The 576,716-nt window shown below is 47.4% G+C and overlaps 1 protein-coding gene across 1 annotated transcript; it reads right to left on the minus strand.

The window, feature by feature from the left end:
• Positions 1 to 17,182: 17,182 nt before the first annotated feature.
• Positions 17,183 to 339,289, minus strand: GIPR (gastric inhibitory polypeptide receptor). Its single transcript, XM_088464575.1, has 13 exons — positions 339,200 to 339,289; positions 338,853 to 338,949; positions 181,225 to 181,332; positions 181,019 to 181,143; positions 38,556 to 38,659; positions 32,539 to 32,692; positions 29,768 to 29,927; positions 29,536 to 29,596; positions 25,149 to 25,218; positions 20,142 to 20,230; positions 17,590 to 17,728; positions 17,424 to 17,465; positions 17,183 to 17,350 (listed from the first exon to the last, which is right to left on the minus strand). The coding sequence occupies exons 1-13, from the start codon at positions 339,287 to 339,289 to the stop codon at positions 17,183 to 17,185; spliced, it is 1,407 nt and encodes a 468-aa protein (XP_088320701.1).
• Between the last annotated feature and the right edge of the window lie 237,427 nt (positions 339,290 to 576,716).

The following is a 576,716-nucleotide window of genomic DNA, read 5'->3' on the forward strand; positions in this document are numbered from 1 at the left end:
CCATTACATCACGGCTACAGCCCCACTACAGCTATAATAAATCACTGCTACAGCTCCATTACGTCACTACTACAACGGCACTACAGCTCCATTACATCGCTGCCACAGCCCCACTACAGCTCCATTACATTCCTGCTACAGCCCCACTACAGCTCCATTACATCACTGCCACAGACCCACTACTGGTCCATTACATCACTGCTACAGCCCCACTACAGCTCCATTACATCCCTGCTACAGCTCCACTATGACTGCATTACATCACTGCTACAGCCTCACTACAGCTCCATTACATCACTGCTACAGGCCCGCTACAGCTCCATCACATCCCTGCTACAGCTCCACTACATCCCTGCTACAGCCCAACTACAGCTCCATTACATCCCTGCTACAGCATCATTAGATCCCTGCTTAAGCCCAACTACAGCTCCATTACATCACTGCTCCAACCCCACTACAGCTCCATTACATCCCTGCTACAGCCCCACTAAAGCTCCGTTACATCCCTGCTACAGCCCCACTACAGCTCCATTACATCCCTGCTAAAGCCTCACTAAAGCTCCATTACATCACTGCTACAGCCCCTCTACAGCTCCGTTACATCACTGCTACAGCCCCACTAGAGCTCCATTACATCACTGCTACAGCCCCACTAGAGCTCCATTACATTGCTGCTACAGCCCCATTACAGCTCCATTACATCCCTGCTACAGCCCCACTACAGCTCCATTACATCACTACTACAGCCCAACTACAGCTCCATTACATCCCTGTTACATCCCCACTACAGCTCCATTACGTCACTGCTACATCCCCACTACATCACTGCTACATCCCCACTACAGCTACATTACATCCCTGCTACAGATCCATTACATACCTAGTAAATCTCCTCTACAGCTCCATTACATCACAGCTACATCCCCACTACAGCTCCATTACATCCCTGCTACATCCCGACTACAGCTGCATTATGTCACTGTTACATCCCTACTTCAGCTCCATTACATCACGGCTACAGCCCTACTACAGCTCCATTACATCACGGCTACTGCCGCACTACAGCTTCATTACATCTTGCTACAACCCCACTACAGCTCCATTACATCAATACATCACTCATTGCAGCTCCATTACATGCCTGCCACAGCTTCATTACATCCCTAGTTCATCTCCACTACAGCTCCATTACATCGCTGCTACATCCCCACTACAGCTCCAATACATCACAGCTACAGCTCTTTTACATCTCAGTTATATCCCTGCTACAGCTCCATTACAGCTCTGTTACAGCCCCACTACAGCCCCATTACATCAGTTACAGCCCCACTACAGCTCCATTACATCACTGCTACAGCTCTATTACATCACTGCTACAGCCCCACTACAGCTCCATTACATCACTGCTACAGCCCCACTACATCCCTTCTACAGCCCAACTACAGCTCCATTACATCACTGCTACAGCCCCACTACAGCTCCATTACATCCCTGCTACAGCCCCACTACAGCTCCATTACATACCTGCTACAGCTACATTAGATCCCTGCTACAGCTCCATTAGATCCCTGCTACAGCCCAACAACAGCTCCATTACATCCCTGCTACATCCCCACTACAGCTCCATTACATCACTGCTGCAGCCCCACTACAGCTCCATTACATCCCTGCTACAGCTCCATTACATCCCTGCTACAGCCCAACTACAGCTCCATTACATCCCTGCTACAGCTGCACTACATCCCTGCTACAGCCCAACTACAGCTCCATTACATCAATGCTACAGCCCCACTACAGCTCCATTACATCCCTGCTACAGCCCCACTACATCCCTTCTACAGCCCATCTACAGCTCCATTACATCACTGCTACAGCCCCACTACTGCTCCATTACATCCCTGCTACAGCCCCACTACAGCTCCATTACATCCCTGCTACAGCCCAACTACAGCTCCATTACATCCCTGCTACTGACCAACTACAGCTCCATTACATCCCTGCTACAGCCCCACTAAAGCTCCATTACATCCCTGCTACAGCTCCACTACATCCCTGCTACAGCCCAACTACAGCTCCATTACATCACTGCTACAGCCCCACTACAGCTCCATTAAATCACTATTACATCCCTACTACAGCTCAATTACATCACTGCTACAGCCCTACTACAGCTCCATTACAACACTGCTACAGCCCCACTACAGCTCCATTACATCACTGTTACATCCCTACTACAGCTCCATTACATGACTGCTACAGCACTACTACAGCTCCATTACATCACTGCTACAGCCGCACTACAGCTTCATTACATCCCTGCTACAGCCCCACTACAGTTCCATTACAGCTCCATTACATGCCTGCCACAGCTTCATTACATCCCTAGTACACCTCCACTAAAGCTCCATTACATCGCTGCTACATCCCCACTACAGCTCCATTACATCACAGCTACAGCTCTTTTACATCTCAGTTACATCCCTGCTACAGCTCCATTACAGCTCTGTTACAGCACCACTACAGCCCCATTACATCACAGTTACAGCCCTACTACAGCTGAATTGCATTATTGCTACAGCCCCACTACAGCTCCATTACATCACTGCTACAGCTCTATTACATCTGCTACAGCCCCACTACAGCTCCATTACATCACTGCTACACCCACACTACAGCTCCTTTACATCACTGCTACAGCCCAACTACAGCTCCATTACATCCCTACTACAACTCCACTACAGCTCCATTACATCCCTGCTACAGCCCCACTACAGCTCCATTACATCACTGCTACAGCCCCACTACAGCCCTGTTACATCACTGCTACAGCCCCACTAGAGCTCTATTACATCACTGCTACAGCCCCACTACAGCTCAGTAACATCCCTGCTACAGCTTCATTACATCACTGCTACAGCCCCACTACAGCACCATTACAACACTGCTACAGCCCCACTACAGCCCTGTTACATCACTGCTACAGCCCCACTAGAGCTCTATTACATCACTGCTACAGCCCCACTACAGCTCAGTAACATCCCTGCTACAGCTTCATTACATCACTGCTACAGCCCCACTACAGCACCATTACATCACTGCTACAGCCACACTACAGGTCCTTTACATATCTGCTACAGCCCAACTACAGCTCCATTACATCACTGCTACAGGCCCACAACAGCTCCATTAGATCCCTGCTACAGCCCAACCGCAGCTCCATTACATCCCTACTACAACTCCACTACAGCTCCATTACATCCCTGCTACAGCCCCACTACAGCTCCATTACATCCCTGCTACAGCCCCACAAAATCTCCATTACATCCCTGCTAGAGCCCCACTACAGCCCTGTTACATCACTGCTACAGCCCAACTAGAGCTCTATTACATCACTGCTACAGCCCCACTACAGCTCTGTAACATCTCTGCTACAGCCTCACTACAGCTCCATTACATCACTGCTACAGGCCCGCTACAGCTCCATCACATCCCTGCTACATCCCCACTACATCCCTGCTACAGCCCAACTACAGCTCCATTACATCCCTGCTACAGCTGCATTAGATCCCTGCTTAAGCCCAACTACAGCTCCATTACATCCCTGCTCCAACCCCACTACAGCTCCATTACATCCCTGCTACAACCCCACTAAAGCTCCGTTACATCCCTGCTACAGGCCCACTAAAGCTCTGTTACATCCCTGCTACAACCCCACTAAAGCTCCGTTACATCCCTGCTACAGCCCCACTAAAGCTCTGTTACATCCCTGCTACAGCCCCACTGCAGCTCCGTTACATCCCTGCTAAAGCCTCACTAAAGCTCCATTACATCACTGCTACAGCCCCTCTACAGCTCCGTTACATCACTGCTACAGCCCCACTAGAGCTCCATTACATCACTGCTACAGCCCCACTAGAGCTCCATTACATTGCTGCTACAGCCCCACTACAGCTCCATTACATTACTACTACAGATCCATTACATCACTACTACAGCCCCACTACAGCTCCATTACATCCCTGTTACATCCCCACTACAGCTCCATTACGTCACTGCTACATCCCCACTACATCACTGCTACATCACCACTACAGCTACATTACATCCCTGCTACAGATACATTACATACCTAGTAAATCTCCTCTACAGCTCCATTACATCACAGCTACATCCCCACTACAGCTCCATTACATCCCTGCTACATCCCCACTACAGCTCCATTACATCCCTACTACAGCTGCATTACAGCTCCGTTACATCCCTGCTACAGCCACACTATAGCTCCATTACATCCCTACTACAGCTCCATTACATCCCTAGTACAGCTCCATTACAGCTCCGTTACATCCCTGCTACAGCCACACTATAGCTCCCTTACATCACTGTTACATCCTTACTATGGCTCCATTACATCCCTGCTACAGCCACACTATAGCTCCCTTACATCACTGTTACATCCCTACTATGGCTCCATTACATCCCTACTACAGCTCTATTACGTAGCTACTACATCTCCACTACAGCTCCATTACATAACAGCTACAGCTCCTTTACATCTCAGTTACATTCCTGCTACAGCTCCATTTCAGCTCTGTTACATCCCTGCTACAGCCGTACTACAGCTCCATTATATCACTGCTACAGCTAAATTACATAACTGCTACAGCCCCACTACAGCACTGGTAAAGGCCCACTGAAGCTCCATTACATCCTTGCTTCAGCCCCACTACAGCTCCATTACATCCTGCTACAGCCCCATTACAGCTCCATTACATCCCTACTACACCTGCATTACAGCTCCGTTACATCCCTGCTACAGCCACACTATAGCTCCTTTACGTCACTGTTACATCCCTACTACGGCTCCATTACATCCCTGCTACAGCTCCATTACGTAGCTACTACATCTCCACTACAGCTCCATTACATAACAGCTACAGCTCCTTTACATCTGTTACATTCCTGCTACAGCTCCATTTCAGCTCTGTTACATCCCTGCTACAGCCACACTATAGCTCCATTACATCACTGTTACAGCCGTACTACAGCTCCATTATATCACTGCTACAGCTAAATTAACTGCTACAGCCCCACTACAGCACTGCTAAAGGCCCACTACAGCTCCATTACATCCTTGCTTCAGCCCCACTACAGCTCCATTACATCCTGCTACAGCCCCATTACAGCTCCATTACATCACGGCTACAGCCCCACTACAGCTATAATAAATCACTGCTACAGCTCCATTACGTCACTACTACAACGGCACTACAGCTCCATTACATCACTGCCACAGCCCCACTACCGCTCCATTACATTCCTGCTACAGCCCCCACTACAGCTCCATTACATCACTGCCACAGACCCACTACTGGTCCATTACATCACTGCTACAGCCCCACTACAGCTCCATTACATCTCTGCTACAGCTCCACTACGACTGCATTACATCACTGCTACAGCCTCACTACAGCTCCATTACATCACTGCTACAGGCCCGCTACAGCTCCATCACATCCCTGCTACAGCTCCACTACATCCCTGCTACAGCCCAACTACAGCTCCATTACATCCCTGCTACAGCATCATTAGATCCCTGCTTAAGCCCAACTACAGCTCCATTACATCACTGCTCCAACCCCACTACAGCTCCATTACATCCCTGCTACAGCCCCACTAAAGCTCCGTTACATCCCTGCTACAGCCCCACTACAGCTCCATTACATCCCTGCTAAAGCCTCACTAAAGCTCCATTACATCACTGCTACAGCCCCTCTACAGCTCCGTTACATCACTGCTACAGCCCCACTAGAGCTCCATTACATCACTGCTACAGCCCCACTAGAGCTCCATTACATTGCTGCTACAGCCCCACTACAGCTCCATTACATCCCTGCTACAGCCCCACTACAGCTCCATTACATCACTACTACAGCCCAACTACAGCTCCATTACATCCCTGTTACATCCCCACTACAGCTCCATTACGTCACTGCTACATCCCCACTACATCACTGCTACATCCCCACTACAGCTACATTACATCCCTGCTACAGATCCATTACATACCTAGTAAATCTCCTCTACAGCTCCATTACATCACAGCTACATCCCCACTACAGCTCCATTACATCCCTGCTACATCCCGACTACAGCTGCATTATGTCACTGTTACATCCCTACTATGGCTCCATTACATCCCTGCTACAGCTCCATTACGTAGCTACTACATCTCCACTACAGCTCCATTACATAACAGCTACAGCTCCTTTACATCTCAGTTACATTCCTGCTACAGCTCCATTTCAGCTCTGTTACATCCCTGCTACAGCCACACTATAGCTCCATTACATCACTGTTACAGCCGTACTACAGCTCCATTACATCACTGCTACAGCTAAATTACATAACTGCTACAGCCCCACTACAGCACTGCTAAAGGCCCACTACAGCTCCATTACATCCTTGCTTCAGCCCCACTACAGCTCCATTACATCCTGCTACAGCCCCATTACAGCTCCATTACATCACTGCTACAGCCCCACTACAGCTGCAATAAATCACTGTTACAGCTCCATTACATCACTACTACAACGGCACTACAGCTCCATTACATCACTGCCACAGCCCCACTACAGCTCCATTACATTCCTGCTACAGCCCCACTACAGCTCCATTACATCACTGCCACAGACCCACTACTGGTCCATTACATCACTGCTACAGCCCCACTACAGCTCCATTACATCCCTGCTACAGCTCCACTACGACTGCATTACATCACTGCTACAGCCCCACTACAGCTCCATTACTTTTACAGCCCCACTACAGCTCCATTACATCCTTGCTACAGGCCCAATACAGCTCCATTACATAACTGCCACAGCTCCATTACATCACTGCTACAGGCCCACTAATGCTCCATTACATCCTTGCTACAGGCTCACTACAGCTCCATTACATCCTTGCTACAGCCCCACTACAGCTCCATTACATCACTGCTACAGCTCCATTACATCACTACTACAGCCCCATTACAGCTCCGTTACATCACTTCCACAGCCCCACTACAGCTCCATTACATCTCTGCTACAGCCTCACTACAGCTCCGTTACATGCCTACTAGAGCTCCATTACATCACTACTACAGCCCCACTACAGCTCCATTACATCACTGCTACATCCCCACTACAGCTCCATTACATCCCTGCTACAGCCTAACTACAGCTCCATTAAATCCCTGCTACAGCTCCATTACATCACTGCCACAGCTCCATTACATCACTGCTACAGGCCCACTACAGCTCCATTATATCACTGCCACAGCTCCATTACATCACTGCTACAGGCCAACTACAGCTCCATTACATCCCTACTACAGCTCCACTACAGCTCCATTACATTCCTGCTACAGCCACACTACAGCTCCATTACATCACAGCTACAGCTCCTTTACATATCAGTTACATCCCTGCAACAGTTCCATTACATCACAGTTACAGTCCTACTACAGCTCCATTACATCATTGCTACAGCTCCATTACATCACTGCTACAGCACCCCTAACCGCTCCATTACATCACTGCTACAGCCCCACTACAGCTCCATTACATGCCTGCTACAGCCCCTCTAAAGCTCCATTACATCATGGCTACAGCCCCACTATAGCTCCATTAAATCCCTGCTACAGCTCCACTACATCCCTGCTACAGCTCCATTAGATCCCTGCTACAGCTCCATTACATTACTGCTACAGCCCCACTACAGCTCCATTACATCCCTGCTACAACCACACTACAGCTCCATTACATCCCTGCTACAGCTCCACTACAGACAGCTCCATTACATCCCTACAACAGCCCCACTACAGCTCCATTACATTCCTGTTACAACCTCATTATAGCTCCATTACTTAACTCCTACAGCACCACTACAGCTCTAATACATCCCTGCTACAGCTCCATTAGATCCCTGCAACAGCTCCATTAGATCCCTGCTACAGCCCAACAACAGCTCCATTACATCCCTGCTACAGCCCCACTACAGCTCTATTACATCCCTGCTACAGCCCCACAACAGCTCCATTACATCCCTGCTATAGCCCCACTACAGCTCCATTACATTACTTCTACAGCCCCACTACAGCTCCTTTACATCCCTGCTACAGCCCCACTACAGACAGCTCCATTACATCCCTACTACAGCTCCACTTCAGCTCCATTACATTCCTGTTACAACCTCATTACTGCTCCGTTACATCACTGCTACAGGCCCACTACAGCTCCATTACCTTCCTACTACAGCCCCACAACAGCTACATTACATCCCTGCTACAGCCCCACTACAGCTCCGTCACATCACTGCTACAGCCCCTCTACAGCTTCATTACATCCCTGCTACAGCCCCACTACAGCTCCGTCACATCACTGCTACAGCCCCACTTCAGCATTATTACATCCCTGCTACAGCTCATTTACATCTCAGTTACTTCACTGCTACAGCTCCATTATAGCTCTGTTTGGTCCCTGCTACAGCCACACTGCAGCTTCATTACATCATCATTACAGCCCTACTACAGCTCCATCACTTCTACAGCCCCACTAAAGCTCCATTACATCCTTGCTACAACCTTACTACACCTCCATTACATCCCTGCTATAGCCCCACTACAGCTCCATTACATACCTGCTACAGCCCCACTAAAGCTCCATTACATCACTGCTACAGCCCCACTACAGCTCCGTTACATCACTGCTACAGCCCCACTACAGCTCCACAACATCACTGCTACAGTTCCATTACATCACTACTACAGATCCACTACAGCTCCATTACATTCCTGCTACAGCCTCACTACAGCTCCATTACATCACTGCTACAGCCCCACTACAGCTCCATTACATCCCTGCTACAGCCACTCTACAGCTCCATTACATGCCTACAGCAGCTCCATTATGTCACTACTACAGCCCCACTACAGCTCCATTACAACACTGCCACAGCCCCACTACAGCTTCAATACATCACTACTACAGCCCCACTACAGCTCCATTACATATCTGTTACATCCCCACTACAGTTTCATTACGTCACTGCTACAGCTCCAGTACATCCCCACTACAGCTCCATTACATCCCTGCTACATCCCCACTACAGCTCCGTTACAACACTGCTACAGCTCCATTACATAACTGCTACAGCCCCACTATAGCTCCGTTACATTACTGCTACATCCCCACTACAGCTCCACAACATTACTACTACTGCACCACTACAGCTCCATTACGTCCCTGCTACAGCCTCACTACAGCTCCTCTACATCACTGCTACAGCCCCACTACAGCTCTGTTACATCCCTGCTACAGCTCCACTACAGCTGCATTACATCCCTGCTACAGGTCCATTACATCACTGCTACAGCCCCACTACAGCTCCATTACATCACTGCTACAGCTCCTTTACATGTCAGTTACATCCCTGCTACAGCTCCATTACATCCCTGCTACAGCCCCACAACAGCTCCATTACATCCCTGCTACAGCCCCACTACAGCTCCATTACATCACTGCTACAGCCCCACTACAGATCCGTTACATCCCTGCTACAGCCCAACTACAGCTCCGTTACATCCCTGCTACAGCCACACTACAGCTCCATTACATCACTGCTACAGCCCCACTACAGCTCCATTACATCACTGCTACAGCCCAACTACAGCTCCATTACATCACTGCTACAGCTCCATTACATCCTTGCTACAGCCCAACTACAGCTCCATTACATCACTGCTACAGCCCCACTACAGCTCCATTGCATCCCTGCTACAGCCCAACTACAGCTCCATTACATCCCTGCTACAGCCCAACTACAGCTCCATTACAGCTCTGTTAGATCCCTGCTACAGCCACACTACAGCTTCATTACATCTTCATTACAGCCCTACTACAGCTCCATCACTTCTACAGCCCCACAACAGCTCCATTACATCCCTGCTACAGCCCCACTACATCTCCATTACATCACTGCTACAGCCCCACTACAGATCCGTTACATCCCTGCTACAGCCCAACTACAGCTCCGTTACATCCCTGCTACAGCCACACTACAGCTCCATTACATCACTGCTATAGCCCCACTACAGCTCCATTACATCACTGCTACAGCCCAACTACAGCTCCATTACATCACTGCTACAGCTCCATTACATCCTTGCTACAGCCCAACTACAGCTCCATTACATCACTGCTACAGCCCCACTACAGCTCCATTGCATCCCTGCTACAGCCCAACTACAGCTCCATTACATCCCTGCTACAGCCCAACTACAGCTCCATTACAGCTCTGTTAGATCCCTGCTACAGCCACACTACAGCTTCATTACATCTTCATTACAGCCCTACTACAGCTCCATCACTTCTACAGCCCCACAACAGCTCCATTACATCCCTGCTACAGCCCCACTACATCTCCATTACATCACTGCTACAGCCCCACTACAGATCCGTTACATCCCTGCTACAGCCCAACTACAGCTCCGTTACATCCCTGCTACAGCCACACTACAGCTCCATTACATCACTGCTATAGCCCCACTACAGCTCCATTACATCACTGCTACAGCCCAACTACAGCTCCATTACATCACTGCTACAGCTCCATTACATCCTTGCTACAGCCCAACTACAGCTCCATTACATCACTGCTACAGCCCCACTACAGCTCCATTGCATCCCTGCTACAGCCCAACTACAGATCCATTACATCCCTGCTACAGCCCAACTACAGCTCCATTACAGCTCTGTTAGATCCCTGCTACAGCCACACTACAGCTTCATTACATCTTCATTACAGCCCTACTACAGCTCCATCACTTCTACAGCCCCACTACAGCTCCATTACATCCCTGCTACAGCCCCACTAAAGCTCCATTACATCCCTTCTACAGACCCACTATAGCTCCGTTACATCCCTTCTACAGCCGCACTACAGCTCCATTACATGCCAACTCCAGCTCCATTACGTCACTACTACAGCCCCACTACAGCTCAATTACTTCACTGCCACAGCCCCACTACTGCTCCAATACATCACTACTACAGCCCCACTACAGCTCCATTACATCACTGCTACAGCTCGTTTACATCTCAGTTACATCCCTGCTACAGCTCCATTACATCCCTGCTACATCCCCACTGCAGCTCCATTACATCCCTGCTACATCCCCACTGCAGCTCCATTACATCACTGCTACAGCCCCACTATAGCTCCGTTATATCACTGCTGTATCCCCACTACAGCTCCATTACATCCCTGCTACAGCCCCACTACAGCTCCATTACATCCCTGCTACAGCTCCATTACATCCCTGCTACATCCCCACTGCAGCCCCATTACATCCCTACTACAGCCTCACTACAGCTCCATTACATCACTGCTACAGCCCAACTACAGCTGAATTACATCCCTGCTGCAGCCCAACAACAGCTCCATTACATCCCTGCTACATCCCCACTGCAGCTCCATTACATCCCTACTACAGCTCCATTACATCACTAGTACATCTCCACTACAGCTCCATTACATCACAGCTACAGCTCCTTTACATCTCAGTTACATCCCTGCCACAGCTCCATTACATCACTGCTACAGCTCCATTACATCCCTGCTACAGCCCCACTACAGCTCCGTTACATCCCTGCTACAGCCTCAGTACAGCTCCATTACATCACTGTTACAGCCCCACTACAGCTCCATTACATCCCTGATACAGCCACACTACAGCTTCATTACATCCCTGCTACAGCCTCACTACAGCTCCATTAAATCCCTGCTACAGCCCCACTACAGCTCCATTACATCCCTGCTACAGCCACACTACAGCTTCATTACATCCCTGCTACAGCCTCACTACAGCTCCATTAAATCCCTGCTACAGCCCTACTACAGCTCCATTACATCACAGCTACAGCTCCTTTACATCTCAGTTTCATCCCTGCTACAGCTCCATTACAGCTCCATTACATCCCTGCTACAGCCCCACTACAGCTCTGTTACATCCCTGCTACAGACACACTATAGCTCCATTACATCACTGCTACAGCCCCACTACAGCTCCATTACATCCCTGCTACAGCCTCAGTACAGCTCCATTACATCACTGATACAGCCCCACTACAGCTCCATTACATCCCTGCTACAGCCCCACTACAGCTCCATTAAATCCCTGCTACAGCCTCACTACAGGTCCATTACATCCCTGCCACAGCTCCATTACATCCCTAGTACATCTCCACTACAGCTCCATTACATCCCTGCTATAGCCCCACTACAGCTCCATTTCATCACTCTTACAGCCCAACTACAGCTCCACTACATCACTGCTACAGCCACACTACATCCCTGCTACAGCCCAACTACAGCTCCATTACATCCCTGCTACAGCCCAACTACAGCTCCATTACATCCCTGCTACAGCCCCATTACATCCCTGCTACAGCCACACTATAGCTTCATTACATCACTGCTACAGCTCCACTACAGCTCCATTACATCCCTGCTACATCTCCATTACCGCTCCATTACATCCCTGCTACAATCACACTATAGCTCCATTACATCACTGTTACATCCCTATTACAGCTCCATTACATCCGTGCTACAGCTCCATTACATACCTAGTACATCTCCACTACAGCTCCATTACATCATAGCTGCAGCTCCTTTCCATCTCAGTTACATCCCTGCTACAGCTCCACTACAGCTCCATTACATCCCTGCTACAGCCCCACTACAGCTCCATTACATCACAGCTACAGCTCCTTTACATCTCAGCTACTTCACAGTTACAGCCCTGCTACAGCTCAATTACATTACTGCTACAGCCCCACTACAGCTCCTTTACATCACTGCTACAGCCCCACTACAGCTCCATTACATCACTGCTACAGCCCCACTACAGCTCCATTACATCCTTGCTATAGCCCCAATGCAGCTCTGTTAAATCACTGCTACAGTCCCACTAGAGCTCTATTACATTACTGCTACAGCCCCACTAGAGCTCCCTTACATCCCTGCTACAGCCCCACTACAGCTCCATTAAATCCCTACTACAGCTCCATTATCTCACTGCTACAGCTCCATTACATCACTACTACAGCCCCATTACATCACTGCCACAGTCCCTCTACATCTCCATTACATCTCTTCTACCGCCCCACTACAGCTCCTTTACATCACTGCTACAGCTCCACTACAGCTCCATTACATCACTTCTACAGCCCCACTACAGCTCCATTGCATCACTGCTGCAGCCCCACTACAGCTCCATTACATCACTGCTACAGCCCCACTACAGCTCCATTACATCCCTACTACAGCTCCACTACAGCTCCATTACATCCCTGCTACAGCTCCAGTACATCCCTGCTACAGCCCAACTACAGCTCCATTACATCCCTGCTACAGCTCCAGTACATCTCTGCTACAGCCCAACTACAGCTCCATTACATCCCTGCTACAGCCCCACTACAGCTCCATTGCATCCCTACTACAGCCCCATTACAGCTCCATTACATCCCTGCTACAGCTCCACTACATCCCTGCTACAGCCCAACTACATCTCCATTACATCCCTGCTACAGCCCCACTACAGCTCCATTACATCCCTACTGCAGCCCCATTACAGCTCCATTACATCCCTGCTACAGCTCCACTACATCCCTGCTACAGCCCAACTACAGCTCCATTACATCCCTGCTACAGCCCCACTACAGCTCCATTTTCTGAAAAGCGACAGGGGCGTGCAGGAGACGCTTTGGGTGGCCCGAAAAATTTCTGGCCACTTTAGCCATTCAGCGACTGCGTGCCGAAGACTGGAGCACCAGCAAACACTCTTGAACCTGCCCCACCATCACCTGAAGCAAGAGATTGTGACGCGGTGGAACTCAACCCTCTATATGCTTCAGAGGATGGAGGAGCACCAAAAGGCCATTCAAGCCTATACATCCACCTATGACATAGGCAAAGGAGGGGGTATGCACCTGACTCAAGCGCAGTGGAGAATGATTTCCGTGTTGTGCAAGGTTCTCCAGCCCTTCGAACTTGCCACACGTGAAGTCAGTTCAGACACTGCCAGCTTGAGTCAGGTCATTCCCCTCATCAGGCTTTTGCAGAAGCAGCTGGAGAAAGTGAAGGAGGAGCTAAGATGGAGCGATTCCGCTCGGCATGTGGGACTTGTGGATGAAGCCCTTCATTCGCTTTGCCAGGATTCCAGGGTGGTCAATCTGTTGAAATCAGACCACTAAATTTTGGCCACCGTGCTCGATCCTAGGTTTAAAGCCTATGTGGTGTCTCTCTTTTTTTCTGGCCGACACAAGCCTGCAGAGGTGCAAAGACCTGCTGGTGAACACACTGTCAGCTGAAGCGGAATGTGACACGTCAACAGCTCTTTCTTCATTTTCTCCCACAACTGGGTCTGCCAGGAAAAAACGTAGGTATCCTAAGCAACCCGCTGGCGGTTATGCAGGGCAGGCAGGACCAAGTTTGGACATCTGGTCCGGACTGAAGGACCTGGCAACAATTTCTGACATGTCTACTGTCACTGCATATGATATTGCCACCATTGACAGAATGGTGGAGGATTACATCGGTGACAGCATCCAAGTAGGCATGTCAGACAGTCCGTACCTGTACTGTCAGGAAAAAGAGGCAATTTGGAGGCCCCTGTACAAACTGGCTCTATTTTACCTGAGTTGCCCCCCCTCCAGTGTGTACTTCGAAAGAGTGTTTAGTGCAGCAGGGAACCTTGTCAGCGAAAGGCATTGGAGGTTGCTTCCACAAAATGTGGAGAAGATGATGTTCATAAAAATGAATTATCAACTCTTCCAGGGAGACCAGCCTCCAGAACGTACAGAGGGACCTGTGGTGGTGGATTCCAGCGGGGACGAATTAATACTCTGTGAGGATGAGGATGTACACAACACTGAAGAGGGTGAGGAATCGGAGGATGAGGACGACATCTTGCCTCCGTAGAGCCAGTTTGTGCAGGGACAGATTAATTGCCAGCTTGTTTTGTGGGGGCCCAAACGAACCAATCATTTCAGCCACAGTCATGTGGCAGACCCTGGCGCTGAAATGATTGGTTTGTTAAAGTGTGCATGTCCTGTTAATACAACATAAGGGTGGGTGGGAGGGCCCAAGGACAATTCCATCTTGCACCTCTTTTTTTTCTTTGCATTATGTACTGTTTGGGGCCTAGTTTTTCAAACTGCCATCCTGTCTGCCACTGCAGTATCACGCCTAGATGGACCACGTGTTTGTGCCGCCAACTCGTATCTCTTAGCATAGTCATCCAGCTACCTCGGTGCAACTTATGGACATAAAAACACTATTGTGAGGTGTGAGGTGTTCAGAATAGACTGGAAATGAGTGGAAATTAAGGTTATTGAGGTTAGTAATAGCATAGGAGCAGAAAAACCCACAAATTCTGTAATTTTAGCTGTTTTTATGCTTTTTTTCAAAAAAATACAGATCCAAAACACAAAACCCAGAACCCAAAACACGGAAGGGTGGTTTTGGCAAAACCAATCCAGATCCAAAATACGAAGAAAGATCCAGATCCAAAACCAAAACACAAAATACGAAAAGTGGCCGGTGCACACCCCTCGTATGAATATTACACTGCCCTACCACTTACAGTGTCACAACATTTGGATGAAATTGGGGAACCACTTACAGTGTCACAATATGTATATGAATATGCCGGTCTGACCTGCAGCATCACAGTAAAAAATATATAATATACTGTAGTACACGGGTACAGCACAAAAAAATATCTAATTTTTTTAAATTATATTAAATTAAAAATTTTTTACACTGGGCACCCTTGGACAGACAGAGCACCCAGAGCATCCCTAAACTGACAGAGCACCCATGGAAGACACAGCAGCCTCTTGATGGACAGAGCACCCACAGCATCCCTTGACTGACAAAGCACCCATGGAAGACTCAGCATCCCCTTGATGGATGGACAGAGCACCCATGGAAGACACAGCAGCCCCTTTATGGATGGACAGAGCCCCCTAGATGGACAGAGCATCCATGGAAGACACATTTGCCCCTTTATGGATGGACAGAGCCCCCTAGATGGACAGAGCACCCATGGAAGACACAGCGGCCCCTTGATGGACGGACAGAGCACCCATGGAAGACACAGCAGCTCCTTTATGGATGGACAGAGCCCCCCTAGACAGACAGAGCACCCATGGAAGACACAGCAGCCCCTTGATGGATGGACAGAGCACAGTACGTTCTGTTCAGTATACTCTCCACAGCCAGAGTGAAATGGCGCCGATGACCTGGGATCTTTAGATTCTAAAACCTGTCAGAATGACGGGATGATGATGTTTTAAGATCAGAGTTCGGCGGGAAAATCCGAGCCGTATTTGGATCCCGGCTCGGATCGGGAAGTTCGAGTGGGTCGGAATCTCTGAGAACCAGACCAGCTTCTCTGTAGTTATAGCCATGTTACGGCCCAGTTATAGCCCCATTGTGGCCCTGTTACAGACCCATAACAACCATGTTACAGCCCCATTGCTACTCTTCAGTCATACGTGTAGATGAGATTGAACATGTAGGACTCTGCTTTGCAGCACATGTATGCTCGCCATTACAGAGAATACGCAGTGACTGCGCCCGTTCAGCTCTGCACCAGCCCCTGGTGTCATCTCACACTGGGAATATAAGAGACTTAGGAGGCCTCCGTGTGGTAGGGAATAAGGCTTCGTGAGCGCCAGTGTGTACAGCGCTGTGTAATATGTTAGTGCTATATAAACATAGAATAGTAGTAATAACTAAGAGGGGTACAGTGAGAGTAGACGGGACATAAATGACTTCATTCCTTTTCACCATGTATGGTTCCAGCCGGCCAGGCATCCTGTACAGTAGCTGCACCCCATTTTATGAAGGCAGTCCCCACAGCGTACTGTGGCGGATCACATACGCATTCACAAGGCGAACCTAAATGCCGCAGGTCTGGGGGTGAAATTCCTCTTTCCTGAACACAGGAGGCGGATGATTATTAATTACTCGCTTTATCTTCACAAGAATTTAATGAACAATGGCGGCTCTATGACAGGCTATAAATAAATAAATAGATGATAGAAATAAGTGAGGTGGGGACAGATTAGCACTGGCTGGTCCGGAGCACGGGGTGAGCGGCCTCCGAACTGTCAGACATCAGGTCATCCATGCCACAGGCTCTCCTGGGAGGAGGACGAAGCGACCGGGGGCCACAGGTGGGATGTCTGCCACTGAAGCTGTCCTGTAACTTCCTGCGCAGCTCAGCTTGAACCTTTGGGACAGAGGAGATGGAAGATGAGATGTTGTACTGGAAGCAGAGAGGACACAGAGGAACAAGCTCTTACCTCCTTGTTACAAATACAGTACAGGACAGCAACCAGCAGACCCTGTGGAATCAGGAGACAAGACATGGTCTCTATGTCACACGATAAAGGAGGACAGTCCCTGGTATTTGGGGACATTTAAGCGCTTGCATACGTCAATTTCTGCTGTAACCTGACTGCAACCTACATGGAAGGAGCTGAGCAATAACTCCATTCCCAGTTTACTGTATCTGATTCGGCCCCTTGCACTCTCTTCTGGTATCAGGTTGAAGACGGCTTCATGGATCCCAAGAAGAGGAATCAGGGTCAACGTCGACTTGGCCAACCTTAGAGAGAAGAATGATAGTTGAGGGGATGAAGACCCTGCACGGAGAAATGCTCTGCAGAGTGTGCCTTGAGTAATTTACTGAAAATGGAGAGTGTTAGGGTGAGTATGGAGAGATACTCTGTGTGAAGAGTATGGAGAGATGCTCTGCAGGGTTTTAGAGAGAAGTGGAGAAACACTGCAGATGCTCATAGGCAGAGATACAGTGCACTGCGCTGCCACAAAGTGGAACCAACATTTCAATGGATTATTATTAGACAGACTGGAGGCACATCAGTGTATTTAGATGGTTAAAGGCTGCCTGGAGATTAGCTTAAACGGTGGCTCCATCACACTGGAGGCCTGGGACTGGCAGGGATAGGAGAATGGGATAGATGGAAGCTGCCTGGCATAGGAGCGCTGCCTGGGACTGGTTGGAATGGGTACGATGCCTGGGACTGGTACTGTACACTGACTGGCACTGGCTTAGATGGGAGCTGGCCTGGGACTGACTGGGGTGTGTCTGGGACTAAATGATAGGAGCTGGTTTGGGACCGGCAGCAGTATAAGAATGATGGAAGCTTTGGGACTGGCTTCAATGAGGGAGCATGGGATGGTTGAGTATTGCCTGGGATTGGTTAAGATGGGCGCTGGCCTGGGTCTGGTTTGGATGGGAGCTGTCTGGGACTGGTTAAGATAGGACCTGGTCTGGGACTGGCTGTGCTGGGAGCAGGTGTGGGACTGGCTGGGATAGGTGCTGCCTGGGGCGGAAGCTAGTCTGGGTCTGGCTGGGATGAGAGCCAGTCTGGCACTGGCTGGCATGAGAGTGGTCTGGGCCTGGCTGTTATGGCAGCCGGTCTGTCTGGCTGGGATGAGAGCTGTGTGGGATTGGATGGAATGGGTGTTGCCTAGGTCTGGGCCCGGCTGGGATGGCATTAAGTCTGTGTCTGGCTGGAATGGGAGCCAATCTAGGACTGGCTGGGATGGGAGCCGGTCTGGGATTGGCTGGGATGGGAACCGGTCTGGGTCTGGATGGAATGGGATGGGAGATGGCCAGGGTCTGGCTAGGATGGGAGATGGCCAGGGTCTGGCTGGGATGGGAGATGGCCAGGGTCTGGCTGGGATGGGAGATGGCCAGGGTCTGGCTGGGATGGGAGATGGCCAGGGTCTGGCTGGGATTGGTATTGCCTGTGTCTGGCTGGAATGAGAGCTGGTCAGGGACTGGCTGGGACAGGAGCTGTCTGGGATTAGTTAGGACGAGAGCTGCCTGGTGGCTGGAATGGGAGCTGCTTGTTATTAGTTGGGGATGATAACTGTCTGGGACTGGATGGGGTGGGAGTTGCCTGGGATGAGATGGTTTCTGGCCTGGGACTGGATAGGAGCTGCATGGGGCTGGCTGCAATGAAAGCATGCCTCGGACTGTCTGAGATAGGAGCATGGATTGATTGGGATGTGCCTGGAACTGGTTAATGGGAGCTGGTTAGGGACTGGCTTGGATGGGAGAGCATGGGATGGCTGGGAGCTGCCCAAGACTGATTAAGACAAGAGCTGGTCTGTGACTGGTTGGGATGGGAGTTGCCTGGAACCAGATGACATAGAAATTGCCTTGGACTGGATGGGATTGGAGTTGCATGGGACTGGATGGAATGGGAGCTGCTTGGGACTGGATGACATAGGAACTGCCTGGGACTGGTTGGGATGGAAGCTCCGTAGGACTGTTTGGAATGGGAGCTGGTCTGGGACTGGACGACATAGAAACCTGCCTGGGACTGGTTGGGATGGGAGCTGGTCTGGGACTGTATGGAATGGGAGCTGCCTAGGACTGTATGGAATGGGAGCTGCCTAGGACTGAAAGAGATGGGAGCTGCCTGGGACTAGTAGAGAGTATGGGATGGATGTTCATTGCATCATGGAACATCAGTGTTTATGTTGGTAGCAGATAGCAGGGTGGCAGCAGTATTGTGAGCAGTATGCATTAGACGTATACAATGGGATATTGTCTGGTTACCAGAGAAAGTATGTGACAGTGACATGCGCTGGGCTGTGAAATGTTTCTCTTACTTGATTGTAATGTCTGAAATGTGACTCTATAGTTCAGGACCGCTCAGTGTATTAATATAATATTACCGGTGATACACTGGGCACAGAGAGGGAGACACTACCATGTCATCTGTGCAAGATCCACAGTCATCTGCAAGGGTGTAACTGCTCTGCAGAATGTCCTAGGGGTGATGCTCTGCCCACCTGTGCGTCACATTATAAATGCTCTGCTAAATTTGTGTAACCGTGTGATGCTCTGCAGAGTATGTCTCCTGATCACTGCTCTACGGAATGTCAAGGGTGTGATGCTCTGCAGACCTGTGTGTCACATACGTGTTCTGCTAAATTTGTGTAAAGTTGTGATGCTCTGCAGACTGCGTCTTGTGTCTGCGCACCTATACTTGCGGTCGCTCCTCCTCATCTGGTTTGCTCTAAGTTTCAGGACCAGGATGCGCAAAATACGAAGGAAGATGATAAAGTTCACCTGCAACACATACACATCATCATATACCTGTGACATCATACAGCAGTAACCAATCACAGATTGCTCAGTGCTGCAACGTTGCAGATGAATGAATCAGTAGCTGTGTGACCTCATTGCTACCCTATATAGCACAGTCATACTAATTGATAATATTCAGGTGACTTGTGGCTTCCCTCTCACTGAGGTACCAGTAACAGTAATTTACCAACAAGAATGAAATAGCCCGACTTGCCCTCAGATGCCCACAGGCCTTCAGGTTCCATCCCTCCTCCATATTATTATTATTATTATTATCCTTTATTTATATGGCGCCACAAAGGTTCCGCAGCGCCTTACACAGTACATAAATGAGCACACAAGAAAAACAGTTAATAGTAATACAAAACAATGCAGGACAAGGACAAGGTTATAAACTCAGCTGCAAAACACAAGCAGCAGGACATGAGCAACCAGGTGGTAGGTGCCATTGTAGGGAGTTAGGAGTAAATTATACTATAAGTAGGGGGAGGAGAAGCACGTGAGGATGAGGGCCCTGCTCGTGAGAGCTTACATTCTAAAGGGGAAGGGCAGACAGACAGGGGCGACACAGAGGGGTAGATAGTGAAGAAGGAGCATGGAGCAGTGGGTTAGGATATGTGCTGCGGAATGTGTGTGTATAAGACGACCTGATGTTATGTAAAAATTAAGTCCTTCATACATCTATCTCTATGATAGAAAATAGATTGTTTGTGTTATTTACATGAGAGATGTACAAAGTAAAGTAGAAGCACTTTAATTTGTGTGTTACATTTTAGCATCTATATACAGCCTGACAAGAAATGCAGCTATTATGGGACTGTCCCGCCATCCTAATACAGTAGTGACTACTTTAGTTCCAGCTGCTGGGTGCTATGCCATGCTCCTGTGAGTGGGTGCATCTCACATGCTAGACCCACTCACAAATGGGTGCAGCCATACATGATGTGGTCCCACAGGATGTTGCAGTACCCGGGCCCAGAATTTCTCTTGGCAGCCCTGGAGGTGACAGACAGAACGAGGAGGGAATGGGGCTTAGTAGTGGGGTAACAAGACCATGGAGGGAGGTGGTTGAGAGTGGAGGTATAGGAGAGGTGGGGGAAAGAAGCAGAGGGTTGGGAGCAGACTGATGAGAGAAAAAAAAGGAAGAACAGCAAGTGGAGGAAACAGGAGGGGGAAGAGAGGGACGGATAAAGTAGAGCATTATGTGGACATAGAATATGGGGGTTGTGTGAAGTAAGGGTGTTCATGCTGTGGACAAGGTAATAATTGAGATGTAAACTGGAGTGGAGGCTGTGAGATATAGAGTCAGTGTGGATTAAAGTTGTTAAATGTTCAAATATATGCCACTACATCCTCTCCACCTGTTCCTCACATGCCATAGACCTCCTCATATGCCCCCTACATGCTACCCAGACCTCTCCACATGCCATATACCTCCTCATATGCCCCCTACCTGCTACCCAGACCTCTCCACATGGCAGAGACCTCCCCATATGCCCCCTACATGCTACCCAGCCCTCTCCACATGGCATAGACCTCCCCATATGCCCCCTACATGCTACCTAGCCCTCTCCACATGGCAGACACCTCCCCATATGCCCCCTACATGCTACCCAGACCTCTCCACATGCCATAGACCTCCTCATATACCCCCTACATGCTACCCAGACCTCTCCACATGGCAGAGACCTCCCCATATGCCCCCTACATGCTACCCAGACCTCTCCACATGGCAGAGACCTCCCCATATGCCCCCTACATGCTACCCAGACCTCTCCACATGCCATATACCTCCTCATATGCCCCCTACATGCTACCCAGCCCTCTCCACATGCCATGTACCTCCTCATATGCCCCCTACATGCTACCCAGACCTCTCCACATGCCATGTACCTCCTCATATGCCACCTACATGCTACCCAGACCTTTCCACATGGCAGAGACCTCCCCATATGCCCCCTACCTGCTACCCAGACCTCTCCACATGGCAGAGACCTCCCCATATGCCCCCTACATGCTACCCAGCCCTCTCCACATGGCAGAGACCTCCCCATATGCCCCCTACATGCTACCCAGACCTATCCACATGCCACAGACCTCCTCATATGCCCCCTACATGCTACCCAGACCTCTCCACATGGCAGAGACCTCCCATATGCCCCCTACATGCTACCCAGACCTCTCCACATGGCAGAGACCTCCCCATATGCCCCCTATATGCTACCCAGCCCACTCCAAATGGCAGAGACCTCCTCATATGCCCCCTACATGCTACCCAGACCTCTCCACATGGCAGAGACCTCCTCATATGCCCCCTACATGCTACCCAGACCTCTCCACATGGCAGAGACCTCCCCATATGCCCCCTACATGCTACCCAGACCTCTCCACATGGCAGAGAGCTCCCCATATGCCCCCTACATGCTACCCAGCCCTCTCCACATGGCAGAGACCTCCCCTTATGCTACATATACCACTTCATGTGGCACATACCTTGCCATATGCCCCCCACATACTACTTATACCTCCTCACATGCCACAGACCTTCCCATATGCCCCTACTTAGCCGGAACTAAGAGTGCTATTGTGCATACTCCATTTTGTCTCCTCTAGGGTGACTTCAGTCCCCAACCAAGATGGCCACCATCTGCACAGCGCCATCTTGTGTTTCCTTACTGCGTTGAGTGCCTCAGTGGGACACAGCCGTGTGTTACTTAGCTACAGAGACCCTGCTAGTTCCATCCTGTTACAACCGCTGGTACCGGTTTCATCCTGCACCGCTGCCCATATAAGTCACTGGCTGGTGCCCTGTACTCCACTCACACTCCGCTCAATGCTGAAAGTGTGTGTACACATTACTGTGTGTGCTAGTGTGAACACATTACTGTGTGAGAGTGTGTGTACACAATACTGTGTGTGCTAGTGTGAGAGTGTGTATACATTACTGTGTGTGCTAGTGTGAGAGTGTGTACACATTACTGTGTGAGAGTGTGTGTATACATTACTGTGTGTGCTAGTGTGAGAGTGTGTGTACACATTACTGTGTGTGCAAGTGTGAGAGTGTGTGTACACATTACTGTGTGTGCTAGTGTGAGTGTGTGTACACATTACTGTGTGTGTTAGTGTGAGAGTGTGTGTACACATTACTGTGTGTGTTAGTGTGAGAGTGTGTGTACACATTACTGTGTGTGAGAGTGTGAGTACACATTACTGTGTGTGCTAGTGTGAGAGTGTGTGTACACATTACTGTGTGAGTGTGTGTGTTAGTGTGAGAGTGTGTGTACACATTACTGTGTGAGTGTTTGTGTTAGTGTGAGAGTGTGTGTACACATTACTGTGTGTGCTAGTGTGAGAGTGTGTACACATTACTGTGTGTGCTAGTGTGAGAGTGTGTGTACACATTACTGTGTGTGTTAGTGTGAGAGTGTGTGTACACATTACTGTGTGTGCTAGTGTGAGTGTGTACATATTACTGTGTGTGCTAGTGTGAGAGTGTGTGTACACATTACTGTGTGTGCTAGTGTGAGAGTGTGTGTACACATTACTGTGTGTGTTAGTGTGTGTACACATTACTGTGTGTGCTAGTGTGAGTGTGTACATATTACTGTGTGTGCTAGTGTGAGAGTGTGTGTACATATTACTGTGTGTGCTAGTGTGAGAGTGTGTGCTAGTGTGAGAGTGTGTGTACACATTACTGTGTGTGTTAGTGGGAGAGTGTGTGTACACATTACTGTGTGTGTTAGTGAGAGAGTGTGTGTACACATTACTGTGTTTGTTAGTGTGAGAGTACATATTACTGTGTGTGTTAGTGTGAGAGTGTGTGTACACATTACTGTGTGTGTTAGTGAGAGAGTGTGTGTACACATTACTGTGTGTGTTAGTGTGACAGTGTGTGTACACATTACTGTGTGTGTTAGTGTGAGAGTGTGTGTACATTACTGTGTGTGTTAGTGTGAGAGTGTGTACACATTACTGTGTGTGTTAGTGAGAGAGTGTGTGTACACATATTACTGTGTGTGTTAGTGTGAGTGTGTACACATTACTGTGTGTGCTAGTGTGAGAGTGTGTGTACACATTACTGTGTGTGTTAGTGTGACAGTGTGTGTACACATTACTGTGTGTGTTAGTGTGACAGTGTGTGTACACATTACTGTGTGTGTTAGTGAGAGAGTGTGTGTACATATTACTGTGTGTGTTAGTGTGAGTGTGTACACATTACTGTGTGTGCTAGTGTGAGAGTGTGTGTACACATTACTGTGTGTGTTAGTGTGACAGTGTGTGTACACATTACTGTGTGTGTTAGTGTGATAGTGTGTGTACACATTACTGTGTGTGTTAGTGTGAGTGTGTGTGTACACATTACTGTGTGTGCTAGTGTGAGAGTGTGTGTACATATTACTGTGTGTGCTAGTGTGAGAGTGTGTGTACATATTACTGTGTGTGCTGCTGTAGTAATCACATTGAAATACATCACCATAGCCTTAACCCGGTGCAAAATGCCGCAGATCATGGTTTTGAACATGTTACTAGGGCAATGATGCCGCGATTGTGGCACTACTCTCCCCATCGGTCAGGGCTGCCCTAGCTGGGACTCTCCTGGAGGGGGATGTAATGAAGTCGGCATGCGTTGTGCGTTACATAACATACGCCTGTAGCGCCTTCATGCCACTCGCAGTCCTGGGTGGCGGCACCCCTGTCCCCTATACGTGACGTCATGCACATAGGGGGCAGCACATGGCACTCGGAACCCTTGTTACGGCTATGGGCACATGTATCAATTATTTGTCATTTCTTATTGCTGCCATTTGCTGGGATATATGCCCTCTCCGGGCTGTACCCTCTCACACCAAATCCCTGTTTACCATTCCTCATACTGCACCGTAGAGATGGACACACTTACCAGCACCGCCAGGAGGATGGGAGTGCGAATTATCCACCAATAAGAGCGGTTGTCATTTCTCTGCCAGCATCTACAATAAATCAGAGAAGCGTCACCCGCAGCTACCCATCACCCACAGCCCCCCATCACCCGCAGCTCCCCATCACCCGCAGCTCCCCATCACCCACAGCTCCCATCACCCGCAGCCACCCATCACCCGCAGCTCCCCATCACCTGCAGCCCCCCATCACCCACAGCCCCCCATCACCCGCAGCTCCCCATCACCCGCAGCTCCCCATCACCCGCAGCCCCCCATCACCCGCAGCTCCCCATCACCCACAGCCCCCCATCACCCGCAGCTCCCCATCACCCGCAGCTCCCCATCACCCACAGATCCCATCACCCGCAGCCCCCCATCACCCGCAGCTCCCCATCACCTGCAGCCCCATCACCCACAGCTCCCATCACCCGCAGCCCCCCATCACCCGCAGCTCCCCATCACTCGCAGCTCCCCATCACCCACAGCCCGCAGCTCCCCATCACCTGCAGCCCCCATCACCCACAGCTCCCATCACCTGCAGCTCCCCATCACCCGCAGCTCCCCATCACCAGCAGCTCCCCATCACCCACAGCCCCCCATAACCCGCAGCTCCCTATCACCCGCAGCTCCCCATCACCCACAGCCCGCAGCTCCCCATCACCCGCAGCCCCCATCACCCACAGCTCCCATCACCCGCAACACCCCATCACCCACAGCCCGCAGCTCCCCATCACCTGCAGCCCCCATCACCCACAGCTCCCCATCACCCACAGCCCCCCATCACCCGCAGCTCCCCATCACCCGCAGCTCCCCATCACCCACAGCTCCCATCACCCACAGCTCCCCATCACCCACAGCCCCCCATCACCCGCAGCTCCCCATCACCCGCAGCCCCCCATCACCCACAGCTCCCCATCACCCACAGCCCCCCATCACCCGCAGCTCCCCATCACCTGCAGCTCCCCATCACCCGCAGCTCCCCATCACCCGCAACCAGCAGCTCCCCATCACCTGCAGCTCCCCATCACCCACAGCCCGCAGCTCCCATCACCCGCAGCTCCCCATCACCCGCTATCGGACATGCAGCGCTTCATCAATTGCTCCAGGCAGCTTGGCTAATCTGGCTCCTCATCCTATTGGTTTATGATGATAAGACATGTATGTTATATGTCTGCTGCATGAGATTTCGGGGCAGATCCAATTAGGAGTTTTTCCCACTGGTGGAAGATTTTCGGTATTCACTTGGGTGTGGGGGTTTTGATAATTTTTTAGGAGAGTTCTAGAGCAGGTGTAATGTTGCTGGGATTTGCTTCTGGACCCCTGGGGCAGCCACCTAATGACTAATTAAGCAACTGGAAGTTTACAATTAGCTTAATTAGTCCAATAATTCCTCACCTTCTGCAGCTCTATGGTGCAGTCACTTACCTCGCAGCAACAGTCGCAGCCAGTCCGGGGGAGAGGCAGCAGCCAGTCCGGGAGAGTGGGGAGAGGCGTCAGCCAGTCCGGGAGAGAGGGGAGAGGCAGCAGCCAGTCCGGGGGAGAGGGGAGAGGCGGCAGCAGCCAGTCCGGGGGAGTGGGGTGAGGCGTCAGCCAGTCCGGGGGAGAGAGGAGAGGCAGCAGCCAGTCCGGGAGAGTGGAGAGAGGCAGCAGCCAGTCCGGGGGAGAGGGGAGAGGCGGCAGCAGCCAGTCCGGGGGAGAGGGGAGAGGCGGCAGCAGCCAGTCCGGGGGAGACAGGAGAGGCAGCAGCCAGTCCGGGAGAGTGGGGAGAGGCAGCAGCCAGTCCGGGGGAGAGGGGAGAGGGATCAGCCAGTCCGGGGGAGAGGGGAGAGGCAGCAGCCAGTCCGGGGGAGAGGAGAGAGGCGGCAGCAGCCAGTCCGGGGGAGAGGGGAGAGGCAGCAGCCAGTCCGGGGGAGTGGGGAGAGGCAGCAGCCAGTCCGGGGGAGAGGCGGCAGCAGCCAGTCCGGGGGAGAGGGGAGAGGCAGCAGCCAGTCCGGGGGAGTGGGGAGAGGCAGCAGCCAGTCCGGGGGAGAGGGGAGAGGCGGCAGCAGCCAGTCCGGGGTAGAGGGGAGAGGCGTCAGCCAGTCCGGGGGAGAGGGGAGAGGCAGCAGCCAGTCCGGGAGAGTGGGGAAAGGCAGCAGCCAGTCCGGGGGGGTGGGGAGAGGCAGCAGCCAGTCCGGGGGAGAGGCGGCAGCAGCCAGTCCGGGGGAGTGGGGAGCGGCAGCAGCCAGTCCGGGGGAGTGGGGAGAGTCGGCAGCCAGTCCGGGGGAGTGGGGAGAGGCGGCAGCCAGTCCGGGGAAGTGTGGAGAGGTGGCAGCAGCCAGTCCGGGGGAGTGGGGAGAGGTGGCAGCCAGTCCGGGGGAGTGGGGAGAGGCAGCAGCCAGTCCGGGGAGTGGGGAGAGGCAGCAGCCAGTTCGGTGGAGTGGGGAGAGGCAGCAGCAGCCAGTCCGGGGGAGAGGCAGCAGCAGCCAGTCCGGGGGAGTGGGGAGAGGCGGCAGCAGCCAGTCCGGGGGAGAGGCGGCAGCAGCCAGTCCGGGGGAGTGTGGAGAGGTGGCAGCAGCCTGTCCAGGGGGGGTGGGGAGAGGCGGCAGCAGCCAGTCCGGGGGAGTGGGGAGAGGCAGCAGCCAGTCCGGGGGAGTGGGGAGAGGCGGCAGCCAGTCCGGGGAGTGGGGAGAGGCAGCAGCCAGTCCAGGGGAGTGGGGAGAGGCAGCAGCTGCCAGTCCAGGGGAGTGGGGAGAGGCGGCAGCAGCCAGTCCGGGGGAGAGGCGGCAGCAGCCAGTCCGGGGGAGTGTGGAGAGGTGGCAGCAGCCTGTCCAGGGGGGTGGGGAGAGGCGGCAGCAAGTCCAGGGGAGTGTGGAGAGGTGGCCGCAGCCAGTCCGGGGGAGTGGGGAGAGGCGGCAGCAAGTCCGGGGGAGAGGGGAGAGGCGGCAGCAGCAAGTCTGGGGGAGTGGGGAGAGGCGGCAGCAGCCAGTCCGGGGGAGTGGGGAGAGGCGGCAGCAGCCAGTCCGGGGGAGTGGGGAGAGGCGGCAGCCAGTCCGGGGGAGTGGGGAGAGGCGGCAGCCAGTCCGGGGGAGTGGGGAGAGGCGGCAGCAGCCAGTCTGGGGGAGTGGGGAGAGGCGGCAGCCAGTCCGGGGGAGTGTGGAAAGGTGGCAGCAGCCAGTCCGGGGGAGTGGGGAGAGGCGGCAGCAGCCAGTCCGGGGGAGTGGGGAGAGGCAGCAGCCAGTCCGGGGGAGTGGGGAGAGGCAGCAGCCAGTCCGGGGGAGAGGGGAGAGGTGGCAGCAGCCAGTCCGGGGGAGTGGGGAGAGGCGGCAGCCAGTCCGGGGAGTGGGGAGAGGCGGCAGCAGCCAGTCCGGGGGAGTGGGGAGAGGCAGCAGCCAGTCCGGGGGAGTGGGGAGAGGCGGCAGCCAGTCCGGGGAGTGGGGAGAGGCAACAGCCAGTCCGGGGGAGTGGGGAGAGGCAGCAGCTGCCAGTCCAGGGGAGTGGGGAGAGGCAGCAGCAGCCAGTCCGGGGGAGTGGGGAGAGGCAGCAGCAGCCAGTCCGGGGGAGTGGGGAGAGGCAGCAGCAGCCAGTCCGGGGGAGTGGGGAGAGGCGGCAGCAGCCAGTCCGGGGGAGTGGGGACAGACGGCAGCCAGTCCGGGGGAGTGTGGAGAGGTGGCAGCAGCCAGTCCGGGGGAGTGGGGAGAGGCGGCAGCAGCCAGTCCGGGGGAGTGGGGAGAGGCGGCAGCCAGTCCAGGGGAGTGTGGAGAGGTGGCATCAGCCAGTCCGGGGGAGTGGGGAGAGGCGGCAGCAAGTCCGGGGGAGAGGGGAGAGGCGGCAGCAGCCAGTCCGGGGGAGTGGGGAGAGGCGGCAGCCAGTCCGGGGAGTGGGGAGAGGCGGCAGCAGCCAGTCCGGGGGAGTGGGGAGAGGCAGCAGCCAGTCCGCAGGAGTGGGGAGAGGCAGCAGCCAGTCCGGGGAGTGGGGAGAGGCAGCAGCCAGTCCGGGGGAGTGGGGAGAGGCAGCAGCAGCCAGTCCAGGGGAGTGGGGAGAGGCAGCAGCAGCCAGTCCGGGGGAGTGGGGAGAGGCAGCAGCAGCCAGTCCGGGGGAGTGGGGAGAGGCAGCAGCAGCCAGTCCGGGGGAGTGGGGAGAGGCAGCAGCTTATCACTTCTCCTAACACTGCTTAGTAAATAAACCCCTAAGTGCCGGATATCACACTATTGGGTCTTATATGACCTATGGCCGTTCTGTCTGCTTCCTATAAGGGGTTTACTGAAGGGGGCCACTAAATAACTGATCTGACATGTAAGGTCACTGGAGAGAGCTGAAGGACAGGGTCCCTAAATCAGGGGAGGGGGTGACCTTGCTTTCCTCGGACTGAACGTGCGTTACACTCACTGTGTGTTTTCATACAGCTGTCTCACAACCACCCACGGGATCACAAACAGAACCGGAGCTCCTGGAACAGGCGAAATGATGAAAGTGGGTGATAAAGTCACAAAGAGATTGTTGCATTAGAGTGTACAGCAGATTGTACAAATAACAGGAGATTTGGAAGTGTTGCCCCAGTGTTACCCTTAATGCAACATTCAACAAAGAAGAGACAGAGGGGGACACGAGAGACACTTACCCCAGCCCAGAACCATGTATCGGGGCAGGGCAGCTTCTTCTGAGAAAGACATCATGACAAGGAGGTTGTGTAAGTACAGTCCTTCCACCAGCAGCCAGTAGTAATTAGCACCTACACAGTATTGGGTGATGGTCTGAGCCACACGACAACCTACTAGAGTCTGAGAGATGCAGAGAAATACACAATGTAACACAGTGACACACACAATTGTTGAAGTATAGCAACAGCTACAGGCAAAGTGTTGCTGGGAAGCTATGCTGGAGTGACAGTAGGTGGCGCTGTATCATATTCTCTTTGTTGTGAGAGTGTCGTGTATTATAGCATCTTCCTGGTAATCCTCAATGTTACAGGGATGGACATGACAATCTCAGCACTGAATGGTTCCCAGACATCAAACCAAGTTCTGCGATGGCTCAAAAACATTCAGTGGTATAACCATTGGTGATTACTATGTGCATTAGCATTGAGCTTCCTTTATAGAATATCACCCATGGGCGAGATGTATCCACGTCAGAAATGCAGTTTTCGGGGTTTGACCGCATCCCCCATATGCCCCAAGCTCTGAAATGCAATAAATTCTGGAGCTTGGACCCGGTGGGTGACGCCGTCTTTAGATATCATAACTCTATAGAGGTCTATGGGCTTCTGCTCGCAAAGAGATGTCAGAGGACTCCAACCAGATCCCTCCCAGCACTCCCTGCGGCACGTGCATCATTCTGTACATGCGCAGAAATGGGGCCAGAGGGACTTCTGGGTCACACACCCTCTCGTCTTTTTCTACATACATACCACCGTAATTACTGCCTGCATACATACCGCCGTAATTACCGCCCAATATATTTAAGGATTCTAGGGTGAGCATTTGTAAAAGTTAAAAGGAAGAAATTTCACACAGTCACTCTCCCTCTCCTTGTACTAAGACCGGTCTCACCCTCTCTCTCAGCAGGGCAGTCACTCTCTCTCTCCTTGTACTAAGGCCGGTCTCACCCTCTCTCTCAGTAGGGCAGTCACTCTCCCTCTCCTTGTACTAAGGCCGGTCTCACCCTCTCTCTCAGCAGGGCAGTCACTCTCCCTCTCCTTGTACTAAGGCCGGTCTCACCCTCTCTCTCATTAGGGCAGTCACTCTCCCTCTCCTTGTACTAAGACTGGTCTCACCCTCTCTCTCAGCAGGGCAGTCACTCTCCCTCTCCTTGTACTAAGACCGGACTCACCCTCTCTCTCAGCAGGGCAGTCACTCTCCCTCTCCTTGTACTAAGGCCAGTCTCACCCTCTCTTTCAGCAGGGCAGTCACTCTCCCTCTCCTTGTACTAAGGCCGGTCTCACCCTCTCTCTCAGCAGGGCAGTCACTCTCCCTCTCCTTGTACTAAGACCGGTCTCACCCTCTCTCTCAGCAGGGCAGTCACTCTCCCTCTCCTTGTACTAAGGCCGGTCTCACCCTCTCTCTCAGCAGGGCAGTCACTCTTCCTCTCCTTGTACTAAGACCGGTCTCACCCTCTCTCTCAGCAGGGCAGTCGCTCTCCCTCTCCTTGTACTAAGGCCGGTCTCACCCTCTCTCTCAGCAGGGCAGTCACACTCCCTCTCCTTGTACTAAGGCCGGTCTCACCCTCTCTCTCAGCAGGGCAGTCACACTCCCTCTCCTTGTACTAAGGCCGGTCTCACCCTCTCTCTCAGCAGGGCAGTCACTCTCCCTCTCCTTGAACTAAGGCAGGTCTCACCCTCTCTCTCAGCAGGGCAGTCACTCTCCCTCTCCTTGTACTAAGGCAGGTCTCACCCTCTCTCTCAGCAGGGCAGTCACTCTCCCTCTCCTTGTACTAAGGCCGGTCTCACCCTCTCTCTCAGCAGGGCAGTCACTCTCCCTCTCCTTGTACTAAGGCCGGTCTCACCCTCTCTCTCAGCAGGGCAGTCACTCTCCCTCTCCTTGTACTAAGACCGGTCTCACCCTCTCTCTCAGCAGGGCGGTCACTCTCCCTCTCCTTGTACTAAGGCCATTCTCACCCTCTCTCTCAGCAGGGCGGTCACTCTCCCTCTCCTTGTACTAAGGCCGGTCTCACCCTCTCTCTCAGTAGGGCAGTCACTCTCCCTCTCCTTGTACTAAGGCCGGTCTCACCCTCTCTCTCAGTAGGGCAGTCACTCTCCCTCTCCTTGTACTAAGGCCGGTCTCACCCTCTCTCTCAGTAGGGCAGTCACTCTCCCTCTCCTTGTACTAAGGCCGGTCTCACCCTCTCTCTCAGCAGGGCAGTCACTCTCCCTCTCCTTGTACTAAGGCCGGTCTCACCCTCTCTCTCAGCAGGGCGGTCACTCTCCCTCTCCTTGTACTAAGGCAGGTCTCACCCTCTCTCTCAGCAGGGCAGTCACTCTCCCTCTCCTTGTACTAAGGCCGGTCTCACCCTCTCTCTCAGCAGGGCAGTCACACTCCCTCTCCTTGTACTAAGGCCAGTCTCACCCTCTCTCTCAGCAGGGCAGTCACACTCCCTCTCCTTGTACTAAGGCCATTCTCACCCTCTCTCTCAGCAGGGCGGTCACTCTCCCTCTCCTTGTACTAAGGCCGGTCTCACCCTCTCTCTCTGTAGGGCGGTCACACTCCCTCGCCCTGTACTAAGGCCGCTCTCACCCTCTCTCTCTAAGGCCGGTCTCACCCTCTCTCTCAGCAGGGCAGTCACTCTCCCTCTCCTTGTACTAAGGCCGGTCTCACCCTCTCTCTCAGCAGGGCAGTCACTCTCCCTCTCCTTGTACTAAGGCCGGTCTCACCCTCTCTCTAAGGCCGGTCTCACCCTCTCTCTCAGCAGGGCAGTCACATCCTCCTCTCCCTGGATCATACTGTGTTGGCCCCACTGCAGAGCATCGCGTGACAGGAGAGATACAGCGCGCAGAATGAATGACACAAACAGGTTGCAGTGGATCAGATTCCGGGTGCAGCGCAAACGCCTGAAACACAGAACAGTAGAAAATTAATAGCCTCATTTGAAATGCATAATGGACGCACGAATACCCCTTTTCCACCAAATGGGGACAGACCACTTTCATACCGCAGCGTCCGCCTAGGTTATTCCCAGGTCAGCGCCATTCACACTGCGCACGTGTGCTGTGGAACTCTTCTGCCAGAAGCGCCGGGAAATCCGGATCTCCCCATGCTGTACATGGGACCCGGGTTACTCTGTTACGCTGCCCCTTCAAACTTCCATGCCTTGGGCACTACCCATGTTGGATTATCCGGTAACTAGACCCGGTTATTTTTTGTGACCCTTTCCCATTGAGCCGCGATCCGGGTGTGGTTATTGCGGCAGTGGAAAAGGGGTATTACACACCCTGCGCACACTGAGGCGCGCTTCTGCTTTACTGTCTGAGAGCAGATTCTGAAAACACTTATTAATTAATCCTAAATTATTGCTCAGTTTAGTCTTTCTGATGGCGTAAAAGCTTCGATCATACATACGGCACTTTTCTATGTGTAAAGTTTTTATTACACTGATCGGAGAACCCATAGGAACGCGCTTTTCTAAATACAACTTGTAAGCACAAAACGTGTCTTTAGTAGGAACATCCTTCTCCGTCCAACTACACATAAACTTAGCAGAGCGGAGGACGCTAACGATGAGAAGGACATCGCTGGACCTCGCCGGTGAGGTAAGTAATGATGAATACCAGTAGCATAATCAGTGGTATTACTGCGACACTAAATAAAATGTGCTGCTGGTGTTTAGCATCGGCCTTATCCCCAGATCAGCTCCTAAGTGACAGTCAGGAGCTGATTGGTTGGAGATTAGTAACGAGTGATAAGAAGAATAACACTGATAAATCTGGGCCTCAGTCTGTGAGAAGGGAAATGTGCGATGTGTGATAGGATCACTGGTAGTGGTCTGTGGCAGGTACATTTGTCCCAGATTCCTGTCTTATGTGTTTTAAACCCCCAGGAGAAAGTCTGCAGTGTAGCAGGCTTGAGTCTCGGCTTTTTGAAAAGCCGGTTTGGGACCTGGGGGTTGTGGGTGAGAGGAGAGGGAGGGCTCCACCCACGGCCACTCCTGGTTTTGGGCCTTGCAGCCTGGTAACAGGCTTGTTAGGGTTTCCACCTGAGAGTGGCCAATATAAGCCTAGTATGTTGAGGTCTGATTGTCTCACCTGGGAGAGCAGACAGGGAGTTTGCTCAGAGACCCTTGGACACCTATCTGTGAGTGTTGTGCTGTGCTTTGTTGCTGGTGAGGGCATTAGGCCCTGCCAGGTTCTGGTAGTGAGGGAACTACCTGTGAAGTTAGTGCCCCGACAGGGCTAGGATTTACGTTTATGTTTTCTTTATGTTATTTCTTACATTGTACAATAAAGACTGGCGCCGACCAGCTTGTACTCGCATCCAGACTGGTGTGCTGCTTCCCTGCTGCTGTGTGTGTGTGTAAGGAAGGAGACCTCTACCCAGGAGAGGGACCCCTAATCTGACTGTGTCACATTATGGTGGAGAATGCGGGCAACCACACACACTGAAGTTGCAGCGAGAGGAAAACTTTCCGTTTAAAAATTAAAGGGACAGACACCCAATTTGTGAGTGTGGAAATAACGCTGTGTCCTTGGAGTCCCATAGAGGAGGCGTCAGCCAATGCTCAGAGAGGCAAGGTTCAGCTTCCAACCTACACCCCAGGACAAAATGGAGGACATTATTAAGGCCTTGCTCCAAGCTACAGCAGCTCAGCAGGAATCCACCAGGGTGCAACTGTTGGCCTTGGAGACAGCCCAGAGGCAACAACAGGTTGCCATCGAGGAAACCCGCCAGGCCTTAGCGGAAAACAGCCAGGCCATAAAAGAGGTGGTACAGCACCTGGTCGCCCGGCCCAGAGATGTTAATACGGGTCCTCCCACCACCACTCACTCCGTACGAGCCAGTCACTTCCTCCAAAAGATGACTTCGGGCGATGATGTGGAGGCCTATCTCACCGCAATTGAAAGAACGGCCCGAAAGGGAGAGTTGGCCCAAGGAGCAGTGGGCAAGTCTGGTGGCACCTTTTTTGTCTGGGGAGCCACAAAAGGCCTATTTCGACTTATGCCTGGCTGATGCCAAGGACTATAAAAAACTAAAACAGGAGATCCTAACTCGCTTGGGAGTCACCGCCTTTGTTCGTGCCCAACGGGTCCACCGCTGGGAGTTCCATATGGACAAGCCTCCACGTTCGCAGATGCATGACCTCGTCCATCTGTCCTCAAAATGGCTACAGCCCGAGACGCTGACGGGACCACAGATTGTGGAAAGGGTCGTGATGGACCAGTACCTGCGATCGTTACCTGCGACTCTGCGCAAGTGGGTGAGCCATACAGACCCTAAGACCGCGGACCAGTTGGTTGAGCTGCTGGAGAGGTATATGGCGGCTGAGGAGCTGAGGAGTATGCCCCATCAAGCCCTGATGGCGCACCGGCGAACTCCCACAGACACTGGTAAGACTGTTCCAGGGGAGAAGGGTGCTGGGCGGTGGAATGTACCTAAGACTGAGGGTGTAGAACCTGGAGACAGGCCTGCCAGGCCAGGAAGGTTCTTGCCCCGTAAACGACTAGACATTAATATGACTCAGTGTTTCCGATGTGGTGGCTTTGGCCATATTGCCGCTAATTGTTCACTTACAACTGAACCTATGCAATGTGATACTGCTCATGTCTACCGCAGGGGGTCTTTCTTTGCACAGACAGCCTGTACGGCTGACCGGCAGGCTGAGACTGATAAGCACATGTGTGTACTCACTGTAGATGGCAACCGAGTAGAGGCACTGTTAGACTCTGGTAGCTTGGTGACACTTATAAAAGCTGAGCTGGTGAACCCATTGAGGCGTAAGGGGAAAACTGTTGGTGTGACCTGCATACATGGGGATACTCAATATTATGTTACTGCCGAGGTGAACATCGAGACACCATGTGGTTCTGCTATAGTTTCTGTGGGTTTGGTGCATGGTCTGATGTACAATGCAATATTGGGGAGAGACTTTGCTCACTTCTGGAAGTTGTGGGAATGCCGTTTTGTTCCAGAGGTGAACAACCCCGATCCATTTGAGAAGGTTGTTGATGTAGTGGAGGAGGGAGTTTCTTCTGAGTCAGAGTTATTCCCTTTTTCTACTATGATTGGCGAACTAGAGAATGCGGAGCGTGATGGTGGCCCGCCAACTGATGTGCCTCCCATTGAGGTGGGAAGTGTTGTTGGGCCAGTTGATCGTCTGCCTGATTTAGAGGTCAGAAGAGAGGTCTTTGCCGTGGAGCAGTTGAATGACCCTACTTTGGTAAAAGCCAGGGAGAATGTAAAAGTAGTTGATGGTAAACCCATAGACCCCGATAGTCCTTTGTCCTATCCCCACATGGCAATGTGTCAGGATTTGTTATATCAGGTGACTAAGAAGGGGGAAGATGTTGTGGAACAACTAATAGTTCCCAAAGCCTACAGAAGAACAGTGTTGGATTTGGCCCATGGTCATATAATGGCAGGCCATCTAGGGGTAGAGAAAACCACTGAGCGAATAATGCAGAGGTTTTTCTGGCCCGGGCTTCATAAAGAGGTATCTGACTTTTGCGCATCCTGCCCTGAGTGTCAGTATCATGCTCCCAGGCCACATTTTAAGGGTCCACTAGTTCCATTGCCTATTATAGAGGTGCCATTTGAAAGAATAGCGATGGATTTGGTTGGACCCTTAATGAAGTCTGCCAGGGGACACCAGTATATTCTGGTCATAATGGATTACGCTACCAGGTACCCGGAAGCGATCCCGTTGCGCAATACATCAACCAAGACCATTGCCAGAGAGCTAGTTCATGTCTTTAGCAGGCTGGGTATACCTAAGGAGATACTAACTGACCCAGGGGTTATAGTTAATCTAAAGCCCTATAGGTTACCAGAAGCACAAAGAGAGTCGGTGTCGAAAGAAATTAAAAATATGCTAGAGTTAGGGGTTATTGAAGAATCACATAGTGAATGGTCAAGTCCCATTGTGTTGATTCCAAAGCCCGACGGGAGTGTGCGTTTCTGCAATGACTTCCGAAAGTTGAACAGTGTTTCAAAATTCGATGCCTACCCGATGCCAAGAGTGGATGAACTGATTGAGAGACTAGGGACGGCAAGGTATTTAACCACTCTTGACCTAACCAAAGGGTATTGGCAAGTACCGTTAACCGAGAGCGCTAAACAAAAGACAGCTTTTTCAGCGCCAGAGGGCTTGTTTCAGTACAAGATGTTGCCCTTCGGGCTACATGGGGCACCTGCTACCTTCCAAAGAATGATGGACAGGATTCTAAGGCCCCATAGACGGTATGCGGCTGCTTATCTGGATAACGTGGTCATTCATAGTCCTGATTGGCAGTCTCACTTACCCTGGGTACAAGCAGTGTTGGACTCCATCTATAAGGCAGGTTTGACAGCCAACCCAAAAAAGTGTTGTCTAGGCATGGAGGAAGTAAAATATCTGGGATACACCATTGGCAGAGGCCTGATAAAGCCTCAGCTCAATAAGGTTGATGCCATACAAAACTGGCCACGGCCTCTGAATAAGAAGCAGGTGAGAGCCTTCTTGGGAATTACGGGGTACTACAGGAGGTTTATACCCAACTTTGCCACCATGGCAGTCCCGCTGACTGACCTGACCAAAGGCAAACAAAAAGTCATGGTGGAATGGAGTCCTGAGACAGAAAAAGCTTTTCAGGAGTTGAAAGTAACGTTGTGTTCCCAACCAGTCCTGATGACTCCTAATTTTGACAGGGAATTCATAGTACAAACCGATGCATCAGAAGTAGGTATAGGAGCGGTCCTGTCCCAGAACAAGGAGGGTGAGGAACACCCTATTTTCTATCTAAGCAGAAAGTTGAATGTACATGAGAGAAACTATGCCACAGTGGAGAAGGAGGCGTTGGCCATAAAGTGAGCGTTAGAGGCTCTCAGGTACTACTTGGTCGGAAGAAAGTTTAAATTGATCACTGACCATGCCCCTCTGAAGTGGATGTCTGAAAATAAGGACAGTAATGCGAGAATTACAAGATGGTTCTTGGCGTTCCAAACTTTTAAATTTTCAGTGGAACACAGGCCAGGAAGCCAGCTGGCCAATGCTGACGCGTTGTCACACGTTCATTGTTTGGGGGCTTCAGTTGTTCCGCCCCACAGTTCGAAACAAAGTGGGGGGATATGTGATAGGATCACTGGTAAAGTGGTCTGTGGCAGGTACATTTGTCCCAGATTCCTGTCTTATGTGTTTTAAACCTCCAGGAGAAAGTCTGCAGTGTAGCAGGCTTGAGTCTCGGCTTTTTGAAAAGCCGGTTTGGGACCTGGGGGTTGTGGGTGAGAGGAGAGGGAGGGCTCCACCCATGGCCACTCCAGGTTTTGGTTCTCGCAGCCTGGTAACAGGCTTGTTAGGGTTCCCACCTGAGAGTGGCCAATATAAGCCTAGTGTGTTGAGGGCTGAGTGTCTCACCTGGGAGAGCAGGCAGGGAGTTTGCTCAGAGACACTTGAAAACCTAACTGTGAGTGTTTTGTTGCTGGTGAGGGCATTAGGCCCTGCCAGGTTCTGGTAGTGAGGGAACCACCTGTGAAGTTAGTGCCCCGACAGGGCTAGGATTTACGTTTATGTTTTCTTAATGTTATTTCTTACATTGTACAATAAAGACTGGCGCCGACCAGCTTGTACTCGCATCCAGACTGGTGTGCTGCTTCCCAGCTGCTGTGTGTGGGTAAGGAAGGAGACCTCTACCCAGGAGAGGGACCCCTAATCTGACTGTGTCACAAATGCTATAAATCATTCAATATGGTAATTTAAACCTTAGTACATGAGGTGAAGGAACAGACCTTAGCTGCGTGAGGATACACAGCGCCACAACGAGCGCAGCCAGTGAAACGCCATATCCCACGCTGTACATCACCCGTAGCTGTGACAGGATCCAGGCCTGACTCTGCCGGAACAAAGCGTAACTCGTTACCGCACCGCCTAATGTACTTACAATAAAATGCTGCACGTTTCCTATACAAATGGTAAAACAGTGAAAACATGGAAAAATGAACTTCTATATTCACTTTGTCAGAAAATGGAGCTGTGCATCCCGAAGTAATATTTTCAAATATAATTATATTAAAATTAGTTGGTCTCCCATAAAAAAAGGGGTTCCAGAAACAAGCAAAGTTATCCCAATCTTATGACTGTTCCCTTCTCTTTAGGCTCTTCCATTATCTATGTATCCTACAGAGATATTACCTGGACTATCTCCTTACCAGCCAGGCGAATAGTTACCTACGCTCCCTCACTAGCCAGGGTTATATATAGTTATCTACGCTCCCTCTCCAGCCAGGCGTATAGTTATCAACGCTCCCTCTCCAGCCAGGCGTATAGTTATTAACGCTCCCTCTCCAGCCAGGCGTATAGTTATCTACACTCCCTCTCCAGCCAGGCGTATAGTTACCTCCGCTCCCTCTCCAGCCAGGGGTATAGTTATCTACGCTCCCTCTCCAGCCAGGAGTATAGTTATCTACGCTCCCTCTCCAGCCAGGCGTATAGTTACCTACGCTCCCTCTCCAGCCAGGAGTATAGTTATCTACGCTCCCTCTCCAGCCAGGCGTATAGTTATCTACGCTCCCTCTCCAGCCAGGAGTATAGTTATCTACGCTCCCTCTCCAGCCAGGCGTATAGTTATCTACGCTCCCTCTCCAGCCAGGGGTATAGTTATCTACACTCCCTCTCCAGCCAGGAGTATAGTTATCTACGCTCCCTCTCCAGCCAGGAGTATAGTTATCGACGCTCCCTCTCCAGCCAGGCGTATAGTTACCTACGCTCCCTCTCCTGCCAGGAGTATATTTATCTACGCTCCCTCTCCAGCCAGGCGTATAGTTATCTACGCTCCCTCTCCAGCCAGGTGTATAGTTATCTACGCTCCCTCTCCAGCCAGGCATATAGTTATCTACGCTCCCTCTCCAGCCAGGCGTAGAGTTACCTATGTTCCCTCTCCAGCCAGGCATATAGTTACCTACACTCCCTCTCCAGCCAGGCGTATAGTTACCTACGCTCCCTCTCCAGCCATGCGTATAGTTATCTACGCTCCCTCTTCAGCCAGGCGTATAGTTACCTACGCTCCCTCTCCAGCCAGGCATATAGTTACCTACGCTCCCTCTCCAGCCAGGCGTATAGTTACCTACGCTCCCTCTCCAGCCAGGAGTATAGTTACCTACGTTCCCTCTCCAGCCAGACGTATAGTTACCTACGCTCCCTCTCCAGCCAGGCGTATAGTTACCTACGTTCCCTCTCCAGCCAGGAGTATAGTTATCTACGCTCCCTCTCCAGCCAGGCGTATAGTTATCTACGCTCCCTCTCCAGCCAGGCATACAGTTATCTACGCTCCCTCTCCAGCCAGGCGTATAGTTATCTACGCTCCATCTCCAGCCAGGCGTATAGTTATCTACGCTCCCTCTCCAGCCAGGTGTATAGTTATCTACGCTCCCTCTCCAGCCAGGAGTATAGTTATCTACGCTCCCTCTCCAGCCAGGCGTATAGTTAACTACGCTCCCTCTCCAGCCAGGCGTATAGTTATCTACGCTCGCTCTCCAGCCAGGGGTATAGTTATCTACGCTCCCTATCCAGCCAGGATTATAGTTATCTACGCTCCCTCTCCAGCCAGGCGTATAGTTATCTACGCTCCCTCTCCAGCCAGGCGTATAGTTATCTACGCTCCCTCTCCAGCCAGGCATATAGTTACCTACGCTCCCTCTCCAGCCAGGTGTATAGTTATCTACGCTCCCTCTCCAGCCAGGGGTATAGTTACCTAAGCTGCCTCTACAGCCAGGAGTATAGTTATCTACGCTCCCTCTCCAGCCAGCCGTATAGTTACCTACGCTCCCTCTCCAGCCAGGAGTCTAGTTATCTACGCTCTCTCTACGCTCCCTCTCCAGCCAGGGGTATACTTATCTACGCTCCCTCTCCAGCCAGGGGTATAGTTATCTACGTTCCCTCTCCAGCCAGGCGTATAGTTATCTACGCTCACTCTCCAGCCAGGGGTATAGTTATCTACGCTCCCTCTCCAGCCAGGCGTATAGTTATCTACGCTCCCTCTCCAGCCAGGGGTATAGTTATCTACGCTCCCTCTCCAGCCAGGAGTATATTTATCTACGCTCCCTCTCCAGCCAGGCGTATAGTTATCTACGCTCCCTCTCCAGCCAGGCGTATAGTTATCTACGCTCCCTCTCCAGCCAGGTGTATAGTTATCTACGCTCCCTCTCCAGCCAGGTGTATAGTTATCTATGCTCCCTCTCCAGAAAGGCGTATAGTTATCTACGCTCCCTCTCCAGCCAGGGGTACAGTTATCTACGCTCCCTCTCCAGCCAGGTGTATAGTTACCTACGCTCCCTCTACAGCCTGGTGTATAGTTACCTACGCTCCCTCTCCAGCCAGGGGTATAGTTACCTAAGCTCCCTCTCCAGCCAGGCATATAGTTATCTACGCTCCCTCTCCAGCCAGGCGTATAGGTATCTACGCTCCCTCTCCAGCCAGGGGTATAGTTATCTACGCTCCCTCTCCAGCCAGGCGTATAGTTATCTACGTTCCCTCTCAAGCCAGGCTTATAGTTATCTACGCTCCCTCTCCAGCCAATCGTAGAGTTAGCTACGCTCCCTCTCCAGCCAGGTGTATAGTTATCTACGCTCCCTCTCCATCCAGGCGTATAGTTATCTACGCTCCCTCTCCAGCCAGGCGTATAGTTATCTACGCTCCCTCTCCAGCCAGGGGAAGTTATCTACGCTCCCTCTCCAGCCAGGCGTATAGTTATCTACGCTCCCTCTCCAGCCAGGCGTATAGTTATCTAAGCTCCCTCTCCAGCCAGGGGTTTAGTTACCTACGCTCCCTCTCCAGCCAGGGGTTTAGTTACCTACGCTCCCTCTCCAGCTAGGCTTATAGTTACCTACGCTCCCTCTCCAGCCTGGAGTATAGTTACCTACGCTCCCTCTCCAGCCAGGCGTATAGTTACCTACGCTCCTTCTGCAGCCAGGCGTATAGTTACCTATGCTCCCTCTCCAGCGAGGAGTATAGTTACCTACGCTCCCTCTCCAGCCAGGCGTATAGTTATCTACGCTCCCTCTCCAGCCAGGCGTATAGTTACCTATGCTCCTTCTCCAGCCAGGAGTATAGTTACCTTCGCTCCCTCTCCAGACAGGCGTATAGTTATCTACGCTCCCTCTCCAGCCAGGCGTATAATTATCTACGCTCCCTCTCCAGCCAGGGGTATAGTTATCTACGCTCCCTCTCCAGCCAGGCATATAGTTATCTACGCTCCCTCTCCAGCCAGGCGTATAGTTACCTATGTTCCCTCTCCAGCCAGGCGTATAGTTACCTACACTCCCTCTCCAGCCAGGCGTATAGTTACCTACGCTCCCTCTCCAGCCATGCGTATAGTTATCTACGCTCCCTCTTCAGCCAGGCGTATAGTTACCTACGCTCCCTCTCCAGCCAGGCGTATAGTTACCTACGCTCCCTCTCCAGCCAGGCGTATAGTTACCTACGCTCCCTCTCCAGCCAGGAGTATAGTTACCTACGTTCCCTCTCCAGCCAGACGTATAGTTACCTACGCTCCCTCTCCAGCCAGGCGTATAGTTACCTACATTCCCTCTCCAGCCAGGAGTATAGTTATCTACGCTCCCTCTCCAGCCAGGCGTATAGTTATCTACACTCCCTCTCCAGCCAGGCGTACAGTTATCTACGCTCCCTCTCCAGCCAGGCGTATAGTTATCTACGCTCCATCTCCAGCCAGGTGTATAGTTATCTACGCTCCCTCTCCAGCCAGGTGTATAGTTATCTACGCTCCCTCTCCAGCCAGGAGTATAGTTATCTACGCTCCCTCTCCAGCCAGGTGTATAGTTAACTACGCTCCCTCTCCAGCCAGGCGTATAGTTATCTACGCTCCCTCTCCAGCCAGGGGTATAGTTATCTACGCTAGCTCTCCAGCCAGGATTATAGTTATCTACGCTCCCTCTCCAGCCAGGCGTATAGTTATCTACGCTCCCTCTCCAGCCAGGCGTATAGTTATCTACGCTCCCTCTCCAGCCAGGCGTATAGTTACCTTCGCTCCCTCTCCAGCCAGGTGTATAGTTATCTACGCTCCCTCTCCAGACAGGGGTATAGTTACCTAAGCTGCCTCTACAGCCAGGAGTATAGTTATCTACGCTCCCTCTCCAGCCAGACGTATAGTTACCTACGCTCCCTCTCCAGCCAGGAGTCTAGTTATCTACGCTCCCTCTACGCTCCCTCTCCAGCCAGGGGTATACTTATCTACGCTCCCTCTCCAGCCAGGGGTATAGTTATCTACGTTCCCTCTCCAGCCAGGCGTATAGTTATCTACGCTCACTCTCCAGCCAGGGGTATAGTTATCTACGCTCCCTCTCCAGCCAGGCGTATAGTTATCTACGCTCCCTCTCCAGCCAGGGGTATAGTTATCTATGCTCCCTCTCCAGCCAGGAGTATAGTTATCTACACTCCTTCTCCAGCCAGGCGTATAGTTATCTACGCTCCCTCTCCAGCCAGGCGTATAGTTATCTACGCTCCCTCTCCAGCCAGGTGTATAGTTATCTACGCTCCCTCTCCAGCCAGGCGTATAGTTATCTATGCTCCCTCTCCAGAAAGGCGTATAGTTATCTACGCTCCCTCTCCAGCCAGGGGTACAGTTATCTTCGCTCCCTCTCCAGCCAGGTGTATAGTTACCTACGCTCCCTCTCCAGCTTGGTGTATAGTTACCTACGCTCCCTCTCCAGCCAGCGGTATAGTTACCTAAGCTCCCTCTCCAGCCAGGCGTATAGTTATCTACGCTCCCTCTCCAGCCAGGCGTATAGTTATCTACGTTCCCTCTCAAGCCAGGCTTATAGTTATCTACGCTCCCTCTCCAGCCAATCGTAGAGTTAGCTACGCTCCCTCTCCAGCCAGGCGTATAGTTATCTACGCTCCCTCTCCATCCAGGCGTATAGTTATCTACGCTCCCTCTCCAGCCAGGCGTATAGTTATCTACGCTCCCTCTCCAGCCAGGGGAACAGTTATCTATGCTCCCTCTCCAGCCAGGTGTATAGTTATCTACACTCCCTCTCCAGCCAGGCGTATAGTTATCTACACTCCCTCTCCAGCCAGGCGTATAGTTATCTAAGCTCCCTCTCCAGCCAGTGGTTTAGATACCTACGCTCCCTCTCCAGCCAGGGGTTTAGATACCTACGCTCCCTCTCCAGCCAGGAGTATAGTTACCTACGTTCCCTCTCCAGCCAGACGTATTGTTACCTACGCTCCCTCTCCAGCCAGGCGTATAGTTACCTACGCTCCCTCTCCAGCCAGGCGTATAGTTATCTACGCTCCCTCTCCAGCCAGGTGTATAGTTATCTACGCTCCCTCTCCAGCCAGGCGTATAGTTATCTACGCTCCCTCTCCAGAAAGGCGTATAGTTATCTACGCTCCCTCTCCAGCCAGGGGTACAGTTATCTACGCTCCCTCTCCAGCCAGGTGTATAGTTACCTACGCTCCCTCTCCAGCCTGGTGTATAGTTACCTACGCTCCCTCTCCAGCCAGGGGTATAGTTACCTAAGCTCCCTCTCCAGCCAGGCATATAGTTATCTACGCTCCCTCTCCAGCCAGGCGTATAGTTATCTACGCTCCCTCTCCAGCCAGGGGTATAGTTATCTACGCTCCCTCTCCAGCCAGGCGTATAGTTATCTACGCTCCCTCTCAAGCCAGGCTTATAGTTATCTACGCTCCCTCTCCAGCCAATCGTAGAGTTAGCTACGCTCCCTCTCCAGCCAGGCATATAGTTATCTACGCTCCCTCTCCATCCAGGCGTATAGTTATCTACGCTCCCTCTCCAGCCAGGCGTATAGTTATCTACACTCCCTCTCCAGCCAGGGGAAGTTATCTACGCTCCCTCTCCAGCCAGGCGTATAGTTATCTACGCTCCCTCTCCAGCCAGGCGTATAGTTATCTAAGCTCCCTCTCCAGCCAGGGGTTTAGTTACCTACGCTCCCTCTCCAGCCAGGCTTATAGTTACCTACGCTCCCTCTCCAGCCTGGAGTATAGTTACCTACGCTCCCTCTCCAGCCAGGCGTATAGTTACCTACGCTCCTTCTGCAGCCAGGCGTATAGTTACCTACGCTCCCTCTCCAGCGAGGAGTATAGTTACCTACGCTCCCTCTCCAGCCAGGCGTATAGTTATCTACGTTCCCTCTCCAGCCAGGCGTATAGTTACCTACGCTCCTTCTCCAGCCAGGAGTATAGTTACCTTCGCTCCCTCTCCAGCCAGGCGTATAGTTATCTACGCTCCCTCTCCAGCCAGGCGTATAGTTATCTACGCTCCCTCTCCAGCCAGGGGTATAGTTATCTACGCTCCCTCTCCAGCCAGGCGTATAGTTATCTACGCTCCCTCTCCAGCCAGGCGTATAGTTACCTATGTTCACTCTCCAGCCAGGCGTATAGTTACCTACACTCCCTCTCCAGCCAGGCGTATAGTTACCTACGCTCCCTCTCCAGCCATGCGTATAGTTATCTACGCTCCCTCTTCAGCCAGGCGTATAGTTACCTACGCTCCCTCTCCAGCCAGGCATATAGTTACCTACGCTCCCTCTCCAGCCAGGCGTATAGTTACCTACACTCCCTCTCCAGCCAGGAGTATAGTTACCTACGTTCCCTCTCCAGCCAGACGTATAGTTACCTACGCTCCCTCTCCAGCCAGGCGTATAGTTACCTACGTTCCCTCTCCAGCCAGGAGTATAGTTATCTACGCTCCCTCTCCAGCCAGGCGTATAGTTATCTACACTCCCTCTCCAGCCAGGCGTACAGTTATCTACGCTCCCTCTCCAGCCAGGCGTATAGTTATCTACGCTCCATCTCCAGCCAGGCGTATAGTTATCTACGCTCCCTCTCCAGCCAGGTGTATAGTTATCTACGCTCCCTCTCCAGCCAGGAGTATAGTTATCTACGCTCCCTCTCCAGCCAGGCGTATAGTTAACTACGCTCCCTCTCCAGCCAGGCGTATAGTTATCTACGCTCCTTCTCCAGCCAGGGGTATAGTTATCTACGCTCCCTCTCCAGCCAGGATTATAGTTATCTACGCTCCCTCTCCAGCCAGGCGTATAGTTATCTACGCTCCCTCTCCAGCCAGGCGTATAGTTATCTACGCTCCCTCTCCAGCCAGGCGTATAGTTACCTTCGCTCCCTCTCCAGCCAGGTGTATAGTTATCTACGCTCCCTCTCCAGCCAGGGGTATAGTTACCTAAGCTGCCTCTACAGCCAGGAGTATAGTTATCTACGCTCCCTCTCCAGCCAGCCGTATAGTTACCTACGCTCCCTCTCCAGCCAGGAGTCTAGTTATCTACGCTCCCTCTACGCTCCCTCTCCAGCCAGGGGTATACTTATCTACGCTCCCTCTCCAGCCAGGGGTATAGTTATCTACGTTCCCTCTCCAGCCAGGCGTATAGTTATCTACGCTCACTCTTCAGCCAGGGGTATAGTTATCTACGCTCCCTCTCCAGCCAGGCGTATAGTTATCTACGCTCCCTCTCCAGCCAGGGGTATAGTTATCTACACTCCTTCTCCAGCCAGGCGTATAGTTATCTACGCTCCCTCTCCAGCCAGGCGTATAGTTATCTACGCTCCCTCTCCAGCCAGGTGTATAGCTATCTACGCTCCCTCTCCAGCCAGGCGTATAGTTATCTATGCTCCCTCTCCAGAAAGGCGTATAGTTATCTACGCTCCCTCTCCAGCCAGGGGTACAGTTATCTACGCTCCCTCTCCAGCCAGGTGTATAGTTACCTACGCTCCCTCTCCAGCCTGGTGTATAATTACCTACGCTCCCTCTCCAGCCAGGGGTATAGTTACCTAAGCTCCCTCTCCAGCCAGGCGTATAGTTATCTACGCTCCCTCTCCAGCCAGGCGTATAGTTATCTACGTTCCCTCTCAAGCCAGGCTTATAGTTATCTACGCTCCCTCTCCAGCCAATCGTAGAGTTAGCTACGCTCCCTCTCCAGCCAGGTGTATAGTTATCTACGCTCCCTCTCCATCCAGGCGTATAGTTATCTACGCTCCCTCTCCAGCCAGGCGTATAGTTATCTACGCTCCCTCTCCAGCCAGGGGAACAGTTATCTATGCTCCCTCTCCAGCCAGGCGTATAGTTATCTACACTCCCTCTCCAGCCAGGCGTATAGTTATCTAAGCTCCCTCTCCAGCCAGGGGTTTAGATACCTACGCTCCCTCTCCAGCCAGGGGTTTAGTTACCTACGCTCCCTCTCCAGCCAGGCTTATAGTTACCTACGCTCTCTCTCCAGCCTGGAGTATAGTTACCTACGCTCCCTCTCCAGCCAGGCGTATAGTTACCTACGCTCCTTCTGCAGCCAGGCGTATAGTTACCTACGCTCCCTCTCCAGCGAGGAGTATAGTTACCTACGCTCCCTCTCCAGCCAGGCGTATAGTTATCTACGCTCCCTCTCCAGCCAGGCGTATAGTTACCTACGCTCCTTCTCCAGCCAGGAGTATAGTTACCTACGCTCCCTCTCCAGCCAGGCATATAGTTACCGACGCTCCCTCTCCATCCAGGAGTATAGTTACCTACGCTCCCTCTCCAGCCAGGAGTATAGTTATCTACGCTCCCTCTCCAGCCAGGCGTATAGTTACCTACGCTCCCTCTCCAGCCAGGAATATAGTTACCTACGTTCCCTCTCCAGCCAGGAGTATAGTTATCTACGCTCCCTCTCCAGCCAGGGGTATAGTTATCTACGCTCCCTCTCCAGCCAGGGGTATAGTTACCTACGCTCCCTCTCCAGCCAGGAGTATAGTTATCTACGCTCCCTCTCCAGCCAGGAGTATAGTTATCGATGCTCCCTCTCCAGCCAGGCTTATAGTTACCTACGCTCCCTCTCCTGCCAGGAGTATATTTATCTACGCTCCCTCTCCAGCCAGGCGTACAGTTATCTACGCTCCCTCTCCAGCCAGGCGTATAGTTATCTACGCTCCCTCTCCAGCCAGGCGTATAGTTACCTATGTTCCCTCTCCAGCCAGGCGTATAGTTACCTACGCTCCCTCTCCAGCCAGGAGTCTAGTTATCTACGCTCCCTCTCCAGCCAGGCGTATAGTTACCTATGTAACCTCTCCAGCCAGGCGTATAGTTACCTACGCTCCCTCTCCAGCCAGGCGTATAGTTATCTACGCTCCCTCTCCAGCCAGGCGTATAGTTACCTATGTTCCCTCTCCAGCCAGGCGTATAGTTACCTACGCTCCCTCTCCAGCCAGGAGTCTAGTTATCTACGCTCCCTCTACGCTCCCTCTCCAGCCAGGGGTATACTTATCTACGCTCCCTCTCCAGCCAGGGGTATAGTTATCTACGTTCCCTCTCCAGCCAGGCGTATAGTTATCTACGCTCACTCTCCAGCCAGGGGTATAGTTATCTACGCTCCCTCTCCAGCCAGGGGTATAGTTATCTACGCTCCCTCTCCAGCCAGGAGTATAGTTATCTTCGCTCCCTCTCCAGCCAGGCGTATAGTTATCTACGCTCCCTCTCCAGCCAGGCGTATAGTTATCTACGCTCCCTCTCCAGCCAGGTGTATAGTTATCTACGCTCCCTCTCCAGCCAGGCGTATAGTTATCTATGCTCCCTCTCCAAAAAGGCGTATAGTTATCTACGCTCCCTCTCCAGCCAGGGGTACAGTTATCTACGCTCCCTCTCCAGCCAGGTGTATAGTTACCTATGCTCCCTCTCCAGCCTGGTGTATAGTTACCTACGCTCCCTCTCCAGCCAGGGGTATAGTTACCTAAGCTCCCTCTCCAGCCAGGCATATAGTTATCTACGCTCCCTCTCCAGCCAGGCGTATAGTTATCTACGCTCCCTCTACAGCCAGGGGTATAGTTATCTACGCTCCCTCTCCAGCCAGGCTTATAGTTATCTACGTTCCCTCTCAAGCCAGGCTTATAGTTATCTATGCTCCCTCTCCAGCCAATCGTAGAGTTAGCTACGCTCCCTCTCCAGCCAGGCGTATAGTTATCTACGCTCCCTCTCCATCCAGGCGTATAGTTATCTACGCTCCCTCTCCAGCCAGGCGTATAGTTATCTACGCTCCCTCTCCAGCCAGGGGTATAGTTATCTACGCCCCCTCTCCAGCCAGGCGTATAGTTACCTACGCTCCCTCTCCAGCCAGGCGTATAGTTACCTACGTTCCCTATCCAGCCAGGCGTATAGTTACCTACACTCCCTCTCCAGCCAGGCATATAGTTACCTACGCTCCCTCTCCAGCCATGCGCATAGTTATCTACGCTCCCTCTTCAGCCAGGCGTATAGTTACCTACGCTCCCTCTCCAGCCAGGCATATAGTTACCTACGCTCCCTCTCCAGCCAGGCGTATAGTTACCTACGCTCCCTCTCCAGCCAGGAGTATAGTTACCTACGTTCCCTCTCCACCCAGACGTATAGTTACCTACGCTCCCTCTCCAGCCAGGCGTATAGTTACCTACGTTCCCTCTCCAGCCAGGAGTATAGTTATCTACGCTCCCTCTCCAGCCAGGCGTATAGTTATCTACGCTCCCTCTCCAGCCAGGCGTACAGTTATCTACGCTCCCTCTCCAGCCAGGCGTATAGTTACCTACGCTCCTTCTGCAGCCAGGCGTATAGTTACCTACGCTCCCTCTCCAGCGAGGAGTATAGTTACCTACGCTCCCTCTCCAGCCAGGCGTATAGTTATCTACGCTCCCTCTCCAGCCAGGCGTATAGTTACCTACGCTCCTTCTCCAGCCAGGAGTATAGTTACCTACGCTCCCTCTCCAGCCAGGCATATAGTTACCGACGCTCCCTCTCCATCCAGGAGTATAGTTTTCTACGCTCCCTCTCCAGCCAGGAGTATAGTTATCTACGCTCCCTCTCCAGCCAGGCGTATAGTTACCTACGCTCCCTCTCCAGCCAGGAATATAGTTACCTACGTTCCCTCTCCAGCCAGGAGTATAGTTATCTACGCTCCCTCTCCAGCCAGGGGTATAGTTATCTACGCTACCTCTCCAGCCAGGGGTATAGTTACCTACGCTCCCTCTCCAGCCAGGAGTATAGTTATCTACGCTCCCTCTCCAGCCAAGAGTATAGTTATCGATGCTCCCTCTCCAGCCAGGCATATAGTTACCTACGCTCCCTCTCCTGCCAGGAGTATATTTATCTACGCTCCCTCTCCAGCCAGGCGTACAGTTATCTACGCTCCCTCTCCAGCCAGGCGTATAGTTATCTACGCTCCCTCTCCAGCCAGGCGTATAGTTACCTATGTTTCCTCTCCAGCCAGGCGTATAGTTACCTACGCTCCCTCTCCAGCCAGGAGTCTAGTTATCTACGCTCCCTCTCCAGCCAGGCATATAGTTACCTATGTTCCCTCTCCAGCCAGGCGTATAGTTACCTACGCTCCCTCTCCAGCCAGGCGTATAGTTATCTACGCTCCCTCTCCAGCCAGGCGTATAGTTACCTATGTTCCCTCTCCAGCCAGGCGTATAGTTACCTACGCTCCCTCTCCAGCCAGGAGTCTAGTTATCTACGCTCCCTCTACGCTCCCTCTCCAGCCAGGGGTATACTTATCTACGCTCCCTCTCCAGCCAGGGGTATAGTTATCTACGTTCCCTCTCCAGCCAGGCGTATAGTTATCTACGCTCACTCTCCAGCCAGGGGTATAGTTATCTACGCTCCCTCTCCAGCCAGGGGTATAGTTATCTACGCTCCCTCTCCAGCCAGGAGTATAGTTATCTTCGCTCCCTCTCCAGCCAGGCGTATAGTTATCTACGCTCCCTCTCCAGCCAGGCGTATAGTTATCTACGCTCCCTCTCCAGCCAGGTGTATAGTTATCTACGCTCCCTCTCCAGCCAGGCGTATAGTTATCTATGCTCCCTCTCCAGAAAGGCGTATAGTTATCTACGCTCCCTCTCCAGCCAGGGGTACAGTTATCTACGCTCCCTCTCCAGCCAGGTGTATAGTTACCTACGCTCCCTCTCCAGCCTGGTGTATAGTTACCTACGCTCCCTCTCCAGCCAGGGGTATAGTTACCTAAGCTCCCTCTCCAGCCAGGCATATAGTTATCTACGCTCCCTCTCCAGCCAGGCGTATAGTTATCTACGCTCCCTCTACAGCCAGGGGTATAGTTATCTACGCTCCCTCTCCAGCCAGGCTTATAGTTATCTACGTTCCCTCTCAAGCCAGGCTTATAGTTATCTACGCTCCCTCTCCAGCCAATCGTAGAGTTAGCTACGCTCCCTCTCCAGCCAGGCGTATAGTTATCTACGCTCCCTCTCCATCCAGGCGTATAGTTATCTACGCTCCCTCTCCAGCCAGGCGTATAGTTATCTACGCTCCCTCTCCAGCCAGGGGAACAGTTATCTTCGCTCCCTCTCCAGCCAGGCATATAGTTATCTACGCTCCCTCTCCAGCCAGGCGTATAGTTATCTAAGCTCCCTCTCCAGCCAGGGGTTTAGTTACCTACGCTCCCTCTCCAGCCAGGGGTTTAGTTACCTACGCTCCCTCTCCAGCCAGGCTTATAGTTACCTACGCTCCCTCTCCAGCCTGGAGTATAGTTACCTACGCTCCCTCTCCAGCCAGGCGTATAGTTACCTACGCTCCTTCTGCAGCCAGGCGTATAGTTACCTACGCTCCCTCTCCAGCGAGGAGTATAGTTACCTACGCTCCCTCTCCAGCCAGGCGTATAGTTATCTACGCTCCCTCTCCAGCCAGGCGTATAGTTACCTACGCTCCTTCTCCAGCCAGGAGTATAGTTACCTTCGCTCCCTCTCCAGCCAGGCGTATAGTTATCTACGCTCCCTCTCCAGCCAGGCGTATAGTTATCTACGCTCCCTCTCCAGCCAGGGGTATAGTTATCTACGCTCCCTCTCCAGCCAGGCGTATAGTTACCTACGCTCCCTCTCCAGCCAGGCGTATAGTTACCTACGTTCCCTCTCCAGCCAGGCGTATAGTTACCTACACTCCCTCTCCAGCCAGGCATATAGTTACCTACGCTCCCTCTCCAGCCATGCGCATAGTTATCTACGCTCCCTATTCAGCCAGGCGTATAGTTACCTACGCTCCCTCTCCAGCCAGGCATATAGTTACCTACGCTCCCTCTCCAGCCAGGCGTATAGTTACCTACGCTCCCTCTCCAGCCAGGAGTATAGTTACCTACGTTCCCTCTCCACCCAGACGGATAGTTACCTACGCTCCCTCTCCAGCCAGGCGTATAGTTACCTACGTTCCCTCTCCAGCCAGGAGTATAGTTATCTACGCTCCCTCTCCAGCCAGGCGTATAGTTATCTACGCTCCCTCTCCAGCCAGGCGTACAGTTATCTACGCTCCCTCTCCAGCCAGGCGTATAGTTATCTACGCTCCATCTCCAGCCAGGCGTATAGTTATCTACGCTCCCTCTCCAGCCAGGTGTATAGTTATCTACGCTCCCTCTCCAGCCAGGAGAATAGTTATCTACGCTCCCTCTCCAGCCAGGCGTATAGTTATCTACGCTCCCTCTCCAGCCAGGCGTATAGTTATCTACGCTCCCTCTCCAGCCAGGGGTATAGTTATCTACGCTCCCTCTCCAGCCAGGATTATAGTTATCTACGCTCCCTCTCCAGCCAGGCGTATAGTTATCTACGCTCCCTCTCCAGCCAGGCGTATAGTTATCTACGCTCCCTCTCCAGCCAGGCGTATAGTTACCTATGCTCCCTCTCCAGCCAGGTGTATAGTTATCTACGCTCCCTCTCCAGCCAGGGGTATAGTTACCTAAGCTGCCTCTACAGCCAGGAGTATAGTTATCTACGCTCCCTCTCCAGCCAGCCGTATTGTTACCTACGCTCCCTCTCCAGCCAGGAGTCTAGTTATCTACGCTCCCTCTACGCTCCCTCTCCAGCCAGGGGTATACTTATCTACGCTCCCTCTCCAGCCAGGGGTATAGTTATCTACGTTCCCTCTCCAGCCAGGCGTATAGTTATCTACGCTCACTCTCCAGCCAGGAGAATAGTTATCTACGCTCCCTCTCCAGCCAGGCGTATAGTTAACTACGCTCCCTCTCCAGCCAGGTGTATAGTTACCTACGCTCCCTCTCCAGCCTGGTGTATAGTTACCTACGCTCCCTCTCCAGCCAGGGGTATAGTTACCTAAGCTCCCTCTCCAGCCAGGCATATAGTTATCTATGCTCCCTCTCCAGCCAGGCGTATAATTGTTATCTACGCTCCCTCTCCAGCCAGGGGTGTAGTTATCTACGCTCCCTCTCCAGCCAGGCTTATAGTTATCTACGTTCCCTCTCAAGCCAGGCTTATAGTTATCTACGCTCCCTCTCCAGCCAATCGTAGAGTTAGCTACGCTCCCTCTCCAGCCAGGCGTATAGTTATCTACGCTCCCTCTCCATCCAGGCGTATAGTTATCTACGCTCCTTCTCCAGCCAGGCGTATAGTTATCTACGCTCCCTCTCCAGCCAGGGGAACAGTTATCTATGCTCCCTCTCCAGCCAGGCGTATAGTTATCTACGCTCCCTCTCCAGCCAGGCGTATAGTTATCTAAGCTCCCTCTCCAGCCAGGGGTTTAGTTACCTACGCTCCCTCTCCAGCCAGGGATTTAGTTACCTACGCTCCCTCTCCAGCCAGGCTTATAGTTACCTACGCTCCCTCTCCAGCCTGGAGTATAGTTACCTACGCTCCCTCTCCAGCCAGGCGTATAGTTACCTACGCTCCTTCTGCAGCCAGGCGTATAGTTACCTACGCTCCCTCTCCAGCGAGGAGTATAGTTACCTACGCTCCCTCTCCAGCCAGGCGTATAGTTATCTACGCTCCCTCTCCAGCCAGGCGTATAATTACCTACGCTCCTTCTCCAGCCAGGAGTATAGTTACCTTCGCTCCCTCTCCAGCCAGGCGTATAGTTATCTACGCTCCCTCTCCAGCCAGGCGTATAGTTATCTACGCTCCCTCTCCAGCCAGGGGTATAGTTATCTACGCTCCCTCTCCAGCCAGGCGTATAGTTATCTACGCTCCCTCTCCAGCCAGGCGTATAGTTACCTACGTTCCCTCTCCAGCCAGGCGTATAGTTACCTACACTCCGTCTCCAGCCAGGCATATAGTTACCTACGCTCCCTCTCCAGCCATGCGTATAGTTATCTACGCTCCCTCTTCAGCCAGGCGTATAGTTACCTACGCTCCCTCTCCAGCCAGGCATATAGTTACCTACGCTCCCTCTCCAGCCAGGCGTATAGTTACCTACGCTCCCTCTCCAGCCAGGAGTATAGTTATCTACGCTCCCTCTCCAGCCAGGGGTACAGTTATCTACGCTCCCTCTCCAGCCAGGAGTATAGTTACCTACGCTCCCTCTCCAGCCTGGTGTATAGTTACCTACGCTCCCTCTCCAGCCAGGGGTATAGTTACCTAAGCTCCCTCTCCAGCCAGGCATATAGTTATCTACGCTCCCTCTCCAGCCAGGCGTATAGTTATCTACGCTCCCTCTCCAGCCAGGCATATAGTTACCTACGCTCCCTCTCCAGCCAGGCGTATAGTTACCTACGCTCCCTCTCCAGCCAGGAGTATAGTTATCTACGCTCCCTCTCCAGCCAGGGGTACAGTTATCTACGCTCCCTCTCCAGCCAGGAGTATAGTTACCTACGCTCCCTCTCCAGCCTGGTGTATAGTTACCTACGCTCCCTCTCCAGCCAGGGGTATAGTTACCTAAGCTCCCTCTCCAGCCAGGCGTATAGTTATCTACGCTCCCTCTCCAGCCAGGCGTATAGTTATCTACGCTCCCTCTCCAGCCAGGGGTATAGTTATCTACGCTCCCTCTCCAGCCAGGCGTATAGTTATCTACGTTCCCTCTCAAGCCAGGCTTATAGTTATCTACGCTCCCTCTCCAGCCAATCGTAGAGTTAGCAACGCTCCCTCTCCAGCCAGGCGTATAGTTATCTACGCTCCCTCTCCATCCAGGCGTATAGTTATCTATGCTCCCTCTCCAGCCAGGCGTATAGTTATCTACGCTCCCTCTCCAGCCAGGGGAACAGTTATCTATGCTCCCTCTCCAGCCAGGCGTATAGTTATCTACGCTCCCTCTCCAGCCAGGCGTATAGTTATCTAAGCTCCCTCTCCAGCCAGGGGTTTAGTTACCTATGCTCCCTCTCCAGCCAGGAGTTTAGTTACCTACGCTCCCTCTCCAGCCAGGCTTATAGTTACCTACGCTCCCTCTCCAGCCAGGAGTATAGTTACCTACGCTCCCTCTCCAGCCAGGCGTATAGTTACCTACGCTCCTTCTGCAGCCAGGCGTACAGTTACCTACGCTCCCTCTCCAGCGAGGAGTATAGTTAACTACGCTCCCTCTCCAGCCAGGCGTATAGTTATCTACGCTCCCTCTCCAGCCAGGCGTATAGTTACCTACCCTCCTTCTCCAGCCAGGAGTATAGTTACCTTCGCTCCCTCTCCAGCCAGGCGTATAGTTATCTACGCTCCCTCTCCAGCCAGGCGTATAGTTATCTACGCTCCCTCTCCTGCCAGGCGTATAGTTATCTACTCTCCCTCTCCAGCCAGGTGTATAGTTATCTACGCTCCCTCTCCAGCCAGGCGTATAGTTATCTATGCTCCCTCTCCAGAAAGGTGTATAGTTATCTACGCTCCCTCTCCAGCCAGGGGTACCGTTATCTACGCTCCCTCTCCAGCCAGGTGTATAGTTACCTACGCTCCCTCTCCAGCCTGGTGTATAGTTACCTACGCTCCCTCTCCAGCCAGGGGTATAGTTACCTAAGCTCCCTCTCCAGCCAGGCGTATAGTTATCTACGCTCCCTCTCCAGCCAGGCGTATAGTTATCTACGCTCCCTCTCCAGCCAGGGGTATAGTTATCTACGCTCCCTCTCCAGCCAGGGGTATAGTTATCTACGTTCCCTCTCAAGCCAGGCTTATAGTTATCTACGCTCCCTCTCCAGCCAATCGGAGAATTAGCTACGCTCCCTCTCCAGCCAGGCGTATAGTTATCTATGCTCCCTCTCCATCCAGGCGTATAGTTATCTACGCTCCCTCTCCAGCCAGGCGTATAGTTATCTACGCTCCCTCTCCAGCCAGGGGAACAGTTATCTACGCTCCCTCTCCAGCCAGTTGTATAGTTATCTACGCTACCTCTCCAGCCAGGCGTATAGTTATCTAAGCTCCCTCTCCAGCCAGGGGTTTAGTTACCTACGCTTCCTCTCCAGCCAGGGGTTTAGTTACCTACGCTCCCTCTCCAGCCAGGCTTATAGTTACCTACGCTCCCTCTCCGGCCTGGAGTATAGTTACCTACGCTCCCTCTCCAGCCAGGCGTATAGTTACCTACGCTTCTTCTCCAGCCAGGCGTATAGTTACCTACGCTCCCTCTCCAGCGAGGAGTATAGTTACCTACGCTCCCTCTCCAGCCAGGCGTATAGTTATCTACGCTCCCTCTCCAGCCAGGCGTATAGTTACCTACGCTCCTTCTCCAGCCAGGAGTGTAGTTACCTTCGCTCCCTCTCCAGCCAGGCGTATAGTTCTCTACGCTCCCTCTCCAGCCAGGCGTATAGTTATCTACGCTCCCTCTCCAGCCAGGGGTACAGTTATCTACGCTCCCTCTCCAGCCAGGTGTATAGTTACCTACGCTCCCTCTCCAGCCTGGTGTATAGTTACCTACGCTCCCTCTCCAGCCAGGGGTATAGTTACCTAAGCTCCCTCTCCAGCCAGGCATATAGTTATCTACGCTCCCTCTCCAGCCAGGCGTATAGTTATCTACGCTCCCTCTACAGCCAGGGGTATAGTTATCTACGCTCCCTCTCCAGCCAGGCTTATAGTTATCTACGTTCCCTCTCAAGCCAGGCTTATAGTTATCTACGCTCCCTCTCCAGCCAATCGTAGAGTTAGCTACGCTCCCTCTCCAGCCAGGCGTATAGTTATCTACGCTCCCTCTCCATCCAGGCGTATAGTTATCTACGCTCCCTCTCCAGCCAGGCGTATAGTTATCTACGCTCCCTCTCCAGCCAGGGGAACAGTTATCTACGCTCCCTCTCCAGCCAGGCGTATAGTTATCTACGCTCCCTCTCCAGCCAGGCGTATAGTTATCTAAGCTCCCTCTCCAGCCAGGGGTTTAGTTACCTACGCTCCCTCTCCAGCCAGGGGTTTAGTTACCTACGCTCCCTCTCCAGCCAGGCTTATAGTTACCTACGCTCCCTCTCCAGCCTGGAGTATAGTTACCTACGCTCCCTCTCCAGCCAGGCGTATAGTTACCTACGCTCCTTCTGCAGCCAGGCGTATAGTTACCTACGCTCCCTCTCCAGCGAGGCGTATAGTTACCTACGCTCCCTCTCCAGCCAGGCGTATAGTTATCTACGCTCCCTCTCCAGCCAGGCGTATAGTTACCTACGCTCCTTCTCCAGCCAGGAGTATAGTTACCTTCGCTCCCTCTCCAGCCAGGCGTATAGTTATCTACGCTCCCTCTCCAGCCAGGCGTATAGTTATCTACGCTCCCTCTCCAGCCAGGGGTATAGTTATCTACGCTCCCTCTCCAGCCAGGCGTATAGTTACCTACGCTCCCTCTCCAGCCAGGCGTATAGTTACCTACGTTCCCTCTCCAGCCAGGCGTATAGTTACCTACACTCCCTCTCCAGCCAGGCATATAGTTACCTACGCTCCCTCTCCAGCCATGCACATAGTTATCTACGCTCCCTCTTCAGCCAGGCGTATAGTTACCTACGCTCCCTCTCCAGCCAGGCATATAGTTACCTACGCTCCCTCTCCAGCCAGGCGTATAGTTACCTACGCTCCCTCTCCAGCCAGGAGTATAGTTACCTACGTTCCCTCTCCACCCAGACGGATAGTTACCTACGCTTCCTCTCCAGCCAGGCGTATAGTTACCTACGTTCCCTCTCCAGCCAGGAGTATAGTTATCTACGCTCCCTCTCCAGCCAGGCGTATAGTTATCTACGCTCCCTCTCCAGCCAGGCGTACAGTTATCTACGCTCCCTCTCCAGCCAGGCGTATAGTTATCTACGCTCCATCTCCAGCCAGGCGTATAGTTATCTACGCTCCCTCTCCAGCCAGGTGTATAGTTATCTACGCTCCCTCTCCAGCCAGGAGAATAGTTATCTACGCTCCCTCTCCAGCCAGGCGTATAGTTATCTACGCTCCCTCTCCAGCCAGGCGTATAGTTATCTACGCTCCCTCTCCAGCCAGGGGTATAGTTATCTACGCTCCCTCTCCAGCCAGGATTATAGTTATCTACGCTCCCTCTCCAGCCAGGCGTATAGTTATCTACGCTCCCTCTCCAGCCAGGCGTATAGTTATCTACGCTCCCTCTCCAGCCAGGCGTATAGTTACCTATGCTCCCTCTCCAGCCAGGTGTATAGTTATCTACGCTCCCTCTCCAGCCAGGGGTATAGTTACCTAAGCTGCCTCTACAGCCAGGAGTATAGTTATCTACGCTCCCTCTCCAGCCAGCCGTATTGTTACCTACGCTCCCTCTCCAGCCAGGAGTCTAGTTATCTACGCTCCCTCTACGCTCCCTCTCCAGCCAGGGGTATACTTATCTACGCTCCCTCTCCAGCCAGGGGTATAGTTATCTACGTTCCCTCTCCAGCCAGGCGTATAGTTATCTACGCTCACTCTCCAGCCAGGAGAATAGTTATCTACGCTCCCTCTCCAGCCAGGCGTATAGTTAACTACGCTCCCTCTCCAGCCAGGTGTATAGTTACCTACGCTCCCTCTCCAGCCTGGTGTATAGTTACCTACGCTCCCTCTCCAGCCAGGGGTATAGTTACCTAAGCTCCCTCTCCAGCCAGGCATATAGTTATCTACGCTCCCTCTCCAGCCAGGCGTATAGTTATCTACGCTCCCTCTCCAGCCAGGCGTATAGTTACCTATGCTCCCTCTCCAGCCAGGTGTATAGTTATCTACGCTCCCTCTCCAGCCAGGGGTATAGTTACCTAAGCTGCCTCTACAGCCAGGAGTATAGTTATCTACGCTCCCTCTCCAGCCAGCCGTATTGTTACCTACGCTCCCTCTCCAGCCAGGAGTCTAGTTATCTACGCTCCCTCTACGCTCCCTCTCCAGCCAGGGGTATACTTATCTACGCTCCCTCTCCAGCCAGGGGTATAGTTATCTACGTTCCCTCTCCAGCCAGGCGTATAGTTATCTACGCTCACTCTCCAGCCAGGAGAATAGTTATCTACGCTCCCTCTCCAGCCAGGCGTATAGTTAACTACGCTCCCTCTCCAGCCAGGTGTATAGTTACCTACGCTCCCTCTCCAGCCTGGTGTATAGTTACCTACGCTCCCTCTCCAGCCAGGGGTATTGTTACCTACGCTCCCTCTCCAGCCAGGGGTATAGTTATCTACGCTCCCTCTCCAGCCAGGCTTATAGTTATCTACGTTCCCTCTCAAGCCAGGCTTATAGTTATCTACGCTCCCTCTCCAGCCAATCGTAGAGTTAGCTACGCTCCCTCTCCAGCCAGGCGTATAGTTATCTACGCTCCCTCTCCATCCAGGCGTATAGTTATCTACGCTCCTTCTCCAGCCAGGCGTATAGTTATCTACGCTCCCTCTCCAGCCAGGGGAACAGTTATCTATGCTCCCTCTCCAGCCAGGCGTATAGTTATCTACGCTCCCTCTCCAGCCAGGCGTATAGTTATCTAAGCTCCCTCTCCAGCCAGGGGTTTAGTTACCTACGCTCCCTCTCCAGCCAGGGATTTAGTTACCTACGCTCCCTCTCCAGCCAGGCTTATAGTTACCTACGCTCCCTCTCCAGCCTGGAGTATAGTTACCTACGCTCCCTCTCCAGCCAGGCGTATAGTTACCTACGCTCCTTCTGCAGCCAGGCGTATAGTTACCTACGCTCCCTCTCCAGCGAGGAGTATAGTTACCTACGCTCCCTCTCCAGCCAGGCGTATAGTTATCTACGCTCCCTCTCCAGCCAGGCGTATAATTACCTACGCTCCTTCTCCAGCCAGGAGTATAGTTACCTTCGCTCCCTCTCCAGCCAGGCGTATAGTTATCTACGCTCCCTCTCCAGCCAGGCGTATAGTTATCTACGCTCCCTCTCCAGCCAGGGGTATAGTTATCTACGCTCCCTCTCCAGCCAGGCGTATAGTTATCTACGCTCCCTCTCCAGCCAGGCGTATAGTTACCTACGTTCCCTCTCCAGCCAGGCGTATAGTTACCTACACTCCGTCTCCAGCCAGGCATATAGTTACCTACGCTCCCTCTCCAGCCATGCGTATAGTTATCTACGCTCCCTCTTCAGCCAGGCGTATAGTTACCTACGCTCCCTCTCCAGCCAGGCATATAGTTACCTACGCTCCCTCTCCAGCCAGGCGTATAGTTACCTACGCTCCCTCTCCAGCCAGGAGTATAGTTACCTACGTTCCCTCTCCAGCCAGACGTATAGTTACCTACGCTCCCTCTCCAGCCAGGCGTATAGTTACCTACGTTCCCTCTACAGCCATGAGTACAGTTATCTACGCTCCCTCTCCAGCCAGGCGTACAGTTATCTACGCTCCCTCTCCAGCCAGGCGTACAGTTATCTACGCTCCCACTCCAGCCAGGCGTATAGTTATCTACGCTCCATCTCCAGCCAGGCGTATAGTTATCTACGCTCCCTCTCCAGCCAGGTGTATAGTTATCTACGCTCCCTCTCCAGCCAGGAGAATAGTTATCTACGCTCCCTCTCCAGCCAGGCGTATAGTTAACTACGCTCCCTCTCCAGCCAGGCGTATAGTTATCTACGCTCCCTCTCCAGCCAGGCGTATAGTTACCTACGCTCCCTCTCCAGCCAGGTGTATAGTTATCTACGCTCCCTCTCCAGCCAGGGGTATAGTTACCTAAGCTGCCTCTACAGCCAGGAGTATAGTTATCTACGCTCCCTCTCCAGCCAGCCGTATAGTTACCTACGCTCCCTCTCCAGCCTGGTGTATAGTTACCTACGCTCCCTCTCCAGCCAGGGGTATAGTTACCTAAGCTCCCTCTCCAGCCAGGCGTATAGTTATCTTACGCTCCCTCTCCAGCCAGGCGTATAGTTATCTACGCTCCCTCTCCAGCCAGGGGTATAGTTATCTACGCTCCCTCTCCAGCCAGGCGTATAGTTATCTACGTTCCCTCTCCAGCCAGGCGTATAGTTATCTACGCTCACTCTCCAGCCAGGGGTATAGTTATCTACGCTCCCTCTCCAGCCAGGCGTATAGTTATCTACGCTCCCTCTCCAGCCAGGGGTATAGTTATCTACGCTCCCTCTCCAGCCAGGAGTATAGTTATCTACGCTCCTTCTCCAGCCAGGCGTATAGTTATCTATGCTCCCTCTCCAGCCAGGCGTATAGTTATCTACGCTCCCTCTCCAGCCAGGCGTATAGTTATCTACGCTCCCTCTCCAGCCAGGCGTATAGTTATCTATGCTCCCTCTCCAGAAAGGCGTATAGTTATCTACGCTCCCTCTCCAGCCAGGGGTACAGTTATCTACGCTCCCTCTCCAGCCAGGAGTATAGTTACCTACGCTCCCTCTCCAGCCTGGTGTATAGTTACCTACGCTCCCTCTCCAGCCAGGGGTATAGTTACCTAAGCTCCCTCTCCAGCCAGGCATATAGTTATCTACGCTCCCTCTCCAGCCAGGCGTATAGTTATCTACGCTCCCTCTCCAGCCAGGGGTATAGTTATCTACGCTCCCTCTCCAGCCAGGCGTATAGTTATCTACGTTCCCTCTCAAGCCAGGCTTATAGTTATCTACGCTCCCTCTCCAGCCAATCGTAGAGTTAGCAACGCTCCCTCTCCAGCCAGGCGTATAGTTATCTACGCTCCCTCTCCATCCAGGCTTATAGTTATCTATGCTCCCTCTCCAGCCAGGCGTATAGTTATCTACGCTCCCTCTCCAGCCAGGGGAACAGTTATCTACGCTCCCTCTCCAGCCAGGCGTATAGTTATCTACGCTCCCTCTCCAGCCAGGCGTATAGTTATCTAAGCTACCTCTCCAGCCAGGGGTTTAGTTACCTATGCTCCCTCTCCAGCCAGGGGTTTAGTTACCTACGCTCCCTCTCCAGCCAGGCTTATAGTTACCTACGCTCCCTCTCCAGCCAGGAGTATAGTTACCTACGCTCCCTCTCCAGCCAGGCGTATAGTTATCTACGCTCCCTCTCCAGCCAGGGGTATAGTTATCTATGCTCCCTCTCCAGCCAGGAGTATAGTTATCTACGCTCCTTCTCCAGCCAGGCGTATAGTTATCTATGCTCCCTCTCCAGCCAGGCGTATAGTTATCTACGCTCCCTCTCCAGCCAGGCGTATAGTTATCTACGCTCCCTCTCCAGCCAGGCATATAGTTATCTATGCTCCCTCTCCAGAAAGGCGTATAGTTATCTACGCTCCCTCTCCAGCCAGGGGTACAGTTATCTACGCTCCCTCTCCAGCCAGGAGTATAGTTACCTACGCTCCCTCTCCAGCCTGGTGTATAGTTACCTACGCTCCCTCTCCAGCCAGGGGTATAGTTACCTAAGCTCCCTCTCCAGCCAGGCGTATAGTTATCTACGCTCCCTCTCCAGCCAGGCGTATAGTTATCTACGCTCCCTCTCCAGCCAGGGGTATAGTTATCTACGCTCCCTCTCCAGCCAGGCGTATAGTTATCTACGTTCCCTCTCAAGCCAGGCTTATAGTTATCTACGCTCCCTCTCCAGCCAATCGTAGAGTTAGCAACGCTCCCTCTCCAGCCAGGCGTATAGTTATCTACGCTCCCTCTCCATCCAGGCGTATAGTTATCTATGCTCCCTCTCCAGCCAGGCGTATAGTTATCTACGCTCCCTCTCCAGCCAGGCGTATAGTTATCTACGTTTCCTCTCCAGCCATGGGTATAATTATCTACGCTCCCTCTCCTGCCAGGCGTATAGTTATCTACGCTCCCTCTCCAGCCAGGTGTATAGCTATCTACGCTCCCTCTCCAGCCAGAAGTATAGTTATCTACGCTCCCTCTCCAGCCAGGCGTATAGTTACCTATGTTCCCTCTCCAGCCAAATGTATAGCTATCTACGCTCCCTCTCCAGTCAGGCATATAGTTATCTACACTCCCTCTCCAGCCAGGCGTATAGTTATCTACGCTCCCTCTCAAGCCAGGCGTATAGTTATCCACGCTCCCTCTCCAGCCAGGAGTATAGTTATCTACGCTCCCTCTCCAGCCAGGCGTATAGTTATCTACGCTCCCTCTCCAGCCAAATGTATAGCTATCTACGCTCCCTCTCCAGTCAGGCGTATAATTATCTACGCTCCCTCTCCATCCAGGCGTATAGTTATCTACGCTCCCTCTCCAGCCAGGCGTATAGTTATCTACGCTCCCTCTCTAGCCAGGGGTATAGTTATCTACGCTCCCTCTCTAGCCAGGGGTATATTTATCTACGCTCCCTCTCCAGCCAGGTGTATAGTTATCTACGCTCCCTCTCCAGCCATGAGTATAGTTACCTATGCTCCCTCTCCAGCCAGACGTATAGTTATCTACGCTCCCTCTCTAGCCAGGAGTATAGTTATCTACGCTCCCTCTCCAGCCAGGTGTATAGTTATCTACGATCCCTATCTACGCTCCCTCTCCAGCCAAGCATATAGTTATCTACGCTCCCTCTCCAGCCAGGAGTATAGTTGTCTATGCTCCCTCTCCAGCCAGGAGTACAGTTATCTACGCTCCCTATCCAGCCAGGCGTACAGTTATCTACGCTCCCTCTCCAGCCAGTCGTACAGTTACCTACGCTCCCTCTCCAGCCAGGCATACAGTTACTTACGCTCCCTCTCCAGCCAGGCGTACAGTTATCTACGCTCCCTCTCCAGCCAGGCGTGTAGTTATCTACTCTCCCTCTCCAGCCAGGCGTATAGTTATCTATGCTCCCTCTCCAGCCAGGCATATAGTTATCTAAGCTCCCTCTCCAGCCAGGAGTATAGCTATCTACGCTCCCTCTCCAGCCAGGTGTATAGCTATCTACGCTCCCTCTCCAGCCAGGTGTATAGTTATCTACGCTCCCTCTCCAGCCAGGAGTAAAGTTATCTACGCTCCCTCTCCAGACAGGAGTATAGTTATCTATGCTCCCTCTCCAGCCAGGTGTATAGCTATCTACGCTCCCTCTCCAGCCAGGAGTATAGTTACCTACGCTCCCTCTCCAGCCAGGAGTATAGTTATCTACGCTCCCTCTCCAGCCAGGAGTATAGTTATCTACGCTCCCTCTCCTGCCAGGCGTATAGTTATCTACGCTCCCTCTCCAGCCAGGCGTATAGTTATCTACGCTCCCTCTCCAGCCAGGCGTATAGTTATCTACGCTCCCTCTCCAGCCAGGCGTATAGATACCTATGCTCCCTCTCCAGCCAGGAGTATAGTTATCTACGCTCCCTCTCCAGCCAGGCGTATAGTTATCTACGCTCCCTCTCCAGCCAAATGTATAGCTATCTACGCTCCCTCTCCAGTCAGGCGTATAATTATCTACGCTCCCTCTCCATCCAGGCATATAGTTATCTACGCTCCCTCTCCAGCCTGGCGTATAGTTACCTACGCACCCTCTCCAGCCAGGCGTATAGTTACCTACGTTCCCTCTCCAGCCAGGCGTATAGTTACCTACGCTCCCTCTCCAGCCAGGCGTATAGTTACCTACGCTCCCTCTCCTGCCAGGAGTATAGTTACCAAGATCCCTCTCCAGCCAGGAGTGAAGTTACCTACGCTCCCTCTCCAGCCAGGCGTATAGTTATCTACCCTCCCTCTCCAGCCAGGCGTACAGTTATCTACGCTCCCTCTCCAGCCAGGCGTACAGTTATCTACGCTCCCTCTCCAGCCAGGCATTCGATATACAGGTATAGTTATCTACGCTCCCTCCCCAGCCAGGCGTATAGTTATCTACGTTCCCTCTCCAGCCAGGGGTATAATTATCTACGCTCCCTCTCCTGCCAGGCGTATAGTTATCTACGCTCCCTCTCCAGCCAGGTGTATAGCTATCTACGCTCCCTCTCCAGCCAGGAGTATAGTTACCTACGCTCCCTCTCCAGCCAGGAGTATAGTTATCTACGCTCCCTCTCCAGCCAGGAGTATAGTTATCTACGCTCCCTCTCCTGCCAGGCGTATAGTTATCTACGCTCCCTCTCCAGCCAGGCGTATAGTTATCTACGCTCCCTCTCCAGCCAGGCGTATAGTTATCTACGCTCCCTCTCCAGCCAGGCGTATAGATACCTATGCTCCCTCTCCAGCCAGGAGTATAGTTATCTACGCTCCCTCTCCAGCCAGGCGTATAGTTATCTACGCTCCCTCTCCAGCCAAATGTATAGCTATCTACGCTCCCTCTCCAGTCAGGCGTATAATTATCTACGCTCCCTCTCCATCCAGGCGTATAGTTATCTACGCTCCCTCTCCAGCCAGGCGTATAGTTATCTACGCTCCCTCTCCAGCCAGGGGTATAGCTATCTACGCTCCCTCTCCAGCCAGGAGTATAGTTACCTACGATCCCTCTCCAGCCAGGAGTATAGTTATCTACGCTCCCTCTCCAGCCAGGAGTATAGTTATCTACGCTCATTCTCCTGCCAGGGGTATAGTTATCTACGCTCCCTCTCCAGCCAGGCGTATAGTTATCTACGCTCCCTCTCCAGCCAGGCGTATGGTTATCTATGCTCCCTCTCCAGCCAGGCGTATAGATACCCACGCTCCCTCTCCAGCCAGGAGTATAGTTATCTACGCTCCCTCTCCAGCCAGGCGTATAGTTACCTATGTTCCCTCTCCAGCCAGGCGTATAGTTATCTACGTTCCCTCTCCAGCCAGGCGTATAGTTATCTACGCTCCCTCTCCAGCCAGGCGTATAGTTATCCACGCTCCCTCTCCAGCCAGGAGTATAGTTATCTACGCTCCCTCTCCAGCCAGGCGTATAGTTATCTATGCTCCCTCTCCAGCCAAATGTATAGCTATCTACACTCCCTCTCCAGTCAGGCGTATAATTATCTACGCTCCCTCTCCATCCAGGCATATAGTTATCTACGCTCCCTCTCCAGCCAGGCGTATAGTTATCTACGCTCCCTCTCTAGCCAGGGGTATAGTTATCTACGCTCCCTCTCTAGCCAGGGGTATAGTTATCTATGCTCCCTCTCCAGCCAGGTGTATAGTTATCTACGCTCCCTCTCCAGCCATGAGTATAGTTACCTATGCTCCCTCTCCAGCCAGGCGTATAGTTATCTACGCTCCCTCTCCAGCCAGGAGTATAGTTATCTACGCTCCCTCTCCAGCCAGGTGTATAGTTATCTACGATCCCTATCTACGCTCCCTCTCCAGTCTGGCATATAGTTATCTATGCTCCCTCTCCAGCCAAGCGTATAGTTATCTACGCTCCCTCTCCAGCCAGTAGTATAGTTGTCTACGCTCCCTCTCCAGCCAGGAGTATAGTTATCTACGCTCCCTATCCAGCCAGGCGTACAGTTATCTACGCTCCCTCTCCAGCCAGTCGTACAGTTATCTAAGCTCCCTCTCCAGCCAGGCAAACATTTACCTACGCTGCCTCTCCAGCCAGGCATACAGTTACCTACGCTCCCTCTCCAGCCAGGCATACAGTTATCTACGCTCCCTCTCCAGCCAGGCGTATAGTTATCTACGCTCCCTCTCCAGCCAGGCGTATAGTTATCTAAGCTCCCTCTCCAGCCAGGAGTATAGCTATCTACGCTCCCTCTCCAGCCAGGTGTATAGCTATCTACGCTCCCTCTCCAGCCAGGTGTATAGTTATCTACGCTCCCTCTCCAGCCAGGAGTAAAGTTATCTACGCTCCCTCTCCAGACAGGAGTATAGTTATCTACGCTCCCTCTCCAGACAGGCGTATAGTTATCTACGCTCCCTCTCCAGCCAGGGGTACAGTTATCTACGCTCCAACTCCAGCCAGGGGTACAGTTATCTACGCTCCCACTCCAACCAGGCGTACAGTTACCTACGCTCCCTCTCCAGCCAGGCGTACAGTTATCTACGCTCCCTCTCCAGCCAGGTGTATAGTTATCTACGCTCCCTCTCCAGCCAGGCGTATAGTTATCTACGCTCCCTCTTCAGCCAGGCGTACAGTTATCTACGCTCCCTCTCCAGCCAGGCGTACAGTTATCTAAGCTCCCTCTCCAGCCAGGCGTACAGTTATCTACGCTCCCTCTCCAGCCAGGCATATAGTTATCTACGCTCCCTCTCCAGCCAGGCGTATAGTTATCTACGCTCCCTCTCCAGCCTGGCGTATAGCTATCTACGCTCCCTCTCCAGCCAGGCGTATAGATACCTATGCTTCCTCTCCAGCCAGGAGTATAGTTATCTACGCTCCCTCTCCAGCTAGGCGTATAGTTATCTACGCTCCCTCTCCAGCCAAATGTAAAGCTATCTACGTTCCCTCTCCAGTCAGGCGTATAATTACCTACGCTCCCTCTCCATCCAGGCGTATAGTTATCTACGCTCCCTCTCCAGCCAGGCGTATAGCTATCTACACACCCTCTCCAGCCAGGAGTATAGTTACCTACGCTCCATATACAGCCAGGAGTATAGTTATCTACGCTCCCTCTCCAGCCAGGAGTATAGTTATCTACGCTCCCTCTCCTGCCAGGGGTATTGTTATCTATGCTCCCTCTCCAGCCAGGCGTATAGTTATCTACGCTCCCTCTCCAGCCAGGCGTATAGTTATCTATGCTCCCTTTTCAGCCAGGCGTATAGATACCTACGCTCCCTCTCCAGCCAGGAGTATAGTTATCTACGCTCCCTCTCCAGCCAGGCATATAGTTACCTATGTTCCCTCTCCAGCCAGGCGTATAGTTATCTACATTCCCTCTCCAGCCAGGCGTATAGTTATCTACGCTCCCTCTCCAGCCAGGCGTATAGTTATCTATGCTCCCTCTCCAGCCAGGCGTATAGTTATCCATGCTCCCTCTCCAGCCAGGCGTATAGATACCTATGCTCCCTCTTTAGCCAGGAGTATAGTTATCTATGCTCCCTCTCCAGCCAGGCATATAGTTATCTACGCTCCCTCTCCAGCCAAATGTATAGCTATCTACGCTCCCTCTCCAGTCAGGCGTATAATTATCTACGCTCCCTCTCCATCCAGGCGTATAGTTATCTACGCTCCCTCTCCAGCCAGGCGTATAGTTATCTACGCTCCTTCTCTAGCCAGTGGTATAGTTATCTACGCTCCCTCTCTAGCCAGGGGTATAGTTATCTACGCTCCCTCTCCAGCCAGGTGTATAGTTATCTACGCTCCCTCTCCAGCCATGAGTATAGTTACCTATGCTCCCTCTCCAGCCAGGAGTATAGTTATCTACGCTCCCTCTCCAGCCATGAGTATAGTTATCTACGCTCCCTCTCCAGCCATGAGTATAGTTACCTACGCTCCCTCTCCAGCCAGGCGTATAGTTACCTATGTTCCCTCTCCAGCCAGGCGTATAGTTATCTACATTCCCTCTCCAGCCAGGCGTATAGTTATCTATGCTCCCTCTCCAGCCAGGTGTATAGTTATCTATGCTCCCTCTCCAGCCAGGCGTATATTTATCCACGCTCCCTCTCCAGCCAGGCGTATAGATACCTATGCTCCCTCTCTAGCCAGGAGTATAGTTATCTATGCTCCCTCTCCAGCCAGGCGTATAGTTATCTACGCTCCCTCTCCAGCCAAATGTATAGCTATCTACGCTCCCTCTCCAGTCAGGCGTATAATTATCTACGCTCCCTCTCCATCCAGGCATATAGTTATCTACGCTCCCTCTCCAGCCAGGCGTATAGTTATCTACGCTCCTTCTCTAGCCAGGGGTATAGTTATCTACGCTCCCTCTCTAGCCAGGGGTATAGTTATCTACGCTCCCTCTCCAGCCAGGTGTATAGTTATCTACGCTCCCTCTCCAGCCATGAGTATAGTTACCTATGCTCCCTCTCCAGCCAGGAGTATAGTTATCTACACTCCCTCTCCAGCCATGAGTATAGTTATGTACGCTCCCTCTCCAGCCAGGTGTATAGTTATCTACATTCCCTATCTACGCTCCCTCTCCAGTCTGGCGTATAGTTATCTATGCTCCCTCTCCAGCCAGGCGTATAGTTATCTACGCTTCCTCTCCAGCCAGGAGTATAGTTGTCTACGCTCCCTATCCAGCCAGGCGTACAGTTATCTACGCTCCCTCTCCAGCCAGGTGTATAGTTATCTAAGATCCCTCTCCAGCCAGGCGTACAGTTATCTACGCTCCCTGTCCAGCGAGGCGTACAGTTACCTACGCTCCCTCTCCAGCCAGGCGTACAGTTATCTACGCTACCTCTCCAGCCAGGCGTATAGTTATCTACGCTCCCTCTCCAGCCAGGCGTATAGTTATCTACGCTCCCTCTCCAGCCAGGGGTTTAGTTACCTACGCTCCCTCTCCAGCCAGGGGTTTAGTTACCTACGCTCCCTCTCCAGCCAGGCATATAGTTACCTACGCTCCCACTCCAGCCTGGAGTGTAGTTACCTACGCTTCCTCTCCAGCCAGGCGTATAGTTACCTACGCTCCTTCTCCAACCAGGCGTATAGTTACCTAACGCTCCCTCTCCAGCGAGGAGTATAGTTACCTACGCTCCCTCTCCAGCCAGGCGTATAGTTACCTACGCTCCCTCTCGAGCCAGGCGTATAGTTACCTACGCTCCTTCTCCAGCCAGGAGTATAGTTACCTACGCTCCCACTGCAGCCAGGCGTATAGTTATCTATGCTCCCTCTCCAGCCAGGCGTATAGTTATCTACGCTCCCTCTCCAGCCAGGGGTATAGTTATCTACATTCCCTCTCCAGCCAGGCGTATAGTTATCTACGCTCCCTCTCCAGCCAGGGGTATAGTTATCTACGCTCCCGCTCCAGCCAGGCGTATAGTTATCTACGCTCCCTCTCCAGCCAGGCGTATAGTTATCTACGCTCCCTCTCCAGCCAGGCGTATAGTTATCTACGCTCCCTCTCCAGCCAGGAGTACAGTTACCTAATCTCCCTCTCCAGCCAGGAGTATAGTTACCTACGCTCCCTCTCCAGCAAGGAGTATAGTAATCTACGCTCCCTCTCCAGCCAGGCGTACAGTTATCTACGCTCCCTCTCCAGACAGGAGTATAGTTATCTACACTCCCTCTCCAGACAGGCGTATAGTTATCTACGCTCCCTCTCCAGTCAGGCGTTTAGTTATCTACGCTCCCTCTCCAGCCAGGGGTATAGTTATCTACGATCCCTCTCCAGCCAGGGGTACAGTTATCTACGCTCCCACTCCAGCCAGGCGTACAGTTACCTACGCTCCCTCTCCAGCCAGGCGTACAGTTATCTACGCTCCCTCTCCAGCCAGGCGAACAGTTATCTATGCTCCCTCTCCAACCAGGCGTACAGTTATCTAAGCTCCCTCTCCAGCCAGGCGTACAGTTATCTACGCTCCCTCTCCAGCCAGGCGTACAGTTACCTACGCTCCCTCTCCAGCCAGGCATACAGTTATCTACGCTCCCTCTCCAGCCAGGCGCATAGCTATCTACGCTCCCTCTCCAGCCAGGCATATAGTTATGTACGCTCCCTCTCCAGCCAGTAGTATAGTTATCTACGCTCCCTCTCCAGCCAGGAGTATAGTTATCTACGCTCCCTCTCCAGCCAGGTGTATAGTTATCTACGCTCCCTCTCCAGCCAGGCATATAGTTATCTACGCTCCCTCTCCAGCCAGGCGTATAGTTATCTACGCTCCCTCTCCAGCCTGGCGTATAGCTATCTACGCTCCCTCTCCAGCCAGGCGTATAGATACCTATGCTCCCTCTCCAGCCAGGAGAATAGTTATCTACGCTCCCTCTCCAGCTAGGCGTATAGTTATCTACGCTCCCTCTCCAGCCAAATGTAAAGCTATCTACGTTCCCTCTCCAGTCAGGCGTATAATTACCTACGCTCCCTCTCCATCCAGGCGTATAGTTATCTACGCTCCCTCTCCAACCAGGCGTATAGTTATCTACGCTCCCTCTCCAGCCAGGCGTATAGCTATCTACACACCCTCTCCAGCCAGGAGTATAGTTACCTACGCTCCATCTCCAGCCAGGAGTATAGTTATCTACGCTCCCTCTCCAGCCAGGAGTATAGTTATCTACGCTCCCTCTCCTGCCAGGGGTATTGTTATCTACGCTCCCTCTCCAGCCAGGCGTATAGTTATCTACGCTCCCTCTCCAGCCAGGCGTATAGTTATCTACGCTCCCTTTTCAGCCAGGCGTATAGATACCTACGCTCCCTCTCCAGCCAGGAGTATAGTTATCTACGCTCCCTCTCCAGCCAGGCATATAGTTACCTATGTTCCCTCTCCAGCCAGGCGTATAGTTATCTACATTCCCTCTCCAGCAAGGCGTATAGTTATCTACGCTCCCTCTCCAGCCAGGCGTATAGTTATCTATGCTCCCTCTCCAGCCAGGCGTATAGTTATCCACGCTCCCTCTCCAGCCAGGCGTATAGATACCTATGCTCCCTCTCTAGCCAGGAGTATAGTTATCTATGCTCCCTCTCCAGCCAGGCATATAGTTATCTACGCTCCCTCTCTAGCCAAATGTATAGCTATCTACGCTCCCTCTCCAGTCAGGCGTATAATTATCTACGCTCCCTCTCCATCCAGGCGTATAGTTATCTACGCTCCCTCTCCAGCCAGGCGTATAGTTATCTACGCTCCTTCTCTAGCCAGTGGTATAGTTATCTACGCTCCCTCTCTAGCCAGGGGTATAGTTATCTACGCTCCCTCTCCAGCCAGGTGTATAGTTATCTACGCTCCCTCTCCAGCCATGAGTATAGTTACCTATGCTCCCTCTCCAGCCAGGAGTATAGTTATCTACGCTCCCTCTCCAGCCATGAGTATAGTTATCTACGCTCCCTCTCCAGCCATGAGTATAGTTACCTACGCTCCCTCTCCAGCCAGGCGTATAGTTACCTATGTTCCCTCTCCAGCCAGGCGTATAGTTATCTACATTCCCTCTCCAGCCAGGCGTATAGTTATCTACGCTCCCTCTCCAGCCAGGCGTATAGTTATCTATGCTCCCTCTCCAGCCAGGCGTATATTTATCCACGCTCCCTCTCCAGCCAGGCGTATAGATACCTATGCTCCCTCTCTAGCCAGGAGTATAGTTATCTATGCTCCCTCTCCAGCCAGGCGTATAGTTATCTACGCTCCCTCTCCAGCCAAATGTATAGCTATCTACGCTCCCTCTCCAGTCAGGCGTATAATTATCTACGCTCCCTCTCCATCCAGGCGTATAGTTATCTACGCTCCCTCTCCAGCCAGGCGTATAGTTATCTACGCTCCTTCTCTAGCCAGGGGTATAGTTATCTACGCTCCCTCTCTAGCCAGGGGTATAGTTATCTACGCTCCCTCTCCAGCCAGGTGTATAGTTATCTACGCTCCCTCTCCAGCCATGAGTATAGTTACCTATGCTCCCTCTCCAGCCAGGAGTATAGTTATCTACGCTCCCTCTCCAGCCATGAGTATAGTTATGTACGCTCCCTCTCCAGCCAGGTGTATAGTTATATACGTTCCCTATCTACGCTCCCTCTCCAGTCTGGCGTATAGTTATCTATGCTCCCTCTCCAGCCAGGCGTATAGTTATCTACGCTTCCTCTCCAGCCAGGAGTATAGTTGTCTACGCTCCCTATCCAGCCAGGCGTACAGTTATCTACGCTCCCTCTCCAGCCAGGTGTATAGTTATCTAAGATCCCTCTCCAGCCAGGCGTACAGTTATCTACGCTCCCTGTCCAGCCAGGCGTACAGTTACCTACGCTCCCTCTCCAGCCAGGCGTACAGTTATCTACGCTACCTCTCCAGCCAGGCGTATAGTTATCTACGCTCCCTCTCCAGCCAGGCGTATAGTTATCTACGCTCCCTCTCCAGCCAGGGGTTTAGTTACCTACGCTCCCTCTCCAGGCAGGGGTTTAGTTACCTACGCTCCCTCTCCAGCCAGGCATATAGTTACCTACGCTCCCACTCCAGCCTGGAGTGTAGTTACCTACGCTTCCTCTCCAGCCAGGCGTATAGTTACCTACGCTCCTTCTCCAACCAGGCGTATAGTTACCTAACGCTCCCTCTCCAGCGAGGAGTATAGTTACCTACGCTCCCTCTCCAGCCAGGCGTATAGTTACCTACGCTCCCTCTCGAGCCAGGCGTATAGTTACCTACGCTCCTTCTCCAGCCAGGAGTATAGTTACCTACGCTCCCTCTCCAGCCAGGCGTATAGTTATCTATGCTCCCTCTCCAGCCAGGCGTATAGTTATCTACGCTCCCTCTCCAGCCAGGGGTATAGTTATCTACATTCCCTCTCCAGCCAGGCGTATAGTTATCTACGCTCCCTCTCCAGCCAGGGGTATAGTTATCTACGCTCCCGCTCCAGCCAGGCGTATAGTTATGTACGCTCCCTCTCCAGCCAGTAGTATAGTTATCTACGCTCCCTCTCCAGCCAGGAGTATAGTTATCTACGCTCCCTCTCCAGCCAGGTGTATAGTTATCTACGCTCCCTCTCCAGCCTGGCGTATAGCTATCTACGCTCCCTCTCCAGCCAGGAGTATAGTTATCTACGCTCCCTCTCCAGCCAGGAGTATAGTTATCTACGCTCCCTCTCCAGCCAGGAGTATAGTTATCTACGCTCCCTCTCCAGCCAGGCGTATAGTTATCTACGCTCCCTCTCCCGCCAGGCGTATAGTTATCTACGCTCCCTCTCCAGCCAGGAGTATAGTTATCTACGCTCCCTCTCCAGCCAGGCGTATAGTTATCTACGCTCCCTCTCCCGCCAGGCGTATAGTTATCTACGCTCCCTCTCCATCCAGGGGTACAGTTATCTACGCTCCCTCTCCAGCCAGGGGTACAGTTACCTACGCTCCCTCTCCAGCCAGGGGTACAGTTACCTACGCTCCCTCTCCAGCCAGGCGTACAGTTACCTACGCTCCCTCTCCAGCCAGGCGTATAGTTATCTACGCTCCCTCTCCAGCCAGGGGTACAGTTATCTACGCTCCCTCTCCAGCCAGGTGTACAGTTATCTACGCTCCCTCTCCAGCCAGGAGTACAGTTATCTACGCTCCCTCTCCAGCCAGGCGTATAGTTATGTACGCTCCCTCTCCAACCAGGTGTATAGTTATCTACGCTCCCTCCCCAGCCAGGCGTATAGTTATCTACGCTCCCACCCCAGCCAGGCGTATAGTTATCTACGCTCCCTCTCCAGCCAGGCGTATAGTTATCTACGCTCCCTCTCCAGCCTGGAGTGTAGTTATCTACGCTCCCTCACTAGCCAGGGGTATACATAGTTACCTAGGCTCCCTCTCCAGCCAGGAGTATAGTTATCTACGCTCCCTCTCCAGCCAGGGGTATAGTTATCTACGCTCCCTCCCCAGCCAGGCGTATAGTTATCTACGCTCCCTCTCCAGCCAGGCGTATAGTTATCTACGCTCCCTCTCCAGCCAGGCGTATAGTTATCTACGCTCCCTCTCCAGCCAGGAGTATAGTTATCTACGCTCCATCTCCAGCCAGGTGTATAGTTATCTACTCTCCTTCTCCGCCAGGGGTATAGTTATCTACGCTCCCTCTCCAGCCACGCGTATAGTTATCTACGCTCCCTCTCCAGCCAGGCGTATAGTTCCCTCTCAATCCAGGCTTATAGTTATCTACGCTCCCTCTCCAGCCATGAGTATAGTTACCTACGCTCCCTCTCCAGCCAGGCGTATAGTAACCTACGCTCCTTCTCCAGCCAGGCGTATAGTTATCTATGCACCCTCTCCAGCCAGGAGTATAGTTACCTACGCTCCCTCTCCAGCCAGGCGTATAGTTATCTACGCTCCCTCTCCGCCAGGAGTATAGTTATCTACGTTCCCTCTCAAGCCAGGCGTATAGTTACCTACGCTCCTTCTCCAGCCAGGAGTATAGTTACCTTCGCTCCCTCTCCAGCCAGCCTTATAGTTATCTACGCTCCCTCTCCAGCCAGGCGTATAGTTATCTAAGCTCCCTCTCCAGCCAGGAGTATAGTTATCTACGCTCCCTCTCCAGCCAGGCGTATAGTTACCTATGTTCCCTCTCCAGCCAGGCGTATAGTTATCTACGTTCCCTCTCCAGCCAGGCGTATAGTTATCTACGCTCCCTCTCCAGCCAGGCGTATAGTTATCTACGCTCCCTCTCCAGCCAGGCGTATAGTTATCCACGCTCCCTCTCCAGCCAGGAGTATAGTTATCTACGCTCCCTCTCCAGCCAGGTGTATAGTTATCTACGCTCCCTCTCCAGCCAAATGTATAGCTATCTACTCTCCCTCTCCAGTCAGGCGTATAATTATCTACGCTCCCTCTCCATCCAGGCGTATAGTTATCAACGCTCCCTCTCCAGCCAGGCGTATAGTTATCTACGCTCCCTCTCTTGCCAGGGGTATAGTTATCTACGCTCCCTCTCTAGCAAGGGGTATAGTTATCTACGCTCCCTCTCCAGCCAGGTGTATAGTTATCTACGCTCCCTCTCCAGCCATGAGTATAGTTACCTATGCTCCCTCTCCAGCCAGGCGTATAGTTATCTACGCTCCCTCTCCAGCCAGGAGTATAGTTATCTACGCTCCCTCTCCAGCCAGGTGTATAGTTATCTACGATCCCTATCCAGCCAGGCGTACAGTTATCTACGCTCCCTCTCCAGCCAGTCGTACAGTTATCTAAGCTCCCTCTCCAGCCAGGCGTACAGTTACCTACGCTCCCTCTCCAGCCAGGCGTACAGTTACCTATGCTCCCTCTCCAGCCAGGCATACAGTTATCTACGCTCCCTCTCCTGCCAGGCGTATAGTTATCTACGCTCCCTCTCCAGCCAGGCGTATAGTTATCTACGCTCCCTCTCCAGCCAGGCGTATAGTTATATAAGCTCCCTCTCCAGCCAGGAGTATAGTTATCTACGATCCCTCTCCAGCCAGGTGTATAGCTATCTACGCTCCCTCTCCAGCCTGGTGTATAGTTATCTACGCTCCCTCTCCAGCCAGGAGTAAAGTTATCTACGCTCCCTCTCCAGACAGGAGTATAGTTATCTACGCTCCCTCTCCAGACAGGCGTATAGTTATCTACGCTCCCTCTCCAGCCAGGGGTATAGTTATCTACGCTCCCTCTCCAGCCAGGGGTACAGTTATCTACGCTCCCACTCCAGTCAGGCGTACAGTTACCTACGCTCCCTCTCCAGCCAGGCGTACAGTTATCTACGCTCCCTCTCCAGCCAGGTGTATAGTTATCTACGCTCCCTCTCCAGCCAGGCGTATAGTTATCTACGCTCCATCTCCAGCCAGGCGTACAGTTATCTGAGCTCCCTCTCCAGCCAGGCGTACAGTTATCTACGCTCCCTCTCCAGCCAGGCGTATAGTTATCTACGCTCTCTCTCCAGCAAGGCATATAGTTATCTACGCTCCCACTCCAGCCTGGCGTATAGCTATCTACTCTCCCTCTCCAGCCAGGCGTATAGATACCTATGCTCCCTCTCCAGCCAGGAGTATAGTTATCTACGCTCCCTCTCCAGCCAGGCATATAGTTATCTACGCTCCCTCTCCAGCCAGGCGTATAGTTATCTACGCTCCCTTTTCAGCCAGGCGTATAGATACCTACGCTCCCTCTCCAGCCAGGAGTATAGTTATCTACGCTCCCTCTCCAGCCAGGCTTATAGTTACCTATGTTCCCTCTCCAGCCAGGCGTATAGTTATCTACATTCCCTCTCCAGCCAGTCGTATAGTTATCTACGCTCCCTCTCCAGCCAGGCGTATAGTTATCTATGCTCCCTCTCCAGCCAGGCGTATAGTTATCCACGCTCCCTCTCCAGCCAGGCGTATTGATACCTATGCTCCCTCTCCAGCCAGGAGTATAGTTATCTATGCTCCCTCTCCAGCCAGGCGTATAGTTATCTACGCTCCCTCTCCAGCCAAATGTATAGCTATCTACGCTCCCTCTCCAGTCAGGCGTATCATTATCTACGCTCCCTCTCCATCCAGGCGTATAGTTATCTACGCTCCCTCTCCAGCCAGGCGTATAGTTATCTACGCTCCCTCTCTAGCCAGGGGTATAGTTATCTATGCTCCCTCTCTAGCCAGGGGTATAGTTATCTACGCTCCCTCTCCAGCCAGGTGTATAGTTATCTACGCTCCCTCTCCAGCCATGAGTATAGTTACCTATGCTCCCTCTCCAGCCAGGAGTATAGTTATCTACGCTCCCTCTCCAGCCAGGAGTATAGTAATCTACGCTCCCTCTCCAGCCAGGTGTATAGTTATCTACGTTCCCTATCTACGCTCCCTCTCCAGTCTGGCGTATAGTTATCTATGCTCCCTCTCCAGCCAGGCGTATAGTTATCTACGCTCCCTCTCCAGCCAGGAGTATAGTTGTCTACGCTCCCTATCCAGCCAGGCGTACAGTTATCTATGCTCCCTCTCCAGCCAGGTGTATAGTTATCTAAGATCCCTCTCCAGCCAGGCGTACAGTTATCTACGCTCCCTGTCCAGCCAGGCGTACAGTTACCTACGCTCCCTCTCCAGCCAGGCGTACAGTTATCTATGCTCCCTCTCCAGCCAGGCGTATAGTTATCTACGCTCCCTCTCCAGCCAGGCGTATAGTTATCTACGCTCCCTCTCCAGCCAGGCGTATAGTTATCTAAGCTCCCTCTCCAGCCAGGAGTATAGTTATCTACGCTCCCTCTCCAGCCAGGCGTATAGTTACCTACGCTCCTTCTCCAGCCAGGAGTATAGTTACCTACGCTCCCTCTCCAGCCAGGCGTATAGTTATCTACGCTCCCTCTCCAGCCAGGCGTATAGTTATCTACGCTCCCTCTCCAGCCAGGCGTATAGTTATCTACGCTCCCTCTCCAGCCATGCGTATAGTTACCTACGTTCCCTCTCCAGCCAGGCGTACAGTTATCTACGCTCCCTCTCCAGCCAGGGGTATAGTTATCTACGCTCCCTCTCCAGCCAGGCGTATAGTTACCAACGCTCCCTCTCCAGCCAGGCGTATAGTTACCTACGTTCCCTCTCCAGCCAGGCGTACAGTTATCTACGCTCCCTCTCCAGCCAGGGGTATAGTTATCTACGCTCCCTCTCCAGCCAGGGGTACAGTTACCTACGCTCCCTCTCCAGCCAGGCGTACAGTTACCTACGCTCCCTCTCCAGCCAGGCGTACAGTTACCTACGTTCCCTCTCCAGCCTGGCGTACAGTTACCTACGCTCCCTCTCCAGCCAGGCGTACAGTTATCTACGCTCCCTCTCCAGCCAGGCGTATAGTTACCTACGTTCCCTCTCCAGCCAGGCGTACAGTTACCTACGCTCCCTCTCCAGCCAGGCGTATAGTTACCTACGCTCCCTCTCCTGCCAGGAGTATAGTTACCTACGCTCCCTCTCCAGCCAGGAGTATAGTTACCTACGCTACCTCTCCAGCCAGGCGTATAGTTATCTACGCTCCCTCTCCAGCCAGGCATATAGTTATCTACGCTCCCTCTCCAGCCAGGCGTATAGTTATCTACGCTCCCCCTCCAGCCAGGCGTATAGTTATCTACGCTCCCTCTCCAGCCAGGCGTATAGTTATCTACGCTCCCTCTCCAGCCAGGCGTATAGTTATCTACGCTTCCTCTCCAGCCAGGAGTACAGTTATCTACGCTCCCTCTCCAGCCAGGAGTACAGTTATCTACGCTCCTTCTCCTGCCAGGAGTACAGTTATCTACGCTCCCTCTCCAGCCAGGGGTACAGTTATCTATGCTCCCTCTCCAGCCAGGGGTATAGTTATCTACGCTCCCTCTCCAGCCAGGCGTATAGTTAATATCTACGCTCCCTCTCCAGCCAGGAGTATAGTTATCTACGCTCCCTCCCCAGCCAGGGGTATAGTTATCTACGCTCCCTCCCCAGCCAGGGGTATAGTTACCTACGCTCCCTCTGCAGCCAGGGGTAAAGTTATCTACGCTCCCTCCCCAGCCAGGAGTATAGTTACCTACGCTCCCTCTCCAGCCAGGCGTATAGTTATCTACGCTCCCTCTCCAGTCAGGCGTATAGTTATCTACGCTCCCTCTCCAGCCAGGGGTATAGTTATCTACGCTCCCTCTCCAGCCAGGCGTATAGTTATCTACGCTCCCTCTCCAGCCAGGCGTATAGTTAATATCTACGCTCCCTCTCCAGCCAGGAGTATAGTTACCTACGCTCCCTCTCCAGCCAGGAGTATAGTTACCTACGCTACCTCTCCAGCCAGGCGTATAGTTATCTACGCTCCCTCTCCAGCCAGGCATATAGTTATCTACGCTCCCTCTCCAGCCAGGCGTATAGTTATCTACGCTCCCCCTCCAGCCAGGCGTATAGTTATCTACGCTCCCTCTCCAGCCAGGCGTATAGTTATCTACGCTCCCTCTCCAGCCAGGCGTATAGTTATCTACGCTTCCTCTCCAGCCAGGAGTACAGTTATCTACGCTCCCTCTCCAGCCAGGAGTACAGTTATCTACGCTCCTTCTCCTGCCAGGAGTACAGTTATCTACGCTCCCTCTCCAGCCAGGGGTACAGTTATCTATGCTCCCTCTCCAGCCAGGGGTATAGTTATCTACGCTCCCTCTCCAGCCAGGCGTATAGTTAATATCTACGCTCCCTCTCCAGCCAGGAGTATAGTTATCTACGCTCCCTCCCCAGCCAGGGGTATAGTTATCTACGCTCCCTCCCCAGCCAGGGGTATAGTTACCTACGCTCCCTCTGCAGCCAGGGGTAAAGTTATCTACGCTCCCTCCCCAGCCAGGAGTATAGTTACCTACGCTCCCTCTCCAGCCAGGCGTATAGTTATCTACGCTCCCTCTCCAGTCAGGCGTATAGTTATCTACGCTCCCTCTCCAGCCAGGGGTATAGTTATCTACGCTCCCTCTCCAGCCAGGCGTATAGTTATCTACGCTCCCTCTCCAGCCAGGCGTATAGTTAATATCTACGCTCCCTCTCCAGCCAGGAGTATAGTTACCTACGCTCCCTCCCCAGCCAGGGGTATAGTTATCTACGCTCCCTCCCCAGCCAGGGGTATAGTTACCTACGCTCCCTCTGCAGCCAGGGGTAAAGTTATCTACGCTCCCTCCCCAGCCAGGAGTATAGTTACCTACGCTCCCTCTCCAGCCAGGCGTATAGTTACCTACGCTCCCTCTCCAGCCAGGCGTATAGTTATCTACGCTCCCTCTCCAGTCAGTCGTATAGTTATCTACGCTCCCTCTCCAGCCAGGGGTATAGTTATCTACGCTCCCTCTGCAGCCAGGCGTATAGTTATCTACGCTCCCTCTCCAGCCAGGCGTATAGTTATCTACGCTCCCTCTCCAGCCAGGCGTATAGTTATCTACGCTCCCTCTCCAGCCAGGCGTATAGTTATCTACGCTCCCTCAACAGCCAGGAGTATTGTTACCTACGCTCCTTCTCCAGCCAGGCGTATAGTTATCTACGCTCCCTCTCCAGTCAGGCGTATAGTTATCTACGCTCCCTCTCCAGCCAGGGGTATAGTTATCTACGCTCCCTCTCCAGCCAGGCGTATAGTTATCTACGCTCCCTCTCCAGCCAGGCGTATAGTTAGTATCTATGCTCCCTCTCCAGCCAGGCGTATAGTTATCTACGCTCCCTCTCCAGCCAGGCATACAGTTATCTACGCTCCCTCTCCAGCCAGGCGTATAGTTATCTACGCTCCCTCTCCAGCCAGGCGTATAGTTATCTAAGCTCCCTCTCCAGCCAGGAGTATAGCTATCTACGCTCCCTCTCCAGCCAGGTGTATAGCTATCTACGCTCCCTCTCCAGCCAGGTGTATAGTTATCTACGCTCCCTCTCCAGCCAGGAGTAAAGTTATCTACGCTCCCTCTCCAGACAGGAGTATAGTTATCTACGCTCCCTCTCCAGACAGGCGTATAGTTATCTACGCTCCCTCTCCAGCCAGGGGTACAGTTATCTACGCTCCAACTCCAGCCAGGGGTACAGTTATCTACGCTCCCACTCCAACCAGGCGTACAGTTACCTACGGTCCCTCTCCAGCCAGGCGTACAGTTATCTACGCTCCCTCTCCAGCCAGGTGTATAGTTATCTACGCTCCCTCTCCAGCCAGGTGTATAGTTATCTACGCTCCCTCTTCAGCCAGGCGTACAGTTATCTACGCTCCCTCTCCAGCCAGGCGTACAGTTATCTAAGCTCCCTCTCCAGCCAGGCGTACAGTTATCTACGCTCCCTCTCCAGCCAGGCATATAGTTATCTACGCTCCCTCTCCAGCCAGGCGTATAGTTATCTACGCTCCCTCTCCAGCCTGGCATATAGCTATCTACGCTCCCTCTCCAGCCAGGCGTATAGATACCTATGCTTCCTCTCCAGCCAGGAGTATAGTTATCTACGCTCCCTCTCCAGCTAGGCGTATAGTTATCTACGCTCCCTCTCCAGCCAAATGTAAAGCTATCTACGTTCCCTCTCCAGTCAGGCGTATAATTACCTACGCTCCCTCTCCATCCAGGCGTATAGTTATCTACGCTCCCTCTCCAGCCAGGCGTATAGCTATCTACACACCCTCTCCAGCCAGGAGTATAGTTACCTATGCTCCATATACAGCCAGGAGTATAGTTATCTACGCTCCCTCTCCAGCCAGGAGTATAGTTATCTACGCTCCCTCTCCTGCCAGGGGTATTGTTATCTATGCTCCCTCTCCAGCCAGGCGTATAGTTATCTACGCTCCCTCTCCAGCCAGGCGTATAGTTATCTATGCTCCCTTTTCAGCCAGGCGTATAGATACCTACGCTCCCTCTCCAGCCAGGAGTATAGTTATCTACGCTCCCTCTCCAGCCAGGCATATAGTTACCTATGTTCCCTCTCCAGCCAGGCGTATAGTTATCTACATTCCCTCTCCAGCCAGGCGTATAGTTATCTACGCTCCCTCTCCAGCCAGGCGTATAGTTATCTATGCTCCCTCTCCAGCCAGGCGTATAGTTATCCATGCTCCCTCTCCAGCCAGGTGTATAGATACCTATGCTCCCTCTTTAGCCAGGAGTATAGTTATCTATGCTCCCTCTCCAGCCAGGCATATAGTTATCTACGCTCCCTCTCCAGCCAAATGTATAGCTATCTACGCTCCCTCTCCAGTCAGGCGTATAATTATCTACGCTCCCTCTCCATCCAGGCGTATAGTTATCTACGCTCCCTCTCCAGCCAGGCGTATAGTTATCTACGCTCCTTCTCTAGCCAGTGGTATAGTTATCTACGCTCCCTCTCTAGCCAGGGGTATAGTTATCTACGCTCCCTCTCCAGCCAGGTGTATAGTTATCTACGCTCCCTCTCCAGCCATGAGTATAGTTACCTATGCTCCCTCTCCAGCCAGGAGTATAGTTATCTACGCTCCCTCTCCAGCCATGAGTATAGTTATCTACGCTCCCTCTCCAGCCATGAGTATAGTTACCTACGCTCCCTCTCCAGCCAGGCGTATAGTTACCTATGTTCCCTCTCCAGCCAGGCGTATAGTTATCTACATTCCCTCTCCAGCCAGGCGTATAGTTATCTATGCTCCCTCTCCAGCCAGGTGTATAGTTATCTATGCTCCCTCTCCAGCCAGGCGTATATTTATCCACGCTCCCTCTCCAGCCAGGCGTATAGATACCTATGCTCCCTCTCTAGCCAGGAGTATAGTTATCTATGCTCCCTCTCCAGCCAGGCGTATAGTTATCTACGCTCCCTCTCCAGCCAAATGTATAGCTATCTACGCTCCCTCTCCAGTCAGGCGTATAATTATCTACGCTCCCTCTCCATCCAGTCATATAGTTATCTACGCTCCCTCTCCAGCCAGGTGTATAGTTATCTACGCTCCTTCTCTAGCCAGGGGTATAGTTATCTACGCTCCCTCTCTAGCCAGGGGTATAGTTATCTACGCTCCCTCTCCAGCCAGGTGTATAGTTATCTACGCTCCCTCTCCAGCCATGAGTATAGTTACCTATGCTCCCTCTCCAGCCAGGAGTATAGTTATCTACGCTCCCTCTCCAGCCATGAGTATAGTTATGTACGCTCCCTCTCCAGCCAGGTGTATAGTTATCTACGTTCCCTATCTACGCTCCCTCTCCAGTCTGGCGTATAGTTATCTATGCTCCCTCTCCAGCCAGGCGTATAGTTATCTACGCTTCCTCTCCAGCCAGGAGTATAGTTGTCTACGCTCCCTATCCAGCCAGGCGTACAGTTATCTACGCTCCCTCTCCAGCCAGGTGTATAGTTATCTAAGATCACTCTCCAGCCAGGCGTACAGTTATCTACGCTCCCTGTCCAGCCAGGCGTACAGTTACCTACGCTCCCTCTCCAGCCAGGCGTACAGTTATCTACGCTACCTCTCCAGCCAGGCGTATAGTTATCTACGCCCCCTCTCCAGCCAGGCGTATAGTTATCTACGCTCCCTCTCCAGCCAGGGGTTTAGTTACCTACGCTCCCTCTCCAGCCAGGGGTTTAGTTACCTACGCTCCCTCTCCAGCCAGGCATATAGTTACCTACGCTCCCACTCCAGCCTGGAGTGTAGTTACCTACGCTTCCTCTCCAGCCAGGCGTATAGTTACCTACGCTCCTTCTCCAACCAGGCGTATAGTTACCTAACGCTCCCTCTCCAGCGAGGAGTATAGTTACCTACGCTCCCTCTCCAGCCAGGCGTATAGTTACCTACGCTCCCTCTCGAGCCAGGCGTATAGTTACCTACGCTCCTTCTCCAGCCAGGAGTATAGTTACCTACGCTCCCTCTGCAGCCAGGCGTATAGTTATCTATGCTCCCTCTCCAGCCAGGCGTATAGTTATCTACGCTCCCTCTCCAGCCAGGGGTATAGTTATCTACATTCCCTCTCCAGCCAGGCGTATAGTTATCTACGCTCCCTCTCCAGCCAGGGGTATAGTTATCTACGCTCCCGCTCCAGCCAGGCGTATAGTTATCTACGCTCCCTCTCCAGCCAGGCGTATAGTTATCTACGCTCCCTCTCCAGCCAGGCGTATAGTTATCTACGCTCCCTCTCCAGCCAGGAGTACAGTTACCTAATCTCCCTCTCCAGCCAGGAGTATAGTTACCTACGCTCCCTCTCCAGCAAGGAGTATAGTAATCTACGCTCCCTCTCCAGCCAGGCGTACAGTTATCTACGCTCCCTCTCCAGACAGGAGTATAGTTATCTACACTCCCTCTCCAGACAGGCGTATAGTTATCTACGCTCCCTCTCCAGTCAGGCGTTTAGTTATCTACGCTCCCTCTCCAGCCAGGGGTATAGTTATCTACGCTCCCTCTCCAGCCAGGGGTACAGTTATCTACGCTCCCACTCCAGCCAGGCGTACAGTTACCTACGCTCCCTCTCCAGCCAGGCGTACAGTTATCTATGCTCCCTCTCCAGCCAGGCGAACAGTTATCTATGCTCCCTCTCCAACCAGGCGTACAGTTATCTAAGCTCCCTCTCCAGCCAGGCGTACAGTTATCTACGCTCCCTCTCCAGCCAGGCGTACAGTTACCTACGCTCCCTCTCCAGCCAGGCGTATAGTTACCTACGCTCCCTCTCCAGCCAGGCGTATAGTTATCTACGCTCCCTCTCCAGTCAGTCGTATAGTTATCTACGCTCCCTCTCCAGCCAGGGGTATAGTTATCTACGCTCCCTCTGCAGCCAGGCGTATAGTTATCTACGCTCCCTCTCCAGCCAGGCGTATAGTTATCTACGCTCCCTCTCCAGCCAGGCGTATAGTTATCTACGCTCCCTCTCCAGCCAGGCGTATAGTTATCTACGCTCCCTCAACAGCCAGGAGTATTGTTACCTACGCTCCTTCTCCAGCCAGGCGTATAGTTATCTACGCTCCCTCTCCAGTCAGGCGTATAGTTATCTACGCTCCCTCTCCAGCCAGGGGTATAGTTATCTACGCTCCCTCTCCAGCCAGGCGTATAGTTATCTACGCTCCCTCTCCAGCCAGGCGTATAGTTAGTATCTATGCTCCCTCTCCAGCCAGGCGTATAGTTATCTACGCTCCCTCTCCAGCCAGGCATACAGTTATCTACGCTCCCTCTCCAGCCAGGCGTATAGTTATCTACGCTCCCTCTCCAGCCAGGCGTATAGTTATCTAAGCTCCCTCTCCAGCCAGGAGTATAGCTATCTACGCTCCCTCTCCAGCCAGGTGTATAGCTATCTACGCTCCCTCTCCAGCCAGGTGTATAGTTATCTACGCTCCCTCTCCAGCCAGGAGTAAAGTTATCTACGCTCCCTCTCCAGACAGGAGTATAGTTATCTACGCTCCCTCTCCAGACAGGCGTATAGTTATCTACGCTCCCTCTCCAGCCAGGGGTACAGTTATCTACGCTCCAACTCCAGCCAGGGGTACAGTTATCTACGCTCCCACTCCAACCAGGCGTACAGTTACCTACGGTCCCTCTCCAGCCAGGCGTACAGTTATCTACGCTCCCTCTCCAGCCAGGTGTATAGTTATCTACGCTCCCTCTCCAGCCAGGTGTATAGTTATCTACGCTCCCTCTTCAGCCAGGCGTACAGTTATCTACGCTCCCTCTCCAGCCAGGCGTACAGTTATCTAAGCTCCCTCTCCAGCCAGGCGTACAGTTATCTACGCTCCCTCTCCAGCCAGGCATATAGTTATCTACGCTCCCTCTCCAGCCAGGCGTATAGTTATCTACGCTCCCTCTCCAGCCTGGCATATAGCTATCTACGCTCCCTCTCCAGCCAGGCGTATAGATACCTATGCTTCCTCTCCAGCCAGGAGTATAGTTATCTACGCTCCCTCTCCAGCTAGGCGTATAGTTATCTACGCTCCCTCTCCAGCCAAATGTAAAGCTATCTACGTTCCCTCTCCAGTCAGGCGTATAATTACCTACGCTCCCTCTCCATCCAGGCGTATAGTTATCTACGCTCCCTCTCCAGCCAGGCGTATAGCTATCTACACACCCTCTCCAGCCAGGAGTATAGTTACCTATGCTCCATATACAGCCAGGAGTATAGTTATCTACGCTCCCTCTCCAGCCAGGAGTATAGTTATCTACGCTCCCTCTCCTGCCAGGGGTATTGTTATCTATGCTCCCTCTCCAGCCAGGCGTATAGTTATCTACGCTCCCTCTCCAGCCAGGCGTATAGTTATCTATGCTCCCTTTTCAGCCAGGCGTATAGATACCTACGCTCCCTCTCCAGCCAGGAGTATAGTTATCTACGCTCCCTCTCCAGCCAGGCATATAGTTACCTATGTTCCCTCTCCAGCCAGGCGTATAGTTATCTACATTCCCTCTCCAGCCAGGCGTATAGTTATCTACGCTCCCTCTCCAGCCAGGCGTATAGTTATCTATGCTCCCTCTCCAGCCAGGCGTATAGTTATCCATGCTCCCTCTCCAGCCAGGTGTATAGATACCTATGCTCCCTCTTTAGCCAGGAGTATAGTTATCTATGCTCCCTCTCCAGCCAGGCATATAGTTATCTACGCTCCCTCTCCAGCCAAATGTATAGCTATCTACGCTCCCTCTCCAGTCAGGCGTATAATTATCTACGCTCCCTCTCCATCCAGGCGTATAGTTATCTACGCTCCCTCTCCAGCCAGGCGTATAGTTATCTACGCTCCTTCTCTAGCCAGTGGTATAGTTATCTACGCTCCCTCTCTAGCCAGGGGTATAGTTATCTACGCTCCCTCTCCAGCCAGGTGTATAGTTATCTACGCTCCCTCTCCAGCCATGAGTATAGTTACCTATGCTCCCTCTCCAGCCAGGAGTATAGTTATCTACGCTCCCTCTCCAGCCATGAGTATAGTTATCTACGCTCCCTCTCCAGCCATGAGTATAGTTACCTACGCTCCCTCTCCAGCCAGGCGTATAGTTACCTATGTTCCCTCTCCAGCCAGGCGTATAGTTATCTACATTCCCTCTCCAGCCAGGCGTATAGTTATCTATGCTCCCTCTCCAGCCAGGTGTATAGTTATCTATGCTCCCTCTCCAGCCAGGCGTATATTTATCCACGCTCCCTCTCCAGCCAGGCGTATAGATACCTATGCTCCCTCTCTAGCCAGGAGTATAGTTATCTATGCTCCCTCTCCAGCCAGGCGTATAGTTATCTACGCTCCCTCTCCAGCCAAATGTATAGCTATCTACGCTCCCTCTCCAGTCAGGCGTATAATTATCTACGCTCCCTCTCCATCCAGTCATATAGTTATCTACGCTCCCTCTCCAGCCAGGTGTATAGTTATCTACGCTCCTTCTCTAGCCAGGGGTATAGTTATCTACGCTCCCTCTCTAGCCAGGGGTATAGTTATCTACGCTCCCTCTCCAGCCAGGTGTATAGTTATCTACGCTCCCTCTCCAGCCATGAGTATAGTTACCTATGCTCCCTCTCCAGCCAGGAGTATAGTTATCTACGCTCCCTCTCCAGCCATGAGTATAGTTATGTACGCTCCCTCTCCAGCCAGGTGTATAGTTATCTACGTTCCCTATCTACGCTCCCTCTCCAGTCTGGCGTATAGTTATCTATGCTCCCTCTCCAGCCAGGCGTATAGTTATCTACGCTTCCTCTCCAGCCAGGAGTATAGTTGTCTACGCTCCCTATCCAGCCAGGCGTACAGTTATCTACGCTCCCTCTCCAGCCAGGTGTATAGTTATCTAAGATCACTCTCCAGCCAGGCGTACAGTTATCTACGCTCCCTGTCCAGCCAGGCGTACAGTTACCTACGCTCCCTCTCCAGCCAGGCGTACAGTTATCTACGCTACCTCTCCAGCCAGGCGTATAGTTATCTACGCCCCCTCTCCAGCCAGGCGTATAGTTATCTACGCTCCCTCTCCAGCCAGGGGTTTAGTTACCTACGCTCCCTCTCCAGCCAGGGGTTTAGTTACCTACGCTCCCTCTCCAGCCAGGCATATAGTTACCTACGCTCCCACTCCAGCCTGGAGTGTAGTTACCTACGCTTCCTCTCCAGCCAGGCGTATAGTTACCTACGCTCCTTCTCCAACCAGGCGTATAGTTACCTAACGCTCCCTCTCCAGCGAGGAGTATAGTTACCTACGCTCCCTCTCCAGCCAGGCGTATAGTTACCTACGCTCCCTCTCGAGCCAGGCGTATAGTTACCTACGCTCCTTCTCCAGCCAGGAGTATAGTTACCTACGCTCCCTCTGCAGCCAGGCGTATAGTTATCTATGCTCCCTCTCCAGCCAGGCGTATAGTTATCTACGCTCCCTCTCCAGCCAGGGGTATAGTTATCTACATTCCCTCTCCAGCCAGGCGTATAGTTATCTACGCTCCCTCTCCAGCCAGGGGTATAGTTATCTACGCTCCCGCTCCAGCCAGGCGTATAGTTATCTACGCTCCCTCTCCAGCCAGGCGTATAGTTATCTACGCTCCCTCTCCAGCCAGGCGTATAGTTATCTACGCTCCCTCTCCAGCCAGGAGTACAGTTACCTAATCTCCCTCTCCAGCCAGGAGTATAGTTACCTACGCTCCCTCTCCAGCAAGGAGTATAGTAATCTACGCTCCCTCTCCAGCCAGGCGTACAGTTATCTACGCTCCCTCTCCAGACAGGAGTATAGTTATCTACACTCCCTCTCCAGACAGGCGTATAGTTATCTACGCTCCCTCTCCAGTCAGGCGTTTAGTTATCTACGCTCCCTCTCCAGCCAGGGGTATAGTTATCTACGCTCCCTCTCCAGCCAGGGGTACAGTTATCTACGCTCCCACTCCAGCCAGGCGTACAGTTACCTACGCTCCCTCTCCAGCCAGGCGTACAGTTATCTATGCTCCCTCTCCAGCCAGGCGAACAGTTATCTATGCTCCCTCTCCAACCAGGCGTACAGTTATCTAAGCTCCCTCTCCAGCCAGGCGTACAGTTATCTACGCTCCCTCTCCAGCCAGGCGTACAGTTACCTACGCTCCCTCTCCAGCCAGGCATACAGTTATCTACGCTCCCTCTCCAGCCAGGCGCATAGCTATCTACGCTCCCTCTCCAGCCAGGCATATAGTTATGTACGCTCCCTCTCCAGCCAGTAGTATAGTTATCTATGCTCCCTCTCCTGCCAGGAGTATAGTTATCTACGCTCCCTCTCCAGCCAGGTGTATAGTTATCTACGCTCCCTCTCCAGCCAGGCATATAGTTATCTACGCTCCCTCTCCATCCAGGCATATAGTTATCTACGCTCCCTCTCCAGCCTGGCGTATAGCTATCTACGCTCCCTCTCCAGCCAGGCGTATAGATACCTATGCTCCCTCTCCAGCCAGGAGAATAGTTATCTACGCTCCCTCTCCAGCTAGGCGTATAGTTATCTACGCTCCCTCTCCAGCCAAATGTAAAGCTATCTACGTTCCCTCTCCAGTCAGGCGTATAATTACCTACGCTCCCTCTCCATCCAGGCGTATAGTTATCTACGCTCCCTCTCCAACCAGGCGTATAGTTATCTACGCTCCCTCTCCAGCCAGGCGTATAGCTATCTACACACCCTCTCCAGCCAGGAGTATAGTTACCTACGCTCCATCTCCAGCCAGGAGTATAGTTATCTACGCTCCCTCTCCAGCCAGGAGTATAGTTATCTACGCTCCCTCTCCTGCCAGGGGTATTGTTATCTACGCTCCCTCTCCAGCCAGGCGTATAGTTATCTACGCTCCCTCTCCAGCCAGGCGTATAGTTATCTACGCTCCCTTTTCAGCCAGGCGTATAGATACCTACGCTCCCTCTCCAGCCAGGAGTATAGTTATCTACGCTCCCTCTCCAGCCAGGCATATAGTTACCTATGTTCCCTCTCCAGCCAGGCGTATAGTTATCTACATTCCCTCTCCAGCAAGGCGTATAGTTATCTACGCTCCCTCTCCAGCCAGGCGTATAGTTATCTATGCTCCCTCCCCAGCCAGGCGTATAGTTATCCACGCTCCCTCTCCAGCCAGGCGTATAGATACCTATGCTCCCTCTCTAGCCAGGAGTATAGTTATCTATGCTCCCTCTCCAGCCAGGCATATAGTTATCTACGCTCCCTCTCTAGCCAAATGTATAGCTATCTACGCTCCCTCTCCAGTCAGGCGTATAATTATCTACGCTCCCTCTCCATCCAGGCGTATAGTTATCTACGCTCCTTCTCTAGCCAGTGGTATAGTTATCTACGCTCCCTCTCTAGCCAGGGGTGTAGTTATCTACGCTCCCTCTCCAGCCAGGTGTATAGTTATCTACGCTCCCTCTCCAGCCATGAGTATAGTTACCTATGCTCCCTCTCCAGCCAGGAGTATAGTTATCTACGCTCCCTCTCCAGCCATGAGTATAGTTATCTACGCTCCCTCTCCAGCCATGAGTATAGTTACCTACGCTCCCTCTCCAGCCAGGCGTATAGTTACCTATGTTCCCTCTCCAGCCAGGCGTATAGTTATCTACATTCCCTCTCCAGCCAGGCGTATAGTTATCTACGCTCCCTCTCCAGCCAGGCGTATAGTTATCTATGCTCCCTCTCCAGCCAGGCGTATATTATCCACGCTCCCTCTCCAGCCAGGCGTATAGATACCTATGCTCCCTCTCTAGCCAGGAGTATAGTTATCTATGCTCCCTCTCCAGCCAGGCGTATAGTTATCTACGCTCCCTCTCCAGCCAAATGTATAGCTATCTACGCTCCCTCTCCAGTCAGGCGTATAATTATCTACGCTCCCTCTCCATCCAGGCGTATAGTTATCTACGCTCCCTCTCCAGTCAGGCGTATAGTTATCTACGCTCCTTCTCTAGCCAGGGGTATAGTTATCTACGCTCCCTCTCTAGCCAGGGGTATAGTTATCTACGCTCCCTCTCCAGCCAGGTGTATAGTTATCTACGCTCCCTCTCCAGCCATGAGTATAGTTACCTATGCTCCCTCTCCAGCCAGGAGTATAGTTATCTACGCTCCCTCTCCAGCCATGAGTATAGTTATGTACGCTCCCTCTCCAGCCAGGTGTATAGTTATATACGTTCCCTATCTACGCTCCCTCTCCAGTCTGGCGTATAGTTATCTATGCTCCCTCTCCAGCCAGGCGTATAGTTATCTACGCTTCCTCTCCAGCCAGGAGTATAGTTGTCTACGCTCCCTATCCAGCCAGGCATACAGTTATCTACGCTCCCTCTCCAGCCAGGTGTATAGTTATCTAAGATCCCTCTCCAGCCAGGCGTACAGTTATCTACGCTCCCTGTCCAGCCAGGCGTACAGTTACCTACGCTCCCTCTCCAGCCAGGCGTACAGTTATCTACGCTACCTCTCCAGCCAGGCGTATAGTTATCTACGCTCCCTCTCCAGCCAGGCGTATAGTTATCTACGCTCCCTCTCCAGCCAGGGTTTTAGTTACCTACGCTCCCTCTCCAGCCAGGGGTTTAGTTACCTACGCTCCCTCTCCAGCCAGGCATATAGTTACCTACGCTCCCACTCCAGCCTGGAGTGTAGTTACCTACGCTTCCTCTCCAGCCAGGCGTATAGTTACCTACGCTCCTTCTCCAACCAGGCGTATAGTTACCTAACGCTCCCTCTCCAGCGAGGAGTATAGTTACCTACGCTCCCTCTCCAGCCAGGCGTATAGTTACCTACGCTCCCTCTCCAGCCAGGCGTATAGTTACCTACGCTCCTTCTCCAGCCAGGAGTATAGTTACCTACGCTCCCTCTCCAGCCAGGCGTATAGTTATCTATGCTCCCTCTCCAGCCAGGCGTATAGTTATATACGCTCCCTCTCCAGCCAGGGGTATAGTTATCTACATTCCCTCTCCAGCCAGGCGTATAGTTATCTACGCTCCCTCTCCAGCCAGGCGTATAGTTATCTACGCTCCCTCTCCAGCCAGGCGTATAGTTATCTACGCTCCCTCTCCATCCAGGGGTACAGTTATCTACGCTCCCTCTCCAGCCAGGAGTATAGTTATCTACGCTCCCTCTCCAGCCAGGGGTACAGTTACCTACGCTCCCTCTCCAGCCAGGCGTACAGTTACCTACGCTCCCTCTCCAGCCAGGCGTATAGTTATCTACGCTCCCTCTCCAGCCAGGGGTACAGTTATCTACGCTCCCTCTCCAGCCAGGTGTACAGTTATCTACGCTCCCTCTCCAGCCAGGAGTACAGTTATCTACGCTCCCTCTCCAGCCAGGCGTATAGTTATGTACGCTCCCTCTCCAACCAGGTGTATAGTTATCTACGCTCCCTCCCCAGCCAGGCGTATAGTTATCTACGCTCCCTCTCCAGCCAGGCGTATAGTTATCTACGCTCCCTCTCCAGCCAGGCGTATAGTTATCTACGCTCCCTCTCCAGCCTGGAGTGTAGTTATCTACGCTCCCTCACTAGCCAGGGGTATACATAGTTACCTAGGCTCCCTCTCCAGCCAGGAGTATAGTTATCTACGCTCCCTCTCCAGCCAGGGGTATAGTTATCTACGCTCCCTCCCCAGCCAGGCGTATAGTTATCTACGCTCCCTCTCCAGCCAGGCGTATAGTTATCTACGCTCCCTCTCCAGCCAGGCGTATAGTTATCTACGCTCCCTCTCCAGCCAGGAGTATAGTTATCTACGCTCCATCTCCAGCCAGGTGTATAGTTATCTACTCTCCTTCTCCGCCAGGGGTATAGTTATCTACGCTCCCTCTCCAGCCACGCGTATAGTTATCTACGCTCCCTCTCCAGCCAGGCGTATAGTTCCCTCTCAATCCAGGCTTATAGTTATCTACGCTCCCTCTCCAGCCATGAGTATAGTTACCTACGCTCCCTCTCCAGCCAGGCGTATAGTAACCTACGCTCCTTCTCCAGCCAGGCGTATAGTTATCTATGCACCCTCTCCAGCCAGGAGTATAGTTACCTACGCTCCCTCTCCAGCCAGGCGTATAGTTATCTACGCTCCCTCTCCGCCAGGAGTATAGTTATCTACGTTCCCTCTCAAGCCAGGCGTATAGTTACCTACGCTCCTTCTCCAGCCAGGAGTATAGTTACCTTCGCTCCCTCTCCAGCCAGCCTTATAGTTATCTACGCTCCCTCTCCAGCCAGGCGTATAGTTATCTAAGCTCCCTCTCCAGCCAGGAGTATAGTTATCTACGCTCCCTCTCCAGCCAGGCGTATAGTTACCTATGTTCCCTCTCCAGCCAGGCGTATAGTTATCTACGTTCCCTCTCCAGCCAGGCGTATAGTTATCTACGCTCCCTCTCCAGCCAGGCGTATAGTTATCTACGCTCCCTCTCCAGCCAGGCGTATAGTTATCCACGCTCCCTCTCCAGCCAGGAGTATAGTTATCTACGCTCCCTCTCCAGCCAGGCGTATAGTTATCTACGCTCCCTCTCCAGCCAAATGTATAGCTATCTACTCTCCCTCTCCAGTCAGGCGTATAATTATCTACGCTCCCTCTCCATCCAGGCGTATAGTTATCAACGCTCCCTCTCCAGCCAGGCGTATAGTTATCTACGCTCCCTCTCTTGCCAGGGGTATAGTTATCTACGCTCCCTCTCTAGCAAGGGGTATAGTTATCTACGCTCCCTCTCCAGCCAGGTGTATAGTTATCTACGCTCCCTCTCCAGCCATGAGTATAGTTACCTATGCTCCCTCTCCAGCCAGGCGTATAGTTATCTACGCTCCCTCTCCAGCCAGGAGTATAGTTATCTACGCTCCCTCTCCAGCCAGGTGTATAGTTATCTACGATCCCTATCCAGCCAGGCGTACAGTTATCTACGCTCCCTCTCCAGCCAGTCGTACAGTTATCTAAGCTACCTCTCCAGCCAGGCGTACAGTTACCTACGCTCCCTCTCCAGCCAGGCGTACAGTTACCTATGCTCCCTCTCCAGCCAGGCATACAGTTATCTACGCTCCCTCTCCTGCCAGGCGTATAGTTATCTACGCTCCCTCTCCAGCCAGGCGTATAGTTATCTACGCTCCCTCTCCAGCCAGGCGTATAGTTATATAAGCTCCCTCTCCAGCCAGGAGTATAGTTATCTACGATCCCTCTCCAGCCAGGTGTATAGCTATCTACGCTCCCTCTCCAGCCAGGTGTATAGTTATCTACGCTCCCTCTCCAGCCAGGAGTAAAGTTATCTACGCTCCCTCTCCAGACAGGAGTATAGTTATCTACGCTCCCTCTCCAGACAGGCGTATAGTTATCTACGCTCCCTCTCCAGCCAGGGGTATAGTTATCTACGCTCCCTCTCCAGCCAGGGGTACAGTTATCTACGCTCCCACTCCAGTCAGGCGTACAGTTACCTACGCTCCCTCTCCAGCCAGGCGTACAGTTATCTACGCTCCCTCTCCAGCCAGGTGTATAGTTATCTACGCTCCCTCTCCAGCCAGGCGTATAGTTATCTACGCTCCCTCTCCAGCCAGGCGTACAGTTATCTGAGCTCCCTCTCCAGCCAGGCGTACAGTTATCTACGCTCCCTCTCCAGCCAGGCGTATAGTTATCTACGCTCTCTCTCCAGCCAGGCATATAGTTATCTACGCTCCCACTCCAGCCTGGCGTATAGCTATCTACTCTCCCTCTCCAGCCAGGCGTATAGATACCTATGCTCCCTCTCCAGCCAGGAGTATAGTTATCTACGCTCCCTCTCCAGCCAGGCGTATAGTTATCTACGCTCCCTCTCCAGCCAAATGTAGAGCTATCTACGTTCCCTCTCCAGTCAGGCGTATAAATACCTACGCTCCCTCTCCATCCAGGCGTATAGTTATCTACGCTCCCTCTCCAGCCAGGCGTATAGTTATCTACGCTCCCTCTCCAGCCAGGCGTATAGCTATCTACGCTCCCTCTCCAGCAAGGAGTATAGTTACCTATGCTCCATCTCCAGCCAGGAGTATAGTTATCTACGCTCCCTCTCCAGCCAGGAGTATAGTTATCTACGCTCCCTCTCCTGCCAGGGGTATAGTTATCTACGCTCCCTCTCCAGCCAGGCGTATAGTTATCTACGCTCCCTCTCCAGCCAGGCGTATAGTTATCTACGCTCCCTTTTCAGCCAGGCGTATAGATACCTACGCTCCCTCTCCAGCCAGGAGTATAGTTATCTACGCTCCCTCTCCAGCCAGGCTTATAGTTACCTATGTTCCCTCTCCAGCCAGGCGTATAGTTATCTACATTCCCTCTCCAGCCAGTCGTATAGTTATCTACGCTCCCTCTCCAGCCAGGCGTATAGTTATCTATGCTCCCTCTCCAGCCAGGCGTATAGTTATCCACGCTCCCTCTCCAGCCAGGCGTATTGATACCTATGCTCCCTCTCCAGCCAGGAGTATAGTTATCTATGCTCCCTCTCCAGCCAGGCGTATAGTTATCTACGCTCCCTCTCCAGCCAAATGTATAGCTATCTACGCTCCCTCTCCAGTCAGGCGTATCATTATCTACGCTCCCTCTCCATCCAGGCGTATAGTTATCTACGCTCCCTCTCCAGCCAGGCGTATAGTTATCTACGCTCCCTCTCTAGCCAGGGGTATAGTTATCTATGCTCCCTCTCTAGCCAGGGGTATAGTTATCTACGCTCCCTCTCCAGCCAGGTGTATAGTTATCTACGCTCCCTCTCCAGCCATGAGTATAGTTACCTATGCTCCCTCTCCAGCCAGGAGTATAGTTATCTACGCTCCCTCTCCAGCCAGGAGTATAGTAATCTACGCTCCCTCTCCAGCCAGGTGTATAGTTATCTACGTTCCCTATCTACGCTCCCTCTCCAGTCTGGCGTATAGTTATCTATGCTCCCTCTCCAGCCAGGCGTATAGTTATCTACGCTCCCTCTCCAGCCAGGAGTATAGTTGTCTACGCTCCCTATCCAGCCAGGCGTACAGTTATCTATGCTCCCTCTCCAGCCAGGTGTATAGTTATCTAAGATCCCTCTCCAGCCAGGCGTACAGTTATCTACGCTCCCTGTCCAGCCAGGCGTACAGTTACCTACGCTCCCTCTCCAGCCAGGCGTACAGTTATCTATGCTCCCTCTCCAGCCAGGCGTATAGTTATCTACGCTCCCTCTCCAGCCAGGCGTATAGTTATCTACGCTCCCTCTCCAGCCAGGCGTATAGTTATCTAAGCTCCCTCTCCAGCCAGGAGTATAGTTATCTACGCTCCCTCTCCAGCCAGGCGTATAGTTACCTACGCTCCTTCTCCAGCCAGGAGTATAGTTACCTACGCTCCCTCTCCAGCCAGGCGTATAGTTATCTACGCTCCCTCTCCAGCCAGGCGTATAGTTATCTACGCTCCCTCTCCAGCCAGGCGTATAGTTATCTACGCTCCCTCTCCAGCCATGCGTATAGTTACCTACGTTCCCTCTCCAGCCAGGCGTACAGTTATCTACGCTCCCTCTCCAGCCAGGGGTATAGTTATCTACGCTCCCTCTCCAGCCAGGCGTATAGTTACCAACGCTCCCTCTCCAGCCAGGCGTATATTTACCTACGTTCCCTCTCCAGCCAGGCGTACAGTTATCTACGCTCCCTCTCCAGCCAGGGGTATAGTTATCTACGCTCCCTCTCCAGCCAGGGGTACAGTTACCTACGCTCCCTCTCCAGCCAGGCGTACAGTTACCTACGCTCCCTCTCCAGCCAGGCGTACAGTTACCTACGTTCCCTCTCCAGCCTGGCGTACAGTTACCTACGCTCCCTCTCCAGCCAGGCGTACAGTTATCTACGCTCCCTCTCCAGCCAGGCGTATAGTTACCTACGTTCCCTCTCCAGCCAGGCGTACAGTTACCTACGCTCCCTCTCCAGCCAGGCGTATAGTTACCTACGCTCCCTCTCCTGCCAGGAGTATAGTTACCTACGCTCCCTCTCCAGCCAGGAGTATAGTTACCTACGCTACCTCTCCAGCCAGGCGTATAGTTATCTACGCTCCCTCTCCAGCCAGGCATATAGTTATCTACGCTCCCTCTCCAGCCAGGCGTATAGTTATCTACGCTCCCCCTCCAGCCAGGCGTATAGTTATCTACGCTCCCTCTCCAGCCAGGCATATAGTTATCTACGCTTCCTCTCCAGCCAGGAGTACAGTTATCTACGCTCCCTCTCCAGCCAGGAGTACAGTTATCTACGCTCCTTCTCCTGCCAGGAGTACAGTTATCTACGCTCCCTCTCCAGCCAGGGGTACAGTTATCTATGCTCCCTCTCCAGCCAGGGGTATAGTTATCTACGCTCCCTCTCCAGCCAGGCGTATAGTTAATATCTACGCTCCCTCTCCAGCCAGGAGTATAGTTATCTACGCTCCCTCCCCAGCCAGGGGTATAGTTATCTACGCTCCCTCCCCAGCCAGGGGTATAGTTACCTACGCTCCCTCTGCAGCCAGGGGTAAAGTTATCTACGCTCCCTCCCCAGCCAGGAGTATAGTTACCTACGCTCCCTCTCCAGCCAGGCGTATAGTTATCTACGCTCCCTCTCCAGTCAGGCGTATAGTTATCTACGCTCCCTCTCCAGCCAGGGGTATAGTTATCTACGCTCCCTCTCCAGCCAGGCGTATAGTTATCTACGCTCCCTCTCCAGCCAGGCGTATAGTTAATATCTACGCTCCCTCTCCAGCCAGGAGTATAGTTACCTACGCTCCCTCCCCAGCCAGGGGTATAGTTATCTACGCTCCCTCCCCAGCCAGGGGTATAGTTACCTACGCTCCCTCTGCAGCCAGGGGTAAAGTTATCTACGCTCCCTCCCCAGCCAGGAGTATAGTTACCTACGCTCCCTCTCCAGCCAGGCGTATAGTTATCTACGCTCCCTCTCCAGTCAGTCGTATAGTTATCTACGCTCCCTCTCCAGCCAGGGGTATAGTTATCTACGCTCCCTCTGCAGCCAGGCGTATAGTTATCTACGCTCCCTCTCCAGCCAGGCGTATAGTTATCTACGCTCCCTCTCCAGCCAGGCGTATAGTTATCTACGCTCCCTCTCCAGCCAGGCGTATAGTTATCTACGCTCCCTCCCCAGCCAGGAGTATTGTTACCTACGCTCCTTCTCCAGCCAGGCGTATAGTTATCTACGCTCCCTCTCCAGTCAGGCGTATAGTTATCTACGCTCCCTCTCCAGCCAGGGGTATAGTTATCTACATTCCCTATCTACGCTCCCTCTCCAGTCTGGCGTATAGTTATCTATGCTCCCTCTCCAGCCAGGCGTATAGTTATCTACGCTCCCTCTCCAGCCAGGAGTATAGTTGTCTACGCTCCCTATCCAGCCAGGCGTACAGTTATCTATGCTCCCTCTCCAGCCAGGTGTATAGTTATCTAAGATCCCTCTCCAGCCAGGCGTACAGTTATCTACGCTCCCTGTCCAGCCAGGCGTACAGTTACCTACGCTCCCTCTCCAGCCAGGCGTACAGTTATCTATGCTCCCTCTCCAGCCAGGCGTATAGTTATCTACGCTCCCTCTCCAGCCAGGCGTATAGTTATCTACGCTCCCTCTCCAGCCAGGCGTATAGTTATCTAAGCTCCCTCTCCAGCCAGGAGTATAGTTATCTACGCTCCCTCTCCAGCCAGGCGTATAGTTACCTACGCTCCTTCTCCAGCCAGGAGTATAGTTACCTACGCTCCCTCTCCAGCCAGGCGTATAGTTATCTACGCTCCCTCTCCAGCCAGGCGTATAGTTATCTACGCTCCCTCTCCAGCCAGGCGTATAGTTATCTACGCTCCCTCTCCAGCCAGGCGTATAGTTACCTACGTTCCCTCTCCAGCCAGGCGTACAGTTATCTACGCTCCCTCTCCAGCCAGGGGTATAGTTATCTACGCTCCCTCTCCAGCCAGGCGTATAGTTACCAACGCTCCCTCTCCAGCCAGGCGTATAGTTACCTACGTTCCCTCTCCAGCCAGGCGTACAGTTATCTACGCTCCCTCTCCAGCCAGGGGTATAGTTATCTACGCTCCCTCTCCAGCCAGGGGTACAGTTACCTACGCTCCCTCTCCAGCCAGGCGTACAGTTACCTACGCTCCCTCTCCAGCCAGGCGTACAGTTACCTACGTTCCCTCTCCAGCCTGGCGTACAGTTACCTACGCTCCCTCTCCAGCCAGGCGTACAGTTATCTACGCTCCCTCTCCAGCCAGGCGTATAGTTACCTACGTTCCCTCTCCAGCCAGGCGTACAGTTACCTACGCTCCCTCTCCAGCCAGGCGTATAGTTACCTACGCTCCCTCTCCTGCCAGGAGTATAGTTACCTACGCTCCCTCTCCAGCCAGGAGTATAGTTACCTACGCTACCTCTCCAGCCAGGCGTATAGTTATCTACGCTCCCTCTCCAGCCAGGCATATAGTTATCTACGCTCCCTCTCCAGCCAGGCGTATAGTTATCTACGCTCCCCCTCCAGCCAGGCGTATAGTTATCTACGCTCCCTCTCCAGCCAGGCGTATAGTTATCTACGCTCCCTCTCCAGCCAGGCGTATAGTTATCTACGCTTCCTCTCCAGCCAGGAGTACAGTTATCTACGCTCCCTCTCCAGCCAGGAGTACAGTTATCTACGCTCCTTCTCCTGCCAGGAGTACAGTTATCTACGCTCCCTCTCCAGCCAGGGGTACAGTTATCTATGCTCCCTCTCCAGCCAGGGGTATAGTTATCTACGCTCCCTCTCCAGCCAGGCGTATAGTTAATATCTACGCTCCCTCTCCAGCCAGGAGTATAGTTATCTACGCTCCCTCCCCAGCCAGGGGTATAGTTATCTACGCTCCCTCCCCAGCCAGGGGTATAGTTACCTACGCTCCCTCTGCAGCCAGGGGTAAAGTTATCTACGCTCCCTCCCCAGCCAGGAGTATAGTTACCTACGCTCCCTCTCCAGCCAGGCGTATAGTTATCTACGCTCCCTCTCCAGTCAGTCGTATAGTTATCTACGCTCCCTCTCCAGCCAGGGGTATAGTTATCTACGCTCCCTCTGCAGCCAGGCGTATAGTTATCTACGCTCCCTCTCCAGCCAGGCGTATAGTTATCTACGCTCCCTCTCCAGCCAGGCGTATAGTTATCTACGCTCCCTCTCCAGCCAGGCGTATAGTTATCTACGCTCCCTCCCCAGCCAGGAGTATTGTTACCTACGCTCCTTCTCCAGCCAGGTGTATAGTTATCTACGCTCCCTCTCCAGTCAGGCGTATAGTTACCTACGCTCCCTCTCCAGCCAGGCGTATAGTTATCTACGCTCCCTCTCCAGCCAGGCGTATAGTTAGTATCTATGCTCCCTCTCCAGCCAGGAGTATAGTTACCTACGCTCCCTCCCCAGCCAGGGGTATAGTTATCTACGCTCCCTCCCCAGCCAGGGGTATTGTTACCTACGCTCCCTGTGCAGCCAGGGGTAAAGTTATCTACGCTCCCTCCCCAGCCAGGAGTATAGTTACCTACGCTCCCTCTCCAGCCAGGCGTATAGTTATCTACGCTCCCTCTCCAGTCAGTCGTATAGTTATCTACGCTCCCTCTCCAGCCAGGGGTATAGTTATCTACGCTCCCTCTGCAGCCAGGCGTATAGTTATCTACGCTCCCTCTCCAGCCAGGCGTATAGTTATCTACGCTCCCTCTCCAGCCAGGCGTATAGTTATCTACGCTCCCTCTCCAGCCAGGCGTATAGTTATCTACGCTCCCCCTCCAGCCAGGCGTATAGTTATCTACGCTCCCTCTCCAGCCAGGCGTATAGTTATCTACGCTCCCTCTCCAGCCAGGGGTATAGTTATCTACGCTCTCTCTCCAGCCAGGGATATAGTTATCTATGCTCCCTCTCCAGCCAGGTGTATAGTTATCTACGCTCCCTCTCCAGCCAGGCGTATAGTTAATATCTACGCTTCCTCTCCAGCCAGGAGTATAGTCACCTACGCTCCCTCCCCAGCCAGGGGTATAGTTATATATGCTCCCTCCCCAGCCAGGGGTATAGTTACCTACGCTCCCTCTGCAGCCAGGGGTAAAGTTATCTACGCTCCCTCCCCAGCAAGGAGTATAGTTACCTACGCTCCCTCTCCAGCCAGGGGTATAGTTATCTACGCTCCCTCCCCAGCCAGGAGTATAGTTACCTACGCTCCCTCTCCAGCCTGGCGTATAGTTATCTACGCTCCCTCTCCAGCCAGGTGTATAGTTATCTACGCTCCCCCTCCAGCCAGGGGTATAGTTATCTACGCTCCCTCTCCAGCCAGGCGTATAGTTATCTACGCTCCCTCTCCAGCCAGGCGTACAGTTATCTACGCTCCCTCTCCAGCCAGGCGTATAGTTATCTATGTTCCCTCTCCAGCCAGGCGTATAGTTATCTACGCTCACTCTCCAGCCAGGGGTATAGTTATCTACGCTCCCTCTCCAGCCAGCCGTATAGTTACCTACGCTCCCTCTCCAGCCAGGAGTATAGTTATCTATGCTCCCTCTACGCTCCCTCTCCAGCCAGGGGTATACTTATCTACGCTCCCTCTCCAGCCAGGGGTATAGTTATCTACGTTCCCTCTCCAGCCAGGCGTATAGTTATCTATGCTCCCTCTCCAGCAAGGCGTATAGTTATCTACGCTCCCTCTCCAGTCAGGCGTATAGTTACCTACGTTCCCTCTCCAGCCAGGCGTATAGTTACCTACGCTCCCTCTCCAGCCAGGCGTATAGTTACCTACGCTCCCTCTCCAGCCATGCGTATAGTTACCTACGCTCCCTCTTCAGCCAGGCATATAGTTATCTACGCTCCCTCTCCAGCCAGGCGTATAGTTATCTACGCTCCCTCTCCAGCCAGGCGTATAGTTATCTACGCTCCCTCTCCAGAAAGACGTATAGTTATCTACGCTCCCTCTCCAGCCAGGGGTACAGTTATCTACGCTCCCTCTCCAGCCAGGTGTATAGTTACCTACGCTCCCTCTCCAGCCTGGTGTATAGTTACCTACGCTCCCTCTCCAGCCTGGTGTATAGTTACCTACGCTCCCTCTCCAGCCAGGGGTATAGTTACCTAAGCTCCCTCTCCAGCCAGGCGTATAGTTATCTACGCTCCCTCTCCAGCCAGGCGTATAGTTATCTACGCTCCCTCTCCAGCCAGGGGTATAGTTATCTACGCTCCCTCTCCAGCCAGGCGTATAGTTATCTACGTTCCCTCTCAAGCCAGGCTTATAGTTATCTATGCTCCCTCTCCAGCCAATCGTAGAGTTATCTACGCTCCCTCTCCAGCCAGGCGTATAGTTATCTATGCTCCCTCTCCATCCAGGCATATAGTTATCTACGCTCCCTCTACAGCCAGGCGTATAGTTATCTACGCTCCCTCTCCAGCCAGGGGAACAGTTATCTACGCTCCCTCTCCAGCCAGGCGTATAGTTATCTATGCTCCCTCTCCAGCCAGGCGTATAGTTATCTAAGCTCCCTCTCCAGCCAGGGGTTTAGTTACCTACGCTCCCTCTCCAGCCAGGGGTTTAGTTACCTACGCTCCCTCTCCAGCCAGGCTTATAGTTACCTACGCTCCCTCTCCAGCCTGGAGTATAGTTACCTACGCTCCCTCTCCAGCCAGGCGTATAGTTATCTACGCTCCTTCTCCAGCCAGGCGTATAGTTACCTACGCTCCCTCTCCAGCGAGGAGTATAGTTACCTACGCTCCCTCTCCAGCCAGGCGTATAGTTATCTACGCTCCCTCTCCAGCCAGGCGTATAGTTACCTACGCTCCTTCTCCAGCCAGGAGTATAGTTACCTTCGCTCCCTCTCCAGCCAGGCGTATAGTTATCTACGCTCCCTCTCCAGCCAGGCGTATAGTTATCTACGCTCCCTCTCCAGCCAGGGGTATAGTTATCTACGTTCCCTCTCCAGCCAGGCGTATAGTTATCTACGCTCCCTCTCCAGCCAGGGGTATAGTTATCTACGGTCCCTCTCCAGCCAGGCGTATAGTTATCTACGCTCCCTCTCCAGCCAGGCGTATAGTTATCTACTCTCCCTCTCCAGCCAGGCGTATAGTTATCTATGCTCCCTCTCCAGCCAGGAGTATAGTTACCTAAACTCCCTCTCCAGCCAGGAGTATAGTTACCTACGCTCCCTCTCCAGCCAGGAGTATAATTATCTACTCTCCCTCTCCTGCCAGGCTTATAGTAATCTACGCTCCCTCTCCAGCCAGGCGTATAGTTATCTACGCTCCCTCTCCAGCCAGGCATACAGTTATCTACGCTCCCTCTCCAGCCAGTCTTACAGTTATCTACGTTCCCTCTCCAGCCAGGAGTATAGTTATCTACGCTCCCTATCCAGCCAGGAGTATAGTTATCTACGCTCCCTCTCCAGCCTGGCGTATAGTTACCTACGCACCCTCTCCAGCCAGGCGTATAGTTACCTACGTTCCCTCTCCTGCCAGGCGTATAGTTACCTACGCTCCCTCTCCTGCCAGGAGTATAGTTACCAAGCTCCCTCTCCAGCCAGGAGTGAAGTTACCTACGCTCCCTCTCCAGCCAGGCGTATAGTTATCTACGCTCCCTCTCCAGCCAGGCGTACAGTTATCTATGCTCCCTCTCCAGCCAGGCGTACAGTTATCTACGCTCCCTCTCCAGCCAGGCATTCGATATACAGGTATAGTTATCTACGCTCCCTCCCCAGCCAGGCGTATAGTTATCTACGTTCCCTCTCCAGCCAGGGGTATAATTATCTAAGCTCCCTCTCCTGCCAGGAGTATAGTTATCTACTCTCCCTCTCCAGCCAGGAGTATAGTTATCTACGCTCCCTCTCCAGCCCGGCGTATAGTTATCTACGCTCCCTCTCCAGCCAGGAGTATAGTTATCTACTCTCCCTCTCCAGCCAGGAGTATAGTTACCTACGCTCCCTCTCCAGCCAGGCGTATAGTTATCTACGCTCCCTCTCCAGCCAGGTGTAAAGTTATCTACGCTCCCTCTCCAGCATGGAGTATAGTTACCTACGCTCCCTCTCCAGCCAGGCGTATAGTTATCTACGCTCCCTCTCCAGCCAGGAGTATAGTTACCTACGCTCCCTCTCCAGCCAGAATTATAGTTACCTACGCTCCCTCTCCAGCCAGGCGTATAGTTATCTACACTCCCTCTCCAGCCAGGGGTATAGTTATCTACGCTCCATCTCCAGCCAGGCATATAGTTATCTACGCTCCCTCTCCAGCCAGGCGTATAGTTATCTACGCTCCCTCTCCAGGCAGTCGTATAGTTATCTACGCTCCCTCTCCAGCCAGGCGTATAGTTATCTACGCTCCCTCTCCAGCCAGGGGTATAGTTATCTACGCTCCCTCCCCAGCCAGGCGTATAGTTATCTACGCTCCCTCCCCAGCCAGGCGTATAGTTATCTACGCTCCCTCCCCAGCCAGGCGTATAGTTATCTACGCTCCCTCTCCAGCCAGGCGTATAGTTATCTACGCTCCCTCTCCAGCCTGGAGTATAGTTATCTACGCTCCCTCACTAGCCAGGGGTATACATAGTTACCTACGCTCCCTCTCCAGCCAGGGGTATAGTTATCTACGCTCCCTCCCCAGCCAGGCGTATAGTTATCTACGCTCCCTCTCCAGCCAGGCGTATAGTTATCTACGCTCCCTCTCCAGCCAGGCGTATAGTTATCTATGCTCCCTCTCCAGCCAGGAGTATAGTTATCTACGCTCCCTCTCCAGCCAGGTGTATAGTTATCTACGCTCCTTCTCCAGCCAGGGGTATAGTTATCTACGCTCCCTCTCCAGCCACGCATATAGTTATCTACGCTCCCTCTCCAGCCAGGCGTATAGTTATCTACGCTCCCTCTCCAGCCAGGCATATAGTTATCTACGCTCCCTCTCCAGCCAGGCGTATAGTTATCTACGCTCCCTCTCCAGCCAGGGGTATAGTTATCTACGCTCTCTCTCCTGCCAGGGACATAGTTATCTACGCTCCCTCTCCAGCCAGGCGTATAGTTATCTACGCTCCCTCTCCAGCCAGGCATATAGTGTAGTTATCTACGCTCCCTCTCCAGCCAGGCGTATAGTTATCTACGCTCCCTCTCCAGCCAGGCGTATAGTTATCTACGCTCCCTCTCCAGCCAGGCGTATAGTTATCTACGCTCCCTCTCCAGCCAGGGGTATAGTTATCTACGCTCTCTCTCCAGCCAGGAGTATAGTTATCTACTCTCCCTCTCCAGCCAGGCGTATAGTTAGCTACGCTCCCTCTCCAGCCCGGCGTATAGTTATCTACGCTCCCTCTCCAGCCAGGAGTATAGTTATCTACTCTCCCTCTCCAGCCAGGAGTATAGTTACCTACGCTCCCTCTCCAGCCAGGCGTATAGTTGTCTACGCTCCCTCTCCAGCCAGGTGTAAAGTTATCTACGCTCCCTCTCCAGCCTGGTGTATAGTTATCTACGCTCCCTCTCCAGCCAGGCGTATAGTTACCTACGCTCCCTCTCCTGCCAGGAGTATAGTTATCTACGCTCCCTCTCCAGCCAGGGGTATAGTTATCTACGCTCTCTCTCCTGCCAGGGATATAGTTATCTACGCTCCCTCTCCAGCCAGGCGTATAGTTATCTACGCTCCCTCTCCAGCCAGGCATATAGTGTAGTTATCTACTCTCCCTCTCCAGCCAGGCGTATAGTTATCTACGCTCCCTCTCCAGCCAGGGGTATAGTTATCTACGCTCTCTCTCCTGCCAGGGATATAGTTATCTACGCTCCCTCTCCAGCCAGGCGTATAGTTATCTACGCTCCCTCTCCAGCCAGGCATATAGTGTAGTTATCTACGCTCCCTCTCCTGCCAGGCGTATAGTTATATACGCTCCCTCTCCAGCCAGGAGTATAGTTATCTACGCTCTCTCTCCAGCCAGGCGTATAGTTATCTACGCTCCCTCTCCAGCCAGGTGTACAGTTATCTACGCTCCCTCTCCAGCCAGGCGTATAGTTATCTACGCTCTCTCTCCAGCCAGGCGTATAGTTATCTACGCTCCCACTCCAGCCTGGCGTATAGCTATCTACTCTCCCTCTCCAGCAAGGCGTATAGATACCTATGCTCCCTCTCCAGCCAGGGGTATAGTTATCTACGCTCCCTCCCCAGCCAGGCGTATAGTTATCTACGCTCCCTCTCCAGCCAGGCGTATAGTTATCTACGCTCCCTCTCCAGCCTGGAGTATAGTTATCTACGCTCCCTCACTAGCCAGGGGTATACATAGTTACCTACGCTCCCTCTCCAGCCAGGGGTATAGTTATCTACGCTCCCTCCCCAGCCAGGCGTATAGTTATCTACGCTCCCTCTCCAGCCAGGCGTATAGTTATCTATGCTCCCTCTCCAGCCAGGCGTATAGTTATCTATGCTCCCTCTCCAGCCAGGAGTATAGTTATCTACGCTCCCTCTCCAGCCAGGCGTATAGTTATCTACGCTCCCTCTCCAGCCAGGCGTATAGTTATCTACGCTCCCTCTCCAGCCAGGCGTATAGTTATCCACGCTCCCTCTCCAGCCAGGAGTATAGTTATCTACGCTCCCTCTCCAGCCAGGCGTATAGTTATCTACGCTCCCTCTCCAGCCAAATGTATAGCTATCTACTCTCCCTCTCCAGTCAGGCGTATAATTATCTACGCTCCCTCTCCATCCAGGCGTATAGTTATCAACGCTCCCTCTCCAGCCAGGCGTATAGTTATCTACGCTCCCTCTCTTGCCAGGGGTATAGTTATCTACGCTCCCTCTCTAGCAAGGGGTATAGTTATCTACGCTCCCTCTCCAGCCAGGTGTATAGTTATCTACGCTCCCTCTCCAGCCATGAGTATAGTTACCTATGCTCCCTCTCCAGCCAGGCGTATAGTTATCTACGCTCCCTCTCCAGCCAGGAGTATAGTTATCTACGCTCCCTCTCCAGCCAGGTGTATAGTTATCTACGATCCCTATCCAGCCAGGCGTACAGTTATCTACGCTCCCTCTCCAGCCAGTCGTACAGTTATCTAAGCTCCCTCTCCAGCCAGGCGTACAGTTACCTACGCTCCCTCTCCAGCCAGGCGTACAGTTACCTATGCTCCCTCTCCAGCCAGGCATACAGTTATCTACGCTCCCTCTCCTGCCAGGCGTATAGTTATCTACGCTCCCTCTCCAGCCAGGCGTATAGTTATCTACGCTCCCTCTCCAGCCAGGCGTATAGTTATATAAGCTCCCTCTCCAGCCAGGAGTATAGTTATCTACGATCCCTCTCCAGCCAGGTGTATAGCTATCTACGCTCCCTCTCCAGCCAGGTGTATAGTTATCTACGCTCCCTCTCCAGCCAGGAGTAAAGTTATCTACGCTCCCTCTCCAGACAGGAGTATAGTTATCTACGCTCCCTCTCCAGACAGGCGTATAGTTATCTATGCTCCCTCTCCAGCCAGGGGTATAGTTATCTACGCTCCCTCTCCAGCCAGGGGTACAGTTATCTACGCTCCCACTCCAGCCAGGCGTACAGTTACCTACGCTCCCTCTCCAGCCAGGCGTACAGTTATCTACGCTCCCTCTCCAGCCAGGTGTATAGTTATCTACGCTCCCTCTCCAGCCAGGCGTATAGTTATCTACGCTCCCTCTCCAGCCAGGCGTACAGTTATCTGAGCTCCCTCTCCAGCCAGGCGTACAGTTATCTACGCTCCCTCTCCAGCCAGGCGTATAGTTATCTACGCTCTCTCTCCAGCCAGGCGTATAGTTATCTACGCTCCCACTCCAGCCTGGCGTATAGCTATCTACTCTCCCTCTCCAGCCAGGCGTATAGATACCTATGCTCCCTCTCCAGCCAGGAGTATAGTTATCTACGCTCCCTCTCCAGCCAGGCGTATAGTTATCTACGCTCCCTCTCCAGCCAAATGTAGAGCTATCTACGTTCCCTCTCCAGTCAGGCGTATAATTACCTACGCTCCCTCTCCATCCAGGCGTATAGTTATCTACGCTCCCTCTCCAGCCAGGCGTATAGTTATCTACGCTCCCTCTCCAGCCAGGCGTATAGCTATCTACGCTCCCTCTCCAGCCAGGAGTATAGTTACCTATGCTCCATCTCCAGCCAGGAGTATAGTTATCTACGCTCCCTCTCCAGCCAGGAGTATAGTTATCTACGCTCCCTCTCCTGCCAGGGGTATAGTTATCTACGCTCCCACTCCAGCCAGGCGTATAGTTATCTACGCTCCCTCTCCAGCCAGGCGTATAGTTATCTACGCTCCCTTTTCAGCCAGGCGTATAGATACCTACGCTCCCTCTCCAGCCAGGAGTATAGTTATCTACGCTCCCTCTCCAGCCAGGCTTATAGTTACCTATGTTCCCTCTCCAGCCAGGCGTATAGTTATCTACATTCCCTCTCCAGCCAGTCGTATAGTTATCTACGCTCCCTCTCCAGCCAGGCGTATAGTTATCTATGCTCCCTCTCCAGCCAGGCGTATAGTTATCCACGCTCCCTCTCCAGCCAGGCGTATTGATACCTATGCTCCCTCTCCAGCCAGGAGTATAGTTATCTACGCTCCCTCTCCAGCCAAATGTATAGCTATCTACGCTCCCTCTCCAGTCAGGCGTATCATTATCTACGCTCCCTCTCCATCCAGGCGTATAGTTATCTACGCTCCCTCTCCAGCCAGGCGTATAGTTATCTACGCTCCCTCTCTAGCCAGGGGTATAGTTATCTATGCTCCCTCTCTAGCCAGGGGTATAGTTATCTACGCTCCCTCTCCAGCCAGGTGTATAGTTATCTACGCTCCCTCTCCAGCCATGAGTATAGTTACCTATGCTCCCTCTCCAGCCAGGAGTATAGTTATCTACGCTCCCTCTCCAGCCAGGAGTATAGTTATCTACGCTCCCTCTCCAGCCAGGTGTATAGTTATCTACGTTCCCTATCTACGCTCCCTCTCCAGTCTGGCGTATAGTTATCTATGCTCCCTCTCCAGCCAGGCGTATAGTTATCTACGCTCCCTCTCCAGCCAGGAGTATAGTTGTCTACGCTCCCTATCCAGCCAGGCGTACAGTTATCTATGCTCCCTCTCCAGCCAGGTGTATAGTTATCTAAGATCCCTCTCCAGCCAGGCGTACAGTTATCTACGCTCCCTGTCCAGCCAGGCGTACAGTTACCTACGCTCCCTCTCCAGCCAGGCGTACAGTTATCTATGCTCCCTCTCCAGCCAGGCGTATAGTTATCTACGCTCCCTCTCCAGCCAGGCGTATAGTTATCTACGCTCCCTCTCCAGCCAGGCGTATAGTTATCTAAGCTCCCTCTCCAGCCAGGAGTATAGTTATCTACGCTCCCTCTCCAGCCAGGCGTATAGTTACCTACGCTCCTTCTCCAGCCAGGAGTATAGTTACCTACGCTCCCTCTCCAGCCAGGCGTATAGTTATCTACGCTCCCTCTCCAGCCAGGCGTATAGTTATCTACGCTCCCTCTCCAGCCAGGCGAATAGTTATCTACGCTCCCTCTCCAGCCATGCGTATAGTTACCTACGTTCCCTCTCCAGCCAGGCGTACAGTTATCTACGCTCCCTCTCCAGCCAGGGGTATAGTTATCTATGCTCCCTCTCCAGCCAGGCGTATAGTTATCTACGCTCCCTCTCCAGCCAAATGTATAGCTATCTACGCTCCCTCTCCAGTCAGGCATATCATTATCTACGCTCCCTCTCCATCCAGGCGTATAGTTATCTACGCTCCCTCTCCAGCCAGGCGTATAGTTATCTACGCTCCCTCTCTAGCCAGGGGTATAGTTATCTATGCTCCCTCTCTAGCCAGGGGTATAGTTATCTACGCTCCCTCTCCAGCCAGGTGTATAGTTATCTACGCTCCCTCTCCAGCCATGAGTATAGTTACCTATGCTCCCTCTCCAGCCAGGAGTATAGTTATCTACGCTCCCTCTCCAGCCAGGAGTATAGTTATCTACGCTCCCTCTCCAGCCAGGTGTATAGTTATCTACGTTCCCTATCTACGCTCCCTCTCCAGTCTGGCGTATAGTTATCTATGCTCCCTCTCCAGCCAGGCATATAGTTATCTACGCTCCCTCTCCAGCCAGGAGTATAGTTGTCTACGCTCCCTATCCAGCCAGGCGTACAGTTATCTATGCTCCCTCTCCAGCCAGGTGTATAGTTATCTAAGATCCCTCTCCAGCCAGGCGTACAGTTATCTACGCTCCCTGTCCAGCCAGGCGTACAGTTACCTACGCTCCCTCTCCAGCCAGGCGTACAGTTATCTATGCTCCCTCTCCAGCCAGGCGTATAGTTATCTACGCTCCCTCTCCAGCCAGGCGTATAGTTATCTACGCTCCCTCTCCAGCCAGGCGTATAGTTATCTAAGCTCCCTCTCCAGCCAGGAGTATAGTTATCTACGCTCCCTCTCCAGCCAGGCGTATAGTTACCTACGCTCCTTCTCCAGCCAGGAGTATAGTTACCTACGCTCCCTCTCCAGCCAGCGGTATAGTTATCTACGCTCCCTCTCCAGCCAGGCGTATAGTTATCTACGCTCCTCTCCAGCCAGGCGTATAGTTATCTACGCTCCCTCTCCAGCCAGGCGTATAGTTATCTACGCTCCCTCTCCAGCCATGCGTATAGTTACCTACGTTCCCCTCTCCAGCCAGGCGTACAGTTATCTACGCTCCCTTTCCAGCCAGGGTATAGTTATCTACGCTCCCTCTCCAGCCAGGCGTATAGTTACCAACGGCTCCCTCTCCAGCCAGGCGTATAGTTACCTACGTTCCCTCTCCAGCCAGGCGTACAGTTATCTACGCTCCCTCTCTCAGCCAGGGGTATAGTTATCTACGCTCCCTCTCCAGCCAGGGGTACAGTTACCTACGCTCCCTCTCCAGCCAGGCGTACAGTTACCTACGCTCCCTCTCCAGCCAGGCGTACAGTTACCTACGTTCCCTCTCCAGCCTGGCGTACAGTTACCTACGCTCCCTCTCCAGCCAGGCGTACAGTTACCTACGTTCCCTCTCCAGCCAGGCGTACAGTTACCTACGCTCCCTCTCCAGCCAGGCGTATAGTTACCTACGCTCCCTCTCCTGCCAGGAGTATAGTTACCTACGCTCCCCTCTCCAGCCAGGAGTATAGTTACCTACGCTACCTCTCCAGCCAGGCGTATAGTTATCTACGCTCCCTCTCCAGCCAGGCATATAGTTATCTACGCTCCCTCTCCAGCCAGGCGTATAGTTATCTACGCTCCCCCTCCAGCCAGGCGTATAGTTATCTACGCTCCCTCTCCAGCCAGCGTATAGTTATCTACGCTCCCTCTCCAGCCAGGCGTATAGTTATCTACGCTTCCTCTCCAGCCAGGAGTACAGTTATCTACGCTCCCTCTCCAGCCAGAGTACAGTTATCTACGCTCCTTCTCCTGCCAGGAGTACAGTTATCTACGCTCCCTCTCCAGCCAGGGGTACAGTTATCTATGCTCCCTCTCAGCCAGGGGTATAGTTATCTACGCTCCCTCTCCAGCCAGGCGTATAGTTAATATCTACGCTCCCTCTCCAGCCAGGAGTATAGTTATCTACGCTCCCTCCCAGCCAGGGGTATAGTTATCTACGCTCCCTCCCCAGCCAGGGGTATAGTTACCTACGCTCCCTCTGCAGCCAGGGGTAAAGTTATCTACGCTCCCTCCCCAGCCAGGAGTATAGTTACCTACGCTCCCTCTCCAGCCAGGCGTATAGTTATCTACGCTCCCTCTCCAGTCAGGCGTATAGTTATCTACGCTCCCTCTCCAGCCAGGGGTATAGTTATCTACGCTCCCTCTCCACGCAGGCGTATAGTTATCTACGCTCCCTCTCCCAGCCAGGCGTATAGTTAATATCTACGCTCCCTCTCCAGCCAGGAGTATAGTTACCTACGCTCCCTCCCCAGCCAGGGGTATAGTTATCTACGCTCCCTCCCCAGCCAGGGGTATAGTTACCTACGCTCCCTCTGCAGCCAGGGGTAAAGTTATCTACGCTCCCCTCCCCAGCCAGGAGTATAGTTACCTACGCTCCCTCTCCAGCCAGGCGTATAGTTATCTACGCTCCCTCTCCAGACTGTCGTATAGTTATCTACGCTCCCTCTCCAGCCAGGGGTATAGTTATCTACGCTCCCTCTGCAGCCAGGCGTATAGTTATCTACGCTCCCTCTCCAGCCAGGCGTATAGTTATCTACGCTCCCTCTCCAGCCAGGCGTATAGTTATCTACGCTCCCTCTCCAGCCAGGCGTATAGTTATCTACGCTCCCTCCCCAGCCAGGAGTATTGTTACCTACGCTCCCTCTCCAGCCAGGCGTATAGTTATCTACGCTCCCTCTCCAGTCAGGCGTATAGTTATCTACGCTCCCTCTCCAGCCAGGGGTATAGTTATCTACGCTCCCTCTCCAGCCAGGCGTATAGTTATCTACGCTCCCTCTCCAGCCAGGCGTATAGTTAGTATCTATGCTCCCTCTCCAGCCAGGAGTATAGTTACCTACGCTCCCTCCCCAGCCAGGGGTATAGTTATCTACGCTCCCTCCCCAGCCAGGGGTATTGTTACCTACGCTCCCTTTGCAGCCAGGGGTAAAGTTATCTACGCTCCCTCCCCAGCCAGGAGTATAGTTACCTACGCTCCCTCTCCAGCCAGGCGTATAGTTATCTACGCTCCCTTTACAGTCAGTCGTATAGTTATCTACGCTCCCTCTCCAGCCAGGGGTATAGTTATCTACGCTCCCTCTGCAGCCAGGCGTATAGTTATCTACGCTCCCTCTCCAGCCAGGCGTATAGTTATCTACGCTCCCTCTCCAGCCAGGCGTATAGTTATCTACGCTCCCTCTCCAGCCAGGCGTATAGTTATCTACGCTCCCCCTCCAGCCAGGCGTATAGTTATCTACGCTCCCTCTCCAGCCAGGCGTATAGTTATCTACGCTCCCTCTCCAGCCAGGGGTATAGTTATCTACGCTCTCTCTCCAGCCAGGGATATAGTTATCTACGCTCCCTCTCCAGCCAGGTGTATAGTTATCTACGCTCCCTCTCCAGCCAGGCATATAGTTAATATCTACGCTCCCTCTCCAGCCAGGAGTATAGTCACCTACGCTCCCTCCCCAGCCAGGCGTATAGTTATATATGCTCCCTCCCCTGCCAGGGGTATAGTTACCTACGCTCCCTCTGCAGCCAGGGGTAAAGTTATCTACGCTCCCTCCCCAGCAAGGAGTATAGTTACCTACGCTCCCTCTCCAGCCAGGGGTATAGTTATCTACGCTCCCTCCCCAGCCAGGAGTATAGTTACCTACGCTCCCTCTCCAGCCTGGCGTATAGTTATCTACGCTCCCTCTCCAGCCAGGCGTATAGTTATCTACGCTCCCCCTCCAGCCAGGGGTATAGTTATCTACGCTCCCTCTCCAGCCAGGCGTATAGTTATCTACGCTCCCCCTCCAGCCAGGGGTATAGTTATCTACGCTCCCTCTCCAGCCAGGCGTACAGTTATCTACGCTCCCTCTCCAGCCAGGCATATAGTTATCTATGTTCCCTCTCCAGCCAGGCGTATAGTTATCTACGCTCACTCTCCAGCCAGGGGTATAGTTATCTACGCTCCCTCTCCAGCCAGCCGTATAGTTACCTACGCTCCCTCTCCAGCCAGGAGTATAGTTATCTATGCTCCCTCTACGCTCCCTCTCCAGCCAGGGGTATACTTATCTACGCTCCCTCTCCAGCCAGGGGTATAGTTATCTACGTTCCCTCTCCAGCCAGGCGTATAGTTATCTATGCTCCCTCTCCAGCAAGGCGTATAGTTATCTACGCTCCCTCTCCAGTCAGGCGTATAGTTACCTACGTTCCCTCTCCAGCCAGGCGTATAGTTACCTACGCTCCCTCTCCAGCCAGGCGTATAGTTACCTACGTTCCCTCTCCAGCCAGGCGTATAGTTACCTACGCTCCCTCTCCAGCCAGGCGTATAGTTACCTACGCTCCCTCTTCAGCCAGGCATATAGTTATCTACGCTCCCTCTCCAGCCAGGCGTATAGTTATCTACGCTCCCTCTCCAGCCAGGCGTATAGTTATCTACGCTCCCTCTCCAGAAAGACGTATAGTTATCTACGCTCCCTCTCCAGCCAGGGGTACAGTTATCTACGCTCCCTCTCCAGCCAGGTGTATAGTTACCTACGCTCCCTCTCCAGCCTGGTGTATAGTTACCTAAGCTCCCTCTCCAGCCTGGTGTATAGTTACCTACGCTCCCTCTCCAGCCAGGGGTATAGTTACCTAAGCTCCCTCTCCAGCCAGGCGTATAGTTATCTACGCTCCCTCTCTTGCCAGGGGTATAGTTATCAACGCTCCCTCTCTAGCAAGGGGTATAGTTATCTACGCTCCCTCTCCAGCCAGGTGTATAGTTATCTACGCTCCCTCTCCAGCCATGAGTATAGTTACCTATGCTCCCTCTCCAGCCAGGCGTATAGTTATCTACGCTCCCTCTCCAGCCAGGAGTATAGTTATCTACGCTCCCTCTCCAGCCAGGTGTATAGTTATCTACGATCCCTATCCAGCCAGGCGTACAGTTATCTACGCTCCCTCTCCAGCCAGTCGTACAGTTATCTAAGCTCCCTCTCCAGCCAGGCGTACAGTTACCTACGCTACCTCTCCAGCCAGGCGTACAGTTACCTATGCTCCCTCTCCAGCCAGGCATACAGTTATCTACGCTCCCTCTCCTGCCAGGCGTATAGTTATCTACGCTCCCTCTCCAGCCAGGCGTATAGTTATCTACGCTCCCTCTCCAGCCAGGCGTATAGTTATATAAGCTCCCTCTCCAGCCAGGAGTATAGTTATCTACGATCCCTCTCCAGGCAGGTGTATAGCTATCTACGCTCCCTCTCCAGCCAGGTGTATAGTTATCTACGCTCCCTCTCCAGCCAGGAGTAAAGTTATCTACGCTCCCTCTCCAGACAGGAGAATAGTTATCTACGCTCCCTCTCCAGACAGGCGTATAGTTATCTACGCTCCCTCTCCAGCCAGGGGTATAGTTATCTACGCTCCCTCTCCAGCCAGGGGTACAGTTATCTACGCTCCCACTCCAGCCAGGCGTACAGTTACCTACGCTCCCTCTCCAGCCAGGCGTACAGTTATTTACGCTCCCTCTCCAGCCAGGTGTATAGTTATCTACGCTCCCTCTCCAGCCAGGCGTATAGTTATCTACGCTCCCTCTCCAGCCAGGCGTACAGTTATCTGAGCTCCCTCTCCAGCCAGGCGTACAGTTATCTACGCTCCCTCTCCAGCCAGGCGTATAGTTATCTACGCTCTCTCTCCAGCCAGGCGTATAGTTATCTACGCTCCCACTCCAGCCTGGCGTATAGCTATCTACTCTCCCTCTCCAGCCAGGCGTATAGATACCTATGCTCCCTCTCCAGCCAGGAGTATAGTTATCTACGCTCCCTCTCCAGCCAGGCGTATAGTTATCTACGCTCCCTCTCCAGCCAAATGTAGAGCTATCTACGTTCCCTCTCCAGTCAGGCGTATAATTACCTACGCTCCCTCTCCATCCAGGCGTATAGTTATCTACGCTCCCTCTCCAGCCAGGCGTATAGTTATCTACGCTCCCTCTCCAGCCAGGCGTATAGCTATCTACGCTCCCTCTCCAGCCAGGAGTATAGTTACCTATGCTCCATCTCCAGCCAGGAGTATAGTTATCTACGCTCCCTCTCCAGCCAGGAGTATAGTTATCTACGCTCCCTCTCCTGCCAGGGGTATAGTTATCTACGCTCCCTCTCCAGCCAGGCGTATAGTTATCTACGCTCCCTCTCCAGCCAGGCGTATAGTTATCTACGCTCCCTTTTCAGCCAGGCGTATAGATACCTACGCTCCCTCTCCAGCGAGGAGTATAGTTATCTACGCTCCCTCTCCAGCCAGGCTTATAGTTACCTATGTTCCCTCTCCAGCCAGGCGTATAGTTATCTACATTCTCTCTCCAGCCAGTCGTATAGTTATCTACGCTCCCTCTCCAGCCAGGCGTATAGTTATCTATGCTCCCTCTCCAGCCAGGCGTATAGTTATCCACGCTCCCTCTCCAGCCAGGCGTATTGATACCTATGCTCCCTCTCCAGCCAGGAGTATAGTTATCTATGCTCCCTCTCCAGCCAGGCGTATAGTTATCTACGCTCCCTCTCCAGCCAAATGTATAGCTATCTACGCTCCCTCTCCAGTCAGGCGTATCATTATCTACGCTCCCTCTCCATCCAGGCGTATAGTTATCTACGCTCCCTCTCCAGCCAGGCGTATAGTTATCTACGCTCCCTCTCTAGCCAGGAGTATAGTTATCTATGCTCCCTCTCTAGCCAGGGGTATAGTTATCTACGCTCCCTCTCCAGCCAGGTGTATAGTTATCTACGCTCCCTCTCCAGCCATGAGTATAGTTACCTATGCTCCCTCTCCAGCCAGGAGTATAGTTATCTACGCTCCCTCTCCAGCCAGGAGTATAGTTATCTACGCTCCCTCTCCAGCCAGGTGTATAGTTATCTACGTTCCCTATCTACGCTCCCTCTCCAGTCTGGCGTATAGTTATCTATGCTCCCTCTCCAGCCAGGCGTATAGTTATCTACGCTCCCTCTCCAGCCAGGAGTATAGTTGTCTACGCTCCCTATCCAGCCAGTCGTACAGTTATCTATGCTCCCTCTCCAGCCAGGTGTATAGTTATCTAAGATCCCTCTCCAGCCAGGCGTACAGTTATCTACGCTCCCTGTCCAGCCAGGCGTACAGTTACCTACGCTCCCTCTCCAGCCAGGCGTACAGTTATCTATGCTCCCTCTCCAGCCAGGCGTATAGTTATCTACGCTCCCTCTCCAGCCAGGCGTATAGTTATCTACGCTCCCTCTCCAGCCAGGCGTATAGTTATCTAAGCTCCCTCTCCAGCCAGGAGTATAGTTATCTACGCTCCCTCTCCAGCCAGGCGTATAGTTACCTACGCTCCTTCTCCAGCCAGGAGTATAGTTACCTACGCTCCCTCACCAGCCAGGCGTATAGTTATCTACGCTCCCTCTCCAGCCAGGCGTATAGTTATCTACGCTCCCTCTCCAGCCAGGCGTATAGTTATCTACGCTCCCTCTCCAGCCATGCGTATAGTTACCTACGTTCCCTCTCCAGCCAGGCGTACAGTTATCTACGCTCCCTCTCTTGCCAGGGGTATAGTTATCTACGCTCCCTCTCCAGCCAGGCGTATAGTTACCAACGCTCCCTCTCCAGCCAGGCGTATAGTTACCTACGTTCCCTCTCCAGCCAGGCGTACAGTTATCTACGCTCCCTCTCCAGCCAGGGGTATAGTTATCTACGCTCCCTCTCCAGCCAGGGGTACAGTTACCTACGCTCCCTCTCCAGCCAGGCGTACAGTTACCTACGCTCCCTCTCCAGCCAGGCGTACAGTTACCTACGTTCCCTCTCCAGCCTGGCGTACAGTTACCTACGCTCCCTCTCCAGCCAGGCGTACAGTTATCTACGCTCCCTCTCCAGCCAGGCGTATAGTTACCTATGTTCCCTCTCCAGCCAGGCGTACAGTTACCTACGCTCCCTCTCCAGCCAGGCGTATAGTTACCTACGCTCCCTCTCCTGCCAGGAGTATAGTTACCTACGCTCCCTCTCCAGCCAGGAGTATAGTTACCTACGCTACCTCTCCAGCCAGGCGTATAGTTATCTACGCTCCCTCTCCAGCCAGGCGTATAGTTATCTACGCTCCCTCTCCAGCCAGGCGTATAGTTATCTACGCTCCCCCTCCAGCCAGGCGTATAGTTATCTACGCTCCCTCTCCAGCCAGGCGTATAGTTATCTACGCTCCCTCTCCAGCCAGGCGTATAGTTATCTACGCTTCCTCTCCAGCCAGGAGTACAGTTATCTACGCTCCCTCTCCAGCCAGGAGTACAGTTATCTACGCTCCTTCTCCTGCCAGGAGTACAGTTATCTACGCTCCCTCTCCAGCCAGGGGTACAGTTATCTATGCTCCCTCTCCAGCCAGGGGTATAGTTATCTACGCTCCCTCTCCAGCCAGGCGTATAGTTAATATCTACGCTCCCTCTCCAGCCAGGAGTATAGTTATCTACGCTCCCTCCCCAGCCAGGGGTATAGTTATCTACGCTCCCTCCCCAGCCAGGGGTATAGTTACCTACGCTCCCTCTGCAGCCAGGGGTAAAGTTATCTACGCTCCCTCCCCAGCCAGGAGTATAGTTACCTACGCTCCCTCTCCAGCCAGGCGTATAGTTATCTACGCTCCCTCTCCAGTCAGGCGTATAGTTATCTACGCTCCCTCTCCAGCCAGGGGTATAGTTATCTACGCTCCCTCTCCAGCCAGGCGTATAGTTATCTACGCTCCCCTCTCCAGCCAGGCGTATAGTTAATATCTACGCTCCCTCTCCAGCCAGGAGTATAGTTACCTACGCTCCCTCCCCAGCCAGGGGTATAGTTATCTACGCTCCCTCCCCAGCCAGGGGTATAGTTACCTACGCTCCCTCTGCAGCCAGGGGTAAAGTTATCTACGCTCCCTCCCCAGCCAGGAGTATAGTTACCTACGCTCCCTCTCCAGCCAGGCGTATAGTTATCTACGCTCCCTCTCCAGTCAGTCGTATAGTTATCTACGCTCCCTCTCCAGCCAGGGGTATAGTTATCTACGCTCCCTCTGCAGCCAGGCGTATAGTTATCTACGCTCCCTCTCCAGCCAGGCGTATAGTTATCTACGCTCCCTCTCCAGCCAGGCGTATAGTTATCTACGCTCCCTCTCCAGCCAGGCGTATAGTTATCTACGCTCCCTCCCCAGCCAGGAGTATTGTTACCTACGCTCCCTCTCCAGCCAGGCGTATAGTTATCTACGCTCCCTCTCCAGTCAGGCGTATAGGTATCTACGCTCCCTCTCCAGCCAGGGGTATAGTTATCTACGCTCCCTCTCCAGCCAGGCGTATAGTTATCTACGCTCCCTCTCCAGCCAGGCGTATAGTTAGTATCTATGTTCCCTCTCCAGCCAGGAGTATAGTTACCTACGCTCCCTCCCCAGCCAGGGGTATAGTTATCTACGCTCCCTCCCCAGCCAGGGGTATTGTTACCTACGCTCCCTGTGCAGCCAGGGGTAGTATAGTTACCTACGCTCCCTCCTCCAGCCAGGCGTTATAGTTATCTACGCTCCCTCTCCAGTCAGTCGTATAGTTATCTACGCTCCCTCTCCAGCCAGGGGTATAGGTTAATCTACGCTCCCTCTGCAGCCAGGGCGTATAGTTTATCTACGCTCCCTCTCCAGCCAGGCGTATAGTTATCTACGCTCCCTCTCCAGCCAGGCGTATAGTTTATCTTACGCTCCCTCTAAAGCCAGGCGTATAGTTATCTACGCTCCCCCTCCAGCCAGGCGTATAGGTTATCTACGCTCCCTCTCCAGCCAGGCGTTATAGTTATCTACGCTCCCTCTCCAGCCAGGTGTATAGTTATCTACGCTCCCTCTCCAGCCAGGCGTATAGTTAATATCTACGCTGCCCCTCTCCAGCCAGGAGTATAGTCACCTACGCTCCCTCCCCAGCCAGGCGTATAGTTATATTGATGCTCCCCTCCCCAGCCAGGGGTATAGTTTACCTACGCTCCCTCTGCAGCCAGGGGTAAAGTTATCTACGGCTCCCTCCCCAGCAAGGAGTATAGTTACCTACGCTCCCTATCCAGCCAGGGGTATAGTTTATCTACGCTCCCTCCCCAGCCAGGAGTATAGTTACCTACGCTCCCTCTCCAGCCTGGCGTATAGTTATCTACGCTCCCCTCTCCAGCCAGGCGTATAGTTTATCTACGCTCCCCCTCCAGCCAGGGGTATAGTTTATCTACGCTCCCTCTCCAGCCAGGCGTATAGTTATCTACGCTCCCTCTCCAGCCAGGCGTTACAGTTATCTACGCTCCCTCTCCAGCCAGGCGTATAGTTTATCTATGTTTCCCTCTCCAGCCAGGCGTATAGTTATCTACGCTCACTCTCCAGCCAGGGGTATAGTTATCTACGGCTCCCTCTCCAGCCAGCCGTATAGGTTACCTACGCTCCCTCTCCAGCCAGGAGTATAGTTATCTATGCTCCCTCTACGCTCCCCTCTCCAGCCAGGGGTATACTTATCTACGCTCCCTCTCCAGCCAGGGGTATAGTTATCTACGTTCCCTCTCCAGCCAGGCGTTATAGTTATCTATGCTCCCTCTCCAGCAAGGCGTATAGTTATCTTACGCTCCCTCTCCAGTCAGGCGTATAGTTTACCTACGTTCCCTCCTCCAGCCAGGCGTATAGTTACCTACGCTCCCTCTCCAGCCAGGCGTATAGTTACCTACGCTCCCTCTCCAGCCCATGCGTATAGTTACCTACGCTCCCTCTTCAGCCAGGCATATAGTTATCTACGCTCCCTCTCCCAGCCAGGCGTATAGTTTATCTACGTTTCCCTCTCCAGCCAGGCGTATAGTTTATCTACGCTCCCTCTCCAGAAAGACGTATAGTTATCTACGCTCCCTCTCCAGCCAGGGGTACAGTTATCTACGCTCCCTCTCCAGCCAGGTGTATAGTTACCTACGCTCCCTCTCCAGCCTGGTGTATAGTTACCTAAGCTCCCTCTCCAGCCTGGTGTATAGTTACGTACGCTCCCTCTCCAGCCAGGGGTATAGTTACCTAAGCTCCCTCTCCAGCCAGGCGTATAGTTATCTACGCTCCCTCTCCAGCCAGGCGTATAGTTATCTACGCTCCCTCTCCAGCCAGGGGTAATAGTTATCTACGCTCCCTCTCCAGCCAGGCGTATAGTTATCTACGTTCCCTCTCAAGCCAGGCTTATAGTTATCTATGCTCCCTCTCCAGCCAATCGTAGAGTTATCTACGCTCCCTCTCCAGCCAGGCGTATAGTTATCTACGCTCCCTCTCCATCCAGGCATATAGTTATCTACGCTCCCTCTACAGCCAGGCGTATAGTTATCTACGCTCCCTCTCCAGCCAGGGGAACAGTTATCTACGCTCCCTCTCCAGCCAGGCGTATAGTTATCTATGCTCCCTCTCCAGCCAGGCGTATAGTTATCTAAGCTCCCTCTCCAGCCAGGGGTTTAGTTACCTACGCTCCCTCTCCAGCCAGGGGTTTAGTTACCTACGCTCCCTCTCCAGCCAGGCTTATAGTTACCTACGCTCCCTCTCCAGCCTGGAGTATAGTTACCTACGCTCCCTCTCCAGCCAGGCGTATAGTTACCTACGCTCCTTCTCCAGCCAGGCGTATAGTTACCTACGCTCCCTCTCCAGCGAGGAGTATAGTTACCTACGCTCCCTCTCCAGCCAGGCGTATAGTTATCTACGCTCCCTCTCCAGCCAGGCGTATAGTTACCTACGCTCCTTCTCCAGCCAGGAGTATAGTTACCTTCGCTCCCTCTCCAGCCAGGCGTATAGTTATCTACGCTCCCTCTCCAGCCAGGCGTATAGTTATCTACGCTCCCTCTCCAGCCAGGGGTATAGTTATCTACGTTCCCTCTCCAGCCAGGCGTATAGTTATCTACGCTCCCTCTCCAGCCAGGGGTATAGTTATCTACGGTCCCTCTCCAGCCAGGCGTATAGTTATCTACGCTCCCTCTCCAGCCAGGCGTATAGTTATCTACTCTCCGTCTCCAGCCAGGCGTATAGTTATCTATGCTCCCTCTCCAGCCAGGAGTATAGTTACCTAAACTCCCTCTCCAGCCAGGAGTATAGTTACCTACGCTCCCTCTCCAGCCAGGAGTATAATTATCTACTCTCCCTCTCCTGCCAGGCGTATAGTAATCTATGCTCCCTCTCCAGCCAGGCGTATAGTTATCTACGCTCCCTCTCCAGCCAGGCATACAGTTATCTACGCTCCCTCTCCAGCCAGTCTTACAGTTATCTACGTTCCCTCTCCAGCCAGGAGTATAGTTATCTACGCTCCCTATCCAGCCAGGAGTATAGTTATCTACGCTCCCTCTCCAGCCTGGCGTATAGTTACCTACGCACCCTCTCCAGCCAGGCGTATAGTTACCTACGTTCCCTCTCCTGCCAGGCGTATAGTTACCTACGCTCCCTCTCCTGCCAGGAGTATAGTTACCAAGCTCCCTCTCCAGCCAGGAGTGAAGTTACCTACGCTCACTCTCCAGCCAGGCGTATAGTTATCTACGCTCCCTCTCCAGCCAGGCGTACAGTTATCTACGCTCCCTCTCCAGCCAGGCGTACAGTTATCTACGCTCCCTCTCCAGCCAGGCATTCGATATACAGGTATAGTTATCTACGCTCCCTCCCCAGCCAGGCGTATAGTTATCTACGTTCCCTCTCCAGCCAGGGGTATAATTATCTAAGCTCCCTCTCCTGCCAGGCGTATAGTTATCTACACTCCCTCTCCAGCCAGGTGTATAGCTATCTACGCTCCCTCTCCAGCCAGGCGTATAGATACCTATGCTCCCTCTCCAGCCAGGAGTATAGTTATCTACGCTCCCTCTCCAGCCAGGCGTATAGTTATCTACGCTCCCTCTCCAGCCAAATGTAGAGCTATCTACGTTCCCTCTCCAGTCAGGCGTATAATTACCTACGCTCCCTCTCCATCCAGGCGTATAGTTATCTACGCTCCCTCTCCAGCCAGGCGTATAGTTATCTACGCTCCCTCTCCAGCCAGGCGTATAGCTATCTACGCTCCCTCTCCAGCCAGGAGTATAGTTACCTATGCTCCATCTCCAGCCAGGAGTATAGTTATCTACGCTCCCTCTCCAGCCAGGAGTATAGTTATCTACGCTCCCTCTCCTGCCAGGGGTATAGTTATCTACGCTCCCTCTCCAGCCAGGCGTATAGTTATCTACGCTCCCTTTTCAGCCAGGCGTATAGATACCTACGCTCCCTCTCCAGCCAGGAGTATAGTTATCTACGCTCCCTCTCCAGCCAGGCTTATAGTTACCTATGTTCCCTCTCCAGCCAGGCGTATAGTTATCTACATTCTCTCTCCAGCCAGTCGTATAGTTATCTACGCTCCCTCTCCAGCCAGGCGTATAGTTATCTATGCTCCCTCTCCAGCCAGGCGTATAGTTATCCACGCTCCCTCTCCAGCCAGGCGTATTGATACCTATGCTCCCTCTCCAGCCAGGAGTATAGTTATCTATGCTCCCTCTCCAGCCAGGCGTATAGTTATCTACGCTCCCTCTCCAGCCAAATGTATAGCTATCTACGCTCCCTCTCCAGTCAGGCGTATCATTATCTACGCTCCCTCTCCATCCAGGCGTATAGTTATCTACGCTCCCTCTCCAGCCAGGCGTATAGTTATCTACGCTCCCTCTCTAGCCAGGAGTATAGTTATCTATGCTCCCTCTCTAGCCAGGGGTATAGTTATCTACGCTCCCTCTCCAGCCAGGTGTATAGTTATCTACGCTCCCTCTCCAGCCATGAGTATAGTTACCTATGCTCCCTCTCCAGCCAGGAGTATAGTTATCTACGCTCCCTCTCCAGCCAGGAGTATAGTTATCTACGCTCCCTCTCCAGCCAGGTGTATAGTTATCTACGTTCCCTATCTACGCTCCCTCTCCAGTCTGGCGTATAGTTATCTATGCTCCCTCTCCAGCCAGGCGTATAGTTATCTACGCTCCCTCTCCAGCCAGGAGTATAGTTGTCTACGCTCCCTATCCAGCCAGTCGTACAGTTATCTATGCTCCCTCTCCAGCCAGGTGTATAGTTATCTAAGATCCCTCTCCAGCCAGGCGTACAGTTATCTACGCTCCCTGTCCAGCCAGGCGTACAGTTACCTACGCTCCCTCTCCAGCCAGGCGTACAGTTATCTATGCTCCCTCTCCAGCCAGGCGTATAGTTATCTACGCTCCCTCTCCAGCCAGGCGTATAGTTATCTAAGCTCCCTCTCCAGCCAGGAGTATAGTTATCTACGCTCCCTCTCCAGCCAGGCGTATAGTTACCTACGCTCCTTCTCCAGCCAGGAGTATAGTTACCTACGCTCCCTCACCAGCCAGGCGTATAGTTATCTACGCTCCCTCTCCAGCCAGGCGTATAGTTATCTACGATCCCTCTCCAGCCAGGCGTATAGTTATCTACGCTCCCTCTCCAGCCATGCGTATAGTTACCTACGTTCCCTCTCCAGCCAGGCGTACAGTTATCTACGCTCCCTCTCCAGCCAGGGGTATAGTTATCTACGCTCCCTCTCCAGCCAGGCGTATAGTTACCAACGCTCCCTCTCCAGCCAGGCGTATAGTTACCTACGTTCCCTCTCCAGCCAGGCGTACAGTTATCTACGCTCCCTCTCCAGCCAGGGGTATAGTTATCTACGCTCCCTCTCCAGCCAGGGGTACAGTTACCTACGCTCCCTCTCCAGCCAGGCGTACAGTTACCTACGCTCCCTCTCCAGCCAGGCGTACAGTTACCTACGTTCCCTCTCCAGCCTGGCGTACAGTTACCTACGCTCCCTCTCCAGCCAGGCGTACAGTTATCTACGCTCCCTCTCCAGCCAGGCGTATAGTTACCTATGTTCCCTCTCCAGCCAGGCGTACAGTTACCTACGCTCCCTCTCCAGCCAGGCGTATAGTTACCTACGCTCCCTCTCCTGCCAGGAGTATAGTTACCTACGCTCCCTCTCCAGCCAGGAGTATAGTTACCTACGCTACCTCTCCAGCCAGGCGTATAGTTATCTACGCTCCCTCTCCAGCCAGGAGTATAGTTATCTACGCTCCCTCTCCAGCCAGGCGTATAGTTATCTACGCTCCCCCTCCAGCCAGGCGTATAGTTATCTACGCTCCCTCTCCAGCCAGGCGTATAGTTATCTACGCTCCCTCTCCAGCCAGGCGTATAGTTATCTACGCTTCCTCTCCAGCCAGGAGTACAGTTATCTACGCTCCCTCTCCAGCCAGGAGTACAGTTATCTACGCTCCTTCTCCTGCCAGGAGTACAGTTATCTACGCTCCCTCTCCAGCCAGGGGTACAGTTATCTATGCTCCCTCTCCAGCCAGGGGTATAGTTATCTACGCTCCCTCTCCAGCCAGGCGTATAGTTAACTACGCTCCCTCTGCAGCCAGGGGTAAAGTTATCTACGCTCCCTCCCCAGCCAGGAGTATAGTTACCTACGCTCCCTCTCCAGCCAGGCGTATAGTTATCTACGCTCCCTCTCCAGTCAGGCGTATAGTTATCTACGCTCCCTCTCCAGCCAGGGGTATAGTTATCTACGCTCCCTCTCCAGCCAGGCGTATAGTTATCTACGCTCCCTCTCCAGCCAGGCGTATAGTTAATATCTACGCTCCCTCTCCAGCCAGGAGTATAGTTACCTACGCTCCCTCCCCAGCCAGGGGTATAGTTATCTACGCTCCCTCCCCAGCCAGGGGTATAGTTACCTACGCTCCCTCTGCAGCCAGGGGTAAAGTTATCTACGCTCCCTCCCCAGCCAGGAGTATAGTTACCTACGCTCCCTCTCCAGCCAGGCGTATAGTTATCTACGCTCCCTCTCCAGTCAGTCGTATAGTTATCTACGCTCCCTCTCCAGCCAGGGGTATAGTTATCTACGCTCCCTCTGCAGCCAGGCGTATAGTTATCTACGCTCCCTCTCCAGCCAGGCGTATAGTTATCTACGCTCCCTCTCCAGCCAGGCGTATAGTTATCTACGCTCCCTCTCCAGCCAGGCGTATAGTTATCTACGCTCCCTCCCCAGCCAGGAGTATTGTTACCTACGCTCCCTCTCCAGCCAGGCGTATAGTTATCTACGCTCCCTCTCCAGTCAGGCGTATAGGTATCTACGCTCCCTCTCCAGCCAGGGGTATAGTTATCTACGCTCCCTCTCCAGCCAGGCGTATAGTTATCTACGCTCCCTCTCCAGCCAGGCGTATAGTTAGTATCTATGCTCCCTCTCCAGCCAGGAGTATAGTTACCTACGCTCCCTCCCCAGCCAGGGGTATAGTTATCTACGCTCCCTCCCCAGCCAGGGGTATTGTTACCTACGCTCCCTGTGCAGCCAGGGGTAAAGTTATCTACGCTCCCTCCCCAGCCAGGAGTATAGTTACCTACGCTCCCTCTCCAGCCAGGCGTATAGTTATCTACGCTCCCTCTCCAGTCAGTCGTATAGTTATCTACGCTCCCTCTCCAGCCAGGGGTATAGTTATCTACGCTCCCTCTGCAGCCAGGCGTATAGTTATCTACGCTCCCTCTCCAGCCAGGCGTATAGTTATCTACGCTCCCTCTCCAGCCAGGCGTATAGTTATCTACGCTCCCTCTAAAGCCAGGCGTATAGTTATCTACGCTCCCCCTCCAGCCAGGCGTATAGTTATCTACGCTCCCTCTCCAGCCAGGCGTATAGTTATCTACGCTCCCTCTCCAGCCAGGTGTATAGTTATCTACGCTCCCTCTCCAGCCAGGCGTATAGTTAATATCTACGCTCCCTCTCCAGCCAGGAGTATAGTCACCTACGCTCCCTCCCCAGCCAGGCGTATAGTTATATATGCTCCCTCCCCAGCCAGGGGTATAGTTACCTACGCTCCCTCTGCAGCCAGGGGTAAAGTTATCTACGCTCCCTCCCCAGCAAGGAGTATAGTTACCTACGCTCCCTATCCAGCCAGGGGTATAGTTATCTACGCTCCCTCCCCAGCCAGGAGTATAGTTACCTACGCTCCCTCTCCAGCCTGGCGTATAGTTATCTACGCTCCCTCTCCAGCCAGGCGTATAGTTATCTACGCTCCCCCTCCAGCCAGGGGTATAGTTATCTACGCTCCCTCTCCAGCCAGGCGTATAGTTATCTACGCTCCCTCTCCAGCCAGGCGTACAGTTATCTACAAATCCCTCTCCAGCCAGGCGTATAGTTATCTATTTTCCCTCTCCAGCCAGGCGTATAGTTATCTACGCTCACTCTCCAGCCAGGGGTATAGTTATCTACGCTCCCTCTCCAGCCAGCCGTATAGTTACCTACGCTCCCTCTCCAGCCAGGAGTATAGTTATCTATGCTCCCTCTACGCTCCCTCTCCAGCCAGGGGTATACTTATCTACGCTCCCTCTCCAGCCAGGGGTATAGTTATCTACGTTCCCTCTCCAGCCAGGCGTATAGTTATCTATGCTCCCTCTCCAGCAAGGCGTATAGTTATCTACGCTCCCTCTCCAGTCAGGCGTATAGTTACCTACGTTCCCTCTCCAGCCAGGCGTATAGTTACCTACGCTCCCTCTCCAGCCAGGCGTATAGTTACCTACGCTCCCTCTCCAGCCATGCGTATAGTTACCTACGCTCCCTCTTCAGCCAGGCATATAGTTATCTACGCTCCCTCTCCAGCCAGGCGTATAGTTATCTACGTTCCCTCTCCAGCCAGGCGTATAGTTATCTACGCTCCCTCTCCAGAAAGACGTATAGTTATCTACGCTCCCTCTCCAGCCAGGGGTACAGTTATCTACGCTCCCTCTCCAGCCAGGTGTATAGTTACCTACGCTCCCTCTCCAGCCTGGTGTATAGTTACCTAAGCTCCCTCTCCAGCCTGGTGTATAGTTACCTACGCTCCCTCTCCAGCCAGGGGTATAGTTACCTAAGCTCCCTCTCCAGCCAGGCGTATAGTTATCTACGCTCCCTCTCCAGCCAGGCGTATAGTTATCTACGCTCCCTCTCCAGCCAGGGGTATAGTTATCTACGCTCCCTCTCCAGCCAGGCGTATAGTTATCTACGTTCCCTCTCAAGCCAGGCTTATAGTTATCTATGCTCCCTCTCCAGCCAATCGTAGAGTTATCTACGCTCCCTCTCCAGCCAGGCGTATAGTTATCTACGCTCCCTCTCCATCCAGGCATATAGTTATCTACGCTCCCTCTACAGCCAGGCGTATAGTTATCTACGCTCCCTCTCCAGCCAGGGGAACAGTTATCTACGCTCCCTCTCCAGCCAGGCGTATAGTTATCTATGCTCCCTCTCCAGCCAGGCGTATAGTTATCTAAGCTCCCTCTCCAGCCAGGGGTTTAGTTACCTACGCTCCCTCTCCAGCCAGGGGTTTAGTTACCTACGCTCCCTCTCCAGCCAGGCTTATAGTTACCTACGCTCCCTCTCCAGCCTGGAGTATAGTTACCTACGCTCCCTCTCCAGCCAGGCGTATAGTTACCTACGCTCCTTCTCCAGCCAGGCGTATAGTTACCTACGCTCCCTCTCCAGCGAGGAGTATAGTTACCTACGCTCCCTCTCCAGCCAGGCGTATAGTTATCTACGCTCCCTCTCCAGCCAGGCGTATAGTTACCTACGCTCCTTCTCCAGCCAGGAGTATAGTTACCTTCGCTCCCTCTCCAGCCAGGCGTATAGTTATCTACGCTCCCTCTCCAGCCAGGCGTATAGTTATCTACGCTCCCTCTCCAGCCAGGGGTATAGTTATTTACGTTCCCTCTCCAGCCAGGCGTATAGTTATCTACGCTCCCTCTCCAGCCAGGGGTATAGTTATCTACGGTCCCTCTCCAGCCAGGCGTATAGTTATCTACGCTCCCTCTCCAGCCAGGCGTATAGTTATCTACTCTCCGTCTCCAGCCAGGCGTATAGTTATCTATGCTCCCTCTCCAGCCAGGAGTATAGTTACCTAAACTCCCTCTCCAGCCAGGAGTATAGTTACCTACGCTCCCTCTCCAGCCAGGAGTATAATTATCTACTCTCCCTCTCCTGCCAGGCGTATAGTAATCTATGCTCCCTCTCCAGCCAGGCGTATAGTTATCTACGCTCCCTCTCCAGCCAGGCATACAGTTATCTACGCTCCCTCTCCAGCCAGTCTTACAGTTATCTACGTTCCCTCTCCAGTCAGGAGTATAGTTATCTACGCTCCCTATCCAGCCAGGAGTATAGTTATCTACGCTCCCTCTCCAGCCTGGCGTATAGTTACCTACGCACCCTCTCCAGCCAGGCGTATAGTTACCTACGTTCCCTCTCCTGCCAGGCGTATAGTTACCTACGCTCCCTCTCCTGCCAGGAGTATAGTTACCAAGCTCCCTCTCCAGCCAGGAGTGAAGTTACCTACGCTCACTCTCCAGCCAGGCGTATAGTTATCTACGCTCCCTCTCCAGCCAGGCGTACAGTTATCTACGCTCCCTCTCCAGCCAGGCGTACAGTTATCTACGCTCCCTCTCCAGCCAGGCATTCGATATACAGGTATAGTTATCTACGCTCCCTCCCCAGCCAGGCGTATAGTTATCTACGTTCCCTCTCCAGCCAGGGGTATAATTATCTAAGCTCCCTCTCCTGCCAGGCGTATAGTTATCTACGCTCCCTCTCCAGCCAGGTGTATAGCTATCTACGCTCCCTCTCCAGCCAGGAGTTTAGTTACCTACGCTCCCTCTCCAGCAAGGGGTATAGTTATCTACGCTCCCTCTCCAGCCAGGCGTATAGTTATCTACGCTCCCTCTCCAGCCAGGCGTATAGTTAATATCTACGCTCCCTCTCCAGCCAGGTGTATAGTTACCTACGCTCCCTCCCCAGCCAGGGGTATAGTTATCTACGCTCCCTCCCCAGCCAGGGGTATAGTTACCTACGCTCCCTCCGCAGCCAGGGGTAAAGTTATCTACGCTCCCTCCCCAGCCAGGAGTACAGTTACCTACGCTCCCTCTCCAGCCAGGCGTATAGTTATCTACGCTCCCTCTCCAGCCAGGCGTATAGTTATCTACGCTTCCTCTCCAGCCAGGCGTATAGTTATCTACACTCCCTCTCCAGCCAGGCGTATAGTTATCTACGCTCCCTCTCCAGACAGGCATATAGTTATCTACGCTCCCTCTCCAGCCAGGGGTATAGTTATCTACGCTCTCTCTCCAGCCAGGGATATAGTTATCTACGCTCCCTCTCCAGCCAGGCGTATAGTTATCTACGCTCCCTCTCCAGCCAGGGGTATAGTTATCTACGCTCTCTCTCCTGCCAGGGATATAGTTATCTACGCTCCCTCTCCAGCCAGGCGTATAGTTATCTACGCTCCCTCTCCAGCCAGGCGTATAGTGTAGTTATCTACGCTCCCTCTCCAGCCAGGCGTATAGTTATATACGCTCCCTCTCCAGCCAGGAGTATAGTTATCTATGCTCCCTCTCCAGCCAGGCGTATAGTTATCTACGCTCCCTCTCCAGCCCGGCGTATAGTTATCTACGCTCCCTCTCCAGCCAGGAGTATAGTTATCTACTCTCCCTCTCCATCCAGGAGTATAGTTACCTACGCTCCCTCTCCAGCCAGGCGTATAGTTATCTACGCTCCCTCTCCAGCCAGGTGTAAAGTTATCTACGCTCCCTCTCCAGCCTGGAGTATAGTTACCTACGCTCCCTCTCCAGCCAGGCGTATAGTTATCTACGCTCCCTCTCCAGCCAGGGGTATAGTTATCTACGCTCTCTCTCCAGCCAGGGATATAGTTATCTACGCTCCCTCTCCAGCCAGGCATATAGTTATCTACGCTCCCTCTCCAGCCTGGCGTATAGTTAATATCTACGCTCCCTCTCCAGCCAGGAGTATAGTCACCTACGCTCCCTCCCCAGCCAGGGGTATAGTTATCTACAATCCCTCTCCAGCCAGGAGTATAGTTATCTACGCTCCCTCTCCAGCCAGGCGTACAGTTTCCTACGTTCCCTCTCCAGCCAGGCGTCCAGTTACCTACGTTCCCTCTCCAGCCAGGCGTACAGTTATCTACGCTCCCTCTCCAGCCTGGTGTATAGTTATCTACGCTCCCTCTCCAGCCAGGGGTATAGTTATCTAAGCTCCCTCTTCAGCCAGGAGTGTAGTTATCTACGCTCCCTCTCCAGACAGGCGTGTAGTTATCTACGCTCCCTCTCCAGCCAGGCGTGTAGTTATCTACGCTCCCTCTCCAGCCAGGCGTGTAGTTATCTACGCTCCCTCTCCAGCCAGGCGTGTAGTTATCTACGCTCCCTCTCCAGCCAGGCGTGTAGTTATCTACGCTCCCTCTCCAGCCAGGAGTGTAGTTATCTACGCTCCCTCTCCAGCCAGGGGTATAGTTATCTACGCTCTCTCTCCTGCCAGGGATATAGTTATCTACGCTCCCTCTCCAGCCAGGCGTATAGTTATCTACGCTCCCTCTCCAGCCAGGCGTATAGTGTAGTTATCTACGCTCCCTCTCCAGCCAGGCGTATAGTTATATACGCTCCCTCTCCAGCCAGGAGTATAGTTATCTATGCTCCCTCTCCAGCCAGGCGTATAGTTATCTACGCTCCCTCTCCAGCCCGGCGTATAGTTATCTACGCTCCCTCTCCATCCAGGAGTATAGTTATCTACTCTCCCTCTCCAGCCAGGAGTATAGTTACCTACGCTCCCTCTCCAGCCAGGCGTATAGTTATCTACGCTCCCTCTCCAGCCAGGTGTAAAGTTATCTACGCTCCCTCTCCAGCCTGGAGTATAGTTACCTACGCTCCCTCTCCAGCCAGGAGTATAGTTATCTACGCTCCCTCTCCAGCCAGGGGTATAGTTATCTACGCTCTCTCTCCAGCCAGGGATATAGTTATCTACGCTCCCTCTCCAGCCAGGCATATAGTTATCTACGCTCCCTCTCCAGCCTGGCATATAGTTAATATCTACGCTCCCTCTCCAGCCAGGAGTATAGTCACCTACGCTCCCTCCCCAGCCAGGGGTATAGTTATCTACAATCCCTCTCCAGCCAGGAGTATAGTTATCTACGCTCCCTCTCCAGCCAGGCGTACAGTTTCCTACGTTCCCTCTCCAGCCAGGCGTCCAGTTACCTACGTTCCCTCTCCAGCCAGGCGTACAGTTATCTACGCTCCCTCTCCAGCCTGGTGTATAGTTATCTACGCTCCCTCTCCAGCCAGGGGTATAGTTATCTAAGCTCCCTCTTCAGCCAGGAGTGTAGTTATCTACGCTCCCTCTCCAGACAGGCGTGTAGTTATCTACGCTCCCTCTCCAGCCAGGCGTGTAGTTATCTACGCTCCCTCTCCAGCCAGGCGTGTAGTTATCTACGCTCCCTCTCCAGCCAGGCGTGTAGTTATCTACGCTCCCTCTCCAGCCAGGAGTGTAGTTATCTACGCTCCCTCTCCAGCCAGGCGTATAGTTATCTACGCTCCCTCTCCAGCCAGGGGTATAGTTATCTATGCTCCCTCTCCAGCCAGGGGTATAGTTATCTACGCTCCCTCTCCAGCCAGGGGTATAGTTATCTACGCTCCCTGTCCAGCCAGGCGTACAGTTACCTACGCTCCCTCTCCAGCCAGGGGTATAGTTATCTACGCTCCCTCTCCAGCCAGGCGTATAGTTATCTACGCTCCTTCTCCAGCCAGGGGTATAGTTATCTACGCTCTCTCTCCAGCCAGGGATATAGTTATCTACGCTCCCTCTCCAGCCAGGTGTATAGTTATCTACGCTCCCTCTCCAGCCAGGCATATAGTTAATATCTACGCTCCCTCTCCAGCCAGGAGTATAGTCACCTACGCTCCCTCCCCAGCCAGGGGTATAGTTATCTACGCTCCCTCCCCAGCCAGGGGTATAGTTACCTACGCTCCCTCTGCAGCCAGGGGTAAAGTTATCTACGCTCCCTCCCCAGCGAGGAGTATAGTTACCTACGCTCCCTCCCCAGCCAGGGGTATAGTTATCTACGCTCCCTCCCCAGCCAGGAGTATAGTTACCTACGCTCCCTCTCCAGCCCAGCCAGGCGTATAGTTATCTACGCTCCCTCTCCAGCCAGGCGTATAGTTATCTACGCTCCCTCTCCAGCCAGGGGTATAGTTATCTACGCTCCCTCTCCAGCCAGGCGTATAGTTATCTACGCTCCCTCTCCAGCCAGGCATATAGTTATCTACGCTCCCTCTCCAGCCAGGCGTATAGTTATCTACGCTCCCTCTCCAGCCAGGCGTATAGTTATCTACGCTCCCTCTCCAGCCAGGCGTATAGTTATCTACGCTCCCTCTCCAGCCCGGCGTATAGTTATCTACGCTCCCTCTCCAGCCAGGAGTATAGTTATCTACTCTCCATCTCCAGCCTGGAGTATAGTTACCTACGCTCCCTCTCCAGCCAGGCATATAGTTATCTACGCTCCCTCTCCAGCCAGGAGTATAGTTACCTACGCTCCCTCTCCAGCCAGGAGTATAGTTACCTACACTCCCTCTCCAGCCAGGCGTATAGTTATCTACGCTCCCTCTCCAGCCAGGGTATAGTTATCTACGCTCCCTCTCCAGCCAGGCGTATAGTTACCTACAATCCCTCTCCAGCCAGGAGTATAGTTATCTACGCTCCCTCTCCAGCCAGGCGTACAGTTATCTACGTTCCCTCTCCAGCCAGGCGTACAGTTACCTACGTTCCCTCTCCAGCCAGGCGTACAGTTATCTACGCTCCCTCTCCAGCCAGGTGTATAGTTATCTACGCTCCCTCTCCAGCCAGGGGTATAGTTATCTAAGCTCCCTCTCCAGCCAGGAGTGTAGTTATCTACGCTCCCTCTCCAGCCAGGCGTGTAGTTATCTACGCTCCCTCTCCAGCCAGGCGTGTAGTTATCTACGCTCCCTCTCCAGCCAGGCGTGTAGTTATCTACGCTCCCTCTCCAGCCAGGCGTATAGTTATCTACGCTCCCTCTCCAGCGAGGCGTACAGTTATCTACGCTCCCTCTCCAGCCAGGGGTACAGTTATCTACGCTCCCTCTCCAGCCAGGGGTACAGTTATCTACACTCCCTGTCCAGCCAGGCGTACAGTTATCTACGCTCCCTCTCCAGCCAGGCGTATAGTTATCTACGCTCCCTATCCAGCCAGGAGTATAGTTATCTACGCTCCCTCTCCAGCCAGGGGTACAGTTATCTACGCTCCCTCTCCAGCCAGGCGTACAGTTATCTTCGCTCCCTCTCCAGCCAGGCGTACAGTTATCTACGCTCCCTCTCCAGCCATGAGTACAGTTATCTACGCTCCCTCTCCAGCCAGGCGTATAGTTATCTACGCTCCCTCTCCAGCCAGGCGTATAGTTATCTACGCTCCCTCTCCAGCCAGGCGTATAGTTATCTACGCTCCCTCTCCAGCCAGGCGTATAGTTATCTACGCTCACTCTCCAGCCAGCCGTATAGTTATCTACGCTCCCTCTCCAGGCAGGCGTATAGTTATCTACGCTCCCTCCCCAGCCAGGCGTATAGTTATCTACGCTCCCTCTCCAGCCAGGGGTATAGTTATCTACGCTCCCTCTCCAGCCAGGCGTATAGTTATCTACGCTCCCTCCCCAGCCAGGCGTATAGTTATCTACGCTCCCTCCCCAGCCAGGCGTATAGTTATCTATGCTCCCTCCCCAGCCAGGCGTATAGTTATCTACGCTCCCTCTCCAGCCTGGCGTATAGTTATCTACGCTCCCTCTCCAGCCTGGAGTATAGTTATCTACGCTCCCTCACTAGCCAGGGGTATACATAGTTACCTACGCTCCCTCTCCAGCCAGGGGTATAGTTATCTACGCTCCCTCCCCAGCCAGGCGTATAGTTAGCTACGCTCCCTCTCCAGCCAGGCGTATAGTTATCTATGCTCCCTCTCCAGCCAGGCGTATAGTTATCTACGCTCCCTCTCCAGCCAGCTGTATAGTTATCTACGCTCCTTCTCCAGCCAGGGGTATAGTTATCTACACTCCCTCTCCAGCCACGCGTATAGTTATCTACGCTCCCTCTCGTGCCAGGCGTATAGTTATCTACGCTCCCTCCCCAGCCAGGCGTATAGTTATCTACGCTCCCTCTCCAGCCAGGCGTATAGTTATCTACGCTCCCTCTCCAGCCAGGAGTATAGTTATCTACGCTCCCTCTCCAGCCAGGCGTATAGTTATCTACGCTCCCTCTCCAGCCCGGCATATAGTTATCTACGCTCCCTCTCCAGCCAGGAGTATAGTTATCTACTCTCCCTCTCCAGCCAGGAGTATAGTTACCTACGCTCCCTCTCCAGCCAGGCGTATAGTTATCTACGCTCCCTCTCCAGCCAGGTGTAAAGTTATCTACGCTCCCTCTACAGCCTGGAGTATAGTTACCTACGCTCCCTCTCCAGCCAGGCGTTCAGTTACCTACGTTCCCTCTCCAGCCAGGCGTACAGTTACCTACGTTCCCTCTCCAGCCAGGCGTACAGTTATCTACGCTCCCTCTCCAGCCAGGCGTACAGTTATCTACGCTCCCTCTCCAGCCAGGTGTATAGTTATCTACGCTCCCTCTCCAGCCAGGGGTATAGTTATCTACGCTCCCTCTCCAGCCAGGAGTGTAATTATCTACGCTCCCTCTCCAGCCAGGCGTGTAGTTATCTACGCTCCCTCTCCAGCCAGGCGTGTAGTTATCTACGCTCCCTCTCCAGCCAGGCGTGTAGTTATCTACGCTCCCTCTCCAGCCAGGAGTGTAGTTATCTACGCTCCCTCTCCAGCCAGGAGTATAGTTACCTACGCTCCCTCTCCAGCCAGGAGTATAGTTATCTACGCTCCCTCTCCAGCCAGGGGAATCGTTATCTACGCTCCCTCTCCAGCCAGGCGTATAGTTATCTACGCTCCCTCTCCAGCAAGGGGTATAGTTATCTACGCTCCCTCTCCAGCCAGGAGTATATTTATCTACGTTCCCTCTCCAGCCAGGCTAATAGTTGTCTACGATCCCTCTCCAGCCAGGCGTATAGTTGTCTATGTTCCCTCTCAATCCAGGCTTATAGTTATCTACGCTCCCTCTCCAGCCATGAGTATAGTTACCTACTCTCCCACTCCAGCCAGGCGTATAGTAACCTACTCTCCTTCTCCAGCCAGGCGTATAGTTATCTATGCACCCTCTCCAGCCAGGAGCATAGTTACCTACGCTCCCTCTCCAGCCAGGCGTATAGTTATCTACGCTCCGTCTCCGCCAGGAGTATAGTTATCTACGTTCCCTCTCCAGCCAGGCGTATAGTTACCTACGCTCCTTCTCCAGCCAGGAGTATAGTTACCTTCGCTCCCTCTCCAGCCAGCCTTATAGTTATCTACGCTCCCTCTCCAGCCAGGCGTATAGTTATCTAAGCTCCCTCTCCAGCCAGGCGTATAGTTATCTACGCTCCCTCGCCAGCCAGGGGTATAGCTATCTACGCTCCCTCTCCAGCCAGGCATATAGTTACCTACGCTCCTTCTCCAGCCAGGAGTATAGTTACCTACGCTCACTCTCCAGCCAGGCGTATAGTTATCTACGCTCCCTCTCCAGCCAGGCGTATAGTTATCTACGCTCCCTCTCCAGCCAGGCGTATAGTTATCTACGCTCCCTCTCCTGCCATGCGTATAGCTACCTACGTTTCCTCTCCAGCCAGGCGTACAGTTATCTACGCTCCCTCTCCTGCCAGGGGTATAGTAATCTACGCTCCCTCTCCAGCCAGGGGTATAGTTATCTACGCTCCCCCTCCAGCCAGGTGTATAGTTATCTACGCTCCCTCTCCAGCCATGCGTATAGTTACCTACGTTTCCTCTCCAGCCAGGCGTACAGTTATCTACGCTCCATCTCCAGCCAGGGGTATAGTTATCTACGCTCCCTCTCCAGCCAGGCGTATAGTTACCTACGCTCCCTCTCCAGCCAGGCGTATAGTTACCTACGTTCCCTCTCCAGCCAGGCGTATAGTTACCTACGCTCCCTCTCCTGCCAGGCGTATAGTTATCTACGTTCCCTCTCCAGCCAGGCTTATAGTTATCTACGATCCCTCTCCAGCCAGGAGTACAGTTATCTACGCTCCTTCTCCAGCCAGGAGTACAGTTATCTACGCTCCCTCTCCAGCCAGGGGTATAGTTATCTACGCTCCCTCTCCAGCCAGGCGTATAGTTAATATCTACGCTCCCTCTCCAGCCAGGAGTATAGTTACCTACGCTCCCTCCCCAGCCAGGGGTATAGTTATCTACGCTCCCTCCCCAGCCAGGGGTATAGTTACCAACGCTCCCTCCCCAGCCAGGGGTATAGTTACCTACGCTCCCTCTGCAGCCAGGGGTAAAGTTATCTACGCTCCCTCCCCAGCCAGGAGTATAGTTACCTACGCTCCCTCTCCAGCCAGAGGTATAGTTATCTATGCTCCCTCCCCAGCCAGGAGTATAGTTACCTACGCTCCCTCTCCAGCCAGGCGTATAGTTATCTACGCTCCCTCTCCAGTCAGGCGTATAGTTATCTACGCTCCCTCTCCAGCCAGGGGTATAGTTATCTACGCTCCCTCTCCAGCCAGGCGTATAGTTATCTAGGATCCCTCTCCAGCCAGGCGTATAGTTATCTACGTTCCCTCTCCAGCCATGCGTATCGTTATCTACGCTCCCTCTCCAACCAGTCGTATAGTTATCTACGCTCCCTCTCCAGCCAGGCGTATAGTTATCTACGCTCCCTCTCCAGCCAGGGGTATAGTTATCTACGCTCTCTCTCCAGCCAGGGATATAGTTATCTACGCTCCCTCTCCAGCCAGGCATATAGTTATCTACGCTCCCTCTCCAGCCAGGCGTATAGTTAATATCTACGCTCCCTCTCCAGCCAGGAGTATAGTCACCTACGCTCCCTCCCCAGCCAGGGGTATAGTTATCTACACTCCCTCCCCAGCCAGGGGTATAGTTACCTACGCTCCCTCTGCAGCCAGGGGTAAAGTTATCTACACTCCCTCCCCAGCCAGGAGTATAGTTACCTACGCTCTCTCTCCAGCCAGGGGTATAGTTATCTACGCTCCCTCCCCAGCCAGGAGTATAGTTACCTACAATCCCTCTCCAGCCAGGCGTATAGTTATCTACGCTCCCTCTCCTGCCAGGCGTATAGTTATCTACGCTCCCTCTCCAGCCAGGCGTATAGTTATCTACGCTCCCTCTCCAGCCAGGCGTATACTTATCTACGCTCCCTCTCCAGCCAGGCATACAGTTATCTACGCTCCCTCTCCAGCCAGTCTTACAGTTATCTACGTTCCCTCTCCAGCCAGGAGTATAGTTATCTACGCTCCCTATCCAGCCAGGAGTATAGTTATCTACGCTCCCTCTCCAGCCTGGCGTATAGTTACCTACGCACCCTCTCCAGCCAGGCGTATAGTTACCTACGTTCCCTCTCCTGCCAGGCGTATAGTTACCTACGCTCGCTCTCCTGCCAGGAGTATAGTTACCAAGCTCCCTCTCCAGCCAGGAGTGAAGTTACCTACGCTCACTCTCCAGCCAGGCGTATAGTTATCTACGCTCCCTCTCCAGCCAGGCGTACAGTTATCTACGCTCCCTCTCCAGCCAGGCGTACAGTTATCTACGCTCCCTCTCCAGCCAGGCATTCGATATACAGGTATAGTTATCTACGCTCCCTCCCCAGCCAGGCGTATAGTTATCTACGTTCCCTCTCCAGCCAGGGGTATAATTATCTAAGCTCCCTCTCCTGCCAGGCGTATAGTTATCTACGCTCCCTCTCCAGCCAGGTGTATAGCTATCTACGCTCCCTCTCCAGCCAGGAGTTTAGTTACCTACGCTCCCTCTCCAGCAAGGGGTATAGTTATCTACGCTCCCTCTCCAGCCAGGCGTATAGTTATCTACGCTCCCTCTCCAGCCAGGCGTATAGTTAATATCTACGCTCCCTCTCCAGCCAGGTGTATAGTTACCTACGCTCCCTCCCCAGCCAGGGGTATAGTTATCTACGCTCCCTCCCCAGCCAGGGGTATAGTTACCTACGCTCCCTCCGCAGCCAGGGGTAAAGTTATCTACGCTCCCTCCCCAGCCAGGAGTACAGTTACCTACGCTCCCTCTCCAGCCAGGCGTATAGTTATCTACGCTCCCTCTCCAGCCAGGCGTATAGTTATCTACGCTTCCTCTCCAGCCAGGCGTATAGTTATCTACACTCCCTCTCCAGCCAGGCGTATAGTTATCTACGCTCCCTCTCCAGACAGGCATATAGTTATCTACGCTCCCTCTCCAGCCAGGGGTATAGTTATCTACGCTCTCTCTCCAGCCAGGGATATAGTTATCTACGCTCCCTCTCCAGCCAGGCGTATAGTTATCTACGCTCCCTCTCCAGCCAGGGGTATAGTTATCTACGCTCTCTCTCCTGCCAGGGATATAGTTATCTACGCTCCCTCTCCAGCCAGGCGTATAGTTATCTACGCTCCCTCTCCAGCCAGGCGTATAGTGTAGTTATCTACGCTCCCTCTCCAGCCAGGCGTATAGTTATATACGCTCCCTCTCCAGCCAGGAGTATAGTTATCTATGCTCCCTCTCCAGCCAGGCGTATAGTTATCTACGCTCCCTCTCCAGCCCGGCGTATAGTTATCTACGCTCCCTCTCCAGCCAGGAGTATAGTTATCTACTCTCCCTCTCCATCCAGGAGTATAGTTACCTACGCTCCCTCTCCAGCCAGGCGTATAGTTATCTACGCTCCCTCTCCAGCCAGGTGTAAAGTTATCTACGCTCCCTCTCCAGCCTGGAGTATAGTTACCTACGCTCCCTCTCCAGCCAGGAGTATAGTTATCTACGCTCCCTCTCCAGCCAGGGGTATAGTTATCTACGCTCTCTCTCCAGCCAGGGATATAGTTATCTACGCTCCCTCTCCAGCCAGGCATATAGTTATCTACGCTCCCTCTCCAGCCTGGCGTATAGTTAATATCTACGCTCCCTCTCCAGCCAGGAGTATAGTCACCTACGCTCCCTCCCCAGCCAGGGGTATAGTTATCTACAATCCCTCTCCAGCCAGGAGTATAGTTATCTACGCTCCCTCTCCAGCCAGGCGTACAGTTTCCTACGTTCCCTCTCCAGCCAGGCGTCCAGTTACCTACGTTCCCTCTCCAGCCAGGCGTACAGTTATCTACGCTCCCTCTCCAGCCTGGTGTATAGTTATCTACGCTCCCTCTCCAGCCAGGGGTATAGTTATCTAAGCTCCCTCTTCAGCCAGGAGTGTAGTTATCTACGCTCCCTCTCCAGACAGGCGTGTAGTTATCTACGCTCCCTCTCCAGCCAGGCGTGTAGTTATCTACGCTCCCTCTCCAGCCAGGCGTGTAGTTATCTACGCTCCCTCTCCAGCCAGGCGTGTAGTTATCTACGCTCCCTCTCCAGCCAGGCGTGTAGTTATCTACGCTCCCTCTCCAGCCAGGAGTGTAGTTATCTACGCTCCCTCTCCAGCCAGGGGTATAGTTATCTACGCTCTCTCTCCTGCCAGGGATATAGTTATCTACGCTCCCTCTCCAGCCAGGCGTATAGTTATCTACGCTCCCTCTCCAGCCAGGCGTATAGTGTAGTTATCTACGCTCCCTCTCCAGCCAGGCGTATAGTTATATACGCTCCCTCTCCAGCCAGGAGTATAGTTATCTATGCTCCCTCTCCAGCCAGGCGTATAGTTATCTACGCTCCCTCTCCAGCCCGGCGTATAGTTATCTACGCTCCCTCTCCATCCAGGAGTATAGTTATCTACTCTCCCTCTCCAGCCAGGAGTATAGTTACCTACGCTCCCTCTCCAGCCAGGCGTATAGTTATCTACGCTCCCTCTCCAGCCAGGTGTAAAGTTATCTACGCTCCCTCTCCAGCCTGGAGTATAGTTACCTACGCTCCCTCTCCAGCCAGGAGTATAGTTATCTACGCTCCCTCTCCAGCCAGGGGTATAGTTATCTACGCTCTCTCTCCAGCCAGGGATATAGTTATCTACGCTCCCTCTCCAGCCAGGCATATAGTTATCTACGCTCCCTCTCCAGCCTGGCATATAGTTAATATCTACGCTCCCTCTCCAGCCAGGAGTATAGTCACCTACGCTCCCTCCCCAGCCAGGGGTATAGTTATCTACAATCCCTCTCCAGCCAGGAGTATAGTTATCTACGCTCCCTCTCCAGCCAGGCGTACAGTTTCCTACGTTCCCTCTCCAGCCAGGCGTCCAGTTACCTACGTTCCCTCTCCAGCCAGGCGTACAGTTATCTACGCTCCCTCTCCAGCCTGGTGTATAGTTATCTACGCTCCCTCTCCAGCCAGGGGTATAGTTATCTAAGCTCCCTCTTCAGCCAGGAGTGTAGTTATCTACGCTCCCTCTCCAGACAGGCGTGTAGTTATCTACGCTCCCTCTCCAGCCAGGCGTGTAGTTATCTACGCTCCCTCTCCAGCCAGGCGTGTAGTTATCTACGCTCCCTCTCCAGCCAGGCGTGTAGTTATCTACGCTCCCTCTCCAGCCAGGAGTGTAGTTATCTACGCTCCCTCTCCAGCCAGGCGTATAGTTATCTACGCTCCCTCTCCAGCCAGGGGTATAGTTATCTATGCTCCCTCTCCAGCCAGGGGTATAGTTATCTACGCTCCCTCTCCAGCCAGGGGTATAGTTATCTACGCTCCCTGTCCAGCCAGGCGTACAGTTACCTACGCTCCCTCTCCAGCCAGGGGTATAGTTATCTACGCTCCCTCTCCAGCCAGGCGTATAGTTATCTACGCTCCTTCTCCAGCCAGGGGTATAGTTATCTACGCTCTCTCTCCAGCCAGGGATATAGTTATCTACGCTCCCTCTCCAGCCAGGTGTATAGTTATCTACGCTCCCTCTCCAGCCAGGCATATAGTTAATATCTACGCTCCCTCTCCAGCCAGGAGTATAGTCACCTACGCTCCCTCCCCAGCCAGGGGTATAGTTATCTACGCTCCCTCCCCAGCCAGGGGTATAGTTACCTACGCTCCCTCTGCAGCCAGGGGTAAAGTTATCTACGCTCCCTCCCCAGCGAGGAGTATAGTTACCTACGCTCCCTCCCCAGCCAGGGGTATAGTTATCTACGCTCCCTCCCCAGCCAGGAGTATAGTTACCTACGCTCCCTCTCCAGCCCAGCCAGGCGTATAGTTATCTACGCTCCCTCTCCAGCCAGGCGTATAGTTATCTACGCTCCCTCTCCAGCCAGGGGTATAGTTATCTACGCTCCCTCTCCAGCCAGGCGTATAGTTATCTACGCTCCCTCTCCAGCCAGGCATATAGTTATCTACGCTCCCTCTCCAGCCAGGCGTATAGTTATCTACGCTCCCTCTCCAGCCAGGCGTATAGTTATCTACGCTCCCTCTCCAGCCAGGCGTATAGTTATCTACGCTCCCTCTCCAGCCCGGCGTATAGTTATCTACGCTCCCTCTCCAGCCAGGAGTATAGTTATCTACTCTCCATCTCCAGCCTGGAGTATAGTTACCTACGCTCCCTCTCCAGCCAGGCATATAGTTATCTACGCTCCCTCTCCAGCCAGGAGTATAGTTACCTACGCTCCCTCTCCAGCCAGGAGTATAGTTACCTACACTCCCTCTCCAGCCAGGCGTATAGTTATCTACGCTCCCTCTCCAGCCAGGGTATAGTTATCTACGCTCCCTCTCCAGCCAGGCGTATAGTTACCTACAATCCCTCTCCAGCCAGGAGTATAGTTATCTACGCTCCCTCTCCAGCCAGGCGTACAGTTATCTACGTTCCCTCTCCAGCCAGGCGTACAGTTACCTACGTTCCCTCTCCAGCCAGGCGTACAGTTATCTACGCTCCCTCTCCAGCCAGGTGTATAGTTATCTACGCTCCCTCTCCAGCCAGGGGTATAGTTGTCTAAGCTCCCTCTCCAGCCAGGAGTGTAGTTATCTACGCTCCCTCTCCAGCCAGGCGTGTAGTTATCTACGCTCCCTCTCCAGCCAGGCGTGTAGTTATCTACGCTCCCTCTCCAGCCAGGCGTGTAGTTATCTACGCTCCCTCTCCAGCCAGGCGTATAGTTATCTACGCTCCCTCTCCAGCGAGGCGTACAGTTATCTACGCTCCCTCTCCAGCCAGGGGTACAGTTATCTACGCTCCCTCTCCAGCCAGGGGTACAGTTATCTACACTCCCTGTCCAGCCAGGCGTACAGTTATCTACGCTCCCTCTCCAGCCAGGCGTATAGTTATCTACGCTCCCTATCCAGCCAGGAGTATAGTTATCTACGCTCCCTCTCCAGCCAGGGGTACAGTTATCTACGCTCCCTCTCCAGCCAGGCGTACAGTTATCTTCGCTCCCTCTCCAGCCAGGCGTACAGTTATCTACGCTCCCTCTCCAGCCATGAGTACAGTTATCTACGCTCCCTCTCCAGCCAGGCGTATAGTTATCTACGCTCCCTCTCCAGCCAGGCGTATAGTTATCTACGCTCCCTCTCCAGCCAGGCGTATAGTTATCTACGCTCCCTCTCCAGCCAGGCGTATAGTTATCTACGCTCACTCTCCAGCCAGCCGTATAGTTATCTACGCTCCCTCTCCAGGCAGGCGTATAGTTATCTACGCTCCCTCCCCAGCCAGGCGTATAGTTATCTACGCTCCCTCTCCAGCCAGGGGTATAGTTATCTACGCTCCCTCTCCAGCCAGGCGTATAGTTATCTACGCTCCCTCCCCAGCCAGGCGTATAGTTATCTACGCTCCCTCCCCAGCCAGGCGTATAGTTATCTATGCTCCCTCCCCAGCCAGGCGTATAGTTATCTACGCTCCCTCTCCAGCCTGGCGTATAGTTATCTACGCTCCCTCTCCAGCCTGGAGTATAGTTATCTACGCTCCCTCACTAGCCAGGGGTATACATAGTTACCTACGCTCCCTCTCCAGCCAGGGGTATAGTTATCTACGCTCCCTCCCCAGCCAGGCGTATAGTTAGCTACGCTCCCTCTCCAGCCAGGCGTATAGTTATCTATGCTCCCTCTCCAGCCAGGCGTATAGTTATCTACGCTCCCTCTCCAGCCAGCTGTATAGTTATCTACGCTCCTTCTCCAGCCAGGGGTATAGTTATCTACACTCCCTCTCCAGCCACGCGTATAGTTATCTACGCTCCCTCTCGTGCCAGGCGTATAGTTATCTACGCTCCCTCCCCAGCCAGGCGTATAGTTATCTACGCTCCCTCTCCAGCCAGGCGTATAGTTATCTACGCTCCCTCTCCAGCCAGGAGTATAGTTATCTACGCTCCCTCTCCAGCCAGGCGTATAGTTATCTACGCTCCCTCTCCAGCCCGGCATATAGTTATCTACGCTCCCTCTCCAGCCAGGAGTATAGTTATCTACTCTCCCTCTCCAGCCAGGAGTATAGTTACCTACGCTCCCTCTCCAGCCAGGCGTATAGTTATCTACGCTCCCTCTCCAGCCAGGTGTAAAGTTATCTACGCTCCCTCTACAGCCTGGAGTATAGTTACCTACGCTCCCTCTCCAGCCAGGCGTTCAGTTACCTACGTTCCCTCTCCAGCCAGGCGTACAGTTACCTACGTTCCCTCTCCAGCCAGGCGTACAGTTATCTACGCTCCCTCTCCAGCCAGGCGTACAGTTATCTACGCTCCCTCTCCAGCCAGGTGTATAGTTATCTACGCTCCCTCTCCAGCCAGGGGTATAGTTATCTACGCTCCCTCTCCAGCCAGGAGTGTAATTATCTACGCTCCCTCTCCAGCCAGGCGTGTAGTTATCTACGCTCCCTCTCCAGCCAGGCGTGTAGTTATCTACGCTCCCTCTCCAGCCAGGCGTGTAGTTATCTACGCTCCCTCTCCAGCCAGGAGTGTAGTTATCTACGCTCCCTCTCCAGCCAGGAGTATAGTTACCTACGCTCCCTCTCCAGCCAGGAGTATAGTTATCTACGCTCCCTCTCCAGCCAGGGGAATCGTTATCTACGCTCCCTCTCCAGCCAGGCGTATAGTTATCTACGCTCCCTCTCCAGCAAGGGGTATAGTTATCTACGCTCCCTCTCCAGCCAGGAGTATATTTATCTACGTTCCCTCTCCAGCCAGGCTAATAGTTGTCTACGATCCCTCTCCAGCCAGGCGTATAGTTGTCTATGTTCCCTCTCAATCCAGGCTTATAGTTATCTACGCTCCCTCTCCAGCCATGAGTATAGTTACCTACTCTCCCACTCCAGCCAGGCGTATAGTAACCTACTCTCCTTCTCCAGCCAGGCGTATAGTTATCTATGCACCCTCTCCAGCCAGGAGCATAGTTACCTACGCTCCCTCTCCAGCCAGGCGTATAGTTATCTACGCTCCGTCTCCGCCAGGAGTATAGTTATCTACGTTCCCTCTCCAGCCAGGCGTATAGTTACCTACGCTCCTTCTCCAGCCAGGAGTATAGTTACCTTCGCTCCCTCTCCAGCCAGCCTTATAGTTATCTACGCTCCCTCTCCAGCCAGGCGTATAGTTATCTAAGCTCCCTCTCCAGCCAGGCGTATAGTTATCTACGCTCCCTCGCCAGCCAGGGGTATAGCTATCTACGCTCCCTCTCCAGCCAGGCATATAGTTACCTACGCTAATTCTCCAGCCAGGAGTATAGTTACCTACGCTCACTCTCCAGCCAGGCGTATAGTTATCTACGCTCCCTCTCCAGCCAGGCGTATAGTTATCTACGCTCCCTCTCCAGCCAGGCGTATAGTTATCTACGCTCCCTCTCCTGCCATGCGTATAGCTACCTACGTTTCCTCTCCAGCCAGGCGTACAGTTATCTACGCTCCCTCTCCTGCCAGGGGTATAGTAATCTACGCTCCCTCTCCAGCCAGGGGTATAGTTATCTACGCTCCCCCTCCAGCCAGGTGTATAGTTATCTACGCTCCCTCTCCAGCCATGCGTATAGTTACCTACGTTTCCTCTCCAGCCAGGCGTACAGTTATCTACGCTCCATCTCCAGCCAGGGGTATAGTTATCTACGCTCCCTCTCCAGCCAGGCGTATAGTTACCTACGCTCCCTCTCCAGCCAGGCGTATAGTTACCTACGTTCCCTCTCCAGCCAGGCGTATAGTTACCTACGCTCCCTCTCCTGCCAGGCGTATAGTTATCTACGTTCCCTCTCCAGCCAGGCTTATAGTTATCTACGATCCCTCTCCAGCCAGGAGTACAGTTATCTACGCTCCTTCTCCAGCCAGGAGTACAGTTATCTACGCTCCCTCTCCAGCCAGGGGTATAGTTATCTACGCTCCCTCTCCAGCCAGGCGTATAGTTAATATCTACGCTCCCTCTCCAGCCAGGAGTATAGTTACCTACGCTCCCTCCCCAGCCAGGGGTATAGTTATCTACGCTCCCTCCCCAGCCAGGGGTATAGTTACCAACGCTCCCTCCCCAGCCAGGGGTATAGTTACCTACGCTCCCTCTGCAGCCAGGGGTAAAGTTATCTACGCTCCCTCCCCAGCCAGGAGTATAGTTACCTACGCTCCCTCTCCAGCCAGAGGTATAGTTATCTATGCTCCCTCCCCAGCCAGGAGTATAGTTACCTACGCTCCCTCTCCAGCCAGGCGTATAGTTATCTACGCTCCCTCTCCAGTCAGGCGTATAGTTATCTACGCTCCCTCTCCAGCCAGGGGTATAGTTATCTACGCTCCCTCTCCAGCCAGGCGTATAGTTATCTAGGATCCCTCTCCAGCCAGGCGTATAGTTATCTACGTTCCCTCTCCAGCCATGCGTATCGTTATCTACGCTCCCTCTCCAACCAGTCGTATAGTTATCTACGCTCCCTCTCCAGCCAGGCGTATAGTTATCTACGCTCCCTCTCCAGCCAGGGGTATAGTTATCTACGCTCTCTCTCCAGCCAGGGATATAGTTATCTACGCTCCCTCTCCAGCCAGGCATATAGTTATCTACGCTCCCTCTCCAGCCAGGCGTATAGTTAATATCTACGCTCCCTCTCCAGCCAGGAGTATAGTCACCTACGCTCCCTCCCCAGCCAGGGGTATAGTTATCTACACTCCCTCCCCAGCCAGGGGTATAGTTACCTACGCTCCCTCTGCAGCCAGGGGTAAAGTTATCTACACTCCCTCCCCAGCCAGGAGTATAGTTACCTACGCTCCCTCTCCAGCCAGGGGTATAGTTATCTACGCTCCCTCCCCAGCCAGGAGTATAGTTACCTACAATCCCTCTCCAGCCAGGCGTATAGTTATCTACGCTCCCTCTCCTGCCAGGCGTATAGTTATCTACGCTCCCTCTCCAGCCAGGCGTATAGTTATCTACGCTCCCTCTCCAGCCAGGCGTATACTTATCTACGCTCCCTCTCCAGCCAGGCGTATAGTTATCTACGCTCCCTCTCCAGGCAGGCGTATAGTTATCTACGCTCCCTCTCCAGCCAGGCGTATAGTTATCTACGCTCCCTCTCCAGCCAGGCATATAGTTATCTACGCTCCCTCCCCAGCCAGGCGTATAGTTATCTACGCTCCCTCCCCAGCCAGGCGTATAGTTATCTACGCTCCCTCTCCAGCCAGGCGTATAGTTATCTACGCACCCTCTCCAGCATGGAGTATAGTTATCTACGCTCCCTCACTAGCCAGGGGTATACATAGTTACCTACGCTCCCTCTCCAGCCAGGGGTATAGTTATCTACGCTCCCTCCCCAGCAAGGCGTATAGTTATCTACGCTCCCTCTCCACCCAGGCGTATAGTTATCTACGCTCCCTCTCCAGCCAGGCGTATAGTTATCTACGCTCCCTCTCCAGCCAGGAGTATAGTTATCTACGCTCCCTCTCCAGCCAGGTGTATAGTTATCTACGCTCCCTCTCCAGCCAGGGGTATAGTTATCTACGCTCCCTCTCCAGCCACGCGTATAGTTATCTACGCTCCCTCTCCAGCCAGGCGTATAGTTATCTACGCTCCCTCCCCAGCCAGGCGTATAGTTATCTACGCTCCCTCTCCAGCCAGGCGTATAGTTATATATGCTCCCTCTCCAGCCAGGAGTATAGTTATCTACGCTCCCTCTCCAGCCAGGCGTATAGTTATCTACGCTCCCTCTCCAGCCCGGTGTATAGTTATCTACGCTCCCTCTCCAGCCAGGCGTATAGTTACCTACGCTCCCTCTCCAGCCAGGCGTATAGTTACCTACGCTCCCTCTCCAGCCAGGCTTATAGTTATCTACGATCCCTCTCCAGCCAGGAGTACAGTTATCTACGCTCCTTCTCCAGCCAGGATTACAGTTATCTACGCTCCCTCTCCAGCCAGGGGTATAGTTATCTACGCTCCCTCTCCAGCCAGGCGTATAGTTAATATCTACGCTCCCTCTCCAGCCAGGAGTATAGTTACCTACGCTCCCTCCCCAGCCAGGGGTATAGTTATCTACGCTCCCTCCCCAGCCAGGGGTATAGTTACCTACGCTCCCTCCCCAGCCAGGGGTATAGTTACCTACGCTCCCTCTGCAGCCAGGGGTAAAGTTATCTACACTCCCTCCCCAGCCAGGAGTATAGTTACCTTTGCTCCCTCTCCAGCCAGGGGTATAGTTATCTATGCTCCCTCCCCAGCCAGGAGTATAGTTACCTACGCTCCCTCTCCAGCCAGGCGTATAGTTATCTACGCTCCCTCTCCAGCCAGGCGTATAGTTATGTACGCTCCCTCTCCAGCCAGGCGTATAGTTATCTACGCTCCCTCTCCAGCCAGGCGTATAGTTATCTACGCTCCCTCTCCAGCCAGGCATATAGTTATCTACGCTCCCTCTCCAGCCAGGGGTATAGTTATCTACGCTCTCTCTCCAGCCAGGGATATAGTTATCTACGCTCCCTCTCCAGCCAGGTATATAGTTATCTACGCTCCCTCTCCAGCCAGGCGTATAGTTAATATCTACGCTCCCTCTCCAGCCAGGAGTATAGTCACCTACGCTCCCTCCCCAGCCAGGGGTATAGTTATCTACGCTCCCTCCCCAGCCAGGGGTATAGTTACCTATGCTCCCTCTGCAGCCAGGGGTATAGTTATCTACGCTCCCTCCCCAGCCAGGAGTATAGTTACCTACAATCCCTCTCCAGCCAGGAGTATAGTTATCTACGCTCCCTCTCCAGCCAGGCGTACAGTTACCTACATTCCCTCTCCAGCCAGGCGTACAGTTACCTACGTTCCCTCTCCAGCCAGGCGTACAGTTATCTACGCTCCCTCTCCAGCCTGGTGTATAGTTATCTACACTCCCTCTCCAGCCAGGGGTACAGTTATCTAAGCTCCCTCTCCAGCCAGGAGTGTAGTTATCTACGCTCCCTCTCCAGCCAGGCGTAGAGTTATCTACGCTCCCTCTCCAGCCAGGCGTGTAGTTATCTACGCTCCCTCTCCAGGCAGGCGTGTAGTTATCTACGCTCCCTCTCCAGCCAGGCGTGTAGTTATCTACGCTCCCTCTCCAGCCAGGCGTATAGTTATCTACGCTCCCTCTCCAGCCAGGGGTACAGTTATCTACGCTCCCTCTCCAGCCAGGGGTACAGTTATCTACGCTCCCTCTCCAGCCAGGGGTACAGTTATCTACGCTCCCTGTCCAGCCAGGCGTACAGTTACCTACGCTCCCTCTCCAGCCAGGGGTATAGTTATCTACGCTCCCTCTCCAGCCAGGCGTATAGTTATCTACGCTCCCTATCCAGCCAGGAGTATAGTTATCTACGCTCCCTCTCCAGCCAGGGGTACAGTTATCTACGCTCCCTCTCCAGCCAGGCGTACAGTTATCTACGCTCCCTCTCCTGCCAGGCGTATAGTTATCTACGCTCCCTCTCCAGCCAGGCGTATAGTTATCTACACTCCCTCTCCAGCCAGGCGTATAGTTATCTACGCTCCCTCTCCTGCCAGGCGTATAGTTATCTACGCTCCCTCTCCAGCCAGGCGTATAGTTATCTACGCTCCCTCTCCAGCCATGCATATAGTTATCTACGCTCCCTCTCCAGCCAGGCGTATAGTTATCTACGCTCCCTCTCCAGCCCGGCATATAGTTATCTACGCTCCCTCTCCAGCCAGGCATATAGTTATCTACGCTCCCTCTCCAGCCAGGCGTTACCTACAATCCCTCCCCAGCCAGGAGTACAGTTACCTACGCTCCCTCTCCAGCCAGGCGTACAGTTACCTATGTTCCCTCTCCAGCCAGGCGTACAGTTACCTACGTTCCCTCTCCAGCCAGGCGTACAGTTATCTACGCTCCCTCTCCAGCCAGGTGTATAGTTATCTACGCTCCCTCTCCAGCCAGGGGTATAGTTATCTAAGCTCCCTCTCCAGCCAGGAGTGTAGTTATCTACGCTCCCTCTCCAGCCAGGCGTATAGTTACCTACGCTTCCTCTCCAGCCAGGCGTATAGTTATCTACGCTCCCTCTCCAGCCAGGAGTATAGTTACCTACTCTCCCTCTCCAGCCAGGAGTATAGTTATCTACGTTCCCTCTCCAGCCAGGGGTATAGTTATCTACGCTCCCTCTCCAGCCAGGCGTATAGTTATCTACGCTCCCTCTCCAGCAAGGGGTATAGTTATCTACGCTCCCTCTCCAGCCAGGAGTATAGTTATCTACGTTCCCTCTCCAGCCAGGCTTATAGTTGTCTACGATCCCTCTCCAGCCAGGCGTATAGTTGTCTACGTTCCCTCTCAATCCAGGCTTAGAGTTATCTACGCTCCCTCTCCAGCCATGAGTATAGTTACCTACGCTCCCTCTCCAGCCAGGCGTATAGTAACCTACTCTCCTTCTCCAGCCAGGCGTATAGTTATCTATGCACCCGCTCCAGCCAGGAGCATAGTTACCTACGTTCCCTCTCCAGCCAGGCGTATAGTTACCTACGCTCCTTCTCCAGCCAGGAGTATAGTTACCTTCGCTCCCTCTCCAGCCAGCCTTATAGTTATCTACGCTCCCTCTCCAGCCAGGCGTATAGTTATCTAAGCTCCCTCTCCAGCCAGGCGTATAGTTATCTACGCTCCCTCTCCAGCCAGGCGTATAGCTATCTACGCTCCCTCTCCAGCCAGGTGTATAGTTACCTACGCTCCCACTCCAGCCAGGAGTATAGTTACCTACGCTCCCTCTCCAGCCAGGCGTATAGTTATCTACGCTCCCTCTCCAGCCAGGCGTATAGTTATCTACGCTCCCTCTCCAGCCAGGCGTATAGTTATCTACGCTCCCTCTCCAGCCAGTCGTATAGTTATCTACGCTCCCTGTCCAGCCATGCGTATAGTTACCTACGTTCCCTCTCAAGCCAGGCGTACAGTTATCGACGCTCCCTCTCCAGCCAGGGGTATAGTTATCTACGCACCCTCTCCAGCCAGGGGTATAGTTATCTACGCTCCCCCTCCAGCCAGGCGTATAGTTGTCTACGCTCCCTCTCCAGCCATGCGTACAGTTACCTACGTTCCCTCTCCAGCCAGGCGTACAGTTATCTACGCTCCCTCTCCAGCCAGGGGTATAGTTATCTACGCTCCCTCTCCAGCCAGGCGTATAGTTATCTACGCTCCCTCTCCAGCCCGGCATATAGTTATCTACGCTCCCTCTCCAGCCAAGAGTATAGTTACCTACTCTCCCTCTCCAGCCAGGAGTATAGTTACCTACGCTCCCTCTCCAGCCAGGCGTATAGTTATCTACACTCCCTCTCCAGCCAGGTGTAAAGTTATCTACGCTCCCTCTCCAGCCTGGAATATAGTTACCTACGCTCCCTCTCCAGCCAGGCGTATAGTTATCTACGCTCCCTCTCCAGCCAGGAGTATAGTTACCTACGCTCCCTCTCCAGCCAGAAGTATAGTTACCTATGCTCCCTCTCCAGCCAGGCGTATAGTTATCTACGCTCCCTCTCCAGCCAGGGGTATAGTTATCTACGCTCCCTCTCCAGCCAGGCGTTACCTACAATCCCTCCCCAGCCAGGAGTACAGTTACCTACGCTCCCTCTCCAGCCAGGCGTACAGTTACCTACGTTCCCTCTCCAGCCAGGCGTACAGTTACCTACGTTCCCTCTCCAGCCAGGCGTACAGTTATCTACGCTCCCTCTCCAGCCAGGTGTATAGTTATCTACGCTCCCTCTCCAGCCAGGGGTATAGTTATCTAAGCTCCCTCTCCAGCCAGGAGTGTAGTTATCTACGCTCCCTCTCCAGCCAGGAGTATAGTTACCTACGCTTCCTCTCCAGCCAGGCGTATAGTTATCTACGCTCCCTCTCCAGCCAGGAGTATAGTTACCTACTCTCCCTCTCCAGCCAGGAGTATAGTTATCTACGTTCCCTCTCCAGCCAGGGGTATAGTTATCTACGCTCCCTCTCCAGCCAGGCGTATAGTTATCTACGCTCCCTCTCCAGCAAGGGGTATAGTTATCTACGCTCCCTCTCCAGCCAGGAGTATAGTTATCTACGTTCCCTCTCCAGCCAGGCTTATAGTTGTCTACGATCCCTCTCCAGCCAGGCGTATAGTTGTCTACGTTCCCTCTCAATCCAGGCTTAGAGTTATCTACGCTCCCTCTCCAGCCATGAGTATAGTTACCTACGCTCCCTCTCCAGCCAGGCGTATAGTAACCTACTCTCCTTCTCCAGCCAGGCGTATAGTTATCTATGCACCCGCTCCAGCCAGGAGCATAGTTACCTACGTTCCCTCTCCAGCCAGGCGTATAGTTACCTACGCTCCTTCTCCAGCCAGGAGTATAGTTACCTTCGCTCCCTCTCCAGCCAGCCTTATAGTTATCTACGCTCCCTCTCCAGCCAGGCGTATAGTTATCTAAGCTCCCTCTCCAGCCAGGCGTATAGTTATCTACGCTCCCTCTCCAGCCAGGCGTATAGCTATCTACGCTCCCTCTCCAGCCAGGCGTATAGTTACCTACGCTCCCACTCCAGCCAGGAGTATAATTACCTACGCTCCCTCTCCAGCCAGGCGTATAGTTATCTATGCTCCCTCTCCAGCCAGGCGTATAGTTATCTACGCTCCCTCTCCAGCCAGGCGTATAGTTATCTACGCTCCCTCTCCAGCCATGCGTACAGTTACCTACGTTCCCTCTCAAGCCAGGCGTACAGTTATCTACGCTCCCTCTCCAGCCAGGGGTATAGTTATCTACGCACCCTCTCCAGCCAGGGGTATAGTTATCTACGCTCCCCCTCCAGCCAGGCGTATAGTTGTTTACGCTCCCTCTCCAGCCATGCGTACAGTTACCTACGTTCCCTCTCCAGCCAGGCGTACCGTTATCTACGCTCCCTCTCCAGCCAGGGGTATAGTTATCTACGCTCCCTCTCCAGCCAGGAGCATAGTTACCTACGCTCCCTCTCCAGCCAGGCGTATAGTTATCTACGCTCCCTCTCCAGTCAGGCGTAGAGTTACCTACGCTCCCTCTCCAGCCAGGAGTATAGTTACCTACGCTCCCTCTCCAGCCAGGCGTATAGTTATCTACGCTCCCTCTCCAGCCAGGCGTATAGTTATCTACGCTCCCTGTCCAGCCAGGCGTATAGTTATCTACGCTCCCTCTCCAGCCATGCGTATAGTTACCTACGTTCCCTCTCCAGCCAGGCGTACAGTTATCTACGCTCCCTCTCCAGCCAGGGGTATAGTTATCTACGCTCCCTCTCCAGCCAGGGGTATAGTTATCTACGCTCCCCCTCCAGCCAGGTGTATAGTTATCTACGCTCCCTCTCCAGCCAGGCGTATAGTTACCTACGTTCCCTCTCCAGCCAGGCGTACAGTTATCTACGCTCCCTCTCCAGCCAGGGGTATAGTTATCTACGCTCCCTCTCCAGCCAGGGGTATAGTTATCTACGCTCCCTCTCCAGCCAGGCATATAGTTACCTACGCTCCCTCTCCAGCCAGGCGTATAGTTACCTACGTTCCCTCTCCAGCCAGGTGTATAGTTACCTACGCTCCCTCTCCAGCCAGGCGTATAGTTATCTACGCTCCCTCTCCAGCCAGGGGTATAGTTATCTACGCTCCCTCTCCAGCAAGGGGTATAGTTACCTACGCTCCCTCTCCAGCCAGGAGTATAGTTACATACGCTCCCTCTCCAGCCAGGCGTATAGTTTTCTACGCTCCCTCTCCAGCCAGGAGTATAGTTACCTACTCTCCCTCTCCAGCCAGGAGTATAGTTATCTATGTTCCCTCTCCAGCCAGGGGTATAGTTATCTACGCTCCCTCTCCAGCCAGGCGTATAGTTATCTACGCTCCCTCTCCAGCAAGGGGTATAGTTATCTACGCTCCCTCTCCAGCCAGGAGTATAGTTATCTACATTCCCTCTCCAGCCAGGCTTATAGTTATCTACGATCCCTCTCCAGCCAGGAGTACAGTTATCTACGCTCCTTCTCCAGCCAGGAGTACAGTTATCTACGCTCCCTCTCCAGCCAGGGGTATAGTTATCTACGCTCCCACTCCAGCCAGGCGTATAGTTAATATCTACGCTCCCTCTCCAGCCAGGAGTATAGTTACCTACGCTCCCTCCCCAGCCAGGGGTATAGTTATCTACGCTCCCTCCCCAGCCAGGGGTATAGATACCTACGCTCCCTCTGCAGCCAGGGGTAAAGTTATCTACGCTCCCTCCCCAGCCAGGAGTATAGTTACCTTCGCTCCCTCTCCAGTCAGGCATATAGTTATCTACGCTCCCTCTCCAGCCAGGGGTATAGTTATCTACGCTCCCTCTCCAGCCAGGCGTATAGTTATCTACGCTCCCTCTCCAGCCAGGCGTATAGTTATCTACGCTCCCTCTCCAGCCAGACGTATAGTTATCTACGCTCCCTCTCCAGCCAGGCGTATAGTTATCTACGCTCCCTCTCCAGCCAGGCGTATAGTTATCTACGCTCCCTCTCCAGCCAGGGGTATAGTTATCTACGCTCTCTCTCCAGCCAGGGATATAGTTATCTACGCTCCCTCTCCAGCCAGGCGTATAGTTATCTACGCTCACTCTCCAGCCAGGCGTATAGTTAATATCTACGCTCCCTCTGCAGCCAGAGGTAAAGTTATCTACGCTCCCTCCCCAGCCAGGAGTATAGTTACCTACGCTCCCTCTCCAGCCAGGGGTATAGTTATCTACGCTCCCTCCCCAGCCAGGAGTATAGTTACCTACGCTCCCTCTCCAGCCAGGCGTATAGTTATCTACGCTCCCTCTCCAGCCAGGCATATAGTTATCTACGCTCCCTCTCCAGCCAGGGGTATAGTTATCTACGCTCCCTCTCCAGCCAGGCGTATAGTTATCTACGCTCCCTCTCCAGCCAGGCGTATAGTTATCTACGCTCCCTCTCCAGCCAGGCGTATAGTTATCTACGCTCCCTCTCCAGCCAGGCGTATAGTTATCTACGCTCCCTCTCCAGCCAGGCGTATAGTTATCTAGGCTCCCTCTCCAGCCAGGGGTATAGTTATCTACGCTCTCTCTCCTGCCAGGGATATAGTTATCTACGCTCCCTCTCCAGCCAGGCATATAGTTATCTACGCTCCCTCTCCAGCCAGGCGTATAGTGTAGTTATCTACGCTCTCTCTCCAGCCAGGCGTATAGTTATATACGCTCCCTCTCCAGCCAGGAGTATAGTTATCTACGCTCCCTCTCCAGCCAGGCGTATAGTTATCTACGCTCCCTCTCCAGCCCGGCATATAGTTATCTACGCTCCCTCTCCAGCCAGGAGTATAGTTATCTACTCTCCCTCTCCAGCCAGGAGTATAGTTACCTACGCTCCCTCTCCAGCCAGGCGTATAGTTATCTACGCTCCCTCTCCAGCCAGGTGTAAAGTTACCTACGCTCCCTCTCCAGCCAGGAATATAGTTATCTACTCTCCCTCTCCAGCCAGGCGTATAGTTATCTACGCTCCCTCTCCAGCCAGGCATGTAGTTATCTACGCTCCCTCTCCAGCCAGGCGTGTAGTTATCTACGCTCCTTCTCCAGCCAGGGGTATAGTTATCTACGCTCCATCCCCAGCCAGGAGTATAGTTACCTACGCTCCCTCTCCAGCCAGGCGTATAGTTATCTACGCTCCCTCTCCAGCCAGGCGTATAGTTATCTACGCTCCCTCTCCAGCCAGGGGTATAGTTATCTACGCTCCCTCTCCAGCCAGGCGTATAGTTATCTACGCTCCCTCTCCAGCCAGGCGTATAGTTATCTACGCTCCCTCTCCAGCCAGGAGTATAGTTTTCTACGCTCCCTCTCCAGCCAGGCGTATAGTTGTCTACGCTCCCTCTCCAGCCAGGGGTATAGTTATCTAAGCTCCTTCTCCAGCCAGGAGTGTAGTTATCTACACTCCCTCTCCAGCCAGGCATGTAGTTATCTACGCTCCCTCTCCAGCCAGGCGTGTAGTTATCTACGCTCCCTCTCCAGCCAGGCGTGTAGTTATCTTCGCTCCCTTTCCAGCCAGGCGTATAGTTATCTACGCTCCCTCTCCTGCCCAGCGTATAGTTATCTACGCTCCCTCTCCAGCCAGGCGTATAGTTATCTACGCTCCCTCTCCAGCCAGGCGTATAGGTATCTACGCTCCCTCTCCAGCCAGGAGTATAGTTATCTACGCTCCCTCTCCAGCCAGGAGTATAGTTATCTACGCTCCCTCTCCAGCCAGGAGTATAGTTATCTACTCTCCCTCTCCAGCCAGGCGTATAGTGTAGTTATCTACGCTCCCTCTCCAGCCAGGCGTATAGTTATCTACGCTCCCTCTCCAGCCAGGAGTATAGTTATCTACGCTCCCTCTCCAGCCAGGCGTATAGCTATCTACGCTCCCTCTCCAGACAGGCGTATAGTTATCTACGCTCCCTCTCCAGCCAGGAGTATAGTTATCTACTCTCCCTCTCCAGCCAGGAGTATAGTTACCTACGCTCCCTCTCCAGCCAGGAATATAGTTATTTACGCTCCCTCTCCAGCCATGCGTATAGTTATCTACGCTCCCTCTCCAGCCAGGCGTATACTTATCTACGCTCCCTCTCCAGCCAGGGGTATAGTTATCTACGCTCCCTCTCCAGCCAGGCGTTCGATATACAGGTATAGTTATCTACGCTCCCTCTCCAGCCAGGCGTATAGTTATCTACGCTCCCTCTCCAGCCAGGCGTATAGTTATCTACGCTCCCTCTCCAGCCCGGCATATAGTTATCTACGCTCCCTCTCCAGCCAGGAGTATAGTTATCTACTCTCCCTCTCCAGCCAGGAGTATAGTTACCTACGCTCCCTCTCCAGCCAGGCGTATAGTTATCTACGCTCCCTCTCCAGCCAGGTGTAAAGTTACCTACGCTCCCTCTCCAGCCAGGAATATAGTTATCTACTCTCCCTCTCCAGCCAGGCGTATAGTTATCTACGCTCCCTCTCCAGCCAGGCATGTAGTTATCTACGCTCCCTCTCCAGCCAGGCGTGTAGTTATCTACGCTCCTTCTCCAGCCAGGGGTATAGTTATCTACGCTCCATCCCCAGCCAGGAGTATAGTTACCTACGCTCCCTCTCCAGCCAGGCGTATAGTTATCTACGCTCCCTCTCCAGCCAGGCGTATAGTTATCTACGCTCCCTCTCCAGCCAGGGGTATAGTTATCTACGCTCCCTCTCCAGCCAGGCGTATAGTTATCTACGCTCCCTCTCCAGCCAGGCGTATAGTTATCTACGCTCCCTCTCCAGCCAGGCATATAGTTTTCTACGCTCCCTCTCCAGCCAGGCGTATAGTTGTCTACGCTCCCTCTCCAGCCAGGGGTATAGTTATCTAAGCTCCTTCTCCAGCCAGGAGTGTAGTTATCTACACTCCCTCTCCAGCCAGGCATGTAGTTATCTACGCTCCCTCTCCAGCCAGGCGTGTAGTTATCTACGCTCCCTCTCCAGCCAGGCGTGTAGTTATCTTCGCTCCCTTTCCAGCCAGGCGTATAGTTATCTACGCTCCCTCTCCTGCCCAGCGTATAGTTATCTACGCTCCCTCTCCAGCCAGGCGTATAGTTATCTACGCTCCCTCTCCAGCCAGGCGTATAGGTATCTACGCTCCCTCTCCAGCCAGGAGTATAGTTATCTACGCTCCCTCTCCAGCCAGGAGTATAGTTATCTACGCTCCCTCTCCAGCCAGGAGTATAGTTATCTACTCTCCCTCTCCAGCCAGGCGTATAGTGTAGTTATCTACGCTCCCTCTCCAGCCAGGCGTATAGTTATCTACGCTCCCTCTCCAGCCAGGAGTATAGTTATCTACGCTCCCTCTCCAGCCAGGCGTATAGTTATCTACGCTCCCTCTCCAGACAGGCGTATAGTTATCTACGCTCCCTCTCCAGCCAGGAGTATAGTTATCTACTCTCCCTCTCCAGCCAGGAGTATAGTTACCTACGCTCCCTCTCCAGCCAGGAATATAGTTATCTACGCTCCCTCTCCAGCCATGCGTATAGTTATCTACGCTCCCTCTCCAGCCAGGCGTATACTTATCTACGCTCCCTCTCCAGCCAGGGGTATAGTTATCTACGCTCCCTCTCCAGCCAGGCGTTCGATATACAGGTATAGTTATCTACGCTCCCTCTCCAGCCAGGCGTATAGTTATCTACGCTCCCTCTCCAGCCAGGCGTATAGTTATCTACGCTCCCTCTCCAGCCAGGTGTAAAGTTATCTACGCTCCCTCTCCAGCCTGGAGTATAGTTACCTACGCTCCCTCTCCAGCCAGGCGTATAGTTATCTACGCTCCCTCTCCAGCCAGGAGTATAGTTACCTACGCTCCCTCTCCAGCCAGAAGTATAGTTACCTACGCTCCCTCTCCAGCCAGGCATATAGTTATCTACGCTCCCTCTCCAGCCAGGGGTATAGTTATCTACGCTCCCTCTCCAGCCAGGCGTTACCTACAATCCCTCCCCAGCCAGGAGTACAGTTACCTACGCTCCCTCTCCAGCCAGGCGTACAGTTACCTACGTTCCCTCTCCAGCCAGGCGTACAGTTACCAACGTTCCCTCTCCAGCCAGGCGTACAGTTATCTACGCTCCCTCTCCAGCCAGGTGTATAGTTATCTACGCTCCCTCTCCAGCCAGGGGTATAGTTATCTAAGCTCCCTCTCCAGCCAGGAGTGTAGTTATCTACGCTCCCTCTCCAGCCAGGAGTATAGTTATCTACGCTTCCTCTCCAGCCAGGCGTATAGTTATCTACGCTCCCTCTCCAGCCAGGAGTATAGTTACCTACTCTCCCTCTCCAGCCAGGAGTATAGTTATCTACGTTCCCTCTCCAGCCAGGGGTATAGTTATCTACGCTCCCTCTCCAGCCAGGCGTATAGTTATCTACGCTCCCTCTCCAGCAAGGGGTATAATTATCTACGCTCCCTCTCCAGCCAGGAGTATAGTTATCTACGTTCCCTCTCCAGCCAGGCTTATAGTTGTCTACGATCCCTCTCCAGCCAGGCGTATAGTTGTCTACGTTCCCTCTCAATCCAGGCTTAGAGTTATCTACGCTCCCTCTCCAGCCATGAGTATAGTTACCTACGCTCCCTCTCCAGCCAGGCGTATAGTAACCTACTCTCCTTCTCCAGCCAGGCGTATAGTTATCTATGCACCCGCTCCAGCCAGGAGCATAGTTACCTACGTTCCCTCTCCAGCCAGGCGTATAGTTACCTACGCTCCTTCTCCAGCCAGGAGTATAGTTACCTTCGCTCCCTCTCCAGCCAGCCTTATAGTTATCTACGCTCCCTCTCCAGCCAGGCGTATAGTTATCTAAGCTCCCTCTCCAGCCAGGCGTATAGTTATCTACGCTCCCTCTCCAGCCAGGCGTATAGCTATCTACGCTCCCTCTCCAGCCAGGCGTATAGTTACCTACGCTCCCACTCCAGCCAGGAGTATAGTTACCTACGCTCCCTCTCCAGCCAGGCGTATAGTTATCTACGCTCCCTCTCCAGCCAGGCGTATAGTTATCTACGCTCCCTCTCCAGCCAGGCGTATAGTTATCTACGCTGCCTCTCCAGCCATGCGTACAGTTACCTACGTTCCCTCTCAAGCCAGGCGTACAGTTATCTACGCTCCCTCTCCAGCCAGGGGTATAGTTATCTACGCACCCTCTCCAGCCAGGGGTATAGTTATCTACGCTCCCCCTCCAGCCAGGCGTATAGTTGTTTACGCTCCCTCTCCAGCCATGCGTACAGTTACCTACGTTCCCTCTCCAGCCAGGCGTACCGTTATCTACGCTCCCTCTCCAGCCAGGGGTATAGTTATCTACGCTCCCTCTCCAGCCAGGAGCATAGTTACCTACGCTCCCTCTCCAGCCAGGCGTATAGTTATCTACGCTCCCTCTCCAGTCAGGCGTAGAGTTACCTACGCTCCCTCTCCAGCCAGGAGTATAGTTACCTATGCTCCCTCTCCAGCCAGGCGTATAGTTATCTACGCTCCCTCTCCAGCCAGGCGTATAGTTATCTACGCTCCCTGTCCAGCCAGGCGTATAGTTATCTACGCTCCCTCTCCAGCCATGCGTATAGTTACCTACGTTCCCTCTCCAGCCAGGCGTACAGTTATCTACGCTCCCTCTCCAGCCAGGGGTATAGTTATCTACGCTCCCTCTCCAGCCAGGGGTATAGTTATCTACGCTCCCCCTCCAGCCAGGTGTATAGTTATCTACGCTCCCTCTCCAGCCAGGCGTATAGTTACCTACGTTCCCTCTCCAGCCAGGCGTACAGTTATCTACGCTCCCTCTCCAGCCAGGGGTATAGTTATCTACGCTCCCTCTCCAGCCAGGGGTATAGTTATCTACGCTCCCTCTCCAGCCAGGCGTATAGTTACCTACGCTCCCTCTCCAGCCAGGCGTATAGTTACCTACGTTCCCTCTCCAGCCAGGTGTATAGTTACCTACGCTCCCTCTCCAGCCAGGCGTATAGTTATCTACGCTCCCTCTCCAGCCAGGGGTATAGTTATCTACGCTCCCTCTCCAGCAAGGGGTATAGTTACCTACGCTCCCTCTCCAGCCAGGAGTATAGTTACATACGCTTCCTCTCCAGCCAGGCGTATAGTTTTCTACGCTCCCTCTCCAGCCAGGAGTATAGTTACCTACTCTCCCTCTCCAGCCAGGAGTATAGTTATCTATGTTCCCTCTCCAGCCAGGGGTATAGTTATCTACGCTCCCTCTCCAGCCAGGCGTATAGTTATCTACGCTCCCTCTCCAGCAAGGGGTATAGTTATCTATGCTCCCTCTCCAGCCAGGAGTATAGTTATCTACATTCCCTCTCCAGCCAGGCTTATAGTTATCTACGATCCCTCTCCAGCCAGGAGTACAGTTATCTACGCTCCTTCTCCAGCCAGGAGTACAGTTATCTACGCTCCCTCTCCAGCCAGGGGTATAGTTATCTATGCTCCCACTCCAGCCAGGCGTATAGTTAATATCTACGCTCCCTCTCCAGCCAGGAGTATAGTTACCTACGCACCCTCCCCAGCCAGGGGTATAGTTATCTACGCTCCCTCCCCAGCCAGGGGTATAGATACCTACGCTCCCTCTGCAGCCAGGGGTAAAGTTATCTACGCTCCCTCCCCAGCCAGGAGTATAGTTACCTTCGCTCCCTCTCCAGTCAGGCATATAGTTATCTACGCTCCCTCTCCAGCCAGGGGTATAGTTATCTACGCTCCCTCTCCAGCCAGGCGTATAGTTATCTACGCTCCCTCTCCAGCCAGGCGTATAGTTATCTACGCTCCCTCTCCAGCCAGACGTATAGTTATCTACGCTCCCTCTCCAGCCAGGCGTATAGTTATCTACGCTCCCTCTCCAGCCAGGCGTATAGTTATCTACGCTCCCTCTCCAGCCAGGGGTATAGTTATCTACGCTCTCTCTCCAGCCAGGGATATAGTTATCTACGCTCCCTCTCCAGCCAGGCGTATAGTTATCTACGCTCCCTCTCCAGCCAGGCGTATAGTTAATATCTACGCTCCCTCTGCAGCCAGAGGTAAAGTTATCTACGCTCCCTCCCCAGCCAGGAGTATAGTTACCTACGCTCCCTCTCCAGCCAGGGGTATAGTTATCTACGCTCCCTCCCCAGCCAGGAGTATAGTTACCTACGCTCCCTCTCCAGCCAGGCGTATAGTTATCTACGCTCCCTCTCCAGCCAGGCGTATAGATATCTACGCTCCCTCTCCAGCCAGGGGTATAGTTATCTACGCTCCCTCTCCAGCCAGGCGTATAGTTATCTACGCTCCCTCTCCAGCCAGGCGTATAGTTATCTACGCTCCCTCTCCAGCCAGGCGTATAGTTATCTACGCTCCCTCTCCAGCCAGGCGTATAGTTATCTACGCTCCCTCTCCAGCCAGGCGTATAGTTATCTACGCTCCCTCTCCAGCCAGGGGTATAGTTATCTACGCTCTCTCTCCTGCCAGGGATATAGTTATCTACGCTCCCTCTCCAGCCAGGCATATAGTTATCTACGCTCCCTCTCCAGCCAGGCGTATAGTGTAGTTATCTATGCTCTCTCTCCAGCCAGGCGTATAGTTATATACGCTCCCTCTCCAGCCAGGAGTATAGTTATCTACGCTCCCTCTCCAGCCAGGCGTATAGTTATCTACGCTCCCTCTCCAGCCCGGCATATAGTTATCTACGCTCCCTCTCCAGCCAGGAGTATAGTTATCTACTCTCCCTCTCCAGCCAGGAGTATAGTTACCTACGCTCCCTCTCCAGCCAGGCGTATAGTTATCTACGCTCCCTCTCCAGCCAGGTGTAAAGTTACCTACGCTCCCTCTCCAGCCAGGAATATAGTTATCTACTCTCCCTCTCCAGCCAGGCGTATAGTTATCTACGCTCCCTCTCCAGCCAGGCATGTAGTTATCTACGCTCCCTCTCCAGCCAGGCGTGTAGTTATCTACGCTCCTTCTCCAGCCAGGGGTATAGTTATCTACGCTCCATCCCCAGCCAGGAGTATAGTTACCTACGCTCCATCTCCAGCCAGGCGTATAGTTATCTACGCTCCCTCTCCAGCCAGGCGTATAGTTATCTACGCTCCCTCTCCAGCCAGGGGTATAGTTATCTACGCTCCCTCTCCAGCCAGGCGTATAGTTATCTACGCTCCCTCTCCAGCCAGGCGTATAGTTATCTACGCTCCCTCTCCAGCCAGGAGTATAGTTTTCTACGCTCCCTCTCCAGCCAGGCGTATAGTTGTCTACGCTCCCTCTCCAGCCAGGGGTATAGTTATCTAAGCTCCTTCTCCAGCCAGGAGTGTAGTTATCTACACTCCCTCTCCAGCCAGGCATGTAGTTATCTACGCTCCCTCTCCAGCCAGGCGTGTAGTTATCTACGCTCCCTCTCCAGCCAGGCGTGTAGTTATCTTCGCTCCCTTTCCAGCCAGGCGTATAGTTATCTACGCTCCCTCTCCTGCCCAGCGTATAGTTATCTACGCTCCCTCTCCAGCCAGGCGTATAGTTATCTACGCTCCCTCTCCAGCCAGGCGTATAGGTATCTACGCTCCCTCTCCAGCCAGGAGTATAGTTATCTACGCTCCCTTTCCAGCCAGGAGTATAGTTATCTACGCTCCCTCTCCAGCCAGGAGTATAGTTATCTACTCTCCCTCTCCAGCCAGGCGTATAGTGTAGTTATCTACGCTCCCTCTCCAGCCAGGCGTATAGTTATCTACGCTCCCTCTCCAGCCAGGAGTATAGTTATCTACGCTCCCTCTCCAGCCAGGCGTATAGTTATCTACGCTCCCTCTCCAGACAGGCGTATAGTTATCTACGCTCCCTCTCCAGCCAGGAGTATAGTTATCTACTCTCCCTCTCCAGCCAGGAGTATAGTTACCTACGCTCCCTCTCCAGCCAGGAATATAGTTATTTACGCTCCCTCTCCAGCCATGCGTATAGTTATCTACGCTCCCTCTCCAGCCAGGCGTATACTTATCTACGCTCCCTCTCCAGCCAGGGGTATAGTTATCTACGCTCCCTCTCCAGCCAGGCATTCGATATACAGGTATAGTTATCTACGCTCCCTCTCCAGCCAGGCGTATAGTTATCTACGCTCCCTCTCCAGCCAGGCGTATAGTTATCTACGCTCCCTCTCCAGCCCGGCATATAGTTATCTACGCTCCCTCTCCAGCCAGGAGTATAGTTATCTACTCTCCCTCTCCAGCCAGGAGTATAGTTACCTACGCTCCCTCTCCAGCCAGGCGTATAGTTATCTACGCTCCCTCTCCAGCCAGGTGTAAAGTTACCTACGCTCCCTCTCCAGCCAGGAATATAGGTATCTACTCTCCCTCTCCAGCCAGGCGTATAGTTATCTACGCTCCCTCTCCAGCCAGGCATGTAGTTATCTACGCTCCCTCTCCAGCCAGGCGTGTAGTTATCTACGCTCCTTCTCCAGCCAGGGGTATAGTTATCTACGCTCCATCCCCAGCCAGGAGTACAGTTACCTACGCTCCCTCTCCAGCCAGGCGTACAGTTATCTACGCTCCCTCTCCAGCCAGGCGTATAGTTATCTACGCTCCCTCTCCAGCCAGGGGTATAGTTATCTACGTTCCCTCTCCAGCCAGGCGTATAGTTATCTACGCTCCCTCTCCAGCCAGGCGTATAGTTATCTACGCTCCCTCTCCAGCCAGGCGTATAGTTTTCTACGCTCCCTCTCCAGCCAGGCGTATAGTTGTCTACGCTCCCTCTCCAGCCAGGGGTATAGTTATCTAAGCTCCTTCTCCAGCCAGGAGTGTAGTTATCTACGCTCCCTCTCCAGCCAGGCATGTAGTTATCTACGCTCCCTCTCCAGCCAGGCGTGTAGTTATCTACGCTCCCTCTCCAGCCAGGCGTGTAGTTATCTTCGCTCCCTTTCCAGCCAGGCGTATAGTTATCTACGCTCCCTCTCCTGCCCAGCGTATAGTTATCTACGCTCCCTCTCCAGCCAGGCGTATAGTTATCTATGCTCCCTCTCCAGCCAGGCGTATAGGTATCTACGCTCCCTCTCCAGCCAGGAGTATAGTTATCTACGCTCCCTCTCCAGCCAGGAGTATAGTTATCTACGCTCCCTCTCCAGCCAGGAGTATAGTTATCTACTCTCCCTCTCCAGCCAGGCGTATAGTGTAGTTATCTACGCTCCCTCTCCAGCCAGGCGTATAGTTATCTACGCTCCCTCTCCAGCCAGGAGTATAGTTATCTACGCTCCCTCTCCAGCCAGGCGTATAGTTATCTACGCTCCCTCTCCAGACAGGCGTATAGTTATCTACGCTCCCTCTCCAGCCAGGAGTATAGTTATCTACTCTCCCTCTCCAGCCAGGAGTATAGTTACCTACGCTCCCTCTCCAGCCAGGAATATAGTTATCTACGCTCCCTCTCCAGCCATGCGTATAGTTACCTACGCTCCCTCTCCAGCCAGGAATATACTTATCTACGCTCCCTCTCCAGCCAGGGGTATAGTTATCTACGCTCCCTCTCCAGCCAGGCGTTCGATATACAGGTATAGTTATCTACGCTCCCTCTCCAGCCAGGCGTATAGTTATCTACGCTCCCTCTCCAGCCAGGCGTATAGTTATCTACGCTCCCTCTCCAGCCAGGTGTAAAGTTATCTACGCTCCCTCTCCAGCCTGGAGTATAGTTACCTACGCTCCCTCTCCAGCCAGGCGTATAGTTATCTACGCTCCCTCTCCAGCCAGGAGTATAGTTACCTACGCTCCCTCTCCAGCCAGAAGTATAGTTACCTACGCTCCCTCTCCAGCCAGGCGTATAGTTATCTACGCTCCCTCTCCAGCCAGGGGTATAGTTATCTACGCTCCCTCTCCAGCCAGGCGTTACCTACAATCCCTCCCCAGCCAGGAGTACAGTTACCTACGCTCCCTCTCCAGCCAGGCGTACAGTTACCTATGTTCCCTCTCCAGCCAGGCGTACAGTTACCTACGTTCCCTCTCCAGCCAGGCGTACAGTTATCTACGCTCCCTCTCCAGCCAGGTGTATAGTTATCTACGCTCCCTCTCCAGCCAGGGGTATAGTTATCTAAGCTCCCTCTCCAGCCAGGAGTGTAGTTATCTACGCTCCCTCTCCAGCCAGGCGTATAGTTACCTACGCTTCCTCTCCAGCCAGGCGTATAGTTATCTACGCTCCCTCTCCAGCCAGGAGTATAGTTACCTACTCTCCCTCTCCAGCCAGGAGTATAGTTATCTACGTTCCCTCTCCAGCCAGGGGTATAGTTATCTACGCTCCCTCTCCAGCCAGGCGTATAGTTATCTACGCTCCCTCTCCAGCAAGGGGTATAGTTATCTACGCTCCCTCTCCAGCCAGGAGTATAGTTATCTACGTTCCCTCTCCAGCCAGGCTTATAGTTGTCTACGATCCCTCTCCAGCCAGGCGTATAGTTGTCTACATTCCCTCTCAATCCAGGCTTAGAGTTATCTACGCTCCCTCTCCAGCCATGAGTATAGTTACCTACGCTCCCTCTCCAGCCAGGCGTATAGTAACCTACTCTCCTTCTCCAGCCAGGCGTATAGTTATCTATGCACCCGCTCCAGCCAGGAGCATAGTTACCTACGTTCCCTCTCCAGCCAGGCGTATAGTTACCTACGCTCCTTCTCCAGCCAGGAGTATAGTTACCTTCGCTCCCTCTCCAGCCAGCCTTATAGTTATCTACGCTCCCTCTCCAGCCAGGCGTATAGTTATCTAAGCTCCCTCTCCAGCCAGGCGTATAGTTATCTACGCTCCCTCTCCAGCCAGGCGTATAGCTATCTACGCTCCCTCTCCAGCCAGGTGTATAGTTACCTACGCTCCCACTCCAGCCAGGAGTATAGTTACCTACGCTCCCTCTCCAGCCAGGCGTATAGTTATCTACGCTCCCTCTCCAGCCAGGCGTATAGTTATCTACGCTCCCTCTCCAGCCAGGCGTATAGTTATCTACGCTCCCTCTCCAGCCAGTCGTATAGTTATCTACGCTCCCTGTCCAGCCATGCGTATAGTTACCTACGTTCCCTCTCAAGCCAGGCGTACAGTTATCTACGCTCCCTCTCCAGCCAGGGGTATAGTTATCTACGCACCCTCTCCAGCCAGGGGTATAGTTATCTACGCTCCCCCTCCAGCCAGGCGTATAGTTGTCTACGCTCCCTCTCCAGCCATGCGTACAGTTACCTACGTTCCCTCTCCAGCCAGGCGTACAGTTATCTACGCTCCCTCTCCAGCCAGGGGTATAGTTATCTACGCTCCCTCTCCAGCCAGGCGTATAGTTATCTACGCTCCCTCTCCAGCCCGGCATATAGTTATCTACGCTCCCTCTCCAGCCAAGAGTATAGTTACCTACTCTCCCTCTCCAGCCAGGAGTATAGTTACCTACGCTCCCTCTCCAGCCAGGCATATAGTTATCTACGCTCCCTCTCCAGCCAGGTGTAAAGTTATCTACGCTCCCTCTCCAGCCTGAAGTATAGTTACCTACGCTCCCTCTCCAGCCAGGCGTATAGTTATCTACGCTCCCTCTCCAGCCAGGAGTATAGTTACCTACGCTCCCTCTCCAGCCAGAAGTATAGTTACCTATGCTCCCTCTCCAGCCAGGCGTATAGTTATCTACGCTCCCTCTCCAGCCAGGGGTATAGTTATCTACGCTCCCTCTCCAGCCAGGCGTTACCTACAATCCCTCCCCAGCCAGGAGTACAGTTACCTACGCTCCCTCTCCAGCCAGGCGTACAGTTACCTACGTTCCCTCTCCAGCCAGGCGTACAGTTACCTACGTTCCCTCTCCAGCCAGGCGTACAGTTATCTACGCTCCCTCTCCAGCCAGGTGTATAGTTATCTACGCTCCCTCTCCAGCCAGGGGTATAGTTATCTAAGCTCCCTCTCCAGCCAGGAGTGTAGTTATCTACGCTCCCTCTCCAGCCAGGAGTATAGTTACCTACGCTTCCTCTCCAGCCAGGCGTATAGTTATCTACGCTCCCTCTCCAGCCAGGAGTATAGTTACCTACTCTCCCTCTCCAGCCAGGAGTATAGTTATCTACGTTCCCTCTCCAGCCAGGGGTATAGTTATCTACGCTCCCTCTCCAGCCAGGCGTATAGTTATCTACGCTCCCTCTCCAGCAAGGGGTATAGTTATCTACGCTCCCTCTCCAGCCAGGAGTATAGTTATCTACGTTCCCTCTCCAGCCAGGCTTATAGTTGTCTACGATCCCTCTCCAGCCAGGCGTATAGTTGTCTACGTTCCCTCTCAATCCAGGCTTAGAGTTATCTACGCTCCCTCTCCAGCCATGAGTATAGTTACCTACGCTCCCTCTCCAGACAGGCGTATAGTAACCTACTCTCCTTCTCCAGCCAGGCGTATAGTTATCTATGCACCCGCTCCAGCCAGGAGCATAGTTACCTACGTTCCCTCTCCAGCCAGGCGTATAGTTACCTACGCTCCTTCTCCAGCCAGGAGTATAGTTACCTTCGCTCCCTCTCCAGCCAGCCTTATAGTTATCTACGCTCCCTCTCCAGCCAGGCGTATAGTTATCTAAGCTCCCTCTCCAGCCAGGCGTATAGTTATCTACGCTCCCTCTCCAGCCAGGCGTATAGCTATCTATGCTCCCTCTCCAGCCAGGCGTATAGTTACCTACGCTCCCACTCCAGCCAGGAGTATAGTTACCTACGCTCCCTCTCCAGCCAGGCGTATAGTTATCTACGCTCCCTCTCCAGCCAGGCGTATAGTTATCTACGCTCCCTCTCCAGCCAGGCGTATAGTTATCTACGCTCCCTCTCCAGCCATGCGTATAGTTTCCTACGTTCCCTCTCAAGCCAGGCGTACAGTTATCTACGCTCCCTCTCCAGCCAGGGGTATAGTTATCTACGCACCCTCTCCAGCCAGGGGTATAGTTATCTACGCTCCCCCTCCAGCCAGGCGTATAGTTGTCTACGCTCCCTCTCCAGCCATGCGTACAGTTACCTACGTTCCCTCTCCAGCCAGGCGTACAGTTATCTACGCTCCCTCTCCAGCCAGGGGTATAGTTATCTACGCTCCCTCTCCAGCTAGGAGCATAGTTACCTACGCTCCCTCTCCAGCCAGGCGTATAGTTATCTACGCTCCCTCTCCGCCAGGAGTATAGTTATCTACGTTCCCTCTCCAGCCAGGCGTATAGTTACCTACGCTCCTTCTCCAGCCAGGAGTATAGTTACCTTCGCTCCCTCTCCAGCCAGCCTTATAGTTATCTACGCTCCCTCTACAGCCAGGCGTATAGTTATCTAAGCTCCCTATCCAGCCAGGCGTATAGTTATCTACGCTCCCTCTCCAGCCAGGGGTATAGCTATCTACGCTCCCTCTCCAGTCAGGCGTAGAGTTACCTACGCTCCCTCTCCAGCCAGGAGTATAGTTACCTACGCTCCCTCTCCAGCCAGGCGTATAGTTATCTACGCTCCCTCTCCAGCCAGGCGTATAGTTATCTACGCTCCCTGTCCAGCCAGGCGTATAGTTATCTACGCTCCCTCTCCAGCCATGCGTATAGTTACCTACGTTCCCTCTCCAGCCAGGCGTACAGTTATCTATGCTCCCTCTCCAGCCAGGGGTATAGTAATCTACGCTCCCTCTCCAGCCAGGGGTATAGTTATCTACGCTCCCTCTCCAGCCAGGTGTAAAGTTACCTACGCTCCCTCTCCAGCCAGGAATATAGTTATCTACTCTCCCTCTCCAGCCAGGCGTATAGTTATCTACGCTCCCTCTCCAGCCAGGCATGTAGTTATCTACGCTCCCTCTCCAGCCAGGCGTGTAGTTATCTACGCTCCTTCTCCAGCCAGGGGTATAGTTATCTACGCTCCATCCCCAGCCAGGAGTATAGTTACCTACGCTCCCTCTCCAGCCAGGCGTATAGTTATCTACGCTCCCTCTCCAGCCAGGCGTATAGTTATCTACGCTCCCTCTCCAGCCAGGGGTATAGTTATCTACGCTCCCTCTCCAGCCAGGCGTATAGTTATCTACGCTCCCTCTCCAGCCAGGCGTATAGTTATCTATGCTCCCTCTCCAGCCAGGAGTATAGTTTTCTACGCTCCCTCTCCAGCCAGGCGTATAGTTGTCTACGCTCCCTCTCCAGCCAGGGGTATAGTTATCTAAGCTCCTTCTCCAGCCAGGAGTGTAGTTATCTACACTCCCTCTCCAGCCAGGCATGTAGTTATCTACGCTCCCTCTCCAGCCAGGCGTGTAGTTATCTACGCTCCCTCTCCAGCCAGGCGTGTAGTTATCTTCGCTCCCTTTCCAGCCAGGCGTATAGTTATCTACGCTCCCTCTCCTGCCCAGCGTATAGTTATCTACGCTCCCTCTCCAGCCAGGCGTATAGTTATCTACGCTCCCTCTCCAGCCAGGCGTATAGGTATCTACGCTCCCTCTCCAGCCAGGAGTATAGTTATCTACGCTCCCTCTCCAGCCAGGAGTATAGTTATCTACGCTCCCTCTCCAGCCAGGAGTATAGTTATCTACTCTCCCTCTCCAGCCAGGCGTATAGTGTAGTTATCTACGCTCCCTCTCCAGCCAGGCGTATAGTTATCTACGCTCCCTCTCCAGCCAGGAGTATAGTTATCTACGCTCCCTCTCCAGCCAGGCGTATAGTTATCTACGCTCCCTCTCCAGACAGGCGTATAGTTATCTACGCTCCCTCTCCAGCCAGGAGTATAGTTATCTACTCTCCCTCTCCAGCCAGGAGTATAGTTACCTACGCTCCCTCTCCAGCCAGGAATATAGTTATTTACGCTCCCTCTCCAGCCATGCGTATAGTTATCTACGCTCCCTCTCCAGCCAGGCGTATACTTATCTACGCTCCCTCTCCAGCCAGGGGTATAGTTATCTACGCTCCCTCTCCAGCCAGGCGTTCGATATACAGGTATAGTTATCTACGCTCCCTCTCCAGCCAGGCGTATAGTTATCTACGCTCCCTCTCCAGCCAGGCGTATAGTTATCTACGCTCCCTCTCCAGCCCGGCATATAGTTATCTACGCTCCCTCTCCAGCCAGGAGTATAGTTATCTACTCTCCCTCTCCAGCCAGGAGTATAGTTACCTACGCTCCCTCTCCAGCCAGGCGTATAGTTATCTACGCTCCCTCTCCAGCCAGGTGTAAAGTTACCTACGCTCCCTCTCCAGCCAGGAATATAGGTATCTACTCTCCCTCTCCAGCCAGGCGTATAGTTATCTACGCTCCCTCTCCAGCCAGGCATGTAGTTATCTACGCTCCCTCTCCAGCCAGGCGTGTAGTTATCTACGCTCCTTCTCCAGCCAGGGGTATAGTTATCTACGCTCCATCCCCAGCCAGGAGTATAGTTACCTACGCTCCCTCTCCAGCCAGGCGTACAGTTATCTACGCTCCCTCTCCAGCCAGGCGTATAGTTATCTACGCTCCCTCTCCAGCCAGGGGTATAGTTATCTACGCTCCCTCTCCAGCCAGGCGTATAGTTATCTACGCTCCCTCTCCAGCCAGGCGTATAGTTATCTACGCTCCCTCTCCAGCCAGGCATATAGTTTTCTACGCTCCCTCTCCAGCCAGGCGTATAGTTGTCTACGCTCCCTCTCCAGCCAGGGGTATAGTTATCTAAGCTCCTTCTCCAGCCAGGAGTGTAGTTATCTACGCTCCCTCTCCAGCCAGGCATGTAGTTATCTACGCTCCCTCTCCAGCCAGGCGTGTAGTTATCTACGCTCCCTCTCCAGCCAGGCGTGTAGTTATCTTCGCTCCCTTTCCAGCCAGGCGTATAGTTATCTACGCTCCCTCTCCTGCCCAGCGTATAGTTATCTACGCTCCCTCTCCAGCCAGGCGTATAGTTATCTATGCTCCCTCTCCAGCCAGGCGTATAGGTATCTACGCTCCCTCTCCAGCCAGGAGTATAGTTATCTACGCTCCCTCTCCAGCCAGGAGTATAGTTATCTACGCTCCCTCTCCAGCCAGGAGTATAGTTATCTACTCTCCCTCTCCAGCCAGGCGTATAGTGTAGTTATCTACGCTCCCTCTCCAGCCAGGCGTATAGTTATCTACGCTCCCTCTCCAGCCAGGAGTATAGTTATCTACGCTCCCTCTCCAGCCAGGCGTATAGTTATCTACGCTCCCTCTCCAGACAGGCGTATAGTTATCTACGCTCCCTCTCCAGCCAGGAGTATAGTTATCTACTCTCCCTCTCCAGCCAGGAGTATAGTTACCTACGCTCCCTCTCCAGCCAGGAATATAGTTATCTACGCTCCCTCTCCAGCCATGCGTATAGTTATCTACGCTCCCTCTCCAGCCAGGCGTATACTTATCTACGCTCCCTCTCCAGCCAGGGGTATAGTTATCTACGCTCCCTCTCCAGCCAGGCGTTCGATATACAGGTATAGTTATCTACGCTCCCTCTCCAGCCAGGCGTATAGTTATCTACGCTCCCTCTCCAGCCAGGCGTATAGTTATCTACGCTCCCTCTCCAGCCAGGTGTAAAGTTATCTACGCTCCCTCTCCAGCCTGGAGTATAGTTACCTACGCTCCCTCTCCAGCCAGGCGTATAGTTATCTACGCTCCCTCTCCAGCCAGGAGTATAGTTACCTACGCTCCCTCTCCAGCCAGAAGTATAGTTACCTACGCTCCCTCTCCAGCCAGGCGTATAGTTATCTACGCTCCCTCTCCAGCCAGGGGTATAGTTATCTACGCTCCCTCTCCAGCCAGGCGTTACCTACAATCCCTCCCCAGCCAGGAGTACAGTTACCTACGCTCCCTCTCCAGCCAGGCGTACAGTTACCTATGTTCCCTCTCCAGCCAGGCGTACAGTTACCTACGTTCCCTCTCCAGCCAGGCGTACAGTTATCTACGCTCCCTCTCCAGCCAGGTGTATAGTTATCTACGCTCCCTCTCCAGCCAGGGGTATAGTTATCTAAGCTCCCTCTCCAGCCAGGAGTGTAGTTATCTACGCTCCCTCTCCAGCCAGGCGTATAGTTACCTACGCTTCCTCTCCAGCCAGGCGTATAGTTATCTACGCTCCCTCTCCAGCCAGGAGTATAGTTACCTACTCTCCCTCTCCAGCCAGGAGTATAGTTATCTACGTTCCCTCTCCAGCCAGGGGTATAGTTATCTACGCTCCCTCTCCAGCCAGGCGTATAGTTATCTACGCTCCCTCTCCAGCAAGGGGTATAGTTATCTACGCTCCCTCTCCAGCCAGGAGTATAGTTATCTACGTTCCCTCTCCAGCCAGGCTTATAGTTGTCTACGATCCCTCTCCAGCCAGGCGTATAGTTGTCTACATTCCCTCTCAATCCAGGCTTAGAGTTATCTACGCTCCCTCTCCAGCCATGAGTATAGTTACCTACGCTCCCTCTCCAGCCAGGCGTATAGTAACCTACTCTCCTTCTCCAGCCAGGCGTATAGTTATCTATGCACCCGCTCCAGCCAGGAGCATAGTTACCTACGTTCCCTCTCCAGCCAGGCGTATAGTTACCTACGCTCCTTCTCCAGCCAGGAGTATAGTTACCTTCGCTCCCTCTCCAGCCAGCCTTATAGTTATCTACGCTCCCTCTCCAGCCAGGCGTATAGTTATCTAAGCTCCCTCTCCAGCCAGGCGTATAGTTATCTACGCTCCCTCTCCAGCCAGGCGTATAGCTATCTACGCTCCCTCTCCAGCCAGGTGTATAGTTACCTACGCTCCCACTCCAGCCAGGAGTATAGTTACCTACGCTCCCTCTCCAGCCAGGCGTATAGTTATCTACGCTCCCTCTCCAGCCAGGCGTATAGTTATCTACGCTCCCTCTCCAGCCAGGCGTATAGTTATCTACGCTCCCTCTCCAGCCAGTCGTATAGTTATCTACGCTCCCTGTCCAGCCATGCGTATAGTTACCTACGTTCCCTCTCAAGCCAGGCGTACAGTTATCTACGCTCCCTCTCCAGCCAGGGGTATAGTTATCTACGCACCCTCTCCAGCCAGGGGTATAGTTATCTACGCTCCCCCTCCAGCCAGGCGTATAGTTGTCTACGCTCCCTCTCCAGCCATGCGTACAGTTACCTACGTTCCCTCTCCAGCCAGGCGTACAGTTATCTACGCTCCCTCTCCAGCCAGGGGTATAGTTATCTACGCTCCCTCTCCAGCCAGGCGTATAGTTATCTACGCTCCCTCTCCAGCCCGGCATATAGTTATCTACGCTCCCTCTCCAGCCAAGAGTATAGTTACCTACTCTCCCTCTCCAGCCAGGAGTATAGTTACCTACGCTCCCTCTCCAGCCAGGCATATAGTTATCTACGCTCCCTCTCCAGCCAGGTGTAAAGTTATCTACGCTCCCTCTCCAGCCTGAAGTATAGTTACCTACGCTCCCTCTCCAGCCAGGCGTATAGTTATCTACGCTCCCTCTCCAGCCAGGAGTATAGTTACCTACGCTCCCTCTCCAGCCAGAAGTATAGTTACCTATGCTCCCTCTCCAGCCAGGCGTATAGTTATCTACGCTCCCTCTCCAGCCAGGGGTATAGTTATCTACGCTCCCTCTCCAGCCAGGCGTTACCTACAATCCCTCCCCAGCCAGGAGTACAGTTACCTACGCTCCCTCTCCAGCCAGGCGTACAGTTACCTACGTTCCCTCTCCAGCCAGGCGTACAGTTACCTACGTTCCCTCTCCAGCCAGGCGTACAGTTATCTACGCTCCCTCTCCAGCCAGGTGTATAGTTATCTACGCTCCCTCTCCAGCCAGGGGTATAGTTATCTAAGCTCCCTCTCCAGCCAGGAGTGTAGTTATCTACGCTCCCTCTCCAGCCAGGAGTATAGTTACCTACGCTTCCTCTCCAGCCAGGCGTATAGTTATCTACGCTCCCTCTCCAGCCAGGAGTATAGTTACCTACTCTCCCTCTCCAGCCAGGAGTATAGTTATCTACGTTCCCTCTCCAGCCAGGGGTATAGTTATCTACGCTCCCTCTCCAGCCAGGCGTATAGTTATCTACGCTCCCTCTCCAGCAAGGGGTATAGTTATCTACGCTCCCTCTCCAGCCAGGAGTATAGTTATCTACGTTCCCTCTCCAGCCAGGCTTATAGTTGTCTACGATCCCTCTCCAGCCAGGCGTATAGTTGTCTACGTTCCCTCTCAATCCAGGCTTAGAGTTATCTACGCTCCCTCTCCAGCCATGAGTATAGTTACCTACGCTCCCTCTCCAGCCAGGCGTATAGTAACCTACTCTCCTTCTCCAGCCAGGCGTATAGTTATCTATGCACCCGCTCCAGCCAGGAGCATAGTTACCTACGTTCCCTCTCCAGCCAGGCGTATAGTTACCTACGCTCCTTCTCCAGCCAGGAGTATAGTTACCTTCGCTCCCTCTCCAGCCAGCCTTATAGTTATCTACGCTCCCTCTCCAGCCAGGCGTATAGTTATCTAAGCTCCCTCTCCAGCCAGGCGTATAGTTATCTACGCTCCCTCTCCAGCCAGGCGTATAGCTATCTATGCTCCCTCTCCAGCCAGGCGTATAGTTACCTACGCTCCCACTCCAGCCAGGAGTATAGTTACCTACGCTCCCTCTCCAGCCAGGCGTATAGTTATCTACGCTCCCTCTCCAGCCAGGCGTATAGTTATCTACGCTCCCTCTCCAGCCAGGCGTATAGTTATCTACGCTCCCTCTCCAGCCATGCGTATAGTTTCCTACGTTCCCTCTCAAGCCAGGCGTACAGTTATCTACGCTCCCTCTCCAGCCAGGGGTATAGTTATCTACGCACCCTCTCCAGCCAGGGGTATAGTTATCTACGCTCCCCCTCCAGCCAGGCGTATAGTTGTCTACGCTCCCTCTCCAGCCATGCGTACAGTTACCTACGTTCCCTCTCCAGCCAGGCGTACAGTTATCTACGCTCCCTCTCCAGCCAGGGGTATAGTTATCTACGCTCCCTCTCCAGCTAGGAGCATAGTTACCTACGCTCCCTCTCCAGCCAGGCGTATAGTTATCTACGCTCCCTCTCCGCCAGGAGTATAGTTATCTACGTTCCCTCTCCAGCCAGGCGTATAGTTACCTACGCTCCTTCTCCAGCCAGGAGTATAGTTACCTTCGCTCCCTCTCCAGCCAGCCTTATAGTTATCTACGCTCCCTCTACAGCCAGGCGTATAGTTATCTAAGCTCCCTATCCAGCCAGGCGTATAGTTATCTACGCTCCCTCTCCAGCCAGGGGTATAGCTATCTACGCTCCCTCTCCAGTCAGGCGTAGAGTTACCTACGCTCCCTCTCCAGCCAGGAGTATAGTTACCTACGCTCCCTCTCCAGCCAGGCGTATAGTTATCTACGCTCCCTCTCCAGCCAGGCGTATAGTTATCTACGCTCCCTGTCCAGCCAGGCGTATAGTTATCTACGCTCCCTCTCCAGCCATGCGTATAGTTACCTACGTTCCCTCTCCAGCCAGGGGTACAGTTATCTATGCTCCCTCTCCAGCCAGGGGTATAGTAATCTACGCTCCCTCTCCAGCCAGGGGTATAGTTATCTACGCTCCCCCTCCAGCCAGGCGTATAGTTATCTACGCTCCCTCTCCAGCCAGGCGTATAGTTACCTACGTTCCCTCTCCAGCCAGGCGTACAGTTATCTACGCTCCCTCTCCAACCAGGGGTATAGTTATCTACGCTCCCTCTCCAGCCAGGGGTATAGTTATCTACGCTCCCTCTCCAGCCAGGCGTATAGTTACCTACGCTCCCTCTCCAGCCAGGCGTATAGTTACCTACGTTCCCTCTCCAGCCAGGTGTATAGTTACCTACGCTCCCTCTCCAGCCAGGCGTATAGTTATCTACGCTCCCTCTCCAGCCAGGGGTATAGTTATCTACGCTCCCTCTCCAGCAAGGGGTATAGTTACCTACGCTCCCTCTCCAGCCAGGAGTATAGTTACCTACGCTTCCTCTCCAGCCAGGCGTATAGTTTTCTACGCTCCCTCTCCAGCCAGGAGTATAGTTACCTACTCTCCCTCTCCAGCCAGGAGTATAGTTATCTATGTTCCCTCTCCAGCCAGGGGTATAGTTATCTACGCTCCCTCTCCAGCCAGGCGTATAGTTATCTACGCTCCCTCTCCAGCAAGGGGTATAGTTATCTACGCTCCCTCTCCAGCCAGGAGTATAGTTATCTACGTTCCCTCTCCAGCCAGGCTTATAGTTATCTACGATCCCTCTCCAGCCAGGAGTACAGTTATCTACGCTCCTTCTCCAGCCAGGAGTACAGTTATCTACGCTCCCTCTCCAGCCAGGGGTATAGTTATCTACGCTCCCACTCCAGCCAGGCGTATAGTTAATATCTACGCTCCCTCTCCAGCCAGGAGTATAGTTACCTACGCTCCCTCCCCAGCCAGGGGTATAGTTATCTACGCTCCCTCCCCAGCCAGGGGTATAGATACCTACGCTCCCTCTGCAGCCAGGGGTAAAGTTATCTAAGCTCCCTCCCCAGCCAGGAGTATAGTTACCTTCGCTCCCTCTCCAGTCAGGCATATAGTTATCTACGCTCCCTCTCCAGCCAGGGGTATAGTTATCTACGCTCCCTCTCCAGCCAGGCGTATAGTTATCTACGCTCCCTCTCCAGCCAGGCGTATAGTTATCTATGCTCCCTCTCCAGCCAGACGTATAGTTATCTACGCTCCCTCTCCAGCCAGGCGTATAGTTATCTACGCTCCCTCTCCAGCCAGGCGTATAGTTATCTACGCTCCCTCTCCAGCCAGGGGTATAGTTATCTACGCTCTCTCTCCAGCCAGGGATATAGTTATCTACGCTCCCTCTCCAGCCAGGCATATAGTTATCTACGCTCCCTCTCCAGCCAGGCGTATAGTTATCTACGCTCCCTCTCCAGCCAGGCGTATAGTTATCTACGCTCCCTCTCCAGCCAGGCGTATAGTTATCTACGCTCCCTCTCCAGCCAGGGGTATAGTTATCTACGCTCTCTCTCCTGCCAGGGATATAGTTTTCTACGCTCCCTCTCCAGCCAGGCGTATAGTTATCTACGCTCCCTCTCCAGCCAGGGGTATAGTTATCTACGCTCCCTCTCCAGCCAGGCGTATAGTTATCTACGCTCCCTCTCCAGCCAGGCGTATAGTTATCTACGCTCCCTCTCCAGCCAGGCGTATAGTTATCTACGCTCCCTCTCCAGCCAGGCGTATAGTTATCTACGCTCCCTCTCCAGCCAGGCGTATAGTTATCTACGCTCCCTCTCCAGCCAGGGGTATAGTTATCTACGCTCTCTCTCCTGCCAGGGATATAGTTATCTACGCTCCCTCTCCAGCCAGGCGTATAGTTATCTACGCTCCCTCTCCAGCCAGGCGTATAGTGTAGTTATCTACGCTCTCTCTCCAGCCAGGCGTATAGTTATATACGCTCCCTCTCCAGCCAGGAGTATAGTTATCTACGCTCCCTCTCCAGCCAGGCGTATAGTTATCTACGCTCCCTCTCCAGCCCGGCATATAGTTATCTACGCTCCCTCTCCAGCCAGGAGTATAGTTATCTACTCTCCCTCTCCAGCCAGGAGTATAGTTACCTACGCTCCCTCTCCAGCCAGGCGTATAGTTATCTACGCTCCCTCTCCAGCCAGGTGTAAAGTTACCTACGCTCCCTCTCCAGCCAGGAATATAGTTATCTACTCTCCCTCTCCAGCCAGGCGTATAGTTATCTACGCTCCCTCTCCAGCCAGGCATGTAGTTATCTACGCTCCCTCTCCAGCCAGGCGTGTAGTTATCTACGCTCCTTCTCCAGCCAGGGGTATAGTTATCTACGCTCCCTCCCCAGCCAGGAGTATAGTTACCTACGCTCCCTCTCCAGCCAGGCGTATAGTTATCTACGCTCCCTCTCCAGCCAGGCGTATAGTTATCTACGCTCCCTCTCCAGCCAGGGGTATAGTTATCTATGCTCCCTCTCCAGCCAGGCGTATAGTTATCTACGCTCCCTCTCCAGCCAGGCGTATAGTTATCTACGCTCCCTCTCCAGCCAGGCGTATAGTTTTCTACGCTCCCTCTCCAGCCAGGCGTATAGTTGTCTACGCTCCCTCCCCAGCCAGGAGTATAGTTACCTACACTCCCTCTCCAGCCAGGCGTATAGTTATCTACGCTCCCTCTCCTGCCCGGCGTATAGTTATCTACGCTCCCTCTCCAGCCAGGCGTATAGTTATCTACGCTCCCTCTCCAGCCAGGCATATAGTTATCTACGCTCCCTCTCCAGCCAGGAGTATAGTTATCTACGCTCCCTCTCCAGCCAGGAGTATAGTTATCTACGCTCCCTCTCCAGCCAGGAGTATAGTTATCTACTCTCCCTCTCCAGCCAGGCGTATAGTGTAGTTATCTACGCTCCCTCTCCAGCCAGGCGTATAGTTATCTACGCTCCCTCTCCAGCCAGGAGTATAGTTATCTACGCTCCCTCTCCAGCCAGGCGTATAGTTATCTACGCTCCCTCTCCAGACAGGCGTATAGTTATCTACGCTCCCTCTCCAGCCAGGAGTATAGTTATCTACTCTCCCTCTCCAGCCAGGAGTATAGTTACCTACGCTCCCTCTCCAGCCAGGAATATAGTTATCTACGCTCCCTCTCCAGCCATGCGTATAGTTATCTACGCTCCCTCTCCAGCCAGGCGTATACTTATCTACGCTCCCTCTCCAGCCAGGGGTATAGTTATCTACGCTCCCTCTCCAGCCAGGCGTTCGATATACAGGTATAGTTATCTACGCTCCCTCTCCAGCCAGGCGTATAGTTATCTACGCTCCCTCTCCAGCCAGGCATATAGTTATCTACGCTCCCTCTCCAGCCAGGCGTATAGTTATCTACGCTCCCTCTCCAGCCAGGCGTATAGTTATCTACGCTCCCTCTCCAGCCAGGCGTATAGTTATCTACGCTCCCTCTCCAGCCAGAAGTATAGTTATCTACTCTCCCTTTCCAGCCAGGAGTATAGTTACCTATGCTCCCTCTCCAGCCAGGAATATAGTTATCTACTCTCCCTCTCCAGCCAGGAGTATAGTTACCTACGCTCCCTCTCCAGCCAGGAGTATAGTTATCTACTCTCCCTCTCCAGCCAGGCGTATAGTTATCTACGCTCACTCTCCAGCCAGGGGTATAGTTATCTACGCTCCCTCTCCAGCCAGGGGTATAGTTATCTACGCTCCCTCTCCAGCCAGGGGTATAGTTATCTACGCTCCCTCTCCAGCCAGGCGTATAGTTATCTATGCTCCCTCTCCAGCCAGGCATATAGTTATCTACGCTCCCTCTCCAGCCAGGGGTATAGTTATCTAAGCTCCCTCTCCAGCCAGGAGTGTAGTTATCTACGCTCCCTCTCCAGCCAGGCGTGTAGTTATCTATGCTCCCTCTCCAGCTAGGCGTGTAGTTATCTACGCTCCCTCTCCAGCCAGGCGTGTAGTTATCTATGCTCCCTTTCCAGCCAGGCGTGTAGTTATCTACGCTCCCTCTCCTGCCAGGCGTATAGTTATCTACGCTCCCTCTCCAGCCAGGCGTGTAGTTATCTACGCTCCCTCTCCAGCCAGGCATATAGTTATCTACGCTCCCTCTCCAGCCAGGAGTATAGTTATCTACGCTCCCTCTCCAGCCAGGAGTATAGTTATCTACGCTCCCTCTCCAGCCAGGAGTAGAGTTATCTACTCTCCCTCTCCAGCCAGGCATATAGTGTAGTTATCTACGCTCCCTCTCCAGCCAGGCGTATAGTTATCTACGCTCCTTCTCCAGCCAGGAGTATAGTTATCTACGCTCCCTCTCCATCCAGGCGTATAGTTATCTACGCTCCCTCTCCAGCCAGGCATATAGTTATCTACGCTCCCTCTCCAGCCAGGCGTATAGTTATCTACGCTCCCTCTCCAGCCAGGAGTATAGTTACCTACTCTCCCTCTCCAGCCAGGAGTATAGTTACTTACGCTCCCTCTCCAGCCAGGAATATAGTTATCTACTCTCCCTCTCCAGCCAGGCGTATAGTTATCTACGCTCCCTCTCCAGCCAGGCATGTAGTTATCTACGCTCCCTCTCCAGCCAGGCGTGTAGTTATCTACGCTCCCTTTCCAGCCAGGCGTATAGTTATCTACGCTCCCTCTCCTGCCAGGCGTATAGTTATCTACGCTCCCTCTCCAGCCAGGCGTATAGTTATCTACGCTCCCTCTCCAGCCCGGCGAATAGTTATCTACGCTCCCTCTCCAGCCAGGAGTATAGTTATCTACGCTCCCTCTCCAGCCAGGAGTATAGTTATCTACGCTCCCTCTCCAGCCAGGCGTATAGTTATCTACGCTCCCTCTCCAGCCAGGCGTATAGTTATCTACGCTCCCTCTCCAGCCAGGCGTATAGTTATCTACGCTCCCTCTCCAGCCATGCGTATAGTTATCTACGCTCCCTCTCCAGCCAGGCTTATAGTTATCTACGCTCCCTCTCCTGCCAGGGGTATAGTTATCTACGCTCCCTCTCCAGCCAGGCGTTCGATATACAGGTATAGTTATCTATGCTCCCTCTCCAGCCAGGCGTATAGTTATCTACGCTCCCTCTTCAGCCAGGCGTATAGTTATCTACGCTCCCTCTCCAGCCAGGCGTATAGTTATCTACGCTCCCTCTCCAGCCAGGCGTTCGATATACAGGTATAGTAATGTACGCTCCCACAGTGGGGGAGGGGGGAGGAACCGCTATCACATGCTGCTCTGAGCGGTGAATAGATGATGTGTGCATGCGCGCAGCATGAAAATGAGGGGTATGGATCGCGGGGACAGCATATCTGCTACACCACACCCCCTGTCATGAGGCCACAAACCATTTTTGGGGGATAAATTAGAATATTATATGTAGTGATATATTAGATAATATATAGAAATATATCGGGGCAATATGGAGCATTATAATGGGCAATACAGAGTACCATATTGGATAATATAGATTATAACATGGGGTATAATAGAGAATTACATGGAGTAATATAGAGTATTGCATGGGGTAATATAGAGTATTGCATGGGGTAATATAGAGTATGACATGGAGTACTATAGTATGTTACGTGGTTTAAAATAGAGTATTATATTATTTCATGTATCACTCTTTATTACCCCATAAAGTACTCTATATTATCAAATATAATACTCTTTATTACCCCATATTATACTCTATATTACCCCATAAAGTACTCTATATTATCAAATATAATACTCTTTATTACCCCATATTATACTCTATATTACCCTATAAAGTACTCTATATTATCCAATATAATACTCTATATTACCCCATATTATACTCTATATTACCCCATATTATACTCTATATTACCCCATAAAGTACTCTATATTATTCAATATAATACTCTATATTACCCCATATTATACTCTATATTACCCCATAAAGTACTCTATATTATCCAATATAATACTCTATATTACCCCATATGGTATTCGTTCGGCATCCTGGCGACATACCGATTCCACCCCATATATCACTTTATATTATCCCATTTAATGCTATGGGGTCTATTCAGCAATGATTTTCTTACATAATAAAATGTGTAAATCATAATTTCTGCCTTTTTTATGTAAATCCCCATCTCGGGATGTTGGGGGGGGGGGGCTCCCTTTTCAAATTTGCCCTGGGCTCCAAATACCCTAGTTACGCCACTGCCTGTAACATAGGTAATAGGGATGTCTCTTACTTCTGACTGCTCCTGTTCTGGGTCGACATTCTCACACTGCGAGTGGTCTCTCCATGGCAGGCCTGTGTCATCTCGGACCCACTGACCATCTGGACCACAGCGCCGAAATACAAAGCCGTCTCTTACTAAGGATGGGAGAGAATATAGAGCAGAGAGGTCAGTGCCCGGCCGGTGTCACCCCCCCCCTTCCCTTCCACGTTCCTCACCTTGAGCGTACCACGGCAGGTAAGATGGACATGGCTCCACATGTGTTGTGTTAGCAGCCGCGTCCCCCCAGCATACATACATGTCAAATGTGCGATTACAGAACACTCCTGTGACAATAGAGAGCATGGATAGGTGTGACAGTAGTATGTTACATGCCAACAGCTCACTATTACTAAGATCAGTTTTGCCGCCATATTTGGGATGGATTGCAGGAGGGAGAGCTGGTATTGGGGAAGACCAGATAGCAGGAGGTTGCAGTAATCCAGGTGGGAGAGGATGAGGGAGTGGATCAGGGATTTGGCAGAGTTCTGTGTAAAGTCGGCCATGCACGGTGCGATATGCAGCGTGCGATTCGAAGGTCGACATATTGGGTGGTCCCCACACATGGTGCGATCGGGTGGCCGACCCCCCGATATGCTGGCTGCCCCCTCCCGCACTCGAATAGCAATGCATGGGATCGCACATCGCATCCCCTGATCGACTGAACCTGCAGTAAGATCTAGAGGTGCGATGTACGACCCCACAGGTGTGTGCACTATCAGATATCATGCCCATACATGGTATGATAGAGCAGCCAAATCGCACTAATCCATCGGATCGGCTGATTTATCGCACTGTGTATGGGCACCTTAAGAAAGGCCGAGGTGTTTGACTCCCGGGAGAGGCGAGGGGGATTTCTGTGCTGTCAGTATACAAGTGGCTTAAGGGGCAGGAGGCGCAGGACAGAGACCTCTGGAACACCATCAGAAAGAGGGAGTGTAGCAGATAATGAGGAAGAAGTGGAAACATGGATGGACTGTACAGAATGGTAGGAGGAGAACCAAGAGAGGTAAGAGTCATGAAAGCCTAAGTCAGATGCTGCAAGAGAAGAGGGTGGTGCACTGGGAGGAGAGCAGCAGAGAACTGCAGGAGGAGAAGAATGGAGAAGAGGGTGGTGCACTGGGAGGAGAGCAGCAGAGAACTGCAGGAGGAGAAGAATGGAGAAGTGGGTAGTGCACAGGGAGGAGAGCAGCAGAGAACTGCAGGAGGAGAAGAATGGAGAAGAGGGTGGTGCACTGGGAGGAGAGCAGCAGAGAACTGCAGGAGGAGAAGAATGGAGAAGAGGGTGGTGCACTGGGAGGAGAGCAGCAGAAAACTGCAGGAGGAGAAGAATGGAGAAGAGGGTGGTGCACTGGGAGGAGAGCAGCAGAGAACTGCAGGAGGAGAAAATGGAGAAGAGGGTGGTGCACTGGGAGGAGAGCAGCAGAGAACTGCAGGAGGAGAAGAATGGAGAAGAGGGTGGTGCACTGGGAGGAGAGCGGCAGAAAACTGCAGGAGGAGAAGAATGGAGAAGAGGGTGGTGCACTGGGAGGAGAGTGGAAGAGAACTGCAGGAGCAGAAGAATGGAGAAGAGGGTGATGCACTGGGAGGAGAGCGGCAGAGAACTGCAGGAGGAGAAGAATGGAGAAGAGGGTGATGCACTGGGAGGAGAGCGGCAGAGAACTGCAGGAGGAGAAGAATGGAGAAGAGGGTGGTGCACTGGGAGGAGAGCAGCAGAAAACTGCAGGAGGAGAAGAATGGAGAAGAGGGTGGTGCACTGGGAGGAGAGTGGAAGAGAACTGCAGGAGCAGAAGAATGGAGAAGAGGGTGATGCACTGGGAGGAGAGTGGCAGAGAACTGCAGGAGGAGAAGAATGGAGAAGAGGGTGATGCACTGGGAGGAGAGCGGCAGAGAACTGCAGGAGGAGAAGAATGGAGAAGAGGGTGGTGCACTGGGAGGAGAGCGGCAGAGAACTGCAGGAGGAGAAGAATGGAGAAGAGGGTGGTGCACTGGGAGGAGAGCAGCAGAGAACTGCAGGAGGAGAAGAATGGAGAAGAGGGTGGTGCACTGGGAGGAGAGCGGCAGAGAACTGCAGGAGGAGAAGAATGGAGAAGAGGGTGGTGCACTGGGAGGAGAGCGGCAGAGAACTGTAGAAGGAGAAGAATGGAGAAGAGGGTGGTGCACCGGGAGGAGAGCAGCAGAGAACTGCAGGAGGAGAAGAATGGAGAAGAGGGTGGTGCACTGGGAGGAGAGCGGCAGAGAACTGCAGGAGGAGAAGAATGGAGAAGAGGGTGGTGCACTGGGAGGAGAGCGGAAGAGAACTGCAGGAGGAGAAGAATGGAGAAGAGGGTGATGCACTGGGAGGAGAGCATTAGAGAACTGCAGGAGGAGAAGAATGGAGAAGAGGGTGATGCACTGGGAGGAGAGCAGCAGAGAACTGGAGGAGGAGAAGAATGGAGAAGAGGCCTTTGGACATGTGCAGCACGTCACTGGGCACTATAGAGAGGAGAGGAAGGGAGTCTGATTCTAGAGGGTCAGAGGGAGAATTTCCCATCTGATGTGTTGCACCAATCTGACAATTGCATAGGGATGGCTATTGATGGCTGATGGTTTTTCCATCGATGGCAGAGATCCAATGGTTCTCTACCATCGATGGCACAGAGCAATGTAATGGTTTTTATTCTCATGTACCGGGACACGGAGCACCAAACGATATGATCTGTGAAGCCCCACTCCCACTCCCTGATTGGTCTGTTGCACTAAAGCAGGGATGAAACCATCAAAGGTTACCATCTGAAGATTTCATACCATCAAGGTCAACCACTGATGGTATCATCGATGGATAACCCACCGTTGGCCATCCCTACAATTGCGTATGCTTGTGACTGATGGGACAGAGGAGGAAATGGGCCATCTAGCAGAGACTACGGTATGGGTGTATGTGCTCACCCCCAAAGTCAGCTTCCATATCCATTGCCGTAGTCTGAGTGCTGCTACAAAAATGAAGACAGTATAATGCTTCTATGATGGTTGCACTGGATCCACCGTCATAGCTCGCACCTACTGAATATTATATGATTTTGTGGACGTATTGTAACGATTTGAATTTCTACACAAGATGGAGAATTATTTCTGCATTATATTATACAAAAGATTTTTTTTTTTTTTTCAATCATAAATGTAAATCTGTATTTTGCTATTGAAACAACTTTTATTTTTTTAGAACATTGGGTGTAGATGTATGTGATGTATGCCTGACATAATGCTGGTGCAGATCTACCCACAACCTGCTGTACAGGAGAGAATACAGGGAGAGATATCACCACGTGACAGTGACTGATGTACAGGGCTCTTATAGAGACACAATAGGTGACTGTATTATACTATTACCTGATAGTGATGTATATAGCCTAGGTAGTGTGAGCCAGGATTACTGAGTGTATAGAGAGAGATATCACCAGGTGACAGTGACTGGTGTACAGGACTCTTATAGAGACACAATAGGTGACTGTATTATACTATTACCTGATAGTGATGTATATAGCCTAGGTAGTGTGAGCCAGGATTACTGAGTGTATAGAGGGAGAGATATCACCTGGTGACAGTGACTGATGTACAGGACTCTTATAGAGACACAATAGGTGACTGTATTATACTATTACCTGATAGTGATGTATATAGCCTAGGTAGTGTGAGCCAGGATTACTGAGTGTATAGAGAGAGATATCACCAGGTGACAGTGACTGGTGTACAGGACTCTTAGAGAGACACAATAGGTGACTGTATTATACTATTACCTGATAGTGATGTATATAGCCTAGGTAGTGTGAGCCAGGATTACTGAGTGTATAGAGGGAGAGATATCACCAGGTGACAGTGACTGATGTACAGGACTCTTATAGAGACACAATAGGTGACTGTATTATACTATTACCTGATAGTGATGTATATAGCCTAGGTAGTGTGAGCCAGGATTACTGAGTGTATAGAGGGAGAGATATCACCAGGTGACAGTGACTGATGTACAGGGCTCTTATAGAGACACAATAGGTGACTGTATTATACTATTACCTGATAGTGATGTATATAGCCTAGGTAGTGTGAGCCAGGATTACTGAGTGTTTAGAGAGATATCACCAGGTGACAGTGACTGATGTACAGGACTCTTATAGAGACACAATAGGTGACTGTATTATACTATTACCTGATAGTGATGTATATAGCCTAGGTAGTGTGAGCCAGGATTACTGAGTGTATAGAGGGAGAGATATCACCAGGTGACAGTGACTGATGTACAGGACTCTTATAGAGACACAATAGGTGACTGTATTATACTATTACCTGATAGTGATGTATATAGCCTAGGTAGTGTGAGCCAGGATTTCTGAGTGTATAGAGAGATATCACCAGGTGACAGTGACTGATGTACAGGACTCTTATAGAGACACAATAGGTGACTGTATTATACTATTACCTGATAGTGATGTATATAGCCTAGGTAGTGTGAGCCAGGATTACTGAGTGTATAGAGAGATATCACCAGGTGACAGTGACTGATGTACAGGACTCTTATAGAGACACAATAGGTGACTGTATTATACTATTACCTGATAGTGATGTATATAGCCTAGGTAGTGTGAGCCAGGATTACTGAGTGTATAGGGGGAGAGATATCACCAGGTGACAGTGACTGATGTACAGGACTCTTATAGAGACACAATAGGTGACTGTATTATACTATTACCTGATAGTGATGTATATAGCCTAGGTAGTGTGAGCCAGGATTACTGAGTGTATGGAGAGATATCACCAGGTGACAGTGACTGATGTACAGGACTCTTATAGAGACACAATAGGTGACTGTATTATACTATTACCTGATAGTGATGTATATAGCCTAGGTAGTGTGAGCCAGGATTACTGAGTGTATGGAGAGATATCACCAGGTGACAGTGACTGATGTACAGGACTCTTATAGAGACACAATAGGTGACTGTATTATACTATTACCTGATAGTGATGTATATAGCCTAGGTAGTGTGAGCCAGGATTACTGAGTGTATGGAGAGATATCACCAGGTGACAGTGACTGATGTACAGGACTCTTATAGAGACACAATAGGTGACTGTATTATACTATTACCTGATAGTGATGTATATAGCCTAGGTAGTGTGAGCCAGGATTACTGAGTGTATAGAGAGAGATATCACCAGGTGACAGTGACTGGTGTACAGGACTCTTATAGAGACACAATAGGTGACTGTATTATACTATTACCTGATAGTGATGTATATAGCCTAGGTAGTGTGAGCCAGGATTACTGAGTGTATAGAGGGAGAGATATCACCAGGTGACAGTGACTGATGTACAGGACTCTTATAGAGACACAATAGGTGACTGTATTATACTATTACCTGATAGTGATGTATATAGCCTAGGTAGTGTGAGCCAGGATTACTGAGTGTATAGAGGGAGAGATATCACCAGGTGACAGTGACTGATGTACAGGACTCTTATAGAGACACAATAGGTGACTGTATTATACTATTACCTGATAGTGATGTATATAGCCTAGGTAGTGTGAGCCAGGATTACTGAGTGTATAGAGAGATATCACCAGGTGACAGTGACTGATGTACAGGACTCTTATAGAGACACAATAGGTGACTGTATTATACTATTACCTGATAGTGATGTATATAGCCTAGGTAGTGTGAGCCAGGATTACTGAGTGTATAGAGGAGAGATATCACCAGGTGACAGTGATTGATGTACAGGACTCTTATAGAGACACAATAGGTGACTGTATTATACTATTACCAGATAGTGATGTATATAGCCTAGGTAGTGTGAGCCAGGATTACTGAGTGTATAGAGGGAGAGATATCACCAGCTGACAGTGACTGATGTACAGGACTCTTATAGAGACACAATAGGTGACTGTATTATACTATTACCTGATAGTGATGTATATAGCCTAGGTAGTGTGAGCCAGGATTACTGAGTGTATAGAGAGATATCACCAGGTGAATGTGACTGATGTACAGGACTCTTATAGAGACACAATAGGTGACTGTATTATACTATTACCTGATAGTGATGTATATAGCCTAGGTAGTGTGAGCCAGGATTACTGAGTGTATAGAGAGATATCACCACGTGACAGTGACTGATGTACAGGGCTCTTATAGAGACACAATAGGTGACTGTATTATACTATTACCTGATAGTGATGTATATAGCCTAGGTAGTGTGAGCCAGGATTACTGAGTGTATAGAGGGAGAGATATCACCACGTGACAGTGACTGATGTACAGGGCTCTTATAGAGACACAATAGGTGACTGTATTATACTATTACCTGATAGTGATGTATATAGCCTAGGTAGTGTGAGCCAGGATTACTGAGTGTATAGAGGAGAGATATCACCAGGTGACAGTGATTGATGTACAGGACTCTTATAGAGACACAATAGGTGACTGTATTATACTATTACCAGATAGTGATGTATATAGCCTAGGTAGTGTGAGCCAGGATTACTGAGTGTATAGAGGGAGAGATATCACCAGGTGACAGTGACTGATGTACAGGACTCTTATAGAGACACAATAGGTGACTGTATTATACTATTACCTGATAGTGATGTATATAGCCTAGGTAGTGTGAGCCAGGATTACTGAGTGTATAGAGAGAGATATCACCAGGTGACAGTGACTGGTGTACAGGACTCTTATAGAGACACAATAGGTGACTGTATTATACTATTACCTGATAGTGATGTATATAGCCTAGGTAGTGTCAGCCAGGATTACTGAGTGTATAGAGGGAGAGATATCACCAGGTGACAGTGACTGATGTACAGGACTCTTATAGAGACACAATAGGTGACTGTATTATACTATTACCTGATAGTGATGTATATAGCCTAGGTAGTGTGAGCCAGGATTACTGAGTGTATAGAGGGAGAGATATCACCAGCTGACAGTGACTGATGTACAGGACTCTTATAGAGACACAATAGGTGACTGTATTATACTATTACCTGATAGTGATGTATATAGCCTAGGTAGTGTGAGCCAGGATTACTGAGTGTATAGAGGAGAGATATCACCAGGTGACAGTGGCTGATGTACAGGACTCTTATAGAGACACAATAGGTGACTGTATTATACTATTACCTGATAGTGATGTATATAGCCTAGGTAGTGTGAGCCAGGATTACTGAGTGTATAGAGGGAGAGATATCACCAGGTGACAGTGACTGATGTACAGGGCTCTTATACAGACATAATAGGTGACTGTATTATACTATTACCTGATAGTGATGTATATAGCCTAGGTAGTGTGAGCCAGGATTACTGAGTGTATAGAGGGAGAGATATCACCAGGTGACAGTGACTGATGTACAGGACTCTTATAGAGACACAATAGGTGACTGTATTATACTATTACCTGATAGTGATGTATATAGCCTAGGTAGTGTGAGCCAGGATTACTGAGTGTTTAGAGAGATATCACCAGGTGACAGTGACTGATGTACAGGACTCTTATAGAGACACAATAGGTGACTGTATTATACTATTACCTGATAGTGATGTATATAGCCTAGGTAGTGTGAGCCAGGATTACTGAGTGTTTAGAGAGATATCACCAGGTGACAGTGGCTGATGTACAGGGCTCTTATAGAGACACAATAGGTGACTGTATTATACTATTACCTGATAGTGATGTATATAGCCTAGGTAGTGTGAGCCAGGATTACTGAGTGTATAGAGGGAGAGATATCACCACGTGACAGTGACTGATGTACAGGGCTCTTATAGAGACACAATAGGTGACTGTATTATACTATTACCTGATAGTGATGTATATAGCCTAGGTAGTGTGAGCCAGGATTACTGAGTGTATAGAGGGAGAGATATCACCAGGTGACAGTGACTGATGTATAGGGCTCTTATAGAGACACAATAGGTGACTGTATTATACTATTACCTGATAGTGATGTATATAGCCTAGGTAGTGTGAGCCAGGATTACTGAGTGTATAGAGGAGAGATATCACCAGGTGACAGTGACTGATGTACAGGACTCTTATAGAGACACAATAGGTGACTGTATTATACTATTACCTGATAGTGATGTATATAGCCTAGGTAGTGTGAGCCAGGATTACTGAGTGTATAGAGAGATATCACCAGGTGACAGTGACTGATGTACAGGACTCTTATAGAGACACAATAGGTGACTGTATTATACTATTACCTGATAGTGATGTATATAGCCTAGGTAGTGTGAGCCAGGATTACTGAGTGTTTAGAGGAGAGATATCACCAGGTGACAGTGACTGATGTACAGGACTCTTATAGAGACACAATAGGTGACTGTATTATACTATTACCTGATAGTGATGTATATAGCCTAGGTAGTGTGAGCCAGGATTACTGAGTGTATAGAGGAGAGATATCACCAGGTGAATGTGACTGATGTACAGGACTCTTATAGAGACACAATAGGTGACTGTATTATACTATTACCTGATAGTGATGTATATAGCCTAGGTAGTGTGAGCCAGGATTACTGAGTGTATAGAGGAGAGATATCACCAGGTGACAGTGACTGATGTACAGGACTCTTATAGAGACACAATAGGTGACTGTATTATACTATTACCTGATAGTGATGTATATAGCCTAGGTAGTGTGAGCCAGGATTAATGAGTGTATAGAGGGAGAGATATCACCAGGTGACAGTGACTGATGTACAGGACTCTTATAGAGACACAATAGGTGGCTGTATTATACTATTACCTGATAGTGATGTATATAGCCTAGGTAGTGTGAGCCAGGATTACTGAGTGTATAGAGGAGAGATATCACCAGGTGACAGTGACTGATGTACAGGACTCTTATAGAGACACAATAGGTGACTGTATTATACTATTACCTGATAGTGATGTATATAGCCTAGGTAGTGTGAGCCAGGATTACTGAGTGTATAGAGAGATATCACCAGGTGACAGTGACTGATGTACAGGACTCTTATAGAGACACAATAGGTGACTGTATTATACTATTACCTGATAGTGATGTATATAGCCTAGGTAGTGTGAGCCAGGATTACTGAGTGTATAGAGGAGAGATATCACCAGGTGAATGTGACTGATGTACAGGACTCTTATAGAGACACAATAGGTGACTGTATTATACTATTACCTGATAGTGATGTATATAGCCTAGGTAGTGTGAGCCAGGATTACTGAGTGTATAGAGAGATATCACCAGGTGACAGTGACTGATGTACAGGACTCTTATAGAGACACAATAGGTGACTGTATTATACTATTACCTGATAGTGATGTATATAGCCTAGGTAGTGTGAGCCAGGATTACTGAGTGTATAGAGGGAGAGATATCACCAGGTGACAGTGACTGATGTACAGGACTCTTATAGAGACACAATAGGTGGCTGTATTATACTATTACCTGATAGTGATGTATATAGCCTAGGTAGTGTGAGCCAGGATTACTGAGTGTATAGAGGAGAGATATCACCAGGTGACAGTGACTGATGTACAGGACTCTTATAGAGACACAATAGGTGACTGTATTATACTATTACCTGATAGTGATGTATATAGCCTAGGTAGTGTGAGCCAGGATTACTGAGTGTATAGAGAGATATCACCAGGTGACAGTGACTGATGTACAGGGCTCTTATAGAGACACAATAGGTGACTGTATTATACTATTACCTGATAGTGATGTATATAGCCTAGGTAGTGTGAGCCAGGATTACTGAGTGTATAGAGGGAGAGATATCACTAGGTGACAGTGACTGATGTACAGGGCTCTTATAGAGACACAATAGGTGACTGTATTATACTATTACCTGATAGTGATGTATATAGCCTAGGTAGTGTGAGCCAGGATTACTGAGTGTTTAGAGAGATATCACCAGGTGACAGTGACTGATGTACAGGACTCTTATAGAGACACAATAGGTGACTGTATTATACTATTACCTGATAGTGATGTATATAGCCTAGGTAGTGTGAGCCAGGATTACTGAGTGTATAGAGAGATATCACCAGGTGACAGTGACTGATGTACAGGACTCTTATAGAGACACAATAGGTGACTGTATTATACTATTACCTGATAGTGATGTATATAGCCTAGGTAGTGTGAGCCAGGATTACTGAGTGTATAGGGGGAGAGATATCACCAGGTGACAATGACTGATGTACAGGGCTCTTATAGAGACACAATAGGTGACTGTATTATACTATTACCTGATAGTGATGTATATAGCCTAGGTAGTGTGAGCCAGGATTACTGAGTGTATATAGGAGAGATATCACCAGGTGACAGTGACTGATGTACAGGACTCTTATAGAGACACAATAGGTGACTGTATTATACTATTACCTGATAGTGATGTATATAGCCTAGGTAGTGTGAGCCAGGATTACTGAGTGTATAGAGGAGAGATATCACCAGGTGACAGTGATTGATGTACAGGACTCTTATAGAGACACAATAGGTGACTGTATTATACTATTACCTGATAGTGATGTATATAGCCTAGGTAGTGTGAGCCAGGATTACTGAGTGTATAGAGAGATATCACCAGGTGACAGTGACTGATGTACTGGACTCTTATAGAGACACAATAGGTGACTGTATTATACTATTACCTGATAGTGATGTATATAGCCTAGGTAGTGTGAGCCAGGATTACTGAGTGTATAGAGGAGAGATATCACCAGGTGAATGTGACTGATGTACAGGACTCTTATAGAGACACAATAGGTGACTGTATTATACTATTACCTGATAGTGATGTATATAGCCTAGGTAGTGTGAGCCAGGATTACTGAGTGTATAGAGAGATATCACCAGGTGACAGTGACTGATGTACAGGACTCTTATAGAGACACAATAGGTGACTGTATTATACTATTACCTGATAGTGATGTATATAGCCTAGGTAGTGTGAGCCAGGATTACTGAGTGTATAGAGGAGAGATATCACCAGGTGAATGTGACTGATGTACAGGACTCTTATAGAGACACAATAGGTGACTGTATTATACTATTACCTGATAGTGATGTATATAGCCTAGGTAGTGTGAGCCAGGATTACTGAGTGTATAGAGAGATATCACCAGGTGACAGTGACTGATGTACAGGACTCTTATAGAGACACAATAGGTGACTGTATTATACTATTACCTGATAGTGATGTATATAGCCTAGGTAGTGTGAGCCAGGATTACTGAGTGTATAGAGGGAGAGATATCACCAGGTGACAGTGACTGATGTACAGGACTCTTATAGAGACACAATAGGTGGCTGTATTATACTATTACCTGATAGTGATGTATATAGCCTAGGTAGTGTGAGCCAGGATTACTGAGTGTATAGAGGAGAGATATCACCAGGTGACAGTGACTGATGTACAGGACTCTTATAGAGACACAATAGGTGACTGTATTATACTATTACCTGATAGTGATGTATATAGCCTAGGTAGTGTGAGCCAGGATTACTGAGTGTATAGAGAGATATCACCAGGTGACAGTGACTGATGTACAGGACTCTTATAGAGACACAATAGGTGACTGTATTATACTATTACCTGATAGTGATGTATATAGCCTAGGTAGTGTGAGCCAGGATTACTGAGTGTATAGAGGAGAGATATCACCAGGTGAATGTGACTGATGTACAGGACTCTTATAGAGACACAATAGGTGACTGTATTATACTATTACCTGATAGTGATGTATATAGCCTAGGTAGTGTGAGCCAGGATTACTGAGTGTATAGAGAGATATCACCAGGTGACAGTGACTGATGTACAGGACTCTTATAGAGACACAATAGGTGACTGTATTATACTATTACCTGATAGTGATGTATATAGCCTAGGTAGTGTGAGCCAGGATTACTGAGTGTATAGAGGGAGAGATATCACCAGGTGACAGTGACTGATGTACAGGACTCTTATAGAGACACAATAGGTGGCTGTATTATACTATTACCTGATAGTGATGTATATAGCCTAGGTAGTGTGAGCCAGGATTACTGAGTGTATAGAGGAGAGATATCACCAGGTGACAGTGACTGATGTACAGGACTCTTATAGAGACACAATAGGTGACTGTATTATACTATTACCTGATAGTGATGTATATAGCCTAGGTAGTGTGAGCCAGGATTACTGAGTGTATAGAGAGATATCACCAGGTGACAGTGACTGATGTACAGGGCTCTTATAGAGACACAATAGGTGACTGTATTATACTATTACCTGATAGTGATGTATATAGCCTAGGTAGTGTGAGCCAGGATTACTGAGTGTATAGAGGGAGAGATATCACCAGGTGACAGTGACTGATGTACAGGGCTCTTATAGAGACACAATAGGTGACTGTATTATACTATTACCTGATAGTGATGTATATAGCCTAGGTAGTGTGAGCCAGGATTACTGAGTGTTTAGAGAGATATCACCAGGTGACAGTGACTGATGTACAGGACTCTTATAGAGACACAATAGGTGACTGTATTATACTATTACCTGATAGTGATGTATATAGCCTAGGTAGTGTGAGCCAGGATTACTGAGTGTATAGAGAGATATCACCAGGTGACAGTGACTGATGTACAGGACTCTTATAGAGACACAATAGGTGACTGTATTATACTATTACCTGATAGTGATGTATATAGCCTAGGTAGTGTGAGCCAGGATTACTGAGTGTATAGGGGGAGAGATATCACCAGGTGACAATGACTGATGTACAGGGCTCTTATAGAGACACAATAGGTGACTGTATTATACTATTACCTGATAGTGATGTATATAGCCTAGGTAGTGTGAGCCAGGATTACTGAGTGTATATAGGAGAGATATCACCAGGTGACAGTGACTGATGTACAGGACTCTTATAGAGACACAATAGGTGACTGTATTATACTATTACCTGATAGTGATGTATATAGCCTAGGTAGTGTGAGCCAGGATTACTGAGTGTATAGAGGAGAGATATCACCAGGTGACAGTGATTGATGTACAGGACTCTTATAGAGACACAATAGGTGACTGTATTATACTATTACCTGATAGTGATGTATATAGCCTAGGTAGTGTGAGCCAGGATTACTGAGTGTATAGAGAGATATCACCAGGTGACAGTGACTGATGTACTGGACTCTTATAGAGACACAATAGGTGACTGTATTATACTATTACCTGATAGTGATGTATATAGCCTAGGTAGTGTGAGCCAGGTTTACTGAGTGTATAGAGGGAGAGATATCACCAGGTGACAGTGACTGATGTACAGGACTCTTATAGAGACACAATAGGTGACTGTATTATACTATTACCTGATAGTGATGTATATAGCCTAGGTAGTGTGAGCCAGGATTACTGAGTGTATAGAGAGATATCACCAGGTGACAGTGACTGATGTACAGGGCTCTTATAGAGACACAATAGGTGACTGTATTATACTATTACCTGATAGTGATGTATATAGCCTAGGTAGTGTGAGCCAGGATTACTGAGTGTATAGGGGGAGATATATCACCAGGTGACAGTGACTGATGTACAGGGCTCTTATAGAGACACAATAGGTGACTGTATTATACTATTACCTGATAGTGATGTATATAGCCTAGGTAGTGTGAGCCAGGATTACTGAGTGTATAGAGGAGAGATATCACCAGGTGACAGTGATTGATGTACAGGACTCTTATAGAGACACAATAGGTGACTGTATTATACTATTACCTGATAGTGGTGTATATAGCCTAGGTAGTGTGAGCCAGGATTACTGAGTGTATAGAGAGATATCACCAGGTGACAGTGACTGATGTACAGGGCTCTTATAGAGACACAATAGGTGACTGTATTATACTATTACCTGATAGTGATGTATATAGCCTAGGTAGTGTGAGCCAGGATTACTGAGTGTATAGAGAGATATCACCAGGTGACAGTGACTGATGTACAGGGCTCTTATAGAGACACAATAGGTGACTGTATTATACTATTACCTGATAGTGATGTATATAGCCTAGGTAGTGTGAGCCAGGATTACTGAGTGTATAGAGCAGAGATATCACCAGGTGACAGTGACTGATGTACAGGACTCTTATAGAGACACAATAGGTGACTGTATTATACTATTACCTGATAGTGGTGTATATAGCCGAGGTAGTGTGAGCCTGGATTACTGAGTGTATAGAGGAGAGATATCACCAGGTGACAGTGGCTGATGTACAGGGCTCTTATAGAGACACAATAGGTGACTGTATTATACTATTACCTGATAGTGATGTATATAGCCTAGGTAGTGTGATCCAGGATTACTGAGTGTATAGAGAGATATCACCAGGTGACAGTGACTGATGTACAGGACTCTTATAGAGACACAATAGGTGACTGTATTATACTATTACCTGATAGTGATGTATATAGCCTAGGTAGTGTGAGCCAGGATTACTGAGTGTATAGAGAGATATCACCAGGTGACAGTGACTGATGTACAGGGCTCTTATAGAGACACAATAGGTGACTGTATTATACTATTACCTGATAGTGATGTATATAGCCTAGGTAGTGTGAGCCAGGATTACTGAGTGTATAGAGAGATATCACCAGGTGACAGTGACTGATGTACAGGACTCTTATAGAGACACAATAGGTGACTGTATTATACTATTACCTGATAGTGATGTATATAGCCTAGGTAGTGTGAGCCAGGATTACTGAGTGTATAGAGAGATATCACCAGGTGACAGTGACTGATGTACAGGACTCTTATAGAGACACAATAGGTGACTGTATTATACTATTACCTGATAGTGATGTATATAGCCTAGGTAGTGTGAGCCAGGATTACTGAGGGTATAGAGGAGAGATATCACCAGGTGACAGTGACTGATGTACAGGACTCTTATAGAGACACAATAGGTGACTGTATTATACTATTACCTGATAGTGATGTATATAGCCTAGGTAGTGTGATCCAGGATTACTGAGTGTATAGAGGAGAGATATCACCAGGTGACAGTGACTGATGTACAGGACTCTTATAGAGACAGAATAGGTGACTGTATTATACTATTACCTGATAGTGATGTATATAGCCTAGGTAGTGTGAGCCAGGATTACTGAGTGTATAGAGAGATATCACCAGGTGACAGTGACTGATGTACAGGATTCTTATAGAGACACAATAGGTGACTGTATTATACTATTACCTGATAGTGATGTATATAGCCTAGGTAGTGTGAGCCAGGATTACTGAGTGTATAGGAGGAGATATCACCAGGTGACAGTGACTGATGTACAGGACTCTTATAGAGACACAATAGGTGACTGTATTATACTATTACCTGATAGTGATGTATATAGCCTAGGTAGTGTGAGCCAGGATTACTGAGTGTATAGGGGGAGAGATATCACCAGGTGACAGTGACTGATGTACAGGACTCTTATAGAGACACAATAGGTGACTGTATTATACTATTACCTGATAGTGATGTATATAGCCTAGGTAGTGTGAGCCAGGATTACTGAGTGTATAGGGGGAGAGATATCACCAGGTGACAGTGACTGATGTACAGGACTCTTATAGAGACACAATAGGTGACTGTATTATACTATTACCTGATAGTGATGTATATAGCCTAGGTAGTGTGAGCCAGGATTACTGAGTGTATAGAGGGAGAGATATCACCAGGTGACAGGGACTGATGTACAGGGCTCTTATAGAGACACAATAGGTGACTGTATTATACTATTGCCTGATAGTGATGTAAATAGCCTAGGTAGTGTGAGCCAGGATTACTGAGTGTATAGAGGGAGAGATATCACCAGGTGACAGTGACTGATGTACAGGGCTCTTATAGAGACACAATAGGTGACTGTATTATACTATTACCTGATAGTGATGTATATAGCCTAGGTAGTGTGAGCAAGGATTACTGAGTATATAGAGGAGAGATATCACCAGGTGACAGTGACTGATGTACAGGACTCTTATAGAGACACAATAGGTGACTGTATTATACTATTACCTGATAGTGATGTATATAGCCTAGGTAGTGTGAGCCAGGATTACTGAGTGTATAGAGGGAGAGATATCACCAGGTGACAGTGACTGATGTACAGGGCTCTTATAGAGACACAGTAGGTGACTGTATTATACTATTACCTGATAGTGATGTATATAGCCTAGGTAGTGTGAGCCTGGATTACTGAGTGTATAGAGAGATATCACCAGGTGACAGTGACTGATGTACAGGGCTCTTATAGAGACACAATAGGTGACTGTATTATACTATTACCTGATAGTGATGTATATAGCCTAGGTAGTGTGAGCCAGGATTACTGAGTGTATAGGGGAGAGATATCACCAGGTGACAGTGACTGATGTACAGGGCTCTTATAGAGACACAATAGGTGACTGTTTTATTCTATTACCTGATAGTGATGTATATAGCCTAGGTAGTGTGAGCCAGGATTACTGAGTGTATAGAGAGATATCACCAGGTGACAGTGACTGATGTACAGGACTCTTATAGAGACACAATAGGTGACTGTATTATACTATTACCTGATAGTGATGTATATAGCCTAGGTAGTGTGAGCCAGGATTACTGAGTGTATAGGAGGAGATATCACCAGGTGACAGTGACTGATGTACAGGACTCTTATAGAGACACAATAGGTGACTGTATTATACTATTACCTGATAGTGATGTATATAGCCTAGGTAGTGTGAGCCAGGATTACTGAGTGTATAGGGGGAGAGATATCACCAGGTGACAGTGACTGATGTACAGGACTCTTATAGAGACACAATAGGTGACTGTATTATACTATTACCTGATAGTGATGTATATAGCCTAGGTAGTGTGATCCAGGATTACTGAGTGTATAGAGGGAGAGATATCACCAGGTGACAGTGACTGATGTACAGGACTCTTATAGAGACACAATAGGTGACTGTATTATACTATTACCTGATAGTGATGTATATAGCCTAGGTAGTGTGAGCCAGGATTACTGAGTGTATAGAGAGATATCACCAGGTGACAGTGACTGATGTACAGGACTCTTATAGAGACACAATAGGTGACTGTATTATACTATTACCTGATAGTGATGTATATAGCCTAGGTAGTGTGAGCCAGGATTACTGAGTGTATAGAGAGAGATATCACCAGGTGACAGTGACTGATGTACAGGACTCTTATAGAGACACAATAGGTGACTGTATTATACTATTGCCTGATAGTGATGTATATAGCCTAGGTAGTGTGAGCCAGGATTACTGAGTGTATAGAGGGAGAGATATAACCAGGTGACAGTGACTGATGTACAGGACTCTTATAGAGACACAATAGGTGACTGTATTATACTATTACCTGATAGTGATGTATATAGCCTAGGTAGTGTGAGCCAGGATTACTGAGTGTATAGAGGAGAGATATCACCAGGTGACAGTGACTGATGTACAGGACTCTTATAGAGACACAATAGGTGACTGTATTATACTATTACCTGATAGTGATGTATATAGCCTAGGTAGTGTGAGCCAGGATTACTGAGTGTATAGAGGGAGAGATATCACCAGGTGACAGTGACTGATGTACAGGGATCTTATAGAGACACAATAGGTGACTGTATTATACTATTACCTGATAGTGATGTATATAGCCTAGGTAGTGTGAGCCAGGATTACTGAGTGTATAGAGAGACATCACCAGGTGACAGTGACTGATGTACAGGACTTTTATAGAGACACAATAGGTGACTGTATTATACTATTACCTGATAGTGATGTATATAGCCTAGGTAGTGTGAGCCAGGATTACTGAGTGTATAGAGGAGAGATATCACCAGGTGACAGTGACTGATGTACAGGGCTCTTATAGAGACAAAATAGGTGGCTGTATTATACTATTACCTGATAGTGATGTATATAGCCTAGGTAGTGTGATCCCGGATTACTGAGTGTATAGAGGAGAGATATCAACAGGTGACAGTGACTGATGTATAAGACTCTTATAGAGACACAATAGGTGACTGTATTATACTATTACCTGATAGTGATGTATATAGCCTAGGTAGTGTGAGCCAGGATTACTGAGTGTATAGAGGGAGAGATATCACCAGGTGACAGTGACTGATGTACAGGACTCTTATAGAGACACAATAGGTGACTGTATTATACTATTACCTGATAGTGATGTATATAGCCTAGGTAGTGTGAGCGAGGATTACTGAGTGTATAGAGAGATATCACCATTTGACAGTGACTGATGTACAGGACTCTTTTAGAGACACAATAGGTGACTGTATTATACTATTACCTGATAGTGATGTATATAGCCTAGGTAGTGTGAGCCAGGATTTCTGAGTGTATAGAGGGAGATATCACCAGGTGACAGTGACTGATGTACAGGACTCTTATAGAGACACAATAGGTGACTGTATTATACTATTACCTGATAGTGATGTATATAGCCTAGGTAGTGTGATCCAGGATTACTGAGTGTATAGAGAGATATCACCAGGTGACAGTGACTGATGTACAGGACTCTTATAGAGACACAATAGGTGACTGTATTATACTATTACCTGATAGTGATGTATATAGCCTAGGTAGTGTGAGCCAGGATTACTGAGTGTATAGAGTGAGAGATATCACCAGGTGAGAGTGACTGATGTACAGGACTCTTATATAGACACAATAGGTGACTGTATTATACTATTACCTGATAGTGATGTATATAGCCTAGGTAGTGTGAGCCAGGATTACTGAGTGTATAGACGGAGAGATATCACCAGGTGACAGTGACTGATGTATAGGACTCTTATAGAGACACAATAGGTGACTGTATTATACTATTACCTGATAGTGATGTATATAGCCTAGGTAGTGTGAGCCAGGATTACTGAGTGTATAGAGGGAGAGATATAACCAGGTGACAGTGACTGATGTACAGGACTCTTATAGAGACACAATAGGTGACTGTATTATACTATTACCTGATAGTGATGTATATAGCCTAGGTAGTGTGAGCCAGGATTACTGAGTGTATAGAGGAGAGATATCACCAGGTGACAGTGACTGATGTACAGGACTCTTATAGAGACACAATAGGTGACTGTATTATACTATTACCTGATAGTGATGTATATAGCCTAGGTAGTGTGAGCCAGGATTACTGAGTGTATAGAGGGAGAGATATCACCAGGTGACAGTGACTGATGTACAGGGCTCTTATAGAGACACAGTAGGTGACTGTATTATACTATTACCTGATAGTGATGTATATAGCCTAGGTAGTGTGAGCCAGGATTACTGAGTGTATAGAGGAGAGATATCAACAGGTGACAGTGACTGATGTATAAGACTCTTATAGAGACACAATAGGTGACTGTATTATACTATTACCTGATAGTGATGTATATAGCCTAGGTAGTGTGAGCCAGGATTACTGTGTGTATAGAGAGATATCACCAGGTGACAGTGACTGATGTACAGGACTCTTATAGAGACAAAATAGGTGACTGTATTATACTATTACCTGATAGTGATGTATATAGCCTAGGTAGTGTGAGCCAGGATTACTGAGTGTATAGAGAGATATCACCAGGTGACAGTGACTGATGTACAGGACTCTTTTAGAGACACAATAGGTGACTGTATTATACTATTACCTGATAGTGATGTATATAGCCTAGGTAGTGTGAGCCAGGATTTCTGAGTGTATAGAGGGAGATATCACCAGGTGACAGTGACTGATGTACAGGACTCTTATAGAGACACAATAGGTGACTGTATTATACTATTACCTGATAGTGATGTATATAGCCTAGGTAGTGTGATCCAGGATTACTGAGTGTATAGAGAGATATCACCAGGTGACAGTGACTGATGTACAGGACTCTTATAGAGACACAATAGGTGACTGTATTATACTATTACCTGATAGTGATGTATATAGCCAAGGTAGTGTGAGCCAGGATTACTGAGTGTATAGAGAGATATCACCAGGTGACAGTGACTGATGTACAGGACTCTTATAGAGACACAATAGGTGACTGTATTATACTATTACCTGATAGTGATGTATATAGCCTAGGTAGTGTGATCCAGGATTACTGAGTGTATAGAGGGAGAGATATCACCAGGTGACAGTGACTGATGTACAGGGCTCTTATAGAGACACAATAGGTGACTGTATTATACTATTACCTGATAGTGATGAATATAGCCTAGGTAGTGTGAGCCAGGATTACTGAGTGTATAGGGGGAGAGATATCACCAGGTGACAGTGACTGATGTACAGGACTCTTATAGAGACACAATAGGTGACTGTATAATACTATTACCTGATAGTGATGTATATAGCCTAGGTAGTGTGAGCCAGGATTACTGAGTGTATAGAGAGATATCACCAGGTGACAGTGACTGATGTACAGGACTCTTATAGAGACACAATAGGTGACTGTATTATACTATTACCTGATAGTGATGTATATAGCCTAGGTAGTGTGAGCCAGGATTACTGAGTGTATAGAGGGAGAGATATCACCAGGTGATAGTGACTGATGTACAGGACTCTTATAGAGACACAATAGGTGACTGTATTATACTATTACCTGATAGTGATGTATATAGCCTAGGTAGTGTGAGCCAGGATTACTGAGTGTATAGAGGAGAGATATCACCAGGTGATAGTGACTGATGTACAGGACTCTTATAGAGACACAATAGGTGACTGTATTATACTATTACCTGATAGTGATGTATATAGCCTAGGTAGTGTGAGCCAGGATTACTGAGTGTATAGAGAGATATCACCAGGTGACAGTGACTGATGTACAGGACTCTTATAGAGACACAATAGGTGACTGTATTATACTATTACCTGATAGTGATGTATATAGCCTAGGTAGTGTGAGCCAGGATTACTGAGTGTATAGAGAAATATCACCAGGTGACAGTGACTGATGTACAGGACTCTTATAGAGACACAATAGGTGACTGTATTATACTATTACCTGATAGTGATGTATATAGCCTAGGTAGTGTGAGCCAGGATTACTGAGTGTATAGAGAAATATCACCAGGTGACAGTGACTGATGTACAGGGCTCTTATAGAGACACAATAGGTGACTGTATTATACTATTACCTGATAGTGATGTATATAGCCTAGGTAGTGTGAGCCAGGATTACTGAGTGTATAGAGCAGAGATATCACCAGGTGACAGTGACTGATGTACAGGACTCTTATAGAGACACAATAGGTGACTGTATTATACTATTACCTGATAGTGGTGTATATAGCCTAGGTAGTGTGAGCCTGGATTACTGAGTGTATAGAGGAGAGATATCACCAGGTGACAGTGGCTGATGTACAGGGCTCTTATAGAGACACAATAGGTGACTGTATTATACTATTACCTGATAGTGATGCATATAGCCTAGGTAGTGTGAGCCAGGATTACTGAGTGTATAGAGGGAGAGATATCACCAGGTGACAGTGACAGATGTACAGGACTCTTATAGAGACACAATAGGTGACTGTATTATACTATTACCTGATAGTGATGTATATAGCCTAGGTAGTGTGATCCAAGATTACTGAGTGTATAGAGAGATATCACCAGGTGACAGTGACTGATGTACAGGACTCTTATAGAGACACAATAGGTGACTGTATTATACTATTACCTGATAGTGATGTATATAGCCTAGGTAGTGTGAGCCAGGATTACTGAGTGTATAGAGTGAGAGATATCACCAGGTGAGAGTGACTGATGTACAGGACTCTTATATAGACACAATAGGTGACTGTATTATACTATTACCTGATAGTGATGTATATAGCCTAGGTAGTGTGATCCAGGATTACTGAGTGTATAGAGGAGAGATATCACCAGGTGACAGTGACTGATGTACAGGGCTCTTATAGAGACAAAATAGGTATCTGTATTATACTATTACCTGATAGTGATGTATATAGCCTAGGTAGTGTGATCCCGGATTACTGAGTGTATAGAGGAGAGATATCAACAGGTGACAGTGACTGATGTATAAGACTCTTATAGAGACACAATAGGTGACTGTATTATACTATTACCTGATAGTGATGTATATAGCCTAGGTAGTGTGAGCCAGGATTACTGAGTGTATAGAGGGAGAGATATCACCAGGTGACAGTGACTGATGTACAGGACTCTTATAGAGACACAATAGGTGACTGTATTATACTATTACCTGATAGTGATGTATATAGCCTAGGTAGTGTGAGCCAGGATTACTGAGTGTATAGAGAGATATCACCAGGTGACAGTGACTGATGTACAGGGCTCTTATAGAGACACAATAGGTGACTGTATTATACTATTACCTGATAGTGATGTATATAGCCTAGGTAGTGTGAGCCAGGATTACTGAGTGTATAGAGGGAGTGATATCACCAGGTGACAGTGACTGATGTACAGGGCTCTTATAGAGACACAATAGGTGACTGTTTTATTCTATTACCTGATAGTGATGTATATAGCCTAGGTAGTGTGATCCAGGATTACTGAGTGTATAGAGGAGAGATATCACCAGGTGACAGTGACTGATGTACAGGACTCTTATAGAGACACAATAGGTGACTGTATTATACTATTACCTGATAGTGATGTATATAGCCTTGGTAGTGTGAGCCAGGATTACTGAGTGTATAGGGGGAGAGATATCACCAGGTGACAGTGACTGATGTACAGGGCTCTTATAGAGACACAATAGGTGACTGTATTATACTATTACCTGATAGTGATGTATATAGCCTAGGTAGTGTGAGCCAGGATTACTGAGTGTATAGGAGGAGATATCACCAGGTGACAGTGACTGATGTACAGGACTCTTATAGAGACACAATAGGTGACTGTATTGTACTATTACCTGATAGTGATGTATATAGCCTTGGTAGTGTGAGCCAGGATTACTGAGTGTATAGGGGGAGAGATATCACCAGGTGACAGTGACTGATGTACAGGGCTCTTATAGAGACACAATAGGTGACTGTATTATACTATTACCTGATAGTGATGTATATAGCCTAGGTAGTGTGAGCCAGGATTACTGAGTGTATAGGAGGAGATATCACCAGGTGACAGTGACTGATGTACAGGACTCTTATAGAGACACAATAGGTGACTGTATTATACTATTACCTGATAGTGATGTATATAGCCTAGGTAGTGTGAGCCAGGATTACTGAGTGTATAGGGGGAGAGATATCACCAGGTGACAGTGACTGATGTACAGGACTCTTATAGAGACACAATAGGTGACTGTATTATACTATTACCTGATAGTGATGTATATAGCCTAGGTAGTGTGAGCCAGGATTACTGAGTGTATAGAGGGAGAGATATCACCAGGTGACAGTGACTGATGTACAGGACTCTTATAGAGACACAATAGGTGACTGTATTATACTATTACCTGATAGTGATGTATATAGCCTAGGTAGTGTGAGCCAGGATTACTGAGTGTATAGAGGGAGAGATATAACCAGGTGACAGTGTCTGATGTACAGGACTCTTATAGAGACACAATAGGTGACTGTATTATACTATTACCTGATAGTGATGTATATAGCCTAGGTAGTGTGAGCCAGGATTACTGAGTGTATAGAGGAGAGATATCACCAGGTGACAGTGACTGATGTACAGGACTCTTATAGAGACACAATAGGTGACTGTATTATACTATTACCTGATAGTGATGTATATAGCCTAGGTAGTGTGAGCCAGGATTACTGAGTGTATAGAGGAGATATCACCAGGTGACAGTGACTGATGTACAGGACTCTTATAGAGACACAATAGGTGACTGTATTATACTATTACCTGATAGTGATGTATATAGCCTAGGTAGTGTGAGCCAGGATTACTGAGTGTATAGAGGGAGAGATATCACCAGGTGACAGTGACTGATGTACAGGGCTCTTATAGAGACACAGTAGGTGACTGTATTATACTATTACCTGATAGTGATGTATATAGCCTAGGTAGTGTGAGCCAGGATTACTGAGTGTATAGAGAGATATCACCAGGTGACAGTGACTGATGTACAGGGCTCTTATAGAGACACAATAGGTGACTGTATTATACTATTACCTGATAGTGATGTATATAGCCTAGGTAGTGTGAGCCAGGATTACTGAGTGTATAGAGGAGAGATATCACCAGGTGATAGTGACTGATGTACAGGACTCTTATAGAGACACAATAGGTGACTGTATTATACTATTACCTGATAGTGATGTATATAGCCTAGGTAGTGTGAGCCAGGATTACTGAGTGTATAGAGGAGAGACATCACCAGGTGACAGTGACTGATGTACAGGACTCTTATAGAGACACAATAGGTGACTGTATTATATTATTACCTGATAGTGATGTATATAGCCTAGGTAGTGTGAGCCAGGATTACTGAGTGTATAGAGGAGAGATATCACCAGGTGACAGTGACTGATGTATAAGACTCTTATAGAGACACAATAGGTGACTGTATTATACTATTACCTGATAGTGATGTATATAGCCTAGGTAGTGTGATCCCGGATTACTGAGTGTATAGAGGAGAGATATCACCAGGTGACAGTGACTGATGTACAGGACTCTTATAGAGACACAATAGGTGACTGTATTATACTATTACCTGATAGTGATGTATATAGCCTAGGTAGTGTGAGCCAGGATTACTGAGTGTATAGAGGGAGAGATATCACCAGGTGACAGTGACTGATGTACAGGACTCTTATAGAGACACAATAGGTGACTGTATTATACTATTACCTGATAGTGATGTATATAGCCTAGGTAGTGTGAGCCAGGATTACTGAGTGTATAGAGAGATATCACCAGGTGACAGTGACTGATGTACAGGGCTCTTATAGAGACACAATAGGTGACTGTATTATACTATTACCTGATAGTGATGTGTATAGCCTAGGTAGTGTGAGCCAGGATTACTGAGTGTATAGAGAGATATCACCATTTGACAGTGACTGATGTACAGGACTCTTATAGAGACACAATAGGTGACTGTATTATACTATTACCTGATAGTGATGTATATAGCCTAGGTAGTGTGAGCCAGGATTTCTGAGTGTATAGAGGGAGATATCACCAGGTGACAGTGACTGATGTACAGGACTCTTATAGAGACACAATAGGTGACTGTATTATACTATTACCTGATAGTGATGTATATAGCCTAGGTAGTGTGATCCAGGATTACTGAGTGTATAGAGAGATATCACCAGGTGACAGTGACTGATGTACAGGACTCTTATAGAGACACAATAGGTGACTGTATTATACTATTACCTGATAGTGATGTATATAGCCTAGGTAGTGTGAGCCAGGATTACTGAGTGTATAGAGAGATATCACCAGGTGACAGCGACTGATGTACAGGACTCTTATAGAGACACAATAGGTGACTGTATTATACTATTACCTGATAGTGATGTATATAGCCTAGGTAGTGTGATCCAGGATTACTGAGTGTATAGAGGGAGAGATATCACCAGGTGACAGTGACTGATGTACAGGGCTCTTATAGAGACACAATAGGTGACTGTATTATACTATTACCTGATAGTGATGTATATAGCCTAGGTAGTGTGAGCCAGGATTACTGAGTGTATAAGGGGAGAGATATCACCAGGTGACAGTGACTGATGTACAGGACTCTTATAGAGACACAATAGGTGACTGTATAATACTATTACCTGATAGTGATGTATATAGCCTAGGTAGTGTGAGCCAGGATTACTGAGTGTATAGAGGGAGAGATATCACCAGGTGACAGTGACTGATGTACAGGGCTCTTATAGAGACACAATAGGTGACTGTATTATACTATTACCTGATAGTGATGTATATAGCCTAGGTAGTGTGAGCCAGGATTACTGAGTGTATAGAGAGATATCACCAGGTGACAGTGACTGATGTACAGGACTCTTATAGAGACACAATAGGTGACTGTATTATACTATTACCTGATAGTGATGTATATAGCCTAGGTAGTGTGAGCCAGGATTACTGAGTGTATAGAGGGAGAGATATCACCAGGTGACAGTGACTGATGTACAGGGCTCTTATAGAGACACAATAGGTGACTGTATTATACTATTACCTGATAGTGATGTATATAGCCTAGGTAGTGTGAGCCAGGATTTCTGAGTGTATAGAGAGATATCACCAGGTGACAGTGACTGATGTACAGGGCTCTTTTAGAGACACAATAGGTGACTGTATTATACTATTACCTGATAGTGATGTATATAGCCTAGGTAGTGTGAGCCAGGATTTCTGAGTGTATAGAGAGATATCACCAGGTGACAGGGACTGATGTACAGGACTCTTATAGAGACACAATAGGTGACTGTATATACTATTACCTGATACTGATGTATATAGCCTAGGTAGTGTGAGCCAGGATTACTGAGTGTTTAGAGAGATATCACCAGGTGACAGTGACTGATGTACAGGACTCTTATAGAGACACAATAGGTGACTGTATTATACTATTACCTGATAGTGATGTATATAGCCTAGGTAGTGTGAGCCAGGATTACTGAGTGTATAGAGGAGAGATATCACCAGGTGACAGTGACAGATGTACAGGGCTCTTATAGAGACACAATAGGTGACTGTATTATACTATTACCTGATAGTGATGTATATAGCCTAGGTAGTGTGAGCCAGGATTACTGAGTGTATAGAGGAGAGATATCACCAGGTGACAGTGACTGATGTACAGGGCTCTTATAGAGACACAATAGGTGACTGTATTATACTATTACCTGATAGTGATGTATATAGCCTAGGTAGTGTGAGCCAGGATTACTGAGTGTATAGAGGAGAGATATCACCAGGTGACAGTGACTGATGTACAGGGCTCTTATAGAGACACAATAGGTGACTGTATTATACTATTACCTGATAGTGATGTATATAGCCTAGGTAGTATGAGCCAGGATTTCTGAGTGTATAGAGGAGAGATATCACCAGTTGACAGTGACTGATGTACAGGACTCTTATAGAGACACAATAGGTGGCTGTATTATACTATTACCTGATAGTGATGTATATAGCCTAGGTAGTGTGAGCCAGGATTACTGAGTGTATAGAGGGAGAGATATCACCAGGTGACAGTGACTGATGTACAGGGCTCTTATAGAGACACAATAGGTGACTGTATTATACTATTACCTGATAGTGATGTATATAGCCTAGGTAGTGTGAGCCAGGATTACTGAGTGTATAGGGGGAGAGATATCACCAGGTGACAGTGACTGATGTACAGGACTCTTATAGAGACACAATAGGTGACTGTATTATACTATTACCTGATAGTGATGTATATAGCTTAGGTAGTGTGAGCCAGGATTACTGAGTGTATAGAGAGATATCACTAGGTGACAGTGACTGATATACAGGACTCTTATAGAGACACAATAGGTGACTGTATTATACTATTACCTGATAGTGATGTATATAGCCTAGGTAGTGTGAGCCAGGATTACTGAGTATATAGAGAGATATCACCAGGTGACAGTGACTGATGTACAGGACTCTTATAGAGACACAATAGGTGACTGTATTATACTATTACCTGATAGTGATGTATATAGCCTAGGTAGTGTGAGCCAGGATTACTGAGTGTATAGAGAGATATCACCAGGTGACAGTGACTGATGTACAGGGCTCTTATAGAGACACAATAGGTGACTGTATTATGCTATTACCTGATAGTGATGTATATAGCCTAGGTAGTGTGAGCCAGGATTACTGAGTGTATAGAGGAGAGATATCACCAGGTGACAGTGACTGATGTACAGGACTCTTATAGAGACATAATAGGTGACTGTATTATACTATTACCTGATAGTGATGTATATAGCCTAGGTAGTGTGAGCCAGGATTACTGAGTGTATAGAGGAGATATCACCAGTTGACAGTGACTGATGTACAGGACTCTTATAGAGACACAATAGGTGACTGTATTATACTATTACCTGATAGTGATGTATATAGCCTAGGTAGTGTGAGCCAGGATTACTGAGTGTATAGAGGAGATATCACCAGGTGACAGTGACTGATGTACAGGACTCTTATAGAGACACAATAGGTGACTGTATTATACTATTACCTGATAGTGATGTATATAGTCTAGGTAGTGTGAGCCAGGATTACTGAGTGTATAGAGAGATATCACCAGGTGACAGTGACAGATGTACAGGACTCTTATAGAGACACAATAGGTGACTGTATTATACTATTACCTGATAGTGATGTATATAGCCTAGGTAGTGTGAGCCAGGATTACTGAGTGTATAGAGGGAGAGATATCACCAGGTGACAGTGACTGATGTACAGGACTCTTATAGAGACACAATAGTTGACTGTATTATACTATTACCTGATAGTGATGTATATAGCCTAGGTAGTGTGATCCAGGATTACTGAGTGTATAGAGAGATATCACCAGGTGACAGTGACTGATGTACAGGACTCTTATAGAGACACAATAGGTGACTGTATTATACTATTACCTGATAGTGATGTATATAGCCTAGGTAGTGTGATCCAGGATTACTGAGTGTATAGAGAGATATCACCAGGTGACAGTGACTGATGTACAGGACTCTTATAGAGACAGAATAGGTGACTGTATTATACTATTACCTGATAGTGATGTATATAGCCTAGGTAGTGTGAGCCACGATTACTGAGTGTATAGAGGGAGAGATATCATCAGGTGACAGTGACTGATGTACAGGACTCTTATAGAGACACAATAGGTGACTGTATTATACTATTACCTGATAGTGATGTATATAGCCTAGGTAGTGTGAGCCAGGTTTACTGAGTGTATAGAGGGAGAGATATCACCAGGTGACAGTGACTGATGTACAGGACTCTTATAGAGACACAATAGGTGACTGTATTATACTATTACCTGATAGTGATGTATATAGCCTAGGTAGTGTGAGCCAGGATTACTGAGTGTATAGAGAGATATCACCAGGTGACAGTGACTGATGTACAGGGCTCTTATAGAGACACAATAGGTGACTGTATTATGCTATTACCTGATAGTGATGTATATAGCCTAGGTAGTGTGAGCCAGGATTACTGAGTGTATAGAGGAGAGATATCACCAGGTGACAGTGACTGATGTACAGGACTCTTATAGAGACATAATAGGTGACTGTATTATACTATTACCTGATAGTGATGTATATAGCCTAGGTAGTGTGAGCCAGGATTACTGAGTGTATAGAGGAGATATCACCAGGTGACAGTGACTGATGTACAGGACTCTTATAGAGACACAATAGGTGACTGTATTATACTATTACCTGATAGTGATGTATATAGCCTAGGTAGTGTGAGCCAGGATTACTGAGTGTATAGAGGGAGAGATATCACCAGGTGACAGTGACTGATGTACAGGACTCTTATAGAGACACAATAGGTGACTGTATTATACTATTACCTGATAGTGATGTATATAGCCTAGGTAGTGTGAGCCAGGATTACTGAGTGTATAGAGGGAGAGATATCACCAGGTGACAGTGACTGATGTACAGGACTCTTATAGAGACACAATAGGTGACTGTATTATACTATTACCTGATAGTGATGTATATAGCCTAGGTAGTGTGATCCAGGATTACTGAGTGTATAGAGAGATATCACCAGGTGACAGTGACTGATGTACAGGACTCTTATAGAGACACAATAGGTGACTGTATTATACTATTATCTGATAGTGATGTATATAGCCTAGGTAGTGTGATCCAGGATTACTGAGTGTATAGAGAGATATCACCAGGTGACAGTGACTGATGTACAGGACTCTTATAGAGACACAATAGGTGACTGTATTATACTATTACCTGATAGTGATGTGTATAGCCTAGGTAGTGTGATCCAGGATTACTGAGTGTATAGAGAGATATCACCAGGTGACAGTGACTGATGTACAGGACTCTTATAGAGACACAATAGGTGACTGTATTATACTATTACCTGATAGTGATGTATATAGCCTAGGTAGTGTGATCCAGGATTACTGAGTGTATAGAGGGAGAGATATCACCAGGTGACAGTGACTGATGTACAGGACTCTTATAGAGACACAATAGGTGACTGTATTATACTATTACCTGATAGTGATGTATATAGCCTAGGTAGTGTGAGCCAGGATTACTGAGTGTATAGAGAGATATCACCAGGTGACAGTGACTGATGTACAGGACTCTTATAGAGACACAATAGGTGACTGTATTATACTATTACCTGATATTGATGTATATAGCCTAGGTAGTGTGAGACAGGATTACTGAGTGTATAGAGGAGATATCACCAGGTGAGAGTGACTGATGTACAGGACTCTTATAGAGACACAATAGGTGACTGTATTATACTATTACCTGATAGTGATGTATATAGCCTAGGTAGTGTGAGCCAGGATTACTGAGTGTATAGAGAGATATCACCAGGTGACAGTGACTGATGTAAAGGACTCTTATAGAGACACAATAGGTGACTGTATTATACTATTACCTGATAGTGATGTATATAGCCTAGGTAGTGTGAGCCAGGTTTACTGAGTGTATAGAGGGAGAGATATCACCAGGTGACAGTGACTGATGTACAGGGCTCTTATAGAGACACAATAGGTTACTGTATTATACTATTACCTGATAGTGATGTATATAGCCTAGGTAGTTTGAGCCAGGATTACTGATTGTATAGAGGGAGAGATATCACCAGGTGATAGTGACTGGTGTACAGGACTCTTATAGAGACACAATAGGTGACTGTATTATACTATTACCTGATAGTGATGTATATAGCCTAGGTAGTGTGATCCAGGATTACTGAGTGTATAGAGGAGATATCACCAGGTGACAGTGACAGTTGTACAGGGCTCTTATAGAGACACAATAGGTGACTGTATTATACTATTACCTGATAGTGATGTATATAGCCTAGGTAGTGTGATCCAGTATAACTGATTGTATAGAGAGATATCACCAGGTGACAGTGACTGATGTACAGGACTCTTATAGAGACACAATAGGTGACTGTATTATACGATTACCTGATAGTGATGTATATAGCCTAGGTAGTGTGAGCCTGTATTACTGAGTGTATAGAGGAGAGATATCACCAGGTGACAGTGACTGATGTACAGGGCTCTTATAGAGACACAATAGGTGACTGTATTATACTATTACCTGATAGTGATGTATATAGCCTAGGTAGTGTGAGCCAGGATTACTGAGTGTATAGAGAGATATCACCAGGTGACAGTGACTGATGTACAGGGCTCTTATAGAGACACAATAGGTGACTGTATTATACTATTACCTGATAGTGATGTATATAGACTAGGTAGTGTGAGCCAGGATTACTGAGTGTATAGAGGGAGAGATATCACCAGGTGACAGTGACTGATGTACAGGACTCTTATAGAGACACAATAGGTGACTGTATTATACTATTACCTGATAGTGATGTATATAGCCTAGGTAGTGTGAGCCAGGATTACTGAGTGTATAGAGGAGAGATATCACCAGGTGACAGTGACTGATGTACAGGGCTCTTATAGAGACACAATAGGTGACTGTATTATACTATTACCTGATAGTGATGTATATAGCCTAGGTAGTGTGAGCCAGGATTACTGAGTGTATAGAGGAGAGATATCACCAGGTGACAGTGACTGATGTACAGGACTCTTATAGAGACATAATAGGTGACTGTATTATACTATTACCTGATAGTGATGTATATAGCCTAGGTAGTGTGAGCCAGGATTACTGATTGTATAGAGGAGAGATATCACCAGGTGACAGTGACTGATGTACAGGACTCTTATAGAGACACAATAGGTGACTGTATTATACTATTACCTGATAGTGATGTATATAGCCTAGGTAGTGTGAGCCAGGATTACTAAGGGTATAGAGGGAGATATCACCAGGTGACAGTGACTGATGTACAGGACTCTTATAGAGACACAATAGGTGACTGTATTATACTATTACCTGATAGTGATGTATATAGCCTAGGTAGTGTGAGCCAGGATTACTGAGTGTATAGAGGGAGAGATATCACCAGGTGACAGTGACTGATGTACAGGACTCTTATAGAGACACAATAGGTGACTGTATTATACTATTACCTGATAGTGATGTATATAGCCTAGGTAGTGTGAGCCAGGATTACTGAGTGTATAGAGAGATATCACCAGGTGACAGTGACTGATGTATAGGGCTCTTATAGAGACACAATAGGTGACTGTATTATACTATTACCTGATAGTGATATATATATAGCCTAGGTAGTGTGATCCAGGATTACTGAGTGTATAGAGAGATATCACCAGGTGACAGTGACTGATGTACAGGACTCTTATAGAGACACAATAGGTGACTGTATTATACTATTACCTGATAGTGATGTATATAGCCTAGGTAGTGTGATCCAGGATTACTGAGAGTATAGAGAGATATCACCAGGTGACAGTGACTGATGTACAGGACTCTTATAGAGACACAATAGGTGACTGTATTATACTATTACCTGATAGTGATGTATATAGCCTAGGTAGTGTGAGCCAGGATTACTGAGTGTATAGAGGAGAGATATCACCAGGTGATAGTGACTGATGTACAGGACTCTTATAGAGACACAATAGGTGACTGTATTATACTATTACCTGATAGTGATGTATATAGCCTAGGTAGTGTGAGCCAGGATTACTGAGTGTATAGAGAGATATCACCAGGTGACAGTGACTGATGTAAAGGACTCTTATAGAGACACAATAGGTGACTGTATTATACTATTACCTGATAGTGATGTATATAGCCTAGGTAGTGTGAGCCAGGATTACTGAGTGTATAGAGGGAGAGATATCACCAGGTGACAGTGACTGATGTACAGGACTCTTATAGAGACACAATAGGTGACTGTATTATACTATTACCTGATAGTGATGTATATAGCCTAGGTAGTGTGAGCCAGGATTACTGAGTGTTTAGAGGAGAGATATCACCAGGTGACAGTGACAGTTGTACAGGACTCTTATAGAGACACAATAGGTGACTGTATTATACTATTACCTGGTAGTGATGTATATAGCCTAGGTAGTGTGAGCCAGGATTTCTGTGTGTATAGAGAGATATCACCAGGTGACAGGGACTGATGTACAGGACTCTTATAGAGACACAATAGGTGACAGTATATACTATTACCTGATGCTGATGTATATAGCCTAGGTAGTGTGAGCCAGGATTACTGAGTGTTTAGAGAGATATCACCAGGTGACAGTGACTGATGTATAGGACTCTTATAGAGACACAATAGGTGACTGTATTATACTATTACCTGATAGTGATTTATATAGCCTAGGTAGTGTGAGCCAGGATTACTGAGTGTATAGAGGGAGAGATATCACCAGGTGACAGTGACTGATGTATAGGACTCTTATAGAGACACAATAGGTGACTGTATTATACTATTACCTGATAGTGATGTATATAGCCTAGGTAGTGTGAGCCAGGATTACTGAGTGTATAGAGGAGAGATATCACCAGGTGACAGTGACTGATGTACAGGACTCTTATAGAGACACAATAGGTGACTGTATTATACTATTACCTGATAGTGATGTATATAGCCTAGGTAGTGTGAGCCAGGATTACTGAGTGTATAGAGGAGAGATATCACCAGGTGACAGTGACAGATGTACAGGACTCTTATAGAGACACAATAGGTGACTATTATACTATTACCTGATAGTGATGTATATAGCCTAGGTAGTGTGAGCCAGGATTACTGAGTGTATAGAGGAGAGATATCACCAGGTGACAGTGACTGATGTACAGGGCTCTTATAGAGACACAATAGGTGACTGTATTATACTATTACCTGATAGTGAAGTATATAGCCTAGGTAGTGTGAGCCAGGATTTCTGAGTGTATAGAGGAGAGATATCACCAGGTGACTGTGACTGATGTACAGGACTCTTATAGAGACACAATAGGTGACTGTATTATACTATTACCTGATAGTGATGTATATAGTCTAGGTAGTGTGAGCCAGGATTACTGAGTGTATAGAGAGATATCACCAGGTGACAGTGACTGATGTACAGGGCTCTTATAGAGACACAATAGGTGACTGTATTATACTATTACCTGATAGTGATGTATATAGCCTAGGTAGTGTGAGCCAGGATTACTGAGTGTATAGAGGAGAGATATCACCAGGTGACAGTGACTGATGTACAGGACTCTTATAGAGACACAATAGGTGACTGTATTATACTATTACCTGAAAGTGATGTATATAGCCTAGGTAGTGTGAGCCAGGATTACTGAGTGTATAGAGGGAGAGATATCACCAGGTGACAGTGACAGATGTACAGGACTCTTATAGAGACACAATAGGTGACTATTATACTATTACCTGATAGTGATGTATATAGCCTAGGTAGTGTGATCCAGGATTACTGAGTGTATAGAGGGAGAGATATCACCAGGTGACAGTGACTGATGTACAGGACTCTTATAGAGACACAATAGGTGACTGTATTATACTATTACCTGATAGTGATATATATAGCCTAGGTAGTGTGAGCCAGGATTACTGAGTGTATAGAGGGAGAGATATCACCAGGTGACAGTGACTGATGTACAGGGCTCTTATAGAGACACAATAGGTGACTGTATTATACTATTACCTGATAGTGATGTATATAGCCTAGGTAGTGTGAGCCAGGATTACTGAGTGTATAGAGGGAGAGATATCACCAGGTGACAGTGATTGAAGTACAGGACTCTTATAGAGACACAATAGGTGACTGTATTATACTATTACCTGATAGTGATGTATATAGCCTAGGTAGTGTGAGCCAGGATTACTGAGTGTATAGAGGAGAGATATCACCAGGTGACAGTGACTGATGTACAGGACTCTTATAGAGACACAATAGGTGACTGTATTATACTAGTACCTGATAGTGATGTATATAGCCTAGGTAGTGTGAGCCAGGATTACTGAGTGTATAGAGGAGAGATATCACCAGGTGACAGTGACTGATGTACAGGGCTCTTATAGAGACACAATAGGTGGCTGTATTATACTATTACCTAATAGTGATGTATATAGCCTAGGTAGTGTGAGCCAGGATTACTGAGTGTATAGAGAGATATCACCAGGTGACAGTGACAGATGTACAGGACTCTTATAGAGACACAATAGGTGACTGTATTATACTATTACCTGATAGTGATGTATATAGCCTAGGTAGTGTGAGCCAGGATTACTGAGTGTATAGAGGGAGAGATATCACCAGGTGACAGTGACTGATGTACAGGGCTCTTATAGAGACACAATAGGTGACTGTATTATACTATTACCTGATAGTGATGTATATAGCCTAGGTAGTGTGAGCCAGGATTTCTGAGTGTATAGAGAGATATCACCAGGTGACAGGGACTGATGTACAGGACTCTTATAGAGACACAATAGGTGACTGTATATACTATTACCTGATACTGATGTATATAGCCTAGGTAGTGTGAGCCAGGATTACTGAGTGTTTAGAGAGATATCACCAGGTGACAGTGACTGATGTACAGGGCTCTTATAGAGACACAATAGGTGACTGTATTATACTATTACCTGATAGTGATGTATATAGCCTAGGTAGTGTGAGCCAGGATTACTGAGTGTATAGAGGAGAGATATCACCAGGTGACAGTGACTGATGTACAGGGCTCTTATAGAGACACAATAGGTGACTGTATTATACTATTACCTGATAGTGATGTATATAGCCTAGGTAGTGTGAGCCAGGATTACTGAGTGTATAGAGGAGAGATATCACCAGGTGACAGTGACTGATGTACAGGGCTCTTATAGAGACACAATAGGTGACTGTATTATACTATTACCTGATAGTGATGTATATAGCCTAGGTAGTGTGAGCCAGGATTTCTGAGTGTATAGAGGAGAGATATCACCAGGTGACAGTGACTGATGTACAGGACTCTTATAGAGACACAATAGGTGGCTGTATTATACTATTACCTGATAGTGATGTATATAGCCTAGGTAGTGTGAGCCAGGATTACTGAGTGTATAGAGGGAGAGATATCACCAGGTGACAGTGACTGATGTACAGGGCTCTTATAGAGACACAATAGGTGACTGTATTATATTATTACCTGATAGTGATGTATATAGCCTAGGTAGTGTGAGCCAGGATTACTGAGTGTATAGGGGGAGAGATATCACCAGATGACAGTGACTGATGTACAGGACTCTTATAGAGACACAATAGGTGACTGTATTATACTATTACCTGATAGTGATGTATATAGCTTAGGTAGTGTGAGCCAGGATTACTGAGTGTATAGAGAGATATCACTAGGTGACAGTGACTGATATACAGGACTCTTATAGAGACACAATAGGTGACTGTATTATACTATTACCTGATAGTGATGTATACAGCCTAGGTAGTGTGAGCCAGGATTACTGAGTATATAGAGAGATATCACCAGGTGACAGTGACTGATGTACAGGACTCTTATAGAGACACAATAGGTGACTGTATTAAACTATTACCTGATAGTGATGTATATAGCCTAGGTAGTGTGAGCCAGGATTACTGAGTGTATAGAGAGATATCACCAGGTGACAGTGACTGATGTACAGGGCTCTTATAGAGACACAATAGGTGACTGTATTATGCTATTACCTGATAGTGATGTATATAGCCTAGGTAGTGTGAGCCAGGATTACTGAGTGTATAGAGGAGAGATATCACCAGGTGACAGTGACTGATGTACAGGACTCTTATAGAGACACAATAGGTGACTGTATTATACTATTACCTGATAGTGATGAATATAGCCTAGGTAGTGTGAGCCAGGATTACTGAGTGTATAGAGGAGAGATATCACCAGGTGACAGTGACTGATGTACAGGACTCTTATAGAGACATAATAGGTGACTGTATTATACTATTACCTGATAGTGATGTATATAGCCTAGGTAGTGTGAGCCAGGATTACTGAGTGTATAGAGGAGATATCACCAGGTGACAGTGACTGATGTACAGGACTCTTATAGAGACACAATAGGTGACTGTATTATACTATTACCTGATAGTGATGTATATAGTCTAGGTAGTGTGAGCCAGGATTACTGAGTGTATAGAGAGATATCACCAGGTGACAGTGACTGATGTACAGGACTCTTATAGAGACACAATAGGTGACTGTATTATACTATTACCTGATAGTGATGTATATAGCCTAGGTAGTGTGAGCCAGGATTACTGAGTGTATAGAGGGAGAGATATCACCAGGTGACAGTGACTGATGTACAGGACTCTTATAGAGACACAATAGGTGACTGTATTATACTATTACCTGATAGTGATGTATATAGCCTAGGTAGTGTGAGCCAGGATTACTGAGTGTATAGAGGAGAGATATCACCAGGTGACAGTGACTGATGTACAGGACTCTTATAGAGACACAATAGGTGACTGTATTATACTATTACCTGATAGTGATGTATATAGCCTAGGTAGTGTGAGCCAGGATTACTGAGTGTATAGAGGAGAGATATCACCAGGTGACAGTGACTGATGTACAGGACTCTTATAGAGACACAATAGGTGACTGTATTATACTATTACCTGATAGTGATGTATATAGCCTAGGTAGTGTGATCCAGGATTACTGAGTGTATAGAGAGATATCACCAGGTGACAGTGACTGATGTACAGGACTCTTATAGAGACACAATAGGTGACTGTATTATACTATTACCTGATAGTGATGTATATAGCCTAGGTAGTGTGATCCAGGATTACTGAGTGTATAGAGAGATATCACCAGGTGACAGTGACTGATGTACAGGACTCTTATAGAGACAGAATAGGTGACTGTATTATACTATTACCTGATAGTGATGTATATAGCCTAGGTAGTGTGAGCCACGATTACTGAGTGTATAGAGGGAGAGATATCACCAGGTGACAGTGACTGATGTACAGGACTCTTATAGAGACACAATAGGTGACTGTATTATACTATTACCTGATAGTGATGTATATAGCCTAGGTAGTGTGAGCCAGGTTTACTGAGTGTATAGAGGGAGAGATATCACCAGGTGACAGTGACTGATGTACAGGACTCTTATAGAGACACAATAGGTGACTGTATTATACTATTACCTGATAGTGATGTATATAGCCTAGGTAGTGTGAGCCAGGATTACTGAGTGTATAGAGGAGAGATATCACCAGGTGACAGTGACTGATGTACAGGACTCTTATAGAGACACAATAGGTGACTGTATTATACTATTACCTGATAGTGATGTATATAGCCTAGGTAGTGTGAGCCAGGATTACTGAGTGTATAGAGAGATATCACCAGGTGACAGTGACTGATGTACAGGACTCTTATAGAGACACAATAGGTGACTGTATTATGCTATTACCTGATAGTGATGTATATAGCCTAGGTAGTGTGAGCCAGGATTACTGAGTGTATAGAGGAGAGATATCACCAGGTGACAGTGACTGATGTACAGGACTCTTATAGAGACATAATAGGTGACTGTATTATACTATTACCTGATAGTGATGTATATAGCCTAGGTAGTGTGAGCCAGGATTACTGAGTGTATAGAGGAGATATCACCAGGTGACAGTGACTGATGTACAGGACTCTTATAGAGACACAATAGGTGACTGTATTATACTATTACCTGATAGTGATGTATATAGCCTAGGTAGTGTGAGCCAGGATTACTGAGTGTATAGAGGGAGAGATATCACCAGGTGACAGTGACTGATGTACAGGACTCTTATAGAGACACAATAGGTGACTGTATTATACTATTACCTGATAGTGATGTATATAGCCTAGGTAGTGTGAGCCAGGATTACTGAGTGTATAGAGGGAGAGATATCACCAGGTGACAGTGACTGATGTACAGGACTCTTATAGAGACACAATAGGTGACTGTATTATACTATTACCTGATAGTGATGTATATAGCCTAGGTAGTGTGAGCCAGGATTACTGAGTGTATAGAGAGATATCACCAGGTGACAGTGACTGATGTACAGGACTCTTATAGAGACACAATAGGTGACTGTATTATACTATTACCTGATAGTGATGTATATAGCCTAGGTAGTGTGAGCCAGGATTACTGAGTGTATAGAGGAGAGATATCACCAGGTGACAGTGACTGATGTACAGGACTCTTATAGAGACACAATAGGTGACTGTATTATACTATTACCTGATAGTGATGTATATAGCCTAGGTAGTGTGAGCCAGGATTACTGAGTGTATAGAGGGAGAGATATCACCAGGTGACAGTGACTGATGTACAGGACTCTTATAGAGACACAATAGGTGACTGTATTATACTATTACCTGATAGTGATGTATATAGCCTAGGTAGTGTGAGCCAGGTTTACTGAGTGTATAGAGGGAGAGATATCACCAGGTGACAGTGACTGATGTACAGGGCTCTTATAGAGACACAATAGGTTACTGTATTATACTATTACCTGATAGTGATGTATATAGCCTAGGTAGTTTGAGCCAGGATTACTGATTGTATAGAGGGAGAGATATCACCAGGTGATAGTGACTGGTGTACAGGACTCTTATAGAGACACAATAGGTGACTGTATTATACTATTACCTGAAAGTGATGTATATAGCCTAGGTAGTGTGATCCAGGATTACTGAGTGTATAGAGGAGATATCACCAGGTGACAGTGACAGTTGTACAGGGCTCTTATAGAGACACAATAGGTGACTGTATTATACTATTACCTGATAGTGATGTATATAGCCTAGGTAGTGTGATCCAGTATAACTGATTGTATAGAGAGATATCACCAGGTGACAGTGACTGATGTACAGGACTCTTATAGAGACACAATAGGTGACTGTATTATACGATTACCTGATAGTGATGTATATAGCCTAGGTAGTGTGAGCCTGGATTACTGAGTGTATAGAGGAGAGATATCACCAGGTGACAGTGACTGATGTACAGGGCTCTTATAGAGACACAATAGGTGACTGTATTATACTATTACCTGATAGTGATGTATATAGCCTAGGTAGTGTGAGCCAGGATTACTGAGTGTATAGAGGAGAGATATCACCAGGTGACAGTGACTGATGTACAGGGCTCTTATAGAGACACAATAGGTGACTGTATTATACTATTACCTGATAGTGATGTATATAGCCTAGGTAGTGTGAGCCAGGATTACTGAGTGTATAGAGAGATATCACCAGGTGACAGTGACTGATGTACAGGGCTCTTATAGAGACACAATAGGTGACTGTATTATACTATTACCTGATAGTGATGTATATAGCCTAGGTAGTGTGAGCCAGGATTACTGAGTGTATAGAGGGAGAGTTATCACCAGGTGACAGTGACTGATGTACAGGACTCTTATAGAGACACAATAGGTGACTGTATTATACTATTACCTGATAGTGATGTATATAGCCTAGGTAGTGTGAGCCAGGATTACTGAGTGTGTAGAGGAGAGATATCACCAGGTGACAGTGACTGATGTACAGGACTCTTATAGAGACACAATAGGTGACTGTATTATACTATTACCTGATAGTGATGTATATAGCCTAGGTAGTGTGAGCCAGGATTACTGAGTGTATAGAGGGAGATATCACCAGGTGACAGTGACTGATGTACAGGACTCTTATAGAGACACAATAGGTGACTGTATTATACTATTACCTGATAGTGATGTATATAGCCTAGGTAGTGTGAGCCAGGATTACTGAGTGTATAGAGGGAGAGATATCACCAGGTGACAGTGACTGATGTACAGGACTCTTATAGAGACACAATAGGTGACTGTATTATACTATTACCTGATAGTGATGTATATAGCCTAGGTAGTGTGAGCCAGGATTACTGAGTGTATAGAGAGATATCACCAGGTGACAGTGACTGATGTATAGGGCTCTTATAGAGACACAATAGGTGACTGTATTATACTATTACCTGATAGTGATATATATATATAGCCTAGGTAGTGTGATCAAGGATTACTGAGTGTATAGAGAGATATCACCAGGTGACAGTGACTGATGTACAGGACTCTTATAGAGACACAATAGGTGACTGTATTATACTATTACCTGATAGTGATGTATATAGCCTAGGTAGTGTGATCCAGGATTACTGAGAGTATAGAGAGATATCACCAGGTGACAGTGACTGATGTACAGGACTCTTATAGAGACACAATAGGTGACTGTATTATACTATTACCTGATAGTGATGTATATAGCCTAGGTAGTGTGAGCCAGGATTACTGAGTGTATAGAGGAGAGATATCACCAGGTGATAGTGACTGATGTACAGGACTCTTATAGAGACACAATAGGTGACTGTATTATACTATTACCTGATAGTGATGTATATAGCCTAGGTAGTGTGAGCCAGGATTACTGAGTGTATAGAGAGATATCACCAGGTGACAGTGACTGATGTAAAGGACTCTTATAGAGACACAATAGGTGACTGTATTATACTATTACCTGATAGTGATGTATATAGCCTAGGTAGTGTGAGCCAGGATTACTGAGTGTATAGAGGGAGAGATATCACCAGGTGACAGTGACTGATGTACAGGACTCTTATAGAGACACAATAGGTGACTGTATTATACTATTACCTGATAGTGATGTATATAGCCTAGGTAGTGTGAGCCAGGATTACTGAGTGTTTAGAGGAGAGATATCACCAGGTGACAGTGACAGTTGTACAGGACTCTTATAGAGACACAATAGGTGACTGTATTATACTATTACCTGATAGTGATGTATATAGCCTAGGTAGTGTGAGCCAGGATTACTGAGTGTATAGAGGAGAGATATCACCAGGTGACAGTGACTGATGTACAGGACTCTTATAGAGACACAATAGGTGACTGTATTATACTATTACCTGATAGTGATGTATATAGCCTAGGTAGTGTGAGCCAGGATTACTGAGTGTATAGAGGAGAGATATCACCAGGTGACAGTGACTGATGTACAGGACTCTTATAGAGACACAATAGGTGACTGTATTATACTATTACCTGATAGTGATGTATATAGCCTAGGTAGTGTGAGCCAGGATTACTGAGTGTATAGAGGAGAGATATCACCAGGTGACAGTGACAGATGTACAGGGCTCTTATAGAGACACAATAGGTGACTATTATACTATTACCTGATAGTGATGTATATAGCCTAGGTAGTGTGAGCCAGGATTACTGAGTGTATAGAGGAGAGATATCACCAGGTGACAGTGACTGATGTACAGGGCTCTTATAGAGACACAATAGGTGACTGTATTATACTATTACCTGATAGTGAAGTATATAGCCTAGGTAGTGTGAGCCAGGATTTCTGAGTGTATAGAGGAGAGATATCACCAGGTGACTGTGACTGATGTACAGGACTCTTATAGAGACACAATAGGTGACTGTATTATACTATTACCTGATAGTGATGTATATAGTCTAGGTAGTGTGAGCCAGGATTACTGAGTGTATAGAGAGATATCACCAGGTGACAGTGACTGATGTACAGGGCTCTTATAGAGACACAATAGGTGACTGTATTATACTATTACCTGATAGTGATGTATATAGCCTAGGTAGTGTGAGCCAGGATTACTGAGTGTATAGAGGAGAGATATCACCAGGTGACAGTGACTGATGTACAGGGCTCTTATAGAGACACAATAGGTGACTGTATTATACTATTACCTGATAGTGATGTATATAGCCTAGGTAGTGTGAGCCAGGATTACTGAGTGTATAGAGGAGAGATATCACCAGGTGACAGTGACTGATGTACAGGACTCTTATAGAGACACAATAGGTGACTGTATTATACTATTACCTGATAGTGATGTATATAGCCTAGGTAGTGTGAGCCAGGATTACTGAGTGTATAGAGGGAGATATCACCAGGTGACAGTGACTGATGTACAGGACTCTTATAGAGACACAATAGGTGACTGTATTATACTATTACCTGATAGTGATGTATATAGCCTAGGTAGTGTGAGCCAGGATTACTGAGTGTATAGAGGGAGAGATATCACCAGGTGACAGTGACTGATGTACAGGACTCTTATAGAGACACAATACGTGACTGTATTATACTATTACCTGATAGTGATGTATATAGCTCAGGTAGTGTGAGCCAGGATTACTGAGTGTATAGAGAGATATCACCAGGTGACAGTGACTGATGTATAGGGCTCTTATAGAGACACAATAGGTGACTGTATTATACTATTACCTGATAGTGATATATATATAGCCTAGGTAGTGTGATCCAGGATTACTGAGTGTATAGAGAGATATCACCAGGTGACAGTGACTGATGTACAGGACTCTTATAGAGACACAATAGGTGACTGTATTATACTATTACCTGATAGTGATGTATATAGCCTAGGTAGTGTGATCCAGGATTACTGAGAGTATAGAGAGATATCACCAGGTGACAGTGACTGATGTACAGGACTCTTATAGAGACACAATAGGTGACTGTATTATACTATTACCTGATAGTGATGTATATAGCCTAGGTAGTGTGAGCCAGGATTACTGAGTGTATAGAGGAGAGATATCACCAGGTGATAGTGACTGATGTACAGGACTCTTATAGAGACACAATAGGTGACTGTATTATACTATTACCTGATAGTGATGTATATAGCCTAGGTAGTGTGAGCCAGGATTACTGAGTGTATAGAGAGATATCACCAGGTGACAGTGACTGATGTAAAGGACTCTTATAGAGACACAATAGGTGACTGTATTATACTATTACCTGATAGTGATGTATATAGCCTAGGTAGTGTGAGCCAGGATTACTGAGTGTATAGAGGGAGAGATATCACCAGGTGACAGTGACTGATGTACAGGACTCTTATAGAGACACAATAGGTGACTGTATTATACTATTACCTGATAGTGATGTATATAGCCTAGGTAGTGTGAGCCAGGATTACTGAGTGTATAGAGGGAGAGATATCACCAGGTGACAGTGACTGATGTACAGGACTCTTATAGAGACACAATAGGTGACAGTATATACTATTACCTGATGCTGATGTATATAGCCTAGGTAGTGTGAGCCAGGATTACTGAGTGTTTAGAGAGATATCACCAGGTGACAGTGACTGATGTATAGGACTCTTATAGAGACACAATAGGTGACTGTATTATACTATTACCTGATAGTGATTTATATAGCCTAGGTAGTGTGAGCCAGGATTACTGAGTGTATAGAGGGAGAGATATCACCAGGTGACAGTGACTGATGTATAGGACTCATAGAGACACAATAGGTGACTGTATTATACTATTACCTGATAGTGATGTATATAGCCTAGGTAGTGTGAGCCAGGATTACTGAGTGTATAGAGGAGAGATATCACCAGGTGACAGTGACTGATGTACAGGACTCTTATAGAGACACAATAGGTGACTGTATTATACTATTACCTGATAGTGATGTATATAGCCTAGGTAGTGTGAGCCAGGATTACTGAGTGTATAGAGGAGAGATATCACCAGGTGACAGTGACAGATGTACAGGACTCTTATAGAGACACAATAGGTGACTATTATACTATTACCTGATAGTGATGTATATAGCCTAGGTAGTGTGAGCCAGGATTACTGAGTGTATAGAGGAGAGATATCACCAGGTGACAGTGACTGATGTACAGGGCTCTTATAGAGACACAATAGGTGACTGTATTATACTATTACCTGATAGTGAAGTATATAGCCTAGGTAGTGTGAGCCAGGATTTCTGAGTGTATAGAGGAGAGATATCACCAGGTGACTGTGACTGATGTACAGGACTCTTATAGAGACACAATAGGTGACTGTATTATACTATTACCTGATAGTGATGTATATAGTCTAGGTAGTGTGAGCCAGGATTACTGAGTGTATAGAGAGATATCACCAGGTGACAGTGACTGATGTACAGGGCTCTTATAGAGACACAATAGGTGACTGTATTATACTATTACCTGATAGTGATGTATATAGCCTAGGTAGTGTGAGCCAGGATTACTGAGTGTATAGAGGAGAGATATCACCAGGTGACAGTGACTGATGTACAGGACTCTTATAGAGACACAATAGGTGACTGTATTATACTATTACCTGATAGTGATGTATATAGCCTAGGTAGTGTGAGCCAGGATTACTGAGTGTATAGAGGGAGAGATATCACCAGGTGACAGTGACTGATGTACAGGGCTCTTATAGAGACACAATAGGTGACTGTATTATACTATTACCTGATAGTGATGTATATAGCCTAGGTAGTGTGATCCAGGATTTCTGAGTGTATAGAGGGAGAGATATCACCAGGTGACAGTGACTGATGTACAGGACTCTTATAGAGACACAATAGGTGACTGTATTATACTATTACCTGATAGTGATGTATATAGCCTAGGTAGTGTGAGCCAGGATTACTGAGTGTATAGAGGGAGAGATATCACCAGGTGACAGTGACTGATGTACAGGGCTCTTATAGAGACACAATAGGTGACTGTATTATACTATTACCTGATAGTGATGTATATAGCCTAGGTAGTGTGAGCCAGGATTACTGAGTGTATAGAGGGAGAGATATCACCAGGTGACAGTGACTGATGTACAGGGCTCTTATAGAGACACAATAGGTGACTGTATTATACTATTACCTGATAGTGATGTATATAGCCTAGGTAGTGTGAGCCAGGATTACTGAGTGTATAGAGGAGAGATATCACCAGGTGACAGTGACTGATGTACAGGACTCTTATAGAGACACAATAGGTGACTGTATTATACTATTACCTGATAGTGATGTATATAGCCTAGGTAGTGTGATCCAGGATTACTGAGTGTATAGAGGGAGAGATATCACCAGGTGACAGTGATTGAAGTACAGGACTCTTATAGAGACACAATAGGTGACTGTATTATACTATTACCTGATAGTGATGTATATAGCCTAGGTAGTGTGAGCCAGGATTACTGAGTGTATAGAGGAGAGATATCACCAGGTGACAGTGACTGATGTACAGGACTCTTATAGAGACACAATAGGTGACTGTATTATACTATTACCTGATAGTGATGTATATAGCCTAGGTAGTGTGATCCAGGATTACTGAGTGTATAGAGGGAGAGATATCACCAGGTGACAGTGACTGATGTACAGGGCTCTTATAGAGACACAATAGGTGGCTGTATTATACTATTACCTAATAGTGATGTATATAGCCTAGGTAGTGTGAGCCAGGATTACTGAGTGTATAGAGAGATATCACCAGGTGACAGTGACAGATATACAGGACTCTTATAGAGACACAATAGGTGACTGTATTATACTATTACCTGATAGTGATGTATATAGCCTAGGTAGTGTGAGCCAGGATTACTGAGTGTATAGAGGAGAGATATCACCAGGTGACAGTGACTGATGTACAGGGCTCTTATAGAGACACAATAGGTGGCTGTATTATACTATTACCTAATAGTGATGTATATAGCCTAGGTAGTGTGAGCCAGGATTACTGAGTGTATAGAGAGATATCACCAGGTGACAGTGACAGATATACAGGACTCTTATAGAGACACAATAGGTGACTGTATTATACTATTACCTGATAGTGATGTATATAGCCTAGGTAGTGTGAGCCAGGATTACTGAGTGTATAGAGGGAGAGATATCACCAGGTGACAGTGACTGATGTACAGGGCTCTTATAGAGACACAATAGGTGGCTGTATTATACTATTACCTAATAGTGATGTATATAGCCTAGGTAGTGTGAGCCAGGATTACTGAGTGTATAGAGAGATATCACCAGGTGACAGTGACAGATGTACAGGACTCTTATAGAGACACAATAGGTGACTGTATTATACTATTACCTGATAGTGATGTATATAGCCTAGGTAGTGTGAGCCAGGATTACTGAGTGTATAGAGGGAGAGATATCACCAGGTGACAGTGACTGATGTACAGGGCTCTTATAGAGACACAATAGGTGACTGTATTATACTATTACCTGATAGTGATGTATATAGCCTCGGTAGTGTGAGCCAGGATTTCTGAGTGTATAGAGAGATATCACCAGGTGACAGTGACTGATGTACAGGGCTCTTTTAGAGACACAATAGGTGACTGTATTATACTATTACCTGATAGTGATGTATATAGCCTAGGTAGTGTGAGCCAGGATTTCTGAGTGTATAGAGAGATATCACCAGGTGACAGTGACTGATGTACAGGACTCTTATAGAGACACAATAGGTGACTGTATTATACTATTACCTGATACTGATGTATATAGCCTAGGTAGTGTGAGCCAGGATTACTGAGTGTTTAGAGAGATATCACCAGGTGACAGTGACTGATGTACAGGACTCTTATAGAGACACAATAGGTGACTGTATTATACTATTACCTGATAGTGATGTATATAGCCTAGGTAGTGTGAGCCAGGATTACTGAGTGTATAGAGGAGAGATATCACCAGGTGACAGTGACTGATGTACAGGGCTCTTATAGAGACACAATAGGTGACTGTATTATACTATTACCTGATAGTGATGTATATAGCCTAGGTAGTGTGAGCCAGGATTACTGAGTGTATAGAGGAGAGATATCACCAGGTGACAGTGACTGATGTACAGGGCTCTTATAGAGACACAATAGGTGACTGTATTATACTATTACCTGATAGTGATGTATATAGCCTAGGTAGTGTGAGCCAGGATTACTGAGTGTATAGAGGAGAGATATCACCAGGTGACAGTGACTGATGTACAGGGCTCTTATAGAGACACAATAGGTGACTGTATTATACTATTACCTGATAGTGATGTATATAGCCTAGGTAGTGTGAGCCAGGATTTCTGAGTGTATAGAGGAGAGATATCACCAGGTGACAGTGACTGATGTACAGGACTCTTATAGAGACACAATAGGTGGCTGTATTATACTATTACCTGATAGTGATGTATATAGCCTAGGTAGTGTGAGCCAGGATTACTGAGTGTATAGAGGGAGAGATATCACCAGGTGACAGTGACTGATGTACAGGGCTCTTATAGAGACACAATAGGTGACTGTATTATATTATTACCTGATAGTGATGTATATAGCCTAGGTAGTGTGAGCCAGGATTACTGAGTGTATAGGGGGAGAGATATCACCAGGTGACAGTGACTGATGTACAGGACTCTTATAGAGACACAATAGGTGACTGTATTATACTATTACCTGATAGTGATGTATATAGCTTAGGTAGTGTGAGCCAGGATTACTGAGTGTATAGAGAGATATCACTAGGTGACAGTGACTGATATACAGGACTCTTATAGAGACACAATAGGTGACTGTATTATACTATTACCTGATAGTGATGTATATAGCCTAGGTAGTGTGAGCTAGGATTACTGAGTGTATAGAGAGATATCACCAGGTGACAGTGACTGATGTACAGGGCTCTTATAGAGACACAATAGGTGACTGTATTATGCTATTACCTGATAGTGATGTATATAGCCTAGGTAGTGTGAGCCAGGATTACTGAGTGTATAGAGGAGAGATATCACCAGGTGACAGTGACTGATGTACAGGACTCTTATAGAGACATAATAGGTGACTGTATTATACTATTACCTGATAGTGATGTATATAGCCTAGGTAGTGTGAGCCAGGATTACTGAGTGTATAGAGGAGATATCACCAGGTGACAGTGACTGATGTACAGGACTCTTATAGAGACACAATAGGTGACTGTATTATACTATTACCTGATAGTGATGTATATAGTCTAGGTAGTGTGAGCCAGGATTACTGAGTGTATAGAGAGATATCACCAGGTGACAGTGACTGATGTACAGGACTCTTATAGAGACACAATAGGTGACTGTATTATACTATTACCTGATAGTGATGTATATAGCCTAGGTAGTGTGAGCCAGGATTACTGAGTGTATAGAGGGAGAGATATCACCAGGTGACAGTGACTGATGTACAGGACTCTTATAGAGACACAATAGGTGACTGTATTATACTATTACCTGATAGTGATGTATATAGCCTAGGTAGTGTGAGCCAGGATTACTGAGTGTATAGAGGAGAGATATCACCAGGTGACAGTGACTGATGTACAGGACTCTTATAGAGACACAATAGGTGACTGTATTATACTATTACCTGATAGTGATGTATATAGCCTAGGTAGTGTGAGCCAGGATTACTGAGTGTATAGAGGAGAGATATCACCAGGTGACAGTGACTGATGTACAGGACTCTTATAGAGACACAATAGGTGACTGTATTATACTATTACCTGATAGTGATGTATATAGCCTAGGTAGTGTGATCCAGGATTACTGAGTGTATAGAGAGATATCACCAGGTGACAGTGACTGATGTACAGGACTCTTATAGAGACACAATAGGTGACTGTATTATACTATTACCTGATAGTGATGTATATAGCCTAGGTAGTGTGATCCAGGATTACTGAGTGTATAGAGAGATATCACCAGGTGACAGTGACTGATGTACAGGACTCATAGAGACAGAATAGGTGACTGTATTATACTATTACCTGATAGTGATGTATATAGCCTAGGTAGTGTGAGCCACGATTACTGAGTGTATAGAGGGAGAGATATCACCAGGTGACAGTGACTGATGTACAGGACTCTTATAGAGACACAATAGGTGACTGTATTATACTATTACCTGATAGTGATGTATATAGCCTAGGTAGTGTGAGCCAGGTTTACTGAGTGTATAGAGGGAGAGATATCACCAGGTGACAGTGACTGATGTACAGGACTCTTATAGAGACACAATAGGTGACTGTATTATACTATTACCTGATAGTGATGTATATAGCCTAGGTAGTGTGAGCCAGGATTACTGAGTGTATAGAGAGATATCACCAGGTGACAGTGACTGATGTACAGGACTCTTATAGAGACACAATAGGTGACTGTATTATGCTATTACCTGATAGTGATGTATATAGCCTAGGTAGTGTGAGCCAGGATTACTGAGTGTATAGAGGAGAGATATCACCAGGTGACAGTGACTGATGTACAGGACTCTTATAGAGACATAATAGGTGACTGTATTATACTATTACCTGATAGTGATGTATATAGCCTAGGTAGTGTGAGCCAGGATTACTGAGTGTATAGAGGAGATATCACCAGGTGACAGTGACTGATGTACAGGACTCTTATAGAGACACAATAGGTGACTGTATTATAATATTACCTGATAGTGATGTATATAGCCTAGGTAGTGTGAGCCAGGATTACTGAGTGTATAGAGGGAGAGATATCACCAGGTGACAGTGACTGATGTACAGGACTCTTATAGAGACACAATAGGTGACTGTATTATACTATTACCTGATAGTGATGTATATAGCCTAGGTAGTGTGAGCCAGGATTACTGAGTGTATAGAGGGAGAGATATCACCAGGTGACAGTGACTGATGTACAGGACTCTTATAGAGACACAATAGGTGACTGTATTATACTATTACCTGATAGTGATGTATATAGCCTAGGTAGTGTGATCCAGGATTACTGAGTGTATAGAGAGATATCACCAGGTGACAGTGACTGATGTACAGGACTCTTATAGAGACACAATAGGTGACTGTATTATACTATTATCTGATAGTGATGTATATAGCCTAGGTAGTGTGATCCAGGATTACTGAGTGTATAGAGAGATATCACCAGGTGACAGTGACTGATGTACAGGACTCTTATAGAGACACAATAGGTGACTGTATTATACTATTACCTGATAGTGATGTGTATAGCCTAGGTAGTGTGATCCAGGATTACTGAGTGTATAGAGAGATATCACCAGGTGACAGTGACTGATGTACAGGACTCTTATAGAGACACAATAGGTGACTGTATTATACTATTACCTGATAGTGATGTATATAGCCTAGGTAGTGTGATCCAGGATTACTGAGTGTATAGAGGGAGAGATATCACCAGGTGACAGTGACTGATGTACAGGACTCTTATAGAGACACAATAGGTGACTGTATTATACTATTACCTGATAGTGATGTATATAGCCTAGGTAGTGTGAGCCAGGATTACTGAGTGTATAGAGAGATATCACCAGGTGACAGTGACTGATGTACAGGACTCTTATAGAGACACAATAGGTGACTGTATTATACTATTACCTGATATTGATGTATATAGCCTAGGTAGTGTGAGACAGGATTACTGAGTGTATAGAGGAGATATCACCAGGTGAGAGTGACTGATGTACAGGACTCTTATAGAGACACAATAGGTGACTGTATTATACTATTACCTGATAGTGATGTATATAGCCTAGGTAGTGTGAGCCAGGATTACTGAGTGTATAGAGAGATATCACCAGGTGACAGTGACAGATGTAAAGGACTCTTATAGAGACACAATAGGTGACTGTATTATACTATTACCTGATAGTGATGTATATAGCCTAGGTAGTGTGAGCCAGGTTTACTGAGTGTATAGAGGGAGAGATATCACCAGGTGACAGTGACTGATGTACAGGGCTCTTATAGAGACACAATAGGTTACTGTATTATACTATTACCTGATAGTGATGTATATAGCCTAGGTAGTTTGAGCCAGGATTACTGATTGTATAGAGGGAGAGATATCACCAGGTGATAGTGACTGGTGTACAGGACTCTTATAGAGACACAATAGGTGACTGTATTATACTATTACCTGATAGTGATGTATATAGCCTAGGTAGTGTGATCCAGGATTACTGAGTGTATAGAGAGATATCACCAGGTGACAGTGACTGATGTACAGGACTCTTATAGAGACACAATAGGTGACTGTATTATACTATTACCTGAAAGTGATGTATATAGCCTAGGTAGTGTGATCCAGGATTACTGAGTGTATAGAGGAGATATCACCAGGTGACAGTGACAGTTGTACAGGGCTCTTATAGAGACACAATAGGTGACTGTATTATACTATTACCTGATAGTGATGTATATAGCCTAGGTAGTGTGATCCAGTATAACTGATTGTATAGAGAGATATCACCAGGTGACAGTGACTAATGTACAGGACTCTTATAGAGACACAATAGGTGACTGTATTATACGATTACCTGATAGTGATGTATATAGCCTAGGTAGTGTGAGCCAGGATTACTGAGTGTATAGAGGAGAGATATCACCAGGTGACAGTGACTGATGTACAGGGCTCTTATAGAGACACAATAGGTGACTGTATTATACTATTACCTGATAGTGATGTATATAGCCTAGGTAGTGTGAGCCAGGATTACTGAGTGTATAGAGAGATATCACCAGGTGACAGTGACTGATGTACAGGGCTCTTATAGAGACACAATAGGTGACTGTATTATACTATTACCTGATAGTGATGTATATAGCCTAGGTAGTGTGAGCCAGGATTACTGAGTGTATAGAGGGAGAGTTATCACCAGGTGACAGTGACTGATGTACAGGACTCTTATAGAGACACAATAGGTGACTGTATTATACTATTACCTGATAGTGATGTATATAGCCTAGGTAGTGTGAGCCAGGATTACTGAGTGTGTAGAGGAGAGATATCACCAGGTGACAGTGACTGATGTACAGGACTCTTATAGAGACACAATAGGTGACTGTATTATACTATTACCTGATAGTGATGTATATAGCCTAGGTAGTGTGAGCCCGGATTACTGAGTGTATAGAGGGAGATATCACCAGGTGACAGTGACTGATGTACAGGACTCTTTTAGAGACACAATAGGTGACTGTATTATACTATTACCTGATAGTGATGTATATAGCCTAGGTAGTGTGAGCCAGGATTACTGAGTGTATAGAGGGAGAGATATCACCAGGTGACAGTGACTGATGTACAGGACTCTTATAGAGACACAATAGGTGACTGTATTATACTATTACCTGATAGTGATGTATATAGCCTAGGTAGTGTGAGCCAGGATTACTGAGTGTATAGAGAGATATCACCAGGTGACAGTGACTGATGTATAGGGCTCTTATAGAGACACAATAGGTGACTGTATTATACTATTACCTGATAGTGATATATATATAGCCTAGGTAGTGTGATCAAGGATTACTGAGTGTATAGAGAGATATCACCAGGTGACAGTGACTGATGTACAGGACTCTTATAGAGACACAATAGGTGACTGTATTATACTATTACCTGATAGTGATGTATATAGCCTAGGTAGTGTGATCCAGGATTACTGAGAGTATAGAGAGATATCACCAGGTGACAGTGACTGATGTACAGGACTCTTATAGAGACACAATAGGTGACTGTATTATACTATTACCTGATAGTGATGTATATAGCCTAGGTAGTGTGAGCCAGGATTACTGAGTGTATAGAGGAGAGATATCACCAGGTGATAGTGACTGATGTACAGGACTCTTATAGAGACACAATAGGTGACTGTATTATACTATTACCTGATAGTGATGTATATAGCGTAGGTAGTGTGAGCCAGGATTACTGAGTGTATAGAGAGATATCACCAGGTGACAGTGACTGATGTAAAGGACTCTTATAGAGACACAATAGGTGACTGTATTATACTATTACCTGATAGTGATGTATATAGCCTAGGTAGTGTGAGCCAGGATTACTGAGTGTATAGAGGGAGAGATATCACCAGGTGACAGTGACTGATGTACAGGACTCTTATAGAGACACAATAGGTGACTGTATTATACTATTACCTGATAGTGATGTATATAGCCTAGGTAGTGTGAGCCAGGATTACTGAGTGTTTAGAGGAGAGATATCACCAGGTGACAGTGACAGTTGTACAGGACTCTTATAGAGACACAATAGGTGACTGTATTATACTATTACCTGATAGTGATGTATATAGCCTAGGTAGTGTGAGCCAGGATTACTGAGTGTATAGAGGAGAGATATCACCAGGTGACAGTGACTGATGTACAGGACTCTTATAGAGACACAATAGGTGACTGTATTATACTATTACCTGATAGTGATGTATATAGCCTAGGTAGTGTGAGCCAGGATTACTGAGTGTATAGAGGGAGAGATATCACCAGATGACAGTGACTGATGTACAGGACTCTTATAGAGACACAATAGGTGACTGTATTATACTATTACCTGATAGTGATGTATATAGCCTAGGTAGTGTGAGCCAGGATTACTGAGTGTATAGAGGAGATATATCACCAGGTGACAGTGACTGATGTACAGGACTCTTATAGAGACACAATAGGTGACTGTATTATACTATTACCTGATAGTGATGTATATAGCCTAGGTAGTGTGAGCCAGGATTACTGAGTGTATAGAGGAGAGATATCACCAGGTGACAGTGACAGATGTACAGGACTCTTATAGAGACACAATAGGTGACTATTATACTATTACCTGATAGTGATGTATATAGCCTAGGTAGTGTGAGCCAGGATTACTGAGTGTATAGAGGAGAGATATCACCAGGTGACAGTGACTGATGTACAGGGCTCTTATAGAGACACAATAGGTGACTGTATTATACTATTACCTGATAGTGAAGTATATAGCCTAGGTAGTGTGAGCCAGGATTTCTGAGTGTATAGAGGAGAGATATCACCAGGTGACTGTGACTGATGTACAGGACTCTTATAGAGACACAATAGGTGACTGTATTATACTATTACCTGATAGTGATGTATATAGTCTAGGTAGTGTGAGCCAGGATTACTGAGTGTATAGAGAGATATCACCAGGTGACAGTGACTGATGTACAGGGCTCTTATAGAGACACAATAGGTGACTGTATTATACTATTACCTGATAGTGATGTATATAGCCTAGGTAGTGTGAGCCAGGATTACTGAGTGTATAGAGGAGAGATATCACCAGGTGACAGTGACTGATGTACAGGACTCTTATAGAGACACAATAGGTGACTGTATTATACTATTACCTGATAGTGATGTATATAGCCTAGGTAGTGTGAGCCAGGATTACTGAGTGTATAGAGAGATATCACCAGGTGACAGTGACTGATGTACAGGACTCTTATAGAGACACAATAGGTGACTGTATTATACTATTACCTGATAGTGATGTATATAGCCTAGGTAGTGTGAGCCAGGATTACTGAGTGTATAGAGGGAGAGATATCACCAGGTGACAGTGACTGATGTACAGGACTCTTATAGAGACACAATAGGTGACTGTATTATACTATTACCTGATAGTGATGTATATTGCCTAGGTAGTGTGAGCCAGGATTACTGAGTGTTTAGAGGAGAGATATCACCAGGTGACAGTGACAGTTGTACAGGACTCTTATAGAGACACAATAGGTGACTGTATTATACTATTACCTGATAGTGATGTATATAGCCTAGGTAGTGTGAGCCAGGATTACTGAGTGTATAGAGGAGAGATATCACCAGGTGACAGTGACTGATGTACAGGACTCTTATAGAGACACAATAGGTGACTGTATTATACTATTACCTGATAGTGATGTATATAGCCTAGGTAGTGTGAGCCAGGATTACTGAGTGTATAGAGGAGAGATATCACCAGGTGACAGTGACTGATGTACAGGACTCTTATAGAGACACAATAGGTGACTGTATTATACTATTACCTGATAGTGATGTATATAGCCTAGGTAGTGTGAGCCAGGATTACTGAGTGTATAGAGGGAGAGATATCACCAGGTGACAGTGACTGATGTACAGGACTCTTATAGAGACACAATAGGTGACTGTATTATACTATTACCTGATAGTGATGTATATAGCCTAGGTAGTGTGAGCCAGGATTACTGAGTGTATAGAGGAGATATATCACCAGGTGACAGTGACTGATGTACAGGACTCTTATAGAGACACAATAGGTGACTGTATTATACTATTACCTGATAGTGATGTATATAGCCTAGGTAGTGTGAGCCAGGATTACTGAGTGTATAGAGGAGAGATATCACCAGGTGACAGTGACAGATGTACAGGACTCTTATAGAGACACAATAGGTGACTATTATACTATTACCTGATAGTGATGTATATAGCCTAGGTAGTGTGAGCCAGGATTACTGAGTGTATAGAGGAGAGATATCACCAGGTGACAGTGACTGATGTACAGGGCTCTTATAGAGACACAATAGGTGACTGTATTATACTATTACCTGATAGTGAAGTATATAGCCTAGGTAGTGTGAGCCAGGATTACTGAGTGTATAGAGGGAGAGATATCACCAGGTGACAGTGACTGATGTACAGGGCTCTTATAGAGACACAATAGGTGACTGTATTATACTATTACCTGATAGTGATGTATATAGCCTAGGTAGTGTGAGCCAGGATTACTGAGTGTATAGAGGCAGAGATATCACCAGGTGACAGTGATTGAAGTACAGGACTCTTATAGAGACACAATAGGTGACTGTATTATACTATTACCTGATAGTGATGTATATAGCCTAGGTAGTGTGAGCCAGGATTACTGAGTGTATAGAGGAGAGATATCACCAGGTGACAGTGACTGATGTACAGGACTCTTATAGAGACACAATAGGTGACTGTATTATACTATTACCTGATAGTGATGTATATAGCCTAGGTAGTGTGAGCCAGGATTACTGAGTGTATAGAGAGATATCACCAGGTGACAGTGACTGATGTACAGGGCTCTTATAGAGACACAATAGGTGACTGTATTATACTATTACCTGATAGTGAAGTATATAGCCTAGGTAGTGTGAGCCAGGATTACTGAGTGTATAGAGGGAGAGATATCACCAGGTGACAGTGACAGATGTAAAGGACTCTTATAGAGACACAATAGGTGACTGTATTATACTATTACCTGATAGTGATGTATATAGCCTAGGTAGTGTGAGCCAGGATTACTGAGTGTATAGAGGGAGAGATATCACCAGGTGACAGTGACTGATGTACAGGGCTCTTATAGAGACACAATAGGTTACTGTATTATACTATTACCTGATAGTGATGTATATAGCCTAGGTAGTTTGAGCCAGGATTACTGATTGTATAGAGGGAGAGATATCACCAGGTGATAGTGACTGGTGTACAGGACTCTTATAGAGACACAATAGGTGACTGTATTATACTATTACCTGATAGTGATGTATATAGCCTAGGTAGTGTGATCCAGGATTACTGAGTGTATAGAGAGATATCACCAGGTGACAGTGACTGATGTACAGGACTCTTATAGAGACACAATAGGTGACTGTATTATACTATTACCTGAAAGTGATGTATATAGCCTAGGTAGTGTGATCCAGGATTACTGAGTGTATAGAGGAGATATCACCAGGTGACAGTGACAGTTGTACAGGGCTCTTATAGAGACACAATAGGTGACTGTATTATACTATTACCTGATAGTGATGTATATAGCCTAGGTAGTGTGATCCAGTATAACTGATTGTATAGAGAGATATCACCAGGTGACAGTGACTAATGTACAGGACTCTTATAGAGACACAATAGGTGACTGTATTATACGATTACCTGATAGTGATGTATATAGCCTAGGTAGTGTGAGCCAGGATTACTGAGTGTATAGAGGAGAGATATCACCAGGTGACAGTGACTGATGTACAGGGCTCTTATAGAGACACAATAGGTGACTGTATTATACTATTACCTGATAGTGATGTATATAGCCTAGGTAGTGTGAGCCAGGATTACTGAGTGTATAGAGAGATATCACCAGGTGACAGTGACTGATGTACAGGGCTCTTATAGAGACACAATAGGTGACTGTATTATACTATTACCTGATAGTGATGTATATAGCCTAGGTAGTGTGAGCCAGGATTACTGAGTGTATAGAGGGAGAGTTATCACCAGGTGACAGTGACTGATGTACAGGACTCTTATAGAGACACAATAGGTGACTGTATTATACTATTACCTGATAGTGATGTATATAGCCTAGGTAGTGTGAGCCAGGATTACTGAGTGTGTAGAGGAGAGATATCACCAGGTGACAGTGACTGATGTACAGGACTCTTATAGAGACACAATAGGTGACTGTATTATACTATTACCTGATAGTGATGTATATAGCCTAGGTAGTGTGAGCCCGGATTACTGAGTGTATAGAGGGAGATATCACCAGGTGACAGTGACTGATGTACAGGACTCTTTTAGAGACACAATAGGTGACTGTATTATACTATTACCTGATAGTGATGTATATAGCCTAGGTAGTGTGAGCCAGGATTACTGAGTGTATAGAGGGAGAGATATCACCAGGTGACAGTGACTGATGTACAGGACTCTTATAGAGACACAATAGGTGACTGTATTATACTATTACCTGATAGTGATGTATATAGCCTAGGTAGTGTGAGCCAGGATTACTGAGTGTATAGAGAGATATCACCAGGTGACAGTGACTGATGTATAGGGCTCTTATAGAGACACAATAGGTGACTGTATTATACTATTACCTGATAGTGATATATATATAGCCTAGGTAGTGTGATCAAGGATTACTGAGTGTATAGAGAGATATCACCAGGTGACAGTGACTGATGTACAGGACTCTTATAGAGACACAATAGGTGACTGTATTATACTATTACCTGATAGTGATGTATATAGCCTAGGTAGTGTGAGCCAGGATTACTGAGTGTATAGAGGAGAGATATCACCAGGTGATAGTGACTGATGTACAGGACTCTTATAGAGACACAATAGGTGACTGTATTATACTATTACCTGATAGTGATGTATATAGCGTAGGTAGTGTGAGCCAGGATTACTGAGTGTATAGAGAGATATCACCAGGTGACAGTGACTGATGTAAAGGACTCTTATAGAGACACAATAGGTGACTGTATTATACTATTACCTGATAGTGATGTATATAGCCTAGGTAGTGTGAGCCAGGATTACTGAGTGTATAGAGGGAGAGATATCACCAGGTGACAGTGACTGATGTACAGGACTCTTATAGAGACACAATAGGTGACTGTATTATACTATTACCTGATAGTGATGTATATAGCCTAGGTAGTGTGAGCCAGGATTACTGAGTGTTTAGAGGAGAGATATCACCAGGTGACAGTGACAGTTGTACAGGACTCTTATAGAGACACAATAGGTGACTGTATTATACTATTACCTGATAGTGATGTATATAGCCTAGGTAGTGTGAGCCAGGATTACTGAGTGTATAGAGGAGAGATATCACCAGGTGACAGTGACTGATGTACAGGACTCTTATAGAGACACAATAGGTGACTGTATTATACTATTACCTGATAGTGATGTATATAGCCTAGGTAGTGTGAGCCAGGATTACTGAGTGTATAGAGGGAGAGATATCACCAGATGACAGTGACTGATGTACAGGACTCTTATAGAGACACAATAGGTGACTGTATTATACTATTACCTGATAGTGATGTATATAGCCTAGGTAGTGTGAGCCAGGATTACTGAGTGTATAGAGGAGATATATCACCAGGTGACAGTGACTGATGTACAGGACTCTTATAGAGACACAATAGGTGACTGTATTATACTATTACCTGATAGTGATGTATATAGCCTAGGTAGTGTGAGCCAGGATTACTGAGTGTATAGAGGAGAGATATCACCAGGTGACAGTGACAGATGTACAGGACTCTTATAGAGACACAATAGGTGACTATTATACTATTACCTGATAGTGATGTATATAGCCTAGGTAGTGTGAGCCAGGATTACTGAGTGTATAGAGGAGAGATATCACCAGGTGACAGTGACTGATGTACAGGGCTCTTATAGAGACACAATAGGTGACTGTATTATACTATTACCTGATAGTGAAGTATATAGCCTAGGTAGTGTGAGCCAGGATTTCTGAGTGTATAGAGGAGAGATATCACCAGGTGACTGTGACTGATGTACAGGACTCTTATAGAGACACAATAGGTGACTGTATTATACTATTACCTGATAGTGATGTATATAGTCTAGGTAGTGTGAGCCAGGATTACTGAGTGTATAGAGAGATATCACCAGGTGACAGTGACTGATGTACAGGGCTCTTATAGAGACACAATAGGTGACTGTATTATACTATTACCTGATAGTGATGTATATAGCCTAGGTAGTGTGAGCCAGGATTACTGAGTGTATAGAGGAGAGATATCACCAGGTGACAGTGACTGATGTACAGGACTCTTATAGAGACACAATAGGTGACTGTATTATACTATTACCTGATAGTGATGTATATAGCCTAGGTTGTGTGAGCCAGGATTACTGAGTGTATAGAGAGATATCACCAGGTGACAGTGACTGATGTACAGGACTCTTATAGAGACACAATAGGTGACTGTATTATACTATTACCTGATAGTGATGTATATAGCCTAGGTAGTGTGAGCCAGGATTACTGAGTGTATAGAGGGAGAGATATCACCAGGTGACAGTGACTGATGTACAGGACTCTTATAGAGACACAATAGGTGACTGTATTATACTATTACCTGATAGTGATGTATATTGCCTAGGTAGTGTGAGCCAGGATTACTGAGTGTTTAGAGGAGAGATATCACCAGGTGACAGTGACAGTTGTACAGGACTCTTATAGAGACACAATAGGTGACTGTATTATACTATTACCTGATAGTGATGTATATAGCCTAGGTAGTGTGAGCCAGGATTACTGAGTGTATAGAGGAGAGATATCACCAGGTGACAGTGACTGATGTACAGGACTCTTATAGAGACACAATAGGTGACTGTATTATACTATTACCTGATAGTGATGTATATAGCCTAGGTAGTGTGAGCCAGGATTACTGAGTGTATAGAGGAGAGATATCACCAGGTGACAGTGACTGATGTACAGGACTCTTATAGAGACACAATAGGTGACTGTATTATACTATTACCTGATAGTGATGTATATAGCCTAGGTAGTGTGAGCCAGGATTACTGAGTGTATAGAGGGAGAGATATCACCAGGTGACAGTGACTGATGTACAGGACTCTTATAGAGACACAATAGGTGACTGTATTATACTATTACCTGATAGTGATGTATATAGCCTAGGTAGTGTGAGCCAGGATTACTGAGTGTATAGAGGAGATATATCACCAGGTGACAGTGACTGATGTACAGGACTCTTATAGAGACACAATAGGTGACTGTATTATACTATTACCTGATAGTGATGTATATAGCCTAGGTAGTGTGAGCCAGGATTACTGAGTGTATAGAGGAGAGATATCACCAGGTGACAGTGACAGATGTACAGGACTCTTATAGAGACACAATAGGTGACTATTATACTATTACCTGATAGTGATGTATATAGCCTAGGTAGTGTGAGCCAGGATTACTGAGTGTATAGAGGAGAGATATCACCAGGTGACAGTGACTGATGTACAGGGCTCTTATAGAGACACAATAGGTGACTGTATTATACTATTACCTGATAGTGAAGTATATAGCCTAGGTAGTGTGAGCCAGGATTACTGAGTGTATAGAGGGAGAGATATCACCAGGTGACAGTGACTGATGTACAGGGCTCTTATAGAGACACAATAGGTGACTGTATTATACTATTACCTGATAGTGATGTATATAGCCTAGGTAGTGTGAGCCAGGATTACTGAGTGTATAGAGGCAGAGATATCACCAGGTGACAGTGATTGAAGTACAGGACTCTTATAGAGACACAATAGGTGACTGTATTATACTATTACCTGATAGTGATGTATATAGCCTAGGTAGTGTGAGCCAGGATTACTGAGTGTATAGAGGAGAGATATCACCAGGTGACAGTGACTGATGTACAGGACTCTTATAGAGACACAATAGGTGACTGTATTATACTATTACCTGATAGTGATGTATATAGCCTAGGTAGTGTGAGCCAGGATTACTGAGTGTATAGAGAGATATCACCAGGTGACAGTGACTGATGTACAGGGCTCTTATAGAGACACAATAGGTGGCTGTATTATACTATTACCTAATAGTGATGTATATAGCCTAGGTAGTGTGAGCCAGGATTACTGAGTGTATAGAGAGATATCACCAGGTGACAGTGACAGATATACAGGACTCTTATAGAGACACAATAGGTGACTGTATTATACTATTACCTGATAGTGATGTATATAGCCTAGGTAGTGTGAGCCAGGATTACTGAGTGTATAGAGGGAGAGATATCACCAGGTGACAGTGACTGATGTACAGGGCTCTTATAGAGACACAATAGGTGGCTGTATTATACTATTACCTAATAGTGATGTATATAGCCTAGGTAGTGTGAGCCAGGATTACTGAGTGTATAGAGAGATATCACCAGGTGACAGTGACAGATGTACAGGACTCTTATAGAGACACAATAGGTGACTGTATTATACTATTACCTGATAGTGATGTATATAGCCTAGGTAGTGTGAGCCAGGATTACTGAGTGTATAGAGGGAGAGATATCACCAGGTGACAGTGACTGATGTACAGGGCTCTTATAGAGACACAATAGGTGACTGTATTATACTATTACCTGATAGTGATGTATATAGCCTCGGTAGTGTGAGCCAGGATTTCTGAGTGTATAGAGAGATATCACCAGGTGACAGTGACTGATGTACAGGACTCTTATAGAGACACAATAGGTGACTGTATTATACTATTACCTGATAGTGATGTATATAGCCTAGGTAGTGTGAGCCAGGATTTCTGAGTGTATAGAGAGATATCACCAGGTGACAGGGACTGATGTACAGGACTCTTATAGAGACACAATAGGTGACTGTATATACTATTACCTGATACTGATGTATATAGCCTAGGTAGTGTGAGCCAGGATTACTGAGTGTTTAGAGAGATATCACCAGGTGACAGTGACTGATGTACAGGACTCTTATAGAGACACAATAGGTGACTGTATTATACTATTACCTGATAGTGATGTATATAGCCTAGGTAGTGTGAGCCAGGATTACTGAGTGTATAGAGGAGAGATATCACCCGGTGACAGTGACAGATGTACAGGGCTCTTATAGAGACACAATAGGTGACTGTATTATACTATTACCTGATAGTGATGTATATAGCCTAGGTAGTGTGAGCCAGGATTACTGAGTGTATAGAGGAGAGATATCACCAGGTGACAGTGACTGATGTACAGGGCTCTTATAGAGACACAATAGGTGACTGTATTATACTATTACCTGATAGTGATGTATATAGCCTAGGTAGTGTGAGCCAGGATTACTGAGTGTATAGGGGGAGAGATATCACCAGGTGACAGTGACTGATGTACAGGACTCTTATAGAGACACAATAGGTGACTGTATTATACTATTACCTGATAGTGATGTATACAGCCTAGGTAGTGTGAGCCAGGATTACTGAGTATATAGAGAGATATCACCAGGTGACAGTGACTGATGTACAGGACTCTTATAGAGACACAATAGGTGACTGTATTAAACTATTACCTGATAGTGATGTATATAGCCTAGGTAGTGTGAGCCAGGATTACTGAGTGTATAGAGAGATATCACCAGGTGACAGTGACTGATGTACAGGGCTCTTATAGAGACACAATAGGTGACTGTATTATGCTATTACCTGATAGTGATGTATATAGCCTAGGTAGTGTGAGCCAGGATTACTGAGTGTATAGAGGAGAGATATCACCAGGTGACAGTGACTGATGTACAGGACTCTTATAGAGACATAATAGGTGACTGTATTATACTATTACCTGATAGTGATGTATATAGCCTAGGTAGTGTGAGCCAGGATTACTGAGTGTATAGAGGAGATATCACCAGGTGACAGTGACTGATGTACAGGACTCTTATAGAGACACAATAGGTGACTGTATTATACTATTACCTGATAGTGATGTATATAGTCTAGGTAGTGTGAGCCAGGATTACTGAGTGTATAGAGGGAGAGATATCACCAGGTGACAGTGACAGATGTACAGGACTCTTATAGAGACACAATAGGTGACTGTATTATACTATTACCTGATAGTGATGTATATAGCCTAAGTAGTGTGAGCCAGGATTACTGAGTGTATAGAGGGAGAGATATCACCAGGTGACAGTGACTGATGTACAGGACTCTTATAGAGACACAATAGGTGACTGTATTATACTATTACCTGATAGTGATGTATATAGCCTAGGTAGTGTGAGCCAGGATTACTGAGTGTATAGAGGAGAGATATCACCAGGTGACAGTGACTGATGTACAGGACTCTTATAGAGACACAATAGGTGACTGTATTATACTATTACCTGATAGTGATGTATATAGCCTAGGTAGTGTGAGCCAGGATTACTGAGTGTATAGAGGAGAGATATCACCAGGTGACAGTGACTGATGTACAGGACTCTTATAGAGACACAATAGGTGACTGTATTATACTATTACCTGATAGTGATGTATATAGCCTAGGTAGTGTGAGCCAGGATTACTGAGTGTATAGAGAGATATCACCAGGTGACAGTGACTGATGTACAGGACTCTTATAGAGACACAATAGGTGACTGTATTATACTATTACCTGATAGTGATGTATATAGCCTAGGTAGTGTGATCCAGGATTACTGAGTGTATAGAGAGATATCACCAGGTGACAGTGACTGATGTACAGGACTCTTATAGAGACAGAATAGGTGACTGTATTATACTATTACCTGATAGTGATGTATATAGCCTAGGTAGTGTGAGCCACGATTACTGAGTGTATAGAGGGAGAGATATCACCAGGTGACAGTGACTGATGTACAGGACTCTTATAGAGACACAATAGGTGACTGTATTATACTATTACCTGATAGTGATGTATATAGCCTAGGTAGTGTGAGCCAGGTTTACTGAGTGTATAGAGGGAGAGATATCACCAGGTGACAGTGACTGATGTACAGGACTCTTATAGAGACACAATAGGTGACTGTATTATACTATTACCTGATAGTGATGTATATAGCCTAGGTAGTGTGAGCCAGGATTACTGAGTGTATAGAGGGAGAGATATCACCAGGTGACAGTGACTGATGTACAGGACTCTTATAGAGACACAATAGGTGACTGTATTATACTATTACCTGATAGTGATGTATATAGCCTAGGTAGTGTGAGCCAGGATTACTGAGTGTATAGAGGGAGAGATATCACCAGGTGACAGTGACTGATGTACAGGACTCTTATAGAGACACAATAGGTGACTGTATTATACTATTACCTGATAGTGATGTATATAGCCTAGGTAGTGTGAGCCAGGATTACTGAGTGTATAGAGAGATATCACCAGGTGACAGTGACTGATGTACAGGACTCTTATAGAGACACAATAGGTGACTGTATTATGCTATTACCTGATAGTGATGTATATAGCCTAGGTAGTGTGAGCCAGGATTACTGAGTGTATAGAGGAGAGATATCACCAGGTGACAGTGACTGATGTACAGGACTCTTATAGAGACATAATAGGTGACTGTATTATACTATTACCTGATAGTGATGTATATAGCCTAGGTAGTGTGAGCCAGGATTACTGAGTGTATAGAGGAGATATCACCAGGTGACAGTGACTGATGTACAGGACTCTTATAGAGACACAATAGGTGACTGTATTATACTATTACCTGATAGTGATGTATATAGCCTAGGTAGTGTGAGCCAGGATTACTGAGTGTATAGAGGGAGAGATATCACCAGGTGACAGTGACTGATGTACAGGACTCTTATAGAGACACAATAGGTGACTGTATTATACTATTACCTGATAGTGATGTATATAACCTAGGTAGTGTGAGCCAGGATTACTGAGTGTATAGAGGGAGAGATATCACCAGGTGACAGTGACTGATGTACAGGACTCTTATAGAGACACAATAGGTGACTGTATTATACTATTACCTGATAGTGATGTATATAGCCTAGGTAGTGTGATCCAGGATTACTGAGTGTATAGAGAGATATCACCAGGTGACAGTGACTGATGTACAGGACTCTTATAGAGACACAATAGGTGACTGTATTATACTATTATCTGATAGTGATGTATATAGCCTAGGTAGTGTGATCCAGGATTACTGAGTGTATAGAGAGATATCACCAGGTGACAGTGACTGATGTACAGGACTCTTATAGAGACACAATAGGTGACTGTATTATACTATTACCTGATAGTGATGTGTATAGCCTAGGTAGTGTGATCCAGGATTACTGAGTGTATAGAGAGATATCACCAGGTGACAGTGACTGATGTACAGGACTCTTATAGAGACACAATAGGTGACTGTATTATACTATTACCTGATAGTGATGTATATAGCCTAGGTAGTGTGAGCCAGGATTACTGAGTGTATAGAGAGATATCACCAGGTGACAGTGACTGATGTACAGGACTCTTATAGAGACACAATAGGTGACTGTATTATACTATTACCTGATATTGATGTATATAGCCTAGGTAGTGTGAGACAGGATTACTGAGTGTATAGAGGAGATATCACCAGGTGAGAGTGACTGATGTACAGGACTCTTATAGAGACACAATAGGTGACTGTATTATACTATTACCTGATAGTGATGTATATAGCCTAGGTAGTGTGAGCCAGGATTACTGAGTGTATAGAGAGATATCACCAGGTGACAGTGACAGATGTAAAGGACTCTTATAGAGACACAATAGGTGACTGTATTATACTATTACCTGATAGTGATGTATATAGCCTAGGTAGTGTGAGCCAGGTTTACTGAGTGTATAGAGGGAGAGATATCACCAGGTGACAGTGACTGATGTACAGGGCTCTTATAGAGACACAATAGGTTACTGTATTATACTATTACCTGATAGTGATGTATATAGCCTAGGTAGTTTGAGCCAGGATTACTGATTGTATAGAGGGAGAGATATCACCAGGTGATAGTGACTGGTGTACAGGACTCTTATAGAGACACAATAGGTGACTGTATTATACTATTACCTGAAAGTGATGTATATAGCCTAGGTAGTGTGATCCAGGATTACTGAGTGTATAGAGGAGATATCACCAGGTGACAGTGACAGTTGTACAGGGCTCTTATAGAGACACAATAGGTGACTGTATTATACTATTACCTGATAGTGATGTATATAGCCTAGGTAGTGTGATCCAGTATAACTGATTGTATAGAGAGATATCACCAGGTGACAGTGACTGATGTACAGGACTCTTATAGAGACACAATAGGTGACTGTATTATACGATTACCTGATAGTGATGTATATAGCCTAGGTAGTGTGAGCCTGGATTACTGAGTGTATAGAGGAGAGATATCACCAGGTGACAGTGACTGATGTACAGGGCTCTTATAGAGACACAATAGGTGACTGTATTATACTATTACCTGATAGTGATGTATATAGCCTAGGTAGTGTGAGCCAGGATTACTGAGTGTATAGAGGAGAGATATCACCAGGTGACAGTGACTGATGTACAGGGCTCTTATAGAGACACAATAGGTGACTGTATTATACTATTACCTGATAGTGATGTATATAGCCTAGGTAGTGTGAGCCAGGATTACTGAGTGTATAGAGAGATATCACCAGGTGACAGTGACTGATGTACAGGGCTCTTATAGAGACACAATAGGTGACTGTATTATACTATTACCTGATAGTGATGTATATAGCCTAGGTAGTGTGAGCCAGGATTACTGAGTGTATAGAGGGAGAGTTATCACCAGGTGACAGTGACTGATGTACAGGACTCTTATAGAGACACAATAGGTGACTGTATTATACTATTACCTGATAGTGATGTATATAGCCTAGGTAGTGTGAGCCAGGATTACTGAGTGTGTAGAGGAGAGATATCACCAGGTGACAGTGACTGATGTACAGGACTCTTATAGAGACACAATAGGTGACTGTATTATACTATTACCTGATAGTGATGTATATAGCCTAGGTAGTGTGAGCCAGGATTACTGAGTGTATAGAGGGAGATATCACCAGGTGACAGTGACTGATGTACAGGACTCTTATAGAGACACAATAGGTGACTGTATTATACTATTACCTGATAGTGATGTATATAGCCTAGGTAGTGTGAGCCAGGATTACTGAGTGTATAGAGGGAGAGATATCACCAGGTGACAGTGACTGATGTACAGGACTCTTATAGAGACACAATAGGTGACTGTATTATACTATTACCTGATAGTGATGTATATAGCCTAGGTAGTGTGAGCCAGGATTACTGAGTGTATAGAGAGATATCACCAGGTGACAGTGACTGATGTATAGGGCTCTTATAGAGACACAATAGGTGACTGTATTATACTATTACCTGATAGTGATATATATATAGCCTAGGTAGTGTGATCAAGGATTACTGAGTGTATAGAGAGATATCACCAGGTGACAGTGACTGATGTACAGGACTCTTATAGAGACACAATAGGTGACTGTTTTATACTATTACCTGATAGTGATGTATATAGCCTAGGTAGTGTGATCCAGGATTACTGAGAGTATAGAGAGATATCACCAGGTGACAGTGACTGATGTACAGGACTCTTATAGAGACACAATAGGTGACTGTATTATACTATTACCTGATAGTGATGTATATAGCCTAGGTAGTGTGAGCCAGGATTACTGAGTGTATAGAGGAGAGATATCACCAGGTGATAGTGACTGATGTACAGGACTCTTATAGAGACACAATAGGTGACTGTATTATACTATTACCTGATAGTGATGTATATAGCCTAGGTAGTGTGAGCCAGGATTACTGAGTGTATAGAGAGATATCACCAGGTGACAGTGACTGATGTAAAGGACTCTTATAGAGACACAATAGGTGACTGTATTATACTATTACCTGATAGTGATGTATATAGCCTAGGTAGTGTGAGCCAGGATTACTGAGTGTATAGAGGGAGAGATATCACCAGGTGACAGTGACTGATGTACAGGACTCTTATAGAGACACAATAGGTGACTGTATTATACTATTACCTGATAGTGATGTATATAGCCTAGGTAGTGTGAGCCAGGATTACTGAGTGTTTAGAGGAGAGATATCACCAGGTGACAGTGACAGTTGTACAGGACTCTTATAGAGACACAATAGGTGACTGTATTATACTATTACCTGATAGTGATGTATATAGCCTAGGTAGTGTGAGCCAGGATTACTGAGTGTATAGAGGAGAGATATCACCAGGTGACAGTGACTGATGTACAGGACTCTTATAGAGACACAATAGGTGACTGTATTATACTATTACCTGATAGTGATGTATATAGCCTAGGTAGTGTGAGCCAGGATTACTGAGTGTATAGAGGAGAGATATCACCAGGTGACAGTGACTGATGTACAGGACTCTTATAGAGACACAATAGGTGACTGTATTATACTATTACCTGATAGTGATGTATATAGCCTAGGTAGTGTGAGCCAGGATTACTGAGAGTATAGAGGAGAGATATCACCAGGTGACAGTGACAGATGTACAGGGCTCTTATAGAGACACAATAGGTGACTATTATACTATTACCTGATAGTGATGTATATAGCCTAGGTAGTGTGAGCCAGGATTACTGAGTGTATAGAGGAGAGATATCACCAGGTGACAGTGACTGATGTACAGGGCTCTTATAGAGACACAATAGGTGACTGTATTATACTATTACCTGATAGTGAAGTATATAGCCTAGGTAGTGTGAGCCAGGATTTCTGAGTGTATAGAGGAGAGATATCACCAGGTGACTGTGACTGATGTACAGGACTCTTATAGAGACACAATAGGTGACTGTATTATACTATTACCTGATAGTGATGTATATAGTCTAGGTAGTGTGAGCCAGGATTACTGAGTGTATAGAGGAGAGATATCACCAGGTGACAGTGACTGATGTACAGGGCTCTTATAGAGACACAATAGGTGACTGTATTATACTATTACCTGATAGTGATGTATATAGCCTAGGTAGTGTGAGCCAGGATTTCTGAGTGTATAGAGGAGAGATATCACCAGGTGACAGTGACTGATGTACAGGACTCTTATAGAGACACAATAGGTGGCTATATTATACTATTACCTGATAGTGATGTATATAGCCTAGGTAGTGTGAGCCAGGATTACTGAGTGTATAGAGGGAGAGATATCACCAGGTGACAGTGACTGATGTACAGGGCTCTTATAGAGACACAATAGGTGACTGTATTATATTATTACCTGATAGTGATGTATATAGCCTAGGTAGTGTGAGCCAGGATTACTGAGTGTATAGGGGGAGAGATATCACCAGGTGACAGTGACTGATGTACAGGACTCTTATAGAGACACAATAGGTGACTGTATTATACTATTACCTGATAGTGATGTATATAGCTTAGGTAGTGTGAGCCAGGATTACTGAGTGTATAGAGAGATATCACTAGGTGACAGTGACTGATATACAGGACTCTTATAGAGACACAATAGGTGACTGTATTATACTATTACCTGATAGTGATGTATACAGCCTAGGTAGTGTGAGCCAGGATTACTGAGTATATAGAGAGATATCACCAGGTGACAGTGACTGATGTACAGGACTCTTATAGAGACACAATAGGTGACTGTATTAAACTATTACCTGATAGTGATGTATATAGCCTAGGTAGTGTGAGCCAGGATTACTGAGTGTATAGAGAGATATCACCAGGTGACAGTGACTGATGTACAGGGCTCTTATAGAGACACAATAGGTGACTGTATTATGCTATTACCTGATAGTGATGTATATAGCCTAGGTAGTGTGAGCCAGGATTACTGAGTGTATAGAGGAGAGATATCACCAGGTGACAGTGACTGATGTACAGGACTCTTATAGAGACATAATAGGTGACTGTATTATACTATTACCTGATAGTGATGTATATAGCCTAGGTAGTGTGAGCCAGGATTACTGAGTGTATAGAGGAGATATCACCAGGTGACAGTGACTGATGTACAGGACTCTTATAGAGATACAATAGGTGACTGTATTATACTATTATCTGATAGTGATGTATATAGCCTAGGTAGTGTGAGCCAGGATTACTGAGTGTATAGAGGGAGAGATATCACCAGGTGACAGTGACAGATGTACAGGACTCTTATAGAGACACAATAGGTGACTGTATTATACTATTACCTGATAGTGATGTATATAGCCTAGGTAGTGTGAGCCAGGATTACTGAGTGTATAGAGGGAGAGATATCACCAGGTGACAGTGACTGATGTACAGGACTATTAAAGAGACACAATAGGTGACTGTATTATACTATTACCTGATAGTGATGTATATAGCCTAGGTAGTGTGAGCCAGGATTACTGAGTGTATAGAGGAGAGATATCACCAGGTGACAGTGACAGATGTACAGGACTCTTATAGAGACACAATAGGTGACTGTATTATACTATTACCTGATAGTGATGTATATAGCCTAGGTAGTGTGAGCCAGGATTACTGAGTGTATAGAGGAGAGATATCACCAGGTGACAGTGACTGATGTACAGGACTCTTATAGAGACACAATAGGTGACTGTATTATACTATTACCTGATAGTGATGTATATAGCCTAGGTAGTGTGAGCCAGGATTACTGAGTGTATAGAGGAGAGATATCACCAGGTGACAGTGACTGATGTACAGGACTCTTATAGAGACACAATAGGTGACTGTATTATACTATTACCTGATAGTGATGTATATAGCCTAGGTAGTGTGAGCCAGGATTACTGAGTGTATAGAGAGATATCACCAGGTGACAGTGACTGATGTACAGGACTCTTATAGAGACACAATAGGTGACTGTATTATACTATTACCTGATAGTGATGTATATAGCCTAGGTAGTGTGATCCAGGATTACTGAGTGTATAGAGAGATATCACCAGGTGACAGTGACTGATGTACAGGACTCTTATAGAGACAGAATAGGTGACTGTATTATACTATTACCTGATAGTGATGTATATAGCCTAGGTAGTGTGAGCCACGATTACTGAGTGTATAGAGGGAGAGATATCACCAGGTGACAGTGACTGATGTACAGGACTCTTATAGAGACACAATAGGTGACTGTATTATACTATTACCTGATAGTGATGTATATAGCCTAGGTAGTGTGAGCCAGGTTTACTGAGTGTATAGAGGGAGAGATATCACCAGGTGACAGTGACTGATGTACAGGACTCTTATAGAGACACAATAGGTGACTGTATTATACTATTACCTGATAGTGATGTATATAGCCTAGGTAGTGTGAGCCAGGATTACTGAGTGTATAGAGGGAGAGATATCACCAGGTGACAGTGACTGATGTACAGGACTCTTATAGAGACACAATAGGTGACTGTATTATACTATTACCTGATAGTGATGTATATAGCCTAGGTAGTGTGAGCCAGGATTACTGAGTGTATAGAGGGAGAGATATCACCAGGTGACAGTGACTGATGTACAGGACTCTTATAGAGACACAATAGGTGACTGTATTATACTATTACCTGATAGTGATGTATATAGCCTAGGTAGTGTGAGCCAGGATTACTGAGTGTATAGAGAGATATCACCAGGTGACAGTGACTGATGTACAGGACTCTTATAGAGACACAATAGGTGACTGTATTATGCTATTACCTGATAGTGATGTATATAGCCTAGGTAGTGTGAGCCAGGATTACTGAGTGTATAGAGGAGAGATATCACCAGGTGACAGTGACTGATGTACAGGACTCTTATAGAGACATAATAGGTGACTGTATTATACTATTACCTGATAGTGATGTATATAGCCTAGGTAGTGTGAGCCAGGATTACTGAGTGTATAGAGGAGATATCACCAGGTGACAGTGACTGATGTACAGGACTCTTATAGAGACACAATAGGTGACTGTATTATACTATTACCTGATAGTGATGTATATAGCCTAGGTAGTGTGAGCCAGGATTACTGAGTGTATAGAGGGAGAGATATCACCAGGTGACAGTGACTGATGTACAGGACTCTTATAGAGACACAATAGGTGACTGTATTATACTATTACCTGATAGTGATGTATATAGCCTAGGTAGTGTGAGCCAGGATTACTGAGTGTATAGAGGGAGAGATATCACCAGGTGACAGTGACTGATGTACAGGACTCTTATAGAGACACAATAGGTGACTGTATTATACTATTACCTGATAGTGATGTATATAGCCTAGGTAGTGTGATCCAGGATTACTGAATGTATAGAGAGATATCACCAGGTGACAGTGACTGATGTACAGGACTCTTATAGAGACACAATAGGTGACTGTATTATACTATTATCTGATAGTGATGTATATAGCCTAGGTAGTGTGATCCAGGATTACTGAGTGTATAGAGAGATATCACCAGGTGACAGTGACTGATGTACAGGACTCTTATAGAGACACAATAGGTGACTGTATTATACTATTACCTGATAGTGATGTGTATAGCCTAGGTAGTGTGATCCAGGATTACTGAGTGTATAGAGAGATATCACCAGGTGACAGTGACTGATGTACAGGACTCTTATAGAGACACAATAGGTGACTGTATTATACTATTACCTGATAGTGATGTATATAGCCTAGGTAGTGTGATCCAGGATTACTGAGTGTATAGAGGGAGAGATATCACCAGGTGACAGTGACTGATGTACAGGACTCTTATAGAGACACAATAGGTGACTGTATTATACTATTACCTGATAGTGATGTATATAGCCTAGGTAGTGTGAGCCAGGATTACTGAGTGTATAGAGAGATATCACCAGGTGACAGTGACTGATGTACAGGACTCTTATAGAGACACAATAGGTGACTGTATTATACTATTACCTGATATTGATGTATATAGCCTAGGTAGTGTGAGACAGGATTACTGAGTGTATAGAGGAGATATCACCAGGTGAGAGTGACTGATGTACAGGACTCTTATAGAGACACAATAGGTGACTGTATTATACTATTACCTGATAGTGATGTATATAGCCTAGGTAGTGTGAGCCAGGTTTACTGAGTGTATAGAGGGAGAGATATCACCAGGTGACAGTGACTGATGTACAGGGCTCTTATAGAGACACAATAGGTTACTGTATTATACTATTACCTGATAGTGATGTATATAGCCTAGGTAGTTTGAGCCAGGATTACTGATTGTATAGAGGGAGAGATATCACCAGGTGATAGTGACTGGTGTACAGGACTCTTATAGAGACACAATAGGTGACTGTATTATACTATTACCTGAAAGTGATGTATATAGCCTAGGTAGTGTGATCCAGGATTACTGAGTGTATAGAGGAGATATCACCAGGTGACAGTGACAGTTGTACAGGGCTCTTATAGAGACACAATAGGTGACTGTATTATACTATTACCTGATAGTGATGTATATAGCCTAGGTAGTGTGATCCAGTATAACTGATTGTATAGAGAGATATCACCAGGTGACAGTGACTGATGTACAGGACTCTTATAGAGACACAATAGGTGACTGTATTATACGATTACCTGATAGTGATGTATATAGCCTAGGTAGTGTGAGCCTGGATTACTGAGTGTATAGAGGAGAGATATCACCAGGTGACAGTGACTGATGTACAGGGCTCTTATAGAGAAACAATAGGTGACTGTATTATACTATTACCTGATAGTGATGTATATAGCCTAGGTAGTGTGAGCCAGGATTACTGAGTGTATAGAGAGATATCACCAGGTGACAGTGACTGATGTACAGGGCTCTTATAGAGACACAATAGGTGACTGTATTATACTATTACCTGATAGTGATGTATATAGCCTAGGTAGTGTGAGCCAGGATTACTGAGTGTATAGAGGGAGAGTTATCACCAGGTGACAGTGACTGATGTACAGGACTCTTATAGAGACACAATAGGTGACTGTATTATACTATTACCAGATAGTGATGTATATAGCCTAGGTAGTGTGAGCCAGGATTACTGAGTGTGTAGAGGAGATATCACCAGGTGACAGTGACTGATGTACAGGACTCTTATAGAGACACAATAGGTGACTGTATTATACTATTACCTGATAGTGATGTATATAGCCTAGGTAGTGTGAGCCAGGATTACTGAGTGTATAGAGGGAGATATCACCAGGTGACAGTGACTGATGTACAGGACTCTTATAGAGACACAATAGGTGACTGTATTATACTATTACCTGATAGTGATGTATATAGCCTAGGTAGTGTGAGCCAGGATTACTGAGTGTATAGAGGGAGAGATATCACCAGGTGACAGTGACTGATGTACAGGACTCTTATAGAGACACAATAGGTGACTGTATTATACTATTACCTGATAGTGATGTATATAGCCTAGGTAGTGTGAGCCAGGATTACTGAGTGTATAGAGAGATATCACCAGGTGACAGTGACTGATGTATAGGGCTCTTATAGAGACACAATAGGTGACTGTATTATACTATTACCTGATAGTGATATATATATAGCCTAGGTAGTGTGATCAAGGATTACTGAGTGTATAGAGAGATATCACCAGGTGACAGTGACTGATGTACAGGACTCTTATAGAGACACAATAGGTGACTGTATTATACTATTACCTGATAGTGATGTATATAGCCTAGGTAGTGTGATCCAGGATTACTGAGAGTATAGAGAGATATCACCAGGTGACAGTGACTGATGTACAGGACTCTTATAGAGACACAATAGGTGACTGTATTATACTATTACCTGATAGTGATGTATATAGCCTAGGTAGTGTGAGCCAGGATTACTGAGTGTATAGAGGAGAGATATCACCAGGTGATAGTGACTGATGTACAGGACTCTTATAGAGACACAATAGGTGACTGTATTATACTATTACCTGATAGTGATGTATATAGCCTAGGTAGTGTGAGCCAGGATTACTGAGTGTATAGAGAGATATCACCAGGTGACAGTGACTGATGTAAAGGACTCTTATAGAGACACAATAGGTGACTGTATTATACTATTACCTGATAGTGATGTATATAGCCTAGGTAGTGTGAGCCAGGATTACTGAGTGTATAGAGGGAGAGATATCACCAGGTGACAGTGACTGATGTACAGGACTCTTATAGAGACACAATAGGTGACTGTATTATACTATTACCTGATAGTGATGTATATAGCCTAGGTAGTGTGAGCCAGGATTACTGAGTGTTTAGAGGAGAGATATCACCAGGTGACAGTGACAGTTGTACAGAACTCTTATAGAGACACAATAGGTGACTGTATTATACTATTACCTGATAGTGATGTATATAGCCTAGGTAGTGTGAGCCAGGATTACTGAGTGTATAGAGGAGAGATATCACCAGGTGACAGTGACTGATGTACAGGACTCTTATAGAGACACAATAGGTGACTGTATTATACTATTACCTGATAGTGATGTATATAGCCTAGGTAGTGTGAGCCAGGATTACTGAGTGTATAGAGGAGAGATATCACCAGGTGACAGTGACTGATGTACAGGACTCTTATAGAGACACAATAGGTGACTGTATTATACTATTACCTGATAGTGATGTATATAGCCTAGGTAGTGTGAGCCAGGATTACTGAGTGTATAGAGGAGAGATATCACCAGGTGACAGTGACAGATGTACAGGGCTCTTATAGAGACACAATAGGTGACTATTATACTATTACCTGATAGTGATGTATATAGCCTAGGTAGTGTGAGCCAGGATTACTGAGTGTATAGAGGAGAGATATCACCAGGTGACAGTGACTGATGTACAGGGCTCTTATAGAGACACAATAGGTGACTGTATTATACTATTACCTGATAGTGAAGTATATAGCCTAGGTAGTGTGAACCAGGATTTCTGAGTGTATAGAGGAGAGATATCACCAGGTGACTGTGACTGATGTACAGGACTCTTATAGAGACACAATAGGTGACTGTATTATACTATTACCTGATAGTGATGTATATAGTCTAGGTAGTGTGAGCCAGAATTACTGAGTGTATAGAGAGATATCACCAGGTGACAGTGACTGATGTACAGGGCTCTTATAGAGACACAATAGGTGACTGTATTATACTATTACCTGATAGTGATGTATATAGCCTAGGTAGTGTGAGCCAGGATTACTGAGTGTATAGAGGGAGAGATATCACCAGGTGACAGTGACTGATGTACAGGACTCTTATAGAGACACAATAGGTGACTGTATTATACTATTACCTGATAGTGATGTATATAGCCTAGGTAGTGTGAGCCAGGATTACTGAGTGTATAGAGGGAGAGATATCACCAGGTGACAGTGACTGATGTACAGGACTCTTATAGAGACACAATAGGTGACTGTATTATACTATTACCTGATAGTGATGTATATAGCCTAGGTAGTGTGAGCCAGGATTACTGAGTGTATAGAGGAGAGATATCACCAGGTGACAGTGACTGATGTACAGGACTCTTATAGAGACACAATAGGTGACTGTATTATACTATTACCTGATAGTGATGTATATAGCCTAGGTAGTGTGAGCCAGGATTACTGATTGTATAGAGGAGAGATATCACCAGGTGACAGTGACTGATGTACAGGACTCTTATAGAGACACAATAGGTGACTGTATTATACTATTACCTGATAGTGATGTATATAGCCTAGGTAGTGTGAGCCAGGATTACTGAGTGTATAGAGAGATATCACCAGGTGACAGTGACTGATGTACAGGGCTCTTATAGAGACACAATAGGTGACTGTATTATACTATTACCTGATAGTGATGTATATAGCCTAGGTAGTGTGAGCCAGGATTTCTGAGTGTATAGAGGAGAGATATCACCAGGTGACTGTGACTGATGTACAGGACTCTTATAGGGACACAATAGGTGACTGTATTATACTATTACCTGATAGTGATGTATATAGCCTAGGTAGTGTGAGCCAGGATTTCTGAGTGTATAGAGGAGAGATATCACCAGGTGACAGTGACTGATGTACAGGGCTCTTATAGAGACACAATAGGTGACTGTATTATACTATTACCTGATAGTGATGTATATAGCCTAGGTAGTGTGAGCCAGGATTACTGAGTGTATAGAGGGAGAGATATCACCAGGTGACAGTGACTGATGTACAGGACTCTTATAGAGACACAATAGGTGACTGTATTATACTATTACCTGATAGTGATGTATATAGCCTAGGTAGTGTGAGCCAGGATTACTGAGTGTATAGAGGAGAGATATCACCAGGTGACAGTGACTGATGTACAGGACTCTTATAGAGACACAATAGGTGACTGTATTATACTATTACCTGATAGTGATGTATATAGCCTAGGTAGTGTGAGCCAGGATTACTGAGTGTATAGAGGAGAGATATCACCAGGTGACAGTGACAGTTGTACAGGGCTCTTATAGAGACACAATAGGTGACTGTATTATACTATTACCTGATAGTGATGTATATAGCCTAGGTAGTGTGAGCCAGGATTTCTGAGTGTATAGAGAGATATCACCAGGTGACAGGGACTGATGTACAGGACTCTTATAGAGACACAATAGGTGACTGTATATACTATTACCTGATGCTGATGTATATAGCCTAGGTAGTGTGAGCCAGGATTACTGAGTGTTTAGAGAGATATCACCAGGTGACAGTGAATGATGTACAGGACTCTTATAGAGACACAATAGGTGACTGTATATACTATTACCTGATGCTGATGTATATAGCCTAGGTAGTGTGATCCAGGATTACTGAGTGTATAGAGAGATATCACCAGGTGACAGTGACTGATGTACAGGACTCTTATAGAGACACAATAGGTGACTGTATTATACTATTACCTGATAGTGATGTATATAGCCTAGGTAGTGTGAGCCAGGATTACTGAGTGTATAGAGAGATATCACCAGGTGACAGTGACTGATGTACAGGGCTCTTATAGAGACACAATAGGTGACTGTATTATACTATTACCTGATAGTGATGTATATAGCCTAGGTAGTGTGAGCCAGGATTACTGAGTGTTTAGAGAGATATCACCAGGTGACAGTGAATGATGTACAGGACTCTTATAGGGACACAATAGGTGACTGTATTATACTATTACCTGATAGTGATGTATATAGCCTAGGTAATGTAAGCCAGGATTACTGAGTGTATAGAGAGATATCACCAGGTGACAGTGACTGATGTACAGGACTCTTATAGAGACACAATAGGTGACTGTATTATACTATTACCTGATAGTGATGTATATAGCCTAGGTAGTGTGAGCCAGGATTACTGAGTGTATAGAGGAGAGATATCACCAGGTGACAGTGACTGATGTACAGGACTCTTATAGAGACACAATAGGTGACTGTATTATACTATTACCTGATAGTGATGTATATAGCCTAGGTAGTGTGAGCCAGGATTACTGTGTATAGAGGAGAGATATCACCAGGTGACAGTGACTGATGTACAGGGCTCTTATAGAGACACAATAGGTGACTGTATTATACTATTACCTGATAGTGATGTATATAGCCTAGGTAGTGTGAGCCAGGATTACTGAGTGTATAGAGAGATATCACCAGGTGACAGTGACAGATGTACAGGACTCTTATAGAGACACAATAGGTGACTGTATTATACTATTATCTGATAGTGATGTATATAGCCTAGGTAGTGTGAGCCAGGATTACTGAGTGTATAGAGGGAGAGATATCACCAAGTGACAGTGACTGATGTACAGGGCTCTTCTAGAGATACAATAGGTGACTGTATTATACTATTACCTGATAGTGATGTATATAGCCTAGGTAGTGTGAGCCAGGATTACTGAGTGTATAGAGGGAGAGATATCACCAGGTGACAGTGACTGATGTACAGGACTCTTATAGAGACACAATAGGTGACTGTATTATACTATTACCTGATAGTGATGTATATAGCCTAGGTAGTGTGAGCCAGGATTACTGAGTGTATAGAGGAGAGATATCACCAGGTGACAGTGACTGATGTACAGGACTCTTATAGAGACACAATAGGTGACTGTATTATACTATTACCTGATAGTGATGTATATAGCCTAGGTAGTGTGAGCCAGGATTACTGAGTGTATAGAGAGATATCACCAGGTGACAGTGACTGATGTACAGGACTCTTATAGAGATACAATAGGTGACTGTATTATACTATTATCTGATAGTGATGTATATAGCCTAGGTAGTGTGAGCCAGGATTACTGAGTTTATAGAGGAGAGATATCACCAGGTGACAGTGACTGATGTACAGGACTCTTATAGAGACACAATAGGTGACTGTATTATACTATTACCTGATAGTGATGTATATAGCCTAGGTAGTGTGAGCCAGGATTACTGAGTGTATAGAGGAGAGATATCACCAGGTGACAGTGACTGATGTACAGGGCTCTTATAGAGATACAATAGGTGACTGTATTATGCTATTACCTGATAGTGATGTATATAGCCTAGGTAGTGTGAGCCAGGATTACTGAGTGTATAGAGAGATATCACCAGGTGACAGTGACTGATGTACAGGACTCTTATAGAGATACAATAGGTGACTGTATTATACTATTATCTGATAGTGATGTATATAGCCTAGGTAGTGTGAGCCAGGATTACTGAGTGTATAGAGGAGAGATATCACCAGGTGACAGTGACTGATGTACAGGGCTCTTATAGAGACACAATAGGTGACTGTATTATACTATTACCTGATAGTGATGTATATAGCCTAGGTAGTGTGAGCCAGGATTACTGAGTGTATAGAGAGATATCACCAGGTGACAGTGACTGATGTACAGGGCTCTTATAGAGACACAATAGGTGACTGTATTATACTATTACCTGATAGTGATGTATATAGCCTAGGTAGTGTGAGCCAGGATTACTGAGTGTATAGAGGGAGAGATATCACCAGATGACAGTGACTGATGTACAGGGCTCTTATAGAGACACAATAGGTGACTGTATTATACTATTACCTGATAGTGATGTATATAGCCTAGGTAGTGTGAGCCAGGATTACTGAGTGTATAGAGAGATATCACCAGGTGACAGTGACTGATGTACAGGGCTCTTATAGAGACACAATAGGTGACTGTATTATACTATTACCTGATAGTGATGTATATAGCCTAGGTAGTGTGAGCCAGGATTACTGAGTGTATAGAGGGAGAGATATCACCAGGTGACAGTGACTGATGTACAGGGCTCTTATAGAGACACAATAGGTGACTGTATTATACTATTACCTGATAGTGATGTATATAGCCTAGGTAGTGTGAGCTAGGATTTCTGAGTGTATAGAGAGATATCACCAGGTGACAGGGACTGATGTACAGGACTCTTATAGAGACACAATAGGTGACTGTATATACTATTACCTGATGCTGATGTATATAGCCTAGGTAGTGTGAGCCAGGATTACTGAGTGTTTAGAGAGATATCACCAGGTGACAGTGAATGATATACAGGACTCTTATAGGGACACAATAGGTGACTGTATTATACTATTACCTGATAGTGATGTATATAGCCTAGGTAGTGTGAGCCAGGATTACTGAGTGTATAGAGAGATATCACCAGGTACAGTGACTGATGTACAGGACTCTTATAGAGACACAATAGGTGACTGTATTATACTATTACCTGATAGTGATGTATATAGCCTAGGTAGTGTGAGCCAGGATTACTGAGTGTATAGAGGGAGAGATATCACCAGGTGACAGTGACTGATGTACAGGACTCTTATAGAGACACAATAGGTGACTGTATTATACTATTACCTGATAGTGATGTATATAGCCTAGGTAGTGTGAGCCAGGATTACTGAGTGTATAGAGGAGAGATATCACCAGGTGACAGTGACTGATGTACAGGACTCTTATAGAGACACAATAGGTGACTGTATTATACTATTACCTAATAGTGATGTATATAGCCTAGGTAGTGTGAGCCAGGATTACTGAGTGTATAGAGAGATATCACCAGGTGACAGTGACAGATGTACAGTACTCTTATAGAGACACAATAGGTGACTGTATTATACTATTATCTGATAGTGATGTATATAGCCTAGGTAGTGTGAGCCAGGATTACTGAGTGTATAGAGGGAGAGATATCACCAAGTGACAGTGACTGATGTACAGGACTCTTATAGAGACACAATAGGTGACTGTATTATACTATTACCCGATAGTGATGTATATAGCCTAGGTAGTGTGAGCCAGGATTACTGAGTGTATAGAGAGATATCACCAGGTGACAGTGACTGATGTACAGGGCTCTTATAGAGACACAATAGGTGACTGTATTATACTATTACCTGATAGTGATGTATATAGCCTAGGTAGTGTGAGCCAGGATTACTGAGTGTATAGAGGGAGAGATATCACCAGGTGACAGTGACTGATGTACAGGGCTCTTATAGAGACACAATAGGTGACTGTATTATACTATTACCTGATAGTGATGTATATAGCCTAGGTAGTGTGAGCCAGGATTTCTGAGTGTATAGAGAGATATCACCAGGTGACAGTGACTGATGTACAGGACTCTTATAGAGACACAATAGGTGACTGTATTATACTATTACCTGATAGTGATGTATATAGCCTAGGTAGTGTGATCCAGGATTACTGAGTGTATAGAGAGAGATATCACCAGGTGACAGTGACTGATGTACAGGACTCTTATAGAGACACAATAGGTGACTGTATTATACTATTACCTGATAGTGATGTATATAGCCTAGGTAGTGTGAGCCAGGATTACTGAGTGTATAGAGGAGAGATATCACCAGGTGACAGTGACTGATGTACAGGACTCTTATAGAGACACAATAGGTGGCTGTATTATACTATTACCTAATAGTGATGTATATAGCCTAGGTAGTGTGAGCCAGGATTACTGAGTGTATAGAGAGATATCACCAGGTGACAGTGACAGATGTACAGTACTCTTATAGAGACACAATAGGTGACTGTATTATACTATTATCTGATAGTGATGTATATAGCCTAGGTAGTGTGAGCCAGGATTACTGAGTGTATAGAGGAGAGATATCACCAGGTGACAGTGACTGATGTACAGGACTCTTATAGAGACACAATAGGTGACTGTATTATACTATTACCTGATAGTGATGTATATAGCCTAGGTAGTGTGAGCCAGGATTACTGAGTGTATAGAGAGATATCACCAGGTGACAGTGACTGATGTACAGGACTCTTATAGAGATACAATAGGTGACTGTATTATACTATTATCTGATAGTGATGTATATAGCCTAGGTAGTGTGAGCCAGGATTACTGAGTTTATAGAGGAGAGATATCACCAGGTGACAGTGACTGATGTACAGGACTCTTATAGAGACACAATAGGTGACTGTATTATACTATTACCTGATAGTGATGTATATAGCCTAGGTAGTGTGAGCCAGGATTACTGAGTGTATAGAGGAGAGATATCACCAGGTGACAGTGACTGATGTACAGGGCTCTTATAGAGATACAATAGGTGACTGTATTATGCTATTACCTGATAGTGATGTATATAGCCTAGGTAGTGTGAGCCAGGATTACTGAGTGTATAGAGAGATATCACCAGGTGACAGTGACTGATGTACAGGACTCTTATAGAGATACAATAGGTGACTGTATTATACTATTATCTGATAGTGATGTATATAGCCTAGGTAGTGTGAGCCAGGATTACTGAGTGTATAGAGGAGAGATATCACCAGGTGACAGTGACTGATGTACAGGGCTCTTATAGAGACACAATAGGTGACTGTATTATACTATTACCTGATAGTGATGTATATAGCCTAGGTAGTGTGAGCCAGGATTTCTGAGTGTATAGAGAGATATCACCAGGTGACAGGGACTGATGTACAGGACTCTTATAGAGACACAATAGGTGACTGTATATACTATTACCTGATGCTGATGTATATAGCCTAGGTAGTGTGAGCCAGGATTACTGAGTGTTTAGAGAGATATCACCAGGTGACAGTGAATGATGTACAGGACTCTTATAGGGACACAATAGGTGACTGTATTATACTATTACCTGATAGTGATGTATATAGCCTAGGTAGTGTGAGCCAGGATTACTGAGTGTATAGAGAGATATCACCAGGTGACAGTGACTGATGTACAGGACTCTTATAGAGACACAATAGGTGACTGTATTATACTATTACCTGATAGTGATGTATATAGCCTAGGTAGTGTGAGCCAGGATTACTGAGTGTATAGAGGAGAGATATCACCAGGTGACAGTGACTGATGTACAGGACTCTTATAGAGACACAATAGGTGGCTGTATTATACTATTACCTAATAGTGATGTATATAGCCTAGGTAGTGTGAGCCAGGATTACTGAGTGTATAGAGGAGAGATATCACCAGGTGACAGTGACAGATGTACAGTACTCTTATAGAGACACAATAGGTGACTGTATTATACTATTATCTGATAGTGATGTATATAGCCTTGGTAGTGTGAGCCAGGATTACTGAGTGTTTAGAGAGATATCACCAGGTGACAGTGACTGATGTACAGGACTCTTATAGAGACACAATAGGTGACTGTATTATACTATTACCTGATAGTGATGTATATAGCCTAGGTAGTGTGAGCCAGGATTACTGAGTGTATAGGAGGAGAGATATCACCAGGTGACAGTGACTGATGTACAGGACTCTTATAGAGACACAATAGGTGACTGTATTATACTATTACCTGATAGTGATGTATATAGCCTAGGTAGTGTGAGCCAGGATTACTGAGTGTATAGAGGGAGAGATATCACCAGGTGACAGTGACTGATGTACAGGACTCTTATAGAGACACAATAGGTGACTGTATTATACTATTACCTGATAGTGATGTATATAGCCTAGGTAGTGTGAGCCAGGATTACTGAGTGTATAGAGAGATATCACCAGGTGACAGTGACTGATGTACAGGACTCTTATAGAGACACAATAGGTGACTGTATTATACTATTACCTGATAGTGATGTATATAGCCTAGGTAGTGTGATCCAGGATTACTGAGTGTATAGAGGGAGAGATATCACCAGGTGACAGTGACTGATGTACAGGACTCTTATAGAGACACAATAGGTGACTGTATTATACTATTACCTGATAGTGATGTATATAGCCTAGGTAGTGTGAGCCAGGATTACTGAGTGTATAGAGAGATATCACCAGGTGACAGTGACTGATGTACAGGACTCTTATAGAGACACAATAGGTGACTGTATTATACTATTACCTGATAGTGATGTATATAGCCTAGGTAGTGTGAGCCAGGATTACTGAGTGTATAGAGGGAGAGATATCACCAGGTGACAGTGACTGATGTACAGGACTCTTATAGAGACACAATAGGTGACTGTATTATACTATTACCTGATAGTGATGTATATAGCCTAGGTAGTGTGAGCCAGGATTACTGAGTGTATAGAGGAGAGATATCACCAGGTGACAGTGACTGATGTACAGGACTCTTATAGAGACACAATAGGTGACTGTATTATACTATTACCTGATAGTGATGTATATAGCCTAGGTAGTGTGAGCCAGGATTACTGAGTGTATAGAGAGATATCACCAGGTGACAGTGACTGATGTACAGGACTCTTATAGAGATACAATAGGTGACTGTATTATACTATTATCTGATAGTGATGTATATAGCCTAGGTAGTGTGAGCCAGGATTACTGAGTTTATAGAGGAGAGATATCACCAGGTGACAGTGACTGATGTACAGGACTCTTATAGAGACACAATAGGTGACTGTATTATACTATTACCTGATAGTGATGTATATAGCCTAGGTAGTGTGAGCCAGGATTACTGAGTGTATAGAGGAGAGATATCACCAGGTGACAGTGACTGATGTACAGGGCTCTTATAGAGATACAATAGGTGACTGTATTATGCTATTACCTGATAGTGATGTATATAGCCTAGGTAGTGTGAGCCAGGATTACTGAGTGTATAGAGAGATATCACCAGGTGACAGTGACTGATGTACAGGACTCTTATAGAGATACAATAGGTGACTGTATTATACTATTATCTGATAGTGATGTATATAGCCTAGGTAGTGTGAGCCAGGATTACTGAGTGTATAGAGGAGAGATATCACCAGGTGACAGTGACTGATGTACAGGGCTCTTATAGAGACACAATAGGTGACTGTATTATACTATTACCTGATAGTGATGTATATAGCCTAGGTAGTGTGAGCCAGGATTACTGAGTGTATAGAGAGATATCACCAGGTGACAGTGACTGATGTACAGGGCTCTTATAGAGACACAATAGGTGACTGTATTATACTATTACCTGATAGTGATGTATATAGCCTAGGTAGTGTGAGCCAGGATTACTGAGTGTATAGAGGGAGAGATATCACCAGATGACAGTGACTGATGTACAGGGCTCTTATAGAGACACAATAGGTGACTGTATTATACTATTACCTGATAGTGATGTATATAGCCTAGGTAGTGTGAGCCAGGATTACTGAGTGTATAGAGAGATATCACCAGGTGACAGTGACTGATGTACAGGACTCTTATAGAGACACAATAGGTGACTGTATTATACTATTACCTGATAGTGATGTATATAGCCTAGGTAGTGTGAGCCAGGATTACTGAGTGTATAGAGGGAGAGATATCACCAGGTGACAGTGACTGATGTACAGGGCTCTTATAGAGACACAATAGGTGACTGTATTATACTATTACCTGATAGTGATGTATATAGCCTAGGTAGTGTGAGCCAGGATTACTGAGTGTATAGAGGGAGAGATATCACCAGGTGACAGTGACTGATGTACAGGGCTCTTATAGAGACACAATAGGTGACTGTATTATACTATTACCTGATAGTGATGTATATAGCCTAGGTAGTGTGAGCCAGGATTTCTGAGTGTATAGAGAGATATCACCAGGTGACAGGGACTGATGTACAGGACTCTTATAGAGACACAATAGGTGACTGTATATACTATTACCTGATGCTGATGTATATAGCCTAGGTAGTGTGAGCCAGGATTACTGAGTGTTTAGAGAGATATCACCAGGTGACAGTGAATGATGTACAGGACTCTTATAGAGACACAATAGGTGACTGTATTATACTATTACCTGATAGTGATGTATATAGCCTAGGTAGTGTGAGCCAGGATTACTGAGTGTATAGAGGGAGAGATATCACCAGGTGACAGTGACTGATGTACAGGACTCTTATAGAGACACAATAGGTGACTGTATTATACTATTACCTGATAGTGATGTATATAGCCTAGGTAGTGTGAGCCAGGATTACTGAGTGTATAGAGGGAGAGATATCACCAGGTGACAGTGACTGATGTACAGGGCTCTTATAGAGACACAATAGGAGACTGTATTATACTATTACCTGATAGTGATGTATATAGCCTAGGTAGTGTGAGCCAGGATTACTGAGTGTATAGAGGGAGAGATATCACCAGGTGACAGTGACTGATGTACAGGACTCTTATAGAGACACAATAGGTGACTGTATTATACTATTACCTGATAGTGATGTATATAGCCTTGGTAGTGTGAGCCAGGATTACTGAGTGTATAGAGGAGAGATATCACCAGGTGACAGTGACTGATGTACAGGACTCTTATAGAGACACAATAGGTGACTGTATTATACTATTACCTGATAGTGATGTATATAGCCTAGGTAGTGTGAGCCAGGATTACTGATTGTATAGAGGAGAGATATCACCAGGTGACAGTGACTGGTGTACAGGGCTCTTATAGAGACACAATAGGTGACTGTATTATACTATTACCTGATAGTGATGTATATAGCCTAGGTAGTGTGAGCCAGGATTACTGAGTGTATAGAGGGAGAGATATCACCAGGTGACAGTGACTGATGTACAGGGCTCTTATAGAGACACAATAGGTGACTGTATTATACTATTACCTGATAGTGATGTATATAGCCTAGGTAGTGTGAGCCAGGATTACTGAGTGTATAGAGGAGAGATATCACCAGGTGACAGTGACTGATGTACAGGACTCTTATAGAGACACAATAGGTGGCTGTATTATACTATTACCTAATAGTGATGTATATAGCCTAGGTAGTGTGAGCCAGGATTACTGAGTGTATAGAGGAGAGATATCACCAGGTGACAGTGACAGATGTACAGTACTCTTATAGAGACACAATAGGTGACTGTATTATACTATTATCTGATAGTGATGTATATAGCCTTGGTAGTGTGAGCCAGGATTACTGAGTGTTTAGAGAGATATCACCAGGTGACAGTGACTGATGTACAGGACTCTTATAGAGACACAATAGGTGACTGTATTATACTATTACCTGATAGTGATGTATATAGCCTAGGTAGTGTGAGCCAGGATTACTGAGTGTATAGAGAGATATCACCAGGTGACAGTGACTGATGTACAGGACTCTTATAGAGACACAATAGGTGACTGTATTATACTATTACCTGATAGTGATGTATATAGCCTAGGTAGTGTGATCCAGGATTACTGAGTGTATAGAGGGAGAGATATCACCAGGTGACAGTGACTGATGTACAGGACTCTTATAGAGACACAATAGGTGACTGTATTATACTATTACCTGATAGTGATGTATATAGCCTAGGTAGTGTGAGCCAGGATTACTGAGTGTATAGAGAGATATCACCAGGTGACAGTGACTGATGTACAGGACTCTTATAGAGACACAATAGGTGACTGTATTATACTATTACCTGATAGTGATGTATATAGCCTAGGTAGTGTGAGCCAGGATTACTGAGTGTATAGAGGGAGAGATATCACCAGGTGACAGTGACTGATGTACAGGACTCTTATAGAGACACAATAGGTGACTGTATTATACTATTACCTGATAGTGATGTATATAGCCTAGGTAGTGTGAGCCAGGATTACTGAGTGTATAGAGGAGAGATATCACCAGGTGACAGTGACTGATGTACAGGACTCTTATAGAGACACAATAGGTGACTGTATTATACTATTACCTGATAGTGATGTATATAGCCTAGGTAGTGTGAGCCAGGATTACTGAGTGTATAGAGAGATATCACCAGGTGACAGTGACTGATGTACAGGACTCTTATAGAGATACAATAGGTGACTGTATTATACTATTATCTGATAGTGATGTATATAGCCTAGGTAGTGTGAGCCAGGATTACTGAGTTTATAGAGGAGAGATATCACCAGGTGACAGTGACTGATGTACAGGACTCTTATAGAGACACAATAGGTGACTGTATTATACTATTACCTGATAGTGATGTATATAGCCTAGGTAGTGTGAGCCAGGATTACTGAGTGTATAGAGGAGAGATATCACCAGGTGACAGTGACTGATGTACAGGGCTCTTATAGAGATACAATAGGTGACTGTATTATGCTATTACCTGATAGTGATGTATATAGCCTAGGTAGTGTGAGCCAGGATTACTGAGTGTATAGAGAGATATCACCAGGTGACAGTGACTGATGTACAGGACTCTTATAGAGATACAATAGGTGACTGTATTATACTATTATCTGATAGTGATGTATATAGCCTAGGTAGTGTGAGCCAGGATTACTGAGTGTATAGAGGAGAGATATCACCAGGTGACAGTGACTGATGTACAGGGCTCTTATAGAGACACAATAGGTGACTGTATTATACTATTACCTGATAGTGATGTATATAGCCTAGGTAGTGTGAGCCAGGATTACTGAGTGTATAGAGAGATATCACCAGGTGACAGTGACTGATGTACAGGGCTCTTATAGAGACACAATAGGTGACTGTATTATACTATTACCTGATAGTGATGTATATAGCCTAGGTAGTGTGAGCCAGGATTACTGAGTGTATAGAGGGAGAGATATCACCAGATGACAGTGACTGATGTACAGGGCTCTTATAGAGACACAATAGGTGACTGTATTATACTATTACCTGATAGTGATGTATATAGCCTAGGTAGTGTGAGCCAGGATTACTGAGTGTATAGAGAGATATCACCAGGTGACAGTGACTGATGTACAGGACTCTTATAGAGACACAATAGGTGACTGTATTATACTATTACCTGATAGTGATGTATATAGCCTAGGTAGTGTGAGCCAGGATTACTGAGTGTATAGAGGGAGAGATATCACCAGGTGACAGTGACTGATGTACAGGGCTCTTATAGAGACACAATAGGTGACTGTATTATACTATTACCTGATAGTGATGTATATAGCCTAGGTAGTGTGAGCCAGGATTACTGAGTGTATAGAGGGAGAGATATCACCAGGTGACAGTGACTGATGTACAGGGCTCTTATAGAGACACAATAGGTGACTGTATTATACTATTACCTGATAGTGATGTATATAGCCTAGGTAGTGTGAGCCAGGATTTCTGAGTGTATAGAGAGATATCACCAGGTGACAGGGACTGATGTACAGGACTCTTATAGAGACACAATAGGTGACTGTATATACTATTACCTGATGCTGATGTATATAGCCTAGGTAGTGTGAGCCAGGATTACTGAGTGTTTAGAGAGATATCACCAGGTGACAGTGAATGATGTACAGGACTCTTATAGAGACACAATAGGTGACTGTATTATACTATTACCTGATAGTGATGTATATAGCCTAGGTAGTGTGAGCCAGGATTACTGAGTGTATAGAGGGAGAGATATCACCAGGTGACAGTGACTGATGTACAGGACTCTTATAGAGACACAATAGGTGACTGTATTATACTATTACCTGATAGTGAAGTATATAGCCTAGGTAGTGTGAGCCAGGATTACTGAGTGTATAGAGGGAGAGATATCACCAGGTGACAGTGACTGATGTACAGGGCTCTTATAGAGACACAATAGGAGACTGTATTATACTATTACCTGATAGTGATGTATATAGCCTAGGTAGTGTGAGCCAGGATTACTGAGTGTATAGAGGGAGAGATATCACCAGGTGACAGTGACTGATGTACAGGACTCTTATAGAGACACAATAGGTGACTGTATTATACTATTACCTGATAGTGATGTATATAGCCTAGGTAGTGTGAGCCAGGATTACTGATTGTATAGAGGAGAGATATCACCAGGTGACAGTGACTGGTGTACAGGGCTCTTATAGAGACACAATAGGTGACTGTATTATACTATTACCTGATAGTGATGTATATAGCCTAGGTAGTGTGAGCCAGGATTACTGAGTGTATAGAGGGAGAGATATCACCAGGTGACAGTGACTGATGTACAGGGCTCTTATAGAGACACAATAGGTGACTGTATTATACTATTACCTGATAGTGATGTATATAGCCTAGGTAGTGTGAGCCAGGATTACTGAGTGTATAGAGGAGAGATATCACCAGGTGACAGTGACTGATGTACAGGACTCTTATAGAGACACAATAGGTGGCTGTATTATACTATTACCTAATAGTGATGTATATAGCCTAGGTAGTGTGAGCCAGGATTACTGAGTGTATAGAGGAGAGATATCACCAGGTGACAGTGACAGATGTACAGTACTCTTATAGAGACACAATAGGTGACTGTATTATACTATTATCTGATAGTGATGTATATAGCCTTGGTAGTGTGAGCCAGGATTACTGAGTGTTTAGAGAGATATCACCAGGTGACAGTGACTGATGTACAGGACTCTTATAGAGACACAATAGGTGACTGTATTATACTATTACCTGATAGTGATGTATATAGCCTAGGTAGTGTGAGCCAGGATTACTGAGTGTATAGAGAGATATCACCAGGTGACAGTGACTGATGTACAGGACTCTTATAGAGACACAATAGGTGACTGTATTATACTATTACCTGATAGTGATGTATATAGCCTAGGTAGTGTGAGCCAGGATTACTGAGTGTATAGAGAGATATCACTAGGTGACAGTGACTGATATACAGGACTCTTATAGAGACACAATAGGTGACTGTATTATACTATTACCTGATAGTGATGTATATAGCCTAGGTAGTGTGAGCCAGGATTACTGAGTATATAGAGAGATATCACCAGGTGACAGTGACTGATGTACAGGACTCTTATAGAGACACAATAGGTGACTGTATTATACTATTACCTGATAGTGATGTATATAGCCTAGGTAGTGTGATCCAGGATTACTGAGTGTATAGAGGGAGAGATATCACCAGGTGACAGTGACTGATGTACAGGACTCTTATAGAGACACAATAGGTGACTGTATTATACTATTACCTGATAGTGATGTATATAGCCTAGGTAGTGTGAGCCAGGATTACTGAGTGTATAGAGAGATATCACCAGGTGACAGTGACTGATGTACAGGACTCTTATAGAGACACAATAGGTGACTGTATTATACTATTACCTGATAGTGATGTATATAGCCTAGGTAGTGTGAGCCAGGATTACTGAGTGTATAGAGGGAGAGATATCACCAGGTGACAGTGACTGATGTACAGGACTCTTATAGAGACACAATAGGTGACTGTATTATACTATTACCTGATAGTGATGTATATAGCCTAGGTAGTGTGAGCCAGGATTACTGAGTGTATAGAGGAGAGATATCACCAGGTGACAGTGACTGATGTACAGGACTCTTATAGAGACACAATAGGTGACTGTATTATACTATTACCTGATAGTGATGTATATAGCCTAGGTAGTGTGAGCCAGGATTACTGAGTGTATAGAGAGATATCACCAGGTGACAGTGACTGATGTACAGGACTCTTATAGAGATACAATAGGTGACTGTATTATACTATTATCTGATAGTGATGTATATAGCCTAGGTAGTGTGAGCCAGGATTACTGAGTTTATAGAGGAGAGATATCACCAGGTGACAGTGACTGATGTACAGGACTCTTATAGAGACACAATAGGTGACTGTATTATACTATTACCTGATAGTGATGTATATAGCCTAGGTAGTGTGAGCCAGGATTACTGAGTGTATAGAGGAGAGATATCACCAGGTGACAGTGACTGATGTACAGGGCTCTTATAGAGATACAATAGGTGACTGTATTATGCTATTACCTGATAGTGATGTATATAGCCTAGGTAGTGTGAGCCAGGATTACTGAGTGTATAGAGAGATATCACCAGGTGACAGTGACTGATGTACAGGACTCTTATAGAGATACAATAGGTGACTGTATTATACTATTATCTGATAGTGATGTATATAGCCTAGGTAGTGTGAGCCAGGATTACTGAGTGTATAGAGGAGAGATATCACCAGGTGACAGTGACTGATGTACAGGGCTCTTATAGAGACACAATAGGTGACTGTATTATACTATTACCTGATAGTGATGTATATAGCCTAGGTAGTGTGAGCCAGGATTACTGAGTGTATAGAGAGATATCACCAGGTGACAGTGACTGATGTACAGGGCTCTTATAGAGACACAATAGGTGACTGTATTATACTATTACCTGATAGTGATGTATATAGCCTAGGTAGTGTGAGCCAGGATTACTGAGTGTATAGAGGGAGAGATATCACCAGATGACAGTGACTGATGTACAGGGCTCTTATAGAGACACAATAGGTGACTGTATTATACTATTACCTGATAGTGATGTATATAGCCTAGGTAGTGTGAGCCAGGATTACTGAGTGTATAGAGAGATATCACCAGGTGACAGTGACTGATGTACAGGACTCTTATAGAGACACAATAGGTGACTGTATTATACTATTACCTGATAGTGATGTATATAGCCTAGGTAGTGTGAGCCAGGATTACTGAGTGTATAGAGGGAGAGATATCACCAGGTGACAGTGACTGATGTACAGGGCTCTTATAGAGACACAATAGGTGACTGTATTATACTATTACCTGATAGTGATGTATATAGCCTAGGTAGTGTGAGCCAGGATTACTGAGTGTATAGAGGGAGAGATATCACCAGGTGACAGTGACTGATGTACAGGGCTCTTATAGAGACACAATAGGTGACTGTATTATACTATTACCTGATAGTGATGTATATAGCCTAGGTAGTGTGAGCCAGGATTTCTGAGTGTATAGAGAGATATCACCAGGTGACAGGGACTGATGTACAGGACTCTTATAGAGACACAATAGGTGTCTATATATACTATTACCTGATGCTGATGTATATAGCCTAGGTAGTGTGAGCCAGGATTACTGAGTGTTTAGAGAGATATCACCAGGTGACAGTGAATGATGTACAGGACTCTTATAGAGACACAATAGGTGACTGTATTATACTATTACCTGATAGTGATGTATATAGCCTAGGTAGTGTGAGCCAGGATTACTGAGTGTATAGAGGGAGAGATATCACCAGGTGACAGTGACTGATGTACAGGACTCTTATAGAGACACAATAGGTGACTGTATTATACTATTACCTGATAGTGATGTATATAGCCTAGGTAGTGTGAGCCAGGATTACTGAGTGTATAGAGGGAGAGATATCACCAGGTGACAGTGACTGATGTACAGGGCTCTTATAGAGACACAATAGGAGACTGTATTATACTATTACCTGATAGTGATGTATATAGCCTAGGTAGTGTGAGCCAGGATTACTGAGTGTATAGAGGGAGAGATATCACCAGGTGACAGTGACTGATGTACAGGACTCTTATAGAGACACAATAGGTGACTGTATTATACTATTACCTGATAGTGATGTATATAGCCTAGGTAGTGTGAGCCAGGATTACTGATTGTATAGAGGAGAGATATCACCAGGTGACAGTGACTGGTGTACAGGACTCTTATAGAGACACAATAGGTGACTGTATTATACTATTACCTGATAGTGATGTATATAGCCTAGGTAGTGTGAGCCAGGATTACTGAGTGTATAGAGGGAGAGATATCACCAGGTGACAGTGACTGATGTACAGGGCTCTTATAGAGATACAATAGGTGACTGTATTATACTATTACCTGATAGTGATGTATATAGCCTAGGTAGTGTGAGCCAGGATTACTGAGTGTATAGAGGGAGAGATATCACCAGGTGACAGTGACTGATGTACAGGACTCTTATAGAGACACAATAGGTGACTGTATTATACTATTACCTGATAGTGATGTATATAGCCTAGGTAGTGTGATCCAGGATTACTGTGTATAGAGGAGAGATATCACCAGGTGACAGTGACTGATGTACAGGGCTCTTATAGAGATACAATAGGTGACTGTATTATACTATTATCTGATAGTGATGTATATAGCCTAGGTAGTGTGAGCCAGGATTACTGAGTGTATAGAGGAGAGATATCACCAGGTGACAGTGACTGATGTACAGGGCTCTTATAGAGACACAATAGGTGACTGTATTATACTATTACCTGATAGGGATGTATATAGCCTAGGTAGTGTGAGCCAGGATTACTGAGTGTATAGAGAGATATCACCAGGTGACAGTGACTGATGTACAGGGCTCTTATAGAGACACAATAGGTGACTGTATTATACTATTACCTGATAGTGATGTATATAGCCTAGGTAGTGTGAGCCAGGATTACTGAGTGTATAGAGGGAGAGATATCACCAGGTGACAGTGACTGATGTACAGGGCTCTTATAGAGACACAATAGGTGACTGTATTATACTATTACCTGATAGTGATGTATATAGCCTAGGTAGTGTGAGCCAGGATTACTGAGTGTATAGAGGAGAGATATCACCAGGTGACAGTGACTGATGTACAGGACTCTTATAGAGACACAATAGGTGACTGTATTATACTATTACCTGATAGTGATGTATATAGCCTAGGTAGTGTGAGCCAGGATTACTGAGTGTATAGAGGGAGAGATATCACCAGGTGACAGTGACTGATGTACAGGACTCTTATAGAGACACAATAGGTGACTGTATTATACTATTACCTGATAGTGATGTATATAGCCTAGGTAGTGTGAGCCAGGATTACTGAGTGTATAGAGAGATATCACCAGGTGACAGTGACTGATGTACAGGACTCTTATAGAGACACAATAGGTGACTGTATTATACTATTACCTGATAGTGATGTATATAGCCTAGGTAGTGTGAGCCAGGATTACTGAGTGTATAGAGGAGAGATATCACCAGGTGACAGTGACTGATGTACAGGACTCTTATAGAGACACAATAGGTGACTGTATTATACTATTACCTGATAGTGATGTATATAGCCTTGGTAGTGTGAGCCAGGATTACTGAGTGTATAGAGGAGAGATATCACCAGGTGACAGTGACTGATGTACAGGACTCTTATAGAGACACAATAGGTGACTGTATTATACTATTACCTGATAGTGATGTATATAGCCTAGGTAGTGTGAGCCAGGATTACTGATTGTATAGAGGAGAGATATCACCAGGTGACAGTGACTGAAGTACAGGGCTCTTATAGAGACACAATAGGTGGCTGTATTATACTATTACCTAATAGTGATGTATATAGCCTAGGTAGTGTGAGCCAGGATTACTGAGTGTATAGAGAGATATCACCAGGTGATAGTGACTGATGTACAGGACTCTTTTAGAGACACAATAGGTGACTGTATTATACTATTACCTGATAGTGATGTATATAGCCTAGGTAGTGTGAGCCAGGATTACTGAGTGTATAGAGGAGATATATCACCAGGTGACAGTGACTGATGTACAGGACTCTTATAGAGACACAATAGGTGACTGTATTATACTATTACCTGATAGTGATGTATATAGCTTAGGTAGTGTGAGCCAGGATTACTGAGTGTATAGAGGAGAGATATCACCAGGTGACAGTGATTGATGTACAGGACTCTTATAGAGACATAATAGGTGACTGTATTATACTATTACCTGATAGTGATGTATATAGCCTAGGTAGTGTGAGCCAGGATTACTGAGTGTTTAGAGGAGAGATATCACCAGGTGACAGTGACTGATGTACAGGACTCTTATAGAGACACAATAGGTGACTGTATTATACTATTACCTGATAGTGATGTATATAGCCTAGGTAGTGTGAGCCAGGATTACTGAGTGTATAGAGGGAGAGATATCACCAGGTGACAGTGACTGATGTACAGGACTCTTATAGAGACACAATAGGTGACTATATTATACTATTACCTGATAGTGATGTATATAGCCTAGGTAGTGTGAGCCAGGATTACTGAGTGTATAGAGGGAGAGATATCACCAGGTGACAGTGACTGATGTACAGGACTCTTATAGAGACACAATAGGTGACTGTATTATACTATTACCTGATAGTGATGTATATAGCCTAGGTAGTGTGAGCCAGGATTACTGAGTGTATAGAGGAGAGATATCACTAGGTGACAGTGACTGATGTACAGGACTCTTATAGAGACACAATAGGTGACTGTATTATACTATTACCTGATAGTGATGTATATAGCCTAGGTAGTGTGAGCCAGGATTACTGAGTGTATAGAGAGATATCACCAGGTGACAGTGACTGATGTACAGGGCTCTTATAGAGACACAATAGGTGACTGTATTATATTATTACCTGATAGTGATGTATATAGCCTAGGTAGTGTGTTCCAGGATTACTGAGTGTATAGAGAGATATCACCAGGTGACAGTGACTGATGTACAGGACTCTTATAGAGACACAATAGGTGACTGTATTATACTATTACCTGATAGTGATGTATATAGCCTAGGTAGTGTGATCCAGGATTACTGAGTGTATAGAGAGATATCACCAGGTGACAGTGACTGATGTACAGGACTCTTATAGAGACACAATAGGTGACTGTATTATACTATTACCTGATAGTGATGTATATAGCCTAGGTAGTGTGAGCCAGGATTACTGAGTGTATAGAGAGATATCACCAGGTGACAGTGACTGATGTAAAGGACTCTTATAGAGACACAATAGGTGACTGTATTATACTATTACCTGATAGTGATGTATATAGCCTAGGTAGTGTGAGCCAGGATTACTGAGTGTATAGAGGGAGAGATATCACCAGGTGACAGTGACTGATGTACAGGACTCTTATAGAGACACAATAGGTGACTGTATTATACTATTACCTGATAGTGATGTATATAGCCTAGGTAGTGTGAGCCAGGATTACTGAGTGTATAGAGGGAGAGATATCACCAGGTGACAGTGACTGATGTACAGGGCTTTTATAGAGACACAATAGGTGACTGTATTATACTATTACCTGATAGTGATGTATATAGCCTAGGTAGTGTGAGCCAGGATTACTGAGTGTATAGAGGAGAGATATCACCAGGTGACAGTGACTGATGTACAGGACTCTTATAGAGACACAATAGGTGACTGTATTATACTATTACCTGATAGTGATGTATATAGCCTTGGTAGTGTGAGCCAGGATTACTGAGTGTATAGAGGAGAGATATCACCAGGTGACAGTGACTGATGTACAGGACTCTTATAGAGACACAATAGGTGACTGTATTATACTATTACCTGATAGTGATGTATATAGCCTAGGTAGTGTGAGCCAGGATTACTGATTGTATAGAGGAGAGATATCACCAGGTGACAGTGACTGAAGTACAGGGCTCTTATAGAGACACAATAGGTGGCTGTATTATACTATTACCTAATAGTGATGTATATAGCCTAGGTAGTGTGAGCCAGGATTACTGAGTGTATAGAGAGATATCACCAGGTGATAGTGACTGATGTACAGGACTCTTATAGAGACACAATAGGTGACTGTATTATACTATTACCTGATAGTGATGTATATAGCCTAGGTAGTGTGAGCCAGGATTACTGAGTGTATAGAGGAGATATATCACCAGGTGACAGTGACTGATGTACAGGACTCTTATAGAGACACAATAGGTGACTGTATTATACTATTACCTGATAGTGATGTATATAGCTTAGGTAGTGTGAGCCAGGATTACTGAGTGTATAGAGGAGAGATATCACCAGGTGACAGTGATTGATGTACAGGACTCTTATAGAGACATAATAGGTGACTGTATTATACTATTACCTGATAGTGATGTATATAGCCTAGGTAGTGTGAGCCAGGATTACTGAGTGTTTAGAGGAGAGATATCACCAGGTGACAGTGACTGATGTACAGGACTCTTATAGAGACACAATAGGTGACTGTATTATACTATTACCTGATAGTGATGTATATAGCCTAGGTAGTGTGAGCCAGGATTACTGAGTGTATAGAGGGAGAGATATCACCAGGTGACAGTGACTGATGTACAGGACTCTTATAGAGACACAATAGGTGACTGTATTATACTATTACCTGATAGTGATGTATATAGCCTAGGTAGTGTGAGCCAGGATTACTGAGTGTATAGAGGGAGAGATATCACCAGGTGACAGTGACTGATGTACAGGACTCTTATAGAGACACAATAGGTGACTGTATTATACTATTACCTGATAGTGATGTATATAGCCTAGGTAGTGTGAGCCAGGATTACTGAGTGTATAGAGGGAGAGATATCACCAGGTGACAGTGACTGATGTACAGGACTCTTATAGAGACACAATAGGTGACTGTATTATACTATTACCTGATAGTGATGTATATAGCCTAGGTAGTGTGAGCCAGGATTACTGAGTGTATAGAGAGATATCACCAGGTGACAGTGACTGATGTACAGGGCTCTTATAGAGACACAATAGGTGACTGTATTATACTATTACCTGATAGTGATGTATATAGCCTAGGTAGTGTGTTCCAGGATTACTGAGTGTATAGAGAGATATCACCAGGTGACAGTGACTGATGTACAGGACTCTTATAGAGACACAATAGGTGACTGTATTATACTATTACCTGATAGTGATGTATATAGCCTAGGTAGTGTGATCCAGGATTACTGAGTGTATAGAGAGATATCACCAGGTGACAGTGACTGATGTACAGGACTCTTATAGAGACACAATAGGTGACTGTATTATACTATTACCTGATAGTGATGTATATAGCCTAGGTAGTGTGAGCCAGGATTACTGAGTGTATAGAGAGATATCACCAGGTGACAGTGACTGATGTAAAGGACTCTTATAGAGACACAATAGGTGACTGTATTATACTATTACCTGATAGTGATGTATATAGCCTAGGTAGTGTGAGCCAGGATTACTGAGTGTATAGAGGGAGAGATATCACCAGGTGACAGTGACTGATGTACAGGACTCTTATAGAGACACAATAGGTGACTGTATTATACTATTACCTGATAGTGATGTATATAGCCTAGGTAGTGTGAGCCAGGATTACTGAGTGTATAGAGGGAGAGATATCACCAGGTGACAGTGACTGATGTACAGGGCTCTTATAGAGACACAATAGGTGACTGTATTATACTATTACCTGATAGTGATGTATATAGCCTAGTTAGTGTGAGCCAGGATTTCTGAGTGTATAGAGAGATATCACCAGGTGACAGGGACTGATGTACAGGACTCTTATAGAGACACAATAGGTGACTGTATATACTATTACCTGATGCTGATGTATATAGCCTAGGTAGTGTGAGCCAGGATTACTGAGTGTTTAGAGAGATATCACCAGGTGACAGTGACTGATGTACAGGACTCTTATAGAGACACAATAGGTGACTGTATTATACTATTACCTGATAGTGATGTATATAGCCTAGGTAGTGTGAGTCAGGATTACTGAGTGTATAGAGGGAGAGATATCACCAGGTGACAGTGACTGATGTACAGGGCTCTTATAGAGACACAATAGGTGACTGTATTATACTATTACCTGATAGTGATGTATATAGCCTAGGTAGTGTGAGCCAGGATTACTGACTGTATAGAGGGAGAGATATCACCAGGTGACAGTGACTGATGTACAGGACTCTTATAGAGACACAATAGGTGACTGTATTATACTATTACCTGATAGTGATGTATATAGCCTAGGTAGTGTGAGCCAGGATTACTGAGTGTATAGAGGAGAGATATCACCAGGTGACAGTGACTGATGTACAGGACTCTTATAGAGACACAATAGGTGACTGTATTATACTATTACCTGATAGTGATGTATATAGCCTAGGTAGTGTGAGCCAGGATTACTGAGTGTATAGAGGAGAGATATCACCAGGTGACAGTGACTGATGTACAGGACTCTTATAGAGACACAATAGGTGACTGTATTATACTATTACCTGATAGTGATGTATATAGCCTAGGTAGTGTGATCCAGGATTACTGAGTGTATAGAGAGATATCACCAGGTGACAGTGACTGATGTACAGGACTCTTATAGAGACACAATAGGTGACTGTATTATACTATTACCTGATAGTGATGTATATAGCCTAGGTAGTGTGAGCCAGGATTACTGAGTGTATAGAGGAGAGATATCACCAGGTGACAGTGACAGATGTACAGGGCTCTTATAGAGACACAATAGGTGACTGTATTATACTATTACCTGATAGTGATGTATATAGCCTAGGTAGTGTGAGCCAGGATTACTGAGTGTATAGAGGAGAGATATCACCAGGTGACAGTGACTGATGTACAGGGCTCTTATAGAGATACAATAGGTGACTGTATTATACTATTATCTGATAGTGATGTATATAGCCTAGGTAGTGTGAGCCAGGATTACTGAGTGTATAGAGGAGAGATATCACCAGGTGACAGTGACTGATGTACAGGACTCTTATAGAGACACAATAGGTGACTGTATTATACTATTACCTGATAGTGATGTATATAGCCTAGGTAGTGTGAGCCAGGATTACTGAGTGTATAGAGGGAGAGATATCACCAGGTGACAGTGACTGATGTACAGGACTCTTATAGAGACACAATAGGTGACTGTATTATACTATTACCTGATAGTGATGTATATAGCCTAGGTAGTGTGAGCCAGGATTACTGAGTGTATAGAGGGAGAGATATCACCAGGTGACAGTGACTGATGTACAGGACTCTTATAGAGACACAATAGGTGACTGTATTATACTATTACCTGATAGTGATGTATATAGCTTAGGTAGTGTGAGCCAGGATTACTGAGTGTATAGAGGAGAGATATCACCAGGTGACAGTGACTGATGTACAGGACACTTATAGAGACATAATAGGTGACTGTATTATACTATTACCTGATAGTGATGTATATAGCCTAGGTAGTGTGAGCCAGGATTACTGAGTGTTTAGAGGAGAGATATCACCAGGTGACAGTGACTGATGTACAGGACTCTTATAGAGACATAATAGGTGACTGTATTATACTATTACCTGATAGTGATGTATATAGCCTAGGTAGTGTGAGCCAGGATTACTGAGTGTATAGAGGGAGAGATATCACCAGGTGACAGTGACTGATGTACAGGACTCTTATAGAGACACAATAGGTGACTGTATTATACTATTACCTGATAGTGATGTATATAGCCTAGGTAGTGTGAGCCAGGATTACTGAGTGTATAGAGAGATATCACCAGGTGACAGTGACTGATGTACAGGGCTCTTATAGAGACACAATAGGTGACTGTATTATACTATTACCTGATAGTGATGTATATAGCCTAGGTAGTGTGTTCCAGGATTACTGAGTGTATAGAGAGATATCACCAGGTGACAGTGACTGATGTACAGGACTCTTATAGAGACACAATAGGTGACTGTATTATACTATTACCTGATAGTGATGTATATAGCCTAGGTAGTGTGAGCCAGGATTACTGAGTGTATAGAGAGATATCACCAGGTGACAGTGACTGATGTAAAGGACTCTTATAGAGACACAATAGGTGACTGTATTATACTATTACCTGATAGTGATGTATATAGCCTAGGTAGTGTGAGCCAGGATTACTGAGTGTATAGAGGGAGAGATATCACCAGGTGACAGTGACTGATGTACAGGACTCTTATAGAGACACAATAGGTGACTGTATTATACTATTACCTGATAGTGATGTATATAGCCTAGGTAGTGTGAGCCAGGATTACTGAGTGTATAGAGAGATATCACCAGGTGACAGTGACTGATGTACAGGGCTCTTATAGAGACACAATAGGTGACTGTATTATACTATTACCTGATAGTGATGTATATAGCCTAGGTAGTGTGAGCCAGGATTACTGAGTGTATAGAGGGAGAGATATCACCAGGTGACAGTGACTGATGTACAGGGCTCTTATAGAGACACAATAGGTGACTGTATTATACTATTACCTGATAGTGATGTATATAGCCTAGGTAGTGTGAGCCAGGATTACTGAGTGTATAGAGGGAGAGATATCACCAGGTGACAGTGACTGATGTACAGGGCTCTTATAGAGACACAATAGGTGACTGTATTATACTATTACCTGATAGTGATGTATATAGCCTAGTTAGTGTGAGCCAGGATTTCTGAGTGTATAGAGAGATATCACCAGGTGACAGGGACTGATGTACAGGACTCTTATAGAGACACAATAGGTGACTGTATATACTATTACCTGATGCTGATGTATATAGCCTAGGTAGTGTGAGCCAGGATTACTGAGTGTTTAGAGAGATATCACCAGGTGACAGTGACTGATGTACAGGACTCTTATAGAGACACAATAGGTGACTGTATTATACTATTACCTGATAGTGATGTATATAGCCTAGGTAGTGTGAGTCAGGATTACTGAGTGTATAGAGGGAGAGATATCACCAGGTGACAGTGACTGATGTACAGGGCTCTTATAGAGACACAATAGGTGACTGTATTATACTATTACCTGATAGTGATGTATATAGCCTAGGTAGTGTGAGCCAGGATTACTGACTGTATAGAGGGAGAGATATCACCAGGTGACAGTGACTGATGTACAGGACTCTTATAGAGACACAATAGGTGACTGTATTATACTATTACCTGATAGTGATGAATATAGCCTAGGTAGTGTGATCCAGGATTACTGAGTGTATAGAGGAGAGATATCACCAGGTGACAGTGACTGATGTACAGGACTCTTATAGAGACACAATAGGTGACTGTATTATACTATTACCTGATAGTGATGTATATAGCCTAGGTAGTGTGAGCCAGGATTACTGAGTGTATAGAGGAGAGATATCACCAGGTGACAGTGACTGATGTACAGGACTCTTATAGAGACACAATAGGTGACTGTATTATACTATTACCTGATAGTGATGTATATAGCCTAGGTAGTGTGAGCCAGGATTACTGAGTGTATAGAGGAGAGATATCACCAGGTGACAGTGACAGATGTACATGGCTCTTATAGAGACACAATAGGTGACTGTATTATACTATTACCTGATAGTGATGTATATAGCCTAGGTAGTGTGAGCCAGGATTACTGAGTGTATAGAGGAGAGATATCACCAGGTGACAGTGACTGATGTACAGGGCTCTTATAGAGATACAATAGGTGACTGTATTATACTATTATCTGACAGTGATGTATATAGCCTAGGTAGTGTGAGCCAGGATTACTGAGTGTATAGAGGAGAGATATCACCAGGTGACAGTGACTGATGTACAGGACTCTTATAGAGACACAATAGGTGACTGTATTATACTATTACCTGATAGTGATGTATATAGCCTAGGTAGTGTGAGCCAGGATTACTGAGTGTATAGAGGGAGAGATATCACCAGGTGACAGTGACTGATGTACAGGACTCTTATAGAGACACAATAGGTGACTGTATTATACTATTACCTGATAGTGATGTATATAGCCTAGGTAGTGTGAGCCAGGATTACTGAGTGTATAGAGGAGAGATATCACCAGGTGACAGTGACTGATGTACAGGACTCTTATAGAGACACAATAGGTGACTGTATTATACTATTACCTGATAGTGATGTATATAGCCTAGGTAGTGTGAGCCAGGATTACTGAGTGTTTAGAGGAGAGATATCACCAGGTGACAGTGACTGATGTACAGGACTCTTATAGAGACACAATAGGTGACTGTATTATACTATTACCTGATAGTGATGTATATAGCCTAGGTAGTGTGAGCCAGGATTACTTAGTGTATAGAGGGAGAGATATCACCAGGTGACAGTGACTGATGTACAGGACTCTTATAGAGACACAATAGGTGACTGTATTATACTATTACCTGATAGTGATGTATATAGCCTAGGTAGTGTGATCCAGGATTACTGAGTGTATAGAGGAGAGATATCACCAGGTGACAGTGACTGATGTACAGGACTCTTATAGAGACACAATAGGTGACTGTATTATACTATTACCTGATAGTGATGTATATAGCCTAGGTAGTGTGAGCCAGGATTACTGAGTGTATAGAGGGATATCACCAGGTGACAGTGACTGATGTACAGGACTCTTATAGAGACACAATAGGTGACTGTATTATACTATTACCTGATAGTGATGTATATAGCCTAGGTAGTGTGAGCCAGGATTACTGAGTGTATAGAGGGAGAGATATCACCAGGTGACAGTGACTGATGTACAGGACTCTTATAGAGACACAATAGGTGACTGTATTATACTATTACCTGATAGTGATGTATATAGCCTAGGTAGTGTGAGCCAGGATTACTGAGTGTATAGAGGGAGAGATATCACCAGGTGACAGTGACTGATGTACAGGACTCTTATAGAGACACAATAGGTGACTGTATTATACTATTACCTGATAGTGATGTATATAGCCTAGGTAGTGTGAGCCAGGATTACTGAGTGTATAGAGAGATATCACCAGGTGACAGTGACTGATGTACAGGACTCTTATAGAGACACAATAGGTGACTGTATTATACTATTACCTGATAGTGATGTATATAGCCTAGGTAGTGTGAGCCAGGATTTCTGAGTGTATATAGAGATATCACCAGGTGACAGGGACTGATGTACAGGACTCTTATAGAGACACAATAGGTGACTGTATATACTATTACCTGATGCTGATGTATATAGCCTAGGTAGTGTGAGCCAGGATTACTGAGTGTTTAGAGAGATATCACCAGGTGACAGTGACTGATGTACAGGACTCTTATAGAGACACAATAGGTGACTGTATTATACTATTACCTGATAGTGATGTATATAGCCTAGGTAGTGTGAGCCAGGATTACTGAGTGTATAGAGGGAGAGATATCACCAGGTGACAGTGACTGATGTACAGGACTCTTATAGAGACACAATAGGTGACTGTATTATACTATTACCTGATAGTGATGTATATAGCCTAGGTAGTGTGAGCCAGGATTACTGAGTGTATAGAGGGACAGATATCACCAGGTGACAGTGACTGATGTACAGGGCTCTTCTAGAGACACAATAGGTGACTGTATTATACTATTACCTGATAGTGATGTATATAGCCTAGGTAGTGTGAGCCAGGATTACTGAGTGTATAGAGGAGAGATATCACCAGGTGACAGTGACTGATGTACAGGACTCTTATAGAGACACAATAGGTGACTGTATTATACTATTACCTGATAGTGATGTATATAGCCTAGGTAGTGTGAGCCAGGATTACTGAGTGTATAGAGAGATATCACCAGGTGACAGTGACTGATGTACAGGATTCTTATAGAGACACAATAGGTGACTGTATTATACTATTACCTGATAGTGATGTATATAGCCTAGGTAGTGTGAGCCAGGATTACTGAGTGTATAGAGGAGAGATATCACCAGGTGACAGTGACTGATGTACAGGACTCTTATAGAGACACAATAGGTGACTGTATTATACTATTACCTGATAGTGATGTATATAGCCTAGGTAGTGTGAGCCAGGATTACTGAGTGTATAGAGGAGTGATATCACCAGGTGACAGTGACTGATGTACAGGACTCTTATAGAGACACAATAGGTGACTGTATTATACTATTACCTGATAGTGATGTATATAGCCTAGGTAGTGTGAGCCAGGATTACTGAGTGTATAGAGGAGATATCTCACCAGGTGACAGTGACTGATGTACAGGACTCTTATAGAGACACAATAGGTGACTGTATTATACTATTACCTGATAGTGATGTATATAGCCTAGGTAGTGTGAGCCAGGATTACTGAGTGTATAGAGGAGATATCTCACCAGGTGACAGTGACTGATGTACAGGACTCTTATAGAGACACAATAGGTGACTGTATTATACTATTACCTGATAGTGATGTATATAGCTTAGGTAGTGTGAGCCAGGATTACTGAGTGTATAGAGGAGAGATATCACCAGGTGACAGTGACTGATGTACAGGACTCTTATAGAGACACAATAGGTGACTGTATTATACTATTACCTGATAGTGATGTATATAGCCTAGGTAGTATGAGCCAGGATTACTGAGTGTATAGAGGAGAGATATCACCAGGTGACAGTGACTGATGTACAGGACTCTTATAGAGGCACAATAGGTGACTGTATTATACTATTACCTGATAGTGATGTATATAGCCTAGGTAGTGTGAGCCAGGTTTACTGAGTGTATAGAGGGAGAGATATCACCAGGTGACAGTGACTGATGTACAGGACTCTTATAGAGACACAATAGGTGACTGTATTATACTATTACCTGATAGTGATGTATATAGCCTAGGTAGTGTGAACCAGGATTACTGAGTGTATAGAGAGATATCACCAGGTGACAGTGACTGATGTACAGGGCTCTTATAGAGACACAATAGGTGACTGTATTATACTATTACCTGATAGTGATGTATATAGCCTAGGTAGTGTGAGTCAGGATTACTGAGTGTATAGAGGGAGAGATATCACCAGGTGACAGTGACTGATGTACAGGAATCTTATAGAGACACAATAGGTGACTGTATTATACTATTACCTGATAGTGATGTATATAGCCTAGGTAGTGTGAGCCAGGATTACTGAGTGTATAGAGGGATATCACCAGGTGACAGTGACTGATGTACAGGACTCTTATAGAGACACAATAGGTGACTGTATTATACTATTACCTGATAGTGATGTATATAGCCTAGGTAGTGTGATCCAGGATTACTGAGTGTATAGAGAGATATCACCAGGTGACAGTGACTGATGTACAGGACTCTTATAGAGACACAATAGGTGACTGTATTATACTATTACCTGATAGTGATGTATATAGCCTAGGTAGTGTGAGCCAGGATTACTGAGTGTATAGAGGGAGAGATATCACCAGGTGACAGTGACTGATGTACAGGACTCTTATAGAGACACAATAGGTGACTGTATTATACTATTACCTGATAGTGATGTATATAGCCTAGGTAGTGTGAGCCAGGATTACTGAGTGTATAGAGGGATATCACCAGGTGACAGTGACTGATGTACAGGACTCTTATAGAGACACAATAGGTGACTGTATTATACTATTACCTGATAGTGATGTATATAGCCTAGGTAGTGTGAGCCAGGATTACTGAGTGTATAGAGGGAGAGATATCACCAGGTGACAGTGACTGATGTACAGGACTCTTATAGAGACACAATAGGTGACTGTATTATACTATTACCTGATAGTGATGTATATAGCCTAGGTAGTGTGAGCCAGGATTACTGAGTGTATAGAGGAGAGATATCACCAGGTGACAGTGACTGATGTACAGGGCTCTTATAGAGACACAATAGGTGACTGTATTATACTATTACCTGATAGTGATGTATATAGCCTAGGTAGTGTGAGCCAGGATTACTGAGTGTATAGAGAGATATCACCAGGTGACAGTGACTGATGTACAGGACTCTTATAGAGACACAATAGGTGACTGTATTATACTATTACCTGATAGTGATGTATATAGCCTAGGTAGTGTGAGCCAGGATTTCTGAGTGTATAGAGAGATATCACCAGGTGACAGGGACTGATGTACAGGACTCTTATAGAGACACAATAGGTGACTGTATATACTATTACCTGATGCTGATGTATATAGCCTAGGTAGTGTGAGCCAGGATTACTGAGTGTTTAGAGAGATATCACCAGGTGACAGTGACTGATGTACAGGACTCTTATAGAGACACAATAGGTGACTGTATTATACTATTACCTGATAGTGATGTATATAGCCTAGGTAGTGTGAGCCAGGATTACTGAGTGTATAGAGGGAGAGATATCACCAGGTGACAGTGACTGATGTACAGGACTCTTATAGAGACACAATAGGTGACTGTATTATACTATTACCTGATAGTGATGTATATAGCCTAGGTAGTGTGAGCCAGGATTACTGAGTGTATAGAGGGACAGATATCACCAGGTGACAGTGACTGATGTACAGGGCTCTTCTAGAGACACAATAGGTGACTGTATTATACTATTACCTGATAGTGATGTATATAGCCTAGGTAGTGTGAGCCAGGATTACTGAGTGTATAGAGGAGAGATATCACCAGGTGACAGTGACTGATGTACAGGACTCTTATAGAGACACAATAGGTGACTGTATTATACTATTACCTGATAGTGATGTATATAGCCTAGGTAGTGTGAGCCAGGATTACTGAGTGCATAGAGAGATATCACCAGGTGACAGTGACTGATGTACAGGATTCTTATAGAGACACAATAGGTGACTGTATTATACTATTACCTGATAGTGATGTATATAGCCTAGGTAGTGTGAGCCAGGATTACTGAGTGTATAGAGGAGAGATATCACCAGGTGACAGTGACTGATGTACAGGACTCTTATAGAGACACAATAGGTGACTGTATTATACTATTACCTGATAGTGATGTATATAGCCTAGGTAGTGTGAGCCAGGATTACTGAGTGTTTAGAGGAGAGATATCACCAGGTGACAGTGACTGATGTACAGGACTCTTATAGAGACACAATAGGTGACTGTATTATACTATTACCTGATAGTGATGTATATAGCCTAGGTAGTGTGAGCCAGGATTACTGAGTGTATAGAGGGAGAGATATCACCAGGTGACAGTGACTGATGTACAGGACTCTTATAGAGACACAATAGGTGACTGTATTATACTATTACCTGATAGTGATGTATATAGCCTTGGTTAGTGTGAGCCAGGATTACTGAGTGTATAGAGAGATATCACCAGGTGACAGTGACTGATGTACAGGGCTCTTATAGAGACACAATAGGTGACTGTATTATACTATTACCTGATAGTGATGTATATAGCCTAGGTAGTGTGATCCAGGATTACTGAGTGTATAGAGAGATATCACCAGGTGACAGTGACTGATGTACAGGACTCTTATAGAGACACAATAGGTGACTGTATTATACTATTACCTGATAGTGATGTATATAGCCTAGGTAGTGTGAGCCAGGATTACTGAGTGTATAGAGGGAGAGATATCACCAGGTGACAGTGACTGATGTACAGGGCTCTTATAGAGACACAATAGGTGACTGTATTATACTATTACCTGATAGTGATGTATATAGCCTAGGTAGTGTGAGCCAGGATTACTGAGTGTATAGAGGGAGAGATATCACCAGGTGACAGTGACTGATGTACAGGACTCTTATAGAGACACAATAGGTGACTGTATTATACTATTACCTGATAGTGATGTATATAGCCTAGGTAGTGTGAGCCAGGATTACTGAGTGTATAGAGGGATATCACCAGGTGACAGTGACTGATGTACAGGACTCTTATAGAGACACAATAGGTGACTGTATTATACTATTACCTGATAGTGATGTATATAGCCTAGGTAGTGTGAGCCAGGATTACTGAGTGTATAGAGAGATATCACCAGGTGACAGTGACTGATGTACAGGATTCTTATAGAGACACAATAGGTGACTGTATTATACTATTACCTGATAGTGATGTATATAGCCTAGGTAGTGTGAGCCAGGATTACTGAGTGTATAGAGGAGAGATATCACCAGGTGACAGTGACTGATGTACAGGACTCTTATAGAGACACAATAGGTGACTGTATTATACTATTACCTGATAGTGATGTATATAGCCTAGGTAGTGTGAGCCAGGATTACTGAGTGTTTAGAGGAGAGATATCACCAGGTGACAGTGACTGATGTACAGGACTCTTATAGAGACACAATAGGTGACTGTATTATACTATTACCTGATAGTGATGTATATAGCCTAGGTAGTGTGAGCCAGGATTACTGAGTGTATAGAGGGAGAGATATCACCAGGTGACAGTGACTGATGTACAGGACTCTTATAGAGACACAATAGGTGACTGTATTATACTATTACCTGATAGTGATGTATATAGCCTTGGTTAGTGTGAGCCAGGATTACTGAGTGTATAGAGAGATATCACCAGGTGACAGTGACTGATGTACAGGGCTCTTATAGAGACACAATAGGTGACTGTATTATACTATTACCTGATAGTGATGTATATAGCCTAGGTAGTGTGATCCAGGATTACTGAGTGTATAGAGAGATATCACCAGGTGACAGTGACTGATGTACAGGACTCTTATAGAGACACAATAGGTGACTGTATTATACTATTACCTGATAGTGATGTATATAGCCTAGGTAGTGTGAGCCAGGATTACTGAGTGTATAGAGGGAGAGATATCACCAGGTGACAGTGACTGATGTACAGGGCTCTTATAGAGACACAATAGGTGACTGTATTATACTATTACCTGATAGTGATGTATATAGCCTAGGTAGTGTGAGCCAGGATTACTGAGTGTATAGAGGGAGAGATATCACCAGGTGACAGTGACTGATGTACAGGACTCTTATAGAGACACAATAGGTGACTGTATTATACTATTACCTGATAGTGATGTATATAGCCTAGGTAGTGTGAGCCAGGATTACTGAGTGTATAGAGGGATATCACCAGGTGACAGTGACTGATGTACAGGACTCTTATAGAGACACAATAGGTGACTGTATTATACTATTACCTGATAGTGATGTATATAGCCTAGGTAGTGTGAGCCAGGATTACTGAGTGTATAGAGGAGAGATATCACCAGGTGACAGTGACTGATGTACAGGACTCTTATAGAGACACAATAGGTGACTGTATTATACTATTACCTGATAGTGATGTATATAGCCTAGGTAGTGTGAGCCAGGATTACTGAGTGTATAGAGGAGTGATATCACCAGGTGACAGTGACTGATGTACAGGACTCTTATAGAGACACAATAGGTGACTGTATTATACTATTACCTGATAGTGATGTATATAGCCTAGGTAGTGTGAGCCAGGATTACTGAGTGTATAGAGGAGATATCTCACCAGGTGACAGTGACTGATGTACAGGACTCTTATAGAGACACAATAGGTGACTGTATTATACTATTACCTGATAGTGATGTATATAGCCTAGGTAGTGTGAGCCAGGATTACTGAGTGTATAGAGGAGATATCTCACCAGGTGACAGTGACTGATGTACAGGACTCTTATAGAGACACAATAGGTGACTGTATTATACTATTACCTGATAGTGATGTATATAGCTTAGGTAGTGTGAGCCAGGATTACTGAGTGTATAGAGGAGAGATATCACCAGGTGACAGTGACTGATGTACAGGACTCTTATAGAGACACAATAGGTGACTGTATTATACTATTACCTGATAGTGATGTATATAGCCTAGGTAGTATGAGCCAGGATTACTGAGTGTATAGAGGAGAGATATCACCAGGTGACAGTGACTGATGTACAGGACTCTTATAGAGGCACAATAGGTGACTGTATTATACTATTACCTGATAGTGATGTATATAGCCTAGGTAGTGTGAGCCAGGTTTACTGAGTGTATAGAGGGAGAGATATCACCAGGTGACAGTGACTGATGTACAGGACTCTTATAGAGACACAATAGGTGACTGTATTATACTATTACCTGATAGTGATGTATATAGCCTAGGTAGTGTGAACCAGGATTACTGAGTGTATAGAGAGATATCACCAGGTGACAGTGACTGATGTACAGGGCTCTTATAGAGACACAATAGGTGACTGTATTATACTATTACCTGATAGTGATGTATATAGCCTAGGTAGTGTGAGTCAGGATTACTGAGTGTATAGAGGAGAGATATCACCAGGTGACAGTGACTGATGTACAGGAATCTTATAGAGACACAATAGGTGACTGTATTATACTATTACCTGATAGTGATGTATATAGCCTAGGTAGTGTGAGCCAGGATTACTGAGTGTATAGAGGGATATCACCAGGTGACAGTGACTGATGTACAGGACTCTTATAGAGACACAAATAGGTGACTGTATTATACTATTACCTGATAGTGATGTATATAGCCTAGGTAGTGTGATCCAGGATTACTGAGTGTATAGAGAGATATCACCAGGTGACAGTGACTGATGTACAGGACTCTTATAGAGACACAATAGGTGACTGTATTATACTATTACCTGATAGTGATGTATATAGCCTAGGTAGTGTGAGCCAGGATTACTGAGTGTATAGAGGAGAGATATCACCAGGTGACAGTGACTGATGTACAGGACTCTTATAGAGACACAATAGGTGACTGTATTATACTATTACCTGATAGTGATGTATATAGCCTAGGTAGTGTGAGCCAGGATTACTGAGTGTATAGAGGGATATCACCAGGTGACAGTGACTGATGTACAGGACTCTTATAGAGACACAATAGGTGACTGTATTATACTATTACCTGATAGTGATGTATATAGCCTAGGTAGTGTGAGCCAGGATTACTGAGTGTATAGAGGGAGAGATATCACCAGGTGACAGTGACTGATGTACAGGACTCTTATAGAGACACAATAGGTGACTGTATTATACTATTACCTGATAGTGATGTATATAGCCTAGGTAGTGTGAGCCAGGATTACTGAGTGTATAGAGGAGAGATATCACCAGGTGACAGTGACTGATGTACAGGGCTCTTATAGAGACACAATAGGTGACTGTATTATACTATTACCTGATAGTGATGTATATAGCCTAGGTAGTGTGAGCCAGGATTACTGAGTGTATAGAGAGATATCACCAGGTGACAGTGACTGATGTACAGGACTCTTATAGAGACACAATAGGTGACTGTATTATACTATTACCTGATAGTGATGTATATAGCCTAGGTAGTGTGAGCCAGGATTTCTGAGTGTATAGAGAGATATCACCAGGTGACAGGGACTGATGTACAGGACTCTTATAGAGACACAATAGGTGACTGTATATACTATTACCTGATGCTGATGTATATAGCCTAGGTAGTGTGAGCCAGGATTACTGAGTGTTTAGAGAGATATCACCAGGTGACAGTGACTGATGTACAGGACTCTTATAGAGACACAATAGGTGACTGTATTATACTATTACCTGATAGTGATGTATATAGCCTAGGTAGTGTGAGCCAGGATTACTGAGTGTATAGAGGGAGAGATATCACCAGGTGACAGTGACTGATGTACAGGACTCTTATAGAGACACAATAGGTGACTGTATTATACTATTACCTGATAGTGATGTATATAGCCTAGGTAGTGTGAGCCAGGATTACTGAGTGTATAGAGGGACAGATATCACCAGGTGACAGTGACTGATGTACAGGGCTCTTCTAGAGACACAATAGGTGACTGTATTATACTATTACCTGATAGTGATGTATATAGCCTAGGTAGTGTGAGCCAGGATTACTGAGTGTATAGAGGAGAGATATCACCAGGTGACAGTGACTGATGTACAGGACTCTTATAGAGACACAATAGGTGACTGTATTATACTATTACCTGATAGTGATGTATATAGCCTAGGTAGTGTGAGCCAGGATTACTGAGTGTATAGAGAGATATCACCAGGTGACAGTGACTGATGTACAGGATTCTTATAGAGACACAATAGGTGACTGTATTATACTATTACCTGATAGTGATGTATATAGCCTAGGTAGTGTGAGCCAGGATTACTGAGTGTATAGAGGAGAGATATCACCAGGTGACAGTGACTGATGTACAGGACTCTTATAGAGACACAATAGGTGACTGTATTATACTATTACCTGATAGTGATGTATATAGCCTAGGTAGTGTGAGCCAGGATTACTGAGTGTTTAGAGGAGAGATATCACCAGGTGACAGTGACTGATGTACAGGACTCTTATAGAGACACAATAGGTGACTGTATTATACTATTACCTGATAGTGATGTATATAGCCTAGGTAGTGTGAGCCAGGATTACTGAGTGTATAGAGGGAGAGATATCACCAGGTGACAGTGACTGATGTACAGGACTCTTATAGAGACACAATAGGTGACTGTATTATACTATTACCTGATAGTGATGTATATAGCCTTGGTTAGTGTGAGCCAGGATTACTGAGTGTATAGAGAGATATCACCAGGTGACAGTGACTGATGTACAGGGCTCTTATAGAGACACAATAGGTGACTGTATTATACTATTACCTGATAGTGATGTATATAGCCTAGGTAGTGTGATCCAGGATTACTGAGTGTATAGAGAGATATCACCAGGTGACAGTGACTGATGTACAGGACACTTATAGAGACACAATAGGTGACTGTATTATACTATTACCTGATAGTGATGTATATAGCCTAGGTAGTGTGAGCCAGGATTACTGAGTGTATAGAGGGAGAGATATCACCAGGTGACAGTGACTGATGTACAGGGCTCTTATAGAGACACAATAGGTGACTGTATTATACTATTACCTGATAGTGATGTATATAGCCTAGGTAGTGTGAGCCAGGATTACTGAGTGTATAGAGGGAGAGATATCACCAGGTGACAGTGACTGATGTACAGGACTCTTATAGAGACACAATAGGTGACTGTATTATACTATTACCTGATAGTGATGTATATAGCCTAGGTAGTGTGAGCCAGGATTACTGAGTGTATAGAGGGATATCACCAGGTGACAGTGACTGATGTACAGGACTCTTATAGAGACACAATAGGTGACTGTATTATACTATTACCTGATAGTGATGTATATAGCCTAGGTAGTGTGAGCCAGGATTTCTGAGTGTATAGAGAGATATCACCAGGTGACAGGGACTGATGTACAGGACTCTTATAGAGACACAATAGGTGACTGTATATACTATTACCTGATGCTGATGTATATAGCCTAGGTAGTGTGAGCCAGGATTACTGAGTGTTTAGAGAGATATCACCAGGTGACAGTGACTGATGTACAGGACTCTTATAGAGACACAATAGGTGACTGTATTATACTATTACCTGATAGTGATGTATATAGCCTAGGTAGTGTGAGCCAGGATTACTGAGTGTATAGAGGGAGAGATATCACCAGGTGACAGTGACTGATTTACAGGACTCTTATAGAGACACAATAGGTGACTGTATTATACTATTACCTGATAGTGATGTATATAGCCTAGGTAGTGTGAGCCAGGATTACTGAGTGTATAGAGGGAGAGATATCACCAGGTGACAGTGACTGATGTACAGGACTCTTATAGAGACACAATAGGTGACTGTATTATACTATTACCTGATAGTGATGTATATAGCCTAGGTAGTGTGAGCCAGGATTACTGAGTGTATAGAGGGAGAGATATCACCAGGTGACAGTGACTGATGTACAGGGCTCTTATAGAGACACAATAGGTGACTATATTATACTATTACCTGATAGTGATGTATATAGCCTAGGTAGTGTGAGCCAGGATTTCTGAGTGTATAGAGAGATATCACCAGGTGACAGGGACTGATGTACAGGACTCTTATAGAGACACAATAGGTGACTGTATATACTATTACCTGATGCTGATGTATATAGCCTAGGTAGTGTGAGCCAGGATTACTGAGTGTTTAGAGAGATATCACCAGGTGACAGTGACTGATGTACAGGACTCTTATAGAGACACAATAGGTGACTGTATTATACTATTACCTGATAGTGATGTATATAGCCTAGGTAGTGTGAGCCAGGATTACTGAGTGTATAGAGGGAGAGATATCACCAGGTGACAGTGACTGATGTACAGGACTCTTATAGAGACACAATAGGTGACTGTATTATACTATTACCTGATAGTGATGTATATAGCCTAGGTAGTGTGAGCCAGGATTACTGAGTGTATAGAGGGAGAGATATCACCAGGTGACAGTGACTGATGTACAGGACTCTTATAGAGACACAATAGGTGACTGTATTATACTATTACCTGATAGTGATGTATATAGCCTAGGTAGTGTGAGCCAGGATTAGTGAGTGTATAGAGGAGAGATATCACCAGGTGACAGTGACTGATGTACAGGACTCTTATAGAGACACAATAGGTGACTGTATTATACTATTACCTGATAGTGATGTATATAGCCTAGGTAGTGTGAGCCAGGATTACTGACTGTATAGAGGAGAGATATCACCAGGTGACAGTGACTGATGAACAGGACTCTTATAGAGACACAATAGGTGACTGTATTATACTATTACCTGATAGTGATGTATATAGCCTAGGTAGTGTGAGCCAGGATTACTGACTGTATAGAGGGAGAGATATCACCAGGTGACAGTGACTGATGTACAGGGCTCTTATAGAGACACAATAGGTGACTGTATTATACTATTACCTGATAGTGATGTATATAGCCTAGGTAGTGTGAGCCAGGATTACTGAGTGTATAGAGGGAGAGATATCACCAGGTGACAGTGACTGATGTACAGGACTCTTATAGAGACACAATAGGTGACTGTATTATACTATTACCTGATAGTGATGTATATAGCCTAGGTAGTGTGAGCCAGGATTACTGAGTGTATAGAGGGAGAGATATCACCAGGTGACAGTGACTGATGTACAGGACTCTTATAGAGACACAATAGGTGACTGTATTATACTATTACCTGATAGTGATGTATATAGCCTAGGTAGTGTGAGCCAGGATTAGTGAGTGTATAGAGGAGAGATATCACCAGGTGACAGTGACTGATGTACAGGACTCTTATAGAGACACAATAGGTGACTGTATTATACTATTACCTGATAGTGATGTATATTGCCTTGGTTAGTGTGAGCCAGGATTACTGAGTGTATAGAGAGATATCACCAGGTGACAGTGACTGATGTACAGGGCTCTTATAGAGACACAATAGGTGACTGTATTATACTATTACCTGATAGTGATGTATATAGCCTAGGTAGTGTGATCCAGGATTACTGAGTGTATAGAGAGATATCACCAGGTGACAGTGACTGATGTACAGGACTCTTATAGAGACACAATAGGTGACTGTATTATACTATTACCTGATAGTGATGTATATAGCCTAGGTAGTGTGAGCCAGGATTACTGAGTGTATAGAGAGATATCACCAGGTGACAGTGACTGATGTACAGGACTCTTATAGAGACACAATAGGTGACTGTATTATACTATTACCTGATAGTGATGTATATAGCCTAGGTAGTGTGATCCAGGATTACTGAGTGTATAGAGGGAGAGATATCACCAGGTGACAGTGACTGATGTACAGGACTCTTATAGAGACACAATAGGTGGCTGTATTATACTATTACCTGATAGTGATGTATGTAGCCTAGGTAGTGTGAGCCAGGATTACTGAGTGTATAGAGGGAGAGATATCACCAGGTGACAGTGACTGATGTACAGGACTCTTATAGAGACACAATAGGTGACTGTATTATACTATTACCTGATAGTGATGTATATAGCCTAGGTAGTGTGAGCCAGGATTTCTGAGTGTATAGAGGAGAGATATCACCAGGTGACTGTGACTGATGTACAGGACTCTTATAGAGACACAATAGGTGACTGTATTATACTATTACCTGATAGTGATGTATATAGCCTAGGTAGTGTGAGCCAGGATTACTGAGTGTATAGAGAGATATCACCAGGTGACAGTGACTGATGTACAGGGCTCTTATAGAGACACAATAGGTGACTGTATTATACTATTTCCTGATAGTGATGTATATAGCCTAGGTAGTGTGAGCCAGGATTACTGTGTATAGAGGGAGAGATATCACCAGGTGACAGTGACTGATGTACAGGGCTCTTATAGAGACACAATAGGTGACTGTATTATACTATTACCTGATATTGATGTATATAGCCTAGGTAGTGTGAGCCAGGATTACTGAGTGTATAGAGGAGAGATATCACCAGGTGATAGTGACAGATGTACAGGACTCTTATAGAGACACAATAGGTGACTGTATTATACTATTACCTGATAGTGATGTATATAGCCTAGGTAGTGTGAGCCAGGATTACTGAGTGTATAGAGGAGAGATATCACCAGGTGACAGTGACTGATGTACAGGGATCTTATAGAGATACAATAGGTGACTGTATTATACTATTATCTGATAGTGATGTATATAGCCTAGGTAGTGTGAGCCAGGATTACTGAGTGTATAGAGGAGAGATATCACCAGGTGACAGTGACTAATGTACAGGACTCTTATAGAGACACAATAGGTGACTGTATTTTACTGTTACCTGATAGTGATGTATATAGCCTAGGTAGTGTGAGCCAGGATTACTGAGTGTATAGAGAGATATCACCAGGTGACAGTGACTGATGTACAGGGCTCTTATAGAGACACAATAGGTGACTGTATTATACTATTACCTGATAGTGATGTATATAGCCTAGGTAGTGTGATCCAGGATTACTGAGTGTATAGAGGGAGAGATATCACCAGGTGACAGTGACTGATGTACAGGACTCTTATAGAGACACAATAGGTGACTGTATTATACTATTACCTGATAGTGATGTATATAGCCTAGGTAGTGTGATCCAGGATTACTGAGTGTATAGAGGGAGAGATATCACCAGGTGACAGTGACTGATGTACAGGACTCTTATAGAGACACAATAGGTGGCTGTATTATACTATTACCTGATAGTGATGTATGTAGCCTAGGTAGTGTGAGCCAGGATTACTGAGTGTATAGAGGGAGAGATATCACCAGGTGACAGTGACTGATGTACAGGACTCTTATAGAGACACAATAGGTGACTGTATTATACTATTACCTGATAGTGATGTATATAGCCTAGGTAGTGTGAGCCAGGATTTCTGAGTGTATAGAGGAGAGATATCACCAGGTGACTGTGACTGATGTACAGGACTCTTATAGAGACACAATAGGTGACTGTATTATACTATTACCTGATAGTGATGTATATAGCCTAGGTAGTGTGAGCCAGGATTACTGAGTGTATAGAGAGATATCACCAGGTGACAGTGACTGATGTACAGGGCTCTTATAGAGACACAATAGGTGACTGTATTATACTATTACCTGATAGTGATGTATATAGCTTAGGTAGTGTGAGCCAGGATTACTGAGTGTATAGAGGAGAGATATCACCAGGTGACAGTGACTGATGTACAGGACTCTTATAGAGACACAATAGGTGACTGTATTATACTATTACCTGATAGTGATATAGCCTAGGTAGTATGAGCCAGGATTACTGAGTGTATAGAGGAGAGATATCACCAGGTGACAGTGACTGATGTACAGGACTCTTATAGAGACACAATAGGTGACTGTATTATACTATTACCTGATAGTGATGTATATAGCCTAGGTAGTGTGAGCCAGGATTACTGAGTGTATAGAGGGAGAGATATCACCAGGTGACAGTGACTGATGTACAGGACTCTTATAGAGACACAATAGGTGACTGTATTATACTATTACCTGATAGTGATGTATATAGCCTAGGTAGTGTGAGCCAGGATTACTGAGTGTATAGAGAGATATCACCAGGTGACAGTGACTGATGTACAGGGCTCTTATAGAGACACAATAGGTGACTGTATTATACTATTACCTGATAGTGATGTATATAGCCTAGGTAGTGTGATCCAGGATTACTGAGTGTATAGAGAGATATCACCAGGTGACAGTGACTGATGTACAGGACTCTTATAGAGACACAATAGGTGACTGTATTATACTATTACCTGATAGTGATGTATATAGCCTAGGTAGTGTGAGCCAGGATTACTGAGTGTATAGAGGGAGAGATATCACCAGGTGACAGTGACTGATGTACAGGACTCTTATAGAGACACAATAGGTGACTGTATTATACTATTACCTGATAGTGATGTATATAGCCTAGGTAGTGTGAGCCAGGATTACTGAGTGTATAGAGGGATATCACCAGGTGACAGTGACTGATGTACAGGACTCTTATAGAGACACAATAGGTGACTGTATTATACTATTACCTGATAGTGATGTATATAGCCTAGGTAGTGTGAGCCAGGATTACTGAGTGTATAGAGGGAGAGATATCACCTGGTGACAGTGACTGATGTACAGGACTCTTATAGAGACACAATAGGTGACTGTATTATACTATTACCTGATAGTGATGTATATAGCCTAGGTAGTGTGAGCCAGGATTACTGAGTGTATAGAGGGAGAGATATCAGCAGGTGACAGTGACTGATGTACAGGGCTCTTATAGAGACACAATAGGTGACTGTATTATACTATTACCTGATAGTGATGTATATAGCCTAGGTAGTGTGAGCCAGGATTACTGAGTGTATAGAGAGATATCACCAGGTGACAGTGACTGATGTACAGGACTCTTATAGAGACACAATAGGTGACTGTATAATACTATTACCTGATAGTGATGTATATAGCCTAGGTAGTGTGAGCCAGGATTTCTGAGTGTATAGAGAGATATCACCAGGTGACAGGGACTGATGTACAGGACTCTTATAGAGACACAATAGGTGACTGTATATACTATTACCTGATGCTGATGTATATATCCTAGGTAGTGTGAGCCAGGATTACTGAGTGTTTAGAGAGATATCACCAGGTGACAGTGACTGATGTACAGGACTCTTATAGAGACACAATAGGTGACTGTATTATACTATTACCTGATAGTGATGTATATAGCCTAGGTAGTGTGAGCCAGGATTACTGAGTGTATAGAGGGAGAGATATCACCAGGTGACAGTGACTGATGTACAGGACTCTTATAGAGACACAATAGGTGACTGTATTATACTATTACCTGATAGTGATGTATATAGCCTAGGTAGTGTGAGCCAGGATTACTGAGTGTATAGAGGGACAGATATCACCAGGTGACAGTGACTGATGTACAGGGCTCTTCTAGAGACACAATAGGTGACTGTATTATACTATTACCTGATAGTGATGTATATAGCCTAGGTAGTGTGAGCCAGGATTACTGAGTGTATAGAGGAGAGATATCACCAGGTGACAGTGACTGATGTACAGGACTCTTATAGAGACACAATAGGTGACTGTATTATACTATTACCTGATAGTGATGTATATAGCCTAGGTAGTGTGAGCCAGGATTACTGAGTGTATAGAGAGATATCACCAGGTGACAGTGACTGATATACAGGATTCTTATAGAGACACAATAGGTGACTGTATTATACTATTACCTGATAGTGATGTATATAGCCTAGGTAGTGTGAGCCAGGATTACTGAGTGTATAGAGGAGAGATATCACCAGGTGACAGTGACTGATGTACAGGACTCTTATAGAGACACAATAGGTGACTGTATTATACTATTACCTGATAGTGATGTATATAGCCTAGGTAGTGTGAGCCAGGATTACTGAGTGTTTAGAGGAGAGATATCACCAGGTGACAGTGACTGATGTACAGGACTCTTATAGAGACACAATAGGTGACTGTATTATACTATTACCTGATAGTGATGTATATAGCCTAGGTAGTGTGAGCCAGGATTACTGAGTGTATAGAGGGAGAGATATCACCAGGTGACAGTGACTGATGTACAGGACTCTTATAGAGACACAATAGGTGACTGTATTATACTATTACCTGATAGTGATGTATATAGCCTAGGTAGTGTGAGCCAGGATTACTGAGTGTATAGAGAGATATCACCAGGTGACAGTGACTGATGTACAGGGCTCTTATAGAGACACAATAGGTGACTGTATTATACTATTACCTGATAGTGATGTATATAGCCTAGGTAGTGTGATCCAGGATTACTGAGTGTATAGAGAGATATCACCAGGTGACAGTGACTGATGTACAGGACTCTTATAGAGACACAATAGGTGACTGTATTATACTATTACCTGATAGTGATGTATATAGCCTAGGTAGTGTGAGCCAGGATTACTGAGTGTATAGAGGGAGAGATATCACCAGGTGACAGTGACTGATGTACAGGGCTCTTATAGAGACACAATAGGTGACTGTATTATACTATTACCTGATAGTGATGTATATAGCCTAGGTAGTGTGAGCCAGGATTACTGAGTGTATAGAGGGAGAGATATCACCAGGTGACAGTGACTGATGTACAGGACTCTTATAGAGACACAATAGGTGACTGTATTATACTATTACCTGATAGTGATGTATATAGCCTAGGTAGTGTGAGCCAGGATTACTGACTGTATAGAGGGATATCACCAGGTGACAGTGACTGATGTACAGGACTCTTATAGAGACACAATAGGTGACTGTATTATACTATTACCTGATAGTGATGTATATAGCCTAGGTAGTGTGAGCCAGGATTACTGAGTGTATAGAGGGAGAGATATCACCAGGTGACAGTGACTGATGTACAGGACTCTTATAGAGACACAATAGGTGACTGTATTATACTATTACCTGATAGTGATGTATATAGCCTAGGTAGTGTGAGCCAGGATTACTGAGTGTATAGAGGGAGAGATATCACCAGGTGACAGTGACTGATGTACAGGGCTCTTATAGAGACACAATAGGTGACTGTATTATACTATTACCTGATAGTGATGTATATAGCCTAGGTAGTGTGAGCCAGGATTACTGAGTGTATAGAGAGATATCACCAGGTGACAGTGACTGATGTACAGGACTCTTATAGAGACACAATAGGTGACTGTATTATACTATTACCTGATAGTGATGTATATAGCCTAGGTAGTGTGAGCCAGGATTTCTGAGTGTATAGAGAGATATCACCAGGTGACAGGGACTGATGTACAGGACTCTTATAGAGACACAATAGGTGACTGTATATACTATTACCTGATGCTGATGTATATAGCCTAGGTAGTGTGAGCCAGGATTACTGAGTGTTTAGAGAGATATCACCAGGTGACAGTGACTGATGTACAGGACTCTTATAGAGACACAATAGGTGACTGTATTATACTATTACCTGATACTGATGTATATAGCCTAGGTAGTGTGAGCCAGGATTACTGAGTGTATAGAGGGAGAGATATCACCAGGTGACAGTGACTGATGTACAGGACTCTTATAGAGACACAATAGGTGACTGTATTATACTATTACCTGATAGTGATGTATATAGCCTAGGTAGTGTGAGCCAGGATTACTGAGTGTATAGAGGGAGAGATATCACCAGGTGACAGTGACTGATGTACAGGACTCTTATAGAGACACAATAGGTGACTGTATTATACTATTACCTGATAGTGATGTATATAGCCTAGGTAGTGTGAGCCAGGATTACTGAGTGTATAGAGGGAGAGATATCACCAGGTGACAGTGACTGATGTACAGGACTCTTATAGAGACACAATAGGTGACTGTATTATACTATTACCTGATAGTGATGTATATATAGCCTAGGTAGTGTGAGCCAGGATTACTGAGTGTATAGAGGAGAGATATCACCAGGTGACAGTGACTGATGTACAGGACTCTTATAGAGACACAATAGGTGACTGTATTATACTATTACCTGATAGTGATGTATATAGCCTAGGTAGTGTGAGCCAGGATTACTGACTGTATAGAGGAGAGATATCACCAGGTGACAGTGACTGATGAACAGGACTCTTATAGAGACACAATAGGTGACTGTATTATACTATTACCTGATAGTGATGTATATAGCCTAGGTAGTGTGAGCCAGGATTACTGACTGTATAGAGGGAGAGATATCACCAGGTGACAGTGACTGATGTACAGGACTCTTATAGAGACACAATAGGTGACTGTATTATACTATTACCTGATAGTGATGTATATAGCCTAGGTAGTGTGAGCCAGGATTACTGAGTGTATAGAGGAGAGATATCACCAGGTGACAGTGACAGATGTACAGGGCTCTTATAGAGACACAATAGGTGACTGTATTATACTATTACCTGATAGTGATGTATATAGCCTAGGTAGTGTGAGCCAGGATTACTGAGTGTATAGGAGGAGAGATATCACCAGGTGACAGTGACAGATGTACAGGGCTCTTATAGAGACACAATAGGTGACTGTATTATACTATTACCTGATAGTGATGTATATAGCCTAGGTAGTGTGAGCCAGGATTACTGAGTGTATAGAGGAGAGATATCACCAGGTGACAGTGACTGATGTACAGGACTCTTATAGAGACACAATAGGTGACTGTATTATACTATTACCTGATAGTGATGTATATAGCCTAGGTAGTGTGAGCCAGGATTACTGAGTGTATAGAGGAGAGATATCACCAGGTGACAGTGACTGATGTACAGGGCTCTTATAGAGACACAATAGGTGACTGTATTACACTATTACCTGATAGTGATGTATATAGCCTAGGTAGTGTGAGCCAGGATTACTGAGTGTATAGAGAGATATCACCAGGTGACAGTGACTGATGTACAGGGCTCTTATAGAGACACAATAGGTGACTGTATTATACTATTACCTGATAGTGATGTATATAGCCTAGGTAGTGTGAGCCAGGATTACTGAGTGTATAGAGGAGAGATATCACCAGGTGACAGTGACTGATGTACAGGACTCTTATAGAGACACAATAGGTGACTGTATTATACTATTACCTGATAGTGATGTATATAGCCTAGGTAGTGTGAGCCAGGATTTCTGAGTGTATAGAGAGATATCACCAGGTGACTGTGACTGATGTACAGGACTCTTATAGAGACACAATAGGTGACTGTATTATACTATTACCTGATAGTGATGTATATAGCCTAGGTAGTGTGATCCAGGATTACTGAGTGTATAGAGAGATATCACCAGGTGACAGTGACTGATGTACAGGACTCTTATAGAGACACAATAGGTGACTGTATTATACTATTTCCTGATAGTGATGTATATAGCCTAGGTAGTGTGAGCCAGGATTACTGAGTGTATAGAGGAGAGATATCACCAGGTGACAGTGACTGATGTACAGGACTCTTATAGAGACACAATAGGTGACTGTATTATACTATTACCTGATAGTGATGTATATAGCCTAGGTAGTGTGAGCCAGGATTACTGAGTGTATAGAGGAGAGATATCACCAGGTGACAGTGACTGAAGTACAGGGCTCTTATAGAGACACAATAGGTGGCTGTATTATACTATTACCTAATAGTGATGTATATAGCCTAGGTAGTGTGAGCCAGGATTACTGAGTGTATAGAGACATATCACCAGGTGACAGTGACTGATGTACAGGACTCTTATAGAGACACAATAGGTGACTGTATTATACTATTACCTGATAGTGATGTATATAGCCTAGGTAGTGTGATCCAGGATTACTGAGTGTATAGAGGGAGAGATATCACCAGGTGACAGTGACTGATGTACAGGACTCTTATAGAGATATAATAGGTGGCTGTATTATACTATTACCTGATAGTGATGTATGTAGCCTAGGTAGTGTGAGCCAGGATTACTGAGTGTATAGAGGGAGAGATATCACCAGGTGACAGTGACTGATGTACAGGACTCTTATAGAGACACAATAGGTGACTGTATTATACTATTACCTGATAGTGATGTATATAGCCTAGGTAGTGTGAGCCAGGATTACTGAGTGTATAGAGAGATATCACCAGGTGACAGTGACTGATGTACAGGACTCTTATAGAGACACAATAGGTGACTGTATTATACTATTACCTGATAGTGATGTATATAGCCTAGGTAGTGTGAGCCAGGATTACTGACTGTATAGAGGAGAGATATCACCAGGTGACAGTGACTGATGAACAGGACTCTTATAGAGACACAATAGGTGACTGTTTTATACTATTACCTGATAGTGATGTATATAGCCTAGGTAGTGTGAGCCAGGATTACTGACTGTATAGAGGGAGAGATATCACCAGGTGACAGTGACTGATGTACAGGACTCTTATAGAGACACAATAGGTGACTGTATTATACTATTACCTGATAGTGATGTATATAGCCTAGGTAGTGTGAGCCAGGATTACTGAGTGTATAGAGGAGAGATATCACCAGGTGACAGTGACAGATGTACAGGGCTCTTATAGAGACACAATAGGTGACTGTATTATACTATTACCTGATAGTGATGTATATAGCCTAGGTAGTGTGAGCCAGGATTACTGAGTGTATAGGAGGAGAGATATCACCAGGTGACAGTGACAGATGTACAGGGCTCTTATAGAGACACAATAGGTGACTGTATTATACTATTACTTGATAGTGATGTATATAGCCTAGGTAGTGTGAGCCAGGATTACTGAGTGTATAGAGGAGAGATATCACCAGGTGACAGTGACTGATGTACAGGACTCTTATAGAGACACAATAGGTGACTGTATTATACTATTACCTGATAGTGATGTATATAGCCTAGGTAGTGTGAGCCAGGATTACTGAGTGTATAGAGGAGAGATATCACCAGGTGACAGTGACTGATGTACAGGGCTCTTATAGAGACACAATAGGTGACTGTATTATACTATTACCTGATAGTGATGTATATAGCCTAGGTAGTGTGAGCCAGGATTACTGAGTGTATAGAGAGATATCACCAGGTGACAGTGACTGATGTACAGGGCTCTTATAGAGACACAATAGGTGACTGTATTATACTATTTCCTGATAGTGATGTATATAGCCTAGGTAGTGTGAGCCAGGATTACTGTGTATAGAGGGAGAGATATCACCAGGTGACAGTGACTGATGTACAGGGCTCTTATAGAGACACAATAGGTGACTGTATTATACTATTACCTGATAGTGATGTATATAGCCTAGGTAGAGTGAGCCAGGATTACTGAGTGTATAGAGGAGAGATATCACCAGGTGACAGTGACTGATGTACAGGACTCTTATAGAGACACAATAGGTGACTGTATTATACTATTACCTGATAGTGATGTATATAGCCTAGGTAGTGTGAGCCAGGATTACTGAGTGTATAGAGGAGTGATATCACCAGGTGACAGTGACTGATGTACAGGACTCTTATAGAGACACAATAGGTGACTGTATTATACTATTACCTGATAGTGATGTATATAGCCTAGGTAGTGTGAGCCAGGATTACTGATTGTATAGAGGAGAGATATCACCAGGTGACAGTGACTGAAGTACAGGGCTCTTATAGAGACACAATAGGTGACTGTATTATACTATTACCTGATAGTGATGTATATAGCCTAGGTAGTGTGAGCCAGGATTACTGAGTGTATAGAGGAGATATATCACCAGGTGACAGTGACTGATGTACAGGACTCTTATAGAGACACAATAGGTGACTGTATTATACTATTACCTGATAGTGATGTATATAGCTTAGGTAGTGTGAGCCAGGATTACTGAGTGTATAGAGGAGAGATATCACCAGGTGACAGTGACTGATGTACAGGACTCTTATAGAGACACAATAGGTGACTGTATTATACTATTACCTGATAGTGATGTATATAGCCTAGGTAGTGTGAGCCAGGATTACTGAGTGTTTAGAGGAGAGATATCACCAGGTGACAGTGACTGATGTACAGGACTCTTATAGAGACACAATAGGTGACTGTATTATACTATTACCTGATAGTGATGTATATAGCCTAGGTAGTGTGAGCCAGGATTACTGAGTGTATAGAGGGAGAGATATCACCAGGTGACAGTGACTGATGTACAGGACTCTTATAGAGACACAATAGGTGACTGTATTATACTATTACCTGATAGTGATGTATATAGCCTAGGTAGTGTGAGCCAGGATTACTGAGTGTATAGAGAGATATCACCAGGTGACAGTGACTGATGTACAGGGCTCTTATAGAGACACAATAGGTGACTGTATTATACTATTACCTGATAGTGATGTATATAGCCTAGGTAGTGTGAGCCAGGATTACTGAGTGTATAGAGGGAGAAATATCACCAGGTGACAGTGACTGATGTACAGGACTCTTATAGAGACACAATAGGTGACTGTATTATACTATTACCTGATAGTGATGTATATAGCCTAGGTAGTGTGAGCCAGGATTACTGAGTGTATAGAGGGATATCACCAGGTGACAGTGACTGATGTACAGGACTCTTATAGAGACACAATAGGTGACTGTATTATACTATTACCTGATAGTGATGTATATAGCCTAGGTAGTGTGATCCAGGATTACTGAGTGTATAGAGAGATATCACCAGGTGACAGTGACTGATGTACAGGACTCTTATAGAGACACAATAGGTGACTGTATTATACTATTACCTGATAGTGATGTATATAGCCTAGGTAGTGTGAGCCAGGATTACTGAGTGTATAGAGGGAGAGATATCACCAGGTGACAGTGACTGATGTACAGGACTCTTATAGAGACACAATAGGTGACTGTATTATACTATTACCTGATAGTGATGTATATAGCCTAGGTAGTGTGAGCCAGGATTACTGAGTGTATAGAGGGAGAGATATCACCAGGTGACAGTGACTGATGTACAGGACTCTTATAGAGACACAATAGGTGACTGTATTATACTATTACCTGATAGTGATGTATATAGCCTAGGTAGTGTGAGCCAGGATTACTGAGTGTATAGAGGAGAGATATCACCAGGTGACAGTGACTGATGTACAGGGCTCTTATAGAGACACAATAGGTGACTGTATTATACTATTACCTGATAGTGATGTATATAGCCTAGGTAGTGTGAGCCAGGATTACTGAGTGTATAGAGGGAGAGATATCACCAGGTGACAGTGACTGATGTACAGGGCTCTTATAGAGACACAATAGGTGACTGTATTATACTATTACCTGATAGTGATGTATATAGCCTAGGTAGTGTGAGCCAGGATTACTGAGTGTATAGAGAGATATCACCAGGTGACAGTGACTGATGTACAGGACTCTTATAGAGACACAATAGGTGACTGTATTATACTATTACCTGATAGTGATGTATATAGCCTAGGTAGTGTGAGCCAGGATTTCTGAGTGTATAGAGAGATATCACCAGGTGACAGGGACTGATGTACAGGACTCTTATAGAGACACAATAGGTGACTGTATATACTATTACCTGATGCTGATGTATATAGCCTAGGTAGTGTGAGCCAGGATTACTGAGTGTTTAGAGAGATATCACCAGGTGACAGTGACTGATGTACAGGACTCTTATAGAGACACAATAGGTGACTGTATTATACTATTACCTGATAGTGATGTATATAGCCTAGGTAGTGTGAGCCAGGATTACTGAGTGTATAGAGGGAGAGATATCACCAGGTGACAGTGACTGATGTACAGGACTCTTATAGAGACACAATAGGTGACTGTATTATACTATTACCTGATAGTGATGTATATAGCCTAGGTAGTGTGAGCCAGGATTACTGAGTGTATAGAGGGAGAGATATCACCAGGTGACAGTGACTGATGTACAGGACTCTTATAGAGACACAATAGGTGACTGTATTATACTATTACCTGATAGTGATGTATATAGCCTAGGTAGTGTGAGCCAGGATTAGTGAGTGTATAGAGGAGAGATATCACCAGGTGACAGTGACTGATGTACAGGACTCTTATAGAGACACAATAGGTGACTGTATTATACTATTACCTGATAGTGATGTATATAGCCTAGGTAGTGTGAGCCAGGATTACTGACTGTATAGAGGAGAGATATCACCAGGTGACAGTGACTGATGAACAGGACTCTTATAGAGACACAATAGGTGACTGTATTATACTATTACCTGATAGTGATGTATATAGCCTAGGTAGTGTGAGCCAGGATTACTGACTGTATAGAGGAGAGATATCACCAGGTGACAGTGACTGATGTACAGGACTCTTATAGAGACACAATAGGTGACTGTATTATACTATTACCTGATAGTGATGTATATAGCCTAGGTAGTGTGAGCCAGGATTACTGAGTGTATAGAGGAGAGATATCACCAGGTGACAGTGACAGATGTACAGTACTCTTATAGAGACACAATAGGTGACTGTATTATACTATTACCTGATAGTGATGTATATAGCCTAGGTAGTGTGAGCCAGGATTACTGAGTGTATAGAGGAGAGATATCACCAGGTGACAGTGACTGATGTACAGGACTCTTATAGAGACACAATAGGTGACTGTATTATACTATTACCTGATAGTGATGTATATAGCCTAGGTAGTGTGAGCCAGGATTACTGAGTGTATAGAGGAGAGATATCACCAGGTGACAGTGACTGATGTACAGGGCTCTTATAGAGACACAATAGGTGACTGTATTACACTATTACCTGATAGTGATGTATATAGCCTAGGTAGTGTGAGCCAGGATTACTGAGTGTATAGAGAGATATCACCAGGTGACAGTGACTGATGTACAGGGCTCTTATAGAGACACAATAGGTGACTGTATTATACTATTACCTGATAGTGATGTATATAGCCTAGGTAGTGTGAGCCAGGATTACTGAGTGTATAGAGGAGAGATATCACCAGGTGACAGTGACTGATGTACAGGACTCTTATAGAGACACAATAGGTGACTGTATTATACTATTACCTGATAGTGATGTATATAGCCTAGGTAGTGTGAGCCAGGATTTCTGAGTGTATAGAGGAGAGATATCACCAGGTGACTGTGACTGATGTACAGGACTCTTATAGAGACACAATAGGTGACTGTATTATACTATTACCTGATAGTGATGTATATAGCCTAGGTAGTGTGATCCAGGATTACTGAGTGTATAGAGAGATATCACCAGGTGACAGTGACTGATGTACAGGACTCTTATAGAGACACAATAGGTGACTGTATTATACTATTTCCTGATAGTGATGTATATAGCCTAGGTAGTGTGAGCCAGGATTACTGAGTGTATAGAGGAGAGATATCACCAGGTGACAGTGACTGATGTACAGGACTCTTATAGAGACACAATAGGTGACTGTATTATACTATTACCTGATAGTGATGTATATAGCCTAGGTAGTGTGAGCCAGGATTACTGAGTGTATAGAGGGAGAGATATCACCAGGTGACAGTGACTGATGTACAGGACTCTTATAGAGACACAATAGGTGACTGTATTATACTATTACCTGATAGTGATGTATATAGCCTAGGTAGTGTGAGCCAGGATTTCTGAGTGTATAGAGGAGAGATATCACCAGGTGACTGTGACTGATGTACAGGACTCTTATAGAGACACAATAGGTGACTGTATTATACTATTACCTGATAGTGATGTATATAGCCTAGGTAGTGTGAGCCAGGATTACTGAGTGTATAGAGAGATATCACCAGGTGACAGTGACTGATGTACAGGGCTCTTATAGAGACACAATAGGTGACTGTATTATACTATTTCCTGATAGTGATGTATATAGCCTAGGTAGTGTGAGCCAGGATTACTGTGTATAGAGGGAGAGATATCACCAGGTGACAGTGACTGATGTACAGGGCTCTTATAGAGACACAATAGGTGACTGTATTATACTATTACCTGATAGTGATGTATATAGCCTAGGTAGTGTGAGCCAGGATTACTGAGTGTATAGAGGAGAGATATCACCAGGTGACAGTGACTGATGTACAGGACTCTTATAGAGACACAATAGGTGACTGTATTATACTATTACCTGATAGTGATGTATATAGCCTAGGTAGTGTGAGCCAGGATTACTGAGTGTATAGAGGAGTGATATCACCAGGTGACAGTGACTGATGTACAGGACTCTTATAGAGACACAATAGGTGACTGTATTATACTATTACCTGATAGTGATGTATATAGCCTAGGTAGTGTGAGCCAGGATTACTGATTGTATAGAGGAGAGATATCACCAGGTGACAGTGACTGAAGTACAGGGCTCTTATAGAGACACAATAGGTGACTGTATTATACTATTACCTGATAGTGATGTATATAGCCTAGGTAGTGTGAGCCAGGATTACTGAGTGTATAGAGGAGATATATCACCAGGTGACAGTGACTGATGTACAGGACTCTTATAGAGACACAATAGGTGACTGTATTATACTATTACCTGATAGTGATGTATATAGCTTAGGTAGTGTGAGCCAGGATTACTGAGTGTATAGAGGAGAGATATCACCAGGTGACAGTGACTGATGTACAGGACTCTTATAGAGACACAATAGGTGACTGTATTATACTATTACCTGATAGTGATGTATATAGCCTAGGTAGTGTGAGCCAGGATTACTGAGTGTTTAGAGGAGAGATATCACCAGGTGACAGTGACTGATGTACAGGACTCTTATAGAGACACAATAGGTGACTGTATTATACTATTACCTGATAGTGATGTATATAGCCTAGGTAGTGTGAGCCAGGATTACTGAGTGTATAGAGGGAGAGATATCACCAGGTGACAGTGACTGATGTACAGGACTCTTATAGAGACACAATAGGTGACTGTATTATACTATTACCTGATAGTGATGTATATAGCCTAGGTAGTGTGAGCCAGGATTACTGAGTGTATAGAGAGATATCACCAGGTGACAGTGACTGATGTACAGGGCTCTTATAGAGACACAATAGGTGACTGTATTATACTATTACCTGATAGTGATGTATATAGCCTAGGTAGTGTGAGCCAGGATTACTGAGTGTATAGAGGGATATCACCAGGTGACAGTGACTGATGTACAGGACTCTTATAGAGACACAATAGGTGACTGTATTATACTATTACCTGATAGTGATGTATATAGCCTAGGTAGTGTGATCCAGGATTACTGAGTGTATAGAGAGATATCACCAGGTGACAGTGACTGATGTACAGGACTCTTATAGAGACACAATAGGTGACTGTATTATACTATTACCTGATAGTGATGTATATAGCCTAGGTAGTGTGAGCCAGGATTACTGAGTGTATAGAGGGAGAGATATCACCAGGTGACAGTGACTGATGTACAGGACTCTTATAGAGACACAATAGGTGACTGTATTATACTATTACCTGATAGTGATGTATATAGCCTAGGTAGTGTGAGCCAGGATTACTGAGTGTATAGAGGGATATCACCAGGTGACAGTGACTGATGTACAGGACTCTTATAGAGACACAATAGGTGACTGTATTATACTATTACCTGATAGTGATGTATATAGCCTAGGTAGTGTGAGCCAGGATTACTGAGTGTATAGAGGGAGAGATATCACCAGGTGACAGTGACTGATGTACAGGACTCTTATAGAGACACAATAGGTGACTGTATTATACTATTACCTGATAGTGATGTATATAGCCTAGGTAGTGTGAGCCAGGATTACTGAGTGTATAGAGGAGAGATATCACCAGGTGACAGTGACTGATGTACAGGGCTCTTATAGAGACACAATAGGTGACTGTATTATACTATTACCTGATAGTGATGTATATAGCCTAGGTAGTGTGAGCCAGGATTACTGAGTGTATAGAGGGAGAGATATCACCAGGTGACAGTGACTGATGTACAGGGCTCTTATAGAGACACAATAGGTGACTGTATTATACTATTACCTGATAGTGATGTATATAGCCTAGGTAGTGTGAGCCAGGATTACTGAGTGTATAGAGGAGAGATATCACCAGGTGACAGTGACTGATGTACAGGGCTCTTATAGAGACACAATAGGTGACTGTATATACTATTACCTGATGCTGATGTATATAGCCTAGGTAGTGTGAGCCAGGATTACTGAGTGTATAGAGAGATATCACCAGGTGACAGTGACTGATGTACAGGACTCTTATAGAGACACAATAGGTGACTGTATATACTATTACCTGATGCTGATGTATATAGCCTAGGTAGTGTGAGCCAGGATTACTGAGTGTATAGAGAGATATCACCAGGTGACAGTGACTGATGTACAGGACTCTTATAGAGACACAATAGGTGACTGTATTATACTATTACCTGATAGTGATGTATATAGCCTAGGTAGTGTGAGCCAGGATTTCTGAGTGTATAGAGAGATATCACCAGGTGACAGGGACTGATGTACAGGACTCTTATAGAGACACAATAGGTGACTGTATATACTATTACCTGATGCTGATGTATATAGCCTAGGTAGTGTGAGCCAGGATTACTGAGTGTTTAGAGAGATATCACCAGGTGACAGTGACTGATGTACAGGACTCTTATAGAGACACAATAGGTGACTGTATTATACTATTACCTGATAGTGATGTATATAGCCTAGGTAGTGTGAGCCAGGATTACTGAGTGTATAGAGGGAGAGATATCACCAGGTGACAGTGACTGATGTACAGGACTCTTATAGAGACACAATAGGTGACTGTATTATACTATTACCTGATAGTGATGTATATAGCCTAGGTAGTGTGATCCAGGATTACTGAGTGTATAGAGAGATATCACCAGGTGACAGTGACTGATGTACAGGACTCTTATAGAGACACAATAGGTGACTGTATTATACTATTACCTGATAGTGATGTATATAGCCTAGGTAGTGTGAGCCAGGATTACTGAGTGTATAGAGGGAGAGATATCACCAGGTGACAGTGACTGATGTACAGGGCTCTTATAGAGACACAATAGGTGACTGTATTATACTATTACCTGATAGTGATGTATATAGCCTAGGTAGTGTGAGCCAGGATTACTGAGTGTATAGAGGGAGAGATATCACCAGGTGACAGTGACTGATGTACAGGACTCTTATAGAGACACAATAGGTGACTGTATTATACTATTACCTGATAGTGATGTATATAGCCTAGGTAGTGTGAGCCAGGATTACTGAGTGTATAGAGGGAGAGATATCACCAGGTGACAGTGACTGATGTACAGGACTCTTATAGAGACACAATAGGTGACTGTATTATACTATTACCTGATAGTGATGTATATAGCCTAGGTAGTGTGAGCCAGGATTACTGAGTGTATAGAGGGAGAGATATCACCAGGTGACAGTGACTGATGTACAGGGCTCTTATAGAGACACAATAGGTGACTGTATTATACTATTACCTGATAGTGATGTATATAGCCTAGGTAGTGTGAGCCAGGATTACTGAGTGTATAGAGAGATATCACCAGGTGACAGTGACTGATGTACAGGACTCTTATAGAGACACAATAGGTGACTGTATTATACTATTACCTGATAGTGATGTATATAGCCTAGGTAGTGTGAGCCAGGATTTCTGAGTGTATAGAGAGATTTCACCAGGTGACAGTGACTGATGTACAGGACTCTTATAGAGACACAATATGTGACTGTATATACTATTACCTGTTGCTGATGTATATAGCCTAGGTAGTGTGAGCCAGGATTACTGAGTGTTTACAGAGATATCACCAGGTGACAGTGACTGATGTACAGGACTCTTATAGAGACACAATAGGTGACTGTATATACTATTACCTGATAGTGATGTATATAGCCTAGGTAGTGTGAGCCAGGATTACTGAGTGTATAGAGGGAGAGATATCACCAGGTGACAGTGACTGATTTACAGGACTCTTATAGAGACACAATAGGTGACTGTATTATACTATTACCTGATAGTGATGTATATAGCCTAGGTAGTGTGAGCCAGGATTACTGAGTGTATAGAGGAGAGATATCACCAGGTGACAGTGACTGATGTACAGGACTCTTATAGAGACACAATAGGGGACTGTATTATACTATTACCTGATAGTGATGTATATAGCCTAGGTAGTGTGAGCCAGGATTACTGAGTGTATAGAGGGAGAGATATCACCAGGTGACAGTGACTGATGTACAGGACTCTTATAGAGACACAATAGGTGACTGTATTATACTATTACCTGATAGTGATGTATATAGCCTAGGTAGTGTGAGCCAGGATTACTGAGTGTATAGAGGGAGAGATATCACCAGGTGACAGTGACTGATGTACAGGGCTCTTATAGAGACACAATAGGTGACTGTATTATACTATTACCTTATAGTGATGTATATAGCCTAGGTAGTGTGAGCCAGGATTTCTGAGTGTATAGAGAGATATCACCAGGTGACAGGGACTGATGTACAGGACTCTTATAGAGACACAATAGGTGACTGTATATACTATTACCTGATGCTGATGTATATAGCCTAGGTAGTGTGAGCCAGGATTACTGAGTGTTTAGAGAGATATCACCAGGTGACAGTGACTGATGTACAGGACTCTTATAGAGACACAATAGGTGACTGTATTATACTATTACCTGATAGTGATGTATATAGCCTAGGTAGTGTGAGCCAGGATTACTGAGTGTATAGAGGAGAGATATCACCAGGTGACAGTGACTGATGTACAGGACTCTTATAGAGACACAATAGGTGACTGTATTATACTATTACCTGATAGTGATGTATATAGCCTAGGTAGTGTGAGCCAGGATTACTGAGTGTATAGAGGGAGAGATATCACCAGGTGACAGTGACTGATGTACAGGACTCTTATAGAGACACAATAGGTGACTGTATTATACTATTACCTGATAGTGATGTATATAGCCTAGGTAGTGTGAGCCAGGATTACTGAGTGTATAGAGGGAGAGATATCACCGGTGACAGTGACTGATGTACAGGACTCTTATAGAGACACAATAGGTGACTGTATTATACTATTACCTGATAGTGATGTATATAGCCTAGGTAGTGTGAGCCAGGATTAGTGAGTGTATAGAGGAGAGATATCACCAGGTGACAGTGACTGATGTACAGGACTCTTATAGAGACACAATAGGTGACTGTATTATACTATTACCTGATAGTGATGTATATAGCCTAGGTAGTGTGAGCCAGGATTACTGACTGTATAGAGGAGAGATATCACCAGGTGACAGTGACTGATGAACAGGACTCTTATAGAGACACAATAGGTGACTGTATTATACTATTACCTGATAGTGATGTATATAGCCTAGGTAGTGTGAGCCAGGATTACTGACTGTATAGAGGGAGAGATATCACCAGGTGACAGTGACTGATGTACAGGACTCTTATAGAGACACAATAGGTGACTGTATTATACTATTACCTGATAGTGATGTATATAGCCTAGGTAGTGTGAGCCAGGATTACTGAGTGTATAGAGGAGAGATATCACCAGGTGACAGTGACAGATGTATAGGGCTCTTATAGAGACACAATAGGTGACTGTATTATACTATTACCTGATAGTGATGTATATAGCCTAGGTAGTGTGAGCCAGGATTACTGAGTGTATAGGAGGAGAGATATCACCAGGTGACAGTGACAGATGTACAGGGCTCTTATAGAGACACAATAGGTGACTGTATTATACTATTACCTGATAGTGATGTATATAGCCTAGGTAGTGTGAGCCAGGATTACTGAGTGTATAGAGGAGAGATATCACCAGGTGACAGTGACTGATGTACAGGACTCTTATAGAGACACAATAGGTGACTGTATTATACTATTACCTGATAGTGATGTATATAGCCTAGGTAGTGTGAGCCAGGATTACTGAGTGTATAGAGGAGAGATATCACCAGGTGACAGTGACTGATGTACAGGGCTCTTATAGAGACACAATAGGTGACTGTATTATACTATTACCTGATAGTGATGTATATAGCCTAGGTAGTGTGAGCCAGGATTACTGAGTGTATAGAGAGATATCACCAGGTGACAGTGACTGATGTACAGGGCTCTTATAGAGACACAATAGGTGACTGTATTATACTATTACCTGATAGTGATGTATATAGCCTAGGTAGTGTGAGCCAGGATTACTGAGTGTATAGAGGAGAGATATCACCAGGTGACAGTGACTGATGTACAGGACTCTTATAGAGACACAATAGGTGACTGTATTATACTATTACCTGATAGTGATGTATATAGCCTAGGTAGTGTGAGCCAGGATTTCTGAGTGTATAGAGGAGAGATATCACCAGGTGACTGTGACTGATGTACAGGACTCTTATAGAGACACAATAGGTGACTGTATTATACTATTACCTGATAGTGATGTATATAGCCTAGGTAGTGTGAGCCAGGATTACTGAGTGTATAGAGGAGAGATATCACCAGGTGACAGTGACTGAAGTACAGGGCTCTTATAGAGACACAATAGGTGGCTGTATTATACTATTACCTAATAGTGATGTATATAGCCTAGGTAGTGTGAGCCAGGATTACTGAGTGTATAGAGAGATATCACCAGGTGACAGTGACTGATGTACAGGACTCTTATAGAGACACAATAGGTGACTGTATTATACTATTATCTGATAGTGATGTATATAGCCTAGGTAGTGTGAGCCAGGATTACTGAGTGTATAGAGGGAGAGATATCACCAGGTGACAGTGACTGATGTACAGGGCTCTTATAGAGATACAATAGGTGACTGTATTATACTATTACCTGATAGTGATGTATATAGCCTAGGTAGTGTGAGCCAGGATTACTGAGTGTATAGAGCGATATCACCAGGTGACAGTGACTGATGTACAGGACTCTTATAGAGACACAATAGGTGACTGTATTATACTATTACCTGATAGTGATGTATATAGCCTAGGTAGTGTGAGCCAGGATTACTGAGTGTATAGAGAGATATCACCAGGTGACAGTGACTGATGTACAGGACTCTTATAGAGACACAATAGGTGACTGTATTATACTATTATCTGATAGTGATGTATATAGCCTAGGTAGTGTGAGCCAGGATTACTGAGTGTATAGAGGGAGAGATATCACCAGGTGACAGTGACTGATGTACAGGACTCTTATAGAGACACAATAGGTGACTGTATTATACTATTATCTGATAGTGATGTATATAGCCTAGGTAGTGTGAGCCAGGATTACTGAGTGTATAGAGGGAGAGATATCACCAGGTGACAGTGACTGATGTACAGGGCTCTTATAGAGATACAATAGGTGACTGTATTATACTATTACCTGATAGTGATGTATATAGCCTAGGTAGTGTGAGCCAGGATTACTGAGTGTATAGAGAGATATCACCAGGTGACAGTGACTGATGTACAGGACTCTTATAGAGACACAATAGGTGACTGTATTATACTATTACCTGATAGTGATGTATATAGCCTAGGTAGTGTGAGCCAGGATTACTGAGTGTATAGAGGGAGAGATATCACCAGGTGACAGTGACTGATGTACAGGACTCTTATAGAGACACAATAGGTGACTGTATTATACTATTACCTGATAGTGATGTATATAGCCTAGGTAGTGTGAGCCAGGATTACTGAGTGTATAGGGGGAGAGATATCACCAGGTGACAGTGACTGATGTACAGGGCTCTTATAGAGACACAATAGGTGACTGTATTATACTATTACCTGATAGTGATGTATATAGCCTAGGTAGTGTGAGCCAGGATTACTGAGTGTATAGAGGGAGAGATATCACCAGGTGACAGTGACTGATGTACAGGACTCTTATAGAGACACAATAGGTGACTGTATTATACTATTACCTGATAGTGATGTATATAGCCTAGGTAGTGTGAGCCAGGATTACTGAGTGTATAGAGGAGAGATATCACCAGGTGACAGTGACTGATGTATAGGGCTCTTATAGAGACACAATAGGTGACTGTATTATACTATTACCTGATAGTGATGTATATAGCCTAGGTAGTGTGATCCAGGATTACTGAGTGTATAGAGGGAGAGATATCACCAGGTGACAGTGACTGATGTACAGGACTCTTATAGAGACACAATAGGTGACTGTATTATACTATTACCTGATAGTGATGTATATAGCCTAGGTAGTGTGAGCCAGGATTACTGAGTGTATAGAGAGAGAGAGATATCACCAGGTGACAGTGACTGATGTACAGGGCTCTTATAGAGACACAATAGGTGACTGTATTATACTATTACCTGATAGTGATGTATATAGCCTAGGTAGTGTGAGCCAGGATTACTGAGTGTATAGAGGGAGAGATATCACCAGGTGACAGTGACTGATGTACAGGGCTCTTATAGAGACACAATAGGTGACTGTATTATACTATTACCTGATAGTGATGTATATAGCCTAGGTAGTATGAGCCAGGATTACTGAGTGTATAGAGGAGAGATATCACCAGGTGACAGTGACTGATGTACAGGGCTCTTATAGAGACACAATAGGTGACTGTATTATACTATTACCTGATAGTGATGTATATAGCCTAGGTAGTATGAGCCAGGATTACTGAGTGTATAGAGGAGAGATATCACCAGGTGACAGTGACTGATGTACAGGACTCTTATAGAGACACAATAGGTGACTGTATAATACTATTACCTGATAGTGATGTATATAGCCTAGGTACTGTGAGCCAGGATTACTGAGTGTATAGAGAGATATCACCAGGTGACAGTGACTGATGTACAGGACTCTTATAGAGACACAATAGGTGACTGTATTATACTATTACCTGATAGTGATGTATATAGCCTAGGTAGTGTGATCCAGGATTACTGAGTGTATAGAGAGAGAGATATCACCAGGTGACAGTGACTGATGTACAGGACTCTTATAGAGACACAATAGGTGACTGTATTATACTATTACCTGATAGTGATGTATATAGCCTAGGTAGTGTGAGCCAGGATTACTGAGTGTATAGAGAGAGAGATATCACCAGGTGACAGTGACTGATGTACAGGACTCTTATAGAGACACAATAGGTGACTGTATTATACTATTACCTGATAGTGATGTATATAGCCTAGGTAGTGTGAGCCAGGATTACTTAGTGTATAGAGAGATATCACCAGGTGACAGTGACTGATGTACAGGACTCTTATAGAGACACAATAGGTGACTGTATTATACTATTACCTGATAGTGATGTATATAGCCTAGGTAGTGTGAGCCAGGATTACTGATTGTATAGAGAGATATCACCAGGTGACAGTGACTGATGTACAGGACTCTTATAGAGACACAATAGGTGACTGTATTATACTATTACCTGATAGTGATGTATATAGCCTAGGTAGTGTGATCCAGGATTACTGAGTGTATAGAGGGAGAGATATCACCAGGTGACAGTGACTGATGTACAGGACTCTTATAGAGACACAATAGGTGACTGTATTATACTATTACCTGATAGTGATGTATATAGCCTAGGTAGTGTGAGCCAGGATTACTGAGTGTATAGAGAGATATCACCAGGTGACAGTGACTGATGTACAGGACTCTTATAGAGACACAATAGGTGACTGTATTATACTATTACCTGATAGTGATGTATATAGCCTAGGTAGTGTGATCCAGGATTACTGAGTGTATAGAGGGAGAGATATCACCAGGTGACAGTGACTGATGTACAGGACTCTTATAGAGACACAATAGGTGACTGTATTATACTATTACCTGATAGTGATGTATATAGCCTAGGTAGTGTGAGCCAGGATTACTGAGTGTATAGAGGAGAGATATCACCAGGTGACAGTGACTGATGTACAGGACTCTTATAGAGACACAATAGGTGACTGTATTATACTATTACCTGATAGTGATGTATATAGCCTAGGTAGTGTGATCCAGGATTACTGAGTGTATAGAGAGATATCACCAGGTGACAGTGACTGATGTACAGGACTCTTATAGAGACACAATAGGTGACTGTATTATACTATTACCTGATAGTGATGTATATAGCCTAGGTAGTGTGAGCCAGGATTACTGAGTGTATAGAGGAGAGATATCACCAGGTGACAGTGACAGATGTACAGGGCTCTTATAGAGATACAATAGGTGACTGTATTATACTATTACCTGATAGTGATGTATATAGCCTAGGTAGTGTGATCCAGGATTACTGAGTGTATAGAGAGATATCACCAGGTGACAGTGACTGATGTACAGGGCTCTTATAGAGACACAATAGGTGACTGTATTATACTATTACCTGATAGTGATGTATATAGCCTAGGTAGTGTGAGCCAGGATTACTGAGTGTATAGAGGGAGAGATATCACCAGGTGACAGTGACTGATGTACAGGACTCTTATAGAGACACAATAGGTGACTGTATTATACTATTACCTGATAGTGATGTATATAGCCTAGGTAGTGTGAGCCAGGATTACTGAGTGTATAGAGAGTAGGGATGTGCGCCGGACCATTTTTGCCGGATTTGGATTTGGTTCTAATTCGTCGTCCGGCTTTGGATTTGGATTTGGATTTGCCAAACTGCGGTGACTGGCTTTGGATTTGGATTTGGATTTGGATTTGGATTTTTTTACAAAAATTTACAAAAAAAGCTAAAATCACATAAATTGGTCTTTTTTTTCTTCCTAGAGTATTATTAACCTCAATAACATTAATTTCCAGTCAATTTAGACCATATCACAGCTTATAATATTGTTTTCAACATTATTGGCCAAAGGTTGCAGTGAGCTGACTGGTTACTAAGCGACAAAGCAGCGGCACAACGACACAGACACCACAGTATAAAGCACATCTATGACACATTGCCACACAGCAGTGGCAGAAATGAAAAGTAGTGCACCCACCCAGTGGGGTACGGCCAGCAGAGTCACAGTACTTGTTTACAAAGTGGGCTACGGCCCTAGGAGTCACAGTGCACAATCTTATTAGCATTACACCGCACATAGGGCCTGATTCACATTACACCATAAAGTAGTGTCTCTTATTTATGTTACGACACACAGTAGTGCCCCTTTTACACAATGCCCACAGTAGTGACCCTTTTACACAATGCCCACAGTAGCGGTGTCCCTTACACAATGTCCCCCAGCAGTGGTGCCCCCTATGCAGTCCCCTTAGTAGTACGGTCCACTATGCAGTGCCCCCAGTTGAATGCTCCCCAGTAGTATGCCCCCCATTAGCAGGCCCCCCCAGTAGTATGTCCCCCATTAGCAGGCCCCCCCAGTAGTATGCCCCCCATTAGCATGCCACCCAGTAGTATGCCCCCCCAGTAGTATGGCTCCCCCAGTAGTAGGCTGCCCCAGTAGCAGGCCCCCCCAGTAGTAGGCTGCTCCAGTAGTAGCCCCCCCTGTAGTATGGGCCCCCCCCTGTAGTATGGCCCCCCCTGTAGTAGGCCCCCCAGTAGTATGGCCCCCCCCAGTAGCAGGCCCCTCAGTAGTATGGCCCCCCCAGTAGCAGACCCCCCCAGTAGTATAGCCCCCCCCAGTAGCAGGCCCCTCTGTAGTATGGTCCCCCAGTAGTATAGCCCTGCCCAGTAGCAGACCCCCCCCAGTAGTGCAGACCCCCCCAGTAGTATAGCCCCCCCCCAGTAGCAGGCCCCTCTGTAGTATGGCCACCCAATAGTGCAGATCCCCCCCAGTAGTATGGCCCCCCCAGTAGCAGACCCCCCCCAGTAGTATAGCCCCCCCCAGTAGAAGGCCCCTCTGTAGTATGGCCCCCCCAGTAGTATTGCCTCCCCCAGTAGCAGACCCCCCCAGTAGTGCCCCCCCCCCCAGTAGTATAGCCCCCCCAGTAGCAGGCCCCTCTGTAGTATGGCCCCCCCAGTAGTATAGCCCCCCCCCCAGTAGCAGACCCCCCCAGTAGTGCAGACCCCCCCCCCCCCAGTAGCGCCCCCGGACCTTTGACAAGTAAAAAAATAAAAAAAATAAAACTTACCTGTATCCCCGCTCCCGCGCCGTCCGCTCTGTCACACGCTGAGGAGGGAGCCGGAAGACGGAGCTCATGTGTGAGCTCCAGCCGGCTCCCTCCGTGCAGCAGCCAATGAGAGTCTGTGTGACTCTCATTGGCTGCTGTAACAAACACACAGCTGCCGCTGGCGGCTGTGTGTCTGTGTCTGTGTAGGGCAGAGCGCTATCACTGCGCTCTGCCCTACACGCGAGGAGACCTGATGTCGGATTCTCTAGTGAGAATCCGACATCAGGCGGCCGCCGTTCGGCCCCGAACGAGGATCCGAGTCAGGCGGTGAACACCCGAACAGGGTTCGGGTGGACTCGGATCCCCAATGTTCGGAGCGGTTCGGATTCCACAGAATCCGAACCGCTCATCTCTAATAGAGAGATATCACCAGGTGACAGTGACTGATGTACAGGACTCTTATAGAGACACAATAGGTGACTGTATTATACTATTACCTGATAGTGATGTATATAGCCTAGGTAGTGTGAGCCAGGATTACTGAGTGTATAGAGGAGAGATATCACCAGGTGACAGTGACTGATGTACAGGACTCTTATAGAGACACAATAGGTGACTGTATTATACTATTACCTGATAGTGATGTATATAGCCTAGGTAGTGTGAGCCAGGATTACTGAGTGTATAGAGGAGAGATATCACCAGGTGACAGTGACTGATGTACAGGACTCTTATAGAGACACAATAGGTGACTGTATTATACTATTACCTGATAGTGATGTATATAGCCTAGGTAGTGTGAGCCAGGATTACTGAGTGTATAGAGGAGAGATATCACCAGGTGACAGTGACTGATGTACAATACTCTTATAGAGACACAATAGGTGACTGTATTATACTATTACCTGATAGTGATGTATATAGCCTAAGTAGTGTGAGCCAGGATTACTGAGTGTATAGGGGGAGATATCACCAGGTGACAGTGACTGATGTACAGGACTCTTATAGAGACACAATAGGTGACTGTATTATACTATTACCTGATAGTGATGTATATAGCCTAGGTAGTGTGAGCCAGGATTACTGATTGTATAGAGGGAGAGATATCACCAGGTGACAGTGACTGATGTACAGGACTCTTATAGAGACACAATAGGTGACTGTATTATACTATTACCTGATAGTGATGTATATAGCCTAGGTAGTGTGAGCCAGGATTACTGAGTGTATAGAGAGATATCACCAGGTGACAGTGACTGATGTACAGGACTCTTATAGAGACACAATAGGTGACTGTATTATACTATTACCTGATAGTGATGTATATAGCCTAGGTAGTGTGAGCCAGGATTACTGAGTGTATAGAGAGATATCACCAGGTGACAGTGACTGATGTACAGGACTCTTATAGAGACACAATAGGTGACTGTATTATACTATTACCTGATAGTGATGTATATAGCCTAGGTAGTGTGAGCCAGGATTACTGAGTGTATAGAGAGATATCACCAGGTGACAGTGACTGATGTACAGGACTCTTATAGAGACACAATAGGTGACTGTATTATACTATTACCTGATAGTGATGTATATAGCCTAGGTAGTGTGAGCCAGGATTACTGAGTGTATAGAGGGAGAGATATCACCAGGTGACAGTGACTGATGTACAGGACTCTTATAGAGACACAATAGGTGACTGTATTATACTATTACCTGATAGTGATGTATATAACCTAGGTAGTGTGAGCCAGGATTACTGAGTGTATAGAGGAGAGATATCACCAGGTGACAGTGACTGATGTACAGGACTCTTATAGAGACACAATAGGTGACTGTATTATACTATTACCTGATAGTGATGTATATAGCCTAGGTAGTGTGAGCCAGGATTACTGAGTGTATAGAGGAGAGATATCACCAGGTGACAGTGACTGATGTACAGGACTCTTATAGAGACACAATAGGTGACTGTATTATACTATTACCTGATAGTGATGTATATAGCCTAGGTAGTGTGAGCCAGGATTACTGAGTGTATAGAGGGAGAGATATCACCAGGTGACAGTGACTGATGTACAGGACTCTTATAGAGACACAATAGGTGACTGTATTATACTATTACCTGATAGTGATGTATAAAGCCTAGGTAGTGTGAGCCAGGATTACTGAGTGTATAGAGAGATATCACCAGGTGACAGTGACTGATGTACAGGGCTCTTATAGAGACACAATAGGTGACTGTATTATACTATTACCTGATAGTGATGTATATAGCCTAGGTAGTGTGAGCCAGGATTACTGAGTGTATAGAGAGATATCACCAGGTGACAGTGACTGATGTACAGGGCTCTTATAGAGACACAATAGGTGACTGTATTATACTATTACCTGATAGTGATGTATATAGCCTAGGTAGTGTGAGCCAGGATTACTGAGTGTATAGAGAGATATCACCAGGTGACAGTGACTGATGTACAGGACTCTTATAGAGACACAATAGGTGACTGTATTATACTATTACCTGATAGTGATGTATATAGCCTAGGTAGTGTGAGCCAGGATTACTGAGTGTATAGAGGAGAGATATCACCAGGTGACAGTGACTGATGTACAGGACTCTTATAGAGACACAATAGGTGACTGTATTATACTATTACCTGATAGTGATGTATATAGCCTAGGTAGTGTGATCCAGGATTACTGAGTGTATAGAGGGAGAGATATCACCAGGTGACAGTGACTGATGTACAGGGCTCTTATAGAGACACAATAGGTGACTGTATTATACTATTACCTGATAGTGATGTATATAGCCTAGGTAGTGTGATCCAGGATTACTGAGTGTATAGAGAGATATCACCAGGTGACAGTGACTGATGTACAGGACTCTTATAGAGACACAATAGGTGACTGTATTATACTATTACCTGATAGTGATGTATATAGCCTAGGTAGTGTGAGCCAGGATTACTGAGTGTATAGAGGAGAAATATCACCAGGTGACAGTGACTGATGTACAGGGCTCTTATAGAGACACAATAGGTGACTGTATTATACTATTACCTGATAGTGATGTATATAGCCTAGGTAGTGTGAGCCAGGATTACTGAGTGTATAGAGAGATATCACCAGGTGACAGTGACTGATGTACAGGGCTCTTATAGAGACACAATAGGTGACTGTATTATACTATTACCTGATAGTGATGTATATAGCCTAGGTAGTGTGAGCCAGGATTACTGAGTGTATAGAGAGATATCACCAGGTGACAGTGACTGATGTACAATACTCTTATAGAGACACAATAGGTGACTGTATTATACTATTACCTGATAGTGATGTATATAGCCTAAGTAGTGTGAGCCAGGATTACTGAGTGTATAGGGGGAGATATCACCAGGTGACAGTGACTGATGTACAGGACTCTTATAGAGACACAATAGGTGACTGTATTATACTATTACCTGATAGTGATGTATATAGCCTAGGTAGTGTGAGCCAGGATTACTGAGTGTATAGAGGAGAGATATCACCAGGTGACAGTGACTGATGTACAGGACTCTTATAGAGACACAATAGGTGACTGTATTATACTATTACCTGATAGTGATGTATATAGCCTAGGTAGTGTGAGCCAGGATTACTGACTGTATAGAGGGAGAGATATCACCAGGTGACAGTGACTGATGTACAGGACTCATAGAGACACAATAGTTGACTGTATAATACTATTACCTGATTGTGATGTATATAGCCTAGGTAGTGTGAGCCAGGATTACTGAGTGTATAGAGAGATATCACCAGGTGACAGTGACTGATGTACAGGACTCTTATAGAGACACAATAGGTGACTGTATTATACTATTACCTGATAGTGATGTATATAGCCTAGGTAGTGTGAGCCAGGATTACTGAGTGTATAGAGGAGAGATATCACCAGGTGACAGTGACTGATGTACAGGACTCTTATAGAGACACAATAGGTGACTGTATTATACTATTACCTGATAGTGATGTATATAGCCTAGGTAGTGTGAGCCAGGATTACTGAGTGTATAGAGGAGAGATATCACCAGGTGACAGTGACTGATGTACAGGACTCTTATAGAGACACAATAGGTGACTGTATTATACTATTACCTGATAGTGATGTATATAGCCTAGGTAGTGTGAGCCAGGATTACTTAGTGTATAGAGGGAGATATCACCAGGTGACAGTGACTGATGTACAGGACTCTTATAGAGACACAATAGGTGACTGTATTATACTATTACCTGATAGTGATGTATATAGCCTAGGTAGTGTGAGCCAGGATTACTGAGTGTATAGAGAGATATCACCAGGTGACAGTGACTGATGTACAGGACTCTTATAGAGACACAATAGGTGACTGTATTATTCTATTACCTGATAGTGATGTATATAGCCTAGGTAGTGTGAGCCAGGATTACTGAGTGTATAGGGGGAGATATCACCAGGTGACAGTGACTGATGTACAGGACTCTTATAGAGACACAATAGGTGACTGTATTATACTATTACCTGATAGTGATGTATATAGCCTAGGTAGTGTGAGCCAGGATTACTGATTGTATAGAGGGAGAGATATCACCAGGTGACAGTGACTGATGTACAGGACTCTTATAGAGACACAATAGGTGACTGTATTATACTATTACCTGATAGTGATGTATATAGCCTAGGTAGTGTGAGCCAGGATTACTGAGTGTATAGAGAGATATCACCAGGTGACAGTGACTGATGTACAGGACTCTTATAGAGACACAATAGGTGACTGTATTATACTATTACCTGATAGTGATGTATATAGCCTAGGTAGTGTGAGCCAGGATTACTGAGTGTATAGAGAGATATCACCAGGTGACAGTGACTGATGTACAGGACTCTTATAGAGACACAATAGGTGACTGTATTATACTATTACCTGATAGTGATGTATATAGCCTAGGTAGTGTGAGCCAGGATTACTGAGTGTATAGAGAGATATCACCAGGTGACAGTGACTGATGTACAGGACTCTTATAGAGACACAATAGGTGACTGTATTATACTATTACCTGATAGTGATGTATATAGCCTAGGTAGTGTGAGCCAGGATTACTGAGTGTATAGAGGAGAGATATCACCAGGTGACAGTGACTGATGTACAGGACTCTTATAGAGACACAATAGGTGACTGTATTATACTATTACCTGATAGTGATGTATATAGCCTAGGTAGTGTGAGCCAGGATTACTGAGTGTATAGAGGGAGAGATATCACCAGGTGACAGTGACTGATGTACAGGACTCTTATAGAGACACAATAGGTGACTGTATTATACTATTACCTGATAGTGATGTATAAAGCCTAGGTAGTGTGAGCCAGGATTACTGAGTGTATAGAGAGATATCACCAGGTGACAGTGACTGATGTACAGGGCTCTTATAGAGACACAATAGGTGACTGTATTATACTATTACCTGATAGTGATGTATATAGCCTAGGTAGTGTGAGCCAGGATTACTGAGTGTATAGAGAGATATCACCAGGTGACAGTGACTGATGTACAGGGCTCTTATAGAGACACAATAGGTGACTGTATTATACTATTACCTGATAGTGATGTATATAGCCTAGGTAGTGTGAGCCAGGATTACTGAGTGTATAGAGGAGAGATATCACCAGGTGACAGTGACTGATGTACAGGACTCTTATAGAGACACAATAGGTGACTGTATTATACTATTACCTGATAGTGATGTATATAGCCTAGGTAGTGTGATCCAGGATTACTGAGTGTATAGAGGGAGAGATATCACCAGGTGACAGTGACTGATGTACAGGGCTCTTATAGAGACACAATAGGTGACTGTATTATACTATTACCTGATAGTGATGTATATAGCCTAGGTAGTGTGATCCAGGATTACTGAGTGTATAGAGAGATATCACCAGGTGACAGTGACTGATGTACAGGACTCTTATAGAGACACAATAGGTGACTGTATTATACTATTACCTGATAGTGATGTATATAGCCTAGGTAGTGTGAGCCAGGATTACTGAGTGTATAGAGGAGAAATATCACCAGGTGACAGTGACTGATGTACAGGGCTCTTATAGAGACACAATAGGTGACTGTATTATACTATTACCTGATAGTGATGTATATAGCCTAGGTAGTGTGAGCCAGGATTACTGAGTGTATAGAGAGATATCACCAGGTGACAGTGACTGATGTACAGGGCTCTTATAGAGACACAATAGGTGACTGTATTATACTATTACCTGATAGTGATGTATATAGCCTAGGTAGTGTGAGCCAGGATTACTGAGTGTATAGAGAGATATCACCAGGTGACAGTGACTGATGTACAATACTCTTATAGAGACACAATAGGTGACTGTATTATACTATTACCTGATAGTGATGTATATAGCCTAAGTAGTGTGAGCCAGGATTACTGAGTGTATAGGGGGAGATATCACCAGGTGACAGTGACTGATGTACAGGACTCTTATAGAGACACAATAGGTGACTGTATTATACTATTACCTGATAGTGATGTATATAGCCTAGGTAGTGTGAGCCAGGATTACTGAGTGTATAGAGGAGAGATATCACCAGGTGACAGTGACTGATGTACAGGACTCTTATAGAGACACAATAGGTGACTGTATTATACTATTACCTGATAGTGATGTATATAGCCTAGGTAGTGTGAGCCAGGATTACTGACTGTATAGAGGGAGAGATATCACCAGGTGACAGTGACTGATGTACAGGACTCATAGAGACACAATAGTTGACTGTATAATACTATTACCTGATTGTGATGTATATAGCCTAGGTAGTGTGAGCCAGGATTACTGAGTGTATAGAGAGATATCACCAGGTGACAGTGACTGATGTACAGGACTCTTATAGAGACACAATAGGTGACTGTATTATACTATTACCTGATAGTGATGTATATAGCCTAGGTAGTGTGAGCCAGGATTACTGAGTGTATAGAGGAGAGATATCACCAGGTGACAGTGACTGATGTACAGGACTCTTATAGAGACACAATAGGTGACTGTATTATACTATTACCTGATAGTGATGTATATAGCCTAGGTAGTGTGAGCCAGGATTACTGAGTGTATAGAGGAGAGATATCACCAGGTGACAGTGACTGATGTACAGGACTCTTATAGAGACACAATAGGTGACTGTATTATACTATTACCTGATAGTGATGTATATAGCCTAGGTAGTGTGAGCCAGGATTACTTAGTGTATAGAGGGAGATATCACCAGGTGACAGTGACTGATGTACAGGACTCTTATAGAGACACAATAGGTGACTGTATTATACTATTACCTGATAGTGATGTATATAGCCTAGGTAGTGTGAGCCAGGATTACTGAGTGTATAGAGAGATATCACCAGGTGACAGTGACTGATGTACAGGACTCTTATAGAGACACAATAGGTGACTGTATTATTCTATTACCTGATAGTGATGTATATAGCCTAGGTAGTGTGAGCCAGGATTACTGAGTGTATAGAGAGATATCACCAGGTGACAGTGACTGATGTACAGGGCTCTTATAGAGACACAATAGGTGACTGTATTATACTATTACCTGATAGTGATGTATATAGCCTAGGTAGTGTGATCCAGGATTACTGAGTGTATAGAGGGAGAGATATCACCAGGTGACAGTGACTGATGTACAGGACTCTTATAGAGACACAATAGGTGACTGTATTATACTATTACCTGATAGTGATGTATATAACCTAGGTAGTGTGAGCCAGGATTACTGAGAGTATAGAGGAGAGATATCACCAGGTGACAGTGACTGATGTACAGGGCTCTTATAGAGACACAATAGGTGACTGTATTATACTATTACCTGATAGTGATGTATATAGCCTAGGTAGTGTGAGCCAGGATTTCTGAGTGTATAGAGGGAGATATCACCAGGTGACAGTGACTGATGTACAGGACTCTTATAGAGACACAATAGGTGACTGTATTATACTATTACCTGATAGTGATGTATATAGCCTAGGTAGTGTGAGCCAGGATTACTGAGTGTATAGGGGGAGAGATATCACCAGGTGACAGGGACTGATGTACAGGACTCTTATAGAGACACAATAGGTGACTGTATATACTATTACCTGATAGTGATGTATATAGCCTAGGTAGTGTGAGCCAGGATTACTGAGTGTATAGAGAGATATCACCAGGTGACAGTGACTGATGTACAGGACTCTTATAGAGACACAATAGGTGACTGTATTATACTATTACCTGATAGTGATGTATATAGCCTAGGTAGTGTGAGCCAGGATTACTGAGTGTATAGCGAGAGAGATATCACCAGGTGATAGTGACTGATGTACAGGACTCTTATAGAGACACAATAGGTGACTGTATTATACTATTACCTGATAGTGATGTATATAGCCTAGGTAGTGTGAGCCAGGATTACTGAGTGTATAGAGAGATATCACCAGGTGACAGTGACTGATGTACAGGGCTCTTATAGAGACACAATAGGAGACTGTATTATACTATTACCTGATAGTGATGTATATAGCCTAGGTAGTGTGAGCCAGGATTACTGAGTGTATAGAGGAGAGATATCACCAGGTGACAGTGACTGATGTACAGGACTCTTATAGAGACACAATAGGTGACTGTATTATACTATTACCTGATAGTGATGTATATAGCCTAGGTAGTGTGAGCCAGGATTACTGAGTGTATAGAGAGATATCACCAGGTGACAGTGACTGATGTACTGGACTCTTATAGAGACACAATAGGTGACTGTATTATACTATTACCTGATAGTGATGTATATAGCCTAGGTAGTGTGATCCAGGATTACTGAGTGTATAGAGGGAGAGATATCACCAGGTGACAGTGACTGATGTACAGGGCTCTTATAGAGACACAATAGGTGACTGTATTATACTATTACCTGATAGTGATGTATATAGCCTAGGTAGTGTGATCCAGGATTACTGAGTGTATAGAGGAGAGATATCACCAGGTGACAGTGACTGATGTACAGGACTCTTATAGAGACACAATAGGTGACTGTATTATACTATTACCTGATAGTGATGTATATAGCCTAGGTAGTGTGAGCCAGGATTACTGATTGTATAGAGGAGAGATATCACCAGGTGACAGTGACTGGTGTACAGGACTCTTATAGAGACACAATAGGTGACTGTATTATACTATTACCTGATAGTGATGTATATAGCCTAGGTAGTGTGATCCAGGATTACTGAGTGTATAGAGAGATATCACCAGGTGAGAGTGACTGATGTACAGGACTCTTATAGAGACACAATAGGTGACTGTATTATACTATTACCTGATAGTGATGTATATAGCCTAGGTAGTGTGAGCCAGGATTACTGAGTGTATAGAGAGATATCACCAGGTGAGAGTGACTGATGTACAGGACTCTTATAGAGACACAATAGGTGACTGTATTATACTATTACCTGATAGTGATGTATATAGCCTAGGTAGTGTGAGCCTGGATTACTGAGTGTATAGAGGGAGAGATATCACCTGGTGACAGTGACTGATGTACAGGGCTCTTATAGAGACACAATAGGTGACTGTATTATACTATTACCTGATAGTGATGTATATAGCCTAGGTAGTGTGAGCCAGGATTACTGAGTGTATAGAGAGATATCACCAGGTGACAGTGACTGATGTACAGGACTCTTATAGAGACACAATAGGTGACTGTATTATACTATTACCTGATAGTGATGTATATAGCCTAGGTAGTGTGAGCCAGGATTACTGAGTCTATAGAGAAATATCACCAGGTGACAGTGACTGATGTACAGGACTCTTATAGAGACAGAATAGGTGACTGTATTATACTATTACCTGATAGTGATGTATATAGCCTAGGTAGTGTGAGCCACGATTACTGAGTGTATAGAGGGAGATATCACCAGGTGACAGTGACTGATGTACAGGACTATTATAGAGACACAATAGGTGACTGTATTATACTATTACCTGATAGTGATGTATATAGCCTAGCTAGTGTGAGCCAGGATTACTGAGTGTATAGAGGAGAGGTATCACCAGGTGACAGTGACTGATGTACAATACTCTTATAGAGACACAATAGGTGACTGTATTATACTATTACCTGATAGTGATGTATATAGCCTAGGTAGTGTGAGCCAGGATTACTGAGTGTATAGAGGAGAGATATCACCAGGTGACAGTGACTGATGTACAGGACTCTTATAGAGACACAATAGGTGACTGTATTATACTATTACCTGATAGTGATGTATATAGCCTAGGTAGTGTGATCCAGGATTACTGAGTGTATAGGGGGAGATATCACCAGGTGACAGTGACTGATGTACAGGACTCTTATAGAGACACAATAGGTGACTGTATTATACTATTACCTGATAGTGATGTATATAGCCTAGGTAGTGTGAGCCAGGATTACTGAATGTATAGAGAGATATCACCAGGTGACAGTGACTGATGTACAGGACTCTTATAGAGACACAATAGGTGACTGTATTATACTATTACCTGATAGTGATGTATATAGCCTAGGTAGTGTGAGCCAGGATTATTGAGTGTATAGAGGAGAGATATCACCAGGTGACAGTGACTGATGTACAGGACTCTTATAGAGACACAATAGGTGACTGTATTATACTATTACCTGATAGTGGTGTATATAGCCTAGGTAGTGTGAGCCAGGATTACTGAGTGTATAGAGAGATATCACCAGGTGACAGTGACAGATGTACAGGACTCTTATAGAGACACAATAGGTGACTGTATTATACTATTACCTGATAGTGATGTATATAGCCTAGGTAGTGTGATCCAGGATTACTGAGTGTATAGAGGGAGAGATATCACCAGGTGACAGTGACTGATGTACAGGACTCTTATAGAGACACAATAGGTGACTGTATTATACTATTACCTGATAGTGATGTATATAGCCTAGGTAGTGTGAGCCAGGATTACTGAGTGTATAGAGAGATATCACCAGGTGACAGTGACTGATGTACAGGACTCTTATAGAGACACAATAGGTGACTGTATTATACTATTACCTGATAGTGATGTATATAGCCTAGGTAGTGTGAGCCAGGATTACTGAGTGTATAGAGGGAGAGATATCACCAGGTGACAGTGACTGATGTACAGGACTCTTATAGAGACACAATAGGTGACTGTATTATACTATTACCTGATAGTGATGTATATAGCCTAGGTAGTGTGAGCCAGGATTACTGAGTGTATAGAGAGATATCACCAGGTGAGAGTGACTGATGTACAGGACTCTTATAGAGACACAATAGGTGACTGTATTATACTATTACCTGATAGTGATGTATATAGCCTAGGTAGTGTGAGCCAGGATTACTGAGTGTATAGAGGAGAGATATCACCAGGTGACAGTGACTGGTGTACAGGACTCTTATAGAGACACAATAGGTGACTGTATTATACTATTACCTGATAGTGATGTATATAGCCTAGGTAGTGTGAGCCAGGATTACTGAGTGTATAGAGGAGAGATATCACCAGGTGACAGTGACTGATGTACAGGGCTCTTATAAAGACACAATAGGTGACTGTATTATACTATTACCTGATAGTGATGTATATAGCCTAGGTAGTGTGAGCCAGGATTACTGAGTGTATAGAGGAGAGATATCACCAGGTGACAGTGACTGATGTACAGGACTCTTATAGAGACACAATAGGTGACTGTATTATACTATTACCTGATAGTGATGTATATAGCCTAGGTAGTGTGAGCCAGGATTACTGAGTGTATAGAGAGATATCACCAGGTGACAGTGACTGATGTACAGGACTCTTATAGAGACACAATAGGTGACTGTATTATACTATTACCTGATAGTGATGTATATAGCCTAGGTAGTGTGAGCCAGGATTACTGAGTGTATAGAGGGAGAGATATCACCAGGTGACAGTGACTGATGTACAGGACTCTTATAGAGACACAATAGGTGACTGTATTATACTATTACCTGATAGTGATGTATATAGCCTAGGTAGTGTGAGCCAGGATTACTGAGTGTATAGAGGAGAGATATCACCAGGTGACAGTGACTGATGTACAGGACTCTTATAGAGACACAATAGGTGGCTGTATTATACTATTACCTGATAGTGATGTATATAGCCTAGGTAGTGTGAGCCAGGATTACTGAGTGTATAGAGGGAGAGATATCACCAGGTGACAGTGACTGATGTACAGGACTCTTATAGAGACACAATAGGTGACTGTATTATACTATTACCTGATAGTGATGTATATAGCCTAGGTAGTGTGAGCCAGGATTTCTGAGTGTATAGAGGAGATATCACCAGGTGACAGTGACTGATGTACAGGACTCTTATAGAGACACAATAGGTGACTGTATTATACTATTTCCTGGTTCTGTGTGTATATATATATATATATATGTACAGGATATAAGTGTCTCACCGCTCCATGGGGGATCCGCTCTCATTCTCTCCTCACATGCTTCCTGATACTGCTTCCAGGCCTGGACCGTCTCCTGCACGGTGTTACCGCAGGTTCCCTGTTACAGTGTAACACAGGAGTAACATAAACCTCTAATATATAGTATGACACAAAAGTATAGGAAGAATATCCGTTACAGGGTGGCCGATGCTACCGCTAGACTCAGCGTTCTCCTAGGGTGCAGGGTGCAAGGTGCAGGGTGTAGGTGGGCATTTATAACACGAATAATAATAGTCTTTCATTGCAGTGTCCCCTCGCTAAGCCCCATTTATGTATATTGAGGGGCCACATCCAGTATATTGAGCTGCCAGTTCATGCTTCTTCACGTTGGTAAAGAGACGGTGCCCACACTCCCAAGAGGAGGACGTAGCCCCCTGCGCCACACATGGATCTGACATAGCGCCAAGTTGGCACATGCTAGGTTTGCCGCCTTATTTCACTCCCAAAATTGTATCATTGGTGCTGTACGTGGATAAGAGCATCATGTGGGAACGTATTATTAGCAGACTGTAAATTCATGGTCTCACATATCCACGTACGTGTGCGTTCACTTTCTGACCATGCGCTGGTGCCTGCTGGACATGTGTACTGTTTGGGTTAAATGATGTGGGACAGGTATGTGGAGGTGTAAATGATGGGGGGACAGGTATGTGGGGGTGTAAATGATGTAGGACAGGTATGTGGAGGTGTAAATGATGTAGGACAGGTATGTGGAGGTGTAAATGATGAGGGACAGGTATGTGTAGGTGTAAATGATGGGGGACAGGTATGTGGAGGTGTAAATGATGGGGGACAGGTATGTGGAGGTGTAAATGATGTGGGACAGGTATGTGGAGGTGTAAATGATGTAGGACAGGTATGTGTAGGTATAAATGATGGGGGACAGGAATGTGGAGGTGTAAATGATGAGGGACAGGTATGTGTAGGTGTAAATGATGGGGGACAGGTATGTGGAGGTGTAAATGATGGGGGACAGGTATGTGTAGGTATAAATGATGTGGGACAGGTATGGGGAGGTGTAAATGATGTAGGACAGGTATGTGGAGGTGTAAATGATGGGGGACAGGTATGTGTAGGTGTAAATGAAGGGGGACAGGTATGTGTAGGTGTAAATGATGTAGGACAGGTATGTGGAGGTGTAAATGATGTGGGACAGGTATGTGGAGGTGTAAATGATGAGGGACAGGTATGTGGAGGTATAAATGATGTAGGACAGGTATGTGGAGGTGTAAATGATGTAGGACAGGTATGGGGAGGTGTAAATGATGTAGGACAGGTATGTGGAGGTGTAAATGATGTAGGACAGGTATGGGGAGGTGTAAATGATGTAGGACAGGTATGTAGAGGTGTAAATGATGTAGGACAGGTATGTGGAGGTGTAAATGATGTAGGACAGGTATGTGGAGGTGTAGATGATGTAGGACAGGTATGGGGAGGTGTAAATGATATAGGACAGGTATGGGGAGGTGTACATGATGGGGGACAGGTATGTGGAGGTGTAAATGATGTAGGGCAGGTATATGGGGGTGTAAATGATGGGGACAGGTATGTGGAGGTGTAAATGATGTGGGACAGGTATGTGGAGATGTAAATGATGGGGGACAGGTATGTGGAGGTGCAAATGATGTAGGACAGGTATGTGGAGGTGTAAATGATGTAGGACAGGTATGTAGAGGTGTAAATGATGGGGGACAGGTATGTGGGCGTGTAAATGATGGGGGACAGGTATGTGGAGGTGTAAATGATGTGGGACAGGTATGTGTAGGTGTAAATGATGTAGGATAGGTATGTGTAGGTGTAAATGATGTGGAACAGGTATGTGTAGGTGTAAATGATGTAGGACAGGTATGTAGAGGTGTAAATGATGTGGGACAGGTATGTGGAGGTGTAAATGATGTAGGACAGGTATTTGTAGGTGTAAATGATGGGGGACAGGTATGTGGAGGTGTAAATGATGTGGGACAGGTATGTGGAGGTGTAAATGATGAGGGACAGGTATGTGGAGGTGTAAATTATGTGGGACAGGTATGGGGAGGTGTAAATGATGTAGGACAGGTATGTGGGGGTGTAAATGATGTAGGACAGGTATGGGGAGATGTAAATGATGGGGACATATATGTGGAGGTGTAAATGATGTGGGACAGGTATGTGGAGGTGTAAATGATGTGGGACAGGTATGTGGGGGGTGTAAATGATGGGGGACAGGTATGTGGGGGTGTAAATGATGTGGGACAGGTATGTGGAGGTGTAAATGATGTGGGACAGGTATGTGGAGGTGTAAATGATGTGGGACAGGTATGTGTAGGTGTAAATGATGAGGAACAGGTATGTGGAGGTGTAAATGATGAGGGACAGGTATGTGGAGGTGTAAATGATGGGGGACAGGTATGTGGGGGTGTAAATGATGTAGGACAGGTATGTGGAGGTGTAAATGATGGGGGACAGGTATGGGGAGGTGTAAATGAAGGGGGACAGGTATGTGGGGGTGTAAATGATGTAGGACAGGTATGTGTAGGTGTAAATGATGGGGGACAGGTATGTGGAGGTGTAAATGATGGGGGACAGGTATGTGGAGGTGTAAATGATGTGGGACAGGTATGTGTAAGTGTAAATGATGAGGAACAGGTATGTGGAGGTGTAAATGATGAGGGACAGGTATGTGGAGGTGTAAATGATGGGGGACAGGTATGTGGGGGTGTAAATGATGTAGGACAGGTATGTGGAGGTGTAAATGATGGGGGACAGGTATGGGGAGGTGTAAATGAAGGGGGACAGGTATGTGGGGGTGTAAATGATGTAGGACTGGTATGTGGAGGTGTAAATGATGGGGGACAGGTATGTGGAGGTGTAAATGATGGGGGACAGGTATGTGGAGGTGTAAATGATGTGGGACAGATATGTTGAGGTTTAAATGATGTGGGACAGGTATGTGGAGGTGTAATTGATGTAGGAGAGGTATGTGGAGGTGTAAATGATGTAGGACAGGTATGGGGAGGTGTAAATGATGTAGGACAGCTATGTGGGGGTGTAAATGATGTAGGACAGGTATGTGGAGGTGTAAATGATGTAGGACAGGTATATACAGTAATACCAGTAATATTAGCCACACTCTGAGAGCCGCGCACCCCCTATCAATGTCAGTGACCGGGGATAGTACTGCATGCGGAGCAGAGTTCTGCGGAGAGTGATGTAGAGTCTTTTCCAAATCCCAGCTGCTCGGGCCTGTGACATGCTGTTCCCAGCTGCTCCGGCCTGTGACGTGCTGTTCCCAGCTGCTCCGGCCTGTGACGTGCTGTTCCCAGCTGCTCCGGCCTGTGACCTGCTGTTCCCAGCTGCTCCGGCCTGTGACCTGCTGTTCCCAGCTGCTCCGGCCTGTGACGTGCTGTTCCCAGCTGCTCGGGCCTGTGACGTGCTGTTCCCAGCTGCTCCAGCCTGTGACCTGCTGTTCCCAGCTGCTCCGGCCTGTGACGTGGTGTTCCCAGCTGCTCCGGCCTGTGACGTGCTGTTCCCAGCTGCTCGGGCCTGTGACGTGCTGTTCCCAGCTGCTCTGGTCTGTGACGTGCTGTTCCCAGCTGCTCGGGCCTGTGACGTGCTGTTCCCAGCTGCTCGGGCCTGTGACTTGCTGTTCCCAGCTGCTCCGGCCTGTGACGTGCTGTTCCCAGCTGCTCCGGCCTGTGACGTGTTGTTCCCAGCTGTTCGGGCCTGTGACGTGCTGTTCCCAGCTGCTTCGGCCTGTGATGTGCTGTTCCCAAATGCTCGGGCCTGTGACGTGCTGTTCCCAGCTGCTCCGACCTGTGACGTGCTGTTCCCAGCTGCTCCGGCCTGTGACGTGCTGTTCCCAGCTGCCCCGGCCTGTGTTCTCTCCTAGCGTGGTAGGGTCTGGCTTACTAGTCAGTCCCCGTCCATGGGGTTACCAGGTGTGCTGGCCTATGAGTAGCTCCCGATGGAACATGCGCTTAGACTACTTATCATATGCCATGTGACGTCTGCTGCCGGAAGGCTGGAAGGTAGCGCGGCCTATGAGCCTGGCAGGATCCGCAGTCCCAGCCCAGCTCCAACCTTGGTGACACAGAATAGAGAACCCAGATTCTCAGGTGGAGCCCCGTCTTATCCCTCAGTCCAGTGCTGGCATTGGGAGGAGTTATGAATCCCAGGATGTAAAGGTGCCCTGGGCAGTATGAGAAGGGACCTGGGCCACCTGCTGGGGTCATCGCACGTCTTGGCATTCCAATGGTAACAGTTACTAGTCACTTTAGTTGTCCAAGGAAGTAAGGGCCCTGCTCCCCATCCAACCACGGGCAATACCCAGTAACAAACATGACATCACCATTCCATAGATTATTACATTGGCCGCACAGTACCCTGAGTCATTATTATAAGAGTCGGTCAGGACATACATGGCATGCAGCTCCATCTCCCTGCGCTATACACTGACACACACAGGCTGTAATGAGGTCACTGTCGGGGGACTAATATCAGGCTGGGGGCCCCTGGGTCGTCACACTAAACCGCAGCTCATTTCATCTAAACAGAAGCCAAATGTAATAGCCTGCGACAGGGGCGTATTTACCCATTGGCCTGGATGGCACTCGCCAGGGGCGCTGGCCAAAGGGGGGCACCGTCCGGCAGTGCCACCAGCAGCCAAGGGGTGGACTACCCCAGGGGCGGAACTAGCGGTTGTGCGCTATGGTGCAGGGGCCCATAGCCGCTGCTGCACCCATCGCTAGTCCCCCGGGCCCCACAAGTGTAGGGCAGTCTGCAGTGAGAGCGGTCTGCCCTACACAGTAACAAACTCACAGCCGCCAGCACACGCCTAGCATCCATTCACACTCTGGGGTCTCGGCACCGCCGCACAGCTGCGGCAGTGGGGGTCCCCAACCCCCCGATTTGATCAGCCGCAGGCCACTTTGGCCCACGGGTGGTACAGCAGGGCAGTACTGTCGGGATGCTAGAGAAGGGTGCACCCTACAGCCGACCCAGATGACAGGGGCGCATAGCGCTCTTGTCATTTACCGCCAAACCCCCCGATCATACATCGGGGAGAAGCGGTATCAGCGCACATAACGTTGTTTATATAGATAAAATTAGAATTACGATGGATTTTATTATTGCCAGAGACAGCTTTCCCACATTGGTAAATTGGTGATAACTCAGCATAATCCTCTGAGTACTTATAATTAACAACATGGATCTGAAGGGGATGTAGAAGCCATCTGGCAAAATCCCGACGTCTAAATCCTGACGCCTATCTTTAGCCCAAGGACAGTATCCTGACAGACGGCTTCCCGAACGAAGGTAACCCCACTGCTGTTAGCTCTTAGCCGTGGGGTAGGGGGGCAGAGGATTAGGTTTAGACACCCCCGCGGGTATTTAGGGTTAGGTGCCCCTCGGGGAGGATTAGGGTTAGGCACCCCCCATCCCCAGGAAGACAGGGTTAGGCACCACCAAGGGAGGGTTAGGGGGGGGGGTGTGCTAACGGTAGGGTTAGCTGAATAACCTGCCCCGTCGAGATTCTGCTTGTTCAGACTTCCGGCGTCAGTATTTCACCCAGCAGGATTTCATACCCAACCCATATAAAGTAGATGTTCTGTTACTGAGCATCTCAAACACTACAGGAAACGTGGAAAATGATGTCACTATCTGCCATAGATAAGTGGTGAGGTTGCGCACTGGGTGAGGCTAATGGTGGCTTGAACTAAGGTGGAGATGGATACTGACTTGGCTCAATGACCTAGAAATGTCCCTGTTTCTGCATTTCTATGTGTGGTAGAGCCCAGTTATGGAGGCTGCCCTGTATTCAGGGGCGTATCTATAATGGGTGCAGGGTGTGCGGTGAACACAGGTCCCTGGGTCCAGGGGGGGCCCGCATTGCACACCCTGCACCCATAATTTTACTAACCTCTCCGAAGTCCAACAAAATCGCAGGGGTCCGGTGCTGTAAAATGACTTGAAAATGGCCGCAGTGACCATTTTCCCTTTGGTTGCTCATGCGCAGTACAGGGAAAATGGCCGCTGCGGCCATTTTCCCGGTGACCTGTGCATACACTATAGAATCTGGGCACACTCTAGTGCCCAGAGTCTAGAACTATGGTGCTGGCCACGCACAGCTCAGTGTGCTGCCGGCCGCCGGGCGGAGAGGAGGGGGCCCGTGTTGGAGACTGCACACGGGCCCCTTCCTCTCTAGAAACGCCCTTGCCTGTATTATGCACAGCACACCTCCCGGATGATGCAGAGTTCAGAGTGGAGGGGCACAGATATAACGGACTCAACCAATTAGTGCAATATGGATAAAGACTGAACTTCGGATCGCTCCCAGGTCACCCGCGGTTTGCCCATGTGCTGGCCGATGCCTGCTCAGAAGAACTCCCAAGTTATAAACATGGAAGTCCTCTCATTGCAAAGGACAGCGCTTATTGGAAGAAATGTCCTTTGCGATTTTAATCACAATTGTATGTGCATACCGACGTTATTGTATGCACGGTAAGTGGCAGTATGTCTAACATCCAAAATGTGATGCCTGATACATCCCGCCAACAGAGGGCAATCTAGTGACAGATATACAATACAGAGAGCATGCTAGTGACAGATATACACTACACAGAGCATGCTAATGACAGATATGCAATACAGAGAGCATGCTAGTGACAGATATACACCACAGAGCATGCTAATGACAGATATGCAATACAGAGTTCTAGTGACAGAAATAGATTACATAGGAAGTGCCAGTGACATATATACAATACAGAGAGCATGCTAGTGACATAAAAAAGGCTACAGAGAGCATTCTAGTGACAGATATGCAATACATAGAGCATGCTAGTGACAGATATACACTACATCATACCTCCCAACATTTCAAGAGCTCAATTTGGGACTTCGGCGCTCGTTCCTGAAAAGGGGCATGGCCTATATGAAAGGGGTGTGGCCTAGTGGCATGCCATGTTTACATCGCTGAGGGGCGTGCCCAGCATCTGTGAGATGCTGGGCTGCCCCCGAGCTTCCCCCGTACTGTAAATAGATGCTGTGCGCATAGCATCTATTCTTGCTCTGCGTACACGCTACTCTGTTATGCAGAGCAGCAGTGTATGCTATCCCCAACTTTCCTCCCACCACGGGACACTGCGGCCCATGGTTGAGAAAGTGGGACAGTCCCCAAAAAACGGGACTGTCCCGCTGAATATGGGACAGTTGGGAGGTATGCTACATAGAACATGCTAGTGACAGATGTACAATACAGAGAGCATTCTAGTGACATATGGAATACAGAGAGCATTCCAGTGACAGATATACAGTACAGAGAGCATTCTTATTCTGTGAGTAAGGTGTTTCCCCTGTAGTCAGTGAAGCTATAGGTCACAGAATCCTCCAGAGCAGGGAATAAAGTCACCTCTGTTGCTGAATACATATATCTGGCACCCCCCCTCCTCCACACACACACACACACACACACACACTCCCCAAATTAAATACATCTATAAATTAGCTCAACAAAACTTGTTTTAGTTGTCACTGACTGTGGCCGGAGGCCGGCCCCACGTGTATAATGGCGGCAATGGCACTGAAGGGGTTTACACCAGTGCTGCGGAGCCATTTTTAAAAGGACAAAAGGCGTCAGACATCCATTGTAAATGTGTACTCTGCGCTAGGCGTTGAGTATTAATAAGTGTGATTTTAATGTTTTACATGTCGCGGCCAGGACCCACTGCACTGGGGAGTGTAGGTAGAGTGTGGCTGCACGCTGGGAGCCACTGCGACCAGCGCTGAAAAAATTACGGTCCCAGTGAGGACACAGTGTAAAAGCACACTGCACATGGCTTATAATAAACTGTATTAAAGTATGTATGTATTGCTGTAATGCACTGCAGCTGATCTGCAATGCATTAGTGCATGAAGCAAAGTATATTTAATAGGCTATGCACTATATGGTTCAAGAGTATATTATTGTACTGGGGATTGTCCTCCTGACATAGGAAGTGATATGTTAATTATCCTGACCTATGGTAGTGGTCAGACCCTTTGTGTAACAAAGCTTTCTTTGAAGCGCATCCAGATTAGACCGGGCTGGAAGGTTTCTGTGTGAATAGTGTCATATGGCCAAACCCTTCAGTTACAGAACTTCCTTTGAAAAGACAATAGCTAGCAAGGGTGATAAAGACAATTTGGTTGTTTTTAAGAAGCCCCTTTTTCATGTCACTTTCTAAAACCTGAATGTGTTAAGGTTGGATATGCCAAACTGAGTGATACTTCCATTGGGAAGGATGAATGTTATTTACTATTTCCTGTGAAATGTTCTATCAACATTTTAGGAGACAGTTATATGGGTGATAAATCAGTTTGTGTTTAAGTTTGGGTGGTAGATTAGAAAGGAGGAAATAGGGTGACTCCTTTGAAATGTAATACGTGGGTATTTATATTTTGTGACACCGCATGATTGGCTGAGAGGAATCCAAGGCGGATTTACCCCCCTGTGATATTGTGTGTAAGAATGATATAAAAAGAGGGACTGTGAGCCCTGTATGTTGGACATCTTTGAAAATCCTTTGTGGAGAAGATCTGCTGACTTGATAAGAATCCTGTATGCCGATTATTCCCCTTCATTCAGAAGGGACGAGTCTTCTTTAAGACTTTGAGCAATAAACACCTTTTTGTCTTTACTTCGATTACATCTGTACCCTGCAACCAACAGAATTGCGCCAAACGCTATTCTATTCTCCTGCTGTTCTCGGTAAGAGCTCAGCTTCTCCAAGTTCAAGCCCTCTGCCAAGCTACCGTGCAGACCTGATCCATTGCGAGGGATCAGGTGGGAACAGCCGACACCAAACAGGAGGTGTGTCCGCAGTTAGTCAAAAGCATACGCAGCAGAAGTGGTTCCAGGTGCCGAGGTAGGAGCCTGAATGTACCTAATAAGCGGTTCCAAATGCTGAAGATAGAGTTTGGTGGTGGCCACATCGTTACGCCCACAGCGCAGTGGGCGGAGTCAGTGACAGGCGGTCACTGATGGTAAGTGGGACTCCAAAAGCGCTAATCCATGACCAGGGCCGGCCTAGACAAAAGGCGTCCGGTCACATCTGGTGGCACAGCGGTGGGATAAACCCAGGCGGCTTTTCGGTCACCCGACGAGAGAAGCCGAGTTACTCAGGAGAGGAGTAACTGCAGTTCAGGAGAACGCACAGGATGGCTGATAACAGCGGAATGGAGTTGCATCAGATGGAGGTGGAAAGTGCGGCCAGCGTAACAATGGACGCCCCTCAGAACGTGGCGAGAGCAACAAGTCCCGCCCCCTCTCACAGCAGTTATGTTTCTCAGCATTCTCCAGCATGGCAGGGATCCCAACGTCCCAGGGGGGACAGAATGGATACCCTAGCGGTTCAGCTAGCAGAATTGGGAGAAAAGGCAACGGAGCAGGAACATATGCTAATCATTCGGATGTGGCATGACGAGCGGGCACCATTGGCCGTGGTACCCCGAGCACCGTTGCCGACTGCTGTACCCAGATCAGGACGTATACAGTTTGCAGACAGCAATGGGGACATTGATGGACATTTGCAAGTATTTGAAAGGACTTGTAAACTACACAATTTACCCAAGCAGGAGTGGGTCAGACACCTGGTGCCCACATTGCACGGAGAGGCCCTGGAGGCCTATCGAGGAGTGGCCACCAAAGACTGCGGTGACTATGACAAAGTCGTAAGGGCCCTCCTACAGCGATACTTTGTCACTCCTGAGTCCTACAGGAAAAAGTTCTGGGACTTGCCCAAGAACCCTACCAGCACCCATGAGCAGTTCGCCACCCAGCTGAGGCAGTACATGGTGAAGTGGGTGAAGGGATCTGGTGCCACTACCTGAGACGCACTAATTGATCTTCTGTGTTAAGAGCAGTTCTACTGCAGGTGCGCCCCAGAGGTGAAGGAGTGGGTGCTAGACCGGGAGCCACCCAGCTTGAAGATGGTGGCCCAGTTAGCAGACAAGTATGTGGCAATTCGGCCACAAGGGCAGAAGCACCTGACTAGCAGCCGACCCCAATGGACTGTACAACCAGGGGAACACCTCTCTTCTGCTCATAACCCCCCAAAGCGGGCATCCTCCAACCTGGGTGCTCTTGGCCAGCAACCGCCCCGCCCTGTCCCTGCAAATCATCAGAGACCACCAGGGCCGGCTGGACAAGAAGTGCTACAGCTGTGGGAAAATCAGAAATCTGAAGATGAACTGTCTCACACCCCAAGCACTCCAGACTCGTGCCTCAGATCCGAGTGCTGGAGCCCGGCTTGCCTGTCTGACCCGGGGAGGTGAGCCCAAAGAGACTGTTCCTACTCCAGTCAGTCCAATGGAGTGTGGTGAGAATCAGGTGGACTCTACGGAGAGAGTCACCTGCATGGCCAAGGGGCCACCCTAAAATATGTGGCGGCACCTGCAGATGATCCAAGTGGGGCTCCTGCAGGGACAAGGATTAAGAGAGACTGGAGCCTCAATCACTGTTGTGAGCCCCTGCCTAATTGATCCTGCCACAGTACTGCCAGGTCGCACTGCCAAAGTGACCGTGGCAGGCGGAATGGAGCAAGAGGTACCTGTAGCGAGAGTCTACCTGGACTGGGGAGCTGGCCCAGAGTTGAGAAATGTTGCCATCATGGATGGACTTCTAACCGATGTGGTCCTGGGGAATGACCTTGGTGGTGGAATCATTACCACGTTTGCTGACGCCATCGCCTGGAGTCAAGTTTGCAGATCACAGTCTACAACATCTATACCAGAGCAACTCAGCCCAGAGGAAAAGACCACAGCGGCTAGACAACTGCCAGCGCCGCTTACCACAGCATCAACCAGCCCAGAGGAAAAGATTACAGCTGCTAGATCAGCACGACTACCCAGCATGCCTTTTGCCTCTGGTATGCTTACGTCCCCTAGCAACGCAGAGGATGTTGCTTCCGGCTCGGTGGATGCTGTGGGGGTGCCCAGTGATGCTCCTGTCCCTAGTGGTTTGCCAACTCTGGCGGTGAGTATGAGTGACCACGCTGACTTCCCTTTGACTGACCTCAACCAGACTGACCCTAGCGATCCCAACCCATACCCCCTGTAGACTGTCCCTACTTAGAAGGAAGTAAGGGCCACAGACAGGAGTTCAGGGCAACTCAGCTTGCTGACCCATCTCTGGAAGGCATATCGTGCCAAGCTGGCAGCGGCCTTTCAGGGATAGCGGCAGTGAGTGTGACCTAGTGGGAAGGGTTAAGGTACAGGGTAGCCAGGAAGGTAGAAGGGGATAGGCCAGTTAGGGAGCAAGGTCCCCTGCTTGTGCCAAGTAGATCGGGGAAGACACACAGCCTACCCGTGGTGGATGCCACACGGAGCTCAGAGGCTGGTGATCTGTCCGCCATCACTGTGGAACAGGTAGTCGACAAGGTGGTGAGAGAAGGCCTAGGTGACAGGGTAGGTTCCCCTAGTCATAGGTCATTGGAGGAGGATTGTAGGGCAGGTCTGACAGGTAGTGCAGACAGATGCCAGGTGGAGATGACAGAGGTGCAGTGCCCAGGGTATAGAGTGGGGGGAGACAGTGGTAGGCCCAGACCAGTGTCCAGACCAGTGGAGGTAGAGCCAACCAGAAACTGTCCCCGGACCACAACCCCAAGGCAGGTACTGACCTTAGAAACTGTAAGGCCCTATGGATGAGTTGTCCCTGACCTTAGTGCTGTAGTGACACCCCTTACAGAGTTGACCAGGGAGGGACTTCCCAAGTCAGTGGACGGGATACTCGCTTGTGAGTTGGCATTCCAGTTAGTCAAGGAGACTCTGGTACTAGCTCCAGTGCAGATGGCGCAAATTCAGGACCAGGACATTGTGGTACGAACTAATGCGTCATTGCACAGACTGGGAGCAGTACGGAGCCAGGAGGGGCCATATGGGCAGGAGTACCCTTTGGCTTGTTTGAGCCGTATACTGCTATGGTGGGAGGTGGGGTATGCCACAATTGGAACACAGTGGTTGGCAATTGTTTGGGCATTGGACCACCTTCAGCACTATGTGTGCACCTGGCCCCCCAAAAGAAAAACTGACAGACTGTTGTGGTGGAGCCTTGGACTTCAGTGTGACTATTTGGACATTGTGCACCAACAAGGAAAGGCCCACCGCAATATGGATGAACTGTCCAGGCTGGAGCCAAACCCCCCCAAGAGACTGCGGGACCAGTCTGGTGGCCCGCTTGAGGGAGGAAGGGGTGGGTGGGGAGAAATGTGGCCGGAGGCTGGCCCCACGTGTATAATGGTGGCAGCGGCACTGAAGGGGTTAACACCCGTGCTGCGGCGCAATTTTTAAAAGGACAAAAGGCATCAGATGCCCATTGTAAATGTGTACTCTGCGCTAGGCATTGAGTATTAATAAGTGTGATTTTAATGTTTTACATGTCGCGGCCAGGACCCACTGCACTGGGGGAGTGTAGGTAGAGTGTAGCTGCACTGGGGGAGTGTAGGTAGAGTGTGGCTGCACTGGGGGAGTGTAAGTAGAGTGTGGCTGCACTGGGGGAGTGTAGGTAGAGTGTGGCTGCACTGGGGGAGTGTAGGTAGAGTGTGGCTGCATGCTGGGAGTGTAGGTAGAGTGTGGCTGCATGCTGGGAGTGTAGGTAGAGTGTGGCTGCACTGGGAGAGTGTAGGTAGAGTGTGGCTGCACTGGGGGAGTGTAGGTAGAGTGTGGCTGCACTGGGGGAGTGTGGGTAGAGTGTGGCTGCACGCTGGGAGCCACTGCGACCAGCGCTGAAACAGTTACGGTCCCAGTGAGGACACAGTGTAAAAGCACACTGCACATGGGTTATAATACACTGTATTAAAGTATATATGTATTGCTGTAATGCACTGCAGCTGATCTGCAATGCATTAGTGCATTAAGCAAAGTATATTTAATAGGCTATGCACTATATGGTTTAAGAGTATATTATTGTAATGGGGATTGCCCTCCTGACATAGGAAGTGACATGTTAATTATCCTGACCTATGGTTGTGGTCAGACCCTTTGTGTAACAAAGCTTTCTTTGAAGTGCATCCAGATTAGACCTGGCTGGAAGGTTTCTGTGTGAATAGTGTCATATGGCCAAACCCTTCAGTTACAGAACTTCCTTTGAAAAGACAATAGCCACCAAGGGTGATAAAGACAATTTGGTTGTTTTTAAGAAGCCCCTTTTTCATGTCACTTTCTAAAACCTGAATGTGTTAAGGTTGGATATGCCAAACTGATTGATACTTCCATTGGGAAGGATGAATGTTATTTACTATTTCCTGTGAAATGTTCTATCAACATTTTAGGAGACAGTTATATGGGTGATAAATCAGTTTGTGTTTAAGTTTGGGTGGTAGATTAGAAAGGAGGAAATAGGGTGACTCCTTTGAAATGTAATACGTGGTTATTTATATTTTGTGACACCGCATGATTGGTTGAGAGGAACACAGCGTGGGTTTACTCCCCTGTGATATTGTGTGTAAGAATGATATAAAAAAAGGGACTGTGAGCCCTGTATGTTGGACATCTTTGAAAATCCTTTGTGGAGAACAACTGCTGACTTGATAAGATTCCTGTATGCTGATAATTCCTCTTAATTCAGAAGTGATGAGTCTTCTTTAAGACTTTGAGCAATAAACACCGTTTGCCTTTACTTCGATTACATCTGTACCCTGCGACCAACAGAATTGCGCCAAATGCTATTCAGTTCTCCTGCTGTCCTGGGTAAGAGCTCAGCGTCTCCAAGTCTGCCAGCTACCGTGCAGACCTGGTCCATTGCGGGGGATCAGGAGGAATCAGCCGACACCAAACAGGAGGAGTCTCCGCAGTTAGTCAAACGCATACGCAGCAGTAGCGGTTCCAGGTTCCAAGGCAGGAGCCTGAGTGTACCTAGTAAGTGGTTCCAAACGCCGATGGTAGAGTTTGGTGGTGGCAGCATCATTACGCCCACGGTGCAGTGGGTGGAGTCAGTGACAGGCGGTCACTGACGGCGAGTGGGAGTCCAAAAGCGCTAACCCATGACCAGGACTGGCCTAGACGAAAGGCTTCCGGTCACACTGACCAATAATCTTTCTTGTTAAAGAAACATCCATATAATAGAAGTGGGCAGTAAGGGGATAGTCACATACTGTATATACCCTAATGTATGATATCACCTAGGCTGGCTTATCTGTTTATAAGGCACCTGCATATTATATTGCACTTTACTATTGGGAACACAACAGTGATAATATGAGACTGGGGAGTAACAGACTGATAGAGGTGAGAGGGCCTATAATGTCTTATAACAATGTAGCACAATTCTATTGGATGTTATACAATTATAATCCAGAAGATATAATCATTTCTCACCTTCAGCAGCACCAAGACCAGAGGAACAAGCTGCGACCACATCTCCAGCCGGCCGTCCTGAGAACAGTAATCAGTACATATATCACAATCACGCCACAAAGCACAGTCACTATTACACGTTAGTGATGTCATCGTTCCTACTAGCACAGATATGGCGTGGATATGTATCACACACACACACACACACAACTCATGGGCGCATTACGGGGGGGGTCCTGCACCAACACACCAAACACAACCACGCTGTCACTCACCCCTCTGCATCATGAAGGAAGAGTAACGCTGGGTACACACCTTGCTGAGTGCTGGGTCCCCCTGAGAGCTCCATATACACTGTACTAGAAATGGCTCAGTGTGTACAGGCTTCTATGGGACCAGGAGTTTGGGCCAATAAACATTAAACAACCCATAGGATGCGAACCCCCGATCCCAACGTTATAAGCCAGCTAACGCTCCTGCAATGGTGCAGCATACACACCTATACAATGGCCTGATATCAGGTGACCAGGCCGGGGATTGTACAGGTGTGTACCCGGCTAACACTCCTGCAATGGTGCAGCATACACACCTATACAATGGCCTGATATCAGGTGACCAGGCCGGGGATTGTACAGGTGTGTACCCGGCTAATGCTCCTGCAATGGTGCAGCATACACACCTATACAATGGCCGGATATCAGGTGACCAGGCCAGGGACTGTACAGGTGTGTACATGGCTAACACTCCTGCAATGGTGCAGCATACACCCCTATACAATGGCCGGATATCAGGTGACCAGGCCGGGGACTGTACAGGTGTGTACCTGGCTAACGCTCCTGCAATGGTGCAGCATACACCCCTATACAATGGCCGGATATCAGGTGACCAGGCCGGGGACTGTACAGGTGTGTACCTGGCTAACGCTCCTGCAATGGTGCAGCATACACACCTATACAATGGCCGGATATCAGGTGACCAGGCCGCGGATTGTACAGGTGTGTACCCGGCTAACGCTCCTGCAATGGTGCAGCATACACACCTACACAATGGCCGGATATCAGGTGACAAGGCCAGGGACTGTACAGGTGTGTACCCGGCTAACGCTCCTGCAATGGTGCAGCATACACACCTATACAATGGCCTGATATCAGGTGACCAGGCCGGGGATTGTACAGGTGTGTACCCGGCTAACACTCCTGCAATGGTGCAGCATACACACCTATACAATGGCTTGATATCAGGTGACCAGGCCGGGGATTGTACAGGTGTGTACCCGGCTAACGCTCCTGCAATGGTGCAGCATACACCCCTATACAATGGCCGGATATCAGGTGACCAGGCCGGGGACTGTACAGGTGTGTACCTGGCTAACGCTCCTGCAATGGTGCAGCATACACACCTATACAATGGCCGGATATCAGGTGACCAGGCCGGGGACTGTACAGGTGTGTACCCGGCTACCGCTCCTGCAATGGTGCAGCATACACACCTACACAATGGCCGGATATCAGGTGACCAGGCCAGGGACTGTACAGGTGTGTACCCGGCTAACGCTCCTGCAATGGTGCAGCATACACACCTATACAATGGCCGGACATCAGGTGACCAGGTCAGGGACTGTACAGGTGTGTACCCGGCTAACGCTCCTGCAATGGTGCAGCATACACACCTATACAATGGCCGGATATCAGGTGACCAGGCCGGGGATTGTACAGGTGTGTACCCAGCTAACGCTCCTGCGATGGTGCAGCATACACACCTATACAATGGCCGGAAATCAGGTGACCTGGCCGGGGACTGTACAGGTGTGTACCCGGATAACGCTCCTGCAATGGTGCAGCATACACACCTATACAATGGCCGGATATCAGGTGACCAGGCCGGGGATTGTACAGGTGTGTACCCGGCTAACGCTCCTGCAATGGAGCAGCATACACACCTATACAATGGCCGGATATCAGGTGACCAGGCCGGGGACTGTACAGGTGTGTACCCGGCTAAAGCTCCTGCAATGGTGCATCATAAACACCTATACAATGGCCGGATATCAGGTGACCAGGCCGGGGATTGTACAGGTGTGTACCCGGCTAACGCTCCTGCAATGGTGCAGCATACACACCTATACAATGACCGGATATCAGGTGACCAGGCCGGGGACTGTACAGGGGTGTACCCAGATAACGCTCCTGCAATGGTGCAGCATACACACCTATACAATGGCCGGATATCAGGTGACCAGGCCGGGGATTGTACAGGTGTGTACCCGGCTAACGCTCCTGCAATGGAGCAGCATACACATATATACAATGGCCGGATATCAGGTGACCAGGCCGGGGACTGTACAGGTGAGTTGCCGGCTAACGCCCCTGCAATGGGGCAGCATACACACCTATACAATGGCCGGATATCAGGTAACCAGACCGGGGACTGTACAGGTGTGTACCTGGCTAACGTTCCTGCGATGGTGCAGCATACACACCTAAACAATGGCCAGATATCAGGTAACCAGGCCGGGAATTGTACAGGTGTGTACCCGGCTAACTCTCCTACAATGGTGCAGCATACACACCTATACAATGGCCGGATATCAGGTGACCAGGCCGCGGATTGTACAGGTGTGTACCCGGCTAACGCTCCTGCAATGGTGCAGCATACACACCTATACAATGGCCGGATATCAGGTGACCAGGCCGGGGATTGTACAGGTGTGTACCCGGCTAATGCTCCTGCAATGGTGCAGCATACACACCTTTACAATGGCCGGATATCAGGTGACCAGGCCGGGGACTGTACAGGTGTGTACCCGGCTAACGCTCCTACAATGGTGCAGCATACACACCTATACAATGGCCGTATATCAGGTGACCAGGCCGGGGACTGTACAGGTGTGTACCTGGCTAACGCTCCTGCAATGGTGCAGCATACACACCTATACAATGGCCGGATATCAGGTGACCAGGCCGGGGACTGTACAGGTGTGTACCCGGCTAACGCTCCTGCAATGGTGCAGCATACACACCTATACAATGGCTGGACATCAGGTGACCAGGCCGGGGATTGTACAGGTGTGTAGCCGGCTAACGCTCCTGCAATGGTGCAGCATACACACCTATACAATGGCCGGATACAAGGTGACCAGGCCGGGGACTGTACAGGTGTGTACCCGGCTAACGCTCCTGCAATGGTGCAGCATACACGCCTATACAATGGCCGGATATCAGGTGACCAGGCCAGGGATTGTACAGGTGTGTACCCGGCTACCGCTCCTGCAATGGTGCAGCATACACACCTATACAATCGCCGGATATCAGGTGACCAGGCCGGGGAATGTACAGGTGTGTACCCGGCTAACGCTCCTGCAATGGTGCAGCATACACACCTATACAATGGCCGGATATCAGGTGACCAGGCCGGGGAATGTACAGGTGTGTACCCGGCTAACGCTCCTGCGATGGTGCTGCATACACACCTATACAATGGCCGGATATCAGGTGACCAGGCCGGGGACTGTACAGGTGTGTACCCGGCTAACGCTCCTGCAATGGTGCAGCATACACACCTATACAATGGCAGGATATCAGGTGACCAGGCCGGGGACTGTACAGGTTTGTACCCGGTTAACGCTCCTGCAATGGTGCAGCATACACACCTATACAATGGCCGGATATCAGGTGACCAGGCCGGGGATTGTACAGGTGTGTACCTGGCTAACGCTCCTGCAATGGTGCAGCATACACACCTATACAATGACCGGATATCAGGTGACCAGGCCGGGGATTGTACAAGTGTGTACCCGGCTAACGCTCCTGCAATGGTGCAGCATACACACCTATACAATGGCCGGATATTAGGTGACCAGGCCGGGGACTGTACAGGTGTGTACCCGGCTAACGCTCCTGCAATGGTGCAGTATACACGCCTATACAATGGCCGGAAATCAGGTGACCAGGCCAGGGACTGTACAGGTGTGTACCTGGCTAACGCTCCTGCAATGGTGCAGCATACACACCTATACAATGACCGGATATCAGGTGACCAGGCCGGGGACTGTACAGGTGTGTACCTGGATAACGCTCCTGCAATGGTGCAGCATACACACCTATACAATGACCGGATATCAGGTGACCAGGCCGGGGACTGTACAGGTGTGTACCCAGATAACGCTCCTGCAATGGTGCAGCATACACATCTATACAATGGCCGGATATCAGGTGACCAGGCCGGGGATTGTACAGGTGTGTACCCGGCTAACGCTCCTGCAATGGAGCAGCATACACACCTATACAATGGCCGGATATCAGGTGACCAGGCCGGGGACTGTACAGGTGAGTTGCCTGCTAACGCTCCTGCAATGGGGCAGCATACACACCTATACAATGGCTGGATATCAGGTAACCCGACCGGGGACTGTACAGGTGTGTACCTGGCTAACGCTCCTGCGATGGTGCAGCATACACACCTATACAATGGCCGGATATCAGGTAACCAGGCCGGGGATTGTACAGGTGTGTACCCGGCTAACTCTCCTACAATGGTGCAGCATACACACCTATACAATGGCCGGATATCAGGTGACCAGGACGCGGATTGTACAGGTGTCTACCCGGCTAACGCTCCTGCAATGGTGCAGCATACACACCTATACAATGGCCAGATATCAGGTGACCAGGCCGGGGATTGTACAGGTGTGTACCCGGCTAATGATCCTGCAATGGTGCAGCATACACACCTATTCAATGGCCGGATATCAGGTGACCAGGCCGGGGACTGTACAGGTGTGTACCCGGCTAACGCTCCTACAATGGTGCAGCATACACACCTATACAATGGCCGTATATCAGGTGACCAGGCCGGGGACTGTACAGGTCTGTACCTGGCTAACGCTCCTACAATGGTGCAGCATACACACCTATACAATGGCCGTATATCAGGTGACCAGGCAGGGGACTGTACAGGTGTGTACCCGGCTAACGCTCCTGCAATGGAGCAGCATACACACCTATACAATGGCCGGATATCAGGTGACCAGGCCGGGGATTGTACAGGTGTGTACCCGGCTAACGCTCCTGCAATGGTGCAGCATACACACCTATACAATGACCGGATATCAGGTGACCAGGCCGGGGACTGTACAGGTGTGTACCCAGATAACGCTCCTGCAATGGTGCAGCATACACACCTATACAATGGCCGGATATCAGGTGACCAGGCCGGGGATTGTACAGGTGTGTACCCGGCTAACGCTCCTGCAATGGAGCAGCATACACATATATACAATGGCCGGATATCAGGTGACCAGGCCGGGGACTGTACAGGTGTGTACCTGGCTAACGCTCCTGCGATGGTGCAGCATACACACCTAAACAATGGCCAGATATCAGGTATCCCGGCCGGGGATTGTACAGGTGTGTACCCGGCTAACTCTCCTACAATGGTGCAGCATACACACCTATACAATGGCCGGATATCAGGTGACCAGGCCGCGGATTGTACAGGTGTGTACCCGGCTAACGCTCCTGCAATGGTGCAGCATACACACCTATACAATGGCCAGATATCAGGTGACCAGGCCGGGGATTGTACAGGTGTGTACCCGGCTAATGCTCCTGCAATGGTGCAGCATACACACCTTTACAATGGCCGGATATCAGGTGACCTGGCCGGGGACTGTACAGGTGTGTACCTGGATAACGCTCCTGCAATGGTGCAGCAAACACACCTATACAATGACCGGATATCAGGTGACCAGGCCGGGGACTGTACAGGTGTGTACCCAGATAACGCTCCTGCAATGGTGCAGCATACACATCTATACAATGGCCGGATATCAGGTGACCAGGCCGGGGATTGTACAGGTGTGTACCCGGCTAACGCTCCTGCAATGGAGCAGCATACACACCTATACAATGGCCGGATATCAGGTGACCAGGCCGGGGACTGTACAGGTGAGTTGCCTGCTAACGCTCCTGCAATGGGGCAGCATACACACCTATACAATGGCTGGATATCAGGTAACCCGACCGGGGACTGTACAGGTGTGTACCTGGCTAACGCTCCTGCGATGGTGCAGCATACACACCTATACAATGGCCGGATATCAGGTAACCAGGCCGGGGATTGTACAGGTGTGTACCCGGCTAACTCTCCTACAATGGTGCAGCATACACACCTATACAATGGCCGGATATCAGGTGACCAGGACGCGGATTGTACAGGTGTCTCCCCGGCTAACGCTCCTGCAATGGTGCAGCATACACACCTATACAATGGCCGGATATCAGGTGACCAGGCCGGGGATTGTACAGGTGTGTACCCGGCTAATGATCCTGCAATGGTGCAGCATACACACCTATTCAATGGCCGGATATCAGGTGACCAGGCCGGGGACTGTACAGGTGTGTACCCGGCTAACGCTCCTACAATGGTGCAGCATACACACCTATACAATGGCCGTATATCAGGTGACCAGGCCGGGGACTGTACAGGTCTGTACCTGGCTAACGCTCCTACAATGGTGCAGCATACACACCTATACAATGGCCGTATATCAGGTGACCAGGCAGGGGACTGTACAGGTGTGTACCCGGCTAACGCTCCTGCAATGGAGCAGCATACACACCTATACAATGGCCGGATATCAGGTGACCAGGCCGGGGATTGTACAGGTGTGTACCCGGCTAACGCTCCTGCAATGGTGCAGCATACACACCTATACAATGACCGGATATCAGGTGACCAGGCCGGGGACTGTACAGGTGTGTACCCAGATAACGCTCCTGCAATGGTGCAGCATACACACCTATACAATGGCCGGATATCAGGTGACCAGGCCGGGGATTGTACAGGTGTGTACCCGGCTAACGCTCCTGCAATGGAGCAGCATACACATATATACAATGGCCGGATATCAGGTGACCAGGCCGGGGACTGTACAGGTGTGTACCTGGCTAACGCTCCTGCGATGGTGCAGCATACACACCTAAACAATGGCCAGATATCAGGTATCCCGGCCGGGGATTGTACAGGTGTGTACCCGGCTAACTCTCCTACAATGGTGCAGCATACACACCTATACAATGGCCGGATATCAGGTGACCAGGCCGCGGATTGTACAGGTGTGTACCCGGCTAACGCTCCTGCAATGGTGCAGCATACACACCTATACAATGGCCGGATATCAGGTGACCAGGCCGGGGATTGTACAGGTGTGTACCCGGCTAATGCTCCTGCAATGGTGCAGCATACACACCTTTACAATGGCCGGATATCAGGTGACCTGGCCGGGGACTGTACAGGTGTGTACCTGGATAACGCTCCTGCAATGGTGCAGCATACACACCTATACAATGACCGGATATCAGGTGACCAGGCCGGGGACTGTACAGGTGTGTACCCAGATAACGCTCCTGCAATGGTGCAGCATACACATCTATACAATGGCCGGATATCAGGTGACCAGGCCGGGGATTGTACAGGTGTGTACCCGGCTAACGCTCCTGCAATGGAGCAGCATACACACCTATACAACGGCCGGATATCAGGTGACCAGGCCGGGGACTGTACAGGTGAGTTGCCTGCTAACGCTCCTGCAATGGGGCAGCATACACACCTATACAATGGCTGGATATCAGGTAACCCGACCGGGGACTGTACAGGTGTGTACCTGGCTAACGCTCCTGCGATGGTGCAGCATACACACCTATACAATGGCCGGATATCAGGTAACCAGGCCGGGGATTGTACAGGTGTGTACCCGGCTAACTCTCCTACAATGGTGCAGCATACACACCTATACAATGGCCGGATATCAGGTGACCAGGACGCGGATTGTACAGGTGTCTCCCCGGCTAACGCTCCTGCAATGGTGCAGCATACACACCTATACAATGGCCGGATATCAGGTGACCAGGCCGGGGATTGTACAGGTGTGTACCCGGCTAATGATCCTGCAATGGTGCAGCATACACACCTATTCAATGGCCGGATATCAGGTGACCAGGCCGGGGACTGTACAGGTGTGTACCCGGCTAACGCTCCTGCAATGGAGCAGCATACACACCTATACAATGGCCAGATATCAGGTGACCAGGCCGGGGATTGTACAGGTGTGTACCCGGCTAACGCTCCTGCAATGGTGCAGCATACACACCTATACAATGACCGGATATCAGGTGACCACGCCGGGGACTGTACAGGTGTGTACCCAGATAACGCTCCTGCAATGGTGCAGCATACACACCTATACAATGGCCGGATATCAGGTGACCAGGCCGGGGATTGTACAGGTGTGTACCCGGCTAACGCTCCTGCAATGGAGCAGCATACACATATATACAATGGCCGGATATCAGGTGACCAGGCAGGGGACTGTACAGGTGAGTTGCCGGCTAACGCCCCTGCAATGGGGAAGCATACACACCTATACAATGGCCGGATATCAGGTAACCAGACCGGGGACTGTACAGGTGTGTACCTGGCTAACGCTCCTGCGATGGTGCAGCATACACACCTAAACAATGGCCAGATATCAGGTATCCCGGCCGGGGATTGTACAGGTGTGTACCTGGCTAACTCTCCTACAATGGTGCAGCATACACACCTATACAATGACCGGATATCAGGTGACCAGGCCGCGGATTGTACAGGTGTGTACCCGGCTAACGCTCCTGCAATGGTGCAGCATACACACCTATACAATGGCCGGATATCAGGTGACCAGGCCGGGGATTGTACAGGTGTGTACCCGGCTAATGCTCCTGCAATGGTGCAGCATACACACCTTTACAGTGGCCGGATATCAGGTGACCAGGCCGGGGACTGTACAGGTGTGTACCCGGCTAACGCTCCTACAATGGTGCAGCATACACACCTATACAATGGCCGTATATCATGTGACCATGCCGGGGACTGTACAGGTGTGTACCAGGCTAACGCTCCTGCAATGGTGCAGCATACACACCTATACAATGGCCGGATATCAGGTGACCAGGCCGGGGACTGTACAGGAGTGTACCCGGCTAACGCTCCTGCAATGGTGCAGCATACACACCTATACAATGGCTGGACATCAGGTGACCAGGCCGGGGATTGTACAGGTGTGTAGCCGGCAAACGCTCCTGCAATGGTGCAGCATACACACCTATACAATGGCCGGATATCAGGTGACCAGGCCGGGGACTGTACAGGTGTGTACCTGGCTAAAGCTCCTGCAATGGTGCAGCATACACACCTATACAATGGCCGGATACAAGGTGACCTGTCCGGGGACTGTACAGGTGTGTACCCGGCTAACGCTCCTGCAATGGTGCAGCATACACGCCTATACAATGGCCTGATATCAGGTGACCAGGCCAGGGATTGTACAGGTGTGTACCCGGCAACCGCTCCTGCAATGGTGCAGCATACACACCTATACAATGGCCGGATATCAGGTGACCAGGCCGGGGAATGTACAGGTGTGTACCCGGCTAACGCTCCTGCAATGGTGCAGCATACACACCTATACAATGGCCGGATATCAGGTGACCAGGCCGGGGAATGTACAGGTGTGTACCCGGCTAACTCTCCTGCAATGGTGCAGCATACACACCTATACTAGGGCCGGATATCAGGTGACCAGGCCGGGGACTGTACAGGTGTGTACCCGGCTAACGCTCCTGCAATGGTGCTGCATACACACCTATACAATGGCCGGATATCAGGTGACCAGGCCGGGGACTGTACAGGTCTGTACCTGGCTAACACTCCTACAATGGTGCAGCATACACACCTATACAATGGCCGTATATCAGGTGACCAGGCCGGGGACTGTACAGGTGTGTACCCGGCTAACGCTCCTGCAATGGAGCAGCATACACACCTATACAATGGCCGGATATCAGGTGACCAGGCCGGGGATTGTACAGGTGTGTACCCGGCTAACGCTCCTGCAATGGTGCAGCATACACACCTATACAATGACCGGATATCAGGTGACCAGGCCAGGGACTGTACAGGTGTGTACCCAGATAACGCTCCTGCAATGGTGCAGCATACACACCTATACAATGGCCGGATATCAGGTGACCAGGCCGGGGATTGTACAGGTGTGTACCCGGCTAACGCTCCTGCAATGTAGCAGCATACACATATATACAATGGCCGGATATCAGGTGACCAGGCCGGGGACTGTACAGGTGAGTTTCCGGCTAACGCCCCTGCAATGGGGAAGCATACACACCTATACAATGGCCGGATATCAGGTAACCAGACCGGGGACTGTACAGGTGTGTACCTGGCTAACGCTCCTGCGATGGTGCAGCATACACACCTAAACAATGGCCAGATATCAGGTATCCCGGCCGGGGATTGTACAGGTGTGTACCCGGCTAACTCTCCTACAATGGTGCAGCATACACACCTATACAATGGCCGGATATCAGGTGACCAGGCCGCGGATTGTACAGGTGTGTACCCGGCTAACGCTCCTGCAATGGTGCAGCATACACACCTATACAATGGCCGGATATCAGGTGACCAGGCCGGGGATTGTACAGGTGTGTACCCGGCTAATGCTCCTGCAATGGTGCAGCATACACACCTTTACAATGGCCGGATATCAGGTGACCAGGCCGGGGACTGTACAGGTGTGTACCCGGCTAACGCTCCTACAATGGTGCAGCATACACACCTATACAATGGCCGTATATCATGTGACCAGGCCGGGGACTGTACAGGTGTGTACCTGGCTAACGCTCCTGCAATGGTGCAGCATACACACCTATACAATGGCCGGATATCAGGTGACCAGGCCGGGGACTGTACAGGAGTGTACCCGGCTAACGCTCCTGCAATGGTGCAGCATACACACCTATACAATGGCTGGACATCAGGTGACCAGGCCGGGGATTGTACAGGTGTGTAGCCGGCTAACGCTCCTGCAATGGTGCAGCATACACACCTATACAATGGCCGGATATCAGGTGACCAGGCCGGGGACTGTACAGGTGTGTACCTGGCTAAAGCTCCTGCAATGGTGCAGCATACACACCTATACAATGGCCGGATACAAGGTGACCTGTCCGGGGACTGTACAGGTGTGTACCCGGCTAACGCTCCTGCAATGGTGCAGCATACACGCCTATACAATGGCCTGATATCAGGTGACCAGGCCAGGGATTGTACAGGTGTGTACCCGGCAACCGCTCCTGCAATGGTGCAGCATACACACCTATACAATGGCCGGATATCAGGTGACCAGGCCGGGGAATGTACAGGTGTGTACCCGGCTAACGCTCCTGCAATGGTGCAGCATACACACCTATACAATGGCCGGATATCAGGTGACCAGGCCGGGGAATGTACAGGTGTGTACCCGGCTAACGCTCCTGCAATGGTGCAGCATACACACCTATACTAGGGCCGGATATCAGGTGACCAGGCCGGGGACTGTACAGGTGTGTACCCGGCTAACGCTCCTGCGATGGTGCTGCATACACACCTATACAATGGCCGGATATCAGGTGACCAGGCCGGGGACTGTACAGGTGTGTACCCGGCTAACGCTCCTGCAATGGTGCAGCATACACACCTATACAATGGCCGGGTAGGTGACCAGGCCGGGGACTGTACAGGTTTGTACCCGGTTAACACTCCTGCAATGGTGCAGCATACACACCTATACAATGGCCGGATATATGGTGACCAGGCCGGGGATTGTACAGGTGTGTACCCGGCTAACGCTCCTGCAATGGTGCAGCATACACACCTATACAATGACCGGATATCAGGTAACCAGGCTGGGGATTGTACAGGTGTGTACCCGGCTAACGCTCCAGCAATGTTGCAGCATACACACCTATACAATGGCCGGATATTAGGTGACCAGGCTGGGGACTGTACAGGTGTGTACCCGGCTAACGCTCCTACAATGGTGCAGCATACACACCTATACAATGGCCAGATATCAGGTGACCAGGCCGGGGATTGTACAGGTGTGTACCCGGCTAACTCTCCTACAATGGTGCAGCATACACACCTATACAATGGCCGGATATCAGGTGACCAGGCCGCGGATTGTACAGGTGTGTACCCGGCTAACGCTCCTGCAATGTTGCAGCATACACACCTATACAATGGCCGGATATCAGGTGACCAGGCCGGGGATTGTACAGGTGTGTACCCGGCTAATGCTCCTGCAATGGTGCAGCATACACACCTTTACAATGGCCGGATATCAGGTGACCAGGCCGGGGACTGTACAGGTGTGTACCCGGCTAACGCTCCTACAATGGTGCAGCATACACACCTATACAATGGCCGTATATCATGTGACCAGGCCGGGGACTGTACAGGTGTGTACCTGGCTAACGCTCCTGCAATGGTGCAGCATACACACCTATACAATGGCCGGATATCAGGTGACAAGGCCGGGGACTGTACAGGTGTACCTGGCTAAAGCTCCTGCAATGGTGCAGCATACACACCTATACAATGGCCGGATACAAGGTGACCTGTCCGGGGACTGTACAGGTGTGTACCCGGCTAACGCTCCTGCAATGGTGCAGCATACACGCCTATACAATGGCCTGATATCAGGTGACCAGGCCAGGGATTGTACAGGTGTGTACCCGGCAACCGCTCCTGCAATGGTGCAGCATACACACCTATACAATGGCCGGATATCAGGTGACCAGGCCGGGGAATGTACAGGTGTGTACCCGGCTAACGCTCCTGCAATGGTGCAGCATACACACCTATACAATGGCCAGATATCAGGTGACCAGGCCGGGGAATGTACAGGTGTGTACCCGGCTAACGCTCCTGCAATGGTGCAGCATACACACCTATACTAGGGCCGGATATCAGGTGACCAGGCCGGGCACTGTAGAGGTGTGTACCCGGCTAACGCTCCTGCGATGGTGCTGCATACACACCTATACAATGGCCGGATATCAGGTGACCAGGCCGGGGACTGTACAGGTGTGTACCCGGCTAACGCTCCTGCAATGGTGCAGCATACACACCTATACAATGGCCGGGTAGGTGACCAGGCCGGGGACTGTACAGGTTTGTACCCGGTTAACGCTCCTGCAATGGTGCAGCATACACACCTATACAATGGCCGGATATCTGGTGACCAGGCTGGGGATTGTACAGGTGTGTACCCGGCTAACGCTCCTGCAATGGTGCAACATACACACCTATACAATGACCGGATATCAGGTGACTAGGCCGGGGATTGTACAGGTGTGTACCCGGCTAACGCTCCAGCAATGGTGCAGCATACACACCTATACAATGGCCGGATATTAGGTGACCAGGCCGGGGACTGTACAGGTGTGTACCCGGCTAACGCTCCTGCAATGGTGCAGCATACACACCTATACAATGGCCGGATATCAGGTGACCAGGCCGGGGACTGTACAGGTGTGTACCCGGCTAACGCCCCTGCAATGGTGCAGCATACACGCCTATACAATGGCCGGATATCAGGTGACCAGGCCGGGGACTGTACAGGTGTGTACCTGGATAACGCTCCTGCAATGGTGCAGCATACACACCTATACAATGACCGGATATCAGGTGACCAGGCCGGGGACTGTACAGGTGTGTACCCAGATAACGCTCCTGCAATGGTGCAGCATACACACCTATACAATGGCCAGATATCAGGTGACCAGGCCGGGGATTGTACAGGTGTGTACACGGCTAACGCTCCTGCAATGGAGCAGCATACACACCTATGCAATGGCCGGATATCAGGTGACCAGGCCGGGGACTGTACAGGTGAGTTGCCTGCTAACGCTCCTGCAATGGGGCAGCATACACGCCTATACAATGGCTGGATATCAGGTAACCCGACCGGGGACTGTACAGGTGTGTACCCAGATAACGCTCCTGCAATGGTGCAGCATACACACCTATACAATGGCCAGATATCAGGTGACCAGGCCGGGGATTGTACAGGTGTGTACCCGGCTAACGCTCCTGCAATGGAGCAGCATACACACCTATACAATGGCTGGATATCAGGTAACCCGACCGGGGACTGTACAGGTGTGTACCTGGCTAACGCTCCTGCGATGGTGCAGCATACACACCTATACTATGGCCGGATATCAGGTAACCAGGCCGGGGATTGTACAGGTGTGTACCCGGCTAACTCTCCTACAATGGTGCAGCATACACACCTATACAATGGCCGGATATCAGGTGACCAGGCCGAGGACTGTACAGGTGTGTACCCGGCTAATGTTCCTGCAATGGTGTAGCATACACACCTATTCAATGGCCGGATATCAGGTGACCAGGCCGGGGACTGTACAGGTGTGTACCCGGCTAACGCTCCTGCAATGGTGCAGCATACACACCTATACAATGGCCAGATATCAGGTGACCAGGCCGGGGATTGTACAGGTGTGTACCCGGCTAACGCTCCTGCAATGGAGCAGCATACACACCTATACAATGGCCGGATATCAGGTGACCAGGCCGGGGACTGTAGAGGTGAGTTGCCTGCTAACGCTCCTGCAATGGGGCAGCATACACACCTATACAATGGCTGGATATCAGGTAACCCGACCGGGGACTGTACAGGTGTGTACCTGGCTAACGCTCCTGCGATGGTGCAGCATACACACCTATACAATGGCCGGATATCAGGTAACCAGGCCGGGGATTGTACAGGTGTGTACCCGGCTAACTCTCCTACAATGGTGCAGCATACACACCTATACAATGGCCGGATATCAGGTGACCAGGCCGGGGATTTTACAGGTGTGTACCCGGCTAATGTTCCTGCAATGGTGCAGCATACACACCTATTCAATGGCCGGATATCAGGTGACCAGGCCGGGGACTGTACAGGTGTGTACCCGGCTAACGCTCCTACAATGGTGCAGCATACACACCTATACAATGGCCGTATATCAGGTGACCAGGCCGGGGACTGTACAGGTCTGTACCTGGCTAACGCTCCTGCAATGTTGCAGCATACACACCTATACAATGGCCGTATATCAGGTGACCAGGCCGGGGACTGTACAGGTGTGTACCTGGCTAACGCTCCTGCAATGGTGCAGCATACACACCTATACAATGGCCGGATATCAGGTGACCAGGCCGCGGATTGTACAGGTGTGTACCCGGCTAATGCTCCTGCAATGGTGCAGCATACACGCCTATACAATGTCCGGATATCAGGTGACCAGACCGGGGATTGTACAGGTGTGTACCCGGCTACCGCTCCTGCAATGGTGCAGCATACACACCTATACAATGGCCGGATATCAGGTGACCAGGCCGGGGAATGTACAGGTGTGTACCCGGCTAACGCTCCTGCAATGGTGCAGCATACACACCTATACTATGGCCGGATATCAGGTGACCAGGCCGGGGACTGTACAGGTGTGTACCCGGCTAACGCTCCTGCAGTGGTGCAGCATACACACCTATACCAAGGCCGGATATCAGGTGACCAGGCCGGGGACTGTACAGGTGTGTACCCGGCTAACCCTCCTGCAATGGTGCAGCATACACACCTATACAATGGCCGGATATCAGGTGACCAGGCCGGGGACTGTACAGGTGTGTACCCGGCTAACGCTACTGCAATGGTGCAGCATACACACCTATACAATGGCTGGATATCAGGTGACCAGGCCGGGGATTGTACAGGTGTGTACCTGGCTAACGCTCCTGCAATGGTGCAGCATACACACATATACAATGGCCGGATATCAGGTGACCAGGCCAGGGACTGTATTGGTGTGTTCCCGACTAACGCTCCTGCAATGGTGCAGCATACACACCTATACAATGACCGGATATCAGGTGACCAGGCCGGGGACTGTACAGGTGTGTACCTGGATAACGCTCCTGCAATGGTGCATCATACACACCTATACAATGGCCGGATATCAGGTGACCAGGCCGGGGATTGTAAAGGTGTGTACCCGGCTAACGCTCCTGCAATGGAGCAGCATACACACCTATACAATGGCCGGATATCAGGTGACCAGGCCGGGGACTGTACAGGTGTGTACCTGGCTAACGCTCCTGCGATGGTGCAGCATACACACCTATACAATGGCCGGATATCAGGTAACCAGGCCGGGGATTGTACAGGTGTGTACCCGGCTAACTCTCCTACAATGGTGCAGCATACACACCTATACAATGGCCGGATATCAGGTGACCAGGCCGGGGATTGTACAGGTGTGTACCCGGCTAATGTTCCTGCAATGGTGCAGCATACACACCTATTCAATGGCCGGATATCAGGTGACCAGGCCGGGGACTGTACAGGTGTGTACCCGGCTAACGCTCCTACAATGGTGCAGCATACACACCTATACAATGGCGTATATCAGGTGACCAGGCCGTGGACTGTACAGGTCTGTACCTGGCTAACGCTCCTGCAATGGTGCAGCATACACACCTATACAATGGCCGTATATCAGGTGACCAGGCCGGGGACTGTACAGGTGTGTACCCGGCTAACGCTCCTGCAATGGTGCAGCATACACACCTATACAATGGCCGGATATCAGGTGACCAGGCCGGGGACTGTACAGGTGTGTACCAGGCTAATGCTCCTGCAGTGGTGCAGCATACACACCTATACAATGGCCGGATATCAGGTGACCAGGCCAGGGACTGTACAGGTGTGTACCTGGCTAACGCTCCTGCAATAGTGCAGCATACACACCTATACAATGGCCGGATATCAGGTGACCAGGCCGCGGATTGTACAGGTGTGTACCCGGCTAACGCTCCTGCAATGGTGCAGCATACACGCCTATACAATGTCCGGATATCAGGTGACCAGGCCGGGGATTGTACAGGTGTGTACCCGGCTACCGCTCCTGCAATGGTGCAGCATACACACCTATACAATGGCCGGATATCAGGTGACCAGGCCGGGGAATGTACAGGTGTGTACCCGGCTAACGCTCCTGCAATGGTGCAGCATACACACCTATACTATGGCCGGATATCAGGTGACCAGGCCGGGGACTGTACAGGTGTGTACCCGGCTAACGCTCCTGCAGTGGTGCAGCATACACACCTATACCAAGGCCGGATATCAGGTGACCAGGCCGGGGACTGTACAGGTGTGTACCCGGCTAACCCTCCTGCAATGGTGCAGCATACACACCTATACAATGGCCGGATATCAGGTGACCAGGCCGGGGACTGTACAGGTGTGTACCCGGCTAACGCTACTGCAATGGTGCAGCATACACACCTATACAATGGCTGGATATCAGGTGACCAGGCCGGGGATTGTACAGGTGTGTACCTGGCTAACGCTCCTGCAATGGTGCAGCATACACACATATACAATGGCCGGATATCAGGTGACCAGGCCAGGGACTGTATTGGTGTGTTCCCGACTAACGCTCCTGCAATGGTGCAGCATACACACCTATACAATAACCGGATATCAGGTGACCAGGCCGGGGACTGTACAGGTGTGTACCTGGATAACGCTCCTGCAATGCTGCATCATACACACCTATACAATGGCCGGATATCAGGTGACCAGGCCGGGGATTGTAAAGGTGTGTACCCGGCTAACGCTCCTGCAATGGAGCAGCATACACACCTATACAATGGCCGGATATCAGGTGACCAGGCCGGGGACTGTACAGGTGTGTACCCGGCTAACGCTCCTGCAGTGGTGCATCATAAACACCTATACAATGGCCGGATATCAGGTGACCAGGCCGGGGAATGTACAGGTGTGTACCCGGCTAACGCTCCTGCAATGTTGCAGCATACACACCTATACTATGGCCGGATATCAGGTGACCAGGCCGGGGACTGTACAGGTGTGTACCCGGCTAACGCTCCTGCAGTGGTGCAGCATACACACCTATACCAAGGCCGGATATCAGGTGACCAGGCCGGGGACTGTACAGGTGTGTACCCGGCTAACCCTCCTGCAATGGTGCAGCATGAACACCTATACAATGGCCGGATATCAGGTGACCAGGCCGGGGACTGTACAGGTGTGTACCCGGCTAACGCTACTGCAATGGTGCAGCATACACACCTATACAATGGCTGGATATCAGGTGACCAGGCCGGGGATTGTACAGGTGTGTACCTGGCTAACGCTCCTGCAATGGTGCAGCATACACACATATACAATGGCCGGATATCAGGTGACCAGGCCAGGGACTGTATTGGTGTGTTCCCGACTAACGCTCCTGCAATGGTGCAGCATACACACCTATACAATGACCGGATATCAGGTGACCAGGCCGGGGACTGTACAGGTGTGTACCTGGATAACGCTCCTGCAATGGTGCATCATACACACCTATACAATGGCCGGATATCAGGTGACCAGGCCGGGGATTGTAAAGGTGTGTACCCGGCTAACGCTCCTGCAATGGAGCAGCATACACACCTATACAATGGCCGGATATCAGGTAACCAGGCCGGGGATTGTACAGGTGTGTACCCGGCTAACTCTCCTACAATGGTGCAGCATACACACCTATACAATGGCCGGATATCAGGTGACCAGGCCGGGGATTGTACAGGTGTGTACCCGGCTAATGTTCCTGCAATGGTGCAGCATACACACCTATTCAATGGCTGGATATCAGGTGACCAGGCCGGGGACTGTACAGGTGTGTACCCGGCTAACGCTCCTACAATGGTGCAGCATACACACCTATACAATGGCCGTATATCAGGTGACCAGGCCGGGGACTGTACAGGTCTGTACCTGGCTAACGCTCCTGCAATGGTGCAGCATACACAGCTATACAATGGCCGTATATCAGGTGACCAGGCCGGGGACTGTACAGGTGTGTACCCGGCTAACGCTCCTGCAATGGTGCAGCATACACACCTATACAATGGCCGGATATCAGGTGACCAGGCCGGGGACTGTACAGGTGTGTACCAGGCTAATGCTCCTGCAGTGGTGCAGCATACACACCTATACAATGGCCGGATATCAGGTGACCAGGCCAGGGACTGTACAGGTGTGTACCTGGCTAACGCTCCTGCAATGGTGCAGCATACACACCTATACAATGGCCGGATATCAGGTGACCAGGCCGCGGATTGTACAGGTGTGTACCCGGCTAACGCTCCTGCAATGGTGCAGCATACACGCCTATACAATGTCCGGATATCAGGTGACCAGGCCGGGGATTGTACAGGTGTGTACCCGGCTACCGCTCCTGCAATGGTGCAGCATACACACCTATACAATGGCCGGATATCAGGTGACCAGGCCGGGGAATGTACAGGTGTGTACCCGGCTAACGCTCCTGCAATGGTGCAGCATACACACCTATACTATGGCCGGATATCAGGTGACCAGGCCGGGGACTGTACAGGTGTGTACCCGGCTAACGCTCCTGCAGTGGTGCAGCATACACACCTATACCAAGGCCGGATATCAGGTGACCAGGCCGGGGACTGTACAGGTGTGTACCCGGCTAACCCTCCTGCAATGGTGCAGCATACACACCTATACAATGGCCGGATATCAGGTGACCAGGCCGGGGACTGTACAGGTGTGTACCCGGCTAACGCTACTGCAATGGTGCAGCATACACACCTATACAATGGCTGGATATCAGGTGACCAGGCCGGGGATTGTACAGGTGTGTACCTGGCTAACGCTCCTGCAATGGTGCAGCATACACACATATACAATGGCCGGATATCAGGTGACCAGGCCAGGGACTGTATTGGTGTGTTCCCGACTAACGCTCCTGCAATGGTGCAGCATACACACCTATACAATGACCTGATATCAGGTGACCAGGCCGGGGACTGTACAGGTGTGTACCTGGATAACGCTCCTGCAATGGTGCATCATACACACCTATACAATGGCCGGATATCAGGTGACCAGGCCGGGGATTGTAAAGGTGTGTACCCGGCTAACGCTCCTGCAATGGAGCAGCATACACACCTATACAATGGCCGGATATCAGGTGACCAGGCCGGGGACTGTACAGGTGTGTACCCGGCTAACGCTCCTGCAATGGTGCAGCATACACACCTATACAATGACCGGATATCAGGTGACCAGGCCGTGGACTGTACAGGTGTGTACCCAGATAATGATCCTGCAATGGTGCAGCATACACACCTATACAATTGCCGGATATCAGGTGACCAAGCCGGGGATTGTACAGGTGTGTACCCGGCTAACGCTCCTGCAATGGAGCAGCATACACACCTATACAATGGCCGGATATCAGGTGACCAGGCCGGGGACTGTACAGGTGAGTTGCCGGCTAACGCTCCTGCAATGGGGCAGCATACACACCTATACAAGGGCCGGATATCAGGTGACCAGGCCGGGGATAGTACAGGTGTGTACCCGGCTAATGCTCCTGCAATGGAGCAGCATACACACCTATACAATGGGCGGATATCAGGTGACCAGGCCAGGGACTGTACAGGTGTGTACCCGGCTAACGCTCCTGCAATGGTGCAGCATACACACCTATACAATGGCCGGATATCAGGTGACCAGGCCGGGGATTGTACAGGTGTGTACCCGGCTAACGCTCCTGCACTGGTGCAGCATACACACCTATAGAATGACCGGATATCAGGTGACCAGGCCGGGGACTGTACAGGTGTGTACCCAGATAACGCTCCTGCAATGGTGCAGCATACACACCTATACAATGGCCGGATATCAGGTGACCTGGCCGGGGATTGTACAGGTGTGTACGCTGCTAACGCTCCTGCAATGGAGCAGCATACACACCTATACAATGGCCGGATATCAGGTGACCAGGCCGGGGACTGTACAGGTGAGTTGCCTGCTCACGCTCCTGCAATGGGGCAGCATACACACCTATACAATGGCTGGATATCAGGTAACCAGACCGGGGACTGTACAGTTGTGTACCTGGCTAACGCTCCTGCGATGGTGCAGCATACACACCTATACAATGGCCGGATATCAGGTAACCAGGCCGGGGATTGTACAGGTGTGTACCCGGCTAACTCTCCTACAATGGTGCAGCATACACACCTATACAATGGCCGGATATCAGGTGACCAGGCCGCGGATTGTACAGGTGTGTACCCGGCTAACGCTCCTGCAATGGTGCAGCATACACACCTATACAATGGCCGGATATCAGGTGACCAGGCCGGGGACTTTACAGGTGTGTACCCGGCTAACGCTCCTACAATGGTGCAGCATACACACCTATACAATGGCCGTATATCAGGTGACCAGACCGGGGACTGTACAGGTCTGTACCTGGCTAACGCTCCTGCAATGGTGCAGCATACACACCTATACAATGGCCGGATATCAGGTGACCAGGCCGGGGACTGTACAGGTGTGTACCCGGCTAACGCTCCTGCAATGGTGCAGCATACACACCTATACAATGGCCGGATATCAGGTGACCAGGCCGGGTATTGTACAGGTGTGTACCCGGCTAATGCTCCTGCAATGGTGCAGCATACACACCTATACAATGGCCGGATATCAGGTGACCAGGCCAGGGACTGTACAGGTGTGTACCCGACTAACGCTCCTGCGATGGTGCTGCATACACACCTATACAATGGCCGGATATCAGGTGACCAGGCCGGGGACTGTACAGGTGTGTACCCGGCTAACGCTCCTGCAATGGTGCAGCATACACACCTATACAATGGCCGGATATCAGGTGACCAGGCCGGGGACTGTACAGGTTTGTACCCGGTTAACGCTCCTGCAATGGTGCAGCATACACACCTATACAATGGCCGGATATCAGGTGACCAGGCCGGGGATTGTACAGGTGTGTACCCGGCTAACGCTCCTGCAATGGTGCAGCATACACACCTATACAATGACCGGATATCAGGTGACCAGGCCGGGGATTGTACAGGTGTGTACCCGGCTAACGCTCCTGCAATGGTGCAGCATACACACCTATACAATGGGCGGATATTAGGTGACCAGGCCGGGGACTGTACAGGTGTGTACCCGGCTAACGCTCCTGCAATGGTGCAGCATACACACCTATACAATGGCCGGATATCAGGTGACCAGGCCGGGGACTGTACAGGTGTGTACCCGGCTAACTCTCCTACAATGGTGCAGCATACACACCTATACAATGGCCGGATATCAGGTGACCAGGCCGGGGATTGTACAGTTGTGTACCCGGCTAACGCTCCTCCAATGGTGCAGCATACACACCTATACAATGACCGGATATCAGGTGACCAGGCCGGGGACTGTACAGGTGTGTACCTAGATAACGATCCTGCAATGGTGCAGCATACACACCTATACAATTGCCGGATATCAGGTGACCAAGCCGGGGATTGTACAGGTGTGTACCCGGCTAACGCTCCTGCAATGGAGCAGCATACACACCTATACAATGGCCGGATATCAGGTGACCAGGCCGGGGACTGTACAGGTGAGTTGCCGGCTAACGCTCCTGCAATGGGGCAGCATACACACCTATACAAGGGCCGGATATCAGGTGACCAGGCCGGGGATAGTACAGGTGTGTACCCGGCTAATGCTCCTGCAATGGAGCAGCATACACACCTATACAATGGCCGGATATCAGGTGACCAGGCCAGGGACTGTACAGGTGTGAACCCGGCTAACGCTCCTGCAATGGTGCATCATAAACACCTATACAATGGCCGGATATCAGGTGACCAGGCCGGGGATTGTACAGGTGTGTACCCGGCGAACGCTCCTGCACTGGTGCAGCATACACACCTATAGAATGACCGGATATCAGGTGACCAGGCCGGGGACTGTACAGGTGTGTACCCAGATAACGCTCCTGCAATGGTGCAGCATACACACCTATACAATGGCCGGATATCAGGTGACCTGGCCTGGGATTGTACAGGTGTGTACGCTGCTAACGCTCCTGCAATGGAGCAGCATACACACCTATACAATGGCCGGATATCAGGTGACCAGGCCGGGGACTGTACAGGTGAGTTCCCTGCTCACGCTCCAGCAAAGGGGCAGCATACACACCTATACAATGGCTGGATATCAGGTAACCAGACCGGGGACTGTACAGGTGTGTACCCGGTTAACGCTCCTGCAATGGTGCAGCATACACACCTATACAATGGCCGGATATCAGGTGACCAGGCCGGGGATTGTACAGGTGTGTACCCGGCTAACGCTCCTGCAATGGTGCAGCATACACACCTATACAATGACCGGATATCAGGTGACCAGGCCGGGGATTGTACAGGTGTGTACCCGGCTAACGCTCCTGCAATGGTGCAGCATACACACCTATACAATGGGCGGATATTAGGTGACCAGGCCGGGGACTGTACAGGTGTGTACCCGGCTAACGCTCCTGCAATGGTGCAGCATACACACCTATACAATGGCCGGATATCAGGTGACCAGGCCGGGGACTGTACAGGTGTGTACCCGGCTAACTCTCCTACAATGGTGCAGCATACACACCTCTACAATGGCCGGATATCAGGTGACCAGGCCGGGGATTGTACAGTTGTGTACCCGGCTAACGCTCCTCCAATGGTGCAGCATACACACCTATACAATGACCGGATATCAGGTGACCAGGCCGGGGACTGTACAGGTGTGTACCTAGATAACGATCCTGCAATGGTGCAGCATACACACCTATACAATTGCCGGATATCAGGTGACCAAGCCGGGGATTGTACAGGTGTGTACCCGGCTAACGTTCCTGCAATGGAGCAGCATACACACCTATACAATGGCCGGATATCAGGTGACCAGGCCGGGGACTGTACAGGTGAGTTGCCGGCTAACGCTCCTGCAATGGGGCAGCATACACACCTATACAAGGGCCGGATATCAGGTGACCAGGCCGGGGATAGTACAGGTGTGTACCCGGCTAATGCTCCTGCAATGGAGCAGCATACACACCTATACAATGGCCGGATATCAGGTGACCAGGCCAGGGACTGTACAGGTGTGTACCCGGCTAACGCTCCTGCAATGGTGCATCATAAACACCTATACAATGGCCGGATATCAGGTGACCAGGCCGGGGATTGTACAGGTGTGTACCCGGCTAACGCTCCTGCACTGGTGCAGCATACACACCTATAGAATGACCGGATATCAGGTGACCAGGCCGGGGACTGTACAGGTGTGTACCCAGATAACGCTCCTGCAATGGTGCAGCATACACACCTATACAATGGCCGGATATCAGGTGACCTGGCCGGGGATTGTACAGGTGTGTACGCTGCTAACGCTCCTGCAATGGAGCAGCATACACACCTATACAATGGCCGGATATCAGGTGACCAGGCCGGGGACTGTACAGGTGAGTTCCCTGCTCACGCTCCAGCAAAGGGGCAGCATACACACCTATACAATGGCTGGATATCAGGTAACCAGACCGGGGACTGTACAGGTGTGTACCTGGCTAACGCTCCTGCGATGGTGCAGCATACACACCTATACAATGGCTGGATATCAGGTAACCAGGCCAGGGATTGTACAGGTGTGTACCCGGCTAACTCTCCTACAATGGTGCAGCATACACACCTATACAATGGCCGGATATCAGGTGACCAGGCCGCGGATTGTACAGGTGTGTACCCGGCTAACGCTCCTGCAATGGTGCAGCATACACACCTATACAATGGCCGGATATCAGGTGACCAGGCCGGGGACTGTACAGGTGAGTACCCGGCTAACGCTCCTACAATGGTGCAGCATACACACCTATACAATGGCCGTATATCAGGTGACCAGGCCGGGGACTGTACAGGTCTGTACCTGGCTAACGCTCCTGCAATGGTGCAGCATACACACCTATACAATGGCCGGATATCAGGTGACCAGGCCGGGGACTGTACAGGTGTGTACCCGGCTAACGCTCCTGCAATGGTGCAGCATACACACCTATACAATGGCCGGATATAAGGTGACCAGTCCGGGGACTGTACAGGTGTGTACCCGGCTACCGCTCCTGCAATGGTGCAGCATACACACCTATACAATGGCCGGATATCAGGTGACCAGGCCGGGGAATGTACAGGTGTGTACCCGACTAACACTCCTGCAATGGTGCAGCATACACACCTATACAATGGCCGGATATCAGGTGACCAGGCCGGGGAATGTACAGGTGTGTACCCGGCTAACGCTCCTGCAATGGTGCAGCATACACACCTATACAATGGCCGGATATCAGGTGACCAGGCCGGGGACTGTACAGGTGTGTACCCGGCTAGCGCTCCTGCGATGGTGCTGCATACACACCTATACAATGGCCGGATATCAGGTGACCAGGCCGGGGACTGTACAGGTGTGTACCCGGCTAACGCTCCTGCAATGGTGCAGCATACACACCTATACAATGGCCGGGTAGGTGACCAGGCCGGGGACTGTACAGGTTTGTACCCGGTTAACTCTCCTGCAATGGTGCAGCATACACACCTATACAATGGCCGGATATCTGGTGACCAGGCCGGGGATTGTACAGGTGTGTACCCGGCTAACGCTCCTGCAATGGTGCAGCATACACACCTATACAATGACCGGATATCAGGTGACCAGGCCGGGGATTGTACAGGTGTGTACCCGGCTAACGCTCCAGCAATGGTGCAGCATACACACCTATACAATGGCCGGATATTAGGTGACCAGGCCGGGGACTGTACAGGTGTGTACCCGGCTAACGCTCCTGCAATGGTGCAGCATACACACCTATACAATGGCCGGATATCAGGTGACCAGGCCGGGGACTGTACAGGTGTGTACCCGGCTAACGCCCCTGCAATGGTGCAGCATACACGCCTATACAATGGCCGGATATCAGGTGACCAGGCCGGGGACTGTACAGGTGTGTACCTGAATAACGCTCCTGCAATGGTGCAGCATACACACCTATACAATGACCGGATATCAGGTGACCAGGCCGGGGACTGTACAGGTGTGTACCCAGATAACGCTCCTGCAATGGTGCAGCATACACACCTATACAATGGCCAGATATCAGGTGACCAGGCCGGGGATTGTACAGGTGTGTACCCAGCTAACGCTCCTGCAATGGAGCAGCATACACACCTATACAATGGCCGGATATCAGGTGACCAGGCCGGGGACTGTACAGGTGAGTTGCCTGCTAACGCTCCTGCAATGGGGCAGCATACACACCTATACAATGGCTGGATATCAGGTAACCCGACCGGGGACTGTACAGGTGTGTACCTGGCTAACACTCCTGCGATGGTGCAGCATACACACCTATACAATGGCCGGATATCAGGTAACCAGGCCGGGGATTGTACAGGTGTGTACCCGGCTAACTCTCCTACAATGGTGCAGCATACACACCTATACAATGGCCGGATATCAGGTGACCAGGCCGGGGATTGTACAGGTGTGTACCCGGCTAATGTTCCTGCAATGGTGCAGCATACACACCTATTCAATGGCCGGATATCAGGTGACCAGGCCGGGGACTGTACAGGTGTGTACCCGGCTAACGCTCCTACAATGGTGCAGCCTACACACCTATACAATGGCCGTATATCAGGTGACCAGGCCGGGGACTGTACAGGTCTGTACCCGGATAACGCCCCTGCAATGGTGCAGCATACACACCTATACAATGTCCGGATATCAGGTGACCAGGCCGGGGACTGTACAGGTGTGTACCTGGATAACGCTCCTGCAATGGTGCAGCATACACACCTATACAATGGCCGGATATCAGGTGACCAGGCCGGGGACTGTACAGGTGTGTACCTGGATAACGCTCCTGCAATGGTGCAGCATACACACCTATACAATGTCCGGATATCAGGTGACCAGGCCGGGGACTGTACAGGTGTGTACCCAGATAACGCTCCTGCAATGGTGCAGCATACACACCTATACAATGGCCAGATATCAGGTGACCAGGCCGGGGATTGTACAGGTGTGTACCCGGCTAACGCTCCTGCAATGGAGCAGCATACACACCTATACAATGGCCGGATATCAGGTGACCAGGCCGGGGACTGTACAGGTGAGTTGCCTGCTAACGCTCCTGCAATGGGGCAGCATACACACCTATACAATGGCTGGATATCAGGTAACCCGACCGGGGACTGTACAGGTGTGTACCTGGCTAACGCTCCTGCGATGGTGCAGCATACACACCTATACTATGGCCGGATATCAGGTAACCAGGCCGGGGATTGTACAGGTGTGTACCCGGCTAACTCTCCTACAATGGTGCAGCATACACACCTATACAATGGCCGGATATCAGGTGACCAGGCCGGGGATTGTACAGGTGTGTACCCGGCTAATGTTCCTGCAATGGTGCAGCATACACACCTATTCAATGGCCGGATATCAGGTGACCAGGCCGGGGACTGTACAGGTGTGTACCCGGCTAACGCTCCTGCAATGGTGCAGCATACACACCTATACAATGGCCAGATATCAGGTGACCAGGCCGGGGATTGTACAGGTGTGTACCCGGCTAACGCTCCTGCAATTGAGCAGCATACACACCTATACAATGGCCGGATATCAGGTGACCAGGCCGGGGACTGTACAGGTGAGTTGCATGCTAACGCTCCTGCAATGGGGCAGCATACAGACTATACAATGGCTGGATATCAGGTAACCCGACCGGGGACTGTACAGGTGTGTACCTGGCTAACGCTCCTGCGATGGTGCAGCATACACACCTATACAATGGCCGGATATCAGGTAACCAGGCCGGGGATTGTACAGGTGTGTACCCGGCTAACTCTCCTACAATGGTGCAGCATACACACCTATACAATGGCCGGATATCAGGTGACCAGGCCGGAGATTGTACAGGTGTGTACCCGGCTAATGTTCCTGCAATGGTGCAGCATACACACCTATTCAATGGGCGGATATCAGGTGACCAGGCCGGGGACTGTACAGGTGTGTACCCGGCTAACGCTCCTACAATGGTGCAGCATACACACCTATACAATGGCCGTATATCAGGTGACCAGGCCGGGGACTGTACAGGTCTGTACCTGGCTAACGTTCCTGCAATGGTGCAGCATACACACCTATACAATGGCCGTATATCAGGTGACCAGGCCGGGGACTGTACAGGTGTGTACCCGGCTAACGCTCCTGCAATGGTGCAGCATACACACCTATACAATGGCCGGATATCAGGTGACCAGGCCGGGGACTGTACAGGTGTGTACCAGGCTAATGCTCCTGCAGTGGTGCAGCATACACACCTATACAATGGCCGGATATCAGGTGACCAGGCCGGGGACTGTACAGGTGTGTCCCTGACTAACGCTCCTGCAATGGTGCAGCATACACACCTATACAATGGCCGGATATCAGGTGACCAGGCCGCGGATTGTACAGGTGTGTACCCGGCTAACGCTCCTGCAATGGTGCACCATACACGCCTATACAATGTCCGGATTTCAGGTGACCAGGCCGGGGATTGTACAGGTGTGTACCCGGCTACCGCTCCTGCAATGGTGCAGCATACACACCTATACAATGGCCGGATATCAGGTGACCAGGCCGGGGAATGTACAGGTGTGTACCCGGCTAACGCCCCTGCAATGGTGCAGCATACACGCCTATACAATGGCCGGATATCAGGTGACCAGGCCGGGGACTGTACAGGTGTGTACCTGGATAACGCTCCTGCAATGGTGCAGCATACACACCTATACAATGACCGGATATCAGGTGACCAGGCCGGGGACTGTACAGGTGTGTACCCGGCTAACGCTCCTGCAATGGTGCAGCATACACACCTATACAATGGCCAGATATCAGGTGACCAGGCCGGGGATTGTACAGGTGTGTACCCGGCTAACGCTCCTGCAATTGAGCAGCATACACACCTATACAATGGCCGGATATCAGGTGACCAGGCCGGGGACTGTACAGGTGAGTTGCATGCTAACGCTCCTGCAATGGGGCAGCATACAGACTATACAATGGCTGGATATCAGGTAACCCGACCGGGGACTGTACAGGTGTGTACCTGGCTAACGCTCCTGCGATGGTGCAGCATACACACCTATACAATGGCCGGATATCAGGTAACCAGGCCGGGGATTGTACAGGTGTGTACCCGGCTAACTCTCCTACAATGGTGCAGCATACACACCTATACAATGGCCGGATATCAGGTGACCAGGCCGGAGATTGTACAGGTGTGTACCCGGCTAATGTTCCTGCAATGGTGCAGCATACACACCTATTCAATGGGCGGATATCAGGTGACCAGGCCGGGGACTGTACAGGTGTGTACCCGGCTAACGCTCCTACAATGGTGCAGCATACACACCTATACAATGGCCGTATATCAGGTGACCAGGCCGGGGACTGTACAGGTCTGTACCTGGCTAACGTTCCTGCAATGGTGCAGCATACACACCTATACAATGGCCGTATATCAGGTGACCAGGCCGGGGACTGTACAGGTGTGTACCCGGCTAACGCTCCTGCAATGGTGCAGCATACACACCTATACAATGGCCGGATATCAGGTGACCAGGCCGGGGACTGTACAGGTGTGTACCAGGCTAATGCTCCTGCAGTGGTGCAGCATACACACCTATACAATGGCCGGATATCAGGTGACCAGGCCGGGGACTGTACAGGTGTGTCCCTGACTAACGCTCCTGCAATGGTGCAGCATACACACCTATACAATGGCCGGATATCAGGTGACCAGGCCGCGGATTGTACAGGTGTGTACCCGGCTAACGCTCCTGCAATGGTGCACCATACACGCCTATACAATGTCCGGATTTCAGGTGACCAGGCCGGGGATTGTACAGGTGTGTACCCGGCTACCGCTCCTGCAATGGTGCAGCATACACACCTATACAATGGCCGGATATCAGGTGACCAGGCCGGGGAATGTACAGGTGTGTACCCGGCTAACGCCCCTGCAATGGTGCAGCATACACGCCTATACAATGGCCGGATATCAGGTGACCAGGCCGGGGACTGTACAGGTGTGTACCTGGATAACGCTCCTGCAATGGTGCAGCATACACACCTATACAATGACCGGATATCAGGTGACCAGGCCGGGGACTGTACAGGTGTGTACCCAGATAACGCTCCTGCAATGGTGCAGCATACACACCTATACAATGGCCAGATATCAGGTGACCAGGCCGGGGACTGTACAGGTGAGTTGCCTGCTAACGCTCCTGCAATGGGGCAGCATACACACCTATACAATGGCTGGATATCAGGTAACCCGACCGGGGACTGTACAGGTGTGTACCTGGCTAACACTCCTGCGATGGTGCAGCATACACACCTATACAATGGCCGGATATCAGGTAACCAGGCCGGGGATTGTACAGGTGTGTACCCGGCTAACTCTCCTACAATGGTGCAGCATACACACCTATACAATGGCCGGATATCAGGTGACCAGGCCGGGGATTGTACAGGTGTGTACCTGGCTAATGTTCCTGCAATGGTGCAGCATACACACCTATTCAATGGCCGGATATCAGGTGACCAGGCCGGGGACTGTACAGGTGTGTACCCGGCTAACGCTCCTACAATGGTGCAGCCTACACACCTATACAATGGCCGTATATCAGGTGACCAGGCCGGGGACTGTACAGGTCTGTACCCGGCTAACGCCCCTGCAATGGTGCAGCATACACACCTATACAATGTCCGGATATCAGGTGACCAGGCCGGGGACTGTACAGGTGTGTACCTGGATAACGCTCCTGCAATGGTGCAGCATACACACCTATACAATGTCCGGATATCAGGTGACCAGGCCGGGGACTGTACAGGTGTGTACCTGGATAACGCTCCTGCAATGGTGCAGCATACACACCTATACAATGTCCGGATATCAGGTGACCAGGCCGGGGACTGTACAGGTGTGTACCCAGATAACGCTCCTGCAATGGTGCAGCATACACACCTATACAATGGCCAGATATCAGGTGACCAGGCCGGGGATTGTACAGGTGTGTACCCGGCTAACGCTCCTGCAATGGAGCAGCATACACACCTATACAATGGCCGGATATCAGGTGACCAGGCCGGGGACTGTACAGGTGAGTTGCCTGCTAACGCTCCTGCAATGGGGCAGCATACACACCTATACAATGGCTGGATATCAGGTAACCCGACCGGGGACTGTACAGGTGTGTACCTGGCTAACGCTCCTGCGATGGTGCAGCATACACACCTATACTATGGCCGGATATCAGGTAACCAGGCCGGGGATTGTACAGGTGTGTACCCGGCTAACTCTCCTACAATGGTGCAGCATACACACCTATACAATGGCCGGATATCAGGTGACCAGGCCGGGGATTGTACAGGTGTGTACCCGGCTAATGTTCCTGCAATGGTGCAGCATACACACCTATTCAATGGCCGGATATCAGGTGACCAGGCCGGGGACTGTACAGGTGTGTACCCGGCTAACGCTCCTGCAATGGTGCAGCATACACACCTATACAATGGCCAGATATCAGGTGACCAGGCCGGGGACTGTACAGGTCTGTACCTGGCTAACGCTCCTGCAATGGTGCAGCATACACACCTATACAATGGCCGTATATCAGGTGACCAGGCCGGGGACTGTACAGGTGTGTACCCGGCTAACGCTCCTGCAATGGTGCAGCATACACACCTATACAATGGCCGGATATCAGGTGACCAGGCCGGGGACTGTACAGGTGTGTACCAGGCTAATGCTCCTGCAGTGGTGCAGCATACACACCTATACAATGGCCGGATATCAGGTGACCAGGCTGGGGACTGTACAGGTGTGTCCCTGGCTAACGCTCCTGCAATGGTGCAGCATACACACCTATACAATGGCCGGATATCAGGTGACCAGGCCGCGGATTGTACAGGTGTGTACCCGGCTAATGCTCCTGCAATGGGGCAGCATACACACCTATACAATGGCTGGATATCAGGTAACCCGACCGGGGACTGTACAGGTGTGTACCTGGCTAACACTCCTGCGATGGTGCAGCATACACACCTATACAATGGCCGGATATCAGGTAACCAGGCCAGGGATTGTACAGGTGTGTACCCGGCTAACTCTCCTACAATGGTGCAGCATACACACCTATACAATGGCCGGATATCAGGTGACCAGGCCGGGGATTGTACAGGTGTGTACCCGGCTAATGTTCCTGCAATGGTGCAGCATACACACCTATTCAATGGCCGGATATCAGGTGACCAGGCCGGGGACTGTACAGGTGTGTACCCGGCTAACGCTCCTACAATGGTGCAGCCTACACACCTATACAATGGCCGTATATCAGGTGACCAGGCCGGGGACTGTACAGGTCTGTACCCGGCTAACGCCCCTGCAATGGTGCAGCATACACACCTATACAATGTCCGGATATCAGGTGACCAGGCCGGGGACTGTACAGGTGTGTACCTGGATAACGCTCCTGCAATGGTGCAGCATACACACCTATACAATGTCTGGATATCAGGTGACCAGGCCGGGGACTGTACAGGTGTGTACCTGGATAACGCTCCTGCAATGGTGCAGCATACACACCTATACAATGTCCGGATATCAGGTGACCAGGCCGGGGACTGTACAGGTGTGTACCCAGATAACGCTCCTGCAATGGTGCAGCATACACACCTATACAATGGCCAGATATCAGGTGACCAGGCCGGGGATTGTACAGGTGTGTACCCGGCTAACGCTCCTGCAATGGAGCAGCATACACACCTATACAATGGCCGGATATCAGGTGACCAGGCCGGGGACTGTACAGGTGAGTTGCCTGCTAACGCTCCTGCAATGGGGCAGCAAACACACCTATACAATGGCTGGATATCAGGTAACCCGACCGGGGACTGTACAGGTGTGTACCTGGCTAACGCTCCTGCGATGGTGCAGCATACACACCTATACTATGGCCGGATATCAGGTAACCAGGCCGGGGATTGTACAGGTGTGTACCTGGCTAACTCTCCTACAATGGTGCAGCATACACACCTATACAATGGCCGGATATCAGGTGACCAGGCCGGGGATTGTACAGGTGTGTACCCGGCTAATGTTCCTGCAATGGTGCAGCATACACACCTATTCAATGGCCGGATATCAGGTGACCAGGCCGGGGACTGTACAGGTGTGTACCCGGCTAACGCTCCTGCAATGGTGCAGCATACACACCTATACAATGGCCAGATATCAGGTGACCAGGCCGGGGATTGTACAGGTGTGTACCCGGCTAACGCTCCTGCAATGGAGCAGCATACACACCTATACAATGGCCGGATATCAGGTGACCAGGCCGGGGACTGTACAGGTGAGTTGCATGCTAACGCTCCTGCAATGGGGCAGCATACACACCTATACAATGGCTGGATATCAGGTAACCCGACCGGGGACTGTACAGGTGTGTACCTGGCTAACGCTCCTGCGATGGTGCAGCATACACACCTATACAATGGCCGGATATCAGGTAACCAGGCCGGGGATTGTACAGGTGTGTACCCGGCTAACTCTCCTACAATGGTGCAGCATACACACCTATACAATGGCCGGATATCAGGTGACCAGGCCGGGGATTGTACAGGTGTGTACCCGGCTAATGTTCCTGCAATGGTGCAGCATACACAACTATTCAATGGGCGGATATCAGGTGACCAGGCCGGGGACTGTACAGGTGTGTACCCGGCTAACGCTCCTACAATGGTGCAGCATACACACCTATACAATGGCCGTATATCAGGTGACCAGGCCGGGGACTGTACAGGTCTGTACCTGGCTAACGCTCCTGCAATGGTGCAGCATACACACCTATACAATGGCCGTATATCAGGTGACCAGGCCGGGGACTGTACAGGTGTGTACCCGGCTAACGCTCCTGCAATGGTGCAGCATACACACCTATACAATGGCCGGATATCAGGTGACCAGGCCGGGGACTGTACAGGTGTGTACCAGGCTAATGCTCCTGCAGTGGTGCAGCATACACACCTATACAATGGCCGGATATCAGGTGACCAGGCCGGGGACTGTACAGGTGTGTCCCTGGCTAACGCTCCTGCAATGGTGCAGCATACACACCTATACAATGGCCGGATATCAGGTGACCAGGCCGCGGATTGTACAGGTGTGTACCCGGCTAACGCTCCTGCAATGGTGCAGCATACACGCCTATACAATGTCCGGATTTCAGGTGACCAGGCCGGGGATTGTACAGGTGTGTACCCGGCTACCGCTCCTGCAATGGTGCAGCATACACACCTATACAATGGCCGGATATCAGGTGACCAGGCCGGGGAATGTACAGGTGTGTACCCGGCTAACGCTCCTGCAATGGTGCAGCATACACACCTATACTATGGCCGGATATCAGGTGACCAGGCCGGGGACTGTACAGGTGTGTACCCGGCTAACGCTCCTGCAGTGGTGCAGCATACACACCTATACAATGGCCGGATATCAGGTGACCAGGCCGGGGACTGTACAGGTGTGTACCCGGCTAACCCTCCTGCAATGGTGCAGCATACACACCTATACAATGGCCGGATATCAGGTGACCAGGCCGGGGACTGTACAGGTGTGTACCCGGCTAACGCTACTGCAATGGTGCAGCATACACACCTATACAATGGCTGGATATCAGGTGACCAGGCCGGGGATTGTACAGGTGTGTACCTGGCTAACGCTCCTGCAATGGTGCAGCATACACACATATACAATGGCCGGATATCAGGTGACCAGGCCAGGGACTGTATTGGTGTGTTCCCGAATAACGCTCCTGCAATGGTGCAGCATACACACCTATACAATGACCGGATATCAGGTGACCAGGCCGGGGACTGTACAGGTGTGTACCTGGATAACGCTCCTGCAATGGTGCATCATACACACCTATACAATGGCCGGATATCAGGTGACCAGGCCGGGGATTGTAAAGGTGTGTACCCGGCTAACGCTCCTGCAATGGAGCAGCATACACACCTATACAATGGCCGGATATCAGGTGACCAGGCCGGGGACTGTACAGGTGTGTACCCGGCTAACGCTCCTGCAGTGGTGCATCATAAACACCTATACAATGGCCGGATATCTGGTGACCAGGCCGGGGATTGTACAGGTGTGTACCCGGCTAACGCTCCTGCAATGGAGCAGCATACACACCTATACAATGGCCGGATATCAGGTGACCAGGCCGGGGACTGTACAGGTGAGTTGCCGGCTAACGCTCCTGCAATGGGGCAGCATACACACTTATACAAGGGCCGGATATCAGGTGACCAGGCCGGGGATAGTACAGGTGTGTACCCGGCTAATGCTCCTGCAATGGAGCAGCATACACACTTATACAATGGCCGGATATCAGGTGACCAGGCCAGGGACTGTACAGGTGTGTACCCGGCTAACGCTCCTGCAATGGTGCATCATAAACACCTATACAATGGCCGGATATCAGGTGACCAGGCCGGGGATTGTACAGGTGTGTACCCGGCTAACGCTCCTGCACTGGTGCAGCATACACACCTATAGAATGACCGGATATCAGGTGACCAGGCCGGGGACTGTACAGGTGTGTACCCAGATAACGCTCCTGCAATGGTGCAGCATACACACCTATACAATGGCCGGATATCAGGTGACCTGGCCGGGGATTGTACAGGTGTGTACGCTGCTAATGCTCCTGCAATGGAGCAGCATACACACCTATACAATGGCCGGATATCAGGTGACCAGGCCGGGGACTGTACAGGTGAGTTGCCTGCTCACGCTCCTGCAATGGGGCAGCATACACACCTATACAATGGCTGGATATCAGGTAACCAGACCGGGGACTGTACAGGTGTGTACCTGGCTAACGCTCCTGCGATGGTGCAGCATACACACCTATACAATGGCCGGATATCAGGTAACCAGGCCGGGGATTGTACAGGTGTGTACCCGGCTAACTCTCCTACAATGGTGCAGCATACACACCTATACAATGGCCGGATATCAGGTGACCAGGCCGCGGATTGTACAGGTGTGTACCCGGCTAACGCTCCTGCAATGGTGCAGCATACACACCTATACAATGGCCGGATATCAGGTGACCAGGCCGGGGACTGTACAGGTGTGTACCCGGCTAACGCTCCTACAATGGTGCAGCATACACACCTATACAATGGCCGTATATCAGGTGACCAGGCCGGGGACTGTACAGGTCTGTACCTGGCTAACGCTCCTGCAATGGTGCAGCATACACAACTATACAATGGCCGGATATCAGGTGACCAGGCCGGGGACTGTACAGGTGTGTACCCGGCTAACGCTCCTGCAATGGTGCAGCATACACACCTATACAATGGCCGGATATCAGGTGACCAGGCCGGGTATTGTACAGGTGTGTACCCGGCTAATGCTCCTGCAATGGTGCAGCATACACACCTATACAATGGCCGGATATCAGGTGACCAGGCCAGGGACTGTACAGGTGTGTACCTGGCTAACGCTCCTGCAATGGTGCAGCATACACACCTATACAATGACCGGATATCAGGTGACCAGGCCGGGGACAGTACAGGTGTGTACCCAGATAACGCTCCTGCAATGGTGCAGCATACACACCTATACAATGGCCGGATATCAGGTGACCAAGCCGGGGATTGTACAGGTGTGTACCCGGCTAACGCTCCTGCAATGGAGCAGCATACACACCTATACAATGGCGGGATATCAGGTGACCAGGCCGGGGACTGTACAGGTGAGTTGCCGGCTAAGGCTCCTGCAATGGGGCAGCATACACACCTATACAATGGCCGGATATCAGGTAACCAGACCGAGGACTGTACAGGTGTGTACCTGGCTAACGCTCCTGCGATGGTGCAGCATACACACCTATACATTGGCCGGATATCAGGTGACCAGGCCGGGGATTGTACAGGTGTGTACCCGGCTAATGCTCCTGCAATGGTGCAGCATACACACCTATACAATGGCCGGATATCAGGTGACCAGGCCGGGGATTGTACAGGTGTGTACCCGGCTAACGCTCCTGCGATGGTGCATCATACACACCTATACAATGGCCGGATATCAGGTGACCAGGCCGGGGACTGTACAGGTGTGTACCCGACTAACGCTCCTGCCATGGTGCAGCATACACACCTATACAATGGCCGTATATCAGGTGACCAGGCCGGGGACTGTACAGGTGTGTACCTGGCTAACGCTCCTGCAATGGTGCAGCATACACACCTATACAATGGCCGGATATCAAGTGACCATGCCGGGGACTGTACAGGTGTGTCCCTGGCTAACGCTCCTGCAATGGTGCAGCATACACACCTATACAATGGCCGGATATCAGGTGACCAGGCCGCGGATTGTACAGGTGTGTACCCGGCTAACGCTCCTGCAATGGTGCAGCATACACGCCTATACAATGTCCGGATTTCAGGTGACCAGGCCGGGGATTGTACAGGTGTGTACCCGGCTACCGCTCCTGCAATGGTGCAGCATACACACCTATACAATGGCCGGATATCAGGTGACCAGGCCGGGGAATGTACAGGTGTGTACCCGGCTAACGCTCCTGCAATGGTGCAGCATACACACCTATACTATGGCCGGATATCAGGTGACCAGGCCGGGGACTGTACAGGTGTGTACCCGGCTAACGCTCCTGCAGTGGTGCAGCATACACACCTATACAATGGCCGGATATCAGGTGACCAGGCCGGGGACTGTACAGGTGTGTACCCGGCTAACCCTCCTGCAATGGTGCAGCATACACACCTATACAATGGCCGGATATCAGGTGACCAGGCCGGGGACTGTACAGGTGTGTACCCGGCTAACGCTACTGCAATGGTGCAGCATACACACCTATACAATGGCTGGATATCAGGTGACCAGGCCGGGGATTGTACAGGTGTGTACCTGGCTAACGCTCCTGCAATGGTGCAGCATACACACATATACAATGGCCGGATATCAGGTGACCAGGCCAGGGACTGTATTGGTGTGTTCCCGACTAACGCTCCTGCAATGGTGCAGCATACACACCTATACAATGACCGGATATCAGGTGACCAGGCCGGGGACTGTACAGGTGTGTACCTGGATAACGCTCCTGCAATGGTGCATCATACACACCTATACAATGGCCGGATATCAGGTGACCAGGCCGGGGATTGTAAAGGTGTGTACCCGGCTAACGCTCCTGCAATGGAGCAGCATACACACCTATACAATGGCCGGATATCAGGTGACCAGGCCGGGGACTGTACAGGTGTGTACCCGGCTAACGCTCCTGCAGTGGTGCATCATAAACACCTATACAATGGCCGGATATCTGGTGACCAGGCCGGGGATTGTACAGGTGTGTACCCGGCTAACGCTCCTGCAATGGAGCAGCATACACACCTATACAATGGCCGGATATCAGGTGACCAGGCCGGGGACTGTACAGGTGAGTTGCCGGCTAACGCTCCTGCAATGGGGCAGCATACACACTTATACAAGGGCCGGATATCAGGTGACCAGGCCGGGGATAGTACAGGTGTGTACCCGGCTAATGCTCCTGCAATGGAGCAGCATACACACTTATACAATGGCCGGATATCAGGTGACCAGGCCAGGGACTGTACAGGTGTGTACCCGGCTAACGCTCCTGCAATGGTGCATCATAAACACCTATACAATGGCCGGATATCAGGTGACCAGGCCGGGGATTGTACAGGTGTGTACCCGGCTAACGCTCCTGCACTGGTGCAGCATACACACCTATAGAATGACCGGATATCAGGTGACCAGGCCGGGGACTGTACAGGTGTGTACCCAGATAACGCTCCTGCAATGGTGCAGCATACACACCTATACAATGGCCGGATATCAGGTGACCTGGCCGGGGATTGTACAGGTGTGTACGCTGCTAATGCTCCTGCAATGGAGCAGCATACACACCTATACAATGGCCGGATATCAGGTGACCAGGCCGGGGACTGTACAGGTGAGTTGCCTGCTCACGCTCCTGCAATGGGGCAGCATACACACCTATACAATGGCTGGATATCAGGTAACCAGACCGGGGACTGTACAGGTGTGTACCTGGCTAACGCTCCTGCGATGGTGCAGCATACACACCTATACAATGGCCGGATATCAGGTAACCAGGCCGGGGATTGTACAGGTGTGTACCCGGCTAACTCTCCTACAATGGTGCAGCATACACACCTATACAATGGCCGGATATCAGGTGACCAGGCCGCGGATTGTACAGGTGTGTACCCGGCTAACGCTCCTGCAATGGTGCAGCATACACACCTATACAATGGCCGGATATCAGGTGACCAGGCCGGGGACTGTACAGGTGTGTACCCGGCTAACGCTCCTACAATGGTGCAGCATACACACCTATACAATGGCCGTATATCAGGTGACCAGGCCGGGGACTGTACAGGTCTGTACCTGGCTAACGCTCCTGCAATGGTGCAGCATACACACCTATACAATGGCCGGATATCAGGTGACCAGGCCGGGGACTGTACAGGTGTGTACCCGGCTAACGCTCCTGCAATGGTGCAGCATACACACCTATACAATGGCCGGATATCAGGTGACCAGGCCGGGTATTGTACAGGTGTGTACCCGGCTAATGCTCCTGCAATGGTGCAGCATACACACCTATACAATGGCCGGATATCAGGTGACCAGGCCAGGGACTGTACAGGTGTGTACCTGGCTAACGCTCCTGCAATGGTGCAGCATACACACCTATACAATGACCGGATATCAGGTGACCAGGCCGGGGACAGTACAGGTGTGTACCCAGATAACGCTCCTGCAATGGTGCAGCATACACACCTATACAATGGCCGGATATCAGGTGACCAAGCCGGGGATTGTACAGGTGTGTACCCGGCTAACGCTCCTGCAATGGAGCAGCATACACACCTATACAATGGCGGGATATCAGGTGACCAGGCCGGGGACTGTACAGGTGAGTTGCCGGCTAAGGCTCCTGCAATGGGGCAGCATACACACCTATACAATGGCCGGATATCAGGTAACCAGACCGAGGACTGTACAGGTGTGTACCTGGCTAACGCTCCTGCGATGGTGCAGCATACACACCTATACATTGGCCGGATATCAGGTGACCAGGCCGGGGATTGTACAGGTGTGTACCCGGCTAATGCTCCTGCAATGGTGCAGCATACACACCTATACAATGGCCGGATATCAGGTGACCAGGCCGGGGATTGTACAGGTGTGTACCCGGCTAACGCTCCTGCGATGGTGCATCATACACACCTATACAATGGCCGGATATCAGGTGACCAGGCCGGGGACTGTACAGGTGTGTACCCGACTAACGCTCCTGCCATGGTGCAGCATACACACCTATACAATGGCCGTATATCAGGTGACCAGGCCGGGGACTGTACAGGTGTGTACCTGGCTAACGCTCCTGCAATGGTGCAGCATACACACCTATACAATGGCCGGATATCAAGTGACCATGCCGGGGACTGTACAGGTGTGTCCCTGGCTAACGCTCCTGCAATGGTGCAGCATACACACCTATACAATGGCCGGATATCAGGTGACCAGGCCGCGGATTGTACAGGTGTGTACCCGGCTAACGCTCCTGCAATGGTGCAGCATACACGCCTATACAATGTCCGGATTTCAGGTGACCAGGCCGGGGATTGTACAGGTGTGTACCCGGCTACCGCTCCTGCAATGGTGCAGCATACACACCTATACAATGGCCGGATATCAGGTGACCAGGCCGGGGAATGTACAGGTGTGTACCCGGCTAACGCTCCTGCAATGGTGCAGCATACACACCTATACTATGGCCGGATATCAGGTGACCAGGCCGGGGACTGTACAGGTGTGTACCCGGCTAACGCTCCTGCAGTGGTGCAGCATACACACCTATACAATGGCCGGATATCAGGTGACCAGGCCGGGGACTGTACAGGTGTGTACCCGGCTAACCCTCCTGCAATGGTGCAGCATACACACCTATACAATGGCCGGATATCAGGTGACCAGGCCGGGGACTGTACAGGTGTGTACCCGGCTAACGCTACTGCAATGGTGCAGCATACACACCTATACAATGGCTGGATATCAGGTGACCAGGCCGGGGATTGTACAGGTGTGTACCTGGCTAACGCTCCTGCAATGGTGCAGCATACACACATATACAATGGCCGGATATCAGGTGACCAGGCCAGGGACTGTATTGGTGTGTTCCCGACTAACGCTCCTGCAATGGTGCAGCATACACACCTATACAATGACCGGATATCAGGTGACCAGGCCGGGGACTGTACAGGTGTGTACCTGGATAACGCTCCTGCAATGGTGCATCATACACACCTATACAATGGCCGGATATCAGGTGACCAGGCCGGGGATTGTAAAGGTGTGTACCCGGCTAACGCTCCTGCAATGGAGCAGCATACACACCTATACAATGGCCGGATATCAGGTGACCAGGCCGGGGACTGTACAGGTGTGTACCCGGCTAACGCTCCTGCAGTGGTGCATCATAAACACCTATACAATGGCCGGATATCTGGTGACCAGGCCGGGGATTGTACAGGTGTGTACCCGGCTAACGCTCCTGCAATGGAGCAGCATACACACCTATACAATGGCCGGATATCAGGTGACCAGGCCGGGGACTGTACAGGTGAGTTGCCGGCTAACGCTCCTGCAATGGGGCAGCATACACACTTATACAAGGGCCGGATATCAGGTGACCAGGCCGGGGATAGTACAGGTGTGTACCCGGCTAATGCTCCTGCAATGGAGCAGCATACACACTTATACAATGGCCGGATATCAGGTGACCAGGCCAGGGACTGTACAGGTGTGTACCCGGCTAACGCTCCTGCAATGGTGCATCATAAACACCTATACAATGGCCGGATATCAGGTGACCAGGCCGGGGATTGTACAGGTGTGTACCCGGCTAACGCTCCTGCACTGGTGCAGCATACACACCTATAGAATGACCGGATATCAGGTGACCAGGCCGGGGACTGTACAGGTGTGTACCCAGATAACGCTCCTGCAATGGTGCAGCATACACACCTATACAATGGCCGGATATCAGGTGACCTGGCCGGGGATTGTACAGGTGTGTACGCTGCTAATGCTCCTGCAATGGAGCAGCATACACACCTATACAATGGCCGGATATCAGGTGACCAGGCCGGGGACTGTACAGGTGAGTTGCCTGCTCACGCTCCTGCAATGGGGCAGCATACACACCTATACAATGGCTGGATATCAGGTAACCAGACCGGGGACTGTACAGGTGTGTACCTGGCTAACGCTCCTGCGATGGTGCAGCATACACACCTATACAATGGCCGGATATCAGGTAACCAGGCCGGGGATTGTACAGGTGTGTACCCGGCTAACTCTCCTACAATGGTGCAGCATACACACCTATACAATGGCCGGATATCAGGTGACCAGGCCGCGGATTGTACAGGTGTGTACCCGGCTAACGCTCCTGCAATGGTGCAGCATACACACCTATACAATGGCCGGATATCAGGTGACCAGGCCGGGGACTGTACAGGTGTGTACCCGGCTAACGCTCCTACAATGGTGCAGCATACACACCTATACAATGGCCGTATATCAGGTGACCAGGCCGGGGACTGTACAGGTCTGTACCTGGCTAACGCTCCTGCAATGGTGCAGCATACACACCTATACAATGGCCGGATATCAGGTGACCAGGCCGGGGACTGTACAGGTGTGTACCCGGCTAACGCTCCTGCAATGGTGCAGCATACACACCTATACAATGGCCGGATATCAGGTGACCAGGCCGGGTATTGTACAGGTGTGTACCCGGCTAATGCTCCTGCAATGGTGCAGCATACACACCTATACAATGGCCGGATATCAGGTGACCAGGCCAGGGACTGTACAGGTGTGTACCTGGCTAACGCTCCTGCAATGGTGCAGCATACACACCTATACAATGACCGGATATCAGGTGACCAGGCCGGGGACAGTACAGGTGTGTACCCAGATAACGCTCCTGCAATGGTGCAGCATACACACCTATACAATGGCCGGATATCAGGTGACCAAGCCGGGGATTGTACAGGTGTGTACCCGGCTAACGCTCCTGCAATGGAGCAGCATACACACCTATACAATGGCGGGATATCAGGTGACCAGGCCGGGGACTGTACAGGTGAGTTGCCGGCTAAGGCTCCTGCAATGGGGCAGCATACACACCTATACAATGGCCGGATATCAGGTAACCAGACCGAGGACTGTACAGGTGTGTACCTGGCTAACGCTCCTGCGATGGTGCATCATACACACCTATACAATGGCCGGATATCAGGTGACCAGGCCGGGGACTGTACAGGTGTGTACCCGACTAACGCTCCTGCCATGGTGCAGCATACACACCTATACAATGGCCGTATATCAGGTGACCAGGCCGGGGACTGTACAGGTGTGTACCTGGCTAACGCTCCTGCAATGGTGCAGCATACACACCTATACAATGGCCGGATATCAAGTGACCATGCCGGGGATTGTACAGGTGTGTACCCGGCTATCGCTCCTGCAATGGTGCAGCATACACACCTATACAATGGCCGGATATCAGGTGACCAGGCCGGGGATTGTACAGGTGTGTACCCGGCTAACGCTCCTGCAATGGAGCAGCATACACACCTATACAATGGCCGGATATCAGGTGACCAGGCCGAGGATTGTACAGGTGTGTACCCGGCTATCGCTCCTGCAATGGTGCAGCATACACACCTATACAATGGTCGGATATCAGGTGACCAAGCCGGGGTTTGTACAGGTGTGTACCCGGCTAACGCTCCTGCAATGGTGCAGCATACACACCTATACAATGGCCGGATATCAGGTGACCAGGCAGGGGACTGTACAGGTGTGTACCCAGCTAATGCTCTTGCAATGGTGCAGTATACACACCTATACAATGGCCGGATATCAGGTGACCAGGCCGAGGATTGTACAGGTGTGTACCCGGCTAACGCTCCTGCAATGGTGCAGCATACACACCTATACAATGTCCGGATATCAGGTGACCAGGCCGGGGACTGTACAGGTGTGTACCCGGCTAACGCTCCTTCAATGGTGCAGCATTCACACCTATACAATGGCCGGATATCAGGTGACCAGGCCGGGGACTGTACAGGTGTGTACCCGACAAACGCTCCTGCGATGGTGCAGCATACACACCTATACAATGGCCGGATACCAGGTGACCTGGCCGGGGATTGTACAGGTGTGTACCTGGCTAACGCTCCTGCAATAGTGCAGCATACAAACCTATACAATGCCGGATATCAGGTTACCATCCCGGGGACTGTACAGGTGTGCACCCGGCTAATGCTCGTGCAATGGTGCATCTTGCACGCCTATACAATGGCTGGATATCAGGTGACCAGGCCGGGGATTGTACAGGTGTGTACCCGGCTAACGCTCCTGCAATGGTGCAGCATACACCCCTATACAATGGCCGGATATCAGGTGACCAGGCCGGGGATTGTGCAGGTGTGTACCCGGCTAACGCTCCTGCAATGGTGCAGCATACACACCTATACAATGGCCGGATATCAGGTGACCAGGCCGGGGACTGTACAGGTGTGTACCCGGCTAACGCTCCAGCAATGGTGCAGCATACACACCTATACAATGGCCGGATATCAGGTGACCAGGCCGGGGACTGTACAGGTGTGTACCCGGCTAACGCTCCTGCAATGGTGCATCATACACAGCTATACAATGGCCGGATATCAGGTGACCAGGCCGGGGATTGTACAGGTGTGTACCCGGCTAACGCTCCTGCAATGTTGCAGCATACACACCTATACAATGGCCATATATCAGGTGACCAGGCCGGGGATTGTACAGGTGTGTACCCGACTAACGCTCCTGCGATGGTGCAGCATACACGCCTATACAGTGGCCGGATATCAGGTGACCAGGCCGGGGATTGTACAGGTGTGTACCCGGCGAACGCTCCTGAAATAGTGCAGCATACACACCTATACAATGGCCGGATATCAGGTGACCAGGCCGGGGATTGTACAGGTGTGTACCTGACTAAAGCTCCTGCAATGGTGCAGCATACACACCTATACAATGGCCGGATATCAGGTGACCAGGCCGGGGATTGTACAGGTGTGTACCCGGCTAACGCTCCTGCAATGGTGCAGCATACACACCTATACAATGGCCGGATATCATGTGACCAGGCCGGGGATTGTACAGGTGTGTACCCGGCTAACGCTCCTGCAATGGTGCATCATACACCCCTATACAATGGCCGGATATCAGGTGACCAGGCCGGGGATTGTACTGGTGTGTACCCGGCTAACGCTCCTGCGATGGTGCAGCATACACACCTATACAATGGCCGGATATCAGGTGACCAGGCCGGGGATTGTACAGGTGTGTACCCGGCTAACGCTCCTGCGATGGTGCAGCATACACACCTATACAATCGCCGGATATCAGGTGACCAGGCCGGGGACTGTACAGGTGTGTACCCGGCTAACGCTCCTGCAATGTTGCATCATACACACCTATACAATGGCCGGATATCAGGTGACCAGGCCGGGGATTGTACAGGTGTGTACCCGGCTAACGCTCCTGCAATGTTGCAGCATACACACCTATACAATGGCCGGATATCAGGTGTCCAGGCCGGGGATTGTACAGGTGTGTACCCGGCTAACGTTCCTGCGATGGTGCAGCATTCACACCTATACAATGGCCGGATATCAGGTGACCAGGCCCGGTATTGTACAGGTGTGTACCCGGCTAATGCTCCTGCGATGGTGCAGCATACACACCTATACAATGGCCGGATATTAGGTGACCAGGCCGGGGACTGTACAGGGGAAGGAGGATGTTAGCGATATGTCTGTACGGTGCGCGAGATTAGATGGGTGGAGGCGGCATCCTCAGCTCACACCGTGTGTTCCCTGAAAGAGAGTAAACCTCAAACCCGCCACTAGATGCATGATGGGAATGTGCACAATCGGGTTGGTTAAGTGCTGTTATATAAATAGCCCCCCCCATGTGGCAAAATGCAGGAACTGCATCATATTTATTGCACATCCCGGGGACAGAGAGAAACAATCTGATCCTGCAGCAAAAGAGAATCCCAATGATTACATAAGAACAGAGATAGTTTAAACCTCTAGGGTGGGGGCCGGCATGTATGCAAATTACTTGGTTAGGTAGCCTATAGCAAGCGGGGGCGTGTTTGATAGGGAACGTTTATATAAGGGGGTATAAGGACTGTGGCCAAAGCCTCTTCGTTCCCAGGTTCCCGCCCCCCCGCCCCCCGCCCCTTTTGTCATTGTTTCTGTTGTGGATTTGGCTTTAGGTGGCGGGAAAGAGCGTCAGGTCACCAGTCCGGGTGCAATTATTTCGTTGAGCTGCGCTCCCTTCGTTAACTGGTAGTTGGCTGTACCAACCTAACGGGGGGCAGTATCATCACCTAAAGCGGTGGGTAGTGAAGGTAGAGGGTGAGTGATACCTTGTGTTGTTTATAGGGGTCCTATAGTTCTGGTCGTGCACCCCGGGCGATATACGCCTGCTATGCCAGTTGTGTGTGTGTGTGGGCATTGCAGATTGGCTGATTTCTGGCCGTCCTTTCTCTATACATCCTAATATAAATAATTATTATTGCTCCAATAAATCGCCATCAAGTTATCTGCCAAATCCACGTCTCAGTGTCTTTATTTACTTAGTTTAAGGGTAAGTGGTTTGCACAAATGACACCTCATCCGATAAAAGGTTTAATTACTAACACACACCACACACATCACATATACACATCACACACCACACACATCACATATACACATCACACACCGCACATACATACCTTACACCTATCAAACATATACCATACACATCACACACCACACACATCACATATACACATCACACACCACACACATCACATATACACATCACACACCGCACATACACACCTTACACCTATCAAACATATACCATACACATCACACACCACACACATCACATATACACATCACACACCACACACATCACATATACACATCACACACCCACACACACCTTACACCTATCAAACATATACCATACACATCACACACCACACACATCACATATACACATCACACACCCACACACACCATACACCTATCAAACATATACCATACACATCACACACCACACACATCACATATACACATCACACACACACCACACCTTCCACATCACACACCGCACATACACACCACACACATCACATATACACATCACACACCCACACACACCATACACCTATCAAACATATACCATACACATCACACACCACACACATCACATATACACATCACACACCCACACACACCATACACCTCTCAAACATATACCATACACATCACACACATCACATATACACATCACACACACACCACACCTTCCACATCACACACCGCACATACACACCACACACATCACATATACACATCACACACCCACACACACCATACACCTATCAAACATATACCATACACATCACACACACCACACACATCACATATACACATCACACACACCATACACCTTACACATATCAAACATATACCATACACACCACACACCACACCGCACATACACACCTTACACAACACACATATCAAACATACACCTTAAACATCACACATACATAAACCATACAACTTACACATCACACACAACACCGCACATACACACCTTACACAACACACATATCAAACATACATCTTAAACATCACACATACATAAACCATACAACTTACACATCACACATATCAAACATGCACCATACACACACCTTACACACCACGCATACATAAACCATACACCTTACACATCACACAAACCATACTCATCATACACATATCAAACATACACACCTTACACATCATACACCTTACACATATCACACATACACCATACACAATACACATTGTACACACACATGCCTCACACACAATACACATAAACCTCACACACATGATACACCTCCAACACACACTACTGATACGATGCACTTAGGCAGGCCTGGTGACAGGGGGTACACCCAGCAGGAAGCTCCACTGTGTACAAGTGTACCTAGAAGAACTGATGCCGTTTTGAAGGCAAAGGGCGGTCACACCAAATATTGATTTGATTTAGATTTCTCTTTTGTTCATTCACTTTGCAATTTGTTAATTGATAAAAATAAACTATTATCACAACTATTACTGAAAACATTCTAAAGCTGCACACACACACAGCGATTTTTTGAACGATTATCGTTAAACAATATCATTTAATAATCATTTGAAAAGGTCATTCACTTTCTGTGTCAAACGATGAATGATTATCGCTCATGCGCGTTCACGTTTGTAGTTTGTGGGTCAGTCAGACTTGTCAACTCAACGATTTTCATTAAGTGAATATGCAAAAATCGTTTGTAGTTAAAAAAAAATCGTTCATTACACTTTAAAAAAATCTGACAGATAATCTGACAGAAATTCATTCATAAAACCATTCATAAACTCGTTGGTAACAAAATCGTTGTGTGTGTATGCACCTTTAAGCTGCATACACACACACACACACACACACACAACGGTTTTGTTACCAACGATTTTATGAACGATTTTCTGTCAGATTTTTTAAAGTGTAATGAACGATTTTTCTGAACTACAAACGATTTTTGCATATTCCCTTAATGAAAATCGTTGAGTTGACAAGTCTGACTGAACTTTAGAGGTTCCACATTGCGAGAAACCACCGTATAGGTAATGTGCATATGGAATGGAAAAGAATATTCCCAGAGTGACGAGAAATTGGTGGCATGCCATGATGGCACGCCCCACTATAAGTAGCCACGCCCCTCCTGTATTTGACCACACCCATTTTTTAATTTATTATACTATGCAAGGGGAGGGGAGTGCGAATCTTAAATTTGCCCAGGGCTCCGAAGACCCTAGTTACGCCACTAAGTACCTGTAATACAAAATCCATCCAAAACCCTAGTTACAAACTGCAAACTACAAACGTGAACGCGCATGAACGATTATCGTTCATCGTTTGACTCAGAAAGTGAACGATATTTCAAACAATTATCATTAAACTATATCATTTAATGATAATCGTTCAAAAAAATCGTTGTGTGTTTATGCAGCTTGACTTTACAGCATTTTTTCCAGCACCTGCCTAAAAAAAGTGTTTGTGATAAGAATCACATAGACCTTGTAAAATCCATCAGTAGCTTTTATTGCTCACTTCAGCAAGGTACACAGGATATGGCAGTATCACAGGCAGGTACACAGGATACGGCAGTATCAGAGGCAGGTACACAGGATACAGCAGTACCAGAGGCAGGTACACAGGATACGGCAGTATCAGAGGCAGGTACACAGGATACGGCAGTACCAGAGGCAGGTACACAGGATACGGCAGTATCAGAGGCAGGTACACAGGATACGGCAGTACCAGAGGCAGGTACACAGGATACGGCAGTACCAGAGGCAGGTACACAGGATACGGCAGTACCAGAGGCAGGTACACAGGATACGGCAGTACCAGAGGCAGGTACACAGGATACGGCAGTACCACAGGCAGGTACACAGGATACGGCAGTATCACAGGCAGGTGCACAGGATACGGCAGTATCGCAGGCAGGTGCACAGGATACGGCAGTATCGCAGGCAGGTGCACAGGATACGGCAGTATCGCAGGCAGGTGCACAGGATACGGCAGAATCGCAGGCAGGTGCACAGGATACGGCAGTATCGCAGGCAGGTGCACAGGATACGGCAGTATCGCAGGCAGGTGCACAGGATACGGCAGTATCGCAGGCAGGTGCACAGGATACGGCAGTATCGCAGGCAGGTGCACAGGATACGGCAGTATCGCAGGCAGGTGCACAGGATACGGCAGTATCGCAGGCAGGTGCACAGGATACGGCAGTATCGCAGGCAGGTGTACAGGATACGGCAGTATCACAGGCAGGTACACAGGATACAGCAGTATCACAGGTAAGGTGTTACACAAAGTCTTCCTATACAGCAATATTTCTTCAGAGGACTGGCAGGCCCAGGATCCCTAACACTAGTCAACCCCAGGACTATAAGCTGGGTGACTATCTCACCGTCAGGCTGTTTCCCCAGTGTCTCTGTAGTTCTTAAACCAGCTTCTCACAGGTGTCTGTAATCAGCTGTCTTTCCAGGCTCTGATTGAGGCAACACCTGAACTGGACATTTACACAAGCCTAATGCCTTTGCTCTGCCAAACCTGGGAGATCTGGATATTCCACATTTACCTCATATGGAATTATGCTGACCCTGTCACAATAATATATATAATTATATATATCTAATGTGTGTGTGTGTTTATATGGCAATATATATGTCAGTGTATGTGTATCTGTGTCAGTGTGTGCCTGTGTATTGAGAGACAACATGTGGGGAGGTGATGGTGTGTTGACAGACAACGCATTAGGGGGGATGGTGTGCTGAAAGTTGATGCAGTGGGGGCGGTGATGGTGTGCTGAGAGACAATGTGGGAAGGGAGATGATGGTGTGGCTGAGAGATGCAGGGAGATGATGGTGTGGCTGAGAGATGCAGGGAGATGATGGTGTGGCTGAGAGATGCAGGGAGATGATGGTGTGCCTGAGAGACGCAGGGGGGAGATGATGGTGTGGCTGAGAGATGAAGGAGATGGTGTGTCTGAGAGATGCAGGAAGATGATGGTGTGGCTGAGAGATGCAGGGAGATGATGGTGTGGCTGAGAGATGCAGGGAGATGATGGTGTGGCTGAGAGATGCAGGGAGATGATGGTGTGGCTGAGAGATGCATGGGGAGATGATGGTGTGTCTGAGAGATGCAGGGATATGATGGTGTGGCTGAGATGATGCAGGGAGGGAGATGATGGTGTGGCTGAGAGATGCAGGGAGATGATGGTGTGGCTGAGATGATGCAGAGAGGGAGATGATGGTGTGGCTGAGAGATGCAGGGAGATGATTTTGTGATTGAGATGATGCAGAGAGGGAGATGAAGGTGTGGCTGAGAGATGCAGGGAGATGATATTGTGGCTGAGATGATGCAGAGAGGGAGACGATGGTGTGGCTGAGAGATGCAGGGAGATGATGTTGTGGCTGAGATGATGCAGGGAGGGAGATGATGTTGTGGCTGAGATGATGCAGAGAGGGAGATGATGGTGTGGCTGAGAGAGGCAGGGAGATGATGGTGTGGCTGAGATGATGCAGGGAGGGAGATGATGGTGTGTCTGAGAGATGCAGGGAGATGATGGTGTGGCTGAGACGATGCAGAGAGGGAGATCATGGTGTGGCTGAGAGATGCAGGGAGAGGATGTTGTGGCTGACAGGATGCAGGGAGGGAGATGATGGTGTGGCTGAGATGATGCAGAGAGGGAGATGATGGTGTGGCTGACAGATGCAGGGGGGAGATGATGGTGTGGCTGAGAGATGCAGGGGAAGATGATGGTGTGGCTGAGAGAAGCAGGAGGAGATGATGGTGTGGCTTAGAGATGCAGGGGGAGATGATGGCGTGGCTGAGAGATGCAGGGGAAGATGATGATGTGTCTGAGAGATGCAGGGAGATGATGGTGTGGCTGAGACGATGCAGAGAGGGAGATGATGGTGTGGCTGAGATGATTCAGAGAGGGAGATGATGGTGTGGCTGAGAGACGCAGGGAGATGATGTTGTGGCTGAGATGATGCAGAGAGGGAGATGATGGTGTGGTTGAGAGATGCAGGGAGATGATGTTGTGGCTGAGATGATGCAGGGAGGGAGATGATGCAGAGACGGAGATGATGGTGTGGCTGAGAGATGCAGGGAGATGATGTTGTGGCTGAGATGATGCAGAGAGGAAGATGATGGTGTGGTTGAGAGATGCAGGGAGATGATGGTGTGGCTGAGAGATGCAGGGAGGGAAATGCAGGGAGATGATGGTATGTCTGAGAGATGCAGGGAGATGATGTTGTGGCTGAGAGATGCAGGGAGGGAGATGATGGTGTGGCTGAGATGATGCAGGTAGGGAGATGCAGGGAGATGATGGTGTGTCTGAGAGATGCAGGGAGATGATGGCGTGGCTGAGAGATGCAGGGATAGAGATGATGGTGTGGCTGAGAGATGGAGGGAGATGATGTTGTGGCTGAGACGATGCAGAGAGGGAGATGATGGTGTGGCTGAGAGATGCAGGGAGATGATGGTGTGGCTGAGATGATGCAGGGAGGGAGATGATGGTGTGGCTGAGATATGCAGGGAGGGAGATGATGGTTTGGCTGAGATGATGCAGAGAGGGAGATGATGGTGTGGCTGAGAGACTGAGGGAGATGATGTTGTGGCTGAGATGATGCAGAGAGCGAGATGATGGTGTGGCTGAGAGATTCAGGGAGATGATGGAGTGGCTGAGATGATACAGGGAGGGAGATGATGGTGTGTCTGAGAGACGCAGGGAGATGATGGTGTGGCTGAGATGATGCAGAGAGGGAGATTGTGTGGCTGAGAGATGCAGGGAGATGATGGTGTGGCTGAGACGATGCAGAGAGGGAGATGATGGTGTGGCTGAGATGATGCAGAGAGGGAGATGATGGTGTAGCTGAGAGATGCAGGGAGATGATGTTGTGGCTGAGAAGATGCAGGGAGGGAGATGATGGTGTGGCTGAGAGACGCAGGAATATGATGGTGTGGCTGATATGATGCAGGGAGGGAGATGATGGTGTGGTTGAGAGACGAAGGGAGATGATGGTGTGGCTGAGATGATGCAGAGAGAGAGATGATGGTGTGGCTGAGAGATGCAGGGAGATGATGTTGTGGCTGAGACTATGCAGTGAGGGAGATAATGGTGTGGCTGAGATGATGAAGAGAGGGAGATGATGGTGTGGCTGAGAGACGCAGGGAGATGATGTTGTGGCTGAGATGATGCAGAGAGGGAGATGATGGTGTGGCTCAGAGATGCAGGGAGATGATGTTGTGGCAGAGACAATGCAGTGAGGGAGATGATGGTGTGGCTGAGATGATGCAGAGAGGGAGATGATGGTGAGGCTGAGAGACGCAGGGAGATGATGTTGTGGCTGAGATGATGCAGAGAGGGAGATGATGGTGTGGCTCAGAGATGCAGGGAGATGATGTTGTGGCTGAGATGATGCAGAGAGGGAGGTGATGGTGTGGCTGAGAGATGCAGGGAGATGTTTCTATGTCTGAGAGACACAGGGAGATGATGTTGTGGCTGAGACGATGCAGAGAGGGAGATGATGGTGTGGCTGAGAGATGCAGGGAGATGATGGTGTGGCTGAGATGATGCAGGGAGGGAGATGATGGTGTGGCTGAGAAGATTTGGGGTGGGAGATGATGGTGTAGATGAGATGATGCAGGGAGGGAGATGATGGTGTGGCTGAGAGATGCAGGGGGGAGATGATGGTGTGTCTGAGAGATGCAGGGAGATGATGGTTTGGCTGGGAGGTGCAGGGAGGGAGATGATGGTGTGTCTGAGAGACGCAGGGAGATGATGGTGTGGCTGAGACGATGCAGAGAGGGAGATGATGGTGTGTCTGAGAGATGCAGGGAGATAATGGTGTGGCTGAGATGATGCAGAGAGGGAGATGATGGTGTGGCTGTGAGATGCCGGGAGATGATGGTGTGGCTGAGATTATGCAGAGAGGGAGAAGATGGTGTGGCTGAGAGACACAGGGGAGAGATGATGGTGTGGCTGAGAGATGCAGGGGAAGATGATGTTGTGGCTGAGAGATGCAGGGGGAGATGGTGGTGTGGCTTAGAGATGCTTGGGGAGATGATGGTGTGGCTGAGAGATGCAAGTGGGAGATGATGGTGTGGCTGAAAGATGCAGGGGAGATGATAGTGTGTCAGAGATGCAGGGATATGATGGTGTGGCTGAGATGATGCAGGGAGGGAGATGATGGTGTGGCTGAGAGATGCAGGGAGATGATGGTGTGGCTGAGATGATGCAGGGAGATGATTTTGTGGCTGAGATGATGCAGAGAGGGAGATGATGGTGTGGCTGAGAGACGCAGGGAGATGATGTTGTGGCTGAGATGATGCAGAGAGGGAGATGATGGTGTGGCTCAGAGACGCAGGGAGATATTTGTATGTCTGAGAGACACAGGGAGATGATGTTGTGGCTGAGATGATGCAGAGAGGGAGATGATGGTGTGGCTGAGATGATGCAGAGAGGGAGATGATGGTGTGGCTGAGAGACGCAGGGAGATGATGTTGTGGCTGAGATGATGCAGAGAGGGAGATGATGGTTTGGCTCAGAGACACAGGGAGATGATGTTGTGGCTGAGATGATGCAGAGACGGAGGTGATGGTGTGGCTGAGAGATGCAGGGAGATGTTTGTATGTCTGAGAGACACAGGGAGATGATGTTGTGGCTGCGATGATGCAGAGAGGGAGATGATGGTGTGGCTGAGAGATGCAGGGAGATGAAGGTGTGGCTGAGATGATGCATGGAGGGAGATGATGGTGTGGCTGAGATGATTTAGGGTGGGAGATGATAGTGTGGATGAGATGATGCAAGGAGGGAGATGATGGTGTGTCTGAGAGATGCAGGGAGATGATGGTGTGTCTGAGAGATGCAGGAAGGGAGATGATGGTGTGTCTTAGAGATGCAGGGAGATGATGGTGTGGCTGAGATGATGCAGAGAGCGAGATGATGGTGTGTCTGAGAGACGCAGGGAGATAATGGTGTGGCTAAGATGATGCAGAGAGGGAGATGATGGTGTGGCTGAGAGACGCAGGGAGATGATGGTGTGGCTGAGATTATGCAGAGAGGGAGAAGATGGTGTGGCTGAGAGACGCAGGGGGAGATGGTGGTGTGGCTTAGAGATGCAGGGGGAGATGACGGTGTGGCTGAGAGATGCAAGGGGGAGATGATGGTGTGGATGAAAGATGCAGGGGAGATGATGGTGTGTCAGAGATGCAGGGATATGATGGTGTGGCTGAGATGATGCAGAGAGGGAGATGATGGTGTGGCTGAGATGATGCAGAGAGTGAGATGATAGTGTGGCTGAGACATGCAGGGAGATGATGTTGTGGCTGAGAAGATGCAGGGAGGGAGATGATGGTGCTGCTGAGAGATGCAGGGAGATGATGGTGTGGCTGAGATGATGGAGGGAGATGATGTTGAGGCTGAGATGATGCAGAGAGGGAGATGATGGTGTGGCTAAGAGACACAGGGAGATGATGTTGTGGCTGAGATGATGCAGAGAGGGAGATGATGGTGTGGCTCAGAGATGCAGTGAGATGTTTATATGTCTGAGAGACACAGGGAGATGATGTTGTGGCTGAGATGATGCAGAGAGGGAGATGATGGTGTGGCTGAGATGATGCAGAGAGGGAGATGATGGTGTGGCTGAGAGACGCAGGGAGATGATGTTGTGGCTGAGATGATGCAGAGAGGGAGATGATGGTGTGGCTCTGAGACGCAGGGAGATGATGTTGTGGCTGAGATGATGCAGACACGGAGGTGATGGTGTGGCTGAGAGATGCAGGGAGATGTTTGTATGTCTGAGAGACACAGGGAGATGATGTTGTGGCTGAGATGATGCAGAGAGGGAGATGATGGTGTGGCTGAGAGATGCAGGTAGATTATGGTGTGGCTGAGATGATGCAGGGAGGGAGATGATGGTGTGGCTGAGATGATTTAGCATGGGAGATGATGGTGTGGTTGAGATGATGCAGGGAGGGAGATGATGGTGTGGCTGAGAGATGCAGGGAGATGATGGTGTGTCTGAGAGATGCAGGGATGGAGATGATGGATTGGCTAAGAGATGCAGGGAGATGATGGTGTGGCTTAGATTATGCAGAGAGGGAGAAGATGATGTGGCTGAGAGACACAGGGGGGAGATGATGGTGTGGCTGAGAGATGCAGGGGATGATGATGGTGTGGCTGAGAGATGCAGGGGGAGATGATGGTGTGGCTTAGAGATGCAGGGGGAGATGATGGTGTGGCTGAGAGACGCAGGGGGAGATGATGGTGTGGCTGAAAGATGCAGGGGAGATGATGGTGTGTCAGAGATGCAGGGATATGATGGTGTGGCTGAGATGATGCAGAGAGGGAGATGATGTTGTGGCTGAGATGATGCATAGAGGGAGATGATGGTGTGTCTGAGAGATGCAGGGAGATGATGGTGTGGCTGACACGATGCAGAGAAGGAGATGATGGTGTGGCTGAGAGATGCAGGGACATTATGGTGTGGCTGCGATGATGCAGGGAGATGATGGTGTGGCTGAGAGATGCAGGGATGGAGATGATGGTGTGTCTGAGAGACGCAGGGAGATGATGGTGTGGCTGAGATGATGTAGGGAGGGAGATGATGTTGTGGCTGAGATGATGCAGGGAGGGAGATGATGGTGTGGCTGAGAGATGCAGGGAGATGATGGTGTGTCTGAGAAACGGAGGGAGATGATGGTGTGGCTGAGAGATGCAGGGATGGAGATGATGGTGTGTCTGAGAGATGCAGGGAGATGATGGTGTGGCTGAGATGATGGTGTGGCTGAGAGATGCAGGGAGATGATGGTGTGGCTGAGATGATGGTGTGGCTGAGAGACACAGGGGGGGATGATGGTGTGGCAGAGAGACGCAGGGGAAGATGATGGTGTGGCTGAGAGACGCAGGTGGAGATGATGGTGTGGCTTAGAGATGCAGTTGGAGATGATGGTGTGGCTGAGAGACACAGGGGGGAGATGATGGTGTGGCTGAGAGATGCAGGGGAAGTTGATGGTGTGTCTGAGAGTAGCAGGAGATGGTGGTGTGGCTGAGACGATGCAGAGAGGGAGATGATGTTGTGGCTGAGATGATGCAGAGAGGGAGCTGATAGTGTGGCTGAGAGATTCAGGGAGGGATATGATGGTGTGGCTGAGAGACGCAGGGAGATGATGTTGTGGCTGAGATGATGCAGAGAGGGAGATGATGGTGTGTCTGAGAGATGCAGGGAGATGATGTTGTGGCTGACACAATGCAGAGAAGGAGATGATGGTGTGGCTGAGAGATGCAGGGACATTTTGGTGTGGCTGAGATGATGCCGGGAGATGATGGTGTGGCTGAGAGATGCAGGGATGGAGATGATGGTGTGTCTGAGAGATGCAGGGAGATGTTGGTGTGGCTGAGATGATGTAGGGAGGGAGATGATGGTGTGGCTGAGATGATGCAGGGAGGGAGATGATGGTGTGGCTGAGAGATGCAGGGAGATGATGGTGTGTCTGAGAGATGGAGGGAGATGATGGTGTGGCTGAGAGATGCAGGGAGATGATGGTGTGGCTGAGATGATGCAGAGAGGGAGATGATGGTGTGGCTGAGAGATGCAGGGAGATGATGGTGTGGCTGAGACAATGCAGAGAGGGAGATGATGGTGTGGCTGAGAGATGCAGGGAGATGATGGTGTGGCTGAGATGATGGTGTGGCTGAGAGACACAGGGGGATGATGATGTGGCTGAGAGATGCAGGGGAAGATGATGGTGTGGCTGAGAGATGCAGGGAGAGGATGGTGTGGCTGAGATGATGCAGGGAGGAAGATGATGGTGTGGCTGATAGACGAAGGGAGATGATGGTGTGGCTGAGATGATGCAGAGAGGGAGATGATGGTGTGGCTGAGAGACGCAGGGAGATGATGTTGGGGCAGAGATGATGCAGAGAGGGAGATGATGGTGTGGCTGAGAGACGCAGGGAGATGATGTTGTGGCTGAGACAATGCAGGGAGGGAGATGATGGTGTGGCTGAGATGATGCAGAGAGGGAGATGATGGTGTGGCTGAGATGATGCAGAGAGGGAGATGATGGTGTGGCTCAGAGACGCAGGGAGATGATGTCATGGCTGAGATGATGCATAGAGGGAGTTGATGGTGTGGCTGAGATGCAGTGAGATGATGGTGTGTCTGAGAGACGCTGGGAGATGATGTTGTGGCTGAGAGATGCAGGGAGATGGTGGTGTGGCTGAGATGATGCAGGGAGGGAGATGATGGTGTGGCTGAGATGATTTAGGGAGGGAGATGATGGTGTGGCTGAGATGATGCAGTGAGGGAGATGATGGTGTGGCTGAGAGATGCAGAGAGGGAGATGCTGGTGTGTCTGAGAGATGCAGGGAGATGATGGTGTGGCTGAGAGATGCAGGGATGGAGATGATGGTGTGGTTGAGAGATGCAGGGAGATGATGGTGTGGCTGAGACGATGCAGAGAGGGAGATGACGGTGTGTCTGAGAGACACAGGGAGAAAATGGTGTGGCTGAGATGCTGCAGAGAGGTAGATGATGGTGTGGCTGAGAGATGCAGGGAGATGATGGTGTGGTTGAGATGATGCAGAGAGGGAGAAGATGGTGTGGCTGAGAGACACAGGGGGGAGATGATGGTGTGGCTGATAGATGCAGGGGAAGATGATGGTGTGGCTGAGAGATGCAGGGGGAGATGATGGTGTGGCTTAGAGATGCAGGGGGAGATGATGGTGTGGCTGAGAGACGCAGGGGGGAGATGATGGTGTGGCTGAAAGATGCAGGGGAGATGATGGTGTGTCAGAGATGCAGGGAGATGATGGTGTGGCTGAGATGATGCAGAGAGGGAGATGATAGTGTGGCTGAGATATGCAGGGAGATGATGTTGTGGCTGAGAAGATGCAGGGAGGGAAATGATGGTGTGGCTGAGAGATGCAGGGAGATGATGGTGTGGCTGAGAGACACAGGGAGATGATGTTGTGGCTGAGATGATGCAGAGAGGGAGGTGATTGTGTGTCTGAGAGATGCAGGGAGATGATGTTGTGGCTGAGACGATGCAGAGAGGGAGATGATGGTGTGGCTGAGAGATGCAGGGACATTATGGCGTGGCTGAGATGATGCAGGGAGGGAGATTATGGTGTGGCTGAGATGATGTAGGGAGGGAGATGATGGTGTGGCAGAGATGATGCAGGGAGGGAGATGATGGTGTGTCAGAGAGATGCATGGAGATGATGGTGTGTCTGAGAGTTGCAGGGAGATGATGGTGTGGCTGAGAGATGCAAGAAGGGAGATGATGTTGTGTCTGAGAGATGCAAGGAGATGATGGTGTGGCTGAGATGATGCAGAGAGGGAGATGATGGTGTGGCTGAGAGATGCACGGAGATGATGGTGTGGCTGAGATGATGGTGTGGCTGAGGGACACAGGGGGGATGATGGTGTGGCTGAGAGACGCAGGGGAAGATGATGGTGTGGCTGAGAGACGCAGGGGGAGAGGATGGTGTGGCTTAGAGATGCAGGGGGAGATGATGGTGTGGCTGAGAGACACAGGGGGGAGATGATGGTGTGGCTGAGAGATGCAGGGGAAGACGATGGTGTGTCTGAGAGATGCAGGGAGATGATGGTGTGGCTGGGATGATGCAGAGAGGGAGATGATGGTGTGGCTGAGTGATGCAGGGGAAGATGATGGTGTGGCTGAGAGATGCAGGGGGAGATGATGGTGTGGCTGAGAGACACAGGGGGAGATGATGGTGTGGCTTAGAGATGCAGGGGGAGATGATGGTGTGGCTGAGAGACACAGGGGGGAGATGATGGTGTGGCTGAGAGATGCAGGGGAAGATGGTGGTGTGTCTGAGAGATGCAGGGAGATGAAGGTGTGGCTGAGACGATGCAGAGAGGGAGATGATGGTGTGGCTGAGATGATGCAGAGAGGGAGATGATAATGTGGCTGAGAGATGCAGGGAGATGATGTTGTGGCTGAGAAGATGCAGGGAGGGAGGTGATGGTGTGGCTGAGAGATGCAGGGAGATGATGGTGTGGCTGAGATGATGCAGGGAGGGAGATGATGGTGTGGCTGAGAGATGCAGGGAGATGATGGTGTGGCTGAGATGATGCAGGGAGGGAGATGATGGTGTGGCTGAGAGATGCAGGGAGGGAGATGATAGTGTGGCTGAGAGATGCAGGTTAATGATGTTGTGGCTGAGAAGATGCAGAGAGGGAGATGATGGTGTGGCTGAGAGATGCAGGGAGATGATTGTGTGGCTGAGATGATGCAGGGAGGGAGATGATGGTGTGGCTGAGAGATGCAGGGAGATGATGGTGTGGCTGAGATGATGCAGGGAGGGAGATGATGGTGTGGCTGAGAGACGCAGGGAGATGATGGTGTGGCTGAGATGATGCAGAGAGGGAGATGATGGTGTGGCTGAGAGACGCAGGGAGATGATGTTGTGGTTGAGATGATGCAGAGAGGGAGATGATGGTGTGGCTGAGAGATGCAGGGAGATGATGTTGTGGCTGAGACGATGCAGGGAGGGAGATGATGGTGTGGCTGAGGTGATGCAGAGAGGGTGATGATGGTGTGGCTGAGAGACGCAGGGAGATGATGTTGTGGCTGAGACGATGCAGGGAGGGAGATGATGGTGTGGCTGAGAGACGCAGGGAGATGATGTTGTGGCTGAGACGATGCAGGGAGGGAGATGATGGTGTGGCTGAGATGATGCAGAGAGGGAGATGATGGTGTGGCTGAGGGACGCAGGGAGATGCTGTTGTGGCTGAGATGATTCAGAGAGGGAGATGATGGTGTGGCTGAGAGATGCAGGGAGATGATGTTGTAGCTGAGATGATGCAGAGAGGGAGATGATGGTGTGGCTGAGAGATGCAGGGAGAGGACGGTGTGGCTGAGATGATGCAGGGAGGGAGATGATGGTGTGTCTGAGAGATGCAGGGTGATGATGGTGTGGCTGAGACGATGCAGAGAGGGAGATGATGGTGTGGCTGAGAGATGCCGGGAGATGATGTTGTGGCTGAGACGATGCAGGGAGGGAGATGATGGTGTGGCTGAGATGATGCAGAGAGGGAGATGATGGTGTGGCTGAGAGATGCAGGGGGGAGAAGATGGTGTGGCTGAGAGATGCAGTGGAAGATGATGGTGTGGCTTAGAGATGCAGGGGGAGATGATGGTGTGGCTGAGAGATGCAGGGGAAGATGATGGTGTGTCTGAGAGACGCAGGGAGATGATGGTGTGGCTCAGACGATGCAGAGAGGGAGATGATGGTGTGGCTGAGATGATGCAGAGAGGGAGATGATAGTGTGGCTGTGAGATGCAGGGAGATGATGTTGTGACTGAGACGATGCAGGGAAGGTGATGATGGTGTGGCTGAGAGACGCAGGGAGAGGATGGTGTGGCTGAGATGATGCAGGGAGGGAGATGATGGTGTGGCTGAGAGATGCAGGGAGATGATGGTGTGGCTGAGATGATGCAGAGAGGGATATGATGGTGTGGCTGAGAGATGCAGGGAGGGAGATGCAGGGAGATGATGGTGTGTCTGAGATACGCAGGGAGATGATGGTGTGGCTTAGAGATGCAGGGAGGGAGATGATGGTTTGGCTGAGATGATGCAGGGAGGGAGATGCAGGGAGATGATGGTCTGTCTGAGATATGCAGGGAGATGATGGTGTGGCTGAGAGATGCAGGGAGGGAGATGATGGTGTGGCTGAGAGATGGAGAGAGATGATGTTGTGGATGAGATGATGCAGAGAGCGAGATGATGGTGTGGCTGAGAGATGCAGGGAGATGATGGTGTGGCTGAGATGATACAGGGAGGGAGATGATGGTGTGTCTGAGAGCTGCAGGGAGATGATGTTGTGGCTGAGATGATGCAGAGAGGGAGATGGTGTGGCTGAGAGATGCAGGGAGATGATGGTGTAGCTGAGATGATGCAGAGAAGGAGATGATGGTGTGTCTGAGAGATGCAGGGAGATGATGTTGTGGCTGAGATGATGCAGGGAGGAAGATGATGGTGTGGGTAAGAGATGATGCAGTGAGATGATGGTGTTGCTGAGAGACACAGGGTTCAGGAAGTTACACAGAGGGAAAGAGTCTGGTTGAACTGCTGTTGAATGATGAGGACCTTGTTAATATTCCTACACAAACAGGCATCTTCTGAATGATGTGACCTACATGAATAGTGAATACCGACTGAAGATGCCATCATCCCAGGGAGGATGCATTTAGAGCAGTGATTCCCAACCTCGGTCCTCAAGCACTAACAGTCATGGTTTTAGTGATATCCATGCTTGAGCACAGGTGGTTAAACCAAATAATTGATGTACTAATTAAGTGACCTGTGCTCAAGCATGGCTATCCTTAAAACCTGGACTGTTAGTGTGCCTTGAGGACCGTTGTTGGGAATCCCTGCTTTAGATGTTCCACATTGCGAGAAACCACCATATAGGTAATGTGCATATGGAATGGAAAAGAATATTCCCAGAGTGACGAGAAATTGGTGGCATGCCATGATGGCACGCCCCACTATCAGTAGCCACGCCAACTCCTGTATTTGACCACACCCATTTTTTAAATTTATTATACTATGCAAGGGGAGGGGAGCGCCTATCTTAAATTTGCCCTGGGCTCCGAAGACCCTAGTTACACTAGATTATTAGTATCTGTAATAAAAAATCCATACTCACCTCACCTCCTATGCATGGATCAGGTCCTTTTCATTCCAAAGTAGGCAATTCAGGGTCTTGGGGGAAAAAAAACGTAAAAACGCAGATCCTCATACATTAGTAGTGTCCTCTAAGGACACTACTACCCAAATAACAGCTCCACAGTGGAATTTCAGTACAGAAATCCTGGTGCGGAGCACTCATTGGCTGAGAGAGGTGAGCCTTCCGCTTCTTAGCCAATGAGCGGTACTCACAATTGACTTCAATATTGAGAATGTGCCCATTTAATATTTAAAAGCCAATTACGGCTTGCGACATCATTGCTCAGCTCCCTATATATAAAGCCAGCATAAGGCGCCGTCCAGCCAGCCAGTCCATTGGCCGGGTAGCAGGACAGAAGACCTGCTGAAGCAAGAAGATGCTGCGGAAGCCCTGGATGGGCGGCGACTAGGAAAAAGAGCTTAAAGGCCGCTGACCTCCAGGTAAAGATGCCATGGAAGTCCTGGGGGAAGTGGCAGCTATGAAAAAGAGCTTAAAGCCTGCCACCCCCAGGTGAAGGTGCAGAGTAATTATTTTAATATTTCTTTAGCAGGGGTACTATAGGTACCAGCAGGCCTTAATACCCCATCTGCTGGTACTTGTGGTTCTCCAAGTACCAGGATGCGGGAGAAGCTTACTGGAGCCTGTAGTGCTTCTGCAAAATATAATATTATAGGCCTTTATTTTGCACTACACTTTACATAATCAACCCGGCACCCACCATCCAGGGGAGCTGGGGATAGCCTCGGGCAATCAGCCTGGGCCTGGGGTGCTCTGGTGAGGGGGACACCTTTATTGGGGGGGTCCCCAGCTCCCGAGGGATCCCCGGCCTGGGCTGACTAGCAGTCAGGGGTGATGCTTCGGCTGGGGGGTCCAAGGAAAGGGCTCCCCTGGCTGTGGCATCACCCCTCACTAGAAAGAGTCCAGTGCTGGTTCTGGTAAATACAGGCGGATCCTATGCATTTTTTCCCCCTGTATTTCCAGGGGGAAAACCCCTATGTAGACCCCTATGTCATTTGTCCCCTGTAATTAGCACAACCAGTACTGAGTCTTCAAAGCTCAGTGCTGGTTGGTTTCTTGGGGGGCAGGGCCACGTCATTTTTTTTTTCTACATAGGTTTTCTTTTTAAACAAAGTAGCACAGACGGGTCTCACAGATACCGTTCGTGCTTCTGTGTTTGTTAGTTTATTTATACACAGATGCAGGTATCAAGGATCTTTCAGATCCGAGCCTGCATCTGTGTGCTGCTACCTCCCCCAGGTCCTACAACTCACGTCACCACTAACGCCCGCTATAGTCCCTGGCTCCCGTCTGCAGCTAACGCCCGCTAACCCCCCCTCTATCTAGTTCCAGCTGCTGCTAATGGCCACTTCCTTCCCCCGAGCCCACTGCCGCTACCGCCTGCATCTGTGTGCTGCTACCTCCCCCAGGTCCTACAACTACTATCGTCCTACCTACTATCGTCCCCGGTTCCCATCTGCAGCTAACGCCCGCTCTATATATATAGTGCAAAATCAGACGGCACTCAGGAACCCCCAGCTATAATGAAAGGCCGCTATATACACACACACACATATATATATATATATATAGATAGATAGATATATGCACACACACACATGCACATACATATATATATACACATAGACAGGTTGTGACAGAGAACAAGGGAGCACTATGTGGATGCATTTATACATTCCTCTCTCTCACAGAAGAAGTCATCCTCATAGTGGGGCCGGGCTGCGGCCGTGCCCTCCCTTCCTCACGGCTCCTCCTACCCTGCAGCCTGGCCAGCAAGTCACTGAGCAACAGGCTGCAGCTTCCCATCCTATTGGACAGCTGAACCGTCACTCAGCTGTCCAATAGGAACAATTGCTACCTAATAAACCAAACCCCAAGTCTAAATTTGCCCCCTACCCTGAGTTATGCGTTCCCCAAAAAAACCCATAGAGAACAGCAGAAAAGTGGTCCTAATTAAGTGTCAGAAAAAACTGACAGTTGGAGCTTTAGATTACTCCCAAATCCTCATTTATTATGTTTTTGCCCTGAAATTTGACATGCAGCACCCAGTGACAGTTCTACACACCCATGCCAAATTTCAGCACCGTGCCTCCAATAGCTTTTGAGGTGTAGCCCCTTAAACACCATGTCCCTTCCGGAGTTCTGTATTGGAGAATTAAATTTTTTTCTATGGAACCTCTACATCGTTTGTCCCCTGTATTTTGGTAACCAGGTCTGGATCTGATTAGCCTGGTGCTGGTTGTGCTTTATACAGGTAACCCCTACGTTGTTTGTCCCCTGTATTAAGCACAACCAGTACTGGGGCTCCAAAGCCCGATGCTGGTTGTGCTGTGGGGGCACATCATTTTTTTTTCGTTATATTACACATTCATTTTTAACAGATGCATGGATAGATCTCAATGATACGTCCATGCCTCTGTGTCTTATTGATTTGATTTTCTCAGGTGCATGCCCAACACCAGTCAGTTCCTCTGTTGCCCGCTGATGCTTCTGTGCAGGGCCCTGAAGCTCCCACTACTCCGCACCCCCGCTGCTGCCACTGCCCCACACACCTGCAGCTTGCCCCCGCAGCCGTATCTCCCTCTGCACCCCCAAAACACCTCCTGTGTGCTGTCCGCTCCTCCACCCATGCTAGTGTACCTATTTCTTGTTCTTCTGCCCTGCAGGTGGCCCGGTTTGCTCATCAAAACCCTGATGGTTAATAAATTATAAAAAAAGCAAAGAAATTACATAGACAAAAAAACTTACGGTTTCAGATGTCCCATTAAGGCTCTTACACATGATCTAAAATTTCACAAAATCTACTGAATTTCTGCCACTCAAACAAAAAAAAGCAATGAAATTACAATCATTAAGGCTGACGCCTTAATGGACATGTTCTTTGCGCAATGTATGGTATGCCATCACACCCTGTGGTTAACTGCAGATTCAGCCCTCTCACAGAGTGAGATTGCTGTCACTCACAAAATGGTGGAGCTGCTAATTCACAGAATTGTGTGCTCATTGGAATACACACAAGCAGTCTATGCAACTGAGGTCTGAGCAGTTATGTGGCTCCCACATCCCACTCAGTGCCCACAATCTTCCCATTCAGTCAACCAGAATAATCCCACTGGGTTCCAACATCCTTCTCACTCCATACATCCATCTCATTAATTATACACATTCAGTCCCCTAATTTCTAAAACTATCATACTCTGTATATACATGTACACTATCTTCACCTCCATGCTGCTATAACTTTCCCAGTCCCTACAGCTCTGTGTTCTCCCAACTGTGCTAGTTCTTTATTCCCTCATCTGCACCAATCTGTCTTTCCCCATCCGCGCTGCCCCATCCGCGCTGCCCTGAATCTGCAGTTAACCACAGGGTGTGATGGCATATCATATCTGTATAACGCAAGGAATACGTTCATTAAGGCGTCAGCCTTAATGATCGTAATTTCATCACTTTTTTTAGTTTGAGTGGCACAAATTCAGTAGATTTTGTGAAATTTCAGATCATGTCTAAGAAGCCTTAATGGGACATGTGACTCCGTAAGATTTTTAAGTTTATGGAATATACAGTATATGTGTGTGTGTGTAAGTGTGTATGTATATATATATATATATATATATATATGTCTGTGTAAATATATATATATATATATATATATATATATATAAAAACAGAAAACTCAGTACTAACCATTGTTAAATCACTCACAATAATATATAAATAAACAATGGGGTTTTGGTTCCTGGATTGATCAATGCATTTAAGCCTGCAGCCCACATCACGGGACCCCACTTCTCTGCAGGTCCTACTCTATCTGTTACACTGATGGAAACCTGGTTGCTGCTATATATATATATATATATATATATATGTGTGTGTGTGTGTGTATACTATATATATATATATATGTGTGTGTGTATATATATATATATATATATATATATATATATATATTGTGTATATATATGTTTATGTATATATGTGTATGTATATATGTGTGTGTATATAAATATATAATGTGTATATATATATTTATGTATATATGTGTATGTATATAATGTGTATGTATATATCTGTATGTATATATTGTGTATGTATATAATGTGTATGTATATAATGTGTATATTTTGTGTATGTATACAATGTGTATGTATATAATGTATTTGTATATAATGTGTAAATATATCTGTATGTATATATCTGTATGTATATATTGTGTTTGTATATATTGTCTATGTATATAATGTGTATGCATATAATGTGTATGTATATATTGTTTATGTATATATCTGTATGTATATGTTGTGTTTGTATATATTGCCTATGTATATAATGTGTATGTATATTTTGTGTATGTATATGTGTATGTATATATTGTGTATGTATATAATGTGTATGTATATATGTGTATGTATATATGTGTATGTATATATTGTGTATGTATATAATGTGTGTATATATCTGTATGTATATAATGTGTATGGATATATAGTGTATGTATATAATGTATGTATATAATGTGTATGCATATAATGTGTATGTATATATGTGTATGTATATAATGTGTATGTATGTAATGTGTATGTATATAATGTGTATGTATATAGTGTGTATGTATATATTGTGTGTGTATGTATATAGTCTCTATGTATATATGCGTATGTATATAATGTGTATGTATATATGTTTATGTGTATTATGTGTATGTATATTTTGTGTTTGTATATAATTTGTATGTATATATGTGTATGTATATAATGTGTATGTATGTAATGTGTATGTATATAATGTGTATGTATATATATATGTATGTATATAATGTGTATGTATATATGTCTATGTATATATGTGTATGTATATATATGCATGCATATAATGTGTATGTATATAATGTCTATGTATATATGTGCATGTATATAATGTGCATGTATATATGTGTATGTAGTATATATGTGTATGTATGTATATAATGTGTATGTATATATGTATATGTATATAATGTGTATATATATAATGTGTATGTATATAATGTGCATATATAAATAGACACCACACAGATCTATTATTATCTCTGCACAGCCTCAATCACTGAGAGCGTGGCAGGTGTAATGGGCCGTTGGCACAAGCAGGGGAGCAATGTGTGGGTGTGGGGCTCGAGGTTGATGGGGGGAGTCTGTTGGGGAGGGGGCAGTGCTTTCAGTGTACCAGGCCCCAAGATTTCTGTTGCCGGCCCTGCACTTAGGCAGCAGACGCTGTGTCCCGGGGCAGATAGCGACACTTATAAAGCATCAGAAATACAGATAAAACTCCAGATGGAATAATTACAGTTACTGAATGAGAAACAAAAATACAATAACAGTGAAATAATTCCTAACATGCACCGTTCCCTCTGTACTCATGGGCAGCACACAACCTGCTGTGGGGATGGATTATCAGCCGAGCATGGGCAATGGGGCATCATTCCCACCTCCTCCTGTGACTGAGTGTGTGCAGCGGAGCGTCTCCAGCAGGGCGGCTGGGCAGCAGGAGGGCCCAGATGGTGGAACTGCAGAGTCATGTCTGTATAAGGTGAGATCGGCTGATATCGCCTGCAGATATAGGGCTGGTGCAGGTATAGGACTGGTGCAGGTATAGGGCTGGTGCAGGTATAGGGCTGGTGCAGGTACAGGGCTGGTGCAGGTATAGGGCTGGTGCAGGTATAGGGCTGGTGCAGGTATAGGACAGGTGCAGGTATAGGGCTGGTGCAGGTACAGGACTGGTGCAGGTATAGGGCTGGTGCAGGTACAGGGCTGGTGCAGGTATAGGGCTGGTGCAAGTACTGGGCTGGTGCAGGTATAGGACTGGTGCAGGTACAGGGCTGGTGCAGGTACAGGACTGGGGCAGGTAATAGGGCTGGTGCAGGTACAGGGCTGGTGCAGGTATAGGGCTGGTGCAGGTATAGGGCTGGTGCAGGTACAGGACTGGTGCAGGTATAGGGCTGGTGCAGGTATAGGGCTGGTGCAGGTATAGGACTGGTGCAGGTATAGGGCTGGTGCAGGTACAGGACTGGTGCAGGTATAGGGCTGGTGCAGGTACAGGGATGGTGCAGGTACAGGGCTGGTGCAGATAATAGGGCTGGTGCAGGTACAGGGCTGGTGCAGGTATAGGGCTGGAGCAGGTAATAAGGCTAGTGCAGGTAATAGGGCTGGTGCAGGTAATAGGGCTAGTGCAGGTATAGGACTGGTGCAGGTATAGGGCTGGTGCAGGTACAGGGCTGGTGCAGGTATAGGGCTGGTGCAGGTATAGGGCTGGTGCAGGTAATAGTGCTGGTGCAGGTATAAGGGTGATGCAGGTACAGTGCCAGTGCTGGTGCAGGTATAGGGCTGGTGCAGGTAATAGTGCTGGTGCAGGTATAAGGCTGGTGCAGGTACAGGGCTGGTGCAGGTATAGGGCTGGTGCAGGTAATAGGGCTGGTGCAGGTATAGGGCTGGTGCAGGTAATAGGGCTGGTGCAGGTACAGGGCTGGTGCAGGTACTGGGCTGGTGCAGTTATAGGGCTGGTGCAGATAATAGGGCTGGTGCAGATATAGGGCTGGTGCAGGTAATAGGGCTGGTGCAGGTAGAGGGCTGGTGCGGGTATAGGACTGGTGCAGGTAATAGGGCTGGTGCAGGTATAGGGCTGGTGCAGGTAATAGGGCTGGTGCAGGTTTAGGTCTGGTGCAGGTAATAGGGCTGGTGCAGGCACAGGGCTGGTGCAGGTATAGGGCTGGTGCAGATTATTGGGCTGGTGCAGGTATAGGGCTGGTGCAGGTAATAGGGCTGGTGCAGGTAGAGGGCTGGTGCAGGTATAGGGCTGGTGCAGGTAATAGGGCTGGTGCAGGTAATAGGACTGGTGCAGGTATAGGGCTGGTGCAGGTTATAGGGCTGGTGCAGGTATAGGGCTGGTGCAGGTAATAGGGCTGGTGAAGGTAGAGGGCTGGTGCAGGTAGAGGACTGGTGCAGGTAATAGGGCTGGTGCAGGTATAGGGCTGGTGCAGGTAATAGGGCTGGTGCAGGTAATTGGGCTGGTGCAGGTAATAGGGAAGGTGCAGGTATAGGGCTGGTGCAGGTAATAGGGCTGGTGCAGGTATAGGGCTGGTGCAAGTTATAGGGCTGGTGCAGGTATAGGGCTGGTGCAGGTAACTGGACTGGTGCAGGTAATAAGGCTGGTGCAGGTATAGGGCTGGTGCAGGTAATAGGGCTGGTGCAGGTATAGGGCTGGTGCAGGTAATAGGGCTGGTGCAGGTACAGGGCTGGTGCAGGTACTGGGCTGGTGCAGGTGATGGGCTGGTGCAGGTAACAGGGCTGGTGCAGGTACAGGGCTGGTGCAGGTATAGGGCTGGTGCAGGTATAGGGCTGGTGCAGGTACAGGGCTGGTGCAGGTATAGGGCTGGTGCAGGTGATTGGGCTGGTGCAGGTATAGGGCTGGTGCAGGTATAGGGCTGGTGCAGGTACAGGGCTGGTGCAGGTGATTGGGCTGGTGCAGGTATAGGGCTGGTGCAGGTACAGGGCTGGTGCAGGTACAGGTCTGGTGCAGGTATAGGGCTGGTGCAGGTACAGGGCTGGTGCAGGTAATAGGGCTGGTGCAGGTATAGGACTGGTGCAGGTATAGGGCTGGTGCAGGTATAGGGCTGGTGCAGGTACAGGGCTGGTGCAGGTATAGGGCTGGTGCAGGTACAGGGCTGGTGCAGGTATAGGGCTGGTGCAGGTAATAGGGCTGGTGCAGGTGATTGGGCTGGTGCAGGTAATAGGACTGGTGCAGGTATAGGGCTGGTGCAGGTATAGGGCTGGTGCAGGTGATTGGGCTGGTGCAGGTACAGGGCTGGTGCAGGTACAGGGCTGGTGCAGGTATAGGGCTGGTGCAGGTATAGGGCTGGTGCAGGTAATAGGCTGGTGCAGGTAATAGGGCTGGTGCAGGTTATAGGGCTGGTGCAGGTTATAGGGCTGGTGCAGGTACAGGGCTCGTGCAGGTACAGGGCTCGTGCAGGTAATAGGGCTGGTGCTGGTTATAGGGCTGGTGCAGGTTATAGGGCTGGTGCAGGTAATAGGGCTGGTGCAGGTACAGGGCTGGTGCAGGTAGTGCTGACAGCTCCTGTGAGCAGATGGATGGGGCTGTGTGACTGTACATACAGGTACATATCTTCCTCTATTTCCATGTACACAATCCGCCTCCCAATCACACCCTAGTGTCCAGCCAACATACAAAACCATTCCAAACCGCAAATTCATCCAAGTCACAGGATTATCTTCCCTGTCTCCTCGCCAGGTGCGAGACGTATGTGGGCGAGGAGGGGTCCGACAAGAGAAGAGAGATGCAGACCAAGGAGAGACGTCCATACCACTAATGAAGGAGTCCAGGCACCGCACAGAGAATAGAGGAAAGACAAGCTGCAGCCAGCAGAGGAGAGACAAGCTGAAGCCAGCATAGGAGAGACAAGCTGCAGCCAGCGGAGGAGAGACAAGCTGCAGCCAGCAGAGGAGAGACAAGCTGCAGCCAGTGGAAGAGAGACAAGCTGCAGCCAGCAGAGGAGAGACAAGCTGCGGCCAGCGGAGGAGAGACAAGCTGCAGCCAGCAAAGGAGAGACAAGCTGCAGCCAGCAGAGGAGAGACAAGCTGCAGCCAGCGGAAGAGAGACAAGCTGCAGCCAGCAGAAGAGAGACAAGGTGCAGCCAGCGGAGGAGAGACAAGCTTCAGCCAGCGGAGGAGAGACAAGCTGCAGCCAGCAGAGGAGAGACAAGCTGCAGCCAGCGGAGGAGAGACAAGCTGCAGCCAGCAGAGGAGAGACAAGCTGCAGCCAGCGGAGGAGAGACAAGCTGCAGCCAGCAGAGGAGAGACACGCTGCAGCCAGTGGAAGAGAAACAAGCTGCAGCCAGCGGAGGAGAGACAAGCTGCAGCCAGCAGAGGAGAGACAAGCTGCAGCCAGCGGAGAAGAGACAAGCTGCAGCCAGCTGAGGAGATTCAAGCTGCAGCCAGCGGAGGAGAGACAAGCTGCAGCCAGCAGAGGAGAGACAAGCTGCAGCCAGCGGAGGAGAGACAAGCTGCAGCCAGCAGTGGAGAGACAAGCTGCAGCCAGTGGAGGAGAGACAAGCTGCAGCCAGCAGAGGAGAGACAAACTGCAGCCAGCGGATTAGAGACAAGCTGCAGCAAGTGGAGGAGAGACAAGCTGCAGCCAGCAGAGGAGAGACAAGCTGCAGCCAGCGGAGGAGAAACAAGCTGCAGCCAGCGGAGGAGAGACAAGGTGCAGCCAGCGGAAGAGAGACAAGCTGTAGCCAGCGGAGGAGAGACAAGCTGCAGCCAGTGGAGAGCTAAGCTGCAGCCAGCGGAGGAGAGACAAGCTGCAGCCAGCGGAGGAGAGACAAACAGCAGCCAGCGGAGAAGAGACAAGCTGCAGCCAGCAGAGGAGAGACAAGCTGCAGACAGCAGAGGAGAGACAAGCTGCAGCCAGCGGAGGAGAGACAAGCTGCAGCCAGCGGAGGAGAGACAAGCTGCAGCCAGCAGAGGAGAGACAAGCTGCAGCCAGCAGAGGAGAGACAAGCTGCAACCAGTGGAGGAGAGACAAGCTGCAGCCAGCGGAGGAGAGACAAGCTGCAGCTAGCAGAGGAGAGACAAGCTGCAGCCAGCGGAGGAGAGACAAGCTGCAGCCAGCGGAGGAGAGACAAGCTGCAGCCAGAGACCCCAGTGGATAGTGCCCCAGTGCTGAGGACAGGAGCCACAGATGGTAGAGAACCACATTGAGACCAGGTAAGTCATCTATGTTGGTCCATCCAGTCACAGGCACTGAAGACCAGGCCCCAATCTTAGTCCAGGACTAAGCTTCAGCCCAGCCCCCAGCCCAGCACTAAGCCCAGGCCTCAGCCCAGCCCCCAGCTCAGCACTAGGCAGGAGTCCAAGCTCTTTGGTCTCTGTAGAAGAGGGGAGGACATGGTCATGCATGTGTAGGAGCGATAGACGGATCTCATCTGGCATGTGTGAGAGCCATAGATGATAACACGTGTCTGGGGAACATGCACTATGGATGACATTACCCTCCCCATTTGCCTTCCTTGGATCAGAGAGAAGACTATAGTATCCTCCTACATGGAAATGTCCTGACCTTCATCCCAGGGCTGACCCCAAGAGGCACAGTGTCCTGAAGGTGAGTGTGAGGGGTAAGTTCCCCTTTCTACCCCATCTTAAACACTTACAGAAGGCTGCAGCGTGTTACCCATAGTTGCCTGCTCATCCCAGAAATACTCTCCCGGTATACCGCATCACGTACACATCTGCAGTGAAGTGAGCAGGCCAGGATGTCGGGGTTCGCTGAGAATTCTGGCAAACGTCAGTGAATGTGCAGGGAGGGATCTTGATTATGCAATTCACAAAACCATGCCCATTGCAGTTGCCTCTAAAAGTTCTAAAAGACATGGAACAGATGTGATACCCCACCTTTGTGAGTTATCGCTGACCTGAGCCCCACACACAGCCTGTGAACCACAGCTGCAGAGGAGTCATGGCTGCAAGGGTTTACAAGCCCCACGATCACTTGGGGCAAGGAGAGGCAGAAGTTGCTATGGCATCCAGGATTGGTGGATCGTTGATGGTCTGATTCAGGAGGACAGACGCATTAGAGTTAGTGATATTGCTGAGGAACTGAACATCTCAGTGGCTACCGTGCACAACATTGTTCATGAGCAACTGGGGTACAGGAAAAAGTGATCACGTTGGGCACCGAAGCAAACCGATAGGACGGGATGGTCTCTCGTGCACGTGACGCAGTGCCATGAGGAGGGAGGGCAGTTCCTGCAGCATATTGTTACAGGCGAAGAAACGTGGATGCATCATGTGACACCGGAGACGAAACATCCGTGACATGGAAATGCGCATCGTCCCCACCTTCAAATAAATTGAAAACCACTCCATCAGTAAAGAAGGTCATGGCGACCGTCTTTTGGGACCATAAGGGTGTGCTTCTTGTTGATTTTCGCAATGTAGGAGATACTGTGATTGCTGTCTGATATTGTGACACATTGAGCCGGTGTGAAGGGCAATTCATCGAAAATTACCTGGGTTGCTGTAAACAGGCATCATATTGCTGCACGAGAACGCCAGGCCACACTCAGCCAACTGCACACATGAGTTATTACAACGCTACCATTGGGAGGTACTGCACCATCCACCCTACAGCCCTGACCTGGCACCAAGTGATTTCCATCTCTTTGGACCATTGAAGAAGAAACTTGAGTGGAAAGTGATTCGGAACCAATGGCGACGATCAGCAACAGCCATGTCCTGGCTTCAGGCGCTTGGCACTGATTTCTTCTACGCCAGGATAGATGCCTTGGTGTACCGTTGGAACAAAGGCTTAGACAAGTATTGGGGACTATGTGGAAAAATAATCTGTACCAAGGCCATACTATTGATTATACATATATGTACGGAGTTGGGTACGGGATTCCAGCAATCGGGATCCCGGTGGTCAAAATCCCAATGCTGGCATCCCTACAAGGTTAGGATACTGACACCTATCGGTTGTTATCCTAACCTTCCCCCTTATCCCCACCGCTAACTCTTCCTCCATGATGCCTAAATATAACCTCCCACTCCCAGCACCCTAACTCTCCTCCATTAGTGCCTAACCATAACCCTCCCCCTAGTGCCTAACCCTCCTCCCTTAGTGCCAAACCCTCCTCCCTTAGTGCCTAATCCTAACGCTCCTCCCTTAGAGCATAAACCTAACCCTCCCCCTACTGCCTAAACATAACCCTCCCCATAGTGCCTAACCCTAACCCTCCTCCCTTAGAGCCTAACCCTCCTTCCTTAGTACCAAACCCGACCCCTAGTGCCTAACCCTCCTCCCTTAATGCCTAACCCTAACCCTCCCCACTTAGTGCCTAACCCTAACCCTTCTCCCTTAGTGCCTAACCCTTCCCCCTTAGTACCTAACCCTCTCCCTAGTGCCTAACCCTCCTCCCTTAGTGCTTAACCCTAACCCCTTAGTGCCTAACCATAACACTCCCCATAGTGCCTAACCCTAACACTCCTCCCTTAGTGCCTAAACCACCCCCTAGTGCCTAACCCTTTGTGCCTAGGGGTTAGGGTTAGTGCCTAAACCTAACCCTCCCCCTGGTGCCTAACCCACCTCCCTTAGTGCCTAACCTGCCCCCTAGTGCCTAACCCTCCTCCCTTAGTGCCTAACCCTAACCCTTCTATCTTAGGATCTGACCCTAACCCTTCTCCCTCAGTGCCTAACCCACCCCCTAGTGCCTAAACCTCCTCCCTTAGTGCCTAACCCTAACCCTCCCCCCTTAGTGCCTAACCCTAGCCCCCCCTTAGTGCCTAACCCTAACCCTTAGTGCTTAACCCTCCTCCCTTAGTGCCTAACCCTCCCCCCTTAGTGCCTAAACCTAACCCTTCTCCCAAAGTGCCTAACCCTCAACCTTCCCCCTTAGTACCTAACCCTCTCCCTAGTGCCTAACCCTCCTCCCTTAGTGCCTAACTCTCCCCTTAGTGCCTAAGCCTAACCCTACTCCCTTAGTGCCTAGCCCTAACCATCCTACATTAGTGCCTAACCCTCCCCCTTTAGTGCCTAACCCTAACCCTTCTCTCATAGAGCCTAACCCTTCCCCCTTAGTACCTAACCCTCTCCCTAGTGCCTAACCCTCCTCCCTTAGTGCTTAACCCTAACCCCTTAGTGCCTAACCATAACCCTCCCCATAGTGCCTAACCCTAACACTCCTCCCTTAGAGCCTAAACCACCCCCCAGTGCATAACCCTTAGTGCCTAGGGGTTAGGGTTAGTGCCTAAACCTAACCCTCCCCCTTGTGCCTAACCCTCCTCCCTTAGATCCTAACCTGCCCCCTAGTGCCTAACCCTCCTCCCTTAGTGCCTAACCCTAAACCTTCTATCTTAGTGCCTGACCCTAACCCTTCTCCCTCAGTGCCTAACCCACCCCCTAGTGCCTAACCCTCCTCCCTTAGTGCCTAACCCTAACCCTTCCCCCTTAGTGCCAAACCCTAGCCCTCCCCCTTAGTGCCTAACCCTAACCCTCCCCATTAGTGCATAACCCTCCTCTCTTAGTGCCTAACCCTCCCCCTTTAGTGCCTAACCCTAACCCTTCTCCCAAAGTGCCTAACCCTCACCCTTCCCCCTTAGTACCTAACCCTCTCCCTAGTGCCTAACCCTCCTCCCTTAGTGCCTAACCCTCCCCTTAGTGCCTAAGCCTAACCCTACTCCCTTAGTGCCTAGCCCTAACCATCCTACTTTAGTGCCTAACACTCCTCCCTTAGTGCATAACCCTAACCCTCCCCCCTTAGTGCCTAACCATAACCCTCCCCCGAGTGCCTAACACTAACCTTCCTCCATTAGGGCATAACCCTAACCCTCCTCCCTTAGTGCCTAACCCTCTTCCCTTAGTGCCTAACCATAACCCTAGTGCCTAACCCTCTTCCATTAGTGCCTAACCCTGACAATCCGTTTAGTGTCTAACCCTACTCCCTTAGTGCCTAACCCTCCTCAATTAGTGCCTAACCCTCCTCCCTTGGTGCCTAACCCTAACCCTACCCCCTTAGTGCCTAACCCTCCGCATTTAGTGCCTAACCCTAACCCTCCCTCCTTAGTGCCTAACCATAATCTTCCCCCCTTAGTGCCTAACCCTCCCACCTTAGTGCCTTACCCTAACCCTCCTCCCTTAGTGCCTAACCATCCTCCCTTAGTGCCTAACCCTCCCCTTAGTGCCTAACCCTAACCCTCCCCCTTAGTGCCCAACCATAACCCTCCCCCTAGTGCCTAACCCTCCACCCTTAGTGCCCAACCCACCCTAGTGCCTAACCCTCCTCCGTTAGTGCCTAACAATAACCCTCCTCCCGTAGTTCCTGACCCTAACCCTCCTCCCTTAGTGCCTAACCCTAACCCTCTCCCCTTAGTGCCTAACCCTAACCCTCCTCCCTTAGAGCCTAACCCTAACCCTCCCCCCTTAGTACCGAACCCTCCCCCTAGTGCCTAACCCTAAACCTTCTACCTTACCATAACCCTCCCCCTAGTGCCTAACGCTCCACCCTTAGTGCCCAACCCACCCTAGTGCCTAACCCTCCTCCGTTAGTGCCTAACAATAACCCTCCTCCCTTAATGCCTGACCCTAACCCTCCTCCCTTAGTGCCTAACCCTAACCCTCTCCCCTTAGTGCCTAACCCTAACCCTCCTCCCTTAGAGCCTAACCCTAACCCTCCCCCCTTAGTACCGAACCCTCCCCCTAGTGCCTAACCCTAACCCTCCTACCTTAGTGCCTAACCCTCCCCCGTTAGTGCCTAACCCTAACCCTCCCCCCTTAGTGCCTAACCCTCCCCCTTAGTGCCTAACCATAACCCTCCCCCTAGTGCCTAACCCTCCACCCTTAGTGCCCAACCCACCCTAGTGCCTAACCCTCCTCCGTTAGTGCCTAACAATAACCCTCCTCCCTTAGTGCCTGACCCTAACCCTCCTCCCTTAGTGCCTAACCCTAACCCTCTCCCCTTAGTGCCTAACCCTAACCCTCCTCCCTTAGAGCCTAACCCTAACCCTCCCCCCTTAGTACCGAACCCTCCCCCTAGTGCCTAACCCTAACCCTCCTACCTTAGTGCCTAACCCTCCTCCCTTAGTGCCTAACCCTAACACTCCCCCCATAGTGACTAACTCTCCGCCCTTTGTGTCTAACCATAACCTTCCCCCTATGGCCTAACCCTCCTCCCTTAGTGCCTAACCCTAACCCTCCTCCCTTACTGCCTGACCCTAACCCTTCTCTATTAGTGCCTAACCAACCCACTAGTGAATAACCCTCCTCCCTTAGTGCCTAACCCTTCTCCCTTAGTGTCTAACCCTAACCCCCCTCCCTTAGAGCCTAAACCTAACCCTCTCCCTTATGCTTAACCCTAACCCTATCCCCTTAGTGCCTACCCCTCCTCCCCTAGTGCCTAACCCTAACCTTCCTCCCTTAGTGCCTAACCCTCCCCCCTTAGTACCTAACCTTAAACCTCCTCCCTTAGTGCCTAACCCTCCTCCCTTAGTGCCTAACCCTCTCCCCTTAGTGCCTAACCCTAACCCTCCTCCCTTAGTGCTTAACCCTAACCCTCCCCCTAATGCCTAACCCTCCCCCCTTAGTACCTAAACCTCCCCCTAGTGCCTAACCTAAACCCACCTCCCTTAGTGCCTAACCTACACCCTAGTGCCTAACCCTCCTCCCTTAGTGCCTGACCCTAACCCTTCTCCCCTAGTGCCTAACCCTCCTCCCTTAGTGCCTAACCTTAACCCTCCTCGATTAGTGCCTAACCATACCCCTCCTCCCTTAGTGCCTAACCCTCCCCCTAATGCCTAACCCTCCCCCATTAGTGCCTAACCCTCCTCCCTTAGTGTCTAAAACTAAACCGCTCCCTAGTGCCTAACCCTCCTCCCTTAGTGCCTAACCCTCCTCCTTTAGTGCCTAACCCTCCTCCCTTGGAGCCTAACCTTAACTCTCCCCCCTTAGTGCCTAATCCTCCTACTTTAATACCTAACCTTAACCCTGCTCCCTTAGAGCCTAACGTTCCTCCCTTAGTGCCTAAACCTAACCCTCCCCCTTAACGCCTAACCCTAATACCTCCCCCTTAGTATCTCACCCTAACCCTCATCCATTAGTGCCTAACACTCCTTCCTCCTTTTAATACCTAACCCTAACCCTTCCCCCTTAGTGCCTAACAATAACACTCCCCCTAGTGCATAACACTAACCCTCCTCCCTTAGTGCCTAACTCACACCCTAGTGCCTAACCCTCTGCCCTTAGTGCCTAACCCTAACCCTCCTCCCTTAGTGCCTAACCATCCACCCTTAGTGCCTAACCCTAACCCCTTAGTTCCTAACCATCCTCCCTTACTGCCTGACCCTAGTGCCTAACCCTCCTCCATTAGTGCATAACCCTAACCCTCCTCCCTTAGTGCCTAACCCTAACACTAGTGCCTACCCCTCATCCATTAGTACCTAACCCTGACAATCCCTCCTTAGTGCCTAACCGTCCTCCCTTAGTGCCTAACCCTAAGCCTCCTTCCTTAGGGCCTAACACTCCTACCTTAGTGCCTAAACTTCCTCCCTTACTGCCTAACCCTACCACCTTAGTGCCTAACCCTCCTCCCTTAGTGGCTGACCCTAACCCTCCCCCCTTGGTGCCTAACCCTAACCCTCCTCCCTTAGTGCCTAACCCACCTTCCTTAGTGCCTAACTATCCTCCCTTAGTATATGACCCTCCCTCCTTCGTGCCTAACCCTCCCCCCTTAGTGCCTAACCCTAACCATCCTCCCTTAGTGCCTAACACTAACCCTCCCCCATTAGTGCCTAACCCACCCCCTTAGTGCCTAACCTTATCCGTCCTCCCTTAGTGCCTAACCTTAACCCTCCTACCTTAGTGCCTAACCCTCCCCCGTTAGTGCCTAACCCTAATCCTCCCCCCTTAGTGCCTAACCCTCCCCACTTAGTGTCTAACCCTACCGCTAAGTGCCTAACCCTAACCCTCCCCCATTAGTGACTAACCCTAACCCTCCTCCCTTAGTGCCTAACACTCCTCCCTTGGTGGCTAAATCTCCCCCCTTAGTGTATAACCCTCCCTCCTAAGTGCCTAACCCTCCTCTCTTAGTGCCTAACCCTAACTCTCCCCCCTTAGTGCCTAACCCTAACCCTCCCCCCTTAGTGCCTAACCCTCCCCACTTAGTGTCTAACCCTACCCCTAAGTGCCTAACCCTAACCCTCCCCCCTTAGTGCCTAACCCTAACACTCCTACCTTAGTGCCTAACCCTCCCTCCATAGTGCCTAACCCTAACCCTCCCCCCTTACTGACTAACCCTAACCCTCCTCCCTTAGTGCCTAACACTAACCCTCCCCCCTTAGTGCCTAACCCTACCCCTCCTCCCTTAGTGCCTAACCCTCCCCCTAATGCCTAACCCTCCACCATTAGTGCCTAACCCTAACCCTTAGTGCCTGAAACTAAACCGCTCCCTAGTGCCTAACCCTCCTCCTTAGTGCCTAACCCTAACGCTCCCCCCTTAGTGCCTAACCCTCCCAGCTTAGTGCCTTACCCTAACCCTCCTCCCTTAGTGCCTAACTCTTCCCCCTTAGTTTATAACCCTCCCTCCTTAGTGCCTAACCCTCCTCTCTTAGTGCCTAACCCTAACCCTCCCCCCTTAGTGCCTAACCCTCCCCCATTAGTGTCTAACCCTAACCCTTCTAAGTTAGTGCCTAACCTTCCCCCCTTAGTGCCTAATCCTAACCATCCTCCCTTAGTGCATAACCATAACCCTCCCCCATTAGTGCCTAACCCACCCCCTTAGTGCCTAACCCTAACGGTCCTCCCTTAGTGCCTAACCCTAGCCGTCCTCCCTTAGTGCCAAACCCTAACCCTCCCCCCTTAGTGCCTAACCCTCCCCCTTAGTGCCTAACCTTTCCCCTTAGTGCCTAACCCTCCCCCTTAGTGCCTAACCCTAACCCTCCCCCTTAGTGACTAACCCTAACCCTCATCCCTTAGTGCCTTACACTAAACCTCCCCCCATAGTGCCTAACCCTAACACCTCCCCTTTAGTGCCTGACCCTAACCCTAGTGCCCAACCCTCCTCCATTAGTGCATAACCCTAACCCTCCTCCCTTAGTGCCTAACCCTCTTCCCTTAGTACCTAACCCTAACCATAGTGCCTACCCCTCCTCCCTTAGTGCATAAACCTAACCCTCCCCCTTAATGCCTAACCCTAACCCTCCTACCTTAGTGCCTAACCCTAACCCTCCCCCCTTAGTGCCTAAACCTAACCCTCCTCCATTAGTGCCTAACACTCCTCCCTTAGTGCCTAACTCTAACCCTCCCCACTTAGTGCCTAACCATAACCCTCCCCCTAGTGCCTAACACTAACCCTCCTCCCTTATTGCCTAACTCTCACCCTCCCCCCTTAGAGCCTAACCCTAACCCTCCCCCTTAGTGCCTAAACCTAACTCTCCCCCTTAGTGCCTAACCCTCCTCCCTTAGTGCCTAACCCTACCCCCTTAGTGTCTAACCCTCCTCCCTTAGTGCCTAACCTTAACAGTCCCCCCTTAGTGCTTTACCCTGACCCTCCTCCCTTAGTGCCTAACCCTCCTCCCTTAGTGCCTAACTCTCCCCCCTTAATGCCTAACCCTACCTCCTTAGTGCCTAACCCTGCTCCCTTAGTGCCTAACCCTAACCCTCCCCCCTTAGTGCCTGACCCTAACCCTCCCCCCTTAGTGCATAACCCTAAACCTCCCCCCTAAGAGCCTAACCCCACCCCCTGCTTAGTCCCTAACCCTAACCCTCCTACCTTTGTGCCTAACCCTCCCTCCTTAGTGCCTAACCCTAACCATCCTCCCTTAGTTCCTAACCCTAACCCTCCCCCCTTAGTGCCTAACCCTCCCCCTTAGTGCCTAACCCTCCCCCCTTAGTGCCTAACTCCCCCCTTAGTGCCTAACCCTCCCCCCTTAGTGCCTAACCCTCCCCGCTTAGAGCCTAATCCTAACTGTCCCCCCTTAGTGCCTAACCCTCCTCCCTTAGTGTCTAACACTAACCCTTCCCCCTTAGTGCCTAACCCTAACCCTTCCCCCTTAGTGCCAAAACCCTAACCCTCCTCCCTTCGTATCTAACCCAAACCCTCCTCCCTTAGTGCCTAACCCTCCCCTGTTAGTGCCTAATCCTAATCTCCTCTCTTAGTGCCTAACACTAACCCTCCCACCTTACTGCCTAACCCTAACCCTCCACCTTTAGTGCCTAACCTTAACCCCCCCCGTAGTGCCTAACCCTCCCACCTTAGTGACTAACCCTAACCCTCCTCCCTTAGTGCCTAAACCCTAACCCTCCTCCCTTAGTGCCTAACCCTAACCCTCTCCCCTTATTGCCTAACCCTCTCCCCTTAGTGCCTAACCCTAACCCTCCTCCCTTAGTGCCTAACCCTCCCCCTAATGCCTAAACCTCCCCCTTTAGTACCTAACCCTCCCCTAGTGCCTAACCGTAAACCTTCTCCCTTAGTGCCTAACTCTCCCCCCTTAGTGCCTAACCCTACTCCCTTAGTGCCTAAACCCTCCCCTTAGTGCCTAACCCTCCCCCCTTAGTACCTAATCCTCCCCCTTTAATGCCTAACCTTAACCCTATTCCCTTAGTGCCTAATGCTCCTCTCTTAGTGCCTAAACCTAACCCTCCCCCTTAATGCCGAACCCCAACCCTCCTACCTTAGTGCCTAACTCTAACCCACCCCCCTTAGTGCCTAACCCTAACCCTCCTCCATTAGTGCCTAACACTCCTCCCTTAGTGCCTAACCCTAACTCTCCCCCCTTAGTGCCTAACCATAACCCTCCCCCTAATGCCTAACACTAACCCTCCTCCCTTAGTGCCTAATCCACACCATAGTGCCTAACCCTCCTCCCTTAGTGCCTAACTCTCCCCCCTTAGTGTTTAACCCTCCTCCCTTAGTGCCTACCCCCTAACCCTTCCCCCTTAGTGCCTAACCCTCCTTCCTTAGTTCCTAACCATAATCATCCTCCTGTAGTGCATAACCCTAATCCTCCCCCCTTAGTGCCTAACCCTAACCGTCCTCCCATAGTGCCTAACCCTAACCCTCCTACCTTAGTGCCTAACCTTCCCCCCTTAGTGCCTAACTCTAACCGTCCTCCCTTAGTGCCTAACAATAACCCTCCCCCTTAGTGCCTAACCCTACCCCTTAGTGCCTAGCCCTCCCCCCTTAGTGCTTAACCCTCCCCCCTTCGTGCCTAACCCTCCCCCCTTAGTGCCTAACCCTAACCCTCCCCCCTTAGTGACTAACCCTAACCCTCCTCCCTTAGTGCCTAACACTAAAACTCCCACCTTAGTGCCTAACCCTAACCCTTCCCCCTTCGTGCCTAACCCTAACCCTCCTCCCTTCGTACCTAACCCTAACCCTCCTCCCTTAGTGCCTAACCCTCCTCCCTTAGTGTCTAAGAATCCCCCTTAGTACCTAACCCTCCTCTCTTAGTGCCTAACACTAACCCCACCCTCCTTAGTGCCTAACCCTCCCCCTAGTGCCTAACCCTCCCCCCTTAGTGCCTAACCCTAACCCTTCTCCCAAAGTGCCTAACCCTCACCCTTCCCCCTTAGTACCTAACCCTCCCCCCTTGGTGCCTAACCCACACCCTTCCCCTAGTGCCTAACCCTCCTCCCTTAGTGCCTAATCCTAACCCTCCCCCTAGTTCCTAACCCTCCCCCCTAAGTGCCTAACCCTAACCCTTCCCCTTTAGTGCCTAACCCTCCTCCCTTAGTTCCTAATCCTAACCCTTCCCCCTCAGTGCCTAACCCTCCACCCTTAGTGCCTAATCCTAACCCACCCCCCTTAGTGCCTAAACCTAACCCTCCCCCCTTAGTGCCTAACCCTCCCCCCTTAGTGCCTAACCCTAACCCTCCCCCTTAGTGCCTAACCCTAAACCTCCCCCCTTAGTGCCTAACCCTACTCCCTTAATGCCTAACCCTCCTCCGTTAGTGCCTAATTAACTCTTTATCCTGCTACTTTCCTTTGGGATTCCTGCATGTCGGGTTATTAACCTCATCCCTATGTACTGTACAAGTTGAATACATTTAGGCAATGAGAGGGTTACCTTATTTATTGATCCACCCTCGTACATATGAAATGTGTCCCAGGATTACCTGAGATCTCCCAGATACTGAGGCACAAGCATGATGCAGACTGTTATGGAATGTCAGACCTGATCCAAAGCAATGGGCCCTCCCCCACTCACACCCGGGACTCCGAAACCCTCCCCCACTCACGCCCGTGACACCGAAACTTTCCCCCACTCACACACGGGACACCGAAACCTCCCCCACTCACACCCGGGACACCGAAACAATCCCCACTCACACCCGGGACTCCGAAACCCTCCCCCACTCACACCCGGGACACCGAAACTCTCCCCCACTCCCACCGGGATAGCGAAACCTCCCCCACTCACACCCGTCACACCTAAACCATCCCCACTCACACCTGGGACACCTAAACTCTCCGCCACTCACACCCAGGGCACCGAAACCATCACCCACTCACACGCGGGACACCAAAACCATCCCCTACTCACACCCGGGACACCTAAACTCTTCCCCACCCACACCCAGGACACCAAAACTCTCCCCCACTCACACCGAAACCCTCACCCACTCACACCCGGGACACCGAAACCCTACCCCACATCTCTCACACACACATCTCTCTCTTACACACACCCTCAAATATCTCTCTTACACACACACATCTCTCTTACAAACACACACTCACATTTCTCTCACACACACACATCTCTCTCTTACACACACTAATCTCTTTCTATCACACACACACTCATCTCTCTCTCTTACACACACTCATCTCTCTCTCACACACACTCATCTCTTTCTCTCTCACACACACTCATCTCTCTCTCTTAAACACACACATCTCTTTCTCTCTCACACACACACACATCTCTGTCTCTTACACACACTCATCTCTGTCTCTTACACACACTCATCTCTTTCTCTCTCACACACAAACACATCTCTCTCACACACACACACATCTTGCTCTTACACACACTCATCTCTTTCTCTCACACACACTCATCTCTGTCTCTTACACACACTCATCTCTTTCTCTCACACACATACATCTCTCTTTCTTACACACACTCATCTCTTTCTCTCACACACACACATCTCTCTCTAACACACTCATCTCTCTCTCTCACACAAACACATCTCTCTCACACACACTCATCTCTCTTTCTTACACACACTCATCTCTCTCTCTTACACACACTCATCTCTCTCTCTTTCAAACACTCATCTCTTTCTCTCACACACTCATCTCTCTCTCTCACACACACATCTCTCTCACACACACTCATCTCTCTTTCTTACACACACTCATCTCTCTCACACACACTCATCTCTCTTTCTTACACACACTCATCTCTTTCTCGCACACACACATCTCTCACACACACATCTCTCTCACACACACTCATCTCTCTTTCTTACACACACTCATCTATTTCTCTCACACACACACTCATCTCTCTCTATTACACACTCATCTCTTTCTATCACACACTCATCTCTTTCTCTCACACACTCATCTCTCTCTATTACACACTCATCTCTTTCTCTCACACAAACACTCATCTCTCTCTCTTACACACACTCATCTCTTTCTCTCTTACACACACTCATCTCTTTCTCTCACACAAACATTCATCTCTCTCTCTTACACACACTCATCTCTTTCTCTCTTACACACACTCATCTCTTTCTCTCACACACACACTCATCTCTGTCTCTTACACACACTCATCTCTTTCTCTCTTACATACACTCATCACTTTCTCTCACACACACTCATATCTCTCTCTTATACACACTCATCTCTTTCTCTCACACACTCATCTCTTTCTCTCACACATACTCATCTCTCTCTCTTACACACACTCATCTCTTTCTCTCTCACACACTCATCTCTTTCTCTCACACACACACTCATCTCTTTCTCTCTAACACACACTCATCTCTTTCTCTCACACACACACTCATCTCTTTCTCTCACACACACTCATCTCTCTCTCTTACACACACTCATCTCTTTCTCTCCTACACACACTCATCTCTTTCTCTCACACACACTCATCTCTATCTCTTACACACACTCATCTCTCTCTTACACACACTCATCTCTCTCTCTTACACACACTCATCTCTCTCTTACACACACTCATCTCTTTCTCTCTCACACACACACACCTCTCTCTTACACACACTCATCTCTTTCTCTGTCACACACATCTCTGTCTCTTACACACACTCATCTCTGTCTCTTACACACACACTCATCTCTTTCTCTCTCACACACACTCATCTCTCTCTTACACACACACTCATCTCTTTCTCTCTCACACACACTCATCTCTGTTGCTTACACACACTCATCTCTTTCTCTCACACACACACTCATATCTCTTTCTTACACACACTCATCTCTCTCTCTTACACACACTCATCTCTTTCTCTCTCTCATACACACACACACCTCTCTCTTACACACACTCATCTCTTTCTCTCTCACACACATCTCTGTCTCTTACACACACTCATCTCTGTCTCTTACACACACACTCATCTCTTTCTCTCTCACACACACTCATCTCTCTCTTACACACACACTCATCTCTTTCTCTCTCACACACTCATCTCTGTCGCTTACACACACTCATCTCTCTCTTACACACACTCATCTCTTTCTCTCTCACACACACACATCTCTCTCTCTTACACACACTCATCTCTTTCTCTCACACACACACTCATCTCTCTTTCTTACACACACTCAACTCTTTCTTGCACACACACATTCATCTCTCTCTTACACACCGTCATCTCTTTCTCTCACACACACATCTCTCTCACACACACACTCATCTCTCTCTCTTACACACACTCATCTCTTTCTCTCACACACACTCATCTCTCTCTATTACACACACTCATCTCTTTCTCTTACACAAACACTCATCTCTCTGTCTTACACACACTCATCTCTTTCTCTCACACACACACTCATCTCTCTCTATTACACACACTCATCTCTTTCTCTCACACAAACACTCATCTCTCTCTCTTATACACACTCATCTCTCTCTCTTACACACACTCATCTATTTCTCTCTCACACACACACATCTCTCTCTTACACACACTCATCTCTTTCTCTCACACACACACTCATCTCTCTTACACACACACTCATCTCTCTCTCTTATACACACTAATCTCTCACACACACTCATCTCTTTCTCTCACACACTCAACTCTTTCTCTCACACACTCATCTCTTTCTCTCACACACAGTCATCTCTTTCTCTCTCACACACACACATCTCTCTCTCTTACACACACTCATCTCTCTCTCTTACACACACAATCATCTCTTTCTCTCACACACCGTCATCTCTCTTTCTTACACACACTCATCTCTTTCTCTCACACACTCATCTCTTTCTCTCTCACACACACACACATCTCTGTCTCTTTCACACACTCATCTCTGTCTCTTACACACACTCATCTCTTTCTCTCTCACACACCTCTCTCACACACACACATCTCTCTCTTACACGCACTCATCTCTTTCTCTCACACACACTCATCTCTGTCTCTTACACACACTCTTCTCTTTCTCTCACACACACTCATCTCTCTTACACACACTCATCTCTTTCTCTCTCACACACACACACACATCTCTCTCTTACACACACTCATCTCTTTCTCTCACACACACTCATCTCTCTCACACACACACTCATCTCTCACTCTTATACACACTGATCTCTTTCTCTCTCACACACACTCATCTCTTTCTCTCACACACTCTTCTCTTTCTCTCACACACACACTCATCTATCTTACACACACTCATCTCTCTCTTACCCACACTCATCTCTCTCTCACACACACACTCATCTCTTTCTCTCACACACTCATCTCTTTCTCTCACACACACAGTAATCTCTCTCTCTTACACACACTCATCTCTTTCTCTCACACACACACTCATCTCTTTCTCTCACACACTCATCTCTTTCTCTCACACACACGCAAACATCTCTGTCTCTTACACACACTCATCTCTGTCTCTTACACACTCTCATCTCTTTGTCTCACACACACACACACATACACATCTCTCTCACACACACACATCTCTCTCTTACACACACTTATCTCTTTCTCTCACACACACTCATCTCTGTCTCTTACACACACTCATCTCTTTCTCTCACACATACACTCATCTCTCTCTATTACACACTCATCTCTTTGTCTCACACACTCATCTCTTTCTCTCACACAAACACTCATCTCTCTCTCTTACACACACTCATCTCTTTCTCTCTTACACACACTCATCTCTTTCTCTCACACAAACATTCATCTCTCTCTCTTACACACACTCATCTCTTTCTCTCTTACACACACTCATCTCTTTCTCTCACACACACACTCATCTCTGTCTCTTACACACACTCATCTCTTTCTCTCTTACATACACTCATCACTTTCTCTCACACACACTCATATCTCTCTCTTATACACACTCATCTCTTTCTCTCACACACTCATCTCTTTCTCTCACACATACTCATCTCTCTCTCTTACACACACTCATCTCTTTCTCTCTCACACACTCATCTCTTTCTCTCACACACACACTCATCTCTTTCTCTCTAACACACATTCATCTCTTTCTCTCACACACACACTCATCTCTTTCTCTCACACACACTCATCTCTCTCTCTTACACACACTCATCTCTTTCTCTCCTACACACACTCATCTCTTTCTCTCACACACACTCATCTCTATCTCTTACACACACTCATCTCTCTCTTACACACACTCATCTCTCTCTCTTACACACACTCATCTCTCTCTTACACACACTCATCTCTTTCTCTCTCACACACACACACCTCTCTCTTACACACACTCATCTCTTTCTCTGTCACACACATCTCTGTCTCTTACACACACTCATCTCTGTCTCTTACACACACACTCATCTCTTTCTCTCTCACACACACTCATCTCTCTCTTACACACACACTCATCTCTTTCTCTCTCACACACACTCATCTCTGTTGCTTACACACACTCATCTCTTTCTCTCACACACACACTCATATCTCTTTCTTACACACACTCATCTCTCTCTCTTACACACACTCATCTCTTTCTCTCTCTCATACACACACACCTCTCTCTTACACACACTCATCTCTTTCTCTCTCACACACATCTCTGTCTCTTACACACACTCATCTCTGTCTCTTACACACACACTCATCTCTTTCTCTCTCACACACACTCATCTCTCTCTTACACACACACTCATCTCTTTCTCTCTCACACACTCATCTCTGTCGCTTACACACACTCATCTCTCTCTTACACACACTCATCTCTTTCTCTCTCACACACACACATCTCTCTCTCTTACACACACTCATCTCTTTCTCTCACACACACACTCATCTCTCTTTCTTACACACACTCAACTCTTTCTTGCACACACACATTCATCTCTCTCTTACACACCGTCATCTCTTTCTCTCACACACACATCTCTCTCACACACACACTCATCTCTCTCTTACACACACTCATCTCTTTCTCTCACACACACTCATCTCTCTCTATTACACACACTCATCTCTTTCTCTTACACAAACACTCATCTCTCTGTCTTACACACACTCATCTCTTTCTCTCACACACACACTCATCTCTCTCTATTACACACACTCATCTCTTTCTCTCACACAAACACTCATCTCTCTCTCTTATACACACTCATCTCTCTCTCTTACACACACTCATCTATTTCTCTCTCACACACACACATCTCTCTCTTACACACACTCATCTCTTTCTCTCACACACACACTCATCTCTCTTACACACACACTCATCTCTCTCTCTTATACACACTAATCTCTCACACACACTCATCTCTTTCTCTCACACACTCAACTCTTTCTCTCACACACTCATCTCTTTCTCTCACACACAGTCATCTCTTTCTCTCTCACACACACACATCTCTCTCTCTTACACACACTCATCTCTCTCTCTTACACACACAATCATCTCTTTCTCTCACACACCGTCATCTCTCTTTCTTACACACACTCATCTCTTTCTCTCACACACTCATCTCTTTCTCTCTCACACACACACACATCTCTGTCTCTTTCACACACTCATCTCTGTCTCTTACACACACTCATCTCTTTCTCTCTCACACACCTCTCTCACACACACACATCTCTCTCTTACACGCACTCATCTCTTTCTCTCACACACACTCATCTCTGTCTCTTACACACACTCTTCTCTTTCTCTCACACACACTCATCTCTCTTACACACACTCATCTCTTTCTCTCTCACACACACACACACATCTCTCTCTTACACACACTCATCTCTTTCTCTCACACACACTCATCTCTCTCACACACACACTCATCTCTCACTCTTATACACACTGATCTCTTTCTCTCTCACACACACTCATCTCTTTCTCTCACACACTCTTCTCTTTCTCTCACACACACACTCATCTATCTTACACACACTCATCTCTCTCTTACCCACACTCATCTCTCTCTCAAACACACACTCATCTCTTTCTCTCACACACTCATCTCTTTCTCTCACACACACAGTAATCTCTCTCTCTTACACACACTCATCTCTTTCTCTCACACACACACTCATCTCTTTCTCTCACACACTCATCTCTTTCTCTCACACACACGCAAACATCTCTGTCTCTTACACACACTCATCTCTGTCTCTTACACACTCTCATCTCTTTGTCTCACACACACACACACATACACATCTCTCTCACACACACATCTCTCTCTTACACACACTTATCTCTTTCTCTCACACACACTCATCTCTGTCTCTTACACACACTCATCTCTTTCTTTCATACACACACTCATCTCTCTTTCTTACACACACTCATCTCTTTCTCTCACACACACATCTCTCTCTCACACACACACACACATCTCTGTCTCTCACACACACTCATCTCTCTTTCCTACTCGCACTCAACTCTTTCTCGCACACACATTCATCTCTCTCTATTACACACACTCATCTCTTTCTCGCACACACACTCATCTCTTTCTCGCACACACACATTCATCTCTCTCTTTTACACACACTCATCTCTTTCTCTCACACAAACACTCATCTCTCTCCCTTACACACACTCATCTCTTTCTCTCACACACACACTCATCTCTCTCTCTTACACACACTCATCTCTTTCTCTCACACACTCATCTCTCTCTATTTCACACACTCATCTCTTTCTCTCACATACACACTCATCTCTCTCTCTTACACACACTCATCTCTCTCACAAAAACACTCATCTCTCTCTCTTATACACACTCATCTCTCTCTCTTACACACACTCATCTCTTTCTCTCTCTCACACACACACACACACACATCTCTCTCTTACACACACTGATCTCTTTCTCTCACACACACACTCATCTCTTTCTCTCACACACTCATCTCTTTCTCTCACACACACACTCATCTCTCTCTTACACACACTCATCTCTCTCTCACACACACACACTCATCTCTTTCTCTCACACACTCATCTCATTCTCTCACACACTCATCTCTATTTTACACACACTCATCTCTCTCTCACACACACACTCATCTCTTTCTCTCACACACTCATCACTTTCACTCGCACACACAGTCATCTCTCTCTCTTACACACACTCATCTCTCTCTCTCTTACACACAGTCAACTCTTTCTCTCACACACACGCTCATCCCTCTTTCTTACACACACTCATCTATTTCTCTCTCTCTCACACACACACACATCTCTCTCTTACACACTCTCATCTCTTTCACTCACACACACACACACACACACACTCATCTCTCTCTCTCTCACACACACATATCTCTCTTATACACACCCTCACATCTCTTTCATACACACACATCTCTCTCATACACATCTCTCTCACACACACTCATCTCTTTCTCTCACACACACACTCATCTCTCTCTTACACACACACTCATCTCTTTCTCTCACACACACACTTATCTGTCTCTCTTACACACACTCATCTCCTTCTCTCACACACACTCATCTCTCTCTCTTACACACGGTAATCTCTTTCTCTCACACACACACTCATCTCTCTCTATTACACACTTATCTCTTTCTCTCACACACTCATCTCTTTCTCTCACACACTCATCTCTCTCTATTACACACTCATCTCTTTCTCTCACACACTCATCTCTTTCTCGCACACACACATTAATCTCTCTCTTACACACACCGTCATCTCTACCTCTCACACACACATCTCTCTCACACACACACTCATATCTCTCTCTTACACACACTCATCTATTTCTCTCACACACACACTCATTTCTCTCTGTTACACACTCATCTCTTTCTCTCACACACTCATCTCTTTCTCTCACTCAAACACTCATCTCTCTCTCTTACACATACTCATCTCTTTCTCTCTTACACACACTCATCTCTTTCTCTCACACACACTCATCTCTCTCTCTTATACACACTCATCTCTTTCTCTCACACACACACTCATCTTTTTCTCTCACACATACTCATCTCTCTCTCTTACACACACTCATCTCTTTCTCTCTCACACACTTATCTCTTTCTCACACACACACACTCATCTCTTTCTCTCACACACACACTCATCTCTTTCTCTCACACACACTCATCTCTCTCTCTTACACACACTCATCTTTTTCTCTCACACACACTCATCTCTCTCTCTTACACACACTCACCTCTTTCTCTTACACACACTCATCTCTTTCTCTCACACACACTCATCTCTCTCTATTACACACACTCATCTCTTTTTCTCACAAAAACACTCATCTCTCTCTTACACACACTCATCTCTCTCTCTTACACACACTCATCTCATTGTCTCACACACACATCTCTCTCACACACAGTCATCTCTCTCTCCTACACACACTCATCTCTATCTCTTACACACACTCATCTCTTTCTCTCACACACACTCATCTCTCTCTATTACACACACTCATCTCTTTCTCTCACACAAACACTCATCTCTCTCTATTACACACACTCATCTCTCTCTCTTACACGCACACTCATCTCTTTCTCTCACACACACTCATCTCTCTCTATTACACACACTCATCTCTTTCTCTCTCACACACTCATCTCTTTCTCTCACACAAACAGTCATCTCTCTCTCTTATACACACTCATCTCTCTCTCTTACAGATACTCATTTCTCTCTCTTACACATACTCATCTCTTTCTCTCTCACACACACACACCTCTCTCTTACACACACTCATCTCACTCTTACACACACTCATCTCTCTCTTACACACACTTATCTATTTCTCTCTCACACACTCATCTCTTTCTCTCACACAAAAACTCATCTCTCTCTCATATACACACTCATCTCTCTCTCTTACACATACTCATCTCTTTCTCTCTCACACACACACACACCTCTCTCTTACACACACTCATCTCTCTCTTACACACACTCATCTCTTTCTCTCCCACACACACACACACCTCTCTCTTACACACACTCATCTCTCTCTTACACACACACTCATCTCTTTCTCTCTCACACACACTCATCTCTTTCTCTCACACACACACTCATCTCTCTCTTACACACACACTCATCTCTTTCTCTCACACACACACTTATCTCTCTCTCTTACACACACTCATCTCCTTCTCTCACACACACTCATCTCTCTCTCTTACACACGGTCATCTCTTTCTCTCACACAAACACTCATCTCTCTCTATTACACACTTATCTCTTTCTCTCACACACTCATCTCTTTCTCTCACACACTCATCTCTCTCTATTACACACTCATCTCTTTCTCTCACACACTCATCTCTTTCTCGCACACACGCATTAATCTCTCTCTTACACACCGTCATCTCTTCCTCTCACACACACATCTCTCTCACACACACACTCATATCTCTCTCTTACACACACTCATCTATTTCTCTCACACACACACTCATCTCTCTCTGTTACACACTCATCTCTTTCTCTCAAACAGTCATCTCTTTCTCTCATTCAAACACTCATCTCTCTCTCTTACACACACTCATCTCTTTCTCTCTTACACACACTCATCTCTTTCTCTCACACACACACTCATCTCTCTCTCTTACACACACTCATCTCTTTCTCTCTTACATACACTCATCTCTTTCTCTCACACACACTCATCTCTCTCTCTTATACACACTCATCTCTTTCTCTCACACACACTCATCTTTTTCTCTCACACATACTCATCTCTCTCTCTTACACACACTCATCTCTTTCTCTCTCACACACTCATCTCTTTCTCTCACACACACACTCATCTCTTTCTCTCTTACACACACTCATCTCTTTCTCTCACACACACACACTCATCTCTTTCTCTCACACACACTCATCTCTCTCTCTTACACAAACTCATCTCTTTCTCTCACACACACTCATCTCTCTCTCTTACACACACTCACCTCTTTCTCTTACACACACTCATCTCTTTCTCTCACACACACTCATCTCTCTCTATTACACACACTCATCTCTTTTTCTCACAAAAACACTCATCTCTCTCTTACACACACTCATCTCTCTCTCTTACACACTCATCTCATTGTCTCACACACACATCTCTCTCACACACAGTCATCTCTCTCTCCTACACACACTCATCTCTCTCTCTTACACACACTCATCTCTTTCTCTCACACACACTCATCTCTTTCTATTACACACACTCATCTCTTTCTTTCACACAAACACTCATCTCTATTACACACACTCATCTCTCTCTTACACGCACACTCATCTCTTTCTCTCACACACACTCATCTCTCTCTAATACACACACTCATCTCTTTCTCTCTCACACACTCATCTCTTTCTCTCACACAAACAGTCATCTCTCTCTCTTATACACACTCATCTCTCTCTCTTACAGATACTCATTTCTCTCTCTTACACATACTCATCTCTTTCTCTCTCACACACACACCTCTCTCTTACACACACTCATATCTATCTAACACACACTCATCTCTCTCTTACACACACTTATCTCTTTCTCTCTCACACACTCATCTCTTTCTCTCACACAAAAACTCATCTCTCTCTCTTATACACACTCATCTCTCTCTCTTACACATACTCATCTCTTTCTCTCTCACACACACACACACCTCTCTCTTACACACACTCATCTCTTTCTCTCACACACACAAACACCTCTCTCTTACACACACTCATCTCTCTCTTACACACACACTCATCTCTTTCTCTCTCACACACACTCATCTCTTTCTCTCACACACACACTCATCTCTCTCTTACACACACACTCATCTCTTTCTCTCACACACACACTTATCTCTCTCTCTTACACACACTCATCTCCTTCTCTCACACACACTCATCTCTCTCTTACACACGGTCATCTCTTTCTCTCACACACACACTCATCTCTCTCTATTACACACTTATCTCTTTCTCTCACACACTCATCTCTTTCTCTCACACACTCATCTCTCTCTATTACACACTCATCTCTTTCTCTCACACACTCATCTCTTTCTCGCACACACGCATTAATCTCTCTCTTACACACCGTCATCTCTTCCTCTCACACACACATCTCTCTCACACACACACTCATATCTCTCTCTTACACACACTCATCTATTTCTCTCACACACACACTCATCTCTCTCTGTTACACACTCATCTCTTTCTCTCACACAGCCATCTCTTTCTCTCATTCAAACACTCATCTCTCTCTCTTACACACACTCATCTCTTTCTCTCTTACACACACTCATCTCTTTCTCTCACACACACACTCATCTCTCTCTCTTACACACACTCATCTCTTTCTCTCTTACATACACTCATCTCTTTCTCTCACACAAACACATCTCTCTCTCTTATACACACTCATCTCTTTCTCTCACACACACACTCATCTTTTTCTCTCACACATACTCATCTCTCTCTCTTACACACACTCATCTCTTTCTCTCTCACACACTCATCTCTTTCTCTCACACACACACTCATCTCTTTCTCTCTTACACACACTCATCTCTTTCTCTCACACACACACACTCATCTCTTTCTCTCACACACACTCATCTCTCTCTCTTACACACACTCATCTCTTTCTCTCACACACACTCATCTCTCTCTCTTACACACACTCACCTCTTTCTCTTACACACACTCATCTCTTTCTCTCACACACACTCATCTCTCTCTATTACACACACTCATCTCTTTTTCTCACAAAAACACTCATCTCTCTCTTACACACACTCATCTCTCTCTCTTACACACTCATCTCATTGTCTCACACACACATCTCTCTCACACACAGTCATCTCTCTCTCCTACACACACTCATCTCTCTCTCTTACACACACTCATCTCTTTCTCTCACACACACTCATCTCTCTCTATTACACACACTCATCTCTTTCTCTCACACAAACACTCATCTCTCTCTATTACACACACTCATCTCTCTCTCTTACACGCACACTCATCTCTTTCTCTCACACACACTCATCTCTCTCTATTACACACACTCATCTCTTTCTCTCTCACACACTCATCTCTTTCTCTCACACAAACAGTCATCTCTCTCTTATACACACTCATCTCTCTCTCTTACAGATACTCATTTCTCTCTCTTACACATACTCATCTCTTTCTCTCTCACACACACCTCTCTCTTACACACACTCATCTCTCTCTTACACACACTTATCTCTTTCTCTCTCACACACTCATCTCTTTCTCTCACACAAAAACTCATCTCTCTCTCTTATACACACTCATCTCTCTCTCTTACACATACTCATCTCGTTCTCTCTCACACACACACCTCTCTCTTACACACACTCATCTCTTTCTCTCCCACACACACACACACCTCTCTTACACACACTCATCTCTCTCTTACACACACACTCATCTCTTTCTCTCTCACACACACTCATCTCTTTCTCTCACACACACACTCATCTCTCTCTTACACACACACTCATCTCTTTCTCTCACACACACACTTATCTCTCTCTCTTACACACACTCATCTCCTTCTCTCACACACACTCATCTCTCTCTCTTACACACGGTCATCTCTTTCTCTCACACACACACTCATCTCTCTCTATTACACACTTATCTCTTTCTCTCACACACTCATCTCTTTCTCTCACACACTCATCTCTCTCTATTACACACTCATCTCTTTCTCTCACACACTCATCTCTTTCTCGCACACACGCATTAATCTCTCTCTTACACACCGTCATCTCTTCCTCTCACACACACATCTCTCTCACACACACACTCATATCTCTCTCTTACACACACTCATCTATTTCTCTCACACACACACTCATCTCTCTCTGTTACACACTCATCTCTTTCTCTCACACAGTCATCTCTTTCTCTCATTCAAACACTCATCTCTCTCTCTTACACACACTCATCTCTTTCTCTCTTACACACTCATCTCTTTCTCTCACACACACACTCATCTCTCTCTCTTACACACACTCATCTCTATCTCTCTTACATACACTCATCTCTTTCTCTCACACACACTCATCTCTCTCTCTTATACACACTCATCTCTTTCTCTCACACACACACTCATCTTTTTCTCTCACACATACTCATCTCTCTCTCTTACACACATTCATCTCTTTCTCTCTCACACACTCATCTCTTTCTCTCACACACACACTCATCTCTTTCTCTCTTACACACACTCATCTCTTTCTCTCACACACACACACTCATCTCTTTCTCTCACACACACTCATCTCTCTCTCTTACACACACTCATCTCTTTCTCTCACACACACTCATCTCTCTCTATTACACACACTCATCTCTTTCTCTCACACAAACACTCATCTCTCTCTATTACACACACTCATCTCTCTCTCTTACACGCACACTCATCTCTTTCTCTCACACACACTCATCTCTCTCTAATACACACACTCATCTCTTTCTCTCTCACACACTCATCTCTTTCTCTCACACAAACAGTCATCTCTCTCTCTTATACACACTCATCTCTCTCTCTTACAGATACTCATTTCTCTCTCTTACACATACTCATCTCTTTCTCTCTCACACACACACCTCTCTCTTACACACACTCATCTCTCTCTTACACACACTCATCTCTCTCTTACACACACTTATCTCTTTCTCTCTCACACACTCATCTCTTTCTCTCACACAAAAACTCATCTCTCTCTCTTATACACACTCATCTCTCTCTCTTACACATACTCATCTCTTTCTCTCTCACACACACACACACCTCTCTCTTACACACACTCATCTCTTTCTCTCACACACACACCTCTCTCTTACACACACTCATCTCTCTCTTACACACACACTCATCTCTTTCTCTCTCACACACACTCATCTCTTTCTCTCACACACACACTCATCTCTCTCTTACACACACACTCATCTCTTTCTCTCACACACACACTTATCTCTCTCTCTTACACACACTCATCTCCTTCTCTCACACACACTCATCTCTCTCTCTTACACACGGTCATCTCTTTCTCTCACACACACACTCATCTCTCTCTATTACACACTTATCTCTTTCTCTCACACACTCATCTCTTTCTCTCACACACTCATCTCTCTCTATTACACACTCATCTCTTTCTCTCACACACTCATCTCTTTCTCGCACACACGCATTAATCTCTCTCTTACACACCGTCATCTCTTCCTCTCACACACACATCTCTCTCACACACACACTCATATCTCTCTCTTACACACACTCATCTATTTCTCTCACACACACACTCATCTCTCTCTGTTACACACTCATCTCTTTCTCTCACACAGTCATCTCTTTCTCTCATTCAAACACTCATCTCTCTCTCTTACACACACTCATCTCTTTCTCTCTTACACACACTCATCTCTTTCTCTCACACACACACTCATTTCTCTCTCTTACACACACTCATCTCTTTCTCTCTTACATACACTCATCTCTTTCTCTCACACACACTCATCTCTCTCTCTTATACACACTCATCTCTTTCTCTCACACACACACTCATCTTTTTCTCTCACACATACTCATCTCTCTCTCTCACACACACTCATCTCTTTCTCTCTCACACACTCATCTCTTTCTCTCACACACACACTCATCTCTTTCTCTCTTACACACACTCATCTCTTTCTCTCTCACACACACACTCATCTCTTTCTCTCACACACACTCATCTCTCTCTCTTACACACACTCATCTCTTTCTCTCACACACACTCATCTCTCTCTCTTACACACACTCATCTCTTTTTCTCACAAAAACACTCATCTCTCTCTTACACACACTCATCTCTCTCTCTTACACACTCATCTCATTGTCTCACACACACATCTCTCTCACACACAGTCATCTCTCTCTCCTACACACACTCATCTCTCTCTCTTACACACACTCATCTCTTTCTCTCACACACACTCATCTCTCTCTATTACACACACTCATCTCTTTCTCTCACACAAACACTCATCTCTCTCTATTACACACACTCATCTCTCTCTCTTACACGCACACTCATCTCTTTCTCTCACACACACTCATCTCTCTCTATTACACACACTCATCTCTTTCTCTCTCACACACTCATCTCTTTCTCTCACACAAACAGTCATCTCTCTCTCTTATACACACTCATCTCTCTCTCTTACAGATACTCATTTCTCTCTCTTACACATACTCATCTCTTTCTCTCTCACACACACCTCTCTCTTACACACACTCATCTCTCTCTTACACACACTTATCTCTTTCTCTCTCACACACTCATCTCTTTCTCTCACACAAAAACTCATCTCTCTCTCTTATACACACTCATCTCTCTCTCTTACACATACTCATCTCGTTCTCTCTCACACACACACCTCTCTCTTACACACACTCATCTCTTTCTCTCCCACACACACACACACCTCTCTCTTACACACACTCATCTCTCTCTTACACACACACTCATCTCTTTCTCTCTCACACACACTCATCTCTTTCTCTCACACACACACTCATCTCTCTCTTACACACACACTCATCTCTTTCTCTCACACACACACTTATCTCTCTCTCTTACACACACTCATCTCCTTCTCTCACACACACTCATCTCTCTCTCTTACACACGGTCATCTCTTTCTCTCACACACACACTCATCTCTCTCTATTACACACTTATCTCTTTCTCTCACACACTCATCTCTTTCTCTCACACACTCATCTCTCTCTATTACACACTCATCTCTTTCTCTCACACACTCATCTCTTTCTCGCACACACGCATTAATCTCTCTCTTACACACCGTCATCTCTTCCTCTCACACACACATCTCTCTCACACACACACTCATATCTCTCTCTTACACACACTCATCTATTTCTCTCACACACACACTCATCTCTCTCTGTTACACACTCATCTCTTTCTCTCACACAGTCATCTCTTTCTCTCATTCAAACACTCATCTCTCTCTCTTACACACACTCATCTCTTTCTCTCTTACACACACTCATCTCTTTCTCTCACACACACACTCATCTCTCTCTCTTACACACACTCATCTCTATCTCTCTTACATACACTCATCTCTTTCTCTCACACACACTCATCTCTCTCTCTTATACACACTCATCTCTTTCTCTCACACACACACTCATCTTTTTCTCTCACACATACTCATCTCTCTCTCTTACACACACTCATCTCTTTCTCTCTCACACACTCATCTCTTTCTCTCACACACACACTCATCTCTTTCTCTCTTACACACACTCATCTCTTTCTCTCACACACACACACTCATCTCTTTCTCTCACACACACTCATCTCTCTCTCTTACACACACTCATCTCTTTCTCTCACACACACTCATCTCTCTCACTTACACACACTCACCTCTTTCTCTTACACACACTCATCTCTTTCTCTCACACACACTCATCTCTCTCTATTACACACACTCATCTCTTTTTCTCACAAAAACACTCATCTCTCTCTTACACACACTCATCTCTCTCTCTTACACACTCATCTCATTGTCTCACACACACATCTCTCTCACACACAGTCATCTCTCTCTCCTACACACACTCATCTCTCTCTCTTACACACACTCATCTCTTTCTCTCACACACACTCATCTCTCTCTATTACACACACTCATCTCTTTCTCTCACACAAACACTCATCTCTCTCTATTACACACACTCATCTCTCTCTCTTACACGCACACTCATCTCTTTCTCTCACACACACTCATCTCTCTCTATTACACACACTCATCTCTTTCTCTCTCACACACTCATCTCTTTCTCTCACACAAACAGTCATCTCTCTCTCTTATACACACTCATCTCTCTCTCTTACAGATACTCATTTCTCTCTCTTACACATACTCATCTCTTTCTCTCTCACACACACACCTCTCTCTTACACACACTCATCTCTCTCTTACACACACTCATCTCTCTCTTACACACACTTATCTCTTTCTCTCTCACACACTCATCTCTTTCTCTCACACAAAAACTCATCTCTCTCTCTTATACACACTCATCTCTCTCTCTTACACATACTCATCTCTTTCTCTCTCACACACACACACACCTCTCTCTTACACACACTCATCTCTCTCTTACACACACTCATCTCTTTCTCTCCCACACACACACACACCTCTCTCTTACACACACTCATCTCTCTCTTACACACACACTCATCTCTTTCTCTCTCACACACACTCATCTCTGTCGCTTACACACACTCATCTCTTTCTCTCACACAAACACACTCATCTCTCTTTCTTACACACACTCATCTCTCTCTTACACACACTCATCTCTTTCTCTCACACATACACATCTCACTCTCTTACACACACTCATCTCTTTCTCTCACACACACACTCAACTCTCTTTCTTACACACTCTCAACTCTTTCTTTCACACACACATTCATCTCTCTCTTACACACCGTCATCTCTTTCTCTCACACACACATCTCTCTCACACACACACACTCATCTCTCTCTCTTACACACACTCATCTCTTTCTCTCACACACACTCATATCTCTCAATTACACACACTCATCTCTCTCTTACACACACTCATCTCTTTCTCTCTCAAACACACACCTCTCCCTTACACACACTCATCTCTTTCTCTGTCACACACATCTCTGTCTCTTACACACACACTCATCTCTTTCTCTCTCACACAGAGTCATCTCTCTCTTACACACACACTCATCTCTTTCTCTCTCACACACACTCATCTCTGTTGCTTACACACACTCATCTCTTTCTCTCACACACACACACACTCATATCTCTTTCTTACACACACTCATCTCTCTCTTACACACACTCATCTCTTTCTCTCTCACACACACACACACCTCTCTCTTACACACACTCATCTCTTTCTCTCTCACACACATCTCTGTCTCTTACACACACTCATCTCTGTCTCTTACACACACACTCATCTCTTTCTCCCTTACACACGCTCATCTCTCTCTTACACACACACTCATCTCTTTCTCTCTCACACACTCATGTCTGTCGCTTACACACACTCATCTCTTTCTCTCACACACACACACTCATCTCTCTCTCTTACACACACTCATCTCTCTCTTACACACACTCATCTCTTTCTCTCTCACACACACACATCTCTCTCTCTTACACACACTCATCTCTTTCTCTCACACACACACTCATCTCTCTGTCTTACACACACTCATCTCTTTCTCTCACACACACATCTCTCTCACACACACACTCATCTCCTCTCTTACACACACTCATCTCTTTCTCTCACACACACTCATCTCTCTCTATTACACACACTCATCTCTTTCTCTCACACAAACACACATCTCTCTGTCTTACACACACTCATCTCTTTCTCTCAAACACACACTCATCTCTCTCTATTACACACACTCATCTCTTTCTCTCACACAAACACTCATCTCTCTCTCTTATACACACTCATCTCTCTCTCTTACACACACTCATCTCTTTCTCTCTCACACACACACACATCTCTCTCTTACACACACTCATCTCTTTCTCTCACACACACACTCATCTCTCGCACACACACACTCATCTCTCTCTCTTATACACACTAATCTCTTTCTCTCACACACACTCATCTCTTTCTCTCACACACTCATCTCTTTCTCTCACACACTCATCTCTATCTCTCACACACAGTCATCTCTTTCTCTCTCACACACACACATCTCTCTCTCTTACACACACTCATCTCTGTCTCTTACACACACACTCATTTCTTTCTCTCACACACAGTCATCTCTCTTTCTTACACACACTCATCTCTTTCTCTCACACACTCATCTCTTTCTCTCACACACACACACACACACATCTCTGTCTCTTTCACACACTCATCTCTGTCTCTTACACACACTCATCTCTTTCTCTCTCACACACATCTCTCTCACACACACACACATCTCTCTCTTACACGCACTCATATCTTTCTCTCACACACACTCATCTCTGTCTTTTAAACACACTTTTCTCTTTCTCTCACACACACACTCTTCTCTCTTACACACACTCATCTCTTTCTCTCTCACACACACACACACACATCTCTCTCTTACACACACTCACCTCTTTCTCTCAGACACACTCATCTCTCTCACACACACACTCATCTCTTTCTCTCACACACTCATCTCTTTCTCTCACACACACACTCATCTCTCTCTTACACACACTCATCTCTCTCTCACACACATACTCATCTCTTTCTCTCACACACTCATCTCATTCTCTCACACACTCATCTCTATCTTACACACACTCATCTCTCTCTCACACACACACTCATCTCTTTCTCTCACACACTCATCTCTTTCACTCACACACACAGTCATCTCTCTCTCTTACACACACTCATCTCTCTCTCTCTTACACACAGTCATCTCTTTCTCTCCCACACATGCTCATCTCTCTTTCTTACACACACTCATCTATTTCTCTCTCTCTCTCTCTCTCACACACACACACATCTCTCTCTTACACACTCTCATCTCTTTCACTCACACACACACACACACTCATCTCTCTCTCTCTCACACACACATATCTCTCTTCTACACACCCTCACATCTCTTTCATACACACACATCTCTCTCATACACATCTCTCTCACACACACTCATCTCTTTCTCTCACACACACACTCATCTCTCTCTTACACACACACTCATCTCTTTCTCTCACACACACACTTATCTGTCTCTCTTACTGACACTCATCTCCTTCTCTCACACACACTCATCTCTCTCTCTTACACACGGTAATCTCTTTCTCTCACACACACACTCATCTCTCTCTATTTCACACTTATCTCTTTCTCTCACACACTCATCTCTTTCTCTCACACACTCATCTCTCTCTATTACACACTCATCTCTTTCTCTCACACACACATTAATCTCTCTCTTACACACTGTCATCTCTGCCTCTCACACACACATCTCTCTCACACACACACTCATATCTCTCTCTTACACACACTCATCTATTTCTCTCACACACACACTCATCTCTCTCTGTTACACACTCATCTCTTTCTCTCACACACTCATCTCTTTCTCTCACACAAACACTCATCTCTCTCTCTTACACATACTCATCTCTTTCTCTCTTACACACACTCATCTCTTTCTCTCACACACACTCATCTCTCTCTCTTATACACACTCATCTCTTTCTCTCACACACACACTCATCTTTTTCTCTCACACATACTCATCTCTCTCTCTTACACACACTCATCTCTTTCTCTCTCACACACTCATCTCTTTCTCTCACACACACACTCATCTCTTTCGCTCTTACACACACTCATCTCTTTCTCTCACACACACACTCATCTCTTTCTCTCACACACACTCATCTCTCTCTCTTACACACACTCATCTTTTTCTCTCACACACACTCATCTCTCTCTCTTACACACACTCACCTCTTTCTCTTACACACACTCATCTCTTTCTCTCACACACACTCATCTCTCTCTATTACACACACTCATCTCTTTTTCTCACAAAAACACTCATCTCTCTCTTACACACACTCATCTCTCTCTCTTACACACACTCATCTCATTGTCTCACACACACATCTCTCTCACACACAGTCATCTCTCTCTCCTACACACACTCATCTCTCTCTCTTACACACACTAATCTCTTTCTCTCACACACACTCATCTCTCTCTATTACACACACTCATCTCTTTCTCTCACACAAACACTCATCTCTCTCTATTACACACACTCATCTCTCTCTCTTACACGCACACTCATCTCTTTCTCTCACACACACTCATCTCTCACTATTACACACACTCATCTCTTTCTCTCTCACACACTCATCTCTTTCTCTCACACAAACAGTCATCTCTCTCTCTTATACAAACTCATCTCTCTCTCTTACAGATACTCATTTCTCTCTCTTACACATACTCATCTCTTTCTCTCTCACACACACACACCTCTCTCTTACACACACTCATCTCACTCTTACACACTCATCTCTCTCTTACACACACTTATCTCTTTCTCTCTCACACACTCATCTCTTTCTCTCACACAAAAACTCATCTCTCTCTCTTATACACACTCATCTCTCTCTCTTACACATACTCATCTCTTTCTCTCTCACACACACACACACCTCTCTCTTACACACACTCATCTCTCTCTTACACACACTCATCTCTTTCTCTCCCACACACACACACACCTCTCTCTTACACACACTCATCTCTCTCTTACACACACACTCATCTCTTTCTCTCTCACACACACTCATCTCTTTCTCTCACTCACACACACACTCATCTCTCTCTTACACACACACTCATCTCTTTCTCTCACACACACACTTATCTCTCTCTCTTACACACACTCATCTCCTTCTCTCACACACACTCATCTCTCTCTCTTACACACGGTCATCTCTTTCTCTCACACACACACTCATCTCTCTCTATTACACACTTATCTCTTTCTCTCACACACTCATCTCTTTCTCTCACACACTCATCTCTCTCTATTACACACTCATCTCTTTCTCTCACACACTCATCTCTTTCTCGCACACACGCATTAATCTCTCTCTTACACACCGTCATCTCTTCCTCTCACACACACATCTCTCTCACACACACACTCATATCTCTCTCTTACACACACTCATCTATTTCTCTCACACACACACTCATCTCTCTCTGTTACACACTCATCTCTTTCTCTCACACAGTCATCTCTTTCTCTCATTCAAACACTAATCTCTCTCTCTTACACACACTCATCTCTTTCTCTCTTACACACACTCATCTCTTTCTCTCACACACACACTCATCTCTCTCTCTTACACACACTCATCTCTTTCTCTCTTACATACACTCATCTCTTTCTCTCACACACACTCATCTCTCTCTCTTATACACACTCATCTCTTTCTCTCACACACTCATCTTTCTCTCACACAAACACTCATCTCTCTCTCTTACACATACTCATCTCTTTCTCTCTTACACACACTCATCTCTTTCTCTCACACACACTCATCTCTCTCTCTTATACACACTCATCTCTTTCTCTCACACACACACTCATCTTTTTCTCTCACACATACTCATCTCTCTCTCTTACACACACTCATCTCTTTCTCTCTCACACACTCATCTCTTTCTCTCACACACACACTCATCTCTTTCTCTCTTACACACACTCATCTCTTTCTCTCACACACACACTCATCTCTTTCTCTCACACACACTCATCTCTCTCTCTTACACACACTCATCTTTTTCTCTCACACACACTCATCTCTCTCTCTTACACACACTCACCTCTTTCTCTTACACACACTCATCTCTTTCTCTCACACACACTCATCTCTCTCTATTACACACACTCATCTCTTTTTCTCACAAAAACACTCATCTCTCTCTTACACACACTCATCTCTCTCTCTTACACACACTCATCTCATTGTCTCACACACACATCTCTCTCACACACAGTCATCTCTCTCTCCTACACACACTCATCTCTCTCTCTTACACACACTCATCTCTTTCTCTCACACACACTCATCTCTCTCTATTACACACACTCATCTCTTTCTCTCACACAAACACTCATCTCTCTCTATTACACACACTCATCTCTCTCTCTTACACGCACACTCATCTCTTTCTCTCACACACACTCATCTCTCTCTATTACACACACTCATCTCTTTCTCTCTCACACACTCATCTCTTTCTCTCACACAAACAGTCATCTCTCTCTCTTATACACACTCATCTCTCTCTCTTACAGATACTCATTTCTCTCTCTTACACATACTCATCTCTTTCTCTCTCACACACACACACCTCTCTCTTACACACACTCATCTCACTCTTACACACACTCATCTCTCTCTTACACACACTTATCTCTTTCTCTCTCACACACTCATCTTTTTCTCTCACACAAAAACTCATCTCTCTCTCTTATACACACTCATCTCTCTCTCTTACACACACTCATCTCTCTCTTACACACACTCATCTCTTTCTCTCCCACACACACACACACCTCTCTCTTACACACACTCATCTCTCTCTTACACACACACTCATCTCTTTCTCTCTCACACACACTCATCTCTTTCTCTCACACACACACTCATCTCTCTCTTACACACACACTCATCTCTTTCTCTCACACACACACTTATCTCTCTCTCTTACACACACTCATCTCCTTCTCTCAGACACACTCATCTCTCTCTCTTACACACGGTCATCTCTTTCTCTCACACACACACTCATCTCTCTCTATTACACACTTATCTCTTTCTCTCACACACTCATCTCTTTCTCTCACACACTCATCTCTCTTTATTACACACTCATCTCTTTCTCTCACACACTCATCTCTTTCTCGCACACACGCATTAATCTCTCTCTTACACACTGTCATCTCTTCCTCTCACACACACATCTCTCTCACACACACACTCATATCTCTCTCTTACACACACTCATCTATTTCTCTCACACACACACTCATCTCTCTCTGTTACACACTCATCTCTTTCTCTCACACAGTCATCTCTTTCTCTCATTCAAACACTCATCTCTCTCTCTTACACACACTCATCTCTTTCTCTCTTACACACACTCATCTCTTTCTCTCACACACACACTCATCTCTCTCTCTTACACACACTCATCTCTTTCTCTCTTACATACACTCATCTCTTTCTCTCACACACACTCATCTCTCTCTCTTATACACACTCATCTCTTTCTCTCACACACACACTCATCTTTTTCTCTCACACATACTCATCTCTCTCTCTTACACACACTCATCTCTTTCTCTCTCACACACTCATCTCTTTCTCTCACACACACACTCATCTCTTTCTCTCTTACACACACTCATCTCTTTCTCTCACACACACACACTCATCTCTTTCTCTCACACACACTCATCTCTCTCTCTTACACACACTCATCTCTTTCTCTCACACACACTCATCTCTCTCTCTTAAACACACTCACCTCTTTCTCTTACACACACTCATCTCTTTCTCTCACACACACTCATCTCTCTCTCTTACACACACTCACCTCTTTCTCTTACACACACTTATCTCTTTCTCTCTCACACACTCATCTCTTTCTCTCACACAAAAACTCATCTCTCTCTCTTATACACACTCATCTCTCTCTCTTACACATACTCATCTCTTTCTCTCTCACACACACACACACCTCTCTCTTACACACACTCATCTCTCTCTTACACACACTCATCTCTTTCTCTCCCACACACACACACACCTCTCTCTTACACACACTCATCTCTCTCTTACACACACACTCATCTCTTTCTCTCTCACACACACTCATCTCTTTCTCTCACACACACACTCATCTCTCTCTTACACACACACTCATCTCTTTCTCTCACACACACACTTATCTCTCTCTCTTACACACACTCATCTCCATCTCTCACACACACTCATCTCTCTCTCTTACACACGGTCATCTCTTTCTCTCACACACACACTCATCTCTCTCTATTACACACTTATCTCTTTCTCTCACACACTCATCTCTTTCTCTCACACACTCATCTCTCTCTATTACACACTCATCTCTTTCTCTCACACACTCATCTCTTTCTCACACACACGCATTAATCTCTCTCTTACACACTGTCATCTCTTCCTCTCACACACACATCTCTCTCACACACACACTCATATCTCTCTCTTACACACACTCATCTATTTCTCTCACACACACACTCATCTCTCTCTGTTACACACTCATCTCTTTCTCTCACACAGTCATCTCTTTCTCTCATTCAAACACTCATCTCTCTCTCTTACACACACTCATCTCTTTCTCTCTTACACACACTCATCTCTTTCTCTCACACACACACTCATCTCTCTCTCTTACACACACTCATCTCTTTCTCTCTTACATACACTCATCTCTTTCTCTCACACACACTCATCTCTCTCTCTTATACACACTCATCTCTTTCTCTCACACACACTCTCATCTTTTTCTCTCACACATACTCATCTCTCTCTCTTACACACACTCATCTCTTTCTCTCTTACATACACTCATCTCTTTCTCTCACACACACTCATCTCTCTCTCTTATACACACTCATCTCTTTCTCTCACACACACACTCATCTTTTTCTCTCACACATACTCATCTCTCTCTCTTACACACACTCATCTCTTTCTCTCTCACACACTCATCTCTTTCTCTCACACACACACTCATCTCTTTCTCTCTTACACACACTCATCTCTTTCTCTCACACACACACACTCATCTCTTTCTCTCTCACAGACACTCATCTCTTTCTCTCACACACACACTCATCTCTCTCTTACACACACACTCATCTCTTTCTCTCACACACACACTTATCTCTCTCTCTTACACACACTCATCTCCTTCTCTCACACACACTCATCTCTCTCTCTTACACACGGTCATCTCTTTCTCTCACACACACACTCATCTCTCTCTATTACACACTTATCTCTTTCTCTCACACACTCATCTCTTTCTCTCACACACTCATCTCTCTCTATTACACACTCATCTCTTTCTCTCACACACTCATCTCTTTCTCGCACACATGCATTAATCTCTCTCTTACACACTGTCATCTCTTCCTCTCACACACACATCTCTCTCACACACACACTCATATCTCTCTCTTACACACACTCATCTATTTCTCTCACACACACACTCATCTCTCTCTGTTACACACTCATCTCTTTCTCTCACACAGTCATCTCTTTCTCTCATTCAAACACTCATCTCTCTCTCTTACACACACTCATCTCTTTCTCTCTTACACACACTCATCTCTTTCTCTCACACACACACTCACCTCTCTCTCTTACACACACTCATCTCTTTCTCTCTTACATACACTCATCTCTTTCTCTCACACACACTCATCTCTCTCTCTTATACACACTCATCTCTTTCTCTCACACACACACTCATCTTTTTCTCTCACACATACTCATCTCTCTCTCTTACACACACTCATCTCTTTCTCTCTCACACACTCATCTCTTTCTCTCACACACACACTCATCTCTTTCTCTCTTACACACACTCATCTCTTTCTCTCACACACACACACTCATCTCTTTCTCTCACACACACTCATCTCTCTCTCTTACACACACTCATCTCTTTCTCTCACACACACTCATCTCTCTCTCTTAAACACACTCACCTCTTTCTCTTACACACACTCATCTCTTTCTCTCACACACACTCATCTCTCTCTCTTACACACACTCACCTCTTTCTCTTACACACACTTATCTCTTTCTCTCTCACACACTCATCTCTTTCTCTCACACAAAAACTCATCTCTCTCTCTTATACACACTCATCTCTCTCTCTTACACATACTCATCTCTTTCTCTCTCACACACAAACACACCTCTCTCTTACACACACTCATCTCTCTCTTACACACACTCATCTCTTTCTCTCCCACACACACACACACCTCTCTCTTACACACACTCATCTCTCTCTTACACACACACTCATCTCTTTCTCTCTCACACACACTCATCTCTTTCTCTCACACACACACTCATCTCTCTCTTACACACACACTCATCTCTTTCTCTCACACACACACTTATCTCTCTCTCTTACACACACTCATCTCCTTCTCTCACACACACTCATCTCTCTCTCTTACACACAGTCATCTCTTTCCCTCACACACACACTCATCTCTCTCTATTACACACTTATCTCTTTCTCTCACACACTCATCTCTTTCTCTCACACACTCATCTCTCTCTATTACACACTCATCTCTTTCTCTCACACACTCATCTCTTTCTCGCACACACGCATTAATCTCTCTCTTACACACTGTCATCTCTTCCTCTCACACACACATCTCTCTCACACACACACTCATATCTCTCTCTTACACACACTCATCTATTTCTCTCACACACACACTCATCTCTCTCTGTTACACACTCATCTCTTTCTCTCACACAGTCATCTTTCTCTCATTCAAACACTCATCTCTCTCTCTTACACACACTCATCTCTTTCTCTCTTACACACACTCATCTCTTTCTCTCACACACACACTCATCTCTCTCTCTTACACACACTCATCTCTTTCTCTCTTACATACACTCATCTCTTTCTCTCACACACACTCATCTCTCTCTCTTATACACACTCATCTCTTTCTCTCACACACACACTCATCTTTTTCTCTCACACATACTCATCTCTCTCTCTTACACACACTCATCTCTTTCTCTCTCACACACTCATCTCTTTCTCTCACACACACACTCATCTCTTTCTCTCTTACACACACTCATCTCTTTCTCTCACACACACACACTCATCTCTTTCTCTCACACACACTCATCTCTCTCTCTTACACACACTCATCTCTTTCTCTCACACACACTCATCTCTCTCTCTTACACACACTCACCTCTTTCTCTTACACACACTCATCTCTTTCTCTCACACACACTCATCTCTCTCTATTACACACACTCATCTCTTTTTCTCACAAAAACACTCATCTCTCTCTTACACACACTCATCTCTCTCTCTTACACACTCATCTCATTGTCTCACACACACATCTCTCTCACACACAGTCATCTCTCTCTCCTACACACACTCATCTCTCTCTCTTACACACACTCATCTCTTTCTCTCACACACACTCATCTCTCTCTATTACACACACTCATCTCTTTCTCTCACACAAACATTCATCTCTCTCTATTACACACACTCATCTCTCTCTCTTACACGCACACTCATCTCTTTCTCTCACACACACTCATCTCTCTCTATTACACACACTCATCTCTTTCTCTCTCACACACTCATCTCTTTCTCTCACACAAACAGCCATCTCTCTCTCTTATACACACTCATCTCTCTCTCTTACAGATACTCATTTCTCTCTCTTACACATACTCATCTCTTTCTCTCTCACACACACACCTCTCTCTTACACACACTCATCTCTCTCTTACACACACTCATCTCTCTCTTACACACACTTATCTCTTTCTCTCTCACACACTCATCTCTTTCTCTCACACAAAAACTCATCTCTCTCTCTTATACACACTCATCCCTCTCTCTTACACATACTCATCTCTTTCTCTCTCACACACACACACACCTCTCTCTTACACACACTCATCTCTCTCTTACACACACTCATCTCTTTCTCTCCCACACACACACACACCTCTCTCTTACACACACTCATCTCTCTCTTACACACACACTCATCTCTTTCTCTCTCACATACACTCATCTCTGTCGCTTACACACACTCATCTCTTTCTCTCACACAAACACACTCATCTCTCTTTCTTACACACACTCATCTCTCTCTTACACACACTCATCTCTTTCTCTCACACATACACATCTCACTCTCTTACACACACTCATCTCTTTCTCTCACACACACACTCATCTCTCTTTCTTACACACTCTCAACTCTTTCTTGCACACACACATTCATCTCTCTCTTACACACCGTCATCTCTTTCTCTCACACACACATCTCTCTCACACACACACTCATCTCTCTCTCTTACACACACTCATCTCTATCTCTCACACACACTCATCTCTCTCAATTACACACACTCATCTCTCTCTTACACACACTCATCTCTTTCTCTCTCAAACACACACCTCTCTCTTACACACACTCATCTCTTTCTCTGTCACACACATCTCTGTCTCTTACACACACACTCATCTCTTTCTCTCTCACACAGAGTCATCTCTCTCTTACACACACACTCATCTCTTTCTCTCTCACACACACTCATCTCTGTTGCTTACACACACTCATCTCTTTCTCTCACACACACACACTCATATCTCTTTCTTACACACACTCATCTCTCTCTTACACACACTCATCTCTTTCTCTCTCACACACACACACACCTCTCTCTTACACACACTCATCTCTTTCTCTCTCACACACATCTCTGTCTCTTACACACACTCATCTCTGTCTCTTACACACACACTCATCTCTTTCTCTCTTACACACACTCATCTCTCTCTTACACACACACTCATCTCTTTCTCTCACACACTCATGTCTGTCGCTTACACACACTCATCTCTTTCTCTCACACACACACACTCATCTCTCTCTCTTACACACACTCATCTCTCTCTTACACACACTCATCTCTTTCTCTCTCACACACACACATCTCTCTCTTACACACACTCATCTCTTTCTCTCACACACACACTCATCTCTCTGTCTTACACACACTCATCTCTTTCTCTCACACACACATCTCTCTCACACACACACTCATCTCTCTCTCTTACACACACTCATCTCTTTCTCTCACACACACTCATCTCTCTCTATTACACACACTCATCTCTTTCTCTCACACAAACACTCATCTCTCTGTCTTACACACACTCATCTATTTCTCCCAAACACACACTCATCTCTCTCTATTACACACACTCATCTCTTTCTTTCACACAAACACTCATCTCTCTCTCTTATACACACTCATCTCTCTCTCTTACACACACTCATCTCTTTCTCTCTCACACACACACACATCTCTCTCTTACACACACTCATCTCTTTCTCTCACACACACACTCATCTCTCGCACACACACACTCATCTCTCTCTCTTATACACACTAATCTCTTTCTCTCACACACACTCATCTCTTTCTCTCACACACTCATCTCTTTCTCTCACACACTCATCTCTATCTCTCACACACAGTCATCTCTTTCTCTCTCACACACACACATCTCTCTCTCTTACACACACTCATCTCTGTCTCTTACACACACAGTCATCTCTTTCACACACAGTCATCTCTCTTTCTTACACACACTCATCTCTTTCTCTCACACACTCATCTCTTTCTCTCACACACACACACACACATCTCTGTCTCTTTCACACACTCATCTCTGTCTCTTACACACACTCATCTCTTTCTCTCTCACACACATCTCTCTCACACACACACACATCTCTCTCTTACACGCACTCATATCTTTCTCTCACACACACTCATCTCTGTCTCTTAAACACACTTTTCTCTTTCTCTCACACACACACTCTTCTCTCTTACACACACTCATCTCTTTCTCTCTCACACACACACACACATCTCTCTCTTACACACACTCACCTCTTTCTCTCAGACACACTCATCTCTCTCACACACACACTCATCTCTCACTATTATACACACTGATCTCTTTCTCTCTCACACACTCATCTCTTTCTCTCACACACTCTTCTCTTTCTCTCACACACACACTCATCTATCCTACACACACTCATCTCTCTCTTACCCACACTCATCTCTCTCTCACACACACACTCATCTCTTTCTCTCACACACATACTCAACTCTTTCTCTCACACACTCATCTCTTTCTCTCACACACACAGTAATCTCTCTCTCTTACACACACTCATCTCTTTCTCTCACACACACACTCATCTCTTTCTCTCACACACTCATCTCTTTCTCTCACACACACACAAACATCTCTGTCTCTTACACACACTCATCTCTGTCTCTTACACACTCTCTTCTCTTTCTCTCACACACACAAACACATCTCTCTCACACACACACACATCTCTCTCTTACACACACTTATCTCTTCCTCTCACACACACTCATCTCTGTCTCTTACACACACTCATCTCTTTCTTTCACACACACACTCATCTCTCTTTCTTACACACACTCATCTCTTTCTCTCACACACACATCTCTCTCTCACACACACACACACACACATCTCTGTCTCTCACACACACGCATCTATCTTTCTTACACACACTCATCTCTTTCTCGCACACACATTCATCTCTCTCTTTTACACACACTCATCTCTTTCTCGCACACACACTCATTTCTTTCTCGAACACACACATTCATCTCTCTCTATTACACACACTCATCTCTTTCTCTCACACAAACACTCATCTCTCTCTCTTACACACACTCATCTCTTTCTCTAACACACACACTCATCTCTCTCTTACACACACTCATCTCTTTCTCTCACACACTCATCTCTCTCTATTACACACACTCATCTCTTTCTCTCACATACACACTCATCTCTCTCTCTTACACACACTCAACTCTCTCACAAAAACACTCATCTCTCTCTCTTATACACACTCATCTCTTTCTCTCTCTCACACAAACACACACACATCTCTCTCTTACACACACTGATCTCTTACTCTCACACACACACTCATCTCTTTCTCTCACACACTCATCTCTTTCTCTCACACACACTCATCTCTCTCTTACACACACTCATCTCTCTCTCACACACACACACTCATATCTTTCTCTCACACACACACTCATCTCTTTCTCTCACACACTCATCTCGTTCTCTCACACACTCATCTCTCTCTTACACACACTCATCTCTCTCACACACACACTCATCTCTTTCTCTCACACACTCATCTCTTTCACTCACACACACAGTCATCTCTCTCTCTTACACACACTCATCTCTCTCTCTCTTACACACACTCATCTCTTTCTCTCACACACACGCTCATCTCTCTTTCTTACACACACTCATCTATTTCTCTCTCTCTCACACACACACATCTCTCTCTTACACACACTCATCTCTTTCACTCACACACACACACACTCATCTCTCTCTCACACACATATCTCTCTTATACACACCCTCACATCTCTTTCATACACACACATCTCTCTCATACACATCTCTCTCACACACACTCATCTCTTTCTCTCACACACACACTCATCTCTCTCTTACACACACACTCATCTCTTTCTCTCACACACACACTTCTCTCTCTCTTACACACACTCATCTCCTTCTCTCACACACACTCATCTCTCTCTCTTACACACGGTCATCTCTTTCTCTCACACACACACTCATCTCTCTCTATTACACACTTATCTCTTTCTCTCACACACTCATCTCTTTCTCTCACACACTCATCTCTCTCTATTACACACTCATCTCTTTCTCTCACACACTCATCTCTTTCTCGCACACACACATAAATCTCTCTCTTACACACCGTCATCTCTTCCTCTCACACACACATCTCTCTCACACACACACTCATATCTTTCTCTTACACACACTCATCTATTTCTCTCACACACACACTCATCTCTCTCTATTACACACTCATCTCTTTCTCTCAAACACACTCATCTCTTTCTCTCACACAAACACTCATCTCTCTCTCTTACACACACTCATCTCTTTCTCTCTTACACACACTCATCTCTTTCTCTCACACACACTCATCTCTCTCTCTCTTACACACACTTCATCTCTCTCTCTTACACACACTCACTTCTTTCTCTTACACACACTCATCTCTTTCTCTCACACACACACTCATCTCTCTCTATTACACACACTCATCTCTTTTTCTCACACAAACACTCATCACTCTCTTACACACACTCATCTCTTTTTCTTACACACACTCATCTCTTTGTCTCGCACACATCTCTCTCACACACAGTCATCTCTCTCTCTTACACACACTCATCTCTTTCTCTCACACACACTCATCTCTCTCTATTACACACACTCATCTCTTTCTCTCACACAAACACTCATCTCTCTCTCTCTCTCTCTTATACACACTCATCTCTCTCTCTTACACACACTCATCTCTCTCTTACACACACTCACTTCTTCCTCTTACACACTCTCATCTCTTTTTCTCACACAAACACTCATAACTCTCTTACACACACTCATCTCTCTCTCTTACACACACTCATCTCTTTCTCTCACACACACTCATCTCTCTCTATTACACACACTCATCTCTTTCTCTCACACAAACACACATCTCTCTCTCTTATACACACTCATCTCTCTCTCTTACACGCACTCATCTCTTTCTCTCTCACACACACTCATCTCTTTCTCTCACACACACTCATCTCTCTCTCTTATACACACTCATCTCTCTCTCTTACACACACTCATCTCTTTCTCTCACACACACACTCATCTCTGTATCTTACACACACTAATCTCTTTCTATCACACACACTAATCTCTCTCTCTTACACACACTCATCTCTCTTACACACAATCATCTCTTTCTCTCTCACATACACACACACCTCTCTCTTACACACACTCATCTCTCTCTTACACACACACTCATCTCTTTCTCTCTCACACACACTCATCTCTTTCTCTCACACACACACTCATCTCTCTCTTACACACACACTCATCTCTTTCTCTCACACACACTCTTATCTCTCTCTCTTACACACACTCATCTCCTTCTCTCACACACACTCATCTCTCTCTCTTACACACGGTCATCTCTTTCTCTCACACACACACTCATCTCTCTCTATTACACACTTATCTCTTTCTCTCACACACTAATCTCTTTCTCTCACACACTCATCTCTCTCTATTACACACTCATCTCTTTCTCTCACACACTCATCTCTTTCTCGCACACACGCATTAATCTCTCTCTTACACACCGTCATCTCTTCCTCTCACACACACATCTCTCTCACACACACACTCATATCTCTCTCTTACACACACTCATCTATTTCTCTCACACACACACTCATCTCTCTCTGTTACACACTCATCTCTTTCTCTCACACAGTCATCTCTTTCTCTCATTCAAACACTCATCTCTCTCTCTTACACACACTCATCTCTTTCTCTCTTACACACACTCATCTCTTTCTCTCACACACACACTCATCTCTCTCTCTTACACACACTCATCTCTTTCTCTCTTACATACACTCATCTCTTTCTCTCACACACACTCATCTCTCTCTCTTATACACACTCATCTCTTTCTCTCACACACACACTCATCTTTTTCTCTCACACATACTCATCTCTCTCTCTTACACACACTCATCTCTCTCTCTCTTACACACAGTCATCTCTTTCTCTCACACACACGCTCATCTCTCTTTCTTACACACACTCATCTATTTCTCTCTCTCTCACACACACACACACATCTCTCTCTTACACACTCTCATCTCTTTCACTCACACACACACACACACACTCATCTCTCTCTCTCACACACACACATATCTCTCTTATACACACCCTCACATCTCTTTCATACACACACATCTCTCTCATACACATCTCTCTCACACACACTCATCTCTTTCTCTCACACACACACTCATCTCTCTCTTACACACACACTCATCTCTTTCTCTCACACACACACTTATCTGTCTCTCTTACACACACTCATCTCCTTCTCTCACACACACTCATCTCTCTCTCTTACACACGGTAATCTCTTTCTCTCACACACACACTCATCTCTCTCTATTACACACTTATCTCTTTCTCTCACACACTCATCTCTTTCTCTCACACACTCATCTCTCTCTATTACACACTCATCTCTTTCTCTCACACACTCATCTCTTTCTCGCACACACACATTAATCTCTCTCTTACACACGGTCATCTCTGCCTCTCACACACACATCTCTCTCACACACACACTCATATCTCTCTCTTATACACACTCATCTATTTCTCTCACACACACACTCATCTCTCTCTGTTACACACTCATCTCTTTCTCTCACACACTCATCTCTTTCTCTCACACAAACACTCATCTCTCTCTCTTACACATACTCATCTCTTTCTCTCTTACACACACTCATCTCTTTCTCTCACACACACTCATCTCTCTCTCTTATACACACTCATCTCTTTCTCTCTCACACACTCATCTCTTTCTCTCACACACACAATCATCTCTTTCTCTCTTACACACACTCATCTCTTTCTCTCACACACACACTCATCTCTTTCTCTCACACACACTCATCTCTCTCTCTTACACACACTCATCTTTTTCTCTCACACACACTCATCTCTCTCTCTTACACACACTCACCTTTTTCTCTTACACACACTCATCTCTTTCTCTCACACACACTCATCTCTCTCTATTACACACACTCATCTCTTTTTCTCACAAAAACACTCATCTCTCTCTTACACACACTCATCTCTCTCTCTTACTCACACTCATCTCATTGTCTCACACACACATCTCTCTCACACACAGTCATCTCTCAACTCCTACACACACTCATCTCTCTCTCTTACACACACTCATCTCTTTCTCTCACACACACTCATCTCTCTCTATTACACACACTCATCTCTTTCTCTCACACAAACACTCATCTCTCTCTATTACACACACTCATCTCTCTCTCTTACACGCACACTCATCTCTTTCTCTCACACACACTCATCTCTCTCTATTAGACACACTCATCTCTTTCTCTCTCACACACTCATCTCTTTCTCTCACACAAACAGTCATCTCTCTCTCTTATACACACTCATCTCTCTCTCTTACAGATACTCATTTCTCTCTCTTACACATACTCATCTCTTTCTCTCTCACACACACACACCTCTCTCTTACACACACTCATCTCACTCTTACACACACTCATCTCTCTCTTACAAACACTTATCTCTTTCTCTCTCACACACTCATCTCTTTCTCTCACACAAAAACTCATCTATCTCTCTTATACACACTCATCTCTCTCTCTTACACATACTCATCTCTTTCTCTCTCACACACACACACACACACCTCTCTCTTACACACACTCATCTCTCTCTTACACACACTCATCTCTTTCTCTCCCACACACACACACACCTCTCTCTTACACACACTCATCTCTCTCTTACACACACACTCATCTCTTTCTCTCTCACACACACTCATCTCTTTCTCTCACACACACACTCATCTCTTTCTCTCACACACACTCATCTCTCTCTCTTATACACACTCATCTCTTTCTCTCACACACACACTCATCTTTTTCTCTCACACATACTCATCTCTCTCTCTTACACACACTCATCTCTTTCTCTCTCACACACTCATCTCTTTCTCTCACACACACACTCATCTCTTTCTCTCTTACACACACTCATCTCTTTCTCTCACACACACACACACTCATCTCTTTCTCTCACACACACTCATCTCTCTCTCTTACACACACTCATCTCTATCTCTCACACACACTCATCTCTCTCTCTTACACACACTCACCTCTTTCTCTTACACACACTCATCTCTTTCTCTCACACACACTCATCTCTCTCTATTACACACACTCATCTCTTTTTCTCACAAAAACACTCATCTCTCTCTTACACACACTCATCTCTCTCTCTTACACACTCATCTCATTGTCTCACACACACATCTCTCTCACACACAGTCATCTCTCTCTCCTACACACACTCATCTCTCTCTCTTACACACACTCATCTCTTTCTCTCACACACACTCATCTCTCTCTATTACACACACTCATCTCTCTCTCTTACACGCACACTCATCTCTTTCTCTCACACACACTCATCTCTCTCTATTACACACACTCATCTCTTTCTCTCTCACACACTCATCTCTTTCTCTCACACAAACAGGCATCTCTCTCTGTTATACACACTCATCTCTCTCTCTTACAGATACTCATTTCTCTCTCTTACACATACTCATCTCTTTCTCTCTCACACACACACACCTCTCTCTTACACACACTCATCTCACTCTTACACACACTAATCTCTCTCTTACACACACTTATCTCTTTCTCTCTCACACACTCATCTCTTTCTCTCACACAAAAACTCATCTCTCTCTCTTATACACACTCATCTCTCTCTCTTACACATACTCATCTCTTTCTCTCTCACACACACACACACACACCTCTCTCTTACACACACTCATCTCTCTCTTACACACACTCATCTCTTTCTCTCCCACACACACACACACCTCTCTCTTACACACACTCATCTATCTCTTACACACACACTCATCTCTTTCTCTCTCACACACACTCATCTCTTTCTCTCACAAACACACTCATCTCTCTCTTACACACACACTCATCTCTTTCTCTCACACACACACTTATCTCTCTCTCTTACACACACTCATCTCCTTCTCTCACACACACTCATCTCTCTCTCTTACACACGGTCATCTCTTTCTCTCACACACACACACACACACTCATCTCTCTCTATTACACACTTATCTCTTTCTCTCACACACTCATCTCTTTCTCTCACACACTCATCTCTCTCTATTACACACTCATCTCTTTCTCTCACACACTCATCTCTTTCTCGCACACACGAATTAATCTCTCTCTTACACACCGTCATCTCTTCCTCTCACACACACATCTATCTCACACACACTCATATCTCTCTCTTACACACACTCATCTATTTCTCTCACACACACACTCATCTCTCTCTGTTACACACTCATCTCTTTCTCTCACACAGTCATCTCTTTCTCTCATTCAAACACTCATCTCTCTCTCTTACACACACTCATCTCTTTCTCTCTTACACACACTCATCTCTTTCTCTCACACACACACTCATCTCTTTCTCTCACACACACTCATCTCTCTCTCTTATACACACTCATCTCTTTCTCTCACACACACACTCATCTTTTTCTCTCACAAATACTCATCTCTCTCTCTTACACACACTCATCTCTTTCTCTCTCACACACTCATCTCTTTCTCTCACACACACACTCATCTCTTTCTCTCTTACACACACTCATCTCTTTCTCTCACACACACACACTCATCTCTTTCTCTCACACACACTCATCTCTCTCTTACACACACTCATCTCTTTCTCTCACACACACTCATCTCTCTCTCTTACACACACTCACCTCTTTCTCTTACACACACTCATCTCTTTCTCTCACACACACTCATCTCTCTCTATTACACACACTCATCTCTTTTTCTCACAAAAACACTCATCTCTCTCTTACACACACTCATCTCTCTCTCTTACACACTCATCTCATTGTCTCACACACATCTCTCTCACACACAGTCATCTCTCTCTCCTACACACACTCATCTCTCTCTCTTACACACACTCATCTCTTTCTCTCACACACACTCATCTCTCTCTATTACACACACTCATCTCTTTCTCTCACACAAACACTCATCTCTCTCTATTACACACACTCATCTCTCTCTCTTACACGCACACTCATCTCTTTCTCTCACACACACTCATCTCTCTCTATTACACACACTCATCTCTTTCTCTCTCACACACTCATCTCTTTCTCTCACACAAACAGGCATCTCTCTCTCTTATACACACTCATCTCTCTCTCTTACAGATACTCATTTCTCTCTCTTACACATACTCATCTCTTTCTCTCTCACACACACACACCTCTCTCTTACACACACTCATCTCACTCTTACACACACTAATCTCTCTCTTACACACACTTATCTCTTTCTCTCTCACACACTCATCTCTTTCTCTCACACAAAAACTCATCTCTCTCTCTTATACACACTCATCTCTCTCTCTTACACATACTCATCTCTTTCTCTCTCTCACACACACACACACACCTCTCTCTTACACACACTCATCTCTCTCTTACACACACTCATGTCTTTCTCTCCCACACACACACACACACCTCTCTCTTACACACACTCATCTCTCTCTTACACACACACTCATCTCTTTCTCTCTCACACACACTCATCTCTTTCTCTCACAAACACACTCATCTCTCTCTTACACACACACTCATCTCTTTCTCTCACACACACACTTATCTCTCTCTCTTACACACACTCATCTCCTTCTCTCACACACACTCATCTCTCTCTCTTACACACGGTCATCTCTTTCTCTCACACACACACACACACTCATCTCTCTCTATTACACACTTATCTCTTTCTCTCACACACTCATCTCTTTCTCTCACACACTCATCTCTCTCTATTACACACTCATCTCTTTCTCTCACACACTCATCTCTTTCTCGCACACACGAATTAATCTCTCTCTTACACACCGTCATCTCTTCCTCTCACACACACATCTATCTCACACACACTCATATCTCTCTCTTACACACACTCATCTATTTCTCTCACACACACACTCATCTCTCTCTGTTACACACTCATCTCTTTCTCTCACACAGTCATCTCTTTCTCTCATTCAAACATTCATCTCTCTCTCTTACACACACTCATCTCTTTCTCTCTTACACACACTCATCTCTTTCTCTCACACACACACTCATCTCTTTCTCTCACACACACTCATCTCTCTCTCTTATACACACTCATCTCTTTCTCTCACACACACACTCATCTTTTTCTCTCACACATACTCATCTCTCTCTCTTACACACACTCATCTCTTTCTCTCTCACACACTCATCTCTTTCTCTCACACACACACTCATCTCTTTCTCTCTTACACACACTCATCTCTTTCTCTCACACACACACACTCATCTCTTTCTCTCACACACACTCATCTCTCTCTTACACACACTCATCTCTTTCTCTCACACACACTCATCTCTCTCTCTTACACACACTCACCTCTTTCTCTTACACACACTCATCTCTTTCTCTCACACACACTCATCTCTCTCTATTACACACACTCATCTCTTTTTCTCACAAAAACACTCATCTCTCTCTTACACACACTCATCTCTCTCTCTTACACACTCATCTCATTGTCTCACACACATCTCTCTCACACACAGTCATCTCTCTCTCCTACACACACTCATCTCTCTCTCTTACACACACTCATCTCTTTCTCTCACACACACTCATCTCTCTCTATTACACACACTCATCTCTTTCTCTCACACAAACACTCATCTCTCTCTATTACACACACTCATCTCTCTCTCTTACACGCACACTCATCTCTTTCTCTCACACACACTCATCTCTCTCTCTATTACACACACTCATCTCTTTCTCTCTCACACACTCATCTCTTTCTCTCACACAAACAGGCATCTCTCTCTCTTATACACACTCATCTCTCTCTCTTACAGATACTCATTTCTCTCTCTTACACATACTCATCTCTTTCTCTCTCACACACACACCTCTCTCTTACACACACTCATCTCTCTCTTACACACACTCATCTCTCTCTTACACACACTTATCTCTTTCTCTATCACACACTCATCTCTTTCTCTCACACAAAAACTCATCTCTCTCTCTTATACACACTCATCTCTCTCTCTTACACATACTCATCTCTTTCTCTCTCACACACACACACACCTCTCACTTACACACACTCATCTCTCTCTTACACACACTCATCTCTTTCTCTCCCACACACACACACACACACCTCTCTCTTACACCCACTCATCTCTCTCTTACACACACACTCATCTCTTTCTCTCTCACGCACACTCATCTCTGTCGCTTACACACACTCATCTCTTTCTCTCACACAAACACACTCATCTCTCTTTCTTACACACACTCATCTCTCTCTTACACACACTCATCTCTTTCTCTCACACATACACATCTCACTCTCTTACACACACTCATCTCTTTCTCTCACACACACACTCATCTCTCTTTCTTACACACTCTCAACTCTTTCTTGCACACACACATTCATCTCTCTCTTACACTCCGTCATCTCTTTCTCTCACACACACATCTCTCTCACACACACACTCATCTCTCTCTCTTACACACACTCATCTCTTTCTCTCACACACACTCATCTCTCTCAATTACACACACTCATCTCTCTCTTACACACACTCATCTCTTTCTCTCTCAAACACACACCTCTCTCTTACACACACTCATCTCTTTCTCTGTCACACACATCTCTGTCTCTTACACACACACTCATCTCTTTCTCTCTCACACAGAGTCATCTCTCTCTTACACACACTCATCTCTTTCTCTCTCACACACACACATCTCTGTTGCTTACACACACTCATCTCTTTCTCTCACTCACACACACTCATATTTCTTTCTTACACACACTCATCTCTCTCTTACACACACTCATCTCTTTCTCTCACACACACACACACACCTCTCTCTTACACACACTCATCTCTTTCTCTCTCACACACATCTCTGTCTCTTACACACACTCATCTCTGTCTCTTACACACACACTCATCTCTTTCTCTCTTACACACACTCATCTCTCTCTTACACACACACTCATCTCTTTCTCTCTCACACACTCATGTCTGTCGCTTACACACACTCATCTCTTTCTCTCACACACACACACTCATCTCTCTCTCTTACACACACTCATCTCTCTCTTACACACACTCATCTCTTTCTCTCTCACACACACACACATCTCTCTCTCTTACACACACTCATCTCTTTCTCTCACACACACACTCATCTCTCTGTCTTACACACACTCATCTCTTTCTCTCACACACACATCTCTCTCACACACACACTCATCTCTCTCTCTTACACACACTCATCTCTTTCTCTCACACACACTCATCTCTCTCTATTACACACACTCATCTCTTTCTCTCACACAAACACTCATCTCTCTGTCTTACACACACTCATCTCTTTCTCTCAAACACACACTCATCTCTCTCTATTACACACACTCATCTCTTTCTCTCACACAAACACTCATCTCTCTCTCTTATACACACTCATCTCTCTCTCTTACACACACTCATCTCTTTCTCTCTCACACACACACACATCTCTCTCTTACACACACTCATCTCTTTCTCTCACACACACACTCATCTCTCGCACACACACACTCATCTCTCTCTCTTATACACACTAATTTCTTTCTCTCACACACACTCATCTCTTTCTCTCACACAATCATCTCTTTCTCTCACACATTCATCTCTATCTCTCACACACAGTCATCTCTTTCTCTCTCACACACACACATCTCTCTCTCTTACACACACTCATCTCTGTCTCTTACACACACACTCATCTCTTTCTCTCACACACAGTCATCTCTCTTTCTTACACACACTCATCTCTTTCTCTCACACACTCATCTCTTTCTCTCACACACACACACATCTCTGTCTCTTTCACACACTCATCTCTGTCTCTTACACACACTCATCTCTTTCTCTCTCACACACATCTCTCTCACACACACACACATCTCTCTCTTACACGCACTCATATCTTTCTCTCACACACACTCATCTCTGTCTCTTAAACACACTTTTCTCTTTCTCTCACACACACACTCTTCTCTCTTACACACACTCATCTCTTTCTCTCTCACACACACACACATCTCTCTCTTACACACACTCACCTCTTTCTCTCAGACACACTCATCTCTCTCACACACACACTCATCTCTTTCTCTCACACACACTCATCTATCTTACACACACTCATCTCTCTCTTACCCACACTCATCTCTCTCTCACACACACACTCATCTCTTTCTCTCACACACATACTCAACTCTTTCTCTCACACACTCATCTCTTTCTCTCACACACACAGTAATCTCTCTCTCTTACACACATTCATCTCTTTCTCTCACACACACACTCATCTCTTTCTCTCACACACTCATCTCTTTCTCTCACACACACACAAACATCTCTGTCTCTTACACACACTCATCTCTGTCTCTTACACACTCTCTTCTCTTTCTCTCACACACACAAACACATCTCTCTCACACACACACACATCTCTCTCTTACACACACTTATCTCTTCCTCTCACACACACTCATCTCTGTCTCTTACACACATTCATCTCTTTCTTTCACACACACACTCATCTCTCTTTCTTACACACACTCATCTCTTTCTCTCACACACACATCTCTCTCTCACACACACACACACACACATCTCTGTCTCTCACACACACTCATCTCTCTTTCTTACACACACTCATCTCTTTCTCGCACACACATTCATCTCTCTCTTTTACACACACTCATCTCTTTCTCGCACACACACTCATTTCTTTCTCGAACACACACATTCATCTCTCTCTATTACACACTCTCATCTCTTTCTCTCACACAAACACTCATCTCTCTCTCTTACACACACTCATCTCTTTCTCTCACACACACACTCATCTCTCTCTTACACACACTCATCTCTTTCTCTCACACACTCATCTCTCTCTATTACACACACTCATCTCTTTCTCTCACATACACACTCATCTCTCTCTCTTACACACACTCAACTCTCTCACAAAAACACTCATCTCTCTCTCTTATACACACTCATCTCTCTCTCTTACACACACTCATCTCTTTCTCTCTCTCACACAAACACACACATCTCTCTCTTACACACACTGATCTCTTACTCTCACACACACACTCATCTCTTTCTCTCACACACTCATCTCTTTCTCTCACACACACACTCATCCCTCTCTTACACACACTCATCTCTCTCTCACACACACACACTCATCTCTTTCTCTCACACACACACTCATCTCTTTCTCTCACACACTCATCTCGTTCTCTCACACACTCATCTCTCTCTTACACACACTCATCTCTCTCTCACACACACACTCATCTCTATCTCTCACACACAGTCATCTCTTTCTCTCTCACACACACACATCTCTCTCTCTCTTACACACACTCATCTCTCTCTCTTACACACACACTCATCTCTTTCTCTCACAGACAGTCATCTCTCTCTCTTACACACACTCATCTCTCTCTCTCTTACACACACTCATCTCTTTCTCTCACACACACGCTCATCTCTCTTTCTTACACACACTCATCTATTTCTCTCTCTCTCTCTCACACACACACACACACATCTCTCTCGTACACACACTCATCTCTTTCACTCACACACACACACACTCATCTCTCTCTCTCTCACACACATATCTCTCTTATACACACCCTCACATCTCTTTCATACACACACATCTCTCTCATACACATCTCTCTCACACACACTCATCTTTTTCTCTCACACACACACTCATCTCTCTCTTACACACACACTCATCTCTTTCTCTCACACACACACTTATCTCTCTCTCTTACACACACTCATCTCCTTCTCTCACACACACTCATCTCTCTCTCTTTCACACGGTCATCTCTTTCTCTCACACACACACTCATCTCTCTCTATTACACACTTATCTCTTTCTCTCACACACTCATCTCTTTCTCTCACACACTCATCTCTCTCTATTACACACTCATCTCTTTCTCTCACACACTCATCTCTTTCTCGCACACACACATTAATCTCTCTCTTACACACCGTCATCTCTTCCTCTCACACACACATCTCTCTCACACACACACTCATATCTTTCTCTTACACACACTCATCTATTTCTCTCACACACACACTCATCTCTCTCTATTAGACACTCATCTCTTTCTCTCAAACACACTCATCTCTTTCACACAAACACTCATCTCTCTCTCTTACACACACTCATCTCTTTCTCTCTTACACACACTCATCTCTTTCTCTCACACACACTCATCTCTCTCTCTCTTACACACACTCATCTCTCTCTCTTACACACACTCACTTCTTTCTCTTACACAAACTCATCTCTTTCTCTCACACACACACTCATCTCTCTCTATTACACACACTCATCTCATTTTCTCACACAAACACTCATCACTCTCTTACACACACTCACCTCTCTCTCTTACACACACTCATCTCTTTGTCTCACACACATCTCTCTCACACACAGTCATCTCTCTCTCTTACACACACTCATCTCTTTCTCTCACACACACTCATCTCTCTCTATTACACACACTCATCTCTTTCTCTCACACAAACACTCATCTCTCTCTCTCTCTTATACACACTCATCTCTCTCTCTTACACACACTCATCTCTCTCTTACACACACTCACTTCTTTCTCTTAAACACTCTCATATCTTTTTCTCACACAAACACTCATCACTCTCTTACACACACTCATCTCTCTCTCTTACACACACTTATCTCTCTCTCTTACACACACTCATCTCTTTCTCTCACACACACTCATCTCTCTCTATTACACACACTCATCTCTTTCTCTCACACAAACACACATCTCTCTCTCTTATACACACTCATCTCTCTCTCTTACACGCACTCATCTCTTTCTCTCTCACACACACTCATCTCTTTCTCTCACACACACTCATCTCTCTCTCTTATACACACTCATCTCTCTCTCTTACACACACTCATCTCTTTCTCTCACACACACACTCATCTCTGTATCTTACACACACTAATCTCTTTCTATTACACACACTCATCTCTCTCTCTTACACACACTCATCTCTCTCTTACACACACTCATCTCTTTCTCTCTCTCACACACACACCTCTCTCTTACACACACTCATCTCTTTCTCTCTCACACTCATCTCTGTCTCTCACACACACTCATCTCTTTCTCTCTCACACACACTCATCTCTGTCGCTTACACACACTCATCTCCTTCTCTCACACACACACTCATCTCTCTTTCTTACACACACTCATCTCTCTCTTACACACACTCATCTCTTTCTCTCACACACACTCATCTCTGTCTCTTAAACACACTCATCTCTTTCTCTCACACACATACTCATCCCTCTCTCTTATACACACTGATCTCTTTCTCTCACACACACTCATCTCTTTCTCTCACACACTCATCTCTTTCTCTCACACACACACTCATCTCTCTCTTACACACACTCATCTCTCTCTCTCACACACACACTCATCTCTTTCTCTCACACACTCATCTCTTTCTCTCACACACATCTCTTTCTCTCACACACACAGTCATCTCTTTCTCTCTCACACACACACATCTCTCTCTCTTACACGCACTCATCTCTCTCTCTTACACTCACTCATCTCTTTCTCTCACACACAGTCATCTCTCTCTCTTACACACACTCATCTCTTTCTCTCACACACCCATCTCTTTCTTTCACACACTCATCTGTTTCTCTCACACACACACACACATCTCTGTCTCTTACACACACTCATCTCTGTCTCTTACACACACTCATCTCTTTCTCTCTCACACATCTCTCTCACACACACACACATCTCTCTCTTACACACACTCATCTCTTTCTCTCACACACACTAATCTCTGTCTCTTACACACACTCATCTCTTTCTCTCACACACACACTCATCTTTCTTACACACACTCATCTCTTTCTCTCTCACACACACACACATCTCTCTCTTACACACACTCATCTCTTTCTCTCACACACACTCTCATCTCTCTCACACACACACTCATCTCTCTCTCTTATACACACTGATCTCTTTCTCTCTCACACACACTCATCTCTTTCTCTCACACACACTCATCTCTCTCTCTTACACACACTCACCTCTTTCTCTTACACACACTCATCTCTTTCTCTCACACACACTCATCTCTCTCTATTACACACACTCATCTCTTTTTCTCACAAAAACACTCATCTCTCTCTTACACACACTCATCTCTCTCTCTTACACACACTCATCTCATTGTCTCACACACACATCTCTATCACACACAGTCATCTCTCTGTCCTACACACACTCATCTCTCTCTCTTACACACACTCATCTCTTTCTCTCACACACACTCATCTCTCTCTATTACACACACTCATCTCTTTCTCTCACACAAACACTCATCTCTCTCTATTACACACACTCATCTCTCTCTCTTACACGCACACTCATCTCTTTCTCTCACACACACTCAACTCTCTCTATTACACACACTCATCTCTTTCTCTCTCACACACTCATCTCTTTCTCTCACACAAACACTCATCTCTCTCTCTTATACACACTCATCTCTCTCTCTTACACATACTCATCTCTCTCTCTTACACATACTCATCTCTTTCTCTCTCACACACACACCTCTCTCTTACACACACTCATCTCTCTCTTACACACACTCATCTCTCTCTTACACACACTTATCTCTTTCTCTCTCACACACTCATCTCTTTCTCTCACAGAAAAACTCATCTCTCTCTTATACACACTCATCTCTCTCTCTTACACATACTCATCTCTTTCTCTCTCACACACACACACCTCTCTCTTACACACACTCATCTCTCTCTTACACACACTCATCTCTTTCTCTCCCACACACACACCTCTCTCTTACGCACACTCATCTCTCTCTTACACACACTCATCTCTTTCTCTCTCACACATCTCTCTCTCTTACACACACTCATCTCTGTCTCTTACACACACACTCATCTCTTTCTCTCTCACACACACTCATCTCTCTCTTACACACACACTCATCTCTTTCTCTCTCACACACACTCATCTCTGTTGCTTACACACACTCATCTCTTTCTCTCACACACACACACTCATCTCTCTTTCTTACACACACTCATCTCTCTCTTACACACACTCATCTCTTTCTCTCACACACACACATCTCTCTCTCTTACACACACTCATCTCTTTCTCTCACACACACACTCATCTCTCTTTCTTACACACTCTCAACTCTTTCTTGCACACACACATTCATCTCTCTCTTACACACCGTCATCTCTATCTCTCACACACACATCTCTCTCACACACACTCATCTCTCTCTCTTACACACACTCATCTCTTTCTCTCACACACTCATCTCTCTCAATTACACACACTCATCTCTTTCTCTCTCACACACACACACCTCTCTCTTACACACACTCTTCTCTTTCTCTGTCACACACTTCTCTGTCTCTTACACACACTCATCTCTGTCTCTTACACACACACTCATCTCTTTCTCTCTCACACACAGTCATCTCTCTCTTTCACACACACTCATCTCTGTTGCTTACACACACTCATCTCTTTCTCTCACACACACACACTCATATCTCTTTCTTACACACACTCATCTCTCTCTTACACACACTCATCTCTTTCTCTCTCACACACACACACACCTCTCTCTTACACACACTCATCTCTTTCTCTCTCACACACATCTCTGTCTCTTACACACACTCATCTCTGTCTCTTACACACACACTCATCTCTTTCTCTCTCACACACACTCATCTCTCTCTTACACACACACTCATCTCTTTCTCTCTCACACACTCATCTCTGTCGCTTACACACACTCATCTCTTTCTCTCACACACACTCATCTCTCTCTCTTACACACACTCATCTCTCTCTTACACACACTCATCTCTTTCTCACTCACACACACACATCTCCCTCTCTTACACACACTCATCTCTTTCTCTCACACACACACTCATCTCTCTTTCTTACACACACTCAACTCTTTCTTGCACACACACGTTCATCTCTCTCTTACACACCGTCATCTCTTTCTCTCACACACACATCTCTCTCACACACACACTCATCTCTCACTCTTACACACACTCATCTCTTTCTCTCACACACACTCATCTCTCTCTATTACACACACTCATCTCTTTCTCTCACACAAACACTCATCTCTCTCTCTTATACACACTCATCTCTCTCTCTTACACACACTCATCTCTTTCTCTCTCACACACAAACACACATTTCTCTCTTACACACACTCATCTCTTTCTCTCACACACACAATCATCTCTCTCACACACACACTCATCTCTCTCTTATACACACTAATCTCTTTCTCTCACACACACTCATCTCTTTCTCTCACACACTCATCTCTTTCTCTCACACACTCATCTCTATCTCTCACACACAGTCATCTCTTTCTCTCTCACACACACACATCTCTCTCTCTTACACACACTCATCTCTCTCTCTTACACACACACTCATCTCTTTCTCTCACACACAGTCATCTCTCTTTCTTACACACACTCATCTCTTTCTCTCACACACTCATCTCTTTCTCTCACACACACACACACACACACACACATATCTGTCTCTTTCACACACTCATCTCTGTCTCTTACACACACTCATCTCTTTCTCTCTCACACACATCTCTCTCACACACACACATCTCTCTCTTACCCGCACTCATCTCTTTCTCTCACACACACTCATCTCTGTCTCTTACACACACTCTTCTCTTTCTGTCACACACAGTCATCTCTCTCTCTTACACACACTCATCTCTTTCTCTCACACACCCATCTCTTTCTTTCACACACTCATCTGTTTCTCTCACACACACACACACATCTCTGTCTCTTACACACACTCATCTCTGTCTCTTACACACACTCATCTCTTTCTCTCTCACACATCTCTCTCACACACACACACATCTCTCTCTTACACACACTCATCTCTTTCTCTCACACACACTAATCTCTGTCTCTTACACACACTCATCTCTTTCTCTCACACACACACTCATCTTTCTTACACACACTCATCTCTTTCTCTCTCACACACACACACATCTCTCTCTTACACACACTCATCTCTTTCTCTCACACACACTCTCATCTCTCTCACACACACACTCATCTCTCTCTCTTATACACACTGATCTCTTTCTCTCTCACACACACTCATCTCTTTCTCTCACACACACTCATCTCTCTCTCTTACACACACTCACCTCTTTCTCTTACACACACTCATCTCTTTCTCTCACACACACTCATCTCTCTCTATTACACACACTCATCTCTTTTTCTCACAAAAACACTCATCTCTCTCTTACACACACTCATCTCTCTCTCTTACACACACTCATCTCATTGTCTCACACACACATCTCTATCACACACAGTCATCTCTCTGTCCTACACACACTCATCTCTCTCTCTTACACACACTCATCTCTTTCTCTCACACACACTCATCTCTCTCTATTACACACACTCATCTCTTTCTCTCACACAAACACTCATCTCTCTCTATTACACACACTCATCTCTCTCTCTTACACGCACACTCATCTCTTTCTCTCACACACACTCAACTCTCTCTATTACACACACTCATCTCTTTCTCTCTCACACACTCATCTCTTTCTCTCACACAAACACTCATCTCTCTCTCTTATACACACTCATCTCTCTCTCTTACACATACTCATCTCTCTCTCTTACACATACTCATCTCTTTCTCTCTCACACACACACCTCTCTCTTACACACACTCATCTCTCTCTTACACACACTCATCTCTCTCTTACACACACTTATCTCTTTCTCTCTCACACACTCATCTCTTTCTCTCACAGAAAAACTCATCTCTCTCTTATACACACTCATCTCTCTCTCTTACACATACTCATCTCTTTCTCTCTCACACACACACACCTCTCTCTTACACACACTCATCTCTCTCTTACACACACTCATCTCTTTCTCTCCCACACACACACCTCTCTCTTACGCACACTCATCTCTCTCTTACACACACTCATCTCTTTCTCTCTCACACATCTCTCTCTCTTACACACACTCATCTCTGTCTCTTACACACACACTCATCTCTTTCTCTCTCACACACACTCATCTCTCTCTTACACACACACTCATCTCTTTCTCTCTCACACACACTCATCTCTGTTGCTTACACACACTCATCTCTTTCTCTCACACACACACACTCATCTCTCTTTCTTACACACACTCATCTCTCTCTTACACACACTCATCTCTTTCTCTCACACACACACATCTCTCTCTCTTACACACACTCATCTCTTTCTCTCACACACACACTCATCTCTCTTTCTTACACACTCTCAACTCTTTCTTGCACACACACATTCATCTCTCTCTTACACACCGTCATCTCTATCTCTCACACACACATCTCTCTCACACACACTCATCTCTCTCTCTTACACACACTCATCTCTTTCTCTCACACACTCATCTCTCTCAATTACACACACTCATCTCTTTCTCTCTCACACACACACACCTCTCTCTTACACACACTCTTCTCTTTCTCTGTCACACACTTCTCTGTCTCTTACACACACTCATCTCTGTCTCTTACACACACACTCATCTCTTTCTCTCTCACACACAGTCATCTCTCTCTTTCACACACACTCATCTCTGTTGCTTACACACACTCATCTCTTTCTCTCACACACACACACTCATATCTCTTTCTTACACACACTCATCTCTCTCTTACACACACTCATCTCTTTCTCTCTCACACACACACACACCTCTCTCTTACACACACTCATCTCTTTCTCTCTCACACACATCTCTGTCTCTTACACACACTCATCTCTGTCTCTTACACACACACTCATCTCTTTCTCTCTCACACACACTCATCTCTCTCTTACACACACACTCATCTCTTTCTCTCTCACACACTCATCTCTGTCGCTTACACACACTCATCTCTTTCTCTCACACACACTCATCTCTCTCTCTTACACACACTCATCTCTCTCTTACACACACTCATCTCTTTCTCACTCACACACACACATCTCCCTCTCTTACACACACTCATCTCTTTCTCTCACACACACACTCATCTCTCTTTCTTACACACACTCAACTCTTTCTTGCACACACACGTTCATCTCTCTCTTACACACCGTCATCTCTTTCTCTCACACACACATCTCTCTCACACACACACTCATCTCTCACTCTTACACACACTCATCTCTTTCTCTCACACACACTCATCTCTCTCTATTACACACACTCATCTCTTTCTCTCACACAAACACTCATCTCTCTCTCTTATACACACTCATCTCTCTCTCTTACACACACTCATCTCTTTCTCTCTCACACACAAACACACATTTCTCTCTTACACACACTCATCTCTTTCTCTCACACACACAATCATCTCTCTCACACACACACTCATCTCTCTCTTATACACACTAATCTCTTTCTCTCACACACACTCATCTCTTTCTCTCACACACTCATCTCTTTCTCTCACACACTCATCTCTATCTCTCACACACAGTCATCTCTTTCTCTCTCACACACACACATCTCTCTCTCTTACACACACTCATCTCTCTCTCTTACACACACACTCATCTCTTTCTCTCACACACAGTCATCTCTCTTTCTTACACACACTCATCTCTTTCTCTCACACACTCATCTCTTTCTCTCACACACACACACACACACACACACATATCTGTCTCTTTCACACACTCATCTCTGTCTCTTACACACACTCATCTCTTTCTCTCTCACACACATCTCTCTCACACACACACATCTCTCTCTTACCCGCACTCATCTCTTTCTCTCACACACACTCATCTCTGTCTCTTACACACACTCTTCTCTTTCTGTCACACACACACTCATCTCTCTTACACACACTCATCTCTTTCTCTCTCACACACACACACACACATCTCTCTCTTACACACACTCATCTCTTTCTCTCACACACACTCATCTCTCTCACACACACACTCATCTCTCACTCTTATACACACTGATCTCTTTCTCTCTCACACACACTCATCTCTTTCTCTCACACACGCTTCTATATCTCTCACACACACACTCATCTTACACACACTCATCTCTCTCTTACCCACACTCATCTCTCTCTCACACACACACTCATCTCTTTCTCTCACACACACACTCATCTCTTTCTCTCACACACTCATCTCTTTCTCTCACACACACAGTAATCTCTCTCTCTTACACACACTCATCTCTTTCTCTCACACACACACTCATCTCTTTCTCTCACACACTCATCTCGTTCTCTCACACACTCATCTCTCTCTTACACACACTCATCTCTCTCTCACACACACACTCATCTCTTTCTCTCACACACTCATCTCTTTCACTCACACACACAGTCATCTCTCTCTCTTACACACACTCATCTCTCTCTCTCTTACACACACTCATCTCTTTCTCTCACACACACGCTCATCTCTCTTTCTTACACACACTCATCTATTTCTCTCTCTCTCTCACACACACACACATCTCTCTCTTACACACACTCATCTCTTTCACTCACACACACACACACACACACACTCATCTCTCTCTCTCTCACACACATATCTCTCTTATACACACCCTCACATCTCTTTCATACACACACATCTCTCTCATACACATCTCTCTCACACACACTCATCTCTTTCTCTCACACACACTCATCTCTCTCTTACACACACTCATCTCTTTTCTCACACACACACACTTATCTCTCTCTCTTACACACACTCATCTCTTTCTCACACACACACTCATCTCTCACTCTTACACACACTCATCTCTTTCTCTCACACACACTCATCTCTCTCTATTACACACACTCATCTCTTTCTCTCACACAAACACTCATCTCTCTCTCTTATACACACTCATCTCTCTCTCTTACACACACTCATCTCTTTCTCTCTCACACACACACACACATTTCTCTCTTACACACACTCATCTCTTTCTCTCACACACACACTCATCTCTCTCACACACACACTCATCTCTCTCTTATACACACTAATCTCTTTCTCTCACACACACTCATCTCTTTCTCTCACACACTCATCTCTTTCTCTCACACACTCATCTCTATCTCTCACACACAGTCATCTCTTTCTCTCTCACAAACACACATCTCTCTCTCTTACACACACTCATCTCTCTCTCTTACACACACACTCATCTCTTTCTCTCACACACAGTCATCTCTCTTTCTTACACACTTATCTCTTTCTCTCACACACTCATCTCTTTCTCTCACTCACACACACACATCTCTGTCTCTTTCACACACTCATCTCTGTCTCTTACACACACTCATCTCTTTCTCTCTCACACACATCTCTCTCACACACACACACATCTCTCTCTTACCCGCACTCATCTCTTTCTCTCACACACACTCATCTCTGTCTCTTACACACACTCTTCTCTTTATGTCACACACACACTCATCTCTCTTACACACACTCATCTCTTTCTCTCTCACACACACACACACACATCTCTCTCTTACACACACTCATCTCTTTCTCTCACACACACTCATCTCTCTCACACACACACTCATCTCTCACTCTTATACACACTGATCTCTTTCTCTCTCACACACACTCATCTCTTTCTCTCACACACTCTTCTATATCTCTCACACACACACTCATCTATCTTACACACACTCATCTCTCTCTTACCCACACTCATCTCTCTCTCACCCACACACTCATCTCTTTCTCTCACACACACACTCATCTCTTTCTCTCACACACTCATCTCTTTCTCTCACACACACAGTAATCTCTCTCTCTTACACACACTAATCTCTTTCTCTCACACACACACTCATCTCTTTCTCTCACACACTCATCTCGTTCTCTCACACACTCATCTCTCTCTTACACACACTCATCTCTCTCTCACACACACACTCATCTCTTTCTCTCACACACTCATCTCTTTCACTCACACACACAGTCATCTCTCTCTCTTACACACACTCATCTCTCTCTCTCTTACACACACTCATCTCTTTCTCTCACACACACGCTCATCTCTCTTTCTTACACACACTCATCTATTTCTCTCTCTCTCTCTCACACACACACACATCTCTCTCTTACACACACTCATCTCTTTCACTCACACACACACACACACACACTCATCTCTCTCTCTCACACACATATCTCTCTTATACACACCCTCACATCTCTTTCATACACACACATCTCTCTCATACACATCTCTCTCACACACACTCATCTCTTTCTCTCACACACACACTCATCTCTCTCTTACACACACACTCATCTCTTTTCTCACACACACACACACACTTATCTCTCTCTCTTACACACACTCATCTCCTTCTCTCACACACACTCATCTCTCTCTCTTACACACGGTCATCTCTTTCTCTCACACACACACTCATCTCTCTCTATTACACACTTATCTCTTTCTCTCACACACTCATCTCTTTCTCTCACACACTCATCTCTCTCTATTACACACTCATCTCTTTTTCTCACACACTCATCTCTTTCTCGCACACACACATTAATCTCTCTCTTACACACCGTCATCTCTTCCTCTCACACACACATCTCTCTCACACACACACTCATATCTCTCTCTTACACACACTCATCTATTTCACTCACACACACACTCATCTCTCTCTATTACACACTCATCTCTTTCTCTCACACACACTCATCTCTTTCTCTCACACAAACACTCATCTCTCTCTCTTACACACACTCATCTCTTTCTCTCTTACACACACTCATCTCTTTCTCTCACACACACACTCATCTCTCTCTCTCTTACACACACTCATCTCTTTCTCTCTTACATACACTCATCTCTTTCTCTCACACACTCATCTCTCTCTCTTATACACACTCATCTCTCTCTCACACACACACATCTCTTTCTCTCACACATACTCATCTCTCTCTCTTACACACACTCATCTCTTTCTCTCTCACACACTCATCTCTTTCTCTCACACACACACTCATCTCTTTCTCTCTTACACACACTCATCTCTTTCTCTCACACACACACACTCATCTCTTTCTCTCACACACACTCATCTCTCTCTCTTACACACACACATCTCTTTCTCTCTTACACACACTCATCTCTTTCTCTCACACACACTCATCTCTCTCTCTTACAAACACTCACCTCTTTCTCTTTCACACACTCATCTCTTTCTCTCACACACACTCATCTCTCTCTATTACACACACTCATCTCTTTTTCTCACAAAAACACTCATCTCTCTCTTACACACACTCATCTCTCTCTCTTACACACACTCATCTCATTGTCTCACACACACATCTCTATCACACACAGTCATCTCTCTCTCCTACACACACTCATCTCTCTCTCTTACACACACTCATCTCTTTCTCTCACACACACTCATCTCTCTCTATTACACACACTCATCTCTTTCTCTCACACAAACACTCATCTCTCTCTATTACACACACTCATCTCTCTCTCTTAAATGCACACTCATCTCTTTCTCTCACACACACTCACTCATCTCTCTCTATTACACACACTCATCTCTTTCTCTCTCACACACTCATCTCTTTCTCTCACACAAACACTCATCTCTCTCTCTTATACACACTCATCTCTCTCTCTTACACATACTCATCTCTCTCTCTTACACATACTCATCTCTTTCTCTCTCACACACACACACCTCTCTCTTACACACACTCATCTCTCTCTTACACACACTCATCTCTCTCTTACACACACTTATCTCTTTCTCTCTCACACACTCATCTCTTTCTCTCACACAAAAACTCATCTCTCTCTCTTATACACACTCATCTCTCTCTCTTACACATACTCATCTCTTTCTCTCTCACACATACACACACCTTTCTCTTACACACACTTATCTCTCTCTTACACACACTCATCTCTTTCTCTCCCACACACACACACACCTCTCTCTTACACACACTCATCTCTCTCTTACACACACACTCATCTCTTTCTCTCTCACACACACTCATCTCTGTCGCTTACACACACTCATCTCTTTCTCTCACACACACACTCATCTCTCTGTCTTACACACAATCATCTCTCTCTTACACACACTCATGTCTTTCTCTCACACACACACATCTCTCTCTCTTACACACACTCATCTCTTTCTCTCACACACACACTCATCTCTCTTTCTTACACACTCTCAACTCTTTCTTGCACACACACATTCATCTCTCTCTTACACCCCGTCATCTCTTTCTCTCACACACACATCTCTCTCACACACACACTCATCTCTCTCTCTTACACACACTCATCTCTTTCTCTCACACACACTCATCTCTCTCAATTACACACACTCATCTCTCTCTTACACACACTCATCTCTTTCTCTCTCACACACACACACCTCTCTCTTACACACACTCATCTCTTTCTCTGTCACACACATCTCTGTCTCTTACACACACTCATCTCTGTCTCTTACACACACACTCATCTCTTTCTCTCTCACACACACAGTCATCTCTCTCTTACACACACACTCATCTCTTTCTCTCTCACACACACTCATCTCTGTTGCTTACACACACTCATCTCTTTCTCTCACACACACACACTCATATCTCTTTCTTACACACACTTATCTCTCTCTTACACACACTCATCTCTTTCTCTCTAACACACACACACACACCTCTCTCTTACACACACTCATCTCTTTCTCTCTCACACACATCTCTGTCTCTTACACACACTCATCTCTGTCTCTTACACACACACTCATCTCTTTCTCTCTCACACACTCTCATCTCTCTCTCTTACACAAACTCATCTCTTTCTCTCTCACAAACACACACACCTCTCTCTTACACACACTCATCTCTCTCTTACACACACTCATCTCTTTCTCTCCCACACACACACACACCTCTCTCTTACACACACTCATCTCTCTCTTACACACACACTCATCTCTTTCTCTCTCACACACACTCATCTCTGTCGCTTACACACACTCATCTCTTTCTCTCACACACACACACTCATCTCTCTGTCTTACACACACTCATCTCTCTCTTACACACACTCATCTCTTTCTCTCACACACACACATCTCTCTCTCTTACACACACTCATCTCTTTCTCTCACACACACACTCATCTCTCTTTCTTACACACTCTCAACTCTTTCTTGCACACACACATTCATCTCTTTCTTACACCCCGTCATCTCTTTCTCTCACACACACATCTCTCTCACACACACACTCATCTCTCTCTCTTACACACACTCATCTCTTTCTCTCACACACACTCATCTCTCTCAATTACACACACTCATCTCTCTCTTACACACACTCATCTCTTTCTCTCTCACACACACACACCTCTCTCTTACACACACTCATCTCTTTCTCTGTCACACACATCTCTGTCTCTTACACACACTCATCTCTGTCTCTTACACACACACTCATCTCTTTCTCTCTCACACACACAGTCATCTCTCTCTTACACACACACTCATCTCTTTCTCTCTCACACACACTCATCTCTGTTGCTTACACACACTCATCTCTTTCTCTCACACACACACACTCATATCTCTTTCTTACACACACTTATCTCTCTCTTACACACACTCATCTCTTTCTCTCTCACACACACACACACACACCTCTCTCTTACACACACTCATCTCTTTCTCTCTCACACACATCTCTGTCTCTTACACACACTCATCTCTGTCTCTTACACACACACTCATCTCTTTCTCTCTCACACACACTCATCTCTCTCTGACACACACACTCATCTCTTTCTCTCTCACACTCTCATCTCTGTCGCTTACACACACTCATCTCTTTCTCTCACACACACACACACACTCATCTCTCTCTCTTACACACACTCATCTCTCTCTTACACACATTCATCTCTTTCTCTCACACACACACACATCTCTCTCTCTTACACACACTCATCTCTTTCTCTCACACACACACTCATCTCTCTTTCTTACACACACTCAACTCTTTCTTGCACACACACATTCATCTCTTTCTTACACACCGTCATCTCTTTCTCTCACACACACATCTCTTTCACACACACACTCATCTCTCTCTCTTACACACACTCATCTCTTTCTCTCACACACACTCATCTCTCTCTATTACACACACTCATCTCTTTCTCTCACACAAACACTCATCTCTCTGTCTTACACACACTCATCTCTTTCTCTCACACACACACTCATCTCTCTCTATTACACACACTCATCTCTTTCTCTCACACAAACACTCATCTTTCACTCTTATACACACTCATCTCTCTCTCTTACACACACTCATCTCTTTCTCTCTCACACACACACACACATCTCTTTCTTACACACACTAATCTCTTTCTCTCACACACACACACACTCATCTCTCTCACAAACACACTCATCTATCTCTCTTATACACACTAATCTCTTTCTCTCACACACACTCATCTCTTTCTCTCACACACTCATCTCTTTCTCTCACACACTCATCTCTATCTCTCACACACAGTCATCTCTTTCTCTCACACACTCATCTTTCTCTCTCACACACACACTTCTCTCTCTCTTACACACACTCATCTCTCTCTCTTACACACACACTCATCTCTTTCTCTCACACACAGTCATCTCTCTTTCTTACACACACTCATCTTTCTCTCACACACTCATCTCTTTCTCTCTCACACACACACATCTCTGTCTCTTTCACACACTCATCTCTGTCTCTCTCACACACATCTCTCTCACACACACACACACATCTCTCTCTTACACGCACTCATCTGTTTCTCTCACACACACTCATCTCTGTCTCTTACACACACTCTTCTCTTTCTCTCTCACACACACTCATCTCTCTTACACACACTCATCTCTTTCTCTCTCACACACACACACACACACACATCTCTCTCTTACACACACTCATCTCTTTCTCTCACACACACTCATCTCTCTCACACACACTCATCTCTCACTCTTATACACACTGATCTCTTTCTCTCTCACACACACTCATATCTTTCTCTCACACACTCTTCTCTTTCTCTCACACACACACTCATCTATCTTACACACACTCATCTCTCTGTTACCCACACTCATCTCTCTCTCACACACACACTCATCTCTTTCTCTCACACACACACTCATCTCTTTCTCTCACACACTCATCTCTTTCTCTCACACACACACTCATCTCTTTCTCTCACACACTCATCTCTTTCTCTCACACACACACACAAACATCTCTGTCTCCTACACACACTCATCTCTGTCTCTTACACACTCTCATCTCTTTCTCTCACACACACACACACATCTCTCTCACACGCACACACATCTCTCTCTTACACACACTTATCTCTTTCTCTCACACACACTCATCTCTGTCTCTTACACACACTCATCTCTTTCTTTCACACACACACTCATCTCTCTTTCTTACACACACTCATCTCTTTCTCTCAAACACACATCTCTATCTCACACACACACACACACACACATCTCTGTCTCTCATACACACTCATCTCTCTTTCTTACACACACTCATCTCTTTCTCGCACACACATTCATCTCTCTCTATTACACACACTCATCTCTTTCTCGCACACACACTCATCTCTTTCTCGCACACACACATTCATCTCTCTCTATTACACACACTCATCTCTTTCTCTCACACAAACACTCATCTCTCTCTCTTACACACACTCATCTCTTTCTCTCACACACTCATCTCTCTCTATTACACACACTCATATCTCTTTCTTACACACACTTATCTCTCTCTTACACACACTCATCTCTTTCTCTCTCACACACACACACACACACCTCTCTCTTACACACACTCATCTCTTTCTCTCTCACACACATCTCTGTCTCTTACACACACTCATCTCTGTCTCTTACACACACACTCATCTCTTTCTCTCTCACACACACTCATCTCTCTCTGACACACACACTCATCTCTTTCTCTCTCACACACTCATCTCTGTCGCTTACACACACTCATCTCTTTCTCTCACACACACACTCATCTCTCTCTCTTACACACACTCATCTCTCTCTTACACACATTCATCTCTTTCTCTCTCACACACACACATCTCTCTCTCTTACACACACTCATCTCTTTCTCTCACACACACACTCATCTCTCTTTCTTACACACACTCAACTCTTTCTTGCACACACACATTCATCTCTCTCTTACACACCGTCATCTCTTTCTCTCACACACACATCTCTTTCACACACACACTCATCTCACTCTCTTACACACACTCATCTCTTTCTCTCACACACACTCATCTCTCTCTATTACACACAATCATCTCTTTCTCTCACACAAACACTCATCTCTCTGTCTTACACACACTCATCTCTTTCTCTCACACACACACTCATCTCTCTCTATTACACACACTCATCTCTTTCTCTCACACAAACACTCATCTTTCACTCTTATACACACTCATCTCTCTCTCTTACACACACTCATCTCTTTCTCTCTCACACACACACACACACACATCTCTCTCTTACACACACTAATCTCTTTCTCTCACACACACACACTCATCTCTCTCACACACACACTCATCTCTCTCTCTTATACACACTAATCTCTTTCTCTCACACACACTCATCTCTTTCTCTCACACACTCATCTCTTTCTCTCACACACTCATCTCTATCTCTCACACACAGTCATCTCTTTCACTCTCACATACACACTTCTCTCTCTCTTACACACACTCATCTCTCTCTCTTACACACACACTCATCTCTTTCTCTCACACACAGTCATCTCTTTTTCTTACACACACTCATCTCTTTCTCTCACACACTCATCTCTTTCTCTCTCACACACTCATCTCTGTCTCTCTCACACACATCTCTCTCACACACACACATCTCTCTCTTACACGCACTCATATGTTTCTCTCACACACACTCATCTCTGTCTCTTACACACACTCTTCTCTTTCTCTCACACACACACTCATCTCTCTTACACACACTCATCTCTTTCTCTCTCACACACACACACACACATCTCTCTCTTACACACACTCATCTCTTTCTCTCACACACACTCATCTCTCTCACACACACTCATCTCTCACTCTTATACACACTGATCTCTTTCTCTCTCACACACACTCATATCTTTCTCTCACACACTCTTCTCTTTCTCTCACACACACACTAATCTATCTTACACACACTCATCTCTCTCTTACCCACACTCATCTCTCTCTCACACACACACTCATCTCTTTCTCTCACACAGTCATCTCTTTCTCTCACACACACAGTAATCTCTCTCTCTTACACACACTCATCTCTTTCTCTCACACACACACTCATCTCTTTCTCTCACACACTCATCTCTTTCTCTCACACACACACACAAACATCTCTGTCTCTTACACACACTCATCTCTGTCTCTTACACACTCTCATCTCTTTCTCTCACACACACACACACACATCTCTCTCACACGCACACACATCTCTCTCTTACACACACTTATCTCTTTCTCTCACACACACTCATCTCTGTCTCTTACACACACTCATCTCTTTCTTTCACACACACACTCATCTCTCTTTCTTACACACACTCATCTCTTTCTCATACACACACATCTCTATCTCACACACACACACACACATCTCTGTCTCTCACACACACTCATCTCTCTTTCTTACACACACTCATCTCTTTCTCGCACACACATTCATCTCTCTCTATTACACACACTCATCTCTTTCTCGCACACACACTCATCTCTTTCTCGCACACACACATTCATCTCTCTCTATTACACACACTCATCTCTTTCTCTCACACAAACACTCATCTCTCTCTCTTACACACACTCATCTCTTTCTCTCACACACTCATCTCTCTCTATTACACACACTCATCTCTTTCTCTCACATACACACTCATCTCTCTCTCTTACACACACTCATCTCTCTCACAAAAACACTCATCTCTCTCTCTTATACACACTCATCTCTCTCTCTTACACACACTCATCTCTTTATCTCTCTCACACACACACACACACATCTCTCTCTTACACACACTGATCTCTTTCTCTCACACACACACTCTTCTCTTTCTCTCACACACTCATCTCTTTCTCTCACACACACACTCATCTCTCTCTTACACACACTCATCTCTCTCTCTCACACACACACTCATCTCTTTCTCTCACACACACACTCATCTCTTTCTCTCACACACTCATCTCTTTCTCTCACACACTCATCTCTCTCTTACACACACTCATCTCTCTCTCACACACACACTCATCTCTTTCTCTCACAGACTCATCTCTTTCACTCACACACACAGTCATCTCTCTCTCTTACACACACTCATCTCTCTCTCTCTTACACACACTCATCTCTTTCTCTCACACACACGCTCATCTCTCTTTCTTACACACACTCATCTATTTCTCTCTCTCACACACAAACACATCTCTCTCTTACACACACTCATCTCTTTCACTCACACACACACACACACACACACACTCATCTCTCTCTCTCTCACACACATATCTCTCTTATACACACCCTCACATCTCTTTCATACACACACATCTCTCTCATACACATCTCTCTCACACACACTCATCTCTTTCTCTCACACACACACTCATCTCTCTCTTACACACACACTCATCTCTTTCTCTCACACACACACTTATCTCTCTCTCTTACACACACTCATCTCCTTCTCTCACACACACTCCTCTCTCTCTCTTACACACGGTCTTCTCTTTCTCTCACACACACACTCATCTCTCTCTATTACACACTTATCTCTTTCTCTCACACACTCATCTCTTTCTCTCACACACTCATCTCTCTCTATTACACACTCATCTCTTTCTCTCACACACTCATCTCTTTCTCGCACACACACATTAATCTCTCTCTTACACACCGTCATCTCTTCCTCTCACACACACATCTTTCTCACACACACACTCAAATCTCTCTCTTACACACACTGATCTATTTCTCTCACACACACACTCATCTCTCTCTATTACACACTCATCTCTTTCTCTCACACACACTCATCTCTTTCTCTCACACAAACACTCATCTCTCTCTCTTACACACACTCATCTCTTTCTCTCTTACACACACTCATCTCTCTCTCTCTTACACACACTCATCTCTCTCTCTTTCACACACTCACTTCTTTCTCTTACACACACTCATCTCTTTCTCTCACACACACACTCATCTCTCTCTATTACACACACTCATCTCTTTTTCTCACACAAACACTCATCACTCTCTTACACACACTCATCTCTCTCTCTTACACACACTCATCTCTTTGTCTCACACACATCTCTCTCACACACAGTCATCTCTCTCTCTTACACACACTCATCTCTTTCTCTCACACACACTCATCTCTCTCTATTACACACACTCATCTCTTTCTCTCACACAAACACTCATCTCTCTCTCTTATACACACTCATCTCTCTCTCTTACACACACTCATCTCTCTCTTACACACACTCACTTCTTTCTCTTACACACTCTCATCTCTTTTTCTCACACAAACACTCATCACTCTCTTACACACACTCATCTCTCTCTCTTACACACACTTATCTCTCTCTCTTACACACACTCATCTCTTTCTCTCACACACACTCATCTCTCTCTATTACACACACTCATCTCTTTCTCTCACACAAACACACATCTCTCTCTCTTATACACACTCATCTCTCTCTCTTACACGCACTCATCTCTTTCTCTCTCACACACTCATCTCTTTCTCTCACACACACTCATCTCTCTCTCTTATACACACTCATCTCTCTCTTACACACACTCATCTCTTTCTCTCTCACACACACACTCATCTCTCTCTCTTCCACACACCCTCACATCTCTCTCTTACACACACACACATATCTCTTTTACACACACACATCTCTCTCTTACACACCCTCACATCTCTCTCACACACACACACACACATAAAACTAGCACTAACTCATGGATCAGTATGTTGCACAGGCAATGTAATATACATTTACTGACACCATAAAGTTTTCTTAACGTATCTTATCCAGCAATATCTCATAAATGAAAGTAATAGCAGCTCCCGCAGATTCATATATAGGTCTCAGGAGCAGGTCAGAATTTTACTGACCTCAAATATTAATTTACTGACATATTAAAAATGTCACTACCTTCTATTAACAGACTGTTTATTTACTGACCGGCACCAGAATGTATACATGAATGTATGGAACACACACAAACACAAGCACGCAGCAGACACATTGTATAAATAAAGCTATTACTAGCTCAGACACACAGTAATACTCCGCACACAAACAACAGTCAATGTAAAGACACATTAACTAATTCATACAAAGTAACAGGTCAGAGCCAGGGTGCAGGAGCAGCGGATAGGTACAAGCCTAGAAGTGTGTGTATATCTATGTGTGTATATGTATGTGTGTGTGTATATCTATGTGTGTGTGTGTGTGTGTGACTGTGTATATCTATCTATATATATATGACTGTGTATGTGTGTAACTATGTGCATTGGAGCATATATATATATTCTCAATCTTTATTATATGTTGTGCACTATATACAGATCTTTGTGTACACATACAGTATAAAGGTACAGCACATATAATGATACATACTCACAGTGCCTATAGGATGCTCTGTGCTCGCTGCCTGCTCGCTCTGTGCCTCAGCCTGTGAGTGACGGAGAAGGGTGGAGAGAGCAGGAGGCAGAGATGTAGGGTTAGTGGGGGTGATGCATGTACCATATACAGTGTACGGGCTATACGTGTCTGTGTGTGTACATATATGGTATATGCCTACACACACACACTAAGCTGTTAGTGGGTATATTAGTGCTAGAAGCTGCAGGACATGATCCAGGCGTGTTCTTATCATGTACAGAATAACACATATATGTAGGATCCTGAAATGCTTGTGCTGCAGATCATTTGCAAATGGGGCAAGTTTCCTGGGGGTGGTGGGGGGTGCCTAGTGTATCTCTCATGTCCTAATTATGGTCTTTGTTCCTTAGTTACAGCGCAAATGGCCAGTTGTAGCTTAGTTACAGCGCAGAAGACAGTTTGCGCATTTCTGTGTATCTCTGGGCGATTCTGCACTGGATGGATCATGGCCGGTTCTCTTTGTATGAAATGCGCATTACAGAACGGGAACCGAGCGGCAAAGCTGCGGTCACACACAAGAGATGTCTTGTGCGCTTGTCATGGGTCTCCTCCACCCAGCATGGGGCTGGTGTAAATGCCGATACTACTGATGGCGGCAGCCATGAACGAATAAATAGCGGGTGGCGCGGATTCCTGCTTTTGGTCGAACAGACCCTCAGATTAGTATGAGGCAGTGTATCAGGCGGCCGCCACGGCATCACGCACACACACGGGGGGCACTTTGCGTCTGATCCAGAAACAGCCCCATGGGGTCACGTAAGGACTTCCACATTCACACGTGTGTGTGTATACAGTATATATAATATATTGCCATGAACATACACGATCTGAGTGAAGAATGTGGAGTTATTAACCCCGTGCTGCTGTCACTTTATTGATCAGACAATCGATAAGTCCTCAGGAGACAATAGCTAAGCAGTCTCACACCAGGCACCGGGTGTCTCTGTGCGTCTGTGACCTATAGCTCTTATCGCCCAGCTTGTTGCTGTCTGTCACCCTGAGAGTCTCTTATGTTATATTGTCCCAAACACTTCTCATAATGTCACCTCTCATCCCTCCATTATTCTCTTCATCTCCCACTCAGACCAAATTGTCACCGCTGATGTCTCTCCCCCTCCCAACCCATTTCCATCACAGCAGCCCCCCTCCCCATATCATACCCCACCTGTCATATATCTTATAACCCCTCACCTATGTCAATATGCCCCCTTAACCCACCTCTATATACCCTCTCCCCATATCATACCCCACCTGTCATATATCTTATTACCCCTCACCTATGTCAATATGTCCCCCATCCCACCTCTATTACTTATACCCCCTCCCCACATTATCCCCCAACCTGTCATATCTTATTACCCCTCCCCTATGTCATTGTGTCCCCATCCTATCCCCCTCCCTGGTCTCTCTCCCATGTCCCCATGTATCAGGAGGAGAGGGATGCAGTTACTTTATTTGGAGGATGTGGGAATAGTAATTAGATTACAGAGAGGAAACTCTCAGGTGCCATCTGTAACTGTCTGTGCTACATTGCAGTCTGCAGGCTCCTGGGAGTTATGGCCGCAGACAGGGGGACTTGTCTGTCCGTCAGTCACTGCAGGAGGGTCTCTCCTCACAGTCCCTAGCATGCTGCCAGCCACAGGGCAAGAAACCCTTCCCATGCCAGCTCCTGTGCCCACAGCCAACAGGTACCAGACACCTCCAGCTGCAGTGACACAGACGGGGGGCTCACCTCTGTAAGTGGGTGATTTGCACTAATAGCAGCGTAGGAAGCAGCAAAAACTGTCTGTACACTACGTAAACAATCCTATTATATGATAAGTGATAGAGGAGAGGGTGTAATAATGTGAGCAGTATAGTATCGGAGACTGAAAGGGTGAGGGGTCTGCTTTCCATTAATGAGACAGAGACAGAGTCTCTCTCACTCGCTCCTCGGGCACTAGACACCCTCTCTGCACACCTGGCACCCTGTTTTCCCCCAGGTAAGTGGCTGCAGATCTGGGCACCGCACCCAGCCAGGGCTGGCACAAGGCTAATGGTGCCATCCCGCTATGTACCTACACTTACCATTAAGATCGCAAAGGAGAGCTCTAGTCAAAAGAACTTTCCCTTGTGAAGAGGGAACTTTGGGGTTAATGACCCAGATAGTACAGTGACCAGGGGATGTATGAGGGGAGAGCGGTCACTTTAACGTACATCCGTCATCATCTAGTGATCACACGCAGGGGCAGGGACTCCGAAAGTTGGATGGCGTGAAGACAGCGCATCAGTGGGCACTGCATTCCTATATGCCCATAGTGCTACTGGGCCACCTATCACCAGCCTTCGATCCACCACCTCTCTTTCATGATTGGCTCGCTCTCATTAGCTCTCCACTGACAGGCCTGTTGTCTGTGGGCTCTCCCCCATTGGTCCCTCGTACACAGACTTGTCAGCCTCAAGGCCTTTTGGGAATAGCAGTCCATCCATTTAAGCGCATGGGCTGTCCGAGAGCAGCGCTGCCTAGCATTACTCCTCCTCCTTCCAGCGCATGGGCCGTCCGAGAGCAGCGCTGCCTAGCACTACTCCTCCTCCTTCCAGCACATGGGCCGTCTGAGAGCAGCGCTGCCTAGCATTACTCCTCCTCCTTCCAGCGCATGGGCCGTCTGAGAGCAGCGCTGCCTAGCAATAATCCTCCTCCTTCCAGCACATGGGCCGTCCGAAAGCAGCGCTGCCTAGCACTACTCCTCCTCCTTCCAGCACATGGGCCGTCTGAGAGCAGCGCTGACTAGCACTACTCCTCCTCCTTCCAGCACATGGGCCACCTTATAGCAGCGCTGCCTAGCACTACTCCTCCTCCTTCCAGCACATGGGCCGTCTGAGAGCAGCGCTGCCTAGCATTACTCCTCCTCCTTCCAGCGCATGGGCCGTCTGAGAGCAGCGCTGCCTAGCAATAATCCTCCTCCTTCCAGCACATGGGCCGTCCGAAAGCAGCGCTGCCTAGCACTACTCCTCCTCCTTCCAGCACATGGGCCGTCTGAGAGCAGCGCTGACTAGCACTACTCCTCCTCCTTCCAGCACATGGGCCACCTTATAGCAGCGCTGCCTAGCACTACTCCTCCTCCTTCCAGCACATGGGCCACCTTATAGCAGCGCTGCCTAGCACTACTCCTCCTCCTTCCAGCACATGGGCCACCTTATAGCAGCGCTGCCTAGCACTACTCCTCCTCCTTCCAGCACATGGGCCACCTTATAGCAGCGCTGCCTAGCATTACTCCTCCTCCTTCCAGCACAAGGGCCACCTTATAGCAGCGCTGCCTAGCATTACTCCTCCTCCTTCCAGCACATGGGCCACCTTATAGCAGCGCTGCCTAGCACTACTCCTCCTCCTTCCAGCACATGGGCCACCTTATAGCAGCGCTGCCTAGCATTGCTCCTCCTCCTTCCAGCACATGGGCCACCATATAGCAGCGCTGCCTAGCACTACTCCTCCTCCTTCCAGCACATGGGCCACCTTATAGCTGTGCTGCCAAGCACTACTCCTCCTCCTTCCAGCACATGGGCCACCTTATAGCAGCGCTGCCTAGCATTACTCCTCCTCCTTCCAGCACATGGGCCACCTTATAGCAGCGCTGCCTAGCATTACTCCTCCTCCTTCCAGCACATGGGCCGTCTGAGAGCAGCGCTGCCTAGCATTACTCCTCCTCCTTCCAGCACATGGGCCGTCAGAGAGCAGCGCTGCCTAGCACTACTCCTCCTCCTTCCAGCACATGGGCCGTTTGAGAGCAGCGCTGCCTAGCATTACTCCTCCTCCTTCCAGCACGTGGGCCACCTTATAGCAGCGCTGCCTAGTATTACTCCTCCTCCTTCCAGCACATGGGCCACCTTATAGCAGCGCTGCCTAGCACTACTCCTCCTCCTTCCAGCACATGGGCCGTCCGAGAGCAGCACTGCCTAGCATTACTCCTCCTCCTTCCAGCACATGGGCCACCTTATAGCAGCGCTGCCTAGCATTACTCCTCCTCCTTCCAGCACATGGGCCACCTTATAGCAGCGCTGCCTAGCACTACTCCTCCTCCTTCCAGCACATGGGCCGTCTGAGAGCAGCGCTGCCTAGCACTACTCCTCCTCCTTCCAGCACATGGGCCACCTTATAGCAGCACTGCCTAGCACTACTCCTCCTCCTTCCAGCACATGGGCCACCTTATAGCAGCGCTGCCTAGCACTACTCATCCTCCTTCCAGCACATTGGCCGTCCGAGAGCAGCACTGCCTAGCACTACTCCTCCTCCTTCCAGCACATGGGCCGTCTGAGAGCAGCGCTGCCTAGCACTACTCCTCCTCCTTCCAGCACATGGGCCATCTGAGAGCAGCACTGCCTAGCACTACTCCTCCTCCTTCCAGCACATGGGCCACCTTATAGCAGCGCTGTCTAGCACTACTAATCCTCCTTCCAGCACATGGGCCACCTTATAGCAGCGCTGTCTAGCACTACTCCTCCTCCTTCCAGCACATGGGCCGTCTGAGAGCAGCGTTGCCTAGCATTACTCCTCCTCCTTCCAGCACATGGGTAGTCTGACAGCAGCGCTGCCTAGCATTACTCCTCCTTCCAGCACATGGGCCATCTGAGAGCAGCGCTGCCTAGCATTACTCCTCCTCCTTCCAGCACATGGGCAGTCTGAGAGCAGCGCTGCCTAGCACTCCTACTCCTCCTTCCAGCACATGGGCCGTCTGAGAGCAGCGCTGCCTAGTACTACTCCTCCTTCTTCCAGCACATGGGCCGCCTGAGAGCAGCGCTGCCTAGAATAACTCCTCCTTCTTCCAGCACATGGGCCATCTGAGAGCAGCGCTGCCTAGCAATACTCCTCCTCCTTCCAGCACATGGGCCGTCTGAGAGCAGCGCTGCCTAGCATTACTCCTCCTCCTTCCAGCACATGGGCCACCTTATAGCAGTGCTGCCTAGCATTACTCCTCCTCCTTCCAGCACATGGGCCACCTTATAGCAGAGCTGCCTAGCATTACTCCTCCTCCTTCCAGCACATGGGCCGTCTGAGAGCAGCGCTGCCTAGCACTACTCCTCCTCCTTTCAGCACATGGGCCGTCTGAGAGCAGCGCTGCCTAGCATTACTCCTCCTTCTTCCAGCACATGGGCCGTCTGAGAGCAGCGCTGCCTAGCACTACTCCTCCTCCTTCCAGCACATGGGCCGTCTGAGAGCAGCGCTGCCTAGCACTACTCCTCCTCCTTCCAGCACATGGGCCATCGGAGAGCAGCGCTGCCAAGCATTACTCCTCCTCCTTCCAGCACATGGGCCACCTTATAGCAGCGCTGCCTAGCATTACTCCTCCTCCTTCCAGCACATGGGCCACCTTATAGCAGCGCTGCCTAGCACTACTCCTCCTCCTTCCAGCACATGGGCTGTCCGAGAGCAGCACTGCCTAGCATTACTCCTCCTCCTTCCAGCACATGGGCCACCTTATAGCAGCGCTGCCTAGCATTACTCCTCCTCCTTCCAGCACATGGGCCACCTTATAGCAGCGCTGCCTAGCACTACTCCTCCTCCTTCCAGCACATGGGCCGTCTGAGAGCAGCGCTGACTAGCACTACTCCTCCTCCTTCCAGCACATGGGCCACCTTATAGCAGCGCTGCCTAGCACTACTCCTCCTCCTTCCAGCACATGGGCCACCTTATAGCAGCGCTGCCTAGCACTTGTCATCCTCCTTCCAGCACATGGGCCATCCAAGAGCAGCACTGCCTAGCACTACTCCTCCTTCTTCCAGCACATGGGCCACCTTATAGCAGCGCTGCCTAGCACTACTCATCCTCCTTCCAGCACATGGGCCGTCCGAGAGCAGCACTGCCTAGCACTACTCCTCCTCCTTCCAGCACATGGGCCATCTGAGAGCAGCGCTGCCTAGCACTACTCCTCCTCCTTCCAGCACATGGGCCATCTGAGAGCAGCGCTGCCTAGCACTACTCCTCCTCCTTCCAGCACATGGGCCGTCTGAGAGCAGCGCTGCCTAGCATTACTCCTCCTCCTTCCAGCACATGGGCCGTCTGAGAGCAGCGCAGCCTAGCATTACTCCTCCTCCTTCCAGCACATGGGCCACCTTATAGCAGCGCTGCCTAGCACTACTCCTCCTCCTTCCAGCACATGGGCCGTCTGAGAGCAGCGCTGCCTAGCATTACTCCTCCTCCTTCCAGCACATGGGCTACCTTATAGCGGCGCTGCCTAGCATTACTCCTCCTCCTTCCAGCACATGGGCCGTCTGAGAGCAGCGCTGCCTAGCATTACTCCTCCTCCTTCCAGCACATGGGCCGTCTGACAGCAGCGTTGCCTAGCATTACTCCTCCTTCCAGCACATGGGCCGTCTGAGAGCAGCGCTGTCTAGCATTACCCCTCCTCCTTCCAGCACATGGGCCGTCTGAGAGCAGCGCTGCCAAGCACTACTCCTCCTCCGTCCAGCACATGGGCCGTCTGAGAGCAGCGCTGCCTAGCACTACTCCTCCTCCTTCCAGCACATGGGCCATCTGAGAGCAGTGCTGCCTAGCATTACTCCTCCTCCCTCCAGCACATGGGCCGTCTGAGAGCAGCGCTGCCTAGCATTACTCCTCCTCCTTCCAGCACATGGGCCACCTTATAGCAGCGCTGCCTAGCACTTCTCCTTCTCCTTCCAGCACATGGGCCGTCTGAGAGCAGCACTGCCTAGCACTACTCCTCCTCCTTCCAGCACATGGGCCACCTTATAGCAGCGCTGCCTAGCAGTACTCCTCCTCCTTCCAGCACATGGGCCACCTTATAGTAGCGCTGCCTAGCACTTCTCCTCCTCCTTCCAGCACATGGGCCACCTTATAGCAGCGCTGCCTAGCACTACTCCTCCTCCTTCCAGCACATGGGCTGTCTGAGAGCAGCGCTGCCTAACACTACTCCTCCTCCTTCCAGCACATGGGCCACCTTATAGCAGCGCTGCCTAGCATTGCTCCTCCTCCTTCCAGCACATGGGCCACCATATAGCAGCGCTGCCTAGCACTACTCCTCCTCCTTCCAGCACATGGGCCACCTTATAGCTGTGCTGCCAAGCACTACTCCTCCTCCTTCCAGCACATGGGCCACCTTATAGCAGCGCTGCATAGCATTACTCCTCCTCCTTCCAGCACATAGGCCACCTTATAGCAGTGCTGCCTAGCATTACTCCTCCTCCTTCCAGCACATGGGCCGTCTGAGAGCAGCGCTGCCTAGCATTATTCCTCCTCCTTCCAGCACATGGGCCATCAGAGAGCAGCGCTGCCTAGCACTACTCCTCCTCCTTCCAGCACATTGGCCGTTTGAGATCAGCGCTGCCTAGCATTACTCCTCCTCCTTCCAGCACGTGGGCCACCTTATAGTAGCGCTGCCTAGCATTACTCCTCCTCCTTCCAGCACATGGGCCACCTTATAGCAGCGCTGCCTAGCACTACTCCTCCTCCTTCCAGCACATGGGCCGTCCGAGAGCAGCACTGCCTAGCATTACTCCTCCTCCTTCCAGCACATGGGCCACCTTATAGCAGCGCTGCCTAGCATTACTCCTCCTCCTTCCAGCACATGGGCCACCTTATAGCAGCGCTGCCTAGCACTACTCCTCCTCCTTCCTGCACATGGGCCGTCTGAGAGCAGCGCTGCCTAGCACTACTCCTCCTCCTTCCAGCACATGGGCCACCTTATAGCAGCACTGCCTAGCACTACTACTCCTCCTTCCAGCACATGGGCCACCTTATAGCAGCGCTGCCTAGCACTACTCATCCTCCTTCCAGCACTTTGGCCGTCCGAGAGCAGCACTGCCTAGCACTACTCCTCCTCCTTCCAGCACATGGGCCGTCTGAGAGCAGCGCTGCCTAGCACTACTCCTCCTTCATCTGAGAGCAGCACTGCCTAGCACTACTCCTCCTTCCAGCACATGGGCCACCTTATAGCAGCGCTGCCTAGCACTACTCATCCTCCTTCCAGCACATGGGCCACCTTATAGCAGCGCTGCCTAGCATTACTCCTCCTCCTTCCAGCACATGGGCCGTCTGAGAGCAGCGCTGCCTAGCACTACTCCTCCTCCTTCCAGCACATGGGCCATCTGAGAACAGCGTTGCCTAGCATTACTCCTCCTCCTTCCAGCACATGGGCCATCTGACAGCAGCGCTGCCTAGCATTACTCCTCCTTCCAGCACATGGGCCATCTGAGAGCAGCGCTGCCTAGCATTACTCCTCCTCCTTCCAGCACATGGGCAGTCTGAGAGCAGCGCTGCCTAGCACTCCTACTCCTCCTTCCAGCACATGGGCCGTCTGAGAGCAGCGCTCCCTAGAACTACTCCTCCTTCTTCCAGCACATGGGCCGCCTGAGAGCATCGCTGCCTAGAATAACTCCTCCTCCTTCCAGCACATGGGCCATCTGAGAGCAGCGCTGCCTAGCATTACTCCTCCTCCTTCCAGCACATGGGCCGTCTGAGAGCAGCGCTGCCTAGCATTACTCCTCCTCCTTCCAGCACATGGGCCACCTTATAGCAGTGCTGCCTAGCATTACTCCTCCTCCTTCCAGCACATGGGCCACCTTATAGCAGAGCTGCCTAGCATTACTCCTCCTCCTTCCAGCACATGGGCCGTCTGAGAGCAGCGCTGCCTAGCACTACTCCTCCTCCTTCCAGCACATGGGCCGTCTGAGAGCAGCGCTGCCTAGCATTACTCCTCCTCCTTCCAGCACATGGGCCGTCTGAGAGCAGCGCTGCCTAGCACTACTCCTCCTCCTTCCAGCACATGGGCCGTCTGAGAGCAGCGCTGCCTAGCACTACTCCTCCTCCTTCCAGCACATGGGCCGTCTGAGAGCAGCGCTGCCAAGCATTACTCCTCCTCCTTCCAGCACATGGGCCACCTTATAGCAGCGCTGCCTAGCATTACTCCTCCTCCTTCCAGCACATGGGCCACCTTATAGCAGTGCTTCCTAGCACTACTCCTCCTCCTTCCAGCACATGGGCTGTCCGAGAGCAGCACTGCCTAGCATTACTCCTCCTCCTTCCAGCACATGGGCCACCTTATAGCAGCGCTGCCTAGCATTACTCCTCCTCCTTCCAGCACATGGGCCACCTTATAGCAGCGCTGCCTAGCACTACTCCTCCTCCTTCCAGCACATGGGCCGTCTGAGAGCAGCGCTGACTAGCACTACTCCTCCTCCTTCCAGCACATGGGCCACCTTATAGCAGCGCTGCCTAGCATTACTCCTCCTCCTTCCAGCACATGGGCCACCTTATAGCAGCGCTGCCTAGCACTTGTCATCCTCCTTCCAGCACATGGGCCATCCAAGAGCAGCACTGCCTAGCACTACTCCTCCTTCTTCCAGCACATGGGCCACCTTATAGCAGCGCTGCCTAGCACTACTCATCCTCCTTCCAGCACATGGGCCGTCCGAGAGCAGCACTGCCTAGCACTACTCCTCCTCCTTCCAGCACATGGGCCATCTGAGAGCAGCGCTGCCTAGCACTACTCCTCCTCCTTCCAGCACATGGGCCATCTGAGAGCAGCGCTGCCTAGCACTACTCCTCCTCCTTCCAGCACATGGGCCGTCTGAGAGCAGCGCTGCCTAGCATTACTCCTCCTCCTTCCAGCACATGGGCCGTCTGAGAGCAGCGCAGCCTAGCATTACTCCTCCTCCTTCCAGCACATGGGCCACCTTATAGCAGCGCTGCCAGCACTACTCCTCCTCCTTCCAGCACATGGGCCGTCTGAGAGCAGCGCTGCCTAGCATTACTCCTCCTCCTTCCAGCACATGGGCCACCTTATAGCGGCGCTGCCTAGCATTACTCCTCCTCCTTCCAGCACATGGGCCGTCTGAGAGCAGCGCTGCCTAGCATTACTCCTCCTCCTTCCAGCACATGGGCCGTCTGACAGCAGCGCTGCCTAGCATTACTCCTCCTTCCAGCACATGGGCCGTCTGAGAGCAGCGCTGTCTAGCATTACCCCTCCTCCTTCCAGCACATGGGCCGTCTGAGAGCAGCGCTGCCTAGCACTACTCCTCCTCCTTCCAGCACATGGGCCGTCTGAGAGCAGCGCTGCCTAGCACTACTCCTCCTCTTCCAGCACATGGGCCGCCTGAGAGCAGCGCTGCCTAGCATTACTCCTCCTCCCTCCAGCACATGGGCCGTCTGAGAGCAGCGCTGCCTAGCATTACTCCTCCTCCTTCCAGCACATGGGCCACCTTATAGCAGCGCTGCCTAGCACTTCTCCTCCTCCTTCCAGCACATGGGCCGTCTGAGAGCAGCACTGCCTAGCACTACTCCTCCTCCTTCCAGCACATGGGCCACCTTATAGCAGCGCTGCCTAGCACTACTCCTCCTCCTTCCAGCACATGGGCCACCTTATAGCAGCGCTGCCTAGCACTTCTCCTCCTCCTTCCAGCACATGGGCCACCTTATAGCAGCGCTGCCTAGCACTACTCCTCCTTCCAGCACATGGGCTGTCTGAGAGCAGCGCTGCCTAACACTACTCCTCCTCCTTCCAGCACATGGGCCACCTTATAGCAGCGCTGCCTAGCATTACTCCTCCTCCTTCCAGCACATGGGCTGTCTGAGAGCAGCACTGCCTAGCACTACTCCTCCTCCTTCCAGCACATGGGCCACCTTATAGCAGCGCTGCTTAGCATTACTCCTCCTCCTTCCAGCACATGGTCCGTCTGAGAGCAGCGCTGCCTAGCATTACTCCTCCTCCTTCCAGCACATGGGCCACCTTATAGCAGCGCTGCCTAGCATTACTCCTCCTCCTTCCAGCACATGGGCCACCTTATAGCAGTGCTGCCTAGCACTACTCCTCCTCCTTCCAGCAGCCATCAGAAACCCCTGGCCCCACATCCGTGGCCTCCATGGCCAGGTGCAAACATCTAGGAGAGAGATAAAGTACCAACCAATAAGCTTCCAGCTGTCATGTTACAGCATTTGTTTGATAAATGACAGTTAGGAGCTGCTTAGTTTGGACTTTATCTCTTTCCAAGCTTTGATACATCTCCCTCCAAGGAGAGCAATACAGTAGAGAACTTGCCGAAAGCTAACGATTAGCGTCTGTCATGTATCTATAAAAGTCTTCATAGACAAATCATCAGTAACATTTGCTTATATAACATACTCTGAACCAAGGAACGGTACAACAGTAATAACACAAGAGTGGGTATTAGCCGAGGTTATAGGGCACTGCTCATAGGTTTCCAGTCTATATCTGCCACGGACACATGTAATGGATCTGGATTCTCTGAGCCAGTTAGGGGTTTGCCCTGGCAGTGATGAGGCGTGTAATGGACCTCCAACCGTCTTCACCAGGACCAGGCGGCATGAGCTTTGCTGCTAGGAGCCCGCCGGTCACAGCTCTCTAACTGTCCCCATTAATGTATCTTGCGGGGAATACAATGCCGCGGTACTAAGAGTGCGGCACAAACATGTGATCCAGAGTGAGGTCAGCCACAAGGTCTGAGGGCCTGATTCACTACTGTACGCAACTGCGATTCAGCACACAAAGGGCCGATTGTGTACTGCGCATTAGTATACATGCCTCATCTAGCCATTGCAATCTGGACTGCAATCGGAGAGAGTACGCAGACCGTCTGCAGAGTGATTGACAGGAAGTGCCGTTTGTGAGTGATGATGGGGGGGGGGGGTCGGTCGAACTATGGCGTGCCAGTGCATTTCAACGCTGTTGCAGGGGCAAGCATAAATTATCCTAAGCGATGGCCTGCGCAGCCTGAGGCCTGATGGTGTGCGTGGAAGTTAGCAATTCCTGAGTAAGGTCAGAGCCTGTGTAAGTGTGTGTGAGGCTGTGATGGTACTCCATGTTACTGATGGTATCTCAGTCTTGTGTAGTCACTGTGTGTGATGAGATTAGCAATCCCTGAGTAAGGTCAGAGCCTGTGTAAGTGTGTGTGAGGATGTGATGGTACTCCATGTTACTGATGGTCTCTCAGTCTTGTGTAATCACTGTGTGTGATGAGGTTAGTAATTCCTGAGTAAGGTCAGAGCCTGTGTAAGTGTGTGTGAGGCTGTGATGGTACTCCATGTTACTGAAGGTCTCTCAGTCTTGTGTAATCACTGTGTGTGATGAGGTTAGTAGTTCCTGAGTAAGGTCAGAGCCTGTGTAAGTGTGTGTGAGGATGTGATGGTACTCAATGTTACTGATGGTCTCTCAGTCTTGTGTAATCACTGCGTGTGATGAGGTTAGTAATTCCTGAGTAAGGTCAGAGCCTGTGTAAGTGTGTGTGAGGATGTGATGGTACTCCATGTTACTGATGGTCTCTCAGTCTTGTGTAATCACTGCGTGTGATGAAGTTAGCAATTCCTGAGTAAGGTCAGAGCCTGTGTAAGGGTGTGAGGATGTGATGGTACTCCATGTTACTGATGGTTTCTCAGTCTTGTGTAATCACTGTGTGTGATGAGCTTAGTAATTCCTGAGTAAGGTCAGAGCCTGTGTAAGTGTGTATGAGGCTGTGGTGGTACTCCATTTTACTGATGGTGTCTCAGTCTTGTGTAATCACTGTGTGTGATGAGGTTTGTAATTCCTGAGTAAGGTCAGAGCCTGTGTAAGTGTGTGTGAGGATGTGATTTTACTCCATGTTACTGATGGTTTCTCAATCTTGTGTAATCACTGTGTGTGATGAGGTTAGAAATTCCTGAGTAAGGTCAGAGCCTGTGTAAGTGTGTGTGAGGATGTGATGGTACTCCATGTTACTGATGGTCTCTCAGTCTTGTGTAATCACTGCGTGTGATGAAGTTAGCAATTCCTGAGTAAGGTCAGAGCTGTGTAAGTGTGTGTAAGGATGTGATGGTACTCCATGTTACTGATGGTTTCTCAGTCTTGTGTAATCACTGCGTGTGATGAGGTTAGTAATTCCTGAGTAAGGTCAGAGCTGTGTAAGTGTGTGTGAGGATGTGATGGTACTCCATGTTACTGATGGTATCTCAGTCTTGTGTAGTCACTGTGTGTGATGAGGTTAGTAATTCCTGAGTAAGGTCAGAGCCTGTGTAAGTGTGTGTGAGGATGTGATGGTACTCCATGTTACTGATGGTATCTCAGTCTTGTGTAATCACTGTGTGTGATGAGGTTAGCAATTCCTGAGTAAGGTCAGAGCCTGTGTAAGTGTGTGTGAGGCTGATGGTAATCCATGTTACTGATGGTATCTCAGTCTTGTGTAATCACTGTGTGTGATGAGGTTAGCAATTCCTGAGAAAGGTCAGAGCCTGTGTAAGTGTGTGTGAGGCTGTGATGGTACTCCATGTTACTGATGGACTCTCAGTCTTGTGTAGTCACTGTGTGTGATGAGATTAGCAATTCCTGAGTAAGGTCAGAGCCTGTGTAAGTGTGTGTGAGGATGTGATGGTACTCCATGTTACTGATGGTCTCTCAGTCTTGTGTAATCACTGTGTGTGATGAGGTTAGTAATTCCTGAGTAAGGTCAGAGCCTGTGTAAGTGTGTGTGAGGCTGATGGTAATCCATGTTACTGATGGTATCTCAGTCTTGTGTAATCACTGTGTGTGATGAGGTTAGCAATTCCTGAGAAAGGTCAGAGCCTGTGTAAGTGTGTGTGAGGCTGTGATGGTACTCCATGTTACTGATGGTCTCTCAGTCTTGTGTAGTCACTGTGTGTGATGAGATTAGCAATTCCTGAGTAAGGTCAGAGCCTGTGTAAGTGTGTGTGAGGATGTGATGGTACTCCATGTTACTGATGGTCTCTCAGTCTTGTGTAATCACTGTGTGTGATGAGGTTAGTAATTCATGAGTAAGGTCAGAGCCTGTGTAAGTGTGTGTGAGGCTGTGATGGTACTCCATGTTACTGATGGTCTCTCAGTCTTGTGTAGTCACTGTGTGTGATGAGATTAGTAATTCCTGAGTAAGGTCAGAGCCTGTGTAAGTGTGTGTGAGGATGTGATGGTACTCCATGTTACTGATGGTTTCTCAGTCTTGTGTAATCACTGTGTGTGATGAGGTTAGTAATTCCGGAGTAAGGTCAGAGCCTGTGTAAGTGTGTGTGAGGATGTGATGGTACTCCATGTTACTGATGGTCTCTCAGTCTTGTGTAATCACTGCGTGTGATGAAGTTAGCAATTCCTGAGTAAGGTCAGAGCTGTGTAAGTGTGTGTGAGGATGTGATGGCACTCCATGTTACTGATGGTTTCTCAGTCTTGTGTAATCACTGTGTATGATGAGGTTAGTAATTCCTGAGTAAGGTCAGAGCTGTGTAAGTGTGTGTGAGGATGTGATGGTACTCCATGTTACTGATGGTGTCTCAGTCTTGTGTAATCACTGTGTGTGATGAGGTTAGTAATTCCTGAGTAAGGTCAGAGCCTGTGTAAGTGTGTGTGAGGATGTGATGGTACTCCATGATACTGATGGTTTCTCAGTCTTGTGTAATCACTGTGTGTGATGAGGTTAGTAATTCCTGAGTAAGGTCAGAGCCTGTGTAAGTGTGTGTGAGGATGTGATGGTACTCCATGTTACTGATGGTCTCTCAGTCTTGTGTAGTCACTGTGTGTGATGAGGTTAGTCATTCCTGAGTAAGGTCACAGCCTGTGTAAGTGTGTGTGAGGATGTGATGGTACTCCATGTTACTGATGGTTTCTCAGTCTTGTGTAGTCACTGTGTGTGATGAGGTTAGTAATTCCTGAGTAAGGTCAGAGCCTGTGTAAGTGGGTGTGAGGCTGTGATGGTACTCCATGTTACTGATGGTTTCTCAGTCTTGTATAATCACTGCGTGTGATGAGGTTAGTAATTCCTGAGTAAGGTCAGAGCCTGTGTAAGTGTGTGTGAGGCTGTGATGGTACTCCTTGTTACTGATGGTGTCTCATTCTTGTGTAGTCACTGTGTGTGATGAGGTTAGTAATTCCTGAGTAAGGTCAGAGCCTGTGTAAGTGTGTGTGAGGATGTGATGGTACTCCGTGTTACTGATCGTCTCTCAGTCTTGTGTAATCACTGTGTGTGATGAGGTTAGTAATTCCTGAGTAAGGTCAGAGCTGTGTAAGTGTGTGCGAGGATGTGATGGTACTCCATGTTACTGATGGTTTCTCAGTCTTGTGTAATCACTGTGTGTGATGAGGTTAGTAATTCCTGAGTAAGGTCAGAGCCTGTGTAAGTGGGTGTGAGGCTGTGATGGTACTCCATGTTACTGATGGTGTCTCAGTCTTGTATAATCACTGCGTGTGATGAGGTTAGTAATTCCTGAGTAAGGTCAGAGCCTGTGTAAGTGTGTGTGATGATGTGATGGTACTCCATGTTACTGATGGTGTCTCAGTCTTGTGTAGTCACTGTGTGTGATGAGGTTAGTAATTCCTGAGAAAGGTCAGAGCCTGTGTAAGTGTGTGTGAGGCTGTGATGGTACTCCATGTTACTGATGGTGTCTCAGTCTTGTGTATTCACTGTGTGTGATGAGGTTAGTAATTCCTGAGTAAGGTCAGAGCCTGTGTAAGTGTGTCTGAGGATGTGATGGTACTCCATGTTACTGATGGTCTCTCAGTCTTGTGTAATCACTGTGTGTGATGAGGTTAGTTATTCCTGAGTAAGGTCAGAGCCTGTGTAAGTGTGTGTGAGGATGTGATGGTACTCCATGTTACTGATGGTTTCTCAGTATTGTGTAGTCACTGTGTGTGATGAGGTTAGTAATTCCTGAGTAAGGTCAGAACTTATGTAAGTGTGTGAGGATGTGATGGTACTCCATGTTACTGATGGTTTCTCAGTCTTGTGTAATCACTGTGTGTGATGAGGTTAGTAATTCCTGAGTAAGGTCAGAGCCTGTGTAAGTGTGTGTGAGGCTGTGATGGTACTCCATGTTACTGATGGTGTCTCAGTCTTGTGTAGTCACTGTGTGTGATGAGGTTAGTAATTCCTGAGTAAGGTCAGAGCCTGTGTAAGTGGGTGTGAGGATGTGATGGTACTCCATGTTACTGGTGGTCTCTCAGTCTTGTGTAATCACTGTGTGTGATGAGGTTAGTAATTCCTGAGTAAGGTCAGAGCTGTGTAAGTGTGTGTGAGGATGTGATGGTACTCCATGTTACTGATGGTTTCTCAGTCTTGTGTAATCACTGTGTGTGATGATGTTAGTAATTCATGAGTAAGGTCAGAGCCTGTGTAAGTCGGTGTAAGGCTGTGATGGTACTCCATGTTACTGATGGTGTCTCAGTCTTGTAAAATCACTGCGTGTGATGAGGTTAGTAATTCCTGAGTAAGGTCAGAGCCTGTGTAAGTGTGTGTGATGATGTGATGGTACTCCATGTTACTGATGGTCTCTCAGTCTTGTGTAGTCACTGTGTGTGATGAGGTTAGTAATTCCTGAGTAAGGTCAGAGCCTGTGTAAGTGTGTGTGAGGATGTGATGGTACTCCATGTTACTGATGGTCTCTCAGTCTTGTGTAATCACTGCGTGTGATGAGGTTAGTAATTCCTGAGTAAGGTCAGAACCTGTGTAAGTGTGTGTGAGGATGTTGTGGTACTCCATGTTACTGATGGTTTCTCAATATTGTGTAGTCACTGTGTGTGATGAGGTTAGTAATTCCTGAGTAAGGTCAGAGCCTGTGTAAGTGTGTGAGGATGTGATGGTACTCCATGTTACTGATGGTTTCTCAGTCTTGTGTAATCACTGTGTGTGATGAGGTTAGTAATTCCTGAGTAAGGTCAGAGCCTGTGTAAGTGTGTGTGAGGATGTGATGGTACTCCATGTTACTGATGGTCTCTCAGTCTTGTGTAATCACTGTGTGTGATGAGGTTAGTAATTCCTGAGTAAGGTCAGAGCCTGTGTAAGTGTGTGTGAGGATGTGATGGTACTCCATGTTACTGATGGTGTCTCAGTATTGTGTAATCACTGTGTGTGATGAGATTAGTAATTCCTGAGTAAGGTCAGAGCCTGTGTAAGTTTGTGTGAGGATGTGATGGTACTCCATGTTACTGATGGTATCTCAGTCTTGTGTAATCACTGTGTGTGATGAGGTTAGAAATTCCTGAGTAAGGTCAGAGCCTGTGTAAGTGGGTGTGAGGATGTGATGGTACTCCATGTTACTGGTGGTCTCTCAGTCTTGTGTAATCACTGTGTGTGATGAGGTTAGTAATTCCTGAGTAAGGTCAGAGCTGTGTAAGTGTGTGTGATGATGTGATGGTACTCCATGTTACTGATGGTGTCTCAGTCTTGTGTAGTCACTGTGTGTGATGAGGTTAGAAATTCCTGAGTAAGGTCAGAGCCTGTGTAAGTGTGTCTGAGGATGTGATGGTACTCCATGTTACTGATGGTTTCTCAGTCTTGTGTAATCACTGCGTGTGATGAGGTTAGTAATTCCTGAGTAAGGTCAGAACCTGTGTAAGTGTGTGTGAGGATGTGATGGTACTCCATGTTACTGATGGTTTCTCAGTATTGTGTAGTCACTGTGTGTGATGAGGTTAGTAATTCCTGAGTAAGGTCAGAGCTTATGTAAGTGTGTGAGGATGTGATGGTACTCCATGTTACTGATGGTTTCTCAGTCTTGTGTAATCACTGTGTGTGATGAGGTTAGTAATTCCTGAGTAAGGTCAGAGCCTGTGTAAGTGGGTGTGAGGCTGTGATGGTACTCCATGTTACTGATGGTGTCTCAGTCTTGTATAATCACTGCATGTGATGAGGTTAGTAATTCCTGAGTAAGGTCAGAGCCTGTGTAAGTGTGTGTGATGATGTGATGGTACTCCATGTTACTGATGGTCTCTCAGTCTTGTGTAGTCACTGCGTGTGATGAGGTTAGTAATTCCTGAGTAAGGTCAGAGCCTGTGTAAGTGTGTGTGAGGCTGTGATGGTACTCCATGTTACTGATGGTGTCTCAGTCTTGTGTAGTCACTGTGTGTGATGAGGTTAGTAATTCCTGAGTAAGGTCAGAGCCTGTGTAAGTGGGTGTGAGGATGTGATGGTACTCCATGTTACTGGTGGTCTCTCAGTCTTGTGTAATCACTGTGTGTGATGAGGTTAGTAATTCCTGAGTAAGGTCAGAGCTGTGTAAGTGTGTGTGAGGATGTGATGGTACTCCATGTTACTGATGGTTTCTCAGTCTTGTGTAATCACTGTGTGTGATGATGTTAGTAATTCATGAGTAAGGTCAGAGCCTGTGTAAGTCGGTGTAAGGCTGTGATGGTACTCCATGTTACTGATGGTGTCTCAGTCTTGTAAAATCACTGCGTGTGATGAGGTTAGTAATTCCTGAGTAAGGTCAGAGCCTGTGTAAGTGTGTGTGATGATGTGATGGTACTCCATGTTACTGATGGTCTCTCAGTCTTGTGTAGTCACTGTGTGTGATGAGGTTAGTAATTCCTGAGTAAGGTCAGAGCCTGTGTAAGTGTGTGTGAGGATGTGATGGTACTCCATGTTACTGATGGTCTCTCAGTCTTGTGTAATCACTGCGTGTGATGAGGTTAGTAATTCCTGAGTAAGGTCAGAACCTGTGTAAGTGTGTGTGAGGATGTTGTGGTACTCCATGTTACTGATGGTTTCTCAATATTGTGTAGTCACTGTGTGTGATGAGGTTAGTAATTCCTGAGTAAGGTCAGAGCCTGTGTAAGTGTGTGAGGATGTGATGGTACTCCATGTTACTGATGGTTTCTCAGTCTTGTGTAATCACTGTGTGTGATGAGGTTAGTAATTCCTGAGTAAGGTCAGAGCCTGTGTAAGTGTGTGTGAGGATGTGATGGTACTCCATGTTACTGATGGTCTCTCAGTCTTGTGTAATCACTGTGTGTGATGAGGTTAGTAATTCCTGAGTAAGGTCAGAGCCTGTGTAAGTGTGTGTGAGGATGTGATGGTACTCCATGTTACTGATGGTGTCTCAGTATTGTGTAATCACTGTGTGTGATGAGATTAGTAATTCCTGAGTAAGGTCAGAGCCTGTGTAAGTTTGTGTGAGGATGTGATGGTACTCCATGTTACTGATGGTATCTCAGTCTTGTGTAATCACTGTGTGTGATGAGGTTAGTAATTCCTGAGTAAGGTCAGAGCCTGTGTAAGTGTGTGTGAGGATGTGATGGTACTCCATGTTACTGATGGTATCTCAGGCTTGTGTTATCACTGTGTGTGATGAGGTTAGTAATTCCTGAGTAAGGTCAGAGCCTGTGTAAGTGTGTGTGAGGCTGTGATCGTACTCCATGTTACTGATGGTATCTCAGTCTTGTGTAATCACTGTTTGTGATGAGGTTAGTAATTCCTGAGTAAGGTCAGAGCCTGTGTAAGTGTGTGTGAGGATGTGATGGTACTCCATGTTACTGATGGTTTCTCAGTATTGTGTAATCACTGTGTGTGATGAGGTTAGTAATTCCTGAGTAAGGTCAGAGCCTGTGTAAGTGTGTGTGATGATGTGATGGTACTCCATGTTACTGATGGTGTCTCAGTCTTGTGTAGTCACTGTGTGTGATGAGGTTAGTAATTCCTGAGAAAGGTCAGAGCCTGTGTAAGTGTGTGTGAGGCTGTGATGGTACTCCATGTTACTGATGGTGTCTCAGTCTTGTGTAGTCACTGTGTGTGATGAGGTTAGTAATTCCTGAGTAAGGTCAGAGCCTGTGTAAGTGTGTCTGAGGATGTGATGGTACTCCATGTTACTGATGGTCTCTCAGTCTTGTGTAATCACTGCGTGTGATGAGGTTAGTAATTCCTGAGTAAGGTCAGAACCTGTGTAAGTGTGTGTGAGGATGTGATGGTACTCCATGTTACTGATGGTTTCTCAGTATTGTGTAGTCACTGTGTGTGATGAGGTTAGTAATTCCTGAGAAAGGTCACAGCCTGTGTAAGTGTCTGAGGATGTGATGGTACTCCATGTTACTGATGGTTTCTCAGTCTTGTGTAATCACTGTGTGTGATGAGGTTAGTTATTCCTGAGTAAGGTCAGAGCCTGTGTAAGTGTGTGTGAGGATGTGATGGTACTCCATGTTACTGATGGTGTCTCAGTCTTGTATAATCACTGCATGTGATGAGGTTAGTAATTCCTGAGTAAGGTCAGAGCCTGTGTAAGTGTGTGTGATGATGTGATGGTACTCCATGTTACTGATGGTCTCTCAGTCTTGTGTAGTCACTGTGTGTATTGAGGTTAGTAATTCCTGAGTAAGGTCAGAGCCTGTGTAAGTGTGTGTGAGGCTGTGATGGTACTCCATGTTTCTGATGGTGTCTCAGTCTTGTGTAGTCACTGTGTGTGATGAGGTTATTAATTCCTGAGTAAGGTCAGAGCCTGTGTAAGTGTGTGTGAGGATGTGATGGTACTCCATGTTACTGATGGTCTCTCAGTCTTGTGTAATCACTGTGTGTGATGAGGTTAGTAATTCCTGATTAAGGTCAGAGCTGTGTAAGTGTGTGTGAGGATGTGATGGTACTCCATGTTACTGATGGTGTCTCAGTCTTGTATAATCACTGCGTGTGATGAGGTTAGTAATTCCTGAGTAAGGTCAGAGCCTGTGTAAGTGTGTGTGATGATGTGATGGTACTCCATGTTACTGATGGTCTCTGAGTCTTGTGTAGTCACTGTGTGTGATGAGGTTAGTAATTCCTAAGTAAGGTCAGAGCCTGTGTAAGTGTGTGTGAGGCTGTGATGGTACTCCATGTTACTGATTGTGTCTCAGTCTTGTGTAGTCACTGTGTGTGATGAGGTTAGTAATTCCTGAGTAAGGTCAGAGCCTGTGTAAGTGTGTGTGAGGATGTGATGGTACTCCATGTTACTGATGGTCTCTCAGTCTTGTGTAATCACTGCATGTGATGAGGTTAGTAATTCCTGAGTAAGGTCAGAACCTGTGTAAGTGTGTGTGAGAATGTGATGGTACTCCATGTCACTGATGGTTTCTCAATATTGTGTAGTCACTGTGTGTGATGAGGTTAGTAATTCCTGAGTAAGGTCAGAGCCTGTGTAAGTGTGTGAGCATGTGATGGTACTCCATGTTACTGATGGTGTCTCAGTCTTGTGTAATCACTGTGTGTGATGAGGTTAGAAATTCCTGAGTAAGGTCAGAGCCTGTGTAAGTGTGTGTGAGGATGTGATGGTACTCCATGTTACTGATGGTCTCTCAGTCTTGTGTAATCACTGTGTGTGATGAGGTTAGTAATTCCTGATTAAGGTCAGAGCTGTGTAAGTGTGTGTGAGGATGTGATGGTACTCCATGTTACTGATGGTGTCTCAGTCTTGTATAATCACTGCGTGTGATGAGGTTAGTAATTCCTGAGTAAGGTCAGAGCCTGTGTAAGTGTGTGTGATGATGTGATGGTACTCCATGTTACTGATGGTCTCTGAGTCTTGTGTAGTCACTGTGTGTGATGAGGTTAGTAATTCCTAAGTAAGGTCAGAGCCTGTGTAAGTGTGTGTGAGGCTGTGATGGTACTCCATGTTACTGATTGTGTCTCAGTCTTGTGTAGTCACTGTGTGTGATGAGGTTAGTAATTCCTGAGTAAGGTCAGAGCCTGTGTAAGTGTGTGTGAGGATGTGATGGTACTCCATGTTACTGATGGTCTCTCAGTCTTGTGTAATCACTGCATGTGATGAGGTTAGTAATTCCTGAGTAAGGTCAGAACCTGTGTAAGTGTGTGTGAGAATGTGATGGTACTCCATGTCACTGATGGTTTCTCAATATTGTGTAGTCACTGTGTGTGATGAGGTTAGTAATTCCTGAGTAAGGTCAGAGCCTGTGTAAGTGTGTGAGCATGTGATGGTACTCCATGTTACTGATGGTTTCTCAGTCTTGTGTAATCACTGTGTGTGATGAGGTTAGAAATTCCTGAGTAAGGTCAGAGCCTGTGTAAGTGTGTGTGAGGATGTGATGGTACTCCATGTTACTGATGGTCTCTCAGTCTTGTGTAATCACTGTGTGTGATGAGGTTAGTAATTCCTGAGTAAGGTCAGAGCCTGTGTAAGTGTGTGTGAGGATGTGATGGTACTCCATGTTACTGATGGTATCTCAGTATTGTGTAATCACTGTGTGTGATGAGATTAGTAATTCCTGAGTAAGGTCAGAGCCTGTGTAAGTGTGTGTGAGGATGTGATGGTACTCCATGTTACTGATGGTCTCTCAGTCTTGTGTAGTCACTGTGTGTGATGAGGTTAGTAATTCCTGAGTAAGGTCAGAGCCTGTGTAAGTGTGTGTGAGGCTGTGATGATACTCCATGTTACTGATGGTCTCTCACTCTTGTGTAGTCACTGTGTGTGATGAGATTAGCAATTCCTGAGTAAGGTCAGAGCCTGTGTAAGTGTGTGTGAGGATGTGATGGTACTCCATGTTACTGATGGTTTCTCAGTCTTGTGTAATCACTGTGTGTGATGAGGTTAGTAATTCCTGAGTAAGGTCAGAGCCTGTGTAAGTGTGTGTGAGGATGTGATGGTACTCCATGTTACTGATGGTATCTCAGTCTTGTGTAATCACTGCGTGTGATGAGGTTAGTAATTCCTGAGTAAGGTCAGAGCCTGTGTGTGTGTGTGAGGATGTGATGGTACTCCATGTTACTGATGGTATCTCAATCTTGTGTAATCACTGTGTGTGATGAGGTTAGTAATTCCTGAGTAAGGTCAGAGCCTGTGTAAGTGTGTGTGAGGCTGTGATGGTACTCCATGTTACTGATGGTATCTCAATCTTGTGTAATCACTTTGTGTGATGAGGTTAGTAATTCCTGAGTAAGGTCAGAGCCTGTGTAAGTGTGTGTGAGGATGTGATGGTACTCCATGTTACTGATGGTCTCTCAGTCTTGTGCAATCACTGTGTGTGATGAGGTTAGTAATTCCTGAGTAAGGGCAGAGCCTGTGTAAGTGTGTGTGAGGCTGTGATGGTTCTCCATGTTACTGATGATATCTCAGTCTTGTGTAATCACTGTGTGTGATGAGGTTAGTAATGCCTGAGTAATGTCAGAGCCTGTGTAAGTGTGTGAGGCTGTGATGGTACTCCATGTTACTGATGGTGTCTCAGTCTTGTGTAATCACTGTGTGTGATGATGTTAGTAATTCCTGAGTAAGGTCAGAGCCTGTGTAAGTGTGTATGAGGCTGTGATGGTACTCCATGTTACTGATGGTGTCTCAGTCTTGTGTAATCACTGTGTGTGATGAGGTTAGTAATTCCTGAGTAATGTCAGAGCCTGTGTAAGTGTGTGTGAGGATGTGATGGTACTCCATGTTACTGATGGTCTCTCAGTCTTGTGTAATCACTGCGTGTGATGAAGTTAGCAATTCCTGAGTAAGGTCAGAGCTGTGTAAGTGTGTGTGAGGATGTGATGGTAATGATGGTTTCTCAGTCTTGTGTAATCACTGTGTGTGATGAGGTTAGTAATTCCTGAGTAAGGTCAGAGCTGTGTAAGTGTGTGTGAGGATGTGATGGTACTCCATGTTACTGATGGTGTCTCAGTCTTGTGTAATCACTGTGTGTGATGAGGTTAGTAATTCCTGAGTAAGGTCAGAACCTGTGTAAGTGTGTGTGAGGATGTGATGGTACTCCATGTTACTGATGGTTTCTCAGTCTTGTGTAATCACTGTGTGTGATGAGGATAGTAATTCCTGAGTAAGGTCAGAGCCTGTGTAAGTGTGTGTGAGGATGTGATGGTATTCCATGTTACTGATGGTCTCTCAGTCTTGTGTAATCACTGTGTGTGATGAGGTTAGTAATTCCTGAGTAAGGTCAGAACCTGTGTAAGTGTGTGTGAGGATGTGATGGTACTCCATGTTACTGATGGTTTCTCAATATTGTGTAGTCACTGTGTGTGATGAGGTTAGTAATTCCTGAGTAAGGTCAGAGCCTGTGTAAGTGTGTGAGGATGTGATGGTACTCCATGTTACTGATGGTTTCTCAGTCTTGTGTAATCACTGTGTGTGATGAGGTTAGTAATTCCTGAGTAAGGTCAGAACCTGTGTAAGTGTGTGTGAGGATGTGATGGTACTCCATGTTACTGATGGTCTCTCAGTCTTGTGTAATCACTGTGTGTGATGAGGTTAGTAATTCCTGAGTAAGGTCAGAGCCTGTGTAAGTGTGTGTGAGGATGTGATGGTACTCCATGTTACTGATGGTATCTCAGTATTGTGTAATCACTGTGTGTGATGAGATTAGTAATTCCTGAGTAAGGTCAGAGCCTGTGTAAGTGTGTGTGAGGATGTGATGGTACTCCATGTTACTGATGGTCTCTCAGTCTTGTGTAATCACTGTGTGTGATGAGGTTAGTAATTCCTGAGTAAGGTCAGAGCCTGTGTAAGTGGGTGTGAGGCTGTGATGGTACTCCATGTTACTGATGGTGTCTCAGTCTTGTATAATCACTGCGTGTGATGAGGTTAGTAATTCCTGAGTAAGGTCAGAGCCTGTGTAAGTGTGTGTGATGATGTGATGGTACTCCATGTTACTGATGGTCTCTCATTCTTGAGTAGTCACTGTGTGTGATGAGGTTAGAAATTCCTGAGTAAGGTCAGAGCCTGTGTAAGTGTGTGTGAGGCTGTGATGGTACTCCATGTTACTGATGGTGTCTCAGTCTTGTGTAGTCACTGTGTGTGATGAGGTTAGAAATTCCTGAGTAAGGTCAGAGCCTGTGTAAGTGTGTCTGAGGATGTGATGGTACTCCATTTTACTGATGGTTTCTCAGTCTTGTGTAATCACTGCGTGTGATGAGGTTAGTAATTCCTGAGTAAGGTCAGAACCTGTGTAAGTGTGTGTGAGGATGTGATGGTACTCCATGTTACTGATGGTTTCTCAGTATTGTGTAGTCACTGTGTGTGATGAGGTTAGTAATTCCTGAGTAAGGTCAGAGCTTATGTAAGTGTGTGAGGATGTGATGGTACTCCATGTTACTGATGGTTTCTCAGTCTTGTGTAATCACTGTGTGTGATGAGGTTAGTAATTCCTGAGTAAGGTCAGAGCCTGTGTAAGTGGGTGTGAGGCTGTGATGGTACTCCATGTTACTGATGGTGTCTCAGTCTTGTATAATCACTGCATGTGATGAGGTTAGTAATTCCTGAGTAAGGTCAGAGCCTGTGTAAGTGTGTGTGATGATGTGATGGTACTCCATGTTACTGATGGTCTCTCAGTCTTGTGTAGTCACTGTGTGTGATGAGGTTAGTAATTCCTGAGTAAGGTCAGAGCCTGTGTAAGTGTGTGTGAGGCTGTGATGGTACTCCATGTTACTGATGGTGTCTCAGTCTTGTGTAGTCACTGTGTGTGATGAGGTTAGTAATTCCTGAGTAAGGTCAGAGCCTGTGTAAGTGGGTGTGAGGATGTGATGGTACTCCATGTTACTGGTGGTCTCTCAGTCTTGTGTAATCACTGTGTGTGATGAGGTTAGTAATTCCTGAGTAAGGTCAGAGCTGTGTAAGTGTGTGTGAGGATGTGATGGTACTCCATGTTACTGATGGTTTCACAGTCTTGTGTAATCACTGTGTGTGATGATGTTAGTAATTCATGAGTAAGGTCAGAGCCTGTGTAAGTCGGTGTAAGGCTGTGATGGTACTCCATGTTACTGATGGTGTCTCAGTCTTGTATAATCACTGCGTGTGATGAGGTTAGTAATTCCTGAGTAAGGTCAGAGCCTGTGTAAGTGTGTGTGATGATGTGATGGTACTCCATGTTACTGATGGTCTCTCAGTCTTGTGTAGTCACTGTGTGTGATGAGGTTAGTAATTCCTGAGTAAGGTCAGAGCCTGTGTAAGTGTGTGTGAGGCTGTGATGGTTCTCCATGTTACTGATGGTATCTCAGTCTTGTGTAATCACTGTGTGTGATGAGGTTAGTAATGCCTGAGTAAGGTCAGAGCCTGTGAGAGTGTGTGAGGCTGTGATGGTACTCCATGTTACTGATGGTGTCTCAGTCTTGTGTAATCACTGTGTGTGATGAGGTTAGTAATTCCTGAGTAAGGTCAGAGCCTGTGTAAGTGTGTATGAGGCTGTGATGGTACTCCATGTTACTGATGGTGTCTCAGTCTTGTGTAATCACTGTGTGTGATGAGGTTAGTAATTCCTGAGTAATGTCAGAGCCTGTGTAAGTGTGTGTGAGGATGTGATGGTACTCCATGTTACTGATGGTCTCTCAGTCTTGTGTAATCACTGCGTGTGATGAAGTTAGCAATTCCTGAGTAAGGGCAGAGCTGTGTAAGTGTGTGTGAGGATGTGATGGTAATGATGGTTTCTCAGTCTTGTGTAATCACTGTGTGTGATGAGGTTAGTAATTCCTGAGTAAGGTCAGAGCTGTGTAAGTGTGTGTGAGGATGTGATGGTACTCCATGTTACTGATGGTGTCTCAGTCTTGTGTAATCACTGTGTGTGATGAGGTTAGTAATTCCTGAGTAAGGTCAGAACCTGTGTAAGTGTGTGTGAGGATGTGATGGTACTCCATGTTACTGATGGTTTCTCAGTCTTGTGTAATCACTGTGTGTGATGAGGATAGTAATTCCTGAGTAAGGTCAGAGCCTGTGTAAGTGTGTGTGAGGATGTGATGGTATTCCATGTTACTGATGGTCTCTCAGTCTTGTGTAGTCACTGTGTGTGATGAGGTTAGTAATTCCTGAGTAAGGTCACAGCCTGTGTAAGTGTGTGTGAGGATGTGATGGTACTCCATGTTACTGATGGTTTCTCAGTCTTGTGTAATCACTGTGTGTGATAAGGTTAGAAATTCCTGAGTAAGGTCAGAGCCTGTGTAAGTGTGTGTGAGGATGTGATGGTACTCCATGTTACTGATGGTCTCTCAGTCTTGTGTAATCACTGTGTGTGATGAGGTTAGTAATTCCTGAGTAAGGTCAGAGCCTGTGTAAGTGTGTGTGAGGATGTGATGGTACTCCATGTTACTGATGGTATCTCAGTATTGTGTAATCACTGTGTGTGATGAGATTAGTAATTCCTGAGTAAGGTCAGAGCCTGTGTAAGTGTGTGTGAGGATGTGATGGTACTCCATGTTACTGATGGTCTCTCAGTCTTGTGTAGTCACTGTGTGTGATGAGGTTAGTAATTCCTGAGTAAGGTCAGAGCCTGTGTAAGTGTGTGTGAGGCTGTGATGATACTCCATGTTACTGATGGTCTCTCACTCTTGTGTAGTCACTGTGTGTGATGAGATTAGCAATTCCTGAGTAAGGTCAGAGCCTGTGTAAGTGTGTGTGAGGATGTGATGGTACTCCATGTTACTGATGGTTTCTCAGTCTTGTGTAATCACTGTGTGTGATGAGGTTAGTAATTCCTGAGTAAGGTCAGAGCTTGTGTAAGTGTGTGTGAGGATGTGATGGTACTCCATGTTACTGATGGTATCTCAGTCTTGTGTAATCACTGCGTGTGATGAGGTTAGTAATTCCTGAGTAAGGTCAGAGCCTGTGTGTGTGTGTGAGGATGTGATGGTACTCCATGTTACTGATGGTATCTCAATCTTGTGTAATCACTGTGTGTGATGAGGTTAGTAATTCCTGAGTAAGGTCAGAGCCTGTGTAAGTGTGTGTGAGGCTGTGATGGTACTCCATGTTACTGATGGTATCTCAATCTTGTGTAATCACTTTGTGTGATGAGATTAGTAATTCCTGAGTAAGGTCAGAGCCTGTGTAAGTGTGTGTGAGGATGTGATGGTACTCCATGTTACTGATGGTCTCTCAGTCTTGTGCAATCACTGTGTGTGATGAGGTTAGTAATTCCTGAGTAAGGGCAGAGCCTGTGTAAATGTGTGTGAGGCTGTGATGGTTCTCCATGTTACTGATGGTATCTCAGTCTTGTGTAATCACTGTGTGTGATGAGGTTAGTAATGCCTGAGTAAGGTCAGAGCCTGTGAGAGTGTGTGAGGCTGTGATGGTACTCCATGTTACTGATGGTGTCTCAGTCTTGTGTAATCACTGTGTGTGATGAGGTTAGTAATTCCTGAGTAACGTCAGAGCCAGTGTAAGTGTGTATGAGGCTGTGATGGTACTCCATGTTACTGATGGTGTCTCAGTCTTGTGTAATCACTGTGTGTGATGAGGTTAGTAATTCCTGAGTAATGTCAGAGCCTGTGTAAGTGTGTGTGAGGATGTGATGGTTCTCCATGTTACTGATGGTATCTCAGTCTTGTGTAATCACTGTGTGTGATGAGGTTAGTAATGCCTGAGTAAGGTCAGAGCCTGTGAGAGTGTGTGAGGCTGTGATGGTACTCCATGTTACTGATGGTGTCTCAGTCTTGTGTAATCACTGTGTGTGATGAGGTTAGTAATTCCTGAGTAACGTCAGAGCCTGTGTAAGTGTGTATGAGGCTGTGATGGTACTCCATGTTACTGATGGTGTCTCAGTCTTGTGTAATCACTGTGTGTGATGAGGTTAGTAATTCCTGAGTAATGTCAGAGCCTGTGTAAGTGTGTGTGAGGATGTGATGGTACTCCATGTTACTGATGGTCTCTCAGTCTTGTGTAATCACTGCGTGTGATGAAGTTAGCAATTCCTGAGTAAGGGCAGAGCTGTGTAAGTGTGTGTGAGGATGTGATGGTAATGATGGTTTCTCAGTCTTGTGTAATCACTGTGTGTGATGAGGTTAGTAATTCCTGAGTAAGGTCAGAGCTGTGTAAGTGTGTGTGAGGATGTGATGGTACTCCATGTTACTGATGGTGTCTCAGTCTTGTGTAATCACTGTGTGTGATGAGGTTAGTAATTCCTGAGTAAGGTCAGAACCTGTGTAAGTGTGTGTGAGGATGTGATGGTCCTCCATGTTACTGATGGTTTCTCAGTCTTGTGTAATCACTGTGTGTGATGAGGATAGTAATTCCTGAGTAAGGTCAGAGCCTGTGTAAGTGTGTGTGAGGATGTGATGGTATTCCATGTTACTGATGGTCTCTCAGTCTTGTGTAGTCACTGTGTGTGATGAGGTTAGTAATTCCTGTGTAAGGTCACAGCCTGTGTAAGTGTGTGTGAGGATGTGATGGTACTCCATGTTACTGATGGTTTCTCAGTCTTGTGTAATCACTGTGTGTGATGAGGTTAGTAATTCCTGAGTAAGGTCAGAGCCTGTGTAAGTGGGTGTGAGGATGTGATGGTACTCCATGTTACTGATGGTTTCTCAGTCTTGTATAATCACTGCGTGTGATGAGGTTAGTAATTCCTGAGTAAGGTCAGAGCCTGTGTAAGTGTGTGTGAGGCTGTGATGGTACTCCATGTTACTGATGGTGTCTCAGTCTTGTGTAGTCACTGTGTGTGATGAGGTTAGTAATTCCCGAGTAAGGTCAGAGCCTGTGTAAGTGTGTGTGAGGATGTGATGGTACTCCATGTTACTGATGGTCTCTCAGTCTTGTGTAATCACTGTGTGTGATGAGGTTAGTAATTCCTGAGTAAGGTCAGAGCTGTGTAAGTGTGTGTGAGGATGTGATGGTACTCCATGTTACTGATGGTTTCTCAGTCTTGTGTAATCACTGTGTGTGATGAGGTTAGTAATTCCTGAGTAAGGTCAGAACCTGTGTAAGTGTGTGTGAGGATGTGATGGTACTCCATGTTACTGATGGTTTCTCAATATTGTGTAATCACTGTGTGTGATGAGGTTAGTAATTCCTGAGTAAGGTCAGAGCCTGTGTAAGTGTGTGTGAGGCTGTGATGGTACTCCATGTTACTGATGGTATCTCAATCTTATGTAATCACTTTGTGTGATGAGGTTAGTAATTCCTGAGAAAGGTCAGAGCCTGTGTAAGTGTGTGTGAGGATGTGATGGTACTCCATGTTACTGATGGTCTCTCAGTCTTGTGCAATCACTGTGTGTGATGAGGTTAGTAATTCCTGAGTAAGGGCAGAGCCTGTGTAAGTGTGTGTGAGGCTGTGATGGTTCTCCATGTTACTGATGATATCTCAGTCTTGTGTAATCACTGTGTGTGATGAGGTTAGTAATGCCTGAGTAATGTCAGAGCCTGTGTAAGTGTGTGAGGCTGTGATGGTACTCCATGTTACTGATGGTGTCTCAGTCTTGTGTAATCACTGTGTGTGATGAGGTTAGTAATTCCTGAGTAAGGTCAGAGCCTGTGTAAGTGTGTATGAGGCTGTGATGGTACTCCATGTTACTGATGGTGTCTCAGTCTTGTGTAATCACTGTGTGTGATGAGGTTAGTAATTCCTGAGTAATGTCAGAGCCTGTGTAAGTGTGTGTGAGGATGTGATGGTACTCCATGTTACTGATGGTCTCTCAGTCTTGTGTAATCACTGCGTGTGATGAAGTTAGCAATTCCTGAGTAAGGTCAGAGCTGTGTAAGTGTGTGTGAGGATTTGATGGTAATGATGGTTTCTCAGTCTTGTGTAATCACTGTGTGTGATGAGGTTAGTAATTCCTGAGTAAGGTCAGAGCTGTGTAAGTGTGTGTGAGGATGTGATGGTACTCCATGTTACTGATGGTGTCTCAGTCTTGTGTAATCACTGTGTGTGATGAGGTTAGTAATTCCTGAGTAAGGTCAGAACCTGTGTAAGTGTGTGTGAGGATGTGATGGTACTCCATGTTACTGATGGTTTCTCAGTCTTGTGTAATCACTGTGTGTGATGAGGATAGTAATTCCTGAGTAAGGTCAGAGCCTGTGTAAGTGTGTGTGAGGATGTGATGGTATTCCATGTTACTGATGGTCTCTCAGTCTTGTGTAATCACTGTGTGTGATGAGGTTAGTAATTCCTGAGTAAGGTCAGAACCTGTGTAAGTGTGTGTGAGGATGTGATGGTACTCCATGTTACTGATGGTTTCTCAATATTGTGTAGTCACTGTGTGTGATGAGGTTAGTAATTCCTGAGTAAGGTCAGAGCCTGTGTAAGTGTGTGAGGATGTGATGGTACTCCATGTTACTGATGGTTTCTCAGTCTTGTGTAATCACTGTGTGTGATGAGGTTAGTAATTCCTGAGTAAGGTCAGAGCCTGTGTAAGTGTGTGTGAGGATGTGATGGTACTCCATGTTACTGATGGTTTCTCAGTCTTGTGTAATCACTGTGTGTGATGATGTTAGTAATTCATGAGTAAGGTCAGAGCCTGTGTAAGTCGGTGTAAGGCTGTGATGGTACTCCATGTTACTGATGGTGTCTCAGTCTTGTATAATCACTGCGTGTGATGAGGTTAGTAATTCCTGAGTAAGGTCAGAGCCTGTGTAAGTGTGTGTGATGATGTGATGGTACTCCATGTTACTGATGGTCTCTCAGTCTTGTGTAGTCACTGTGTGTGATGAGGTTAGTAATTCCTGAGTAAGGTCAGAGCCTGTGTAAGTGTGTGTGAGGCTGTGATGGTTCTCCATGTTACTGATGGTATCTCAGTCTTGTGTAATCACTGTGTGTGATGAGGTTAGTAATGCCTGAGTAAGGTCAGAGCCTGTGAGAGTGTGTGAGGCTGTGATTGTACTCCATGTTACTGATGGTGTCTCAGTCTTGTGTAATCACTGTGTGTGATGAGGTTAGTAATTCCTGAGTAAGGTCAGAGCCTGTGTAAGTGTGTATGAGGCTGTGATGGTACTCCATGTTACTGATGGTGTCTCAGTCTTGTGTAATCACTGTGTGTGATGAGGTTAGTAATTCCTGAGTAATGTCAGAGCCTGTGTAAGTGTGTGTGAGGATGTGATGGTACTCCATGTTACTGATGGTCTCTCAGTCTTGTGTAATCACTGCGTGTGATGAAGTTAGCAATTCCTGAGTAAGGGCAGAGCTGTGTAAGTGTGTGTGAGGATGTGATGGTAATGATGGTTTCTCAGTCTTGTGTAATCACTGTGTGTGATGAGGTTAGTAATTCCTGAGTAAGGTCAGAGCTGTGTAAGTGTGTGTGAGGATGTGATGGTACTCCATGTTACTGATGGTGTCTCAGTCTTGTGTAATCACTGTGTGTGATGAGGTTAGTAATTCCTGAGTAAGGTCAGAACCTGTGTAAGTGTGTGTGAGGATGTGATGGTACTCCATGTTACTGATGGTTTCTCAGTCTTGTGTAATCACTGTGTGTGATGAGGATAGTAATTCCTGAGTAATGTCAGAGCCTGTGTAAGTGTGTGTGAGGATGTGATGGTATTCCATGTTACTGATGGTCTCTCAGTCTTGTGTAGTCACTGTGTGTGATGAGGTTAGTAATTCCTGAGTAAGGTCACAGCCTGTGTAAGTGTGTGTGAGGATGTGATGGTACTCCATGTTACTGATGGTTTCTCAGTCTTGTGTAATCACTGTGTGTGATAAGGTTAGAAATTCCTGAGTAAGGTCAGAGCCTGTGTAAGTGTGTGTGAGGATGTGATGGTACTCCATGTTACTGATGGTCTCTCAGTCTTGTGTAATCACTGTGTGTGATGAGGTTAGTAATTCCTGAGTAAGGTCAGAGCCTGTGTAAGTGTGTGTGAGGATGTGATGGTACTCCATGTTACTGATGGTATCTCAGTATTGTGTAATCACTGTGTGTGATGAGATTAGTAATTCCTGAGTAAGGTCAGAGCCTGTGTAAGTGTGTGTGAGGATGTGATGGTACTCCATGTTACTGATGGTCTCTCAGTCTTGTGTAGTCACTGTGTGTGATGAGGTTAGTAATTCCTGAGTAAGGTCAGAGCCTGTGTAAGTGTGTGTGAGGCTGTGATGATACTCCATGTTACTGATGGTCTCTCACTCTTGTGTAGTCACTGTGTGTGATGAGATTAGCAATTCCTGAGTAAGGTCAGAGCCTGTGTAAGTGTGTGTGAGGATGTGATGGTACTCCATGTTACTGATGGTTTCTCAGTCTTGTGTAATCACTGTGTGTGATGAGGTTAGTAATTCCTGAGTAAGGTCAGAGCTTGTGTAAGTGTGTGTGAGGATGTGATGGTACTCCATGTTACTGATGGTATCTCAGTCTTGTGTAATCACTGCGTGTGATGAGGTTAGTAATTCCTGAGTAAGGTCAGAGCCTGTGTGTGTGTGTGAGGATGTGATGGTACTCCATGTTACTGATGGTATCTCAATCTTGTGTAATCACTGTGTGTGATGAGGTTAGTAATTCCTGAGTAAGGTCAGAGCCTGTGTAAGTGTGTGTGAGGCTGTGATGGTACTCCATGTTACTGATGGTATCTCAATCTTGTGTAATCACTTTGTGTGATGAGATTAGTAATTCCTGAGTAAGGTCAGAGCCTGTGTAAGTGTGTGTGAGGATGTGATGGTACTCCATGTTACTGATGGTCTCTCAGTCTTGTGCAATCACTGTGTGTGATGAGGTTAGTAATTCCTGAGTAAGGGCAGAGCCTGTGTAAATGTGTGTGAGGCTGTGATGGTTCTCCATGTTACTGATGGTATCTCAGTCTTGTGTAATCACTGTGTGTGATGAGGTTAGTAATGCCTGAGTAAGGTCAGAGCCTGTGAGAGTGTGTGAGGCTGTGATGGTACTCCATGTTACTGATGGTGTCTCAGTCTTGTGTAATCACTGTGTGTGATGAGGTTAGTAATTCCTGAGTAACGTCAGAGCCTGTGTAAGTGTGTATGAGGCTGTGATGGTACTCCATGTTACTGATGGTGTCTCAGTCTTGTGTAATCACTGTGTGTGATGAGGTTAGTAATTCCTGAGTAATGTCAGAGCTTGTGTAAGTGTGTGTGAGGATGTGATGGTACTCCATGTTACTGATGGTCTCTCAGTCTTGTGTAATCACTGCGTGTGATGAAGTTAGCAATTCCTGAGTAAGGGCAGAGCTGTGTAAGTGTGTGTGAGGATGTGATGGTAATGATGGTTTCTCAGTCTTGTGTAATCACTGTGTGTGATGAGGTTAGTAATTCCTGAGTAAGGTCAGAGCTGTGTAAGTGTGTGTGAGGATGTGATGGTACTCCATGTTACTGATGGTGTCTCAGTCTTGTGTAATCACTGTGTGTGATGAGGTTAGTAATTCCTGAGTAAGGTCAGAACCTGTGTAAGTGTGTGTGAGGATGTGATGGTCCTCCATGTTACTGATGGTTTCTCAGTCTTGTGTAATCACTGTGTGTGATGAGGATAGTAATTCCTGAGTAAGGTCAGAGCCTGTGTAAGTGTGTGTGAGGATGTGATGGTATTCCATGTTACTGATGGTCTCTCAGTCTTGTGTAGTCACTGTGTGTGATGAGGTTAGTAATTCCTGTGTAAGGTCACAGCCTGTGTAAGTGTGTGTGAGGATGTGATGGTACTCCATGTTACTGATGGTTTCTCAGTCTTGTGTAATCACTGTGTGTGATGAGGTTAGTAATTCCTGAGTAAGGTCAGAGCCTGTGTAAGTGGGTGTGAGGATGTGATGGTACTCCATGTTACTGATGGTTTCTCAGTCTTGTATAATCACTGCGTGTGATGAGGTTAGTAATTCCTGAGTAAGGTCAGAGCCTGTGTAAGTGTGTGTGAGGCTGTGATGGTACTCCATGTTACTGATGGTGTCTCAGTCTTGTGTAGTCACTGTGTGTGATGAGGTTAGTAATTCCCGAGTAAGGTCAGAGCCTGTGTAAGTGTGTGTGAGGATGTGATGGTACTCCATGTTACTGATGGTCTCTCAGTCTTGTGTAATCACTGTGTGTGATGAGGTTAGTAATTCCTGAGTAAGGTCAGAGCTGTGTAAGTGTGTGTGAGGATGTGATGGTACTCCATGTTACTGATGGTTTCTCAGTCTTGTGTAATCACTGTGTGTGATGAGGTTAGTAATTCCTGAGTAAGGTCAGAACCTGTGTAAGTGTGTGTGAGGATGTGATGGTACTCCATGTTACTGATGGTTTCTCAATATTGTGTAATCACTGTGTGTGATGAGGTTAGTAATTCCTGAGTAAGGTCAGAGCCTGTGTAAGTGTGTGTGAGGCTGTGATGGTACTCCATGTTACTGATGGTATCTCAATCTTATGTAATCACTTTGTGTGATGAGGTTAGTAATTCCTGAGTAAGGTCAGAGCCTGTGTAAGTGTGTGTGAGGATGTGATGGTACTCCATGTTACTGATGGTCTCTCAGTCTTGTGCAATCACTGTGTGTGATGAGGTTAGTAATTCCTGAGTAAGGGCAGAGCCTGTGTAAGTGTGTGTGAGGCTGTGATGGTTCTCCATGTTACTGATGATATCTCAGTCTTGTGTAATCACTGTGTGTGATGAGGTTAGTAATGCCTGAGTAATGTCAGAGCCTCTGTAAGTGTGTGAGGCTGTGATGGTACTCCATGTTACTGATGGTGTCTCAGTCTTGTGTAATCACTGTGTGTGATGAGGTTAGTAATTCCTGAGTAAGGTCAGAGCCTGTGTAAGTGTGTATGAGGCTGTGATGGTACTCCATGTTACTGATGGTGTCTCAGTCTTGTGTAATCACTGTGTGTGATGAGGTTAGTAATTCCTGAGTAATGTCAGAGCCTGTGTAAGTGTGTGTGAGGATGTGATGGTACTCCATGTTACTGATGGTCTCTCAGTCTTGTGTAATCACTGCGTGTGATGAAGTTAGCAATTCCTGAGTAAGGTCAGAGCTGTGTAAGTGTGTGTGAGGATGTGATGGTAATGATGGTTTCTCAGTCTTGTGTAATCACTGTGTGTGATGAGGTTAGTAATTCCTGAGTAAGGTCAGAGCTGTGTAAGTGTGTGTGAGGATGTGATGGTACTCCATGTTACTGATGGTGTCTCAGTCTTGTGTAATCACTGTGTGTGATGAGGTTAGTAATTCCTGAGTAAGGTCAGAACGTGTGTAAGTGTGTGTGAGGATGTGATGGTACTCCATGTTACTGATGGTTTCTCAGTCTTGTGTAATCACTGTGTGTGATGAGGATAGTAATTCCTGAGTAAGGTCAGAGCCTGTGTAAGTGTGTGTGAGGATGTGATGGTATTCCATGTTACTGATGGTCTCTCAGTCTTGTGTAATCACTGTGTGTGATGAGGTTAGTAATTCCTGAGTAAGGTCAGAACCTGTGTAAGTGTGTGTGAGGATGTGATGGTACTCCATGTTACTGATGGTTTCTCAATATTGTGTAGTCACTGTGTGTGATGAGGTTAGTAATTCCTGAGTAAGGTCAGAGCCTGTGTAAGTGTGTGAGGATGTGATGGTACTCCATGTTACTGATGGTTTCTCAGTCTTGTGTAATCACTGTGTGTGATGAGGTTAGTAATTCCTGAGTAAGGTCAGAGCCTGTGTAAGTGTGTGTGAGGATGTGATGGTACTCCATGTTACTGATGGTCTCTCAGTCTTGTGTAATCACTGTGTGTGATGAGGTTAGTAATTCCTGAGTAAGGTCAGAGCCTGTGTAAGTGTGTGTGAGGATGTGATGGTACTCCATGTTACTGATGGTATCTCAGTATTGTGTAATCACTGTGTGTGATGAGATTAGTAATTCCTGAGTAAGGTCAGAGCCTGTGTAAGTGTGTGTGAGGATGTGATGGTACTCCATGTTACTGATGGTCTCTCAGTCTTGTGTAATCACTGTGTGTGATGAGGTTAGTAATTCCTGAGTAAGGTCAGAGCCTGTGTAAGTGGGTGTGAGGCTGTGATGGTACTCCATGTTACTGATGGTGTCTCAGTCTTGTATAATCACTGCGTGTGATGAGGTTAGTAATTCCTGAGTAAGGTCAGAGCCTGTGTAAGTGTGTGTGATGATGTGATGGTACTCCATGTTACTGATGGTCTCTCAGTCTTGAGTAGTCACTGTGTGTGATGAGGTTAGAAATTCCTGAGTAAGGTCAGAGCCTGTGTAAGTGTGTGTGAGGCTGTGATGGTACTCCATGTTACTGATGGTGTCTCAGTCTTGTGTAGTCACTGTGTGTGATGAGGTTAGAAATTCCTGAGTAAGGTCAGAGCCTTTGTAAGTGTGTCTGAGGATGTGATGGTACTCCATGTTACTGATGGTTTCTCAGTCTTGTGTAATCACTGCGTGTGATGAGGTTAGTAATTCCTGAGTAAGGTCAGAACCTGTGTAAGTGTGTGTGAGGATGTGATGGTACTCCATGTTACTGATGGTTTCTCAGTATTGTGTAGTCACTGTGTGTGATGAGGTTAGTAATTCCTGAGTAAGGTCAGAGCTTATGTAAGTGTGTGAGGATGTGATGGTACTCCATGTTACTGATGGTTTCTCAGTCTTGTGTAATCACTGTGTGTGATGAGGTTAGTAATTCCTGAGTAAGGTCAGAGCCTGTGTAAGTGGGTGTGAGGCTGTGATGGTACTCCATGTTACTGATGGTGTCTCAGTCTTGTATAATCACTGCATGTGATGAGGTTAGTAATTCCTGAGTAAGGTCAGAGCCTGTGTAAGTGTGTGTGATGATGTGATGGTACTCCATGTTACTGATGGTCTCTCAGTCTTGTGTAGTCACTGTGTGTGATGAGGTTAGTAATTCCTGAGTAAGGTCAGAGCCTGTGTAAGTGTGTGTGAGGCTGTGATGGTACTCCATGTTACTGATGGTGTCTCAGTCTTGTGTAGTCACTGTGTGTGATGAGGTTAGTAATTCCTGAGTAAGGTCAGAGCCTGTGTAAGTGGGTGTGAGGATGTGATGGTACTCCATGTTACTGGTGGTCTCTCAGTCTTGTGTAATCACTGTGTGTGATGAGGTTAGTAATTCCTGAGTAAGGTCAGAGCTGTGTAAGTGTGTGTGAGGATGTGATGGTACTCCATGTTACTGATGGTTTCTCAGTCTTGTGTAATCACTGTGTGTGATGATGTTAGTAATTCATGAGTAAGGTCAGAGCCTGTGTAAGTCGGTGTAAGGCTGTGATGGTACTCCATGTTACTGATGGTGTCTCAGTCTTGTATAATCACTGCGTGTGATGAGGTTAGTAATTCCTGAGTAAGGTCAGAGCCTGTGTAAGTGTGTGTGATGATGTGATGGTACTCCATGTTACTGATGGTCTCTCAGTCTTGTGTAGTCACTGTGTGTGATGAGGTTAGTAATTCCTGAGTAAGGTCAGAGCCTGTGTAAGTGTGTGTGAGGCTGTGATGGTTCTCCATGTTACTGATGGTATCTCAGTCTTGTGTAATCACTGTGTGTGATGAGGTTAGTAATGCCTGAGTAAGGTCAGAGCCTGTGAGAGTGTGTGAGGCTGTGATGGTACTCCATGTTACTGATGGTGTCTCAGTCTTGTGTAATCACTGTGTGTGATGAGGTTAGTAATTCCTGAGTAAGGTCAGAGCCTGTGTAAGTGTGTATGAGGCTGTGATGGTACTCCATATTACTGATGGTGTCTCAGTCTTGTGTAATCACTGTGTGTGATGAGGTTAGTAATTCCTGAGTAATGTCAGAGCCTGTGTAAGTGTGTGTGAGGATGTGATGGTACTCCATGTTACTGATGGTCTCTCAGTCTTGTGTAATCACTGCGTGTGATGAAGTTAGCAATTCCTGAGTAAGGGCAGAGCTGTGTAAGTGTGTGTGAGGATGTGATGGTAATGATGGTTTCTCAGTCTTGTGTAATCACTGTGTGTGATGAGGTTAGTAATTCCTGAGTAAGGTCAGAGCTGTGTAAGTGTGTGTGAGGATGTGATGGTACTCCATGTTACTGATGGTGTCTCAGTCTTGTGTAATCACTGTGTGTGATGAGGTTAGTAATTCCTGAGTAAGGTCAGAACCTGTGTAAGTGTGTGTGAGGATGTGATGGTACTCCATGTTACTGATGGTTTCTCAGTCTTGTGTAATCACTGTGTGTGATGAGGATAGTAATTCCTGAGTAAGGTCAGAGCCTGTGTAAGTGTGTGTGAGGATGTGATGGTATTCCATGTTACTGATGGTCTCTCAGTCTTGTGTAGTCACTGTGTGTGATGAGGTTAGTAATTCCTGAGTAAGGTCACAGCCTGTGTAAGTGTGTGTGAGGATGTGATGGTACTCCATGTTACTGATGGTTTCTCAGTCTTGTGTAATCACTGTGTGTGATAAGGTTAGAAATTCCTGAGTAAGGTCAGAGCCTGTGTAAGTGTGTGTGAGGATGTGATGGTACTCCATGTTACTGATGGTCTCTCAGTCTTGTGTAATCACTGTGTGTGATGAGGTTAGTAATTCCTGAGTAAGGTCAGAGCCTGTGTAAGTGTGTGTGAGGATGTGATGGTACTCCATGTTACTGATGGTATCTCAGTATTGTGTAATCACTGTGTGTGATGAGATTAGTAATTCCTGAGTAAGGTCAGAGCCTGTGTAAGTGTGTGTGAGGATGTGATGGTACTCCATGTTACTGATGGTCTCTCAGTCTTGTGTAGTCACTGTGTGTGATGAGGTTAGTAATTCCTGAGTAAGGTCAGAGCCTGTGTAAGTGTGTGTGAGGCTGTGATGATACTCCATGTTACTGATGGTCTCTCACTCTTGTGTAGTCACTGTGTGTGATGAGATTAGCAATTCCTGAGTAAGGTCAGAGCCTGTGTAAGTGTGTGTGAGGATGTGATGGTACTCCATGTTACTGATGGTTTCTCAGTCTTGTGTAATCACTGTGTGTGATGAGGTTAGTAATTCCTGAGTAAGGTCAGAGCTTGTGTAAGTGTGTGTGAGGATGTGATGGTACTCCATGTTACTGATGGTATCTCAGTCTTGTGTAATCACTGCGTGTGATGAGGTTAGTAATTCCTGAGTAAGGTCAGAGCCTGTGTGTGTGTGTGAGGATGTGATGGTACTCCATGTTACTGATGGTATCTCAATCTTGTGTAATCACTGTGTGTGATGAGGTTAGTAATTCCTGAGTAAGGTCAGAGCCTGTGTAAGTGTGTGTGAGGCTGTGATGGTACTCCATGTTACTGATGGTATCTCAATCTTGTGTAATCACTTTGTGTGATGAGGTTAGTAATTCCTGAGTAAGGTCAGAGCCTGTGTAAGTGTGTGTGAGGATGTGATGGTACTCCATGTTACTGATGGTCTCTCAGTCTTGTGCAATCACTGTGTGTGATGAGGTTAGTAATTCCTGAGTAAGGGCAGAGCCTGTGTAAATGTGTGTGAGGCTGTGATGGTTCTCCATGTTACTGATGGTATCTCAGTCTTGTGTAATCACTGTGTGTGATGAGGTTAGTAATGCCTGAGTAAGGTCAGAGCCTGTGAGAGTGTGTGAGGCTGTGATGGTACTCCATGTTACTGATGGTGTCTCAGTCTTGTGTAATCACTGTGTGTGATGAGGTTAGTAATTCCTGAGTAACGTCAGAGCCTGTGTAAGTGTGTATGAGGCTGTGATGGTACTCCATGTTACTGATGGTGTCTCAGTCTTGTGTAATCACTGTGTGTGATGAGGTTAGTAATTCCAGAGTAATGTCAGAGCCTGTGTAAGTGTGTGTGAGGATGTGATGGTACTCCATGTTACTGATGGTCTCTCAGTCTTGTGTAATCACTGCGTGTGATGAAGTTAGCAATTCCTGAGTAAGGGCAGAGCTGTGTAAGTGTGTGTGAGGATGTGATGGTAATGATGGTTTCTCAGTCTTGTGTAATCACTGTGTGTGATGAGGTTAGTAATTCCTGAGTAAGGTCAGAGCTGTGTAAGTGTGTGTGAGGATGTGATGGTACTCCATGTTACTGATGGTGTCTCAGTCTTGTGTAATCACTGTGTGTGATGAGGTTAGTAATTCCTGAGTAAGGTCAGAACCTGTGTACGTGTGTGTGAGGATGTGATGGTCCTCCATGTTACTGATGGTTTCTCAGTCTTGTGTAATCACTGTGTGTGATGAGGATAGTAATTCCTGAGTAAGGTCAGAGCCTGTGTAAGTGTGTGTGAGGATGTGATGGTATTCCATGTTACTGATGGTCTCTCAGTCTTGTGTAGTCACTGTGTGTGATGAGGTTAGTAATTCCTGTGTAAGGTCACAGCCTGTGTAAGTGTGTGTGAGGATGTGATGGTACTCCATGTTACTGATGGTTTCTCAGTCTTGTGTAATCACTGTGTGTGATGAGGTTAGTAATTCCTGAGTAAGGTCAGAGCCTGTGTAAGTGGGTGTGAGGATGTGATGGTACTCCATGTTACTGATGGTTTCTCAGTCTTGTATAATCACTGCGTGTGATGAGGTTAGTAATTCCTGAGTAAGGTCAGAGCCTGTGTAAGTGTGTGTGAGGCTGTGATGGTACTCCATGTTACTGATGGTGTCTCAGTCTTGTGTAGTCACTGTGTGTGATGAGGTTAGTAATTCCTGAGTAAGGTCAGAGCCTGTGTAAGTGTGTGTGAGGATGTGATGGTACTCCATGTTACTGATGGTCTCTCAGTCTTGTGTAATCACTGTGTGTGATGAGGTTAGTAATTCCTGAGTATGGTCAGAGCTGTGTAAGTGTGTGTGAGGATGTGATGGTACTCCATGTTACTGATGGTTTCTCAGTCTTGTGTAATCACTGTGTGTGATGAGGTTAGTAATTCCTGAGTAAGGTCAGAACCTGTGTAAGTGTGTGTGAGGATGTGATGGTACTCCATGTTACTGATGGTTTCTCAATATTGTGTAGTCACTGTGTGTGATGAGGTTAGTAATTCCTGAGTAAGGTCAGAGCCTGTGTAAGTGTGTGAGGATGTGATGGTACTCCATGTTACTGATGGTTTCTCAGTCTTGTGTAATCACTGTGTGTGATGAGGTTAGTAATTCCTGAGTAAGGTCAGAGCCTGTGTAAGTGTGTGTGAGGATGTGATGGTACTCCATGTTACTGATGGTCTCTCAGTCTTGAGTAATCACTGTGTGTGATGAGGTTAGTAATTCCTGAGTAAGGTCAGAGCCTGTGTAAGTGTGTGTGAGGATGTGATGGTACTCCATGTTACTGATGGTATCTCAGTATTGTGTAATCACTGTGTGTGATGAGATTAGTAATTCCTGAGTAAGGTCAGAGCCTGTGTAAGTGTGTGTGAGGATGTGATGGTACTCCATGTTACTGATGGTCTCTCAGTCTTGTGTAATCACTGTGTGTGATGAGGTTAGTAATTCCTGAGTAAGGTCAGAGCCTGTGTAAGTGGGTGTGAGGCTGTGATGGTACTCAATGTTACTGATGGTGTCTCAGTCTTGTATAATCACTGCGTGTGATGAGGTTAGTAATTCCTGAGTAAGGTCAGAGCCTGTGTAAGTGTGTGTGATGATGTGATGGTACTCCATGTTACTGATGGTCTCTCAGTCTTGAGTAGTCACTGTGTGTGATGAGGTTAGTAATTCCTGAGTAAGGTCAGAGCCTGTGTAAGTGTGTGTGAGGCTGTGATGGTACTCCATGTTACTGATGGTGTCTCAGTCTTGTGTAGTCACTGTGTGTGATGAGGTTAGAAATTCCTGAGTAAGGTCAGAGCCTGTGTAAGTGTGTCTGAGGATGTGATGGTACTCCATGTTACTGATGGTTTCTCAGTCTTGTGTAATCACTGCGTGTGATGAGGTTAGTAATTCCTGAGTAAGGTCAGAACCTGTGTAAGTGTGTGTGAGGATGTGATGGTACTCCATGTTACTGATGGTTTCTCAGTATTGTGTAGTCACTGTGTGTGATGAGGTTAGTAATTCCTGAGTAAGGTCAGAGCTTATGTAAGTGTGTGAGGATGTGATGGTACTCCATGTTACTGATGGTTTCTCAGTCTTGTGTAATCACTGTGTGTGATGAGGTTAGTAATTCCTGTGTAAGGTCAGAGCCTGTGTAAGTGGGTGTGAGGCTGTGATGGTACTCCATGTTACTGATGGTGTCTCAGTCTTGTATAATCACTGCATGTGATGAGGTTAGTAATTCCTGAGTAAGGTCAGAGCCTGTGTAAGTGTGTGTGATGATGTGATGGTACTCCATGTTACTGATGGTCTCTCAGTCTTGTGTAGTCACTGCGTGTGATGAGGTTAGTAATTCCTGAGTAAGGTCAGAGCCTGTGTAAGTGTGTGTGAGGCTGTGATGGTACTCCATGTTACTGATGGTGTCTCAGTCTTGTGTAGTCACTGTGTGTGATGAGGTTAGTAATTCCTGAGTAAGGTCAGAGCCTGTGTAAGTGGGTGTGAGGATGTGATGGTACTCCATGTTACTGGTGGTCTCTCAGTCTTGTGTAATCACTGTGTGTGATGAGGTTAGTAATTCCTGAGTAAGGTCAGAGCTGTGTAAGTGTGTGTGAGGATGTGATGGTACTCCATGTTACTGATGGTTTCTCAGTCTTGTGTAATCACTGTGTGTGATGATGTTAGTAATTCATGAGTAAGGTCAGAGCCTGTGTAAGTCGGTGTAAGGCTGTGATGGTACTCCATGTTACTGATGGTGTCTCAGTCTTGTAAAATCACTGCGTGTGATGAGGTTAGTAATTCCTGAGTAAGGTCAGAGCCTGTGTAAGTGTGTGTGATGATGTGATGGTACTCCATGTTACTGATGGTCTCTCAGTCTTGTGTAGTCACTGTGTGTGATGAGGTTAGTAATTCCTGAGTAAGGTCAGAGCCTGTGTAAGTGTGTGTGAGGATGTGATGGTACTCCATGTTACTGATGGTCTCTCAGTCTTGTGTAATCACTGCGTGTGATGAGGTTAGTAATTCCTGAGTAAGGTCAGAACCTGTGTAAGTTTGTGTGAGGATGTGATGGTACTCCATGTTACTGATGGTATCTCAGTCTTGTGTAATCACTGTGTGTGATGAGATTAGTAATTCCTGAGTAAGGTCAGAGCCTGTGTAAGTGTGTGTGAGGCTGTGATCGTACTCCATGTTACTGATGGTATCTCAGTCTTGTGTAATCACTGTTTGTGATGAGGTTAGTAATTCCTGAGTAAGGTCAGAGCCTGTGTAAGTGTGTGTGAGGATGTGATGGTACTCCATGTTACTGATGGTTTCTCAGTATTGTGTAATCACTGTGTGTGATGAGGTTAGTAATTCCTGAGTAAGGTCAGAGCCTGTGTAAGTGTGTGTGTGATGATGTGATGGTACTCCATGTTACTGATGGTGTCTCAGTCTTGTGTAGTCACTGTGTGTGATGAGGTTAGTAATTCCTGAGAAAGGTCAGAGCCTGTGTAAGTGTGTGTGAGGCTGTGATGGTACTCCATGTTACTGATGGTGTCTCAGTCTTGTGTAGTCACTGTGTGTGATGAGGTTAGTAATTCCTGAGTAAGGTCAGAGCCTGTGTAAGTGTGTCTGAGGATGTGATGGTACTCCATGTTACTGATGGTCTCTCAGTCTTGTGTAATCACTGCGTGTGATGAGGTTAGTAATTCCTGAGTAAGGTCAGAACCTGTGTAAGTGTGTGTGAGGATGTGATGGTACTCCATGTTACTGATGGTTTCTCAGTATTGTGTAGTCACTGTGTGTGATGAGGTTAGTAATTCCTGAGTAAGGTCACAGCCTGTGTAAGTGTCTGAGGATGTGATGGTACTCCATGTTACTGATGGTTTCTCAGTCTTGTGTAATCACTGTGTGTGATGAGGTTAGTTATTCCTGAGTAAGGTCAGAGCCTGTGTAAGTGTGTGTGAGGATGTGATGGTACTCCATGTTACTGATGGTGTCTCAGTCTTGTATAATCACTGCATGTGATGAGGTTAGTAATTCCTGAGTAAGGTCAGAGCCTGTGTAAGTGTGTGTGATGATGTGATGGTACTCCATGTTACTGATGGTCTCTTAGTCTTGTGTAGTCACTGTGTGTATTGAGGTTAGTAATTCCTGAGTAAGGTCAGAGCCTGTGTAAGTGTGTGTGAGGCTGTGATGGTACTCCATGTTACTGATGGTGTCTCAGTCTTGTGTAGTCACTGTGTGTGATGAGGTTATTAATTCCTGAGTAAGGTCAGAGCCTGTGTAAGTGTGTGTGAGGATGTGATGGTACTCCATGTTACTGATGGTCTCTCAGTCTTGTGTAATCACTGTGTGTGATGAGGTTAGTAATTCCTGATTAAGGTCAGAGCTGTGTAAGTGTGTGTGAGGATGTGATGGTACTCCATGTTACTGATGGTGTCTCAGTCTTGTATAATCACTGCGTGTGATGAGGTTAGTAATTCCTGAGTAAGGTCAGAGCCTGTGTAAGTGTGTGTGATGATGTGATGGTACTCCATGTTACTGATGGTCTCTGAGTCTTGTGTAGTCACTGTGTGTGATGAGGTTAGTAATTCCTAAGTAAGGTCAGAGCCTGTGTAAGTGTGTGTGAGGCTGTGATGGTGCTCCATGTTACTGATTGTGTCTCAGTCTTGTGTAGTCACTGTGTGTGATGAGGTTAGTAATTCCTGAGTAAGGTCAGAGCCTGTGTAAGTGTGTGTGAGGATGTGATGGTACTCCATGTTACTGATGGTCTCTCAGTCTTGTGTAATCACTGCATGTGATGAGGTTAGTAATTCCTGAGTAAGGTCAGAACCTGTGTAAGTGTGTGTGAGAATGTGATGGTACTCCATGTCACTGATGGTTTCTCAATATTGTGTAGTCACTGTGTGTGATGAGGTTAGTAATTCCTGAGTAAGGTCAGAGCCTGTGTAAGTGTGTGAGCATGTGATGGTACTCCATGTTACTGATGGTTTCTCAGTCTTGTGTAATCACTGTGTGTGATGAGGTTAGAAATTCCTGAGTAAGGTCAGAGCCTGTGTAAGTGTGTGTGAGGATGTGATGGTACTCCATGTTACTGATGGTCTCTCAGTCTTGTGTAATCACTGTGTGTGATGAGGTTAGTAATTCCTGAGTAAGGTCAGAGCCTGTGTAAGTGTGTGTGAGGATGTGATGGTACTCCATGTTACTGATGGTATCTCAGTATTGTGTAATCACTGTGTGTGATGAGATTAGTAATTCCTGAGTAAGGTCAGAGCCTGTGTAAGTGTGTGTGAGGATGTGATGGTACTCCATGTTACTGATGGTCTCTCAGTCTTGTGTAGTCACTGTGTGTGATGAGGTTAGTAATTCCTGAGTAAGGTCAGAGCCTGTGTAAGTGTGTGTGAGGCTGTGATGATACTCCATGTTACTGATGGTCTCTCACTCTTGTGTAGTCACTGTGTGTGATGAGATTAGCAATTCCTGAGTAAGGTCAGAGCCTGTGTGTGTGTGAGGATGTGATGGTACTCCATGTTACTGATGGTATCTCAATCTTGTGTAATCACTGTGTGTGATGAGGTTAGTAATTCCTGAGTAAGGTCAGAGCCTGTGTAAGTGTGTGTGAGGCTGTGATGGTACTCCATGTTACTGATGGTATCTCAATCTTGTGTAATCACTTTGTGTGATGAGGTTAGTAATTCCTGAGTAAGGTCAGAGCCTGTGTAAGTGTGTGTGAGGATGTGATGGTACTCCATGTTACTGATGGTCTCTCAGTCTTGTGCAATCACTGTGTGTGATGAGGTTAGTAATTCCTGAGTAAGGGCAGAGCCTGTGTAAGTGTGTGTGAGGCTGTGATGGTTCTCCATGTTACTGATGATATCTCAGTCTTGTGTAATCACTGTGTGTGATGAGGTTAGTAATGCCTGAGTAAGGTCAGAGCCTGTGTAAGTGTGTGAGGCTGTGATGGTACTCCATGTTACTGATGGTGTCTCAGTCTTGTGTAATCACTGTGTGTGATGAGGTTAGTAATTCCTGAGTAAGGTCAGAGCCTGTGTAAGTGTGTATGAGGCTGTGATGGTACTCCATGTTACTGATGGTGTCTCAGTCTTGTGTAATCACTGTGTGTGATGAGGTTAGTAATTCCTGAGTAATGTCAGAGCCTGTGTAAGTGTGTGTGAGGATGTGATGGTACTCCATGTTACTGATGGTCTCTCAGTCTTGTGTAATCACTGCGTGTGATGAAGTTAGCAATTCCTGAGTAAGGTCAGAGCTGTGTAAGTGTGTGTGAGGATGTGATGGTAATGATGGTTTCTCAGTCTTGTGTAATCACTGTGTGTGATGAGGTTAGTAATTCCTGAGTAAGGTCAGAGCTGTGTAAGTGTGTGTGAGGATGTGATGGTACTCCATGTTACTGATGGTGTCTCAGTCTTGTGTAATCACTGTGTGTGATGAGGTTAGTAATTCCTGAGTAAGGTCAGAACCTGTGTAATTGTGTGTGAGGATGTGATGGTACTCCATGTTACTGATGGTTTCTCAGTCTTGTGTAATCACTGTGTGTGATGAGGATAGTACTTCCTGAGTAAGGTCAGAGCCTGTGTAAGTGTGTGTGAGGATGTGATGGTACTCCATGTTACTGATGGTCTCTCAGTCTTGAGTAATCACTGTGTGTGATGAGGTTAGTAATTCCTGAGTAAGGTCAGAGCCTGTGTAAGTGTGTGTGAGGATGTGATGGTACTCCATGTTACTGATGGTATCTCAGTATTGTGTAATCACTGTGTGTGATGAGATTAGTAATTCCTGAGTAAGGTCAGAGCCTGTGTAAGTGTGTGTGAGGATGTGATGGTACTCCATGTTACTGATGGTCTCTCAGTCTTGTGTAATCACTGTGTGTGATGAGGTTAGTAATTCCTGAGTAAGGTCAGAGCCTGTGTAAGTGGGTGTGAGGCTGTGATGGTACTCCATGTTACTGATGGTGTCTCAGTCTTGTATAATCACTGCGTGTGATGAGGTTAGTAATTCCTGAGTAAGGTCAGAGCCTGTGTAAGTGTGTGTGATGATGTGATGGTACTCCATGTTACTGATGGTCTCTCAGTCTTGAGTAGTCACTGTGTGTGATGAGGTTAGTAATTCCTGAGTAAGGTCAGAGCCTGTGTAAGTGTGTGTGAGGCTGTGATGGTACTCCATGTTACTGATGGTGTCTCAGTCTTGTGTAGTCACTGTGTGTGATGAGGTTAGAAATTCCTGAGTAAGGTCAGAGCCTGTGTAAGTGTGTCTGAGGATGTGATGGTACTCCATGTTACTGATGGTTTCTCAGTCTTGTGTAATCACTGCGTGTGATGAGGTTAGTAATTCCTGAGTAAGGTCAGAACCTGTGTAAGTGTGTGTGAGGATGTGATGGTACTCCATGTTACTGATGGTTTCTCAGTATTGTGTAGTCACTGTGTGTGATGAGGTTAGTAATTCCTGAGTAAGGTCAGAGCTTATGTAAGTGTGTGAGGATGTGATGGTACTCCATGTTACTGATGGTTTCTCAGTCTTGTGTAATCACTGTGTGTGATGAGGTTAGTAATTCCTGAGTAAGGTCAGAGCCTGTGTAAGTGGGTGTGAGGCTGTGATGGTACTCCATGTTACTGATGGTGTCTCAGTCTTGTATAATCACTGCATGTGATGAGGTTAGTAATTCCTGAGTAAGGTCAGAGCCTGTGTAAGTGTGTGTGATGATGTGATGGTACTCCATGTTACTGATGGTCTCTCAGTCTTGTGTAGTCACTGCGTGTGATGAGGTTAGTAATTCCTGAGTAAGGTCAGAGCCTGTGTAAGTGTGTGTGAGGCTGTGATGGTACTCCATGTTACTGATGGTGTCTCAGTCTTGTGTAGTCACTGTGTGTGATGAGGTTAGTAATTCCTGAGTAAGGTCAGAGCCTGTGTAAGTGGGTGTGAGGATGTGATGGTACTCCATGTTACTGGTGGTCTCTCAGTCTTGTGTAATCACTGTGTGTGATGAGGTTAGTAATTCCTGAGTAAGGTCAGAGCTGTGTAAGTGTGTGTGAGGATGTGATGGTACTCCATGTTACTGATGGTTTCTCAGTCTTGTGTAATCACTGTGTGTGATGATGTTAGTAATTCATGAGTAAGGTCAGAGCCTGTGTAAGTCGGTGTAAGGCTGTGATGGTACTCCATGTTACTGATGGTGTCTCAGTCTTGTAAAATCACTGCGTGTGATGAGGTTAGTAATTCCTGAGTAAGGTCAGAGCCTGTGTAAGTGTGTGTGATGATGTGATGGTACTCCATGTTACTGATGGTCTCTCAGTCTTGTGTAGTCACTGTGTGTGATGAGGTTAGTAATTCCTGAGTAAGGTCAGAGCCTGTGTAAGTGTGTGTGAGGATGTGATGGTACTCCATGTTACTGATGGTCTCTCAGTCTTGTGTAATCACTGCGTGTGATGAGGTTAGTAATTCCTGAGTAAGGTCAGAACCTGTGTAAGTTTGTGTGAGGATGTGATGGTACTCCATGTTACTGATGGTATCTCAGTCTTGTGTAATCACTGTGTGTGATGAGATTAGTAATTCCTGAGTAAGGTCAGAGCCTGTGTAAGTGTGTGTGAGGCTGTGATCGTACTCCATGTTACTGATGGTATCTCAGTCTTGTGTAATCACTGTTTGTGATGAGGTTAGTAATTCCTGAGTAAGGTCAGAGCCTGTGTAAGTGTGTGTGAGGATGTGATGGTACTCCATGTTACTGATGGTTTCTCAGTATTGTGTAATCACTGTGTGTGATGAGGTTAGTAATTACTGAGTAAGGTCAGAGCCTGTGTAAGTGTGTGTGATGATGTGATGGTACTCCATGTTACTGATGGTGTCTCAGTCTTGTGTAGTCACTGTGTGTGATGAGGTTAGTAATTCCTGAGAAAGGTCAGAGCCTGTGTAAGTGTGTGTGAGGCTGTGATGGTACTCCATGTTACTGATGGTGTCTCAGTCTTGTGTAGTCACTGTGTGTGATGAGGTTAGTAATTCCTGAGTAAGGTCAGAGCCTGTGTAAGTGTGTCTGAGGATGTGATGGTACTCCATGTTACTGATGGTCTCTCAGTCTTGTGTAATCACTGCGTGTGATGAGGTTAGTAATTCCTGAGTAAGGTCAGAACCTGTGTAAGTGTGTGTGAGGATGTGATGGTACTCCATGTTACTGATGGTTTCTCAGTATTGTGTAGTCACTGTGTGTGATGAGGTTAGTAATTCCTGAGTAAGGTCACAGCCTGTGTAAGTGTCTGAGGATGTGATGGTACTCCATGTTACTGATGGTTTCTCAGTCTTCTGTAATCACTGTGTGTGATGATGTTAGTTATTCCTGAGTAAGGTCAGAGCCTGTGTAAGTGTGTGTGAGGATGTGATGGTACTCCATGTTACTGATGGTGTCTCAGTCTTGTATAATCACTGCATGTGATGAGGTTAGTAATTCCTGAGTAAGGTCAGAGCCTGTGTAAGTGTGTGTGATGATGTGATGGTACTCCATGTTACTGATGGTCTCTTAGTCTTGTGTAGTCACTGTGTGTATTGAGGTTAGTAATTCCTGAGTAAGGTCAGAGCCTGTGTAAGTGTGTGTGAGGCTGTGATGGTACTCCATGTTACTGATGGTGTCTCAGTCTTGTGTAGTCACTGTGTGTGATGAGGTTATTAATTCCTGAGTAAGGTCAGAGCCTGTGTAAGTGTGTGTGAGGATGTGATGGTACTCCATGTTACTGATGGTCTCTCAGTCTTGTGTAATCACTGTGTGTGATGAGGTTAGTAATTCCTGATTAAGGTCAGAGCTGTGTAAGTGTGTGTGAGGATGTGATGGTACTCCATGTTACTGATGGTGTCTCAGTCTTGTATAATCACTGCGTGTGATGAGGTTAGTAATTCCTGAGTAAGGTCAGAGCCTGTGTAAGTGTGTGTGATGATGTGATGGTACTCCATGTTACTGATGGTCTCTGAGTCTTGTGTAGTCACTGTGTGTGATGAGGTTAGTAATTCCTAAGTAAGGTCAGAGCCTGTGTAAGTGTGTGTGAGGCTGTGATGGTACTCCATGTTACTGATTGTGTCTCAGTCTTGTGTAGTCACTGTGTGTGATGAGGTTAGTAATTCCTGAGTAAGGTCAGAGCCTGTGTAAGTGTGTGTGAGGATGTGATGGTACTCCATGTTACTGATGGTCTCTCAGTCTTGTGTAATCACTGCATGTGATGAGGTTAGTAATTCCTGAGTAAGGTCAGAACCTGTGTAAGTGTGTGTGAGAATGTGATGGTACTCCATGTCACTGATGGTTTCTCAATATTGTGTAGTCACTGTGTGTGATGAGGTTAGTAATTCCTGAGTAAGGTCAGAGCCTGTGTAAGTGTGTGAGCATGTGATGGTACTCCATGTTACTGATGGTTTCTCATTCTTGTGTAATCACTGTGTGTGATGAGGTAAGAAATTCCTGAGTAAGGTCAGAGCCTGTGTAAGTGTGTGTGAGGATGTGATGGTACTCCATGTTACTGATGGTCTCTCAGTCTTGTGTAATCACTGTGTGTGATGAGGTTAGTAATTCCTGAGTAAGGTCAGAGCCTGTGTAAGTGTGTGTGAGGATGTGATGGTACTCCATGTTACTGATGGTATCTCAGTATTGTGTAATCACTGTGTGTGATGAGATTAGTAATTCCTGAGTAAGGTCAGAGCCTGTGTAAGTGTGTGTGAGGATGTGATGGTACTCCATGTTACTGATGGTCTCTCAGTCTTGTGTAGTCACTGTGTGTGATGAGGTTAGTAATTCCTGAGTAAGGTCAGAGCCTGTGTAAGTGTGTGTGAGGCTGTGATGATACTCCATGTTACTGATGGTCTCTCACTCTTGTGTAGTCACTGTGTGTGATGAGATTAGCAATTCCTGAGTAAGGTCAGAGCCTGTGTGTGTGTGTGAGGATGTGATGGTACTCCATGTTACTGATGGTATCTCAATCTTGTGTAATCACTGTGTGTGATGAGGTTAGTAATTCCTGAGTAAGGTCAGAGCCTGTGTAAGTGTGTGTGAGGCTGTGATGGTACTCCATGTTACTGCTGGTATCTCAATCTTGTGTAATCACTTTGTGTGATGAGGTTAGTAATTCCTGAGTAAGGTCAGAGCCTGTGTAAGTGTGTGTGAGGATGTGATGGTACTCCATGTTACTGATGGTCTCTCAGTCTTGTGCAATCACTGTGTGTGATGAGGTTAGTAATTCCTGAGTAAGGGCAGAGCCTGTGTAAGTGTGTGTGAGGCTGTGATGGTTCTCCATGTTACTGATGATATCTCAGTCTTGTGTAATCACTGTGTGTGATGAGGTTAGTAATGCCTGAGTAAGGTCAGAGCCTGTGTAAGTGTGTGAGGCTGTGATGGTACTCCATGTTACTGATGGTGTCTCAGTCTTGTGTAATCACTGTGTGTGATGAGGTTAGTAATTCCTGAGTAAGGTCAGAGCCTGTGTAAGTGTGTATGAGGCTGTGATGGTACTCCATGTTACTGATGGTGTCTCAGTCTTGTGTAATCACTGTGTGTGATGAGGTTAGTAATTCCTGAGTAATGTCAGAGCCTGTGTAAGTGTGTGTGAGGATGTGATGGTACTCCATGTTACTGATGGTCTCTCAGTCTTGTGTAATCACTGCGTGTGATGAAGTTAGCAATTCCTGAGTAAGGTCAGAGCTGTGTAAGTGTGTGTGAGGATGTGATGGTAATGATGGTTTCTCAGTCTTGTGTAATCACTGTGTGTGATGAGGTTAGTAATTCCTGAGTAAGGTCAGAGCTGTGTAAGTGTGTGTGAGGATGTGATGGTACTCCATGTTACTGATGGTGTCTCAGTCTTGTGTAATCACTGTGTGTGATGAGGTTAGTAATTCCTGAGTAAGGTCAGAACCTGTGTAAGTGTGTGTGAGGATGTGATGGTACTCCATGTTACTGATGGTTTCTCAGTCTTGTGTAATCACTGTGTGTGATGAGGATAGTACTTCCTGAGTAAGGTCAGAGCCTGTGTAAGTGTGTGTGAGGATGTGATGGTATTCCATGTTACTGATGGTCTCTCAGTCTTGTGTAATCACTGTGTGTGATGAGGTTAGTAATTCCTGAGTAAGGTCAGAACCTGTGTAAGTGTGTGTGAGGATGTGATGGTACTCCATGTTACTGATGGTTTCTCAATATTGTGTAGTCACTGTGTGTGATGAGGTTAGTAATTCCTGAGTAAGATCAGAGCCTATGTAAGTGTGTGAGGATGTGATGGTACTCCATGTTACTGATGGTTTCTCAGTCTTGTGTAATCACTGTGTGTGATGAGGTTAGTAATTCCTGAGTAAGGTCAGAGCCTGTGTAAGTGTGTGTGAGGATGTGATGGTACTCCATGTTACTGATGGTCTCTCAGTCTTGTGTAATCACTGTGTGTGATGAGGTTAGTAATTCCTGAGTAAGGTCAGAGCCTGTGTAAGTGTGTGTGAGGATGTGATGGTACTCCATGTTACTGATGGTATCTCAGTATTGTGTAATCACTGTGTGTGATGAGATTAGTAATTCCTGAGTAAGGTCAGAGCCTGTGTAAGTGTGTGTGAGGATGTGATGGTACTCCATGTTACTGATGGTCTCTCAGTCTCGTGTAATCACTGTGTGTGATGAGGTTAGTAATTCCTGAGTAAGGTCAGAGCCTGTGTAAGTGGGTGTGAGGCTGTGATGGTACTCCATGTTACTGATGGTGTCTCAGTCTTGTATAATCACTGCGTGTGATGAGGTTAGTAATTCCTGAGTAAGGTCAGAGCCTGTGTAAGTGTGTGTGATGATGTGATGGTACTCCATGTTACTGATGGTCTCTCAGTCTTGAGTAGTCACTGTGTGTGATGAGGTTAGTAATTCCTGAGTAAGGTCAGAGCCTGTGTAAGTGTGTGTGAGGCTGTGATGGTACTCCATGTTACTGATGGTGTCTCAGTCTTGTGTAGTCACTGTGTGTGATGAGGTTAGAAATTCCTGAGTAAGGTCAGAGCCTGTGTAAGTGTGTCTGAGGATGTGATGGTACTCCATGTTACTGATGGTTTCTCAGTCTTGTGTAATCACTGCGTGTGATGAGGTTAGTAATTCCTGAGTAAGGTCAGAACCTGTGTAAGTGTGTGTGAGGATGTGATGGTACTCCATGTTACTGATGGTTTCTCAGTATTGTGTAGTCACTGTGTGTGATGAGGTTAGTAATTCCTGAGTAAGGTCAGAGCTTATGTAAGTGTGTGAGGATGTGATGGTACTCCATGTTACTGATGGTTTCTCAGTCTTGTGTAATCACTGTGTGTGATGAGGTTAGTAATTCCTGAGTAAGGTCAGAGCCTGTGTAAGTGGGTGTGAGGCTGTGATGGTACTCCATGTTACTGATGGTGTCTCAGTCTTGTATAATCACTGCATGTGATGAGGTTAGTAATTCCTGAGTAAGGTCAGAGCCTGTGTAAGTGTGTGTGATGATGTGATGGTACTCCATGTTACTGATGGTCTCTCAGTCTTGTGTAGTCACTATGTGTGATGAGGTTAGTAATTCCTGAGTAAGGTCAGAGCCTGTGTAAGTGTGTGTGAGGCTGTGATGGTACTCCATGTTACTGATGGTGTCTCAGTCTTGTGTAGTCACTGTGTGTGATGAGGTTAGTAATTCCTGAGTAAGGTCAGAGCCTGTGTAAGTGGGTGTGAGGATGTGATGGTACTCCATGTTACTGGTGGTCTCTCAGTCTTGTGTAATCACTGTGTGTGATGAGGTTAGTAATTCCTGAGTAAGGTCAGAGCTGTGTAAGTGTGTGTGAGGATGTGATGGTACTCCATGTTACTGATGGTTTCTCAGTCTTGTGTAATCACTGTGTGTGATGATGTTAGTAATTCATGAGTAAGGTCAGAGCCTGTGTAAGTCGGTGTAAGGCTGTGATGGTACTCCATGTTACTGATGGTGTCTCAGTCTTGTATAATCACTGCGTGTGATGAGGTTAGTAATTCCTGAGTAAGGTCAGAGCCTGTGTAAGTGTGTGTGATGATGTGATGGTACTCCATGTTACTGATGGTCTCTCAGTCTTGTGTAGTCACTGTGTGTGATGAGGTTAGTAATTCCTGAGTAAGGTCAGAGCCTGTGTAAGTGTGTGTGAGGATGTGATGGTACTCCATGTTACTGATGGTCTCTCAGTCTTGTGTAATCACTGCGTGTGATGAGGTTAGTAATTCCTGAGTAAGGTCAGAACCTGTGTAAGTGTGTGTGAGGATGTTGTGGTACTCCATGTTACTGATGGTTTCTCAATATTGTGTAGTCACTGTGTGTGATGAGGTTAGTAATTCCTGAGTAAGGTCAGAGCCTGTGTAAGTGTGTGAGGATGTGATGGTACTCCATGTTACTGATGGTTTCTCAGTCTTGTGTAATCACTGTGTGTGATGAGGTTAGTAATTCCTGAGTAAGGTCAGAGCCTGTGTAAGTGTGTGTGAGGATGTGATGGTACTCCATGTTACTGATAGTCTCTCAGTCTTGTGTAATCACTGTGTGTGATGAGGTTAGTAATTCCTGAGTAAGGTCAGAGCCTGTGTAAGTGTGTGTGAGGATGTGATGGTACTCCATGTTACTGATGGTATCTCAGTATTGTGTAATCACTGTGTGTGATGAGATTAGTAATTCCTGAGTAAGGTCAGAGCCTGTGTAAGTTTGTGTGAGGATGTGATGGTACTCCATGTTACTGATGGTATCTCAGTCTTGTGTAATCACTGTGTGTGATGAGGTTAGTAATTCCTGAGTAAGGTCAGAGCCTGTGTAAGTGTGTGTGAGGATGTGATGGTACTCCATGTTACTGATGGTATCTCAGGCTTGTGTTATCACTGTGTGTGATGAGGTTAGTAATTCCTGAGTAAGGTCAGAGCCTGTGTAAGTGTGTGTGAGGCTGTGATCGTACTCCATGTTACTGATGGTATCTCAGTCTTGTGTAATCACTGTTTGTGATGAGGTTAGTAATTCCTGAGTAAGGTCAGAGCCTGTGTAAGTGTGTGTGAGGATGTGATGGTACTCCATGTTACTGATGGTTTCTCAGTATTGTGTAATCACTGTGTGTGATGAGGTTAGTATTTCCTGAGTAAGGTCACAGCCTGTGTAAGTGTGTGTGAGGATGTGATGGTACTCCATGTTACTGATGGTTTCTCAGTATTGTGTAATCACTGTGTGTGATGAGGTTAGTAATTCCTGAGTAAGGTCAGAGCCTGTGTAAGTGTGTGTGAGGATGTGATGGTACTCCATGTTACTGATGGTATCTCAGTCTTGTGTAATCACTTTGTGTGATGAGGTTAGTAATTCCTGAGTAAGGTCAGAGCCTGTGTAAGTGTGTGTGAGGATGTGATGGTACTCCATGTTACTGATGGTCTCTCAGTCTTGTGTAATCACTGTATGTGATGAGGTTAGTAATTCCTGAGTAAGGTCAGAGCCTGTGTAAGTGTGTGTGAGGATGTGATGGTACTCCATGTTACTGATGGTTTCTCAGTTTTGTGTAATCACTGTGTGTGATGAGGTTAGTAATTCCTGAGTAAGGTCAGAGCCTGTGTAAGTGTGTGTGAGGCTGCGATGGTACTCCATGTTACTGATGGTATCTCAGTCTTGTGTAATCACTGTGTGTGATAAGGTTAGTAATTCCTGAGTAAGGTCAGAGCCTGTGTAAGGATGTGATGGTACTCTATTGTACCGATGGTTTTGCAGTCTTAGACATTACGGATTTGTGTTAGGTAAGGTGGGCGTCCTTATGTTGTGTTGCGTATGGCATTGCGATCGCAATGGATTAGCATACTATAGCAGTCAGACTGCGTACGTTATCACTATTGCATTCGCAGTTGCAATCCTTACTGAATCAGCCCCTGACTCAGAATGGAATACAGGCAAATAGGAGGACAGAGACTGTAACATGGTCAGCAATGGTCTGTGTGATGGGAGGAGGGGTGGCTAGCCTGCTATACGTTCAGGTAACTCATCTCATCCTGTACATTGTAGTGACATGGACATGGTACTTATCTAGCCCTCTAACTGCTCCTCCTCAGATCTGTTCTAGGATAATTCAAGACTAATTGCCAGCAGGTATCCTATATGTCAACTGAGTGATAATGCCACACTAAAGTGCTCCCAGTTCATTATACAGTGTGTCACATTATAATTCCTCCAGTCTATATATTCCACACGGTAGTGTTAACAGTTCATGCTGTGCAACATTACAGGGCCACTAGTTCATATTCCGTAACATTACAGGGCCTCCAGTTCATATTACTTAACATTACAGTGTATCCAATTCATATTCCTTAACATTACAGTGCCTCCAGTTCATATTCCTTAAAATTACAGTGCCTCCAATTCATATTACTTAACATTACAGTGTCTCCAGTTCATATTCCTTAACATTACAGTGCCTCCAGTTCATAGTACATAACATTACAGGGCCTCCAGTTCATATTACATAACATTCCAGTGCTTCCAGTTCATATAATGTTACATCACATTCCCTGCAGTTCACACTACATAAAAGTAGAGTGCTTCCAGTTCATATTACATAACATTACATTCCCTCTAGTTCATATTCCGTAACATTACAGTGCCTCCAGTTCATATTACATAACAATACAGGGCCTCCAGTTCATATTATGTAACATTACAATCCCTGCAGTTCATATTACATAACAGTACAGTGCTTCCAGTTCATATTATGTAAAATTACAATTCCTGCAGTTCATATTACATAACAGTACAGTGCTTCCAGTTCATATTATGCAACATTACATTCCCTCCAGTTCAAATTAAGAAACATTCCAATGCTTCCAGTTCATTTTACGTAACATTACAATCCTTGCAGTTCATATTACATAACATTACAGTGCCTACAGTTCATATTACGCAACATTACAGTGCCTCCTGCTTATATTACGTAACATTACATTCCCTCAATTTCATATTACGTAACATGACATTCCCTTCAGTTCTTATTACATAACATTACAGTGCCTCCAGTTCATATTACGTAACATTACAATCCCTTCAGTTCATATTGCATTACAATACAATCACTGCAGTTCATATTACATAACAGTACAGTGCTTCCTGTTCATATTACATAACATTACATTCCCTCCAGTTCATATTACGTAACATTACAATCCCTTCAGTTCATATTGCATTACAATACAATCACTGCAGTTCATATTACATAACAGTACAGTGCTTCCTGTTCATATTACATAACATTACATTCCCTCCAGTTCATATTACGTAACATTACAGTGCCTCCAGTTCATATTACGTAATATTACATTCTCTCCAGTTCATATTACATAACATTACAATCCCTGCAGTTCATATTACATAACAGTACAGTGCTTCCAGTTCATATTATATAACAATACAATCTGTACAGTTCATATTACATAACAGTACAGGGCTTCCAGTTCATATTATGTAACAATACTTTCACTCAAGTTCATATTTTCTAAGATTACATGCCCTCCAGTTCATATTACATAACATTACATTCCCTCCAGTTCATATTACGTAACATTTTAGTGTCTCCAATTTATATTACATAACATTACAGTGCCTCCAGTTCATATTATGTAACATTACAGTGCCTCCAGTTCATATTACATAACACTACAATTCCTGCAGTTCATATTACAAAACAGTACAGTGCTTCCAGTTCATATTACATAACAGTACAGTGCTTCCAGTTCATATTACATAACATTAGCATCCCTGCAGTTCATATTACATAATGGTTCATGGCTTCCAGTTCATATTATGTAACATTACATTCCTTCAAGCTCATATTATATAATGTCACATTCCATCCAGTTCATATTACTTAACATTACATTCCCTCCAGTTCATATTATTTAACATTACAGTGCCTCCAATTTATATTACTTAACATTACAGTACCTCCAGTTCATATTACGTAACATTACATTCCCTCCAATTCATATTACATAACATTACAGTGCCTCCAATTCATATAACGTAACATTACAGTGCCTCTAGTTCATATTACATAACACTACAATAACTGCAGTTCACATTACATAACAGTACAGTGCTTACAGTTCATATTATGTAACATGACATTCCCTCCTGTTCATATTATGTAACATTACATTCCCTCCAGTTCATATTACATAACATTACAATCCCAGCAGTTCATATTACGTAACAGTACAGTGCTTCCAGTTCATATTATGTAACATTACTTTCTCTCTAGTTCATATTACATAACATTCATATGACGTAACATTCCAGTGCTTCCAGTTCATATTATGTAACATTACATTCACTGCAATTCATATTATGTAACAGTACAGTGCTTCCAGTTCATTTCACGTAACATTACAATGCCTCCAGTTCATATAACCTAACATTACAGTGCGTCCAGTTCATATTACGTAACATTACAATCCCTGCAGTTTAAATTACATAACAGTACAGGGCTTTCAGTTTATATTATAGAAACATAGAAACATAAAATTTGACGGCAGATAAGAACCACTTGGCCCATTTAGTCTGCCCCTTTTCATGTATCCTTTTGGCAACTTCAACCCTATTTACTCCTTACGTCTCTCAAGGATATTCTTATGCCTATCCCAAGCGTGTTTAAATTGTTCCAATGTTTTAGCTCCAACCACATCTGATGGGAGCTATTCCACTTATCCACTACCCTTTCTGTGATGTCATTTTCCCTCACATTTCCTCTGAGCCTCCCTCCCCCCAGTGTCAGTGCATGTCCTCATCTCCTTGTACATCTCTTCCTTTGAAGAATGCTTCCCTCCTGTCCTTTCTTAAAAGTTTGTATGTGAAAGTTTCTATCATGTCCCCCCTTTCCCTTCTCTGTTCCAAACTATACATATTATGATATTTTAGTCTTTCTAGGTAATTTCTGTGCTGTAGACCTTGCACCATTTTAGTTGCCCTTCTTTGTACAGTCTCTAATGTATTAATATCCTTCTGGAGATATGGCCTCCAGAACTGAACACAGTATTAGAGATGAGGACGTACCAATGACCTATACAGTGGTATTATCACTTCTTTCGTCCTGCTACTGATTCCTCTCCCTATGCACCAAGCATCTGACTTGTCTTCCTCATTGCTTTGGTGCACTGCTTGCCTGCCTTTATGTCACCTGAGATAGTGACTCCTAGATCCCTTTCCTCTTCAGTAGTTACCAGTATAGTGCCATTAATACTATATTTAGCCTTTATGTCACCTGAAATAGTGACTCCTAGATCCCTTTCCTCTTCAGTAGTTACCAGTATAGTGCCATTAATACTATATTTAGCCTTTATGTCACCTGAAATAGTGACTCCTAGATCCCTTTCCCCCTGGATATTCCATTATAGTGTCCTTATTACTATATTTAACCTTTTGGTTATTGGGACCCAAGTGCAGGATTTTGCATTTTTTTACATTAAACTGTAGTTGCCATATTCTTGACCATTCCTCCAGTCTACCCAGATCCTCAGTCATTTGTTTTACCCCTCCTGGTGTGTCTACCCTGTTGCATACCTTTGTGTCATCTGCAAAAAGGCATAGTTTCCCTTTAATATTATTTACAATATCACCAACATAGATATTAAAAAGCACTGGTCCAAGTACTGATCCCTGAGGTTCTCCACTGGTAACATTTTCCTCCTGTGAATACTCTCCATTTACTACAACTCTCTGTTTCCTATCCTGCAACCAAGATCTTATCCATTCAACAGTCATAGAATCCAATCCCAAGCTTTCCATATTATTTATCATTCTGCGATGTGGGACCGTGTCAAATGCCTTACTAACATCTAGATAAGCTATATCTATGCCCGCCCTTTATCTGTTTCCTTACTCACCCAGTCAAAAAAGTCAATAAGATTTGTCTGACATGATCTCCCCCCAGTAAATCCATGCGGTTTGGGATCCTGTAAATTGTTGGATTTTAGATAATCCACCAGTCTTTCTTTTAATAGTGTTTCCATAATTTTTCCCACTACTGATGTAAGGCTTACTGGTCTGTAGTCACTGGTCTGTAGTTACTGGTCTGTAGTTACTGGTCTGTAGTCACTGGTCTGTAGTCACTGGTCTGTAGTCACTGGTCTGTAGTTACTGGTCTGTAGTCACTGGTCTGTAGTTACTGGTCTGTAGTTACTGGTCTGTAGTCACTGGTCTGTAGTCACTGGTAGGTAGTCACTGGTAGGTAGTCACTGGTCTGTAGTTACTGGTCTGTAGTTACTGGTCTGTAGTCACTGGTCTGTAGTTACTGGTCTGTAGTCACTGGTCTGTAGTCACTGGTCTGTAGTCAGTGGTCTGTAGTTACTGGTCTGTAGTTACTGGTCTGTAGTTACTGGTCTGTAGTTACTGGTCTGTAGTCACTGGTCTGTAGTCACTGGTCTGTAGTCACTGGTCTGTAGTCACTGGTCTGTAGTCAGTGGTCTGTAGTTACTGGTCTGTAGTCACTGGTCTGTAGTCACTGGTCTGTAGTCACTGGTCTGTAGTTACTGGTCTGTAGTCACTGGTCGGTAGTCAGTGGTCTGTAGTCAGTGGTCTGTAGTTACTGGTCTGTAGTTACTGGTCTGTAGTCACTGGTCTGTAGTCACTGGTCTGTAGTTACTGGTCTGTAGTCAGTGGTCTGTAGTCACTGGTCTGTAGTTACTGGTCTGTAGTCACTGGTCTGTAGTTACTGGTCTGTAGTCACTGGTCTGTAGTCACTGGTCTGTAGTCACTGGTCTGTAGTTACTGGTCTGTAGTTACTGGTCTGTAGTTACTGGTCTGTAGTCAGTGGTCTGTAGTCACTGGTCTGTAGTTACTGGTCTGTAGTCAGTGGTCTGTAGTCAGTGGTCTGTAGTTACTGGTCTGTAGTCACTGGTCTGTAGTCAGTGGTCTGTAGTCACTGGTCTGTAGTCACTGGTCTGTAGTTACTGGTCTGTAGTCACTGGTCGGTAGTCAGTGGTCTGTAGTCAGTGGTCTGTAGTTACTGGTCTGTAGTCACTGGTCTGTAGTCACTGGTCTGTAGTTACTGGTCTGTAGTCAGTGGTCTGTAGTTACTGGTCTGTAGTCACTGGTCTGTAGTCACTGGTCTGTAGTTACTGGTCTGTAGTTACTGGTCTGCAGTTGCTTCTTCTTTGCTGCCAGTTTTGTACAGAGATATCACATTTGCTCTTTTCCAGTCCTCTGGAATCTCTCCTGATACTATTGACTGGTTGAATAATTCTGTTAATGGGGTTACCAGGACCCCTTTAAGCTCGTTTAGTATCCTTGGATGTACCCCATCTGGCCCCATTGATTTATCCACTTTCAGGTTAGAGAGTTCTGTTAGGACCTTCTCCTCAGTAAATGAAATTTCATGTACCTCATTTCTATGAATGTCTTTGCAACTTAACTGTGGCCCCTTCCCCTATTTTTCTGTAGTGAAAACTGAACAAAAATAATGATTTAGATGATCTGCTATTTCTTTGTCTCCCTGGATCATGTACTCACCCTCTGTCCTAAGTCTTATTATTCCTCCATGTGATTCCTCCTTTCACTTATATACTTAAAAAAAATTTTGCTCTTAGTGAATCCAAAATTCTACAGGCACTCCTATACTCAAATAGAGTCCTTTCAGCAATCACATACCAGGAAATGTTTTTTAAGTTGTTTTATAGGGGTTATGTTTATGTATCACCTTCTCGAAGCCAGTTAATTGGTATCTCTACATCGGCAAGATGTCCGAAATGTACTAGCTCTGAGGCCACATTATACCATTGTCTCTGGGATTGTATCTCTATTAAAAGATTTTGGTATCAAGTCAAACAATTAGCAACTTCAGAATTAGTTCATTTTTTACCACTAACTCCCGAATGGGAGATTTTTGGAATTTTAACGACAGATTCAAAGATCTCCCCAGGATGCAGAAAATTACTACTTATGCTCTCGGCCGTGGCGAGGAAATGTATACTTCAACAATGGATATACTCTTCCCCCCCGTCTATACAAATGTTTAGAGACAAACTTTTTCACATGTTTAAAATGGATTGGATGGAAACGTCATTACGCAAAGAACAAAGAATAGAGAGATTTTTTGAAATATGGGAATCTTTTATTGACACTTTGAATACATCACTTAAACAACAGATACATAACTGTTTCCGAATGACTTTATGGTATGAAACTAGAACGTTTCAGCTGGACCCTCCTATTCAACTTAGTTAGAGTCCACGGATGAACCCCCCCTTTTTTTTTTTTTTTCTTCTCTCTCTTTATCTTCACCTGTTTTTTTCTTTTTTTCTCTTCATTGCTCTGGGTTTTTCATTTTTCTTTCTCATATATCATGATATGTTCTGGTTAATTAAGAAATTGATATAAGTAATTAAGGTATGTTATCTACACTAATTTCCCTATTTGGAAAAGAGAGGATGTGAATACTATGTATAACAACAAGAATATTTAGTTTCATATAATCTGTATTACAACAAATACATTATTGTATCTATGCTGAAAAATATTGCATGTTCTATGAAAATGTTTGAAAACCCAAATAAAAACATTTTGAAAAAAAAAAGTTCTCCTCCCTTTATGTACTGACGGGGCCATCTTCTCCTCAGCTTCTGCCTTTGCCTAATCACCGTCTTAGCCTCCTTCCTCCTGGTAAGATACGCCTCTGTCATTATTATTTTGGGTCTGTTTATATTTTTTTTAATTTCACTCTAGTTGATACCTGATTTGTAAACCACACTGACTTCCTTTTCCTGGTGCTTTTCCTAACCCTATTAATACAAAGGTCTGTAGCCTCCAGTATTGCATTTTTTATATTTTCCCACCTCTCCTGCTCTCCTTCCAAGTTCCTCCAATCTGCCGCTGACTCAGTAACACGTCTCCCCATCTCTGCACAGTCAGCCGTCCTAATATATAACACTATTGTTAGTGTATGGCATGAATTGGACCCTGTCTTTATACTAAACCATAATGCTTGGTGATCACTGGATCCTATTCGGTCACAATTTGTGAATAGCATTTTTGCGAGTGGCTCCCTCACTAATTGTATGAGAGATGCTCTCTGGAGGGAATTTAGGAAGTGGCCACTTCTAGAGGAACTTGCAGCAGACACCTCCCAGCTTATATCAGGTAAATTAAAGTCTCCCATGATTATGACCTCTCCTTCTAGTAATGTCCTGCAATAGGTACTTATCCAGTTCCCGTCCCTGTCCAGGTGGTCTATAGATCATCCCAGTACGAATTATGTCCTTGTCCCCCGATTCTATAGTCACCCAAAGGGCCTCAGTTGTTGCTTCGACATTTTGTATTATAGTAGCATTTATGCTGTTTTTCACATACATAGCTACTCCTCCTCCAATACTCCTCATTCTGTCAGTTCTAAATAGATTATATCCTGGTATAGCTATGTCCCAGTCATGAATTTCATTACACCATGACTCTGTAATAGCCACAATATCTAATTCATCCCTTGTCATTATTGCAATTAGTTCAGAGATTTTATCAGCTATGCTCCAGGCATTTGCACACATCGCTCTTAGAGTGTTGCTGGTGTTTCTTTTTTTCTGAGACATGGTTTGTGAGTATATTACAAAATGACAATAGGCAAGATGATTTTTTGGAATTACCTGGTCTCAGATGTTGGTCAGTGTTTTTCAACTGTTTTTTTTTAACTGTTATTTAAAATGTTTCTACACTTTTTAAATTTCTTCACTTCGTAAATTTCTGACCTCAGACAACTGCCCCCCAGACAAATGCCCCCACAACTGCCCCCAGACAAATGCCCCCACAACTGAATGCAAATATAAAGTAGGTCTGATTAATACAGGCTACAGCTGGAGCCACATGACCAGCTAATCAAAGGAGTTGAATTACCCTGTTTTAAGTAAACACTAGGCCATAAATGACACTTCACTGACCAACATCTTCAACTGGCAAAACCAATTACAAGCACGTACAATATTATACACATACAGTCAGGTCCATAAATATTGGGACATTGACAGAATTTTCATATTTTGGCCTCTAGTCACCACCACAATGGCTTTGAAATAAAACAAACAAGATGTGATTTACCTGCAGACTTTCAGATTTAATTTGAGGGTAATTACATCCAAATCAGGTGAACGGTGTAGGAATTACAACGGTTTCTATATGTGTCTCCCACTTTTTAAGGGGCCAAAAGTAATGGGACAAACTAAACAATCCTAAATCTAACTTTCACTTTTTAATACTTTGTTGCAAATCCTTTGCAGGCAATTACAGCCTGAAGTCTGGAACGCATAGACATCACCAGACGCTGGGTTTCATCCCTGGTGATGCTCTGCCAGGCCTCTACTGCAAATGTCTTCAGTTCCTGCTTGTTCTTGGGGCATTTTCCCTTCAGTTTTGTCTTCATCAAGTGAAATGCATGCTCAATCGGATTCAGGTCAGGGGACTGACTTGGCCATTGCATAACATTCCACTTTTTAGCCTTAAAAAACTCTTTGGTTGCTTTTGCAGTATGCTTCGGGTCATTGTCCATCTGCACTGTGAAGCGCCGTCCAATGCGTTCTGAAGCATTTGACTGAATATGAGCATATAATATTGCACGAAACACTTCAGAATTCATTCTGCTGCTTTTGTCAGCAGTCACATCATCAATAAATACAAGGGAACCAGTTCCATTGGCAGCCATACATGCCCACACCATGACATTACCACCACCATGCTTCAATGATGAGGTGGTATGTTTTGGATCATGAGCAGTTCCTTTCCTTCTCCATACTCTTATCTTCCCATCACTCTGGTACATCCATAGGATGTTGTTCCAGAACTGTAATGGCTTTTTTAGATGTTGTTTGGCAAACTCTAATCTGGTCTTCCTGTTTTTGTGGCTCACCAATGGTTTACATCTTGTGGTGAACCCTCTATATTCACTCTTGTGAAATCTTCTCTTGATTGTTGACTTTGACACATATACACCTACCTCCTGGAGAGTGTTCTTGATTTGGCCAACTGTTGTGAAGGGGTTTTTCTTCACCAGGGAAATAATTCTTCTGTCATCCACCACAGTTGTTTTCCGTGGTCTTTCCGGGTCTTTTGGTGTTGCTGAGCTTTCCGGTGCGTTCTTTCTTTTTAAGAATGTTCCAAACAGTTGATTTGGCCACACCTAATGTTTTTGCTATCTCTTTGATGGGTTTGTTTTGATTTTTCAGCCTAATGATGGCTTGCTTCACTGATAGTGACAGCGCTTTGGATCTCATATTGAGAGTCAACAGCAACTGATTCCAAATGCAAATGTCACACCTAGAATCAACTCCAGACCTTTTACCTGCTTCATTGATAATGAAATAATGATGGAATAGCCCACACCTGTCCATGAAATAGGTTTTGAGTTGATAGTCCCATTACTTTTGGCCCCTTAAGAAGTGGGAGGCACATATAGAAACCGTTGTAATTCCTGATTTGGATGTAATACCCTCAAATTAAATCTGAAAGTCTGCAGGTAAAGCACATCTTGTTTGTATCATTTCAAAGCCATTGTGGTGGTGAATAGAGGCCAAAATATGGAAATTCTGTCAATGTCCCAATATTTATGCACCTGACTGTACTTTTAAATACATAGCTAAGTTTGCATTAGTGCAAATATAGATTAAAAGTTGTAGTTTGCAGGATGACTAATAAAATGACATACATTTCTTAAACAACTGAGGATGAATGAGGGTTAATGCAGATTCTGGGACTTGTAGTATTCAGTAAGGAATATCACATACATTACATTCCCTCCAGTTCATATTAAATAACATTACAATCCCTGCAGTTCACATTACATAACATTACAGTGCCTCCAGTTCATATCATGTAACATTACAGTGCCTCCAGTTCATATTACGTAACATTACATTCCCTCCAGTTCATATTACGTAACATAATCCCTGCAGTTCATATTTCGTAACATTACAATTCCTGCAGTTCATATTACATAACAGTACAGTGCTTCCAGTTCATATTATGTAATACTACAATCCCTGCAGTTCATATTACATAACAGTACAGTGCCTCCAATTCATATAACGTAACATTACAGTGCCTCTAGGTCATATTACATAAAACTAAAATAACTGCAGTTCATATTACATAACATTACAGTACCTCCAGTTCATATTAAGTAACATTACATTCCCTCCTGTTCATATTACATAACATTACATTCCCTCCAGTTCATATTACTTTAAATTACATTCCCTCCAGTTCATATTACTGTTAAGGCTCACAGCAAACAGTGGAGGAAAAAAGTATTGCACAGCCTTGAGGGCCAGAGTATCTTGGCTAGATGCAGCCGTATAGTGGTGGTACGGCCTTTGGGCCGGTAGCAGCCTCTGGGCTGGTTGAGGCCTGAGGGCCAATAAATTGTGGTGCAGCCTTTGGGTCAGTAGCAGCCCCGGGACTGTTGAAGTCTGTAGGCAAACGAGTTGAAGTGCGGCCTCTGTGCTGGTTGAGGCCTGAAGGCCAATAAGCTGTGGCGTTGCCTTTAGGCCAGTAGCAGCCTCTGGGCTGGTTGAGGCCTGAGGGCCAATAAGCTGTGGCATTGCCTTTGGGCCAGTAGCAGCTCTGCGCTGGTTGAGGCCTGAGTGCCAATATGCTGTGAGGTGGCCTTTGGGCCGGTAGCAGCCTTTCGGCTGGATGCTGCCTTGAGGGCAGAATAACTTGGCAGGAAGACAATGAGGTGCGCACAGTGTCGCCGAGATGACACCAGCGGAAGGATGCAGAGTTGCATACAGAGGGTCTCATTCAGACCCGGTCGCAAGCGCTGAGCGCTCGCAACCGGGTCGATGGTTGCAGGGAATGTAATGTTACATAATATGAACTGGAGGCACATTACATTCCCTGCAGTTCAGCAGTGATGTCAGTGGGGAGCTTCCTGGTCGATCAGAGCAGGAAGCTCCCTGGGGCTTGCGGCTGCCGAGACCCAACCTTAGGGTCTCGTCGCAAGCCCTGACGGTCGCAAGGGTCTTGACCATCACGACCATCACCCTCGTTGGCCGCTAAGCTGTGGGTGGTAACCCACAGCTTAGCTAGCGACCAGGAGGCCGCACTTAAAAATAGAAGCGGCCGCCCTCATTCAGAACGAGCACTCGCTTCTTGCGAGCGCCTCTGAATGAGGGCCAGAGGACAGTAAGGTGCACTTAGTGCTGCAGCGATGACACTAGTGGTTGTACACAGGATGCTGAGCTGCATTTAATGCTGCCCAGATGACACCAGCGGTTGTACACAGGGTCGTGTATACGTGATGCTGTGGTGCGCTAAATGCTGACAAGATGACACTAGCGGTACACACAAGGTTGCATACTCTGATGTGCGGCCTGTGTCGCCGCATTGACACAAGATGCTGGGTTGCGCACTCAGTACGCTGAGTGCAGGCTGTGCCGCCTAGATGACATAAACAGCAGGAACAGGGAAGCAGCCTGCTGGGAACTGGACTGTGAAACATGAGACCAAAACAACAACTGGAAACACGTAAATGCTATCACCGGCATGGAGTGAAGGGCTGGCTGGAATTTAACAGAAACAGGTCCCAATCAGAGCAAGCCTCCCTGATGACAGACCAGTGAGCAACCTGGGCTCTGCACAGACAGGAGAATAAATCAGTGTGCACCTAATAGTGCACACAGACAGGCAGTAATTAATGCAGAGGCTCAGCAGCAACAAAGACTGGGACTGCAAACAATATGCTGCTAACCACAGTTCCAACAGGAGGAAGGAGGAGACTTCAGCAAACGCTTGCCCGGCATTCACCATGCACAGCATTGGAAGTGCGGCGTCTTGTGACAATTACGTAACATTACAGTGCCTCCAGTTCATATTACGTAACATTACATTCCCTCCAGTTCATATTATGTAACATTACATCATTCCCTGCAGTTCATATTACATAACATTATAGTGCATCCAGTTCATATTACATAACATTACAGAGCATCCAGTTTATATTACGTAACATTACATTCCCTGCAGTTCATATTACTTAACATTACAGGGCTTCCAGTTTATATTATGTAACATTACATTCCCTCCAGTTCATATTAAATAACATTACAATCCCTGGAGTTCATATTACATAGCATTACAGTGCCTCCAGTTCATTTTACATAAAATTATATTCCCTCCAGTTTATATTATGTAACATTACAATCCCTGCAGTTCATATTACATAACAGTACAGTGCTTCCAGTTCATATTATGTAACATTACATTCCCTCAAGTTCATATTACATAACAGCACAGTGCCTCCAGTTCATATTATGTAACATTACATTCCCTGCAGTTCATATTACATAACATTACAGTGCCTTCAGTTCATATTACGTAACATTACATTCAATCCAGTTCATATTACGCAACATTATAGTGCCTCCAATTCATATTGCATAACAGTAGAGTGCCTCCAGCTTATATTACGTAACTTTACAGTGCCTCCAGTTGATATTATGTAACAGTACAGTGCCTCCAGTTCATATTACTTTACATTACATTCCTTCCAGTTCATATTACATAATATTACATTCCCTCCAGTTCATGATTTGTAACATTACATTCCCTGCAGTTCATAATACATAACAGTACATTGCTTCCAGTTCATATTATGTAACATTACAATCCCTGCAGTTCATAATATGTAACATTACAATCCCTCCAGTTCATATTGCGTAACATTACAATCCCTCCAGTTCATATTATGTTACATTACAATCCCTGCAGTTCATATCACATAACAGTACAATGCTTCCAGTTCATATTACGTAACATTACATTCCATCAAGTTCAAATTACGTAACAGTACAGTGCCTCCAGTTTATATTATGTAACATTACAATCCCTCCAGTTCATATTACGTAACATTACATTCCCTCCAGTTCATATTATGTAACATTAAAGTGCCCTGTTCAAATTATTCCACATTACAGTGCCCCCTTACCGTTATAACATCCACTCCATAACCCAATCACTGATAATGGAACATCACCCCATTCAAGCCTGCAACGGGCCAGACCCAACAGTTTAGCAGGCACTTCTGGATGCTTGGTAAACAAGTATGGGCCTGATTAATTACAAATCGCAACTGCAACAGCTTACGCAGATCGGCCAATAGTGCGTACTGTGCATGCAGATGGTTCGCAGTGTGTGAGTTAGCATTGCGATCGCACTGCAATCACCTACACAGATACAAAACCATCACAGACATAGGAATGAGACATCAGCATTTGGGGGTGGTCACAGGGGAGTGGTTGGAGAAACGCAGGTGTGCCTGTCTGTTTGAACGCTGTTGCAAGGGCATGCATTAATTAGCCACTGCGTCAGCATACGCAGCTTGCATACTTACTGTGTGCGATGAGGTTAGCAATGTCTAAGGTCAGACCTGCTGTAATTGTGCGTGAGGCTCCGATGTTACAGATGTCTACACAGGACTGTGAGGTATTACAGATGTGAGATAGCAGTAGTGGGTGTCTCTATGCTGGCTGAGCTGTGGCTGATGTTACAGATGTATACACAGGACTGTGAGGTATTACAGATGTGAGATAGCAGTAGTGGGAGTCTCTATGCTGCCTGTGCTGTGGCTGATGTTACAGATGTGTACACAGGACTGTGAGGTATTACAGATATGAGATAGCAGTAGTGGGTGTCTCTATGCTGCCTGTGCTGTGGCTGATGTTACAGATATATACACAGGACTGTGAGGTATTACAGATGTGAGATAGCAGTAGTGGGTGTCTCTATGCTGGTTGAGCTGTGGCTGATGTTACAGATGTATACACAAGACTGTGAGGTATTACAGATGTGAGATAGCAGTAGTGGGTGTCTCTATGCTGGCTGTGCTGTGGCTGATGTTACATATATATACACAGGACTGTGAGGTATTACAGATGTGAGATAGCAGTAGTGGGTATCTATGCTGGCTGAGCTTTGGCTGATGTTACAGATGTATACGCAGGACTGTGAGGTATTACAGATGTGAGATAGCAGTAGTGGGTGACTCTATGCTGGCTGAGCTTTGGCTGATGTTACAGATGTATACGCAGGAATGTGAGGTATTACAGATGTGAGATAGCAGCAGTGGGTGTCTCTATGCTGGCTGTGCTGTGGCTGATGTTACAGATGTATACACAGGACTGTGAGGTATTACAGATGTGAGATAGCAGTAGTGGGCGTCTCTATGCTGGCTGTGCTGTGGCTGATGTTACAGACGTATACACAGGACTGTGAGGTATTACAGATGTGAGATAGCAGTAGTGGGTGTCTCTATGCTGGCTGTGCTGTGGCTGATGTTACATATGTATACACAGGACTGTGAGGTTTTACAGATGTGAGATAGCAGTAGTGGGTGTCTCTATGCTGGCTGTGCTGTGGCTGATGTTACAGGTGTATACACAGGACTGTGAGGTATTGCAGATGTGAGATAGCAGTAGAGGGTGTCTCTATGCTGGCTGAGCTATGGCTGATGTTACAGATGTATACACAGGACTGTGAGGTATTACAGATGTGAGATAGCAGTAGTGGGTCTCTCTATGCTGGCTGTGCGGTGGCTGATGTTACAGATGTATACACAGGACTGTGAGGTATTACAGATGTGATATAGCAGTAGTGGGCGTCTCTATGCTGGCTGTGCGGTGGCTGATGTTACAGATGTATACACAGGACTGTGAGGTATTACAGATGTGAGATAGCAGTAGTGGGCGTCTCTATGCTGGCTGTGCGGTTGCTGATGTTACAGATGTATACACAGGACTGTGAGGTATTACAGATGTGAGATAGCAGTAGAGGGTGTCTCTATGCTGGCTGTGCTGTGGCTGATGTTACAGATGTATACACAGGACTGTGAGGTATTAAAGATGTGAGATAGCAGTAGTGGGTGGCTCTATGCTGGCTGTGCTGTGGCTGATGTTACAGATGTATACACAGGACTGTGAGGTATTACAGATGTGAGATAGCAGTAGTGGGTGTCTATGCTGGCTGAGCTGTGGCTGATGTTACTGATGTATACACAGGAATGTGAGGTATTACAGATGTGAGATAGCAGTAGTGGGTGTCTCTATGCTGGCTGAGCTGTGGCTGATGTTACAGATGTATACACAGGACTGTGAGGTATTACAGATGTGAGATAGCAGTAGTGGGTGGCTCTATGCTGGCTGTGCTGTGGCTGATGTTACAGATGTATACACAGGACTGTGAGGTATTACAGATGTGAGATAGCAGTAGTGGGTGTCTATGCTGGCTGAGCTGTGGCTGATGTTACTGATGTATACACAGGACTGTGAGGTATTACAGATGTGAGATAGCAGTAGTAGGTGTCTCTATGCTGGCTGAGCTGTGGCTGATGTTACAGATGTATACACAGGACTGTGAGGTATTACAGATGTGAGATAGCAGTAGTGGGCGTCTCTATGCTGGCTGTGCTGTGGCTAATGTTACAGTTGTATACACAGGACTGTGAGGTATTACAGATGTGATATAGCAGTAGTAGGCGTCTCTATGCTGGCTGTGCTGTGGCTGATGTTACATATGTATACACAGGACTGTGAGGTTTTACAGATGTGAGATAGCAGTAGTGGGTGTCTCTATGCTGGCTCTGCTGTGGCTGATGTTACAGGTGTATACACAGGACTGTGAGGTATTACAGATGTGAGATAGCAGTAGCGGGTGTCTCTATGCTGGCTGTGCTGTGGCTGATGTTACAGGTGTATACACAGGACTGTGAGGTATTACAGATGTGAGATAGCAGTAGTGGGTGTCTCTATGCTTGCTGAGCTGTGGCTGATGTTACAGATGTATACACAGGACTGTGAGGTATTACAGATGTGAGATAGCAGTAGCGGGTGTCTCTATGCTGGCTGTGCGGTGGCTGATGTTACAGATGTATACACAGGACTGTGAGGTATTACAGATGTGAGATAGCAGTAGCGGGTGTCTCTATGCTGGCTGTGCGGTGGCTGATGTTACAGATGTATACACAGGACTGTGAGGTATTACAGATGTGATATAGCAGTAGTGGGCGTCTCTATGCTGGCTGTGCGGTGGCTGATGTTACAGATGTATACACAGGACTGTGAGGTATTACAGATGTGAGATAGCAGTAGCGAGTGTCTCTATGCTGGCTGAGCTGTGGCTGATGTTACAGATGTATACACAGGACTGTGAGGTATTACAGATGTGAGATAGCAGTAGCGGGTGTCTCTATGCTGGCTGTGCGGTGGCTGATGTTACAGATGTATACACAGGACTGTGAGGTATTACAGATGTGATATAGCAGTAGTGGGCGTCTCTATGCTGGCTGTGCGGTGGCTGATGTTACAGATGTATACACAGGACTGTGAGGTATTACAGATGTGAGATAGCAGTAGTGGGCGTCTCTATGCTGGCTGTGCAGTTGCTGATGTTACAGATGTATACACAGGACTGTGAGGTATTACAGATGTGAGATAGCAGTAGAGGGAGTCTCTATGCTGGCTGTGCTGTGGCTGATGTTACAGATGTATACGCAGGACTGTGAGGTATTAAAGATGTGAGATAGCAGTAGTGGGTGGCTCTATGCTGGCTGTGCTGTGGCTGATGTTACAGATGTATACACAGGACTGTGAGGTATTACAGATGTGAGATAGCAGTAGTGGGTGTCTATGCTGGCTGAGCTGTGGCTGATGTTACTGATGTATACACAGGAATGTGAGGTATTACAGATGTGAGATAGTAGTAGTGGGTGTCTCTATGCTGGCTGAGCTGTGGCTGATGTTACAGATGTATACACAGGACTGTGAGGTATTACAGATGTGAGATAGCAGTAGTGGGTGGCTCTATGCTGGCTGTGCTGTGGCTGATGTTACAGATGTATACACAGGACTGTGAGGTATTACAGATGTGAGATAGCAGTAGTGGGTGTCTATGCTGGCTGAGCTGTGGCTGATGTTACTGATGTATACACAAGAATGTGAGGTATTACAGATGTGAGATAGCAGTAGTGGGCGTCTCTATGCTGGCTGTGCTGTGGCTAATGTTACAGTTGTATACACAGGACTGTGAGGTATTACAGATGTGATATAGCAGTAGTGGGAGTCTCTATGCTGGCTGTGCGGTGGCTGATGTTACAGATGTATACACAGGACTGTGAGGTATTACAGATGTGAGATAGCAGTAGTGGGTGTCTCTATGCTGGCTGTGCTGTGGCTGATGTTACAGATATATACACAGGACTGTGAGGTATTACAGATGTGAGATAGCAGTAGTGGGTGTCTCTATGCTGGTTGAGCTGTGGCTGATGTTACAGATGTATACACAGGACTGTGTGGTATTAAAGATGTGAGATAGCAGTAGTGGGCGTCTCTATGCTGGCTGAGCTGTGGCTGATGTTACAGATGTATACACAGGACTGTGAGGTTTTACAGATGTGAGATAGCAGTAGTGGGTGGCTCTATGCTGGCTGTGCTGTGGCTGATGTTACAGATGTATACACAGGACTGTGAGGTATTACAGATGTGAGATAGCAGTAGTGGGTGTCTATGCTGGCTGAGCTGTGGCTGATGTTACTGATGTATACACAAGAATGTGAGGTATTACAGATGTGAGATAGCAGTAGTGGGCGTCTCTATGCTGGCTGTGCTGTGGCTAATGTTACAGTTGTATACACAGGACTGTGAGGTATTACAGATGTGATATAGCAGTAGTGGGAGTCTCTATGCTGGCTGTGCGGTGGCTGATGTTACAGATGTATACACAGGACTGTGAGGTATTACAGATGTGAGATAGCAGTAGTGGGTGTCTCTATGCTGGCTGTGCTGTGGCTGATGTTACAGATGTATACACAGGACTGTGAGGTATTACAGATGTGAGATAGCAGTAGTGGGTGTCTATGCTGGCTGAGCTGTGGCTGATGTTACTGATGTATACACAGGAATGTGAGGTATTACAGATGTGAGATAGCAGTAGTGGGTGTCTCTATGCTGGCTGAGCTGTGGCTGATGTTACAGATGTATACACAGGACTGTGAGGTATTACAGATGTGAGATAGCAGTAGTGGGTGTCTCTATGCTGTC

The sequence above is a fragment of the Taudactylus pleione genome, unplaced genomic scaffold, assembly GCF_031769625.1.
Source record: "Taudactylus pleione unplaced genomic scaffold, aTauple2 ptg001691l, whole genome shotgun sequence".
Lineage (NCBI taxonomy): Eukaryota > Metazoa > Chordata > Amphibia > Anura > Myobatrachidae > Taudactylus > Taudactylus pleione.

What these genes read in the sequence shown, in the direction of transcription:
- GIPR (XM_088464575.1), bottom strand. Translation starts at nt 339,289, where the DNA reads ATGTCAGATCCATGTGTGGCGCAGGGGGCTACGTCCTCCTCTTGGGAG. An exon ending in ACGTGAAGAAGCATGAACTG is followed by an intron (nt 338,950 to 339,199) that starts GCAGCTCAATAT and finishes ACACTGTAACAG; the next exon opens with GGAACCTGCGGTAACACCGT. An exon ending in AGCGGATCCCCCATGGAGCG is followed by an intron (nt 181,333 to 338,852) that starts GTGAGACACTTA and finishes CTATTGTCACAG; the next exon opens with GAGTGTTCTGTAATCGCACA.